At 38.5% G+C, this 576716-nt stretch overlaps 7 protein-coding genes and 1 pseudogene across 35 annotated transcripts; 3 read left to right on the forward strand and 5 right to left on the reverse strand.

Annotated features, from left to right (window-relative positions):
- Positions 1–1524: 1524 nt before the first annotated feature.
- LAP3 (leucine aminopeptidase 3) lies at positions 1525–30395 on the forward strand. Its single transcript, XM_037829457.1, has 13 exons — positions 1525–1678; positions 3500–3615; positions 4975–5029; positions 5511–5616; positions 8087–8246; positions 9600–9764; positions 12593–12751; positions 18293–18417; positions 19220–19308; positions 20180–20282; positions 26620–26699; positions 28648–28757; positions 29819–30395. Exons 1-13 carry the CDS (start codon positions 1574–1576, stop codon positions 30012–30014), a joined length of 1569 nt encoding a protein of 522 aa, XP_037685385.1. The 5' UTR covers positions 1525–1573; the 3' UTR covers positions 30015–30395.
- Positions 14903–15079, reverse strand: LOC119529253 (DNA-directed RNA polymerases I, II, and III subunit RPABC4-like). Its single transcript, XM_037829458.1, has one exon. The coding sequence runs from the start codon at positions 15077–15079 to the stop codon at positions 14903–14905; it is 177 nt and encodes a 58-aa protein (XP_037685386.1).
- A 5814-nt stretch (positions 30396–36209) lies between the features above and the next one.
- On the forward strand, positions 36210–45034 carry MED28 (mediator complex subunit 28). Its single transcript, XM_037829459.1, has 4 exons — positions 36210–36400; positions 39000–39066; positions 39774–39886; positions 41187–45034. The coding sequence occupies exons 1-4, from the start codon at positions 36242–36244 to the stop codon at positions 41382–41384; spliced, it is 537 nt and encodes a 178-aa protein (XP_037685387.1). The 5' UTR covers positions 36210–36241; the 3' UTR covers positions 41385–45034.
- A 1943-nt stretch (positions 45035–46977) lies between these two features.
- FAM184B (family with sequence similarity 184 member B) lies at positions 46978–163807 on the reverse strand. Its single transcript, XM_037831410.1, has 18 exons — positions 163736–163807; positions 129580–130347; positions 128083–128218; positions 126819–126940; positions 126044–126250; positions 101712–101822; positions 95020–95127; positions 77349–77455; positions 67259–67388; positions 66263–66475; positions 62065–62218; positions 58983–59146; positions 56723–56895; positions 55237–55383; positions 52678–52795; positions 50671–50775; positions 49637–49836; positions 46978–48165 (listed from the first exon to the last, which is right to left on the reverse strand). Exons 1-18 carry the CDS (start codon positions 163805–163807, stop codon positions 48072–48074), a joined length of 3129 nt encoding a protein of 1042 aa, XP_037687338.1. The 3' UTR covers positions 46978–48071.
- Positions 163808–202042: 38235 nt separating this feature from the next.
- Positions 202043–213524, reverse strand: DCAF16 (DDB1 and CUL4 associated factor 16). Of its 12 annotated transcripts, none has more exons than XM_037829466.1 (3): positions 213323–213524; positions 207049–207152; positions 202043–206705 (listed from the first exon to the last, which is right to left on the reverse strand). In XM_037829466.1, the coding sequence occupies exon 3, from the start codon at positions 206110–206112 to the stop codon at positions 205462–205464; it is 651 nt and encodes a 216-aa protein (XP_037685394.1). In that variant the 5' UTR covers positions 206113–206705; positions 207049–207152; positions 213323–213524; the 3' UTR covers positions 202043–205461. The 12 variants fall into 12 exon arrangements, with proteins under 12 accessions (XP_037685394.1, XP_037685391.1, XP_037685393.1 ...); XM_037829463.1 differs by having other exon boundaries at positions 202043–206720; XM_037829465.1 differs by having other exon boundaries at positions 202043–206720; positions 213367–213520.
- A 128-nt stretch (positions 213525–213652) lies between these two features.
- On the forward strand, positions 213653–271102 carry NCAPG (non-SMC condensin I complex subunit G). The gene is made up of 21 exons (XM_037829472.1): positions 213653–213881; positions 215044–215244; positions 215747–215975; positions 218988–219133; positions 219420–219504; positions 219931–220123; positions 220600–220749; positions 247537–247677; positions 248189–248312; positions 249558–249644; positions 249956–250135; positions 251576–251686; positions 254076–254195; positions 262534–262761; positions 264636–264817; positions 265089–265263; positions 267162–267323; positions 267592–267733; positions 268115–268201; positions 269850–269919; positions 270900–271102. The coding sequence occupies exons 1-21, from the start codon at positions 213771–213773 to the stop codon at positions 271021–271023; spliced, it is 3048 nt and encodes a 1015-aa protein (XP_037685400.1). The 5' UTR covers positions 213653–213770; the 3' UTR covers positions 271024–271102.
- A 2677-nt stretch (positions 271103–273779) lies between these two features.
- Positions 273780–483020, reverse strand: LCORL (ligand dependent nuclear receptor corepressor like). Of its 18 annotated transcripts, none has more exons than XM_037829474.1 (8): positions 482751–483019; positions 417343–417408; positions 386790–386869; positions 385703–385832; positions 332768–333019; positions 307273–307366; positions 294473–299310; positions 273905–274071 (listed from the first exon to the last, which is right to left on the reverse strand). In XM_037829474.1, exons 1-8 carry the CDS (start codon positions 482902–482904, stop codon positions 274058–274060), a joined length of 5628 nt encoding a protein of 1875 aa, XP_037685402.1. In that variant the 5' UTR covers positions 482905–483019; the 3' UTR covers positions 273905–274057. The 18 variants fall into 18 exon arrangements, with proteins under 18 accessions (XP_037685418.1, XP_037685402.1, XP_037685405.1 ...); XM_037829477.1 differs by lacking the exon at positions 273905–274071 and adding an exon at positions 476467–476698 and having other exon boundaries at positions 292767–299310; positions 482751–482888; XM_037829480.1 differs by lacking the exon at positions 273905–274071 and adding an exon at positions 476467–476698 and having other exon boundaries at positions 292767–299310; positions 482755–482820.
- LOC119529028 lies at positions 318292–321727 on the reverse strand (annotated as a pseudogene).
- Positions 483021–576716: the final 93696 nt, after the last annotated feature.

Here is a 576716-nt window from a genome sequence, read left to right on the forward strand (position 1 = left end):
CCCTCCAGGAAGCACGGCCAAATCTCTGCTCCTCTGGCGTTCAGCTCTTGGAGACTGAATTAGACGTTCTTTCCTTTCTGCGGTTGAGACCCAGGCGGAGGCTTTGCTCACTTCAACTGGTGCACCCTCTCCCCGACCCCCAGGAAAAATCAAAGATCCCGCTAAAATCACCATCAGGCACTAGCGTAAATTAAGGGGGATTTTCGTATCTCTCCTAGTGTGTTTCATCGTGTTCTCCGAGTTGCATTCAGTTTAAACAGCTAAAATCACCATCAGGCACTAGCGTAAATTAAGGGGGATTTTCGTATCTCTCCTAGTGTGTTTCATCGTGTTCTCCGAGTTGCATTCAGTTTAAACTTGATTATAAGGATTTTAAAAATTTTTATTTAAAAATATTAAAATATTGAGCACTATTCGCAAAGCTCCTATTTTCAAAAGGGAGGGCATGTATATTTGGTACTGGATCTATATTTTCTGTAACACACTAAATAATTTAACTTGTACGATCAGTTTGTTTGAACACCATAGGTACATGCACCTTTGTATGGGATGTGGGATTTGGTGAGTTTGTACAGGCTGGGGTGAAATTCCGGCACATCCCAGAGTGATATGAGCAGAGTGTAAAAGTGTATTTGCGGGGACCCCCTGAGCAACTGGGGAGAAATGCGGAAATGTTGGACTTCCCCACCCGGGTTATTGCTGATTTTCTCGCAAACACTGAGGACTGCCAATTTGGCAGGCCGAGCCCTCGATCTGGAAAACACTAACTGCCTTACTATACTATAATCATCTTACAGTGGTGAGTTCTTGGGCCAAATGGAAGTTCAAAAATAAGGGCAGGAATAAAAATAACTCAGTGGGAGTGTCATCACCATCCAGTTAGACCTCGGGTGCCAAGCTACGTCGAACCCAAACGCGGGCTCAAAAATTGCGAACCGCGCTCGCATCTCAGCGCCCCGCCTCATGGCTGCTTTGCAGAGATCGCCCCGCCTCCAGCCCCGCCCCCGGGACATCCTAATAGCAGCTCCGCCCCCTCCATCGCGGTTGTCCGGAGACAGCCGTGTGTCGCCTGGGACCCCCGGGTCTTCCTCACGACGGCGCCATGTCTTCTTCTCTCCAGTCGGCACGCTCACACCCGCACGCCCCTGAGCCCCGCCCCGGCGCCTCGACCATCTTTGCAAGACCTAGTCCGCAGGCGCGGGTCGCCCTTCCCCGGAGCCCCGCCCCCGAGGGAGCCCGCCAGCGCGCGCCCACTCCGCCCTCTTGCGCATGCATGCCAGTTCTGCGCCCGAACGCACCCGCCCGCCCTCGAAAGCCCCGCCCCCAGGCGCGCGCCCGAGCCCCACCTCCAGGCACGAGCCCGCCCGCCACGCCCCCTGGTACCCGTCACGCCCCCTAGACGCGCGTCCCCCGATCCCCGCGTCCCCACCCGACCGCACGTGCCGGCCCGCACTCCGGAAGCCCCGCCCCCTCGCGCGCGTCCGCCCCACGCCCCGCCCCCAAGGCGCGCGTCCTCCAGGCGCTTCACGCCACGTGCTCGTTGGAGGGCGGCGCCAGGGGCCGCGCCGGGAAGATGTTCTTCTTGCTGCCCCTTCCGGCTACCGGGCGAGTCGCCGTCTGGCGTCTGGGAGTGAAACGTTTCTTCAGCCAGAGTCGCGCCGCCGCAGACATGACCAAGGTGAGAGGCGGCGGCTCCCTCCGAGGCCGCCGCGGGAGCCGTGCGGACGGGCGGCGGGACTTCAGGGCGGGTCCGGCCGCGGTGCCCGGGGCGTACACGCTGTTTGCAAAAATCGGTTAAGACAAGTCCCTTTACCTGGCGGGCTCAACCTTGGCAGGGGCTGGCGACGCAGAGCTGCGGATGTCCCTGAGCATTCCCTCGCCGGCTGTTTTCCTGAGGGTGCACTTTCTTCCTTGCTTCAAGGAACGCTAGGATCTGTACTCTGGACGAGAGCTAACAGTAGTTATAGTTACCCTCTTCTGACCTCTCAGTCCTTGCCCTGCGCTTATTTCATTATTTCTTGTAGTCCTCGCAGTAACCCAAGAAAGGACGGTGCTGATACTCTTCGCATCTCAGCTAGGAGAAAGCCCAAGTTTAGCAAGATGGAAATTTCTTATTCTGTGGTCCCAAAGTTAGCCAGTCCCCAGTCTGCGTTCGGCACCAAGACACCTCCCTTCCCCGGGAGCAAATTGCTTGGAAGAGTTTCTAGAGAAAAATAATGTGTGTCTAGGGAAAGGGCTTTTGCAAAGAGACTCCTCTCTTCGTGAAATTAAAAGGAGAGTGGCTTCTAGAAGAAGTGCATTTTCCACCTAATTGAGCTCCCTTACCCCCAATTATGAAGGAGGTCCCTATACAGATGCGATCTTGTTGAGTGGTACAGCACGAGCTCGGGAGTCATGCTTGAGGACCAGAAATAAAGGACTGTCCTTGGTGAGAAGTATTCTAGGTAGATAGGGCTTGAGCTCAGGCCACCTGCCTGGTATCACTGAAGGTCAGAAGACCAGACATCTGTCCAGTGCTCTGTGTGGCATCCTATCCAGGTAACAGGCATCTCCCCAGATCCCCACTTGGTTCCATAGAATCCTGGGCAATGGACAGTCTTAGGAAAGGTAGAGCCTAGAAAAGTTATGGACGCAGAGGAAGCCGACTTTCTTTGTAGGAAAGACAAAGGACACCAGGTGGTCTAAGTACCAGTGCGGTTTTCTGGAAAGGAGAAGGGACTGGAAGACATCCAGATTCTCTCTCTTTCTGCCTCCCACTGGCTAATGTGTCAAACCAAGTTTCAGTTTCCTTATGTGTCAAATGGATGTAAGACTATGGGTTCTTTCTAGCTCACCAAGTTGTCATTAGGCAAGCACAGAACATTTTTGAAGTCATCAATTTCCATGCAATTGCAAATGTGGGTTTACTTCCTTATTTCAGGTGTCTGGGGTAGGGGGCTTGTGAAAGAGAGGAAGGGGTCAACCACTAAGGCTTGGCAGAAGGCTCGGCTTCTGCTCCTTCCTGTGAAATTCCTCCCCCTCCCCCCCTTTCAGCCTAGAGTTGGCAAGAATATCTAATAGTAATGTCAGGTGCAGCCAGCCAGGGGCTTTGCTTGAATGGGGTCAAAGGATATCTGAGGAGATTTGCATTTGAAGGTCTAACTTGGTTACAAATGGATTTGTTTTCTTAAACAAAATACCCCTCTGCTCTTTTAATTCGAAAGCAAAGCCCTTTATGTTGTGCAGGTCCTTTCTTGGTTTCTGGGACGACCCAGGACAGGTGTAATGACAGCTTTGCTTTGGCAGGATTTTGAAGCACTGAGGCAGGCTGCAAGTGTAGCAGATTAGCCAGCACCTGCTCCCCACCCCACTCCCACCACACCCCCCATTGGCTTTGCTCTTCAGTCCTCGAGGGGTGCACGGTTTGGAGAGAATTCTTTACTCTTTCTGGAATTTGGGGATCCTGAGTTCCTCTAAGGGATCTACTCTAATTATATTCATCCTTTTTGATTGTTCTCAGGGCCTTGTTTTAGGAGTCTATAACAAAGGAAAAGAAGAAGATGTGCCACAGTTTACAAGTGCAGGAGAGAAATTTGATAAATTGGTGTCTGGAAAGCTGAGAGAACTTTTGACCATGTAAGTGTTCAATCCATGGATTCCAGTTCTGAAAAAGCCCTCCAAATTGAAAGGGAACTTTTTTTTTTCCTTCTTTATTGTCAGTAGGTAAAATCAAGTAAATGCCCTGGGCAGTAACTTATCAGTGAAAGTGAAAGTATATGTGTCTGGAATGTCCTTTGGTACTGTGTTTCAGTATGAGTGAGTCTACAATTCTGATAAGTCAGACCGCATCCATCCAAACCACAAACTTTTTGTGAGGGATTGACTCAGAAAGATCTGGAAACTACCAGATTTCCTCAGCCCACTCTCCTGTCCCAAGTTGGTCTCTCTCTACCATCATCCAACCCGCCTGCCTTCCCACCAGCATTTCCACCCAGTTTAACTCTCCTTCACTAGTGGGGACGCAGTGTCCCTGGAATAAAGACAGCGCTTTCATTGCTTGCTTCAGTTTTAAAGTCTTCTTAAATTTTAAGGCCAGTCTCCCAGGAATGTATTTAGAATGCAACTTCTAATTCACTTAATCTAGACGGTGCCTGAGATTCTGACGACTCTTTGATTAGCCAGGGTTTAATGAAGGTGGTGAAACCTTTGAGTTTCCAAGTCCTTCTGTACTGCAGGCCACAGTTGACAGAAATAGAAGTTTCAACATAAGCCCTTGTGACTACATGTTATTTGAACTAAGGATAACCCATTAGAATCTAGTAGATAAAACCTCATCATCATTGGATAACAGTTTGCATCTCTTTTCTCTTGCTTACCAATCCTTCACGAGTAGACAAAGCCTTCCCAAGTGCCTTGATTAATGAATTAACCCAAAAGCTAACCTTAAAGAATTGAGAGTATGGAGAAGCCTGACCTGGGGCCAAGACCTTCCCAGATGATGGTTTTCAGCTATATTACCAGAGCATCTGTGGTCCAGTCCTGTCTACATCAGGTCTTGTCATCCATTCTGTTTGGAAATTGCCTGTGTCCCATCTGTAGAGATCAGTAAGACCCCACAACCTCCCTCCAAACCAGTCATGCTGCCATCAGCTCTGCCACAAGGTTATGAAATGTTTTTGTGTTTCTTTTACCAGAAAAGTTTTAAGAAGTATTCAGTTCAGCCGGTCGCCAGTGCTTAAAACTCCTGCAGCACAAGTGATGGGTAACACATTTCCCATCCTTGGCATCATTCTGTTGTTGTTTTCAAATAAGTTTGTATTAAATCTAACCTGAACATTAGCCAAATAGTTTTTGAGCTAGAATTAGAAATGTTGCATCTGAGAAATCTGTTCCAAGAGCATTGTGTATTTTGATAAGAAGATAAGCAAGAAAATTCCCAGAAGCGATTAGCAGAATGTGAGGATAATGCTAACAATAACAATAATATTGTTTTAGATCTGGACCACCCCTGAAGGCAGGCAAAACCCGAACTTTTCACGGTCTGCATCAGGTATGAAATAATGATAATGTGCATTTGGCAAACCTTCCTTGAGCACCTACTGTGAGTCAAGTACTCTGGCTGCAAAGTTGTGTTGAAAAATTTTGAATTGGATTCATATAGTTTTATTCCAGTATTAAGCATAGTTATTATTTAAGATTAAGAGGCAAATTGCTGTCAAAAAGTACTGAATTTCTCATAGTCCTCAACCTGAGAAATTTGTTCAGTTTCCATAGTTGTGGTGCTATTTTACATAGAATTATTTGCAGGATTATCCTCACTCTACCTTTGAAACACACGGAATAAAATCTTACCAAGACATAAGAGCTAAAAAGAAACTAATTTCCCTGTGAGTTTAGCCCTGCACTGAGGTTCAGGTAGTTGTGTGGGAACTTAGTAAGTCTCTCCATATATACTCTTCCCTGCTGAGTACTTTCGGAAAATAAAGGCTTTCACGAAAGAGAGTGGTTGATTTTGTGTGTTTGTGAAATAGGATTTCCCCAGTGTGGTGTTAGTTGGCCTCGGCAACAAGGGAGCTGGAATCGACGACCAGGAAAACTGGCATGAAGGCAAGGAGAACATCAGAGCTGCGGTTGCAGGTTATTTTACTTTTACTTGTTAAGTTTAATATTAAGATTCTTTTTTTCCCCCAGTCTGCTTCCCACCATCGATCTCTCCCTTTTTTAAATTTTTTCGTTTTTTTTTTTTTTTTTAATTTCTAAAGGTTCTGAATGTGACTGTTTCAACTTGGGGGCTGCTTAGGATGAAAGAGGTAAAACAGGGTTTTAATTTGTATATTGGAATTTTCTCTAGAGATTTAAAGAAGAGTCAAGGGCATGCTACAGTTCAGAGTTCAGTTGACGCATATACTCATGAATTAAAGATAACCAGACTCAGAAGAGTGCTGTGATTTATCAAACCTGTCTTTCTAAGTAAGATAGAGGAGTTGAACTAATAGACAGCCCAGGTCTCCTCTTCCTGAGTCTCAGAAGGAAATATTTCTGACGTAAGAGCCTTGGGAGTACTATAAAAACTGGTTCCCACTCTGAGGGATCAAAGTTAAGAGAGGAACTATGTAATTTAACCCCTGTAAATTCAGTGAGGCTACTGCACATTGTGTTAATTGCTCTCCAGCTTCCATTTAAGGCAATGCCCTGAGAGTCAGCACAGTCCTTCTCCACCTCCCCCCAGAATCGAGAGTGCTGGGAGTTGAACTATGGTTCAGGGGATCAAACAGCTTTAACTGCTTTTGCTGTGCACTAGACCCATCCTAGCAGACCCTGAGGCCAGGGGTAGGAAAGGAGAGAAAGGGGCAAGCATTGGTATCATTTCCATCTATTACTTTTTGTCAGTGCTGCCTGTAAATGAACTTCTGCTGTTACAGGGTGTTTAATTTATTGAATTATGCAAGGAAGGGTTGGCCTGGGATATAGAACAGTGTTAATAGTTTGAAGGTTTTTTTTTGTTTTTTATTTTTTTAATTTTATTTTGAAATAAATTCAAAGTTACAGGAACAGTTGCAAAAACAAGACAGACCCCATACACAGCATACCCTGACCCTCCTCCCCCGATACCCCGATCCATCAACTTTAACATGCTGTCACATTGACGGTTTTTATATGATTTCCTTTTTCACCTTCTGAGCCTTCATTCACTCTTGTGAGCCTTGGCACCCGTGAGCCCAGGACGAGATTTCAGGTTCTGAAATTCAACAAGAGTTTTGGCCTCTATAATGTGCCTTTGTGAGCCAGGCTGCTGTTGGATGAATTGTTGTCTAAAGTTTATATCCTTTGAAGCATATGAAAGACCTGCTTGGCATGCTAGATCCCAGAGTTTTACCTGAGGGAGATACAGATAGGTGGAAGAGGGAAAGGAAAAGGGGGGAGCTTCCCCTTCCCGGTTTTGAGGGATTTGCCGGATGGAGAAAGATAAAAGAGCCAAAAGAGTATGTGAAGGGATCAGATGCAGGTAAAGATTCTTAAGGATCTATTTTTTAAGAATATCTTTCTTCCTCTCTTTCTGCTCTCCTACCATTACCTCTACTGCATTCACGCAGGAATAACTCATCTTAACAAATACTGCATTTCCCTTACTGAGTACACTGGGCCTTATACTAGATACCAGAAGGTTAACGTCTAGAACTTTGATTTTACTATTTCTCTGTCTTATATCAAAGATTTTTACTACCATATATTAATTCTTGCAGTACTGATCTTAGAACTGTGTTTTTCAGAAAGTTATGATATTTGGATTTTTTTCCTTTTTGTAAAGAACTCTAGTGTTGCACAACTTTTAAAATTATGTAGCATCATCATATTTACAAATCAATGAAAATGGAAGCAAAGCATGGGGTACCTGTTTATAACATATTATAAAAGGTATGTGCCTGTCCCAGTTGGTTATGGGGGTGGTTTAGAAAGTCTTGTGGTAGATGCAGTTGAGTCACTTCAGAGCTGAGTGGCAGGAAGAGACCTTTGACGTGGAAGCTGTGGTTAAGAGACGCCACGAAAAGCATTTCTAAAGCGGTGAGAATTTGCTTGCTTGACCTTTGGCCTTGTGTGTATCATAAATGCTTGCTAAACTTACTTTCAGAGTTCGTGCCGAGTGATCATATCATAATTTTTATTTGGGAGCTTTTGCTAACCTCATCTTAGTGAAATGCTGTGTTAATAATGGGCTTTGCTCGGTTCCTCAGATGTAATTACACTGCCATCATCTCTCTGTCATTTTTAACCAGCAAGCTCTTGGTGATTGGGAATCTTCGTCAGAAAGTCATAGTGTTTCAGAAGTAGTACTCGTGATAATTGCCACTTAGGAAGGGCCTGCTGTATGATGGCACTGTGCCGGCCCCTTTATCCACCAGCCTGTCCTCAACAAACCTGTGAGGTGTGTGCTCTTACTCATTTAACCAATGAGAAAATAAATGGAGGCTCAGGGTGGTCAAGTGTCAGACCTGGGATTTGAACCCAGGTCCATTGCTTTCTCAGCACACCACACCTGCCTCTGCCTTCTGATGTGCCAGCTGTCTTTGACTGACTTTAACTTTCTGGTTCCTCTGTCCTTTTGAAGCGGGATGCAGGCAGGTCCAGGAGCTGGAGCTCTCTTCCGTGGAGGTGGATCCTTGTGGAGATGCCCAGGCTGCTGCAGAAGGAGCAGTTCTCGGTCTCTTTGAATATGATGACCTAAAGCACAAAAAGAAGACAGTCGTATTGGCGAAGCTGCATGGAAGGTGATAGAAAGAAATCAAGATCAGGGTTGCATTCCATGGCGTTCTGACTGTGAGGCCTTTTGGCAATACACCACCTGCTTTTTGGTGTTGGGCGCGCTGTGTGACCTGTCTCTGGCCTCCCCCATCGTCTCAGCCATCTTAAGAGTACGATAACTGACACCAGGTTCTGCTCCTGGCTTTCATCCTGTGCACACTTCCTGGGACTCCCTGGACCCTCCATGCTTGCTGGTTGCTAGGAAGCCATAACCAAGTTGGCTGTTACCTGAGAGGGAGGGAGCTGGACGATGGCCAAGCCCCAGCAGGTTTCAGTCCAGCTCATTTCCATTTAACCAGCAGCTCCTGGCCACCTGCTAAATGCTAGAGACACAGTTGAAGACAGATGGCCCTTGCCCTCATGGTCTAGTTGGGGAGCCTTGTCTTTTAGCATGTTTATTGAGCACCTCTTACATTCCAGCCCTGTTCTTGGGTCTGGGAGACCAGGCCCTTGCTCTCAGGAATAGGGTGAGACCTGGGCAGATGGTGCTGTGACAGCACAGTAGGGGCTCTGGGCACAGCCCAGCGATGGGCAGCTGTAGCGACAAGTGAGGGCTCTGCAGCTCGTTTGCCTGGTTTGAACCTGGCTCCACCGCTTACTCACTGGGTGCCCTTGGTTAAGTGGATGAAATAATTCTGTGCTTCATTTTACTCATTTAAATAGAATTACAGTAACCTATTTTGTAGGATTTGTATGATGATTAAAAGAGAAAACATGCCAAGTGTGTGGCACATGGTAAACCCTCTAAAATACTAGCTGTTACTTTATCCATCTCCCTGTTGCCCAAATAATTCCTGTTGTGTACAAGAAGAGCTGCTGTAGTGAAGCATGTACCCATGTCCTCTCGCCTAAAGCTGATCCTTGTTCTCTGGTGGGTTGGAGTTTAGAGCCCTGTGCCAGGCAGAAGGAAGGTGGAAGCACCTTTAGTTCCACATCAGGATTGTCGCAGGATGCTCGCCTCACAGTAGCACCTTGGGCCGCTTCATTCCTGATGTCGTGAAGGAGACCCAGATGAGTCTTTCTGTGGAAGCGTCTTCCCTCAATTTACTTGGTAGATTTTAGAGCTTCAAAGAATTGTCAGTCCAACCGGTTTCTCAAGCAGATGAGGATTCTAAAGTGAAATGCTAACCTGGCCCCGTGGGAGTCATGTTTGTGGCTCTTTGCATCACACTTTCTGTCTCACTGGGTCAGATCACAAAGAATGAATCCAGTTCTTGTTGTAGTTTACCTCTTCTTTTACACAGTCGGAACCCCTCGGAGTGATGAGGTGTTCCGTGACCTGCGAGGTCTGACAGTGATTCTATGCTTTCTCTCGTCAGTGGGGACCAGGAGGCCTGGCAGAAAGGCATCCTCTTTGCTTCTGGGCAGAACTTGGCACGCCACCTGATGGAGACTCCAGCCAATGAGATGACGCCAACCATATTTGCCCAAATTATTGAGGAGAATCTCAAAACGGCTAGTAGTAAAACACAGGTCCACATCAGGTAAGTCAGGGTTAGGGCACAGACTTGCAGGATGTTACCACCAGCACAAGCCTTACAAGTCCAAAAATCGAGCCCCCTCATTATACAGAGGAGTGACCTGAGGCCCGAGAAGCGAGCTGGCCTCCAGAGGCCACACCTGAGCTAGCACGAGGGCTCCTTTGCATCGTGAGTCTCCTTGCCTTTGGAAGAGGGCCATGGCTTCATGCTACATACTGTATTGTTTTGTTTTGTAATAGTTTTATTAAGATGTAGGCCACACACCATACAGTTTGCTCATGTAAAGTGGTTTTTAGGATATTCACAGAGTTGAACAGCTACCACCACCAGTTTTAGAGCATTTTTATCGCCAGAAAAAGAAACCCTGTACTCTGTAGCTCTTGCTTCCTAATCCCCCCAAGCCTCATCAATCAGTAACCCACTTTCTGTCTACAGGTTTGCCTATTCTGGACATGTCACATAAATGGAATCATACAGTATGCGGCCTTTTGTGTCTGGCTTCTTTTACCTAGCACAGTGTTTTCAGGGTTCATTCATGTTGCAGCATTCGTTTTCGTGGCTGAATAGTATTTCTTTGTATGGATGTGCCACGTTCCGTTCATCCGTTTGCCAGTTGCCTGACACTGGGGTTGTTTTCACCTTTTGGTTATTATGAGTAATGCTGCTATGAACAGCATATGTACAAGTTTTTCTGTGGGCATATGTTTTCATTGCTCTTGGGTATTTACCTGGGTGTTGGATGGTGGGGTCAAATGGTAAATCTGAATCTGTTTAGCTTTTTGAGGGCTTACATACTGTGTTTTGTTCTAGTGAATTCTTCCTATCTTCTTTCTTTGACACAACAGCATGCCTAACTTGGCATGGAATGAAAATCTCTGCCACGTAGATTACCCAAGTTAGACATCAGAATTGGTGTTCCTAAGCAGTGCTGAAGTGCCATCCTCAGTGGCGAGGCTGTTGGACCTAAAAGGCTGCCCTTCCAGGTTTCCTTAACCCTCTTGGAATCTCTCTGCAACCTTTTAACAAACCAAATCTGAGCATTTGGGGATTTAGGGGTAAAATAAATCAACAGATAAATTTTCTTTACCTGAAGAATTCATCTCTATCAAAGTTATTTCTCATGGGAACTTCCATTTAAAATAATTCTCCAATACTTAATTGTGACTAGTATTTACATTTTTCAGGAAAACCCCTATTGTCTAAGTAAAGGAAAAATGTTAATCTACAGGAAATGCAGTACTTAAGAGCTTTGTAACATTTCTGGAATGGTTAGTATATATTTAATTTGTAGCAATGTTTAGGTTTTATGAAGGCATCTTGGGAAACAATATTCCTTGTTTTATTTGAGGAGAAGCTGAGCTGCTTTGTGTCAGCAAATAGTGGATGTGCTGTCACACATCAGTGACGATACCTCCTGTGTGCCTGGGAATTTGGCACATAGAGATGAGTGAGGGGGTCCTTGTCCTCAGAGAATTCAGGAGCTTGGAGACAGCTAAAGGGGGTCTGCAGGGGGGACTGTGGGAGCACAGAGATGACGAGATTAAGAAAGAGTCAAAAAAGTGCTTGCCAAAAAAAGACAGTGCCTAAGCGCAGTGTGGAAGGTTGCCTGGAAGTTTAACAGACGGAGAGAGGAGGGTGGCTGTTTCAGGAGAGGGAGCATGGGTGTGCTGTCCCCTTGGGAAACTGCAAGGCCTGTGGCTGAGCAAAGGGAGAAATTGGCCAGAGGCAGGACAGGTGGGTGGGGTATAGGTCATTAAACCGAGATGTGGCTGTGCCAAACCTTGTGAGTGTAGGCAGCTGTAAATTAAAGATACGCACACAGTACTTCCAGAAGAACAGGACTTTAATAAAACATGAAAGTACTGAGTTTGTGATTAAATATGCCCACATTATACAGCCTTGATTCTTTTGCAGTGATTTTTAAAAATAGTCCTACCTTCCATTTTTATATTCTTTTTCCTTTGAAGTTCAGTGGGCATCTCTCCGTGATGCAATCCTGGTTTAATAGTTTTAACAAGCAGACAGGCAAGTGCAGGAGGAGGATCCCTTGTGTATGGTGTGCTGGTCTGTCTGGGGGAGTGTAGGCTTTTCCTCTTGGCCTGGTTACTCTGGCCAGAATCCGTACAAAGCCCTTTTGTACCCCAGCCTAGAAAGAACAGTGATACAGCGTCAGTTTTCTGGTTAGCACGAAAGACTTTTCTCACTGAATACCCCACTGATCCTGTGTTTGTCAAGTAATAACTAGTTACTTCCCCACTTTAATCAAAGGCATCTCAAACTGCCATTAAAACCAGGGGAAGTGGTGTGACCACACAGAAAAGATAACAAAGAAAAAGAATGTTTTAGCCCTGACAATGGAATGCAACTTTGTTTGTTGTCGTTCACTTGTTCGTGTTTTGGGAAATGCCAGAAATAAAACCAGTGGATCCCTTAGCTATCCTTAAGCCTTGCTGACCTCATCTTTAAGTAGTTAAAACTTTGGAAATCTGTGAGTAGATTAAGGGAAAAATAATCAAGTAATAATTATTTATTGACTATGTCCTATTGCCTGGCATTGTACTAGGTGCCATTCTTGAATTTCCTTAGTAAGTCTATTAGTGATCTTTGGTGGACATCCCCGACCCCATTTTATTGATGAGGAAACAGGCTCAGAATCAAGTTACTTGCCCAAGAATATAAAAAAGACAAGTAGAAGGTGACAATTGAAACCTTAAAACGTTTATATTTGAAGAAGTTCATGTATTTCATTTTACACATGGATGAGCTTTTCCTAAGTTATTTTGAAATAAAAATAGCAGTGCATTTACTTTTTTCCCCTTTTCATCCTATAGACCCAAGTGTTGGATTGAGGAACAGGAGATGGGGTCATTCCTGAGTGTGGCCAAAGGATCTGAGGAGCCTCCAGTCTTCCTGGAAATCCACTACAAAGGCAGCCCTGATGCAAGTGAACCGCCACTGGTGTTTGTTGGGAAGGGAATTACCTTTGACAGGTACTTTGTGTTTTTGTGCTTTGTATTTTGGCGAATGCTCTGTATGCATACGTATTAATAGGTGCAGAGTTTGCTTCAGATGCTTGATGTTTGGTCAGGTTGTATATGTTACTTTAAATGTATTAAGCTGCCACTTATAAAATGCTTCCTATGTGTCATACTCTATTAGACATCTCACATACGTTAGATCTGATACTGCCCCAGTGAGGTGTATACTGTAGGCTTTCCACAGGTAAGGGGACCATGACTCAGAGAAGTTTAGTAATATGTGGAAGTCAGACTCAGGTCTGTCTTGAAAATTACCTTTCCACCATGAACTTTGATTCTCCTGTGTGTTCAGTAAAGATTCTCTACATTGAGAACACTGATGGGCTGTTTGGAGTATACTGTCTTCCCTTTGCTTGTTTCAGATTATGTGTTTTAGTGTACCAGTCTAGCTTTGATTAATCTTATTAAACCACATTGGCATCTTTTTTGAACATCAGTGGACCCCATAACTGGGTCTATCTCTGGACTCTGTGCTTTCACCAGTACCAGTGACCAAGTATACTGTAGCTTTGAGTAAGCCTTGAATCAAGTAGTCTAAGCCCTCCAATTTTGCTCTTCCTTTTAAAAATTACTTTGGCTAATCCTTTGCATTTTCATATAAATTTTAGAATCTGCTTGTCATTTTCTACATAAAAAATAAAGCTTCCTGAGATTTTGATTGAGATCATTTTTTTCCCAATATTGTTTTTTTTTTTTTTCCACAGTTGTTTGTAAGCAGTTTATTAGGGAACAAGTTATGTATCAATTTCAAGCTCAAACGTACTGATGTTTATATTTACAGAGTACTACTCAAAAGAATCTTTTTAAAGCAGTTTTACATCTGTTTTCTCATTTTTTTTTCATAAAAATATCCAAGTAAGTAAGAGGTCAAATTAAAGGGGGCACAAAGAGGTAAAGTGACTGACTGAAAACATAGGTCTTGAGTTCTAGTTGTAATATTTTCCCATTAAACCATTCTGCCTAATTAAACAAATAATGATACTCAAATAAATGATGAATACACAGAAGACCTAGGATGAATGAGAACAGTTAAGTGTAACTACATTACACTTGGGGTTTATTTTTTAAGGGGCTGTCATAAGGAGACAGCATATATATATTAGGATTCCCTTGTGTGAAAAGGATAAGGTGCAAAAGGAACATACCAGAATCACAAAATTATAAAAATCATAGATAAAGGAAAGCCTAGATCAAGGAAGGACTCTTTAGAAAGAGTCAGACATGGCTGTTAAAAAGTTGGAATATATCTAATCTTTAAAATGAATGTTAAGGAGGCCAACATGACATTCCATCATGATGAAATCTTGGAATAGATGGAGTACGGGTGTGAGCATCAATTCCATGTTCTTAAATGGAGGCAAAATATTTAAACATTTATCCAATAATTTAGTGTAAACCAATCCCCATTCTTTTTTATATTCTGAAAGCAGAATTTTTGACTATAATGAATGATTATACCCAGGAAATGGCACCTAAGAGTCTGCTTTACCCACTTCACTTGGAATTGATTTTGCCTTACAGAGAAAAACCATTAAAATTTCTCTTCTCTCTCCCAAGATCTTAATCAAGCATTATGTAGAAATTCAGAAAATCCTATATCAGGTAATACATGAAAAACAGAAGTCAAAATGATATATGCACACTAACAGCAAGTACATTAGTATACCCACTACCAAATGGCACTGCAAAGTTTGCAAACTCTGTAAACTGGTGATGGAGGGCAGTAGTTTCCAAGGAACATACTTAATCAGACCCTCAAGTGCCCTAGAAACCTGTATTTTTAACAAAAGACCCAGTGATTCTAGATTTTGATTAAAAGTATGGTTTAGGAAAAGCAATTCTAACCTTACTATGTGTCAGATTAAATATACAATGAAACTAAATTATAAGTCATGTAATTGAACTAAAAAACACCCCACAAATTTCTCTACACAAAATATTAACAGATAGCTAAATACAATATGGTTTAAAAAATGAGATAAAATGAAATTGTGTATATGTAGTTGTATTCATAAAGATAAGTATGCTAACCAAAAGCTATACAACGAGAAACATTAATGGCAAATTCAACTACAGGCAAAGATGTTACTCTGAATTCACATTTCATTGAGCGTCAGAAACCACCAATCTTTTAGTCCTTTTTTTGTACATTATTCTGTATCTACATCCTCTGCATCTGCTTGGGTCCCTGGATTTTATTTTATTTTCTGTGTGACACTGTCCACAGATATAGATCATTGGCTGCTGCTTCGGGGGTTGCACATCCTTCTGGGTGACCATTGTTAGTACACAGCACGGAGAAACCCTTTCACTCCGAGATTACGACCCAATATTGTTTTATTTTTATTTTTTTATTTTTTATTAATTCAGTTTTATTGAAATATATTCACATACCATATAGTCATCCATGGCATACAGTCAGCTGTTGACACTACCATCATATAGTTGTGCATTCATCACCCCAATCTATTTTTGAACATTTTCCTTATACCAGAAAGAGTCAGAATAAGAATAAAAAATAAAAATAAAAAAGAACACCCAAATCATCCCCCCCATCCCACCCTATTTTTCATTTAGTTTTTGTCCCCATTTTTCTACTCATCCATCCATATACTGGATAAAGGGAGTATGATCCACAAGGTTTTCACAATCATACCGTCACCCCTTGTAATCTACATTGTTATACAATCGTTTTCAAAAGTCAAGGCTACTGGGTTGGAATTTGGTAGTTTCGGGTATTTACTTCTAGGTGTTCCAATACATTAAAACCTAAAAAGTGTTATCTATATAGTGCATAAGAATGTCTACCAGAGTGACCTCTCTACTCCATTTGAAATCTCTCAGCCACTGAAGCTTTATTTCATTTCATTTTGCATCCCCCTTTTGGTCAAGATGTTCAGTTGAGATCCTTTTTTGTTTTGTTTTTGTAAAAAATACTTTGGTAGCTATGTGTAAAGTGAAACAGAGTGGGTGGAAACCATACACAGAGACAGGTTAGGAGGCCACAGCAGACATTGAAGTGAAAGGTGGTGGAAACCTCAGCTAGGCTGAATGCAGTCAAGAAAAGACAGGTGGATTTGACAGAGATTTAAAAGATGAGCCAGGATAACCACTGGTCTTTGGCTGGTGGTTACTTTAGAACTATGTGCCTACAAATAAAGAGGAAATTTCATATGTACCAACTTGCTCCTTTTTGCCCCATGGGGTTATCCCTGGACCCTTTGAACCAAGGATGTGTTGTTTCTTTTCTCATTCTGAGCCAGTGGATAATCTGTAGTTCTAGGTGTAAACGACAACCATCTAATTATCAAGTGCTTCTAAGGTAAGTGAGAAATAGGACAGATTTCTAAAGAAAGCAGACTTCAGAGCAGGGAATAAAATCTCTAAAGAGTCACCAGGACACGTCAGCAGCAGATCTTGATTAGTCTCAAAGCCGAAGCTCCTGGTTCTTTGTCTGGCCTACAAAACAAGCTGCTTCTGGATACTTACAGACTGGAAGCAGAGAAGTCACTTATTAGTTACAGAATCCTGTTTTGGGGAAGTAGTTTGAAATCACTCTGCTCTTGTGTTTTAGTGCTGTCACCGAGGCTTTGGGTATGCACCTTCCTGTCTGTTGGTAATTTGGGTTGTATTTTCCCATCAGCAGGATGTTAACACAGCCTTTAGGGGTGTCAGAGGGAAATGTTCTCTCTCCGTTCTGGGCTTTCAGGGAAATGCTCCCAGTCTCCAGTGACCTTATCAGCTTTTGTTCTGGTTTGCTGAAGCTGCCGTTAACGCAAAATACCAGAAATGGAGCGGCTTTGGTAAAGGGAATTTATTAGGTTACAAATTTACAGTTCTAAGAACATAAAAGTGTCCAAACTAAGGCATCAACAAGAAGATACCTTCACTGAAGAATGGCTCATGGTGTCGGGAACACCTCTGTCAGCTGGGAAATCATGTGGCTGGTGTCTGCTGGTCCTTTGCTCCTGGGTTGTGTTTCAAAATGGCTTTCTCCAAAATGTGTCTGGGCATTTTCTCTCTTAGCTCCTCTCTCTCAGCTCCTGTGCATCCTTGCTTCTTTCTCTCAGGACATTTCTCTCTAAGCATCTGGGGGGTCCTCTCTTAGCTTCACTGGGGCAAACTCTGGGCTTCATCTCTTAGCTTAGCATCTCCAAATATCTTTCCCTTGGCATCTGCAAGCATCTGGGTCTGTGTCATCTCTTAGCTTCTCCCGGGGACAAACTCTGGATTACATCTCTTAGCTTCTCTCCAAAGTGTCTCTCTCAGCTTCTCTGTGCTCCTTGTTTCTGTGAGCTCTCTTAAATGACTCCAGTGATCTAGTTAAGACCCACCCAGAATGGGCAGGGTCATAGCTCCATGGAAATAATTTAATGAGATGTCTCACCCACAGTTGGGTTGGTCACATCTCCATGGAAACAATCAAAAGTTTCCACCTGACAAGACTGGATTGAAAGATCATGACTCATGGGTTTGAGAACATCTTGACCAAAAGGGGGATGTGAAATGAAACAAAATAAAGCTTCAGTGGCTGAGAGATTTCAAATGGAGTAGAGAGGTCACTCTGGTGGACATACTTACGCACTATTTAGATAACACTTTTTAGGTTTTGATGTATTGGAACAGCCAGAATTAAATACCTGAAACTACCAAACCCCAACCCAGTAGCCTTGACTCTTGAAGACAATTGTATAACAATGTAGATTACAAGGGGTGGTGGTGTAATTGTGAAAACCTTGTGGGTCATACTCCCTTTATCCAGTGTTTGGATGGATGAGTAGAAAAATGGGGACAGAGACTGAAGGAAAGATGGGGGGAATGATTTGGGTATTCTTTTTTACTTCTATTTTTTATTCTTGTTCTGATTCTTTCTGGTGTGGGGAAAGTGTTTGGGGGTGGATTGGGGTTTTGGATGCACAACTATGTGATGGTACTATGAGCAGCTGATTGTGCGCCATGGATGATTGTATGGTGTGTGAATATATCTCAATAAAACTGAATTAAAAAAAAAAAGATCATGACTCTTCTGGGGCCCATAACAGTTTCAAACCGGCACAGCTTTCCTAAACAGCTCATGACCTTCAGATTCAATAACTTGATTGATAAAATTTGCTGAAAAGACACATTTTTCCAGGATTTCAGATGTCAGGAGCTAATGAGGTAATTCAGGGATGGAATTTGAGCTGTGTTGATTTTATGATGTCATATTTTCTCCAGTGTCATTGCTTACATTCCATTCAGATAGAAATGAAAGAGCCAGGACACCTATCTATACCCTGAAATTATTTCATATCTTTTTAAAAGACTACAACATCAACTTTTAAAAGGTTGAAATAATTCAGATTCTAAATTTGGAAATTTGAGTTTTCTTTGCCAGGTAGATGTTTCTCTTGTGAGGAAGTTAACTCTTAATTGGTATGTTCTTTTTAAAGAAAGTCATTTTGGCCACCTTCTCAGCTACTCATGTTGCCCCTTGTCCTCTCCCCCCCACAGTGGTGGTATCTCCATTAAGGCTTCTGCAAATATGGATCTCATGCGGGCTGACATGGGGGGAGCTGCGACTATCTGCTCAGCCATCGTGTCTGCTGCAAAGCTCAATTTGCCTATTAATGTCATAGGTGAGTGGGGCAAGGGAGGCCTTCCTGGGGAGCTTCCAGAATCAAGTGGAATCCAGTGAAATGGTGGAACTCAGACAACAGACATGGTTTCTTTGAATCTGGAAAGATCAAGAAATGGTTTTCAAATAGCTTGTCATCGAGCAGAAGTTCTTTCTCTGGCTGTGTTTATTGGCCTGATCGGATTGAGTGAAATGTTTTGCAACTAGTGAACTGGAAGTAGACTTCATTTGTTTTACTTCTGGTTAGTAATCGGGTGCGGGACTTCAAGTGTGTGGTTTACTGCAGTGAAATTGCTTGTGGTAGCCAGGCTGGAAGGGGTTGCTGGCTCTTTCAGCGATTGCCTCCTAGGGTTGTGGCCGATTAAATGTCATAGTGCGCTGAAAGTGCCTGGGACGGAAGAAGGGCTCAGTATGCTGCAGGTCTTTGATTCCAGGATTCCAGGCAGTGAGCTGGGAGTTGGCAGCATCGTTAGCACCGATGGCTTTGAGGTGGCGGGGTCTGAGGTTGAGTGACTTGCCGGCATCACTTCCATTGCACTGGGAAGGAAGAATTGGAATCCAGCTCTGTCTAACATGCCTCCTTCCACCCCCTTTCTTTAATAGCGTAATTTTTTTTTTTTTCTGAAATATTTAAAAAGTCACAGACCTCATGATGTGTCATCCCTAAATTCTTCAGCACATTTCTCCTAAAAACAAGGATATTGTATGTAAAGACCCCTTATCATTTCCAAGGATCAATACAAAAACCTACTTCGCTTTTACCCAGCATGTCCCAAGTTCCTTCATTTGTTCTTTCCCAACAGGTTTGGCTCCTCTCTGTGAAAATATGCCCAGCGGTAAGGCCAATAAGCCAGGAGATGTGGTTAGAGCCAAGAACGGGAAGACCATACAGGTTTGTAAAGACGTAGAGCCCTCACCAGTCCAGTGCTCCGAGAGGAATCCATTGTAGCCACGTAAACACACCTCAAGGCGGGACAGAGCATCACCTCTAGGTCAGAGCAGGGTGGTGTCTTTGTTGGTCAGTAGCTTCTCATGCAATATCAAATCTGTTTCTTTTTTGGGAATTTTAAGAATGTAATCCCAGATGCCTTATTCTTCCCACTTCCTGCATGCTCATGCTCACACAAATTACTGTGAGTCTGCAGCCAGCCCTGCAGAGCATGGCAACGTAGTAAAATTGTGGGCTGTTTTCTGGGTATGCCTATGCCGTGATTAGCGTTTTGCACGTTAGGCGTTCAGATGGAAAACGCTGTCCTGTCTCATGGACTGGCACTTTCAGGGAAGTGGCAGCAGATCCTCCACGGTGGCACATGTGTGCACATTCCACCCGATATGACTTGGCCTCTGTTCAGAAGACGGACATACAGCCAGACAGGATTGCTGTGTTCACATGAGCTCTGCTGTCTGGAGAGGCACAGCTACCACTCAGCTTTAGCTGTCAGAAACTCTTCAGCTATTTGTGTTCAGAAAGTTTTAAATTTTTTCCCTTCATGTTAGAAACTTGTTGGCAAAGTGACCTAGACATTTTCTATTTATTTCCGACCCAAAAGTCATCAGCATTAGGGCGACTTGTATAGATGACGGCGCTGGTCCAGGGATTGTATACAGCCCTGATTATGCAGATTGAATGCAAATGCACTTTCAATGCTAGATGATAGACGTCACACCAGCTTTTTCCCACTTCTGAATGGAATGTTATTAGTGTTTAGTTTTCTGTCACTGCTTCTGCTGTTCATCTCCTGTGTTATCCTCCCATCTTGCAGGTTGATAACACTGACGCCGAGGGGCGGCTCATCCTGGCCGACGCGCTCTGCTACGCGCACACCTTCAATCCCGAGGTCATCATCAATGCCGCCACACTGACTGGTGAGGCGCTTGCTTTTCCGGCTTTCATTCAAAGAAAGTTTTATTTCTCACTTCGAGTACACAGATTGTACCCAGGGTGTTATTTCGCTTTAACTCAGCTCTTTCTGTTTGCATTCAAAGATATTTCACCAAAGGAAGTGTTTTGGGGTTATATGTTGTTTTGAATTCCGGGTTTACTGTTTAAAAACATTCCAGACTGGGCCTTTAAAAACAACACCAACAACACGTGGGTCAGATCGGTTCATGCAGGGCGGCATCTAACGATGACACTGAGATTTTTCTAGTTTGGTAACCATTTGATTCAGATTTGAAAAGATTGGTATTAAAATTCCACAAGTTAGCAATTTGTTTTTAGTGATCGTAATGTATTTGATGTCCAGTGACTTTTCTGAACTGTTTATATTTGACATTACAAAGGGGGAAAAAATAAGACTGGAGGGGTAGCAAGATCCTCCTTTAAGCGAGTCAGCCAGCTGTGGCCTCAGCTGTGCCACTTAGTGGCCGGGCATCCTTGGGCGAGCTACCCAGCTCCTTGAGCATCAATAATTGGGAATAATTGTGGGTTTTTTGTTGTTGTTTTATGTTGGAGGGAAGACGGGAAGCTTTCCCAAATCTGCCTCCCTGAACTGTTTCTTCAGTTGGGCTTTATACCCAGGTTCCAAGACAAGAGATAATCATTTAATTAGCATGCAACAAGAGTGATAGACAAAAAGGCTTATCCATATCTGGGAGGTTTGGGGCAGTCTTCCTGAAATGATTCTTTAATTGGCTAAACCCATTAGAGGCAAAGGGAGTTAATTATTTTAGTTAACATGTAACAGGTGTGGAGAACTTTGGTAACTTGTTGTTTCCTGTTTTCTTCAGGAACTAGGTGACACCTGGGAAGGGTGTCTCCAGGTGTTTAGGGAGATAGATGAAAAGGCTTTATTCGTATCTTGGTGCAGACTTTATATTTACATACTGCTTCAGACTTTACATTTAAAATTCGCTTCTTTGTGAGAGTAAGAGCTTCCATTAGAGCCTGTTTTCGGCTTTGAAGGTTACATTTTAAGGCTACTTTACAATTTCCAGCTTGCTTACAGTTTTAAGATTATATTTAAAAAGTCACTGTTACAATTTTCCCCTTAAACAATATTCATTAGGAATTGGGCCGTCCTTTGTTCTGGCTGCTTCCTGCTGTAAGTTAGGGCGAAGAAATTAAGGGGTCATCTGGTGAAATTTCTGACTCATAACTTGTAGATATTGTCGATTTTCTTTGGGGGACAATGGATTGGGAATAATTGTTTTTGCCTCCCAAAGTTGTGAAGCTCAGAGGGAAGTTTTGGAAAGCAACTTTAATCCCTCGCCTGGACATGAAGGCTGTGACACCACTGACTCTGCGGAGTCCTGGATAAATTCCTAAAGGGGTGACAGACCCCATTGCCGTGCTACAAGAACACATGGTTCATTACCTTTCACCCTGCTCTAGGAATTCATTCATCTCTGCCTCTTTTAAGATTAAAACTCAGGTCATTTTTTTATCCTTTGGTTTTAATTCCTTCCCTGGTTGCATGAGCCTTTATTTTAGCAGAAATTGTTTCATGTTTTCCTTTTATGTGGGTGCAACAGTCCACAGATCTAGTTGCTATCAGAGTCTTTTTTTAAGCTGGAATAGTGGTAGTGGTGTGAACTTCTGTCTCCCTGTTCAGTTTAGCAAATACTTGAAGCTGAATAGCGGGGTGCTGGGCCAGGGGCTGAGGGAATGGTTGGTGGGACACAAAAACGAGGCCCTGCAGGGGGGTGGCTGCCCACCTTGTCTGCAAATGAAGGATCACAGAAACATACACATCTAAGTATCACAAGTCAAAATAATTTTCATAATTACCACTTTGGAATACTTTTTCCTAGAGGCTTAATATCAGTCCCTTATATTAAATCGTCCTTATTTTTCCATTCCTAGGGCTTGAGAAGGTGGGAAATTTGGCCAGAGGTCACTAAGGGCGGCTCTTGGATGAGCCTGCAAATCACCCAGCTGTGGCCCTTGCTGTGGCTCTCGACAGCTCGGCTCTGTGAGTGCTCACCGAGCTCCTGCTGGGCCCCAGGAGCTGGGACTCAGAGGAAAAAAGAAAAAAACAGTTTCTATCCTCAAGAGCTGTTGGCAGGAGGAAACCCATGTTCGTTAGAGGTAGAAGACCTGACTTTAAAATTGGTCCTGCCTCTTAATAGCCTGTGACTTGGGGCAAGACTTCAGTCGTCTGTAAGAGGAGTGGAACAGCACCTCACAGACGGGAAGGGTTTCTGGGAAGGTTAAATGAGGTCATGTTGCTTGATGTCCCGGGCAGCAGCGGACTCTGCACAGCTGGCTGTCCCGTCCTTTCAAAGGCAGGTCTGCCTGGACTGCAGAGCAGGGACTTCTTCAGGGGTGGCCACTCACTCCAGTACCTCTCTTTTTCATAATACATGGTTGTATTTTAAGTTGAACAAGTGTGGTGGAATTACTTTCCTTGGAGTTTTTTATGTCACTGTGGAACTAAGGTCAATTCTGGTAACACTGACCTGTGAGCATCATAACGTAGGCCTCCGAATGTGCTTTGCAGATGAAAGTGGCAAGTTTGCCTCTGCCATTGGTAATTCTGAAATTAGTGGGGTGATTTTGTAGAAAATGTATAATCTCTAAGGAATATAGTAAAATTATCTTTAGATCCACAATCCTAGTGGGTCATATTAAATATTTATGTCTGTCATTTTCTTTATCAAAAGATACCACAGTTTTGTTTGAGGTTAATGTTCATCTTTTCTATGAGAAATTTAAAAACTGATACAGATTCTGATGGGTTTAATAGCTCTTTCCTGTTTCCCTCATAAGCATGTTTGTAAGACAAGTGAATGAGAACCTTGAAAAGTAAAGCTGATGAATCTCTCTGTCTGCCTAACTCACATGTCCCCCCGATCCTGCGGATGGGCGACAGGCATTGAGTAACCAGTACTTGCCATGGTATCGGGTCTGTGAATGATCGTGGACAAAGCCAGCCTGTGCTCAGCTCCTACTGTGCTCCGGGGTCTGTGCTAACGTGTCTAGGGTTACAGACATGGGTCGGGACAGATGTGGCGCCTGCAGTGATCAGGCAGTCACACTAACAGATTTTCAAGTTGCAGGTGGCAGGTACAATGCAGGAGAATCATGGGAGTTTGTGAGAGCCTGTGTTGTTTGGGAGTTTGACTGCGTCAAGGAGGTCAGGGTCCACTTGCTTGAGAAGTGCAGCTTAAGCTGTGATTTGAGGATTAACCAAGCAAAGAAGGGCAGGATGCGTGTCCTGGCAGAGTGCACGCCTTGTACCCAAGCCGCTGGTGGGGCGCGTGGGGCAGTGGGAGGAGGAGGGACAGAAAGCACTGAGATCATCCAGGAAACAGGCCAGAGGGTGATGGGAGCAGCCAGACTGCAGCTGGCCTTGACAAGCCATCTTAAGTTCTGTCTTGAGCCAAGAGTAGCAGGAAGCTACTGAAGGGTGTTAAACTTGGGGGTGACATGCTTGCTTCTGCACTGTGAAAAATTCCCTGGCCTGCATGGTGGAGAATGGATTGGAGAGGGCCCAGAATAAATGCTGGCAGGCCAGTTAGGCTAGTATACGGTGTGGTGGCTGTTTACGCTTTGTGGATGAGAGAGAGAGAGAGAGTGTGTGTGTGTGTGTGTGTGTGTGTGTGTGTGTGTGTGTGTTTTAAGGATGAATGTTTTAATATCTGGGATTGGCTTCAAAATAATCTATTGGGCCTGGTGCTATAGATGAAACAAGTTTGGCCGCGAGTGGATAATTGTTGATGTGTGTGATGGGTACATGGAAGGAAGTTCAATGTATTATTCACTTTGTTTTCATGCATGTTTGAAATTTTCCACAGTAAGTTTTCTAAAAGGCTATTACCATAGTACAGATGAGAGATGATAGTAGCAGTAATGATGGAGGGAGGTAGATAGTTTTCAGAAATAATTGGGAGGTAAAGAATGACAAAACTTGCAGGAATAAAGGATCTCACAGACCCAAATCACCCTAATGTCACTCATAATCCCAGGTTTTACAAGTTACCACTTCAACACATGTAGTGATTTGTTTTAAATTGTCAAATGGTTGCAATTTCTTACTATTAACTTATAATTAATGCAATTTACCTTTAATTTGGGGGTGGGGTGGGGAATGTACAGTCCTAGGACCCTTCCTGCCCAGAGCTATCTGATACTGAAGAAATGAGGCCCCCTTCCCTGGAAAAGAATCAGTTTCCTAAGTTATGACACTGCTGAATGTAACAGATGAGATTAACCAGAATTAACAGAATGAAATGATGAATTAAAGTATGAAATGATAGTTCTGTTTAATTTCTTAAGTCAGAGATGTGTGCATATATTTATCCAGAAACATGCAGCCATAGGGGATTGTTTTAGTTTTGTAGGCTGCTCAAAGCAGACACCATGAAATGGTTTGGGCTTAAACAGTGGGAATTTATTTACTTACGGTTAAGGTCTAGAAAAATGTCTAAATGAAGGCACCATCAAGGTGATGTTTTCTTCCTGAAGACTGGCTGCCTGAGATCCTGGACTCCTCTGGCACATGGCAAGGCACGTGGTGGCGTCTGCTGGTCTCTCCCTTCTCTGCTAGGTTCCCGTGATTTCAGCTTCTTGCTTCCGGGGCTTTCTCCCTCTCTCTGTATTCGTCCCCTTTATAAAGGACTCCAATAATGGGATCAAGACCCACCTTCGGCCACACCTTAACTGAAGTAACTTCCTCAAAATGTCCTGCTTACAATGGGCTTTACACTCACAGGAATGGATTAGCTTTAAGAACATGATTTTCCTGGGGAAAATGGAGTTTTAAACCACCACAGGGATTATTAAAATCGAGTGTCATGCAGCCACTAATTATCCCACCAGCAAAGAAATATGAGTTCGTGGGAAAGTTGTATATATTGTTAAAGAAAAAAAGAAGTTTACAAAGCCTTGCAAAAAATAGTACAAAGTTTCAGTTTTCCTTAGTTGAGTGGGTGGGGGCTGATGTTAAGTAGTTTCTTGCAAAGCCACAGTTGAGGGATTTAAGGAGCAACCTGGACAAACCTGTGTTAGAGGTTGCTTATGCCATCTTTTGAAAACGCTGGCATTTCCCCTAACTTGAATGGTGTCTCATTTGATGCTCTATCGGATTGTCCCAGCACCAACTGTCAGTGGGTTTTGCTTTTTTCCTTTCAGTAAATGCTTCCTGAGCTCCTATGTGCCAGGCAGCGTGCTAGGCCCAAGTATGTGCCTGGGAATCAGCCAGGGTTCCTGCCCCAGGGCTCATGGATGGGGAGCCAGGCAAATAAAAAACAAGATGACCGAGAGCTTATCGCAAATCTGAGGAAGGCGCACTGAGCTGCTGTTCCCAGTCGTTGCCATGCAGGAGTGTATGCTCAAGGCAACTTGAGAACCTGGACTTTCATCTGAAATGACCTGGTTTTTTAAAATATAGTAATTAATTTAAAAAAGGAGCCAGGCAATGGAATACAATTTTGGTTAGAGAGTGAAATTAAGATGAAACAAATAAATCTGATGCAATAATAACAGACTTTAAAAAAAGTCATTAAAGTCTTGTAGCATATTATTGAAATGTGGTTAAAAATATTGAAAAACTGGAGATGCCTAAATATCCAGTAGTGAGTAAATTATGAACCTCTCCCCAAAGGACTATCTTAAATTCATTAAAAATATTTTCAGAAGTTTGTTTATAGACTAAGTTCTATAGTTAACAGTAACATTGTAATATTCTTTCATTTAATTGTAATAAAGCTGTGGTAACAAAGCTAAATGTCGATAATGAGATACATGTGGTATGGGATTTTTTTTCTGGAAGAAATGGGAATGTTTTCGTATTGATTGTGGCAGTATGTGGTTATACCAGGATCCATTGATTGTACACTTAGGATGGATTATATGGTGTGTGAATAAAACAGTTTTTAAAAAAAGTTTGTTTATATAAGAGGAATGAATGTTTATTAAGGCCCAAAAGGAAGGATACATAGTTGGACACATGAGGTATGGTCTTAATTATGCTTTTGGAAAGTACCAGAGAGACCTGGAAGGAAATACCTAAAGTAAGGAATGGCTGTCCCTGGGATGAGGCTATTGACGATATTTGCTCCTGGGTCCCTTTTTGCATTTTCCTTAATAATTGAAGGTGAATTCTACCTTGAAAATGCAAAAAAGATACTACGGATTTCCCAGGCATATCTGTTTTTGAAAATGAGAGACATTCAAATAGGGATAAAGGCTACGTTTTTGGACGAGAAGCAGAGGAACCTATCTCGCCTGAACATTCACCTGTGGGGACGTGTCTTACAGGGGCCATGGATATCGCTTTGGGTTCAGGAGCCACTGGCGTCTTTACCAATTCATCCTGGCTGTGGACCCGGCTGTTTGAGGTAGGAATAATATACATAGATAAGCGTTATATAAATTATGAGGACGATTAAATCATTCTTGTCTTAGAATGTAATTTTCATGCTGTGGGTTTTCCTTTGAATTGAAAATGAACTATGGCAGTCACCTCATTTTGGTGTGCTTTGGGTTTTCTATAAATGTTCCTAAACTTTCCTCCCCTCCTTCAGTAGCGTTAGAAGGATGTGGAAATGACTTAGATAGTGACATAGCCGCAGGTTAGCATCTGTGCTGGAGGAGAAGTTAGGACAGCTTTGTGTGTTGTGAGTCGAGTGGACGAGCTGTGCTGAACACAGTGGCCCCGGAGATGGCTGTGCTCTGGGCCACCCTCCCACATCCTCTCACAGCAAGGCTCTTCCAAGAGTGAGCTCCCTGCCCCCTTCCCTCCCTGGTCCTTGCTGTCACTCACCGCCACCACACTGCTCTGTTAGTCTGAAGCAGCCTGCAGGAGGCAGCAGTGGAGACTGCTGCCCTCTGCCCTCTTGGGGACACTCCTTCCTGGCTTTTGCCTCCATCTTTTCCTCTGGCTCCTTCCTCTTCTCTGTTTCAGTCCCCTTTGTTGGCTTTCTCCCTTGCCCACCCCTTTGTTGTTGGTGTTCCATCCTAGGCCACATTTTCTTCTCACTTATCTCAGTCCTTGGCAGGAAGCTTATCCTTTGACATGGCTTCAGCCGGCCCCTCTCTGCCAATTACTTCTGGTCTCTCTCCTGAGCGCCAGCCTCCCTCTTCACATGACTACCACACAGCTCCCTCTGGCACCTCATTCTTTCATTCAGTCTTTCAGCTGATAATTACTGGGAGTCTACTGTGTGCCAGTGGTGAGCAAACAGAAAATATCCTTGCTTACATTCGTGAGGGAGGTTTAAAAGATTAAACCTAGTTTTCACCCTAAACTGTCGAAGCAAAGCCCTCCGTGCTCGCCTCCATCGCGGTCCCCTCGGTGGTCTCCCTCGGCTGGGCAAGCACCTCTCCTCCAGCCTCCCCTTCACCCAGTGCTCCTCTCAAACAGCACCCACAGCATTTTGGTTTGTGGTGGAGGTTTTGATGTTGCTTCAACATTTCAAGCTTTTCTAAAAACCAAAGCTATACTTATGTACACAGTACTTAAAACAACAACCAGAAGCCTCTAAGCACCTTGTTAGCTGTTTTCCTGAAGGCAGCAGCCACTTTCAAACCTCGGTTGATTCGTGTGCCATTTACTCCCATGTCTCAAAATAACAGCTTATATTGCTACTTCTTGATTTCTCAGTTTTGGGCCTGATCTTTGACTTCTTACCACAGCATTTTAAAAGATCCATTTATGTATCTGTTTCTCCAGCTAGGCTCTGGGCCCTTTGCTGGCTCAGATGTTCTTTACATCCCCCATACCTGGGAGGTTTTTGGTGGAATCTCTGTAAACGATCAGTGAATGAGCGAATGCGTGGGTAAACGGTTTTGGTCCAGTGGCGCCATTCCTGGTGTGTTTCATCAGCACACCCAGGTGATAGTTCACAAGGACATTTCACCCTAATCAAACCCAGAAAGCTTATATGTGATACAGAATACAGTCTATTAATTTAAACTGGGTCTCATACCTGCAAAGTAGATGACATGTGTAGCTTGCTTCCTGTAGGTGGATTGACATGGAAGTAACATGTTAGTCAGAAAAATGTATGCTGGGCTCAGGAGTATCAAGTAATAATAGTTGGGTGATTTTAGCATAGTGCCCTACAAATTTGTGGAATTGCTGCAGAACATCCTGGTTTCTTTTATAATTCTTAAATATATTGCTAATTAATTGAAAGAATACTCAAGACTGTTTCACAGTTTCATGTCTTAGAGTAACATGATCAAGTAGCTCTCTCCTTCATAAGTGGAGCATGTCAATGCTGTGAATTTACTCAGAACCCACTTCATCCAGTCTTAAAATGATTGTACCTATTTCTCCTTCAGGCCAGCGTTGAAACGGGGGATCGTGTCTGGAGGATGCCTCTCTTTGAACATTATACGAAACAGGTTGTAGATTGTCAACTTGCTGATGTTAATAACATTGGAAAATACAGGTATGTAAAATGAGCTAAATGTATATTTTTATAATCATCCTTGCTTGCAAAATGAATGTTCTGGTTTGCTAATACTGCCGTTAACACAAAATACCAGAAACAGATTGGCTTTTATAAAGGGGGTTTATTTGGTTACAAGTTTACAGTCCTAAGGCCATAAAAGTGTCCAAACCAAGGCATCAACAAGAGTAGACCATCACTGAAGAAAGGTTGATGGTGTCTGCAACACCTCTGCTAGCTGGGGAAGCATGTGGCTGGCGTTTGCCGATCCCAGGTTGTGTTTCATAATCACATTCTCCAGAATGTCTCTCTTAGCTCCCATGCATTTTTGGTTCTTTTTCCCAAGACGTTTCTCACTAAGTGCCTGGGGGACCTGTCTTAGCATATCCCAGGGCAAATTCTGGGCTTTATCTCTTAGCTTAACATCTCCAAATGTCCTTCTGTCTGCATCACCAAGCATCAGTGTCAGCAAGCATCTGGCCTAGAGTTCTCTAAAGCAGTCCAGTGAACTAATCAAGACCTATTGTGAATTGGCGGGGTCAAATCTCCATGAAAACATTCAAACAAGAAGTCACAACCTAATGAAAAAGATGATTCAATCTGCCACCACAAGATTGCATTAAAGAATATGGCTTTTTCTGGGGGACATAATATATCCAAACTGGCACAATGATTTTTAAATTTTATCCCATTTTACAAAAAGTTTAACTATCTAATTTCCCTTAAATACAGTGCTTGTAAGTGTTCTAATGTCTTTAAGTTTCAAAGTATTTCACAAAATTTTGTGTATTTTCAAATCTAAACATGTGGTGAAGGAAAGAGATGGAAAATATATTAACTTATTACCATGGGAAAAAGGAACCTACAATTTATCCTTTACTGCTTAAAGGCATATCTGAAAACAGATGTTTTTGAAAGTGACTTCTGGGTTAACTTCTAAATAGGTCTTAAGCTTAACTTCTGCTTGGTGGTCCCAGAACATACCTGGCAAGAAGGTGGGGTCTTAAGATTTTCGGTGCCTATTTCATGGTATTAAATAGTGAACTTTGCCTTTCTCTCAGGTCTGCAGGAGCTTGCACAGCGGCAGCTTTCCTGAAGGAGTTCGTGACTCATCCTAAGTGGGCTCACTTAGACATCGCAGGTGTCATGACCAACAAAGATGAGGTCCCGTATCTGCGGAAGGGCATGACCGGGAGGCCCACAAGGACGCTCATCGAGTTCCTGCTTAGGTTCAGCCAAGACAAGGCCAGGGCCTAGGTCAGACCTTCAGAATGTCTTCACTCTGTTTTGAATTGAACAGTTGAGCTTCAAAATATTTTTGAATGAATGAATGAAAATCTTTTTAAGGAAACAAAGGATGGTATTTAAAAATGCTGAACAAAAGGAAATTCATATGCCTTGATTCTTTTATTTCACTTTATGCAAAGATTTATAAAGATAACGCAAATACCTTGCTTGGAATGGGTTTTAAAGATTTTCCATAAATAGTCAATTTTCAAAAATACTACCTGATCACTTTTCAGGGTATATGGTTAAATTGAGAAGCAAAACTGTATTTTCAGATTTATGATACTAGGAACATGAACAAACTAAATGTTTCTATGCAATTGTCATAAACAATAAATCCAACTTACTGCACTCACTGATGTGGCTCTGGCATTTATTTATGTATTACTGTGAACCCAGTGACTTTGCTATAACATACTTGTCTTTTTGGGCAGTGTGGCATGAACTGAATAATTAAATTGGGCGCAGTAATAGAGGTATTTCCTCAATGCTAATCATTTTGGGGCCCATCAGTTTGTGTAACAGTGGCAGGGCACATAGTTTCTGGAAAGAACCAGTCAGAAATTAAGTTGAGTACTCACTATCTGTCAAGCACCATTCTCAGTGTTTTCATGTATTAGAGTATCAAAGCCTCACAATAACTGAATGAGGTAGGTACTATTATGATCCCTGTACTGGTTTGTATATATTTTGTCCCCCAGAGAAAGCCATATTCTTTAATGCAGTCTTGTGGGGGCAGACGTATTAGTGTGGATTAGGTTGGAATCTATTGGTTCAGTATTTCCATGGAAATGTGGCCACGCCCATTCAGCGTGGGCCTTGATTAGTTTACTAGAGCCTTATATAAGCGCAGACAGAAGGAGCTCATGGCTAGCTGTAGCTAAGACAGACATAATGAAGACATTTTGGAGAACGCCATTTTGAAATGCAATCTGGGAGCAAGTGGATGCCAGCCGCATGCCTTCCCAGCTAACAGGTTTTCCGCATGCCAATGGTGAAGGTGCCCTTTGTTGATGGACACTTTATGGCCTTAAGACTGTAACTGTGTAACCAAAGAAACCCCCTTTATAAAAGCCAGTCCATTTCTGGTGTTTTGCATTCCGGCAGCATTAGTAAACTGCAACAATCCCCATATTACAGATGAGGAAAACGAGGCACGAGAGAGGGTTAATAACATGCCCCAGGACACAGAGATTTAAACCAGGTTCTTTGCCTCTAGAGCCTATGTTCTTTTTTTTTTTTTTTTTTCCACCCCTCCCTATTATTCATTTTTTTTCCATTTTTATTGAGATTGTTCAGATACCATACAATTATCCAAAGATCCAAAGTGTACAACCACTTGCCCCTGGGTACCCTCATACAGCTGTGCATCCATCACACTTAATTTTTGTTCAATTTTTAGAAACTCTTCCTTATTCCAGACAAGAAATAAAGTGAAAGATGAAAAAAGAAAAAAAGAAAAGGAAACTCTAATCCTCCCCTATCCCTAACCAACCCCCCTCAATTGTTGACTCCTAGTATTGATATAGTACGTTTGTTACTGTTCATGAAAAAATGTTGAAATACTACTAACTGTAGTATATAGTTTGTAATAGGTATATAGTTCTTTCCTATATGCCCCTCTATTATTAACTTCTAATTGTATTGTCATACATTTGTTCTGGTTCATGAAGTGATTTCTAGTATTTGTACAGTTGATCATGGACATTGCCCACCATAGGATTCAGTTTTATACATTTCCATCTTTTGACCTCCAACTTTCCTTCTGGTGACATATATGACTCTGAGCTTCCCCTTGCCACCTCATTCACACACCATTCGGCGCTGTTAGTTATTCGCAAATCTTGCTACCAACACCCCTGTTCATTTCCAAACATTTCAGTTCATCCTAATTGAACATTCTGCTCATACTAAGCAACCACTCCCCATTCTTAAGCCTCGTCCTATATCCTGGTACCTTATATTTCATGTCTATGAGTTTACATATTGTAAGTAGTTCCTATCAGTGAGACCCTGCAATAATTGTCCTAATGTGTCTGGCTTATTTCACTCAGTATATTGCCCTCAAGGTTTTGTCATCAACCCATTTTTTTTTAATATGGTTTTCTTCACTCACCATACATTCCATCCCAAGTAAATAATCGATGGTTTTCTGCATGGTCATACATTTATGTGTTCACCACCTTCACCACTATCTATATAAGAGCTAGAGCCTATGTTCTTAACTGTTACACTTAGCACTTTGTTTTAGTTCAGTGATTTGAGAGGATCTGGAATTTTATTTGAAATTTTGAAGAAAAAACGATCATAAAAGCGACTGTTAACGAGTCAAGTATTTGCTTACCTCCTGGGACTATTAACCAATCAACAAAAATCCATTTGTGCAGATTGAGAACAAAGCTCTCCTCTAACTCATTTGTTTCACTTTTGAATCAGGTGGATCAAGTTACTCATGAATAGGTTCTATGCCTCTTTTTTTAAAGACTTGAAAATGTTTGACAGGAAAAGATATTGCAGTTATTTTTAACATTTAAAAAATCTGAAAGAGGATATTACGTATCTACTGTTTTATAAAAAGGAACTGTAAACAGGCTTGCATATTCATGGCATTAATAGAACTAAAGAAAACCAGGCAGCAGTAGTGAATAACCACGGGTCCACCTGGGTATTCCCGCTCGTCAGGAAAGATGGGACAAGAGAAATGGAACCACTGGCTTAGGAAAGGAGAAACATTGAGATTTCTTCGGAGTGATTCAGAAGGCCAAGGCAGGATTTGATAGAAGGCTTTCTATCAAGGCTTCTATATGGATAAAAGGCCATTAAAACTCTTTTAACTAGTGTGTGGAGTACACCAGGCATGTCACAGGCCCAGGATTCATTTGCTTTACCTAATCTGGTTGAGAGGAAACTTTATGGTTGTCACACAAGCATCTGGCTGCTAGATCCTTCACAAACCCTTTGCTGATTCCCAGAACCATCCTCTGAGGCAGGTGTTTTTATTATCCCCATCAGTAGCATCTAGGATCAGGTATGGCTGTGGAGAGCAGCAAATCCAAAATAGCATTTTATGCCTTTTAAAACGATTTTATACTTTTCAAAATGTGGCTGAAGGGAATCCAAGGCCCAAGGGTAGCCCCAGGGCCACAGGGATATTTGCATCACCAGGGCCTCAAGACTTCCTCAGTCCAAGGTATCTGTTGATGGCAACATGAAATTGCGGAAAGACAGCAGGGCAAAAGGGACGCATTTGCAGTTACCTTTTAAGAAGCTTTCCCTAAAGCCCCACATAACACTCCTGCATATATCATCAACCAGAACTAAGCCATGACTACTGCAAGGGATGCTGGGAAATGTAGATTTTCAGCTACATGCATTTTTACTCTCCTAGGAAGAAAGAGAGAGAGGACAGGTGGGCAACTAGCAGTCTCTGGCACTACTGGAGATGAGGAACCTGAAGTTCAAAGTGAAGAAGTAAATTGCTAATGCTTGTGAGCTAGAAATTAGAACAAGGATTAGAACCCAAATCAACAGATCTGTAAAACGCAGCATCTGTGTACTCCAACACACATCCTCAGGCACAAGAAGCCATTACTGATATCTCTTGTTTATTGCCTAGCAGAGGAAATCTAAATATGCCTTTGTAGCCTCCAAGGTTCTAGAAATAGGAAATGCTACTGTTTTGGAGTGGAGTTCATTGATTCAGCAAGCATTTTATTATTCCATGCAGTTCTTGTGCCAGACATTGCAGAAGATGCTTGGGATGGCAAATTAAACACAATACTGCCCCTGCCCTTAAAGAATCTGTAGTCTAGGGTTGGGCAAGGAGTTCTGAAACCATGCCTTATCACTTGCTGTGTAAAGCAGACAGCACTGGCTTGACCATTTCTTGGGAAGCTTTGTCTGCTGCCAGCCATATTCTACAGCTGTGTCTGGGCCACCCATGAGTTGTAGGCTCCTCCCTTGCATCAAGATCCTTGGGAAAGGCTAATCTAAACCCTACCGTCAGAAAAGCCATACTCAACAAATTTTGTTAAGCATTCCATTTGTTTTCTAAGCAAATCAGGGAGTGTATCTGACCACATCTCACCACCTCTGCCTCTAACCCTTCAAGTCACCATCCTCTCTCATTCACCCTCCTAGAACGCTGCCTCATGATTTTCCTGCCTCCACTTGTTCTTCTATTACCTGTGCAAGTGGAGAGAAATGTAAATCATATCATGTCACTCCCCTTTTCTCAACAAGCTACTCCATGCCAAACACTCTACTGAATGTCCTACACATATTATCTCACTCCCTCAGTAATCTTTCCAAGGCAATGTTTTCTGCCATTTCATAAATGAGCAAACAGGCTTTCAGCAAAATCTGAAAGATGTAAGTGCTTTATGTGTGCTTTTGACCCTGGGTAAATCTAAGAGAGTTACAAAGGCTGTGCTTTTAGACAACTTACATGCAGTTAGGGAAAGAAAACCTACAAGAAACCTATAAGAGTCCTCATATTAAATCAGACAGTAAAGGGATTTGCAAAAAAGTAAAACACTGCCCCTCTTCTTAACTAATTTATTTTTATTTTTGGAAAATTGAGTTAATGTGTTTAATGAAAATACATTAATATTTAATGGGTTTATTGTCATTTTTAAAATGAGCTATTTTTAAAGAAAATTCTCAGTTTTAATTTAATAGGTAGATATTGGCAGACATAGCTCACATAAACAAAAACTCTGAAGTCCTACTTACTTTGTAGGCATGTAAGAGTCCTGAGACCAAAACACTTAAAAACTGCTGGAGTCCCTCCTGCTGTTCTATTTGTGTTCATTCAATCAACAAACATTTACAACCTCTATTCCATGCCAGGCACAATTCTGGGTATGGGGGATTCAGGTGAACAAGACAGGCCTTTATTTCACCAAGCTTGCATTCTACTTGTGGTGGGGATGGTGGTGAGGGGAGGAGATTTCATTAATGAGGAAGAAAACAAACAAGATTCTTTCAAATAATGTTTAACTGCTGTGAAGAAAATAAAACAAGGTGAAGTGACAGGGTTGGAAGCATGAGTCTAATTTAGACTAAGGTGGGAAGGTGACCTTTGAGCTGAAAATATTGGCAAAGGGAAGTCCTGGTCTATTCTCAGACCTCCTCTGTCCTGGTTCACTTCTGGCTCTGCTGGCCTTCCTGTGGTTTCTTAAATATGCCAGACAGGTTTCCTCCTCTGCCTAGAAAGCTCTCCTCCCTAACTTTTCGTTCCAGTCATGTCAGTTCACGTTTCCTCAGAGGGGCCTTCTCTGACCCCCTAATTCAGAGAGCACCCCTCAAATACAACTATGCCCCACTGGGCTCTTTTCTTCCTAGCAGTTACCTCTACATGATATTCCTAGGTAGGTATTTCTCTAAGTGTTTGTTTCTCTCTCACCATAATAGCAGTATGCTCCGTGAGGCCAGACTTTGGATGATTGCTGCAACCCACAGATCTTTGAATAGTGCCTGGGCCATGCCAGGTTCGATAAATCTGGGATGATAACTGTAATATTAAATATAATGAAAAAATGTTACTCAAGTTTAGCTTCTGAAAAGATGATCAAGTGTTTAAAGAAGTCTTAAAAGATTAGCAGTGGCTTTCTCCTTGATGTAACCATGAATGTCTAAGGCGAACGCTGACACGCACATACGAAGTCTCAACGATGCTAGTCGATTTTACTACCTTTTCTCCCCAGGAGAATGCAGGGGAAACTTTGCTTGTCTTGTTTCTGCCTCATCCACAGTAATTGGATTAGTGATCGGATACACAGTGAGCGCTCAATAAACGTTTATGGAATGAGTGTGTGACCGCTTCATATTACCAATGGGTAAACTAAGGCCGAAAGAGAGGAAGTGACTTTATCTAGCATAGGGTATCCGGACTCCCGGGAAAAGATTCGCTCCACCAACCGTGATTATTAATTCTCCTTTCCACCCAACTCTGTCAAATCCAGTCAACGCCTTCAATTTTCAAGTTAAGAAAAATTAAACAAAAAGCCAGGAGGTCTCCGTGTGCGGAAGGAGGAGGGCGCAGAAGCACAGAGCATTCTGTTTCCTCGGAGACCAACAGACACTTCCTGGCGCCCCGCCCTCAGCCTTTCACATGACCCGCTGTGTCACGTGATCAGAACTACTGCGCCTGCTCCCACGCATGCTCACTTGGCCTCTTTCCGGCCATTCCAGACATGGCGGCCCCGCTGGGAGGTATGTTCTCCGGGCAGCCACCGGGGTCCTTAGGGCCACCGCCGGGACTCCCGGGCCAGGCTTCGCTTCTTCAGGCCGCGCCAGGGGTTCCAAGAATCTCTAACAATACCTTGGTAGACGAATTGGAATCATCTTTCGAGGTAAGCGGCCACACGGGAGTCTATCGCCTGCCTGCCCTTCCCCCGAAACGTGAGCTGCGCATGCGCAGGTTATCTTTTGGCGCGCTCTCAGCGCCGGATTTACAGATGGGGAAACTGAGGCTCAGAGAACGTGAGTCTGCTTGCTTTAGGTTCCACAGAAAGTGGTGGCCGGGATTCTGGAGACACGTCTTGATGTTTTCCAACCTCTCCAACTTTGGGACCATGCCATGTTCCCAGCCATCTCTGGTACTAGAGCCGAGGAATGAGGAAAGCTGGGCGTTAGGGAGAGAGGAAAGCAGAGATGACCAGAACTCTGAGTTTTGCTCAAGGAGGTTGCCCTGTAACAACGAAGGTGAGATGTGTGCAGGTGACCTTGACAGGAGATGTTGTGTGCCAGTAGACATCAAAATAAGTGCTTTGGTGGTTTCAGTGGTCTTTACAGTGGAAGATTTGCCACTTGTGGCAAATGAAATATTGTGACTTCGACTTGGGTTTTTTTCCCCCACATTTAAATATTATTTATGTGAATTTTATACTTCATGTAACAGTGCAGCAGTACATTAATATAGTTTGTAAATGAATTTATTACTGGGGTTGTATAGACAAAATGTTTTTACAGATGGCATGCACAATTAAGGTTTGGAGATAACTGGTTTAAAGAACAGAGAAAGTTGTTTTGTTTGGGAGGAGGATGAGATGCCTTTGGGATAGTGCTAAGCCATAAAGGAACAGGTAAGCTTTAGAGCAGCACCTAGCATTGTCCTTGAGGTGAGGAGGCTCTCAGTCATAAATAGGTGCTATTCTATCAGGGCTCTGATAGAATAGAAGAGGTAATCCCTGAGCCCTTCCTCTGCTGCTGGGTGATTTCCTGCCTTGTTTTCTTTCAAGACTCAGCTCATAGGCCACATTTCCTGTAGAACCTTTCCCCTTTCCTTCCTGTGGTTTGTATGGATCGCCATTCCACAGCCTCTAGCTCCTGGCACCTGCTGGCCTGCTTCTCAGTTCTGTTGAGCACAGCTCCTCAAGGTGTCCAGCTTTCTCATTCTTCCAAAACTGAGCAAGTTGCTTAGTAAATGCTCTTAGATGGAATGAGTGTTTTGCGATTGCACACTCTGATGGTGGGAGGGAACCTTGGAGGCTGTCTAGTCCATTTCTGCCTTTTACGGATGAAGAAACTGAGGGTTAGAGAAGGGAGCAAATCTTGAGTTTGTGGAAATCAGGACTAACACCTAGGTCTCTTGACTACCAGGCAAAGGTTCTGTATCCTGGGCATCCTTCTGAAAAGCGTGTTCTTTCAACACTTCCCATTTTCTTCTCCATACAACCATTCAACTGTCTATAAAAGCCTGTGTATTTAATATTTCTTTAAAGGGAAAGGGAAGAGAGTCCCCAAACACCTGAGATCATATTTCCTCCCACCCCTCTGGTGGCCCTGATGGCTCTGGTGTAGCAGCCTCAGCTTTGTTCACTAGCATTGGGTCTGGGCCTTCTGGGTGGGAAGTTTCCAGTAGCCACAGGGACCAGATTTCACAAAGCGGGCACCAAAGCTGACAGGAATCAGTTTGCTGAGTAACATGCAGAAAGGTGATCTGAGTTTTCCTTATATGTTGGGCTGTTACAGGGATTCCCCAGGGGGAATCTGCAATTTTCACTATAAATCAAATGGGGAAACTGCAGGGATGAGAATTTGTTGCTTCCCCAAGAGTTTTCACATCTAGCTGATGGCCTAAATTTGGGCCCATATCTACTGCCTCACACCAAGTGTGGTTTGCTCAGTGTTGGCAGGGCTCTGCTTTCCTGAGGTTTGAGGCTTCCTCTCTAACTCTTCCTTTTTTCTCCCTACCCCACAGCACCCATCCCTCTCTCTCTCACTGCTTTCTGTTAGAACTCTAATGGGATTTGGTTATCCATGTGATACCAAACTTGTCCCTCTCGTAAGCCCTGCAGTCAGTCATAAACATATATTTATTGAGCACCCTTTTGTGCCAGTCCACGTTCTAGCCACTAGTACAGTGGTGAACAATACCGGTAGAATCCCCACCTACTAATAGGGGACAGATAAGAAAGGACTGAAATAATGAATGTGATGTCAGTTAACTTTGGAAAAAAATAAGGCTGGGTTTGGGGATGGAGCATGAGCATGAGCAAGAGGGGCGCCATTTAGAAAGAATAGTCAGGATGGCCTCTCTGAGGAAGTGACAATTGACCTGAGTCCTGCGTGAGCTAGGGGACAAGTCATGTGAAAATCAAGGGAAGGGATGGGAGTGTTATAGGGGTCGCAACCCTGGTGAAGAACAAACTGGTGGGAGAAGGGGTGACGGGAAGGAACTGAGACAAGATGGTAGTGCCAGCAGATACCAGCTGCTGCATTTGTCCAGCTTTCCCACCATGGACCAAACCGGGACTCAACTTACTTACCAAGTGTTTTCATTGGCTTGGTGTCTTGTCATAGCATGTGTAAAACCCAGTTAGCTTCTATAAACTCATCAAATATAAACTCATTGAATGACTTCATGAGAAATGATTTCTTGCTCTGAAGTAAGAGTTTTGATTTGTGAATGATGGTTTATTCTTTTACGATATTATTTTATTCATACAGGCTTGTTTTGCTTCTCTGGTGAGTCAGGACTACGTCAATGGCACTGATCAGGAGGAAATTCGAACTGGTAAGAATTCCTTCCTTGTAATGATCAGAAAGATTCCTGATTGCTGATTTTATGCTTGATATGTTTCCCAGAAATTTTCCTGGGAATAAGCTTTATGTAAATAATCTCTATAAACTACTGATGTTTTATTTTTTGTTCTTTGTTCAGTTTGTTAATTGGCATCTCATGTCACTCCTAAAGAGCAGCTTATAATGAATTTTTCATGTTGGTTTTAGGACAAAGAAGACTAATAGTCATACTGCTTTAAAACAGCACCAACAGGGGTTTATTATTTTTTGAACAGGTGTTACAGAGAAAAGTCTCTTCTGCTTCCTCCTTACTCCACTTCCCAAGTTCTGTCCCCAGAGATAACCAGTGCTACCGTTTCTTTGTACCATATTTTAAATATTCCATTTTAACTGGAAATCACATTGCTAATTGCTGGATCTCTGGATTGCCTTTCTTAAGATGAACACCCAGCTTTTGTGTTGTGTTAAGCCTTTCATTCATCCAAGAAAAGCATGGTTGTCTCTGTTTAATGTGGGTTAACACGTGGGGAGTTGGGGTGGGAGGTGCACTGTTATTACTATGACTAGAATTAGTATGTATATGAAAATATAACTATGAGAAGTTGCTGTTTTGAGATCCTGACAGTTCATTTATGAGGGAGAGATAGGTGTCTATTGTTTTTTCTTAATTTAACATTTTGTTTTTTTTTCTTTTTTGAGGTGTTGATCAGTGTATCCAGAAATTTCTGGATATTGCAAGACAGACAGAATGTTTTTTCCTACAAAAAAGATTACAGTTATCTGTCCAGAAACCAGAGCAAGTCATCAAAGAGGTATGAACTCACTTTTTTCCTCAACTTTTAGGAAGAGTAAATGTTGTCAGAATTCTGTTTTTGTTTTAAATGAGATGTACCCTTTTCCTATTAGTTATGGTAGAGTTTAGAGATGGTGTATAAAATGTTGCTGGCTGTCATTATTCATGATAACTTGGATAAGTAGCAGAGCCAGGGAGTGGGGGGTGGAAAGCAGAGAGCTTCAAACAGAGTGGCTCTGCTTTTGTTTCATTCATTGGGCTTTTATCGAAGATTTCTCTTAAAGAAAAGTTTCGGCTACAAGGTTGAAAAACCATTAATGTAGATGGTAAGTGCCTTTTGGACAGGAGCTGTGCTCTGTCTGCAGTTCTTGTGCCTTCACTTATCCAGTGCCTTACAGGAAGGACTCTGTTAAATTTTGTTCAGTGAATAAAAAAAGGAAATCTTAGGAACCAAGCTGCTTGAAACTCAAGATTTCATTTACCTCAGTTATTCTAAACCAGGGGTATTTGGAAATGTTTTGGGGTTGTTCTGGAAATTGGGGAGCTTTAATGACTGAGTGAGTTGGGCCAGGAAAACCAAACCACCTGCAGTGTGGAGGAGTGAGGGATCATCCAGCCCAAAAGGCCGAAGTGTTCCCTATGAGAAATGCTAATTGAGATGAGTCATGTTATAGCAGCTTTTGAAGTAACTACTCCCACAAGCTGACAAGTTAATCAAAAAGCTCCCCCCCCCCCCCATAATACCAACTATTGAGAGAAGGAGAAAGGTAAGGTGATGTTACAATTCACCATGTCAGATCATTTTCTGATTTGAGTACTTGAATAACAATACAGGTGTATTCAGGACCAGGGCTTTATTAAATGACAATGCTGAAAAAGCTCTTGAAAATGGTATTTTAACATTTATAATCTTAATTGATAGGACAGTGGTTATGGATTTTTTTTTTTTTTTTAACCAGTTTTAATATGTGTTTTAGATTCTCAGCATTTGCCTCTGAGCAGGAGTACTGGGTGTCTGGGCACCAGGATGGAAAAGAATGATTTCTTGTTGGCTGCTTTTTGGTCTTTTTTGAATTTTTGTAGCTTGTTTATTGCTGATTAAAAACTTTTTTTAAAAAAAGCTCTCAACATTAAGATATCTTTTATTGGAAGAGTTGCTTTGTGTTATTCATATAGTAGAGCCAAGCAGAGTAATGGGCTTAGTGTGATTTAATTGATTCTTTTCATTTTGAATTCCCTTCTTAGTGCTCTTAACAAATTAGGGCCTGTATTCGTTTTTCATGAGTTTGCTTTGACTTGTTCCATTGCTTTTATCATAGGATGTCTCAGAACTAAGGAATGAGTTACAGCGAAAAGATGCCCTGGTCCAGAAACATTTGACGAAACTGAGGCATTGGCAGCAGGTGCTGGATGACATCAACGTGCAGCACAAAAAGCCTGCTGAAATCCCGCAAGGGTCCTTGGCCTACCTTGAGCAGGCATCTGCTAATATCCCTGCACCTATGAAGCAGACCTGATCAAAAGAGCAAAGTGGATCAGCCTAAAACTTATCTCACATTTCATTCAGCCTGAAAACAGTTTTGCAAAGCATGATTTCTTGTGGACCTGGCATTTTGGAAGAACTCTGACAGGCAATGAGTCGATTTTAGTTTTATGTTTCTACCTAAAATTTTTACTCTATTTTTATAAGCTGTTAATTTCTTTAGAACTTTCTAAAATGCTTATAGCTTTGGTAAACCAAGTAAAATTTTTTTGTCTTTAGCTAAGTTTAGATAGTGTGATGCCACTTGTAGATTTCCTTTTATGCTTTTATTGTTTTCTGGTTTTTGTGTTTTGTTTTTTTTTTTAATCTTACGTGTGTATTTCTGGTTTTTAGATAAGTTTGTATGATATTAGGGAGAAAATTAAACTAGCCTGGGAATCAGGAGATGAGATAATTATTCCTTAGTGGTAGTATAGAAAAATATGTAAATTTGTTGTTTTGGAGCTTTGAACTACCTCAAGAAGAGGAATCTAACAGTGTTTGCAATATTTCTGGAGCTCTCATAGTGAAGCTATTTTATAAATAGGAGTATTATAATATCCTAGGTTAGTGTAGTAGATTTACAGTAGGTTTCTTGTTGATCATTTTATTTGGGATGAGTTTATTCTGTGTGGTGTTTAATTTGGGGTGGAGGAGTAAAGTAGTAAAAGAGACGATATGCTAAATTTGTTATGGTAAATAAATCAGTTATAAGTTACGTGGTGCAACCCCTTGTCACATTGGATGGCAGTTGGGGCACAGGTGATTATGATGGATGAAAGTTGCTGTGCTAGTCCAGTTTAGTTTAGTTTTTGCCTTTTTGGAGTATAGGCTGTTCAGACCTGAGCTGAGAGAGTTGAGCTGCCAGGTATTGAAGTAGTTGATTAAGACGATGAGCCACAATGAAAGTTCACAGTCAAGCCAGTTTGCTCAGAGACTCTGTTTCTGGGCAGTAGTTTTAGCATGGTCCAGGGTCCAGCATTTGGGACAGCTTTGCCATGTTGTTTTGGCATCTTATAACGACGATGTGTATGTAGGCCCGGCCTAGGATGGTTCTGAATTTCCATGAGCCGTCTTGTGGATCCAGGAGGTGATTGGTTGCACATCTGTTTGCTTAGGGGAGGAGAACAAATCAGTCTCCACATCTGACAGGTGCAGTCAGTTCATTGGTTGTTTCACTTGGTCAGCTTAACTTCTAGCAAGCATCCACATGGGTAACCACAAGCTTATTAGGAGCAGAACTGACTTTTATCCAAATGTTCTGTCCCCACAGGCAGACTTGGTTTATGTGTCAGTCTGAAGCTTGCCAGTGGCCTGAGCAAAAGGGCGGTCTGTTAGCCATGGCCTATGAGTCACCGAAATTACAGCTGGGTAGATTTGTGGTCTTCCATGTGCCCTGCTAAGAGGGCCCTAACTGCAGCAGTCTGTCAGGTTTTGGTCCCAAAGGGCTTTGCTTTACAGTCTTTTTGGGGGTGGGGGCTTAAACCTCTCTTTCCCCCTCCCTGCTTCTGGTCCCATTGTTGGAGGGCCTTAAATAGTGTATAGAGAACTGCTTGTCCAGCTTTCTTTGGACCCCTTTGTTGGATCTCTAATCTGGCCCCTTGGGTGAGCTTGGCTGGGGAGTCAGGGGCTAAAGAGAAGGACCAGTAGTTGCCCTCAGAACCAAATAGCTTTGTGAACAATCTGCTAGAATTCTCGAAGAATGCCCTGCAGCTGCCACTAGCACATCCCAGGATCCATTGGCAAAGCGCCCCACAAGACACTCGGACTCTTGCAAAGGATCCACCAGCGCCATCTGAGAGGGCCCCAGGGACTCCACTAGCACCCCTTGTGAAGTGCCCCACAGACTTTCAGACCTTTTGTTCATCCACAATGGCATTGCATGTAGTCCACCACCCTGCTCACTATGCCAGTTTGTCAGGAGCTGAGCTGAGTGGGGAAGTCTTAGCTCCCAGTGTTGAGGTGGTCGATTAAGATAACAAGCCAAAATGAAAGTAACTGTCAAATCTTTCTTAACTTACTGTGATAGTATAAGCAAGAGGCTAGACAGGAGAAAGCGCAGACTGCCCCAGTGTTCCATTTTCCCCATGGGATGGCACTGGGCAAGGGTCAGGTGGATCAGCACGGATGTGCAGTTGTCTCACTGCTGAAGGAGCCCAAACAAGACTCCTGCCATTTTATGGAACCAGAAGGGAGGAAGAGGGACAAGTGCTAGCAGTGGAAAAGTACTGAGTACTGAGTCAGAGTGAAGAAGAATATCTTCAACTCCCTCCCCCCCCAACCATAAGAAGGTCTCAGTAGAGGCTCCTGGGAAGGCCTTGGCTGAGGGCTTCCTGACAGGGAGGCACCTGGGCTAGGAATGCAGATATGCCTAAAAGCATGGCCAGCCAGGGCCTGAGTCCTTGACTACACCTTCCTTCAGAGGCTGTGATGTACCAGCTATGCTCCAAGTTCACTGTAGGGAGAACAGCTTCCCCCCAGGAGGCCTGCCTGGTAAAGCCTTTGTAATTGCCTGTGGTTGGGCCAGAATGATCATATATAGGATTTTGGTTGGGAGCCAGACTCCTCAGATGCAATTTCTGTTAAAGAAGTTTCCTGCTAATGGATGGTATTGATTCCAATGGACTGGGGCCCTAGGCTGGGGGTTGGGTAGCAAGGTGGTTCTCAGCTTTCTGACCACCACAAAAAGCATGCCAAGTCTCAGCCTCTGGGAACTGTCCTACCCTTTTGTTATTTCATAGGCCCCCTCAGATTCCCTGTTGAATTGCTGTTCAGAAATACAGAACAGCATTGTTCCTGGTGCTGGTTGGATGAGGTTTTTGGTTCTCTGATTTATACAGTCTCATTAGATTACATCCCTCTACCCAAAACAGACCCTCCATTGTCTTCTGAATGGGCCGCACTTCTGTGATTTGGTGCCTTGGCTTGTTTGCTTTCTCCAGTCTTGAAGGCGCCTTCCCACACCCACTGATACCCTACTCCTTGTTCTTGGTCTGGCTCAGATGGAATCTAATCTGTGAAGCCTCCAAACTCCACCCTTCTGCCTTCCCAGGGCTCTGCACTTTTTATCTCTATTCCACCCTTGCTTGGCTCTCCCTTGTAGTTTGGTGATTTGTATCTCTGCCCCTTGCTTTGAAGCCCATGAGAAGCATGCATTATTCCCCTTTAAATATATAGGGACCATATGTTATTTACTTGTTATACTTAATCCTTAGTATTCAGTCGTGTGGGTGTGGCATATGCAGTGTCTGGCATATACGCCTGTGATTCCCAGCCTGATGGCAATGAACCCCTGGCAAAGGTAACAACACCTATTCACCTGTTTTGTATGCTAAAAATAAACTTTGAATGTATCTCAATTAGAATGTAATGGTTAAAGATTTTAAAAGTTTTTACTCATATTACATATCATTTCAAGGTTGTTAACCTGGTTGTCTCATACCAATTAAAAACTCTTAATTGGCAGCTTTAGATTTCTTCATTAAAACTTAAACTGATTAAAGAAGTTTTAGGTCTTTGAAAATAAGGGGTTCTTGGTAGAAAGATTGGGGACTGTTCTACTTGGGGCTTAGTGAAAATTTTAATTTATGTGCCAGTTATTGCTACTAAGTTTTCTTTCAAATAAATAGTAATTTGTCAATCTTGTCTGTTATGTAAACTTTTTTTTTTTTTGTCTTTTTTTAATTACATCTTGTTGGTTGATGAACACAGAATACTCTCTGAACTGATCTCTTTGCTCTGGAGCTCCCATCAGCCTGGTTTTCTCAGAGCTGTCCTGCAGTCTCAGTCCCTCCTACCCACATCTGCCTTGCCCCTCATTGCACAGGTGTCAGACCTGCATCATAGTCTGAGGCTCTTCCTTCCTTGTTACCTTGCTCTTTATCAGGTGCTTCCCCTGAGAAAGGAAACAACAAAACTAAATAAAAAATCCTAGCCCCTGACATCCAGAAGCTGGCCTAATACAGTGAGGCCCAGTTATTCTTACAGGATATCAACCTCAGTCAAAGTTGCTCTGAGACCAAGATAAAATAAGACAAAACAAAGCCACTTCATAATTTTGTTTAAGTGGATCAGAAACTTATCTATAATAGTAGGAGAAATATTGCTGAGTCCACTGCAAAAGCTATTGCTGTACAACAAAAATCTTTAGTTTCTTTAGCTAGAATTATTTTAGATTATAGAGTTGTACCCTTGACTTTTTGCTAGTTGAGCAAGGAGTTTTTTTCTATTATCAGTACCACCTGGATAAACGTTTCTAGGGTTGTCAAAATGCAATTACATGAAATAGTCAAACAAGTCACATGACTCAAGCAAGTAAATCCTTCCTCAGATAGTGTTCTTTGTTCTTTGATTTCAGTTGATTTGGGTCCTGAGGTTCTTGGCTCAGAAGCATACTCCAGACATCAGGCATTTTACTATTAATCCTAATATTCTACCTGTCGAGCTGTATCCTCTCTCTGAAGTGTTAAATGGTTGTTCCAAGCCATCTCTCCAAATGGCGTCTGTCCATCTAGAATGACAGAAACATGAAGAGAAAAAAAAAACAACCAACTCCTTGACATTTGTAACCTAGGGTTAATCACCTATGAAAGCCAGCAGATGCTAACAGACTGGCACTAATGCTCGGATCAAAAGGGGGAAATTTTTAAAATCTAGTCAGCCCAACCAGGAGGCACCCATGCTAAGCCCCACGTCAGCATAACCAAAAACCTAAGCTAGTTTCTATTTCCTGTAAATGCCTGGGTTAACCATAAAAACAAATTTAAATACAGCCAAACAGTTATTGCCAGCTAACTTTCTCATTCTTAGGCCAGCTGACTTCCTTGTCAAGCAACCAAATGTCGTCCACTAACCAAAAAAATTCTCTCCCAATGTATTTGTGCTTATTCTGCCTATAAAAATCCCATTGCTCTCTTTATTCATGGTGGTTGGAGGCTCCCCAATTCATGAATTGATTTAATTAAACTGACATCTGACCAAAATTTGTTCAAAGTTTTAATTTTAACAAGAGCAAGTAAAGATTTAGAACAAAAACTTAATCATTGCAGGTAAAACCTAGAAATGTAATAAAGCCTTTTGCTCACCTGCAACACAAAAGGAGTCAAAATAGATGTAGGGTGTCAACAAAATTCTGTGCTCTGTAGCAGCTATCTTGCTGAGTTAACAAGGAGCAGTAGTATTTCAGTCTACTTCGCTAGTCATTAGGAGTTGGGAAAATTTTTCAACACACAAATAGAGCTACCTGTAGATAATTTTGTGTAAAACCAAAAAATGCAATCCTAAGATGCTCACCCTAAATAGGAAATAAAAAGACAACTAGAAAAATATTTGGTACTGAAAAATGGTATGGCATGTTATATGTCTGGTAAAAGGCATTTGCATTTAGAGAATTATCTCACTGGAAGCTTTGTGTTTTGATTAGAGCGTAAAGTAACCTTTAATTTGTGTTTTATACTGTAAAGTCATTCTATCAAAATGATATAAGTATCATTAAGATGCTTTTTATTTAAAGGTGATGTATTCTTCCTATTCACAAGCTCTGTTTTCATCTACTTTCACCTTTCTATGCAAAAGCAATACAAGTCACAATGATTTTTATTGCCCAGTTGTTTGGTGTTTTATTTAAAGAGCAAAGATTTGACAGTGCATAGAATAAACATCTGTCTCATGGGCCACGTGCAGGGCCAGCACCAAAGGATTCAGAATTTATTTTGCTCAATGAAAGTTGTATTGAGTCTGGTCAATTCTCATCACTCCACCAGAGGGTAAGAGAATTCCTTGTGGACTGAGAGCAAGGTCAGCACCACAAGTGGCCATTCCCAGTTCCCTTGAACCTACCGAAATCCATGCAATGGAGAAGCAAATGAACCAGGAGGCAAATGGTCCAAATCCAAAGACCGAGGAGGGGTTCAGTAGACACCTGATGGTCTAGAAACATTCACAAATTCCCCAGTTGTCAGTACAGACATAGAAACTGAGATACGTGATGGGGAGAGGCTCAGTTACTCACAGAAAAGTCCTTGCAGTCCTTAATTCCAATCCTGGTAGGTAACTGTCACCCACGTTATTTTGCTTAATCCTCAAAGCCTGTATGAGGTAGGTGTTAGCCCCTCTGTCACCTGCCATGGACTTCAGAAGTCAAAACGTTCCATCCAAGCATGCCAAGGCTCTGCTACAGTCTATTCCTAGTCATTTTTAATTGGCTTTCCTGGTTATTTTGAGCTTTGTTTTAATATTCTTCCTATTGAAGTTAGACGTGCATCTTTGCAATTGTTCATTTTACTGAGAAACAACTTTTCAAGTGGAGATGACTAGCATCCTCAGGAAAAATGAAACCATTTTTAAAGTAGATGATGGAAATCACACAGTCGGATATTCTGCAAAGCGGAATAGGATCTATAGATACCAGTAACACAATGTGTAGGTCATTAGTAATGTAGTGACATATCCCCATGGGTGCTTTTTGATAACACTGGTTCACTGTATCTTACCATAAAGAACTTTAAAAATTAGCCATTGCCACAATGAAATGGTATGAAATGTAATACCAAAACTGGTTTTAGCCATCAAATCATAGTACAAGCAGGTTATTGGTTGGTTCTTTTAGTTCCTTCCCTCAATCAGATATTTAAGAAGAAGTGGTTTTCAAATGTCCTCTTTGTAATGGATCTGGAAAATCCGCTTAGAAAGAAAAGTACTTGGTAAACCACTCCTGGTGCGCAGAGCTCTGCTTCTGCTGGGCTTCTTTGGGTTGGGCTGTTTCACCATCTTGTGTCCTAAAACAAACACAATTTCTCTTCTTATTTCAAAAGAGTTTTAAACAATTATTCAATACACAACTTAATACCCCTTCATCGTTCAGGGAAAGATAACTACTTCTTTACTCTTAAAAGATTCTAGAACGGGACCAGCTAACCTGACTAGCTGGAAACAAAGTAAGGGATGACGGGGAGGGGTGTCTAACTCTTGCTTTGAAATCGGAAAGTTCTCCAGTGTTTCATTTAAGACTGAGTGGTTACTAAACTAACAAGATGTATTTTGCAATATTTATTATTTATTTCAGGCACAAATTAGACAGTAAACCCCAAGAATAAAGATAAAGAAATAGTAATAGCATTACAATTTATGGCTTTTTCAAAGTCACCAATAAATTGAAAACGAGAGAGTAGGCTAGAGGGTGTAGTGTAAATCTAGCAGAAGGGTCTCTATTGGCATTTGGGGAAACTTCATATTAAACGATAGGAGCATAGCTGTAAACAGAGGCGCATAATATTGAGGTGAGCCTGCAGCCAGGGTCAGGAGTCAGCTCTGGCAGTGTCCACAGACGGCTGTCACCTTGGGCTTTGGGCCTCAGTTTCCTCAGCTGTGAAACAAAGGGCTGGACTCCCTCATGACCTCATGACTCCCTCATGACTCTTTAAGGGATGTGGCTCCACTTTGGTCAATAGCACCAGGCAGGCAGGAACAGAAACACTTTAGAAGGGGCCCATTCTGAAAGGCCAAGTTCAAAGCCCAGAATTTAAAATTTGCCTCTGAATGAAAGACTGGACCAGAGGGAGAATGAACAAAGGGAAAATCACAAGTTTCTTGGAAGAGAAGCATGCTAAAAGGGGTTCTAGAAAAATATCTGAGCTTACCATGCATGATCAACCCACAGATTAAGAGGCCTTAAAATTCCAAGCTGATATAATAAATCTTGAGAAATTCACCTTCATGACAGTAGTGAAAATATTCTGAGGGCTTCTGTGCTAGGCCCTGTGCTAAGACATCCTATGGATTAATTCCTTTAGTCTCCCATCAGTCTGAAGAGGTAGGTGCTATATTATCCTCATTTTAGAGGTGAGGAGATGGAGACCAGAGAGGTCAAGTGACCTACCTGAGGCCACATAGCTAGGAAGAGGGAAAGCCAGAATTTGATCTCAAAGCTCAAGGCCCATGTGAAGAAAGCCCATCCTTGGTGTAACCCATGCTGAAATCATCAGCTGAGAGCTCTCCCTTGTCTAATAATCCATGGAAAAAGTCTGTCTGGAAATTGGTACCAAGAATAGTACCTTTTCTAAAGAAGGACAAATTTCCTTTCTCTTATAGAACCCCTTTTTGTGTTGGCTGGACTGTGATCTGTTCAAGGCAAGAATTGCTTTGATATTCTTTAGATCTGCCCAAATGTGGGGTATTTAGTGGTGTTGGGAATGAATTCTGATTTCCCTCCTATCTACAGGGAAATGAAATCGTGGCTCCGCCTCCCACCTGGTGGCAGTTTTAGCATCTAGAGACCGGGTGGGTTTGTAAGGCTGGCCGCAGCTGGGGCTTGGGTCCAGACGGGGAGACTTGGTTATCGGAGGGGTGTTGATCCTGGAGCTCAAATCCCCGCTCAGAAAGTTCTTTGCGTAGGAGGCTAGGTTGGGCACGCTGACCACCCGGCTGGGCACGTCCTCCATCTTCTTCTTCTGCTTGAATTAAAGGAAAGGTCTGTGAGTGCCACCCAAAAGAGGTGTTACTGTAAAAACAAATAAGGTTTGCCCAGCCCAAATTATGTTGGAGACAAGGGAATACTTTTATTTGTATATGTACATGTTATTTTTTAAAACATTTTGCTCCAGTCCACAAATCCCTTATCCAAAACCTTTGGGGACAGATAGGTTTTGGAATTCGAAAAAAAACTTTTTTTTTTTTTTAGGTTTTAGAAAGGTATAAATGCATATACCATAGAGTACCCCCAGCAGGGGTTGGCCCAACCTGACCACAAATGCATTTATATTTCCAGAGTGAAGCTTACATTTTTGTCACACTAAGAGGGAGACATAAGGACAATTAGTGAGCTCATCAGTTCGGTCAGGTCAGATGGGTGAGCTATAAAAAAAACTTTTTTTTTTTTTTTTAAGAACTTTTAGGATTACATGACTAAGCATGTAAGTGACTTGGAATGAATATGCTCATGGTAACAAATTCCCAAACCACATAACTAAATCAGGTTAAGGAGTGGGAGATTTCTACTCTCCCCACCCTCCTTGCATCACTCAGATGTACCCATTATTGATACTGGCACATTTATTTTAGAAAATTTGTAAAATATGAAAGCCCTTAAAAAATGAAAGCCACACATAATCCTGCCAGCCAGATGGAAACACTGTTTGCTAATACTTTGGACTATTTCCTGTGGGTCTTTTTTCAGTGATTCTTCTGAATGTACACCAGCCTGTCAATAAGCTGCAGTCGCCTTGGCGAAAACCAAAACCAGCAGAAATTGCACAGGAACATTAAAACCAGAATAACCAGTTTACCTTCATGGAAGGGGTCAAATACCCTGGATGAGGATTGAAAGAAAAGGACCGATTCCGATGGGACACGGGGCTCGGAAAGGCTGCGTAGTGGAACCGTCTCTCCTCCTGGAAAACCAACAGGCCTGAGTCCAACTGAGCCTAACACACAGCACTGGGCGGGACTTGCAGGAAGATGGTGGTGTGCAGGTAGAACACAGAGAGAAGCCAAGTCTAGGGAGGGAGGGGAAGCCAGCGGGGATCCAGCCGCCACCCATCGAAGCTTCCAGGAAGTACCTTTAGCTTCTGGGCCTTTTGTGCCTCCTACCCTCTCCCAAAACAGAAAGAGAAAAGGCAAGCTCATCTGGAGTGCCTACGAAGGTAGAGATTCAAGCACTCGTAGCACCTGAGAAGTCTACTGAAGAAAACTAACCTATAAGGCAAAGAAAGAAAACCATGTTCTTTCCTCCCTGCCTTACTTGTACTGTAGAAATTTCCTAACACACACAAGTAGAGTCATAAAATCATCTTTTATCTCACTTCCCAATCTTGTCTAACTGTGCCACCTTCCACTTTTTCCTTTCCTGTTGTATTATTTTTTTGTTGGAGCACTTGTAGGTTTACAGAAACATCATGTAAAAAGTACAGAGTTCCCATGTACCCACTCTCACACACAGTTTTCCCTATTACTAACACTTTGCATTAGTGTAGTACCTTTGTTATAATTCATGAAACAATTATTACAATTATGCTATTAACTTTAGCCAGCTGTTTCCATTAGGGTTCATTCTTTGTGTTGTACAGTTCTGAGTCTCTCTCTCTGTGTGTGTGTGTGTGTAACTTATATGCAACCTAAAATTTCCCTTTTTATCCCTGCAGTATTATTTTAAAACTAATTCCAGTTTTAAATATATCAAAATGTATCTCTAAAAGATAAAGACTCCTTTTCTTTAACATAATCACAATACCTTTATCACACTTAGCAAGTGGGCAATAATTCCTTCATTAATACCATCTGAATTTTAGTTGGTGTTTAAGTTTTCCTGCTGTCTCATTACTGCAGCTGGGGCAGTGGCGTGGAGGGATGGGAGCGGGAAACGAGGGAGGCGTGTGTGTCTGCTGTGGGCATGGACATGCGGGCAAGACTCTGGATTTTACTCTAAGGGATCCTGGAAGCCACAGGAGGTGCTGAGGGAATCACACCATGATCCGACGGATACTGTCCTGTCCTAAGATCACTCTGGCTGTGTGAGACCAGAGCGAGGAGGCCAGTTAATAGATTCTCCATTGTCCGTGTGGGTGTGGATGGGGCTTGCATGGCACGGGTGGTGGTAGAAAGGGCAGGCAGTGGTTGGCCTTCTGATGTGGTTAACTTAACTCGCTCTCGCCCCTGTGGGCTGCGCTGCCGGGAGTGAATTCATCACCCACTGCCACCAAGCTGAATGTAGCCCACTGTGAGCTGTCCTAGCTGATTTTAGCTGGAGCAATGTAAGAACTTCCAACCAAAGCATGGGATGAGGAGAGACTGGGGAAGAGCCTAGTGCTCTGGTCAAAGTTGAGGAGGCCCAGATGTGAGGGGCATGGGCTTTGGGAACGGGCAGGAGGGGCTCAAAGATGGGACCATTGGGCCTCAGTGGCTTCTGGATATAGAATCAGAGGGACTTGGAGATAACTTTTCTCTTTAAGGGAACCCAGGCGGGGGTGGCTTTGAAAACTAGAAAATAGGTGGAAGATCAATAAAGAAGAAATTATTTGATTGATTCTACTAAAATCCAACCATAAGTCAAGCCATTCTAGATTTTCCTAAATTCTGCAGGTTAAAAAATAGAATCAATGTGAATAGAAGGCAAATACTGATGGACTTGGTAGAATGATGTTTTTGCCTTCTATTTTCCTCTACTAACTTGTTTAGTGAGTAGTTAGTTCTTTTATAATAGAAAACAATAACTAAGGATCCTCTGTAAGGTGGTTTTAAGCCTGCACCCTGGGTAGGGCTGGAACTGCCACCGGCGGGGGCCCCGCCAGCCTCACCGTGAGCTGTTTGATGATCCCCTCTCGCTCCTTCAGCCGGGTCTGCAGGCGGCTGATGAGCTGCAGGTCCTCGGGCCTGGACACTCCCTTTCTGGGCTTCTCTCCACACTCTTTGAGCCTGTTTCAAGAGGGTAAGCAGTTAGTCCCCTGCAGGGGCTCTACAACAAAAAGTTGCAGAACAAGTGGGCAGAGAGGCTCCTGTGTGTTCAGCCTGGGCAGGCACTCTCCCTGTTCACAAATGAGGAAACTGAGGCCCAGACTCAGCTTTCTCAGTGCCTCTGAAGCTGTATTCCAAGGAACCTTGTTTGCCAGATGCCTGGGTGTGCACTTAGGAGGGCTCTGGGCGGGAAAATGGGGCCCACAAGGACGCAGTCAGCACGTTCTGCCAATGCCAACACGGCCCTTGTGCCATCTGCTGGCGGACTCGGAGTGTGGCATGTTTTTTCCCCATGAAGCAAGAGAGAACTAACTCTTGGAGGGAGTAGGGGGAATAGAAGTGGGACGGTGGGGGAGGAAGGACGAAGGCATCAATTGACCTATTGTGTGTAGCTGGTAAGAGCACAGGGTTTTGGAGATGGCACTGGGGTCAAATCCTGGCTCTGCTTTTCTCTAGCTAGGTGACCTTGGGCATGTCATTTCACCTGTGAGACTCAGCTCCCTTCTCTTTAAAACAGGCATGGAACTTGGGTGCTTGTGAGGAGTCAATGAGATAATGGGCATCAGGCCCCTGGTAAGTGCCCATTAGAAGACAGCTGGTAAAACCTGTCATGTGTGACTTTAAGATGATTTGCTTTGTATTGGAGACAGCAGAAAACAGTTTTTTAAGAGTGTAGGTTTAGGGTCAGACAAATTGCATTTAAATTCACTTTATGCTGTGTGGTCTTGGGCAAGTGGCTTCACCTGTCTGGGCCTGGGTTATGGCAATCACCTCCTAACTAGGGGGCAGGGGGTGGGGAGGTGGGGGTGGGTGGAGGTGTGTGTGTGTTTATGTGTCTCCTTGTTGCCACCTCCTCTCCCAGTCTCTACTTCTCTCAGCAGTCTGAGTGACCCTGTTAAAGGTAAATCAAACCATATCACTCCTGTTCAAGCCTTCCAGTGGCTTCTTAGTGCATTCTGAACATTCACGCTCATTCCTTTCCAGTGCAGGGTCACACACTGTGGTGCTTTGGAGCTATGTACCCCAGAAAAACATGCTCTTAAACTTAATCCATTCTTGTGGGTGTGAACCCATTTTAGTAGGACCTTTTGATAGGTTACTTCAGTTAAGCTGTGACCCACTTCAATCAGGATGGGTCTTAATCCTATTATTGGAGTTCTTTATAAGCAGAATGAAATTCAGAGAGAGAGAGAGACAGAGAGAGAGAGATTGAGAGAGTGCGAGTGCACCACGGGAAGTAAGAAGCTGAAACTCAGTAAAACCCGGAAGAGAGCTGAGAGTGAGAGGCCAGGAGAGGCCACCACGTGCCTTGTCATGCGACAGAAGAGCCCAGGACCAAGGATCACCCAGCCAGCCCCAGAACACCAGTCTTCGGGGAGAGAACATTGCCTTGATGGTGCCTTGATTTGGACTTTTTCCTGGCCTCAAAATCGTGAGCCATTGAATTCCCATTATACAAGCCATCCTTCTGCATGGTATGTGCTTAAGCAGCCTGGGAAACTGAAACACGCCAACCCCCACCCTGCCAAGCCTGCTACCCCACCAACCTCTCTCCTACGCTTGCCTACTCACCCCCTCCACTTCAGCCACAGGAGCCTTCTGAATGTTTTCAGTCATGCAGGGCGGGGCCCCGGGGCCTCTGCACTTGCTATTCCTTCAGCTCGGAATGCTTTTCTTCTAGATTGGCTCACTCATTCCCCACCTCCTTGTGCTTAAATGTCATCTCCTCAGAGAGGCCTTCCCTGGGCTCCTTTGCCACTGTCTATACCCTGATCCTGTTGTCTTTTTAAAAATAGAACTTTCACCACCTGATAGGAAGTTAAATAATTGTTTGCTTATTTCTAAGTTCCCCTCTAGAATGGGTAAGCTCCATGAGAACATGGTCTTTGTTTTGTCCTCTGCCATGACTCCAGAGCCTAAAGCACCATGGGGCACCCAATGGGCCCGGAATACATGTCTGTTGAATGAATAAGTGAGTGTGTGCGCACACGCACAAGGGAGCGCCGGGCCTGTTTTCTGTAAATGGGAATAACGGTTCCCACCTTGAAGGACGGTTGTGAAGATGAAATGAGCTGATGCACGGCAGAACAGGGCAAATGTTCAAGAAACAGTGGTCTTAATCATTCTGATTTCTTCCAAATGTGTGGCTTAAATGGACCCCATGAGACAGTGCTCATCCCACACAGGGTCTCATCCCAGTGCCTGACATGGAAAGGGGACATGATCTTATAAAATAAGAGTGACCGACCAGTTTGCATGGGACCAAGGGGCTTCCTGGCACACGGGGCTTTCAGTTTTAAAACCAGGAAAATCCCAGGGAAGCTGGAAAGAGTTGGTCACCCTGATCAAATGGTACCCACCCACAGGTCCCTGCCAACACAGGGCCCCAGGGCCTCACTCACTCGGTCTCCAGGGCAGCCAGCCGGGCCTGCAGCCGGGCCTGGGTGCTGGTGAAGTCGGCCACCATGGCCTGCATCTCCTTCCGGTGCTCCTGGCGGAGCACCTCCACCTCCCTGGCTCGCTGGGCTTGCTCCTCCTCCTCCAGCAACCTGTGGGGGTACAGAAGCACGCGCTGACCCCAGCTCCAGGCCCTGATCCCATCAGATACTGGGCTTATCCCCCCTCTACTGGGCGGCCTGGTTTGGAGGCCATGGGTGAGGGAAAGATCCTGAATCTGTGGTCAGGACAGCCGTGGGAAGGAGACCTGAGGCTCTTGAGCCATGGGGTCCCCTTCTCAGCACCCTGTCACCCCAGCATTCTATGAAGGAGCAATCTGAGCATGAAAGGCAGCCTTTGGGGGCAGGGGTGGAGAACAGCTCTGGAGGGGAGCCCCCAAAAAACACTGCCTTCCCTTGGGGCTGGCAGGGAGGCCTGAAGGCTGAGGCTCTGTATCAGATCATTGAAGGCTGGGACTCCGGGACCTGGGAGGGGTTAAGAGAGTGGTGGGTAGAGTGGGGCTGTCTGCATCCTCCGTGGCTGCCACCATCTCTGGCTGTGCAACCGTGGACGCTCCGCCCTACTCAGTCTCCTCATCTAGAAAATGGAGGTGACAATGGTCCTCACTACAGAGGGTTGTTGCGAGGGTGAATGGAGGTAATACATGTCCAGCACACTCCCTGGCACAGAGTATGTGTTCACTAATCACAATCATTCTTAATCTACACTCAAAGCACAGTGCCAGGTTGACACAGCAGAATTCAGTGTACATAACTGAAAACATCTAGGGGTAAAGGGTCCTACAGACATTAAAAGGACAAAAGGGGAAAACTGTGAACAACTTCTGCCTGGAACTAGGACATATCTATCAAAGAAACTTAATTTGTAGTTATAAACCTTCCAATAAGGGGGAAAAGGCCGTGACTTCAGATTGATGAGAAACTGTCCGACCTGGATTAGGTAATTACAGTCACAGCCGTATTTCCTGAGTGCTTCCTTCATGCCAGGGACCCTGCTAAGTACATTTCCCCGCACTCCACAAAAGCCCTGAAAGGTGGCTGCATTATCCCCATTTTACAGGTAAGGACAGTTTGGGAGAGGTTAGCCGACCCCCGACATCCACACAGCACTGGCTGAACCGTTCCAGTGCACCGTCTCCCTAAGGCTGGATTTGGGACACTCTGGGTGCCTTCTAGGTCCGAGTCCGTAGATTCCCTGATTTACAGGGAAATCGGGGTTCCCTCCTCAATTTCGGGACAAGTCTTCTGCAGTTTTGAGATTTAGAATTCCTAGAGCAGTAGCACGTTCACGGTCAAAGCGATAACGCGGTCAAACGCCAGCGGATGGGAAGCCTTTCTTTGAGAGGATGCGGATGGGGAGACCCCATCTGCGATCTCAGAGCTCGCCCGGCGGCCGCGGGGGCAGAGGGGGCGCCCCGGGTCCCCAGGCCACCTGCGCCGGTCGCGGAGCTGCAGCGCCTCCTGCCGGTGCTGTTCCGCCTCGGCGCGCAGCCGCCGCACCGCGTCCTGCAGCCGCGCGTTCTCCCCGCGAAGCCCGCAGCCCTCGCCCGGCGCCCGCTCGGCGGCGCCCGTCGGGGAGGCGCCCTGGCCGGGGCCGCCCCCCTCCTGCGGAGAAGGAAGCCGGGAAGAGACGTTTTGAGGCGCCGCCATGGCGGATGAAGCGCAAGGGGCAAGGTGCTGGGGCCCGTCCGCCATCTCCCAGCCTGGAGCCCAAGGCAGATCCCCAGCTCGGAAAAGGTCTAGTAAGGCTGGGAAGCCACGGTTGGGGCTGAAATCAAAATACGCAGAACCTCCCGCCTGTTTCATGCTTCCGGGCTTCCGCCCTTGCCCATCCGTCCACCTGGAGCGCCCTCCGCACCTCCCAAAACATGACTGCCCGGGGAAGCCGTCCCTGAGCGGCTTTCCCTGCTCTGATACCACCGCATCTTATCCGCGTCGGCGTGATCCTGCTGAAGCGCGTTGATTTTGTTTGAACGCTGGCGCCTCCACTGGGCTGGGCGCTTCATGGGAAGGAACCCCATCTTATTCACGTTTCCATTCCTGTAGCACCCAGCACAGTGGTATTCAGCAGGCAGCAAATGCATGCTTCTTGAATGAAATTAAGCTCGAATGTCAGTGGTTCCAACAGAAACACAGTGATTTTTGACCAACATTAAATGGGGTCGGATTTAATCCCTGACTGATGCAAGTTAGGGTTTTCAAGTCCATTCAAATCTGGCTGAAGGGCACACAAAGATGAGCAGTTTTGCACAGGGATAATCTGTGGCCTACGCCCCGTGTCTCCTGCTCTGGGGTCTGCGTGGCGTGGGATGCCCGTGGAAACTCACCTGGAGGACATACACACACGCAAACCTGGACAAGCAAGAGTGGGGAGGTTAACACCCTGTGGGGACTGTCCTCGACCATTTGACTCTGAAATGAGAATTATTTCATAGGGCTCCTCTGAAGAGCCCAGCAGGACGGAGCATCCCTTACTTCCAGCCAATGTGCCAATGCCTCCTTGAATTTCGGTTCCCTCTTCCCTGTCTCACACCTGCTCCTGGGGGCTGTTCCTCCCTGCTGTGAACCCCCAGCCCCGCCCTGTGTAGGTTATCACACAGCAACCTGAGGTTCCCCTTGATCCACTTCCTAGAACACATTCTGTCTCCCCTCTGATGTACCTCACAGACCAGGCTATGCTCCCTGGGAGTCATTGTTTCTTAATATTTTTCATTAGACATAGAAATTGTCTTCAGGTCCTCAGCATCAGCAAAATCTGGAGTGAATGATCCCCATGGCCCCACGACCTTCAACAGGGCTGTGCCAGCAACTAACCATGGCCAGTCACAAACACTGGTCAAGACCCTCCTGCAGGCAGAACTTGGTGCCGAGTGCTGGGAGTGGGGCTGGGATGAAGCAGGTGTGGCCTTGCCCTCACAATCCAGTTGAGGAAACAAGAACATCTAGGAAGAAATGGGCCCCTAAGAGGAGAAGACGGAAGATCCTAGCTGCCAGATGCGCTGGGTCAACGGGAAGTGCCCCAGGAGCTCGGAGGGCAGAGAGGGAAGGCCCCCGTAGGGAGGGATAAGCTGGGCCGGGAGCAGGGAGAAAGGCGTTCCAGGCAGGGGCAAAGGCCCCTAAGGAGGATGCAGAGGACGTGTTTATGAGCAGAGGGGGAATATGGCCCAAATACCAGTGGTAGCCAGGGGTGAAGGTTTTGCAATGCCAGGCCAAGGCATCTGAAGCTTATTCTGATGGCAATGGGGAGCCGCTGAAGGCTATACACAAGGTGCTTTCGATGAATACCTGCTGGCCATCCACGATGCACTGGAGGGAGAGAGGCTTGGGCAGTTAGGAGGAGACTGGTACCCAGCTAGAGTAGAAACTATGGCCGTGTCAGGAATGGCCAAGTCTGACCAGGAAGTTCAAGGAGAACAAGCCTTGAGCCTGGGTGACAATAAATCTTTCCCATTCATGGGAACAGGGAGGTCTAGACCAGGAGTCTGTTTGGGGAGACTGTCTCTAGGACCTGTCTGGCCCCAATACCCCCGAGATACCGCTGTATCCAGTTCATATAAACAGCATGCAGCATTTAAAACATGCTGTGTGCTCTTTGAAGATGTGAGTCTGCAGGCCCCTGGAGCCTCTCCTTTGCAGGGCTTCTTGTAGCACCCTAATGAGGGGTGTGGCAGGGGTGGGGTGGGGGCACTGACCTCTGCAGTGATGGCATGGTCCTCGCTGTCCCCTGGGGTCTGGGGGATGGACTGCTGTCTGCCCAAGCCCCCTGGAGCCCTCAGCTCAGCCTGCAGAGCCTCCAGGTCCTTCTGGTGCTTGGAGCAGGCAGCCCGCTGCTCTGACAGTTCCTGTTGGAGGGATTCTGGAGAAGGGAGAAGAGCAGAAGTTCACGTGCATGGCCAAGGCTGCAGGTTGTCCTGTAGGGACGTCAGTCTCCAGGGTGGGCTGAGGTGGGTATGTGGATCAAGTTCTCCAAACTCCTTCCAAGACAATAGTAATAATGGCCACTGTGTATTAAGCACGAATCATGTGCTAAACCCTTGGGTAACTGTTCTCAGTTAAGCCCCGATGAATTATCCTTCCCACCTTAGTACAAGGAAACCATGCCTCAGAGAGGGTGAGTAACTTGCCCAGAACCACACAGTCAGTAAGTGGTGGAGTCAGGATTCCAAACTTCAAGGGGTTCTCTGCCCGGAACCACCTGCTTGGCCATTGCTGGGTTGTTAGGACAGATGTCCAGGTTGGGGAGGCCTGCTCCGAGCCCAGGCCTGAACCCAGAACCAGAACTTGGCCAAGTCAGGAAACCAAGGGAAGAACAGGGTGCTGCCAAATGACCTGGGGGCCTCTTCTGGGGATGAGGGTCTCAAGTCAAAATTGTGGCAATTATGTCAACTTTTCAGGAGACAAAAAAATTCACAGGTTCTCCTTCCCAGGGGCACGGGGTCCGGGCTGGATCCAGGAGGCAGAAAGTAGGTCATCCTGCCAGGATCAGGATTCCAATTTATAAGCCCTTCTTAACTCAGGGAAGAGTAAGGCCAGAAACTTGAGATTCTTCCATAAGGATGGTAGGTGATTTTTATCTTCCCAGCATGATCGAAAGGCAAAGAAAACTATTTCAAAATGAAGACACTTCTCCAACTTTCTGATAGAACAGACACTGTTCAGTGAGCCATTAATTTTTGAAAGAGTATCATTTCCAAGTGTTAACAGATTTGATACTTAATTTTCTTATGAACTTTTAAGACTCTGTCTTTTAGTTACTGCAAATCACTCTTGAAACACTGTTCTGATAATTCCATAAGCTACTGCTAGATAAGGAGCCAGAACAGGCCTCCCTACAGAGCAACTATTGGACGTGTTTTTGTAAAATCAATAAATGATGTGCAGTGTAAAAATTAATGATATTGCAAAAGTGTAGCAGTTGCAAAAGATTTCCCATAAGCTTGCTAAGCGTCTCTCAAAGCCCAATATACCGAACACAGAGAGAAGCTGAATGTATTATGTTGATATTAAAAATTGCCTGGATCATCATTCCTCTTGAATAGAATTGTAATAAAGTGAATTCTGTAGCATATTTTCTTAAGAAAACCACAACTTAATTTTTTGAAAACTTTATCATAAAAATATGTGCAATTAAAACCACAAACAAGGCACGAATGATGGTGTCTTCATTTACTCGCTCACTCTCTGTCCCACTCACCTTCCCACCATCCGTGTATCCATCCACCCAGCACATGTGTACAGGAGCCCTGGTGGACTGTCCTTCCTCCTCCCAAATGCCATCCAGGAAGCCTGTGCTTTGTCATCCTCATTACAGAATCCTCCCTTCTCCCTGGGACTGGCTCAGAGCCTGCCAGCCTGTCCCTAGGGTCTCTCCAGGGAAACCAGGAAAGAACTGGCAGCTGTGGGAAGGGGTGGCAGTGACATCGGTGCCAACAGCTGCAGTTGGGTGTTGGAATCACCAGGGATGTCCAGCCTGGTCTGCACTTGGAGAGCCTTGTACCCTGAGATGTGACACAACCTGGGTTTTGTCTTATATAATGTGTCTTCAGATGTTGCCAGCTTTAACATTTCCCAAATGGGTCATCTCCATTCCAGCATAGCTGCTAACTGGGAAATCTGTGCAACTCACTTTTCTTCCTAGTCCTCATACCACTTCCTCCAGAAACATTCAGTCAGCTGGACACACTTTCTGATTGAAACTCAACCAAGCAGCATGGCATAGCTTGTTGTTCACTGATGGAGCTAAAGAAACTGTTCTTTCCCAGAATTCTCTTAAGGAGAGCCGTCCGTGTTTGGAAGAAATAGTTAATAAGACTAGTATGGTATTTAATGCTGTGCATGAAATAAGAAGAGGAATTTCTCTTGCTGTTAAGAGTGAGATGGGAGATGAGAGTAAGGGAGAGAATGAGAAAGATTGGTGAGCATCGACACTGGAGAGAGGGCCCCGTCAGCAATGCATGTCGGAATCTTCAGTGATAGCAGCTGGCAGTTACTTTGCACAGTGCCAGGTTCTGGCCACTTCCAATGTCTTTACTCACACAATCCTCAGGATAGCCCCAGGAGGAGAGTACTGTCCTTATCCTCATTTGGGAAACTGAGGCACAGAGCAGGTAAGCAGCTAGCCCAAAGTCACACAGTGACTGAGTGTCAGAGTAGGGCTTCAAACCCAGGTAGTTTGGCTCTGGAACTCTTTTTTTTTTTTTTTTTTAATCAAATCCTTTTATTTAGAATTTTGGAAAATACATGTGTGTTGGCTTTGGAACTTTTTACTGCCTCTACTAAATTCCAGAATGCCTCATTTGAGTGGCTTTTCATGTGAAAACTGAAGCGGGACTGAGTTTCACGCAATAATGTGGAATAGGCAAGGAAACTGGGGAACATGCATCTGGAGGCCCAAGAGTCCCCAAATGTGCAGAAACCCTCAGAACGGAAATGAGAAGTCAGGTGATGCCATCTGGCTCTTAAGAAGGCTTGAGATCTGGGTTATCTTCAATTTCAGTAATAATAATAATTTATCTCCTATTATATGCTAAGCACTTAATATTTAATACCTCTTTTAATCCTCACAATGACTGCAGGAGGTAAAGACAACTGTAACCGCATTTTATGGAAGAGGAAACTGAGGCTCAGGGAGCCCAGGCTCAAGTCTCACAACTGGCTGGTGGCAGAGCCAGGACTGCAAACCTGGCTGTGTGCCCCCAAGCCCTGGGCCCACTCTGCCCTGGTTTCCCGTCTGGGGTCCCTGGCGGGTGGCACACCGTGGCTTTGGTCATTTACCTAGCAGCAGAGCCTGCTGCGCCTGTATCCGCTCGCGCTCCCCCTGGAGCTCTTGCCTTGCCTTTTCCTCCAAGGCCTGGAGCTCCAGCCGGTGTGCCTGGTGCTGGATCTGGAGGCTGTGGCTGGATTCCTTTTTCAAACGCTCCTCGGTGGCCTGTGGGAAAAAGTGGAGGAAAGGAGGCAGGAAGGAGGATGCAGAAGTCAAAGACCTGTCCCCTCAGCCAAACACCTCCTCTGAGTCGGGGCCCTGCTGAGCACCCACCACGACCCTTCATGGAGGGCTTATCCTGCTACAGTTAAGGCTCCCTGACCCATCTGTGACTGCAGCGATGGCCTGGCCACAGCAGCCATTTTGTACCATGTGAACCCACCCTCCCATCCACAGCTGATTGGACCGGAGTGGACATCTGTTCCAAGCTGGGTCAATTCCTTGAGAATGTGGGGTGAAGAGGTGAGTTAAGAAAGAGAAAGAGACAAAACACCAGAGAGATTCTGTTTGGCGGCTTGAATTCTAACACACTCAGGAGTGGTGAGGTGAGCATCTTATACCTGCTCGAGTTCAAAGAAACAGAGGGGCTGTCTGCAAAGAAAGGCCAAGGCTGATATGCAGAGCAGAAATGATCTACGGAGGGGGTCTCTATAGCCTTTCAGACCCCGGTTTACTTTGGTTTCTGAGAATTGGCTGTATCCCTGCCCCTGGGTTCATTTATAGGTTTATTCTTTCACTCAACAAATATTTATTGAAGGTCAATTATTATGTGCCAGGCACCCACAGCAGGTTGTATCTTCACCACCTTAGCAGGCTCAGGTTGGTTTCCGTGGTAGGACACAATAATGACCTCCAACTCTCACCCCCACGTCCTAATCCCTGGGACCTGTGAATATGCTCCCTTACAGGGGAAAAGGGGTTTTGCAGATGTGATTAAGTTAAGGATCTTGAGATGGGGAGATTATTCTGGATTATCCAGACAGACCCAACACAATCACAAGGGTCTTTAATAAAAGAGAGGTAGGAGGGTTGGTGTCAGAGAAGACGTGACGATGGAAGCAGAGGTTAAAGTGAAGCACTTTAAAGATGGAGGGAGGGACCACCAGCCAAGGCACGTGGGCAGATTCTAGAAGCTGGAAAAGACAAGAAAACAGATTCTCCCTTACAGCTCCAGAAGGAATGCAGCCCTGCCAACGACATGATCTCAGCCCAGTGAAACGCATTTTGACTTCTGACATCCAGAACTACAACACAATAAATCTGTGCTGTTTTAAGCCACCAAGTGCATGGTAATTTGTTACAGTAGCCATAGGAAACTAGTAACTGGTTTTGTTTTATGCAACCAACAGTGTTTCAGTTATACTTTGCATGGATTATATGGTGTGTGAATAAATTTCAATAAAATTGCATTTTAAAAAAAGAGTGTCTCAGTTACTACATAGTTCCACAATTTAAACAAGGAAACTGAGGCTGGAAGATATAAATTAGCTTTCCAAAGGTTGCATGGAAAAGATGCAGGAGTTACTATTCCCTCTCCCCACTTTTTTGGAGGAAACTGGGGCTCAGGTGATGTGAAGGTGACCAAAAGGCAGGGATTGGTAGAGGCAGGATTGTAACCGATGGCTGGTGTTGTCCGGGGCCCAAGCCCTTTTTACTTCCTCATGCAGCCTCTGGGAACAATGAGAAATAGGATTTCACCAATGCACAAGGTTCCTGCTAGGCGAGAACATAGCTGTCTCTGAGCCCGAGTAAGCTAACTGAACCCAAGAGTGCATTTACTCCCCCAGCAAGCAATGGGAGATGGTCTTACCCCTCCCACGGGAAACTCAGGGATTCTGTGCCCAGTTTATTTAATGAGAAGTAAGAAAAGCCTCACACTTCTCCAACTCTCTGATGCTTTCCTCCTCTTGCACTTGCTGCAAGGCTCAGAGAACTCCAACTAGTGACATTTTACCCCCAGGAAACTGGGAATGGAGAGCTAAAGCAAAGGTTTCCAAAGATGCAGCCAAACACCACAGTGTGTAAAGGATTCAGGTCAGCACTAACCACTTTCTGGCTCAGAAGCCCTTGTCAGTGAGAACCTTGCAGTGCAGCTTCCAGGGTTTCCTCATTCCTGGGAAACTTTTCCAACCTCTAAGGGAGGTTTACCCTACTCCTGCGGCCTGTTTCTCTCTGTTTCTCCAAGCCCCACACTGGGTGGTCTTTGTGCTCCCAAAATGCCGTGCTCAGTTCTCTCATGGTTCTGACCCACTGAATTACAGCAGCCTGTTGGAGGGGCTGCCTTCCCCGCTAGAGGGGAGCTCCAAGAAGACAAAAGTATCATCATCAGGCTCAGCATCGTGGGAGCCACTGCTAGCTGCCCAGTGAATAGCAGAACATATGGGTAAGTAATAAGAATTGATCTTTTCTAAGATTGAGCTCTTACTCAGCCATGTACTGTTCCAAGTACTTTACATATATTATCTCTGCTCATCCTCTTAACGGTCTTGAAAGACACATACTATTATTTTACAAATGAGGAGACTGAGGCACAAAGAAACTAAGCGACCTGCCCGAGTTCCCACACTTCAAAAGTGGCAGACCCAGGATTTGAAACCACTCTTAACCACCATCCTGTACCAGAAATGATCATACGTCTGCTATTTCCAATCAGAATTGGGACTTTGCTTCTTTAGTGTCATTTTAGAACCATCCCTATGCAGACTGGAGCCAGCAAGGAAGACCCCTTGAGTCTGGTTCTAAGGTCTCTAAAAGGCTGACTATGCATGGGTAGGGTCTGTGGGATAGTGGGTAGTGTGATCAGATGGCCAGCCAGCAATTTTATTGGAAACCCACAGATGTGAGAATCCATAGGTCTTTTCTCTAGAGTGGTTCAGATTCCCTGGAGAAAGTTCTCCTGTCTCCTGTTTAAGAAACCTAAGCTCTAGCTGTTTGCCTTCTGGGGCTGAGCAGAAGACACTGTTGGGGGTGAAATTGGGGTAGCACTAAGTGGTCCATCTAATCATTTAGTATACAGATTTTCACTTAAACCTCCTGTTCTAAGACCCAAACTTCATTTGAGCCTTCAGCACCAGAGTTTCTCAAGCTCAGCGGATTATGCCACCAGTCCTTTGTCCTGAATTGAGGGAGAGATAATTGTGCTGCGTGAGCTGGGAACCCAGGCATCTAAGAGAGTCAGCTCCCCCACCTTTCTCTTGCCTTCCATAATTAGTACATCTAATCCCTGAGCCTTTCTGAGCTCTGCTGGGGGAGAAGCTTGATCCTTCGTCCTTTTCTCTCTTCTCTGCTCTTGTTTCCTGCCTTTGTACTTTGTGGCTCAAGTGTCCACGTGTCTCTTGTGTTCTCCTGGCTGGTTTTGGATGATTTTCAATCAGAAAGGATTCAAAAGTCTTTATTCTGCCATCTTGAAACCAGAAATGCCAAATTTTTTTCATTTAATTGTCTTGACAACCCAAAGAGGTAGTTATCAATCCATTTTATAGAAAAGGAAATTAAACTTGAGATTTGAATTCACTGCATGCATCATTCATGACATTGCTCAAGACATGAAGGAAATGTGTTCTCATGTTATGAAGGTCACACACAGACAGGGAAGCAGCACAAGAAGCCCAAGGGGACCCGAGTCTGAATCCTCACTTTCCCACTGACAAGCTGGGCGACCGTGACCAAGTTACTGAATCTCTGGGAGCCCTTTTCCTCATCTGGCTAATAACGACCTTGTAAGATGATTGTGGGGATTGGACATGCACACACACAAAAAAGCCCTCTCCCCAACCATAACCTATAACATTCTTTGAAATTTGCTCTATAGCTACTCATTGAATTGTGCTTTGAAAGTCTTCACCTTTCTGTATATAACCTATATTGCATAATAAGGAAAGAACTGAAACTGTGGAACTGTAACCCAAAACAATTTTTGAAATTACCTGTATAAAGTGCTTGTTGAGCTGTACATTGCAAGTTAACATCTTTCTGTACGCATGTTGTATTTTACAATAACGGAAATAGCTGAAGTTGTGGAACTGTGACCCATGACATTCTTTGAAATTTGTTCTCTAACTACTTGTTAAGTCGTATTTTGAAAGTTATCACTGTTATGGATATATTTTAAAGTTCGCATTAAAAAAAGACCCCCCCTCCTGTGCTCAGCAGGTGCACTCACGCAGCAGAGGCTCAGTAAGCACTCAACCTAATCACTACTGCTCTTACCTTGAGTTCCTGATTTTTGGCCTTCTCAAGCACCCGTAGGGCTCGCTGGTGGGCAGCCTCGAGCTGGGCTCTGGCGGCCTGGCTCTGCTGGGTGCTCTCCTGGAGCTGGCGCTGCAGCTTCTCCCGGTCGCAGTCGGAGAGCTGCTGGAGCGCCTGCAGGTCCTCCCGGTAGTCGCTGGTGCACTGCTCCAGGGCCTGCTGCAGCTGGGAGATCTGCCCGCCAGGCAGCCCGCCCTCAGTGGGGCCCCTGGCCCTTCCGGGGCTCTTTCTTTAAATAAATGCTTAATGAAGGTCCACTCAACCTATCTGAGCCTCCTCTATCTGTGCAAACTCCAAGAGAGTGCAAACAGCAAACCTGAAGAACCTGGGGAAGGGCCAGCGCTCCTGGGTGCTCCAAGAGGGGAAGATGGGCTGGGACTTAAACTCCCAAGTCCAGACGGGACTAGGGTAGTCTCCAGAGATCCGATGGGTGGCCTCCCTCATTTCCTTCAGTGCTTGCTCAAATCTCACTTTCTAACTGAAGCTTTCTCCAACCAGCCCCTTTCGTGCAGAAACCTACTTTCCCCATCACTTCTCTCAATCCTCTGTACCCTGCTCTGCTTTCCTTTTTCCTGAAGCCCTTTATCACCTTCTAATAGACCACATAATTGCTTACTTCTTATGTCTAGTGTTTATTGTCTGTCCCCACCTCCTCCGCTAAAACATAAGCACCTTAAATGCATGGATTTTGTCTGTTTTGTTCACTGAGGTCTACCAAGCACCTAGAAGGGTGCCTGGCTCACAGCAGGTGCTCTGTGAACCACAGCAGGAGGCTGAGTGAATGAATAAACAGGACCAGAGTGCCACTTACCCTGGACCCAGAAGGCCCTCCCCAGCTAGATGGGAATCAGGCCCTACTGCATTTCCCAGGCTATCTGTAACGATGAGGAGGAGGCAGGGTCTCACTCAGCATGGCGGCACATTACCCACCCCACCTGTCCTGGGCAGGCCTTCTACCTGGGCTTGCAACCCGGCCTTCTCGTTTTGCCACTCCTCCTGCAGACGCTGGATGTCAGGGGTCTTCTCCTTTGCCGAAGAGCCCAGTGGAGATTGCAGGTCACCTCCCTCCGTAAGGGGCACTTCATTCCTTTGAAGACAGGAAAGCCAAAAATCACAAATGATGCTAGGGCTGGGAATGACACCCCCTGATGACACCTCTGCTCTATGGAGCTGCTGCTCAGCCTGGAAGGAGGGAGCTCCCACAGGAGTGAGTGGGGCGAGGCGCATCTTACTTGGCTTTCAAAAAAGCAGCCTGATGCATAAATGCTTTTTTTAACTTTAATTTTTAATATATTTTTTACTTTAAGTGTTGTCTCACTTTGGGTACAATCAGGATTCCGTGGGAACCCCACAATGTCTGTTTTAGTGTGTGTTAATAAATGATGGCCAACTGTAGGAATGACTGAGAGCTTCGAGTTAGTTACATGAGGTGTTGGGTACTCCAGAAAGGAGGTCTCTGTGGTCTAATTTCACAACTCTTTCTGCATATGAAACAATATACATAATGAAACAATAATGCCTTATTTTTAATACCATGCTTTCTACTTTCAAAATATGATTATATCTTTTTCTGACTGACCCCAAGTATTAACAGGTCTTTACATATGTAGCAGGTACAAGAAAATGCTGGTTTAAAGCTGCAATAGTTACTGCTTTCTAAAAAAGATGCTGACAGATGTCTCTGGAGGACATACTCCCTTCCTCCCTTCTGAACTTTTGAACCCACTGAGCAAAGCTAAGGTAAATGACTTGGCTCGTGATGTTAAGTATTCATCCTGGTTTAATAATGTACAAGGGTGGTGCCTGGTGGGCATCTCTGCAGAGGCTGCCAGGAGGTGATGCTTTGCCTCCTCTGGCAAGGATGTTAGGCCAGAGGACCAGAGGTTAAGGGTTACAGCCTGCAACACGGAGAAAGGACGTGAGAAAGGGGGTCTCTGCTTGGCAGAGGTGAGCAGGTCTACCCACACGAGCACAGCTGGGGGTTAGCAGGGGACAGTCAGTGGGCACCCCTGAAAGTTAGGGCAGAATGCTGAGAGCAGCATGGAGACATGGTTTAGAACACAGGCCCTGGAACCAGACTGCTCAGGCTCAAATAAATTCCAGCTCTACTAAACGAGTTATGTGACCTTGGGCGAAATCTTTAAACTGTCTGGGCGTGAGATTCCTTACCTATTAAATTGGATAAATAAGGGCACCTTTCACGGGCACTATTATAAGGATGAACTGGGTCAGTATTTGTAAGGTGTTTAAAACAGTGTGTGGCACATAGCAAGAATTATATAAAGAACTAACTAAACACATAATGAGAGAAGGTTTCTTTCTCTGCATTGTGACTCTCTTAGGCTGTCCTCAAGCTTTTGGGAGATGCATTAAACAACCATTTTTAAGAAGCGATGGATGGTAGATACCTGGGTGTGAGCTCTGGGTCTGAAACAGAGTTAGGAGACAACCAACCAGAGGTGATCAACAGAGAAGCAGAAAACTCCAGCCAGGAGCAAGGGTGATCAGTGGCACCACCAAGTTGGATCTATGGAACCAGTAAGCTCTCTCTGCAGATCCCTGGGAAGGGCCCTGATTTCCTCCCAGGATGGGTGCTCAGTTATTATTCTCTTAAAAATGTTTTTATTGAGGTAAAATTTACATATAGTGAAAAGCATAGATCTTAAGGATACAATTCAATGAGTTCTCATAAAGATATACAATCATGAAACTAACACCTCCAAATTCCCTGTGCACCTCCTTCCCGTCAATCCACAAACCCACAGGCAGCCAGTGCTTTGATTTCCATCAACAAAGATTAGTTTCACCTGATCTTAAACATCATACAGAGAGAATCATGCGGTACGTACTCTTTTGTGTCTGGCTTCTTTCACTCAATACAATGTCTTCGTGATCCATCCATGTTGTAGCGTATGTCTGTAGTTCCAATGTTTTGTCGCTGAACAGTCTTCCATTACTTGAATATACCACAGTTTGTTCATCCTCTCACCTACTGATATTGTCTTTACACTAGTGGGCTATTATGTATAAAGCTGCTGGAAATATTCTTCTACAAATATTTATGTAGATATACTTTTTTTTTTTTTTTTTTTTGCTTAAATATCTAGGAGTGGAATTGCTGGAAGGACTATGTTTAGCTTTTTAAGGAACTAGTCAAGTAGTTTTCCAAAGTGGTTGTACCGTTTTACACTTCTACCAACAAGATATGAGAGGTCCATTTGCTCTGCATTGTTGCCAACATTTCGTGTTTTCAGTCTTTTTAATTTAAGTTTTCAGTCTTTTTAATTTTAGCTATTCTAGTGGTGTGAAGTGGTATGTTACCGTGGTTTGAAGTCGTGCTTCCCCAGTGACTAAATGATGTTGAACATGTTTTTATGTGCTTATGGACCATATATATATACTGTAGTAATAAAAAAAAATCTACACAACTCAAAATTTCCAATTTAACTACTCTGTCCAATTCAATAGCATTAATTACACTGACAATACTATGCTACCATTACCAGTACCTATTACCCCAACTTTTCATCACCTTAATGAGAAACTCTGCACCTGACAGGCAATAACCACCACCCCTCCCTCTGCCCCTGTTAACATATAATCTACTATCTATCTCAATGAAATTTGCTTTTTCTGGGTATTTTATATCAGTGAGATGATAAAATATTAGTCTTTTTTTTTTTTTTTTGTAGCTCAACTTGATGTCTTCAAGGTTCATCCATGTAGCATGCATCAGAATTTCATTCCTTTTTTATGGCTGAATAATATTCCATTGTGTGCATATATCCTACTTTGTTTATCCATTCACCTGTTCATGGACACTTGGGTTGCTTCCCCTTTTAGCTATTGTGAATAATGCTGCTATGAACACTGGTGTACAAGTTATCTGCTCAAGTCCCTGCTTTCAATTCTTTTCTGTATATCAAGAAGTGGGATTGCAGGTCACACGGTAACCCTATTTTCAACTTTCTGAGGAACTGTCAAATTGATCTGACAGTGTGCCCCATTTTGCAATGCCACCAGCAAAGTTTAAGGGGTCCTATTTCTTCGCATGTCATTAGACTCATTCTTTCATCCAAGAGACTCTCCTAAGGCTAAGGCCAGGTTGGGCAGGGCATCCTGGGCTTGTTGGTCATGGTGTCTGAGAGGACGGTACCCAGCCTTGTTCTGTTCAACCCAGACTGGACAATGATAAGAACATGGAGGACCTATATGCCCACACTATAGGTTGATGTTCAAGAGACAGGTGAGGTTTGGAGCCAGGAGAAGGATGGGCTCTGGGCAGCTCTTGGCTACTCAAGGACTGATTAAACAAAGTCAACCTGCCACTCACATTTAAACCATTCCTCATATCCTCCAGGGACATAAAAACCAGTCCATTTTACTCACTTTGACACAGTGCTGGCAAAACATGTATTAGAACAGAAAATGAAACCTCAAAAGAGTAGCTTTGAGGCTAGGAGACTTTTGTGGATTTCAAAAGTTACCTCTGAGCTCCCATTGGCATGAATAATTGATAATTGCCTCTACTTGATTTCAATTCCTTGTCTCCAAACACCACTCTTCCCTTTGCCGTATCCAATTTTGATTTATGTGCTTAATATTCATGTTACTTCCTGTTTCCTGATAAGGCATAGAAGCTGAAGGGGAGTTAGCTCCCCAGGAAGAGGGGTGCTGTGTGTTAATGTCCAGGATATTACGATTTATTCCACTCTGTTGTTGAGTGCTGATAGTTATTCTTCCTGCCTGCTTTAGGAGGTTTTTGGACTCCATCCCAGGCCCTCATTTGGAGCTGATCCCAGTGAGATTACTGCTTCTTTCACTGTTAATGTAAGTGTGCCAAAAAAGGGTTTCTGAGAACAAAATGGTGTAGCCCAGCCAGGCACATGGGTCAAGGCAGGAAACTGGTCTTGGAGGCTGCCTCATCTCAGGATGGGATGGGGCAAGCAGAATTGTGTGTGACCATTTGCAAAGGAAGTCCTCTCAAGGTTTGGGTGTTTTTAAGGAATGCTTAAAGCAATAAAATCTCCAAGTTAAGAGAGAAGAATCACTGAATGTGTCTATAGGGCAGGATAAGCTCATGACGTATGCCCCTCATGTGTTCCATCTGGGAGTATGGATGTATTATGGCCGCCAAAACACCATTATCTTTGATGCAATCTCGTGGAGGCAAACATATTAGTGTTGATTAGATTAGAATCCTTCGATTGAGTGTTTCCATGGAGATGTGACTCAATCAACTGGGATTGAAATGTTTGGATAATTTCCCTGGAGGTGTTACCCCGTCTATTCAAGATGGGTGTTAATTGGATCCCTGGAGTCAAGTATAAAGAAGTTCACAGACAGAGGACCTCAGAGCAACTGAAAGTGACATTTTAAAGAGGAGCTGCAGCTAAGACAGGACAAAACACCCCAAGAGCAACATTTTGGAGAATGTCATTTTGAAACACAACCTGAGAGCAAGCAGATGCCAGCCGCGTGCCTTGCCAGATAACAGTTTTTCCAGACGCCAATGGCCATCTTTTGTGAAGGTACCCGATTGTTGATGTGGTTATCTTGGACACTTTATGGCCTTAAGACTGTAACTGTGTAATCAAATAAACTCCCTTTATAAAAGCCAATCTATTTCTGGTGTTTTGCAAAAGGGCAGCATTAGCGAACCAGAACAGGGCATATCTATTTCAGTCTTCTGTGATGTCCCTTTCTCATGCCTAATGTTAGTAATTTGTGTTTTGTCTCTTTGTCTTTTTCTTCCCTAATTAATATTGCTATGGGTAGATCTGAAATCAGAGTACATTATAGAGTATATTCCAATCTTTGAAATTCATAGACTTACTCTGTGGCCCATCATAAAGTCTATATTGGTGAATGTTCTATGTACACTTGAAAACATATATTTATTCTTCAGTTGTTCAGTGTGGTGTCTTTAAGTGTCAATTGGGTCAATGTGGTTGTTAGTGTAGTTCAGATCTTCCATATCCTCACTGATTTTTTGACTAGTTATAAAATTAGTACTTGGAACGAGTTGTCAAACTCTCCACCTGTGATTGTGAATTTCTCCTTCTGGTTCTCCAAGTTTTGGCTTCATTATTTTTAAAGTTCTGTTATTAGATAATACACATTTAGGATTGCTATGTCTTTTTTGGTTCCTCTGTCATTAGGAAATAGCTCTCTTTATGCCTAGTAATATTACTTGTTTCAATGTCTACTTTTTTGATATTGATTTTTACTTCCTTATGTTTACTGTTTGCATGGTGTATCTTCTTCCACTTGTTGGTTTATTAACCAGCCACAAATGTCCTTGCAGCAATGATTAGGCCAGTGTTTGCCTGACCAGACAGTTGGGTACCATCACCTGGCCAAGTTGACACATGAACCTAACGATCACAGGAGGTATATTTTCTTTTCAGCAGATTTTCTATGTTTCTAATGTTCTCTTTGTGTTTGTCCTGCTGATAGTTCACTGAGTTTCTTGAATCTGTAGGTTGATGTTCCTTAACAAGCTTGGAAATTTTCAACCATTATTACTATTTTTTTCTTTATTAGAGAAGTCATGGGTTTACAGAACAATCATACATAAAATACAGGATTCCCATATACCACCCAACCACCAACACCTTGCATAGGTGTGGAACATTTGCTACAACTGATAATAGCACATTTTAATAATTATGCTATTAATTAAACTCCATGGTTTAACTTAGGATTCACTGTTTGTGTAGGGCAGCTCCACAGATTTTTAAAAAAATCTTTATTCTGTTACCGTATATACAATCTAACATTTCCCCTTTTAATTATATTCAGATAATATATTTCAGCTCAGCCATTATTTTTTCAAATATTTTTTTCTGTCTGCATCTTCTTTCCCTTCTCCCTCTTGGACTCCAAATACATTCATGGTAGACCATTTGATATTGTCCCACAGGTCACTTAGGATCTCTTCATTTTTTAAAGAAAGTCTTTTTTTCTGTTCTTTGGATTAGAAGTTTCTTTTGATCTTTCTTTAAGTTATTATTTCTTCCACGATCTTCAATCTGCTGTGAAGTTCATCCAGGGTATTTTTCATTTTGATATTATACTTCTGAGTTTTAGAATTTCCCTTTGTTCTCCTGTATGGTTTTCATTTCTCTGCAGATATTCCCTAGCTGTTCAATCATCATGACAATCTTTTCCTTTATGTCCTTGAACACAATTACTATAATTGCTTTAAAGTCCTTGTCTGCTAATTCCAATATCTACACCATCTTAGGGTCTGTTTCTTGATGATGGGTCACATTTTCCTGCTTCTTTGAATGTCTCATTACCTTATATGCTGGATATTGTGGATAGTACATTGTAGGGAATCTGGATTATGTCATCTTCCTTTCAAAAGAGTTGACTTTTGTCCTGGTGGGCAGTTCAATTACTGGAGGCTCTTTTGATCCTCTCAAGCTCAGACATGTCTTTTGTTAGAGTTGGACATTTCAATAAGGTCCTTTGTTCCTTTCACATTCTAGGGCGTGGATCTTACTCCTCCTAAGCCGTGGTGTTTCTAAGGTCTCAAGTGCAGTGCTCAGCATGTTTCTCCTACTCTAGCTGAGCTTGGACTGCAGTGTTTCCCAGCACTGCATGACCTCTGGTATTTCCATTTTTTTGGCCCCATGGCAGCAGAGTCTCATCATGTATATGCACAGTCAAGCCCTTGGCCAAAGACCTGTGGAACACCCTCATTAGATTTCTACCGCATCCCCCACCTCCCCATACAGTACCCTTACTTTACAAATTCCAGCCACTTTAGCAGCCATGCACTCTGACATCTGCCTCCGCAGCTAAGCCTCACTATATCACCTTGTGCTGTAGCTGGCAACTGCTCTCAGGCAGAAAAGCTGCAGCAATTGTGGGCTGTTGATGGGGTTTATCTTATGTGTTTTCGTCTCCATAACATAGTCCTTTTTTCCCATAACTCAAAAGATTTGTCTCATATGTGTTGTTTAGTTTTATAGCTGTTAACAAAAAGAGGGCAAGTCTGGTACCAGTTACTCTGTCATGGCTGGAAGTGGAGGGTGCAGTTGTCATTACTATTAAAGGACAGAGTAACCATGCAAGTGTGAGACCTGTAGACCTTCACGATACACATAAGAACAGCTGCCCTCTATTGAGATGTAACTACAAGTATGAGTTCAGGAGCCAGAGAGACTATCATCTGGACTCTATATCTACTGGCAGTGCAGCCTTGAGTGCATTACTTCACCTCTCTGTTCCTCAGTTTCCCTTATGTTTAAGGTGAGGTATTTTAATAATGGTATCTACATAATAAAGATTAAAGGGGTTAATCCTTTTAATGTATTTATCACAGTCTAACATTCAAAAACACTATTATTATTATTATTATTATTATTCCATGGTACATTGTTAATGGGAATTTCCTTCTCTGACCCCACTCTACTGCCCCAGTTCCTTCACATCCCAAGGAAAAGCCAGCCACAGGTGACTCTCCTGACCCTCCCTTCCCACCCAATAGGGCTGAACCTGACCTTCTCTCCACCTGTCAACAGCCAATGAAAAAGCCATCTATTTCCTTCTTAGAGTCATAATGCCAAGAAGCCCAGTTCCCAGACAAGCATTTCTCATGGGAGAATTACTGAATATGTAACACCGCGCCCAGTACTCCAAAGGAGGCACTGCATTTATGTCCTCAGTCCCTGGCCTTAGATCCCAGAAAATCTTCCTATTCCTTCTCCTGCACTGTTTAGCCCTTCCAGAGACCCCACCTCCTTATTTTCATCTGTAGTTGACTCCCCCCTCACCAATATAGTCGCTTTGGGAGAAAAAGAAAAGGCCTTTGTGGTCACCACGTGCTGTTGGTCTTCCCAGCACCCTCTCCTTGGGGAAACACTGACCCGTTTCCATGGTGATCCTGTTAGTCCAAAGGGTTTGAATGCAGCCTCCTCTACCCTCACTCCAGCTAGCCCCAGGGAAGGGCATACAGCACAGGCCTGGTCCGTCAGAGCCCTGTCTCCTGGGCCAGAATGAATAACTGGGATGGACAGGTGCTCGAGATGGGCCCATTAGAGCCTTCTCTGAAATTTCTCCAGTGTTTTTAGGAAAGAGATTCTCACTATCTGGGTCTGCAAGTTCTAACAGGAGCCTGGTTTGTGGCTGCCAGCGGTAAACAGCCCAGGATTTCTTCTGGAGTTTGTCATCCTCTATGCTCATCTGCATCATAGCTAGAGATACAAGCTGGTAGGAACCATGGATTATGTGTCATCTGCTGGGACCCCAAAGAGAGAAGTGGAGCCTAACCTGGGAAGCTTTATCAAAAGACAATGGTTGGTATTAACAGTTACATTTTATTTCAACTAGAACTTTAACCTAATGGGTTTCACCTTTGGTATCATCCATTTCTCTGAGACTTGTTTAATTCACTTGATTAGAATATTATGCTACAGACAACATAGGTTCAGGTCCCTTGTGGACTGTTAGTTTTGATAAAACACTGAACCTAAGAGCAGTTAGCCATCTTGCTAATATGTGCAGTTCTCTACAAGAAATTGAGGAAGTATGGAATAATAAATACCACTGTATTACCAGCTGTAGAAAAGTGTCTTTAGAGATGATGTCAAATCGACTGGGTTGGAATTTAGTTCGGTCGCTGTCTAGCTGTCTGATCTTGGGCAGCTGAACGAACCATAGTGTGCTTATATATAAAATGAACTGTAATAGCGAAGATTCTTAAAAATCTTACCAAGATAAATATAAAATCTTATAAAAATCTAAGAATCTCTTCCATCCTTAAATCTAAGCATCATAAAAATTCTCTAAAACAGTTGTATATAGTAAGTATGTTCTTTTTGAAGAATTCTTTCTGTGAATAACTCTTCTACCTTTTACCAAAAGGCATGGCTTTGGGAAGAAGACAAGAATCTGCTATCTGGTGTGAAAAAATATGGGGAGGGAAACTGGTCTAAAATATTATTACATTATAAATTCAACAACCGAACAAGCTAAAATATTATTGCATTATAAATTCAACAACCAAACAAGCGTCATGCTAAAAGATAGACGGAGGACTATGAATAAACTAAAACTGATTTGTTCAGACAGTGATGACTGAATCTATTTGCAAAAGTTTGACAAGAAACTATTTTGATCTCTACGTTTGTTTTAAACTTGCTAGTCATTGATGTATCTTAATATTTTTATTTGAAAGCATTATAGTTGTTTTCTATATATAAAAAAAAAAAGACAGTGATTTGGATGGACCCTAGACACACTGAATCAGAATCTTGTGAGGTGGCGTGACAGACTATATTACCGTTCAGCAAACACTCACCCTCCGCCTCCTGTGGGAAGCATATTCACCCCCTCAATGCCCTGCACTGATAATGGTCTAGGTCACGTGACTTGTATTGGCCAATGGAATGCAGGTGAAAAAGAGGGGGTGCAAGGCTCTAAGAAGCATGGCGTGCTTCACCAGGGGTTTTACGCTCCTTCTCCTCACTGTGACAACATGCCCTACATAGGGTTCCAGAATGAGAAGATACATGGAACCACAGTTGGTTGCAGAACAATACCACCTGGCCTTCAGCACACACAAGCCCAGCAGAGCCAAGAATAAGGGCAACTGACCTATGACTAAAAATCCCAGATACTTTGGGAATGTTCACTGCAGCAGCAAAAGCTGACTAATACAGATGGTATGGCTGGGGATTTTCCTTGAGTGACAAAGCTCCCCTCCATCTCCTAGATAAAGAACAGCTGGGAGTATAAGGAGCAGAGGTTTGGAGCCAATCCAGGTCTGAATCTTGAGTAGGTTTATTAACCTCTGAGTTTCAGTTTCTTAATCTATAAAATGGTCTCTCTGGGTTCTGACATTAAAAAAGATAATAGATATAAAGCCCATAGCTGTGCAGAAAACATACAAGACGTGTCTGTGTCTTCCCTGAGCATGAGGCAAGGGCAGGGATAAACACTTGAGGACAGAATGAAAGAATGATGAATGAATTAATTTTCCAAGTCTGAGTCCTCACTCAGTGGAGCGCTCAGGACTCTGCATATCCCTCTGTACCTGTCTTCTTCATCGCTGCTGGTTCCTTCTTTGCCTACTAGCTTGTCTTGATATTCTTCCCCTCTGGGCAGGGTCTGAGAAGGTTCATTCAGTTTCAAGCATGGATCCTAAGGCAAAAACAATTGCAAGATGGGATTAAGTAAAGTCTACCCTCCCTGTTTCAACTTGTGGACTCCTCTGTAGGAGAAAGAGTCCCCACCTAACTCCCTAATACACACAGCCTGCAGGCCTAGGATGCTGAGGCCTAGCACGGTGCCTGGCTTATGAGCAGTGTCAGCCATAACCTTGTACCTGGCTGCTCAGTCTACAAGGCACTTCATATGGTGGAGGAAACTAAAGCAAGAGGGTCTCACCATCAGTCAGTGATGGAAATGGGATATGCATTCAGGAGTCTTAACCACTTCCTGATACCATCTCCCCTGCATCATCCACCAAGAGTGGTCCTTACCGTGTCTGTCTCATGGGACTTCTGTGAGGATTAGAGAACAGTGCCAGAGCATAGCCAGGGGTGAGTGTTAGCAATTGAGTATTATACCCATTTTACAGATAGTAGACTGCTCCCTCTCCTTATGTAGGTTCAGACAAAAAATTGCAGAATAACCAGAAGAAATGAAAAATAGGGTGTTCTAGTTTGCTAATGCTGCGGAATGCAAAACACCAGAGACGGACTGGCTTTTATAAAAAGGTGGTTTATCTGGCTACACAGTTACAGTCTTAAGGCCATAAAGTGTCCAAGGTAACACATCAGTAATCAGGTACCTTCACTGGAGGATGGCCAATGGTGTCCGGAAAACCTCTGTTAGCTGGGAAGGCATGTGGCTGGCGTCTGCTCCAAGTTCTGGTTTCAAAATGGCTTTCTCCCAGGGAAAGCCATTGCTTCCTCTCTAGCAAGCTTGCTCCTCTTCAAAACGTCACTCACAGCTGCACTGCCTTGGCCCTGCTCATCAGCTCATTTATTTGGTTCCACTGATCAAGGCCCACACTAAATGGGTGGGCCCATGCCTCCATGGAAATTATCTCATCAGAGTTATCACCTACAGTTGGGTGGGGCACATCTCCAAAGAAACACTCAAAGAAATCTAATCAAAACTGATAATGTCTGCCCACACAAGAATACGTCAAAGATAATGGCATTTGGGGGACACAATACATTCAAACTGGCACATAGGGTATGGGAAGAGAAGATGGAAACCACGAGTTAACATTGAGGCTTCTGAATTTTCTATGAATTGAATTTGTTCATGCTATCATTCTCCACTTCCCACAGAGCTATGGAGATGAAACAAAATAAGTAGACTTTCTTATTTTGATATGTCTATTAGTCATGGTAACCACCATCTATGGAAAACTGTATGATGAGCAAGCCACAGATTTGTTGGCTATGCAATCCCATTAAGTAACAGTGAATTGCAGCCCCAGATTTTCCACTAACTAGTTGCATGGCCTCAACCCAGGCTCTTCCCTTTTCTGAGCTGGAGTTTCATCAACCGCAAAACAAAGGGTTAGCTTAGATCTGTGGTTTTCAAACTGTGTTCCAGGCACCCTGGGAGGTCCTCAGGGACCCTCAGGGGTGGGAAACGATGGAGCTGAGGCTGGTGGGTAAGCCCTTTGGCCTTGTCTTAGAACAATACTGTGATCCTCTAAGAGGCCACCCGTGTCAAGGCCAACGAAGACCTCTCTATTGCTAAATGCAAAGGTCAATTCTTGGACCTCAGCTAACGCAACCTCTTGGTAGAGATGTCTTATGACTCCTGCCTTCATAAACCATTCTCCTCTTTGGCTTCCATGCAGCCCTCTCCTGCATTTCCGCCTCTCTCACCAGCTGGCTCCTTCTTGTCTTCTCAGCTAAAGCCTCTTCCTCACCTGCCTCAAGCCTCAGTCTCACACTTCTCTTTCATCTCTCACTCCCTGGAGCCTTATCTAGTAGTCCCCCATTAAATGCTACATGGATACTGTGACAAATTTGTTTTTCTGTTCCCAACCTTTCCCCCAAAGTTTGGACTGGTAAGTCCAGGCATCACTCGGATCATGTGGATGTTTAATAAGTTTCCCAAAACTGAACTCTTGGTCTTACCTCCCCCAAACACCAGGCAGGCTCTCACCTCAGGGCCTTTGCACTGACCATTCCCTCTATGATATTTGCATGCTTTGCCTTCTCACTTCACTCCCTCAACCATGAGACCTTCCCTGGTTTAAAGCTTGGTCCCTAGTACTAGGGTGACTTGCATTTAAATATCTGTTCTTCCACTTATTAATGATGCAACCTTGGGAAAATTACTTAGGCTGTCATAAAGATTAAATGAATGAATAAATGCAAAGTTCTTAGAACAGTACTTGGTAATTAGCACCAAAATTAATATTCCCTATGATTATTATTTGCTGACTACTTTCTCTAAAATACCACCTCCTGCTCTCTTTTCTCCACCTGGCTTTATGTTTTCTTCAACGTTTGTATGATGCTCTGGCATTAATCTTATTTAATTATCTGTTTTCTTCACTGGAAAGTAAGCTCCCTGAGGGCAGGGACAGAGTATGGCACATGGGGAGCACTCAGTAAACACTAAATGAATAAATTCAAATAAAGCACAAGGGTCCACTAAGGGATAAAAGGAGGAGTTGCTTCCATGCCACCCCTCCCATGTCCCCTCCCCCACCCCCCGTCATGCCCACTTTCCCTCCCATGGACAGAAGGGCCTGGGACTAATTGCATTTTTCTAACTGCATTTCTCATGAGAAATCCACAGGGTAAGGAGGATGGAGTGTTGGAGTGTGTGTGTGTGTGTGTGTGTGTTGGAGAGGTGGTGGATATAGAGATGGCTGCGGACGAAAAGTCTGCATGTTTTCAAGCTCTGCTCAGGAGCTTTGTGTGCTTTCATGAGTCCTAAATTCCAAGTTCTGTTTGAATCAAGAGGCAGCACTTAGGAACCCATTGCCCACCTGTGTCCAGAAGGACCTGGCCAGGGGCACTCGGCAACAATGGCCCATTAGAGAGAATAAGAGTGTCACCTTGGCTAAGCTAGAAGTTCATTTCCCAGGATTTCCTTCTCTGCATAATTCTGAGGAAGAGAACTCTGCATAAGTTTGGAAGGTCATAGTGATGCAGCAGCCATATTCCTTTTGCACTCAGAATGCTGGGGCAGGGCACCAGGTGCCGCTGCAGCTCACACACAACGTTGCCAATCTGCTCATTCACCTTGTTGGCGTGGCCAGTGGCCGGGCTCTCAGCTCCTCCCACCTCTGCTGGATCTCCTCTGGCTTCTCTCTGTCCTGGGTCAGTGTGTGCAGATCCTCCTTTGGCTTCTCCATACTCTGGGCCAAAGTATGTTCATTTCCGTTAATGGAAGATGCCAGATTCTCTTGCAGGTCACCCACAGCAACCAAGTCGGAGGGCTGGAGGCAGTCAGAGACCCACGTGGCTGAAGCTTGTCCTCACAGGTCTTCCCTGCTTCACGTTTGTCCTTCTTTCTTTGCTTACTGCCAGCCCTGCTGACTTTAGGCCCAGCACCAGAGCGCAGAAGCAACGGTTGAACATAAACTGACTGGCTCCCCCAATTATGTCAGGTGAATTCCTACAATTCATCCGATATGCTTTATCATCCTTAGTCATTAGTTTCTCCGACCTAACCCTCTAATCTCCAGACCCTACTTGTCCTTCAAGGCCCCACTTAACTGTCACTTCCTCCATGAAGCCTTCACTGTTCTCTTTTGCTGCAGTTACACTCTCTCTTCTTGGAGTCTCCATAACAATTTTTTTCGTACTGTAATTTTTCCACATATATTTATTAATTGCATACTGTGCCAGTTTGGATGTACTGTGTCCCCCAAAACAGCATTATCTTTGATGCAATCTTGTGGGGGCAGGCGTATTAGTGTTGATTAGGTTGGAACCTATTGGTTCAGTGTTTCCATGGAGATGTGACTCAATCAGCTGTGGGCAAGACCTTTCATTGGATCATTTCTATGGAGGTGTTGCCCCACCCATTCAGGGTGGGTCTTTACTGGATCACTGGAGTACTTTAAAAAGAGCCACACAGGCCTAGACGCAGAGCAGCTGTGAGTGACATTTTGGAGACAGCCACTGAAAGCAGACTTATGCTAGCCCAGAGTTTGCTCTGGAGAAGCTAAGAGAGGACAAAACATCCCAAGAGTAACATTTTGAAGAATGCACAGGAGCTGAGACAGGAGCTGGAACATAATCCGGGATCAGCAGATGCCAGCCACATGCCTTCCCAGCTAATAGGCATTTTCTGGACGCCATTGGCCTTCCTTTGGTGAAGGTATATTTGTTGACACCATAGCTTAGACACTTTTATGGCCTTAAGACTGTAACTTTGTAACCAAATAAACCCCCTTTATAAAAGCCAATCCATTTCTCATATTTTGCATTCTGGCAGGATTAGCAAACTGGAACACCTACTATGTGCCAGGCCTTGTCCTAGGGGATACAGCAACAAACAAAACAGACAGAAGTATTCTGCTATGGGAGAATTTTCTTTCTTCCTTCCTAGAAAATAAGTGTAAGGTAAAAGTAATCCCATATACGGTTTAAAAATTGTTCTAAACCTTACAGCCAGTAACTGAGAACCTTCAGTATGGTCATTTTTCATAGCCTGACTCCTCTCTCTTTCCCGTACCTAACGGAAACCGAAGTCCAGCTGGTTGACATGCCAGTGGCTGCAGGGGCCCACCTTTGCCTGCTAGTTCCAGGTTTTGGGTATTTGGGTATTTTGGAGATCTCAGCTTCCTAGAATGCCCACCAGCAAGCATCAAAGTCCAAGCAGGACAGCTTTGCGAGTCACTTGTTATAAACACATGTTCTGTATAATCCTCGGGAAAATTTACAGTGAATGTGGAACAACAAAAAAATCAGAGTAGCATAATACTACAATATAAATACATAAATGACGATTACAGTGAATTAGGTCCAGGTTTAAAAAGGAAAACTGAAGGCTATGGAGGAATCTTGGTAAATGGAAAGCATAAGAAATGCCAGCAAAAACAATTCCACCTATACCAAAAACCACAATAAACATGAGCTGGCTAAGTTCAACATGGAGATCTATCCTGATAAAAGCAATTGTTCATTAAAATGGTCTAATCATGAACCTGCAGGCATCTAATAAGGGTCTTAAAACATAAGGCAAAAATGTCCAGAATTTTGGGGAAAAATAGATCAATTTACAACTATAATGGGAGATTTTAATGTGTACCTTTTAAAAACTGATACATCAAGTAGACAAAGTAAGCAAGGATATGGAAACTAAATCTCATAGCTAAATAATTACTAATAGCCACTGACATTTAAATGGTGCTAAGCATGTGTGAGGCCCTGATCCAGGTGCTTTATATTTTAAAATCATTTAGCCTTCATAATTCTGTGAGGTGGGAACATGCATCCCATTTTAAAGATGGTGAAACTGAGGCAAGAGAGGATAAGTAACTTGTACAAGATCATACTAGGACTAGGATTCATATATATATATATATACATATATATATATATATATACACATTATTAAACTGAGAATATATGCTTTTTTCTAGCATATAGGGAACATTTATAAAAACTGACCCCACGTTAGACTACAAAACAAATCTCAACACAGTTCAAAGTGTTGACATTCTACAGACTGTTACCAGATGGCAGTGCAATTAGCAAGCAATAAGAAAGTAGGGTAAAAAAAAAAAATATTATGAGACAAATTCGAGAACATCTGGGATACAGCTAAATGCATACACTTAGAGAGAAAATTATATTCACTAGAAAATGTTCAAGAAGTTAAGAAAAGAACAACAAAATAAACCCAAAGAAAGTAGTAGGAAAGAAATATGAAACACGAAATTAATGAAAAAGCAAAAAGGAGGTACGATCAACATATCTGAAAGCTGACTTTCTGAAAAAGCACATCAAACTTCTGGCAAGCCTGATGACGGAAAAAGGGAGAAGGAACTTAAAGCAAGAAGATAACAGGCAAGGATCTCAGCTGTTACGGAGATTAAAAAGAATTCCAAATGTACTCTGGGTTACCGCGAGGCTCATGAAAGAGAATCTACAGGATGTAATTTCTGGGCCACTTCATCGGCTACTGTTAAATTTATAGGAGTCCTTGGCGAGAGACCAGAATCAGGGGAGGATCGAAAATGCTCACAGGGCTGATGGCCCTGGATAACTCCACCAGCTGCCAGCTATACTGCATCCGTCTGTTTACATCCATTATCTCGTGGATGCTTACAACTCCATAGGTAGATGGGAAGGACCCTGCTGTCCTTGCTTCACAGATGGGGAACTAAAGAGCAGACTTGTCCAGTGATGTGTCTAGGATGGCACCAGGACTGGAACCCTGGGTTGTGTGACTCTGATCCGTGTCTTTTCATGTCACTGCACTGGTACTAAGCCACGCCATGAGGGGACAATCACCAGTCCCCAGCAGTGAGTTCAAACCATTTTGTGCAAATGTGCTGCTGAGAAGCATCTGCATAACAGCCTCCCCTGACATTTGCAGGCTGTTGAGCTTTCCCCAAATCAACAGGGAGGTGAACTCAGTAATCCTTTGTTTCTCTCCACCTGTTTCCAGCTCCCAGGACACCAGAGACAGGACCGCCCTTCTCAGAGAAGAAGTGATTTGTTAGAGGAGGACCCCAGTGTGTGTTTTTCTAAATCACCCTCCAGCCAAGGGCTAATATTTGATGGATTCCCTAAGCAAACCTTTCAATGACCAGGACTCAAAATGGCACCTCAGGTCTATCTGTTCAATCGTCAGGTCAGGTATCAGTTCATGTAAAAGCAGGCATTAAGCACACAGGTATGTGTGCTTGGAAGGATAAAGACTAATAAGACAGCTACTGATCTCAAAAAACTTATAGAGCCACATGATCTGACAACAGAAGAAGATGTAAAAGGCAGATAGTGCTGGCCAAAGGGTCCCAGAGGAGGTGTAATTCTCCAAGCTCAGAATTCCTTGAGGCTTCCTGAAAGCATCAAGTTGGGATAGGAGTGAGGAGGAGAATATTATCAGCACAGCAGGTGGGAGCAACCCCACAAGAAGTGAGTGTGTGTCTGAGGGTGTTTGCTGTGACTAGACATTTCCCACTTCCTAAGACTGGCCAAACATTCACGTTTAGGAAAGGCTGCTGTGGGTAGCAGGTGTCCTTTCCTTGCCTTTCCGGCTACATTTGCGCCCTTTTCCTTTTCCTGCTCAAAACCCTCCTGCACCCCTTGCACTGCCTTCCCCTAGACCCCATCCAACCCTGGCACTGGGGAGTCTCAGCTGTTTGTCCTGCAGGCTTCTGGAGATTTCCTACTGAACAAACACCGTGAGCTCATGTCGAGAGGAATTCTGGCAAGTACCACTGTTGTCATCTCATCCCACAGGCAAGAAAACAGCCTCGTGGCGGTTGGGTTTCAGCCAAAACTTTCTAGAAGCCATATGGGGAAGGGCCACAGGCAGGAAGACCAATCAGGAGGCCACTGCCACAGTCCAAGTAGGGGATTGTAAAGGTTGAAACAGAACACGATAGGAGAAGGGAGGTGGGAACTAATCAAAATAATTTTGGCTGGGCTGGTTGGTTGTGTGAGAAGGTAAAGGATGCACCAGGTTTCTGCTTGACTAACAGGGTACATTGGGCTCAGATGAGGAATACACAAGAAGGTATGCTTTGGGTTGGGGAGAAAATGAGTTCTGTTGGAGCTGTGATGACTTTGGGATGCCTGGGGAACACAGGAGTGGAGACGTCCTGCTGGCATTTGGGTATACGTATCTGAAGGTCAGGGCAGAGGTCAGACAATTTGGGAGAATCCACAAATGGATGAAGGCACTCTGAGTGAGCTTGCAGAACAAGAACGTGGGACCACAAAGTCCCTGAATTAACCAGTATATTTTGCAATCCCCAGGGCTGGTCTGTTCTCAGGCACCCTGGTAAAAACGAAGACACCTGATCAACTTTTCATGATTCAAAAAATTTTGGTCTGGGTCATTCCTCTTTGAAAGCTTCTTAGGAAGTTACTGCCTCCCATCACTCTGGAATCCCAACCTAAAGCTACTTGTGAAAGGCTTATTGGATGCCTGTACCAAAATGCCTTGTAATCCATCAAAAAAAAAAAAAAAAAAGTAGCCATCAATTGAATCCAGAGGATATGACTATAACATTTAAAGGGGAGGTTGATAGAGAGAGCTCATGAAAGAATCAGAAGAAAGGAGGAAAATGGGAGAGGAACAAAAAAGTTTTGCCTGGAAGCCAAGTCAGTAGATTCTGGAGGGAGTCAGGAAGAGTTCAGATCCAGCCAAGAGGCCCGGCTAGAGGCAGACTCAGAGCATCCTGCTCTCTGTCTGGGGATCTGGCAACTGCAAGGCCACTGGTACCTGGTGAGAAGAGTGTTGACAGAATGTTGGGAGACAAAGCCAGATTCAGTGGGATGAGGAGGAAGTTCTGAAAGTGATGCTCCAGCTGTGGTCCACCTAGCCAGGGGGGTGGATACAGTCTTCCAGCTCAAATGGAGTTCTCTGACAACCAAAACCCTCAGCCTCTTTCACAAGGTTTGGGGCCCAAACATTCCCTTCCTCTCTCTCCCCTGCCTTGTATCCCTGGCATTTTGGGTCAAAGTACCTCATTCAAAAAGAGCTAGGGTGCCATTTTAATATTTCACAAATGATATAGATCATGGAGATCAATAGTTGGCTGAACCAGCACTTCCAAGCCTAGTAATTAATATTCCTTTCAGCTGTCCACTGTGCTATGAATTCCAAGTGGAATAAACTCTGGCTGCTCCATTTTTGTTTTCTGCTTGGGATCCCAGTGTATCCTCTAGCAGGAATAACTCTGAGCCACACCTGGTGTATACCGAGTTTCCTACCCCAAGTTCACACACTCCTGGGTTCCCCATCGGACATTCTGCTTGGATTCAACCCAGTGCTCTCTCCAGTGCCAAAGTGGTTTGGGTATGAACAGTGTGCACAGAAAAGTAACTAGCTCTGCTTTGCCTTCAACCACCCACTGCAAAAACCTCCTCCCGACTCCTCTGAGGCAAATGGCTCGTTATTTTAAGCCCATGTTCACATTAGGTCTTCTTTCATCTTCCAGGTATTTCACCTCTTCAATATTGTTTCTATTTTAAAGAAACCCACATGCCAAGGAACCTCCTGGATGGAAATATTCAAAGTCATTCTCAAGTTCAGTTGACAATCTTTCAATGGGAGCATTAAGGTACATCTTAAAAATAGAACACCTAATGCAATGGGAGTTTTGCTAAATAATCACAGGGGATGGTAACAGACACCATTAAGTAACCTTAGATTTATAAAATCTTACAACAGTTTTGAGAAGTGCCTTCCTATGCTTTCTTCCGCTCAGTACCCCAAGTCTCTGAGGTCTGGAGGGCAGGAATTATTGCCACCATTTTACTAATGAGACACAGCATAGAGTCGTGGCTAAGAGTACAGGCCCTGGTGGCACTCTTTGGGCCTCAGTTTCCCTATCTGTGAAATAGAGATAATGATATAATACCTATCTAAGTGAGTTAATACACGTAAAGCACTTGTGCCTGGCACATAGTAACTGATCTCAGAGACATTACTGGACTTGTCTGTGGACCCTGAGCAAGTCTGAGGTGGAGCTGAGGGGAACCCGTGTCCTAATCCCAAAGCAGGGCTCTTCCCCTGGCCTAAACTGCCTTCCTCGGCTCCGGAGAACCTCAGCCGGATGTCAGGAATGTCTTCCCCATGGAGTGAAATCTCCAGGGCAGCCTGCCTCGTCCCATGTCCAATGGAACCAGACCCGTCAACTCACACCAAACTGACAAACTGACAACTCTAGCACCGTATGACCTGGGGGACAGGGGGTATGTCTCAGGATGTCGTGGTTATTTAAGAGCTTAGTGGCCACTTGTTTGTCGACCCCCAGGAGAGCTGATGTCCTCAGCTTTGGATGGTCCTCCAGGTACAGTGCAGGTGACAGCTGCTCGGCAAACCACACCAGGCCTCCCCCAATCAGGGACACCTCTCAGGCCTGGGAGAGCTCTGGGTGCCCCTCATCTGCCTTCCCACAGGCCTGAGGGACTTTGCTCTGGGAACTTCCACATGCTGCTGCTTCCCCTTGGCAGCCCTTTCCTGATGAAGTCACATTCACCTGTCAGTGTCCAGGGCGATGTCACTCCTCCTGGGCCTCCCGGGGAGAGCACCCCCTCTCCCATTGACCCTCTGGCTGCATGTGAATCTTCCTGACATGATCACAGCCCTTATCATGCCAGGGTATTGGTTTTTTATTTCCCCCATTTGAATTTGAGCTCTCAGGGGCCGGCAGCCAGCCCTGCGCTGTGTGCAGGGACAGCATTCATCAATATTTGTTGACGCGACATGATGTCAATATTGATGACCACAAATGACTCTCCATTTCCTTCTGTAGAGGGTACAGGCAGGAGCAGCTATGAAAACTACCTTTCTCTGCCCCCAGTTTAGTGTGAACTAGGTGCCAGAAACATCTTCCAGAAGAAAGCTTTCCCTCAGAATTACCAAACCTGAAATGGCTTTATGGAAACCAATGGCTAAAACTATGCTAAATCTGAAAGAACCATGGAGACAGGCCGCTAGAAACTAGGACAAAAGGTCCAGCGAGGTCCCAGCTAACTTGGGTGAGGACAGAGCCACACCCCGGTAGGACAACCCTCTCTCTGCATGTTCTGTGAGCTCTCAACGGCGTTATTATTTATATATCTTCTGAGTCACTCAAACACTTTGGCAGAATGGCCAAGGATCTAAACTGAAACCCCTGAGTCTTGAAAAAACTTAAATTGTATAGCACCTGTTCCAGTTTGCTAATGCTGCCATTATGCAAAATACCAGAAATGGATTGGCTTTTATAAAGGAGATTTAGTAAGCTATAAATTTACAGAACTAAGGCCATAAAAGTGTCCAAACTAAGGCATCAACAAGAGGATATGTTCACTGAAGAATGGCTGATGGCATCCAAAACATCTCTGTCAGCTGGGAAGGCACATGGCTGGCATCTGCTGGTCATTTGCTCCTGGGTTGTTTCAGCTCCTCTCTCTCAGCTTGTGTACATTCTTGCTTCTCTCTCCAGGGCGTTTCTCTCTAAGCATCTGGGGATCCTCTCTTAGCTTCTATGGGGCAAAATCTGGGCTTCACCTCTTAGCTTAGCATCTCCAAGTGCCCTTCTGTCTGCATCTCCAAGTATCTCCAAGCATCAGCAAGCCTCTCAGTCTGTGTTGGCTCTTAGCTTCTCTCTTAAATACTCCAGTGAACTAATCAAGACCCTACCTGAATAGGCGGTGCTATACCTCCATGGAAATAATTTAATCAGAGTTCTCACCCACAGTTAAGTGGGTCACATCTCCATGGAAACACTCAAACAAAACTTCAACCCAACAAGATTGGGTTAAAAGATCATGGCTCTTCTGGGGTCCATAACAGTTTCAAACTGGAAAAAAAAATATTCCATGCAACCTACAGCCAAAAGAAAGCAGGCGTAGCAATACTAATTTCAAATAAAATAGATTTTAAATCCAAGGATGTTATAAGAGACAAAGAAGGACACTATATACTAATAAAAGGGACAATTCATCAAGAGGAAATAAGAATCATAAACGTTTATGCACCTAATCAAGGTGCTCCAAAGTACATGACACAAACATTGGAAAAACTGAAGGAAGCAATAGATGTTTCCACAACAATTGTGGGAGACTTCGATATGACACTCTCTCATATAGACAGATCAACCAGGCAGAGGACCAATAAGGAAACTGACAACCTAAACAATGTGATAAACGAATTAGACTTAACAGACATATATAGAACATGACATCCCAAATTACCAGGATATACATTCTTCTCTAGTGCTCATGGAACTTTCTCCAGGATAGATCACATGCTGGGGTGTAAAACAAGCCTCAATAAATTTAATAAGATTGAAATTATTCAAAGCACATTCTTTGGCCACAGTGGAATGCAACTAGAAGTTAATACTTATCAAAGATCCAGAACACTCACAAATATCTGGAGGTTAAACAACACACTCCTAAACAATCAATGAGTCAAGAAGAAATTGCAAGAGAAACTGTTAAATATCTAGAGACACAATGAGAACACAACATATCAAAACTTATGGGATACAGCAAAGATGGTATTGAGGGGAAAATTTATAGCAATGAATGCAATGAATTCACACATTAAAAAGGAAGAAAGAACTTAAATCAAAGAACTAATGGAACAACTGAAGAAGTTAGAAAATGATAAGCAAATTAATCCTAAAGCAAGTAGAAGAAAAGAAATAACAGGATTAAAGCAGAAATAAAAGATATGGAAAACAAAAATAACAATAGAGAGAATAAATAAAACCAAAAGCTGGCTCTTTGAGAAGATCAACAAGACCAACAAACCCTTAGCAAGACTGACAAAGTCAAAAAGAGAGAAAACCCAAATAAATAAAATAATAAATGAGAAGGGGATATTACTACAGATCCCGAAGAAATAAAAAAAAATCGTAAGAGGATACTATGAACAATTCTATGCCAACAAACTAGAAATTTAGAGGAAATGGAAATAAGCCAGACACAAAAGGAGAGATATTGCTTGTTACAACTAATGTGAACTCTGTGAGAAATGTAAAATAAGTGTCTTACATTGTAGAATCTAGGGGAGCTAGAGATAGACAGCTAGGGAAGGGGGAATGATAAATCTAGTAAGAACAGACAAGATACTGAGGGTGATTTTAATGCCATGGAAACACTCAGGTGTGACTATGGTTCATTGGTTTTCTTTTGGTATTGTGGGAGTATACTGGAAGGAGTGAAGTTATTTCAGGATGTTTGTTTTTCCCATTGCTTTGCTTTGTTTTGTTTGGAATTTTTTTTTTTTTATAAATAAAGTAATTAAAAAAAAAAGGATCATGGCTCTTCTGAGGTTCATAACAGTTTCAAACTGGCACAGCATTCAAACCAGCAATAACACACCTGGGGGGTGGTCATTTAATAGCCTGTTCTGGGGTCCCTGATCCCACCAGCAAAGAAGCCAGCAGAGTCTTCAAGCCATTGTGCCTGAACACGAGTGTGGCCTTGTCTGGTGTTGCTCCAGCTATGCCCCTGCTCTGCATTCATTTGCTTTCACACCTGTCTGAACTAGCCTGGGAACTTCCCACGACTTAGGATCTCCAGAGCCTAGGCAAAGCCTCAACTCATTTGGCCGGCACATAGTCAGCTTGCAAAAAATACGTGAACTATGTTATCAATGTTCTCCGATCAGATTGGTGAAGTTAGAAAATTGTGTAACTCACTGTGCTGGCAAGGTTTTGGTTAATAGGCACTCACATGGGTTGCTGGTAGGTGTGCATCAGAACAACCTCAGTGGAAGGCAATTTGGCAGCTGTGACCATGAAAAAGTTTAAAACGCACATACCACTGGACCCAGCAAGTATTTAAACATGGGAAAATGACATATCTAGAATGCTAAGAATCCCAGGTGCCATTTCAGATGCTATACATACACACACATATTAATTCATTTAATCTTCACATAAACTCTTTGATGTAGGTGGTATCATCATTCCCATTTTACAGATGAGGGAGCTGAAGCAAAGAGAGGTTAATCATTTGTCCAAGGTTATCTAGCCAGTAAGAACCCAGGCATCTGGTTTAGGAGCTCGCTTGCTTAACTACTATATTGCATTATACTCCCTCTACAGTGATTTCCATAGAAGGATTATTGATGGTAGTGAAAAATCAGAGACAAACTAAATGTCCATCGAACGGAAAAGGTTAAGTATATTATGGCTTGTCTGGACAAGGGAGAACTAGGCAGTTGTTTTGTTTTTAAAAAAGAAGTTGATATGGAAGTGTACTGATGTGTTACGATCTTCAAATTATAGAAGTTTTCGCTAAAAAAAAGCAGTGGAGAGTATGTTATCATTTGTGGGAAAAAATAATATACCCATGATTATGCCTGCACATGCACAAATAACTCTGAAAGGATATACAAGAAGAAATATTAAACAAATTGTTGCCCCTGGAATAGAGAAGTGGGGGGAGGGGACACTTTTCACTGTCTACCTTTATATGCCTTTTGAGTTCTGTACTATGTGCATGGATTACCTATTTTAAAAGAAAACAATTTAAAAGAACAGCAATGCAAAAAGTGCATAATAGCTGGCTAATATAAAATATAGCACCAGATATTTAATTCTAAAACTAAAAGCCCACAGTTTTAAAGTTATTTGTTTATGCATCTTTCTCCCCTTTAGCATCTAGCTCAGAGGCTCGCACATTCTAGAGGTGGTCATTCAACGGCCTGTTCTGGGGTCCCTGATCCCACCAGCAACTATTCCACAAATGCCCGTGGAATGAATGAATAAGGTGCATACGAAGTTGAAGCAAATGGAATCAAGAATCATCAAGGTTCTTCCTACAACTCTATTCAGCAGGAGTGTGGTGGGCATTCTCTCTAGATCCCCAGCTCGTGAGGGGCATTGTTCTAGAATGAGGAAGGTCTGATGAGGCCTGTGTTTAATGGTGCCCAGCCCATGGTTCTCTACATGTACTTATGTTTCGAACTCCTCCAGGACTTGCCATTTTTTAAAGTTATTTTTTAATTAATTATTATTTTTTTTAATTAGAGAAGTTGTGGGTTTACAGAACAATCAAGCATAAAATACAGGATTCCCGTATACCACCCTATTATTAACACTTTGCATTGGTGTGGTTCATTTGGTATGAAAGCACATTTTTATGATTGTACTATTAACTGTAATCCATGGTTTAACTTAGGGTTCCCTGTTTGTGCTGGGCAGTTCTGTTTTAGTTTCCTAGGCTGCTTAAAGCAGATACCATGAAATGGGATGGCTTTAAACAATGTGAGTTCATTAGTTTATAGTTTGAGGCTGTGATAATGTCCAAATCAAGGTATCATCAAGGCACTGCTTTCTTCTTGAAGACCGGCTGCCTGCGATCCCTGGCTCCTCTGCCACACTGCAAGGCACGTGGTGGCATCTGCTGGTCCCTCCCTCCTTTTCTGGGTGCCACTGATTTCAGCTTCTTGCTCCTGTGGCTTTCTCCCACTCTTTCTGTATTCATCTCATTTATAAAGGACTCCAAAAAGAGGATTAAGACCCACCTTGGGCCATGACTTAACTGAAATAACCTTATCAAAAGGCCCTACTTAAAATAGATTTAAACCCACTGGAATGGATTAGCTTTAAGAGCTTGATTTTTCAAAGTACATTCAGCTCCAAATCACCACAAGCTCCATGGATTTTTTTTAAAAATTTTTTTATTCTATTTCCTTATATACAACCTAACATTTCCCCTTTTAACCACATTCAGATATATATTTCAGGGTTATATTCAGTTATTATATATTATAATATATAATTATATTCACAATGTTGTGCTACCATCACTGCCATCCATTAACAAAACATTTCCATTGCTCCAAACAGGAGACCTGTACATTTTAAACCTTAACTCCCTATTCCCTGTGCCCACCTCATCCCCTGGTAACCTATAGTCTAGATTCTAGCTTTATGAGCTTGCCTATTCTAATTATTTCATATCAGAGAGATCACACAGTATTTGTCCTCTTGTGTCTGACTTACTTCACTCAACATGATGTCTTCAAGGTTCATCCATGTTGTCGCATGTATCGGCATGTCATTCCTTTTTACAGCTGAATAATATTCCATGGTATACATGTATCACATATTGTTTTCATAGCTACAGCAGTGACTCTAACTGGGAGCGATTTTTCCCCCTGGAGTCATTTGGCAATGTCTGGAGACATTTCTGGTTGTCGTAATGGAGGGGGTAGTAGTGCCACTAGTATCTAGGATGCTGCTAAACGTCCTACAATGAACAGGACAGACCCTGCAACACAGAATTATCTAGCTCCCCCAAATCAACCGTGCAGAGGTTGCCCTGAGCTGCCACACTGGCCTGGCTCATGGGCGACAAGCAGTTCACTTTGTCAGATCCAGGCTTGACAGCTCTACAACTTCTTGGTGTTGTGTTCCCCCTATAAGTGCAGCCCGCCGAACAATCTTCCTGAACTGAATTCTCTATTTATTCTTCAGCGTGTCAAGCTTATTTTAAATTTAACCTCATCCTTGAGGATCTCAGTCAACTCTGATCCATCTCCCTGCCACAGTCACTTTGAGGAGCTCTAAAATACCCACGTTTGTGAAACAACTTTTCTGGAAAACCCTACAGGTGCAGCTGAAAAGTTCAGCTGTCCCTGCGGCCAGGAGCTCTTCTGGCAAAAGGCCAGCTCATGAGGCCGGTTCTTGAGACACTGAGGGAGAACGACACTATCTGCATGTTTTGGAGGTGGAAATCTTCAGAACGGACAGGGGATGGCCTCACATCTGACAGGAAGGGGCCTCTGCTCCTTTAGGCTTCTCCTCCAGGCCTTTTTGGGGTAATAGGGCCTGCTCAAAGAGTCTCCCCCAGTCTGAGTGTCAGAGGAGGAAACACAAGGAGTCCTGGCTGTTCTCCCTGACCCTAAAACACAGTTTTTGGCTTTTTTTCCTTGAAGTCCTTCTGGGTATGTGGTGCTTTTACAGAGACACTGGGGTCAGGCGGTGGTTCTGTTCTGAATCATAGCTTAGCTTTCTGTGACCATGGGCAAGTTACCTAGCCACTCTGACCTTCAGTTTCTTCCTCTGTGAAATGGGCACGTTGGGGATTGTTATGAAGCTTGACTGAAGTCATAAATGGGAAGAGTGCTCCATAACTGATCAGGCACCATACAAACCTTAACTATTGTTCAAGTCCATGGTCACTCAATTTTTAGCTCATTTTACCCTGTTAAATTTGCAGTTAAGCATGGGTTATCTTAGTGGAGAGCACTGTGGAGGCTGCTGGCAGGAGCAGAGCATGAGCCCTGGGAGAATGGGGGTCATGGGAGAGGAACTGCCATTCCTGGAGTCACTCAGGTGCATGGGAAATGGATTCAGAGGAGACTGAGGGTGAAGTGGTAAGATTCAGACTCAGATCCTTGGTGTTTTCCCTCCTGGGGTTGGAAGTAGACTGAAAATTCAGGGCAGCATAAAAATACTGGTGGGATTTTGGTGGCCCCAGCTGCAGAGATTAAGAAGGCAGATGCAACAGGAGGGAATCAAGCGGTTGTTCAAGCCAGGGTGTGCAAACACCGACTTCAAGAGAATTATTTATGCTTCTGACATCACCAATACCATGGACTGCAATAGAGTGCCTAATGGGTGCCAGACAGAGTCGGACAGGAACAGCTTCTGTCCTGGAGGAGAGACCCCAAAAGGGCAGCCTCTTGTGGAAGGGCTACTGTGACAGTAAATGAGGTCATGGGGGTGGAGGGCCTGCAGCCAGGGGGGATTTTATTCCTGTTGGGGTTCACGCTGGGCAGAACGAAAGGCTCCCGCTGTAGTTGAGTGCCCCCTTTCTCCGCCGGGCAGGCTGCCCTAGGAGAGGGAGAGAAGATTAATCTGACAAGCCTTGTTCTTTCTCAGACCACGTGGGTAATTACTCAGCACTCTATATCCGTCGCGGTTTTTGCCAGTGCATTTTATGGTGACTTTTTTCAGGCATGTTAGCAGGTGGAAAATAAAAGAGCCTATTAACATCAGCGTGTGTCACTGGGGACCATGAAGTGCTGAAAGGGAGAAGAGAAATATCCTTAAAGCAGAAAAAGCTAGAGGTTACCTGGGTCTCTAAAATGCTGCAGTGTTGGCTGTCTCGTTCCAGGGGCTTGTCCTCGGCTCTTTGGAGACGTACCTTATTTTGTTGGATAAATTCTTCCAGCCTTGAAACCTAAAACCGAAAAAAAGGAACATTGGACAATGAAAAGTCCTGACACCTGGATATGTTCATCAATCTAGGGACCAATTCCTCAGTTCTGGAGAAAATACCCCATTAGACAAATTCCAAAAATGCTTCTAGAAATGCCATTTTTAATTACTGGTTGCTTAATCTTTCCACAAAAAGATGAGCCTGACAAGTTTCCAGTACTCCATACCTCCCTTTAAATTATTTCTATATATATATCTATCTTAGGTCAGGAGGGCAGTTTTCGCTGGCTTTCATTCCATTCCTGGAAGGCCACCCTATTGCTTTTGAAAATGGCTAGTTGGTAAAGAAAAGGACCAATATTGAAGAATTGTACAGATAAAATGAGAGAAGAGTGGCTAGAAGGTGCTATTACATTGTAAAGCCTAAATTCTGATTACTATTATTAACCAACTAATTGTAACATATCAACTGAACAGACTGTCTTCCCTGCTCTAGGATGAGCCCAATAACCATAAAGGAAACTGAGGCACCACTAACACACTTTTACAGAAAACCTAGTATTTGTGACGCACCATGCTAGGTATGAGGTAGGCAGGGGAAGGACAGAGTGACAGAAAGATAGTAAGATAATAAAACAAGGCCCCTGCCTTTAAAGAGCTGTCACTTTACAGGAAAGAGAGATACATGTTTCTAACCAGAGCAACATTCAGTAGAGGAACATATGAAATAATAACTGCTACCATTTACGGTGCATTTACTCTATGCCGGGCATGGACCTAAGCATCTTATGGTACGAATTCCTTTAATCTTCACAAAACCCACTGGGAGGTAGATACTAATGCAGGGCATTCACAGCAATAAACTCTGTGCAGGAGAGTCCAGGACAGATTTAAGGACAATGAACGATGAATGGGGTCTGCCAGTGCCGAAGGTGGGAAACGGCATTCCAGTCAGCAGGAATTGCAGGTGCAATGGCAGCTGCAATGACAACATGTGTGTGAGGACAGAAGGGAGTTCCATGTGGGTGGAACCCAGCAGAAGGAGAGGACAGGAGGTAGCAGAGTTGTGGGGGATAATGCTGGCAAGTTAGGTTAGGCCCAAATTGTGAAAAGCTTGTGGATTAAAGATTTTAGAGAAGGAGTTGGGGGGCCTTGAACAGATTTAGGTTTAAGAACATCAGTTCTGGAATTAGCTGGCCTAGAGAGAAAAGGCAAGGAGACCCATGAGCAGGACTTTGCAAGATGCCATGCAATATCACATAAAGATAGCAAGGCCATCAGAACATCCTCTTGGCTTTACATAAGGAATATTTGGGGAAGAAATATTAAAAGACTATGAAACTCTCTTTATATTGCATCTTGCTAGGGTTTACAAAATATTCAAATGAGTCCCATGCAATCATTTATATAACATCTATAAGCAGGTAAAAAAAAAAAAAAAAAAAGAATCTAGGCAAGCAATTCTGAAGATCTTGTCCAAGGCATTAGTGTAGAGAGAAGAGAAGTGAGAGGGAGGCTGAAGTGGTAGGACCCGTGGGACTTGACAACTGCTTGGATGTGGAGGGACTTGGGACGAGGCTGGAAGAGGAGGGGGAGGAGGATGTGGTCCCTGGTGATTCTTCTATTCTAGTTTGGGTAAGTGAGCAGCTAGACAGTGAACACCATTAGGGAGAAGGAATCAAGGAAGAAGAGCAAGGCTGAGACCGTATGTCCCTGTGACAACCTCTTGGTCATACCTTGCAATCTGTAAAAAGCCAGATTCTGAATGAGCCTTGGCCACCAAAGAGGCAACCTGCCATATCAGAGGCAGTATTGGCGTAGTGGCTGAGAGTGAGATCTTTAGAGCCACAGTACCCAGGCTGTAATTCCAGATCTGCTACTTATCAGCTGTGTGACTCTGGGAAAGTAATTTACCTTCTCTGTGCCTCAGTTTTCTCATTTGTAAACCAGAGATATTAACAGCACTGTTGAGGTCTGAATCATGTACCTCACGAAAGACATGTTCAAGTCCCAATCTGTGTTCCTGTGGGCATGAACCCATTTGTAAAGAGAACCTTCGAAGATGGTATTAGTTTAGGTGTGGACTCATTTGTGAATAGGATCTTCAAAGATCTTTTTCAGATGAGGCCAAACTGAATCAGGGTGGATCTTAATCCATATCACTGGAGAGCTTATAAAGAGAGGAAATTTGGACACTGTGCCAGTTTGAATGTATTACGTACTCCAGAAAAAGCCATATTCTTTGATGCAATCTTGTGGGGCAGAAATATTAGTGGGGATTAGGTTGGAACATTTGGATTAGGTTGTTTCCATGGAAATGTGCCCCACCCAAATGTGGGTGATAACTCTGATTGGATAATTTCCATGAAGGTATGGCCCCGCCCATTCAGCATGGGCTTTGATTAGTTTACTGGGGCACTATGTAAGCTCAGACAGAAGGAGTGAGCTTGCTACAGTCAAGAGGGACACTTTGAAGAATGGACAGGAGCTGAGAGAGGAACTGCAGTTTACAGAGACATTTTTGGAGACAGTCTTTGAAAGCAGACTTCTGCTCTGGAGAAGCTAAGAGAGGACAAATGCCCCAAGAGTGACTGAGAGTGACATTTTGGAGAGAAGCTGGAGCCTAGAGAGGAATACCCTGGGAGAAAGCCATTTTGAAACCAGAATTCCAGAGCAGATGCCAGCCCCATGCCTTCCCAGCTAACAGAGGTTTTCTAGATGCCTTTGGCCATCCTCCAGTGAAGGTACCCGATTGTCGATGTGTTACCTTGGACACATTATGGCCTTAAGACTGTAACTGTGTAATCAAATAAACCCCCTTTTATAAAAGCCGATCCATTTCTGGTGTTTTGCATTCTGGCAGCATTAGCAAACTAGAACAGATGCTGTCAGTCAGTAGAAGTCAGAAGCCAGAAGTCAGTGGAAATCAGAGGAGAGGCCAGAGAGAGCTCACCATGGGATGGAGGATGGTGGGAAAGCCATCCCCAGAATGTGACAGCCTTTAGAGAAAGCATGGCCTTGCTAATGCCCTGATTTTGGACACCTAGGCTCCGAAACCATGAGTCAATAATTTCTGTTGCTTAAGTCAACCAGTATATGATATTTGTCATAGCAGCCCTGGCAAACTAACACAAGTACCCACGTTGTAAGGCGGTTGTCAGGATTAAAAGCTATTACACATAAACTTCTCAGAGAGTACCCTGACTAGAGTAAGTACTGAACAGAGGCCAGTTATTGTTCCTTTTAAAGAAGGGTTCCCAGGGGTATTCACACAAAGAGTCACCTGAAGGTGCAGGCAGCCCAGGCATCCCACCCTGCCAGAATGACTAGGCTGCTGTGCCAGCTTGGATGTATTATGTCCCCCAAAACACCATTATCTTTGATGCAATCTTGTGGGGCCAGATGTATTGGTGTTGATTAGGTTGGAACCTTGTGATTGAGTGTTTCTATGGAGATGTGACACACCCAACTGTGAGTGACACCTTTGATTAGGGTGTGACTTCTTGATTGAATGTTTCCATGGAGGTGTGGCTCCACCCATTCAGTGTGGATTATTGGATCACTGGAGCACTTTAAAAATAGCCACACAGGCCCAGACGCTACTGCAGCCTAGAGAGGAAGGAACATCCTGGGAGAATGCCATTTTGAAACCAGAACTCTGGAGCAGACACCAGCCACGTGCCTTCCCAGCTAACAGAGGTTTTCTGGACACCATTGGCCATCCTCCAGTGAAGGTACCCGATTGTATATGCCTTACCTTGGACACTTTATGGCCTAAAGATTGTAATTGTGTAACCAAATAAACCCCTTTATAAAAGCCAATCCATCTCTGGTGTTTTGCATTCTGGCAGCATTAGCAAACCGAAACAGCTGGTCTCACTCACATACAGGAAACCTCCCTGAGCTCGGCAGAGTGGAGTGACCCAGGCATAATGAAAAGACTGGAGGCAAGGTTCAACAGGAACGGAGTGAGGGAGAAAAGGAGGGAAGAAGGAAGGAAGGAAGGAGAAATCGCTTCTTTTCTGTGCAGGCCCTCCTTGGGCTAAAATGGAACAGAAGGCTCTTTAGCAGACTTTCTACCGCAACCCCATCTCTGATTTACCAAGTCTAAGGCATGGCATGCTCATGTATATAAACACATATATTTTTAACGGTATCCAAAAAGGGCTAGAGAAAATATAAATAAACCTGTGTACTCACCACTCAATTGAAGAAATAACCCGTCAAACTATATTTGCTTCTCCCTGTTCCATTGCCTCCCCTTTCATCTAGAAAGAACCACCAGTCCAAATTTGGCTGTATCATTCTCATGCACGTCTTTAGATGTAACTCTGTGTATATGTATCCCTAAACAGATTTTTTTTTGCATGTGACTGTGTACTTTTTTTTTCCCCAGCATGTTGACATTTACTCTCATTTAGAACATGAACCATTAAAAAGCCAATTTGTTACCACATTGGGAGACAACGTCAGCTCTGACAGAGATCCAAGGAGAGGGATTTCAGAGAGACTCCAGTTTGGTGACTAAGAAATATTAAATAAAGAACTTCCCAGAAATATGGAGCAGTGTGCATTCACCATACATATTCAATGTCCATTTTTCATTGAAGGTGCCGGAATCACTCTGCCAAGTAGAGGGTTTTGAAAAACGACTAATCCTGCTGCTGTTTCACTTTATTGAAGGACTTGAACAGTGGATAAGTTATTTTAAAAATTATTTCGAGTCAAACATTCATTTGATCACCCCAGTCTAGTTTAATTTGGAAAGCTACTTTCTGAAGATTTTTGGGGGGAGGCAGGGGATAGCCATGGCTTAAATCAGAAAGTGGATAGCATTATCAAAAACTTATGTTCCTGTCTCAGAGTCAACTGGAGATACTTTAAGATCCAAATAATTTCAGAATTCTAGAGTTTCAGAGAAAGTACTGTTATTAGTTGAGAACGAATGTGAATGTGTTTTGGTGTCTGTTTCACTTGCAAGCATTGTGTTGGCCCGGGGGCAGAGCTAAAAATGGCTCTATCTCCAAACCTTATGAGAAGGAATAAAACATTCTTTAGGGACCGTCTCGCAGGGCGCTCGGCCGCCTCCGCGCCACGGTGGAGGGCCGGTCGTGACGCGCCGAGGATCGGGCACATCATCGCGGTCGCCTGCCCGAGCACAGCCCGGCTTCGTCCAGGTCACCGGGGCTCAGGGAGCCCAAGCAGGGGCCAGCCGGGAGGACGGGCAGCTCGCGACTCGGGGGCCTGTCCCGAGACCCACGCGGAGAAGGGCTGGAAGCTTGGCTTCCGAGTGCTACTCGCGGTGGCGAGTTGTACATGGTGGCTGAACTCGTCTCCGCCCTGTAAGCGCCCCGGGGCTGCTCTGGTAGTTTCCAGACCCAAAGTGGCTACAGCAAACACATTTTTGGTTTGGGGAAAACACGATGAACCTCTTCTGCTGTCGTTTTTGCCTTTCGAAGTTTGGGTCTTGGTAAAAACAAAAACAACTGTGTACTTTTAAAAGCTCCCCAGCAGGTGGCTGGGGCCGAGCATCTACTGAGTATGGTAGTGTAAGCCACTTCTGGAAGGTTTGAGGGAGGGCAGACGTAGCAAGGAACCCTCTTTACATTTTTTTTTTTTTTTTTTTTATCTAATCAGGCTCTGAACTGGCTCTGTTTCCAGCCTTTTCCACTGGTTCTCCTCCCCAGTAACATGGTTAACAGCTCTTTTAAGCTTTTGACATTGGCCTGCGGGTGGTATGGGAAGATGGGGCATTTGAAGCAGCCACTATTGTCCAGCTAGTCTACGGCCATTCTGTCCCCCTTACCTTCCTTCCTCCACTACGGAAGCTGGGAAGCTAAATACTTGCTTTTCCAGGCTTCCTTGCAGCAAGAGGTGGCCACATGACACAAATAATGCCACTGAGAATAGAATTCCCCTGGAGGTGTCTGGGAAAGTGTGTCCTTTCCTGATGAAGTCGGAGGCCTGGCCATCACTGCCCCTCCCCGTTCTTCTTGCCTCATGTTTTGACATGATGACTGGAGCAGTGGCAGTCATTTCAAAGCGTGAGGGAGACTGGGCCAATTTCCCCATCAGGTGCAGTAGGGCCCTTGCCTGAAGCCCACAGTACTATCAGAGGCCCATGAAAATGTTTTAATTTCTTTTAAAATCAGAAGAAAAAAATCCAACCTAGATTAAATTCACCTTTATACCAATGTAGTCCTACAATATAATTTTAAATCTTATTTTTGATAGAGGAAGTGGCCCACAAAGACAAAAGTGCCTAAGCCCACAAAAGTGGTTCTATAGCTTGGGAGAAAGAAAGACCAAGAGAATCAAACATTCATCAGTCCTGACATCGTTTAGCCACGGAACCAGTACCAGCAGCCTTCTGCTTTCTGCTTTTAGATGAGACTTTAAATCCCTCTTTGTTTAAGTCCCTGAAAATCAGGATTTCTGTTATCTACAGCTAAATTCATTTGTCTGGAGACAGGCTTCTTGCCCGGACAGGATTTTCTTTTCTTTCTTCCAAGGAAGCTGCAAGTAAGGAGGTCAGGGCAGTCTCCTGAGATCCCTGCATCTCAGTTGACCAGAAACTCCCAAGCACTGCGTTTATTCAGGGCTTACCTCAAGCACAGAATTCTGGAGCTTCACATTTAGAGCCACTTTTTCTTCTTCCAGCTGCTTTATTTCATTTTCTGATTTCCTCCTCACTTCCTCCAACTGTGCTTCTACTTCCTAAATGATAATTAAAGAATTAACCACCTAAGTCAGGAAGACATAGACGGGATACTAATTTATTCACACTCCGCATCTTATTCTCAAAAGGGAGTCAAAAGTAGCTTACATGAGTCATAAAATACTGTAAGAAAACATAAATTAGAAATACAGAGGAAGAAAAAAGAAAAGTGTTAAAGTCACACCATGAAGTCTGATATATATGGGGGAGATGGGACAGGGTAGACCCTTGGCTTTAAAATTTCTGGTGTCAAATATGACAAGAGAATGCTCATCATTGACAAAGTTCTCAGGGTCCATAAGTAAAAAAGTCAACTGTATTCTCAGATGCAAGGAAATTTTAAAAGCAGCAACCACACATTAGTGAAATGACAGGGTGCACAGGGCTGTCCTCCATGTCCCTCACCACAGCCTGCTGACCACAGCTCAAAGCACATCCCGATAAAGGAACATTCTGGAGACCCTGTGATGGGCGTGGCTGCCTTTAGCCATGTGACCTCGCACACATTTCCTGACCTCTCTGTGACTCGTTGTGTTACATGCTTAGCACAGTTCCTGGCACATAGTAAGAGCTCCCTAAATAATAAGTACTACTATTATTCTTACAGGTGCATAGCCTTTCCAGTCTGACTTAATTGCTAGGGAAAATTTGCAAGTATATAAAGACTGGATGAAATATTCTGTTGCCCTTAGCTGACTTTTAGATGGATATTGGGTCATTCATTCACTCAAAAAATATTAGAGACCCACCATGTGTTAGGCCCTGTTCTCAGAGATGGAGAAACAAAAGAGACAAAATTCCCACTCACAGGAGCTCACATATGAGTAAAAGAGACAGGCAGCAAAGTCACTAAGTACAATTTGGTAAAACACCTTGTTGGATGGTGACAAGGGCCAAGGAGAAATGATAAAACAGGGAAAGGAGCTATGTGGTTTGGAGCTATGTGTTCCCCAGAAAACATGTTCTTAAAGTTAATCCATTCCTGTAGGTGTGAACCCACTGTCAATAGGACCTTTTTTATTTCAAAGAAGTTTTATTGCGATATATTCACACACCATACAATCCATCCAAAGTATACAATCCATGGCTTGCAGTATATTTACAGAGCTGTGTATTCATCACCACAATCAATTTTAGAACATTTGCATTGCTCCTTAAAGAAAACTCCCCAAACCCTTATACCTCCTTATTAGTGACACTTAGCATTGGTGTGGTACCTTTGTTACAGCTGATGAAAGAATATTAAAATATTACTGTTAACTATAGTCCATAGTTTGTCTTATGTATATTTTCCCCATACCACCCTATTGTTAACACCTTCTAATAGTGATATACACTTGTTCTAGTTTATGGAAGAAATTCTTATATTTGTACTATTAACCACAATCATCATCCACAACAAGACTCACTATGTTATACAGTCCCATGTTTCATCCTCTGGCTTTCCTTCTAGTGATAAAGAAACTCCCCTTTTCAACCACAATCACATACATAATTCAGCGCTGTTAATTACACTCATAAAAACATTCATCTCCAAACATTTACAATCAACCTAATTAAAAATTCTGCATAAATTAAGCATCAGCTCCCCATTCTCTACCCTCATTCTATCTCCTGGTAACCTATGTTCTAGATTTTAACTCTAAGAGTTTGATTATTATAATTAGTTCGTATCAGTGAGATCATATAATATTTGTCCTTTGGTGTCTGGCTTATTTCACTCAACATAATGTCTTGAAGATTCATCCATGTTGTCACGTGCATCAGGACTTCATTCCTTCTTATAGCTGAATAATACTCCATCGTACGTATACCGTGTTTTGTTTATCCATTCATTAGCTGACGGACACTTGGGTTGCTTCCATCTTTTGGCAATTGTGAATATTGCTGCTATGAATATTGGTGTGCAGAAGACTGCATCCCTGCTTTCAGTTCTTCTGAGTATATACCTTGCAGGAAGATTGCTGTATCTGGAGGATGAACTGAATCTTGGAAGCTCCTTACTCCACTATCTTACCTAGAAATTCCTGAGTAGGACCATATGATAAGTTTACTTCAGTTAAGAAAGTGTGGCCCCCCTCAATCAGGATGGTTCTCAATCCTACCACTGGAGTCCTTTATAAGCGGAATGAAATTCAGATAGAGAAAGAGAGAGAGCAACAGGAGAACTTAGAAGAAAATTGAGGAGCCAGGAGAGACCACTATGTACACTGTCATGAGACAGGAGCCAAGGACCAAGGATGACCAGCAGCCAGCTCCAGAACACCAGTCTTCAGGAAGAAAGCATTGCCTTGATGATGCATTGATTAGGACTTTCTCTTAGCCTCAAAACTATGAGCTAATAAATTCCTATTGTTTAAACCACCCCATTGCATGGTATTTGCTTGAGTAGCCAGGAAAACTAAAACAGGAGCTATGGAGTGTTGGTAACAGAGGGTAAGGGATGGGGTGAGAGGTGAGTGTTAAAATTTTAGATGGGTTGGCAAGAAAAGTCCTCTGGAGAAAGTGACTTTAAAAAATTTTTTTTTTTTTTGCTGTGGCGATAGATACAGATAACAAAATTTGCCATTTTATCCATGTTTTTTAGCGTACAATTCAGTGATGCTAATTACATTCACAATGTAATTACCATCACCACCATCATTTCCATCACCACCATCCATTACCAAAATTTTTCATCACTCCAAACAGAAACTCTATACCCATGAAGCAATAACTCCCCATTCCCCTTTGCCCCCATCCCTTGGTAACCACTATTCTACTTTCTGTCTCTATAAATTTGCTTATTCCAGATGTTTCATAGAAGTGAAATCATACAATATTTGTTCTTTTGCATCTGGCTTATTTCACTCAGAATAGTGTTCTCAAGGTTCATCTATGTTGTAGCATGTACCAGAACTTCATTCCTTTATATGGCTGAATAATATTCCATGATATGTATATACCTATTTTATTTATCCATTCATCTGTTGATGGACATGTGGTTGTTGCCACCTTTGGCTACTGAATAATGCATCTCTGAACACTGTTGTAGGAGTATATGTTGGAGTCCCTGCTCTCAGTTCTTTTGGGTATGCAGCTGGAAGTGGTATTATCTGGTCACATGGTAATTTTACATTTACCAAGCACCCTTTTACATTCTCACCAGCCATGAATGCACAAAGGTTCCAGTTCAGAGAAAGTGAATTTTGAATGAAGACCTGTATTAGGTGTGGGGCCTTGCCACATTATGAGCATCCTAGACCTGGAGAGAGGTGGACTGTTCTAAGGACAGAGAAGAGGCCACTGTGGCTGGAGAGGAGTAAGAGGGGAGGAGTGGCAGGGGATGAGGCTAGAGGGGCAAGGGGAGGATCGCATAAGGCCTTAAAAGTTATAGACTGACAAGTGAGACACGGGCCATTCAACAGTTGGACAACGCGTGCCTGATTCAACTTGTATTTTAACAAGATCACTCAGGTTTCGTTCTGAGAATACACTTGCAGTGGGGGGTGGAGGGGAATGGGGAGTGAGGGTGTGGGGAGGAGTGTGGAAATTCTGGATATATTTTGAATGGAGAGTTGAAAATAGAGGAATCAAAGATGACACCAAGGTTTCTGATGTGAGCATGTTGTTAACTGAGACAGAGAGGATGGAGGAAGGAGCAGGGACAGTATGAGGAGCTTGTTTCGGACATGTTCAGTTCAGTACATCTGTTGGACATCTAAGTAGGTAGTTGGATATATGGACCTGGAATTCAGGAGAGAATTCTGGGCTGAAGGCCTAAATTTTGGAGTTACCAGCACACCGAATGTTTTCTTAAGCCATGCATTTGAGTGAGAAAAGCTAGAGAGAGAGAGAATAAAGGCAAGGGGAGGTTCAAGAACCAAGACCTAGTACGCTCCAGCATTTCCTATGAATCTGAGAGTTCTTTGGAGTGCGGTTCTTCTGTTCTGCCAATAGAGTATGGACCTACATGCTTTGAGGGTAGACAGATATAATAAGAACAGCTAACATTTACTGAGTGTTTACCATTTGCTGGGCATTTTACACAAATCAGCTCTTTGATCCCACAACAACCTTATAAGCTATTACTAAATCTTATTCAGATGAAGAAATGAAGCTTAAAGACGTTGAATGACTTGTCCATGATCATGCAATCAAAAGTCCAGATTTGAACTCAGGTAGGGATGACTGCTCTGTTGTGAAAATGGGGCACCTAGTGCAGATAAATGCCTGGCTGGAAGGTCTTCGCACCTCTGCTAGAGGGAAGCAGAGGGATTCCCCTGTGGGTAGGTCCGAGATGTTCCCCAAAGCGGGGTGGAGAAGCCAGAGGTACATCTGCAGGAACCAGAGCCATGTTCTATTTCAGAGGAGTGGGATGCACTTGAGATGACATGCAGGAATGTGAGGGGCAAAGGCTTGTGTGATGGGGGCTGATCTGAGGTCAATAGGAAACCTGTCACTTATTCAATTGTTCATCTATTCATTCAACCAACCGATATTTACTAAACATCTAGAATATGCCCAGTACCATGAAAGGGCTGGGAATATAGTCAGTGGTGTGCTGGCCAATGTTTAATAGCCAGCTTTCAAAAAGAGTTAAAAAAAACAATAAACCAATTTGTAGCATTTGTTGATTTCCATGGCGTAAAATCTACCTCCTACCAGGCCTATTTCAAGCTACAAAGTAATGTCACTGGACACAGAGTTGGGAAGAGATGCAATGTTCATCTCCTGTAAGCCAGTAAGAGCTGGCTCCAGCACTCCACTGCAAGGGAGGCCAGTGGGGAGACACATGGTAAAGAGGCCATCACATCGCAGTGTGATAAGTTCTATGCCAAGGCAGGTGCAGTACAGGGGGTGCTGTGTGATCAGACAACAGCATCACTCGGCAAGACAGGGAAGAAATGTGGGAGAAAGTGGTGGTCAAACTGAGATCTATGGGGTCAGTAGGAACTAGACAGGTGGATTTGGGAGTGGGGAGAAAAGTGCTCCCAGTTAAGGGGATGTTATGCATAAAGGCCCAGAAAGCACAGAGCATGGAATGAGTGCAGAACTAAGAAAAAATATGGCTAAAGGGGAGAGGAGCAGGATAAGGCTGGAGAGGAATATAGGAATTCAACCCTATAAGGGCTAAAAAACCAGGTTAAGAGATTTCAACTATAATGTGAAGATGACGTGGAGCCAAGGGGGAGTTTGAAACCAAAGTTGGGTTTTTGGAAGATCAGCCTGGATTGGAGATCGGATTAGATGAAGTGGGGAGGAGGAAGGCCACTGTATGGCCCATTGAGAAATGGTGGCTGACTGGATTAGCATGGTAGCACTGAGGAGAGAGGGAACTGGAGGGATTTCGGGTCCAATGCAGAAGCAGAATTAATAGGCCAGATGGATGGTTCAAAGTGAGGGGTGAGAGAGGTTATGCTTGGATCCTGGGTTTCTGACTTGAGCATCTGAAAAGATGCTGCTGCTGATCACACAGATGACTCTTTACACTTTCTGTGGGGCCAATCCCAGGCCAGGCAAGTGGCCCTTGGCACTGTCCCCAGGGCCTATCATTTAAAAGAGAAGAAAAGCGTGACACAGATACTTAGCGCATGCATAGTCTCTCCAGTAAATCTGTGACCCTCCTTTTTGCAGGGCTGGTTGCTTTTCAAGAGTTCATTTTCTAAGGACAATAAATAAATGATCCTCCGGTTCCAAGCAACTTAAGATAACTTAAGCAACCCTTAGAAACAAGTTGATCTCTTCAGCAAAAATTCTGATTTCTTACTTCATTCACTTTGTCCATAGAAACTTTTATTGAACAGAAAGTTCTGGTTAACGTGCTTACTGACATAGACCAAAAAATCCCTAACTCTGCTGAGGCATGTTCTGAGTACCAGGACAGTGAAAATCCCCTGGGATAAAGATTGTTAGTACAAAGGAATGGCTATTTCTAATTTTGTCCTGCCTGACTTCCTACAGTATGTATAATCAATCAACTTCAGTTGTTGCCTTGGCAAATTGACCTAAAATGAAAAAAATCCCTCCAGAGATGGAAATAACTGATTTCAGCAGCACTTTTTGGCATTAGTAAGCTTCATCTCATGTGCAGAATAATGTGTTTTGCTGTCAGAAAACAAACAGTTCTGTGTCACTGGAGAATTCAGATGAAAAGGAAGGATGCCCATTTCCAGCTCAGCCCAAAGTGACCTTGAGGATTTCAGCAGCAAGCTTTAATATTCTCCTAACTCGGAAAGAGAGAAAAACAACTACAAAGACAAGAAGACGAGGAAACAGAAGGGGACCAAGGCTTCTAAATATATAAATTGCTGCATCCCAGACCTGGAAGAGGTTTCCATTAATTTACAGAACTGGTAGAGTAATTCCACAAATTCTGTTGTCACTTAGTCCTCATGAAATCCAAGAAAACAGGCTTTCTTGCACCCATTTTACATTAAGGAAGTCCCTTGGCTGATGAGAGGTAAAAGCAGGACTCACACCTGTTTTCTGCTTCCTTGTCCAAATTGTCCCACAATTACAGGTAATTCAAGAAAAAACACTGGCGACCAGCATATGAAGGATCCACTGTGAGAGGACAATTGGGCAGTCACAGAGAATTATCAAGCAGAGATTTCAGTTGGGGTTTTAAAGGAAAGCATATTGAATTTCTTCATGAAGAAAGCTATTTACAGTAAAGTTCATAGTATAGAAATATTCATCCAGTAAAAAGCCTAAAGGCCCATTCAGAATGAATCATTAGGAATCAAACTAACACGAATCAACCCTGGGGCATTCTGTAGACACAAAGAAGGGTCACACCTCGGCAGTAGGGCTAAAGTAACACTCGAGCAAAGATTACTCAAGATCCATCCTAATAAATCATAAAAACAATCCTAGAAAGGATTGAGCTGATTTGAAAGTAATTTAACTGCCTGCTAAAATAAAATTCAGCACTCAAAAGGAATAAAACAAAATCCTAATGTCTCTTTTAATGTCATTTTTGGATCTTTTTCTGTTGACTAATTTTTTTCTGCTTTTTTGGATTTTTACTAAATTTTGATTGGGTGCTGGACATTGAGATTGTTACATTATTGAAAAAGAGAAATTACAAAATATGCTCAAAATTTAAAGGAAAAGATGAACATAATGAAGGAAGAAATGGAAACTATAATAAAGAATCAAATGGAATTTCTAGAGCTGAAATATATGATAATGGAAATGAAAAGTTTACTAAATGGGATTAAAAAAAGATTAGATGATAAAGAAGAAAAGATGAGTACAGATACAGTAACAGAAACTGAATCCAAACTGAGACAAGAAGGGTGAATGTAAAGAACAGAGCCTAAATGATTCTTTGAGGCAGACAGGAAAAAGTGAAGAAATAATTTGAGATGAAAGCAATAAACTCATAGGTCCAAGGAATGCAATGAACCCCAAGCAGAATACACCCAAAGAAAATCACACTGCAACATATCAATCAAATTGTTGAAAACTGGTATTCAGGAGAAAATCTTAAAAGCAGCCAGAGAAAAACAGACACAGTCTTGGGGGTGGGGAGGGGGGATATCAGGTTGAATGGCCTGCTGATTTCTTATCAGAAGAAAATACAAATGAGAAGATGGTGAATGACAACTTTGAAGAGCTGAAACGGAAAAAAAAAAAAAACCCTGTCAACCTAGAATTCTATATTCAGCCAAATTGTCCTTCAAAAATGTAAGGAATACAAAGACATTTTCAGACAAATAAAAGCCAAGAGAATTTGCTTTGTGCCATCTTACCCTACAAGAAATGTTAAAGAAGTTCTTCAGGCCAGAGGAAAATGAGCCTCGATGGACACTTGAATCTACTAAAGTGCAGAAATGGTAAATACATAAGAAAAATATAAAAAAATTTTTATTTTAAAATTTTTCCCAAAAAATAATTACTGTTTAAGCAAATAGAAAACAATGTACTGTGGATTTTATAACTTATATAGAAGTAAAAGGTATGAGAACAATTGCACAAAGGACGGGGGTACGAAATGGAAATGTACTGTTGTAAGGTTTATGTATGTGAAGTTGTAAAATATTATTTGGAGACAGATTGTGATAAATTAAAGATGCATATTATAAATTCTAAAACAGCCAATACCAAAAAAGCATATCTAATAAGTCAATAATGGAGATACAATGGGATATTCTCAACACACTCAGTGAATCTATAATAAACAGCAAAAGATGAGAAAAGAAAAGAAACAGATGTGACAAGTAGAAAAAATAGCAAGACGGCAAACTTAGTGAGCCATATTTGTAATTGCATTATATGTAAATGATCTGGAAGTCACTAAAAAGTAATTAAAATTAATCAAAAGGCAATAAAATAAGTATAACCAATAACTATAAGTAACCATAATAAAAACAAGACCCAACTATCAGTTGTTTATCTTTACAAAAGCACTTTGAAGAGAAAGACATGGATAGGTTCAAAGTAAAAGGATTGATTAAAATAGACCACACAACTCTAACTGTAAGAAAACTTGAATGTCTATATTTATCAGACAAAGTAGAGTTCAGGACAAGGAATCTTTCAAAAACAATATAAAGGTCAATTCATCAAGAGAACATAAGAATCCTACATGCACCTAATAAAAAAAGTTTCAATTTACGTGAAGCATAAGCTGATAGAACTGAAAGAGAAATGGACAAATTCACAATTTTAATTTGAATTTCCATATTCCTCTCAGTAACGAACAGTACAAGTAGAGAGAGTCATAAGAACATAAAAGACTCAAGCAACACTATCAACCAACTTGTCCTAAGTAACAGCAGCAGAATTCACATTTTTCTCAAGTGCACATGGAACATTCATCGAGGTAGATCATATTTGGGCCATGAAGCAAACTTCAACATATTTAAAAGGAATGAAATGATAGTCTCTTCTCTGATCACAAAGAACTGAACCAGAAACCAGTAACATAAAGATATCTGTAAAATCCCAAATACTTGGAAATTAGACAAACTTTTTCTTAATATCCCAGAGTATTAGAGTTGATGGAAATAAAAATTTGAAAAATTTTGAGAAAATCTTCTCATCCATATTTATTATTTAAAAAACAGATTCAGAGTGGGTTGGGGCAACTAATTTAAGGTTTGACTTAATTAAGGTTTGAGATTGCTCCCCATGGGTACAATCTTTTTTTCCACACGGATTTGACCCTGTGTTTTTTTGTATACAAGTCTTTTCTCTACTACCAGACTACGAGCTCCTTGAGGACAGGGCTGATTCCTACATTCTGCATTGATCAAAACACTGAGTAGGTATCCAAAAAATGGTAATAAGCAGTAAATGGATAGTGGCAGAGTGAGGACCTGAAGGCTGGTTTCCCAAGGCCTAGGGCAAAGAGCGTTCTTTATATCACATGGACTAGTAGATGGCTTTGGAGTCAGACAGGCCTGATATACATTAAAATTAATGTGAATTAATTTTAATTTTAATTCACATTAAAATCACATTCAAATCAAGTTACTTAATTTCCCAGGTACTTCACTTGTGAAATGGGAAAACGACCCCTGCTTTAGGGCTGAGGTGAGGATTTCTAATCATCTAGTAGAGAGTTGTCATTCCTTTTGGCTGCCCAGCATCTGACCACCCACCCTGGACATTTGGGAAATTTTCCATCTGATGCATCAGAGCTGACTCCCTACCATGGACCCTGAAAATGCCAGACTCTTGCCTTCCCAGGCTTCCGTGCAACTAGAGCATGGGCACATGACCGAGGCTCCACCAATCAGACACACCCATCCTGGATTCTGAATCAGAAGTTCATGATATGTACAAGTAGGAGTCACAGAATCTGGTAAGAGGTGGCAATTGCAGTTTCCAGGGGGCAGTGAGGCCAGGCGTCTAGAACAACCCTGACCAACAGAACTTTCCATGCTGACGGAAATGTTCTGAAGTATAATAATGCAGCTAATGAATACTAATTCCTCTGAGCTGTGTGATCCAATATGGAAGCCACTAGCCATACATGGCTACTGAGCACTTGAAATGTGGCTAGCATCATGGAGGAACTGAATTTTTAGTTTTATTTAACTGTAATTAATTTAAATTTAAATAACCACATATGCCTAGTGGCTATCACATTAGACAGCACAGTTCTTGGGCACCACCCAGGGCCCCGTGTTGGTGTATCAGCTGTGTAAGGGGCAGGTCTGCACTAAAAGGTGGCAGCAGAAGTATCCTCAGCAGTTCTGCAGATGATTTGGGGCATTTCCTAGCTGGGATGCTGCTAACTCCAGGTCCCTGGTCTCCCATGGAACTACTCATGATGCTTTACTAAATTTCTTTTCTGCCTAACCTACCCAAAGTGGATTTGGGATGCTTGCCATCATAAGTGATACAAATAAGCCATGGATTCCATAGTGTCTAGAACCACTGTCCAGCTCAGCAGGTGCTCAGTAAATCTTCGTTTCCCATGTCTTCCCTAGGAATCAACATACTCAAGCGCTAATGAATAAGTAAAGATACTATACGGGAAGTATACTCTGTCTGTCCTTCAGGATTAAGTGAAAACATCATCCAGTCCTGTGTACAAGGAAGGAAGTCTGGCCTTCTGGGTCATTTCTACTGCAACCTCTGCCCACCTCCAATAGGGTCCTGTTTAGGGTATAGTAGCCTTCAGAAGGACACCCAATATGCCCATACTCAAGGGTGCAAAGCAATAGTGCACTGCTAACTCTAAAGGGGAAAATGATGCCTATTTTTAGTCCAAGAATGCTAGATTTGAGGCCTCTTCAGGCCTTTACTTTCCCCTTACCTGCATGGCCTAATTTATATCCTCAGCTTATAGAAATGAGCCAAAAGTAAAACAACAACAAAAAACAAAACCAGGAGGAAACACAATTTAGTTCTACAAGATCCACTCCCCATATGGACTTGTGTCCTGTGATGAAAGCTGAAATGGTATTTACACTCAGAGACAGCTTCTCCCAGCAGGTTACCAGGGCCAACTGTTGGCTCCGGGAGAGCTGCCATCTCTTCAATGACTGTGGCTCGGGAAGGAAAGAGCGTTCGGCCGTTTGAGGACTGAGTTTAGGCAAGGGTTGCAGCTCTGAGGAAAATGGTTTCAGTACAGCTTCCTACACAGCGAGTCAGGATGTCGGGTCTGAATTTTAGCTCCTTCCCTCACCATCTGCGTGCCTGGTTATAATAAATCACTGAGCCTCGGTTCCTGCATCTCTAAAATGGGCATAAGAATGCCCACTGTAACACTATTGGGAGGATTACATGTGTTTTCAGATATTAATGTGTCTGGAGGACAGTAGACTCTAAATAATATAGTTATGCCACATGATGTCATTCCATGCTCAGGATGATTAATAGTCACTACCACTTACTGAACTTTTATTACATGCTGTGCATTGAACTAAGTGTTTAGATATAATATACCCTATTTAATCGATACAACAAGCCCTTGCAGGAAGTATTTATCCCCATTTCAGAAACCAGGTTTCAGAGAGGGTAGGTGACTTGCCCATGGTCACACAGCAAAGTGGAAGAGTCAGGACTTGGACTAGACTGGGTCTCTCATTATTTCATTTATTTATTCAACATACACTGAAGGAGGAGCTACCTCTCTTAACCACCTCACAACACTCGAACCCTCAGTGATACAGGATGATCCTTCAGTGAAGACTTAAATATGATAATGCAGGTTCTTGGATTATAAAGAGGCTTTCTTATAATAACTAACTGATTTATCCTCATTCTTTTCCTAAGACTTTCACATATGTTATTAGCTTTCCCCAGTGAACACAAGAGATGAGGCTTTGTGTTCCTTCTCAGCAGAAAGCCCTGTCTGTCTGCAGGAGGGTGGCACCACACACACCACCCAAGAACCTTCTCTCACATTGACACGCCACTGATTAATTACCTGCATCTACCTCGTGCCTATGATGTCCCAGGTACCTTTTTTTCCACATGAATTACCTCAGTGAATGCTCCCAACCACTCAAGGAGGTGCTATTATTATCAGCCTGTCTTACAAACGAGGAACTTGAGGTACAAAGAATTTCCCTCAGGGTGGGGAGGGGGTGCTGTGGCTTCGAAGCTAGAGGGTGGCAGAGTTGGGATTTGAACCCAGGCAGTCTGCCAGTACTGAGTTTATATTTTATAAAAAGTAATTCTTTAATATCTTTTAATCCCCACTCTATATTTAGATTTCCCTGATGATCTCAAAATATCTCTTTGCGGTTGGTTTGTATGATTCCATATTAGGCCCATATGTGGCCGTTGTGTCTCTGAGTCTAGTTTTAAAATTTTTCAGTTAATTATTTAATAATTAATTTGCTTCCAATTGTGGTAAAGTATACATAAAAATCATTTTATCCATTTTAAGTGGACAATTCTTTGACATTAAGTACACTGATGATACTGTGTAACTTTAACCACTATTGGTTTCCAGACTATTTCCATTGTCTGAAACCAAAACTCATACTTACTTAGCACTAACTCCCCAGTCCCCATTCCTGCCACCCCTGGTAACCACTATTCTGCTTTCTGTCTCTATGAATTTGCTCATTCTAAGTATTCTGTATAAGAGAAATCATAAAATATTTGTCCTTTTATGTCTGGTTTATTTCATTAAACATGATGTCTTCAAGGTTCATCCACGTTGTAGCATGTACCAGCACTTCACTTTTTCTTTACAACTGAATAATAGCCCATTGTATGAATATACCACATTTTGTTTATTCATTCATCTGCTGATGGACACTTGGGTTGCTTCGTCTTTTTGGCTACTGTGAATTATGTTGTGATGAATATTAGTATAGAATTCTCTGTCTGAGTCAATTCTTTTGAGTATATATCTAGGAGTGCAATTGCCTGGTCATATGGTAATTCTTTGTTTAACTTTCTGAGGAACTACCAAACTTTTCTACAGTGGCTGCACCATATTTTATTCCCAACAACAATGTACACTGGTTCCTATTTCTCTGCATCCTTGCCAACACTTATTTTCTGTTTTTTTTTTTTTTTTTTCAAATAATAGCTATTCTAGTGGGAGTTAAGTGGTATATCCTTGTAGTTTTAATTCGCATCTCTTTAATGGCTAATGATGTTCAGAATCTTTTAATATACTTATTGCTCATTTGAATATCTTCTTTGATATTCAAATATTTGATCCATTTTGAAATTGGGTTGTTTGTCTTTTTGTTGTTCAGTCAAAGGAGTTCTTTATTCTGGATATTAAACCCTTATCAGATATATTGTTTTCAAATATTTTCTCCCATTCCGTAAGTTGTATTTTCACTTTTCTTGATAATGTCCTTTGATGCACAAAAGTTTTTAATTTTGATGAAGCACAATTTATCTATTTTTCTTTTGCTGTTTGTGCTTTCAATGTAAAATCTAAAAATCCATTGCAATTGCTCCATTACTGCCTTTTTTGTATTTAATTGCTTTTTTGTTTTGAGTCCCTTTTTTTTCCTCTTCTTTACATGTATATTTTCTTTGTGGTTACCTTTGTAACTACAAGTAACATCTTAAACTAGTAAGCACCTAGTTCGTCTAGTACCAACATAGTTTCTTTCAGTAGTATACTGACTCTCCACTCCTATATATCTCCTTCCCTCCCCCTTCATATTATTGTCTTTGATTACATCTTCATACGTTGAATGCCCATTAACATAGATTTAATATGTTATTTTACACATTTGCCTGTTAAGTCATACGACAAGGGGAGCAGTTACAAACTAAAAGTACAATAACACAGGACTTTATAACCCGTATAGTTACCTTTTCTGATGTTCTTTATTTCTTCTTATGGCTTTGAGTTACTGTCTAGTGTCCTTTTATTTCAGCCTGAAGGACTCCTGTTAGCATTTCTTGTAGGGCAGATCTTCTGGTAATGAACTCTTTCAGCTTTTGTTTATCTGTAAATGTGTTAATTTTTCCTTCCTTTTTGAAAGATAATTTTGCCAGATATAGAATTCTTCATTGACAGATTTTTCTTTAAGGATTTTAAACATGCCATCTGTGCTGGTTTTAATATCTTATGTCCCCCAGAAAAAGCCATATTCTTTAATGTTGTGGGGGCAGAGGTATTAGTTTTTATTAATTGGAACCTTTTGATTGAGTGTTTCCATGGAGATGTGACTAGTAACACCTTTGAGTAGGGTGTGACCTGTTGATGGGATTATTTCCATGGAGGTGTGGCACCGCCCATTGAGCTTGGGTCTTTAATTACTGGAGCCCTATAAAAGTTCAGAAACAGAAGGACTTCAGAAAGGCTGCAGCCAAGAGAGACACTTGGAATAAAGCACAGGAGCTGAGAGTGGAACACAACCTGGGATCAGAAGATGCCAGCCACGTACCTTCCCAGCTAACAGAGGTTTTCTGGATGCCATTGGCCTTCCTTCGGTGAAGATATACTTGTGTTGATGCCTTCATTTGGACATTTTCATGGCCTTCAGACTGTAACTTTGTAACCAAATAAATCCCTTTTATAAAAGCCAATCCATTTCTGGTATTTTGCATAACGGCAGCATTAGCAAACCGGCACACCATGACTGTCTTCTGGCCAGCATGGTTTCTGATGAGAAATCTGCCCTTTATCTTAATGGGGACAACTTGTATGTGAGAAGTAACTTCTTTCTTGCTTTGGACTTTGACAATATCACTAATGTGCTGTGGTGTAGATCTTCTAGAGTTTATCCTGCTTGGAGTTCACTGAGCATCCTGGATATATATATTCATGTCTTTCATCAGATTTGGGAAGTTTTCAGACATTATTTCTTCAAATACTCTATATGCCCCTTTCTCTCTCCCTTGTTCTTCAGGGACTCCAATGGCATATGTTGACCACTTGGTGTTATCCCACAGGTTCCTCAGGCTCTTTTCATTTTTCTTCATTATTTTTTCTTTCTGCTCCTCACACCGGGTAATTTCAATGGTCTTATCTTTAAGTTTGCTTATCCTTTCTTCTGCCAGTTCAAATCTGATGTTGAATCTGTCTAATGTGATTTTCCTTTCAATTATTGTACTTTGCAGCTCCAAAATTTCTGTTTGGTTCCTTTTTTATAATTTCCATCTCTTTATTTTGGCCAGACAACATTTTCCTAATTTCCTTTATTTTTTTGTATACAGATTCCTTTAGCTCATTGAACATATTCAAAACAGTTGATTTAAAAGTCTTTGCTATTTTTCTTGGTGCCTCGGAGGCGGTCGGCTGCCTCAGCATGAAGCTGAACGTCTCCTTCCCAGCCACTGGCTGCCAGAAGCTCATTGAAGTAGATAATGAACACAAACTTCATTCATTTTATGAGATGCACATGGCCACAGAAGTTGCTGCTGATGCTCTCGGCGAAGAGTGGAAGGGTTATGCTGTCCATCCAAATCACTGTTGGAAATAACAAACAAGGTTTCCCCATGAAACAGGGTGTCTTGACCCATGGCCTTGTCTGCCTCTTACTGAGTAAGGGGCATTCCTGTTATAGATCAAGGAGAACTTGGGAAAGAAAGTGCAGATCTGTTTGGGGTTGCATTGTGGATGCCAATCTGAGTGTTCTCAACCTGGTTATTGTAAAAAAAAGGAGAGAAGGATATTTCTGGACTGACTGATACTACTGTGTCTCATCTCCTGTGGCCCAAAAAAGATAGCAGAATCCGCAAACTTTGCAATCTCTCTAACGAAGATGTATGCCAGTATGTTGTGAGAAAGTCCCTGAACAAAGAAGGTAAGAAACCCAGGACCAAAGCATACAAGACACAGCATATTGTTACTCCACGTGTCCTGAAACATAAATGCTGGCATACTGAAGAAACAACGTACTAAGGAAAACAAGGAAGAGGCCACAGAATGTGCTAAACTTTTGGCCAAAAGAATGAAGGAGGCCAAAGAAAAACACCAAGAATGGACTGCTAAGAGATGGAGGCTGTCCTCACTGAGAGCTTCTATCTCTAAGTCTGAGTCCAGTCAAAAATAAGATTTTCTAAGAGTAACAAATAAATAGGATCAGACATTAAAAAAACAAAAAAGTCTTTGACTAATCATTTCAATGCATGAGTTTCCTCATGGATGATTTCTGGCAAATTCTTTTTCTCCTGTGAATGGGCCATACTTTCCTGCTTCTGTTTTTTAATTCAATTTTATTGAGATATATTCACAAACCATACAGGCATCCACAGTGTATAATCAATTGTTCAATGTTCCATTAAATAGTTGTGCATTCATCACCACAATCAATTTTTGAACATTTTCATTACCACAAAAAAAGTATAAAAATTAAAGTAAAAAAGAAAACAAAAAACATCCCATACCCTTCCACCCCTCCTTATAATTCATTTACTTTTGCCCTTATTTTTCTACTCATCTGTCCATACACTGGATAAAGAGAGTGGGAGCCACAAGATTTTCACAATCACACGGTCACACCATAAAAGCTATATACAATCATCTTCAAGAATTAAGTCTACTGGGTTGCAGTTCATCAGTTTAAGGTATAAGGTATTTAAGGTATTTCCTTCTAGCTAACCCAATACACTAAAAACTAAAAATGGATATCTGTGTAATGTATAAGAATAACATTCAGAACAAACTCTTGACTCCATTTGAAATCTCTCAGCTACTGAAACTTTATTTTCTTTCATTTTTGGTCGAGGAAGGCTTTCTCAATCCCACGATACCAGGGCCAAGCCCACCCCTGTGAGTCATGTCCCATGCTGCCAGGGAGATTTACACCCCTGGGAGTCATGTCCCACATGGGGGGAGGGCAGTGAGTTTATCTACCGAGTGAGCTTACAGAGAGAGAGGGGCCACATCTGAGCAACAAGAGAGGATCTCTGGGGGTGACTCTTAGGCAACATTTTAAGTAGGCTTAGCCTTTACTTTGCAGTGACAAGCTTCATAAGGGCAAACCCCAAGATCGAGGGCTCGGATCTCTAAATTGGTAGTCCCCAATGCTTGTGAGAATATCAGTAATTCTCCAGGTGAGGAACTTTAATATTTCCACATTTCCCCCTCATCCCTCAAGGGGGCTTTGCAAATACATTTTTATTCTCTGCCCAAATTACTCTGGGATGTATTGGGGCTTCACACTAACCTGTACAAACCAAGCAGATTTTACTCCCTATTCGAAGTTCCATGTAATTACGGTGTTTGAATAAACTGACCATACAAGTTAAATTATATAGTGTGTTACAAAAAATATAGATTTTATACCTAATAAACATCTCCTCCTTTGGTCTCACATAGCAGTTGAAGTTTTAAAACACTGTCACTATAATCCTTTACTCTTTAGTCTGATTTACCTTAGTCCAAACCAAGTCCATTTCATTCACATCACTACTTTAAGTCTGATCTCTTTTTCACACTCTTTAACATTTGCTGTATGGGGTAATGCTGACATTCACAGCTGCCAGACTCTGGCTCTGAGTGTCAGGTGTCACACAGATACCCAAGTTTCAGGGACTGACCAGGTTATACACAAAGAGCTCAGCATCTCAGAACTTACAAATAACCGTTATAACTCAGGAACACATGTGACTGCTGTAAGAGTTTACAATCTAGGAATCTTTACCATACGCCTTCTCCTGATAACCTATGCTCTCAGATTCAACTCTCAGAGTTTGCACATTATAGTTAGCCCATATTAATGAGGTGTCATAACGTTTGTCTTTTCAATTCTGGTTTATTTCACTCAACATACTGTCCTCAAGGTCCATTCACCAGTTGCATACCTCACAACTTCATTCCTTTTAGTAGCAGCTCAATATTCCATTGTATGTATACACCACAGTTCGGAATTCTGTTCATCAGATGATGTACCCTTAGGCCACCTCCATCAGCTGCGAATTGTGAATACAGCCACCATAAAGCCCACTGTGCAAATGTCCTTTCATATTCCTCTTTTCAGTTTTTCCAAGTTGTGCCAGTTTGGATGTATTATGTCAGCACTGGCCAACTGTAACAGATTTTGGTTACCAGAGAAGTGGGGTGCTGCTGAGTTTGCAAAACCAATCATGTTGGAACGGCTTTTTAAATGGATAAGGGGACGATTCCGGAAGAATTGTGAGCAGCTTCATAGAAGAGGCCTACACTGCTTTGAAGAGACTGTTTGTGGAAATATGCATTCAAAAGATACTCCTGATGAGGCCTTAAACAGAAAGGATGAATGCGTTATTGCCAACTGCAAGAAGGGTGATCCTTGTTTTAAAGTGGCAGAGAATTTGGCAAAATTGTGTCCTGGTGTTGGATGGAAGGCAGAATTTGAAAGCAATGACCTGGAATATTTAGCTGATGAGATCTCCAAGCTAAATATAGAAGAAGTAGTCTGCTTCTCCTTGCAGCTTATAGTCAAATGTGACAGGACAGAGATAAACTGAGAATTGATCTCTTGGGTACAAAGAAACCAGAAACTGATAGTTTGGAAAATTCTGGGCTTCCAAAAAGTGAGACCACAGAAGTTACAGCCCCATGTGAGGATTTAACCAAACATGGAACCCGATGACCATTTCATGGCCGGGATTGGAGATGGAGTTATCCAGAAAGGGTTTGTGGAAAGTCCTATTATCTGAAGGTTTTGACCCCTGTAAACTGCATGCCAAACCAACAAGATTTTTGCAACATCTGTATAGACGGAGCCACTGCCAGTCTGGACTGGAGGGAATGCAAAAGGAACAAATTGAAGGAATAATTTCTTCAAAGACAGAGCCATCAAGATTGAGGTCTGGAGTCAAGAGGTCTTGGGCTGGGAGAGTGGAGCAGCCCATACACGTGGAAAGGGTGAGTTTGCCCCGGGGGTCAAGAGCGGGCCTTCTACCTCAATGCTCAGGAAGAGTGCTGCCACCCCAGGCCCCAGAGAGGGTGAAGCACATTCGCTGGGGAAAGGGGAGAGCCTGGCCACCACCCCACTGCTCGGAAAGCGGAAAGCCTTTGCCCTGGAGAGGCAGAGTCGCGGTGGCACCCAGATGTCTGAGGAGGGTGCGGCTGAGAAAAAGGTGGTCTCCCCAATGTGTGGATATGTTGGAGAACTCACCCCAGCGTTTGAAGAGAAAAAGGCTGCTGCAAAGGCCCTTAGGAAGGGTTAGACTACCGCTCTCTCAAGTCTCAAGGATACAACATCATTCTATAAATGATTCCCAGGCTTTGAAATCTAATGGGAGTTTGCCCTGAGGGTTTTAGGAACTGTTTTGGTCCCTTAAACCCTGTTTTCCTTTCAGTTTCTCCTTATGGTAATGGGAATGTTTATCCTATGACTGTCCCTGCTTTGTATATTGGAAGCAGATAACTTGTTCTAAGTTTCACAGGTCCACAGCTAAAGGAAAATTATGCCTTAGGACAGACCACGCATGTAACTGATTTTGATGGGATCTTGAACTTAACTATTGTTACTGAAATGATTTAAGTTTCTGTGATATTGTGATGGGATGAATGTATTTTGTATATGAAAAGATCATGTCATTTTGGGGTCCAGGGGGTAGAATGTGCCAGTTTGGATGCAATCTTGTGGGGGCAGATGTATTTAGTGTTGATTAGATTGGAATCCTTTGATTGAGTGTTTCCATGGAGATGTGACTCAATCAACTGTGAGTGAAACATTTGATTGGATAATTTCCATGGAGGTGTTACATGCCTATTCAGGGTGGGTGTTAATTGGATCACTGGAGCCATATAAAGGAATTCACAGACAGAAGGACCTCAGAGCAACTGAGAGTGACATTTTGGAGGAGCTGCAGCTTACAGAGACATTTTGGAGAACATAAGCCAGTAGCAAGCAGATGCCTAGAGAAGAACGTCGTAGGTGAAAGCCATTTTGAAACCAGAACTCCAGAGCAGATGCCAGCCACATGCCTTCTGAGTTGACAGAGGTTTTCTGGACACCAATGGCCATCCTTCAGTGATGGTACCTGATTGTTGATGCCTTACCTTGGATGCTTTATGGGCTTCACACTGTAACTCTGTAACCAATTAAACCCCCTTTATAAAAGCCAATCCATTTCTGGTATGTTGCATAACGGCAGCATTAGCAAACCAGAAAACAAGTATATACCCAATAATGGGGTTGCAGGACCATATGGCAACCCCATGCTTAGCTTCCTGTGGAATCACCACACTGTCTTCCAGATGGGCTGCACCACTCTACTTCCCCACCAACAGTGATTAGGTTCATCCCTTTCTCCACATTTTCTCTAACACTTGTACCCCTGTTTATTTTTAAACAGTTTTATTCATACACCATACAGTCCCTCCTAAGTGAACAATCAAAGGTTCCTGGTACAATCACATAGTTATGCATTTACCACCACTATCTATATTTCCATTTCTTCAAAGAAAGGAGGAGTAAAAAGAAAAAAGAAAAAAGAAAGAAGAAAAAAGAGAAAGAAAATGACAACTAAAAAGCAACAAAAGAAAAAAAATACAATACAATAAAAATGTCAGACACCACCACCAACACCAAGAATCCTATACCCCTCTCTTATATCCCCCTCTTATAGCATTTAGTTTTGGTATATTACCTTTGTGACAATTAATGGAAGCATATTACAATGTTACTCTTAACTATAGACTCTAATGTGCATTGATTGTATTTTTTCCCCAATAGCACCCCATTTTCAACAACTCACAAAGTTGACATTCATTTGTTCTCCCTCATGTAATACCAGTCTTACATTTGTACATTTAATCACAATCATTGACCACTCTAGGTTTCACTAAGTTATACAGTCCCAGTCCTTATCTTCTATCTTTCCTTCTTTTGTCCTACATACTCCTAACCTTCCTCTTTCAACTCTACTCACAATCATCTTTGTTCAGTGTACTTACAATATTGTGCTACCATCACCCAGTATTGTGCCATCCATTTCTGGATCTATACAGTCAATCCTGTTGAACATTTGGTACACCTTCAGCATCAAATGCCTGATCTTTACCCTCTTTCTATCTCCTGGTGTCTTCATAACTAAACTCTTCTACAAACTCTCTATCCTGTTTTCTGTAGCACTCCCTTTACTATTTCATATAGAGGAGGTCTCCTGTTCATGAACTCTCTGTGTCTGTTTATCTGTAAATATTTTAAACTCTCTCTCATTTATGAAGGACAGTTTTGCTGGATATAGGATTCTCGGTTGGCAGTTTTTGTCTTTCATTGTCTTGACTTTCTCCTCCATGGTTTCTACTGAGAAATCCACACTTAAGTCTTATTGAGCTTCCCTTGTATGTGATGGATTACTTTTTTCTTGCTGCTTTCAGAATTCTCTTTGTCTTTGACATTTGAAAATCTGATTAGTAAGTGTCTTGGAGTAGGTCTATTTGGATCAATTCTGTTTGGGGTATGCTGTATTTCTTGGACCTGTAATTTAATTTTTTTCAGGGAGTTAGGAAATTTTCATTGATTATTTCCTCTATTATTCTTTCCACCCCTTTTCCCTTCTTTTCTCCTTCTGGGACACCTATAACACATATATTCATGCACTTCATGTTGTCCTTCAGTTTCCTGAGCCCCTGCTCATATTTTTCCATTGTTTTCCCTATCTGTTCCATTGTGTGCAGGATTTCTGATGTCATGTCCTCTAGTTCAGAATCCTCTCTTCTGCCTCTCCAAGTCTGCTGTTGTATTTCTCCATTGTGTTTTTCATCTCTTCTATTGTACCTTTCATTCCCATAAATTCTGCCATTTGTTGTTTCAAGCTTACAACTTCTTCCTTATGATCATCCAGTGTCTCTTTATATTCTTCATCTCTTTTGACACATTTTCTTTCAACTCATTGATTTTATTTAGAAGATTTGTTTGAATATTGTCAATTAGTTGTTTCACCTCTTGAATCTAAGTTGATGTGCTGGTTTGTTCCTTAGACTGGCCAAGTTTCCTGGTGTGGTTCATGATTTTTTGCTGTCTAGGGATCTGATTTTCTTGATTAGTTTATTCTGGAGGTTGTTTTCTCTCTTTTGCCTTGGGTTTTCCTGTTAGTTTTTTTTTTTTTTTAATATCTTTATTTCTTTGTTTCTCTCACTGGCCAGTTGTCAGATTGGCTCTGCCTCCCCATCTTACCCCCAAATCGGACACCCACCATGGCCTGTCACAGGGATGGGAGGTAGGCACTGGGCAACCTGCCAGTTCTCTGTGTTGTAATACACAATCTGCTGGCTTCCAGTGGTGCTCTGCTTCCCTTGCACTTTCTAGACTGTCCAGCAGGTGGCATTGTTCAGTAACTTAATTGTCTTCAGAGGCTGCTTTGCCTCTGAGCACAGGGTGCATACAGGTGAGTTGAAACTGTGGGATTCCTATGCCCTCACTTTGCCAGCTCAGTGTGGGGTTACATCTGTGGCAGAGGACTCCCTCAGGTGACCGAGCACTCCAGCCATCTCCAAGGCAAGGAAATGGCTGCCAGCTGCTGCTTCCCTCAGGGGTGGGGGACAGGTTTCCAGACCCAGAGCTGGAAACACAGTGTCTGTCCGTGTTTTCTCAGTGTCTTTGTCCCTCACTGATCTGGGTCTTGAAATGTCCTCCTCTGTCCCTCAGATCTTTAAACAGTGGGGGTATGTGTCACTGCTGTGAGAGTATTTAAAATCTGTGCCCCTGATAGAAGGGTTCCCACCCCCTGATTCTGTGCCTTTCCCAAATGGAGACCAAATCAGGGGAGTGGAGAGGGCTGGCTGGTCCAGGACAGAAGATTCCTACCTAATATTTCTTCTCTTTCTCAATTTGGCATCTGCAGGGCCCTTCTCCAGTCTATATCCTCCTCCAGAAATTCAAACCATTCAGAATTGTCCTTTTTTCATTGAATATCAGGAGAGGAGTTTTCACTATGTTACCATGTTGATGATGTCACTCCTCCTGCTTCTCTTTGTGTGTTTTGCAATTTTTTGTTGAGAGCTGGGGTCTAAGTATTATGTTGTTATAACTCTGGATATCTAGTTCTCCTATTCCTCTAAGATTCCTAGGTATTTTTATTGTTGCTGTTGATGTTGTTGAGGGCTAGAGCCATCAGTCTGTGACTTTTACAAACTATTTTTTGCTCCCACTCAGGGAATGGAGAGAAAGAAGGAAAAAAAAAAGGTACTGCTTCTTTAAGACTCCTTTGCACTTTTGTCCAAGGAGGGTTCAAACAATGGCTGTGCTCAGAGCTGTCCCACCCCCGCCCCAGTGATCTGAAGTAGCTAATCTAAAGCAGTGATCAGCAATCAGCTCACAGCCCACCCCTCCTTACCTTGGATTTTACAGGGCTAGGTCCTTTTAGCCCATTCTGGCACTGCAGTTCCCACTGCTGCCTGCCACGTGGTTGGGGAATGGGGAGTGTGGGGGTGCACAGAGGGTGAAATTCACCAATATTTACTGCACTTTACAAGCCTCTTCCTGTAGCTCTTCCCTGCATGCTGCATAGTGGTCCACCAGGCTCCAGAGTTTCAAAATCCTTCATTCAGAGAGGAATTGGCAATTATTGCCAGTTCAATAGTTGTTTTGGTGGAGGAACCGATTCCTGGAGCACCCTACTCCACCATCTTCCCACAATCTTCAGTAGTGAGTTTTTGGTTCATGTTATTTCTGTCAGGTTTTGGTGAGTGAGCCGAGTTGAATTTTCCTAAGTTCCATACTCACATGAAACAATCCTGACCTAGGTGAAAGACTCCAGGTGCTACTCTTTCATGATCTCAGGGGTGCCTCCCTGTCTACCCTAAAAGACTGTGTACTCCCTTTGAGCAAGGACTGTGTCTTTCATCCGTGTGTACTAGCACAGATATGGTATGCTGCAGGACCTCAGTAAATGTTTAAGAAAGGAAACAAGGAATAAAAGAGGAAAGGAAGGAAGTAGAGAAAAGGAAAAAGAAGTAGAGCAGTAGCTGTACTAAGTTGAATTGTGTACCCCACAAAATACATGTTTGAGTCCTAACCCCAGGTATCTGTAAATATGACATTATTTGGAAATAGGGTCTCTGCAGATGTAATCCAGTTGTGATGAGGTCACTGGATTAGGATGGGCCCTAATCTAATCTAAATGCTGATGCCCTTATAAGAAGAGGGAATTTTGGACTCATAAACACATAGGGGAGAATGCCATGTGAAAATGGAAGCAGAGGTTAGAAAGATGTGTCTGCAAGACAAGAAACACCAAGGCAGGTCAGCAATCATCAGCAGCTAGGAAAAAGCTGGGAAGCCAGGAAGGCTCCTTCAGAGGGAGTACAGTCCTGCCAACACCTTGCTTTCCAACTTCTACCTTCCAGAACTGTGAGAGTACATTTCTGTTGTTTTAAGCACCCTGTATCTATCAAAGGAAATCTTACCTTCTGCAGCTTCTTCCTTTCAGCCTCCACAGAAGAGCGAACTGACTTGATTTCCACTGTGTGCTTCTTTACCAAGTCTTCCAGTCGCTTCACTAGCTGGTCTCTGAGCTGTTTCTTGTCCTCTTCTGTCTGATGTTTGATTTTACGTAGGTCATCTTCATATTGTTGCTTCATATATTCTGTCTCAACACTTGGCTCTTTCTTGGTCTATAAAAAGAATAGGGCCTTAAAAACTGCCGAGGTGAGGAGGGATGGTGAGAAGCAGGGAATCCCCATTTCTCTTTTATATAACTTTTCCATGTTTATATACTGATTTTATAGATTTTATAGTATATATTATAAGATGCAGTAAAGTTTACAAGACTATATATTTGATATTTGTAAGAGACTTCGCTTTATCTACCATTGGAAAAGGAATGTTATATCTAGTGTCACGGAACTAGATTTAACAGTCCTTACTACCATCGTTTCTAAAGAATGCTTTGCTCATTTTGGCTGGGAACATATAACGGGATCCTAAGCAAGTACCCAGCTTCCTCATAGCTGATGATAAAAAGTTGTGAGAATTCTGCTACATTCTCAGTGTCTCAGTTCCAAATGACATGAGGTTGGCAGGAAGCTGGCTGGAAATCCACTCCCATACCTACATGCCCGCACACATGGGAATGGCTACTTGTAACTAGATCTATCCTGGCTGGGGTCAGCTTCTACCCGAGGCTCATTCCACCAAAGCCTCCTGTGACTTCTCCATCCCCAGGGCTGGGTCAGATACTACCTGTGGATCTGCGCCTCCTTTCGTGCATGGACATTCCTTGGGAAAGTTCTGATCCTTCTGAGGATGAAGACTGTGGACTTCCAAGACTTCATTCTCTGAAACTAGCTCAGTCTTCATGTCATCTGCAAGTGTAAGTTTCAGCATCATTCAGAAGGTCTGAGGCCTTAGCCTCGTGTCCAAGGCCTTCTATCATCCTGTCTGCATTCCCCGTTTAACTGTTTTGTCCACCATCTTCCTCCACAACCCCTGCTCCGTGGTCTACCAGCTTTCAAGCAGGGTCAAAGCAGTGTTCCCATCTTTGCCCAAAGCAGGATCCTGAGCTTAAATGCTTGCCCTGCTCTACCTTCCTAAACTAGTGGTATCCCTATTCATTTATTGTGCTTACCGTGGATAAAGCAAATTTGAGCATGCACCCCAGTATAAGTAAATTCAAAATAAGAATAAGGCAAAAAGTAAATATAACTGGAATTGCTACTTTATTCTTCCATATTCCCAGAGGTTCTCATGTCCTAGTTTTGAGAACCACTCTTCTAAACCCTCACTACCCGCTGGTTCCAACTCGAACCTCTCCTAGTCCAACCTGTTCCAGCCCACTGGGATTTCTTCTTTCCTAGACACTTTACCCCTTGACACCTGAGCATGATACCAAAGCATGTATGGCCTATGATGTAACTGTCCCACAAACTCTTTAAATGCAGAGCCCATGTTTCTGGCTTTCTGTCTCACAGTGTTAAGCTAGTCACACTGTAGGTATTCAACACATTTCTATTGAGGGAGCTCCAGCAGAAGGAACTCTGGATTCAGATATACTTGGGTGCAAACACCAGCTCTAATTAGCCTTTTGTCTGACTTTGAGCCAATCACTTAACCTTTCTCAATCACTTAACCAATTGGCCTCATTTCTCCAGCTGTAATATAGGATACTGATGACACCTATCTTAGAAAATTATTGGGAAGATCCAACAATGTAATTGAATGAACTCATGTTAAAAGTATAAAGCATTCTCTAAGGGTGGGAAGCCAGTGTTGGGAAGTTCAGGCACTGTGCTGGGTATGCTGGGGGTCCTTCTGAATCACGCCTTTAGATGACACACGTGTGCCAGCTCTGTGCCCTGCAGGGACTGGCCTCACTGGGCAGGCGGGTCCAAACCGCACAGCCGTGCCTTGCTCTCTGCTCCCTCAACAGTCTCAAGGCTGCAAGTAGCACCATGCCAACCTGGGGGTTAATCTTTGACTTTAAGGAAGTCGTTCCAGGGCATCTCACCGGTTTTCTGTGACACATGACGCTCCTGCAGCACCAGTCTGTCTTTGGCAACAGCCAGCTTCTCCCCCAGTTTTTTTGCAGTGCTTTTCAACTCTGAATTCTCCTGTCGAGCCTCCTGGAGCTGCACATCCAGGTCCTAAACAGACAGGAAGGGTCTCATTTCTCTTGTTTTAGTTTTGTATAGTGCACAAGACAGTCAACTAATCTGAAAGGCATAAGCTCTGGGTCTCTGGAATCAATCAGCTCAGGGATCATCAAATCTCTACTCACCCTCTGACTGGCTGTATGACCCCAGGCAAGTTGTTTAACCTTTCAGTCGTAAGGATTAAATGAGCTCAAGTGTCTACTACAGAGAAAATATTCAGGGAGTATCAGGAGCATTAGCTGCTCTTACTTTTGAGATGGGGCTCTGTGAAACCACGGGGCTGATGTGACCAGCTCATCCCATGGTCTGGCTCTCCACGGAACACAAAGTCCCAAGGATTGTCGGAGAGGCAAAGGTATGGTCATATCATGAGTGTTAGAATGCGCTCATTAGAATGCGGTTGTAAGGCCAGTCCTTATACCTCCCAATTTCAGCCTCGACTTCTCATCTGTTAACTATCCCTCTCTGAGCCCTCACAGGTACCAAGGCTCACTCACCATATCTCCTGCCTGTAGCCCCAGGCCTGGCACAGGTAGACATTCAATAAATATGCAATAAATACTCACCCTCAAGGGCTCAAAGAAATAGCCCACTCCTAACTCTAAAAGGAAAAACTGTCTATTTTTAGTCCATAAGCCCTGATATAAGGCTTCCTCAAACCTTTAGCTTCCTCCAATGTGCATGGCCTAATTTATTTTATTTTATTTTTTTGCAAATCACCAGTCTCCCGCTTTAATATAACATAGGATTTGTAAGCAGCAATATCCAGATTCGTTAATACAGATTCTTCTTGCTATTAAAAATACAAATTATGTTATTACATTTCACTGGGGTGACTGGCCTTGACCAATCCCTGACTGACAAACTCAAATGGCAGGCTCAAAACTTGAGAGAGACGGCCTTTTCCATAAAGGCCTGCTGTAGTAACAAAACAAAACAAAGCAAAAAAAACGTAATGCCAGCCAATCAAAATTAGACACCTTAAAACGGGGTTTTCCACAGAAAACAGGCATGGCCTAATTATTTATATTCTCAGTTTATAGCAATAAGCAAGAAGTTAAAAAAAAAAAAAAAAAAAGGAAACATAATTTAGTTCCACGTGATTCACTTGCCAAAAGGACTCCACCTCCTTTCACCCCCACCACTCCAGTGATGCTGAAGGAGGATTTATACCTTGAGTCGGGTTACCAGGGCAACCTGTTAGGTAGGTACAGGAGAGCTGGATCCAACACAGTGGACAATAGAATGTCTGCCTGGGTGGAAGGCAAGTGCTTGGCACAGAGGAGGTGTCTAAATTCGGGGCTGTGCTTATTACCGGATTGGAAAGGCAGGGAGGATGGATCCCGCTTTACCTGAATCCTTTCCTTCAGCTTCTGGGCGTACTTCTTCAGGTCACTGATCCTGCGGCCGCGGTGCTCCAGATCCCCCTCCAGCTTCCTCACCTGGGCCTGCAGGGCCGACTCCTGCACCTGGAAGTTCTTGCGCAGGTCGGTCTCCTTCTCCTGCCACTGCCACAGCGCCTGGCTCACCGACTGCTGCATGGCCTGCCGGATGGCCTCGTTCTCCCGCTCGTAACTGGCCCGCAGCTCCTCGGCCTTGCGGGCGTAGTCCCGGCTCAGCTGCTGGTTCTCCAGGCGCAGCCGCTCCACCTCCTGCAGGACCTCCCGCATCTCGGGGCCGCGCTCGGCCGGCGCGTCGGGGCTGTCCTGGGCAGGCCGGCCCCACGGGGGCGCCTCGGGGCCCGCCAGGTGTCGCAGCCTCTTCTCGTAGTCCGCCTTGAGCTCCAGCATCTCCCTGGACAGGCTGAGGACCCGCTCGGCGTGCTCCGCCTCGGCCCTCAGCTCCCTCTCCTTGGTCTCCAGCCTGCACGTGGCCGACTCGGCCCGCGCCTCCTGCGTCAGCCTCTTCTGCAGCTCCAGGGCGCTCTCCAGGGTCTGCACGCGCTGCCGCAGGGCCGCCTCCTCCTCCGCCGCCGCCGCCGCCGGGCCCTGGCCCTGGTCCTGCAGGAGCCGGGCCCTGGCCTCCGCCACCGCGCTCTGGAGCTCCTCCTGGTGGGCTTCCCGCAGCGCCTCCATGCTGGCCTCGGCCTCATCCTGGCGGGTGTTCAGGGCATAGATCACCTGCCGGAGGAGAGCAGAGCCCAGTTAGTGCGAGCGGTGTGCTGTGGGCCCCGACGGGACGGACACGCTTCTCCTCCGCAGGGGTGCCTGGGGTGGGTCCCCACCAGCAGCACCCGAGAATAGGATGTGTGTGCAAGTGATTTATCACGGATCGTTCCCAGGAGAAACCAGTAGGACGGGGACGGGCAGGAAGCAAAGCAAGGGGGTGATGTCACAGGAAGACCCTGAGAGGGGCTTTGGTTACATCCCACAGGGGACTAGTGGGCGTCCAGTGGGAATCAGTGAAGAGTTTTAAAGCAGAAAAGTGCTGAGACATAATTTGTTCAGAAAGGACACTTTGATGTGCAGATAACAGGCAGGAGAGCAATGGGAAAACCAGGTAAGAGACCGGTGGTTCTCAACGGGGTGGTTTTGTACCCCTCCACCGCAGGGGACATTTGGCAATGTCTGGAGACACTTTGGGTTGTCACAACTCGGGAGGGGGTGCTACCGGCATCTACTGAGTAGAGGTCAGGGATGCTGCTAAGCATCCTACAATGCACAGTATACCCCTCCTCCTGCCTCCCCTCAACCCCACCACCAACAAATTATCTGGCCCCAAAGGTCAGGTGACAGATGATGGTGGTTTGCATAGGAGGCAGCAGCAGAAATGGAGGAAATTCGAGAGCCTGAAGAGACAACCTCAACAGGATTTAACAATGGGTTGCATCTGAAAGAGCATGCCAGCCCTGGACTGATTCTGACTGGATTTCATTTGGGTTTTCTGTCACTCACAGACAAACCTAATTCTACTTGATGTATACTGTCTGACTCTATGAAATTCCCAAGTTGCTTCACTTCTCTGAGCCTCAGTTTTCTTATGTGTAACATGGTGATAACCCAGACCTCATAGGGGTTTTGTGAGGATCAAATAAGACTACATCTTTTAAGTGCCTGGCCCATAGTAGGTACTCATTAGATGTTCCTTCCTTCTCTCCTCTCACTCCACATTCTCAAAAGACTGTCCCTTGTTTTTGGAGACACAATTTACCCACCATTCTCAACTTTTGATCAGTCTATTTTTCTCCTGACCTTGACACCTCAAAGGTCACTTGACAACCCTTCTTCTGTCACCTGCTTGCTTCCTTGACTCAACACCTACGAAACTGAAACATGAAAGCACCTGGCCCAAGTTCCACTTATCAATCTTCCTCCTCAAGAGGAGACCAACTTCAGAATCCAACAAGAGATATGAATGATTCATCAGGAAGGCTTCCCTAGGGTTTTAGAAATCCACTGCTATTGGTTTGATTTCAGAGAAAATTTCAGCAGAGGGCCTTTTGCGTTCTTATAGATTGAGTGCTACAGGTTACGCAAAGGGCGTAATAAACATAAAACCCTAAGCAGCAGTCCAAGTGTACAATAAACACTCCAGAAAAGTTACCTGTTATTATTTTTACTATTACTGATATTATTGCCAAAAGTCATTGAGTTGAAAACCGATGGTGTTGAAATTCAAACCCAAATCCCTCCGGGTCCAAAGTTAAAAGAGACAGAAACATAAACTGGTTTAGAATCAAGCTAATACTCATTTATTCAACATTTTTTTTCAGCATTTACTACATGCCAGGCAGGGTGCGGAATATGAACCCTCCTTTTGGGTGGTTACAGGCTAGCAGTGTGTGGTGGATTGTACTATTTGTCCTCAGTTTTTCCTTCTCTCCCCTTCCTTGCCATGGCCCTCATGCTCTGTGGATGGTATTTACTTTTCTTCCCCTGATGTTGGGCTTAGATGGGTGACTTGCTTTGGCCAATGGAATGTATGTGGACTTATGGGGAGCTTGAAATGTGTTTATCTGTTTTGGCTTGCCCTCCTGTGCTTCTGCCATCTGCTATGGGAGCAGCATAGTCAGGGGAGCCACTGATCCCAGAATGAGAGACATGTGGAGCAGATTGGAATCCAAACCCAGATCTGGAGTTAGCCTAGCCTAGCCTAGCCAAGCCCACTGAGAGCAGCTGAGCAGCAGCCGACCAGAGCATGAACTAAATCACTGTTGTTGTAAGGCACTGAGATTTTAGAGTTGTTTGTTACCCAGCACTATTGCAGGGAAACCTGACTAATACACAAAGGGAGAAAGACAAGTAAACTAACGTACAGGAGTACTTGACGTGCTCTGCCAGAAATCTGAAGATGCCCAGAGAAAGGCACAAGGGAAAGAAGGAGCCAATTGATCCAATAACTCCCCCTTTCTCTCCTGTATTATCATCAGTGGCTCTCTCCCACCAACTTATAAATGTGTCGTGTAATTTTTATCATTGACAAAAAAATCTTTTGATCCCATGCATCCATTTCTCTGCACCCCTTCATAGCAAACTCCTCAAATATGTTGACTGTATCCATGGTAACCTATTTCTCATCTGCTATTCTTTCTTGAATCCTCTCCAATCAGGCTTTCACCCCAAGTAATCCACCAAAACAGCCCATCAAGTTTACTGTTACTAATGATGGCTTCCATGTTGCGATAACAAATGGCCAATTCTGTCTTCATCTGTTCAATTTCTCAGCATTATTTGACATAAGATATCACTTTCTCCTCTTTGAAACATTGTCTTCACTTGGCTTTCATGATACTACATCCTTCTACTGCACCAGCCACTCTTTTTCATCTCCTTAGCTAATTTCTCATCTTCCCATCCTTCAAATAGGAGTTCCCCAGAGGCGTCAGACTGTTTATCTACCAACATTCCCTTGGGGATCTTAACCAATCTCATGATTTTATATATGACCTATTTGTTAATGGCACCCTAATACATCCAGGCTGGACCTGCCAGCTGAACTTCATACTCATGTATCCTGCTGCCTCCCCAGTATCTCCACTTGGATATCTAACAGGCATCTCAAATTTAATTCCAGACTTTTCCTTCAAAACCTGCTCTTCCCACAATTTTGCCTATCTCACTTGATGGCCATTCCCTCCTTCCAACTGCTTAGACCAAAAATGTTGGAGTCATCTCTGGCTTTGATCTGTCTCTCACATCCTACATCCACTCCATCAGCCAATTCTGTCTGGCCACTTTTCACCATCCCATGCTCCCCTTAATCTGAGCCATGACTGCCTCTCACCTGGACAACTGCAATGGTTTCTTGGCCCTTGTGTCTACTTTGCCCCTGGAGTATATCCCTGCATTTATCAATCTTCCCCAGTGCACTGTATATAAGTCGGAGCCTTCAAATGGTCAGAGGGGCCCCCATTACCTCTGACCTCACCTCCTACTATTCTCTCTCTCTCACTTGCTCCACGCCAACCGTTCCAGGGTCCTTGCAGGATTGCAATCACTCCAGGCACACTCAGGCTCTCTGTATCTCTCCATATGTTGTTCTCTCTGCTGGGAAACTGTCCTTCTCCCCTTTGACCTCCATATGGTCCTCACCTTCTTCAGGTGTCGGCTCAATTGCCACCTTATCAGCAAAGCCTTCCTTTACCACCCAAAACTCCTTGCTCTCCCCATACCCTTTTCTGCCTTATTTTTCTCCATATCACTTACATCTGACGTATTATAGATTGAATTGTTTTTTTTTTTCTTCATTTGTTTGCTTGTTTGTTGCTCTCTCCGAATATGAGCTATATGAGTGAGGATTTTTGTCTGTCCAGTCCACTACTAGATTCCCAGAACAGTGTCTAGTACATGGAAAGATCTCTGTAAATATTTGTTGAAAGAATGAAATATCTCTTTATTCTAGCAGAAAAGACATTGGAGTGGACTTGAGTTGGCTTTGGAAAGATGAGCAGATGCCAGCCAGGTGGGAAGGGAAATAATACAGGTGGGGAGAGTACATGAGCAGGAAGTAGCACAAAGGCATGAAGTAGAGGGAACTGAGGGGACACGCAAGGGGAGTGCTCCTGGCCAGAGCCACGGATGGGAGTGGAAGGGGGAGGACAGCAGGACACAACGCCGGAGGGGTGGGATGGGCTTGGAACCTCCAGGGTCCAGCATCAATATTAAGGAGTTCGGACTTTGTCCTGTTTCAGGAGCTCCTGATGAGAATGCAGATGCCAAGGCCTTCTTGCCCCAGAGATCCTTTTGTGGTAGATCTGCAGTGGAGTCTAAGGATCAGCATTTTTAACAATTTGGTTGCTCAGGGTCTTACATCCTGAGAGCCACATGGGTTCATAGTTTGGGGAGCTGTGGTTTATGTTCCCTTCAGGCAGCTCTTCTCACCAGATTTGGCCTCTCTGGCATTCTAGGGTGTAACACCTCATTTCATGATCACCCAGGCTGCAGAGTGGAGAATCTGGATGAGATAGGGGCACAGGAAGGTGGCGGGAGCAAGGGAATTACTTAGGGGAGAGAATTAGAGCAGGATGTTGGAGAAGTGATACAGATCCAAGAGCAGTCAAGGAGGAAGGCTGTTGGGGCTGGTGTGGAGCTTGCTGGGTGTGGGGTGGGGGACAGGAAATAGTCCAGGGACTTCTCCTGTTGAGTGATGGAGGGGACAGCTGTGCCATCCCAACTCAGAAGCTCAGCATTCCAGGATGCCATGGCATCAAAAGGCCATGGGTGCTGCTCCTTGGCTCACATCCCTGCCCACAGAGAGGAGCTTCAACTTTGAGGAGCTTCAGCTTTCCTGGCACCAAGTCAGAAGGGAGGACTAAGTAAATCTTACCGCCTACCCCTGGGGAAAGAAGCCCTGACTTTGGGAGCTAAGAGGCCTGGGAAGGACAGAAATCACATGGCTACAGCTCTGAACAAGGCTGGGCTCTTTCAAACAAATGGGCTTGGAATGGATTTCTATATGGAGTCCAAGACACTAATTAAAATCTCATTATTACCCATCAGAGAGCCGTTGCTAGGTGCCTTGCTGCACATGGCACTGGCCGTGGGGCGTAAGGTTCGGATTGAGGCCCAACTGTCTCCCAAACCAATTTAGACTGAGACTTAGCTGAAAGGTAAGGGCCTTCTCTACGGAAGGCTCTTAATTGGAGCCCCTTCCTCTTACTGGTCCGGTTCTGCCACTCACACAGGGACACAGGCCTGCCTTTTTTTTTTTGAGGGAATTTTCATAGGATGCATAAGATGTGGGACCCGGAAAGGGATCATCTTGTCAATTTCAAATCTCCAATGACTTGCTTAGAGCTTTTTGGAGAGACGGTTCCTTGGTTGGCCAACCTGGTTGAAGGATGTGCATATGTGTTAGCGATAGTTCTTTTATGATTAAAAACAGTACAAAGAAATCGTAAGAATTCCTTTCATGGGAAATATTTTTACCAAAAAGTATTGCAGGCACGAGCATCAAAACCTACAGTCATGCATATATACAAATGAAAATTCATGAACTTGAAAGCAGAAGTAGTAGCTCTTCAAGTTTACCTGTTTAGATTAGGAATTATAAATTTAAATTTGGAAAGCAGGCTCTGTGTTCAAACTATAGACATGCCTATTTTTTTCATATGAATGCTGTAATGATGAGTCCTTTCATTATTTTAACATAGAACTTTCTAGTTCACAAAGCAGCTTTACAAGGTAAACCCTACAACATGAAAAGATAAATATGTTTAAATGAATTTTTTTATTTTCTCCATTGTTCTTGGCGGGGGTTGGGGGATGGGGTGGATATCTCCTTAAATGTTTTATAAGGCATTTATTCTATCTTCCAAAAAATCTTCAGATAAAACAGAATCAAACTAAATATTCTTATGAAAACAACACCTTAACGAAACCCAAAGATCCATTTAGGATACTAAGGTCACCTTTGCAAATTGTCTTTCCAGCCATTGTTGAATTTCTGTGCTCTGACTGCACATGGCCTCAAGGACAGCAGCAGGGAGTTCTACCAAATACTCTAATTCTCAATTTATGGGTGATACAGTAGATGGTGCTCACTTAACCTGATGAAGGATATCAGAAATGGTGAGGCCACGCTGGACCAAGTTCATGGGTGAGGCCATGACTCGTGCTCCTAGGAGCATCTGGGGGTGTATACAGTTCCTGACAGCATGCCATGACAGGGACCTCAAAAGTTCAGGAATAGACTTATTTTAAGTTAAAATAAAAAGGATATGAAATTGGAGATTCAGCATGGTTCCAATTTTGTTTTAAAAATTATACACATGCATGCTCACACACACATACACATTGGCAAAGACATGACAAAATATACGAAGACATGACCAGGGTTATCTCTGGGTGGTGAGATTAAAGATGATCAATTTTGCCCTTTCTTTTAGCTTTTGTGCATGCACCATTTTTTTTTATGATGAGTGTGTACTGCCTTTGTAATCGGAAAAAAACTATTTTTTTTTTAATGGGGATGTCTCAAAATATTCTCTATTGGTTAATCCATAAGTAGGTGAGCCTGAGACACAAGCTCTGGAAGGAGGAAACAGACCCAGACAAGAAAGAGCAGAATCCTGAGGCCTCCCTAGGAAGGATCTAGTTTTGGCTGTGTTTCCTCCACCTGGCAGGTAAGAAGCAGAAGCTGGTTTGTTTTTGCCTGAAGAGCCAAGTTATGGTACATCTATTGTCTTTTCCATTCAGGACCTTGGTTCTGTCAGGGAGAAAAGGTGTTGCCACTGCTCTGTGTAAGGAGGTAAATGAAAGGAGCTTCCTAAAGCCTCCAGCCAGGAAAGAGGGAGCCATGGAAAAATAAGGGATGCTGGGGGCACGTTGCAGAATTTTCTGCTCTTGACCCTCCCAGAAACCTCTGTGGGGATGAATGTAACAGCAACAAAAGCGCACCAGACATCTGTGAAGTTGAGGCCATGTTTCTTCTCTGTATTGCCTAAATATTCCTGGATTCCTCTCCTCGAAACCATCTTCCTATGACTCTTCTAGTTTAGGGTCTCTTCATCCCTTGCTTCACTATTGTGTAAACCTTAAACTAGAGTGTTCTTTCTAAACTGAAGTGATCACTACATGACAATCCTGCTTCATTGTCCTTGGAGGCTCCTTGCCACCCAGAGCAGTGATCCTCAACCTTTATTTCCCCAGCATACCTGTGGGGTGGGACACGCATGGTGGGGAGCTCACTTCTACAGAGATGACCGGCATCGAGAGAGCAGGAGCACAACACGCTCACCTTTAGGGCCAAGTACCCAACACTGGGCAACTGGCAGGAGCACAGTAGGTCCTCAGAGAGAGGTGGTTACAATGACTAGCAGGGACTGTTTGTTACTCACCACTGTATCCTCGTCACCTAGCGGAACCCTTGGTCCATTCAGAATACAACAGATATTGAATGAATGGATAGATGATGAAAATGAATGAAGAACTCTGTGTGACACACAGGCAGACACCATTCACATGTGCCATGTGTAAATGAAATTGTGCAGGACAGCTGCCATGAAGAAAAGGCATGAAATTATTATCCCCATCTAACTGATAAAACCCCCTGAAATGTGGCAGCCTTACTCATCTTATTCCAGTGTTACAGACTGAATTGTGTCCCCCCAAAAGAGATGTTCAAGTCCTGACCCCAGTGTGGTGAATGAGACCCCATTTGGAAATAGGATCTTTGAAGAAATTAAAAGCTATGAGGCCAAACTGGGCTAATTAAGGGCCCTTAAACAAATATGATGATGTTCTTATAAGCAGAGGAAATTTGGACATAGAGTAAGAAAGTCAGAGAGAGAGGGAGAGAGAGAGAGAGAGAGAGAGAGAGAGAGAGAGAGAGAGAGAGAGAGAGAGACAGAGAGAGAAGGAGATGGCCTGTGATGGAAGCAGAGATCCAATATATGTTGCCTCAAAGCAAGGAATGCCATGAGATGTCTGCCACCCCCCAGAAGCCAGGGGAAAGGCGTGGAACAGACTCTCCTCTTTAAGAGGAGACGTGGCCCTGCTGACACCTTGATTTCGGACTTCTAGCTTCCAGAACTGTGAGGTAATACGTTTCTGTTCTAAGCCATCCAGTTTGTGTTAGCAGCTACAGCTTTGTTATGGCAGCTCCCAACTAAGGGCACCAGGTAATAAGGTCAGAAAGCAGTGGAACCCATCTGTGGTGGTTTGGAACTGTATCTACCTCAGAAAATCATGTTCTTAAACCTCATCCATTCCTGTGGGTGTGAACCCATTGTAAGTAGGACCTTTTGAAGAGGCTAATTCCATTAAGGTGTGGCCCACCTCAAGCAAGAGGGGTCTTAATCCTATTACTGGAGTCCTTTAAAAGCAGGACAAAATTCAGACAGAGAAAGAGAAAGCCACAGTAATCAAGAAGTTGAAATTCAATGGAAACTGGAAGAGAACTGAGAAGTCAGGAGAGGCTGCCATGTGCTTGCCATGTGACAGAAGATCCAAGGACCAAGGATCGCTGGCAGCCAGCCCAGAATGCCAGTCTTCTGGAAGAAAGCATTGCCTTGATGACACTTTGATGTGGACTTTCTCTTAGCTTCAAAGCCATGAGCTAAAAAATTCCCATTGTTTATATCAACCCATTGCAAGGTATTTGCCTGAGGAGCCAAGGAAACTAAAACACCATTCTTGGGGGAATGAGTAAGCACCTGATAGGTATCAGGTCCTGAATCCAGAGCTCTTTTCACTTAGTTCAAATCCAATGACTGTCTGTGGAGTTATAAACTCCAACTGGCACATTCCAGAGGAGAGGATCTGGGAGTGCGGCAGGGTGGAGTCTGATAGTAAAGTTAAGTGTAAAATCACCACCATTTTCATGAATGGTAACAGTCTTCTTTGTCTTGACTGAGTTCCCTAAGTCAATCTTACATAGTCTGCCAGTGCTAGATGTTAGAAAGTGGTATTTAGTGCATATTCCTGAAAGTCCCTTCTTTCCTTTTAAAAAAGAAAGAAAGGTCCGGGGTTTATGGAATAATGCCCTGTAAGCATGTCTTCTTGACCAGATCCTTTTTGTTCATAAAAATATTTGAAATCCCTTTAAAAATCATTATGTCTTAGCAACCAAATGCTAGAGAGAGGAAAAAAAATAATAACTCCAATCCTACTGACTTAGGTGAAAATAAATGTATTGGCTCATGTCTTAGTTTCCTCGGTCTGATGTAACTACTAACACAAACAGGTAGGAACCTGGGTGTCCTCTGGCCCTGTCCCCTTCCTCCCAGTCCTGGTTCAACCAGTGATTGGAGATGGGACAACCTGCCCCATGAAAAAGCTCCCAATCCTTCTTCACACTGCGCCCCCTCCCACAGACTTCCCTCGGGCCTCATCTTCTGAGCCTGGTCTCTCCGCCACCAGGCCCCTATCCTTCCTTCAAGGCTCCCCCACACTGTACCCCGAGTCTCTGCACTGAATGAATGTGCTTAAATCACTGCCCCGTGGGGGTGCCCCTGCCCAGCGGATAAAATGATCTCCCTCAATCCACCATTGCATCCTGCCATCCTTCCCTCAGATCCCGTGCTACAATGACACTGGGTCAAGCACCGACTAATAAACCAGCCATATACCTTCAGACCCCTCTACTTTGGCTCACCTTTTCTCTCCATCTAGAATGCCTTTCCTGCCATTCTCTACCTGGTGAAATCATCCTCAACATAAAGTCCCGGTGGCAATGTCACCTGAATCTCAAAGCTCCACCAGTGCCTCCCTGAGGGAGTCATCCATTTCAGAAATGGTTACGGAGCCCCCAGGCACTTGGCTGGGCCCTGGCAGCTATTCTCTCCTAACCTGAGGGCAGGTCTCTTCTGATATGAAGACAGGGAAAGCCATGCAGCCAGGGATACATTTATTACTTCCTTCTCTGTGCTCCCATGAGACCTGTTCATGCCTTTTTGTAGTTCCCATCACACCGTATTAGAGACAACAGTGCATCTATCCAGCTAATATATTTATTTCCCAGACCCTTGCAGCTGGTTGTGGCCACATGACTAAGTTCTACTACATGAGATGTGAGCCAGAGTAGAAAGTAGCTTCCAAGAAGTTTCCATAAATGGGAGGGGATGCATCCCTCTTCCCTGCTCTCCTTCCAACAGTGTAGAAAGGAGCTGCGATGGGTGGGACACCCGCAGCCCTCTTGGGCTATGAGGTGACCTTGAGGGCAGAAGACTTGCAGCCAGCATGGAGGAAAAGAACCTAATCCTAAGTCATAAAAAAGTCCCTTTGTCTTGCTCACCTTTGTATCTCCTGTATCTTGCATGGTGCCTGGAACAAAATAGGTGCTCATCAAAATGTCTGCTGAACTATAAATGAGTGTGTATTAAATGGCCCACACAGAAAAGACAAAACATAAAATGAATATTACACATGCATATATAAAGCATATGTAAATATTTGCAGTTCAGAGACTATTTGGGGAATGAGTAGGGACTTTTCACTGTAGTTTTTAAGACCCAGTTGTTAGGCTGTTGTTCACAGTCTTCACTTCTTGAAATAACATACATCATTTTGCCTTTGGAAGAGTCCTTCTGTCAGGCAGGCCTCATTGTTTGAGGCACAACAGACAAGCAAAGAAGAGTGGCAGCCACCCCAAAGGAAGCTAGCTGGGACACTGAGTGAGTAGTTTCATGATTATACTTATTTAATATTTATAAAAGATAACTGTCATTAGGAGTCAGCTTCCAGGTCCCTAAGGGCTTTGAATTATTGAGCTCCAGCAGGTGTTTGTGTTTTATACCATGTATTTCTTTTTCCATTACAGGAGTCATCACTGTCGGCTCTGCATGCAAAGCAAGTTGCCAAACCATGTTGTCTCTTGTCCTGGCTTTTTGTAGCTAGTGGAAATAAACAGACAACTCATTATGTGTCTTAAAACATATACCCACAACCAATTTCTTTGTAAGGAAAAGAGATTACCCTTAGGAAATGAACTATATATACTCCTTATACATACATTCCCCTTTGTCTGATTGTTCAAAGAATATTTACTGTGTCTACTACATGTCAGGCTCTATCTTAGGTATTGGGGGTAGAGAATGCCTAAAACCTAAATCTTTGTATGCATGACGCTAACACTCTAGTGGGAGAGTCAGACAATAAACAGCTGTCTCAGTTTCCTAGGGCCGCCATAACAAAGTACCAAGAACTGGGCAGTTCAAAATCACAGAAATGTATTGTCCCATAGCTCTGAAGGCTGGAAATCTGAAATCAAGTTGTCTAGAGGCTCATGCTCCATTGGAAACCTGTAGGGGAGAATCTTTCCTTGCCTCTTCTGGCTTCTGGTGTTGGCCAGCAGTCCTTGGCTTTGTAGTCTTCATAGGGCAGTGAATGTGGACCTGTGTTCTCTTGCTCTGCATTGAATCACGTCCCCCACAAAGACATGTCCAAGTCCTGTGGATGTGAACTCATTTGTAAACAGGATCTTGGAAGACATTGCTAGTTAAGGTGAGGCCAAACTGAATCAGAGTGGGCCTTAATCCAGTATGATGGGAGTCCTTACCAGCAGATGAAAGAGCCGGCCAGGTGATAGAGGCAGAGTTATAGATTGCTACAGGCTTTGGAGCGAGCACAATCCTGCCAATACCTTGATTTTGAACTTCCAGCCTCCAAAACTGACACAATACATTCATGTTGTTTAAGCCAACCAGTTTGTGGCATCCGTTATAGCAGCCTGGCAGACTAAGACATTTCCCTGCTAGTGGTTTAATCAGAACTTCTTCAGTTATAAATAAAACAAATCCAAGTGTACCCAATTTTTATGGTTGTGAGACAAATGATCACAAACGTAGCCACTTAAAACATGTCCTGTAGGACAGAAGTCCAGGCAGGTGTGGCTGGGTTCTCTGCTCAGGGTCCCAGGGGCCTGCAAGGTGTTGGCATGACTGTGTTCTCATATGGTGGTTCTCAGGAAAGATCTGCTCCAGGCTCATCCGGTTTTTGGCAGAATCTGGTTCCTTGTGGCCACAGGACTATCACCCAGGGACTACGCTCAGCTCCCTCCATCTCTCTCACTGAATCCCTCTCACACTTCAAATCTCTCTGAAGTCTCTGTCTCTGTCCTCTAGACCCAGATTTAAACAGCTCCTGTGATGAGGGCAGGCCTGTCTGGATAATCTCCCTGTCAATTTATTTGGGATCTTAATTACATCTGTAAAATCCCTTCACAGCATAACCTACATTAACTGGTGAAGGTTTGGGCACACCTGGGGCTGGGAATCTGGGGGACAGGTGTGTGTGCTGGTTTGAAGCTGTTATGTACCCCAGAAAAGACCATGTTCTTTTAATCCATCCCTGTGGGGGCAGATCTACTGTGGGAGGGACCTTTGAATTAGGTTATTTCAATTGAGATGTGACCCAGCCCATTCAAGTGGGTCTTAATCCTTTACTGGAGTCCTTTATAAAGATAAAAGAGCTGAGAGACAAACACCAGAGGGAGAGAGAGAGGCCCAGAGAGAGAGCTCACAGAGTGAGAACAGCCCCAGAGATGCTAAGAGAGAACTCACAGATACTCATAGAGGAAGCCACTGGAATCAGAAGCTAAAAGCAGTGGAACCCGGGAGTGAAGGACCAGCAGACGCCGGCCATCCATGTGCCTTGCCACATTAGAGGTGTCCCAGATGCTGACGGCCTGTCTTCAGAGTCCAGGTATCATCCTGTTGATACCTTAATTTGGACATTTTTATGGCCTAAGAACTGTAAATTGCAAGTTAATAAATCTCCATTGTTAAAAGCCAACCCATTTCTGGTATATTGCACTCTGATGAGCTTTGGCAAACCGAAAAGGAGGCCATTGTAGAATTCTGCTTTGCACACCAAGGAGAAGGGAATATATTGACATGTGTCTGGGAAGAACCAGGGAAGCTCCCAGAGTGTGAGGAAGAGCTGGAGGAGCCAGGCAAGACCTCAGGGACTGGAACTAGGATTCGAGGTGCCCGTGACTCTCTGACTCTCACTCTCACTCGCTCTCTCTCTCTCTCTTTCTTTCTCCATTTATCTCTCATCTCTGCTGGCTGACACTTGTCTTCATTCTGCAGAGAACATATAACTAGAAAGGCAACCACCAATTGTCCTAACTTCTGCTATCCTTGTTTGCTACTCCAGCTGGAAAGGAATTTCTTTCTCCTAATGTTTGAATATCAATCCTGGGAAGGGTCCTGGCTGGCCTGGCCTGGATCATGTGCTCAAGGCTGGACAGGGAAGGAGAGCACCAAGGTTGATGACTCTGTGAGAACCATCTGGAAAGGAGGGGGCTCTTTAAAGGAGGGGAATGGAAAGCATGGAACAAATAGACCAGTAGTGATCCCAACTGGTTACACCTGCGTTACCTTTCCCCCAAAGACCTCCATCTCCTTCTGCACCCTCCCCTTTCTTTCCTCACCTGACTAGTTACGCTCTGCCTCCAAGGGGATTGCAACCTAGTTCTGGTATCCACAAGATAAACTTTAAACCAATACCAGCGAAGGTGGCTTGGGTGGAGGAATACCGTGTAAAATGATCTAGAAAGAATTCTGGACTAGATGTTTAGTCCTTGCTCTGCAGCTAGCTGTGATATTGAGCATGGTAGTGGCCACAGAGGTTACACCCTTCAAGAGAACCCACTGTGAGGACAGCCAGCTGACAGCCTCCATCTTTCGTGCCTTTGGATTTGCTGTAGCATTTACACCAAGGGCATGATTCACTCCAAGCTGCTTCTAGCCAACAACTACTAAGCACTTGGGGGCTACTATTTTCTGTCCACATGGAATTCCTTTGTTTAGGAACCCCTCACTGGCTTGGCTAAGTCTCCTTCACAGCTACCTGTACTGCAGTCTAAAGTTCTAGTCCTCCTTCCTTCCCTCCTCCTTTTTACAGGTGTCAGACCTGCAGTAGTCACTAGGTGTTCCCTGCCTACTCCTGGTTTTTCTTCCCCATCATGTGTCAGAACCTGAGAAGGCTGCTGGAAAGGCACCTCTGGGTGGCACTGGGGGGCGTCCAGTCCTGCTCCCCCCAGCTGTGTGCTGTATTCAGTCCCAGGATGAAGCATCCAACTAGTTGGCTTTTGGCAACCCCCCCCACCACCTGCCTCCCAAGGGTAACCTGGCCCAAGGGACCCAGGTGTCAGTTGGGACATCCTCAAATGGGCCATCCCTGTGAGAAGTGGAGATCAAAACCCTTTTGGTCACCAACAGTCCTCTGAGTTAGTCCAGAATTGTCCTTGGATTTGACATGTGACTTTGTCCCTCACACTGCAATCCTCCCTTGAGGTTTTAAAAAAATCATTTTATTTTTTCACTATAAAGGTAGTACATGATCAGGGCAGAAATAGATCAGAAGTAGAATAAAAATAACCTCTATTCCCACTACTACAAAGGAATAATCACTCTAGCATTCTAATGTGTTTGCTGCCAGGTTACTTTTGTATGTCCATGTTTTCAGGTGATCATGCTAGATTCAATTTCATTTCCTCATTTTTACCTTTAGCTTTGTGGTTTTTGTCCCTTCAGAAACATCATGCTTAATGCTAACATAGAATTCCATCATGTACCGCTAACATATTTTATTGCTATACTCCTCTATTGTTGGACGTTTATTTTCAATGTTGTCTTATAAAGATATGCTTTAAAGCTTTTTTCATATTTTGGATTTCCCCTTAGGACAGATTCCTAGAATAGGGGTTTGAGGATTTGAAAGGGTAAGAACCTTTTTCAGAGTCATCATACATGCTGTCAAACTGCTTTTGAGAACCGCTGGGCCATTCCATGCGGTCACCAGCCTGAGAGTGTCTGCCTCACAAGATACAACTCGTCCAGGGCATCCTCTTCTTTACTCTAAGTTTATTGGCAAAAAGTGTTTATTTAATTCCCAGGGCCCTGTTTTAATCCCATGAACACTGCTTCCCAGAGATGCTGGTAAGACATTGAACGACATGGACTAAAACATTTTACAAAGTTCATAGAAGCAGTTTTATTCTCATATTCTAATGCAGAACCATGCATTAGATCTCAGTCTCAGTGCTATGCACATTTTGGGCTGGATTGTTCTTTGCTGGGGGGTGCCATCCTGTGCACTGTAAGTCGTTCAGCAGCATCCCTGGCCTCTGCCCTCTAGATGCTCAGCTGTTGCCCCTCCCATGGGTTCCAGGGGTGAATTATGCCTGACTGTGCCAGGTCTAAGCCAGGCCTCATGTTCTCATTTCCCCATTGGTGACTGGTTTAGGCTTGGGTGCGGAATTCAGTCCCAGCCAACAGGACCTGGGAGGGAGATATCTGCTGAGGGACTTCTGGAAAACGGTTCCTTAATTAAGGATAAGAAGCACATGGGAGAAAATGTCTTGCTTCTTCAGTAGGTACTGCCATGTGTCTTTGTGTTGCTGGAACTTCTGCAGCTGGCGTGGGGCCTTGCGGTAGGACATTACTGACGTGCTGGGGAGGAAGAAGGTGGAAAGCCCTTGGCCTGGGATGACATCCCTGACACCCTGAATTACCCAGCCATGGAACGGCTCTATGTCTGGACTTGCTGTTACAGGCAACGACACACCTCTTGACTTTTAAACTGCTTTTGTGTTGTTGTTGTGCCTTCCCCTATTTGCATCCCAACCGGCTTTCTGGGAGCCCCAACCTCGGTGCCTCTGGAGGTGCTGAATCTGTGTCCTCTGGGGGAGTTTCAACATCCAAGTGGTCTGAGCCACAGGCAGGACCACAGCCCCAAGAGTCTGGCTTGGGCAGTGAGCATCTCACAGTCAGTCAGACTGCAGAGACGTGGCTCCAGGGAGGTCTGGCCAGGTGAAAAGGGATCCCTCAAGGAACCAGGCAGGTGGGTTCAGACAGGTGGTGGTGTGGTGCAGGGGAAGCTGCCCTTCAGATGCCAGGAGCTCAGGGAAGTAGATGAATTCCAGAGCCCACCACAGAAGGCGATGGGAGCCCTCTACACGCAGCGGCTGGCTCTGTTTTCACTGGCCCAGAGTCTGGGCAGGACTGAGGCTGGAGGTCTTCAGTTCCACTAGCTGAGCGGAGCTAGAACAGGCAAGGGTTGAGTGGGCTTGCTGGGAGGAGGGTAGTGTGGCACAGGACAAAGAACCAGAGCTGTGGAACCGAAGATTCAAGAGAGATTTGAACCCATGTCTGACATGGGTGGATGGGAGGACGAAGAGATGTGCATGAGGGCAGGTGGGTGGAGGGGTGGCTGGGCTGAGGGCTGGATGGGTGAAGAAGGTAATGAAAAGGTGGGTGGGTAGGTGAGTGGGTGGGAGAGATGATTAGAGGACCCATGGATAAATAGATGGATGAGCAAATGAATAACAACTCTTTTGTCCCTGTTTGGTTTCCAGAAAGCCATGAAAGAACCTAGGGAGATGTCAGCAGGCCACATTCCTTTTCAAAATGTGGCTCCATTTCCTGGGTTGTGAAGCACAGAAGTTCATCCCAAAATCAGACCACAGGAGGAAGCCCAGGGCATCGCAACAGTCTACTACATAAAACTTGCAAATGTTATTTAAAAAAAAGAAATAATGATACTTTCTAGAAGCAGGATATAGTAATGAGAATTTCAAATGAATTCTTAAAATGGTGTGACTGCATTCATAAATCTAACATCAGAACAGAGAAAAAGCTTTGACCTGTATTGCATCTGAGATAGCTGCACTAGTTAAAATTTAAAGAACACTGAAAGATTAAAGCAATGCACATCCTTTTCCCCTGGAACAGAATTTTACTGATGCTCCACTTTCTTTCTTTTTTTTTTCTTTTTCTTTTTATCTTCATTTTATTGAGATATATTCACACACCAGGCAGTCATACAAAACAAATCGTACATTCGATTGTTCACAAGTACCATTACATAGTTGTACATTCATCACCTAAATCAATCCCTGACACCTTCATTAGCACACACCCAAAAATAACAAGAATAATAATTAAAGTGAAAAAAAGAGCAATTGAAGTAAAAAAGAACACTGGGTACCTTTGTCTGTTTGTTTGTTTGTTTCCTTCCCCTATTTTTCTACTCCTCCATCCATAAACTAGACAAAGTGGAGTGTGGTCCTTATGGCTTTCCCAATCCCATTGTCACCCTTCATAAGCTACATTTTTATACAATTGTCTTCGAGATTCATGGGTTCTGGGTTGTAGTTTGATAGTTTCAGGTATCCACCACCAGCTACCCCAATTCTTTAGAACGTAAAAAGGGTTGTCTATATTGTGTGTAAGAGTGCCCACCAGAGTGACCTCTCGGCTCCTTTTGGAATCTCTCCGCTACTGAAGCTTATTTCATTTCCTTTCACATCCCCCTTTTGGTCAAGAAGATGTTCTCCGTCCCACGATGCCAGGTCGATGCTCCACTTTCTAACCTCAGCTGTTTGCCACTGAAAGTAGCAGCTATTTCTGATTTGCTTACAGTGTTTTAATTGCTGGTACAGCCTTCAGTTAGCAATACTGAAATGCCCTTTCAACTTGGGAAGCTGGGCTTTTGGTGCAATTTTCTCTCACATCTGCCCAATGCCTGTCGTAACATTTGCTCACCCCCCAGCCCGTCCCAGTGGGGCTCCCCGCTTTTTGTTCCATTGCACATGCACGTGCCTCCGTTACCTCACACCTGTCAAGACCTGGGTGGAATTGTTGGTTTATTAGCATGTTGCCCCCTATTTACCTGGAGTGCCTTCCGGGCAGGGAACACATCTTATTCCTGACCCACTACCCAGCCCACAAAAAGGTTTAGGAATAAATGAACTGACTTGGCATTCAAGACCAAGCTTTATCACAGAACAAGGCTTTAAAAAATGCATTGAACTTGTATGTGTGTATAAATTATATATATATATATATATAATGCCAATAAATATTTAAAACTGTATTAAAACAGAAGACGACAGACACAATTTTAAAGATGGCTATAAGGCAACTTTTCCCACACACTTAAATCAGCTCTCTTACTGTCGATAATACGCCACAATCAAGTATTTCAGAGAAAATGTCTATTAAATCCTGGGTGGGCTGCTGAGAGAGGCTATTGGCAGTCACTCTCTGGAGGCCCTTAAAAATTGGCTGGGAGGAAAATACATGATCTAAGAGCTTTCCAAATTATAAAAGATAGCCAGTTGATAAAAGTTAAGGAAGGAAATATCCTACTTAAAATAGCAGCAAATACACACATACATACAGAGAGAAACAAACAACAAAAATGTGTAGAATTAACATCTAGAAAACTCTAAAACTGTGGAACATAAAAGAGAAAATGAGTAAATGAGAAGACAAGACCTACTGCATGATTGAATAGGACAACTAAATATAATATGTAAATTCTCTCTAATGTATAAATGCATGGCATTCCTCAACAGGTTTGAATATTAGAAGCTGATTCTAAGATTGATAAAGAAAAACAAGTAGGTAAATAATCCAGGGACTATTTTGAAAAACAAGTATAGTAAGAGTGTACTATATATTTATATAATTAAACAGCTTAGTTTAGACAATAAATAGTTGATTAGAAAGGAACAGAGTCCTGAAAACAACTCAAATACATTGAATAGCTTAGTTTGTGGTAAAGCTGGCATTTCAATTCTATGGGGAATGGTTGAATTATTCAATAAATGATGTAGGACAACTGGCTAACCAGCTGTAAAGGAGTAAGGCTGGATATCAACTTCACTCCTTATATCAAAATTAATTCTAGATAGGACAACAATTTAGGTGTAAAAAATAAAGCCATAAAAGTATTAGAAAAAATGGACTAATTTATTTATATTTATTTTACATGGCATTTACATCATATTAGTATGTTTATAATTTTGGAGATGGTAAAGTCTTTTCCAAGCTTTTATTTGCCTACTTTATTAGTTTCCTATTGCCGCTGTAGCAAATTACCACAAACGTAGTGATTTAAAACAATGCAAATTTATTATCTTATACTTCTGGAGGTCAGAAGTCTGAAATCAAGGTGTCAGCACGGCTGCATTCCTTCTAGAGCCTCTAGAGGAGAATCTGTTTCCTTGCCTCTTCCAGCTTCTAGAGGCCACCTGCATTCCTCGGCTTGTGGCCCCTTCCTCACATCACCCCATCTCCTACTCTGCCTCTGCCTCCCTCATAAAAGGACCCCTGCGATTACAATGGACCCACCCAGATAATGCAGGTAAATCTCCCATCTCAAATGCCTTAACTGAATCACGCCTGCAGGGTTCCTTTTGCTCTGTAAGGTAACACATTCACAGATTACAGGCATTAGCACATGGACAGCTTTGGAGGGGCTTACTCTGTGTACTACATACACACAACAGCTATTCCTTCCTTCTTCCTTCTTAACAGGATCCCAGCTATACTCGAGCAGCCACACCCCAACATTCAGCTCCACTGACTCAGGGAGAGTGGACCCTATCCCCAGATCCACTCCAGGAGCGGATCCTGATTTGTCCAGGCCACTGGATGCATAGCATTCCTTTAGCGATGGTTATTGACCCAGAATGGTCATCTAAATTGGCCCAGTCAAAGAAGGAAGGAACGGATACTCCATGTTAGATTAGTTTTCACTCTCTCTTTCCTATTGGATACGAGCAGGGGAGAGGGCCTCTCCGGTTGCTGCTTGTAACCATCTTAAGACGAAAGGAGAGCCACCCTAGGATGGTCCCTGTACTGCAGGGGTCAGAGCAAAGGACCTCAGTCCTGACAATGTTGTCGGGCTGTTAAACCAACACACCCCAAAGTCTTCCCTACCTTTGGATTTTCTGTTATAAAAAATAACAAAAGTTCACAATTATTTAATCCACATTGGGATGGGCTTTCTGTTAATTGCCCCCGACACATCCTAATGGACACATAAGCAGAACACAAAACCCAGAAGCCATTAAGGAGATCATGGGTACATTTACATGCTGTAAATTTTAAACTTCTAAGTAGAAAACAAATAACAATGTAAAAAGACACATAATAAACGGGGGGAAATGTCAACAACAGATATGATAAAAAGTAATTTCCTTACTTAAATGCTTGTTTAAAACAGTAAGACAATAGAACCCAATAGAAACATGGATAAAGGACACACAGTTTATGGAAAAATAAATGCAACAGCCAATAATCAAGTCAGCAGGTGCTCAAACCCACTGAAGATTTAAAAAGTAACATTTAAATAATGGGACCACCTTTTTTTGTATATCATGTGAGCAAACACATAAAAGTTTCATGAGCACGCGTACAGGTAGAGGAAGGGCCTCTTCTACCCTGTGGACGAGAGTGTACATATTGGCAGAGTTTGCAAAGGGCGATCTGGCAATGTCTCCCACACTTTCAAATGAACACACTCTTTGACCATTGCTAGGTTTCCATTGCTAGGAATTTACATCATTGGTGCCAAGACATAGGTCAAGAATGATTACCACAGTATTGTTTGTAGTGTCAAAATATGGAAACAAACCAAAGTGTGCAAGAAGAACTGGATAACGAATAATGGGACATTCAAATGATGAAGTATTCTGCAGTCATTAAACAGACTGAGAACTACATATGGAGAATGGAAGGGTCTCTGAGATGTATTATAATTAGAATAATGTAATCATATTAGTATAGTTAGAAGAAAAAAGATGTTGTAGTTTGCTTGACTGCCAAAAGCAACGTATCAGAAATAGCTTGGCTTTTAACAATGGGAACTTATTAGCTTACAAGCTTAGAGTTTTAAGGCTGTGAAAATATCCAAATCAAGGTATCATTAAAGCAATGCTTTCTTCCCAAAGACAGGCTGCCAGTGATTCTGGACTCTTCTGTCACATGGCAAGGCACATGGTGGCGCTGCTGGTCTCTCCCTTCTCTTCCCTGTTTCGTTTTCTTCAGCTTCTTGCTCCTGTGGCTTTCTCTCTCTTTGTCTGAATTTCATCCTCTTGTAAAGGACTCCAGGAAGAGGATTAAGATCCACCCTGGGCCATGCCTTAACTGAAGTAACCTAATCAAAAGATCCTGCTTGCAATGGGTCCGCACCCACAGGAATGGATTAGCTTTAAGAACATGATTTTCTGGGGTACATATGGTTTCAGAACACCACAAAAGGTAATAGCAGCATACGTAATATGAGCCTTTATGTATAAATTTTTAATAATAGATAAGTGTAATATATATATAAGGCAACATAATATGGTGATATATGAATAAACTTTATTTTCATGATAGGAAACACAAACTCTTAATAGAATCATGAGAGGAACTTTTTTCATTTTATACTCTCTGTATTGTTTAAATTGTCTTACCTTGTGTTCTAGTTTGCTAATGCTGCCAGAATGCAAAGCACCAGAAATGGATTGGCTTTTATAAAGGGGGTTTATTTGGTTACACAGTTAAGTCTTAAGGCCATCAAGCATCCAAGGTAATGCATAAACAATCAGATACCTTCACGGGAGGATGGCCAATGGCGTCCAGAAAACCTCTGTTAGCTGGGAAGGCACGTGGCTGGCGTCTGCTCCGAGTTCTGGTTTCAAAATGGCTTTCTCCCAGAACGTTCCTCTCTAGGTGGCAGTTCCTCAAAAATGTCACTCTTAGTCACTCTTGGGGTGTTTTTCCTCTCTTAGCTTCTCGGGAGCAAGAGCCTGCTTTCAACAGCTGTCTTCAAACTGTCTGTCATCTGCAGCTACTCTCTCAGCTTCCATGCATTCTTCAAAGTGTCCCTCTCGGCTGTAGCAAGCTCGCTCCTTCTGCCTGAGCTTTTATAGGGCTCCAGTGAACTAAACAAGGCCTGCTGAATGGGCGGGGCCACACCTCCATGGAAATTATCCAATCAGAGTCTCACCCACAGTTGGGTGTGTCATATCTCCATGGAAACACTCAAAGAATTACAATCTAATCAACACTAATATGTCTGCCCATACAAGATTACATCAACGATAATGGCATTTTGGGGGACATAATACATTCAAACTGGCACACCTGGCATACTTTAAAAAAAACCTGTCAATGTTGGTTATTTGAATGGTGGAATTCTTTGCCATATTTATTTTTTATACATCTATGCATTAAAGAAAACAATAGGGGTTATTTTCACTATTAAAACAATTGGCTAGAGAATTATCTGGATGGTTGGCTTGAAAGCATCAAGTATTCAAGGGCCATCACAATCCTGCCACAACTTCTCCCTCAGTATAGTCATTTATTCATTAATTCAGCAAATATTTGCTGAAGGCCCGCTATGCTATTCTTCCAGCTCTGGATGAGTGTGTATGCAGACTCAAAAATCAGAAGAAATGGACACTGCCCTTGGGCTGTTCACAGACACTTGGCCAGTAAGTAGCCATGGTGGGATGCACAGGGGTGGGGCTGTCATAGAGAAGGTGGGTTTGAGAGAATTCCCAAGAAGGGAGTCACCTGCTCCCCTTGGGTGAGTCTCTAAAGGCTTTACAAACAGGCATTTGAACAGAATCTTGAGACATTTCATGGTGGAGAGAACATTCAAAGTTGAGGGACTAGCACATGCAAACTTTAGGAGCTATGAAAAAGAACGGTGTTTGCAAATCTTTAGGTCTTTGGCATGTTCTGTGCATAGTTTCATGGGTTGAACTGTGTACCCCCAAGAGATATGTTGTAGTGTGTTTTAGTTTCCCAGCTGCTAAAAAAAAAAAATACAATGGGTTGGCTTAATAACAGGAGTTTATTGACTCACAGTTTCAGAAGCTAGAAGGCTTGCTTCCTCCCTGGATCAGTATCTTCTGGATGGTCAGCAATCTTTGGGGTTCTGTGCTGTGGTGGTTTGAAAGTGTATGTACTCCAGAAATCATGTTCTTAAAGCTAATCCTTTCCTATGGGTATAAACCTATTGTAAGAAGGACCCTTTGACTAGGCAACTTCAGTTAAGGCATGGCCCAGGGTAGGTCTTAATCATGATATTGGGGTCTTTTATAAACAGGATGAATACAGAGAGTCAAATAGAAAAGCCATGGAAGCAAGAAGCTGAAAGGAATGAAACCCAGAAGAGAAGGGAGAGACCAGCAGACATGTCTTACCAAATAACAGAGGAGTCCAGGATCGCCAGCAGCCAGTCTTCAGAAAGAAAGCATCGCCCTGATGATGCCTCGATTTGCACATTTTCATGGCCTCAAAATTGTAAGCTTGTAAGCTAATACATTCCCATTGTTAAAAGCCAACCCATTTTATGGTATTTGCTTTGAACAGCTTCACAAACTAAAACAGATTTTGGTACTGGAAGAGTGGGTGCTGCTATTGCAAATACCAAAAATGTTAAAAAGCCTTTATAATTGGGTAATGAGTAGAGTCAGGAAGAATGTTGAGGTGCTTGATAGAATAGGCCTAGATTTCTTTGAAGAGACTGTTGGTAGAAATGTGGGCAGTAAAGTTACTTCTGATGAGGACTTAGACAGAAATGATGAATGTGTCATTGCAAACTGGAAGAAAAGTGACCCTTGTTTTAAAGTGGCAGAGAAATTGGTAAAACTGAGTCCTGATGTCAGATAGAAGATGGAATTTGACGAGCTTGGATATTTAGCTGAGGAGATTGCCAAACTAAATATGGAAAGTGCTGCCTGGCTTTTCATTGCAGCTTATAGTGAAATGCAAGAGGAAAGGGATAAGCCCAGAACTGAATTCATGAGCACAAAAAAATTAGAAACTGATAGTTTGGAAAATTCTGAGCTCCCAGAAAGTGAGTCCTCAGAGAACAGTGCTCCCTCCATGTGAGGGTTTAACTGAACATGGAACCAGTCAGCCATTTCAGTGGAAATGCAGTTATACAAAAGGATTTGTGGAAAGTCCTTCTGTCTAATGGTTTAGACCCTTGTGTATTGCATGTGAAACTGACAAGTTTTTTGTGAGACCTCTATGAATAGATCTATATGAACAGAACCACTGTCATATAGGATCTTTTGATAAGGTTACTTCAGTTAAGGCAGGGCCCAGGGTGGGTCTTAATCCCATTACTGGAGTCCTTTATAAACAGGATGAATACAAACAAAGAAAGAGAAAACCCATGGAAGCAAGAAGCTGAAAGCAGTGAAACTCAGAAGAGAAGGGAGAGACCAGCATATGCCGCCATGTGCTTTGCCATGTGACAGAGGAGTCCAGGATCGCCAGCAGCCAGTCTTTGGAAAGAAAGCATTGCCTTGATAGTTTCTTGATTTTAACCTTTTCACAGTCCCCAAACTATAAACTAGTAAGCTAATAAATTCCCATTGTTAAACGCCAACCCAGTGCTTTGAGCAGCTTAGCAAACTTAAACACTTGGCTTCACCACCACATGGCAATGCACATGATAATGTCTTCTCCTTTCTCTTCCAGGTTCCACTGACTTCTAGTTTCTGGCTGCTCCCTGCAACTTCTCTTCCTGTGTCCAATTTCCTTTCCTTATAAGGACATCAGGCATTTGGATTAAGGTCCACCCTCATTCAGTTTGGGCACACCTTAGTTAGTAACATCTTCTAAGGTCCTATTTACAAAGGGGTTCATACCAACAGGACCAGGGGTTGGAATCTGAACGTGTCTTTTGTGAGTGGTGTGGTTCAATCCCTAACAAAGTCCTAAACCCCAGTCCTGAGAATAAGACTTACTTGACAATAGGATCTTTGAAGATGAAATTAGTTAAGATGAGGCCAAACTGCACTAGAGTGGGTCCTAATCCAATATGATTGGTGTCTTTAACAGGAAATTTGGACACAGAGAGTCACTGGAGAGAAGGCCATGTGAAGATGGAGGAGGCAGAGATTAAAATGATGCATCTATATGACAACATGGATGAACCTTGAAGACATAATGCTGAGCGAAATAAGCCAGGCACAAAAAGAGAAATATTATATGCTACCACTAATGTGAACATTGAAAAATGTAAAACAAAGGGGTTATAATGTAGAATGTAGGGGAACTAGTGATAGAGAGCAATTAAGGAAGGGGGAATGATAACCCAATAAGAACAGATAAGCTATTGTGGGTAAATTTAACATTCTGGGAATGCCCAGGAATGACTATGGTCTGTTAATTTCTGATGGGTTTAGTAGGAACAAGTTCACAGAAATGTTGCTATATTAGGTTACTTTCTTGGGGTAGAGTAGGAATATGTTGGGAGTAAAGTAGTTATCTTAGGTTAGTTGTCTTTTACTTACTCCCTTGTTATGGTTTGTGGGAAATGTTTTTTTATTGTATGTTTAAAAAATTTTTTTATATAGTTGATTAAAAAAAAAGAGTTAATTAAAAAAAAAAACAATGAAAAAAATATGCAGTGCCCCCTTGAGGAGCTGGTGGAGAATGCAGGGGTATTGGGCTTCCCCACCTTGATGGTTGCTGATGTGCTTACAGACACAGGGGATTGGTGGTTTGATGGGCTGAGCCCTCTACCACAGGACTTCCCCTTGGGAAGACTGTTGCTGCAAAGGAGAGGCTAGGCCTCCCTATAATTGTGCCTAAGAACCTCCTCCCGAATGCCTCTTTGTTGTTCAGATGTGGCCCTCTCTCTCTAGCTAAGCCAACTTGGCAGGTGAAATCACTTCCCTCCCCACTACGTGGGATCAAACACCCAGGTGTGTGAATCTCCCTGGCAACATGGAATATGACTCCCGGGGAGGAATGTAGACCCAGCATCGTGGGATGGAGAACATCTTCTTGACCAAAAGGGGGATGTGAAAGGAAATGAAATAAGCTTCAGTGGCAGAGAGATTCCAAAATGAACCGAGAGGTCACTCTGGTGGGCACTCTTACGCACAATATAGACAACCCTTTTTAGGTTCTAGTGAATTGGAGTAGCTAGCAGTAGATACCTGAAACTATCAAACTACAACCCAGAACCCATGAATCTTGAAGATGATTGTATAAAAATGTAGCTTATAAGGGGTGACAATGGGATTGGGAATGCCATATGGACCACACTCCACTTTGTCTAGTTTATGGATGGATGAGTAGAAAAATGGGGGAAGGAAACAAACAAACAAACAAACAAAGGCATCCAGTGTTCTTTTTTACTTTAATTGCTCTTTTTCACTTTAGTTATTATTCTTGTTATTTTTGTGTGTGTGGTAATGAAGGTGTCGGGGATTGATTTAGGTGATGAATGCACAACTATGTAATGGTACTGTGAACAATCGAATGTACGATTTGTTTTGTATGACTGCATGGTATGTGAATATATCTCAAAAAAATGAATTAAAAGCTGAAAAAAAAACTGAAAAAAAAAAAAGGATGCATCTACACGCCAAGGAACATCAAGGATTGCTGGCCACCACGAGAAGCTGGAAGAGGCAAGGAAGGAGGCTCCCCGACAGGTTTCAGGTGGAGCACAGCCCTGCCGATACCTGGATTTTCACCTTCTACAACTTCTCCAATTTCTGTTGTTTTAAGCCATTCGGTTTGTGGTTCTTTGTTACAGTAGCCCTGGGAAACTGAGACAGAGAGTAATCAGAAGATGAGCCTGAAAAGGCAAAAGGACGTAGGTCGTGGATTACCTTGTTTATCCTAATGGCAACAGGGAGCTGCTGGAGGGTTTCAGGTACGTGGTCCAGTGCGTGTTCCAGAGAGATCACTCCAGCAGCAGTGAGGACAGATTCTAGTTCCAGAGTATTGGGAAATAGGTAGTAGAGCAGAGTTACTAATAGCATGGAATGCCTGGGTTAGAATTCTGGGTTTCACCTTTTGGAAGCTGTGTGACTTGGGGCAAATTGTTTAATATCTCTGGGCCACAGATATCGCATAAGAACCACTGTCCTATAATCCCCAAAAGGTCTAGGTATCTCCCTTCCCAGGACACGGCTATCCTGGTCAGTGGCCACAGTTCCCCTAGAGCAAGGCTAGGAAGAAGATTCGCAGTATCCCCTTGTGTCGCTTTCACAAGCCCCTCTCAAGGGGTTTTGACCTCCCCTGCCTTCCATGGGCTCTGGGCCTATGAACGAACTCAGGTCTGCAACTGGGTGAGGGTCCCTGGCTTTCTGATAGGTAGATGCTAGCCAGGCCTCTATTTGTAGGACCTAAATGTTGTTTTTGTTTTGTTTAATTTGTTTATAGAAATTTAGTAGGATCTGTTTCTATTTAAGGACCCCCACAGTCAATGAGACACTTTTGGAGATCCCTACGAATCAAACCACACTGATTACCACTCCACAGCCATAAAGACCATCAATAAAGTAAACAGACAAACTGGAAAAATATTTTCAGCTTTATTCTAAGGGATTGATATCTTAAATATAGAAAGAACATCTAAAATTAGAAAATACATAAATCATCTATCTCATGGAAAAATAGACTAGAGACATGAACGGTTTAATGTATGCAAAACAAATGTAAATTGTCTTTAACTATATGAAAAGAAGCTCAGTCTTATTCATAATAATGAAAACTACACTGAGAAACCATCTCACCTAAGAGACTGGCAAAAATAAAAGAAATTAACAATAATGAAATGAAGTTCTGATACATGCCAGAACCTGGATGAACCCTAAAGTCATCACGTTGAATGAAATAAGACAGACACAAAAAGACAAATGTTGTATGTTTTCACTTAGAATAAGCAAATACATAGAGACAGAGAGTGTATTACAGGCTACCAGGGGTGGGAGAAGGTGGAGATGGAAAGTTATTGCTTTGATGGGTGCAGAGCTGCTGTTTGGGATGATGAAAAAGTTTTGATAATGATGGTGGTGTAGGTAGCATGATATTGTGAATGTAATTAAAATTACTGAATTGTTCACATGAAAGTAGTTAAAATGGGAAGTCTTGTGTTGTATACATGCTACCACAATAAAAATTTTTTTTTCTTTTTAATTAACACCATACCCTGTTGGTGGGGCTATGGGGAAACAGCCACTCTCATTGTTGGGGGGAATACAAAAATAGAACAACTTCTAAGGAAGAAAAATTACTTATACATTTATCTTGTACTGAATTTGGTGGTTTGAAACTGTATGTAACCCAGAAAAGCATATTCTTAAAGTTAATCCATTCCTATGAGTGTGAACCCCTATTGTAGGGAGGACTTTTTGATAAGGCTACTTCAGTTAAGATGTGACCCACTTCTATCTAAATGGGTCTTAATCCTGTTACTGGAGTCCTTTATAAGAGAATGAAATTCAAATAAAAAGAGAGAAAGCCATGGAAGCAAGAAGCAGAAATCAATTTAACCTGGAGGAGAAGGGAGAGACCACCAGACACACCATGTGCCTTGCCATGTGGCAGAAGTGCCCAGAATCATCGGCAGCAGTCAGTCTTTGGGAGGACAGCATTGCCTTGACGATGCCTTGATCTGGACATTTTCTTGGCCTCAAAACTAAGCTAATAAATTTCCATTGTTTAAAGCAGAATTATTTCATTGTATTTGCTTGAAGGCAGACCAGGAAACTAAAACACCTAGCAATCCCATTTCTAAGAATCTATACACTGAAAAATATACAAAAAGTTAAATGCACAAGCTATTCACTGAAGTACTATTTATAAGGCAAAGAATCAAAAGATTCAACAAAGTTAAATAACAATGCTGTAGACCTCAATTTGAAAAGTATCAATATGAACTCAAAATACATATTTCCTAGATCTGTATTAAAAAGGCCTAGATATGATTAGCAACTTAGTAGAATTGAGTGCCCTCAATATACAGATTGTGGTCTCTAAATACCATTTCCTACTGAAAGAAAACAGGGTTTCTTGGGGCAATGGCTGATTCCAGATCTAAAGCAGGAGATGAGCCTAAAGCATTTTGTTACAATGAGAATGGAGAAAAGCAAGGAAGCTGTCAAAGATTACTGGGACCATATCAAAAGGACTCAGGAGTGAACATCTGAAGGAAATCCCATTAACCAAAGATGGGCCAATTTGAACATTAATAATGATAATAGTGATGGACTGAAACATTAAATACATTTAAATCCATTAATTCATAATGATATTCTCCTTCAATAAAAAACCTCATTGATCACTTTTGGAGGATAGTAGGGAACCAAACGATTATTTTTAAGGCAGATAAACAAAGAAATACAATCAAGCATTTATTTTACTTTTTCAAAATGAACTGTACCACTGGATAACCAAATAGCAGATGAGGGGAAGTTTCTCTTTATAGAAGTATTTTAGCCATGAAATGAGGATGGAATTATAGTATTAGGAAGTCATCACTTCATAACCTCTAATGAAATAGTGGCTCTAGCAATCATTTCCAACAACTGCTAACATCACAAAGAGAAAATCAGATAGTACGTGTCTCCTGACGGAAGTTTGAACACATCTTATGAAGACTTCATATCACAAAATTGAACCTGAATCTAATAAGTCTTTTCTAAATTACCAATTTACAGAAATACAAGTGACAGAAGAACATGTTAAACATCATCACAAAGATGCAATTAGCATCCCAAATTGTTGGAAATGTCACAGGAAAAACAAACCAGTTTCTTAAACAAGTAAAGGACGAAAATTAAGTGTGTGTGAATATGTCTGTGTGTGTGTGTATCTGAAACTATAGATTAAGAGAAACCTAATGACTCATCAACTAATTGTAATATATAGATCCTTATTTGAGTTATCTTAATTTGAGAAAAACTGTAAAAATGTTGGGACAATTTATGAATCGATACAAACATTAAAAGAAAACATGGGCTAAATGTGAACACCGGAATTTTGTGATTTTAAGTATTTACTGTTAATTTTTTTCAGTGCGACAATGGTATAACCAATATGCTATAAAAAGGAATGCTTATCTTTTAGAGATATATAAAGAAATATTTATGGGTGAAATTCATCTGAGATTGCTTAGAAATTATCCAGAATTAGGAAGTAGGTAAGGATATAGAGGAAGCAAGAACAGCATGCTTTGGTAATTTTTGAAGATGGGCAGTAGAGGTACATTGCATTGTTTTCTCTAACACTGCATGTATTTGAAATTTCATAGCAAAAAGTTATTAAAAAGCAACTATAAAAATCTTGTTTGAGAGCACATGATTGATAGAACCTGAATCACATCAAGAACTCTAGCTGCAAGCAGTTCTGAGAAATAACAGTTTTAAGCTTTCCAGCCTCTGCAGCATGCTAGAATTAGGTTGAAATGTATGTAGAATGAGAGGATCAACAGCACCCACTCCCAAATTCGTACTTCAAGTGCTGTTCTCTTCCTTGAATTTCAGGACCTCTTAAAATATCCAACTGCCTCTTTGACATTCCTCTTGGGGAGCTGGATCCCTGAGAGTCTGGATGTCTAAATATTGCTCCATCCTAGATTGCAAGAGATACACAAACTCAACATTCCAAATGTGAAACTAGTAATCTCCCCCATTAAACTTGCTCTGCTACTAAACAGCTCTCAGCTCCTATAGTCTCCACTTTGGGAACTGGGGGAATGGCTAAATTATCCCAGGTCATTTGCAGCTCAAGGAATGCAGAAGACTAAAACTTGCCCCCTTTCGTCAGAACTGATTCAATTGTATATTGCTTTTAAAAACATGCCTCCTAGGAAACAACCCAGATAAATGGATAAACAAAATGCAGTGTTTATGTACAAAGGAAGATTACTCAGCCCTAAAAAGGAATGACGATCCGAGACATGCTACAACCTAGATGCACCTTGAAAACGTTATGCTAAGGGAAATAAAAGACACAAAACGACAAATATTGTATGATTCCACTTGTATGAAATATCTAGAAAAAGCCAATTGTTAGATACAAAAAGTAGATCAGAGTTTACCAGGGGCTGGGGGAGAGGGAATGGGGAATTATTGCCTAATGGGTACAGAGTTTCTGTTTGGGGCAATGGAAAAGTTTTGGTAATGGATGGTGGTAATGGAAGTACAACATTGTAAATGTAATTATTGACACTGAATTGTATACTTAAAAACGGTTAAATCAGCAAATTTTATGCTATGTATGTATGTATGTGTATATATATGTATCTACCATAATAAAAAATTTTAAAAAAATGAAAGCCACCTAAAAAGGCACTCAGCCCAAACATTTTAGGTAGCAACTATTTCGTAACAAATCTTTATATAAGTCTAGCCATCGGAGATCATTTGTTCACTATTGGCAACTGCAATATAATTGGCCGGAAGTTCAAATAAGCCCATAATTGCTTACAGTACACGCTAGTGTATCCTAGAACCAACCAGCCAAATAACTGCCTGCCTCCTTACCGTAACAGCCAAGGAACTGCCTGCCCTTGTGAAGATAATTTAGAGAGCTAGGAATTTGGGGGCCTAGATTTTTCTATCTGTTTCAGTAATGTGACAGGTGCAATTTTTTTCTCCAAGGCTAGAGGAAGAGATGCTTTTGACCTCTAGTGCCTGTTAAAACATCTGCAGAAAGACGACTTGTCATTTTTATTGCATAAGTGACGGTGCTCCTAAGGCAGAGTGAAAGAAGTGATAAATAAGATTCCTGGAGGCCATTAAATGGCCCTCGGTGGGAGGGAGGCCTGGGTGACTGCCGCACACCATCACCCCATCCCACTTCTTTCCGCGGCACCTTACAGTTACGAAGCACTGGCACATCAACTCTGGAAGTTGCTTTCATTTTCAATCTCTGCTCAGACCTGACTTAAGACAGTAAAATCAAGCAAGATTAATGAAAATGGGAATAAAAGATGATTGGGAAAGAGTGGAAAAAAGGTGGATCAGACTCTTCTGGCCAGTTCAGAATTGAACCTAGGCTCCAGCCTAGAATGCACAAGGACCTCACTCTAAGTCAGTGGTTCTCTACAGGGGTTGGTTTGTCCCCATCCCAAGGGACAACTGTCAATGTCTGGAGTTATTTTTGGCTGTCACACCTGGAGGGGGGTCGCTATTGGCATCTAGTGGGTAGAGACCAGGGATGCTACTGAACATCCTACAATGTAACGGACAGTCTTGCACCCCTCACCCCAAAGAATTACCTGGAAAAAATGTCACCAGTGCTGCCACTGGGGATCCCTGCCCTAAGCCTAAGACAATGCCCAGGTTCCATCCGGGCTCTGCTCTGCTGACACCAAACAGGGGCTGTTGTGAGTGAGTGCGGGGTGGTGGCCCTCCAGCGTCTTCTAACCTTGACCCCCAGAAACCTCAGAAATGAGTATCTCATTCCTGCAGAGAAGGTACAGTAAGGGAAGTGAAATCGTGAGCTCGCCCTTGAGGGCCCTCTCCAAGGATGCGGAAAGCCTAAGGGCAGCGACATCTCCCTGCCCCAAGGGATGCTCAGCTGGATAAGTGGCAGGTGCAGCTAAGGGGTGGCTCTTCTCAAGTCTGACAGGAGGAGAAGGGAACCAGAAGCTGCTGCGAGGAGCCACTAAAGGCCACCGCGAAATCAGGACACAGCAGGGAAGGGGAGGACAGAATTTGCTGAAGGTGGTTCACTGGGATCCCTTTTGCAAACCTTGATGGTCAGTTGCCTTGATGTGCCCTGGAGAAACAAGGATTTTTATTTCACTTTCTCCTTGCAGCAACTGTGAGGCTGGTAGGTAAGGCAGGCATTATGCACACCTGTTAGACAGGTGAGGACAGGGAGGTTGAGGACATTCAGAGGGCCACACAGGCAGTGGTCAAGCTGGAACCAGAACCAATTCTTGGCCCATTGCCCTACTGACACCCAGGCCACCAATGACTAACTATAAATAATTTTTTTTTTCAGTCCTCAACCCACCTTACCTCTCTGCATCATCTGCTACCAATCCACACTCTCCCTCTTGAAAGGCTCTCCTCCCTTTGTTTCTGAACACCATCTTTACCTGTGTCTTCCTGTTACCTTTTTGAAGACTCTTTCTCAGTCTCTCTTTCATGGGTTAGCTATCCCCAGGTTTCTGTCTAGGATGACCTTCTCTTCTCACTCGGCAAACTCTTACTGGGAAAGCGGTCAAGAGATTTATCCCCATGAGGAGCTTGGACAGTCTCTTCCATACCAGTGAATGGAAATACCCAACATAGAATATGCTTGTGCTAAATATTTGTTGAGTATATGAGTAAATGAACGAATGAATGCCTATGTGTTGAAATTCCTAAAGCTGAATCTTTAGTCTAGATATCACTTCTAAGCTCTAGACTTAGTGTATTAGTCAGCTACTGCCCACAATAATGCTGCATAACAAACTACCCCGAAAACTCAATGCCTTAAAACAAGAAGGATTTATTCTCATGCAAGTTTACTGTGGTTCAGCTGATCCAGGCTGAGCTCAGTGAGTGACTGCTTTGGATTCAGGCTGAAGGTCAGCTAGGCTTGGCTCCAGGCTGCAAGCTGGATTTGGGTCTTCTTCCTTAGGCCAGGCTACAGGGGCAGCTGCTACCAGCACATGCTCCTCTCATGGAAACTGCCAAGCTGCACATGCACATTTAAGGCCTCTGCCTGTGTCCACATCCTCTGACATCCCAAAGACCAGAGCAAATCTCAAGATGAAGCCCAGTGTCAATGGGATGAGGAAGTAATCTTTGCTCCTAGGGTATGGGAGGGGGCTAGAAGTAAGTGACTATTTACTGTACAATAATCCAAACATCCAAATTAGCATAACTATATATCAAATTGCTTACAAGGCATCTCCCCCGTAGATGTCCATGTGCTCAAGTTCTCCATGCTGTTTGCTAAGAATGTAGCATTCTGCCAACTCTTTCCTCTGTAGAGTTAGGTCTTCTTGTTCATATCCACTAGCAGTTGATCCGGTTGAATTTGGACAGATCACTGACTGTCAAATGCTAACTCACCTGAATTCTGAATCGTTCTGCCTTCTGGAACCCATCGCTGCCCAGGCCCACACAGTTGACCAGCTCTCCCATTACAGACATGTGCCTGACTCACTCCTGAGTTTCCGAGGACTTTCAAACTCGGCGTCCCTGGGTTCTCTCAATGGGGCGTTACTTTCCCAGCTCCTATTATGCTCACTGCTAACTCTTCCCCCACCTGCCCACCCTGTGCTTCAGCTTGCCTGAGTCTCAATGAGGAGATCGGTCACTGGATGTCCTTTTGAGCACTGACGTCCTATACTGACACCAGCTCCAATATATATCAGCTCTTCTCTGGGGCAGCATCTGCAAGAAGCCCTCTCTCATGGAATTGTACCTAGGACCCACCAAAGGGGAGAAAGGAGAGAGGCCAATGAATGAATTACTAACTGGCTTTTGCTTTTCTGAGATCAGGTTTAGATTACAATCAATGTGTGTGCGTGCCCACATACACACAGACACACACACATGCACACGTATAACCCTACACTCAGCCCTGATTTCCTCCCTTGCATTTACTCAAGCTCTCACTAGACAATTTGACAGCCTTCCAAGGACAAATGGCCCTGCTCCAGGGGGCCTGAGGACAGGAATAGAAAGTCTGGACGAGCGCACTTTGGCAGCAGGATGAGGAAAAGCTTTGCAAGATGAATGTCGGCACTATTGCTGGCTCTTGCCTGCTGTATTAATTTCTCCCTTAAAAGAAAGCTGACCCATTTTTTTTTTCCAGCCCACAGCCCTAATGGACTCTTATTCAGAGGCCATCCTTCTCCCACATAAAGAGCTGCATTGTATTTGATGATAAGCCTCCTAATGGAACTTGCTATTTCTGGGAAAACGCCATTAATGAGCTTGCAAGCCCAAGGAAAATCTGAGAGAGGTTAGAGGGCCATGCTTTCTCGAGGCAGAAAGAAGAACAAAAAATAGAAACGTGTTCCTTTTCACTCTCTTGGAACTGGTTTGGCTTTACCAAAACTGCGACCTGGACAGTCAGTCTCAAAATGCGAGGCTTTACTCCTCATGCTACCTGCCCCCAACATCCTAACAGCTTGTCCTCTGCTGGCACCCACAACGTTTCTGTCATCATCATGAAAGCAAAATAATCAGCAGAGTGCAAAGCTATACCAAGCATGTGGGTGAGCGAGGCAGGCCAGTCTCCGCCCATCTCTTCCAACCTGTGTGTGGTCAATCTCCACTTGGGAGACTGAATACAGTGTAAAGAGAAGGATGGGGGAGCACTGTTGAGGGGAGAGATTGATAATTCTTTTATTATCTGGGACAATTCATCTCTGGCCCCAAACATGCATATTTATTCAGCAAAACAGAAGTCCTGTGGCTGACCGTATCCTCCTTCAGAAAGCAGTTTGCCAATCATCTTTGATTACTCCACAAGGCCCTTCCAAATCCTACCTCCAACCTGGGATGGCTTACTGAAGGGAGTGCGACTGTTTTTGCATCTCCTGGCATTTCCAGTGATGTTCTGGCCCCAGTGGTGCCTTAGCTCCAGCATAGATTGGAGGCTCACTGGCATGCCCACCCCTTGATCTGTCTCTTGCTGGCACCTTTTGTGTCTTGGCATTAAAACATGCTGAAGATATAAAAAAGGTATGAGACAAACAACCCAATTAGGAAATGGGCAAAGGACTTGAGTAGACATGTCTTCAAAGAAGATATACAAATGTCCGACAGTGGCATGAAAAGATGTTCAACATCATTAGTCATTAGGGAAATGCAAATCGAAACAACAATGAGATACCCCTTCACACCCACTAGGATGGCCATAATAACAATTTTAAAAAAAGGAAAATTACAGGTTTTGATGAGGATGCAGAGAAACTGAAACTCCCATACATTGCTGGTAAGAATGTAAAATGGTGCAGCCATTGTGGAGAACAGTTAGGGGTTCCTCAGTAAGTTAAACATAGAATTACCACATGATCCAGAAGTTCCATTCCTAGGTATATAACCCAAAGAACTGAAAACAGGTGTTTAAACAAAACTTTGCACATGAATATTCATAGTAGCTCTATTGGCCAATACCCTAACTGTGGAAACAATTCAAATGTCCATCAACAGATAACAGGATAAACAAATTATGGTATATATATGCAATGGAATATTATTCAGACAGAAAAAAGGAAATGAAGTACTGATACATGCTACAAGATGGGTAAATCTTGAAAACAGGCTAAGCAAAGAAGCCTGACACAAAAGGTCACGTACTATATGATCCCAATTATATGAAATAACCAGAAGAGGCAAATCCATAGAGATAGAAAGCAGATTGGTGATTGCCAGGGGCTGGGGGGGGGGGAACGGGGAGTGACTGCTTAGTGAGTAAGGGGTTTCCATTTGGAGGCATGAAAAAGTTCTGCAACTAGATAGTGGTGACAGTTTCACAGCATGGTGAATATACTTAATGCCACTGAATTGTATACTTTTAAAATGGTTAATGGTAAATTTTGTTATGTATATTTTTATCACCAAACAAAAAAGGTGTAAGACAAGATCCTTGTATTCAAGGATTTAATGGTTCAAAATAATTTGGCTCCAATTACTGAACATGACTAAGTGCAGAGCACTGTGCGAGGAGCTAGGAGTTCACAGATGAGGAAGGCAAAACAAAGTATGATCATCCCATGGTCTCACTAGTCAAAGTGTGGTCTGCAGATCTGCAGCATCAGCATCACCTTGGGGCTTGCTTAAAATGCAAATTCTCAGGCCTCACCCTAGACCTACTGAACCAGAAACTCCACAGAGGGGCCCAGCCATGTGAGTTTAACCATAAAGTTTGAGAAGCACTGGCCCAAAGACCAACCGGAGAAAAGTAAAAAAAATAAGAAAAACACACACAATCCCTCTGATACAAGAGAGAGGGTGAGACCAGGGTCAGGAGAGAGGTCAAAGAGGTGCTGCAGTGGTTTTGAGGTCAAGCCACACACATCACTGTCACCAGGTGGTGGGGATTAGAAATGTACAGTTGCCTGAGCCCCAACCAAAGATTTTTTTTTAATTAAATTAAGTTTTATTGAGATATATTTACATATCACACAATCATCTATGGTGTACAGTCAACTGCTCACAGTACCATCATATAGTTATGTCTTCATCACCCCAATCTATTTTTGAACATTTTCCATATACCAGAAAGAATCAGAATCAGAATAAGAAATAAAAGTAAAAAAGAACACCCAAATCATTTCCCCCATTCCACCCTATCTTTCATTCAATCTTTGTCCCCATTCTTCTACTCATCCATCCATACACTGGATAAAGGAAGTGTGATCCACAAGGTTTTCACAATCACACTGTCACCCCTTGTAAGCTACACTGTTATACAATCATCTTCAAGAGTCAAGGCTACTGGGTTGGAGTTTGATAATTTCAGGTATTTACTTCTAGCTATTCCAATACATTAAAACTAAAAAGTGTTATCTATATAGTGCATAAGAGTGTCTACCAGAGTGACCTCTTGACTCCATTTGAAATTTCTCAGCCACTGAAGCTTTATTTCGTCTCATTTTGCATCCCCCTTTTGGTCAAGAAGATACTCTCAGTTCCAAGATGCCGGGTCCACATTCATCCCCGGGAGTCATACTCTGCATTGCCAGGGAGATTTACATCCCTGGGAGTCGGGTCCCACGTAGGGGAGAGGGCAGCGAGTTCACCTGTCGAGATGGCTCAGTTAGAGAGAGAGAGGGCCACATCTGAGCAACAAAGAGGCACTCAGGGGGAGACTCTTAGGCACAGTTATAAGCATTTCCCTGTTTGGCTGTGCTCTAAGATTCAATTCTGAGTTTACACATTGCAGTTAGTCCATATTGGTGAGGCACTATAGCGTTTGCCTTGGTTTCTGGCATACTTCACTCAACATGCTGTCTACAGGATCCATTCACCTCTTGCATGTCTCACAGCTTCACTCCTTCTGGTAGTTGCTCAATATTCCATTGTATGCATACACCACAGTTCACCATTCTGTCCTCAGTCGATGTACCCTTAGGCCACCTCCACCCGTTGCAAATCATCAATACTGCCTCCATGAACACCAGTGTGCAAATGTCCATTCACGTCTCTGCTCTCAGTTCTTCCAAGTACGTACCCCACAATGAGGTTGCAGAACCCACCCAAAGATTTTAATTCACTGATTCTGACAATTTTCAGAGGAGAGGAGCCCCGTTTGGTTCAGGAAGAAGCCACGGGTAAGGATGAAAGAAGACACTGCAATCGAAAGCTAGTATCAAGAGAAGGCAGCATTTGCCAGGTGCTCAGTTAGCATGAAGGAGTAGAACACTGAATCATCGCTTGGGCTTGCATTTTAACAACACTGAGAGCCTGAAGTCCCAGTGGCCATCCCGAATTCAATAGGCAGGGTCGTATGATTTAAAAGGAGACCCTAGCTTACCACCCACCCAGCCTCAGGAGACGGGAGACTCTATTCCTGATGATGACATCAACGATTCGCAAGATGCTTCTGCTTCATTCCCTGCAGGTCCCACAGCTGAGAAAAAGGCTTCCTCAGGAGAGCAAGGACGAGGTGGGAGAACTGCTGGTTTACTCTTGGTTCCACTGGATGGCTGAGCTGACAGCGAGATAACCTTGAGCAGCCCGGCAGCATTTTCCAAGCACATCCTCTTTCCCCGGAGGCTTAGAATATAGAGAGCAACTTCAGACCGGTCCATTGAACAGTCAGAATGTGAACTGACAGCCCGGGCCTGTGATCAAGCCACTGTAGTTTGAAAGCAATTATGCCATCGTTTCTGTAAATATGTTGCTCTGGCGACTCTCTTCGGAAGGGTTAGGATTGTGGTAGCAGAGACTGTAATAAATGCTGTTCAAATTGGCAAGCTTTGGAGTTAACAAGTCAAGACCTCGGCATATCTTGTCTATTAGATGGTTTTTAAAAATGGTTAAAAACTCCTCTCTCCAGGCCATTCTCTTCCAGTCTTCCTGATATTCTTTCACTGGAGTCTACATGTAACAAAGGTGAGTTCTGCTCACAGGAATGATCCCAAGGAAATAATCTAGCAAGTGTGCAAGGAAGGAGTCACAAGAGTGTCTTATTACAAGAGAGAAAAACTGGAATCAACCAAAATGTCCCACGGGCAGGAACGATCTCAAGGAAACTTCCAGGGTCCCTCAGATTGTTAAATGCTTTCCTGGTTCTTCCTTGGTAGCATGTCAAAATTATAATTCAATTATTGTATAAAAACAGCAGAAGCTCTTTTAACCGGTTGCCCTTCAACCAATGTGTGGATAAAGTGATACTCGTCATCCTTTCTCTGGAAAGCTTCCAGACTTCTGCTGACACTAATTGTCACCCGTTTATGCCAGCTGCATTTGTTATTGTAATTATGTAATTTAACACCGCATTAAGTCAATTAAATATGAATGTGAAAAGAAAGTTGTTGTTCCTATGAAAACTAGGTTGAATGCTCTGGAAAGACTCCACATGGGTAAGTTGCTAAAGAAAAAAATCTGGTATCAAATTAGGTGTGACAGAGAAGTGAAAAAGACTGGCAAGCAAGGTTTAAAGGTTTAGAAGGATTCTGAACTCAGATTGTTTTACATGTGATTTAGTTTCCGTTATTCGCTTCAAAGACACCAAAATGGGGGAAAGGACAGGTGCATTACGGGTAGGGTTCCAGTTGGCCCAATGAGACAGTCCCTGCTCACACCTATCTTTTTGGGGCCCTGTCTGGTATAGTGCCCCATTTCATTTTCAGAAGTGTCCCAGTTTGGATGATACATTAAAAGGTCACCCTAAATATAGTTGTTGTTTATGCAAGGAAATAAGGTGAAGTGCCAATCAACTGGCCATTCCCAAGGAATTAAAGCTTAGCCTCACATTAAAAGATTGGCTACTGAGTGTTCACTTAGGTATTTGAGGATGGTAGGTTTTTTCTGTGAAGGGTCAGATTGTAATTATTTTAGGCTCCACGGGCAATACAGTCTCTATTGTAACTACGAAATCTGCTGCTTCAGCTAGCAAAAGCAGCCATACAGCACTCGTAAATGAATGGGCGTGGCTCTGTTACAATCAAACTTCATTTATAAACACTGAAACTTGAATTTCACATCATTTTCATGTGTCACAAAATATTATTTTCTTTTGATTTTTTTCTCCCAGCCATTTAAAAATGCAAAAAACATCCTTAGCTTGGGGGCTGTACAAAAACAGGTGGTAGGCCAGATTTTGCCTGGGGACCACCTCAAGGGGCCACGACAAGAATTTATTCTAAGCAAACATATTTTATTCCATGTGAAACCAGAAGCTATGGGCAGGTTTTATTTTTATTATTTTTAATACAGTTTTATTGAGATATATTCACATACCCTAGAATCATCCACAGTGTACAATCAACTGTTCACAGTACCATCACATAGTTGTACATTCATCACTAGAATCAACTTTTGAACATTTTCATTATTCCAAAAAATAAAAAATAAAAGTAATAAAGAACACCTAAAACATTCCATCCCCCCACCCCACCCTATTTTTCATCTAGTTTTTGTCCCCATTTTTCTACTCATCTATCCATACACTGGATAAAGGGAGTGTGAACCACAATGTTTTCACAATCACAGAGTCACACCATGTAAGCTACATAGTTATGCAATCATCTTCAAGAATCAAGGCTATTGGGTTGCAGTTCGACAATTTCAGGTATTTCCTTCTAGTTATTCCAAAACATTAAAAACTAAAAAGGGATATCTATATAGCGCATAAGAATGCCCTCCAGAATGACCTCTTGACTCCACTTGAAATCTTTCAGCCACTGAAACTTTATTTTGTTCATTTCATTCCTCCAGTTTGGTCAAGAAGATTTTCTCAATCCCACGATGCCAGGTCCAGGCATGTCCCCAGGAATTATGTCCTACGTTGCCAGGGATATTTATATCCTTGGGGTTCAGGCCCCACGTAGCGGGGAAGGGCAGTGAGTTCACCTGCCAAAGGAGCTTAGAGAGAGAGGTCACATCTGAGCAACCAAGAGGTTCTCTGGCGAAGACTCTTAGGCACAACTATAAGTACGCTTAGCCTCTTCTTTGCAGTAACAAGCTTCATAAGGGCAAGCCCCAAGATCGAGGGCCTAGCATGCCAAATTGTTAGTCCTCAATGTTTGTGAGAGTATCAGTAATAATCCAGGTGGGAAGTCCAACATTTCCACATTTTTCCCCAGTTCCTCGGGAACACGGGCATGTTTTAAACAGAAGAATTACATGCTGTGTTTTATATTTTATATATATTTACATTTATATTTTAAAAGAGAATTCTTGCCACTATATGAAGAGTTAGGACTAGTTAGGAGGCCACAGCATCCTAACTAGAGAGGATGGTGGGTTAAATGAAAGTGAAAATGGAAATGGAGAAGGTAGATTGGTTTGGGTTATATGTTTTGGGGGTAAAGTCAATAGAACTTGCTTTAGAACTGGAGTGAAACAGCAGAAAGACACGGTTCTTTTTTTTTTTCAACAGCTTGATTGAAATATATTTCACACACCATACAATTCACCTATTTTGAGTGTATAATTCAATGGCTTTTGGTTTATTCATAGTTGAGCAACCATCAACAGATTCAATTTTTAGAACATGCTCCTGACTCCAGAAGAAATCATGTACTCCCTTGTTCTAGTTTGCTAATGCTGCTGGAATGGAAAACACCAGAGATGGACTGGCCTTTATAAAAGGGGGTTTATTTGGTTACACAGTCACAGTCCTAAGGCCACAAAGTGTCCAAGGTAACACATCAGCAATCGGGTACCTTCACTGGAGGATGACCAATGGCGTCCGGAAAACCTCCACTAGCTAGGAAGGCACGTGGCTGGTGTCTGCTCCAAAGTTCTGGTTTCAAAATGGTTTTCTCCCAGGACATTCCTCTCTAGGCTGCAGTTCCTCAAAAATGTCACTCTTAGTTGCTCTTGGGGTGTTTGTCCTCTCCTAGCTTCTCTGGAGCAAAAGCCTACTTTCAACGGCCATCTTCAAACTATCTCTCATCTGCAGCGACTCTCTCAGCTTCTGTACATTCTTCAAAGTGTCCCTTTTTGCTGTAGCAAGCTTGCTCTTTCTGTCTGAGCTTTTATAGGGCTCCAGTGAACTAATCAAGGCCTATGTTGAATGGGTGGAGCCATACCTCCATGGACATTACCTAATCAGAGTTATCACCTACAGTTGGGTGGGTCACATCTCCATGGAAACACTCAAAGAATTACAATCTAATCAACACTAATAGGTCTGTCCACACAAGATTACATCACAGATAATGGCATTTAGGGGGACATAATACATTCAAATTGGCACACCCCTTAACTGTCTCCCTCAAACCCCACCCCCATCCCCCCAGTCCTAGGAAACCACTGATCTACTTTCTGTATGGATTTACCTAGTCTGGATATTTCATATAAATGGAATTACATTATATGTGACTGGCTTCTTTCATGTAGCAAGTTTTCAAGGTTCTCCATGTTGTAGCAAGTATACTTCATTCTTTTTTACAGATGAATAATATTCCATTGTATGGATACACCACTGATGGATATTTGGGTTATTTCCACTTTTTGCTATTATGCATAATGCAGCTATAAACATTCATGAACTAGTTTTTGTGTAGAGATATGTTTTCATTTCTCCTGGGTAGATACCTGGGAGTGGAATTGCTGGGCTCTTGGAATTCTATGTTTTAACTGTTAGAGGAATTGTCAGACCGTTTCTCAGGGTGGCTGCCCCCTTTTTGCTTCCCACCAGCAGAGGAGGAGGGTAAGATTCAGGTTTTTTTTGTTTTGTTTTGTTTTTAATTTTACTTAAATGATTCAGTTTTAAAATCACTCCAGCTGCTATAAGGAGAAAGGACAGGGAGAGGGCTGGCTGGGGGAGGGAACTGAGGAGCCCACGATGGCCATGCTAGGCACTTCAGCAGGCTTCAAGGATACCACACTTACAGGACGCTTCATACTGCTTTATGGCCAAAAGGTTCATTGTGAGAATAGCCATGTTTACACCATGAATCACATCATTAAATTAAAAGATTCCAACCGATAGGGCTTGTTAAAATAGACTGGTGGAGTTCACACCTAGAATCCTACAGTAAACTGGCACGAAACTGCTTAAGCACCTGTCCCCAGACAAGCTCCTGCAAGCAGGAGGATATTTTCAGAGAAGCTGAAATAAAGGTGCAATAAAACTGCCACACCTTCAAGCCAGGCCAGCACAGGGCTCAAGTGGCAGCCTGTTGCTGGGGACCCCTGAGTTTGGCAGACATCACTCTCGCTGCCTTAGGATACTCTCTTTGCCGCTCAGGCCCAGAAAAGGACTGGCTTTGTTCCAGGTTCCTGGTTGTAACTCCTGCTGGCTGTCTCCAAACCTCTGCCGTCCCTCAGTTCAGGAAGGGAAGGGAAACCAACATCTGCCAAGCTTACTATATGCCAGGCACTGGGTTAGATGCTTCACTTACATCCCAACCACAGAAAAAAATTATTTCCCCCTATTTACAAATCAGGCAAAGTAGCACCTTTGGACTGGGAGGTCAGAAAAGACCTCTTCAAAGAGATGACATTTTAGCTGGTACCAGGCACGCCAAGACAACAATACAAAGAAAAAGAAATTTGCCCATGTTTAAACCAAAAGTTGTCCATTAGCTAGGAGTTTTCATTTTTCACTCTCATTTCATTTTAACTTACATTCATTAGTATAAATAATGAAGCTATCTTCAGAGAAATGAATCAAGTTTAAATTCATTTAAAAAACAACTTTGAGTAAAAAAAATACAATTCCTTTTTCTTAATATTTCTTATTTTGTGCTCAGGGAGTGCTCAGGTTAAGATGCTTTCCCAAATAAAGGAATTTGTGTTTACTATAACCCTTTACTAAAATTCTCACACTGAACTAAATCCTAAGAATTGTCTGTTGGGTCTTTAGGAAGGGCCAATAAATACCATCCCTCTTCCCCACCGAACTAACTGAAATACGACAATGGACCGAAACACACCTTATTATCCACAAAGTTAATATTGGAGAGTGTAACTTGTATCCGCTGACACCGGGAACTCTGGTACTGATCCCCCTTCCTGGGCACAATGCCGGGCCAGTGCAGATCTTCCCTCTGGGACCGAGCCCACCCCCATAAAACAGACAGCACATGTGCTTCTGCGGGCAGCTCACTCCGTGGGAAAGAAGGGCAGAAAAGGCAAGAGTCCCACATGCCCAGTTCCTGCTCCCAACCTCACCAGTTAGGCATGAATGCCCTCTTGCTCAGGGAAGAGCGGTAAAGGGGACAAAGCGAGGCTAGGAGTGCTATGGTAGTGGTGTCCCCTTCACATGGAGGACGCGTGGGGATGGGGAAGAAGCAGTACCCCTCACACCCACCCCCGGGTTCTGGTTGACCTGGCTCCGTCAAAGTGCACATACTGGACCTTGGGCAAGCCTACTGCGCATCTCCCAAGTCTCAGCATCTTTCCCTCCCTGCTATGCGGAACGGCTGTGCACACAAAGGATGAGCAAGTTTGTCAAAGGCTTTCCAAAGCCAACAAACACTAAGGAAACCTAAGGTATCCTTAAGGCGCAGAAGTTGCAGATACTTTATTCATCCCTTGCTCTTGCAGGGTCTTCCGGGGAAACTAGGGTGACTTAGTTGGTCCCATGGCGTTATTCTACTCCTCATCCTGTTAACTTGGCAGCTTCCGGCACTAAGAGGGCTGCTCCTTTCCTCTAATTGCTCCAAGTGAGAGGTAGCCTCAGGGGAAGACAGTGATCAGAACGCAGTCCCGGCTCTGAGTCAGCTTTCAGTTAGAGAAGGCTGCTGGGGAGGAAACCGGGACTTTCTCACTCATTTTCTTTTTTGAAGTTTCTTTATTGAAATCTCTGTTTGGGGTGAGACATTCTAGCTCTCCTTGGAAACTGGAATTGGGGAATCGCTGGTTTTGAGGGATTCCAACTCTCCCAGGTCTTTGAGTGTAGAGACCTGCAAAAGGGAAAGACAATGCAAAAGTAGCAAGAGGCCACAAAGGTGCAGGGAGAGCGCAGGGCACACCTGCCCAGTGCTTTCAAGATCCAACGCTTCCCACTGACAGCTCCGCCCCAAAGCTGTCAAGGAGACTGGATTTGGAAACTTCTGTTCTCCCAAATCATTCCTCTGTGCAGTACTTGCCTGTCATGGTTCTAAACCGCTGGTTCTCAACTGTGTCTGCATATCGGAAGCTCCGGAGGAGCTTTGAAAAACTGCCAGTACTCCACTATTCCTCCAAGAGACTGCTGTGAGATGGGGCCTGGACACTGGCATGCTTTTTGTTTGTTTGTTTTAATTTTTTATTTACAAATCATTTCAAACTTGGGGCAAGGGGAATCTGCAAGAAAAAGAATAGTATAAAAAATATCCACCATACTCATCACCCAGATTCACCTATTCTTAACGTTTGTCCCATTTGTTTTATCATTTGCATATATATACACACATGGGAAAATACATATACACAGTTAAGGAGTAAGTCATCATAGTTACTTCCCTTAAAGTAGGGCACCACTGTAGGGTATATTTCATCAGACTATTTTCTTGCATAAGCACAGTACAATTATCAACTCCAGTAAGTTCAACATTGTCACAATACTTTTTATCTTCTCTACCATCAGTATTCCTGTTTTGTCAATTGATCCAAACATCTCCTTGTAGCACTTTTTTCCCTTCAGTGTAGAATCCAGTCTAGGATCAGGCATTGCATTTAGTCATCAGTCTTCCGTTGGTATGTTTTTAATAGCTCTTCAGGTAATTTTAATGAACACTCAGAACCCACCACCACTGTGTAAATGAATATTTATTTATGAAACTAACATGTATTTAGTGCCTGCCAGCTGCAAAATATTGTGAATAAAAGTAAGGAGTATATTATTTTAAGGGACATACGATATATACACAAATCAACTATAATAGCAGAGGGGTATGTATCATGAAAGAAATATCGATGAAATCTGTGGGAGGAAACTTTAATTAAATTTAAGCTTACTGAGCATCTGCTATGTACCAGGCATTGTAGTAACTGACAAATTAATACACAATAAGACAAAATTAATACACAATTAATAACTAATTAATACATGGTTAATTACCAAAGCAAAGCTTATTGAAGGCTTCTTAGAGGAAAAGGGGTGTAAAAGAGAAGATGATTCAACTTTCAGAGATTTCAGTATTTCAGGCAGAGGAAACATGAAGAGAAAAAGCAGCGAGGGAAGCCAGCACATGGATGGAGCTAGGAACGAGCTGTACTTTGCTGTCCTTTGAGCACTGGGTACATGGGGAGGTACTGGAAGATTTAGGTGGAAAAGGAGGCTGGAGAATGTAAGATGGTGCAGCACTTTGGAAAACAGTTTGGCAGCTTCTTAAAAAGTTAAGCATAAATTTACCATATAACCCAACCATTTCACTCCTAGGGATCTACCCAAGAGTAAGGAAAACTTGTGCCCACACACAGACTTCCATACAAATGTAATGTTCGTAGGAGCACTATTCATAATAGCCAAAAAGTGGAAACAGCCCAAATGTCCATCAACTAGTGAATGGATAAACAAAATGTGGGATATCTGGACAGTGGATCATTACTCAGCAATAAAAATGAATGCATTAATGATATGTGCTACAACATGGATGAACCTCAAAAATATTACAGTAAAATTTAGAAACTAAATGAAAAAAGCCAGATGCAAAGACCACATATTGTATGATTTCATTTATGTGAAATATCCAAAAGAGGCAAATTTATAGAGACAGACAGTAAATTAGTGGTTTGCCTGGGGCTGGGGATTGGAATGGGAATTGACTGTAAATGGGCACAAGGGAGGGATTTCTCTTGGATGACGGAAATCTACGAAAATTGGATTATGGTTATAGCTTAACAACTCTGTAAATATATCAAAAATATTGAATTTTACACTTAAAACAGGTGAATTTTATGATATTATCAATAAAGCTGTTTAAAATTAAGCAAGAAATTATGAATCAACATCAAGCATATAAGAAATCAGAATGATCTTAGAAATGAAAAATATAACCATTGAAATGCTAGAATCTAATAGATGGGGAAGAACTCTGGACTGGACAAATTATTTAGAAGACTGGCAAATTGGAAGACAGGATTGAGGAATTCACCAGGATGCAACATAGAGAGAAAAACAAATTAAAAAAAAAAACAACAAACATTTCAGGGCAGATGGAGAGGCTTCCTCACTCACCTAATGGGAGTCACAGAAAAAAGAATGGAGGCAATGGTGGAGAAACCATATTTCATGAGAAAATTATTGATGATTTTCCAGAATTAAATAAGGAACATGAGCCTTTAATAGAAAGGATGCTCTTAGTTTTGCAGAGACGATGATAAACTAACACCTAGAGGGTTCTAGTGAAATTGCTGAAAATGAAAAATAAAGAAAAAAAATCTTAAATGCTGTCATGAAGAAAAAGAAGATTGTCTGCAAAGTAATGAAAATTAGATTGACAGATTATTTAACAAGCAACAATTAATACCAAAAGACAATGAAGTGTCATCATCAAAATAACTATCCACTAGAATTTTATACCCAAATAGCATCATACCAGAGTGAAGGCAAAATGAATACTTTTTCTAATATACAAATAATTCCCTTCCCTACCATTTGAAAGAACTGTTAAAGGATGGACTTCAGCCAGAAGAAAAGCAAATCCAAAAGGAAGGCCTCAGATTTGAGAAAAATAATAATAAGCAGAGAAATTTGTGAAATGTCAGTACATTAAATTACCTTTTGACTATAAAAAATGTATTTTTATATTTAAAAATTAAAAATAAGACTCTAGACAACAATAACAACATGGGAAAAGGGAAGGCTATTAAAGGAATAAAGAATGAAAAGCTCTTTGATTAGGAAGAAAGAATTACATGGTAACTTTGTCAGAAAAAAATTATGTTGAAAAATAAAAGACAATTCTGTGAAGAACAGAAATATAGCTGAACACTTCCAAACCAGGAATGGAAAATGAAGGAATAGATATCACATTGTTAATCTAATGCAGGCAGGAAGGGAGAAAAAGGAAGCCATGAAAAACGACAGTAAATGAAAATCACAAGATACGACGGAATGAGCCCAGATATATTAGCTATCACAATAATTGCAACTGGATTAAATCCACCTATCAGAGACACAATGAAAACAAAACTCATAGATTAAATATAAAGAGGTGGAAAACAGGTGAATACAAATAGAGGCCAACAAGAAAGATGGCATATCAATATGAATATTTAAAAATATATAATTTGAGCAATTAGCTTGAAAAATAGTAAAGAGAGGGACGAACTAACAAGAATTAACCACGATTCTAATGCCAAATATACTCTGATGAAATACCACCTCGTATATGCCAGGGGAATGTCTGTCTTCTTTACTGCTTTATCTTCAGAGCTTGGCACATAGTAGGTGCTCCATAAATAGTAATGAAAAGAATGGTTGCCTGACTATATTGAAATGGTCTGTTCCTGTGTTTGCCACACCGCAAGGCAAGGGCCAGGTCTTACTCTGCTTTATGACACCATACTCAGAACAGGGCTTGGCATGTAAGAGGCACTCCAGAAACTCAGACTGAATTCAAGGTTCATCTTTTCCATGATATCTTTCCTGTTCTTGCCCCTAATGACTGATCTTTTGATCCACCCAGCTTAGCTTTTAGTTTTCTCTCAATATTTCAAACCTTGTTTCTCCAACAATATTTTAGATTCTGTGAAAAGAGAGAAGATGCCTCCTACCATGCCTAGCACATTGCCAGGTACTCGAATGAATAGGTGCTGGGATTGATGTCACTATTTGGAGATGAACGTAGATTAGAACAGTGGTACAGACGCACACGTCATGCCTCCAAGGACCATCCTCATTAATTTTTTTCAGTGTTTGACTAAAGAGATCACTCTTTTGAGCCAGGCTCAAGTGCAAAGAATGTGGAGACGTTAACAGGAGGGGCGGGGAAGGCAGAAGTCCTCAGTCTTTGTGCTCTCTTCCTTCTGGCAAAACTGTGAGAGGAGAGAATGCCTGTGATCCCACGAAAAAACTGTGTGGTGGGGAAGTGGGAGAGAGGTAATGAGAAAAGAGGAAGGGAGGACAGCATGTTTCTGACACTATCCCAGAGAAACCTGGCCCTGACGGGCTGGCATGGAATCTAGAGTTATTGCCACCAAAAGAAAAGCCCAATACCCACAGCGAAATTCATCCCCTCAGCACCCCATAGAGAAGACAGGGAGGGATGCTGTTCTCCATCTCTACTAGGGATGAACAGGCACAGGAGGGTAAACTATGACAGGAGCTCTTAACCGGGAAGCAGCAAAGGGTTAACAATGGTCCCCGGTGGCAACTCCTTGGCAGTGGTCTTCCTGAGGAAGATGCCATGGTCTGGGGAGTTTCTACCAGGGCCCTGGGCTGAGGCAGGGATATGGGCTGGCTGACCTCCCAAGGTCCTTTCTAATCCCATAATTATGTGGTGAATTGAGCTCTTCCCCATTTATACTCCCGCACACGTCTGCACCCAGTTCGATAGTATGTCTCCTGGGCTGCCTTCCAGGTTTAGTACGGTGCCATACAGGACTCAAATATTTGTTGAATGAAGGAATAAATGAGTCAAGTGTTTAAACAGCGCCCAAATGAGTTCCCCAGCTGTAGAGTACGGCGATGAATGAAATCACAACATGACAGACGCGATCTTCGCTTGAACAGGGCTGGGAAAGGAAAACACATACAAACACACCAGCACTCGATTCATATTCCCACCTTTCCCACCGTGGGAACAGCACACACCACCTGCTCAGCACGCAGGCTGCAGGAGTTTGCTTGGTGAGGACACTCTCTCTGCTGCTTTAGGATGGTGCCTCTAGAAGGTCAGATCACCCCGGTTTTGGACCGCTTCCCTTCCCTGCTGGCCTCCGAGACAAAGTTTCTGTCCTGATTGGGCCCGGGCCTCCTCCCGGGCACCCCGCGCCCGGGGAGCGCAGCTCGCCGGCCCGCTGCGCCGCACCTTACCTTGGTGAGCTGGGCGATCTTCTTGCACATTTTCACGTGGATTTCCGGATCGCCGTCCATTCTCCAGCTGGCACCACCGCGGGCATCGGTTTGGGAGCCCGGGCAAGTCCCGGGCGAGTGAATTTTGCCATTGAGAGCAGAAGCCATCGCTAAGATGCGTCCCGCACTCAAAGGCCAGAGCTCGGGTGCTCCCCGCCACCCGTGTGCACGTGAGTGCGCGCGCGGGCGTGTGAGCCTGGGAGCTTTCTCCGAGGAGGTGGCACTGCAGTCCCGCTGTCGGTACCACCGCGTGGCCCCAGCTTCTCCGCGGTGTCCGCCTCCCACGCCCACAGGCACGCCCACCCGGCTCCTACTGCGCTCGTTAGCTCGCGGGCTCTGCGGGCACCCGCACCTTACGGCTGGGCGCCGGCGACCCGCACGTGCCGTTAGCGCTAGGCTGGCCGCTCTCAGCCCGCGCGGGTTGCGCCTCCAATAGTGGAGCTTCCGCGACCAGAAACCGCCGGCCCTTGGGAGGGTGTGCGCGGTCGGGCCCCGTCCCTCTCGGACACGTGGGTGGCGCGGGGCTCCGGCCTCGGCCGCGACCGACCCCTCCCGAGGCGGGCATCAGAGGGAAGGAGAGGGAAGAGCCGGCCTCTGCCTCGGGCAGCCGGGGAGCGCGGCCCGGGAGGGGCTCCTGGCTGTGTGCACGGGAGTGCCTAGACTAGCGCAGTCAGCCCACCGCTCCCGAGCCTCCGAGCTCGGCGCTGGGGCGGGGAAAGGAGTAAAGCCAAGAGGGAAGCCGGGAAGTGAGAAGGAGCGCGGGACCAGACGAGGTGCGGGGCCTGGGGCGCGCAGAGTGGGTCGGCCCCGGGGCTGCAGGAGCGCACAGCTGGGCTGGGGGTGGGTGGGAGTCCCCATCCCCCATCCCCCATCCCCCATCTTGGGGAGGAGCCGGGACATTGCGGGAGGATTGCCAGAGATCACCGAACAAAGGGAACAAGCAAAAGGGGCGGCCGCGGGGCGGGTGAGCGGGATCTGAGAAGCGAAGGAGCGGAAAGCGTAGTGCGGGCCGCTGGTGGAGCGCAGAGAAGTCATGGGAGAGATATAAAGGGTGGTGTTAGGTGTGGGATAGGAGGGAGGGAGAGAAATGGAGTAGTCGATTAGCAGTTGGAGCTGAAATTCTGAGTAAACCGAAAGCAGTGAAAGTGAAGTGACTTGTCCAATTACACACTCCTAGCTACCGGCCGCCTGGAGCCACAATCCTTGTCAAGGCTTCGGGTTCTGGGCTGGTGCCTTTTTAGTATGTTTGGTGTGGGGAGGGGTTTGCGGGCTTCTTTGCGTCTCCCTTTCTCCAACAGTGGCTTCTGGGGAAATAGCACCCGGAGCAGATTTTCATAAAGCATGAATAATAGCGTCATCTGCAATGACAATTTGCATGGCCGATAATTTCATTTTAAAAACTGCCTTATCACAAGAGTTTAAATTATCTTGACAAATAAAGCAAGCAGTCTTCAAAGGATCTCACAAATCACAACGCCATCCGTCTACACCGCAGGTGACTATACCCATTTTTTAGACGAAAAAATGGACCTAGAAAATTTCTGCCAAGTCAGGCGATTACAAGTGGCAGAGTTGTGTTTGAAACTGAGGTGTTTCTGTTGTAAATTCCTTACCTTTTCCCCACTACATTGCACTGCCTAAGAGTGGCTAGTGTGGGTTTTTGGTTTCTAGTTTATCCAGGTTCCCTCTCCTGGAAAGCCACCCCCTTTCACCTTTCATTTAGAAAACACCATGCCTGAGTTACTTCCAAGATGTTGATTCGGATTTTGGGGCCCTTCCCTAGACCTCTGATTCAAAACCTCTGGAGGTGGGGGTCCAGGAGTCCACACTTTAAACAAGCTCCCTACTTAATTCCAAATGACATAATTTGATTTTTTTTTCCAGAATCTTAATACACACTGAATTTTCCAGGAATTCAACCATTGTGTAAACTAAAGGAAAATTAGCCTTTTTGGTGCAGAATTTTACCCAAACTTTTTCACCATTTTTGAAACTCACACCGTTAATTGGTACGTGGCTCATGGGATCTAGTTGTCAATCGACACACTTGTAGCTGCAACAAGCAGATGAGTCTACTTATGTATGCAAGCATCTGCATACTACATTAGGTCATAAAGTTAATCAGACCAGAGCATTTAAATATTGAAATATAGATTATTTAATTATAATTATTTTCCTTTCATTTCTCCTGTATGTTACTGTCAAGACATTATACTGATTTTAAAAAGACATGTAATAAGTATATTATCTATGAATTTCAGAATAGTAATGTGGACATTCTAAAAAAGGTGTGTTGGTATTAAAATATACTTTAAAGGAGTTATCATTAATTTTACTCTGGGGTAAATGTACAATTACATATCTATGTAATGTATACATGTGTATACATATATATCTGAATGTGAATATGTGTCTATAAATTATACACACACACCCTGTGACATTTAACAATGAAAAATATATGTATTCTGTCTATTTAGACATATAAACATTCATTCAGGTATAGTAACTCGATGAACCACAACATGACATTTTTCAGAATCAGACCTTTTAAATCTTCATTACATGCAGATTTTTCAAATGAACTAGAATGTAGCTGAAGAAAGTATTCTATCTTGAGGTTGTCCAGATACCACATTAGAAATCCAAACCTGCATCTGTAGGCTTTGTATGTGGGGTGAGGGGAAGGTGAGTCAGGGCTCTAAGATTGAGAAATGCTGCTCTAAGTGATCCTACATATATTAAAGTTTAGTAATACTGCAGTCTATCCCCAAGTTTTTGTTATTTAAATATTATTTTATTAGGTCCAGTGGCCAAAATATTTTCTAGTAGGATGTATAATACTTTCAACTTTATAAAGGAAGACAGAAAATCAGATTCCCTTATCAAGCTTTGTTGGACCATAGCTTCTATAATCAAGGTAACACTAGATGACCTGTCATGAAAAGAGTTCTCTGAGTTCCTGGGATTTTCTAGCACTGTGATTAGTAGGTCCCTTCACACCATAGGGAATGAATTAGAAGGCAGAAGAGAATTAAGCATTGGGTCAAATATTGGGGGTGGAAGAACATTTATTAGGCCACTAACGTGGTCTTGGCATGTTAAGCCCTCTGCACATGCTCTTACCTCCTCTAAGGTCATTATCTTCACTCTGTAGAGCACGAAATTGATGCTAAGGAGGCTGTTACTTACCCAATTTTATGCAGCTAGTAAATGGATCTGGGTTAATCTGACTTGAAAGCTTATACTATTTTCAGAGCACACTGCTGGGAATCTGAAATTTTTTAGTACAGTGTTTTTTTTTTTTTTTTTAGTACATAATGTTTTGAACCACATTCACTTGGATAAGTGGACATCCTTTTTTCATTTTTTATTAATAAAGAGCTACATTCCCATTTCTAACAGCCAGTATTTTATTACACACACTAATATATTTATCCTATCCTCTACTGAGGGACACTTTTTTTTTTGCTACTTTAAGCAGAAAATGTTTCATGTATGTTCGTAATGTATGCCTACTTATTATGAGAATATTCAATTCTGTTCTAGTGGACAAGAAAAACAAAAAAGATAGATGAAACTTGTGTTTAGAATAATTGGTATAAAAGTAGCTTGTGAGCTAGGCAGAATTCTTATGCTGTGTTAAGTACATAATATACTGCAAGATGATAAAGTGAGAATAAAAGGAATATATGATAAAAATGGTAGAACAATCAAGTGTTACTATCAGACAGAAAAAGATGGAAAGGCCAGGTCATACGTACAGATGATGCCACCTTTGGGCCAACAGCTCGGTCATTCAAAAATGTCCATACATTATGGATGGATGAGTAGAAAAATGGGGACAAAAACTAAATGAAAAATAGGGTGGGATGGGGGGGGATGATTTGGGTGTTCTTTTTTACTTTTATTTTTTATTCTTATTCTGATTCTGATGTAAGGAAAATGTTCAGAAATAGATTGTGGTGATGAATGTATAACTATATGATGATACTGTGAACAGTGGATTGTACACCATGGATGACTGCATGGTATGTGAATATATTTCAATAAAACTGAATTTAATTAAAAAAATGTCCATACATTGATGAGCTGGTTTGGATGTATTATATCCCTCAAAACGCCATGTTCTTTAATGCAGTCTTGTGGGGGCAGATGAATTAGTGTTGATTAGGTTGGAACCTATTGATTGAGTGTTTCCATGGAGACGTGACTCCAACAACTGTGGGCAAGATCTTTGACTGGATAATTTCCATGGAGGTGTTACCCCACCCATTCAGGGTGGGTCTGAATTAAATCACTGGAGACATATAAGACAGCTGACAAACAGAAGGAACTCAGAGCAGCTGAGAGTGACATTTTGGAGAGCAACTGAGAGAGACATTTTGAAGACAGCCATCGAAAGTAGACTTTTGCTACTTCAGAGTTTGCCTGGGAAAAACTAAGAGAACACCCCCAGATACTTAGAGAGAAACATCCTGGGAGAAAGCCGTTTAGAAACACAACCTGGGAGCAAAGGAAGAATACACCAGCCATGTGCCTTCCCAGACAGCAGAGGTGTCCTGACACCATTGGCCATTCTTCTGTGAAAGTACCCTATTGTTGATGCCTTAGCTTGGACACTTTTATGGCCTTAAGACTAACTTTGTAACCAAATATACACCCTTTATAAAAGCCAATCCATTTCTGGTGTTTTGCAAAATGGCAGCATTAGCAAAATGAAACAATTGGTGACATCCTTTCTGGTCCCAAGTATGTTTTGTCCTAGAAACACAGACAAAACAAACAAACAAACAAACAAAAAAACCCTGGCTCTCAGCAGGTCATTAGCCAGGCATACTTGCTCCTGCATGTATCTTACAGAGCAAACATGTATTGGCTCTCGGCACCCTCATCAGCTGAGCCTCCTTTTTCAGTCTCAACTGTGGTCCTCGTAACCACACGATCAAAGGTAAAGGTTGAAGGAGCAGAGACAGGACATATCCAGTCAGGTAACACAGGATTCAGGGAATGCGGTCCTCCCACCTCCCTTGCACCCTATCCTGTGTGTCAACCTTCCCTTTATTTTCCAACTTGCTATTTAAAATTGATTCAATAAACCAATTAATTTGAGCATCTTAATTTGGGCTGAGGTTTCCTACCCCATGATATCTGGGATACCTGCCTGATGGTGTATTTGAGGCTATCTTTGCATCAAGGTAATTTTTCTATATGACATCATTTGTATAAGGATCTTTGCACAGATGTGCAAATATTTCCATAGGAATAAATCCTAGAATAAGCCAGTTTCAAAGAGTATGCAAATTTTAAATGTTGATATATATTTTGTTATACTTTTGCTCACCAGAAATTATTCCAGTTTACCCTCTCATTAATAGTGTATGAAAATGCACATTTTCGCATACCCTTGCCAAAACTAGCCATTATTGATCTAATATCTTCCAGTTTAGTAGGTGAAGAGTGTCTTCTCCTAAACCATCTGTCTGGTTACTGCCTTTCCACAACTGATCAGGCCTTGGTATTTATGCATTGTTTTTCCCTAGTTTTATTACTGCTTAATAAAACTCTTCCTTTATTGGGCTCTTAGCACCTTGCCTATCATATACATTGCAACAGTTTTCCCCTAGTTAGTAATTTTTAACATTTTTATGCTCTGTAAACACCCTGAATTTTTACATAGGCAAATCTATTGATCTTTTTCCTATACATTTGCTGGCTTTTGCATCGTCTTTAGAAAGGCCTTCCCTTTCCAAGGGAAGACTATAAAAATACAACCCATAGTTTCTCCTAGCACCTTTATGGCTTCATTTTTTTAAGTTTACATAGTTGATCTAGCTGGAATTTATGATGATACACAGAGTGAGGTTGGATCCCAAATTTGTTTTTCTGGCTGGCTAGACAGTTGTCCCAACAGGTACTAAATAATTCATTTTTCCCACACTGATTATACAAGTGCTACCTTAGGTGTAGTTTCTCTAGGAGAAAATCCACTTAGGTTATCTTTTAGGCTTTGCTCAGTAATTCTCTTTCCTAATCAGATAAGTGGCCTGGGTAACCCTATTGTTGTTATTATTACTACTCATACACTTATATTACTCACCAAAAAACACAGGTCACACTCTGAAATAAGTCATTTAACCGCTTTATCTAGAAGGCTATTCCCCTACTCTGCCTGACAATCCCACTCATCTTTCAGACCTAAGCCTGAAAGTCACTTTTCAGGAAGGCCCTCCCTGCACCCCCAGAGCAGTTTGCATGTCTTAAAATATGCTGTCATGGCTTTGCATTTCTGTGTAGCACCCATGTCATGTTTTATTTTTAAAAGCTACATTTCTTTTTTTTTGTCAAATCCCCTCTCCCCTGCTTTTCTGAGTAAAGAATGCAAGAAATGGATACCTACCTTAAACTGGCACTACACTTTTATTGTGGGATCCCAACACACATTAACTAGCACCAGGTATTCATTGAAGTAGCCTAGTATCAGATTTTCCATCCCATCTTCAAGGAAGGAAAAAAAAAAAAACCCTTGTCACAAAATGACAACATTTGCACTGATATTACAGTATATCAACATAAAACCATGGAACTTGAAATTTTGGAATGAGTTGTTAGGTGGCAAAATTATAGTCAGATTTTATTAAATCAGACTATATAGTCTAATATGATTACTAACAGTTGCATAAAGTGGTTTGGAATCAGCTTGTGGGTAATATGATCCAAGAAACGTTGGAATTAGTAGTCATTTCGTTTCATCTTGCCACCTTAAAAACTGTCTTCAGGTTAACAGGTGTGATACACTGGGGTAAAAGAAGAGTTGAGCACATGGGCTAAAAGCAGCTCATGGCACAGTTTTTTCTGTACCTGGAACACAATCAATTTGCAGAGTACTTTTAACTTCAACTTAGGGTAAAAAGGCAGGAAGTGATTCTGGCAGCTCAATATTGTTCCTTTTTCTTCTTATTTTAGAGTTCCAAGGTAATAACAATAGAACTCTCCAAGATGCAAAAAACAAATGGAACTAAAGCCTTCTAATTCTATTCATTACACAGCAGTAAAGTGCTCTCTTCTCAATGATACTTAACTATTTTTAAGTGAATTAAGTATTTTTATTACTACCCATCCAAGTTAAGATCGGTGTGCTGATTTGAATCTATTATGCCCCCCACAAAAGCCATTTTCTTTAATGCAATCTTGTGGGGGCAGATTATTAGTCTCCCCCCCCCCATTTTATTTATTTATTTATTTATTTGTTTGTTTGTTTTTAATTTTTATTGAGATTGTTCACATACGATACAATTATCCAAAGATCCAAAGTGGACAATCAATTGCCCCCAGTACCCTCATACAGCTGTGCATCCATCACCACACTTAATTTTTGTTTAATTTTTAGAACCTTTTCATTACTCCAGACAAGAAATAGAGCAAAAGAAGAAAAATAAAAAATAAAAAAAATAAAAAAAGGAAACTCGAATCCTCCCATATCCCTAACCAACCCCCCTCCATTGTTGAGTTATAGTATAGGTATAGTACATTTGTTACTGTTTATGAATGAACGTTGAAATACGACTAACTGCAGTATATAGTTTGCAACAGGTATATATTTTTTTCCCTCTATGCCTCTCTATTATTAACTTCTAGTTATAGTGTCATACATTTGTTCTGGTTTATGAAAGAGATTTCTAATATTTGTACAGTTGATCACGGACATTGCCCACCACAGGATTCAGTTTTATACATTCCTGTCTTTTGACCTCCAACTTTCCCTTTGGTGACATACGTGATTCTGAGCTTACCCTTTCGACCACCTTCACACACCTTTCAGCCCTGTTAGTTATTCTCACATCTTGCTACCGGCACCTCTGTTCATTTCAAAACATTTAAGTTCATCCTAGTTGAACATTCTGCTCATACTAAGCAACCACTCCCCATTCTTTAGCCTCATTCTATATCTTGGTACCTTATATTTCATGTCTATGAGTTTACATATTATAATTAGTTCCTATCAGTGAAACCCTGCAATATTTGTCCTTGTGTCTGGCTTAATTCGCTCAGTATATTGTCCTCAAGTTTTCATCATCAACCCTTTTTTTTTTTTAAGATGGTTTTGTTCACATGCAATACACTCCAACCTAAGTAAACAATTGATGGTTCCCTGTATAGTCACACATATATGTGTTCACCACCCTCACCACTGTCTATATAAGGGCATCTGCATTTCTTCCACAAGGCAGGAGGGAGAGTCAAAGAAGGTAGAGGGGCAAAAGAAAAAGAAAAAAGAAAGGAAGAAAAAAAAATGACAGCTAGGAGGCAGCAAAAGGAAAGATAACCTTAGATGAAAGCAGAATGAAGAGTCAGACAACATCACTAATATCAAGTGTCTCACACCCCTCCCCTATCCCCCCTCTTATCTGTATTTACCTTGGTATATCACCTTTGCTACACTAAAGGGAGCATAATACAATGATTCTGTTACTTACAGTCTCTAGTTTACATTGATTGCATCCCTCTCCCAATGCCTCCCCATTTTTAACATCTTGCAAGGTTGACATTCACTTGTTCTCCCTCATGAAAGAACGTATTTGTACAGTTTATCACAATTGTTGAACACTCTAGATTTCACCAAGTTACACAGCCCCATTCTTCATCTTTCCTCCTTTCTTCGGGTATCCCACATGCTCCCAACCCTCCTCTCTCAACCATATTCATAGTTATCTTTGTTCAGTGTACCTACCTTGCTGTGCTACCATCTCCCCAAAAAATTGTGTTCCAAACCTCTCACTCCTGTCTTCTATCACTCTGTAGTGCTCCCTTTGGTATTTCCTGTAGGGTGGGTGTCTTGTTCATAAAGTCTCTCATTTTCTGTTTGTTGGAAAATATTTTGAGCTCTCCCTCATATTTGAAGGACAGTTTTGCTGGATATAGGATTCTTGGTTGGCAGTTTTTCTCTTTCAGTACCTTAAATATATCAGACCACTTCCTTCTTGCCTCCATGGTTTCTGCTGAGAGATCCGCACATAGTCTTAAGCTTCCTTTGTATGTGATGGATCGCTTTTCTCTTGCTGCTTTCAGGATTCTCTCTTTGTCTTTGATGTTTGATAATCTGATTATTAAGTGTCTTGGCATTGGTCTATTCAGATCTGTTCTGTTTGGAGTACGCTGTGCTTCTTGGATCCGTAATTTTCTGTCTTTCATAAGAGATGGGAAATTTTCATTGATTATTTCCTCTATTATTGCTTCTGCCCCTTTTCCCTTCTCTTCTCCTTCCGGGACACCAACGATACATACATTCTTGTATTTCATTTCATCCTTAATTTCCCGGAGACATTGCTCATATTTTTCATTCTTTTCTTCATCTGTTTCTTTGTATGTAGGCTTTCAGGTGTTTTGTTCTCCAGTTCCTGAGTGTTTTCTTCTGCCTCTTGAGATCTGCTATCATATGTTTCCACTGTGTCTTTTGTCTCTTGTATTATGCCTTTCATTTCCATAGATTCTGCTGGTTGTTTTTTTGAGCTTTTGATTTCTGCCTTATGTATGCCCAGTGTTTCTTTATAGCCTTTATCTCTTTTGCCATATCTTCTCTAAACTTTTTGAACTGATTTAGCATTAGTTGTTTAAATTCCTGTATCTAGTTAAGTGTAAGTTTGTTCCTTTGACTGGGCCATAACTTCGTTTTTCTTAGTGTAGTTTGTAGTTTTTTGTTGTCTAGGTATCTGACCTCCTAGGCCACCCCAATCAGGTTTTCCCAGAGAAGAACAGGCTCAGGTCACAGGAGGAGGAAATATTCAGTGTCCGGTTTCCTTGATGGTTTTTCTTAGAGGATTGACACACCCTGTGTTTTTCTGCCCAGCAGGTGTACCTGTCAGCCTGTCAGGGCTGGTGTAAGGGGGTGTGGCCCACGGCTCTCCTCCCCCAGGCTTTGGGGTCTGGTTCTGGTAAGGCAGTTAGTAGAGCTGGGCCCCTCCCTTTCCTCTTGGGAAGCTATGCCTCTCCAGAGGGGTCATTTGCATATAAATAGATTCTTTGTTTCTTTGACTCAGAGTGCTGAGATTTTAAAATGGCTGAGGCTTTCTCTACTGTGAAGAGCTGTGAGCTGAAAACGTCTGAGGCTTTCTCCTCTGAGCTGCCCAGGTTGAGAGAGAGAGAAGGGACAGAAAGCTCCCAGATTCACCTGTCGGCCAGGGATAGTACCCGATCCTCTGGGCTCCCCGCCCTGAGACAGATATGTCCCCTGACTCTCCCAAGTCAGTTGTCACCAAAAGCCTCTGTCTGCTTTTGGGGATTCGCAGTCTGTATTGAGCAGCTAACAGTAAAACCCCAGTTGGAGCTGGGCTGAGGTACACTAGCTTGTTTGGAGAGTGCTGCTCTCTAGCACCGTGAGGCTTCCATGGGGGGGGTGGAGCTCTCGGCTCTCAGCTTGGATCCGCAATTTTTACTTACAGATTTTATGCTGCGATCTCGGGCATTCCTCCCAATTCAGGTTGGTGTATGATGAGCGGACAGTCATGTTTGTCTCCCCGCAGTTATTCCAGGTTATTTGCTGGTTTTTTGGTAGTTTATGAATTGTTCCAGGGGGACTAACTGGCTTCCACTCCTCTCTATGCTGCCATCTTAGCTCCTCCTTCCCCAGATTATTAGTCTTTTGATTAGGGTGGAAACTTTTGATTGAATGTTTTCATGGAGATATGACCCACCCAACTGTAGGTGAGACATTTGATAAAATTATTTCCATGGAGATGTGGCCCCCACCCATTCAGACTGGGTTTTGATTAGTTCACTGGAGTACTTAAGAGAGTTCAAGAGCCAGCACAGATGCTGATGCTTAGAGATGCTTAGCGATGCACACAGAAAGATGTTTGGAAATGCTAAGAGATGAAGCCCCGAGTTTGCCCCGGAGAAGCTAAGAGAGACACTTAGAGAGAAATGCCCTGGGAGAACAAGCAAAGATGCACAGAGACTGAGAGAGACAAGCTAAGAGAGACAGGAGCCCAGAGACATTTTGGAGAAAGCCATTTTGAAACACGACCCAGGAGCAAAGAACCAGCAGATGCCAGCCTTGTGCCTTCCCAGCTGACAGAGGTGTTCTAGATGCCATTGGTCTTACTGGTATCCTCTTATTGATGCCTTAGTTTCGACACTTTTATGGCCTTAGAATTTAGGTTATTTGTAACCTAATAAATTCCTTTTATAAAAGCCAATCCATTGACGGTATTTTGCATAACAGCAGCATTAGCAAACTGGAACAGTCAGTAATATGGCTGACCTATAGTTGACTATCACAATGTAGTCACCGTTTCTCAATTTCACCTTCTGGAATTGCCCATTCCATTTTTTTTTTTTTTTTAAATCATCTATGATGTCCCTGCAATATAAATCTAAGTATCAGTATTGGCATGGGGGGAGTTGGAGCTTCTCAAATTTTGGAAAACATAAAAATTATCAGGAGCTTAATAACAATGAATATTTCTGGTTTCCCACCTGTATTAGTCAGGGTTCTCTAGGGAAACAGAACCAATGGGAGATATCAGTAAATATGAGATTTTATATTAAGTGTCTCATGCAACTGTCCAAATTCCACAGGGCAGGCAGCGAACTGGCAACTCTGATGAAGGTCTTCAATGAACTCACCAGGAGAGGCTGGCTGAACTTAGAACTAGACATCTCTTTTGTATTACAATATCAATTACAATTACAAGAATTGTAAATACCCCTGGCAACATGGAATATGACTTCCAGGGAGGAATCTGGACTTGGAATTGTGGGATGGAGAACATCTTCTTGAGCAAAAGGGGGATGTGAAATGAAATGAAATAAGTTTCAGTGGCTGAGAGATGCCAAAAGGAGCCTAGAGGTCACTCTGGTGGGCACTCTTATGCACAATATAGACAACCCTTTTTAGATTCTAATGAAGTGGAATAGCTAGCAGTAAATACCTGAAACAATCAAACTACAACCCAGAACCCCTGAATCTTGAAGATGATTGTATAAAAATGTAGCTTATGAGAGGTGACAATGTGATTGGGAAAGCCATATGGACCACACTCCCCTTTGTCCAGTGTATGGATGGATGAGTAGAAAAATGGGGGCAAAAAAAAAAAAAAAAAGCACCCAGTGATCTTTTTTACTTTAATTGTTATTTTTCACTTTAATTTTTATTCTTATTACTTTTGTGTGTGTGGTAATGAAAATGTTCAAAAATTAATTTTGGTGATAGATGCACAACTATATGGTGGTACAGTGAACAACTGATTGTATACTTTGTATGACTGTATGGTATGTGACTATATCTCAATAAAATTGAATTATTAAAAAAAAAGAAGAAGAAATGAAAATTCTCTCTCTTCTCCCTTAAAAGTCTTCAACTGATTGGATTAAATCCAGCTGACTGAATTCTCTCATTGCGGAAGACATGTCTTTTTTTGATGTAATCAGTGACAGATGCAATCAATTGACTGATGATTTAATAAACCAGCCTTCTGGTTTATTAACCAGCCACAAATGTCCTTGCAGGAATGGTTGGGCCAGTGCTTGCTTGACCATACACCTGGGCATCATCACTTGTTCAAGGTGACACATGAACCTATCCATCACACCACCTCAGCAATTTCGATTCAGTAGGTCTGAGGAAAGGAGCAGGTTTCTGCATTTTAGACAGCAGATGATGCTGTTGTGGATATTTCCAGATCCCAGATTGACAGCGGCTTTAATGGCCCAAGAAGCCTTGCCAGTTTCTTCTAAGCCTTCCTGCTTTGTAAAGTCCTTCTCTACTTCTCTCTCCTATTCAAATCTTACCAGCCTTTAAGTCTCACCTCTAGGTAGCCCTGGCCTGACTACCCCAGAGAGATGGTCTCTCTGAGCATCCATAGCACATAGTGTACAGCAGGGATCTCTAAACTTTAACAACCCCTCAGCAGAAACTTTTCAAGCATGCATTCCCAATTAGTGTACTTATGAATCAGTATTGTACTATACTAATATTTTATGCACATTATGAAATATACACAAAAAAGAAAGTTCAAAGATGAATTGAAGAAAAAAGACAATTGTATGTTCTTATTAATGTGACAAACTTTTCAGATTATTTATTATTAATATATTATGATAAAATAGTGTACCATTTTAAATTAAGCAATATAATTGAATATGCTTTATTATTTTTTTTTAAATCTTGATTTGTCCTTTTGAGATATTGTAATGCAAAAGAGAAGTCTAGTTCTAAGTTCAATTTATTTCAATAGCTGTTATAACTGAAACTGAAATTTCACTGGTGCACAGCAAGGACAACATTGAGTGACTTTAATATTAAACTATGGTATTATCTTTGCAATCTCATCCATCAATTTTGTTTAAATTTAGCTTGTAATGTTATATATCCCTTAATACCAAGAAATTCTTGCAAACTAATCATGAAATATTGCATTTAAAAAAAAGCCTTATGTTTAAATAGGTGATTTATACATATGCTACACTATTTGAAAGTGAAAAAATGAAGAGTCTCTCTCCCTCCTCTTCCTAGTCACCAGTTCCATTCCCCAGAGGCAACCAATGTTTTTTTCTATTCATATATGAGCATATTAAGTATGCATATAGTGTTTTCTTACCCATTTTATACTTACTGTCATACTAAATGAGGAAGGACCTGGGTTCTTCCACACACCATGCCCCTCCACATTCCTCAGTTTCGTTTTGTCAGAATTTCAATAGTTATTGCTTAATATTATGCTAACTATGCAAATATGGTTCACTGCTGGGCCAAAGAGTGTTCACAATTACTTCTACTTCCTTTAGTCAATAACTGCTAGAGGTGCATAGAAGTTTGTGCTGACTTCAAAATTCAGCAAAAGTTTGCTCTTTGGCTCTGACCTTGGCTTTTAGGAGGCCGAATAGCAGAATGCCTATTTCAGTATCATTTTTGGCATCCTTGAAATTGTGCCTGATCAATAATGGTTCTGTTATCAGATAAACATCATATCTGATCACACTCATAACACTTGCAATATGAACAAGTCAAGCATACGAGTTAAGGTAGTGCTAACTGCTAAAATAAACCCACACATTTTAGTGCTTGAACACCGTAGAGTTTTGTTTTTTTTGTGTGTGTGTGCTCACGTAAGAGTCTGAGTTCCTGGTCTGTGGGCCTCCATCCTCTCTAACAGGAACCAGAGATCTCCTTCTTCCATCTTGGGGCTCCACCATCCCCTGAGACCTTGTATTCGTCTGCATCCAGCCATCAAAAGGCAAAAAAGAACCTAGAGAAGGAATACCCAATTCTAAAATACCTTGGCCTGGAAGTGAAACACACAAATATGTTGGCATTTCATTGGCAGGAATTGACTAAAGTCCCTACCTAGATGCAAAGGAGACTGGGAAATACAATTACTGGCTGGCTAGCACCCTCTCATAATAACTCTACAGTATGAAAAGGGGAGCACACATTTTTTGGTGGACAGATAATTACTGCAAATAATTCAGACTTATTGTTAATATATTAATATTCACTTTTAAATAAAGGCAAGCATTCTGGATGTAAATTGAAATGAAAAATCTCACTAAAATCTCCAGGAAGGCAGAAATTTTTGTCTGTTTTGTTTACTGTAAGTTCCAGTGCATAGAATTGTATTTGGCATAGTATTGGTCCTCAATAAATATTTGTTGAATGATTAACTTAGCAAATGTGCTTTGTTTATTTAAATTCTATCAATCAAACATAAATGTATATGTATTGCAAAAGTAAAGTGCTACAAATAATTAATGATTGTGAAAACTGTTAATTTTATACACAGAACAATTACTGAGTATTTTCTGGTAGTTGAATAACAGGGAAATAGATGGATAGTAAGAATATTAGACTAGATATAAAATAATAATACATGGCAGAATAGAGATTCAATTATAAATCTAATAGTTACAGAATTAGTGTACTAACATTCAGAATACTAAACTATATTCAAATTTTAGTTATTTTATATCACTTAGGTCATTAATTTTCCAGAAAAACTCTAATTTTTTAATTCTTCAATCTTTTGGGGATAACTTAAAAATAGAATGTCAAATCTCTTACTCCAAATTTCATGAAAAGGAAAAACTCTAAAGATATCTAAACAACATCTCTGATAAATCACTTTGGACAAAATAAAGAATACAAAGAATATGAAGAAAGAAGAAAATGCTAGAAAAAATAAAATACCTAAAATATTCTGTTCTCAGCAATCACATTTCAAAATGTCAATCTTTTCTTCTTCAGATTTTCAAATTTATTAGCAAAGACGTATACAGTATGTTTATTAAAAAACAAATTTCTGGGAGATAAGTATAGCCTCTTTTTGGTTTCTAACTTTTTAAATTCAGTTTTATTGAGATATAGTCACATACTATACAATCATCCACAGCGTACAATCAATTGTTCACAATACTATCATATAGTTGTGCATTCATCACCACAATCAATTCTTGAACATTTTCATTACTCAAAAAAAAAAAGACAATAAAAATACAAGTAAAAATGAACACCTAAAACATTCCATCCTCCCATCCGCCCACCCTATTTTTCATTCAGTTTTTGTCCCCATTTTTCTACTCATCTGTCCATACACTGGATAAAGGGAATGTGAACCACAAGGTTTTCACAATCACAGAGTCACACCATGTAAGCTACATAGTTATGATACCGTCTTCAAGAATCAAGGGTACTGGGTTGCAGTTTGACAGTTTCAGGTATTTCCTTCTAGCTATTCCAATACACTACAAACCAAAAAGGGCTATCTATATAGCGCATAAGAACACTCTCCAGAATGACCTCTCGACTCCATTTGATATCTCTCAGCCTCTGAAACTTTATTTTGTTTCATTTCGCTTCCCCCTTTTGGTCAAGAAGACTTCTCAATCCCATGATGCCTGGTCCAGGCTCATTCCTGGGAGTCATGTTCCCCGTTGTCAGGGAAATTTATGACCCTGGGACTCCTGCCCCATGTAGTGGGGAGGGCAGTGAGTTCACCTGCCAAGTTGGCTTAGAAAGAGGCCATATCTGAGCAACAAAAGAGGTTATCTGGGGGAGATTCTTAGGCACAATTATAAGCAGGCTTAGCCTCTCCTTTGCAGTAACAAGCTTCATAAGGGCAAGCCCCAAGATTGAGGGTTTGGCCTGCTAAATTGTTAGTCCTCAATGCTTGTGAGAATATCAGTGATTCCCCAAATGGGGAAGTTTAATAGTCCTGCATTTCCTCCCAGTTTCTTGGGGGGGGGGGGGCAACTGCAAATACATTTTTATTCTCTGCCCAAATTACTTTGGGATGTCTTGGGATTTCACACTAAGCTGTACAAACCTACCAGATCTCACTTCCTATTCAAAGTTCCATGTAATTATGGTGTTTGAATAAACTGACCATACAAGTTATCAATATCATCCTTTACCCTTCAGCCTGATTTGCCTTAGTCCTAACCAGATCCACTTCATTCATATCTCTAATTGTAGCCTGGACTCTTTCTCAGCTTTTTTAAGTTGCTGTATAAAGTAATATGTTCAGAGCTGCCAAACTCTGGCCCTGAGTCTCAGGTATCACACAGATACCCAAAGTTCCAGAGACCAAACAGGTTATACACAAAGAGCTCAGCATCTCAATTTAGAGACAACCATTACAACTCAGGAATATATATGTAACTGCTGTAAGAGCTTACAGTCTAGGGACCTGTACAAAAAGCATTCCCAAAATGTCAAATGTTTATAAGAATACTTAAAAATTCCTCTTTCCCTCAAACCATAGAAAAAATTAATATGAGATGGACCACAGGCTTAAGTGGAAAGTTGAATCTATAAAGCTTTTCAGTAAAAATTCTTAAGCACTAACCATAACAGAAAAAAAACTGATAAACTGGACTTAATCAAAATTTAAAAACTTCTACTCATTAAAATATACCAATAAGCGAAAGGGCAAAACACAGACTGGCAGAAGACATTCATAATATATGTATCTAACAAACAACTTATATCCAGAGTATATAAAGAACTATAAATCAATTAGAAAAGGACAATCTAATTTTAAAATGGGCAAAAGCCAGATATCCTTGAAGACTGAGACGGTGATCAAATGAGAGGGAGGCATAGCAACAGACAAGATAGGATTTAACAAAGGATTATGACTACTGAATCATTATATAGATTTTTTTTTAGTCTCTAGTGTATTAGAATAGCTAGAAGGAAATAACTGAAATTGTGAATTTGTAACCCATAACATACCTTGAAATTTGCTCTGTTACTTGTTAAATCGTACTTTGAAAGTTATCATGTTTCTGTATATATGGTATATTTCACAATAAAAAATGTAAAAATAAAATGGGCAAAAGACTTGAACAAATACTTTCAAAAGAGGGTATCTCAATGGCCTAGAAGCATATGAAAAAGTATTTAACATCATGAAACATGGAAATGCAAATTAAAACAATGATGAGATACCATTACACAAACACCAGAAAGTATAAAATTAAAAAGATTGACTAGCAACTAGAACTTTCATACATTGCTGTGGGAGTGTTAAATGACACAGCTATTTCAGAAAGTGTTCAGCAGTTTTACTAAAACTAAACATACACTTTGCCTATGACAGCAATTCAACTCCTAGCCATATACCCAAGAGAAATGAGTGCACACATACACAAAAAACACGGGGTCAGAAATGTTCATTGTAGCTTTATTAATAATAGTCAAAAACTGGAAAAAACCCAAATGACATCAAAAGGCAAATAAATAAATTATGGTATATAGTCACATAATGGGATACTCTATAGCATTAAAAAAGAACAAACTATCGATACATGCAAAAACCTGGATGAATATAGAGATATTATGTTGATGAAAGAAGCTCCCTCTTTGCATAAGGCAGTACATACTGTATGAACCTATTCCCATGAAGTTTGAGAACAAATAAAACTTCGATTTTTACAGAAAAAGAATGGTTATCTTCAGTTGAGGTATAAGACTGGGAAGGGGTAGTAGGAAAATCTGAAATTTCCTTGATAGGAGTGGAGTTCATATTAGTATACACGTGATAAATCAGCATCATACACTTATGATTAATGTACTTTACATATTTTATTGTATGTATGTTATCCCTCACTTAAAAAAAAATATGGATAAATTGACCTGGAATGGTTTAGTCTAAAGATTTGATGACAGAGAGAAAACTCATGATCACACATAAGCATTTGCAATTAAGTAAAAATTTATTCTGAGATGATATAATATTAATATAAACAATGCATAGAAATACCCTTAATCATTACTCATAGGAAAAAAATGTAACATTATACAGGAATATATTACTAAAACTGCCATTGGATATAACTATATCTTGATAGCAAAAAAAGTAGGTATGGAAGATGAAGAATATGAAATCTCATAATATTATTTTTTAAAAAATTGGTAATTCCATATAGACTCTTTGAGTCTAAAGAGACCAAACATTTAAATGAACAGATTGTGAAATCATTGCTATAGATTATACATCATTGCAGTAAATAAGGATAAACAATTTTTGAGATTTGCCCTAGCAAGAGAGAAATTTCTTTTACAAAACAAGTAATTGAAAAGCACCCCCCCATCCCCAAAAAATGAGGAGGGCAGCACACATCTTATTTAAGGTGGGCATTTATTGTGGAGTATGATGTTTGAAGGAGCAAGTAGCTGACAGTACTACAATTTTACTATACTTTTCATGTCAAACTTCTAAAATCTGAGTTCAAAAACTAGAACAATGAAAATACACTTTAAGAAATAGATTTTCAGATTTATTCCTTTGACACAGTGACATTCATCCAAAATGTGTATTTGGTGTACTTCCAATTGCCTCATTTTATCTTTAATCCAGCTTTCCATGTTCTTTTCTACACCCCTCCCCCCCCAGTGCTCCAACATGTCTACATTTCCATGTACTGAAATACCTTGTTCCAATATTTCCTAGAGGCCTACTTCCTGGAACCCCCATCATACTTACTTGACACAGTAGTCTTCTTGAACTTTCCTTCATTGCTTTCTTTTGTAAGATCTTTTGTTTTCAGGAGCTCAAGATTTCTTAGATTAGTCCCTTGTTTTGCTGAAGCACATCCTCCAGTAGCCTCCTAAGAAATGGTACATGGTGAGAGAAAATTTTGATATCTTGCAAGTCTAAAAATATCTTTATTTTGACTCCACAGTTCACTGGATTTTCTGGGTACAGAATTCTAGGTTGGAAATAATTTTTTCCTCTTAAATTTGAAGACTTTCTTTTTATAGGCTCCTAGCATCCAGTGTTGCTAACAAGAAGTCTAAATGACATTCTGAAAACTGATCCTGTTTATGTAACATGTTTTTTTCTCCCCCTCTCTTTGAAAGCTTTTAGGGTCTTCTTTTAACACTGACATTCTGAAATTTCATGGTATCTTTCATGCACATTCAGTGGGCCCTTTAATCTTGGAGACTCATGTCCTACCATTTTTGGGAAATATTCTTGTAATTTTTTCTCTCACCTCCTTTTTCTGTTATCTTATTTTTGGAGCTTCTGTTAATAAGATGTTACATGTCATGCACACTTATTCACTGTTGGTGGGAATGTAGAATGGTGCAGCTACTCAGGAAGCTAATTATAGAATTGCCATATGATCCTGCAATTCCATTATTAGGTATATACTGAGAGGAACTGAAGCTAATACACAAACAGACATGTGTGAGATGATGTTTATAGCAGCATTATTCACGATTGCCAAGAGATGGAAACAGTCCGTGTCCATCAATGGACGAGTGGATAAACAAACTGTGGTATATACATACAATGGAATATTATGCAGTTGCAAGACAGAAGAAAGTCACAGAACATATAACAATGTGGATGAACCTTGAGGATGTTATGTTGAGCGAAGTTAGCCAGAAACAAAAGGACAAATACTGTATGGTCTCACTAATATGGACTAACATAAATGAGAAAACTTTGAGAGTTAAAGCTGAGAACACAGGTTATCAGGAGACAGAAAGAGGGTAGAGATCAGGCATTTGATGCTGAATGAGTATGGAATATTCAACAGGATTAACTGTATAGATCCAGAAATGGATAGCACAATACTGTGTGGTGGTAGCACAATATTTTAAGTCCATTGAACAAAGATGTCCGTGAGTAAAGTTGAAAGAGGAGGGCTAGGGGTATGTCTGATGTCAGAAGGAAAGATAGACAATAAAGACTGGGACTGTATAACTTAGTGAAACCTAGAGTGGTCAATAATCATGGTGACTTAATGTACAAATATAACAGTGTTTTTACATGTGGGAGAACAAAAGAATGTCAACTATGCAAGGTGTTGAAAAAGGGATGGTATTGAGGAAAAATATAATCAGTACAAACTGGGAAAATACAAAAAGAGTGGCTGCAGAAGTGTGCTATCAGGTATTTGAAAACAAATTTAAACACAGTTTTTCTCTCATTGACAAGGACAGTGAGAAAGTAACTTTCTCACAAACAAATTCACACTTCCTATTGAATCAACATTTTGAAAATTTGCATATGTTTTAATGGTTATGTGATTATTTTAGCCAAATACAATGTTTCTCTTTTAAAAACTCTTAATTGCAATTGGGCTTCCTCCTCCACACAGTTCTACTTGGAGCCAACTATGTGTTACCCTCTCCCTTCTCCCATCAGGTATTTAGAGGCAAGAAAACAACACATAATAGGAAGAACCAGCCTGTTTCCTGGCGAGCTACATGACTAGAGCCCAAACTTAATCAATGTTATTAACACATTTATGGGATTGCCAGATACCATACTGGATACCAGTTAAATTTTAATTTCAGATAAATAATTTGTGTATGTCCTATATTTTGTTGCTTACCTGAAATTAAAATTTATCTGGGCATCTTGCATTTTTATTTGCCAAATCTGGCAACCTAACACATTTAAAGAAATAATGTTTCATAAGTAGAAAGTGACTAACATCAGGGGCCACCACATTACAAGCCATTTTGTGCTAAGTTTCCATGGAATGCATTGGCTGTGGCCAAAATTAACTTCGGACCTTCTATTAATTAAGGAATTTAGTTTTTCCAGATAGAGGGTGGTCCCTCAATTGTATTACCAAAGCTCTGCCACTCTGTCAAGTCATTATGGTTACTCAGAACTGCAATCATAAAGCTAACTGTATTAGTTTCCTGATCGCTAAATCAAATACCATGCAAAGGATTGGCTTAAAGAACAGAAATTTATTGGCTCACAGTTTTGAGGCTAGAAGTTCAAAATCAAGGCATTATCAAGGAGATGCTTTCTTCCAGAACACTGGGGCATTCTGGGGCTGGCTGTTGGTGATCCTTGGTGCTTGGCTTTGCTGTCACTTGGCAATGTGCACGGTGGCCTCTCCTGGCTTCTATTTTTCTATTCTTGATTCCACTGACTTCCAGCTTCAGGATGCCTACCCTGGCTTCTCCTTCTCTGTGACCATCCTTATTAAGGCCTTCAGTAACAGTTCTAAGAACCATCCTATTCAGCTGGCCACACTTTAAATGAAGTAACCTCATCAAACGTCCTATTTACAAGAGTTCACACCTACAGGAATAGATTAAGTTTCAAGTTGCTCTTACTGGACCATTCCCTAAGATGTTGTAAAACATCAGTTGATATTTTGGGCATGGGGTCCCTTAGCTGATACCATCGAAGGACAGGTAGCATTAAGCACAGGCTTAGCAGTAAACTCAATAATTTTTGTCAACATAGGGAAGTTATCACCAGCTCCTTAATTTATTACCTGCAACCCTCATTTTAACCTTGTTTTACCTGGCTTCTGTTGAAATCTAACTTGCTACCTCACTAGCCCTGTTTTCATCTACACTGAAGTTCGGTTTTATTCATGTTAGGCTGATTAGGATCATGAGTCTTCTTCCAGATGATTTATAGTTAGGTCCTTCACTAGGAGTATAACTTCTCTGATCCCATGACTTTTCATATCATGTGTTGGGATCACCTGTTTCCCTAATTAAATTGCCCAAATTCTGTCAACCTAGTTCTATGATCCATCCCTAAACTGTTGCCAACATTTAAAAGTGACTCCACAACTGCATGCTATCATTATATGGGTACATTCTGATACTCCTGAACAGTTTCTGTCACTGAGCCTAATGTTCTCAAGGCATCTCTCTGCAACTATTTCAATTTTTTTCCTACAAGATTTCACTAGTCATAGCTTGCTGTTCAACCAGTTTAGAAGCAACAACCCTGGTACTGTTGCCATTATTTTAAATTACTTTTTTTTTTTTTTTTTTTTTTAATTCAGGTATTCATTTTCCATAACTCATTGAGAAGCGTTGGTCATAGCTCTCACAGCTCACAGGTCGGAGGGTAGCTGTCAAGTGTCAGGTCATTGTGGCATCCTTTGCCTTTCCAGTTTGTCTCACTTCCAAAACCTTTAGAGTATGTAAACCTACTACTGCCACCAAATGAAAGGAAAAGCATGCCAGATTGTACCCAATGATCAGACTGAAACATGTACCCATTAACTAAACTCCTTAAAATTGGCAAGATACTATCATAGAGATTTTCCTTCTGGTAACAGCAAGTTGGCACAGAATACCTGGTGACTGTTGTCAGTTAATGTAGCCCATCCCATTTTCCTGAGTTCAATGGAAACTGCTCACTGGTAGATTCATATGCCAGCAACTTGCATAACAGTCTCATGAAATCTGAGATGTTATACAGATTTGGGGGGCTTTTCTATACATTCCAGACATACGAGCAAAGCACATCTTATCCAGATCTTTGTGTGCCATTGCCTTTTGAACATAGAACATACAACCTAAATCTGTATACAAAATATCCATACATTTTACTTACTACCTTGGATGACTACCCCTGTGGAGTTTAGTTGTTGAAGCGTGTCCTCCATATTTATCTTCACTGTACCTGGAAGTTTGTCCTGTTCAGTTCTTTTATATGACCCTGCACTATATGCAGTTTTCAAATTTATAAAGGGCCAGTATAAGGATTAAGGTTTGGCTTTATTTAATATGATCTCAGAGAGTAGAAATTGCATCAATGGTCAAAAGTTTTGGGGTAATGTATATTGGCTCAATATATTTTAAAACTAAATTCCTATGTATAGTATCTTATTTAATCTTGCATTCCCAGTGCCTGGACTATAGTAGGCACACTATTATTGGATGAATGACCAAATTTCTAAGAGATACTTGAAACTAATAGGCTTCTCCGAAATACATTGATTTCTCTAACACTGGAGCCAAAAGTAATGTAAGAGAATTTATGTTATCAGTGTGTAAGGAACAATCCAAATGATTTCTAAAAGCTTTATCAGTCTACTCTAATATTAAAGCATTCTTTTCAGCCTAGAGAAACTTTTTTAGATGGAAATGTGTGATACGAGCTCCAACAGGGTAATTCCCTAGAGGGGACCTGACATTTACTCTCCTCCTGCCATGCTTCAATTTTCCCTTTTTGTAGGCTGTAGAAGCAATTAAAAGACTTGATTCTCTTCTGGGCTCAAGGTGTCTGGACTGCTTAAAGAAACAAAAAACGCTGCCTATCAGCATTAAGAGAAAATATACCTTTAAATAACTTGTTAATGTCCATTGTTTAGAAATGATGCTTCCTTACTCCTTTGTCAAATATTTTTATAGAGGAGAAATCTGTCCCTCTTTATCCTAATTACAGTGACTGCACATAACTAGAAGCCTCCATAAGAAGAGCGTGAAAGTGTAATATTCATCTCTATCCCAAGTCCGTGGCACATGAAAAGAAGTTAAAGTTTAAGGCTCATTCAAATACCTTTTATTTTGTGCAACCTGGGATACTTAACATATACAAACAAATTGGTTAAATTGGGGTCTTGACTGAATATCTGTCATTTTCTTCAAGTGTGTTTACTCTAGAGTTCTCTAGAGCTGCAAAGTCACCTCCTATGAGAGAGAATATATCTATAATAGAAACAGATACTTTATTAACTCTGTGAATTAATGAATGTTGACTATGCCTTAAGCAAAGCAGGATCTATTTCATTTGTTGAAGACAAATGACCAACTCTGTTCAGCATGTGCATAGCTGTTGCTTTATTCAGCTGCGAAGCTGGGGAGAGGATTCCTTTTGGAGTGAATAGCAAAATGAGTTCATAAGCAAGGCACGTTAATACACACACATAGAAAACCATATTATGGTTCCATAAACATCAATGTATTTTAATTCTCAAGACCTATTCCCTACATCCTCCATTCCCCCTTAAAAAAAAAAAACAAAAAACAGGTTCTTGTAACATTTATAAAACCAATTTCATAGAACACCTACAAAAGAACAGTTTCTGATTCATTCAGTTACACTAACAGTATGATATAGTTCAGAGGTAAGTAATTTTCCACTAACAAATAATTTTTCTAGCTACTGCAATTCCTTCCTTTTTCCTTAAGATAGGACAACTAAGGCTCAGGAGAAATAATCATTAGGTTATACACATTCTTTTCTATCTTTAAAGTTGATATACATTTATAGAATTTGTGATTCCATTGCAACTTCAATCTTTTTCATGTCACATTGCATTGAACACTTAATTATGGAGAGCAGGAAAAAGCAAAACTAAAATAAGAAGACACACGATATACTTTTAACAATCTGTTTTCTGATTCCTTTTAGATGCTCAGTCAAGCAGGACCACACACAGGTTTCATTCTTTATTGTACGGTATGTGAAAATATTTAATGGTCTCATGCTAATGATGATGACTTCTATGTTTTGATTTATCTACACAAAACCACACCATTTACAAGGGAACATACTCTTCTTTCTTCAGCTAGGAGGAAATCTAAAGTTAATCTACTTAGAAAAACAATGCTGCTAAAACTCAACTTCAGATTTTATTAGGCTATTTTTTTATGGTGAGATTCTTTAAAGTTACAAAGGTTCCTGAAAAGTTTGCAATGGATGTGTGAAAACTGCATAAACTCTGCTCCAGGAAAGTTTATACAGATGAAATATTTTAATCTATTAGAAGGTAACACTGGAAGCATAAATGCTCTTAATCCTATCCCAAGATCTTTTTGAAACTCTACCCTGCCCTCCCCCCCGGTCCCAAATAGGAGCCCCTAATGGGTGACATATGTAGGCATATCTATCAGTCGGGAGAGAAAACCATATTCCTGCCACTTTTCTCACCATTTTCCTTTGTCCATTTGTTCAATTTAATCCAGTCATCTCTCTAGCAATACATGTGGGAACAGAGTATGTTCTGAAAGGTTTTATTGTGGGTGGCCGACTTTCCACATGGCTGTTCTGAAGGTGGGTGACAAAAGAGGTGATGGCATACCTTTTCCTTCCCATTAATAATTGGGTATCTAGTTAAGAGTCCATTCAGATAGGTGGAATAAACTGGGGGGGAAGAACTGGGGTGGAGAACAGTCAACTTATCTTATGTAATATGTTCCTTTCCGAGTAATTCTCCACTGAAGCTCTCATTTTTCCGCTGTCAAAGGGGATGTCCAAAATGTACATTTTCTATAGATGAGTCATATATTCAGTACTTGGTAAATTTGACTTGTCAGGGGATGATAGCTTGATTGCAAAGGCATTAGTTTCTCAAGTGGAGCTTTGTAATGATTAACTTTGTACTCTTTTCTCAATTAGCTCTGAGAGGTATCAGAGCAAATGGTGGACATTTACAGTGATGCAGTTAAGAGTTTGTTGACTGCCTTTTGGAAGTCAGTGTAGGAGTAAGTAGTGTTAATGGGTTCAGTGCGAGTTGTTTCCTTAACTGTTTTAGTTAGCCAGCCACAGCAACAACCAGAAACACAAGAATTAGGGATCTGTTTTAGGTATTCAGGTAGGGGGGTGGCCCTACTTAAAGTTCGACCCAACTGTCTAGTAGCAAATTGCAGTGCTCCATTTAGAGTGGCATGATCTATAGAGAGCCGGCTAGGGCTTGTAAGTGGCTTTTCAAAAGGCGGGACTCCACAAGAGGCCAGGGGGGGCCATTCAGGAATTGGCTCCAGTTTGGGTACGCAATGGGAGCAATGGGAGAGTCTAAGACCTATTTCTCGAAGTATGTGGACTGGTGTGCTTGGATCCAAGAGTTTAGCATGATATAACCAGGAATTGGGATTTAAAGGTTTCCAAGTTGTAGAATATTTTAAAAGGCACTTAACCTGCCAGGCAAGACTCTCAAGAGGTGTTAAGTTGGGCACCACGGGATCCTCTTCTTCAGAGGAATCCCACTCTTCCCCAGAACTCTCATTTAGGTAGTTAGCATTTTCTTCTTCCTCACTTTCTGATTCTGATAGGGGATCAGGAGATGGATTTCTGGGACCCATTAGAATAGAATAGAATAAGGAACCAGAAAAAGGTAACAATCTAAGCCAGCAAAACACTGATCAATATTGGTAAATAGAAATAAAGGACTAAAAATCCTTTCAATGAGATTAATTTGTCAGTCCATTACACACACACAATATACCTCTGGTCTACAATACTGTGCAGTTCTTCAAGATTATGTTGTATATTCTTCATTTAATAAGAGGACATCTCAGTTCTCAGGATCAGTTCAGTGTGTAAAAGTGTTAGTCACTTACCAGTGGCACAGGTCCTTCAAATCCTGGCTACCCAAGAAGGGTCCCCATCTAGGCAAAGCTGATTTTCTTAGCGTATCAACTGGTAGTGATACTGTGAAGAGGCACTATGTGCACTCTGTTTTGTTGACGGTGATATTACATCTACTTGGTAACAAAAAAGAGGCTTAGTGGTCCGCTTCGTCATCCGCTGGTGCAGCAACTTTTGTATAGGAGGAGAGAAGGACGAGTTGTCAAGAGCATCTGGTGTGCAAAGATCTGATGTTTTCCACGAGTGGTTCAAATGCTTTGGAAGCTGGTGACTTAGTTGTTGGGCTATCTGGAAAGGTAGTCTTAACCTGTGAATGATAAGACTAGAGACATGACATTAAAGCCTGAAAACACTGGGTAACATTATTGTCCATCTAACTTTGGGGTATGTGCGAACATGGATGTTGCGCAAGAAGACTAATAGGATTTCCATCTCTATCTCATACACTTATGCCTACTTTTTTTGTTGTGAATGGCTCTCACAACCACAAAATTGTAAGGGAGAGCCTGGGACCATTTAATCCTTTGTTGGTATATATATGGGTCAGTCTGCAGAAGTAAATGTCTGGGAAAGAACTTCATAATTAGCACAAAGTCAGATCCCTTATGCCCAAATCTAAAAATAGAGATCTATGAAACATATCTTTTTACCTTTCAATGTGCTTGTCAGGATTAGTTTTAAGGGCCCTGCTCTGGTTGTAGAGCTCCTAGAACTCTTGGTGAGACCTCAAGAGTTGTGGTCATACGATCATACTCTATAGATATGAGAGAAGATGCAGGTATAAATCTTAATATAGCAGTAATTACAAAAAAATATATAAATAGGTTAAAGTCACATTTAAAAGGCAGACACTCAGGCTAGACTAAAAACAAAAAAAACAAAAAAACAAGATTCAACAATAGGCTATGCACAACAAGAGGTACTTTAAAGCAAAGACATAGAATGTCAAAAATAAGAGGATATAAAAAAGATACATCAGGTCAGTATGGACCAAAATAAAGCTGGAATAGCAATCTTAATAACCAACAAAAAAATAATTCAAGCCAAAAAATATCATAAGGGTCAAAAATGGATGTTAATACTGGTAGAGGGAATAGAATTAAGAATATATACCCATTATAAACATACGAACCTGAAAATACACCCTCAAAATTTATCAAATAACAACCTGATAGAACTGAGATTCTAAAATAAACCTCACAGAAATGGATAGCTCAAACAAAAAAATAAGCAGGAATTTAAGAAACCTGAAAAACATTTAGGTATTATATATCCAAGCCATACCAAACAGAATACATTCTTTTTGTGCAAGCACAAATAGGCCATATATTAGGTCATAAGATATAACTAGATTCCAAAGGGTCAATTTCATACAGACTATATATTCTGACCATAAGACAATAAAAGTAGATATTAAAGGTTGTTAATAATAATTCCATGTTTGTAGACTAACTCATTGGTTAAAATGGAAATCATAAAGGAAATTAAGAACTATCAAAACTGAATAATAATGTAAACCCTATAAGGCAAAATTTGTGGGGCATGGCCAAACCAATCCATGCAGAAATTCATAGGTTTGAATACTGATCAGGAAACAAAGAAGTTTAAACATCTACAAGTTAAGTACTCAATTCAAGATATTGGAAAATGAGCAACAGCAAAAGACAAACAGGAAGGAAATAATAAAGATAAATGCAGAAATGAATGAAACAGTATAAAAAATTATAAAGGATTAATTAAACTAAAAAATGGTTCTCTGAACAGGTCAATAAGAAAAAAGCAGTGAGCCTTATCAAGGAAAAAATTTAAAAATAATAAAAAAGATAAAAAATTAAAAAACATAACTATATGCTAAGAAATGTGAATATTAAGAAGAAACAGCTAAATTCCAGAAGAATATAAAATGTTGAAATTTGTGCAGGAAGAAATAGATAACTTGAATAGAACAGACAAGCTATATTAAAGAAACTGAAAAGTAATAGATGACTTCCCATTAGAAACACCAGGCCCAGATGGTTTTACAACTGAGTTCCAGTAAACTGCTAAGGAAATTAATTTCTATCCTACAAAAGTTATTCCAGAAAACAGAAAACATTAAAAACAGAACAGATCACTTTATGAGATAATAAAATATTAATTACAAATATAGAGAGGAACAAAATAAGAAAAGTATAGGCTCATTTCACTTGCAAAAATCTTAAATAAAATATTTAACAGAATCCAATAGTGTATTAAAAAAGGGAATGTTATAATCAAGTAGGGCTTATCCAAAGAAAGCAGGAATAGCTCAACTTCATAAAACTTATAAATAGAAGTTACCAGAGTAATAGACTAAAGAAGAACCAATACTTCTGATTTAAAAACAAAATAATACAAAATTCTTAATGAGTTAGGAATAGAAAGTAACTTCCTCAACTTGGTGAAGTTTATATACCAAAAACATTCAGCAAACATGAGAAAAATGAGAAATTGTACATGTTTTCTTTAAGAATGAAATTAAATAACAATGCCATGATGACTGATAACATCTGACTTATTGAAAAGTCTCATCAACGTTATAAGAAGGAATGAGAGAAGCAAGAACTGGAAGAGAGAAAACTATTACTTTACAGATGATATAGCAAACTAAAAAAATAAACAAACAAATATAATCAACATATAATCGATCAGAACTACTAAAAAGAGTTCAACAAGGTTCCTGGATCTGATACCAATCTATGACTATCCATTAATTTCATTACTTATATAGCACTTATTATTTTTCAGGTGCTATTTGAGGAACTTTACAAATATTAATGCATTTAAAATTCTCCTAACAACTCTACAAGGTAGGTACTTTTACTGTCCCCTTCTTACAGACGGGGATTAAGTTATTTGTCCAACGTTGCACATCTAGTAAGTGATGCAGCCAGGATTTGAATCCAGGCACTCTTCACTTCTTTAAAAGCAATACTAACAAGAAAATATATCATGTAAGTATACTCACAATGGGGGTTGGGGGTGGGACTCAAACACATAAAGGGTCTAGGAATTACTTAATAATTTACAAGATCTCCATGAAGAAAAACATTAATAAAGGATAGAAGATGACTTAAGATAGCAATATTCTGGGCTTTTTGATAGAAAAACTTAGTATTACAGATGTCAACTTTCTCCAAATTAATCTACAAATTCAAAACAATCCTAATCAAAATTTTAAGGAACTCTATAACCTAAATTTTATATGGAAGAAAAAAAATTTCAGAACTAGCTAAAGAAACTGGACAAGCATAAGAGTAAAGGGGGTTCTTGCCCTACAAGCTATTAAGACATATTACAAAGCCAGAGAAATTAAAACAAGGTGGAATTAGCATAAGAACAGACAAAAAAATCCAATGGAACAGAATAGAGCTCAGAAACAGTCATATATTATTTGGGAATGTAGTATATAATAAAATTGGCACATAAATCAAGGGGAAATGTATGCATTTAGGATATGATATTGGTAAATCTGGCTCATTATATGGAAAAAAAGAAAACTGGAGACCTACATCATGCCACATACAAAGATGGAATAAAGACCTAAACAGGAATGATAAAACTGTATAGTTAATAGAATATAATGCAGGAGAATATCTTTGTCATTACGGCAAGGGAAAGACTTCCAAAATAAAAGTATAAAACACAAAACCAGAAAAATGGTAAATTCAATCACATCAAATTAACCATTTCTGGATTGAATTAAGGACATCAAGAACAAAGTTAACTCAATAAGAAAAAGGAAGCAATCTCAATAACAAAAAATGGGCAAAGGATAATAATATCCAATTTATAGTAGTGAAAATCCAAGGCCATTAATCATATGCTGAGTAAGAGATAAAAATTTTATTAGGTAAAAATTAGAAAGCTGGATAATGCCAAGTGTTACTGAGAATACAGAAACTAGCACTGCAATCTAGAGCAATCTGGTAGTACTTAGTCAAATTTACTATTTGCACATCTCATGATGCAGCAATTCTACTTACAGGTATATATACTAAAGAAATCCTCCATAATACCAAAAAGTATGGGGATATACACTGAAGCTTCATTTGTTAGGGAGGAGTATGAAGCATTTTGGATCTCCATCAACAGAAGAGTGGACAGGCAAAATGTGATAGAAGCACATAAGTATATATGGCAATGTAGATAGACTTTAAAGGCATAGTACTAAAGGAAAAAAGCAAAAAATGAATATCACCATGTAATTTACTCCATCCTGTAGGAGTGATTTCCAAATTAAAAGTCAGTGATCATGTCCAGGTTCAGAAATATTAAGGTATGCTAATAAGGTCACATGAAATGACTGAGGACCAGTAATTTTCTCTAATGAATATTTCTCTGGCTTTCACACATTCTTCTTTTTATCTATTCCAGTTCCTAGCACAGTTTCTGTCACATAGTAGGGACTCAGTAAATGTATTTGAAAGAATTAATGAGAAAATGATGAAGACCTGCAGCAACTATACAAGCATATTCTGTTTTTTTTTTCCCAGTGAGAAAAAAATTCTCAAATTATATTTAAGTAATTCAGTAATAAGTTGGACAAAGGAAAGGGAAACAATTTTTAAAGCAGTAGATGATGCTACCACAGCAATACAAAAGGAACTACTTGTAACTTGATGTTTAAGAAGCTGTGGAAACCAAAGCCATATATAAACATGAATCTCAGTATTTTTCAATATTACCTAGTTCAATCTGAAGATAAACAAAATTCAAGCTATATTGCATATTGTAAGTATTTTATTAATTTAGACAGAACAGCTGTTGGCTTTTAACTGTTCTGTCCTCTTGGATTTTTATGGTTTTCATCTCAACTGGATTACATCCACAAGATTATTATCGGTTATACTTTGTGTTAAATTCTAGTGCGAACCCATTGCTAGTTTTCCTCCTTCACATCCCACATGCATAATTTTTCACCCCTATTCTATGTGCATCCATGTATAATTTATCTTTAAATAATGACAATCTTAAAATTTGAATATCCTTACTATTCATATTTTTTAGTTTCTGTTATCTCTTCAACTAATTAAGTTTACCGAGAAAAGACTTCTGCCAACTGTGTTTATTCATTTGCTACTATTTGTTCTTTTTTTCCATAGCATTCAAACCAATGTCAGGAAGTGTATATGCTTAAAGGCAGTGAGACTATAATGTTTAAGTTTAGTTTAGAATCTTTTTTATTTTATGGATTATACTGTTAAAAAATACTGAATAAAAACATGGGATAGATCATTAAAAAAAAAAAGCTAATCAAATATATAACTAGGCTGACCTCTAGTGGCCAGATGCCTCTTAACCCTCATTAACTGACCATGATAGGATGTCTTCTCTCATTTTTGGTTAGGTATCCAAACAAAATACAGTAAAAGAAATAATATTGTCAGAAACTTCATAGACAAACAAAGCAACAAAGATAGCAGGCACCAGAGCATAAAAAGAGCGGAGGAATTAAAGGCCACTAAGAAAAATAGACCCCAATTTCAATTTACTCTAATTTTTATATAACCAGTTGACTTTCTATTAAGAACAAAGTATGGAATAGTTCTATGCTGTCCATTATTGTAGCCATTAGGTAAATGTGACTTCTAAGCACCTGAAATGCAGCTAGTGGGAAACGATAGGGTCTGTAAGTGTAAAATAATATCCAACTTTGAAGACTTAGCATGAAAAAAGAATGCAAATTATCTCATTAGTAATTTATATTGATGACACGCTGAAATGATAATATTCTGGTACTTGATGAAAAAATTAATGCCCTTTCTAGGTTTCTCTTTCATCACAGCTTTCCGGCAGTCTACACTTTAACTATAGTGAGATTACAAATGTTATCAGTATATTCTATCCATTCTTGAACCTTTATGCTTTTGTTTCAGCGTCTTAACCTGGAATGTAGTTCTTGCCTTTTCAGAAACTAGACATCCTGATAATTTCAAAACATGAACTCAAACACCACCACATTCATTACTTAAACATTTGAGTATCTACACTATTTCAGGAATTAGGGATATGAAGCCATAGAAGGGACGAATAAATCAAACAGTTTGTGCCTCAGTTTCCTCATCTTAAAAGGAGGCAGAAGTTATAGGAGTTGCTGGTAATGATTAAATGAGGTAACTTGTTTAGAACCTCAATAATACTGAATGAAAACGGGCATATTCACCTAATGTTAAAACATGCAGAACGACACAAAATAATTATTCAGGGATTTACCCGTATGTCGTTAGTACATAAAAACTGCACTGCAAAGATTTAACACTAAATTCAGAAAAGCTGTTACTTCTGGGGAGGGAAGGTAATTCACTAAAACAAAAAGTTACAGGGAGGTTTGCAATGTTCTATTTCTTTAGCTGGCGGTAGGTACGGAGATGTTCGTTTTTCCATTAAAAAAAAAAGGTTTCAAGGCTTAGTTCCTGCTAAAAAGCATTTCAAATTCCTTTACCTTAACCACTATCATAAAGCCCTTTCATCTTCTGCGCTCTCGTTTGTTCACTGCATTGTTGTTACGCATATTTGTAATTCAAGCCTTTAAAGCGGCTGCATCTAGAATCAGCTGTGGTTAAATTAAAGCGTTAACTCTCCTCGCAGAGGTTCCCAGACGACCTCGCTCCCCTGCAGACCCTCTAGAACCCCCGCCAGCCCCCAGCGAGGACTTGGGGCCTTAAAAAGACTCCAGCCCGTTTCCATTAGGCGATCTAGGGACGTTCCCTTCAGCAGACCCGGGAGTGCTTCTCGGTCAACACTGGGCGTGGAGGCTCTATCTTTCCCTCCTCGTCGTAACCCGAAACATACCCCTTCTCCCGTGATCGACCCCCTCAGCAGGATCCGGGCTTGTGGTCCTCAGCAGTCACTTCCCCTCTCTCCGCCCCCACTTCCCAAGCCTGGAGACTCCTTCCTGCTCACCTAAAGCCAGGCCGCACAACCCGAGCAGGCTTATCGCTGCCCACCTTACATCCCGCCTGTCGCAAGATCACTGGATTCACCCTCTTTACTCCCTCCACTTCCGGGAGCGCCAACGTCCCCCAGGCCTTGGAAAAACCCGAACCACCACCAAACCGCCTCGGTAGATCCTGCGCGCATGCGCCACACGGTGTGCGGTAGCGGGGGAAGGGAGGGATGTGTGTGGGAACCCCTCTCTTCCCGCTCTCGGCTCTTGGCGCGCTCGCCGCAGACTCGCGATACTTCCTCCGCCCCGCGGGAGTTTTTTGAACTCTCTGGCGGTAACCACGCCCTGGACGCCTCGAAGCCCTCCGAGGACCGCTAGCCAAGGCTGAGAAGAAACTCCGCTTTGGGTCGGTGGGCCGGCGGTAGCAGAGCGCGGAAGGGCTGGTCTCGGTCAGGTCCCGGCGCCATGGGAGCCGAGAAAAAGCTGCTGCCGGTCAAGGAGGCCTTTCAGCTGGCCCAGCAGCCGCACCAGAACCAGGCGAAGCTGGTGGTGGCGCTGAGCCGCACCTACAACACAGTAAGGACGGCCGGCTCCTCGGTCCCCGGCTCTTCCCGGGCTCTCTGCCGTTGCCCCTCGCCTCCTCGGTCCCTCTGTCCCCGGTTCCCCTGCCCAGCCTCCCCCAGGGGCTTCTTTTGATTCTCCATGCTGGGGGCATTGCTGCCCCTCGGCGCGCGGCGGCTGCAAGGCCCTTATTAAATGCCTGCTCCGTGCCGGGAGCTTCAGGAGCTGGTTTAAACTTCCCGATCCGCTTCGGAGGGACTTGAGGTTCGGAGGGGTCAGGCACGAGCCCACGTCAGAGGGACCCCGAAGCCCGGAAGCGGTCCACACAGGGTCCTGCCTTTGCTTCTTTGTAACCCCCGATCCTCCCGTGGGGCGGCTGCTGTCCACGGCTTGGGCGCGGACCGTGAACGTGGAGAGAAGTGGGGTTAAAAGCACCGAGGAGACCAGGCGCCAAGTGTTGGGCAGCAAAGGGGATCCTGAACGCAATCACTGAGCAGTTAGTGTCCCTCGGGTCACCGCCCACAGCAGAAAAACCGCACTCCTCCAAATTAATTCCGTCCTTGCCCCCACGGTTAAATGAAGTCTAGTCACCAGATATCAAAATAATCATTGTAACTAGGCGCTTTTTATTCAAGTCAATACTGTTTTTGCTTTTGCTTTTGTTTTGTTTTGAGGGGAGCCGTGGGAAGACTGGGACAATGGTTTTTGCGAAAATAAATTATCTTAAGGTCCAAGACAAATTGTTAGTAATATAACCGGACTTGCGGATATAAGATGTGATGAAAAAGTTATGTCAAAAAGAAACTGCTGTTTGATAGGAAGCCCCAAATATAGTAAATATAAAAGTTAATGTTGATTTTGGCTTGTTCATGAAGAAGCCTGTTTTTACTAAACTGATACCAAAGGCATACTGAAAATTCAAGGATATTGAAAACAAAATCAAAGGAATCCTCTTACTGTCAACATTAATGTTTGCTCCCTGAGAAAGTAAATTATAACCTGGAGAGAAATTTGTGTAAACTTATTTCCACTTTGCTGGTGTGGTTGAGTGAGAATTTACTAAATAAAGATTTTAGTTAGACTGAATTATAGTTAGTGTTTTCAGCAGTCTTAGGGTGACGTTGGGAATAAGGCATTTTATCTGTGTAGTTTATGAAGGGTTTCTTTTGTCTTTCAGATGGATAATAAAACAGTTTTTCATGAGGAGTTCATTCATTACCTTAAATATGCTATGGTAGTCTATAAACGTGAACCAGCTGTGGAGAGGGTAATAGAGTTTGCAGCAAAGTTTGTTACTTCGTTTCACCAGTCGGAGACTGAAGATGATGAAGAGGAAGATGGTGGCATTTTAAATTATTTGTTTACTTTCCTCTTAAAGGTATTATGAAAACTCCACTTTAGGGAGGTATTTGGAAAAATTTGCCATATAAAGGGACATGGGAGTTTGTATATTTTAGAGAATGAAATATCTGGTGGTTCCCAAAATGCCTATGTATAAGTGTCTTTTTATAGGAAATATTTGAAATATTAATGTAAAAAAGGTGGACTTTTAAAATACCTGCAGCATTAGATGTTTAATGGCCTCTAAACCAGTTTTCATATGCATTTCTTTTAAATTAGTTCTCTATTTTGCAAAGAAAGTAAGAGTTCCTACAAAGAGAAATATGCTCTTGTAATTTAGGAAATACTTGTTTCAGACTGTTTTAAGACTATATAAAATGTATATTTAGTATGCATGTGGATCAAGGTAGCCTTATTGTTTCTTTGCAAGGAATGATTTACCATTGTAACTTCTTGAATTCTGAACATAGAGAAATTCAAGTGATTTGTGATTATTTAGAAATGGTATGTGACTAAATAAATCTTTATTTCTATTTCAGTCTCATGAAGCAAGCAGTAATGCAGTCAGATTTAGAGTGTGCCAGCTCATAAACAAGCTCTTGGGCAGTATGCCAGAAAATGCCCAGATTGATGATGATTTGTTTGATAAAATTAATGAAGCCATGCTTATTAGATTGAAAGATAAAATTCCAAATGTGAGGATTCAGGCAGTTCTGGCTCTTTCACGACTTCAGGATCCCAAAGATGATGACTGCCCAGTGGTTAATGGTATGTGCATCTTCCTGAACCTTTTTACAGTTTTGTTGATTTTATTAAATTCTCAGTATTTGAATTTTTCTATTACCTATATATATGATAGAGTATAGGTAACACATATATATGTACAATTCAAATAAAAAAATGAAACGAATACCCAAGTAACCACCACTCAACTTAAAAAATAAGATATCACTAGTACCTTTGAAGCCTTTCAGGTGTCCCATCCTTCTCTCTTTCATTCTCCCTTAGAGGTAACTATTATTCTGAATTTTGAGTTAATTATTTTCTTGCTTTTCTTTGTAATTTTACCTTCTGTGTATATTCCTAAATGATGTTAAGTTTTGCCTATCATACTATATCCTAGATACTGTATGAATCATTCATTCTATATGTATTTTTCTGTGACTTTTCTCTCAACATTATTCCTGATTCTGACATTCATCCATGTTGGTACATTTATTTTTTTACTTTATTGTAGTATTCTAGTTTATGAATTTAATAATTCTTTCAAATGTTGATGGACCTTCTAATATCCAGTTATTTTGCCCTTAAAAACAGTGCTGCTACTAGAACTGTCTTGTACATAGTTTCTGATACACAATGTTTATCCGTCTTTCTAAGAGTGAAAACAGGGTCCTAAACAGATACTTGTATGCCAGTGTTTATAGCAGCATTATTCACAATAGTCAAAAGCTGGAAACAACCCAAGTGTTCATGAACAAATGATTGGATAAACAAAATATGGTACATACACACAATGGAATATTACTCAGCTGCAAGAAAAAATGAAGTTATGAGACATGCTATAACTGCAAGAAACTTGAAAACATGCTCAGTGAAATAAAACATATAAGACAAAAATTGTATGATATCATTTATAAAAGATGACTAGAAATAGCAAACCCGCAGAGATAGAAGCAGATTGTAGGTTATGGTGGAAGGGGAGGTGTGTGTTTGTAAAAATGAAAAAAGAAACAAATAGTGGGAAAAAAAAAGATTTGCTGTCAGATCATATTTAGTCCATTCATTAACCTATATTAAATAAATATATTCTAAGGCATCAAATAACCAGGATAAATTAGAATTCTCAATTAAGTATATAGTTTGAAATACAGAACCATATCTAAAGGAAACCAGCGATGTAGGCTGTCCTGGAAAAGGTTGCTGTAGCTTAAGCATACATTCTATCAACTCCCTGTAGGCCAGATAGCTAAACTCATAATACATGCTCTAGACTCAGTTAATGTTTTATTTCATTCTAATAATTCCAAAAATACAATTTTAAGTGTAATTTTTAATTCAGAAATAAAAAAGAGCTTCTACAAATCAATAAAGAAGACAATCTCAGTTTTTTAATTGGCAAAGACTAAAACATACACAACAGAGGAAGTCAAAGTGGCCATTAAGTTTATGAAAAGGTGCTCAAAATTATTAGTGATCGGGGAAATACAAATTAAAATCACCATGAGATACCACCAGCCACCTATAAAAGTAAAAGGACTGATAATACCAAGCATTGTGATGAGGATATGTAGTGACCGGAGTCTCCTACATTGCTTGGAGGAATGTAAATTCATAAATTGGTTCAACTTTAAAGCAGTTTGGTAACATCTACTAAAGCGAAATATAAGTTTACCCTAAAGAAAATGAGTGCATATGTCTTTTAGAAGAAATGTTCAAGAATATACACAACAGCCCCAAACTGGAAATAATGTCCATCAACTGTAGAAGAGATAAATATATTGTGATACAGATTAGAGATTTAGATAGAGATAGAAATGGAAAACTACATAGAAATGTAGAAGAATTCCTGCTACACACAACAACATGGATCAGTATCACACGAAGAAAAAAAGTTGTTCTAGGTTGTATATCTAGGGGTGGACTTCTTCGGATATGTGTTGGTTCAGCTTTGATAGGTAATGTAAAATATTCTACAAAGTGATTGTACCAATTAATATTCTCATTAGCAGTATGTAAGTTTTCATTGATCAAATTATATCCAGTATTTGGTATGGTCAGACTCTTGCCAATCTAGTGTTGTGCATAGTATATGTCCTTGTTATGGATTTTTCATACATTTAGTAGCCAGTTATATTTCTTTTCTATAATGCCTCTTAAAGTGTTTTGCCCATTTTTCTATTGGGTTATCTTATTGATTTATTGGTGTTCTTTATATATTCTGAAAAGAAATTCTTTGGTTATATGAATTTTAGATATCTTCTTTAAATTGCTTCTTCCTTCACTCTCTTTAGAGTGTCTTGTTGAACACAAATTCTCTATGTCAAAATGATCAATCACTTCCTTTATGATTTGTACTTTAATCTTATTTAAGAAATCTTCTCTGGGAGCATAAAGATAGTCATATTTTACTCTGCAATATATTACTGGGTACATCAGGGTACCCTTCCATTTCCTTGTTTGATGTGTCTATCCCTTTTAACCAATCTTAATAACTGGTATAGTTAATTTTTTTTTGGTGATAAAGGATATGCATAATGATATTGTATAAGACGTACATGTTTAATAGTCAACATGTACTTGATCATAAAGCTGGGGAAAATGTGAGTAGTAAAAGTAGAATAAACATTTAAATATAAGAAGTAGGTTTTGTTTCAAGGAGTAAAACCAGGAAGTTATTTTTTCTTTTTTAGTACACATTAAAAATCAAAATGATGGGCCCTTAAGGCCATATCAGGTAGAATAAACTGCTTGCTCTGCTAAACTTTCTCCTAAATCTTTGAGTGTAGCAAAGACATAATCTTGATAATGGAATTTCCAAGAACTTTACGGCTTTCTCTTTTCAATTTTAGCCTTTGTGCCCAGTCTATTGACTAATTTCTCATACTGCTCTTAGAAGGGAAGTTGGGGGGGGAATATCTTCACCTAAAATTAAATGTGTGAGATTAAAAAATGGTATCCTTTTTTTGATAAAAGCTTTTTAAGTATCGAAATGTGGCTATTTTGGGATTAAAGTTAATATTACTTTAGTGTACTAAAAATGTGTTACTCTATTTTCAGCATATGCTACTTTGATAGAAAATGATTCAAATCCAGAAGTTAGGAGGGCAGTGTTATCATGTATTGCACCATCAGCAAAGACTTTGTCGAAAATTGTAGGGCGTACCAGGGATGTGAAAGAGGCTGTCAGAAAGCTGGCTTATCAGGTAAATAAGTTCAGCATCTTGGGATGGCTTGTTCTTTAGACCAGAAGCTACACTAAAGTACTTCTGAAAATATTTGGCACATGATAAGGATTTCCCCATTTCAGATTTTTATGGAGAGTATAGGTAATTTAGGTACTCTTACTGCATTAAAAGTGTTTACAGATACTTTTTTTTTTTAGAGATTTTCGATAATTTTCTTAGATGAAAGGAATATGATTGGTTATGAAATCTTTACATTGTGTTGGGTTTAATTGCCATCTTTTTAAATTATTGTTCCTTCTTTAAGGTTTTAGCTGAAAAGGTTCATATGAGAGCTATGTCCATTGCTCAGAGAGTAATGCTCCTTCAACAAGGTCTTAATGACAGAACAGGTAAGATATACATCTTTATATATAAAATGTTATTAGATTTTGAGATCATATTTACAAAGTTTAGGAAACAGATGTCCTACAAAATCGTGTAGTAGATAAAGTCAGGCAACAAGTAAAGTAATAGGTATTATACAGTATGGATTAATACTTGAATCCCAGTGAATTCCGGGGAGAGGGAATGCAAGGATTTTTTTGTAGGGTGTTTGATTCTGAACTTCACTATTTTTATTGGAAGTAAGTACATAGCAATTTTGCACTCTCATTGTCAATAAAGCCTTTTTTTCTTTATTATACTTTGTTCTGCCTTTTAATGTCCTCACATTTGTAATGTAAATATTGACTTTAAACATTGATCTCATAAAAAAGCAAAATGAAGTAGAAGCTAAAAGGAGACTCTGTTCACTTATGTTTCAAATGACTCAACAGATGCTGTGAAACAAGCAATGAAAAAGCATCTTCTCCAAGGCTGGTTACGTTTCACTGAAGGAAATATCTTAGAGTTGCTACATCGGTTGGATGTGGAAAATTCTTCTGAAGTGGCAGTCTCAGTTCTCAATGCTTTATTTTCAATGACACCTCTTAATGAACTTGTGGGAGTCTGTAAACACAATGATGGCAGGTACGTGGAATGGATTCATTATTTGAAATGTGATAGTGGTGAACTTATGCAATTAAAATTAGAGTTTTTCCCCTCCATAACTTCAGATTACGTCAATATCTTTTATTTTATTTACCCCTCTTGTTTTCTTTACTCTGGTGAAGGTTTTCTTTTCCTGTTTGTTTTTTACTCCTATAAGGACTTATTACTTTATCATAGATTTATCTACTCTACTATTTATCTTACACTTTCATTAGTTTATCATGGGAAAATCCAAAAACATGTCCCTTTTGTATGTTTATTCACTGAAAATTTTTTTTTTTTTGGTCCAAGTTTCCTCATTCCTTTTTGTGTAGAAAAGTTAATGACTTTGAAATTTAAAAAAAGATGATGGTTATAAATCAGGTCTACTTCTTATTTCCATTTTTGTACTCAGTTCATATTTGTAACTGGATGTTAAGATCATGCTTTCTCTCATTCTCTTTCTTAAAATGAAGGAAATTGATTCCAGTGGAAACATTAACTCCTGAAATTGCTTTGTATTGGCGTGCCCTTTGTGAATATTTGAAATTGAAAGGAGATGAAGGTGAAGAATTTTTAGAGCAGATTTTGCCAGAGCCAGTAATATATGCAGAATATTTACTGAGGTAAAAATTTCTTCCTTGGTTTGGACTATACTTGTATTGTCGCACGTGTCTCCCTTCCACAAAGTCATGATTGATTGGAAATACGTTAAAAACCAATTTTTTTTTTGTGGACATGCAGGGATAAATAGCTATGCACATTGAGACTTTCTGAAGATTATTCCATGCTGGTGAGTATACTGAAAACAAAGTCAGCATGTTTAGGGTCATTTATCCAAAACTGTTGAGATATGATTATGAATATTTCTCCATAGAGCTGATGATGATGTGTTACTTTTTTTTTTTTTTTTTTTTTTTGCTTAATACAATATTCTTTATTTACCTTTTAAAAAAACCATTTTGATTCCATGTTCCCCTTTCGCTGCTGCACCATTTCTTTTCCCTTTAGCAAAACTCATTGAAAGAGCTGTCTGAATCCACTGTCTTTGTGTCTTTTTTCTCTTCACTGTTCTCCATACTTCTGTCCTCAGTACTCTACCAAAATGAATCTTGTCAGGGTTGTCAATAACATCACGTCGCAGGCCTCTTGTTACTTGAATTCTCAGTAGCATTTGAAAAAGTAAAGTTGATTATTCTCCTTGAAATATTTTCCTGCTTCACTGACCTCTTCTCAAAATCTCCTTTGCTAGATTTCTTTGCCTATTTTTATCTTATATAGTTTGGAGAACTCCAGGAATATACTCCCTCCTTAAGCAAACTCATCCAATTTTGTGGATTTAAATACATATATCTTACAGTACAGAGTAAAAGAAAGGTTGATTCAAATTTTGGGAATCATTAACATACAAAGGTCAACTAGAGCATTTCTTTAACCTCATATCTAACAAAAATTGAATTATAACTACCCACTCCTAGAACAAAGAATAAATCAAGTGGTTAATTTGTTTTGGTGAAAATTTTATGACAAAATTATGAGCATAAATATGACAGGTTGTCACTTCACATTTGGCTTTCAAGGAACAGTCATAAACAAGGGTAATCTTTACTGCACCAAATTTCCCAAAGCCTGTCTTGAGCCTTTGAAGCACCTTGTCATGATACTTGCCAGTTATTTCTTCCCAAATTTTAACTGGTCTCCACAGGAAGCCAGGTCATTATTTTCCTATTGCTTGAAATTTGAAAAGTTCTCTAACAGCACTTTCATGAACTTATAATTAGATAAAATACTTCTCCAGTTATACTTAAATCAGAAAGATCTTAGGCTTGATCTAAAAGGGCAATTTGAAATTATCAGGCAGTGTTAAAGGTATATAGTATTCTGCCTCCTCTGGCCATAGTTGAGTGTTCAGGGAAGGGCCAGGCCCAAAATGGAATCAGAGGGAATGAGATGCAGTCTGTTGGATGATCAAGGTGGTGGTGAACTTGGGAGATGCCAGCAGCCATGTGGTGAAAGAAGATGATTTGAGAATGCAACATGCAGAAACATTTTATCAGTTTTCTTTGTTGGAAACATCTTGAATGTTCTGTCCTTCATATTTAGTGAGAAAGACTTTGCTGGGTGGCACTGCTTTCACTGCTACTGGAGTAGCTAGGTTTGAATTGTATTTTGACAAAATCTGGATATCTTCTGGAATTGTAGTTCCTTCTGGAGGTGTAGGTGTTCTGAGCAAATTCTCATAGGAAGAAATTTTAGGAGAAAAGTCTCCACAAAATCTTCAGAGCACTCCTCTGAATTTAAAACTAATGAAGTACAATCTTTCATTTCCAAATCATTTGAAGAACTATTAGTTTTTGATAATAGATAATTTGTGGATACCAAAGCTGTACTGTTCTTTGTAGAAGGAATTTTCAAACCAGGAGTGTAGAATGTAGGTGCCAAGGGTGAATTTGTATACTCGGCATCATTTTTCCTCAATTGCTGGATTATGGGGCCAGGAGTGGCAAAGAAATGATCATTGGTCATTGCTTTTCTTTCTATGGCTTCCTCGCTACAGGGTTGGAAGTCAGCTGCTCTGAATGGCAGTGGGTACAGAGCTCGGTGTGTAAGGTACTCCGCCGATGTGTTACTTTTTGAAATTTATCTGCAAACTTCTTCTAACTGTCAAATAGTAAACGTTTTAGGCTTTGTGGGGCATACAGTCTCTGTCACAACACTCAACTGCTGTTATGTACAAATTTAGCCCAACATAATTTGTAAATAAATGAGTAGCTGTTTCCAATAAACTTATCAACCTTTATAGACACTAAAATATTAATTTCATATAATTTTTACATGTCACAAAAATAATTTTTTTTTTTTTTTGCCATTTAAAAAATGTAACAAATATTCATAGCTTGGGAGCTGTATAAAAACAGGCAGTGGGGCAGATTTGGCACAGAAGCTGTAGTTTTCTGGCTCTTTTATATAATCACAGGGTGAACTTTTGTAGCAAGTTTTATTATTAAGTAAACACTATCTGGTTTTTGTTTAAAAAATTTTGTTTTAAAATATATCTTTCATAAATTATTTTGATTAATTTCTATCTAATTTCACTTTTAAAAATTACATAAAATGAACGGATTCTTGTCAGTATTCAAGTATAGAAATATAAAATAAAAATGTGGAATTCCTCCTTTTGTTTCATATACCCCCAGTTCCCCAATGTCCTTAGAGTTAACTAATACTTTCAGACTTTTTCCTCTGCATTTTTATGTTACACATATATTACATGCATAAATGGGTTTCTTTTTAAAATATAATAAACAATACATTTTTTTTCTTTTACCTATTGCTATCTGAGATCATGTTGATGCATATCTATTACTTTGTTAACAACTGCATAATGTTCTACATTTATTCCTCTACTGATGGATATTTAAGGTGTTTCAGTTATCATTGATTAAAAACAATGCTGTGTTAAATTTTCTTGTACTTTTTAAATTTTCTTTATTAACTTTTTATTTTTTTTTAGGAGAAGTTGTGGACTTACGGAAAAATTATGCATAAAAACAGGTTTCCCATATCCCACCCTATTATTAATACCTTGCTTTGGTGTAGTACATTTGTTATGATTGATGAAAGCACATTTTTATAATTGTGCTGTTAACTATAGTCCATGGTTCACATTACGGTTCACTGCGTTCAGCAGTTCCATGGATTTATTTTCATTATAGTAACATATATACAACCTAAAATTTCCCCTTTTAACCACATTTAAATGTATTATTTAGTGCTGTTAATTACATTCACAATGTTGTGATACCATTACCACCATCTGTTTACCAAAACTTTCCCATGGTCCCGTATAGAAACTTCTATACAATTAAAGCCTTAACTCCCAATTCCTTACTGCCACCCCATCCCCTGATTACCTATATTTTAGATTCTGACCCTGAATTTGCTTATTCTAATTATTTCATGTCATTGAGACCATACAGTATTTGTCCTTCTGTGTCTGGCTTATTTCACTGAACATGATATCTTCAAGGTTCATCCATGTTGTTATATGTATGAGAATTTCATTCCTGTTAGGGAATGATATTCCATTGTGTATATATACTACATTTTGTTTATCCTTTCATTGGTTGATGGACACGGGTTGCTTCTGTCTTTTGGCAGTTGTGAATAATGCTGCTATTAAAATCAGTGTGCAAATATCTGTTCGAGTCCCTGCTTTCACGTCTTTTGGGTATATAATTAGAAGTTGGGTTGCAGGTCATATGGTAGTTCTATACTTAATTTTCTAAGGAACAGCCAAACTGTCTTCCAGACCAACTGCACCATTTTATATCACCAGCAATGAATGCGAGTTTGTATTTCTCCATATCCTCTCTAACACTTTTCCATTTTTTGATAGTTGCCATTCTAGTGGGTATGAAATGGTATCTGATTGTGGTTTTAGTTTGCATTTCCCTAATGGCTAATGATGTTGAACATTGTTTTGTGTGCTTTTTGGCCATTCGTGTATCTTTGGAGAAATGTCGTTTGCTCATTTTTTTTACTCTGGTTGTTTCTCTGTTGTTGATTGAAGGATTTCTTTATATATTCTGGATGTTAAACCCTTATCAGATATGTGGTTTCAAAATTTTCTCCCATTGTATAGGACTTTTTTCATGATAAGTCTTTGCACAAAAGTTTTTAATTTTGGTAGTTCCCATTTGTCTGTTTTTTCTTTTGCTGCTTGTGCTTTAGGTGTAAAGTTTAAGAAACTGTTGCTTAACACAAGGTCCTGAAGATGCTTCCGTATGATTTCTTCTAGGAGTTTAATATTTTTGGTTAGTTTTGGTTTTTATATTTAGGTCTTTGATCCACTTTGAGTTGATTTTGTATATGGTATGAGATACGGTTCTGACTACCTTCTTTTGCATATGGAGATCCAGTTTTGCAAGCACCATTTGTAGAAAAGACTTTTTTCCCAATTAGGTGGTCTTTGATACTTTGTAAAAAATTGGTTCGCCATAAATGTGAGGGTTGATCTCTGAGTTCTTAATTTGATTCCATTGGTCTGTATGTCTGTACTTATGCCAGTATCATGCTGTTTTGATTACTGTGGTTTTGTAATAAGTTTATTTATTTATTTATTTATTTTTATTGTGATTTTTCACATACCATACAAATATCCAAAGATTCAAAATGTACAATCATAGAGCTGTGCATCCATCACCACAATTATTTTTTGTTCAATTTTTAGAACATTTTCATTACTCCAGAAAAGAAATAAAGACAAAGAAGAAAAAGAGAGAGAGAGAGAGAAAAGAAAAGGAAACTCAAATCCTCCTGTATCCCTAACCACTCCCCCTCCATTGTTAACTTGTAGTATTGGTATAGTATATTTGTTACTGTTTATGAAAGAACGTTGAAATACTACTAATTGTAGTATATAGTTTGCAATAGGTATATACTTTTTCCCTATATGCCCCTCTATTATTAACTTCTAGTTGTAGAATCATACATTTGTTCTGGTTCATGAAAGGGATTTCTAATATTTGTACAGTTAATCTTGGACATTGCCCACCACAAAGTTTACTGTTTTATGCATTCCCATCTTTTAACCTCTAACTTTCCTTCTGGTGACATACATAACTCTGCGCTTCCCCGTTCCACTACGTTCACACACCATTCAACACTGTTAGTTATTCTCACAACGTGCTACTGTCACCTCTGTTCATTTCCAAACATTTAAGTGCATCGTAGTTGAACATTCTGCTCATACTAAGCAACCACTCCCCATTCTTGAGCCTTGTTCTATATCTTGGTAACTTATATTTCATGTCTATGAGTTTACATATTATGATTAGTTCACATCAGTGAGACCCTGAAATATTTGTCCTTATGTGTCTGGCTTATTTCACTCAAGTATGTTGCCCTCAAGGTTTTGTCATCAACCCAGTTTTTTTTTTTTTTTTAAGATGGTTTTGTTCACGAGCCATACATTCCATCCTAAGTAAACAATTGATGGTTGCCTGTATAGTGACATATTTATGTGTTCACCACCCTCACCACTATCAATTTAAGGATATCTACATTTCTTCCACAAAGCAGGAGGAAGAGTCAAAGAAGGTAGAGAGGCAAAAGAAAAAGAAAAAAGAGAGAGGAAAAAAAAAATGACAGCTAGGAAGTAGCAAAAGGAAAGATAACCTTAGATGAAAGTAGAATAAAGAGTCAGGCAACACCACCAATGGCAAGAGTCTCACACTCTTCTCCTATGACACCCTCTTATCTGCATTTACCTTGGTATATTGCCTTTGTTGCGTTAAAGGAAGCATAATACAATGATTCTGTTAATTATAGTCTCTAGTTTACATTTATTGTATTTTTCCCCCAATACCTCCCAATTTTTAACACCTTTCAAGTTTGACATTCGTTTGTTTGCCCTCGTGAAAAAACATATTTGTACATTTTATCACAATTGTTGAACACTCTAGGTTTCACTGAGTTATACAGTCCCAGTCTTTAGCTTTCCTCTTTTCTTCTGGTGTTCCACATGCTCCTAACCTTCCTCTTTCAACCATATTCATAGTTATCTTTGTTCAGTGTACTTACATTGCTGTGCTACCATCTCCCAAAATTGTGTTCCAAACCTCTCACTTCTGTCTTTTTCTATCAGTCTATAGTGCTCCCTTTAGTATTTCCTGTAGGGCATGTATCTTGTTCTCAAACTCTCTCATTGTCTCTTTGTCAGAAAATACTTTGAACTCTCCCTCATATTTGAAGGACAGTTTTGCTGGATATAGGATTCTTGGTTGGCGGTTTTTCTCTTTCAGTATCTTAAATATATCACCCCACTTCCTTCTTGCCTCCATGGTTTCTGCTGAGAAATCCGCATATAGTCTTATTAAGCTTCCTTTGTATGTGATGGATTGCTTTTCTCTTGCTGCTTTCAGGATTCTCTCTTTGTCTTTGACGTTTGATAATCTGATTATTAAGTGTCTTGGCATGGGCCTATTCAGATCTACTCTGTTTCGAGTATCCTGCAATTCTTGGGTCCGTAATTTTCTGTCTTTCATAAGAGATGGGAAATTTTCATTGATTATTTCCTCTATTATTGCTTCTGCCCCCTTTCCCTTTTCTTCTCCTTCTGGGACACCCATGACACTTACATTCCTGCATTTCATTTTGTCCTTAGGTTCCCAGAGATGTTGCTCATATTTTTCCATTCTTTTCTCTATTCTTTTGTGTGTAGGTTTTCAGGTGCCTTGTTCTCCAGTTCCTGAGTGTTTTCTTCTGCCTCTTGAGATATGCTGTTGTATGTTTCCATTGTGTCTTTCGTCTCTTGTGTTGTGCCTTTCATTTCCATAGATTCTGCCAGTTGTTTTTTTCAAACTTTTGATTTCTGCCTTATGTATGCCCAGTGTTTTCTTTATAGCTTTTATCTCTTTTGCTATATCTTCTCTAAACTTTTTGAATTGATTTAACATTAGTTGTTTCAATTCCTGTATCTCAGTTGAAGTGTAAGTTTGTTCCTTTGACTGGGCCATAACTTCGTTTTTCTTAGTGTAGGTTTTAGTTTTCTGTTGTCTAGGCATCTGACATCCTTGGCCGCCCCAGTCAGGTTTTCCCAGATGAGAACAGGCTCAGGTCCCGGAAGGAGGAAATATTCAGTATCCGGTTTCCCTGATGGTGTGTCTTATAGGATTGACACACCTTATGCTTTTTTGCTAAGCAGGAGGCGCCTGTCAGCCTGTCTCTCCAGACTGGTGTAAGGACGTATGGCCCTTGGCTGTTTTTCCCCAGCCTCTGGGGTCTGGTTCTTAATGGAAGGCGGGTAGTAGAGCTGGGCCCACCTCTTTCCTCGTGGGAAGATATTCCCCCTAGAGAGAGGTCATTTGCATAGAAATAGATTCTTTGTTTCTCTGACTCTGCTATCTCCACCCTTGTCTGTGTCAGAGAGCTGCAAGTTTAAATTGGCTGAGGCTTTCTCTACTATAGAGCACTGCAAGCCAAAACAGTTGAGGCTTTCTCCACTGAGCCGCCCAGGTTGAGAGAGAGAGAAAGGGACAGAAAGCCCCCAGATTCACCTGTCGGCCAGAGATAGCACCCAATCCTTTGGGCTCCCCGTCCTGAGACACATATGTTCCCTGACTCTCCAAGGTCAGTCGTCACCAAAAGTCTCTGTCTGCTTTTAGGGCATTCGCAGTCTGTATTGAGCGATTAACATTAAAACCCCAGTTGGAGCTGGGCTGAGTTACAGGCGCTCTCTTTTTTCTTTGTCAGTCTAGCCAAAGGTTTCTTGGTGTTTATTGAGTGATGCTCTCAAGCACTGCGAGGCTTCTGTGAGGGAGGGGCTCTCAGCTTGGGTCTGGAGTTTTTACTTACAGATTTTATGCTGCGATCTCGGGCATTTCTCCCAATTCAGATTGGTGTGTGATGAGTGGACGGTCACGTTTGTCTCCCCGCAGTTATTCCAAGTTATTTACTGGTTGTTCCTGTTGTTTATTAGTAGTTCCAGGAGGACTAACTAGCTTCCACTCCCCTCTATGCTGTCATCTTATCTTCTCCCTGTAATTAGTTTTAAGATCAGGAATTGTGAATCCTCCAAATTTGTTCTTCTTTTTCAATAAGGCTTTTGCTGTTCAGGGCCCCTTACCCTTCCATACAAATTTGATGATTGGCTTTTCCACTCTGCAAAGAAGGTTGTTGGAATTTTAATTGGGATTGCATTGCAACAATATTTTTATAGTTATACTAGTAATTCTATAATCCTTAGTTTATGTAAGGGTTTATTGTATTGTACTGTCCTACGGTTTTTATAAAATTGTTAAGTAACAATGGTTACAATGGGAATCCTTGTCTTCATGATTTTAGAGGGAGAGCCTTCAGTCTTTCGTCATTGAGTATGATATTAGCTGTGGGTTTTTCATAGATGCCTTTTATCATTCTGAGGAAGTTTCCTTTTAGTCTTACTTTTCTAAGTTTTTTTATCAAGAAAGGGTGTTGGATTTTGTCAAATGACTTTTCTGCAACAATTGAGATGATTATGTGTTTTTTTCCTTTGTTCCATTAATGTAGTTTATTACATTTATTGATTTTCTTATGTTAAAACACTCTTGCATGCCTGGTTCAAATATCGCTTGATCATGGTGCATAATTCTTTTATTGTGCTTTGGATTTGGTTTGCTAGTATTTTTGATGAAGACTTTTGCAACTATATTCATAAGGGTATTGGTAAGCATTTTTTTTTCCTTGTGTTATCTTTATATGACTTTGTCATAAGGGTAATGTTGGCCTCATAGAATGAGTTAGGACGTGTTCCCTCCTCTTCGTTTTTTGGAAGAGTTTGAGCAGGATTGGTATTTTTCTTGGAATGTTTCTTAAAATGCCATCTGGTCCTGGGCTTATCTTTGTTGGGAGGTTCTTGATGACCGATTCAGTCTCTTAACTGGTTGTTGGTCTGTTCAGATCTTCTATTTCTTCTTGAGTCTGTGTAGGTAGTTTTTGTTTCCAGGGATTTGTCCATTTCATGTAGGTTATTTAATTTTTTTTGTGTACAGTTGTTCATGGTATCCTCTCATGATGCTTTTTATTTCTGTGGGGTTGGTGGTAACATAATCACTCCTTTCTGATTTTATTTGTTTGCATCATCTCTTTTTTCTTCGTCAGTCTAGCCAAAGTTTTCTTGGTTTTTATTGATATTTTCAAAAAACCAACTTTTTATTTCATTGATTCCCTATTGTTTTTTAATTCTCTATTTCATTTACCATCGTCAAATCTTTATTTCCTTCATTGTTCTTGCTTGGGTTTAGTTTGCTCTTCTTTTTCTAGATTCTCCAGTAGTGACATTATGTCTCTGATTTGGGGTTTCTTTTTTTTTTTAATGCAATTTTATTGAGATATATTCACATACCAGTCATCCAGAGTGTACAATCAGTTGTTTACAGTATCAGCATATAGTTACTCATTCATCACCAGAATCAATTTTTGAACATTTTCACTATTTCAAAAAAAATTAAAAGAATAAAAATTAAAGTAAAAAAGAACACCCAAAACATCCCACCCACCCTATTATTCATTTAATTTTTGTCCCCATTTTCCTATGCATCTGCCCATACACTAGATAAACGGAGTGAGAGCCCCAAGGTTTTCACAATCACATGGTCACACCTCGTAAGCTGTATAGTTATACAATTATCTTCAAGAATCAAGGCTACTGGGTTGCAGTTCAACTGTTTCAGGTATTTCCTTCTAGCCATTCTAGTACATTAAAAACCAAAAATGATATCTGTATAACTCATAAGAATAACCTCCAGAATGACCTCTTGACTCCATTTGAAATCTCTCAGCTATTGAAACTTTATTTTGTTTCATTTCTCTTCCCCTTTTTGGTCAAGAAGTTTTTCTCGATCCCACAGTGCCAGGTCCAAGCTCATCCCTGAGAGTCATGTTCCATGTTGCCAGGGAGATTTACACCCCTGGGAGTCATGTCCCACATAGAGAGGAGGGCAGAGTTGAGTTAGAGAGCGATGCCACATCTGAGCAACAAAAGAAGTTCTCTGGGGGTGACTCTTACGCACAATTATAAGTAGGCTTAGCCTCTTACTTTGCACTAACACGTTTCATAAGGACAAGCCCCAAGATCAAGGGCTCAACCTTCTAAATTGGTAGACTCCAGTGCTTGTGAGAATATCAGTAATTTCCCAGGTGGGGAATTTAAATATTTCTGTATTTTTCACTGCAAGGGGGCTTTGCGGATACATTTTTATTCTCTGCCCAAATTACTCTAGGATGTATCAGAACTTCACACTAACCTGTACAAACGAACGAGATCTTACTCTCTATTCAAAGTTCTATGTAATTATGGTGTTTGAATAAACTGACCATTCAAGTTGAATTATATACTGTGCTACAGAAAATACAGATTTTGCACCAAGTAAATGTCTATTCTTTTGGTCCCACACAGAATTTGAAGTTTTAAAACACTGTCAATATTGTCCTTTACCCTTTATTCTGATGTACCTTATTCTTTAACCAAGTCCATTTTGTTCATATCTGTAATTGAAGTCTGATCTCTTTTTCAACCTCTTTAACATTTCCACTGTTTATTTTTTAAACATTTTTATTCACACACCATACATTCCCTTCTATGTAAACAATCAGTGTTTCCCAGTATAATCACATAGTTAAGACTTCACTACCACAGTCTATATGAGGACATTTCCATTCTTTCTGCAAAGAAAGATGAAGAGGAGGAAAAAGAAAAATATGAAAGAATGATGAATAAAAAAAATAAAAGAAAAAATAAGAATAAATAAAATAAAATACAATAAAAAAGTTGGACAATAACAACACCGCTAAGTATCCCATACCCCTCCCTTATTTACCCCTCTTATAGATAATTAGCTTTGGTATATTGCCTTTCTTAAAATCAGTGGAAGCAGTTTACTATGTTACTATTAACTATAAACTGTAGTTTGCATTGATTGTATTTTTTCCCCAATACCATCCCCTTGTAAAGTTGACATTTATTTGTTCTCTCTCATATAAAAACATTCTTATATTTGTACTTCTAATCACCATCATTGACCACTCTAGGTTTCACTAAGTTATACAGTCCCAGTCTTTATCTTCTGTCTTTCCTTCCGGTATCACTCATGTCCCCAAACTTCCTCTTTCAACTGTACTCAGAGTCGTCTTTGTTCAGAGAACTTACAATATTGTACTACCATCACACAGTATTGTGATATCCATTTCTGGATCTATACAATCAATGCTGTTGAACATTGTGTACTCCTTTAGCATCAAATGCCCAATCTCTACCTTCTTTCTATCTCCTGATAACCTGTGTTCTCAGCTTTAACTTTCAAAGTTTGCTCATTATATTAGTGAGACTGTACAGTATTTGTCCTTCTGTTTCTGGCTAATTTCATTCAACATAATGTCCTTAAATTTCATCCATGTTGTTATATGCTTTGTACTTTATTCTGTGTTACAGCTACATAGTATTCCATCATATGTATACATCACAGTTTGTGTAACTGCTCATTCGTTGATGGACATTTGTGCTGTTTCCATCTCTTGGTGATCTTGAATAATGCTGGTATAAAAATTGGTTTACAAATGTCCCTTTGTGTCCTAGTATTCACTTCCTCTGAGTATAGACCTGGTAATGGGATTGCTGGATCGTTTGTCAATTGTATACTTAACTTCCTGAGGAACTGCTAAATTGCCTTTCAGAGTGGTTGTACCATTCTGCATTCCCACCAACAATGAATATAAGTGTGCCTGTTTCTCCACATCATCTTCAGCACTTGTAATATTCTGTTTTGATAATGGCCATTCTAATTTGTGTGAAAAGTGTCTCATTGTGATTTTGATTTGCATTTCCCTAATAGCCAGTGAAGTTGAGCATCTTTTAATATGTTTTTTGAGCCATTTGTATTTCCTCTCCAGAAAAGTGTCTGTCCATATCTTTTGCCTGTTTTAAAATTGGGTTGTTTGTCTTTTTGTTGTTGAGTTGTAGGATCTTATTATATATTCTGTATATTAAATCCTTATCTGATGTGTGGTTTCCAAATATTGTTTCCCATTGTGTAGGCTGCCTTTTTACTTTTCTGACAAAGTTGTTTGATACACAAAAGTGTTAAATTTTGAGGAGATCCCATTTATCTATTTCTTCTCTCATTGCTCATGCTTTTGAGTGTAAGGTCTAGGAAACCACCTCCTATCACAAGATCTTTAAGATATTTCCCTACATTTTCTTCTAAAAGTTTTATGGTCTTAGATCTAATGTTTGGTTTTTGATCCATTTTGAGTTAATTATATATGTGAGATAAGAATCCTCTTTCATTGTTTGGATATGGATATCCAGTTCTGTAGACACCATTTACTGAAGACGGTGCTCTGTCCCTGTTGCATTGGCTTGATTGCCTTATTAAAGATCAATAGTTCGTGGATGAGAGGGTCTGTTTCAAAATACTCAATTTGATTCTTTTGGTCAGTGTATCTATCTTTATGCCAGTGCCATGCTGTTGTGCCCACTGTAGCTTTGTAATATGCTTTAAAGTCAGGTAGTGTGAGACCTCCCACTTCATTCCTCTTTCTCAAGATATTTTCGGCTAATTGGGGCACCCTGCCCTTCCAAATCAATTTGGTTATTGGTTTTTCTATTTTTGCAAGGTAAGTTGTTGGGATTTTAATTGGTATTGCATTGAATCTATAAATCAATTTAGATAGAATTTGGCATCTTAATTATATTTAGTCTTCCAATCCATGAACATGGTATGTCCTTCCATTTATTTAGGTCCTTTGATTTCTTTTAGCAATTACTCGTAGTGTGTGTAGGTCTTTTGTGGCCTTGGTTAAGTTTATTCCTAAATATTTGACTCTCTTGGTTGCTATTGTAAATGGAATTTTTTTCTTGATTACCTCCTCATGTTGCTCATTCCTAATATATAGGGACACTACTGATTTTTGCATGTTGATTTTGTACCCTGCCCCTTTGTTGTGTTCATTTATTAGCTGTAGTAGCTTTGCTGTAGTTTTTTCAAGATTTTCTACATATAGGATCATGTCATCTGCAACACAGTGACAGTTTTACTTCTTCCTCTCCAATTTGGATGCCTTTTATTTCTTTTTCTTGTCTTACATGTCTAGCTAAAACTTCCAGCATAGTGTTGAATAACAATGGTTACAGTGGGCATCCTTGTCATGTTCCTGATCTTGGAGAGAGAAAGCTTTCAGCCTTTCCCCATTGAGTGTAATATCAACTGTGGGTTTTTTATATATTGCCTTTATCATATTGAGGAAGGTATCTTCTATTCCTATCCTTTTGCGTGTTTTCATCAAGAAAGGATGCTGAATTTTGTCCAATGCCTTTTCTGTCTCAATTGAGATGATCATATGGTTTTTCTGCTTTGATTTATTGATGTGCTGTATTACAATAATTGATTTTCTTGTGTTGAAGCAGCCTTGCATACCTGGAATAAAACCCACTTGCTCATGATTTATAATTCTTTTAATATGCTGCTGGATTCGATTGGCAAGTATTTTGTTGAGGATTTTTGCATCTATATTCATTAAAGAGATTGGTCTCTAATTTTTCTTTTCTTGTAGTATCTTTGTCTGACTTTGGCATTAGGGTGATGTTGGCTTCATAGAATGAGTTAGGTAGCTTTCCCTCCTCTTCAACTTTTTTGAAGTTTGAGCAGGATTGGTACTAATTCTTTCTTGAATGCTTGGTAGAATTCACATGTGAAGCCATCTGGTCTTGGACTTTTCTTTTTTGGGAGATTTTTGATGGCTGATTCAATCTCTTTACTTGTGTTTAGTTTGTTGAAGTCATCTGTTTCTTCTTGAGTCAATGTTGGTTGTTCATGTTTTTTCTAGGAAGTTGTCCATTTTGTCTAAGTTGTCTAGTTTATAGGCATATAGTTGCTCATAGTATCCTCTCATTATCTCCTTTTCTGCGGTGTCAGTAGTTATGTCTCCTTTCCCATTTCTGATTTTACTTATTTGCATATTATTCTCTCTCTCTCTCTCTCTCTCTCTCTCTCTCTCTCTCTATCTCTCTATCTCTATCTCTATCTCTATCTCTATCTCTATCTCTGTCTCTCTATTTTTTGTTGTTGTTTTGGTTAACCTAGCTATGGGTCCATCAATTTTATTGATTTTCTCAAAGAACCAACTTCTGGTTTTGTTGAGTTTCTCTATGGCTTTTGTGGTCTCAGTTTCGTTTATTTCTGCTATAATCTTTGTTATTTCTTTCTTTCTGTTTGCTTTGGGGTTAGTTTGCTGTTCTTTCTCTGGTTCTTCCTGGTGAACAGTTAATGCCTTGACTTTTGCTCTTCTTTTTTTAATATTGGTGTTTAGGGCATACATTTCCCTCTCAGCACCGCCTTTGCTGAATCCAGTAAGTTTGATATATTGTGTTTTCATTTTCCTTTGCCTCAAGATATTTATTAATTTCTTTTATAATTTCTTCCTTGACCCCCTGGTTGTTTATAAGTGTTTTGTTTAGACTCCATATATTTGTGAATTTTCCAGCCTTCGGTCTGTTATGGATTTCCATCTTCATTCCATTATTATTTGAGAAAGTGTTTTGTATAATATCAGTATTTTTACATTTATTAAGACTTGCTTTGTGACCCAAAATGTGGTCTCTCCTGGAAAATGATCCATGAGCACTTGAGAAAAATATGTACCCTGCTGTTGTGTGGTGTAGCTGTTAAGTTTAGTTCATTTATCATTTTATTCAATATCTCTGTTTTCTTATTGATCTTCTCTCTAGACTTTCTTTCCATTGATGAGAGTGGTGTATTGAAGTCTCCAACTACTATTGTTGAAGTGTCTACTTCTCCCTTCAGTTTTGTCAGTGTGTGCCTCATGTATTTTGGGGAACTTTGGCTCGGTGCATAGATATTTATGATTGTTACGTCTTCTTGATGGATTATCCCTCTTATTAATACACAGTGTCCTTCTTTGTCTGTTTTATATTTGAAGACTACTTGGTCAGATATTAGTATAGCTGCTCTCTCTTCTGCTTGTTTGCATGAAATATCTTTTTCTATCCTTTTACTTTCCACCTGCTTTTGTTCTTGGTCTTAAGTGAGTCTCTTGTAGACAGCATATAGATGGATCCTGTTTTTTTTTTTTATTCACTCTGCCAATCTATGTCTTTTGATTGGGGATTTCAATCCATTAACATTTCATGTGATTACTTTAAAGGCATTACTGTCTTCAACCATTTTTCCCTTTTGAATTTTATATGTCATATCTTTTTTTGTTTTTGCTTTTTTCCTTTCTTTTTACCTTTTTAGTTACCCTTTCTGCTAATCTTCATTTCTACACTCTTCCAAACGTCTCTCCTATTTTCCCATCTGTAGTATTCCCTTCATTATTTCTTGTAGAGGTGTTCTCATGTTCATGAACTCTCTCAGTGTCTATTTATCTGTAAACGGTTTAAACTCTCCCTCAATTTTGAAGGACAGTCTTGCTGAATATAGGATTCTCGGTTGGCAGTTTCTGTGTTTCAGTATCTTGACTATGTCATGCCACTGCTTTCTTGCCTCCGTGGTTTCCGCTGAGAGATCTACACTTAGTTTTATTGAGCGTCTCTTATATGTGATGGATTACTTTTCTCTTTCTGCTTTCAGAATTCTCTCTTTGTCTTTGATATTTGAAAATCTGATTAGTAGGTGTCTTGAAGTAGTACTATTTGGGTCTATTCTGTTTGGCGTACACCGTGCTTCTTGGACTTGTAATTTTATGCCTTTTATAAGAGTTGGGAAATTTTCATTGATTATATTCCTCTATTCTTTCTGCCCCTTTTTCCTCTTCTTCTTCTGAGACACCTTTAACACATGTATTCGTGCACTTCATGTTGTCATTCATTTCCCTAAGACCCTGCTCATATTTTTACATTCTCTTCCATGTTTTTTTTGTTTGTAGGATTTCTGATGTTCTGTCCTCTAGTTCAGTAATCCTCTCTTCTACCTCTTCAAGTCTGCTGTTGTATATCTCCAATGCGTTTTTCATCTCTTTTGTGCCTTTCATTCCCGTAAGTTCTGTCATTTGTTTTTTCAAGCTTACAAGTTCTTCTGTATGGACACCCTGTGTTTTCTTTCTATCTTTCATCTCTTTTGTCACATTTTCTTTCAACTCATTGATTTGATTTCGAAGATTTGTTTGAGCATCTTTAGTTAGTTGTTTCAACTCCTGAATCTCAGTTGAAGTGTTAGTTTGTTCCTTTGACTGGGCCATATCTTTGTGTTTCCTGGTGTTACTTGTGATTTTTGGTGTCTTAGCACTTGATTTTCTTGAGTAGTTTATTCTGGAGGTCATTTTCTCTCTCTTTTGCTTAAGGTTTTCTTATTGGTTGTCTTTGATCTCTGTCTGTTCTTTGTTTCTCTTGCTGGCTATTTGTCAGATTGACTTTGCCCCCCAGTCTTACCCCCAAAATCATGTGCCCACGGTGGCCTGCCACAGGGTTAGGAGGTAGGCACTGGAAACCCATCAAGTTCACTGTGTGTGGTAAAACAGATCTGCTGGCTTCCAGTGGTGCTCTGTTTTATGCTGGCTAGCAAGACCTGGGTTTGTTTTAGAGCCATACTTAATAACAGTTGTATCTTCTGTATTTCTTAGCCAAAGCAGGGCTGGGTTTCCATGCAGGTTGTGTAGATCAGCTCCTGTGGTCCTAAGAGGATCTGAAGTATCTTTTTAAAAGTGTTTCAACTCTGGTACCTTCCTGACTGTCCAGCAGATGGTGCTGTTTAGTAACTTAATCATCCTCAGAAGCTGCTTTGCCTCTGAGCACAGGCTGTGTCTAACAGTTGAGCTGAAAATTTGGGATTCCTATACCCTCATTTTGCCATCCAAAATCTGGCATAGTACTCCCTCTGCTGACCCAGTACTCCATCCTTACCCCCAAGCAAGAAAATGGCTTCTGGCTGCTGTTTCCCTCAAAGTTGGGTAAGGGCTTTCAACCCCAGGGCTGGAAATATAGTCTCTATCCACATTTTCTCAGTTTCTTTGTCCCTCATTGACCTGGGCCTTCAAATGTCCTCCCCTGTTCCTGGGGTCTTCAAACAGTGGGGTATGTCTCAGTGCTGTGAGAGATTGTATAGTCTATGTCCTTGGTGGGAGGGGTCCCGTCTGCTGATTCTGTGCCTTTCCCACACAGATACTGAGTGAGTGGGAGGAGAGAGGACTGGCTGGTCCGGGACGGAAGATTCCTACCTGATATTTCTTCTCTCTCTTTCTTCAATTCGGCATCTGCAGAGTCCTTCTCCAGTCTATATCCTCCTCCAGAGTTTCAAACAATTTAGAATTTTCCTTTTTTTCTTTCTTGAGAAGTTTTCAGTAGCTGTTCACGTCACCATACTGATGTCATTACCTCTATTTCTTTTTTGTTTTTTAATATTTTAGTAAACTTTAGTAAATTCTTTTGTTATAAATTACCCAAAATTTATAAACAAATCCCCCCAACTTGCATTTTGTTTAAAGTAATAAGTTTATATCCTACAAATAAATTTCAAGTATGAAAAGTGGATTATTGCAATAATACCTCTTTGCAAGTCCAAAATTCTTGGTTTATAATAAAACTGTAAAGTGAAAAATAAAAAAAAAAAAAACCAAAAGGAGTAAAACCATCAGTACCATCTATTGCAGAATTCCAACATGTTAAAATTTTGCTCAAGAAGTTGCAGAGAAACATGTCTGGAAGCAACATATAATTGAAAAGCAACTGCCTTTTTTTCTTTTTTTTCTTTTTTACCATTATTATTGTCTGTAGTATTTTCTCCTTCCCAAACAGAAATTCACATCTTCTGTAATGTTGCTCTTGAGTCAGCCATTCTGTGCAGCCAACACTTGCATGTTTCTAAAATCATCATCTTCATGTGTTCTCTTCAAACTACCTGTGGTATCAGAATGGACAGATAATGACCTTTATATAGTGGTGATATCATCTGTATTGTTAATTTTGCTAGGTAGATGGCTTCACATTCCTGAAGTTAATGGACGAACCCAGCATTAGGATTAATACTCAGTCTTCTTTCTTGAATATAAGCAAATGCACATCTGTACTTCATTCCAAATGTTTCCATAATGTATGCAATAAAAAGGCAGCACCCTTGGAGATCCCTGAATGTTCCTGGATAAGAACTTTTCCTCCAGTTTATAAGCTCCCATCAATAAATTCTTTAGTCTTGGGAAAACAACGTATTTTCAATTGGATTATCTGCAATATCGTAGACTAAATATCTAAATAATTGCTGAAAGTTTGGTTTAATAAAGTTTGTTTCAATATTTTGTCTTACATATATTATATGGGTTATTCCATGTTTCTGTAGTATAGGTAGCTTGTTTGTCATAGCAGAAGAGTTTTGGCTTAAAAACAAACCAGGTAAATTTTTCTGCATCTCTCATCTCATAGGATAAGTCGATTCCTTGACATTTTCTTGACACAGTGGGTGGGTGGGGAACTCCAACTTCATGTCTTCCATGGTCCTGGCCTGCGGGTGGGTGGGTTGGGGGGGATGAGTTACCCAGCCCACTCACCCTCAGAGCTGTCTGTGATGGTGCAAGGGAGAACCAGTGGACTGGAGGACTGGAGGGTGAGCAACAGGCTTAGAACTAACACACACAATCTAAATGATCCTGGTGGCAGTGACAGCAAGAAAGACAAGGGTTGGACGGCTGAACCCAGCTGCCATGCTGCCACTGTCCCTGATCCACATTGTCTCCATACTCTCAGGCCATCCAGGCTCTGGCACAGATACCAGCCCTACCTATATCTTCTTTTTTAATATAAGCATTTAAAGCTCTAAATTTTCTTCTGAGAGTGCTTTTGTTCCATCCCATAAGTGTTGGTGTGTTATGTTTTCATAGTCATTCACCTCAAGATATTTCCTAAATTCCCTTGTGATTTCTTCTTTGACTCATTGGTTATTTAAGAGTGTGATGTATAATTTCCACGTATTTATGAATTTTCCATTTCTCCCTCTATTATTGATTTCTACCTTCATTCCATTATGGTCAGAGAAGACACATTATATGATTTCAGTATTTAAAAATTGGAGACTTGTTTTGTGACCTGACAGATGGCTTCTTCGGAGAATGACCCATGTATGTTCTGCTACTCATGGGTGAAGTAGTCTATATATGTCTGTTAGGTCTCATTAAAGTCTTCTATTTCCTTATTCATGTTATGTCTAGATATTCAGTATTGAGATTGGTGTATTGGAGCCTCCTACTATTAATGTAGAACTGGGTATCTTTCTCCCTTCCAATCTGTTAATATTTGCTTTTATACTTTGGGGCTCTGCTGTTAGGTCCTTATATATTTAAAATGTTATGTCTTATTGAATTCATGCCTTTATCAGCATTTAGTGACCTTTGTTCCTTATAACAGTTTTTGACATAAAGTCTTCTTTGGTATTAGTATGGGTATCCCAGCTCTCTTTTAGTTATTATTAGCATGTTTCTTTTTCCCCCATCCTTTCACTTTTCAGCTTACTTGTGTCTTTGTATTTAAAGCAAGTCTCTTCTATACAGCATATAGTTGGGTCATGCTTTTTTATCCATTCTATGACTTTTGACTGGAGAGGCTATCCGTTTACATTTAGAGTAGCTACTGATAATGCAGAACTTCTACCATTTTCCCATTTGGTCTTTGTTAAGACTTCTCCCTTTTTGTCCTTCACTTCTTTGGTTAATGCCTACTTTTATATTTACTTTTTTTATGTGTTGTACCATTTTGAGCCCATTTTCATTTCCTTCTCTATATTTTTTAAGATACTTTCTTTGTGGTTACCATGTGACTCAAATTTAATGTCCTAATGTAACATATCATGTTTGATTTCATACCAACTTAACCTCCATAGCATACACTAGTAAAATCTTCCCTATGTACCATCACCTTTTTGTCTCACTTGTTATAAATTATATCTTTAAGCATTATATGTCCTAAACATGGATATTTCATTATTCTTTATGCATTTGCGTTTTCAGACTTGTGAGAAGTAAAGCGTGGAGTTAAATTCCAAAACATGCTATACAATTTTACTGGGATTTATCTTTAACCATATGGTTATCTTTACTGGAGGTCTTTATTTTTTTGCTGCTTCAGTCCACTGTCTAATGTTCTTTCCTTTTAGTCTGAAGAACTCCTTTTAGCATTTCTGGGAGGGCAGATTTGGTGGTGATGTACTCCCTCAGCTTTTGTTTATCTGGGAATGTTTTAATCTCGCCCTCATTTTTGAAAGTATTGCTAAATAAAAAATTTTGTGTTGGCAATTGTTCTCTTTCAGCACTTTAAATATATCATCTCAATGCCTACTTGCCTTCATGGTTTCTGATGAGAAATTGACACTTGATGTTATTGGGGGCTCCCTTGTACATAACACCTTGCTTTTCTTTTGCAGTATACAGAATTCCTTGTTTCTTGTCATTGGATGGTTTGACTAATATGTATCTGGATGTGGTTCTCTTCAAGGTTATCCTGTTTGGGATTTGTTGGGCTTCTTATATGTCTTTCGTTATATTTGGGAAGTTTTCTGCCATTATTTCTTTGAATATTCCTTCTGCCAGTTTCTCAATTTCTTTTTCTTCTGGGATTCCCACAACACATATATTGGTGTTTGGTGGTGTCCCAGCAGTCTCTTAGACTCTGTTTACTATGTTCCTTCTTTTTTCTTTCTGCTGGTCAGCCTGAGTCATTTGAATGTTCTTGTCTTTGGATTCTTTCTTCTGCCAGTTCCAAACTGCTTTTGAAATTCTCTAGGGAATTTTTTTAATTTCAGTTATTAAAATGGTCTTCAACTCCATTATTTCTGTTTAGTTCCTTTTTAAGATTTCTATATATTGAGAGTTTCATATTGTTCATCTCTGTTTATCATCTTCATGTTTTCCGTTATCTCCTTGAGACTATTGCAGATCGTTTTTTAAAAAGTCTTTGTCTGGCGTGTATAAAGTCTTATCTTGTTCATTCATGGTTTCTGAATTTTTAACTTGTCCCTTTGGGTAGCCCATCATTTCCTGTCTTTGTATTTTAATCTTTTATTGCACACTGTACATTTTAATATTTCAATGTTAACTCTGGGATTTAGTCCCTGAGCTTTCTGTTTCTTAAATTTGTATCCAGCTAGTGATATAACACTAGCTTTAGTGCCAGGAGCTAACACAAACAAATAAAGCAAGGCAAAAAAACCTTTCACAGTCTTTGCAAATTGGCTCTGCCTTGGCTGGTGCTCCTTGGAGTTCAGCCCTTCTGTCAAGAAGATCAGCCTGAGACAAAAGTGAAATGCATCTACTCCCTAAGAAGCAAAATCCCTTATTCAGGTGCTCTATTGTATGTCTAAAAGCCAGTAATCTTTCTCCAGGCTGTTTTGATTTAATTGTTTTTCACACTGCTTTAGTTATATGCGATTTGCTTATACTGCATGTAATGTTTTGATGCATTTTTAAAAAGCTTGTTCCATGTAAACTGAATTATGGGCTTGAATTCTTTTTTCTTGGAATATAGTACTGTGCTTTGGCATATAATGGTCCCACATATAAGTTAGGAAGCAAAATATGAACGTGTGAGTTTCCTGTGCAAAATCCTGAATCCACAAAAAATATCTCTAACATGAGAGATATGGGAACTTATAGCTTGAATGTCTAGTAGCATCATGAAAAATACATATGATTCTATAGGTGTTTTTTTTTTTTTTTTTCCATTTTTATTGAGATTGTTCAGATACCATACAATTATCCAAAGATCCAAAGTGTGCAATCACTTGCCTCTGGGTACCCTCATACAGCTGTGCATCCATCACACTTAATTTTTGTTCAATTTTTAGAAACTTTTCATTACTCCAGACAAGAAATAAAGTGAAAGATTAAAAAAAAAAAAAAAAAAAGAAAAGGAAACTCTAATCCTCCCCTATCCCTAACCAACCCCCTCAGTTGTTGACTCGCAGTATTGATATAGTACATTTGTTACTGTTGATGAAAAAATGTTGAAATACTACTAACTGTAGTATATAGTTTGTAATAGGTATATAGTTCTTCCATATATGTCTCTCTATTATTAACTTCTAATTGTATTGTCATACATTTGTTCTGGTTCATGGAAGCGATTTCTAGTATTTGTACAGTTGATCATGGACATTGCCCACCATAGGATTCAGTTTTATACATTCCCATCTTTTGACCTCCAACTTTCCTTCTGGTGACATATATGACTCTGAGCTTCCCCTTTCCACCTTATTCACACACCATTCGGCGCTGTTAGTTATTCTCACATCTTGCTACCAACACCCCTGTTCATTTCCAAACATTTAAGTTCATCCTAATTGAACATTCTGCTCATACTAAGCAACCACTCCCCATTCTTAAGCCTCGTCCTATATCTTGGTACCTTATATTTCATGTCTATGAGTTTACATATTATAATTAGTTCCTATCAGTGAGACCCTGCCATAATTGTCCTTATGTGTCTGGCTTATTTCACTCAGTATATTGCCCTCGAGGTTTTGTCATCACCCCATTTTTTTTTTAATATGGTTTTGTTCACTCACCATACATTCCATCCCAAGTAAATAATCGATGGTTTTCTGCATGGTCATACATTTATGTGTTCACCACCTTCACCATTATCTATATAAGAGCATCTACATTTCTTCCACAAGGCCGGAGGGAGAGTCAAAGAAGGTAGAGAGGCAAAAGAAAGAGGAAAAAAAAAATGACAGCTAGGAAGCAGCAAAAGGAAAAATAACCTTAAATCAAAGTAGAATAAAGAATCAGACAATACCACCAATGTCAAGTGTCTAACATGCCTCCCCTATCCCCCCCTCTTATGTGCATTCACCTTGGTATATCACCTTTGTTACATTAAAGGAAGCATAATACAATGATTCTATTAGTTATAGTCTCTAGTTTATGCTGATTGCATCCCTCCCCCAGTGCCTCCCCATTTTTAACACCTTGCAAGGTTGACATTTGCTTGTTCCCCCTTGTAAAAGAACATATTTGTACATTTTATCACAATTGTTGAACACTCTAGATTTCACCAAGTTACACAGTCCCAGTCTTTATCTTTCCTCCTTTCTTGTGGTGTCTCACATGCTCCCCACCTTCCTCTCTCAACTATATTCATAGTTACCTTTTTTCAGTGTACTTACATTGCTGTACTACCATCTCCCCAAATTGTGTTCCAAACCACTCACTCCTGTCTTCTATCACGCTGTAGTTCTCCCTTTAGTATTTCCTGTAGGACAGGTGTCTTGTTCACAAAGTCTCTCATTGTCTGTCAGAAAATATTTTGAGCTGTCCCTCATATTTGAAGGACAGCTTTGCTGGATACAGGATTCTTGGTTGGCAGTTTTTCTCTTTCAGTATCTTAAATATATCATACCACTTCCTTCTTGCCTCCATGGTTTCTGCTGAGAGATCCGCACATAGTCTTATTAAGCTTCCTTTGTATGTAATGGATCGCTTTTCTCTTTCTGTTTTCAGGATTCTCTCTTTGTCTTTGACATTTGATAATCTGATTATTAAGTGTCTTGGCGTAGGCCTATTCATATCTCTTCTGTTTGGAGTACGCTGCGCTTCTTGGATCTGTAATTTTATGTCTTTCATAAGAGATGGGAAATTTTCATTAATTATTTCCTCTATTATTGCTTCTGCCCCCTTTCCCTTCTCTTCTCCTTCTGGGACACCAATGATACGTACATTATTGTACTTTGTTTCATCCTTGAGTTCCCGGAGACGTTGCTCATATTTTTTCATTCTTTTCTCCATCTGCTCCTTTGCGTGTAGGCTTTCAGGTGTTTTGTTCTCCAGTTCCTGAGTGTTTTCTTCTGCCTCTTGAGATCTGCTGTTGTATGTTTCTATTGTGTCTTTCATCTCTTGTGTTGTGCCTTTCATTTCCATAGATTCTACTAGTTGTTTTTTTGAACTTTTGATTTCTGCCGTATACATGCCCAGTGCTTCCTTTACAGCCTCTATCTCTTTTGCAATATCTTCTCTAAACTTTTTGAATTGATTTAGCATTAGTTGTTTAAATTCCTGTATCTCAGTTGAAGTGTACATTTGTTCCTTTGACTGGGCCATAACTTTGTTTTTCTTAGTGTAGTTTGTAATTTTCTGTTGCCTAGGCATGGTTTCCTTGGTTATCCAAATCAGGTTTTCCCAGACCAGAACAGGCTCAAGTCCCAGAGGGAAGAAATATTCAGTATCTGGTTTCCCTGTGGGTGTGTCTTAGAAAATTGCTCCACCCTTTGATGCCTCGGGTCACTGTGCTTTTCTGCCCAGCAGGTGATGCCTGTTAGCCTATAATTCTTGACTGGTGTGAGGAGGTATGGCCGTGTTCCCCCAGGCTCTGGGGTCTGGTTCTGAATAGAAAGGGCCCCACCCCTTTCCTCCTAGAGAAGACAGAGCCCCCAGGTGGAGGTCATTAGCATTTCAATGGTCTCGCTCTCTACTTGTGCTGTCTCCACCCTTCTCTGCTTCACAGCCCTGGAAACTGAAAATGACTGGGGCTTTCTCCACTGAGCTGAAAAAGAAACAGATAGTCCCCTTCAGACCCAGTCCAAGGTGACCCTCCAGCTCTCCCAGGTCAGTCGTCACCCAAAGCCTCTGTCTGTTTTTTGGGGATGCGTACCTGTAGTGAGCAGTTCACACTTGCTACTTAAAACCCCAGTTGGAGCTCAGCAGAGCTATATTTGCTTGCTGGGAGAGAGCTTCTCTCTGGCACCACGAGGCTTTGCAGCTCGGGCTATGGGGGAGGGGGTCTCCCGACTTGGATCCGCAGGTTTTACTTACAGATTTTATGCTGTGTTCTCGGGCATTCCTCCCAATTCAGGTTGGTGTATGATGAGTGGATGGTCTCGTTTGTCCCCCCGCAGTTATTCTGGATTATTTACTAGTTGTTTCTGTTTTTTTTGTAGTTGTTCCAGGGGGACTACTTAGCTTCCACTCCTCTCTATGCCACCATCTTGCCCCTCCTCTATAGGTGTTTTAATGGCAGCCATTTCAGGCTTTAAAATTTATTTGGTGTCTTTATTATAAAGCTGTTTGGGTCCTATTGAAATGTTTTCAGAAGGAGTGGATTTGATGCAATACTTACTAATATGTACGAGTATAATAGTAATAAATGGTAATAGGAGAGAGGGAAAATATAACAATATATGAGGAAATGCTAAGTATAAATGGCATAAAGGAGGAGGCTCTTCTCACAGACTGCTGCAGAGATTGATTTGTTCTTAGTTCCTGAAAATTGATATGTAGAGAGCTTTGTCCCTCTGGCTCTGAGAGGTCAGGGATTCTTAACTATCCTTTTACTTAAATGTCAAGTTTTTCCTTCACTTATGAAGAAGAAAATTTTAAAAGTCTTGTTTTGATGGCTGTTGGAGGAATACCTAAAAAGTAGAATGATTTTCCGTTTTGGAGTAACATCACTAGATAGAATTAGTGTACTTAGGTACAGAAACAAATTAAATTGGAAAATATTTCTCAGGAATGTATTTTCAGACTGAGATAGTGACTAAGAGCTCTAATGTAAAACAATTTCCTGGTAGTTGAGGTGTTCACAAAAAGAGAGAAATCAGGGATATTAAATGAGGCTCATCAAATTAGAGTAAGTAAAAGGGCCACCAATAAAATGTGTAAAAAGCTATCTTAAATATAATTTCTTGGGAGAAAGCCTAATAGAAGTGTTTCTTGAGTGGTCTCATCATTATAATGAATAACTTTAAGAATGGTTACAAAGGGATGATTTCATAGTGATTAAAATTCGCGTCCAGTTTTAAGTTATATTTATGTAGTTTAGGATTTTTAATCTATTAATTAGACTATTGCATTCTGAATTTTCTTAAAAAATAATATCCTCAGTCTTGATGCTATGCGTTGTGTTAATGCTAGGACGGAGAAGTGGGAGGGATTCAAAGATGAGCTTAAGTGAAAGCTTTTTTAGCCATATAGAAAATAACTACTGATCTATTGATTTTTTGACAATACTTTTCAGTCGTTGAGGTTTTTCTTAGTTCCTTGCTAGGGCCCAAAATGTTGCTTATGTCCTGAAGTTCCTGATGCCATGGCTACAGGTATAGGAGCTTTTATTTACATTGGCTATCATTTCATTATAGACAAGAGTCAATTAATTCATGGTACAGTATTCTGCAGTTTTTATAACTCGATTTTTTGACATTTTTTAAGTGACATATTTTACCATGATTATCGCTTTCCATTTTACTTCCAACAAGAGGCCCCTAACTGAATAAATTTAAAATCTTAATTTTGCTTTTCAGTAGCTTTTTTGTTCTATACAAAAAAGGGAGACCTGTGTGGTTGCCTATTGAATATAATCTAGGTGAAAGTTGTTAAAGGCTTTAATTTAGCTATTGATAGGAAGAATAAAAGGGTAGTTAATAGTGCTTGCTTAGTAACACACTAATATAAGAATGCAGAGATTAGTAGAGCCCCTAAGCAAGGTTGTTACAAATTCCTGAAGCTGTACACATTTTCTTGTTTTTTTAAAAAGGTCATGGTATTCATGGATTACTTATGTAATTTCTAGTATTATTACTGTTATTTTAAACAAAACTATAGTTAATCAGGCATGATGAAGAAAGGCTTGCTCTTCATGTCTAATTAGATTTTTGGACAAGGAATTCTGAAAGTTATGTTTCTTTTGAAAATTTCCCTTAGGTAATTTTAATCTTGAATGAAAATGCCTTTTCTAAATTCATTTGACTCAGTTCAATAAGTTTGTTTGCAAAAGTTCATGACAATAGCACAAAATTTACTCTGTAGACCAAATTATGTACCATGTGATAAACATCCATATTTGGACTAATATGAACTGAAAAATAACCTTTTGTGACCAAATAGTGAGAAGCAACTTCTGTTTGATGTTTTTAAGCATATTCATTTGTTAATTCTGCTTGCTTTAGTTACATTCAGAGCATTCCGGCTGTTAATGATGAACAGAGAGGTGATTTTTCCTATATTGGAAATTTGATGACAAAAGAGTTCATAGGTCAACAATTGATTCTAATCATCAAATCTTTGGACACTAATGAAGAAGGAGGAAGGTATGTCAAAATATAAATGTTAACACTTGTTCTGATTTGTGCTTCTGACCTTATGTATTAAAATATTTTCTGGGAAAATATGATGAAATATATTTAATCTAGCTATCTGAAGTGCTATATAAAGTTTTCTTTTCCCGTTCTTTTTCATTATATATACATGAACTTGTTATTCAGTTTCTTCAAAATAAATCCATAAAAGTGTGGTTTTTTGGATAAAAATCTGTATTTATTCTAGAAATGGCTAGTAAGATTATCTAAATGATTTTACTCACCTCTGATATTTTGCTATTTTGTTGAATTTATTTATGAAATACCACACGTTTATAAAAATTATTTTTTTGCAGAGCATGAAATTTTGACCTAAAGTCTGTAAATAAGGATCTGTGTACGTTTATTGATAAAAATAAATGAAAAGATTGAGATAAATGTAATTAAGTCTACAAAGTCAGTGAAATATTAAAGATAAAATGTCATAATGATATTAGGTTAAAATAGTTCTCTTTGAATGCAGAAAACGACTGCTGGCTATCTTACAAGAGACTCTTACTCTACCAACAACACCAATTTCCCTCATTTCTTTTCTTGTTGAGCGGCTACTCCATATTGTTATAGATGATAATAAGAGAACACAAATTGTAAGTAATTTTCTTCATTGTTGATAAGGAGAAGAGGTTTTGGTTAATGATATTGTGGATTATTTTATATTCTGTTTGGAACTTTTTGCTTTATCTGTCTTCAATTACTTCTTGTTTTGGTTTGGTCTCTCTAACAGGTTTATACACTTCTTCAAACCAAGTCTTAAAACATATATGTGTTTCATATATCTTCTTTCTCTTAACATAACTGTTATTGTGTTGAATCAATTTGAAATGGAGCTGTTTTGTTAAGAGCTAACATGTGGTATGAGGTATAACATGTGGTATGAGGTATGAGTGAGAGCTGGCTCAAGTTGTACATAGCTAGGTTAAAATCTCCTCTGACACATTTTGGCTTTGTGTCTTTCAGCAGTTATTTAGCCTTTTTACTTGTCTGCAAGGTAAGAAAACAGTGAAACCTGCTTTTCATTGGGCAGTGAGATAATGCTCTTTAAGTGCTTAGTTAATACAGAAATTAATGTTATCTATTATAATATTATTTCCAGAAGTGTTGTTTTCCTTGGGGCAGCCAAAAAAGACAGACCTGATTCAGTGCTTTTCATAAAATCATGTAATCTCAGAGTTGCAGGTTAATTCAGAGGTCTTTTCCAATTCCTCCTAATACATACGAACTTATATATAAATCCCTTTTTATAAGCATTCCCATTAAGTGGTTATCCAGCCTCTGCTTAAGAACATCCAGTTAGGATGAAGCCTTTTCCTGAATTAGCCAATTCTGATGTTCTAGTGGCTCTGATAGGGAAGTTCTTCCTTACACTGTCATTATGTATTGATTGCCCAAAGGAAGAAGAAAAGAGTATTCTGTTTTTCTATATTTAACTGCCATGTAGCTGAACAAGGGAGGGATTGAGGATTTTAGGCAGAGAATTTTAGTTTATAGTATTTAATTTTAGGTACCATAATTCATTTTATCTGTTTTCTAACTAAATATGAGGGATAGTTAATTTTAAATGTCTTTGTGCCTATTTCCTTCCTTTCAAATAATTTTTGAGTTTTCAGTTAGGTTTATTGTTTACTTGTATTTTTTTTCCTAGAGCAGCAATCGGAGGTGTTTTACAAACAGAATGTATGCTATTTTCTCCTGGATATTTGCTCTTTTTACCAATAAATTGTATTTTATTACTTGGGCTTTTATGTAGCTGTTTGATATAATTTGCTGATACAGAAAATGTAAAATGTATTAAAGCTTGTACTCTGAATTATAACTTTCATTACTGACATCAGGTTACAGAAATTATCTCAGAGATTCGAGCACCAATTGTTACTGTTGGTGTTAATGATCCTGCTGAAGCAAGAAAGAAAGAACTCAAGGTAAGTCACTTCTAAATTAAATAAATATCTGAGTATAGAATTGTTTTTATCAGTCTATTATTTCCTTTTGCTATACCTTTTGGAAATTGTTCTCACGAAGTGAATTTGTTGATTAAATATTAAACTATAAGAGTACTTTAATGTTACTAGATTGTATCAGCCTAACTATTTCAGGAAGATTACAACTTTATATGCTGCCTCTGTTTAAATTCTGGATTATTGAAATGTTAAATGATACTTTTTAGATTGCTACAGATTTTCATACTAATTTTTGTTTGCTGTTTAAGCAGTTAATTTATATCTTTTTTTAGATGGCTGAAATAAAAGTTAAACTTATTGAAGCAAAAGAAGCTTTGGAAAATTGCATTACCTTACAGGATTTTAATCGGGCATCAGAGTTGAAAGAAGAAATAAAAGCATTAGAAGATGCCAAAATAAGCCTAATGAATGAGACAGAACAACTTGAAATTAAAGAAGTTCACATAGAGAAGGTATAAGTAACTTTTAAATACTAAATCCCAGCTTTTATTTATCATCTCAGCTAAATCTTTTCTTTCTTAAATCAGAAAGCTGCCAGAATATATTTGCAGGGTTTTATAATAGCACCATGAATTATAATGAATGGAAGTATTCTTCCTCACATTCTTCTCTACTTTTGTCTTTGAAAGGCCTTAATTAACTTTAATTATTCTAGTTAGGACTTTACTTGCTACCTTCTCATGCTAATCCCTAAAATCTGAAGTCTTTCTTCCTTGTCAGGGAAACTTGCCTTCCAGTGGTTTCCTTCTGATTTTATTTATTTATTTTTTTAAATAGTTCAGAAAAGGAAAATGTATCTGTCTTTCCCTTATTGTTGGAAGACCCTTGTCCTTTCAACTGCCAGGAAGAGATACTATAGTAACCATACCATATTTACTTATTTTGTATCTAGTAATGTTGAAAGTGTACTTAGAGCAGTCTTTTTATTAATTTAGTTGTGTTTGATAAATTAGTTTCTTAAATAGATTATTTCTTCATAGGTTTTTAGACATGAGATAGCATAGTATTACCGTAATATTTGATATTAACTTTTAATACAGGAGATCTTTTTAGATGTTGCCTTTTGTAATGAGCACCATTATTGTATTTTTGGTTTGGGAAATGCTAATCAGTATTTTCATAAAGGGAATGCTTTATGGAAGAGTTTGCTATATAGGAGACTTTCATAAGTTATGTTATATTATTGAGCTCTAGCCACACATTTCCTTACCCTAGTAACCCATCTTCCCAGTGAGTATGCCTGAACTTTATTTTCATGGCTAGTAGTTTATTTCTTTTGTTTGAGAAAGTATGTGGATCATTATAAGCTATTAAATTGGGAAATTATTTTCCCCCAAGCAAAAAAATGAAAATGTATTTTAATCTTAAAAATGACAAACTACAGAAGTGAATTGGGAAAATATTAGCAAGGTGGTCTGTCATGATTAATATTATTCTTTAGCTTGACTTGCTCTGACCATTTATGTGTCCATTTGTCCTGTTAAAGGCCTATACATCTATTATAGTGTAATTACAGCATAGCATAATAAATGCTATAGGCAGTGATGTATAGAGATTTTATGGGGAGGCATGTAACCCAAGTAGGATGTTGTTGGTTTCCATAGAAGAAGAGATGTTTTAACCTGAGATGTGAATAAAAATAATAATATAAGCTAACAGTTACTGGGTGTTTTCTATATGCTAGTCACTGCCTCAAGCACTTTGCAAATGTTAATTCATTTGATTTAAAAAATAACCATATGCAGTTGGTTCTATTATCCTCATTTTGTAGAGGGGACAAGTAAGTTGTAAACAGTGTTTTCAGTTGTGTAGATAGGTGGAAGTTCCCATTTTCTTTCAGAAAATAATGGGAACATCTTTACTAATGCTGAATATTTTGTCTTTCATTTTAGAATGATTCTGAAACACTACAGAAGTGTCTTATTTTGTGCTATGAACTTTTGAAGCAGATGTCTGTTTCAACAGGTATAGGTGCAACCATGAATGGGATCATCGAATCTTTGGTATGTTAATAACCTTTAAGGCTTTTCTTTTTAATGTATGCCTCCCTGATTTTATAAGTAATATGTTCCTTGGGGCTTAGAAAGATGGAACAGTTGCTATTTTAAACATCTGGTAAATGCAAATGATAAAAAATGGCCACTTAGTATTGTGAGGATTAAATGAGATAATACATATAAAGGACCTGGTACATAGTGAATACTGAATAAATACTAAGTTCTAATTATTCTTTTAAAAGGTTTTAAAAAATATATCCAAAGTATAAATCCACAGTTTTATCATTTCACCCTGTATTAAATGGTAAAAAAAACCTTTGAGATATTTTACATTCTATTTTTCATACTATCTTTAGCATGTTTCAGTTCAGACCAGTCACATTTCAAGTGTTCAGTAGCCACATGTGGCTAGTGACTACGCTTAGTGCAGCTCTACAGTGTCTCCCCCCACCTCCATCCAAAAGGGGCTTTATTGTCCGCTATGCACAGGTGGGCTGAAGCCAAAGATGGCGACAGCCCTGAACCATGGGAACAGTAGGGATTATAAAGGATGGTTGGCGGGAAGTTTTTTTGTCCAGGGATGAGGAGTTTGGCAGGTTTAGGATAGCAGTTTCTCAGTGGCTACTTTGGGGGTGGGGGGTGGGGTAGCTGGCAGGTTTCCATTGGCTGATTTGAAAGCGGAAGCTTGGGGAGCAGGGACTTGGGAGCAGGAAAGTTTAAAATTTTAAAATGTTATCTCAAGCTTGCAGAATTCCTGAGGGCAGGGGTGGGGTGGCTTATTGCAGACCTGCAGGGTTCCTAGGGTACAGTATTTTTTTAAATGGTACTACTCATCTAAAGCAAATTCTGGAATGTGCCCAAGCTCCTACAGGCTTCTCCCAAAATTGTTTTTTTTTTTTTTTGGGATTAATGAAAAAACACCCAATGAATGTCATCTGAAATCTGGTTCCTTGAGTTTTTATGAGCTTTTAAATGCAGAAAGAAGACTGGTTGTTGTTTATAACAATCTAGTGCTTCTGATTAAAAACTAGTTTCTACTCAACCATTTGAATTTAGTTTTATTTTTAGTGAAGATGATGTCTTCTGTGAAAAGTGATGCTTCTACTTGGGTGTTTTATATCTGGTCTTATTACAAGAAAATGGGTTAAGTAAATTATGGTATACTTATTAAACAAAGTAGCAAACATGAAGGCTTTATATGTGGGGACACTATATATCTATTGAGTGAAGAAAGAACGCAAAATGGGATGGGCATAATGATTTTAAGTGTATGTAAAAACAATCTATTGCTAAAGATTGAATGAAACATGGAGGAATGTAAATAGGCCAGGTGTTTGGAGTTAATATTTTTATTAAGTTACTTTATAATAAATAAAAAGCCATAAATTATTCATTGAGTCCATATTTATTGAGTGCACTTATTACATATACTAAATAGTGAGGATAGATTATTTGGTATGCAAAACAGATACAGACTCTGCCCTTGTGGATGTTCTGGTCAAATGAGGGGACATGGATCAGGTAAATAAATGGAAGCTCATGCCATTAATAAGTGTTCCAAAGAAGAAATTTATGGTCAAATGTGAACTAATAGGGGATTTTGACCTATTCATGGAAGACATTGTATTTGATCTGATACTTGAGTAGTCATTAGCTAGGTATAAAAGGGAGAGAAGAATGTTCTAGACCTGCTCTCTTGTGGCTATTGAACACTTCTAATATGTATAGTCTGAATTGATACGTATTGTCTGTGTAAAAATAAACTGGGTTTCAAAGACTTAGTACCAAAAAAAAAGAATGTAAAATGCCTCAGATAATCTTTTTATATTGATTACATGTTGCAATGATATTTTAGTTATATTTGGTTAAATATATTAAAGTTAATTTTACCTGTTCCTTTTTATTTTTAATGTGCCTACTAGGAAATTTAAAAATTAGGTATGTGGTTCTCATTTGTGGCTTGCATTATATTTCTGTTGGACAGCCCCGAATAGTAGGCATTGAAATCATGCTAGTTGGGCAAGCAGAGAAACAAGAGGAGCATGGTACAATGTGAGCCTAGGAAAGACGACACAATGTGGATCTTATTTGTCATGTTAAGGAGCTTTATCTCTGACCTGTGAGCCTTGAGAAGCCAGTAAATCAGTTTTAGCACAGAGGGGTCTCATGATCAGACTATATTTGAGGAAGATCAGTCTAACTATATTCTTCTGTTTTAGCAATTTAATGTTTATCTTTTTTATTTTACTGAAAAATGACTTCTAAGTTAATAAACAATATTGAAATAAAAACTATTTACAAAATCACACAAATTATCATTTTGACCATGTGTTTATTATATTGTTGATCAGTTCTTGTCCTGGCCACAAGTATTTTAATTTCTAATTCATTTCAGATTCTCCCTGGAATAATAAGTGTTCATCCTATAGTAAGAAATTTGGCTGTTTTATGCTTAGGATGTTGTGGACTACAAAATCAGGATTTTGCAAGTAAACACTTCATTTTACTGTTGCAGGTAGGATTGATTTTTTGTGACAAAATCCTAATTCCTGAAATAAATACTCTATCTGTGGTGACACTGTTGATACTCTAAATTTTTCTGTTCTAGGATTTATTGAATTCTGTTCATGGATGATTTTTAGGGTTTCATAGATTTCCATTTTTGATTTCTTATTAAACTTCCTTTGAAGAAAAAATGTCAATTATTTAAGATAGTCTTTTAATTAATCATATAGCAAATATTTATTATGTGCACAGTGCTGTTTTAGTCTCAGAATATGTGGTAGTGAAAAAGAAAACAAGGTAAAAGTTCTTGTCCTAATGAAGCTTACGTTCTAGAAGGGAAAAACAATGAAAAATAAACATGTAGAATGTCAGATGGAGAAAAATAAAATAGTAGAATAAGGATTAGGAATAGGGAGAGGAAGCTGTTTGGTTGAGAAAGGCCTCACAAATAAGTTGACATTTGGGTCAATACTGGAAGGAAGAGAGAGTGAACCATGTGGATGTTGGGACTAGGGCAGATTGAACAAAGGGGAGAATAGAAGGAGATAGATTTGTAGGCAGCAGGATGGCCATTTCTTCTAGTGACTTACAGGCTGTGAAGGTGTCAGCCTTTACTGTGCAAGAGATGGGAAGGAATCAGAGGGTTTCGAGCATAGAATTGTTATGGTCTGACTACTGATTGGGTATGGTGTTGGTGTAGACTAAGTGTTGGCAAACGTTTTCTGTAAAGGTCCAGAGAATAAATACTGTAGGCTTTGTAGTCCTTATTGTCTGCCTCAACTACCCTATTCTGCTGTTGTAGCCTAGATAATAAATGAATGAATATATATAATAATGAATAATAATGAACATTGTATGAATATAATGAATATAATAAATGAATGAGTATAGCTGTAGTCCAATAAAACTTTATTTATAGACACTGAAATTTCAACTTCATATAATTTTCATGTCACAAAATGTTTTTTTTAACTATTTAAAAATGTAAAACCGTTCTTAACTTGCAGGCCATACAAAAACTGGTGGTGGGCTGGATTTAGCCTGCTGACCATAGTTTGCAGATCTCTAGTATTAACTTTAGGGGTCTGAGGAGGTTGGAGGCAGGGACACAATAAGGAAAGTATTGTAATAATCCAGGAAAAAAGATCATGACAGCTTGGACCAGGGCGGTGGTTATTGGGGTAGCGAGAAGTGTTGGTAATCTAAGTTTGAAGATAAAATTTACAATTTGCTAATGAATCTGATGTGGCATGTGAAGGTAACTAAGGATTTGGGCCATAAGAACTGGAAGGGTGGAATTGCCCTTTCCTGTAGTGGAGAAGGCAAAGGAACAGATAGGGTTCCTGTATATGTCTCCAGGTTCTTGTATCTCCACAGGAGGAGGAGGAAGGGGAGGAGATAAGGAGTTCTTTTGGGGAATGTAAAGTTTGAAATTTGAGCTATAAGTGGATATATTGAATAGGCATTTGTATGTGAGTTTAGAGTATAGGGGACAGGTCGAGCTGGTAGATGAATCCGGAAGTCTTTATTCCATAGAAGGTATCACTGCCTGGAGACTGGATGACACCTGGGAATGCGTGTAGGCAGCAAAGAGATCCAAACTTTCTAGTACCCTATTTTTCAGCCACCATTTAAAGGTAGAGGAGATAAAGAGGAACCATTAATGAAAACTAAAATGAAGTAGTAGACACTATGGGGAGAGTATGAGATCCTGGAAGGTAGATGCAGAAAGATAGCATTTTAAAGAGGACAGAATGACCCAGCTGTCCAATGCTGTTGACAGTTTGGTAAGGATTGATAATTGCCCATTGAGTTTGGCAACTAAGGAAATGTTTGGTGACTTGCAAGAGGGTAGTTTTTGTGCGGGCAAAGCCTGATTGAATTGGGCTACAGGTGAATTACAAGAAAGGAATTGGTGACAGCCTGTGTAGACTACTCTTTCAAGATTTTTTTTTTCCTGTTAGGGATAACAAAAATGGGAAGTAGCAAGAAGGGATATGGGATGAAAAAGTTTTTTGTTTGTAGATGGAGAACATTACAGCATGTTTACATACTAAGGAGAATGACTCCACTGAAAGGGAAATTTACTAACGGAGGAGAGAAAGGGCAGTTGATTGGATGATACTGAGCAGACAAGAGGGGATGGAATCCAGTGTATCAGTGAGAGGATTTTACTTTTTATTTCCTTAATTTTGGACATCTGTCTTTGGCTTTTGGGCCTGGCTTAAATTGAAAAAGATAATCGTCTTCCACCTCTCCTGTGTAAAAAGACATGTGATTCATGTAGCCTCTGGTGTTACTAAATATAGTGGGATTAAAAAGTTGCAAGAATTTTGGTGAAATGAAAGTTTCTTGCCAACAGGTAAATTAAGGTAGCAAAGGAAAGCTTTGTGTGCTTATCTTGAAAATAACATGGGACAACATTGATCATCATTTCTCAAGAAACAAATTTCACCCAATATAAAACCCTTATCTTGAAGCTTTATTTAATGTTGCTTATAATTTTGCCAAGAAAAAGAAAGCATAGCTTCAGAGAGATCCTAGGAAATCATATGTCCTGAAAACTGGCTTGTGGCTTGTATTGAAGGAGGAAAATTAAAAATATACCTTTGTCAAATACAGTCCTTAGGAATTTCAGGATCATGGAGAAGTTTGCATCTAATCAGTTGATTTTAATATGCAATGGTTGAATGCCTCCTTGTTTATATTTATCAAGCACATGCTGATATTATCAAAGAAAAAAATCCTATTTTGTGGGCCCCTTTTGGAAACTTGGAATATCAGCAACATATTTAAAATGGTGAAAAGTTTTCCTCAAATGAACTGGAAGAAAAATCTTGGCACTTTGTCCAGACGAAGAATTTGTAGTGCTTGGCCAAACATCTGGTTTTGCTCCGTTGATGAAGAATGAACCTCATTGTATTATGGGGACTCATTACTTTCTAGGCATCAACAAGCATTGGCACCAGTGATTCTGCCCCAGCAATTCTGAAGGAAATCTTGTTTATGATTCTGAAATTTATTGACTTTATAGATGTCCATGAAATAAAACATTACATTTTAAAGGAGATTTTTCAAAGAAATTGAAAGAATAAGTTTACTACACAGATTCCTGGCTTTCTAGAAGATAGGTTTTGAAGTGCTAGGTTGACCCTTGGTCATTACTTTTTTTTTTTTTTACGTTGGAGAAAAATTGTATTAGAACATTTCATAGAGAAGGATTTATTTATGTCTGACTTACTAAGTGGTCATTTAAGGCAGCAGAAATGATACAATATGTTTTTTTTTTTTTTTTACATTTTATTTTGAAATAAATTCAAAGTTATAGGAACAGTTGCAAAAATAATACAAACCCATACACAGAACTCCAGCATTCCCTGACCGCCCCTGATACCCCAATCCACTAACTTTAACAAGTTGTCACACTGCTATTTCTTTCCCTCCGTCCCTCCCTCCCTCCCTGTCTATCATCCATCATCTACTGCTCTGTCTTCTGAACATTTGAGAGCTAGCTGCACACATCCTTGAACAAACACTATAATTCACATATACAATTCCCATGAACAAGAACATTCTTTTATGCAATCCCATTAAGTGCAGCTAAGAAGTACAAGAGATTCAACAATGATACAAAGCTTTCATGCTGTATTTCCTTTTCCTTATGTCTCAACTGTGTCCCTTTGAGCCTCCTGTCCTCCATCCTCAGATCCCATCCAGGTCATCCTTGGCATTCAATTGTCATCTATTTAGACTGTCTTTTTTTTTTTCTCAATTGTGGAAACATATATACAGCCTAAATCTTCCCATTCCACCCCCACCCTAGCATTCCATTAGTGGGATTAATCACATTTAGAATGTTGTAATGCTATCACCTTCCCACCATCCATTAATAGAAATTTCCCTTCACCTCAAACAGCAACCCTACACTCATTTCTTAACTCCCCATTGCCCCTTCCCCCATTTCTCTTAACCCATACTCTACTTTTCATCTCTATGGTCATATTCTCTGATAATTTCTTTGTGTTTACTGTGGGGCTTAAAATTAAATTCTTAAATCCATAACAATCTTGTTTTTCTTTGATACCAACTTAATTTCAATAGACACATAAACTGTGTACCTATACTCCTCCATTCCCCCACCTTTATATAGTTCTTGTCAAAAATTACTTATTTTACATTGAGTTCAAAACCACTGATTTGTCACTAGAGTTTGTGTATTTTATATCATGTAGGAAGTAAATAGTGGAGTTACAATTCAAAAATTATTGACTTCTATTTGTATTTTTTTTTTTTTTTAATTTATTGAGGCTTGTTTTATGTCCCAGCTTATGGTCCATTCTGGAGAAAGATCTGTGATCACTAAAGACAAATGAGTGTCCTGGTGATCTGGGATGTAAGTTTCTATATATGTCTGTTAAAATTCTCTATATCTCTTTCTCCTTTCTTTGTTTCTCTGTCGGTAGAGCTCCTTTTAGTATCTGAAGTAGGGCAGGTCTTTTATTGGCAAACTCTCTCAGCATTTGTTTGTCTGTGAAAAATTTAAGCTCTCCCTCAAATTTGAAGGAGAGTTTTGCTGGATAAAGTATTCTTGATTGGAAATTTTTCTCTCTCAGAGTTTTAAATATGTCATGCCACTGCCTTCTCACCTCCATGGTGGCCGCTGAGTAGTCACAACTTAGTCTTATGTTGTTTCCTTTGTATGTGGTGAATTGCTTTTCTCTTGCTGCTTTCAGAACTTGCTCCTTCTCTTCAGTATTTGAGAGTCTGATCAGAATATATCTCGGAGTGGGTTTATTTGTATTTATTCTATTTGGAGTTCGCTGGGCATTTATGCTTTGTGTATTTATATTGTGTAGAAGGTTGGGGAAGTTTTCCCCAACAATTTCTTTGAGTACTCTTTCTAGAGCTTTACCCTTGTCTTCCCCTTCTGGGATACCAATGAGTCTTAAATTTGGACATTTTATTTTATCTATTGTATCCCTGAGATCCTTTTCGATTTTTTCGATTTTTTTCTCCATTCTTTCTTTTGTTCTTTCATTTTCTGTTCTGTGGACCTATAGGACTCTGAGTCGTTATTCAACTTCTTCTAATCTTGTATTATGAGTATCCAGAGTCTTTTTAATTTGGCCAACAATTTCTTTTATTTCCATAAGATCTTCTATTTTTTTATTTAATCTTGCAATTTCTTCTTTATGCTCTTCTAGGGTCTTCTTTATGTCCCTTTTATCCTGCTCCATGGTCGTCTTCATGTCTTTTATATCCTGTACCATGTTTTCGTTCCTCGACTGTAATTGTTTGATTAATTGTGCCAAGTACTGTGTCTCTTGTGATATTTTGATTTGGGTATTTGGGATTGGGTTCTCCATATTGTCTGGTTTGATCATATGCATTAAGATTTTCTGTTGTTTTTTGCCTCTTGGCATTTGCTTTGCTTGATAGGGTTCTTGCATGTTGAAAAAAAAAAATACCAATCTAATTTTTCAGAAATACAAGTTGGTGGTGTACACTTTCTCCAGCTAACCAGCAGATGGCTTCTGCGAGTCACCTATACCCCTCAAGTCAGTTCTCCCCGACTCTGTCTCTGTGGTGTGTTAGGAAATGATTTTTGTGGGGTTCATTTGGTCAACTCAGTTTGGGTTTGTTGCTGGAGCTGTCCGCCCTGAATGTGGGGCATGTGTCTGGGTGGTTAGGGAGGCAGGGCCACTTTAATATTCAAACCTCCCAGGTGTTCCTGGAGATTCAAGGCTGTTGCAAGAGTCTAAGCCTTCATGTCAGTTTTGCCCCAGATTTTCTCTGTCACTGACCCACAAACCACCGGCATTGACGTAGCGTCCATGGAATTTCCGAGCGGGCCCCCCTTCTCAGCTGTGATCTTCCAGGACCTCTGCTGAGGGAAGGCTGTGCTACGTCACTAGTGCACGTCATCCCTCAGGGGAAGCCCCGGGCCGCCGGGCCATGCAGGGGCGCTCTCTGCCTAATGCAAAGATTAGCCTATAATTCTTGACTGGTGTAAGTTCTGAATGAAAGGCAGGTAATAGAGCTGGGCCCCACCCCTTTCCTCGTAGAGAAGATAGATGCCTTAGGGGGAGGTTATTAGCATTTCAGTGGTCTCTCTCTGCCTGTACCACACCCCTGTCTGGGTCACAGAATTGGGAACTGAAAATGGCTGAGGCTTTCTCCACTGAGTCGAAAAAGGAACAGAGCTAGTCTGAGGCGACCCTCCAGCTCTCCAAGGTCAGTCGTCACCCAAAGCCTCTGGCTACTTGTTGGGGATTTGTACCTGTAGTGAGCAATTCACACTCACTAATTAAAACCCCAGTTGGAGCTCAGCTGAGCAATATTCATTTGCTGGGAGAGAGCTTTTCTCTGGCACCACGAGGCTTTGCAGCTTGGGCTGTGGGGGAGGGATCTCCTGATTTGGATCCGCAGTTCTCACTTACAGGTTTTATGCTGCGATCTTGGGCAATCCTCCCAATTCAGGTTCGTGTATGATGAGTGGATGGTCACGTTTGTCCCCCTGCAGTTATTACGGATTATTTACTGGTTGTTTCTGGTTTTTTTTTTAGTTGTTCCAGGGGGACTACTTAGCTGCCACTCCTCTCTATGCTGCCATCTTGAATCCTCCGATACAATATGAATTTAACACTTAAGATTGTCCAACAGCATTTTGGGAGTTACTTAATACAGGCTCATCTCCCACTTGACAAAGAGAACTCTAAGAGCCTTGACATTTGCTCCTATGTAATTTCCTGTAGTGAAAAGGAATTGTCAAAATCAAATTGATGTGAAAATAAATGAATGTTGCCTTATCAAGAATTTTCCACAATTTCACTTTTTTTTCCAAGCCAAAACAGTTAATAGCAGCCTTGTCATGGAATTAAAGTTTTAAAGAATTAAAGTTTACCTTTTTGTTTAAACATTTTTTTGTCTAAATCTTTTTGAGGAACTGTTGATCTTTGCCTGATAAAACCATAATTTTTTTTGTAAATTAAAAAAATTTTTTGAGAAGAATGGTAGACTCAAATGCGGTAAAATAAATTGTGTATGAAATTTGGCATTTATATTTTGTATATTATTCTAGAGTGGGAATTTTAGATTTTATCGGTTCCTCAAAGTGGGGGTTCATTATCAAAAGAAGATGACCACTTAATAGATTCAGTTACTCATCTTTATTCAGATATTTTCAGAGCTATCATTGGGGGGGAAAACTGGCTATCTGTTTTGGGGTAAAAAACCAGTCCTGCTTTGTTTGGTTTTAGTAACAAAAATTGATTTAAGAATTTTATAAACACTTCTTGGAAAGGTGAGTGGGAGGGGAAATATTTCATTTTAAAATCTATTTTCTTAATGAGTATCCAACACTGAGAGATTTTGTTAGCCAGTAAGGTACTGGGAAGGACAAGGAAGCCCAAGTTACTGAGAGAATGATGTGTTTAGAAATTGTAGAGAAGAGTCATAACAGTAAATGCTTAGAAGCACTTGGCTTTGGCAGATTTGTAGTTCTTGTCGTCAGAAAATATGCAATAGCTGTGTCCTTGAAATTTCTTTTATTTTTTTGTAAATTGAGCCATTTTTTTCAATTTGCTAATTTGACCAAATTGCAGGTGATTTTTATTCATTCTAAAGGTCAAGTTTTACATAGCCAAGTAAATTATTATTAATGACCAAAATTTAGGTGCATTTAAAGAATATAGTAATTCTCTTCATGATAGAAATATTCAGCTCCATATTTTTCTTCATTGTTTTCAAATTTGGTATTTATTTTTTCTTAACTCAGGATGGAATCATACACACACTTCGTTTTATAAAGCAGTCCAATTCATTGAAAATTGAATTCACTATTAATGATATCTGAATTTATTGAGCTAATAGAGAAAATTTCTCTTCAATGAAACTTCATGACCTGGGAGACTACTGATGCTCTAATGAATGCTTTTCATTGGTTAGGAATGTAATGTTTTTCTCTTATAAGCTAAAATGATTTCAATACAATTGAAAAGTTTTTCTAGATATAAAAAATAATAAAATAAAATCATAGTTGAAGGTATTGTCCATTTTCTTTTAAATAAAAGAAACAAGTAATACAATTCAGCCTGTCTCCAGTTCCAGGAATTATTTTAGCTGTGAAAATGAACTTTTTCCTAAAGGAAATATAGCTATTTACAATAGACATAAATTTAAAAATAAAACTTTTTAAAATTGAATTTTTAATTGTATTTATGGAAGTTGACATCATTGTTGGAATTAGACTAAGAAAAACTAAGACACATGTTAATTTTATTCAGGATAAACAGAATTATAACAGTTTACTGAGTTTACTTTTTTTGGTGGGGATTGTCTCAATTTAGGTTTTGCAAATTGATGATGTCACAATAAAAATCAGTGCTTTAAAGGCAATCTTTGACCAGTTGATGACATTTGGGATTGAACCATTTAAAACTAAAAAAATTAAGGCCTCTCAAAATGAAGGTGCAGAAATAAACAGTGATGCTGAGCAAGAGTCAAAAGAAGCTGAAGAAGAGACTGCTACAGCTAAGAATGTTCTGAAGCTCCTTTCTGATTTCTTGGATAGCGAGGTAAGAAATAATCATAGACCTATGAATGAAATATTTTCAGCTTGTATTTGTTTATGCTCTTTATATTTACATTTTATTTTTTAGTCCTGAAGTTTAAACTTGACTCAACTTTTTAATATGCTTTTTTGAATATCTTACTTAAATGTCAACTTTCACTGGTGCTGTATACCTGGTTTTCCCACTATTAGGTTGCATGTGCATAGGATTGAAGTGCAAGCTAAAATGAAATGGCTATTAATGAGAGTTATTTACTATTTTTTTCATCTTTTTCTCTGTGACTTAGGGATTTCAAAGTTTTTTCCAAAAGTCCTAAGAAATAATTTAGAATAGTTTTACCTTGGGTGGGTGGAAGATTTAGGTTAGGGTTTGGGGTTGGATCTCCTTTCTTAAGGTACTTTTGAACTGCATTTTTATGGTATATATACACATTTAACTAATTTTTTAGCTTTCATATATTAACTTCCTGTTTAGAAGGGTCCAGTACCCTAGGCTTGACATTGCAATTCAAATTCTTGCCATTCAGCTTGAAACGGGTCACTATTCCTATTGGGTAAGTTTGTCATAATTAAAAATATAAGTAAATACCAAAAGGCACATAGGCTTTGGAATTGAATAGGATTTTGTTCCAGTTGCACCTGTGCAAATCTTGGATAAGATGTTTATTGTCTGCATCCTGTTTCCTCCTCTGTAAGATGGGCTAACAATGTCTCTTTTATGCGACTGTTCTTTAATTCGTTCAACAAGTATTTGAGCAGTAATTATGTAACAGTCAATAAATACTTTTGAGAGCACTGTGCAAAATCGAACAGTTTCTGCCTTCATGGTTGTGAGCACTAAATGAGTGCCCACCATTTATTAATTTTTTGAAATACCTCTTGTATTTGCTCATTCCACTGTTTTCACTTCTGTGTTCCTAGTTTAGACTTGTTCTTTCATTCCTAGATGATAACGTGTCAAGATAATTTTCCTTAAATCTCACTTCAATTGTGTCTCCGCACCTTTTCAAAAACCATCAACAGCTCCATATCCTACATCACTAAGCTTGAATTTCTCTATCTAATTTTCAAGGTCTCTATAATCTGATTGCCAAGTAAACTTACTTTTAAATAATAATAATAATAAATTGTTAACATTTATTGATTTATTTTGTGGTAGACACTATCCTAAGAGCCATACAAGCAGTATTTTTTCATTCTTGTAATTGTCTTATGTGATAGCTACTTAAATTATTACCTTTTTGTTTATGAAAGAGTGAGTCACAGAGAAGTTAAATAACATTCAGAGATCACCCAGCTTGGGATGTGTCAAGGGCTTGAATGGGGTATTGAGACCCAGTAGCCAGCATTCTTAACCACCACTCTCTTCCTGTACCTCCACTCAGATGCCAATATAATCTTTTTTCCCTTTTCTACCTTAGACTTTTTCTTTCTTGGTGTGCCTTTTTCCATTTACAGACCTTTTGTTTGCATCCTACCCATTATTTGGGCATAATGCCACTGTCACTGATGCTAGCTTCTCTGATGGCAGGGACTCAGAATTGTTAAGGATTTTCTGTCTTAGAGCTGTGCTAAGCAGTCAAGTACATATTTGGTTTAGTTTAGCAAAGTTTCATCTTCTTTTTAAAAAGTCTTTTGGTTCTTTTGTTTTAAAGAATTTTTAAGGGAACTGAAGTGTTCATGGCTAGGCTACAGAATTGTCATTTAGCCTTAACCTCAAAGGAACAAAAATCTTATGTTGCCTTTAATAAATTCATAACAGCATGAGTGGTTTTTGGATATAGTTCATATAAAAAATATTGTAGGACAGGCTACATTGTAAAGCTTAAAAATGAAATACATTAACACTTTTTTCTTCTAATGAAAATAATTTTTTAGGTGTCTGAACTCAGGATAGGAGCTGCAGAAGGACTAGCCAAGCTGATGTTCTCTGGAATACTGGTCAGCAGCAGGATTCTTTCTCGTCTTATTTTGTTATGGTACAATCCTGTGACTGAAGAGGATATTCAACTTCGACATTGCCTCGGGGTGTTTTTCCCCATGTTTGCTTATGCAAGCAGGTATGAATGATAGTGAAAAATCAAAGTCTGACTTGAGGTGATACCTATGATGTCATTTTCTGGTTGATGTTCTTTTTCTTACTTCAGTGAATGCATGATGAAATGAGAAGAACTTACCTAGATTTTTTCTCCTCCCTGGATTATTTCTGGCTCTTCCCTAGGTGGAAATACCTTGATGGGATGTATCTTATTTATAATCTTTAAGAATCATATGCTTTTTCTCTCCTAATATAGTATTCTGTCAACATACTATCAACTTGTTTTTCAATAGGACTAATCAGGAATGCTTTGAGGAAGCTTTTCTTCCAACTCTGCAAACACTGGCCAGTGCCCCTGCATCTTCTCCTTTAGCTGAAATTGATATCACTAATGTTGCTGAGTTGCTTGTAGATTTGACACGACCAAGTGGATTAAATCCTCAGGCCAAGAATTCCCAAGATTATCAGGTGGGTGATCATGAGAGCTGTGGATGGTCAGGATGATGGCATGCAGATCACTGACATTTTGACACAGTGATCCCCCTTGTAGAGTGTGTGAAAGAATGAGAGACTGGATTTTGATCTTTAGACTTGTAGTCTGTATGGTGGTACAGGACACAAAGCAAGAGAAAAACTTCTTTTAGGAAATATGGAACTAATCACATGAATATGGAATTAATCAGTGCTAACATCTCCGTTACTGAAAAGAGGTTACCAAAAGTTCATCACTCTCTTCCCCCACCCCCTCCAGTATTGGTTCTTAATCATTCCAAAGTAATGTTATCTAGGACTCAATTGAATCTTCAGAATGTTGACTTACTTAATATGTGTCTGATACAAGGAAGGAGAATTCAAAAAATGAAATGGCCCTTAAATTTAATTTGGTTTTTAATTTAAAGTAGACAAATCAACTGCAAACTGACGTACAAATTAAGCTTTAGCTGGGTTTTGAAATCTTTTAATGTCATCTGATCAAACTTGTCACCACCTTGAAAATTAATCTGATGTTGATTAAGTTGAAAGTATTGCCCTTCTATCACTTTAATTAATATTTAGTGATTTCATACTCTACTCAAGTCACTATGTTACATGCTTTTGGAAAGATAACATTATAAAGAATATTAAGGCAAATTATGGCAAAAATCAGTGACATCGCTCATAAGTGCTTTAGGAGTTTCAGTCAAGACTGATGTGGTAGGGTTGATGAGTACAGCATTGGTAGTTTTAAAAAAACTCTGGGTAGTATTCAGTTAGGCTTTGTTGGGATTTGGGGAATGGTTTGGGTAGAAAGGAAAGGCAAATTTTTAGTGAAGGTGGTTCATGTAGGTGGGGTCGTGCAAGGCACATTAGATAACTATGGAAAAATTCTGGCTATGGTTCCTGAATGGGCCTGTTTGGGCATGAAAGCACAGAAAGTTGAAGTAGATTATAGAGTACTTTGAAGGCCAAGCAAGGCAATTTGGAGTTTGCTCTATTTGCAATGAGTAACTGTGCAAGGCTTTTGATGACAGGGTTACAGTGAAAGGGTTAATGGGATAAACACTACTTATTAGGAAGATTAATTTGGTGGTCACAGTGATGGTTACATGAGGTGGATTGATGAGGGATGGGAGAGAGAATCTTAATAAAGAGACCAGTTAAAAATCTGTATAAAGGAGAGAGAAAATTTTGAACTAGAGTAGTAGAAATTGAAACAAATAAATATATAGGAATAAAAACCTAAAAGGAAGGGTTTTGAGAGGAAGGGGAGATGGAGGAGTCTACGATCCCGTGTATGGGTGACAGAAGACCCCAAAGGAACCATTGACAGAACAGTTTATTGGGGAGGACTCTCTCAGGAGCAACATCAGTGGGAGGAGTGAGGGAAGTAGATTGGGACAGAAGGAGAAGTTGAACTGCCATGCAGTCAGAGGCCCCAGCTGATCAAACAGGGAGTTCCAAAACCAGGATGGCCCTTTCAGTTGTCCAGAATTGCAGCAAGGAGGCTGGGCCATGGCACCAGTGCGTCACCTCGTTACTGGATGTGGACTGACCCTGCGGGAGCTGCTGTAACCTTGGGCAGAGCCCACTCCTGTCAGCCTGGATCAGTTCTGCAGCTGGGAACGTTTCACCTCCAACACTAGTAGCAGGGAACTTTTCACCTCCGACACTTGCTTTAGTCCTAAAGAGGACAGATCTGGGCCCTGTACCAGAACATCCATACAGAAAATCGGGAAGCAGGTGTTATTTTGTGGGGATGATATTAAATTCGGTTTTTGAAATTTTGCCTTTGGGGTTATGGCAAGATAATTAGTTGGAAATGTTAGATGTGTAGGACTGTATTTTAATCATACCTATTTACAAAGAATCTTCTCTTGCTTTTCTAGGCCTTAACAGTACATGACAACTTGGCTATAAAAATTTGCAATGAGATCTTAACAAGTCCCTGTTCACCAGAAATTCGAGTCTATACAAAAGCTTTGAGTTCTTTAGAACTCAGTAGCTATCTTGCAAAAGATCTTCTGGTTCTACTGAATGAGATTCTAGAGGTAAAAGTAGTTGCAAATTATTCTTAGTGTGTATATATATTTATCAAGGTAGAATTTACATGATTGTATTAAATTATATATGTTACCTCTTAACCAATAAACATTGTGACTAGTTTATTGCTTGTTTGAAGTAAACATTGCTCTTGTAAATTTCATAAAATTTTTAAAATGTTTTCAAACAACTTGATATTGGTCTGTTAGTAACTTTTTTGAAGGAAAATTAGAATGTGTCACATTTAAAATATGTTAATAATGTTTTCTATTATAGCAGGTAAAAGATAGGACATGTCTGAGAGCTTTGGAGAAAATCAAGATTCAGTTAGAAAAAGGAAATAAAGAATACAGTGACCAAACAGAAGCAGCAGCACAGGATGCCAAAATGACTATGACAATTATTCAAAATGAAGATGGTAATGATACACTGACCCGAATAGTTATAAGATTCTGTTACTTTCATCTTTACTGAGACATTTTTTTCTCTTCTAACATGTGTATGACTGAATTGCAGAAATGAAGGAAAATTTCTTCCAATTAATCCCCTGGGGAAAGAGAGTTACTGATAAGTGCTTATTCTACTTTTCCAGCTTTTTTAATGTACATTTCTCACCTTATGACCATTAGTACTATCTTTTTAGGAGTGTTTTGCTTATTTTTCAGTATTCATGTTCTTTTAAATGTTGATTTAACTTTTTAATAGCTGCTAATGGGACTGGTTGTCATTTTTTGTTTATGAAAGGTATGTTAAAATATTCCATGAGGCTATTTACATTGTATTTTTTTCCCTTTAATAGAAAAGAATAATGAAGTATATATGACTCCTCTCAGAAATATAAAAGCAACCCAAGCATCAAAATCCACTCAGCAAAAGACGAACAGAGGTAATAAATGGACTGATTCATGTATGGCTTTAAGTTTTATAATAAAACTTTTCAAGTTTGTCTTCCTATGAAGTATATCCTTTGCAAGTTTCCTTATCTTTGTTTCCTAGGGATAAAGATTTTTGAATGTCTTAGATATCCTTAACTTTCCTTTTAATTCTTTCAGTTGATAGTTTTTGCGTTGTTTCTAAAAGATTATAAAATCAGTATTGCTCCCAGGTGCTTTTGATTGAAAGACAAATGATGGAAAAGATCAAATTGCAAAGGATTGTTTGGGTTAAATTAATATTTAATCAATGATGATTTTATTTTATCAATTTTTGTTTGTTTTCTATTCTTTATATATCTAAGAGTTTTTGTCCCTCACCGCCATACTCCCAATATCTTTCTGGGCTTCTCTTTTCCTCTCTCATTTCATATTTTCCCAATTTATTTATATCCCAAGGGATATCTAACAATAGGGGAATTGTTGGAATAAAGTGAATGTAGAATATTAGGGGATCAGTTGGAAAAAAATCTGAAATTCAAGATCTTTTTATTGTTTTATTTTCTTTTTACAAAAGCAGTGCATGCTTATTACAGAAGAATCAGAAAATACATCCAAGCAAACTACTTAAAGAATGCTAATAATAATCCCATCCATGAGCCAACCGCTGTTTTAATCCTTGAAAAATATTTTTTTGAGACCCTTTTCTATGCAGATTTATTCTTTTTCCTAAAATGGAATCTGGCCATAATACTATCTTGTAACCAATCAATTATTTAAACACTAGTTTCTAGATACTGTTCCCAATTAGTTCCATATTGTTGGATGTTTTCTCGGTGATAAATAAATTAGAAATTTAAAAACCAAAAAGGAAAGTGTGGGAAGAAAACACAAAAAGTATAATGAGTTAATGGTGTTATAATTTTCAACTAAATTATTATACTGAACAACTTAGTTTTGATCAGATTGCTTTTAGATAATATACTGTAATTACATCCTTTAAAAAAAAAATGGCCCAAACTCCATTTAAACATGCTGCTTTATTTCTTATCATAAAAGAGGAATATCACAGGCCAAATCTTATTGTCCTACTCCTTAACTTTGTAAGTTTCTAGCAAATAGAATTTTTGAGACTCCCACTATATAAACGTTCTAGTTTTTGCATTGAAATGTTTTATAACTCATATTGCAATTGGTCATCTGTATGTTTGAATTTTTCATGAGAAGCCATTGCCTCCGATTAAAGTTCTACTTCTTTAGGACCTATTTATGGGCTTATCATACCTTTTTCCAGCCTTAATTTTCATTAATTTTTTCACCTTATGCTATAGCCGTAGAGAACTACTTTGTTTTATAGAACATGTTTTTCACATGCTTCTGTACACCAAACTACATTGAACTAAAATTTAAGTCATTGTACTTTGCTCATCATTTCCGTATTTTACCTTAACCTAGACTTAACAGAGCTTGGAAGAGAAATAAATATAAATTTTAATCTTGACTGAGCTTTTTACTGTGGAGTTGATAATTGGTAACCAGATAGTTGGGAACAAGGAAGAAATGAGTTGAAGAGGGAAAGTAAAGGTGTTGGATAGCCCAGAAACTAGATTAAAAACGATAAGCAGTTGATAAAGTTTCGTAATGAATGATACTGTCTTCTAGGACAGAGAAAAGTGACAGCTTCAGCTGTGGTGAAGAGGAGACAACAAACTGCTGAGGCTGATACTGAAAGGTATTCCATGCATGTCTGTAATAGAGAGGCTGTCTTCATTTATTTTGTCTAGAAATAGAGAAAATATTGTAGTTTATCAGTTTTATGAATGGAACTCAATATATTCTGTATTAACGATGTAGTCGGTGAAAACTATGAATGGCTAGCTTTTCTTGGGTATATATTCTAAACTTCCATTGCTGAAAACATATTTGACTTTCTATGGCTTGTGAGTTTTTGCTTAGCTGACATGGCCTTTTGGTACTAGGTAGTCATCTTTAGTAAATTCTCTCATTCAGTTTATATTTCCATATATTCTAATTAGATGGCTCTGTACGTATGTTTCCTTTCTATTTGATCTAGAATTAGCAAATTCTTGAGAGTTAGATAACATTTGGGTTCTCTACATTTTCTGCCTATAATTTAGGTACATTAGTGTTTGTGTGGTAGAATGTTTTTGGTTTCTGACAAGCCACTGTCAGAAGCTGAAAATTTGTAGCTGTTTTCTATTTATCTATTCATTGGTAAAAATGGAATATGTATATCTTCAGTACATATCGAATTTAGGTTAAGTCTTGACTAAATTCAGTGTCATTTTTGGGAAATGTGCTGATCACAGTACTTTAGGAATTTATTGCCTTAATCACGAAAATTAAATTTTTTTTTTCACCCAAGTTTCAGGAAAAAACTTTTGGATGGCTATCATGGTCCCTGTTTGTTTCACTGAAGCAAATGCTTGGGGCTTTTGTTCTGTATAACACCAGGTTCCATAATAGATATGAAAGTTTGTGCTAGGTTTTTCATGACTCACTTTGCTATAAGTATAGCTTGAGGGCTTTTTGGTTACTGTTTGAGATTTTAGTTTTAAGCTGAGTTAATGGAACCAGGCAAGCAGATTACACGCTGTTGGAATCAGTCAGAAACAAAAAAAAAAATGTTTTATTTATAAACGGGTTTTAAAGCTTATATTTAAATTGGTGTTATTTTCAACATCTGTTTAGTGACCATGAAGTTCCAGAACCAGAATCAGAAATGAAGATGAGATTACCAAGACGAGCCAAAACAGCAGCACTAGAAAAAAGTAAACTTAATCTTGCACAATTTCTCAAAGAAGATACAAGTTAGGAGGAGAGATGAGATTTTAAAGATGTCCTTTAATGTTACGGTCAGTTCTTCGCTTCAATAAAGTTACCTTTGTGTCAAACCCGGAACAAAAAGCCTGACTTCTTGTAAGACTTTCTGCTGTGTGATTCCATATTGCTTTGGCCTGTATTGAAGCACTGGGATATTCTCAGTGTGGTCCAGAGATCATCTGCATAAGTCAGACTGTTTAATCACAATCTGAAGTGGACCCAGGAATCTGCTTTATAAACATTAAAGCTCCTGAGGTGATTGTTATGAATGCTCAAGTTTAAAATCATGGCACTGTGGAAAACTTCAACCAAATATAACTAACTCTAGTAGCCTGCATTTCAGAAGCTTATGACTTAGGGCAGATCCAATAGATGAAAACAGCACTGAACATATTTAAAAAGTGACATCTCAAGGGCAAGTGAAGTACCACAAGCTGACTGGCAGGAGGCCTAGTTCCAGGGAGGAAGAGGAGTTGAACAAAATAAATCCAGTGAGGTGGAATAAAGCGCTCAATGGAATGGGGAAGTAGGAGGCTTCTCTATGAAATTCTATAAGTGTTTTAACTGCTGGCTGCTTGGCCTTAACGTTTCTGAGCCTCCCTCCATAAGACAATGGCTGCTAGCCTATGACACTGGAAAATTAAAAGACCTGGGTTCTGACTCTGGTACTGTGGCCATCTGTGTGGTTTTGGGCCCCAGCTTATTAAGGAGGTAAAATTGAAAGAACATTGGGCTAAGAAATGAGAAACCAAAATTCTAGTTTCAGTTCTCCTTTGTGCCACATGACCTTCTAATATATCCTTTTGCGCTGATCCTTACTTTTACCAGCTCTCAAATGAGTTTACATCAGATGATTCTAAGGTGCCCTTCTAAGTTTTTTTTAAAGATTTTATTATGGAAAATATCAAACATTCAAGAAAAGTAGAGAGAACTAGTATATTGAACCAAAGTTCCCATCGCCCAGTTTCAGGTTATCATTTTCACAACCTTGTTTCATGGTTCCTACACTGAAAATATCTTTGATAATGCTACCTGCATGGGAGATCTCTCTTCGTAAAACATTTGCATATGGGAGCCCTACTTTGCTTATGTTTGTGGTGATACTTCCAGGTTGCAGAAATATCAACCTGTACATACTTAGTTATGAAGTTGGGTTTTTGGTTTTGGCATAATAAAAGAATAAATATGTTATTGTTAATAAAAAAAAAAATACTTGAGGGAAAAGAATATGACCGCAAGTCTTCATTTACTAATTTATGAGCACTGTTTCATCACTGTCAATTTCATTTGTCATCTTCTGAAATTGGCACTTGTCTGATTTATGAAACTTAAACTGCATGAAACCAGTCCTCTTTCCTTCTGTAACACCCAATTTAAGAGCCCAACAAAACACCTTTTCTTGTTATTATTCACAATAGGTAATGTCCTAACAGTGGATCTGTTTTAATAATTGTGCTTTTTTTAGGTTTATTTACCAGAGGCCATCGTTTAAAGTGATAGTCTCAGAAGGAGCTAAATAAAGTAAGACTGCGGGCTTTTTAGAAACCAGATTTCTACATTACACACATATATGTGCTCTATAGAACTCAGAAATAGAACCCTCAAAGTTACAAAGCAAGAATGCTTATTAAGCAAAAGGAAAAGGCAGATATAATGATGATATAAAACAATGAAAAGTTGATGATTGTTCTTCATTCTATTGGCTCTGTGTCTTCCTGTGCTTCAGTTTCCTTATGCACATCTTTTTTTGATTCATCCCTGTCATTTAAAGGATTTTGGGAAGAGGAGGTAGGGAGAAACAAGGATTCAAAACATACAAAATGTGCTATGAGGAAAAGTCTTTAGACTAAACGTAAGTTAGTAAACTTCATCCCATTCACTCCATGTCCGGGCTATCTAAAAGGAAAGGAGCCATGTTTTGATACACTTACATGGATCACCATACCAAAGTTTACTTTCTCTGGTGTGGAAAATAAATCTAAGTACCAAACCTTTAACATTCCTACTCCTGAAGTCTTGGACACAGTCATGTAGCCATTGCTGAAGCTTTGCTTTTCACTATTAGGGTTAAACTTAAGGAATATTCTGCTGTTAAAAGACATTCCTTTAAACTTTAAAATAAATGGATAAGATGCAATAAAATAAAATGAATAGATGTAAGTCTGTTTACCATTTTTCATTCAAAACTAGTAGTTTACAGAAACCAAACTGTTCTTGTCTGCAAGATGTGGAGGCACAGATTTGCTAAAGAGTATAAATGTGCAATTGTGCCAAAGCTTTTACAGCCCACAGACTATAAGTTTAAATGAAGGGAGAAAAATAGCTAACTGCTCAACTTCTCTTGCAAATGAAAACATGCTTTTGGATGATAAACTATGATCGATTTTTCTATACATATATAACTTTGAAAGAGAAACTTCCAAGAGGGACACCTTTTCCTTTTCTTTTACCAATTTGCTTCGAGGTAGTTGGTATCCACCTACTATACAGCTGGTCATCATCACAAATCTTTACAATACTAGCTTTCTAAATCACATAATGTGTTATATATTCAATCTTTTTTGCACAGAAATAAAATGGGACAATTATGTATTTAAACTTAGGGTATACAAAACTCACAAAATACCATTAAAAAGAGAAACATCAAAATCCATTTGTACTGCAAAATTCCACAATGGTCCGGTGCAAAACAGTATGTAAAAAAAAAACATACAAAGAATATAATCAAACTGATTAATGCTAATTATTTAATATAAAGACAAATCACAGGACTAGAAATATTTTAAGATCAATTGATAAATGCTTATTCTGCAGAAAGAATATTGACATACAAAATGATAGTGCAACAAGAACTGCAATCTATTTCTCTTCACTTTTGAGATTTTGGTTATGAACTGTACAGCTCGCTAGAGATGCTGCTGTCAAATTCAGATTCCATTCAATAGGACGATTAAGGCACATCTTAATGGGGCTCAAAGGACAACTTGATGTATTCCCATCAGACAAATTCAATTTTTCATCAGTTTTCATTTGTAGCATGCTGGAAAAAAAAGTTTAAGGCATTTTAGTTTTACTTTAACTTCAAAGAAATTATCAGCTTTGTAAAAGAAAATTCAGTATTGTTTGGACCTCTAAACATTAGAGTACACAGAGCATTCATCCTGAAAGTTCCAGAGTTGTGTTTAGCTCCTGCTGTTCTTAGAGAACTGAAAGGAATACAATGAATGGTGCCAAGTGTAAGCCAAGTACTTCAGAGGTCACTCAGTACTACTGGGAGAAAGGAAAACTTCACTGCATATATGAATGCCATTAGTATCCATCAATTAATCTTCTGAACCTGGTAGGATTCAGTCCTGTGACTCATCCTTTAACTTACCAGTTCCTGAGCCAGTGTGAAACAGGAAGAAGGAATTAACCTTTGTTGAATGCCTACTGTTCCTAGGCACTTTCACACCATCTTCTCATTTAAATCTCACAACCAAGCAAGATTGGTATACATATCCTTGTATGAGACATGATAAAAGGGAGTCTCAAAGAGTTAAGTAAAGTCACACCTGAGGGTGGTACAAGCACCAGGCTGGATTTGGAACACAGGTCTGATTTGACACCATAGCCCTGCTCTTTCCCTTATGCTCGGTTACTAGTTCTGAGGAGGCTGACGACAGGCATCAGCAGCAGAAAAATTAGTCCTCTTTTGATGGTGGAAAAAGTCAAGTTCTCTGGACTGCCTGATGGTCAGCTCATCAGAACAAATGTGGCATCCACAAGATATTCTTCTGGATGTCTAATTTAAAGAATTTCTATATTGATGGAAAAGGTCTGTGGCTTGTTTGGATTTACATGAGGTTGGACAGATCTCCATTCAACTTGATTCCCTCATGGACACTCTGAAGTGCTATACCAGCTCACGGCACAATCCCATCTGTTCATGAATGTTGCTCCCCCCTAGAAAACTTTCCTCTCCACTTTGCTTAACTGACCCATGCTTCAAGGCCTGACACAAATCCCACAACATCTCTAGACATATTTCTGAATCTTTTCCCTTTAGTACTTAAAATATACTGCATTTAATTCTGAACTACTCTGGCTTGTCCACTGTTTCATGTGTGATAATCTGGTAACCCCTACTAGACCTGAAGACAAAGATGTCAACATTTTTATCTCTATGGAGACAAGCACAGTGCTGAATACACAGTAGTAGTGCAATAAAAATTTAATAAACATAAAAATCATACAATCAAATATCTGGGTCAGTGCTGCTCTTTGGAATCACAGAAACTTGGGTCCAAAGGGGAGCTAATCTATCCCAGCTGGGATGCACATGTAATCCCTTGCCTTGAATATTTTTTATGATAGTAAATTCACATCTTCAGATATCCTTACCTTTATAAACTATTTTATAGTCGGTTATACCTTAGCTAATTTGACACTTAACTCTGATTAGTCTGGTTGGACTATATCCCTCCTAAGCTTTCTCCAGCAGTAAGTCTATAAGTCTTCCTATTGAGGAAACTGAGGTATCTAATATTTAAGTGACTATTGTTAGAGCTGCTAATTGCAGCAGCATCCAGATTCCAGTAGTGTGTTTTTCAGATCCCTCCTTGCATTTTCAACAAGCTGACTCATTTGTCATCAGTAAGTCACAGAGACGCAACCTGTCCTTCCAAACTTTTAACACCACTATCATGGGCTCTCGGGTCACCCCAGGCACACAGTCCCAGTCCCATTGAGTGGCATGGTGTCAACTTGTGTCAGTATTACAGGTGTGTCAGACAAAGTTACACAGAATACAAGGTAACTGAAAAGATTTATCAAAAATTGCAGTCATTAAAAAAAAAGCCTAAACAGAGGTATGATTAATAAGTTAAATAGCAATATATTTAAAGTAAATCATGGTTTAATATGTGACAGATGAAAAAGACCCAAAATACAATATTCTCATTCATATCAGAAATGTTAACTGATTCTTGATTGCTATTATTATTAGGCTGATGGGCTCAGGGACTTCAAGTTATTGTTCTTCAAGCTGGCAAAGCTCAGGAAAAAGCAGTAATATTTTTCCATTATTATTTGTATTTTTAAGCAAAAAGATGTTTGATGTACATTTTTTGAGAAATTTTAAGGAAAGTTATAAAAATAAAATTATATTAATCAAGAGAGCTTGGTAGATAAGTGTATCAAAGTATTAAACTCCAGAAAAGGAAATGAAGGCATGGATGGAGGTACAAATAACGTAACAACAAAAATAATTTTTAGGTCTGCTATATGACCAAGGTATATCCATTAAAGAATATTTTCACAACTGTATTTTTCTTTTCAACACTTAAAGGCAATTTTCTAGAGCAGTGCCCTCCAAAGTCAGGGACACAAATCCCAGGAGTGCATAAGGCTATACACAGGTATGGGAAGAAAATATTTTGTTTTAGTAAAGAGCTCAACTTTACTTGTAAGTAATACACAGGTATGTTTAATTCATAAATATATACACTTAAACAAGTAGTGGATGTGCAATTAAAGTTTCAGCATCACTGATCTACAGAACACTAAGAACACAGCCATCTTATGGAGTGCTGGAAGCAGAGGCACCAGAACATTAGAGCTAGAAGGGAACTTTCTGGATCTCTCGCTTTTTTTTTTTTTTTTTTTTTTTAAGACAGTGAAACTTAAGGTACAGAAAAATAAATAAATTGCCTTACTTTCAGGGTGTCCTAAACCAGATGTATCCGGACCAATTTAAGAACCTGGATCTCTGATTAATCTAGGACTTACCAGAGCATTTTTCAATTCTATTTTCAATGTCTCAGTCATTCAATTTAATTATTTAACAAACATTTATGAAAACCTGTTAGGAAGTCCTTTGGGGAACAACAATGACGAAGACTTAGTCCATGCTCTCAAAAAATTTGCAATCTAGGGGAGTTATTTATAAGGATTCTTTTATATTTGGAAATTTAAAAATTGCCTAGATAGGTTTAATATCAGGAATTTGTCATAGAGTCTTACACATTCGTCCCAAATGAAAAATTAATCAATGTTCCTCAATTTTTCTTGATGTTTTTTAAACAATGATTTTTTTCTTTTGCAAATGTTTTAGAAATAGGTAATACATTTGCAAAATTAAAAAATCAATCAGCACAAAATGTTATACAATGAAATAAGTTTCTCTCACTGCTCCTGTCCCCTTTCTAGGGGCAACTATTACCAATCTCTTGTGTATTTTTCCAGATTGTCTCTTCACATTGAAATATGTACATATTTGTGTATGTATATATTTTTCCCTCCATATAATTCTATACACTCGATCTTGCTTTTTAAAAACTAAACGTACTTTAGAGACTTCCTATCTGTAAAATACACATTTGTTTTTTCTAACAGCCTCATAAAATTTCATTTTAAGTACAGATGTACTAGAATTTATTTTACCAGTACTGTCAACTGAGATACTTTGGCTATTCCAATCCTTTGCTTAAAATATCAGTGATGCATTGAACATTCTTGTACGTGTGTCTTTAATTACATGTGCAACTGTATAAGGTTGATTTTTAGGAATGTAACAGCTGAATCAAAGGGTATGTGCTTTACAGATTGACATATATCAAAATGCCCTTCATAGTTTACCAATTTACACTCTGGCCAAAAATGTATCAAAATGTCTTTCTTCCCTCAGTCTTACCAACAGTGTAAAATAAAACAGGAATCTTTGAAAATTTGATAGGTTAAAAGTTGAATATCATTGTTTTCATCTGCCATTTCTCCTGGCAGGAAGGTTATGCATTGTTCATATTTTTATGTTTTCTTTTATGTGTCCTTTGCCAATTGGGAAGATGATCTTTTTCTTATTAGTTCTTAAGAAAATTAATCCTTTGTTATATGTGATTTACAATGCTGCCCTGTCCCCTCCCTCTCCCTAGTTTATTAGTTTTGACTCTACTTATGGTGATTTTTGTCATTAATATATTTAAAATTTTATGTAGTCAAATTGATCAAGTCTTTTTAAAGCTTATAAAGCTGAGGAAGCAACACAAATCATCTGTTAATGTGGCTTTATATAGCTACATCAAGGGTTCTAATGAGAGTTAGCAATAGTGTATACACAGGGTTGGGGAAGAGAACGTAAAGACCTGGTTGAAGACCTGACAATAGTCACAGTCATCCTTACAGTCTTGGAAAAGTAACCTTAACCTCATCTGTGAGAAAAAGAATCAATGGCTTCTTTCCTGCTTACCTTATAGAGTGTTTTTATGATCTACTGAGAGCCAATGAATATGTTTTAAAAATCATAGGAGCCCATGCAAGTGCAAAGGTTTAGTATTAACATTGCCTGTTTTGGTGAAAGGGGAAGGAGGAAGAGAAGCCCCCAGCCGAGGCGAGGCCTCTTCTATCTCTATCAAACTAGGATCCTACATGGCAGGTGAGGGTGCGCCAGGAGCAAGGGAGTCCCTGAAATGGTTATCTTGGCATCTGAGCCTATTTTTAACACTTCGGTGATCTCACCGATCCTAAGGCAGAGGCCCCTCCCAAAACCTGAATGGAAGAAGTTTGTAGAGCATGTGCATATGGAAAGTGTGAAAGACGGAAATATTTTGAGGTTCATGGAAATCCAAACAATTACCATTTGTGATTTAAAATAATGATCATGGATAATTCTAATTTTAACAAAAAATCTGTCAATATATCTAGCTCTAAGAATTTAAGGCTGTTTTACTTATGACTGGAAATAGTTGATGGTTCACTCCTGTTATATAGGGAAAAAGCTTTTGTATTAGGTAGCCAAATTGCAGGAAATAAATTTCAGTGTGATCAAGACAGGTCTGGAAATACCATTTATAGAGCAGTTGCTTCATGCCAGGCCCAATCCTGAAAGCTTTTTTATACACTATCTCATCCAATCCTAACAACCAGACATTGAAGATCAGAGAAGTAAATGGCTTACTCAAGGCCATACGGCTAGTAAGTGGAAGTCTCTGGGGGCCTATGATTTACTACCCTACACTGCTTGCTAAATTTTGGGTGTTTGTAATTCTGTCATGATTCCCTCTTCATGTTAATACCCATCTATTAACTTCTTCATAATACTTTACAGGTGAAATTAGCAGACAAGTATTTGGTTTACAAATTTCAGAAAGATATTACTAAGGGCTACAGCCATGACCCCATCTAACAGAGCTTTACATTTAGATCATCAAGTTTCCTCATAGCATTTACCTAAGTAAGGGGCTGCTGCTTGTTTCCTTCAATTCTAAAGGGTGGGTGGTGGGTGGGTGGGCAGAGCCCATGTCAGGGCATAAACTGGCATGTTTTTCGAGAGTTACCATAAGAAGATTCTTTAGGTCAACGGTTTCAGAAATCAGCTGCTTGTATGGATAAACTGGATTCTTGTATAGGATTTGGAATTTCAAGAGTTAACTGTAATGTACCTCATACCATCAAATTTGGACTTATCATTTAACTCCAAGTTCTGGATGACTTGTTGCTTCCTGCAAACAATACCTCTGGAAATGATGTCTTCCAATGTTAATTCAGTAAAAGTTACTGAATACTTGTAATGGCTCAGCAGTATCTTTTTAGCCTGATATCTCTACAAATCTATCCACATATTATGACAGGGTTGTTAAATAAATGCACAAACCCAGATCAGAAAACTCCATGAGAGGCACAAGTGTTGTCCCATGTATTTGAAGCAGAAAGCAGTTATAAAATGAAGTCATTGGTCTATTGGACTCTTATTGTGATGGACCCCTCGGTTCCAGGAGGCTTTATATACAGTCCTCTTGCCACAAAGTAGTGTTTCAGTTTGAAGAGGATCCAGTATGTGCTTGTCAACCAGGTCCAGTGGTGACTGCCGTCAGAATTCTCCCCTCAAATACTTAACCAGTACCTACTTAATTTATTAGGATTACCAAAAAAAGGGTGTAGTGGCGTCTCTCTTCAAGAATTTTGCAGTTTGGTAAGAGGGCAGGGGGAGAATGTATACATAAATTACTGGAAGAAAAAGCAGTGTGTAATAAACATACAAGAAGTAACCAAGAACGAAGGGATTACAGAGAAGGGAAATATTAATCCCAGGAGAGGGGAGGGATCAGGGGAACAAATAGGTCTTCAGGGATGAGAATTTACTAAGTTGGGGCAGAAGGCGATTTTGTAGAGCCTGAGTGCCAATCCTGAATCCAATCAACAATCAGCTGAGCACACATTAACCTCTCTAAGCTTCAAGGTCTTTAACTGGAAAATGAAGATAGTGAAAGGACCGCCTCATAGGATGGGTACTGTGATTATTAAATGGGTCTCTGTAAAGCATTTGGCACTGAGAATGACATTAAAATGCTTGGCCAACTGACTGATACATAATAAGGACTCAATAAATTTGAGTTATATTAGTACTATTAATAAACAAAATGAGAAAATCCAAAGGCACATGTGATTTTATAGGGCTTAAAATATGGCACATATCTGTATTTGTTTCTGCAATGTCCATGATATTAAGCTGTTCCTCTAATTTGTGCAGAAAGATTATGGTACAACAGTTTAATTTTATAACACTGGATTTAAAAGGAGTCAAACGTAAAAGCCAGGTCAAACATGGTCTGCCAGGATGACACCATGAGGTCTAAGATTTGAGTAAAACCTTTCTCTTGGTCAGCAAACTGTTAGACTATACAGTTTTTTTGTTTGTTTGTTTTTGTTTTTTTTAAGAATTTATCTCAGGAGTAAATTTTCCCTCTGGTAGGATACTAATGAGTTTAAAGGCTCTGGCAGATTGTTAAGTAGCAGATATTAAGTCAAACTTTTCTTCTGATTAGCTTTTGATGTTCTGATATTATCTGGAGGAGAAGCAGAAGACAAGACCATGGTGGTGAAGAACAAGTCCTTGAAGTCAGATAAGTTGGATTAGAATCCTAGATTTGCAATTTACTAAGAAAAATTTTAGGAAAATTAGTAGGTTTTATTTTTTTAATATAAAGATGATCCAAAGATTAGCATACTGGTGCAGAGTGTGTTCCTAATAATTAGTAAGTGCTATGATGACTATTAGAACAAACCAGGTACTCACAAGAAAACATGGAGAATGGAAAGAATGGTTTTTCTCCTGGGAAATGGGATATCTAATCTGAACTTTTAGGTGAATGGTAAATGAAGGTAATTATCAAAGGTACAAAACCAATGCTTTTTCAGAAATCAATGGACACAAGAATAATGAAAATAAAAAAAAACCAACAGTATCAATGCACAGTTTTCACTGCAATGCAATTTGGAAGTGATCCTTGACTACATAAAGGTCAAAAGATTTCTGCTGTGTTTCTTAATGAACTTGTATATTAAATTAGTACATCTGTGCCTAGAGCAATGTCTTAAATATACTAGGTACTCAAATGTCCAATAAACAGTGATTTAGCCACCTTTAAAAAAATGATTAAAATAGGAAATTTCTGAATTAAATTTATATGAAATTAAAAGCAATTGGCAAGTTGCTGATATAGAGATTTTAGAAACTGACATGACTTAGGATGTTTTGGATCCTATTCCCATCTGCTTTCTCAGGAACTTAACCAATGATCATAACCAACGATCCGTCCCTTTCCTTTTTTTGGATAGACCATCTGTGGCAGACTGATTGCATTAATAGCCTCAATCTTCATCCATCCCTATATTCAGTCCCTTTGCCCCCAAATTTTGCAGGTTTCTCCCATTCTGCCCCACTTGTGATTTCTTGTAGCCAATGGGATGTTAGCAAATATGGTGCAAGCTGAAGTCTGAGACACTGCTTAGGCATCTCCACTTACGCTTACTCCTCTGCCTTTGTCATGAGCACATGCTGGACGAGCCTGCTGGGTGGACGGGACACGTGGAACAGAGCTAAGCTGTGCCACTGGATGGGCAGCTCACACCACGACACGTGAGGGAGCCCCGCCAGGATCAGAAGCAGCTCTCACCCTAATTTGTCGCCCAAGATTTATGAGTGAAATGAATGCATGTTTTAAGCTAATGAGTTTTGGGGTAGCAACAGATAAATAATATACCATATCTTCTTCTCTACTAGATCCTTTCCATGGTTTTTAAGTAAGTGCAAGGTTATTTAAAAAAAAAAGAAAAAAACAATACTTCACTCAGTCTCTCATTTTCCTCAAGTTAGCACTTCTAGAGCCAGACTACTTTAAAGAAATATCCAATATCAAAGGTATCCACTATCTCCATTTCCTTACCTCCTTATTCTTCAATCTACTCCAATCTGGCGTCTATGCTTTTATTCCATGAAAACATTTACTAGATAAGTCACCAGTGACCCCCACCATGATAAATCTAATGAATGATCTTCAGTTCTCAGCTTTCTTGCCATCTTAGCAACATTCTACAGTTATCCTTTCCTACTTTCATGAAACTTCTCATGACATTTGAGACAACACACACTACTGGCTTGCCCCTTGCTTCTCTTTTCTGTCCTTTACTGCAAATGATTCTATTCTACCTTGCTAACGAATGTTGGGATTTCTCAAGGCTCAGTCCCAGGTGGGTTTTTTTTTGTTGTTGTTCTTTATCTATACTCTCTCTTTTCACTGTCTCATCCATACTCACAGTTTCAGTCATCAGTGATATCCTAGGTATCTTATGTGTACTTCCTCAGAGAGGATTTTCCTGACTACTCAACCTAAAGTAGCTTCCCCTAGAAATTTCTGATTTATATTATCCAATTTTATTAACACAGAATGTATCACTGCTTCATGTTTTCTATTTTATAGTTTTTCTCTCCCACTAAAACACAAGCTTGATGAGCGTACAGCTTCTTCATGATCTTGGTCCACACTTCATCTCCAGCATCTAGAATTAGGCCTAGTACAGAGTAGAAACTGCTTAAATAGTTGCTGAAAAAAGAAATCTGGGACTTCTGCTTCTGGTCAGGCTGGAGTAACAGGAACAGAATTAACCCTCTCACCTTAAGTGACTGAAAAATAACAGACAAAATATATGAAACAATGGTTTTAAGACACTGACGACATGAAGTACAGGATGGTGGTGATCTCTGGAAGAAAGGAAACAAACGAGGTGAGCACTACCACCTGCTCTGGCTTCCTGCCTAGAGTCTCCAGAATGCAATGTAGGGAGATGGAAGCCAAACAGAGTGGGGCAGAGTCCAGGAGAGGAGAGAGGGAGAGAGATGGAGAGAGATGGAAAGAGAGAGAGATCACTCCAGATATCTGCAGAGGGTTCCCCTCAAGTCTGTAGATGAATACTGACCAGTCCATGAATGTTTTCCAGGCTGCGAAAAGGAACACAGAAAAGGACCAGGTGGAAAATTCCTGGAGGTCACGCAGGGTTGGGTATACTTTGTGTTCCCACCAGCCAGAATAGAAAGGCCTCCTAATACTGCAGTAGAGTCCTCTGAAGTCTATTGTTATTGCCTCACTAGTGGGGCCAAATTAGCCCCAATCCTTCACCCGTCCCTCCAGGGTTTCTCAACCTTAGCACTGTTAACATTCTGGGCTGGATGGTCTTTGCTGCAGGGGCTGTCCTGTGTACGAGAATGTTCAACAGCATCCCTGGACTTTACCCTCTAGATGCCAACAGTGCCCCTGAATTGTAACAATCAAATATATCTCCAGACATTGCCAAATCTTCTGGGGACAAAATCACACCTGGATGAGAATGACTGTCCTAGACTAACAGTTGTTCTGGATCTGCTTAATAATGCTCAAAAGCAAGCCTTGAAAGAATCAAACTCTTTCTGAGTATCGTAACTCTGTCCCAGAACAAAGCCCCCATATATTTAAAGCACTGAAAAAAAATATCCAGCATCCAACAACATAAAATCTACCATGTCTGGCAATCAGTCCAAAATTACCAGGTTTGCAAAAAATTAGAAAATATGGATCCATAATGAGAAAAATCAATCAATAGAAAGACGAAGAAATAACAAGATATAATTATCAGATAAGAATGTTAAAACAGTATTTAAAATACAGCCCTCACTCGAAGTGAGGAAGGCATGAGCATGATGAAGAGAAACGTAGTTACAGGCACACCCCGAAGATACTGTGGGTTTGGGTCCAGAACACTGCAATAAAGCGAACGTCCCAATAAGGTGAGTCACATGAATTTTTTGGTTTCCCAGTGCATAAAAAAGTTATGCTTACTCTATACTGTAGCCTATTAAGTGTGTAATAGCATTATGTCTGAAAACACAAGGTACATACCTTAATTAAAATGAGACATAGAGATACGAAGTGAGCACCTGCTGTTGGAACAATGGTGCCAAAAGACTTGCTTGATGCAGGATTGCCACAAACCTTCAATTTGTAAAAAAACTCAATATCTGTGAAGCACAATAAAGCGAAGCATAGTAAAACGAGGTATGCCTGTATAAAGAAGACCCAATTTGAACTTCTGGAGGTGAAAAATTCAATTTATGAGAAGAAAAATGTCCAGATTGGGATTCATGGCGGATGAAACACTGCCAGAGAAAAGAATAGTGAACTTTAAAGGTACAGAAATGTTAACTATCCAAAATGAGACAAAGACAGAGAAAAAAAATCGGAAAATAATGAGCGGAGTACCAGTGACCTGTGGGATAAAATACATGTGGCTGGAACTCAGCAGGTGATCTCACTGCCTCCCCCCTACATGGAATATGACTCCCAGGAGTGTAAATCTCCCTGGCAACATGGGACATGACTCCCAGAGATGTGCCTGGACCCGTCATCATGGGATTGAGAAAGCCTTCCTGACCAAAAGGGAGAAGAGAAATAAAACAAAATAAAGTTTCAGTGGCTGAGAGATTTTAAATAGAGTCGAGGTCATTCTTGAGGTTATTCTTATGCATAGTATAGATATCCCTTATTTTTTAGTTGATTGGAATACTAGAAGTAAATACCTGAAACTATCAAACTGCAACCCAGTATCCTTGATTCTTGAAGATGATTGTATAACTATGTAGCTTATACAGTGTGACTGTGCGATTGTGAAACCTTGTGGCTCACACTCCCTTTATCCAGTGTATGGACAGATGAGTAGAAAATTGGGGACAAAAATTAAATGATTAACAGGGGGGTTGGAGGGAATGGGCTATTTGGGGTATTCTTTTTTACTTTAATGTTTATTCTTACGTTCAAAAATTGTTTGTGGGGATGAATGCACAACAATATGAGCTTACTGTGAACGGTATGTGACTATATCTCAATAAAATTGAATTGATGCTCTTGGGGGGAAAAAAAATACATGTGGCTGGGATCCCAGAAGGAGAGGAGACAGGAGAAGAACAAACATATTTGAAGAAATAATCACTCAAAAATTTCCAAATGTGATGAAAACTATAAACTCACATATCCAAGAATTTCAAAAACCCCAAGCAGGATAAATATGAAGGAAGCCAGGACAAATTAAATTGCTGAAAACCAATGAGAAACAGAACTCTTAAAAGCAATGTGCGGAGAGGAACAGAGATAGGGATGATAGCAGACGTGTTGTCAGAAACAAGACAAGCTAGAATACAGTGGAGAAACATCTTTAAAGTACTAAAAGAAAAAAAAATGGACAAAACCGAATTCTATACCCAGGAAAAATATCTTTCAAAAACAAAAGTGAGATACAGAAATACAAACGCAATGCCAAGTTAATTAATAAGGAGGAGAACTGCACTACAAGAAATGCTGAAGGAAGTTATTTGGGCAGAAGGAAAATGATATCAGATGGAAATTTGGAGTTGTGCCAATAAGGAAGAGTGCCAGAAATGATACATTCAAAAGAAAAGTGCCTATTTTATTATTTCTAAAGTATCTTTGAAAGACAATCGACTGTTGAAAGCAAAAATAGTAACAATGTATTATGGGGCTTATATATATAGAAACAAAATGCATGACAAAAATAGCACAGAGGTCTGGAGGGAAGAAATGCATATACGTGAAGCGGTATTATGTCGGAAGGTAGAGTGCGGTAAGTTAAAGATGTATAGTGTAAACCCCACAGTAACCACTTAAAAAACCAATTAAGAGGTTAAATAGATTAATATACTCAATATATCCAAAAGAAAGCAGGAAAAGAAAAAAAAAATGGAACAGAGATGGGACAAATAGAAAACAAACAGCAAGATGGCTAATTTTATCAATAATCACATTAAATGTAAGTGATATATTAAAAGGCAGAGATTTTCAAATTGTATTAAAAAGAAATCCTCAACTATACGCTGCCTGCAAGAAACATACCTTAAATACAAGACACAGACAGATTAAAATTAAAAGAATAGGAAAAGAAATACTATGCTAATGCTAGTGAAAAGTAAGCTGGAATGATGATAATAGTATCAGATAAAGCAGATTTCAGAGCAAGGAATGTTTCTAGGGATAAAGAGGTTCATTTCATAGTGAGAAAGGCATCAATTCATCAAGAGTACATGATTTTAAATGTGTACACACCTAATAATAACTTCAAAATACATGAAATAAAACCTAATGAACAGAAAAATCCATAATCATAACTGAAGATTTAAACACCTCTCTCAATAACAAGTAGAGAAAAGCTCAGTAAGGATGTAAGAGATTTGAACAGCACTATCAACCTACTTGCCAAATTGACAGTTCTAGAATACTCCACCCAACAGCAAGAGAATACACATTCTTTTCAAGTACACATAGAACATTTACTAAGAGATCTGGATAGATTCTTGACCATAAAACAAATGTCAATAAATTTAAAAGGAAAGAAATCATACAAAGTACATTTTCTGCCCACAATGGAATTAAATCAGAAATCAGTTAACAGAAAGGTCTCTAGAAAATCCACAAATATTTGGAAACTAAATAATATACCTCTAAATAATTCACGGGTCAACAAGAAATCACAAGGGGAATCTGAAAATATTTTGAAGTTAATGAAAATAAAAGTACAAAAAAGCAAACTTGGTGGGTGAGATGCAGCTAGAGAGTAGTGTTTAGAGGAAAATTCTAACATTATGCACACACTAGTAAAGAATTAATTTTCTTTCCATCACTAAAGCATTTTATACTCTAATATAAATCAGTGGTTCTTAAAGCAGCATCAGCATCACCTGGGAAACTGTTAGAAATACAAATTCTTAGGCCCCACTCTATCCCTACTGAAACAGATACTTTGGGGCTGGAGCCCATAAGGCACATTTTAATAAGCCCTCCTGGTGATTCTGATGTACACTGAAGTCTGTGAACCACTGTTTAAAGTAGTAAGGGTTCTCATTCCAGCTACCATAATGGTCTCTGCTTCACCCTGGCTTATACCATTCATTCTCCACAATGGAGTCAGGGAGGTCTTTTAGGAAGGGATATTTGATGATGTCATATATCTTCCCCATCTAACAACGTTAGGAAGTCACCGACTGTACTGATGCTTAACATGACTTACAAGAATCTTCAGGTCTACTTCTCTCCATACTTCTCAGTCCCCACCACCCCAGGTATCCTGCTCCTCCTGCTATCCACTCCAGCAGGCCATCTCTCATCCCTCCCACCTGCCATGAATCCCATGCCTCAGGGTTTTTCTACATGTAATTCCTTCTTCCTGGAAAGTCATTCCTCCCCTCCAGGTTCTCTGCCACATGGCCTAGTTAATTCCTACCCACACTTCAGAGCTCACTCCAATGGCTATTTCCTCAGGAAGTCTTCCCTTATCTCTGGATTGATAAAAATCTCTCTACAATAAGTTCTCATAGCACCACGTACTAATTGAGGACTTACCAGATCTGTGTATTTATTAAACCAATGTCTGCCTCTCCAAATAAACTTGAACCACGAGGGTAGGAACCATTTCTCTTTTTGTCCCCTCATTATATCCCATGTATCGAGCACACTGCCTGGCACATAGGAGACAAATATTTTTGAATGAATAAATTAATGGAGTCTATAGATAACGGCTCTTAAAATCTGGCTTTCTATGCTTGTACAACACAGAAACAAAGTTGCAAACAAATGAATTTTCCAGGTTGCCTGGAACTGGGGAGAGGAAAAAGAAACCAAGGTACCAACTAAAATAAAACAAAACTCTAGCAGGATGACTTGTTCAGATACCTACTCTACACTTTTCCTTTTTTAAAGCCACAGGTGAATTCAGTAGGTTTAACATTATGATAGTCACAGAATTTTTAGCTCCACTACAAAGAGAACAGTTTACTGCAAGAGAAAATTGAAAAAGAAAAAAAAAAAAAAAAGGTAGTCAGGGGACATCAATCTGAAATTAATCTCTTTCTAATAGGCAATAGCGGCTGGATAAGGAAGAGAAGGGGGACCCCTGAACTTACCTCAGACAGAGAAAGCAGGTCTGCAAGCTGCAGGGAGATAATAAAGATTTACAAAACAAAACGGAACTGGCATGCCTCCCCCAGCTTCACTCTGCTAGATAAAGGCAGGTCTTGTTTCATAGCGAAAAAATAAGACAAGACAAAAGAGCTAAAATTTCAGAAATATATTGGGTGTATGGAGGAAATGGATGGGGACAGGGATTGGAGATGAATGGGAGAGAACAATATTAATCTATTAAAAAAATTCCAAAGGCATTTTTTTTCCTAGCCACACATCAAAATTCTAATGATATAAAGCAGGCAGGGGTGGCAAACTTCCACTAAGGACCAGATAGTAAATATGTCAGGCTTTGAGGGCCCTATGGCCTTGGTCTCAACTGCTCAATTCGGTTTCTGTGGCGCATAAACAGCCATAAACAATATGTAAATGAATGAACATAGCTGTGTTTCGATAAAACTTTATTTACAAAAACAGGCCATGGAAGGACTCTTGGATTTAGAGAATCAATCCTAAATTGGAAAATAAGTTTTGTACTCCATATCTACTAGTACGGAGACTCAACCAAATTGTTCTTCAGGTTATACTATCTATGTTGCCCAAGTGAAAACAACTTGAAAAATCTTTTAGATACATCCCTTGGGTTCCTTTGAGGCTCTAATATCTAACACAATGCTTGGTAAATCAAAAGGGAAAGTACAAAATGCTTGTTGATTGGATATCTATATTAGTAGTAGCAGAATATCCTGAAAATTCAGTAATGGCTGAGGCACTAGGGGGATATAAAATATTCAAGAAAATTCTAAGGGAGAACACTGACACAATGGATTATCAAAGTAGCTGGTTTATATTTTAATAAAGCATGATGGCAAACATCAGATACTCTTCAACACCTAAAACTCTTTTGTTTACTCAATTCAAAAGAAAATTACAATGGGGGAAAAAAACCAGTTGTAAGCAGAACGGATTTTAATTAAAAATTCCCAATTTTATGCGAATACTTCTAATAATGGAGTCCATGTGTTAACAGTTTTACTTATGGACCAGCAATTAGCAAAGTGGCAATATTAAGCTTGTATAAAAAGAATATGTTGATGAATTAATTTTGACATTAAAATATCTATCTTCATTTCATCCAGTTCTTAACAAATTCAGTTTATGGATACATACTTGGGGAGACTCTGATCTCACTGTTCCTAAGTTCACAGTAAGATATCTTCTCATTATGGTTTACAGATAGTAAAGCCTCCTGAATTGACTGCTATCACAGCTGTTCCTTTCTAAACTCAACATGAAAGAAAATCTAATATAAAAAAATGAAACTTATAGAACAGACCAAGCAGAATGCCATCATCTTTGGCTTAAAGGTATTTACCACAGCATTTTTTAAATTGGTGAATGTTAACAAGGCACTTCCAATTTAATTTCAATTGCCCTAACCTAATTTATATACAACAGGACCAAATCTAGCATATAAATTAATTTGTATTTTTACAGTTATTATATTCTCTCTGGGAATATCATGGTGAAATGTAAAGAAACCTTAGCAGAAAACTATGCAGAGCAGTTTTTCCTAACTGTGTTCCCAAACTGTTGGTTCTGTGGGATATCAGTAGTTGTAAATTGTATATAAAGCTTGGGGAATACAATCTAACGTGGTAATGAGGCAGGGTGACTTAATAAGAGCAGGGGAGGGAATTGCTCATTTCCCAATCTTATTTGGCCATAGAATCCTTTGAACACAGAGCTTTTTAGGGGAACAGTGTTCCTTGGAATACATCTTTGGAAATGCTTGTCTAGCAAACTAGATTAAGGTGAATGTGAATCATTTGGAAATGTTTTTCTATCAAAATGGAATTTGGAAAGTCATCTACTCTATGCTTCATTGTTTTTCCATTAAATGATAATTATGAAGTTGAATGCTTAAGGATATACTGTGCCAAAGATTGCTTCAATTACAAATTTAAAAGAAATCTTGAGTTAGAACTCAGAAAAGTGGTAAAATGTTCATAAGAAAGATCAGAGGAGGATGCACTGTTAGTCTTGGTTTCAAGTAGGTGAAAGAGTATAGTTAGTTAAAAAATCTGTGTGAAAACCAGAATTCTGAATGGAAAAAATGCCAAAACAGGAGAAGCTGCCAAACTGAACTTTTCCTTCCTTCAAAAGTCATCTCAGAATCCAATTAAAGATGTCAACTTAAATTTCTGAAAATTTATGGGAAAATTAAGCATGTTTTAGGAGGAATGCTATCAGTATAGTAGCTTTAAGTCCCCATTAGGTTATTTTCTTCTTGAAAATTTCCTCAGAGGTGTCCAAAGTCAGCTAGTTTACATCCAGATATTTAACAGTTAGGAAAAGGCACATTATTTCGTTTTGGTACTCAAAACACACTGATATTTAAAAGGTCTGTTATTATTTTCAATAGTTGCACTCCACTTTGGGCCATTATAACCTCAAAAATCTCCTGCAGCTGTCTCTTCACTCTTCACCCCTACATCTATATTGTGTGCTTATTGTTAGAAAAGACTCTAGAATTCCACACCTTGATCATATAGTTCCTCACGTTTCACAGAATGGAAGATGCCACTTTCACAGAATGAAAAATTACCTCGGCTTGATCTCTTTGTCCTTCTGTTAACACCTACTTGGTGAACCAAACTACTATTAAATCTAAGGATCCACCTTTCTCCAAACTTACATTCTGTCAGCTCAGACAAAACCACACAGATGTGCAATTCTTCATTTCTCCAGGCAATTCTCTGACCACTCTCCCAAACTATTTCAAACCTTTTTCACATATCCTCATCTATTTAATAAGATTACATCACTTCTTCCTTCATAGAAAAATAGACTACATATATCTGCAACATTCATCCCAAGAACTTATAAACTGATTAGCAACCCTACATACTTTTCTTCTCACATGTTGGAAGAGAAAAGTGACTTTTTTGGCCACAACTAACCTCTCTAACGGTACCTTAGACCTTACACTCAGTAGTCAACTCAGAGGCTTCATTTGCACTGTTTCCCATCAAATTTTTGTATCTTCAACCTTTCATTCTCTGCTATCTTCCTCCCACTGGCATTTGTTGGTGTCGAATTGTACCCGCACAAAAGGCATGTTCAGGTCCTGGTCCCTGGTCCCATGGGTGTGAACCCATTTGTAAATAGGACCTTTGAAGAAGTCATTAGTTAAGGTGCCCCAACTGAATGAGGTTGGGCCTTATTCCAGTATGGCTGTAGTCCTTATAAGTAAAGGATATTGGAAACAGAAAGAGAAGTCACAGGATGCAGCCAGAAACCAGAGGTCAATGCAACCCGGAAAAGAAAGGAGAAGATGGAGCCACGTTTATGGCCATGTGATGGAAAAGCCAATGAACTCCAAAGATTGCAGGCCAGCCAGAAGACACTGACCCTGAGAGGGTTGCAAGCCTTCTAGCCTCTGAAATCATAAACTAATACATTTGTTGTTAAGCCAACCCTCTTTTTATGGTATTTATTTAAAAATCTTTTTTTAAACCTGCCATCAACCCAAGTCCTCCTCTAGCATGTAAGAATGCTCCCTTGAATCTCAGTGAATGCTACTACTATCTATGCCATAGCTCAAGCCAAAAATTTGGTGGTTATCCTTTATCCTCTACTCTTTCAGACACACTGATTCTTCTTCATCAATCTCTCTCAAATCTAACAATATTCCATTTTTACTTGAGAAGGGCCCAAAACATTTATTTCATTAACTGATGTTGACCTCAAAATTTGGGCTATGCTTCCTTCAGCTTTCTCTTTTTGCCATTCTATCCACATCCCCATCTCTGATTCCTATTTTATGTCTCAGATGTAGTGAACTATATTACTCAGTGTTCCAAACAAGCCATGCTCTCTTTTGTTCCCCAGATTTTCCAAATAGAGCTTGATCGTCATCCTCTTTTCCATGTCTATACTTGATATAAAGCAGTACAAAAAAATGTGGTATTTTAAAAATTTCTATGTATTAAACTATCTGAACAGTTAATCTCAAAATGTACAAAAACGACATTCATGGTAAAAGCAAAAACTTTTCATCAATAGAAATGCACCATAATTCATTATACACATTGCCTGCCCTAGGAGTTTTTCTGGAAAAGTCCTATTAAAAGTTTTTCTCAAGTTTAAAGTCACTAATTATTTTATGAAAAAGAAAAACACACATAAAACTAATAATGAGTTTTAGCGTTATTTCCAAAAAGGCAAAAAGAAGTATGGAATACCAAGAATAATGAGAAAAAAATAACACTTTAAGAAAACATTTGAAAATCAGATAAATATAACAAACGTTATAATACAACTTTGTAAAAATGTATTTGTTGACTGATTAAAAAAGAATGTTAAAAAATAAAGAAGGAAAGTTATCAGTGAAAGATAAATAAAATTTAAGCAGAACAGGAAATAGTGCTAGTCATTTTAAAAATGAGAAGGGTAAATGAAAAGCAACTGTTAATGTGATACTAAAATCTGAAAAATTTTGAAAAAGCAATAATAAGGCATCTTCCATCTTTTCATATTTAGTGGGGTGAAGAATCATATTATAAATTTTACACTTATTCTGTAGGAAGATAAAATTGGTTAAGAAGCTGGAAAGATAAAATACGGTTCTGTTGTAAAATGAATAATGTAAAGTACCTTTGGTAAACTGAAACAGCATGAAATGAGGATGGTATAGAGATTTAAAAATGAAACTTTACACTTTATTCTCCATTCATGACAGTCTTTTAAAAATATGTGTGCATATTCTTAGGTGAATAATAAGTTGCTTTTTTGTTGCTGTTGTTTTTAAAATCACTATTCGATTCCCCCCCCTTTTACTCCTGACAAAGTATTTATTATAATGTTATTTAAAATGTTATTATAATGTTATAAGGGCAAGAGATGAAGAACATTCTCTTTAGTTTTGATTTATTGTTCAATAATGGAGACTCTACTTTGATCACCTTTAAAATTTTAATCATTGTATGCTAGATATTACTGAAATGGTATTTTTAAATTATTCAGTTAAATAATCAACTTTTGGAGCTTATGATAATCTAAACTATCAAAACTCTAGAGTTTACTGCTTTTAATATAAGAACAATACTACTGATTTTAGCCTTTAAAAAACAGAAGAAAAAGTTAGAAATAAAACCACTTATATATCCTTAACCCCCAAAAAACTCCCCTAAAATGTACCATGTAGCAATATATAAACTGTTCTTAAATTTCCAAATGTAACTTGGTACTCTACCATGTTAGGGAAGCAATCAGTAAGCACTACCAGCCTCCTAAATATTCTGGGTTGTCCAGCACATTTCACTGAGTTGGCAACCATGGTGTTCATACCCTATTTCTGCTAGGTTCTAAAGGTGACAGTACCCTACAGCACGAACGTCAGCTCAATAAAGCAAATAGTTACCTCCTAAGGTAACTTCGGTTTCCATTCTAAATTTAGCATTACCATAGATGAGGTTTTCTCCCTTGCTAGGCCATAGACTGATGGAAAGGACTTCTCATCTGGGGAAACTAGTTAAGTGTTTGACATGAACAAAAACTACTCAAGTTTGCTGATTTATTGAGAAAAATACATTGTTCCTACAACACTTCAAATAACTTGTCTTAAAGTGGTCCCAGAAGCAATACCAAGGGCCATAACAATTTAATGGTGAACATAACGCTGATATCCTAGGATATTATATGAGATAGCCATTATCAATTTGATAATGAGATAATCTTATCTTCTTTCAACATGATCTCATTGCTATTTATTAAATTATCAAGAGAATAAATGTATCTTAGCCTGCAGTCTATTATTTAATTTTTAGTTAGTTACCTGGGCATATTTTATCTGTCAAAGTCAAACAGTTGTTTATATTTTACATTAGATCTATCAAAGGTAAATTAATGTAACTTTTACATTAATGATATATGTTTAGAAACTTTGTCTCTACTAAACATATTTTAATTTGCTTGAAATCCTGGACATATTAAGATGTAGGGAAGTACACTGGTATATTTGGCAGCACCTATTTTCTTCAGTTTCATACTAGGTGCCCAGAATTAGCTTGTCCAAATATCTTGGAAATAAATCAAAATGGAAGCAGCTTCTCCTTTTCTACCTATCTTATACTTTACTCAAGGCACCTACAATGAAACTTTAAAATTAAGGAGAGAAAAACTTACCTAGTTGAGATTTTGAATAATAGTTTGCCATTAGTCCATTGTTGCAAGACTGCTGTTTATATCTTTTCGTTGATACTTCTGTGGTCTTCCATGGCGGTCTTTTTCTTTTGTTCAATTTGCTAAGAACTTCAGAACTATCAGGAGGATTCTTGTCGTAGTTAACACATTTATTTAATTTACTACTGTCCAGTTGGCCAGCAAATTTGTTGGTTGAAGGACTACTTGTTTTAGCATTTTCTATTTCTTTAGAATGTTTTTTAAGAGAATTTTGTGGAGCAGAATGGGATCTTAAGGTATAGCAGTTTGATTCTTCTATTTGAGTCTGATGATTACTTCTCTTATCAATAGGTTCAGGAGAGTAAATGATTGTATTTAACTTAAAAGTATTTCTGTGTTCAAGACAGTTAATCTTCCTCAAAAATATTCTACAATCTTTTAAGGTTTTGGACCTCCAATTATTTGGATATACATTTCCTAATTTTGATCCCTTTTCATCTTTTTGGCTGCAATTTGTTTCATTCTCCTTCGCCTCTGACTTAAATTTATTGTCTAAACTAATGTGTCCTTTCAAGTCAGGCACTGCCACCCTCTGTTGCAGAAAGTCATCCCTGATCTCAGATGGCAAAATAAACTGACTACCTAACGAGCATTTACCCTGGAGTGGGACTTCAGCATTCGTTCCCCTCTCAGTTTTGTTTAAAAATTGATTCTGGCAGAAAAATCTTAAGTTTCTCCTTTTAGAGTTCCAAGCAACTGTTCCATGGTTATGCAGCTTTCTCTCTCTCCTCCATCTTTCATGTTGCAACCTCTTAAACTCAGCCCTTTTCAGTCTGGCTAGTGTTAAATTACTTTTCACATTTAAGACTGGAATTTTATGCAGTACATGCAATTTCCCTGCTGATTTTGAAGGAGAGGATAGTGCAAATTTTTTAAAGTGCTTTTTGAAGGGGCTCATATTAAAATCAGAATATTTGGCCCCTAATTTAATTCCTCTGGTATTTATTACTTCCAAAGGGTTTCGAGCATTTGCTTTTCTAACTAACGAAAGAGACTGCGTTTCTGTCGTTTGCATAAACCAGGTACAGAGTTCATTCAAATCATACTTTTTCCGAAAAAGCATTTTTACAGGTGAAACTTCAAGTTCTAAAAGACAGGTTTCCAAAGGGTTTGCTATTTTGAAATTATCAGTGTGTTCTCTTTTTTTCTGAGCACAATTTTCAGCTTCATCTCCACTCACTTGCACCCAAGCATTTGTTATTTGCTCAAATCTATTGTTTAAGTCCTCTAATAAGGAATCATTTGAAGTAGAAGATGCCCACCACCTGAGCAAAGGGTTTGATGAAATTATAGGGTCCAAAGATACTTCAGTAATAGATACCAATTTATCTTCCAAACATTTTTTTGCATGCCTCAAATTTCTAGCTCCTGAGGCACCGTTGGAAGCTATTTTTATCCTTTTGGAGGCTATTTTTATCCTTGACTGCCTATGTTTTTCCTTCTGATCTTTATCTTTCTGCACATGAATATTATATGACTTACGGAACAGACCATTTCTAAAAATAAGTGAGTTGGAAGAAGCTAAGGAATGAAAGAAATGCAGAGATGGTTTTCTATCCCTAATAGAATGTCTCAAAGGTATAGTAGCAACCATACTTTTTGATCCATTCTTAAATATATTGGCTTCAATGTGCCTTGTTTTATCTATTTTATTGCATTGGTGATCATACTTTTCTTCAGACAGATTTTTTTCTAACACATTCTCCTGTTCTAAAGGAGGTAAACAGCTGCTAATACTTACTTCTCTTTCCTGAGGTGAGATTCTATTAATAGTTACAGATATGCCAGAGATTTTCACTTTTGCAGGTCTACCAGGCTTCCTAATTATTGCCAAAGGCTTCTGATTTGGTCGAATAATGTTCCTGGGTGGGTGAGGTATCACAGATTTGTTCTTAGTAGGTCTAACATATTCATAGCCAGACTCCAAGACCTCACTTTCAGTAGTCAAACTTGGTACAGTACTTATTCTCTCCCTGGAGTCAATTCTGTGTTCTCTAATATGCCTCAGACTATTATATTCACTTGAAAAGTCAGCAACATTGTTTGAAGCTGTAACATCGTTTATATTTATACTTCCTTCAGAAACATATCTTTTAGTTCTTCTTGACCTTCCATAAATAACAGTTACTGTAATACTCTTTTTATAAATACCTTCTTTTACTCCTGATATGAGAGATTCTGGGCTTTTCTCTTCAGTGCTAAAGGATTCATTTTGGGAAATAGTGATGTCTGTTTGATCAGCTTTAGGTTTTGGTGGTCTTCCAATTGGCCTCTTAATCTGTTTCACAACTTGGGGACCTATTTTCTTAGGTCTACCTGGTTTTCTTTTGAAAGATGAATCCGTAACACTGCTTGAATTTTCCTTAGGTTCTTTTTGTGGCTTATCACTATTCATATCAGCTATACACACTGCAGAGGATTCCGTAGTTTCTTTTACACAATTGAATTTGTTTAGTTCTCTTTGATGAGTGCTGATGTCATTATGACTAGAACCATGATTTTCACAGTTAGCACACAGGATATCCTCATTTATTTCAGTTCTTTTTCCTATTACATGACGGGTTAGACATTTTTCAGAAGGAAGATCAATATTTGTTTCAGAAGTACTTACTGATGTTAAAGTATATTTGATTCCTTCACTGCTTTTAACCTCAGATAGAAACATGAGTTTTATAGGACTAGAATAATTGGAAAAAGAAGAGCTTTCAATGCCTTCATATTTTGTTGGTATATTTTCAATACTGGAAATCAAGCTACCCGTATCTAAAGTAGATGACTTTTTCAGATTACCAAGTCTTTTATTATTCAACTCCATTGAAGGACTGCGAATGCTTTTGATAATATTGCTGGATGCTACAACAGACTTTGATAAACTCTGTTCATCGCATGTAATTCTACTCATGCTAAGAGTTGTAGTTCTACCAGCATCCTGGACTTTACCATGGGCATCCTCTATCAATTTCTTGGATGTTTTATATCCTTCTGATAATGGCTGATTATTCCAAGACTTTTTGGCCATATTTATTGTATCTTCCAAACGCTCAACAACAACTTGTAAATTAGATTTCATTGCAATTTTGTTTAGGTCAACAGTGTGTGAGCTTTCAAATTGAGTATTTTTCACTGGATCTTTTTTGTACGTGGCTTCTGATACTTCTTTGGCCTTAGGGGATTTTTTAAATACATAATTATTTGTTACATATATAGAATACCACCCTGGAGGCACAATGTTTCTTTTAGTTCTGTTCAGAAGTCCAGGAACATCACTTTCCAAAGAAGTTTGAGTGTTCTTTAATTTTGGATTCTCCCTACGATTTTGCAAAAATTTTTTCCCAGCTGCAGATTTCTCCTGTGATTTTCTTAAGCTTACTTTCTCAGGTGAGGTTGTTTTAAAGCTCTCTGAAAATGTGTCAAAAGTCATGTTAGTTTCTAAATTATGAAGAGGTAGTTGCAATGACTGTAATGGATAATCTGGTGAAAATGATGTTTCTACATGATTTTTATCTTGAAGACTTTCAGAATTTTGTAAAGAAGTCCCTTGACAATGACAGATTTCTTCTTGATGTGTTGAAAATATCTCACCATCACGCACCAATTTCCTTGAATTTTTATCAGTATATTTCTTTCTTATAAAATTCTCATCAAGACTAGCAAGCTCTCTTTTTATCTGTAAAGACTGCCTTCTAAACATGGGTGAATCGGGAGAATTGTGCATTGCAAATAAGGTTTCTTGACGCTTTCGAAATCGTGTCTGAATAATTTTATTTTCTACTCTTTTATCATGTTGCCTCAGTAATTCCATAAAACTGTAATCACTGGCCTTTGCATTGTGCAAGAGAGAGGTAATTAAATCTCCCAATTTTATGTCATTATCTGCATTACAATCACTGCTACATAATTTTACAAAGTTTGTCATATCTGTAGTTTCTATTGATTTTAATTTTTCATTAATACGATTCATTAAATCTTGAAAAATTACAGTATTTTCACCTTTTTCATGATTTGTAGTACAATTATTGCTGTCTTCTGAAAGCAAAGACTCAGAGTTACTGGATCTTTCAATTTTATGTATTTTACCTTGATGATTAACCTTGTCACTGCTGACTTCTGCTGGTATGAGAGATGGAGGCTGGTTACTGATTGTTTCAAGTTTGTTATTTTCTAAGGCTGAAAATTCTGAGATGACATCTTTCAACTTTTCAAATCCTTCAGTCTGTACAGGTGACAATAGTGGGGGTGAGGGGCTTCGAGATCTACAAGTATCTTTAAGATTGACTGAAAGATCACATACTTCCTTTGACAAAAGAGGAATATGAAAGGCTGATTTTGAAGCATGCATGTTTGGTAATGGTCCGGAACTAAACCTGTGAGAATTATAACTGCTTGCAATTCCTCTATTCATTACTGTCTTAATGTGTTCAATAGTTACAGTTTGGCAAGATAAACAACCTAAATCTTTAATACAGACTGGCAAAGGTGCTCTACCAGGCCTTTGTCTTTCATTTTGTAAACACCCTCTTTCTGCCAGCCTATATTCACCACAACTACAGAAAAGACCATGTAAGTCATCTTCAATTAGGGCATTTTGAGATTCTGAAGACACAGCATATGATGTGTTACAACAGCAAAGACAAGCAACAGTTTGGTCTTGGACTAGAAATTTCAACATAGCCAAAATTTGTTGCTGGTGATGTATGCACAAAGATTCCAAAACTTTGCTTAATGCTGATTTTCCTTTTTCCATTTTAGTAGCTTCCTCTGATTTTGCATCAACAGTTGAACTAAAAATAAAAATCAAACAAAAAAAATGAATTACAGCAAAAATACCAATAGTATAAGGAGTTATAATTTTAACATTGTTTAAACAAAAGATATTTTGGTACTCCTGGACTCCTAACTCCTGAGCTGTTACAATGACATCTTGATTACTGTTTGGCAAAAATATAATGAGGCACTGATGATAATTTCTTATAATAAAGAATAAGAGTCAAAGCAAATCCCTATTTTTGCAATATGAAAGCTGATATGTTTACATATTGATAATTTTAAGTGTTTTGGATATATTAAGAACATTTAATGGAAAGTGCTTCAGAAAGAGTTAATTTTTTTGTAGACCTTTTATGCTATTTTGATAATTATCAGTCCATATTAGTAAAAATTAAGGAAATTAAGATGTAGGATAAAACCTTCCCTATTTTTATTTAAAGCTGATTTTTTTAAGGCAGTGAAGATATAATTATTAATAAGAGAGTTGTGCTTAGCCACAAGAAAACGTAAGGGACTTGGATTTCATATAAATAACAGAATATCTTTTCTAAGGTTAAATTGTAGGCATTTTAACCTTATAAGAAAGTTAAAATTTTAAGCTATTTAAAAATGAAATCTATTTTAAATTGATTTTAAATACTGAAGTAATTACATAAAACTAAAGGTATTACTTACCTAATTATTTAATTTCAAATGCTGGAAAATGCCCCACTTAAGAAACTAATATACTAAGACCCAGGATTGCTTAGCAACCAGTGTAGAAGTCTACAATTTTTTTTTCAATCTATTACCAGCAGCAAGAAAAACAAAATATATTAAAGAATTCTGTTTCAGAAAAGCATCTATTTTAATTAAACATATCACCAAACTCTGTACATGAAACTAGCCTTCCACTTGTGGTTTCTTAGATTTCTTCTTAATAGTCACTGGTTTGTAGAAATTTTATTTAGGGTTGGAACTGGGATATTCTCATTGTGAATTGCTACTGAAGAATGTATTTTATTTAAATAACGGTTTATACTCCTGTATAACAAAATTAACAGATATTTCTTTTATAATGGAAAGTGGAATTAATCTTTTATTTTGCTTCCTAAAACTGGCTGAACCTGTTTCAAAGATAAGAATGCAATATTTTGTTTATGTTTAAAAAAAAAAAAACAAAAAAAAACACAAAAAACAAAACTAGGTTATTTGACTAGCAAAAACAAAGCAAATTCTTAACATTTGATCAATTTTTTTTCCTTGATAAAAGTTAACTTTACTAGAGTCAACCAAATTCTCACTAAAAGTAGCATGTGATTTGACATCAAATTGCTGTAGGAAGAGTTAGGAAATTAAATCCACTGCTGCCTCAAGACACATGAAGACAGGACATGATATCAGTTATCTTTTCCTGTTTGAAAATCATTTTTTGTAAATTTTATCATGGTTGGGAGAGTAAAATGATGGCACTAACTCCCAACATTCGCTACTAGACAATTCAAAAAATATATGCAGAGAACAAAGGCACAAGGAAATCACAGCTATTACATATTAAGTTATAAGTGATATTATACTCCTTTCCAGCAAATTAAAAATTGTAATTTTTACATAAACATAAGGAACTGAGAAAGTTCTGATAGGCATGCTTCAACGGTTTCTTTAAAATTACATCGTGGCCTAGTAAACACATGTGTTAATTAAGAATTAAAGAGAGAATTTACATGTTTCTCAGAAAAATATGTTTTACTGTATTTTAAAGATTATATCCTTACAAAATAGTTCCTGAAATGCTCAAAGGCTTTTTTTTTGTTAGTACAGTCAGGTGTAAAATAAGAATAATTTTTTAAAAAAACATGAATAATGAGTGTTTTATACTCTGAAAAATGTTGTAATTTCAATTTGATAAAAATAAAATTGTTATGAAAACCACTGCAAGATCCTTTTTTATATATCAAAGAAATCTATACTTTAAAAGGAAAAATTTCTTAGTTTATTATTCTTGATGATGAAATTTCAAAATTACCACAGTGGTTGGTAATTTCCATCCTAAAGCTACATGAAGAATTGCTTAATAAAGTTACCAATTAGATGTTCAGATACTAGATTCATATTTAAATTCTCAATATAGACCTCCATAATATCCTTACTTGGTTTCAAATTTTTTTCTTTTCCACATTGCTTGTGTTTATAGTCTCAAACAAAAACTTATATGAGAAAATAATAGTTTAAAATACACGTAAAAATCTTCAATCTAGAATTTAATCTCCAGTGATTGTATAAAGTTTCTAAAATTGTCATTTTTATAGATTCCTTGTTTGTTTTAATGTTAAAAACATTTCTAACCTTTCCCTATTTGATTTATAAACCAAAACATTCTGCTTATTTTCTGCGTTATTATTTATTTTGCCCATTACAAGTCTTGTCAAAATATTTCTTCGTAGAAAGTGAATTTCTAATATTAGTGTTAATAAAACAGCTTCCTAGAGTGAATCAAAGAAGTCAGTGTAGTCAGGTTATTTTTATAGTTTTCTTTTCTTTTCTTTTTTACTGAATGAGTAAATCAAGCACACACCAACAGTGTTGTAAATTTATGTGCAAAAGCATTGAAGTGCTTTACTACAAATTACAACCTAGAAACACGTTAACTGAACAATTAAAATTCATACAATCAGATTTAGATATATAACAACACAAAGTAGGAACAGAATTACAGTACATTTACAACACAAGACAGATACATGAATCCATTAGAAAATATTGTAATAAATAATTCATGAATTATAGTGCAATTGATTTATGCATAAATATAACTAATTGCCTAACAATCAGTTTATATTAACAGAATCTGTCAAAATCAAGGCAGCCACAGAGTTTTACTAAATTACTGCGACAATGGAAATACTGCAATTAAAAAACAAATACAAGTATTTGTACTGTAAACAACTAAAAAATCAGTCTCACTAAAGTTAGTATACAATTTAATATAAAATTGTCATTAGCTACCAGAAATGGTTTAAACAACTTTACTGAGCAGTAGTCTAAAAACAGAGGCACTGTTTTTTCTTTTCTTTCTTTTTTTTAAAATATAAAATACTTGAGGAACATTCAAATAAGTAGAAAGCACATAAGAGATGCTTTCATCTTCATTAAAAGTCTGCTGAAACTGGGTTTCTCAGAAAATTGTCACTTAATAAGGAGTAACTGGTAACTAAATTTATGAAGTACTTTGAAAGTTTAACATAAAGAACATCTTAATAGAATGACTGGGGATAAGGGGAACCCATAAATTTCCCTGCCTTTCCTAGTTTGTATAATCATAAGTTAACTCAATATTTAGAAACATTTTGTTTCCCTTAAAAGTTATGGGTTGATCATTATCTATAAACTATCAAAAAATATTTTAATTTACTATTTCTGACCAAAAATAAATAATACAAGTACTAAAATGCTGCAAATTAACTATAATATTACCTATAAAACTACTGATCACTGTGAAGTCAATAGCAAAATGATCCCTGATTTTATGAATCCTGTAAAGTTTTTGGTCAGGTCATCTTTTAAATGATATAAAAGTGTTCTGTAAGTTTCCCTTTACTATAAACTTCTCAATCAATTTATTAATGTAAATATAGTGTGAGGAATAAAAAAGCTCAATACAATATAAATATTATGTAATGCATTCAAGCCCCCAAAGTTTTGCAAGTAAAATTCTGTATAAAGAGATCAATATAACTGTTCGGAAATGTTTACCTTTAGCTTTGTTTTTCAGTGGGCAGGAGGGGGAAATACATTAAATAATCCAAGTTCTGGCCCTCACAAAATATGGCTTAATTCTTTAAAAAGAAAGATGACCCTGACACCTGCTGTTTTGTAACATATTACACATATTTTCTTCGAGGGGAAAAAAAGAGCAAGAGGATTCATATCCTAGTATGCAGGTAAGATTAATAGCTGAAGAGAGTTCAGTATAGATCTAAGAGACCAAATAACTATGTGGTTGTGTAGTTTTTCACTCTTCAGTTTCTTCAAAAAGATGTAAGCAGTTTTTAAATTTAATAGCTGAAAATCTCTTTAGGATTACATGTATATGTGGTCGTTAAATACAAACACAAGTGTAAAAACACACAAGTGTTTGACAAGGTGCACTTATTTCTTAAATTTAGCTAAAAGTATTCTTTTTGGATTTAGGAAAACTGGCTTAGAAAAATGACCAGAACCTGAATTTTAACAGAGAAAAGGGGCACTCAAGGAGTCTGAAATTTATAAAGCAAATCCCCATTTTTTAATATGGAGGCACATGCTTTATAACATTTTATCACTAAAACTGCATACTCCATAAATCCAATATGAATACTCTGAACCATATTTTAAAACTGCTATATAAAAATTACTGGTCTCTTTTGAGTCTAGTAAAAGTTAAAATGCACTGCCCAGCTTCTAACTACCCAATTAGTAGAAAGTTTACATTACTGAAAGTTCAAAACAGCTTCAGTGTTATACACTTGTAAATCTATTCAAGACCCTGAACAAACTGCAAATTTGGTTATTAGCAAAATGATAATGTATCGCCCACCAAAATGAAAACTGTAATTCATTTTGATAAACTGAAAATGTTTTGAAATGTCACAGCAGCAAATATATTAAAGTTACACTGAGGTTTTTCAATAGTAGGAGTGTGTCACAATCCTTAAAATTTAAAGTAGTCATAACATCAACTAACCAGCACATTTAAACCAAAATTATCATTCTCAAGCTTTTTCTGTGCACATTATAAACATGCTCTAAAAGTTGCATTCCAACTTTCTTTTCTAACCTTACACATTAGCTTATTTTTCAAATGAAAAATGAAATTAAATTATTTTAATTAAATTTAATTATTTTTGTTCTTAGTATTCCACCTTATATTAAAGGATTCTATAGTTGCTGGGGTTAACTATATGTCAGTTTCTTTTAAACGTATATACCTTAAAAACCCCAACTTCCTGCTAAATCAACTATTAAATGATAAATATTAAATTTCATTATACATATCATTTAAGGTTTTCTTTTCTATTCCTGGTGGATGCACTTGAGTGCATTTTGTATTTCATAGAATGCACTGTAGTGTACTAATACTGTATATATTAATTTTTCTTAGTATGGAGATAGCTGTCTATTAAAACTTTTGATTGGTCGTTTGACCTACTTACAATAACTGTAAGTATGTTCTGTAAAAATGTTTATTAACTATTTTGTATCATATTTCCATTAGATGGTTCAACTGAATGGCTGGAGTGGTCTTTCACCAATAAAAATGTTTCACTTGACAATTACTTGTTTCCCCACAACGTTTTATGCTATTGACTACTAAAGAAAACCTGAATCTTTTTCACCTATTTATACAAGGATTAAATACAAACTATCAGAATTAAGTAAGCAACTATATAATTCTGTCCACAGTGAAAACCCTGAATAAAACTTTTTTTCAAAAGGCATGTAAGTGGTTTTTGAACTGTAAAATTCCATGTCTCCTGTCAGAGTGAGCATCTGTATTTCCCACATGTGTGTATATAGACACACAAATACACACCTGTGCACACACACACACACGCACACATACACACATACAAACATTTTCCTAACAAGTAATCTACACAGGCTTGCTGCTATTTTTGCAGCTGCCAGTCCCTGAATCTGTCATATTATATAACCCAGTGTCTGGTAATCGGAGTTTCTTCTTCGGAGGAGTCTTCAGTGTTCCAGATCTTTCTTTTACCTTGTATTCTAAAGTGCTGTGAGGTACCCCATAAATTCCTTGTGCTTTGGAAACACTCATTTTTCCACTCATTACCATTGCAATAGCCTCTTCCATTATTTCATGATCATATTGCCGATAGCGGCCACGCTTTTTCCTGGGCTGCTTATTATCTTTTCGATCTAATCCATCTTCAGTATTTTCAGAGGTTCCATCAACTGTTCCATTTTTAGAATTAAGACACAAAGGAGAGAGGTCCCCATGTAGAAAATAAGAGTCAACACTTGAGTGAGTTACAGACCCAGAACATTCTATTTTGTTCTGTTTAGGGAGTATATTTTTCAGTTTTTGGAGAGCTGATCCTTCTAGGACTGAAGAGGTTTTGGAAACTTGATACATAACATCCAGCAAACCAGAACCATCAGGTTGTGGTTTTGAAACAGAACTTACTCGTAGCTGAGGAATTTTTAACTGTACGGTAGGATTTGAAGTTTCAAATTGTAGGCTTTCATTTTTTTCTTTAAATTGAGTAACCATTTTCTGTAGAGTTAACTGATGGAGGTAACTGGAAGCTGTTGGGAATTTTAATGCTGAGGTTTCAAGTAGATTGAGTTTACTTTTTTCTGTGCGCTCTGCTTGAGCTCTTGCCCACAAGGCTACCTTTTGCAGCACTGCACAAGTTTCTTTACTGTCTTTATATGAGTAACTATCATTGAAATCTCGAGTTTTGTTTTTAAAAGATGCAGGCTTCCCTGCTGGTAAGGCTTCTAAGTGGAGAAGTAAAGTTTTTTGAGGTATGCCATAAAGTATGCCTGCTTTATTTATGTCCAGTGCTCCAGACTGAATGTCTTTCAAAGCTTTTGAGAGCAAACCATCTGCAAACTCAGCACTTCTTTCCACATAGTCCTCTCTGTTTCTGTGTAGTCTCCTGGATGGATGGAATGAAACGATGGTAAACTGATGCATGAGAGACTCTCACACAGCTATGGAAGGGAAGGGTCCACTCCTTTATTATACTCCTTGCTTAGGTAACATCACTGCTTATGACACTTTAAAGTCTGTGAGATGTAGTAGTTACTCCTTATCAAAGCAAACGCTACAGTCCAGGTAGGACAATGTGTCAATCATACGGTGGCCTCAACGGGCAAACCTTCCAAGAACATAAAATCCTAACTCAGTATTTGTAAAAATATTTTCATGATGTTGCTATTCCTCTGACAGATGCTTGCAGAGCAGCACTTATAATTTTTATTTGTACAATTGGTGTTCCATTATAAAAAATACCCAAATCCTAAAGGAGTTTTTGTTAGTAGAAACGTGACGTTACCGCAAAACAAGTAATAAAAGAGTCAACCCCTTTAAAGGAAATTTGTAGCAGCAAGAATAATACCAAACGCAAATATCCCATATTTCCACAAGACTAATTTTTCTCTAGACAAAAACTTAAAATTTGAAACAAGTAGGTAAATCATATTTGAATAAAATAATTTAATTTTAGATATTATAAATGCTATTTCTATTTCAAGTGTATTGTACTTTCAAAGTTTCCCAAACAGAAAGCTCACTATACCTTATGACTTAAATGCTACTTCAGCCTTAGTTGAAACAAATTACATTCTACAGCTAAGATTTAAATGTGAGTTAAAAAAAAAAAAGCTCCCTAAGCAGTTCATTAATGGGAAGATGTGAAAGTTACAAAGAAAAAATAAAAAAATCCAACAGAACAGCATTTCATTATTAATTATTTGATTAAATTAATTTATTGACAGCTTTCAAAACATGAAAGGACTTTTTGTGGTGATTATTAGCTATATTAAATAGCTTGCCACCACACCCACAGCACATTAAAAAATGTGAACACTTCATAAACTAGCTCTAAGAATTATTAAGTATAGTACTTTTAGAATTTATTCATTGCTTTTAAAAAATTAAATACTGAAATTAAATATTTTCCTTAAAATTGCCTTCTGATATTTTAATTTCTCTTTCTCATTCTGCTTCTTAGTTTGCATTCTATGACTATGTTCGTAGTTCATTTTAGCAACATGAACTAAAGTTTGGTGATTGTTCTGATAACTTTTCTTTAACAGAAAGAATAAAAAAGAAAGAAGACAAATGAAAGTTATGAGAAAGACATACTTATGAGTGACAAATTCTGGAGGAAAACTATGTATGTAAATCTACTCAGAATAGTATTAAGAGTTCTCTGCAGGAATAATTTTATATTAACATTAAATTATATTTCCTAAATTTTGCTTACCCAGCCACTGAATTTTCAGAAGAAGGATCACATATGGATGACTCTTCAGATTTTATGCTGGTTTTCTTTGTAGAGAGATCTAACACTCCATCCCCTATGAAAGAAAAAACTTTATAATTGTGACAAACAGGAAGTCCTTACACTTTAATATTTCATATTTTACCAATCTACTAATTTATAACTACAAATTAATACTTGTATTTGACATGTGGCCATCATATCTACTTATCTTATGGTTTTAGCACTATCACATGACTGGGATGGCACTACATAGGAAAGAGAGGACAGAGACGAAGCTGGGGTTACCAGGTGATATAAAGAAACAGACTGAATGACTTAAAATCAACTCTGACCATCACTACTGGTCATATTTTCCACCATTTTGTGATGAATTTGGTTAGTCATCCATGACCGTTTTCTATTCAAGTCTGCTCAGATGATGCTTTGGGAACATGGGAGTGACAGAAGTTGTATATAATGGATAGCATGGCAAATATGATGACTAAGAGAACTGAATAATTAGCATTTACTAGGACCAGCAGTATGTAGCACATGTACCTTAGGTAATCTGCAATTCTATGTATAACCAACTTATTTTTAGGATGCAAAGTACATCATTTTACAATTTACACTACTGAAATGTACAATATTGAATTATTGCCTATGTAATATCTTGTAGCTACATCTATGATTGGGTGAAGAATAATCAAAGACATAACTTATAAAAATATAATTTTTAAATAAAAACAACCTGTTATAAGATGACTATCAAAATGTAGTTATTATTATATTTATAATATTTAACTTCCATAAATAAAACTTCAAAGATTCACAATACTGTTAATAGGACAAAGCTCCAAGATCAAAACAAACAATAATAAACTATGAATCTTAAAGATGGCAATAAATAAATAATACTGTGACTATGTCCCTACTGATAGCAAAAAAACACAAAAAAACAAAAAAAAATTCAAGCTCTAAGAAAGGGATCATTATTTTATAGGAAAATACACATTAAATAATATACTCAAAAAATTCATCTGAGTTTTATTGTTACCATATAAATTCACCCAAAACTTAAGTAACCTGGAAGATACAAAGATGAAAAAATAAAACATCCCATCCATAACCTCCTATGTATAATTCAACAATTATCTATTGAGTGCTTACTAGATCTAAGAACTGCTTTAGGCATTAGGAGAACAATAGTGAAAAAAGTTAGATGAATTATCTAGTCTCATGGTATTTAGGATCTAGGGAGATGACCCATACAATGAGAACAATAGCAGCAGCAATGCAACACCAAATATTTCAGGTTGATGGTACGTGCTACTTAGGAAAATAAAGCCAAGTGAGATGCTAAAAAAGGAAGTAAGGCTGTGGGCACTGCTGTTTTATAAAGTGTAGGCCTCCTCGACTTGAACAGAGTCCTCCAGTAGATAAGGGTACCAATCAAGCACATAACTGGGGGAGCACTTCTAGAATGAACAGTTTGTACAAAGGCTGTGATGTGGAATCACACCTGGAAGGTCTGAGGAAGAGCAAATGGGGCAGGCTGGCTGGGGAGGAATAAACTAGGCTAAGAGTGACATGAACAGAAATGTGAGAGAGATCACACAGGGCCTTGTAGGCCAGGGTAAGAACTTTGAATTCTACTTTGAGATAGGAAAATAGGATTTAATTTATGTCTTCAGAGGATCAATCTGTAGTACGGAGAATGGACTACAAGAGGATAAGGGTAAAAGAGGGAAACTGGGAAAATGCTACGCTATTTCTGAGCTTTTACACATTCTGCTAGACTCCTCTGCCTAACTGTCTCCTCCTTCTATCTCCCACACTAATCCTAATTCTCACCAAATTTTACACATCATTCAATAATTCAGGCCACAACTTTGGATTTGGTTGGTTGTCATTCTTGTAATTCCCTATACTAGTAACACTTACCTATATTATTTAGTATTTAACAGGCTGTATTCTAGTTGCTTATACACTTAACGATGTTAACCACCAGTCATTAACTATGTGAAGGCAGAAACCATGTCTATTTTACTCATTGATACATCCCCGCTGCCTACAATAGTCCCTGGCACACAACAAGTATTCAATAAATATTTGCTGACTAGACTTTTGAAGAATTGGAAGAACTTCATTACAGTTAGAGGTTCGACTGTCTACTTTAAAAGGGTAAAGGGAGACTGGTGAAGTAAACAAAACACCAGGCATATTAAAATATTAAAAATATTTAAAAATATTTAAAAATATTAAAATATTTTTAAAATTTAAAAAAACATTAAAATATTTTTATAATTTTAAAAAACATTAAAATATTTTTAAACTTTAAAAAATTTTTAAAATTAAGTATTTTGCCTTGTTTTATCCACACAGCCCAATTGTATATTTAGTCCCCAACTAATCGCAAACCACACATTCCTTTTGTATCAAACCACTTAATCATATCTCAAACAGGTAAGCAATGTCATATCTCTGGAACTGCAATACACTGTTCCCTAGGCCTAGTGTGCTCTTTCTACTCATTTTACTTGTCAAACTCCTACTTATCCTTAAAGATCCAGACACCCCCAAAGCAGAAGCTGATGATTTCCTCCTTTGTTTTAACAGCATCCTGTAATACTTATCATGCCATCATGAAATTGTTGGTTTACAACTCTTTTTCTCCCATAAAATTGAATTCTTCAGGGTCAGGGATCTTGACTTACACATTTGCATTTCATTAAATAATAGTAGAGTGCTAGAACCTCCTAAAGGAAGAAAGTAATGTTTTCTCCTTGTTTTACTATTATTATTTCTCTTCTCAGCAAAAAAAATTTACTCTGATTTCAAGACCTTATCTTAAGACCACTTCTTTGTCAATAAGTCATTACTGCCTTATGCATTTTCAGGTTCATCATTTCATTCACTAATTTTGATTCTGCTCATGTTCTTGTGGCATAATAAAATGTACTTCTTCCTAAGTCTGTTATTTCCTAGCAAAAGTTACAGAGTACATTAATGAAATTTCCCTAATTCTAAACTCTTCTAAACTTTTGGTACATTCATTTTACAATTAAGTATTCCACAAAATAGAAATAATAAAAGGAGGTAAAGGGAACTCCTCCTCTCTCTGCTTTATATAAACAGTGTACCTTGCTAGCCAGGGTAATAAAGCTATTTTTGTCCTTTTGGTCCATCCTTTGACTGCTGGTTTGATAGCCACCTACAGCCCTGGTTACAGCTCATTTTAATCTTGAGGATGGCTAGACCTAAGCCCAGTTCCTCCATCTTTAAGAGACCTACCCCAAACCAGACTAGTATCCTAAAGCCAGACAATGAACCCAGGTGAGAAATGCTTTTATCTTTTCTTTCCCGCATCCCCTTCTTTATAATTAGGCTCCCTATGTTAAATGTTTTATTCTAAAAGAATTTGCTAACTAAAGTAACACATTATAGTCTCTGTCCATTATATTTCTGTCACATATTAAAATTCTTTAATCAATGAATATTTATGTAGTGAAAACAAGATATATAAATATACAAGTAAATAGTTCTAATATGCATTAAGGATTTTCAGGTAAATTTTTCAGATTTATATATAGCAAATTTCACTTTTTGTTAGTATTACCCCCTATACCATATTCCCTTTTTGTCCCTAAAGCCTGTAGCTTAAGAGCTAGAAAAATCAAAATTGGCTAAACCTAGAATTGTCTGAACTAGGAAAGCAAAAAAGCAGTAAGAAGAGAGGGGGAAAGACATATTGGGAAGACAGAGAAAAAGAAAGCTTGGAACTGGGGTAAACGGTATTTTCTTGCTTCTACTGATTTATATCTAGCTGAATAGTGATAGCATTTATCAGTATAATGTATTAAAGTGGATGTATCACACTATAATTCATTTTTGGGGAGTATTTATTTTCAAAGTACTAATTAATTCAATGGATAAAAACTAAGCACTTACTACACTACATGCTCTAGAGTAATATAAAATAAGTAAACGAGTGTTTTGACAGTGTACATTTTATAGTCTAGCTAGAAAGATGAGATGGATTTATATGAAGTAAAATTCTTGAAGATAAGTGTAGATTACATGGAACATGAAATAAACGTAACAGTTCAAATGGAAATACAAAAACTTACCACTTGATAGTTCAATAACTAGGAGTGGCAGAAGAAAGACACGTCCATGTGTCCATGCAAAGAATGGAAGGAATACTTAGTAACCCCAATTGACCCTAATAAAACTACTAGGCAAACTTGTCAACAACAAAAAAATTAGGAAATGTGCTATTTCTAAAGACTGTACTAAAATTCAAGATTTGTTTACAGAATTAACTAAGGACTCAATTTCCAGTTTAGTTTATAAGCCGAGCAATAAAAATATTCATGCTCTTACAAAAGTTTTTCATACTGTTAATAATTTAGTAAAATGTAACAGGACTTTATTGATGGTGAGGGTGGTCAATAGAATTAAAAGAGAAAGACATGTAGATTTAGGCAATTATTTACATAAAATGATGCAGTGCAATAATAGCAGAACATAATGCAAAAGAAATTAATATGAAGATATTAATAATACTGTAGAAGAGAATGCCAAAATCTATGCCATAATTGATAAGGTATCTGCACTTTTGAAGAAAAGCACATAGTGATTAATCTCCAGTACACAGTTCAGTTAGCTTCTATACCGGTAATGATATTTGTTGCTTTAAAAGAACTGCCAGCCAGAACAGGGTATATTTCCAATACACTGTCTAGTCTAAATGATTGTGGCTTTAATAATAAATGTTTGACAGCAAATTGTTTTAGTGGTACTGGTATGATACTGGGAAGGAAGTCTGGAGTAATTATGAAGTTGTCAGAAAATTTTCCTAAAATCATTTGGCACTGTTTAACTATCAATGGCAGTTCAGTATCTGATATAAAACAAGACATTCATTTAAAATATTTGGGAGTCAGGAAGTGAGAGTCTTCCAACTTCATTTTTCTTTTTTGAGATGTTTTTGGCTACTCAGATCGGAAAATGTAATAATTGGCTTTTACAATTCTGAAAAGTAGGCTGTTGGAATTTTGATGGGGGTTGTGTTGAATCCATAAATCAATTTGGGTAGAACTGACATCTTAACAATATTTAGTCTTCCAATCAATAAATACAACATGTCCTTCCATTTATTTAGATCTTCTTAGATATCTTTTAGTAATGTTTTGTAGTTTTCTGTGTACAAGTCCTTTACAACCTTGGTTAGATTTACTCTTAGATATTTTATTCTTTTAGTTGCTATTGTAAATGAATTTTCCTGATTTCCTCCTCATATTGCTCATTATTAATGTATAGAAAACACTACTGATTTTTGCACGTTAATCTTGTATCTCACCACTTTGTTGAACTAGTTTATTAGCTCTGGTAGCTTTGCTGTAGATTTTTCAGGACTTTCTAGGTATAGGATCATATCATCTGTAAATAATGGAAGTTTTATTCTTTTCTGATTTGGATGCCTTTTATTTATTATTTTTTTTTCTTGCCTATCTGCTCTATCTAGAACTTCTAGAACAATGTTGAATAACAGTGGTGACAGTGGGCATCCCTGTCTTGTTCCAGATATCAGATGGAAAGCTTTCAGTCTCTCACCATGGAGTATGATGTTAGCTGTGGGTTTTTCATATATGCCCTTTATCACGTTGACAAAGTTTCCTACTATTCCTATCTTTCAAAGCGTTTTCATCAAGAAGAGGTGCTGGATTTTGTCAACTGCTTTTTCTGCATCAATTGAGATGATCATGTGGTTTTTCCCTTTTGATTTGTTAATGTGCTGTATTACATTAATGGATTTTCTTGTGTTGAACTACTCTTGCATGTCTGGGATAAATCCTACTTGGTCATGGTGTATAATTCTTTTAATGTACTTTTGGATTCAATTCCCAAGCATTTTGTTGCGGATTCCTGCATCTATATTCATTAGAGAGATTGGTCTGTAATTTTCCTTCCTTGTAGATCTTTATCTGGCTTTGGTATTAGGGTGATGTCGGCTTCATAGAATGAGTTAGACAGCATGCCCTCCTCTTCAGTTTTTTGGAAGAGTTTGAGCAGGATATTAATTCTTCTTGGAATGACTGGTAGAATTCTTACATGAAGCCATCTGGTCCTGTGCTTTTCTTTGTTGGGAGGTTTTTGGTGACTGTTTCAATCTCTTTACTTGTGACTGGTTTGTTGAGGTCTTCTATTTCTTCTGGAATCACTGTAGGATGTTCGTGTTTCTAGAAAATTGGCCATTTCATCTAAGTTATCTAGTTGGTTGGCGTACAGTTATTCATTAGTATCCTCTTATGAACATTTTCATTTCTGTGTAGTGATGTCAGCAATAATGTTCTGCCTCTCATTTCTGAATTTATTTACACTTTCATTCTTTTTCTTTGTCCAATTAAAGATGTGTTAATCCTATCGATCTTTTCAAAGAACCAAGTTTTGTGTTTGTTGATTCTATGGTGTTTTTTTTTTTTTGTTTTCTATTTCATCTGTCTCAGCTCTAAACTTTGTTATTTCCTTCCTTCTGCTTGCTTTGGGTTAAGTTTGCTCCTTTTCCTAGTTCTTCCTGTAGGTGCACTTTCCTCGCCGGCCAGTAGATGGTGTTCCTTAGCAATCTATTCCCCTCAGCACTCAGGAGGTAGTAGCTCTCTGCTGACTACAAATAAGGTAGCCACCCCAGGCCAGGTGGTTTTAAACCTCAGGCTCCAGCAGTCCAAATCTGAAGGCCAAAAGCTGGAACAGTGCTAGACTGTGTACCACCCTGTTCATAGGAAAGTTGATCTCCACGGCCCTCTTAGGGCACCCTGAAGCTTTCTGCTCTGCGAGTGGGAGACAGGTGCCAGGTACTGTGGCTGAGAGGAGTTACTCAATCTCTCACCACAGCTTCTCTGTCTCTTTGGTCCCCTTTCCTGGGTGTGCATGGAACACCTCCATCTCCAGAGCCCTGGAATCATTATTCCAGACAGTCTGCCTAGTTGTTCTGGGAAAGAAGTGAGCCCAGCCTCTCCCTAAATAGCCACCTTGGCTCTTCCTTGGGATTTGAATCCATGAACAAAACATAAACACCTTCCCATTGGTTTGCAAGACCTTTGATTAACTGTTGATGTTAAACATATTTAAAAATTTCTAGGGTAACTGCTAACAGATAGAAATAGCATCTATAATTTCAAAGCTGGCAAAGGGAAAAATGAGAAATGAAGGGGAACAAACTAATTCAAAAGAAAATAAGAACAGAGGGGTAGAAAAAAGCATAATGGGAAAACAGCACAGAATGAGATGGTAACAGCAAATCATTACATGAGAGGTGAGTACTACAAAAGAATACATGGTGCTATGGGAAAATATAAGAAGAGGCCCAAACTAAATTTTGATAGAAAATTTTCAGAATGTTGATGTGTTCAAATTTGGGAGGTGTAAGGAGGTTTTCTGAAGGAAATGATGTATAAAATGAAACTTGAAAAAACTAGTAAGATTTATTTAGGAAAAAAGTAGTGGGAGTAGGTAGATCTGTAGTAGCTTCTACAGAGGTCACAGCATGTGTAAATGTCCTTAGGCCAGACTGTATCCCATATCCATAAGACTGACAGAAAACCTTTATGAAGACTAAAGAGAGGCACAAGATGAGGCTGAATAAGTAAGCAGGGGCTGTATTGTGGAGTTTAGGGTTTTAAGCAGGTGACTGTTTCTCCCATTCCTAGAGTCAGAGACAGTTAGTTTGGTGGTAACATGATAAGCTAGTCATATTATGTTTTGTTCTTCAGGTTTAGTAAATTATGGCATCTTTTCAAGCACAGCACATTAAGTTTTCTTCCTTGTGCCTTTAGCTGCATAAAACAAAAGCTCAGCATAGAAAATCTAGATGATACTTTTATTGGCTTCATTGGTAGATAAAAATATCTTCTGAACTGAACTTTAAAAATGTTTCAGCATTTTCTTAAGAGAATCACAACACTTAATTTATAAAAAGCATAGTTAAGCATTTTATAACATTATATATGGCTCTCTTAATTATGGTAACATCTCAGCTGACAACTTTACCTACTTGAATCACAGTCAAGAAACCAAAAAAACAATAGTGGTGGCAGGAGCAATAAAGAAGGATACTTAATGGACTAAATATATCTCTGAAATTCATATATTTTATTTCATGTTGTCTCTCAAATATTCACTCGAAGACTAATTAGTACTAGCCCCATGCACAATTTTTTTTTAAAGAAATCTTACTCAAATTAGGAGACGATGTTTTCAAAATTTTGCCTATGGAGCAGAGGCAGTATGAAGTAATATACATATATTTTTAATTTACTTATCTGAATTCAATCAGTTTAAGGGAAAATAATCCTGTTCCACATGCTGTTTAAGGAAGTAAAAAGGTATTTTAGAATATTTTCTATCCAAATTGTTTAAAAAAAAAAAAGTTCCACAGCTCAAAGTCATAAATCCGATAGTGAAGTCTCAATTGTATTTTAGTTATCAGCAGCATTTAAGAATAGTGAAGATTTTTTAATCAAATAAATCCAGTAAGTCATATATCATGCCTAGCACTGAGGATACAAAAACAATGTCTCTGTTTCCAAAGGTGCAATATAATGGGGAGATAAACATGCAAACAATTTACAATGCAGTGAGAACATTTCTATAATAAAAATTCTAACAGAATATTCATTGGGCCTCATGAAAATTGCACCAACAGGGCCAATGAAGTGCCACTGCTTTCACCTCTGCCCACAATTGATCCTGTCTTGTAAAGGGCTGGTAAATTCTTCATGGTAATGATAAAGATCTATATGCTGCAAATTTCTTTCTGTACTTTGGAATTTAAGAGAAGTTTTTACTTTGGCCCCAAATTAAAACTGGAATCTTTTAAAAAATAAACTTTAATAGACTAGTGTCATTTACAGTTGTTTCTTAATTTAGTGTGTCCAGACCAAAAAAAAAAAAAAGAGTCATTTGGTATGGACAATGCATTATTTACTTTTCTACCAGTTTATGAAGCTCAGAATATTTATACAAATATGCAGAATTTAAAGAGCTAAAGGAAATATCTTCTAATATTTGAAACACCTGGTTAGAAAGCACAATGGAGAGGTGAATGGGAATGCTTTCCTCAAGGTAACCATATTTTCAGTCAGTCTAGAGTTTGTGGAAGAAAAGGCAAGGATAATGAGAACTATATAGAACTAAGGAAGCCAAAAAGAATAGTATGGAAAACAGACATTTGAAGAGACATAATAATTTCAACAAATATTAAGTAAATAGACTACACTTTCTCATATTGTTTCAAATGGACAAAAATTCCTAAAGATTAGCATGGAAAAGAGAAGTCTTTGAGATTGTAATAACTTCTACAAACATTCACAGTACTATTAAATAAAAGTTGTAGACTCATATTATTGCAGATGGAAAAAATATAAAAAGATGGGTGGATGTTTTAGAAGGAAATTTGAGCTTAATTATCAGAACTGTCAAAGAATGATTTTTTTTGCAAGCACTTAATGTCAATCAGTCACTGAATTACCGTCTCTTATATTACAGAAGAAAAGAACCGTATATTGAGAAGAAGACTGGGATATTCTCTTGAACATCCTTTTCTTTGCTTACTTGGACATTCTGGTTTCCTCTTCTGAGAACTATCTTGGCCTATTTTTCTATTGAGTGGTTGTCTATTTCTCATGGTTGTAGTTTGTCATTCTAATAGTTGGCAGTTATATGAGTTATAAATATTATCTCCAAATCTGAGGCCTGACATTTTTACTCCATCCACAGTGACTTGTAATACTTAAGTTTTAAATTTCAGTATAGTCAAATTGTTGTATGGATTGTGATTGTTGCATCTTAAGAATTTCTTCCCTATTTTTTTTCATGGTCACTTACTCATTTCTGATATAAATGTACATGACACGTATCTTGACAGTCAGCCCACCCACAACCACACAGACAGGACCTGGCCCCCTAGGGAAGAGGCACGATGGGGAGGAGAGCAGTATATGCTGCCCACCAACCTCACCAGCCTTCCTAGGTTGCAGCCCAGACTGCCAGGCCTCCAGAGGTGATAGAGAACAGAGTTCTTAGCGCTATAACTACCTGCTAAGTCAAGAACCCCAGGGACCCAGCCAAGCTCATTTTTCTGTCCCAGTCAGCACACATTCTCCTTTCCATAAGGGAGGGGGAAGAAAGATGGAAAAAAGTGGTTTCCATTTTAAGTTACTTAAGGAGAAGTCTGAGGGGGGAGAGATGAAGGGGAGGCAGCTGGGAGAAACACAGCTGTGTACCCAGCAGTCAGTCCCTGGCCCCAAGGTGGGGAAGAGGGAGGCTGACCTCCATGCTGGTCCCACTGCTCTGGTCTCCTCACAAAAATCCAGATGGAGCAGGCCTCCAGAACAGCACTGCCACCCTACACATTCACATGCAGGCAAGTAGGGACACTCAGTTACCACAAGGAGGAGAGATAAGATTTGCCACTGTTTGATGTTGGGGACCCCAGCACACAGGTTGGCACCTGTGTCCTATGGGGTCATTTGGCATTAAAGAAAGACAGCAGCAGGGGGGCTTGGTGACTACAGGGCAGACATCCATAGAGATTATGTACAAAAAAGGGAAATGGCCCTGCTTAGCCCCCAGTAGGGCTGAGCTGGCTTGTGGAGAGGGGAGGGAGTGTATGAAGTACCCCCACTCCAGTCCTTTGCTGATAGTACCCTGGAGGGCAAGGGGCTGGTAGTGATGCCTCCCTAGGCTCCTACATGCTAGGAGAGGGGATGCCATACACAGGGAGAGATCCACAGAATGTGGGGGAAAAAAGCTCCTAGCACCCCACCTCTCCATTCTTGGGACTTGAATGGGGCAGGTAATGGTACTGGGCTGCCAGGGGAGAATGGCAGCACTAAGGACACTTGTGCCAGTAGCTCTGCTGGGGTGGGGATTAGTGTTTGGAGTGACCCAACTTCCAGGGCCAATGAGGTTCCAGGGTATGGGTGAGTATGTAGGGAGACTGGTCACTGCTTCTTCTCAGATGGTGACAGTGACCAGCTGCTTGACTGCCTTGGTTATGTCACAGGTGCACTTGATCAGCAGCTGGAAGTTCACAGGAATGCCAGGCTCTGCAGGCACTAAATACCACTCACTCTGCAGCCAGTAGGCACTCGTATTGAGCACTGCAGTGAGCTCTGCACCAGCCCCAGGGCTGGCCTCTTTGGGAAGAGAAGGCATCTTTGTCACATCCAAATAGATCTTCCGAGAGGGGCACAAGCTGTCATGTTTGAATTCCTGGGCAGCCTGCAACAACTGCTCAATATTCTCGGTGAGCTGCTCCATCTTCAGCATGACATCCTCAGTACTGGCAAGTCCAGGATCTAGGTTTCCAACTAAGCTTTCCAACTCTGGGTGGAGGTGCTCCTCCTTGCCCAGCTCTAGACATCTATTCTTTCCAGTCTAAGCAGTGGGTCCCCACTCTGTAAGCATTCCCAATAGCTGCTATCAGCATCACTGCCATAGTAGGAAAATTTGCTTGTGTGGGACTTCCTTCCTGGGGGCAGGACAGCAGTGGGGAGGATTGAGTGAAGGGCATAGCTGAGGCAGACACTCCCTTCTGATCTCACAGAGGCTGGCAGGGATGTACAACAAATAAACAATGTCATCCTGTGTTGTGGAAAGACTAGAGACGCATGATGAACTTGTCCTTGGGTGAGTCCCCAAAGGGCTTAATGGCAGAGCCCAGTTCATACATGGAGAAGGCCTGGTGGTCCCTGCAGTGTGCACTTTCATCAGGCCTATGGACGTGCTCTGCCTGTTCACTGGGCAGTGAGGGCAAGCGCACAGGCCTTGGCGCCCTGTTGCAGGTTATGTTGTAGTTCACAGACTTGTAGCTTGTAGCTCTCCCTCTGTAGCTTCCAGAGCTCACTACTCAAGATACTATTGAACTCCATGAGCTGCTGTGCCTTTGCCTCAGATGTAGCCAGGCACTTCTGCTCTAGGTACTCCTGCAGTTTTCACAGCCCCACTGGACAGGTCTGAGGAGTCCTTTCCCTGTGCATGGGTGTTGCACATGGTGCTGGCACAGCGCAGGGGCTACTGGTCAACATTCTTATTGGAGGCCATGCTGTTGTACTCACATTGGTTGTCAAGGTCACTCTGGCCCTGTGCAGAGAGACTGAAGTGGTCTATGCAGCAGCTCAGGCTCTTGCCCTGCTGTCTGTCTGGCCTTGCTGAGAATGTCAATCAAGGTGGCAAACTTTTGAGCATTAAGCGGTCACCCCTGATTCTGAGTGGCAGAGTATCTGGGGTTAACAGGTTAGAAGGGCACAGCCTGCATTCTTTCACTAGGGTGCTGTGGTTTTGGGTAGCCAGCCATACTGCATCATTCTCTCTTCAATCCAACTCACTGGTCTATGGCCTGGCAAGTTCCTTAAAAAGCCAGCTGCCGAGCACCTGCAGCTTGCTGGCAGCTTTGGCCAGCTCAGACAAGTCTAGGCTGTCAGCCATCTGTGGGATAACATAATGTCCATTCTTGTGATCTGGTTTGTGTCCACAGAATTAGAAGGCCAACTGGTCAGTGAGCTCCTACTGGCACTCCACTAGCCTTTCCACCTGCTCATGTGGCCATACCTGCCTCACATGGTTGATTGGTGGGCGGCCAGTACCACGAGCGAGCCAGGATTAACCCTATACACTACAAATAGCTCAGTCTTCAAGTCTGCCCTGCCTCGGTGACCGCTTGCAGAGATGTGGTGCCCTTCTTTGGATGGAAGAAGTTGAAGTTGGCCTGTATGCACAGGGATAATAGTCACAGACATGTCTCCAAGTTGCCTGTCTGCATGCTCAAGTGCAGTTGTTTGCTGAGGTCTTTGGTGATCTTTCCCCAACAAGGAAGCTTGTGCACAAGCGTAAGCATGTTGTACTTGGTCCTGATGAACTCAGAACTGACAGGGTGGACTCTGTCTTGGGGAGTTAGCTTTGCACCACTGCTCTGCACTTGTGTAGGGTCCAGCAGGGAGAGCTCTCACAGAAGTGCTCCCACGTGGAGGTGGCCCTTCGGCTGGCAAGTGTGTACCCCATCTGTAGCAGTCTGGGAGGCCAGGGGCTATATCTAAGGTGCTTGATGATGGAGATGTGGCATCTCAGACTCCAGTACACACTGCAGCACTTGTACAATAGCACACCTGCTGATGAAGGCCCAGGTATGGCGAAGGGCGCTGCAATCCACACACACCTCCACTCACGGCCCCTTCTGGGACATTCTGAGCTGCAAAGCGGCTAAAGCTCTCTGGGCTAGCATGAAAGGCATGAGTAGTGGGCCCAAGAGGTGGTGGCTCCTGCTGCCCAGTTTGGCTCTGGAAAGGCCCCAGCTAGCATCCCTGTGTGTGGTCAACCATTCAGCTGGGGGTTGGGCTGGAACCCGTGAACTCCTCATGCCTGCTCATCCTCAGGTGCCCAGGCTGCTCCACTGCTACCCCTCCCTTCTACCCTACAGTGAATTCATTAAGATATTATCCTAAATTTTCATCTTGAAGTTTTGGTTTTGCTTTTCACAGCCCTTTAAGCCAACCAGAATTATTATTCATATAAACTACAAAATACATTAAGTAAGGATCATTTACTTCTTTTCTCCATATACTTGGGTAACCAATTGTCCCAGAACCATATATTGAACATATGATTTATGATGACATCTCTGTCTTCAGCCAAGATACCACCAATGTTTGGGGACTTTGTAGGTGTTCTAATCTGTTCTACCGCTGTCTATGCTAGCCAATAACACCCTGTTTGAACCCCTGCCCTCACTAATAAGTCTTGATGGTTTAGGGCAAGTCCCTCCCCACCTTGACTTGGTATTTTTGGCCCTTTTCTAAGCCTTGCTCATGACTTTGGGATAAGCTAGCCATGTTTCACAGTAAACTCTATCAGAATTTTGACTGAAATGGCACTGAATGTGTAAGTACATTAAGGGTGAGCTACCATCTTTCAGGGTCTTCCAATTCATTAAAATTATAATAGTTTGTGTTAGTTCACAAAGCTGCCCAAAGCAGACACTATGGAATATGTTGGCTTCAATTATGGGAATTTACTAGGTTACAAGCTTACAGTTCTGAGGCCATGAAAATATCCAAATCTAGGCATCATCAAGACAATACCTTCTTCCTAAAGACCAGCTGCTGGTGATCCAGGACTCCTCTGTTACATGGCAAGGCACATGGCAGCATCTGCTGGTCTCTCCCTTCTCTTCTGGGTTTTGTTGCTTTCAGCTTCTCGCTCCATGGTTATCTCTCTTTTTGTCTGAATTTCATTTCCTTATAAAGGATTCCAGTAAGAGGATTAAGACCCACCCCGAATGAGGTGGGTCACATCTTAACATAAGATCCTCGTTACCAAGAGATCCTACTTACAGAACTGGATTAACTTTAAGAACATACTTTTCTGGGGTACATAGAGTTTCAAGCCAACACATTGCTCATTTTGGGGTCTTTTTATATGTCCTTCAACTAAGTTTTATAATGTTCTCCTTAAAGCCTAATACAGTTTATTAGCCTCATTCTTCAGTATTTTAAGATTTTTCCTGATGTTTTCTGCTACTGCACATAAGAATTTTTTTTTTTTAACGAGATTTTCTAATTGGGTGGCTGCTGCTATGTAGTTTATATATACTGATTTTGTAAGTAGTTCCTTTTCTGAACTTTTTAATCAGTTCTAAAAGTTTACCTAGATATTCATATTTTCTATATATACAATTATATTGTTTGTAAATAACTACAACTCTACTTATTCTTTCCTTATTTTTTTATTCCTTATTCTCATACTTCAATTTCTTCTTTCTTTTTCTTGTCATGTTGCATGAGTAAGGACCTCTTATCGAACGTTGAATATTGGTGTTAAGTGCATTTTTGTCTTGCCTTTTACTTCAAAACCATTAAGCTATGCTTTATTTTGTTAAATAGTAGATAACATTTATCATGTTAAAGAAGTGCCTATCCTTGTTTTGACAATTATTTCTTATAAATCTATGAGTTATTGTAGAATGATTTTTCTGTATGTATTAGGATGATATGGTTTTCCTTTTTTAATGTGTTAATGTGAAAAATCAGAAAAATTTTTCAAATGATGAACCATCAGTATGTTGTCCGAGTTATGATTTACTATGTTTTTGTACTTCACTGGATACAAATTTACTAACATTTTATTTAGGATTTTTGCACATAGGTTTGCAAATGAGATTAGATTATACCTTTCCCTTTTTTCCTGTTACCTTTGTATGTTTTGGTATCAAAAACTTTACACCTTTCTTTTTTTAAAGCAGTTTCATTGAGATATATTCACATACCATATAATCCACCCAAAGTGTACAATCAATGGCTTTTAGTATAATCACAGAGATGTGCACTCATCACCACAATCAATTTTAGAACATTTTCATTACTCCCAAAAGAAAAATCCCATACCCCTCAGCATTCACCACCCAATCCCTCTATCCTTCCCCATCTTTCTTTTCTATTCTTCGGAACAGTCTGTATATGACAGGAATTATCTGTTGCTTTCAGATAATAATACTGTTACCTGTAAAACTATTTGGGAATGAGAATTTTATAAATTTATGAATGAGACAAAAATCTAATTATTCTATAAATTCCCCATGTTATTTATGGTTAGATTACATACAAGATTTACGGATTAGATTATCTAATTTGAAAAAGTAACTCACACAGTGATTAAGTGGCTTAAAGGAAAAATGTAAAGAAAGTTACAGAGGATTGTGGGAAGACGGCAGAGTAGGAAGTGCCAGGAATCACTCCCTCTACCAGAACACTATTGCAAAGGCAGGAGCTGTCAGAATCAACTATTTTGAAATTCTGGAGTTTAGCAGAATGCTGTACACCATCCATGGAAGAGCAGAAGGAAGAGGCTGGTAAATTACGGTAAATACCAGTAAATTTCACTATCCATGCAGAGGCTATCGTTGCCATCCCCCAGCCTGGCAGCAGACAGCAATGAGGTCCTTAGCCCCAGTTCATGGTGCAGCTTGCCAGTGCCAGGGTGGAATATAAAGACCTACTTCTCCAATATCGGGGGAAGTGTGGCCTGATCACTGATCACTGGTTTTGATCAACTACTTAAAATTGCTGACGGCCCAGGTCTCAGGAGAGCCATTATTCCAACCCATCACAGACAAAATCAGTAGAGGAGTCTCAAAGACCGTACCCTTTCTCAAAACTATGGAAAACAGTGACAGGCTGCATCTTCTGGGGAAGTGCTGAATCAAGCAAACATTGCTTCAGAGAGTCAAAGGAGATGCTCCTGACACCCCTGCTGTCACTCCCTCAAGCCCTCCATAGAGCAATGTGGAGATGGCCAGTGCTCCCTTTGTGGCTCCCTGGCTTCCTTTTGGCTAGGTAAGGCTGACCTAGGAAACTCCTTTCCAGCTTGCTCTCCCGCCCTCCAATAATTTCCCACCCAAGCAAAGCAGCTGAAGACAGCAGTGCAAGAAAATAAGAAACATTTGTATCAGGCAGCCTGAGGGTAAGACTTACATGCTTTAAGTCCGGCAGGGGAGCACGTGGGAGAGGGAGAAAATCTGTTTCCTGGAGAGTAGAGAGGACATTCAAATTCCTGTCAATAGGGGAACTCCTAAAGCTACTAGGAAACACAAAGCCAGAACAAGACACAGGCTAAGAAAAGACAGGGAGGACTCTGCACTTTGCATTTGCCTCGAACTTGCCTTCTTGACAGGAGGGTTGAACTCTGAAGGGCACTGGCCAATGAAAGTCAATTTGCAAAGACTGAGAAAGGTGTTTTTGAAATTAGTTTGTTTACTTTGGTTAGCTCCTGGTATTCAAGAAAATCTCTCTCATATCACTAGCTGGATACAGACTCAAGAAACAGACCATTCAGGGAGGGACATCTAGAGTTAACATTTTAAAATATTAAATGTACAGTGTGCAACAAAAGATTACAAAAAAAAAAAAAAAAAGAAAAAGGAAATGATGGCCCATCCAAAGGCATTAGTTAAAAATCCAGAAAACACCAATGAAAAAGTCAGACTGTAAACATACCAGGAAAAGATTTAAAAAAAGTGATCTTCAACATGCTGAAGGAGATAAAGGAAAACACAGAGAAGGAACTGAAGGATATCAGAAAAACAATGAATGAACAATATGAGGATCTCAATAAAATGACAGAAATTTTAGAAAAGAACCAAAGAGAACTACTAAAGTTGTAGACCACAATAAATGCAAAGAAAAATTCCCAGAAGGGTTTCAACAGTTTGGAGCTGACAGAAGAAAGAATCAATGAACTCAAAGACAAGAATATTGAAATTAGCCAGGTTGAGGAGCAAAAAGAAAAAAGAATTAGAAAAAGTGAACACAGCCTAAGAGACCCCTGGGACACCACCAAGTGTACCATTATATTCATTATGGGAGTTCCAGAGTAGAAAAAAGTGAGAAAGCCGCAGAACGAATATTCAAAATGCAATGATAGAAAACGTCCCTAAATCAGCAAAAGATATGAATATGCACAGTCAAGAAGCCCAAACTCTTCCAGTTTGCTAATGCTGCCAATATGCAAAATACCAGAAATGGATTGGCTTTTCTAAAGGGATTTTATTTGGTTATAAATTTACAGTCCTAAGGCCATAAAAGTGTCCAAACCAAGGTATCAACAAGATGACACCTTCACTGAAGAACAGTCGATGGCATCTGGAACAACTCTGTCAGCAGGGAAGGCACGTGGCCGGTGGCCATGCTTCTCCAGGGCAATCTCTGGGTTTCATCTCTTAGCTTAGCACTCCAAACATCCTTCTCTCCGCAACTCCAAGTATCTTTAAGTGTTTCTAAGTGTCAGCTGTTTTTGGGGCATTTTGTCCTCTCTTAGCTTCTCCGGAGCAAACTCTGGGCTAGCATCTCAAAAGCGTCAGCAAGCATCTGGGTCTGCTCTTTTTAAAGGACTCCAGGAAACTCATCAAGATCCACGATGAATGGATGGGGCCACTTCTCCAAGGAAAAAACCCAATCAAAGGTGTTACCCACAGTTGGGTGAGTCACATCTCCATTGAAATACTCAATCAAAAGGTTCCAACCTAATCAACACTAATATGTCTGCTCCCACAAGATTGCACTAAAGAACATGGCTTTTTTGGGGGGACATAATATATCCAAACTGGCACACAAACAAACACAAAAAAAGATAAACTTGAAGAGAGATATGCACAGACACATAGTAGTCAAACTGGTAAATGTAAAGGACAAGCAGAAAGTTGCAAAAGAAAACCAGCATGTCATGTACAAGGGAGTCCCAAATAGATTATGTGCTAATTTCTCAACAGATATCATGGAGGGAGGAAGGTAATGGATTGAAATATTCAAAGTGCTGAGAGAAAAAAATTGCTAACAAAGAGTTGTATGTCCAGAGAGAGACTTTCTTGCAAAAACAAGGGAGAGATTAAGACATTTTCAGATAACCAAAAGCCAAGGGACTTCATTACCACTAGACCTGCTCTACAAGCAATGCTAAAGAAAAGGAAACTGGAAAGTAGATCAAACATGATAAAGACCTCTGGAGAAGGTAAACATTTGGGTATTTACAGATGCCAGTATTGCTGTATTGTATTTTTTGGTATGTAACTCCACTTTTTACTTCTTACAGGTGCCAAAATGTAAATGCACAAAAAGTAATGCTAAATCTATGCATTTGGACATACAATGTACAAAGATATAATTTGAGACAAGTATTAAAAAAGGTGGAGGTATGGAGTGGTATGGGAATAGTACATGCACATTCTCTCGAAGCAAAGTTGGTATCAAGTGAGAAATGACTGTTATATATTTAAGATGTTAAATTTTAGCTCCATCGTATTCACAAAGAAAATATATGAAAAATATACAGGAATACCTCATTTTATTGTGCTTTGTTTTGTTGTGTTTTGTACATATTGCTTTTTTTTTTAACCAATTGAAGGTTTGTGTCAACAATCCATTGAGAAAGTCTGTCAGTGCCATTTTCCCAAAATGTGTACACTTTGTGTCTCTGCGTCACATTTCAATTAAAGTTTGTAAATTGTTTTTTAGACATAACGCAACTGCATACCTAAAGGACTACAGCTTACTGTAAATAAGGTTTATATGCAGTAGGAAACCCCAAAATTTGTGTGATTCACATAAATGTGATATTCACTTTACTGTGGTGGTCTGGAACTGAATCCACAATATCTCCAAGGTATGCCCACCTCCAGGAAAGAAGTGAGAAGGTACTTCACATGGTGCAAAGCAAAAAATTTTTAAAAATATATGAAAGTAGGCAATAAGGGAAGAATTCAAGGTAAAAAATGGTATATGACTTGCAAAGACTAAACAGCAAAATGGCAGAAGAAAGTCCTATATTATCAGTAGTTGCTTCAAAATATAAATGAATTAAACTTGCTAGTCAAAGGGCAGAGACCAGCAGAATGGATAAAAAGCAGGGCCCAAATACATGCTGTGTATAAGACACCACCCTAAATTCAAAGACATAAGCAAGTTGAAACTGAAAGGACCGAATAAAATAAATCATGCAAGTAGTAACCAAAAGAAAGGTGGACTAGCTATACAAATATCAGATAAAACAGACATTAAATAAAAAAATTGTTGCAAGGGACAAAGAATATCAGTATATACTGATAAAGGGGTCAACTCATCAAGAAGAAATAACAATTATAAATACATATATATATATATATATGTACCTAACAGCAGAGCCTCAAAATATATGAAGCAATATTGACAGATCTGAAGGGAGAAAAAGATAGTCCTACATTAATAACAAGAAACTTTAATATACCACTTTCAATAACAGATAGAACATCTAGACAAAAAAATCAACCAGGAAACAGAAGACTTGAATGATACTCTAAACTAATTAGAACTAACAGACATATATACAACACCCAACAGAAGACACATTCTTCTCTAATGCACATGGATAATTCTCCAGGATAAACCATATCTTAGGCCAGAAAACAAGTCTCAATAAATGAAAAAATATTGAAATCAAACAATGTATCATCTCCAAACACAAGAGAATAAAAACAGAAACCAATAACATAGGGAGAAATGAAAAAAATCATAAAAATATGGAAATTAATCAACATACTCTTAAACAACAAATGAGCCAAAGAAGTCATCAGAAGGGAAATGAGGAAACATATTGAGGTGAATGAAAATGAAAACACAACACACCAAAACTTTACACATCTAATAGGTATAAAAACATTTATATCTCTAAATGCTTACATTAAAAAAGAAGTAAGATCTCCATTCAGAGACCTATCCTCAAAAGGAGGAGACAGAAAAAAAAAAAAAAAGAACAAAATAAAACCAAAGATAGCAGAAGGAAGGAAATTAAAAAAAAAAAAAAATCAGAGTAGAAATAAATGTAATAGTTAAAAACAATAGAGAAAAATCAACAAACCAAAAGTTGGTTCTTTGGAAAAACCAATAAAATAGACAAACCTTTAGCTAGACTGACAAAGAAAATAAAAGACAGAGGACACAAATGATTAAAATTAGAAATGAAAAGGAAGCCATTACTACCAACGCCACTGAAATAAAAAGGACTATAAGAGGATACTATGAACAACTGTCCACCAACAAATTGGGTAAGCTAGACGAAATTACTACCAGCCCCACTGAAATAAAAAGGACTATAAGAGGATACTATGAACAACTGTACACCAATAAATTAGGTAAGCTAGATTCCAAGAATCACACAAACTACCTACACTTCTATTTCAAGAGGAAATAAAAGGTCTTAAGAAACTATAACTAGCAAAGACATTGAATCAATAATTAAAAACCTCCCAACAAAGAAAAATCCAGGACCAGGTCACTTCACAAGGGAAACTGACCAAACATTCCAAGAAGAATTAACACCAATCCTGTTCAAACTCTCCCCATAAAAAAACTGAAGAGGAGAGAACACTCTAACTCATTCTATGAAACCAACATCACCTCATACCAAAGCCAGAAAAGATACCACAAGGAAAGAAAATTACAGACCAATATCTCTTATGAATATAGATGCAAAAACCCTCAACAAAAATATTAGCAAATTGAACCTAACAGCATAAAAAAACAATTACGCACCATGATTAAGTGGGATTTATCTCAGGTGCGCAAGTGTGGTTCAACATAAGAAAGTCAATCTAATACACCACATTAGCAGAACAAAGGGAAAAAAACAAACACATGATCATTCCAATTGATGCAAGATGTCATTTGACAAAACCCAGCACTTCTTCTTAATAAAAACTCTTTAGAAAACTAGGAATAGAAGAATACTTTCTCAATACGATAAAGGGCATATATGAAAAACCCATAGCTAATATCATACTTAATGGTAAAAGACTGAAAGCTTTCCCTTTAAGATCAGGAACAAGAAAAGGTTGCACACACCACCACTGCTATTCAATGTATTACTGAAGTTCTAGTCAGAGCAATTAGACAAGACAAGAAATAAAGGGCACCTGAATTTGAACATGGTACTGTCTACAGAAAATCCTGAGAAATCCATAACAAAGCTCCTAGAGCTAATAAATGAATTTGGCAAAGTGGTGGAATACAAGATCAACACCCCAAAATCAGTAATGTTTGTAAACACTACTAATGAACAATGAAAGAAATCAAGAAAAAATTCCATTTACAATAGCAACTAAAAGAATCAAATTTCTAGGAATAAATGTAACCAAGGATGTAAAGGACTTATACACAGAAAACTACAAAATATTGCTAAAAGAAATAAAAGAAAACTGAAATAAATGGAAGGACATTCCATGAACATGAACTGGAAAACTAAATATTGTTAAGATGTCAATTCTACCCAAAGCAATTTACAGATTCAATGCAATCCAAATCAAAATTCCAATAGCCTTCCTTGCAGAAATGGAAAAGCCCATCATCAAATTTATACGGAAGGGTAAGGGGCTCTGAATGATCAGAGACATTGAAAAAGAAGAACGAAGACTCACACCTTCCAATCTTAAAAGTTATTACAATGCCACTGTAATCAAAACAATATGATACTGGCACAAGTACAGACATACAGACCAATGGAACAGAAATGAGAGCTCAGAAATCCACCCTTACATTTACAGGCACTGATTTTTGACAAGGGGGCAAAGCCCACGTTGGGAAAGAATAGTTTCTTCAAGAAATGGTCCTGGGTAAACTGGATCTTATATGCAAAAGAATGAAGAAGGAACCCTACCTCACACCACATACAAAAATCAACTCAAAATGGATCAAAGACCTAAATTTAAGAAACAGAACTATAAATGACCTAGAAGAAACCACAGGGAAGCATCTTCAGGACCTTGTGTTAGGCAATGGTTTCTTAAACTTTATACCCAAAGTACAAGCAGCAAAAGAAAAAATAGATAAATGGGACCTCATCAAAATTAAAAACTTTTGTGCATCCAAGGACTTTGCCATGAAAGTAAAATGACAATGGGAGAAAAAACTTGGAAACCACATAACTGATAAGGGTTTAATATTCAGAATATGTAAAGAAATCTTACAACTCACCAACCAAAAGACAAACAACCCAAGGAAAAAACGGGCAAAAGACAAATAGATATTTCTCCAAAGATGTACAGGTGGCCAAAACACATGTGAAAACATGCTTAACATTATTAGGAAAATGCAAATCAAAACTACAATGAGATACCATTTCAACCCTACTAGAATAGCCACTGTTAAAACAACTGGAAAATCACTAACATTGCAAAGGATGTGAAGAAAGAGGAATACTCATTGATTGTTAAGCAAAAGTAAAGTGGTGCAGCCACTGTGGAAGACAATTTGGCATTTCCTCAGAAAGTTACATATATTATCTAATCATCCAGCAATTCTACTTGTAGGTACACACTCAAAAGAATTGAAAGCAGGGACCCAAATAGGTATTTGCACACTCATGTTTATAGTGGCATAATTCACAACTGTCAGAAGATGGAAGCAATCCAAGTGTCCATCAATCAATGACTGCAAAAACAAAATGCAGTACATACACACAATGGAATATTATTAGCAGTGAAAAGGAATAAAGTTCTGATAAACGTGACAACATGGATAAGCCTTGAAGATGTCAAGTTGAGTGAAATAAGCCAAAAACAAAAAGACATATATCTCACTGATATCAAATAATAAGAATGCAAATTCATTAAGCCAGAAACTAGAATATAGATGACCAATGGTGGGGGATGGAAATGGGGAGTTAATGCTTAAACTGTACAGAATTTCTATTTGGGATGATGTATAAGTTTTGGTAATGATAGTGGTGATGGTAGTGTCAACACTGTGACCATAATTACAGCACTGAAACATGTATTTGAATGTCATTAAAAGGGGGAAACTTGGGGTTGTATATATTACTAGAATAAAAATCTTTAGAAAAAATCCACAGGACTGCAGAACACAAACAGTGAGCCTTAGAGTAAACCACAGACTATAGTTCCAATTTTAAAAATGTTCTTTCATCAATTACAACAAATGTATCACACTAATGGAAGATGTTAATGATAGAGTGGTATATGAGAACTCTGTGCTCTATGCATGATTTTTCTGTAAACCTACTCTCATAAAAACAGGTATAGAATGAGAACAATATGAATAATGTAAATACAAGCCAATAATAGAAAACAATGGCAGAACTGACACTGCTCTTCCTAGTATGAGCTCTATATCACCTAGACTATGGTTAGAACTCTGAAATTAGTCCAAATATTTCTAAAATTCTTAAGAAAATGATTTAAAATATGGACGTACACCTTCTATCATTACTAATGAAATGTTCTCTGTGTCTATTGTGACATCAAGACACTTAAATTAGTTTACATTACTTGTTTCTACATACTTGGATCTGCCTTATCAATTAAGCTCATGGAATCAAAGAATTGAAGAAATGGAAATTTACTTTTAAAATGTCATCTACTCAAAACACTCTTACAATGCATCTAAATACTTCCAGTGAAGCAACCAGGGAATCATTATGGACCTGAAATCTGTTTCACTCCAACTTCTAGCTAGTGAACCTAATTCTACTAATTGGGCCATGCAGAGAGCATTCAGTCTTACTTTGGTGTAACACAGCTATAAATATTTATAGACCACTATCACATTACTTCTAAGTCTTCACTTCTGTGGGTAGTAAGGAACAGGAGGTGGGAGAGTATGGAGAGATTTTTTGTGTATGTTTTAGGAGTTGATTGCTTTATATTCAATTCTCACATTGTTCCAATGAGTTTATTACTATGGCCATATTACAAATGAGGAAATTAAAGCTCTGATACTCAAAGTTACTTGTTAAGTAATTTATGTAAGTAAATAGCAGAGGTAGAATTTTAGCCCCAAGCCTGTTAGATGTAATGCCTATGTTCTATTCTCTTTAGTACACCAAACTGCCTCCCCAAAAGGTGGGGATATAAAGGGTATAAGGCATGGAAAAGAAAAACAAAACAAAACAAAGATTCTAAAAACCCTCTCTGCTTTCCTATTTCCAAAATTCTATGCACTGATGTATATTTTTCCTTATGTCTTATATTGTAGTCATTGTGGCCATTTCTTTCTCTATCTTACAACCTATTTAATATCTTAATAGTTCTCAGCTCTTTCTACATAAATAAAATCATGCAACCTAAAGTTAGGGAAGCCAAAAAGAGAAAATTATTTCCATATTTCAGTTCTTCTCAAATCTAATCTCTTACACAAAGAAAAGACTACCTTCTTCAAACACTCACTTTACTGTTTTTTAGAGGCCTGAAACTAACACCATGTTTTCTGAGATCTAACCTAATACTTATTGTTTATTTTATAGCTTCAAGGACTGACAACACCCATCTCTAACTGGTGTTAACAAAAGCTACTTGTTCTGTCTTTTCCAGGTAAACACTTCTTTGGCATCCTTCACACCCACTTAAAAGGCTCTTCCTTCCCTTTCTCTGTGAAGTCATGATTCTTCCTTCAATTAAACTCTATTAGATAACTTCACATTCAGGCTGCTTAGGAAAAAGGTGTCTGGATAGTTATGATTATACCATATCACAGGTAATAACTTTCCTCTTTTTCCAGTTCATCATAAACAAATGGAAGACAAATCATCTATTTCTTTATTTCTCATTGCAAAAAAACAGAACAGCCAATATTTAATTAATGTGTTCAGCTGTCTACTGTAAAAGGAATTCTTTATCATAAACATCTTTTTACTTAGATCCTTTATTTCTAAGTTGTTTCTTAGTATTCTCTGACCATACACTTCATTATGAAAAGAGATGACAATAACTCCATTTCTTCTTCTAGAATTAAAGTTAAAAAGCAAAGAAGTGAAAAACTAGCACTTCTCTGTAGCCTGCATTACAAATAATATTACTTCAGAAATAAAGTTCTCTAGGAATACAAAAAGTTATATATATATTTAAGGATATTAAAACATAACATTATATATCATATACAATTATATTATATACACTTACCTTGCTGAGTACTTTGTTCTTGCATTCGATTCACAGTGAGGTCTAAGGGGCCTTCCTGTTCTTCTTGAAGGGAGTTTTCTGCTTGATTCATTTGGATACTTTTACAAATTAGACTTGTTCCAATTGAACCATTTCTATTCTCTTGAATTTTACCACTTTTTGAAATGTACTCAATTGCAAACTGACGTATCATCTTTTTCATTAATTCCTGAGCAACTAGGGGAATGTTAGGATCACAGTTCTGAGGAAGATCTAGGGAAGAAATAAATATAATAAGCATTAAAAAAGAGAAATGAAACATACTAATTTTAAATTTAACTTATTTGTATAACAGGTCAATGATTTCAGAAGACTTTTAGCATCAGTCCATAATTGCCAGCGGTTTCCAGGGGTCAGCAACAGAAACCTCATAGATTTAATGACTTTTATGATAAAATATCAAACCAAAACTTGTTAAATTTAATCATTTCTTACAAGTAAACATTTTCGGTCCCAAACTAAAATAGAGATAAAAATTAGATATAGCGGTAGAACAACTTATTTTCAGCATTTCAATATTCATTTATATGTAGTCTAATAGATATTAGAACACACAGTGTTTGAATATATATTGCATGTGCAGCTAACCAAAAAAATAGTAAATACATAAATTATTTAAGAAAAAGTCACAAAATGCCAAATTAGTAAGAATATATATTAACGAGGTTGATAACAAGGAAAATAAAAAGACCATAATTTCTAAATCCATGTGATACTTTTTTGGTCCAGAATAGATAATATTAATACATAACTTAAAGTGAATTACCAAAACAAAAAACTTCTGTGTTGCACATAAGATGCACAATATATATTTCTTAATTAATACCTCCAGGAATCTTTGAAGATTTCTGTTAACATTCTTCTCCACCTTTTTTTCCAAACCTAATCTTCAGATTATGTGTTAAATGGTGATATAAGCTTTACTTCTAAGTACTTTGGTTAACTGTTCTGCAATTTATTGACTAACATCACCTTAGTAATTCAAAACAAAAAAGTAACTAAAAAGGAACAGAGATATGGACATAATCACACTCATATCATGAGCTGACCCTAAAATGCAAGGGCCCCAGAATAGCCAAAACAATCTTGGAAAAGAACAAAGTTTGAGGATACACACTTTCTCATTTCAAAACCTACTACCTACAAAGCACAGTAACCAAAACAGTATGGTACTGGCATAATGACAGAAATATAGATCAGTGGAAGAGAATTGAGTCCAGAAATAAAGCCATAACACTTATGATCAAATGATTTTTGAAAAGGTACTAAAACAATGTAATGGGGAAAGGAAAAGCATAGTCTTTTCAACAAATGGTGCTGAGACAACTGGATATCTACATACAAAAGAATGAAGGTGGACCCTTACCTCACACCATACACAAAAACAAAATGGATCAAACACATAAAGGTAAGAGTCAAAACTACAAAACTCTTGGAAAAAAAACATGTAAATCTTCATGATCTTGGATTAAACAATGGTTTCTTAGATATGACACCTAATGCATGAACAACAAAGAAAAAAATGGATAACCGGGACTTCATCAAAATTTAAAACTTTTGTGCTTGAAACGACACCATCAAGAAAGTAAAAAAAACAACCTGAGGATAGGAGAAAGTATATGCAAATAAAATATGTGACAAGAAATTTTTATCTAGAATTATAAAGAACACTTACAACTCAGTAAAAAAAGGCAAATAACTCAATTTAAAAATGGGAAAAGGATCTGAAAAGACATTTCTCCAAAGAAGATATACAAATGGCCACTAAGCACATGAAGGAATGCTGAGCATCAGTGTCATTAGGGAAATTCAAATCAAAATCAAAACAAGATACCATTTCACACCCACTAGGATGGCTATAATAAAACCTACAGACAGTAACAAATGTTGGCAATATGTGGAGAAATTGGAACCCTCATAAATTGCTGGTGGGAAGGTAAGTACAGCTGCTTTGTGCAACAGTTTGGCAGTTCCTCAGTAAGTTAAACACAGAATTACTATGCTACACATCAAGTTGAATTACAAGGTACACAGCCAAGAGTACTGAAAACTTATGTCCACACAAAACATTACACACTTATGTTCACAGCAGGATTATTCGTAACAGACAAGATGAGGAAACAATCCAAAATGTCCGTCAAATGAGGATGGATAAATAAAATGTGGTATATCCCTAAAATGGAGTATTAGTCGTCCTAAAAGGAACGAAGAACTGATACATGCCACAACGTGTATAAACTTGAAAATATGCTATGTGAAAGAAGCCAGACATAAAAGGTCACGTATTTTATGATTCCCTTGATATGAAATGTACAGGACAAGGAAATCTACAGAGACAAAAGGATATTGGAGGCTGTCAAGGGACAGGAGGCTCAGGGGAGGGATGGGAGTGGTTGCTAATCTAATAGGTATGCAGTTCTTTCTGGGATGATGAAAACATGTTGTAATTGGACAGTTGTGATGGTTGCAAAACCACTGAATTGTATACTTTAAAAAGATGTATTTATGGTATGGAATTATATCTCAATTAAAAAAAAAATAAAGGAAGGATGGTTTAGAGGGTGGAATTGAGAGCCCAGAAGGCAGAGTGAAGAGCCATAGAGAATTATTCCCAGCCCTTAAGACCTAGTCAAAGAACTTCCAACATTTGCCCAGCTGGATTTCAGAATTGTTATGAAACAGTAGTATCAGTGTGCATCTCATTTCCCTGTTTTTGAACAGAAGTGTTTACAATAGTTATCTTATGCCATTCCCATCATTGTATGTATGTTGGATATGCAGTGGCAGAAAAAGTGTCATCTTAGTTTCATGTATCTGTAGATCAAGAGGAATTGTATAGCTATATAGTTAAAAAAAAAAAATTGGGTGCCCGTGTTTGTATGGATCTACTTCTGGATGTTTTATTCTGTTCCACTTATCTATATATCTGCCACTGACAATATTACACTGTCTTAGTTAACCTACCTTCAACCTAAGTCTTAAAATTGGGTAGAGTGCAATACCAGAGGTCAATAAAGTGGGGGGAGGATAAGGGATATGGGATATTTGGGGTTTTCTTTTTATTTCTTTTTCTGGAGTAATGCAAATGTTCCAAAATTGATCATGGTGATGAATGCACAACTATGTAATAATACTATGAACCACTGATTGTATACTTTGGATGGATTGTATGGTGTGTGAATATATCTCAATAAAATCATATTTGGCAAAAAAGGAATTGTACTTGAGGTGCTGCACCGGGAATCAATCGATCCCCACCTCTCCGTATTCACAATCTTGTTTAATACCCTCCCGTGCTGACAGGTAGCATTTAATGCAATCATAGAGGTCAAATGGATTGCACTGGGAATCAATGTAAGAATATCTGTTTGGTAGTCTCAATGAGATTACTGATGTGGTAACTTTAAGTCATCAATCCAAAAAATTTTTTCAAAAACCAGGATGATGGTTTTTTGGTTTCCTTCTCTTTACTCATCTCCATTTCCTCTCCCTCCAAATTTGATGGCTTGAAAAGCAGTTAACAGCTACAGAATTTTATAGAAATTTTACAGAATTTTATAGAAATTTTAGAATTTTATAGCCCACAAAGAGTTCTGACACTGATATCATCTTAGTGCAGACAATGAGATAAAGTAGAAGGGGAAAGCAGGATTGTAAAAAACACTTACGTTACACATTTCTTACCCTTGCCTTTTATTTTTCCCCAAACATTTTATTTCCCAAAATTTCAATCTACAGACAAGTTGAAAGGGTACAATTTTTGCCTTCACACAATCTTTTTTTAAAAACTTTTTTATTTTGAAATACATTCAAACTCAAAGGATGCTTACAAAAATAATGAAAACCCCATACACAGAACTCCAACTTCTTCTACTTGCCCCTTCTGTAGTTAGCCAGATTCACCAATTTTAATTTTTGCCACATTTGCCATATCATTCTATCTAATCATCTATATTCATCTATCTATCTATCCATCTATCTGTCTATTTATCTATTTTCTGAAAACTTTAATGTAGGCTATATACATCACGGTCCTTGAACACTTAATATCGCCACGTACATTTCCTAAGAATAAGGATATTCACTTTTATAACCACCTTAAGTGCAGTTATCAAGTTCAAGCAGTTGAACACTGATACAAAGCTTAAGTCTATAATCCAATTTTTTCATATATGCCAATCATGTCCCTTTAAGCCTTTACTCCTCTCTCCCTTCCTAGATCCCATCGAGGATCATGTATTGCATATGTCATTGTCTCTTTAGTTGTTATTTTTTTTCAAATTGTGAGAACATATACACGATATAAACTTTCCTATCTCAACCACATCCAAGCATATCATTCAATGGAATTCATCATCCACAGTACTGTGGTACCCTCAACATTTCTACTACAAAAACTTTCCCATCTCCCAAAAAAGAAACCCTACACCTGTTAGGCTCTAACTCCCCATTCCCCTGCAAACTTGTCCTCTAATTTCCGTCCCTATGAGCTTTCATATTCTCCAATATTATTTTTGTAGTTACTATGGAACTTAAATATATAACAACCTCATTTGCTTTGATACCAACTTAACTTCAATAGTAAACACAACTATATTCCTATATCCCTCCATCCGTCTACCTTTATGTAGTTCTTGTCACAAATTACATGTGTATATATTAGGAGTCCAAAACCATTGATTTATTATTACATTTTGTGCATTGGCCTTTTAGATCCTGTTTGAAGTAAAAGGTAGAGTCACAAACACAAAAACAATAGTACTGGCATTTACATTTATCCATGTCATTACCTTCACTGGAGATCTTCATTTTTTCATGGGGCTTCGATCTGCTGTCTACTTCCTTTCCTTTTTAACTAGCAGAACGCTATTTAGCATCTCTTGTAGGGACAATCAAGTGGTGGCGAATTCCCTCAGCTTTTGTTTACCTGGGAATGTCTTAATCTCTCCCTTATTTTTTGAAAGACAGCTCTGCTGGATATAAAATTCTTGGTTGGCTTTTTTTTTTTTTTTTTTTTGCCTTCAGCACTTTAAATATATCATGTCACTGCCTGAATGCCTCCTCAATTTTTTTATGAGAAATCACCATTTAATCCTATTGAGGTTCCCTTGCACATGACACACTGCTTCTCTCATGCAGTTTTCAGATTTCTCTTTGTATTTGGCATTCTGAGAATCTGATTATATAACATGCTGCAGCATGGGTCTATTTGTATTTATCCTGTTTGGAGTCCTCTGAGAATCTTGGATGTGTATTTTCATGTCTTTCCTTAACTCTGGAAAGTTTTCAGTCATTATTTCTTTCAATATTCTCTCTTTCTTCTTCTGGGACTCCCCTATTGCATAGATTGGTATGTTTGATGGTGTCTCACAGGTTCCTCAGTCTCTGTTTACTTTTCTTCATTCTTTCTGCTCCTCATGCTGAATGATTTCAATTGTCTTATCTTGAAGTTCACTGATTCTTCTACTAGCTCCAATCTGCTGCTGAACCCTTTTAAGGAATTTTTAATTTCTGTTACTGTGGTCTTCAAGCTCTGTTTGGTTCCTTTTCATTGTTCCCATATGTCTATTGATATTCTGTTTGTGTTTACCTGTTTTCTTGACTTCCTTTAGTTCTTTGTCCATGTTTTCATTCAGCTCTTTGAGCATATTTAGGACCATTTTCTTAAAAGTCCATCTCTCATGTGTCCCAGGTCTAGTTCTCCTCACTGATGGTTTCTAACGCTTTCGTTTTCTGCTTTGCCTTGGCATTGCTTCCTGTTTCTTTCTATGTTTTATAATCTTTTGTCAAAACCTGGACATTTTGATATTTTAAGGTATTATCGCTGAAATACAGACTCTGTGGCATCTGTTACTTAAGCTTGTATACAGCTAGTGTTATGACTGAGTGTTCTCTGAATTTCAAAAACTAACAAAAAAAGAAGGAACAAAACCATGTTCTAAAACCAAAAACCAAAAAACAAACAAACCAAAAAAGTATATTCTAGGATGATGAGTCTCTGGCCACCACCAAACAGAATGGGCCAGACATATACTTAGTATGTGCATGAGGGTCACTCCACTCCCTTGGAACAGGGGCCAGGAATTTGCACTGGGAGCACGGATTGGGCAGGGGTGGGGTGGGGGGAGGTGGGGAGACTGGCCAGGGTAACATGAGGTCCTACTGCTTTTGGCCTTTTTCTTAATTCAGCACTTGCCCTGTTATTGTAATCCTTTAACTGTTTTCTGGAGCTTCGGAAAAGATGTCTAAAAGTTCTTGCTGGTTGGTTGTTCAAAACTTCTGTTGGGGGCGGGGGGGGGAGTGGCAGGGAAGTGCCCTGTAGTTATCTCACTCTGCTCTCTTGATTGGGGCAGGCACCTCCAAATAATCTTACCTAGTTTCAATAACTGATAACATTTTGCAACACGTGATATACATAAATGCTCACAATACACATATAAACAGCTTATTTTGTGGGGGAAGCATTTTAAAGTAAGTTACAAACATTATGATACTTTAACCCTTTATAAATATGTGAATTACAAATAACAAGAACATTATCATATTGTTCTATCTCCTTAGTCACCTCCTGTGCCTTTTTTGATTTTCATGCCATTTGTTTTGTAAAGTGGCCCATTTTGGATCAGTTTCCTTATGATTTAGATTCAGATTAACATTTTACAATAGTGCATACCAGTTTGTCCCATTATGTTATCTAATCACTTATTCTAAGGTGGTATCCCCCCAAAATCTCCACTGTAAAGGTATTCTTCCCCCTTTGTAATTTAGTAATTCATGGAGTGATAGTCATTGTGATTATCCTGGTCCCCAAAAATCTTTTATGTACTCATCCCATTGATTATTCTTACAAAATCAGAATCAATTTTTACACTAATGGTTACAAAACAGTAATATTATAATTCCATTATCTATTCTGTATTTTTTAATATAAATTCTTAAATAAGTGTCTTCTCCTTATGACCCTATCCTTTTTTTTTCTGTTTTTTTTTTTAATTTTTTATCATTATATACTCATGGATTCTTTCATTTTATTCAATGTGCTATTGCTGCCCTTATTAATCTTCTTAATCCACAAATTTTCCCCAAATTTGGCTAGTAGAAACTCCTTCAAGTTGGTTCCTGCATCCTTTTGATGTAGTCTGTTTTTGAAAAATTTCCTATTTTTTGAAACATAAAAAGAAATTCAATGTTCATTTTATACTTTTCCTGTGCCAGACTGGGAATCAAGCAATCTGCTAAGTATCCTTTTTACCCTTCATGTGGCAGGGAGTCCTGTTTAGGCATTGAAGTCTGGATGCTAAGTGTGCTAACTGCTACTGCAGTGTCATTGCTTAACAGAACCTTACAGCAAGCAAAGCTAATAAATATGATATTTTAAAAATATCATAAGTTCATATTGACACCTCCAAATCCAATATAATATCACAGGGTTATTCCTTTCTTTCCCTGTATTTCATACATTTATTCCCTTCTTCCACAGTAAGAACTGGTTCCAACAACTTGAAATTTACTCATTGTATGATCCAACAATTCAAACAAAATGAAATTTACTCATTTCTATGATCCACCAATTCATACAAAATAGTATCAGAATTACTACATTAATCTCACTACTGACAACAAACCTACTGTGTTCAAAATGTTTATCTTTTTTATCCTTAGAATAAATCTGTTTGAGAGTACAACCAGAATAATGTATTAGTTATTTAAGTAACTTTTTCTCTGTGTGTACTATCAAAATGATACTCAGGTTCATTTTTTAAATAAATTTGCATTCAAATGCAGGATTCCCATTACCATATCTTGTCTGATTTTATTTTATTTTCTTAAAATGTGCAAAAATGACATGGTTCAAAAGTTAAAACAAGAAAACAGAAGTGTCACTTTATCCAGGTTTTCAGGTACTCCCATAACCATAAACATAAACCACTGCACTAACTTATAGTTTATCCTCTTGTATTACTTTTATAAAAACAAACAAGTAGATTCATATATTCTTATTCCCCTTCTTTCTTAAAAGTTAACATACTATATATACGCTTCTGTCTTTTGCTTTTTCCACTTAATATATACTAGGGAATTACGCTTATCAGTTCATACAGATCTTCTTTATTGTTTTAGTTCCACAGTAATCCACTGTATGTTTTGTATCAAGTAGTCAACTTGTGTTCTATGGATAAGCAAGTAGGTGATTTCTAATACTGTGTTACTGCAAATAATGCTGCAATGAATAATTCTGTGCATATGTGTTCTCATATTGTTAAATAAGTACTGTCAAGCAAATTCTAAGAAGTGAGATTGCTGGGCCAAAGGACCAATGTACATGTGTACCACTTTACACTTCCAATAGCAATATATGAAATTGTATCCTCAATAGCTTCCTTAACAAGTACTATTAGGTTTTTGAATATGTTATCAAATAGATGAGAAACGGTAAATCAAATCAGCTTTAATTTGCAGTCAATTGTAAGTTTAAGGGCCATTTGAATATCTTCTTTTCTGCATATAACTGACTGTTCATGCCTTTTGTCCATTTTTCTATTGACTATTTGGTCTTTTTTTAAAAAAATCTCAGTCAAGATTTATTTCAATGCCTGTAAACATTCAGACTAATCAAAATGGTACTACTGTAATGTTTAAAAATACATAAATACTTCATATAAAACTTTTGAAAATGTTGATAGTATCAGATTTTCAAAAGCAATGGCTATTTAAAAAACACAAGGCAACAATAAAATATCAGAGAATGTTCATATACTTACGAGTACATAATTAGCAGCAAACTAGTCAAACAAAACAAACACAGATCTGTTGTTACACTTTGCATGTTTAACCCTGCTTCAGAAAAGCACAGATAATTGAGGCATCTTTTGTTCAAGTATTTTATTTCTAACGTTAAATTACATTGTCTAAATATTTTTAGAAAGAAACAAAAAATGCCACAAACTGCCTTTTGCTACAAAGTCGTACACCATAAAGTAATATACAACCAACTGAATTTATCCATGTTCCCCCTAAATGAATGTAACTTTTAGATGTTTTTCTATATACTTTATTCTAATTCATTTATACAGATTAGGGAAAACTTATTTATAATGAGTTGTTTTCCTCCTTTAAATTACATTCTATATACTGCCCCTCCTTTCCAGCAAATCCAAGTGCTCAAGTGAACAAAGATGCAATGTACTACTTCAGGGGACCAAAGCAATATATAACCTTAATTTCCTAAATTTCAATTTCAAATTTCTGCCTACATAAACAAAAACTCAAATAGCCAAAGACCACATGGATAGCAGGAAAGAAAATGTATGAAATGAAGATTATTTAACTAGAATTTTATTATTTGTGCTTTCCCCCCAAGCTACAGGCACTCTTTGGACTGGCATTGAACATACACAACTATAGAGTTTAGATTTGTTCAGGCATTTAATTACATGAAAAGTAAATAACTTTCAAGCTCTTTCCAAGTTGAATTGGCTCTTAAATATTTTCAGGGAAGGGGAATCCCAAGGATTTTCTGTTCTTTAAGAAACTGGCATATATAAATGAACTGCTATTTGTTCAATTAAATCTTGAAACCTAAAGAAGTTTTTTTTTTTTCCCCTAAAAGTGAAATCCAGACATGCATGACCATCACTGTTCGTATAGTGAAAGGATGGAATGGTAAAGACAGATTCAATCTCTTGTAAGTGTACAGCTGTAAGCTCATCTAAATGGAAAAAAAACAAAACAAAAACTCAACACTGACAATTGTTTAAAGGAAAAAAGAACCAATCAAGAAAAATGTTGAAGAACAGGAATATCTCTTCTTAAAAAGGGGAAAAGTATTATCCAACACAAAAATGAGAACTACAGATTTGAAAAACACTCATTTGTCTTTGTCTTAAAATACAAACAAAAAAAACAGTGGAAGGAGGAAGTCAAGACCATTTAGAAGTGAGGCAGGTCTACGTAAAAATGGGAACAGAGTACAATGATTCCACCTCATGAAAGAAATGATTGAAATGAAATTTCACAAGTCTTCATGTCTATAATAAAATATATTAATGTGAAAAAAAGTCAATGCACAATTATCAAAAATACATGTCTGGATTTTCCCTCTTAGGTTTATAATATATTACCAAAGCTGTTCAATGCATTTACTTCTACAAGCCTGTTCTGTTTAGCAGCACATGCTACATACAAGTACATACATACACACTGGTATTTTACCAAGAGAATCATATGTCTCATCTCAAACTAGTGATATGCCTTTCATCCACACATAATAAGAAACTTAAGACCTTTCTAAGTGGTACATTTTAGAAAGCTTTGAAAGAGTTTTAATCAATATATAACATAAAAAAGAATCTTGATTTTTAAAAGAAATCTTTTTAGTACTGTGCCATAATGGGTTTAACAGTTGAACCATAAACATAATAATTCATTGTACTGTTTAATTCAAAGCTATAGGAAAATTATCTTTAAAACATAGCCAACATGAGACTGTGAAATTATGAGCTGTTAAATACCAGAAAACAGTGAAAGAATAAATAAGATTTTTCAGCAGTGGCCATTCATTACTTTGTTTTCAGGAAAGTGAAAGCAATTGTCTTAAGTTTCATATGTTCTGATAATTCTAGTCCTTTCATAGCTTTCTCAATATCACCTTGAGTTGCTGAAATAAGTGACTCTAAAGAATCAAAGTTCTTTTCTGGTCTGAGGTAGCCAAGGATGGCCATGTTGAGCATTTCCCCACAGAAGCCCTCTTTGAAGGTATGCATAATGTCAATTTCCATGGACTGTTTTGTGTCTCGTAGCATGGGTTCCCTCCTATGCTCACCACTATCTTGTGGATATCTCCACTTCCAACAGTGGCCCGACCTAATAAATGCGAGCGAATGTATCGGCTGGAAAATTATCTACTACTTATTCAGGAAAGTCAGCTGTTGGGGTGTCCAGCGGCTTGGAACCAAGACTGAAGCTCCACACCACCGGGCAGCAGCAGAAGTAGGGCAGGTGCCTCATGACACCAGCTGCTTACAAAGCGGGGTCCAGCCCAGTCTGCGCCCTAGGTGGTGCCTGGATCCAGCCGGACCAATCGGAGGACACCTGAGGGAGCTTGGCCCAGCTGCCGGGCGCACAACCAGCTGGGTGGCTTCGAAGATGCTCCACTGAGGGTCTTTCACACCACTGACCCAACAGAAGTTGGCCTTTCTCTCTCCCCTCATTTTTGATGCATACCATATATATATATAATGACGTTAACTCTTTATTTGTAATATAAATTGCAAGTATTTTCAACTCTTTATTTGTAATATAAATTGCAAGTATTTTCTCCTAGTTTGTCATTTGTCTTTGAAGTTTGGTCATTTTTCCCAGACAAAATTTTTATGTAACCAAATCTTTAAAATGTAGTCAGTATTTCATTTTATTGCAACTGGATTTAAAGTCATATATGCTCTACATCCAGGTTATAAAAGAATATTAATATTTTTGTCTAGTATTTTTATTTTAAAATATTTATGATTAATTGGAATTTATTCTGGTGTACATGTAAGGTATGAATCTAATTTTATTGAGTTGGCTTTCCAGTAATCCCAAAACCAATTAATAAAAATTCAAGTTTTTCTCCAGTGATTTGAAATATCACTTGCATCATATATAAATTTCTCTGGGATATGAGTGTATTTCTCAATGAATATATTGCCTATTCAGATGCCAGTATCATAATTTTAATTATGGAAGTGTTATGGTATATTTTAATATCTGGAAGGGTCACTACTCCCTCACTGCTCTTTTTTGTCCAGGGTTTTCCTAGCTAGATTCTTGCTTATGTTTTTCCATATGCTTGCTCCAGAAAAAAACTTACAGTATTTTTAAAGAGACTATATTAAATGTATAATTAACTTATGGAGAATTGAAACTTCTTGCTTATTTATTCTATTTTATCCTTCTATTTCTACTGTCAATGGCATTATATTATCTGATTGTGTGTACAGGAAACTTATTGGTTGTTCATTTTATATCCTGACACCATATTAAATTATTTTGTTGTTTGAGTTAGTTTTATAATCACTTCTCCTGTGTTTCTATTATCATCTGCAAATGGAACTAGTTTTATTTCTTCTTTTCCAATTCTTATATATCTAAAACAGTTTCTTCTTGTCTAATTGCACTGACCAAAACCTCCAATACAATGTTAAACAGCAGCTGAGAAAAGGGCACTCTTGTCTTGTTTTCATTTTGGCAGGATGCTGACAGGGTTTCCACAAGTATCATGTTGGATTTAAAACTAGGTTAATTCAGGTTTTACCACGTTAAGAAGTATACATCAATTTCTATTTTATTATTTTTACCATTTTGTCAAAGATCTTTTCAACATCAATGGAGAGGAACAGAATTTTTTTATTGATACACAGAGCAACAGGTGATTTACATCAATTGGTTCCTTAAAACAGAATATTCTTGCATTACTGGAATAAATTGTACTTGCTAGTGAAGTATTAACTTAATTGATGTGTAATTCTTTTTAATATTTTAATATTTGGGTATTGATGCAAGTAAGATTTTTCTATAGTTCTTTTTTTTGTGTGTGTATGTGTACTATCTTTATAGGATTTTTATCTAGATAAGTATCATACTGATGTTTTTCTATGCTCTAGGAAATTTATGGAGCATAGGGAAATACCTGCTTGAAGATTAAATATCCCTTTGAAACCTTCTGGGCTTGATGCTTTTGTTGCACTTTCTTGAAATCTTTATTCCTTCTAGAGAAATGCTCTGTTTAATCTTTCTATCTCTTCTAGAACAATTTTGGTAAATAAGATTTTCCTAGGAATTTATACATTGCATTTAATTTGTGCCAAACATAATCTTATGATTTTAAAAATTCTGTTTCAATGGTAATTTTCCTGTCATGTTTTCTGTATTTGTGCTTTCTTTCATTTACCCACTTGATTAGGTTAGCTCCTATTTTGTTGACTTTTCCTCCAATCCAGCATGTTTTTCTATTTTATTTTTTAGTCCTATTTTTTTTCCACCTTCTATCTCAATTTTTATTTTAAACTTTAGTATTTCCTTCCTTGGGTTTAATTTTCATTGTTTTGTTGTGTTTTTTTCCCTAGCATTTTTGAGGTAAGAATTTAATTCATTTATTCTCATTCTTTAATTTTTATTAATGTAAAGATACAAGGCTGTTAATCTTCCTCTGATCACTGCTTTAATTATATCCTCTAGATTATTTTCTCTTCTTTTGGTAACATACATAAATATGTAAAACATAATTTCCCATTTTAACCACTGTTAAGTGTACACTTCACAATGTTCACAATGTTATGCAATCATTACTACCATCATCAAAACTTTTTCATCACCGGAAACAGAAACTGTGTATAAATACTTCCCATTTCCCCTCATCCCTGGCCCCCTGGTATCCTCTATCATCCTTCTTGTAGCTATGAATTTGCTTATGCAAGATAAATAAGTGGAAAAATACAATATTTGTCATTTTATGACTGGTTTATTATTATGCACAATACAATAATTTCAAGGTTCATCCATGTTGTAGCATGTATCAGAACCTCATTTCGTTTTTTTCTTTTTTAATTACATTTTATTGATATACATTCACACACCACAAAATCCATCCAAAGTATGTAATTGATGGCTCACAGAATCATCACATAGTTGTACCTTCATCACCATAATCAATTTTAGAACATTTTCATCACTCCAAAAGAGAGAGAAAGAGAGAGAGAGGGAGCCCAAAATATCCCATACCCCTTGTCCCGTCCTATCAATGACCCCTAGCATTGGTGAAGTACATTTGTTACTGATGATGAAAGAATATTGAGATATTACTGCTAACTATAGTCTGTAGTTTGCAATAGGTGCATTTTTTCTTCATATGCCACTGTATTATTAACTCCTTCTAATAGTTTTGTACATTTATTCTAATTCACGGAAGAAATTTTTAATATTTTTACTGTTAACCATTGTCATTGTCCACCACAAGATTTACTGATTTACACAGTCCCATGTTTTAACCTCTGACTTTCCTTCTGGCAACATATGTGACTCTACACTTCCCCTATCACATTCACACACAAGTCAGTGCTGTTAACTGTACTCACAATAATGTGCTACCATCACTTCTATTAATTTCCATTCATGTAAATTCAACCCAGTTAAAAATTCTGTACATATTGAGCAACTGCTCCCCATTTATGATTTTTATGATTGAATAATATTCCATTGTAGGTAGGTATTATAATTTGTTTCTCCTTTCATCTGTCGATTGGGCACTTGGGTTGTTTCCATCTTTTGGCCACTGTGAATAATGCTATGAACACTGGTATACAAATTATCTGTTGAAGTTCCTGTTTTCAATTTTTTTAGATACATAAGGAGTGGAATTCCCAGGTCATTTGGTAACTCTATGTTTAACTTTTTGAGGAACCGCTAAACTATTTTCCCATGGTGTCCGCACTATTTTACATTGCCAACAATGTACAAGGGTTCGAATCTCTCTGCATCTTCAACAACACTTGTATTTTCCCCATTTTTGAATAGTCATCCTAGTGGGTGTGAAGTGGTATCTCATTATGGGTTTTTTTTCCCCATATTTCCCTAATGATTAACAATGTTGAGCAACTTTTCATGTGCTGATTGACTACTTATATATCTCTGGAAAAATATTTATTCAAGTCTTTGCCTGTTTTTAAATTGGACTGTCTTTCTGTTGTAGAGTTGTATCAGTTCTTCATATATTCTAGATATTAAACTCTTATCTTTCGCACTATTTTCTCCCATTCTGTAGGTTGTCTTTTCATTTATAATATCCTTTAATGCACAAAAATGTTAATTTTGATGAAGCCCAGTTTACCTGTTTTCTTTTGTTGTTTGTGCTTTAAGTGAAATATCTAAGAAACCAGTGCCAAATCCAAGGTTATGAAAGTTTTCCTCTACGCTTTCTTTTAAGGGTTTTATGGTTTTTGCTCTTATGTTCAGGTCCTTGATCCATTTTGAATTAATTTTTGTATAGGATACAAGATAGGGTTTCATTTTCATTTTTTTGTACATGGACATCCAGTTTTCTCAGCATCCTTTGGTGAAGAAACTATCCTGTTCCCATTTAATGTATTTGGCACACTTGTGAAAATTAGCTGGCCATAGAAGTGTGGGTTCATTTCTGGACTGCCAATTCTATTCCATTGGTCTATTATGTCTATCCTTATGCCAGTACCCCACTATTCTGAATACTGTGGCTTTGTACGCAAAAATTTTTGAAATCAGAGAAGCTTGAGATCTCCAATTTTTTTCTTTTTCAAGATTGTTTTGGCTATTAGGGGCCCCTTGTGATTACATATGAAATAGAGGAGTGGCTTTTCCATTTATACAAAAAAAGGGTGCTGGAACTTTGATTGGGACTGTGCTGAAACTGTAGATCTCTTTGATTAGTACTGTAGTCTTAGATTTTAGTCTTCCAACTCATTTATTTAAGGTCTTCTTTAATTTCTTTCAGCAGTTTTTGGAGTTTTCAGTGTACGACAAGCCTTTCACCTGCTTGTTATATATCTATCCCTAGGTATTTTATTTGTTAGATACTATTGTAAATGAAATTTTTTTTTAAAAAAATTTCTATCTGGATATTTCATGCATCACTGAAAGTGGTGAATTATTTTGATTCCCTTCGCATTTCCTTCTCTTTATACTTTTTAGATATTTTCTTTGTGGCTATCATGGGATTTACATTTAACATTTCAAATAATCTAATTTGAATTGATACCAACTTAACTTTAATAGTGTATGAAATCAGCTCATTTACCTGTCTGTTTCACTTCCTTTATTTTGTTCTTGTCAGATTACATCTTTATACTTTGTGTGCCCAATAACAGATTTATGATCTTTTTTACACATTTGTATTTTTTATCATGTAGGGAAAAAGTTACAAACCAAGAATATAATAATAGTGGCATGTATATTCATCCTTGTAGTTACCTTTATCATGGATCTTTATTTCTCCATATGGCCTCAATTTACTGTCTAGTGTCCTTTCCTTTCATTCTGAAGTATTAACATGCATTGTACGGTAGGTCTAGTGGTAACCAAATCCCATAGCTTTTCTTTATCTGGGAATGTCTTGATTTCTCCCTCTTTTTTGAAGGTCAGTTTTACTAGATATGGAATTCTTGGTTGATACTTTTTTGTTTTTTTTTCTTTCAGCACTTCAGCTCTTTCTCTTCTCCTTCTGGTTCTCTCATAATGCACATGTTGGTACACTTCATGGTGTCCCGCAAAGAGTCATTCTGCGTCTCAGACTGAATAATTTCAATTGCTCTATTTTCAAGTTCACTGATTCCTTCTTCTGCCTCTTCATATTTGCTTTTGAACAAGTATGCTCTTGATTCCTTTTTAAAATTTCTATCTCTATTGAATTCCTCCTTATGTTTATGTATGGTTTTCCTTATTTCCTATAGTTCTTTGTCCATATTTTCCTTCAGCTTCTTGACTGTATTTAGGAGAGGTGACAATTACAATTCCAAATCAAAGTCTGTGTATCCTCGGGGACAGTTTCTGTCACTTTATCTTGTTCCTCTGAATAGGTCATTTCCTCCTGTTTCTTATTATGCCTTGCAATTTTTTGTTGAAATCTGGAAACTTGAAATTTTGATGTGCTAACTCTGGAAATCAGATTCTTCCTATTCCCTAGGATTTTTTTTTTTTTTTTAATTTTATTTTTAGTTGTTGAAGGCTGTACTGTAAGGCGCCTGTTGAGCCTTTCTTCAACTCTTAGCCCACAGATTTGCCTGAAGTGTATATTTAGGGTCTTCTTAGGTCTTTCTGAGCATGCATCTTGCCTGGGCATGCACAGTAAATTTCAATTCTCCAATATGCACAAATATTCCTAGGGGTACTAACTGACATCCCCCTCCACAAAAGACTCTCTCCCCAGCTTCTCCTCCGGGGCTCCAGAGGCTCTATTGTGTGTCTCAGCTGAAATCATTTGCCCCAGGCAGCTGAGGTTTGCTCAGCTCTGTGCTCACTTCATACCACTCGTCTACCCTAAGTGAGTTCGGAGTTAGGCAAAACAAAGGAGCATTCTGAGTCAGTCTTTCAGAGAGCCACCAGATGGGTTGGAATAGACATAAAAACACACCAAATGGGCATATCAGGTGTGCTCTGTTCCCTCCATAACCAGATACCAGAGTTTCTCACTAGGAATGAAGATTGCAGTCCCACAGATGTGAGCCAACTGGGAGAGGGTGTGGCTTTTCTACCATTTTTAGGCTGCCTTTTCTTGATTCAGCTTTCACTTGGTTGTTGTTTACCTCTATTACAGAGTTCTGGAAAAGCAGACTCTGACAGTTTCTTTCTTTCTTTTTTTTTTTTAACCCATGCATATCTTTATTGTATTATTCATCTACCCATACACTGAATAAAGGGGATGTCAGTCACAAGGTTTTTACAATCACACAGTCACAAAATAAAGGCTATATACAATCATTATCAACGATCAAGGCTACTGGATTAAACAATTTCAGGTATTCCCTTCTGACTACTCTAAGACACTAGAAACTGAAAAGAAATCTATATGAGTCAGTAGTCATCGTCATTTGTTAAATCCTAACTTCTCCATTGTAATACTGTCCCCTCATTTTCTCTCAATCTTCAGGGATATCTAGGCAAGGATCATTCTGACTTCTTTGTGCTGAAAAAGGGTATTGACATTACAGGGCAGAAGAATGAAACTGGTTGATGTACTTGGAGAGACTAGGACCTCTGGGTTTCAGGATTTATCTGACATAGGAACAACCTGGAGGCTTTAAGTTTCTGTAAAAACAAACTTAAAAAGTAGAGCTTTTATACAGTCTTAGAACCCAGGTTATTCTTCAGAGTTTTCAGGAATACTGTTTGTTGGGGCTAGGCATACTGTGGCAAATCACAGTATTTGGCTGAAACTTGATAATAGTAACTTCCAGACCTACCTCTCAGCACTATTTGAAATCTCTTAGCCACTGAAACTTTATTTTGTTTCATTTCTTTTCCCCTTTTTGGTCAAGATGGCATTATCAATCCCACGATGCCAGGGCCAGTCTCATCCCCAAGAGTCACACTGCCAGGGATCTGCTTGCTTTTTGATGTTCCGTGGTTTCATTTCGGGCAGGGTGAGCGGAGTATGCATTTGGAGCTTCTTACTTCATCATCCTGCTGGTTTCCTTCTCTCTCCCCTCGATTCTCACATGCTGATTTTTCATTATCAGTATTATTTAAAAATTCTGCAATTCTGTTTCTCTCTTTCACCCCAAACTTGTTTAATAGAGTTATTTTACATTTCAGTTGGATACGCCTTACATTTTTTTAAAAAATCATTTACAACTTTATTCCAGCACTATGATCAGAAATTTTTTTGTATTGTTTCTACATTATAGAATTTATTCAGGATTTCTTTGTGATTTAATATATATAACATATAAAACTTGCGAATGTCACACATTCACTGAAGAAAGTATATTCTATATTATTTGGGGATAGCGTTTTCAATTTATGTCCATAAAATATTCCTTATTTTTTTGCTTAGATATTCTACATCCTTGCTTATTCTGTATCCAATTCACCTGTCTTAAACTGAGAGTGATAAATTAATTTACTGGGGAGTTTGTCCTTCTCCCAGGATTTTCCATAGTTTTTTCTTTATAAAGGTGATTACTGTGTTTGTTACATAACTGCTCTTGTTATACCTACACACTGTGAGTTATGGACTTTCACATTTCAAAGTGTCTTTCTTTGTTGCTTTTAAATACTTTTTGGCCTAAATTTAACTCTGACTGACACAAGGATTACAATCCCTGCTTCTTTTTGTTTCTATTTACCTACTGTATCTTTGTTGCTTTACTCTTTGCATTATGAATTATTTTCTTTTAGGTATGCCTCATGTATATTCAGCATTGAAGTTGTGCCTTGCTTTTTGAACCACTGTGGAAAACTTTTTATTAGGTAAGTTAAGTCTATTTAAAATTTTTATGACTGATATTTTAGTTTCAACTTACAGTTATCTTCTATTTATTGTTTCTTTCTCCATGTGGTCTATTTTCTTTGCTTTTTACATTTATTATTATTTGAAATAGTTTGTATTTCTATTGACTACTTTTTTCTTAAAACACCATCTTTGAAGGCTTCTGCCCCCCTTTTCCTTACTTAGGCTATTATTTGGTAGTACAAGCTTTAAAAGATAGCTCTGATGCCCACAGAATACTTATGTGACAGTCAAAGAACTTCTTATTCTACTTTTCTCTCTATTTTCCCAGATTTTGCTTTGGCCTTAAATGTAGCCAATGCTCACAACCTACTCCTTCTTTAAATTAAAATATATATATATATATATATTTACAAACACTTCATAACCACCAATCACTCCTGCCATTTATTGCAGAAGCTTGTCCTCTAGTACAATGGTTGGCAAACTACACTCTGCAAATCAAATTTGGCCCACTATGAGTTTTATTAGAACACAGCCTCATGCATTCATTTATGTTATTTTCTGTGGATGCTTTTTTGTACTACAATAGCAGAGCTAAGTAAGCAGTTGCAACAGAGACTGTGTAGGCCACAAAAACTACAATACTTAGTATCTAGCCCCTTAAAGAAAAAGTTTGCCCATCACTGCTCTAGTATACAACTCAGGTAGGGCTTGTGAGTATAGTATTTCTTGAGTTCTTGCACATTTAATACTGTTTTCTACAACCCTGATATCCAAAACACAACTTGGCTGCATACAAAAACCTTGGCTCACATTGTCCATCCTTGAGTTTTTTTAAAAAACATTGCTCCAGTGTTGTCTTGCTTTAAATTTCATTGTGAGGAGTATGAATAAATATAATTTTCATTCTTTGTGATTCAGTCTTTCTGTCTAGAGACCCAGAAGGTATTTCTATTTTTAAATTATCAGAACTTTACCAGGATATCCCTCAAAGTTCACTATTCTGGGTCAGTTATCCCAGGTAAACAGTAGCCTACATCATTTCAAATATTTTATTTCTGGAAAATATTTTTGAATTATAATTATAAATATAAATTTTGTTCCACTATTTTGGTTTCCTCTTTGGGCTCCAATTATACATCTGTTGGATTTTTCCTCTATTATTTACAGCTATCAATTTCTTTTTATTTTCTCATTTCATCTTCATTCTCTTGGTCTTTTTCATGCCTTTCCTCAAAGTCCCTTATTACATTTTCAGTTTTCCTCTGGGTACCCTGTAATTGAGCCTCCATTTCTAAGATGATTTTGTACCCACACACCTCCCACCACCACCACCAATTTTTTTTTCCTGAGTTTGCCTCAATTTCTTTGTCCATTTCTTTTCTGAATTTCTTTTTAGAATTTGATATAAGGTATTTTATGTCTACAAAATAGTTCTTTTAAGGCTAAATAAGTCACTTTGGAATGTTATGATATGGTTTTTTTTGTCAAGTTTTTTCTTGAGAGAGAATTTTCATAAGTTGAGAATGCTTTGCCTCTCATTTTCTATTTTTTATGTCCCATGCTCTGTTCATTTTGGAATTTTTTATTTCCCTAGGTGACAATTACTGTTAATACATAGTAGACAACTATTGTATTAAAAAACGATTTGGTTCATTAGAACCTTCTTATACTGGTGTACCAATGTGTGGTTTCTTAAACCAGCAGTACTATTTTCATGGTAGAGAGGAGGTAAAGGTTGGTGTGCTGATTTTGTGATTCTGTTTTATTTCTGCAGGACCCTTAAATTCTTCCTTCCATTCATTATAAAGCTTCCAATCAACAATGCTTATAAATCACTCCTTTTTCCCTGAGAAGTGGTGACTTGCCAAGATTGCCAACTGTGGTCCTGAACTCTTTCATCCCCTTCTTTTATATTACGTAGACTCTAGTGCTCTGATTTCGGTATTTTCCCATTTAATGTATAACTATGTATTTCCCCCTGGGGGCTATTAAAATGTGTTATACAATCCCTAAATATTAAATCCCCTCTCCTCTTTTCTGCACCATCTCTCCAAATGACTCTTCTGGAGCTGCTGAATGTTTTTATTTCCCTATTATCCTGCAATTTGAAATTTTCATTATTCTCTGTTTTATTAAAAGTACACAATTTTAAAAATATTTATATAGTCACTTAAAATAGCAATAACACATTTTTTATGAAAAATAACTATATTGTCCAAAAAGAGAATTTAGCAAGTTAAGTGACACTGTTTAATAACCTTACAGATTTATTTAAATTTTGGCTTAATGAAGACAGCTAGATTCTCGCATCCACTTCTGCATTCAATCTGTTTGATACCTTGTTTTAGCTGAAGTATATGATGAAAATCCTGCATCTCAAAAGACTGTGGTTCGAAATGGAGGCATGTTTTAATAGTCTTTTCTAGTACACAAAGCTATTCTTTGATACTACATCGAAACTAAACAAGTAGCGGTTTCTTAAATATTAGTTCCAGTGTGGAATCTGAAACCTTATCAGTGAACTTTTCATATTCTGCTACATTAAAATCTTCTGTCTGTCCTAGAAGTTCAATGGATCTTCTATACATGTATTATTTTCTAACATTATGTACTGGTCATTTGGAAAATACTGGTTCACTGAAACATACAAATTTTCCTAAAGTTAACACATACATTTGATTTCACAACAACAAAAATAATATCCATTAACATCACCACAATTTTATTGTAAAGTTCTTATGTACTGGAAAGCTGTCAAGCTCATGGTGGCAGATATGTCTTCCAAAATTCTAAATTTTTCTTGAAAACTTGAATTTTATCACTGACGTCAGTTGTTTTCCTTGAAGACACAAGATCACCTCATTCATTTTTGAAAAATGACTGCAAATACCCAAGTCTGAATAGCTTATCTGTCATACATTCCAGTAAAAATGTCATTTATGAAAAAAATGTATACTTCCGCTCACAATTCAAAAAATCACATAGTACTTTTTCTTTTTGTGCAGAAGTATTTTATGAGTATTTCCCATTTCATTGTACAGAACATTTTTAAAAGTTCATCTCCAAAGAAAAACGAAGTGGGAAGACTTACACTCCCTGACTTTGAAGCTTATTATAAAGCCACAGTTGTCAAAACAGCATAGTACTGGCACAAAGACAGACGTATTGATCAATGGAATCGAATTGAGAATTCGCAGACAGACCCCCAGATCTATGGCCGACTGATCTTTGATAAGTCCCCCAAAGTCACTGAACTGGGTCATAACAGTCTTTTCAACAAATGGGGCTGGGAGAGTTGGATATCCATATCCAAAAGAATGAAAGAGGACCCCTACCTCACACCCTACACAAAAATTAACTCAAAATGGATCACAGATCTCAATATAAAAGAAAGTACCATAAAACTCCTAGAAGATAATGTAGGGAAACATCTTCAAGACCTTGTATTAGGAGGCCACTTCCTAGACTTTACACCCAAAGCACAAGCAATAAAAGAAAAAAAAACAGATAAATGGGAAATCCTCAAGCTTAGAAGTTTCTGTACCTCAAAGGAATTTGTCAAAAAGGTGAAGAGGCAGCCAACTCAATGGGAAAAATTTTTGGAAACCATGTATGTGACAAAAGACTGATATCTTGCATATATAAAGAAATCCTACAACTCAATGACAAGATTACAGACAGCCCAATTATAAAATGGGCAAAAGATATGAAAAGACAGTTCTCTGAAGAGGAAATACAAATGGCCAAGAAACACATGAAAAAATGTTCAGCTTCACTAGCTGTTAGAGAGATGCAAATTAAGACCACAATGAGATACCATCTCACAACATTCAGAATGGCTGCTATTAAACAAACAGGAAACTACAAATGCCGGAGAGCATGTGGAAAAATTGAAACTCTTATTCATTGTTGGCTGGACTGTATAATGGTTCAGCCACTCTGGAAGTTCCTTAGAAAACTAGATATAGAGTTACCCTTTGATCCAGCAATTGCACTTCTCGGTATATACCCGGAAGATCAGAAAGCAGTGACACGAACAGTTATCTGCACGCCAATGTTCACAGCAGCATTATTCACAATTGCCAAGAGATGGAAACAACCCAAATATCCTTCAACAGGTGAATGGATAAATAAAATATGGTATATACACATGATGGAATACTACACAGCTGTAAGAAGGAATGATGTCATGAAACATATGGCAACATGGATGAACCTTGAAGACATAATGCTGAGCGAAATAAGCCAGGCACAAAAAGAGAAATATTATATGCTACCACTAATATGAACATTGAAAAATGTAAAATGAATGGCTTATAATATAGAATGTAGGGGAACTAGTGTTAGAGAGCAATTAAGGAAGAGGGACTGATAATCCAATAAGAACAGACAAGCTATCGTGAGTAAATTTAATGTTCTGGGAATACCCAGGAATGACTCTAGTCTGTTAACTTCTGATGGGTATAGTAGGAACAAGTTCACATAAATGTTGCTATATTAGGTTATTTTCTTGGGGTAGAGTAGGAACATGTTGGAAGTAAAGTAGTTATCTTAGGTTAGTTGTCTTTTTCTTACTCCCTTGTTCTGGTCTGTTTGAAATGTTCTTTTATTGTACGTTTTTTTTTTTTTAAAAATTTTATACAGTTAATTTTAAAAAAAAGAGTTAATTAAAAAAATAAAAAACAAGGAAAAAGAATATGCAGAGCCCCCCTGAGGAGAAAAAAAAAAGAGTTCATCTCCAGGTTCAAATTTAATAAAATTAAATACATTTACTCCTTCAACAAGGGAATTCTTTTCTTTTCTTTTATTTTGAAATAAACTCAAAGTTATAGGAACAGTTGCAAAAACAATACTAACCCCATACAAAGAATTCCATCCTACCCTGACCCCCCTCCCCCGATAGCTCAATCCACCAACCTTAACATGCTGTCACATCGCTATTTCTTTCCCTCCCTCCCTCCCTCCCTATCATCAATCATCTGTTGCTCTGTCTTCTGAACATATGAGAGCTAGCTGCACACATCCTTGAACATACACTATAATTCACGTATACACTAAACAAGGGAATTCTTAAGTGTTAATGGCCCTTTTACAAGGTATGTAGAGGTGAAGAACACTATGATCAGTCATACAGTTTATTGCCACTGCCTTATTTCATGCAAGTGTGTCAATAATTTTAACCAACATAGCTTTGGTAACATCAGTGCAAATATCAACATAGTTAAAGTGGCTATTAACATCTTAGTATTAGAATGGAAATAGTTTTGACCTTGTAGACTCCTCGAAAGAGTTTCGGGGACTCCAGGGTTCTGTGGGCCTCACCTGGAGAACTTCTACTGTACTGAATCTAATCCGCCCCCCCCCCCCCCCCCCCCCAAAATACTATACGAGAAAAAAAAGAGTCATTGGAAGTACATCTTTGGAGTCAGACATACCTAGTTTCAAATGCCATCTCTGTCGATCCCAAGCTGTTTAACTTTGGACAAGTTACTCTGTAAGCCACAATTTCTTTATCTGTAAAGTGGTTATAATAAAACTGTCTAAAAGAGTTGCTTCAAGGATTAAATGAATTCAGGTATATAGGGTGCATACCCACTGCCTGTCACAGAGTCCTCAAAAAGTGAAGACTATTTAATTTTTATACAATATAGCTATTTTCTAAAAATCTCTACCAGAGAAAGAATCAAAGACAATAATTTTGGTCTCTCTATACAAAAAGCTTAAAAAAAATGAACAAAATCTTTGAAGCATTTTACAGACGGTTATTTAATTAGGAAATGGCTATCAGACTTAAAGACGAAGCAGCATGAAGCTAAAAGGAAAAAAGTAGAAGGAAAAGAAAAAAACAGGTACTGGAAAAATTCCTAGGATTTTAGAATGTAAAATTTTAGAATCCAGCATATCGTGACATTTTGATTTTACTAGTTGTCTTCTAAAAATCTAGCTCTGACCTTGTCAATTTTCTCTATTTTATCTTTGCCTTCTATTTCACTACACTTTGTTCCTATCTTTTGTTTGCCTTCCTTCTACTTACTTGGTATTAAATTTTTTTTTTTTCAAGCTCCTTAGATTAGATGCTTGGCTCATTAAATTTTCTATATTTTCTTTCCAATATAAACATTTAAGGCTATAAATTTCCTTCTATCACATCAGCTTATTCAATAAATTTTAAAATGTTGTATTTTTATTTTCACTCAGTCCTAAATTTATTTTAATTATCTTTATGAGTTCTTTATCTTATGAATTACTTCAAACCGTCATAAAAAATTTCCATATACATATATTTATATATTTAAAGTTATCTTTTTGTTACTGATTTCTATCTTAATTGAACTGCAGTTTAATATCAAACCAGTTTTTACTTGTTGATAACTTCTTCACGGCCGAGAATGCAGTTAATTTTAGTAATTTTTTTCCAGTGTACTTGAAAAGAATATGAATTCTAAAATAGTTGGGTTCAGCATTCCATGTATGCCCATTAGATCATGCTTGTTAAGTATGCCATTCAAATCTTAGTTATCTATAGTAGATTGAATTAAGTACCCCAGGAAAAAAACATGATTTTAACCTTAATCCATTCCTGTGGGTATGCATCCATTGTAAATAGGACCTTTTGAAGATGTTATTTTAAATTAAGGTGTGGTCCAACTGAATGAGGTTGGGCCTTAATCCTATTACTAGAGGCTCTATGGAGAGAAAGCCACAGGGAGGAACCAGAAACTGGAAGTCAAGGGAACCCAGAAAAGAAAGGAGAAGGTGTAGCAATATGATGGGAAGGCCAAGGAAACCAAGGAATGCCAGTCAGCACAAAGGCTACCACCCCCTGGACGAAGCAAACCTTCTAGCCTCTGAAACCATGAGCCAAAACATTCTTGCTGTTAAGCCAACCCATCGTGTGGTACATTTGTCATAGCAGCAAGGAAGTCACAATATTACCCTTATTAATTGTAGGTCTGCTTGATTTATCAACAAAAAAGGTAATCTCTTCTTGTACATTTGACACATTATGTTACTCAGACACATTACGTTACTCAGACACATTCAGAATTGTTGTGTCATGGATTTCTAGTGAACAGTACCTTTTCACATGATATAAAAATCCTTTTAATCTCTAAGATTCTTTTTGTTTCTACCAAGTATATTATGCCTGATGTTAATATGTTGTTGTTCCCACATTTTTTTTGTCAGTCTTTAACTAGAGTATATTTTTTCCCCAGCCTTTAACCTTTTCAAGGAATCTTTTATAAAGACCAAACAAGTAGATTTTGACAATTTTTTTCTGTCTGATAATCTGTGTCTTAATTGGAGAGTTCAGGTCATATCTATTTAGGTAACCAAAATTTCCATTTATTCCTATTTACCTTATTTTATTATTTCTTTTTTTTTTTTTTTTTTGCTTTGTATATGTCCCATGTTTTTATCTGCAAAAAAATTTTCTGTACTTTTACTTTTTTAGTACTAATATTCTAGATCTACTATTTTATTACTTAGCCCTGACACCTCCACATGCCTGTCTTTCCTTATCAAAGGTGAAATTAATATTTTTGCCCTATTGAAAGTTCTGTACAGTGCTTTAACTCCAGTCACACCCTTCCAGGCTTACATGCTTTTGTTGTTGGATATTACAGCCTTTTTCTTAACCTAAGAAAATTAATACTAGTTTTATTATTTAGATTATCAGTATTTCTTTAAATTTACCCCCAAATTTTCAACTTTCCCTTATGACTGATCTTTCTTATATGACAGATTTTCTGGGACTGTTTTCTTTCTTCCTCAACTATAAACCCCGAGGCTTATTTTGTTTTTTAAAGGGAAAATCTGCTTTAGGTTAAGTCTCTGTTGTTTCTTGCTTTTTATTCTACAAATAGATTTATTTCTTGAAAGACCTTCTATTACAGCATAAAATTCTAGGTGTCAGTCCCTTTCAGCATACTGGGTTCCATTTTTGCTGTTGAGAAGTCAGTTCCTAGTCTAATTGTTCCACTGTAGGCAATCAGTCTTTTATTTCTGGCTCTTCCCAAAATCTCCTCTTTCTCTTTTCTCTTTGGTCTTTTGCAAAAAAGTCTAGGTAGGGATTTATTTTATCCATCCTGCTGGGTAATATTAGGATCCCTAAATACAATAATTCACATATTTCATAAACTCTGGAAAATTTTCAGTTACTATATCTGAAATAAAAGACTAATTACCTACAGTGGAACAATTAGACTAGGAACTGACTTCTCAACAGCAAAAATGGAACCCAGTATGCTGAAAGGGACTGACAACCTAGAATTTTATGCTGTAATAGAAGGTCTTTCAAGAAATAAATTTATTTCTGAACACTTTCAAATTCTATTTATAATCTCTTAAACTCTAATTAGACACACATCACTTCATTTCACTCTATCCTCCTTATCTCAGAATCTTTCACATTTTTCATCTCTTTACAGCACTTTCTATGGCTTCTTCAGATCTTCAAGATCAAGTCCCCCCACTATGTTATCGCATTACGTGCCCCCTCAAAAGACATGTTCTTCATCATAATTCACATTCCTCTCGGTGTGTACCCATTTATCAATAGGACCTTTTGAAGACGTTACTATTAGGCAAAGTGTGGCCTAATGAATCAGGGTTGATTTTAATCCATATCAATCCCTGAAAAGAAACCAGATGCAGAAAGTCAGAGAAGGCCACGCAGGAAGAAGTCGGAAATCAGAAGAAATTGGAAGAGCAGACACAAGGAGAATGAGAGACTGCCATGTCACTGGAGGCAGAGATACAAGCCAAGGAACCTCAAAGATTGCATCAAGCCAGCATCAGAATGCTACAAACTTTGGGGAGAAAGCATGGCTTTGCTGACACCTAAAGTTTGGACATCCACTCTTCCAAACTGTGAACCAATAATTTCTTGTAGTTAAGCCAACCCAGAGTGTGGTATTTGTCATAGCATCTTGTCACATTAAGACAACATGTAACTGACTATTTAATAATTTTATTAAATTCTAAATTTCCATTATAATAACATTTATTTTTAGAAGTTCTATTTGGTTATTTTTCTTACATTTTGGTAGTTTTGACAGTCTCTAGCTCCTTACTCATGTTTTAAATTTTTATTTCTTTAAACATATTAAAACATATTCATTTTATACTGTATACACCGGAATGACAAAATCCAAAGTCTTTGAAGGTTTGGTCCTATTCTTTATGATTTCTGCCAACTCTTGTACATTGTGCCTTGTCTGCTTGTGTTTTGTGATTTATTTATTTACCAGGAGGAAGGGGTGCTGAGAACTTCTTTTTAGAACTTTATATGTGGGATTTCTTTGAGGCTTAAGTCTTAGATATGCTGTGCCAGGCACCTGAAGGAGTAGTCAGCCCAAGTTGATTTTAAATTTAAATTCTCAACTTATGAATTACTGTAAATTCAGATTTCTAAATGCTGTAAGAGGTGGCCAGGAGCTAAATATTACCAGGAGAGATTTTCACCTTTTTGATGCAGATATATTTTGTTATTCTGTTAATTTTTAAAGTTTTCTTTTGCTTTTTAACCTCACACTTCTTGTTGTTTCTTTAATGAGAGGGTTTCAAATGGCTCATCTGTCATATTTCCAGAAACCAAAGTCTTCCCTTAGAATTATAAAGTTTCCTGTCGTATCAAAGAGCACTTGTAATTAATTAATCATATAAATTTTTAAAACAGACCACTTTCTTTAACTAGCAATTCATTTAACAAGGAAAGTATCCATACACCTTAATTTTTAAAGCTATAATTTATGTAAAGATTCAGAATTGTCTCTTTAGTCAATTTAAAGATACTATAGTGACTTATTAAATTTACCTTCAATAACCTTTTAAAGCCTAACGATACAGTGAGGCACTTAAACTCTACAAGACTCTTCTGAGCAGCTTTAATCCCAAGGAAAAATTTTAAGAGTCTAAATGTAGAATCACAAGCAAAAGAACTAGTCATTTTTCAGCGCTGTTATAATCTCAAGACAATTACCAAAGACTTAGTGTTTAATCCTCACAGGACAAGGGGAGACACAGCTAAATTCCCATAATCAAGCTCTCCTTGGGCCAGGGTTCCCAATACTGATAAAAAGCACCTCTTTATTTTCTCTTTGGAACATTTAAGACTCAAACATTTTTAGACTTATTATAAGGGACACATTAAAGAGAATATTTTGAAAAGGAAAAAGGTGCTGTAATACAACATATATTTAGGTGAGTTGGTAAACATAATAGAATAGCAGGCCATACAACTTGCTGATCCTTTACTACTTAATTCCTAGGTGAAGACAAAGATATGTTAAATAAGGTGTGAAAAGCCTGTGGCAACAATTAAAGTAAAAAAATTGGACTGATTATGTAAAAAATCTACAATATGATTTCAAAATTTTTTCTTCCTTAAAACACCATTCAGTAGGTGGCACCAGAGATCTTTCAGAATGAGGAATCACAGGATGCATTATACTATTTGTAATGCTTAGTTTTGATGTTAAGACATGCTTTGAGATTCTATTTATTCATTAGTGAATAATGTGATGGTTCTGAGAAAAAGTGCATTAGAGACAACTAATATTAGCTACAAAATATATCATTCCAAAAGGAGGTGTGGTGGCTTGGAGTTATGTACCTCAGTAAAACACATTCTTAATTTTAATCTATTCCTGTGGGTGTGAATCCATTGTAAACAGGACCTTTTTATGAGGTTACTTCAGTTAAGGTGTAGCACAATTTAATCAGGATGAGCCTTAATCCAATATAGCTAAAGTCCTGATAAGCAAAGGAAATTGGACACAGAAAAGAGAAGCCACAGGGTACAGCCAGAAGCTGGAAGCCAAAGGAAGCTGAAAAAGAAAGAAGATGCTGTCATGTACACTGCCATGTGATAGAGAAACCAAGGAGCCACGAAGACTGCTGGCCAGCTAGAAGGTATTAACCCTGGGAGGAAGCAAGCTTTCTAGTCTCTCAAACTGGGAGCCAATAAATTCCTGTTGTTTGGCCAACCCACTGTATGGTATTTGTTTTAGCAGCTGGGAAACTTAAAAACAGGAGGTAAATAATTATGGAAATCTAGAAATGCAGATCCTGAAGAGTTATGGGTCAACAGTATATCCACATTATGAACAAGTGAAAAAACAGTGCTATATTAAGCTATTTAAAAACCAAATTCCAATTCATTTTTTGACAACTATCTAGCAAAACCAGTTGACATTTCTTGACTACTACAGTGAGCATGTACCTTGGTAAATTATCTTTCTATGCAGACTTTTAAAAGCATTCAGTAAACATGGCATCGTGGCATTTAAAAATGTATTTTCTCCTCAAGCTGGTGTAGAAAAAAATATGTTTTAGCAAAAAGTAGAGGGTGAAAATACATTAATTACCTATCAAGCAACCAATCCACCCAAAGGTGATCAACTGACATACTCAGTACGCACTTTTATAAAGAACAAATGAAGGAGCCCTGATTTATAAAACAATCTCTTCCTCCATTCTCTTATCTTAGATCACTTAAAAGTGATGTTACACAGGTGCCCAGGTACTACACACATTTACCCAATACTCTACTGCCACTTTGGTGGGGATAAGAGAGAAGGGGTAGATGGCAAGTAGGAATCAAAGTAGTATCTAGGAAGCATAATAAAATCTATTCTTCTTCTCTCAGATTTAGAATTCAATTCTCAGAAAACAATTCAATCAATGACAGCAGCATATGGCTGAAATAAAATAAATCAAATATATTAATCATTAATTATCAGTATAGATTTAAGCACATTATACTAGAATTGCTATTTAATATTTATTTCCATGAAAAAATATTATTCAGAGTTCCAAATAAATCAAGCAATAGAATTTCAGAACATAATTTAACTGTAGTCGAAGAACAACAGCAATACAGAATGAAATTAAATTTGGGTCTACATCTATTGAAAACCAATCTTGAAAGTGAATCCCCTGACAATCTACTACATATTACTGTGTAACACAAAGATCTGGTCATTGATGAAGCCCTAATTTGCCTAGAAATAACAGTATTAATCTTAACTTGTAAGAATAAACTATGGTCACCTACTCCTTGAGGAATATACCTTGGACAATATATAGCATAGTGATTCCCAAAGAATGTAATAATAGTTCCCTATTTTTAATTCAAAGATATGTCTTGCAAATTTTATAAAAGACAAAAAACAAACAAAAGTAACATAAATCCTAGCCAAATATGAAGAAACTATGTTTTTCGTTCAGTTTACACTCTTAGTGCAGGCAAATATGTGACTGGTTTAGGTTTGCTGAAGTGTTAGGAATAGTTTCTGGACTCTCTTTACCACCTCTCAGGGACACTAGAATTCCTCGTCCACCAGGCAGAGAGACAAAATCTAATCCAATCCTGTCACTGTATAGAGAAGGAAACAAAAAGCCCAGAGGAGGTAGTAAGAAAGAAAACAAAAAATCGGTGATGATTCTTACACTTTAATTTTGGGTGAGTGGAAAGTTGTCAATGGTACTATTTAATGGGGAACATAGGAGGAAAAAGAACAGGTTACAAAGGAAAATAAGTTTAGCTTTGGATTTACTGAACTTAAAATTTTTCCCATGATACATATGCGGATCTATCTAGAAAGTGGCATGGAATTTGGAGACAGGCTGTGGTTCATCTAAATAAGGGTTAAACGTGGAAGCCAGGGGAGTGATAAATCTGAAAAAAATGAATATACATTTATAAAATGTCAAGGACACAGTCCTTAAAAATATGACATTCTGGGGATAGCATGAAGAAACAAACAGTAAAAGAGGTAGACAGGATTCTTACGACTTTTGTGCAAGAATTTCTTTGGCAGTGTGGCAAAGACAATGAGCTCCTTCTCAGAATCATGTTTTTAAATTCATAAAGTAATCTACAGGATTACAAGGAAACCAACTATATTGAATATAGTTGTCAAAATATTTTTTAAATTGTGGTATAATATTTGTACTTCTTTCTTCATGCATTTAAAATATAAAATCTAGTAGTAAGTCAGTCTACCACAATTAAGAAGTAATGAGACTGTAAAGGATAATTTAAGATGTAAGATACAGGAACATCCATGATTTCTATCGCTGACAACAGGTATTACTTAAATACTACTGTTGTTCACTGTTTACACTTCTATTTGAAAGAAACGTTAAATTTTTCTGCTAGAGGCTAGTGAAAATAAAGATGTAATTTTTTTTTCCCCATTCTAGGTCATGGGACCATGAAATCTTACCCATGAACTTTATTGGAAGTCTGTAGATCCTGGGCTAAGAACCCCTGAGCTAGGAAGTAAAATTAAAGAGACATAAAAATTTGATCCAACTATCATGGAAATTATAGCAGCAAAACAGCCTATGCTAATCTTAAATCAAATGATAAAATACGATACCCACCGCTTCATTTTCTTCCATCTGTGTGGGGAAAAAAGGGAGAAAGATCAGAGGACAGTATGTTAAGCAAAGTAAGGTGGAAAGATCCAGAAGTTTTTGAATATTTTCAGAAAAAGAAAAAAAAAATCACAATTGAAGTAATATTTCAAAATGTATCCTCATTAGGAATCACATGATAACTATAACCACAGACTGTCAATTCAATAATTACGCTGTATCAGTTTACAGACATTCCACTCCTATCCTATTTCAACAGTCTACCACTTCTTATACAATCCACTGATCCATTCTACCATGCAAGTTAAGTTCTGAACAGATGAATAATAATAGCACAAGTCTTTCACCTGGCCTAACTGCTACCTAGACATACAAAGCTAATTATGGTACTGAACAGAAGGGGTAAACCATTTTCCTCTAATAAGGATGCAGTCAAGCACTTTATTCCAGATACACTCAATGGTCATGTATCTCTACAGAATAGTCTGCTTTGTAGTAGAAATCTGACTAGAAATTACTTGGAATACTAAGCCATTTCCCATGCTTGGCTGTCTTCTTGCCTCCTCAGCAGCAACGGCACTTGCTATTATAGAGCATCAATCTCTAATCCAACATAACAGGTTTTTAGATACTGTCTTATTTCCACCACAGCCACCTTCAACAGAGTTTAGAAGTCATTGTCCAGAGGCTATTCTGGTGGAAGAGTAGCACAAATGTTTGGCTTGTAGAATGTAATCACTCTAGCCAATGTGGCAGTTAGAGGCATGCCAACATCTCAAGACAAACTTTTAAAGCTACTGGAGCTGGGGAATTCATGGGAACAAATGGAAAACAAAATTAAAGTACTGAAAAGCAGACTCCCTACCAAAGAAAATCTAATATTTTAACAACAGAGTGAAGCCCAAATAAGGTTATCAAATGTGTACCCAAAATCCATTAAGTTTAATAAAGACTACTATGGACTACTAAGGATGTAAATGTATTTGTTCTCTGGTCATGACTTCAGTAACTGGTAAACAGATGAACTGAGGAGTGAGGCTTAATACGCGACGAGCAAGACTAATAATACTGCTCATGCCTATCGCGTATAAGCCATAAAAAAGCCTTCCAAAAATTGCTTTCTTACTTTATCACTTTTAATTTTAAATGGCACAAGACCCTAAACAAAATGCAAATAAATTACTATTCTTGAGCGTTTAAAAAAAAGAAAGTTGTTTACATAGAAACTCATGCTAATGGATGGTGGTAATGGTGGCACAACACTGTGAACGTAATTAACAGCACTGAATATATATGTGAATGTGGTTCAAAGGGGCAATTTTAGGTTGTATATATATTACTAGAATAAAAAATTTAAAAAAACATATGACCGTACAACACAAATAGTGAACTCTAATGTAAATGATGGACTATAGTTAATAGTTCAATTTTTTAAATGTTCTTTCATGAATTGTAACAAATGTACCACCCTAATGCAAGTTGTTACTAAGAGGATGGCATTTAGGAACACTGTATTTTATGTATGATTTTTCTATAAACCTATAACTCCTCTAATTAAAAAAAATAAAAAGAACAGGACAACTACAGATCACCTTTCATTTTTACAAGTAAAGTCATTTTTCAAGATTCTAATATAACCATGACACTTGCTCAGGGTAAAGAGAGACACCTGGGAAGAATACATATTTTCTGTTCTCCATGCGCTAACAATCCAGTATCGAGGGAAGCAATCTCAAGATTATATATTTCTTAGAGGCTTTTTTATGGCTTATATGGTCTTCAATTTCAAGACCGAGAGATTAAAGATGACAAAAGAATTCAGAGCACATGAACTATTCTCTCTATTGTATCTCCACCGTATCCTACTATATCATGCCAGTCTCAAGTACTGTGTCTTATTTACTTATTCAGTGACTACTGTGGTACTCCAACAGGGTTAACTCCAATAAATATTCCAAAAATGAATGAGTCTCAACTCTTCAAAGGGAATAAGGACTGTATTAACAATAAAGAACAATGAGTTAATATTTTAAAATTTACAGTCCCTAGAAAAACAAGGATGAGAAAATTATTCCCTTACTCCCTCACATTACACAGTGATTGAGAATAATTATTAGAAAAAAGGGACTTGTTTTTTGTTTTTTGTTTTCTGTGAAGCTTATGAGCTAGCAGGTTTAAAAGGCTGACAAAAATTGAAGATTTAGATACTGCTTATGCTGCTTTCATTTGGGTTGACTATCTCATGACTGTACAAGCAATGCTTTGTGAATATAAAGTCAGAGATAAAGTGAATGGGCATGGGCTTCCTGAAGCTTCCTTTTATTCCTTACAGAGGGGCAGAAGAAATGTGTCAGTCTCACCAGGACATGTAGATTTGGTGATCTCAACACTCCATGCAGAATGAGGGATCTGTCAGGTCAGAGGAACACAGAGAACACGGAACCACAGAACAATTATCAAAACCAAGAGATTAATATTGGTACAATACTCTTACCTAACCTACAGATTTTATTTAAATTTCATCAATTTTTCCACTAATATCCTTTTTCTGTTCCAGGACCCAATTCTGGATCTCAAATTGCATTTAGTTGTCCTGTTTCCTTAGTGTCCTCTAATAAATAGGTGAATACTCATCAGCCTTTCACTGTCTTTTGTGACCTTGGCATTTCTGATGAGTATTGGTTAGTTATTTGGCAGAAAGTCCCTCTATTTATTTTATGCTTTCTCATGATTAGATAGAGGTTATGCATTCTGGGCAAGAATACCTCAGAAGTGACATGTCTTTCCCAGTGTATCATATCGGGGGGCCATGAAATGTCTTATTAATGGTGACGTTAACCTTAATCACTTGGTTACACTGGTGTCTGCTGGGTTTCTCCAATGTAAAGTTACTATTTTTCTGTTTGTAATTAATATCTTGGGGGAAGATACTTTTAGAATCTGCAAATACCCTGCTTCTCTTCAAACTTTTACCCACTAATTTCAGCATTTATCAACGGATGCAACAATTATTACTGTGGTGTTATAAAGGTGACTTTAATTTTCCTTATTCCTCCTACAGTTTTTAATTGGAATTCAACTGTAAGAAAGAACTGTTCCTTCTCTATTTACACAGTCATTCACTCATTCACTTATATCAGAATTAAAACATTGATATTTATTTTATCCTCTGGGTTACAATCCAATTCCATCATTATTTATTTTGTTGTTCAAATTGTTCCAGCTTGGGCCATCAGCAGTTCTTTCAGACTGAGTCCTCCAGTGCCCTATCGACGTGTTTCCATTCTTTTTTGAGCACTTCCTTAATTTCGCTACCACAAGAGGTGCCAGGCTACAACCACTTCTCCAAGGAGCCCTGGTTCCTTTTATTGAAGATCTTCATTTTATTAAGGATATCTATCATCTTGTACTTCGGTGGATCATCTCATATAACACTTAAACTACATGGGCACACTATTTTGGAGAGCACTGTTCTATTGTAATGACCCATGACTATAAGTATCTTTCGCTCTGACAAAATACTCAACAGCAGAGAAGGAACAGCCTCTAATAATACTCCAAAACATTTCCAGGGTTAACAGAGTTGAGTAAGGTTAAAAAAATAGATGGATGTGATAAGAAGATTCAGGGACTTGTCAATATTATGCATAGTTTTCTCACAATACTTCTTAGAGATGTGTGAGGCCTGCAACTCTGGAACTAACTCCAGTAACTCCAATGAACTATGAAACCAGAGATACATACACATACCCTAGTCTAGGCAGAACTATTAGAAATCCACAAAAGGAGGAGTTATTTTATAAGCAAACTCAACAACTTCAATTATGATTGTCAGCAAGTATGCTTTTTTAAGAAAAAACAAGAGGTGGATAAAGGCTCCCATAAAAAAACTCACAGATCGTTTTATAGAACTCTAGAACATTTTTGATTGAAATGATGAGATATGTGCTAAGTAACTCAAAAGCCACTATGGCAAACAATACCCAAAAGAATCTGGGATCCAAATAACACTAGTTAGAGTCTGAGAATAGATTTACTGCCATATTAAGCTAGCATCATGGTCCCAATTGCTTATCAAAAACATTAGCAACCTGACTTAGTGTGTTAAAGACAGAAGCAAACCTGAAGCAGGCCATGTTTGAATATCTTGTTGGCTTAAATAAAAAAGAAATTCTCTTAAGCACAAAAAAGCATTTTAACATTTCTGGTTACTGTATTCTCAACTACCCACACCTAAAGAAGTAAAAGTAATCTAAAACAATAATAATCCTCAACCTATATTTTGTTTTAGAAAACATGATCTTCCATTAAACATATATATTTATACAAGATTTTCATTCTATTATCTAAATTAATATTTTAAAATTAGTTTGGTTCTCCGAGCACTCAGAACCTGGAAGGAATCAGAATTAATGACTAACATTTGCAAACCATCTCTGCTGAAGTTGTACTTCAAAGTGACACACATGATTATTAAAGACTGGTTAGTGTACGTGTCTTTAAAATAACTTTTTCAAATATTTCTTTATACTTTGTTTCTTGCCTTAAATGCTACATGGGCTAACAATACATAACAATATACTTCAGCAAAACTACAGGGTTAACAATTTTCCATTTTATCAACTAAGAAATTGAAGCACACAAGTAACATGTTCTTTTGTATAAAACAAAACAACCACAAAGAACATAACTAGTATTCTATTCAGCTGAAACGTCTACTCCCCAAAAGCATCAAAAGAGTACTATATTTGCTGCTGAGCGTATACTTAATGACTAAAGTGTTAAAGTCTAAATCAATATCTCCTGTTTTAATAAAACTATCTTTTTTTGTGGGTGAAGGTAGACAATAGTCTAATCATCTACAATTATCACACCTCTTTTGCAAATGAGAAAACTAAAGTCAAAAAAAGGCTTAATATTCTGTCAGAATCATACAGCTAATATGTAGTGGGGCTAGATCTGAATCTATGTCTATTCAGTAGTAAAGCTCATGTTTTGTTCCTTCTACTAAGGAAAGAAATTTTAGAAGATTTTATTCAAAATACTTTATGAAGGGAAAGGCACATACATAAAAATATACATACGCATGGAGAAAGGCAGAGGATGATTCCTACTTACTGCTAACAAATTAGTAAGAACCTCTCGATAAACTTTACAAAACAGTCTAAGCAGGCTATGGATATGATGGATAACTAGCCAACAGCTGACAGCAAACTTTAGCAGACTGTTCATAATTGCATCTAAGCTAAAAATGGTGAGACGGCAATTTACAAACTAACTGCATATCACAAGAACGGTTTTTGATCAAATCCTCTGCTAGAACCCTAGAATTCTTTTATTTTAGTATATAAAAGAAAATCAGAAAACATCCTTCAGCCACCAGGCTTTCAATATGCCTTTTAGAAAAAGGTAATTCTTGAAAACAGAATTATATCTATATCATATAAAATGAGACAGAAGAAAAAGATGTCTTACAGCATGTTTCAATTCTCAGTAAGCTGAGGATAAAGTGCTATTTCTACAAAAACTGCATTTTAAAAATGAATTTTATATGAGATTAAAAAACAAAATATCAGTCTCAAAAGTATGACAAGATAGAACTTTAACCTTTTATTAAATAGCTGAGATGTCAGATTAATTCAGTGACTGGTTTATAACTCAGGTGTTTTTTTATACAAGAGTATATCACCCATAAACGATATAATACTACTCCAAAACTACAGTATATGGAGAAAATAATCTGGGAAAAAAAATAAATAAACCAGCAATATACCTCTCCTTTTTCATTTCAATTTAGGACACATGAAATATTTTGATTCTTGGCTAATTTCCTTGACCCATCAAAAGCTTTTTTGTTTTTCTTAAAAGCCCTCAATTTGAGATCCTAATACCACTTACACTGGTATGCTTGGCTGTTTTATTCTTAAATTTGCAGTGAGACTACAATCAAGAAAAAGATGTATAGCTAAGATAACAAGACGAAACATATTTTTAAGAGTTCTGCATTAGAATTTTGGATGCATTATTTACAAGGGCAATGAAAATTTTCTGTATTTATGCTTTAATAAATTGAGTCCTGAAAACATCTAGACAAAAGAATTTTCATGGTAATTTTTACCCTAAAAGTTATCTAACAACCCACTATTTTTAGGTACATTACGAAAGAGCAACCACTGTTTTTTAAAGTATACATACCAAGTAGTCAATGTTGTGGTTTAATTTAAAAAATTTAAGCTACCATGAAGGACTTATAAACTTAGAGGACAATTTATTGAAAAAAGAGAAAGTAGACCTCTAAGAGATGGAGGTTTTCTAAGAAGTTTAAAAAAAAAAAAAATACTAATTTCACGGCACCCCCTAACTCATGCTAACAAAACACAACAGAACAAAACAGAACAAAAAAACCACACACCAAATTCTGGCAGAAGAATTGAATGAACATGTAAACACAAGTTTTCTTAAAACAAAACCCACCTTGGAAACACAATGGTTCAAAGAGCAAAATTTTAATACATAGCAACTGAGAAGGTGAAAGCTGACCAGAAACTGCTTTTGCATCATTCTGAGCAGGCTTCTCTTTATGTGGCTAGCCACTGGGCAATACTCCTGCACTTCACTGCTGCAAAGTACCCTAAAATTTGTCAGCATAAACCGCATTATACCAAAAACAGTGTGCATGCAGGCAGTGTGCATGAACATGTATTTTTTAAAAGATCCCATTTTCCATCACTAAAATGCACAAATTAGTTGTACATAAATTAAGAAGCAAATATACATCAAGTTTGAGAGTGTCTTTCATGTTTTTGTTTTATGTCTTGCCTAAACACATGTATTCAAAACACAAATATGAAGTGCTTATTCTGTAAAGAACAGAAAATATAAAAATTAAGACGTTCCCTGCCTCAAAGGAGTTCAAAAGCTACTTCAGATCAATGCTCTCAAAGGGATATGGTAGAACAGTATCTAAAATTGACAAAGAAATTATTATTATTATTGTAATTATTATTGAAAATCCCTTACATAGCCATAAGGAGGGTATATATTGTTTAAGACCTACAACCTGATACATTATTGTTTTAAACACACTTAATTTGCAGAGATGCTTACAATATGAGAGGCATGTAGGAACTAAGAGCTACTAAAAGAACACTAAATTTACAGATCTCCCATCTTATAGACGCCATGGGGTGTATTCTGTTGAAGTGGAATAGTAGACAGATGCGCTCCTGAGATAGAATTTTATTTTTCATTACATTCTCTTTTTTTAGCAGAGCATGTTCTACTGTGCATATACAACGTGTTATAGGAAATCTGAGAAGAAAACTTTCATTTTGCATGGAGGTAGTGGGAAATCAGGGAAGGGATCAGAGAAAATGAAGTATTTCTTCCTTGACAGATGATTTAGAGTTCATCAAGCAAAGAAGAAACAGGAAAGAGCAAAAACATTAAAGTACATGTAAGTACAGTGAGATTTAAGTGTGCCTGTATTGTTGATACTATGCAACAACAGAAAGTCAAAGGTTTTTTTAAGTAAGGGAATAATGGTTTAATTCTAAAAAGAAAACCAGCGACAAGATGAATAGGTAGACGGCTATGGTAAATGCACAGACAAGAAAATATGAACATTTGCATTGTCAATTAAAAAAACACTAATATTTCTGAAGTACAATCATTGAGACTGAGTGGACCTGGTGATATTAGCATACGGTTTCTAGTCAAGGTAACTAATAATATGGAGTTACTGATATAAGTAACCAAGACACAGAATAGAGTTTTCTGTGTTTTTTTATTTTCTGGGGAATGGGAAAGGCAAAATTCACTCAACATTTCTTGAGCAAAAATTTATGTGCCAAGTACTAGAAAAATGAGGAAATAAAAGGACAACGTCTGTCCTCAAAGAATTCATAGTTTTACAGAAAGGTAATTTTAAGACAATGTCTGTCCTCAAAGAATTCATAGTTTTAACAGAGAAGACAGGTAATTTCACATAAAATGCATCAGAATGAAAAATATCATGGTACTACAGAAGCACAGAGAAGAAGAATCTAGCCGTTTGAGAAAGGAAATGTGAGATTCAGAAAGAATAACTAAAATAATTTCCAATGTCTGACATACTGTCTCATTTGAGATTTTTGGCGGATATATCTGGAGGAAGATAAGTAACCCAGAAGCTGCTGGGATTATGACTGCAAAAAATCAGGACTAGCAACACAGATTTTCTATCAATAAAATGTGTGAGGGCTTAAAGCTTGTAAGACTGCCTACGGTGAATTCATAAAAGTAAAAGGAGGCTGAGGATTGAGCATAAAGAAACAACAATTAATGGATGAAACAAAGAATTAGAAAAATCACTCTGCTCTCTACTTCCACCTCCCCTCTTCATACCAGAAAACAAAGCAAAACAAAGAACAGATGAGACAAAGAGGGAAACAATGTTCAGAGAGGAGTAAAAGAGAACTGGAAGAAAAGAGTGTATGCAGTCAAAGCCAAGAGTTTCTAAGAAAGGTAAGAGTGATCAACAAAACCAAACACTGCAGGGTTTAAGCAGCCTAAAGGATGAGAAGAGGTCCTTGGTTTGGATAAATTAGGAGGTAGTCAACATGTGGCATTTTTTATACTGTCCCTAATATCCTTTTTCACGGACTGCACTATCATGTAGAGTAGGTAGAGAGTACCCACTAGAAAAAACATATATACTTTACCTGGTAACTCTAGAATCATAGGCTTTTTATACACCTGGTCAGTTTAGGCATCTTCATTTTCTGAAGAGCTCTTCCCATCTTTGGCTACCTCCAATATAGATGTGGAAGAGGCTAGATCCATCCTTTCTCCCTACCCCAGGGCAGCTAGAGTTGGGAAGGTAAAGGTCTTAGGTTAGGAATGATTCCTCTCAGAACTTGGAAAACAAACACACTATGGAAGCATAAACCTCAGGACATTCAGAACTGTTGGCTGTTATGTATCCTTGGCTGTGGTTCCTCTGTATCCCTGAGCTCCTTCTAATTTTCCAAGCTTGGTTCTCTAGTGTCTAGCCAATTTTGAGAACCCTCGGTACTCAACAGCTTCCCAATAACTCCCTTTTTTCTTTAAGATGGCCAAAGTTAGTGGTTTAGAATAAAGAACCTTGATACAGAAGCCATCCATTACTCTTTGCTTTTGTCTACCAAGAAAATTCTGGTTAACTACTAACTTTTGTAAAGTTTGTACTGGCAACAACGTATCTTCTGCTTAGTCCCCTCACTTTGAGTTGAATTATTTGTGCCTTTTTCTGTAATTTCATAAAAATTTCTTATTCTCCCTCATAACAGGCACTCATCACACTGTCTTATAGTATTGTATGAGAAGAAAGCAATGATTCAGTGAAAGAGTTAAGTTTCAAAGGAAGTCCAGAAAGGTTTGAGAAATTCACAAACCATACAAATGACATAATTTGAAGATCACAGGCAAAGCAGTTTCTGCTGATAATGAGGTTGTGTAAGTCTTTCCTGATGAATTTCAGAAAGTTACAGGCATATTTTAGAGACATTACAGGTTCAGTTCCAGACCACTGCAATAAAGCGAGTATTACAATGAAGCAAATCACATGAATTTTTGGATTTTCCAATACATATGAAAGTTATGTTTACACTATACTGCAGTCTGTTAAGTGTGCAATAGCATTATATCTAAAAAAAAATAATGTACATACTTTAATTTAAAAATAATTTATTGCTAAAAAATGCTAACCATCATCTGAGCCTTCAGCAAGTCATAATCTTTTGGCTGGTAGAGGGTGTTCCCTCAACATTGATGTCTGCTGACTGATGTATGTGGTGGCTGCTGAAGATTGGGTGGCTGTGGCAATTCCTTAAAATAAGACAACAGCGAAGTTTTTTGACACTTCCTTTCACAAAAGACTTCTCTGTAGCATGTGATACTATTTGATAGCATTTTACCCACAGTAGAACTTCTTCCATAACTGGAGTCAATCCTCTCAAACTCTGCCACTGCTTCAGGTTCATGTAATATTCTAAATCCTTTGTTGTCATTTCAACAATTTTCACAGCATCTTCACCAGAAGTAAATTCCATCTCAAGAAACCACTTTCTTTGCTCATCCATAACAGGCAACTCATCCTTTGTTTGAGTTTTATTATGAGATGGCAGCAATTCAGTCACATCTTCCAGCTCTTCTTCTAATTCTAGTTCTCCTGCGATTTACACCACATCTGCAGTTACTTCCTCTATTGAAGTCTGGAGCCACTCAGTCACCCACGAGGGTTGGAATCAACTTCTTCCAAATTCCTGTTAATGTTGATATCTTGACCTCCCATCATGAATCACAAATCTTCTTAATAGCATCTAGAATAGTGAATCCTTTCCAGAAGGTTTTCAATTGACTTAGTCCAGATCTTCAAAGGAATTACTATCTATGGCAGTTATACCCTTATGAAATGTATTTCTTAAATAGTAAGACGTGAAAGTCAAAATGACTCCTTGACCCATGGGCTGCAGAATGGATGTTGTGTTAGAATGCATAAAAACAACAATCTCGGTAAACTCATTGAACATCTCCATCAGAGCTCTTGGGTGACCAGGTATGTTGTAAATGAGCAGCAAGAATTTCAAAGGAATCTTTTTTTCTGAGCAGTAGTTCCCAACAGTGGGCTTAAAATATTCAGTAAACCATGCTGTAAACAGATGTGCTGTCATCCAGGCTTTGTTGTTCCATTTACAGAGCACAGGCCAAGCAGATTTAGCGTAATTCTTAAGGGCCCTACAATTTCCATAATGACAAATGGGCACTGGCTTCAACTTCAAATCACCAAGTGCGTTAGCCCCTAACACGAGAGTCAGCCTGTCCTTTGAAGCTTTGAAGTCAGGAATTGAATTTTCCTCTCTAGCCATGAAAGTCTAGTTGGCATCTTCTTCCAATAGAAGGCTGTTTCATCTACATTGAAAATCTCTTGTTCAGTGTAGCCACCTTTATCAATTATTTTAGTTAGATCTTCTGACTTACTGCAGCAGCTTCTACATCAGGGCTTGCTGCTTCACCTTGCACTTTTATGTTATGGAGATGGCTTCCTTCCTTTAACCTTTTACTACCTCTTCTAGCTTCTAACTTCCTCACCTCTCAGTCTTCATAAAATTGAAAAGTTAGGGCTTTGCTCTGGATCATGCTTTGGCTTAAGGGAATGTTGTGGCTGGTTTGATCTTCTATCCAGATCATGAAAACTTTCATCATTTCAGCAATAAGGCTGTTTTGCTTTCTTATCATTCATGTGTTCACTGGAGTAGCACTTTTCATTTCCTTCAAGAACTTTTCCTTTGCATTTACAACTTGTTTCAACTGGTGCAAGAGGCCTAGCTTTTCACCTGTCTTGGCTTTTGGCACACCTTCCTCTCTGAACTTAATCATTTCTAGCTTTTGATTTAAAGTGAGAGAGGGCAACTGTTTCTTTTATTTGAATACTTTGATACCATTGTAGGGTGAGTAATTGGCCTAATTTCAATATTGTTATGTCTCAGGGAGTAAGGAGACCCAAGGAGAAGAGAGATGGAGGAACGGCAGGTTGGTGGAGCAGTCAGGACACACACATTTATTAAGTTCACTGTCTTATTTGGGTATACTTTGAGGCACCCCAAAACAATTACAATAATAACATCAAAGATTACTGATCACAGATCACCACAGCAGATATAACAATAATGAAAAAGTCTGAAATATTGTGAGAATTACCAAAATGTCTCACAGTATGAGGTGAGCACATACTGTTGGGAAAAGAGCCAAAAGACTTGCTTGACGTTGCCACAAACCTTCAATTTGTAAAAAGCACAGTATCTGTGAAATGCAATAAAATGAAGAGCAATAAAAACAAGATATGTTTGTATTCACAACTGTGTTTATGCCACTAACACATTTCCAATCTTAATGAAAGATTTTTTGGGGGGAAAAATACCATCTCAAGTGTTTTTTAGACATGAAAGAACAGTACTAGAACATTGAGATGTCCAAAGATAGGACAACACTGCTTTTAGCTGGGTATTTTAAAGATGATACAAAGTTAAAACCTCTGTTGTTACAGTATTCCCAAAACAGCAGGGCCCTTAACTAATGTTAAAGAATACACTGCCTTTTTTATGATGTTCAAGTCATAAAGCCTGGGTGTAAAGGAGTTATTCTATATTTCATGAGGAACTCAACTTCACCATTCATCAAACATATAAAGAAAGAAAGTCTTGCAAACAAGACCTTTCTGATAACAGATGATGCTCACATACATATCTTCCTGGTTCTGATGCTTTCGGAGATAATGTTCAAGTGGTCTTTTTGTTTTCCAATTAAATGTTATTATTGCAGCCTACGGACAAAGGAGTCATCACACCCTTCAATCCATGTTGGTAATCAAAAATCTGTTGTGGAGTGCTGATGCACTTGACACTTCTTTGATGTAGATTTATGAAAGAGTTTTGATTAGAAGATATTCTAATTCAATCAGGCTTGGAAAAATGTATCACAACAAAAAGTGAATGCAACATGAAATAAATTAGTTCCTCCTCCCCAATTTCCAGGCATTAAAGGAAATGTTGCCTGTATAGCAAAAACATCTTAGATCTTGCTAAGGATGCTGGATTTCATGAAGTGAAAGTGTTAAGACCTGCTAACATCATGTAGTGAAGAACTTGCAATTGAGAACTCTTAAAACTTGATATTTTTCATTAGATTGAAGAGTCACAAATACTTGATACCAAATCCTTATAAGAAATTTCTGATGATACAGATAAAATGCTTGCTCTTACAAGTGAGTCTGATCATGACATGAGCAGAGTCATCACATTTGAAAATGCTGCAAGCAAATTTTGGGCTACCAAGAGCTGAAAACTGCAAGTCAAGGGACCTGAAAACGTTCATGCATTTTGAGTTTTTTTTGTTTTTTGTTTTTTATCCTATTGCTTTGTCTACAGCTTCAGCTGATGATTCAGAGTTAGTTCTAGGGATTCAGACATGGCTGAACGTCAGGTATTTATTTTCATTCATACCTTCCCCAGCTTACTATGGCTTACCTTTAGTCTCCACCAAATAGCAAGAAGAACTAAAGCCTCATAACTCTTTTATTACCAGCAAATTTCATTCAGGCAACTCTATAATCCACTAATTAATCATTTTTTAAACTTTAGTCTTGTTTGATTATTTTGCTAAGTGCTACCGGCAATATTAATTACCTTACATTATTTATTTATTTACATTACAGTACATGTTTCTTGATCAAGTTATTTAACTGCCATTTCTTTGTATGTAAAAGAGTAGAGACAATCTCTAAATTCTCAACATTATAATGTTAGATTATAGGAAACCAAATATTCTGCAAAAATGAGGTATGGGAAAAGTAATCAACTACCACATACCCTATATGTAATTTTTCAAAACCAATATATCTAACTCTTGAAATGTTCTTCTCCTAGTATCTGTTTAGTTTGCCGTCTCAATCTTTTTAAGTCTTTGCCCAAATGTCACCTATTCACTAAAGTCTTTCGTGACTACCCTTTAAAAAACTGAGATCACCACCTCATCCCATCATTCCCTATGCTTCTCTCCCCCACTCTGCCTCAACAGCACTTACTTATGATACATTCATATATATCCATCATGTGTGTGAATGTGTGAGTGCATAAGCATTTGTGTGTACATACCTTCAACCACAAATATAATTTACTTGTTTACTGTATCTCTCTCAACACTGGAACATAAAAAGCCACAAGGGTAGTGATACTTTTTTTCTTTTCTTCACTGGGACAGTGCCTGACATATAGTTGGAACTTAAAAGATCTGTGTTGAATGATGAATTTCTCTAATCATGAACCAGAAGTATGTTTTATGAAGCCCAGCATGATAGTCTTGCTTGAGGAAAGAATTAAATTAGTAGCATTCTATAAAATAGAACACATAGGTGATGACACAGTTGGTGAGTTCATGAGTTACAGAACAAAATCAGGAAAATATAAGAAAAATTTGTTAAAGTACAATAAATTTAATAATAAACATATATACAGCACATACTGGTTCTGTTATTTCCAGTTGAAAGTGCTTCTTCCTATTTAGACTCTGGTTATAGAGTATTTGGGGTGGCATATATAGATTATTGGCTAGCTTTACTGTCTACCATATCACAGACAGAATATAGGGAAGAAATATTACTCAAGGACAAATTATAATTTAAAAAAAATAGGGCCCAAAATGGAATTCTGTTTCTTCTAAGAATCAGGTCAGTGCTCTTATCTCTTACCTACTAGATTATACTTCTTAACTGAAATAGAATATGCAAAGAAATGATTTAAATAAATTCTTAAAGAATTATATATAGAAATATAAACAAAACAACCATTTCTTCCCTCAAATTTTAAACATTTCCTTAAAGGGATATTAGGACAAACACAGACCCACTGAAAGAACAATTCAATGACACCAAACATTTCTAAAAGAAACTGAGAATTACTTCTGTTTTTGAGTTTGGGTTTCTTTCTTTCTTTCTTTCTTTGGTTGATCCCTGGACACCTTAGAATTTTGGCACTTGCCTCTCCCCAGCAAGGACACACCAAAGATTTTTTTCAAAGGTCTAGCACACCATAAAGCTCTGAGTCCCATCTTTAAAAAAAATGTGGACAGGCAGCCATGATTTTAAAACATCCTTTTTCAAAATATATAAATTCACTCAATTATCTTATTGAATAATGACTCTCCACTAGATACTATCATAAATGGAAGTCAGGGGCAGTGATTCCAAAAAGGGCATGTTCGATGATATGAAAGAGTGAGCAATGCTCACTAGTGGAAACAGGATTCCAGGTGAAGGTGGTAATAGGAAGCATAAAGGCCCTGAGATGGGAATAAGTTTGGCATATTTGAGAAACAGCAAAAACCCAGCGAGCCTTGCAAGAAAACGAGCTATAAGAGATGTCATCAAAGAGGATGCAGAACTGTATCATGTAGAGTCCTGAATATATTTTATTCAAAGTGCCATGCAAAGCCATTGGAAATCTTGGGGCAGAGGAATGATAGACTTAAGCTTTAGAAACATGATTTTTGCCTTCTATGCAGACAAATGGACTGGTGGGTAGGGGAAAGTAGAAGTAGAAAGACCAGTTAGGAAACTCTTTCATAGTATATGACAGATAACGGTGCCTTGGATTAGGACAGTAGTAATGGAAATGAAACATGGTGAGATTTAGAATTTGAAGGTAGAACCAATAGGACTTGATGAGGGGCTGGATGTAGGATATGAATGACACCAAAGAATCAAGAAAGGTTCCTAGTTTTTGCACCTGACCAACTGAAGTCAACAGTGATACCTTTTAGGGGGGAAAGTCTGCAGAAGGGGGAAACCTTAGAGGCTTAAAATCTAAAGTTCTGTTTCAGGCATCTGTTTGAGATGTCTACTAATCTTTCTAGTGAGTTAGTCCTCGGTTGTCTTCTCTGCCTACTTTTACTGACTTAATGGCCCCATTCAGTCTTATAGCTTTAAGTATCTGTATGTGCTGATGATACCTAAATACTGTATCTAATCCTGACCTTTCCTCTATCTTGACATAAGATTTGGGAGGTGGTAAAGTGCTAAAGATAATCATGGTGGCTGGAATACAGTGGAAAAAAGGTAACTGGAAATGAAGTGGTCAAATAACTAAGAGGCCAGAGTGTTGGATGGGTCACCTAGATAATTTCGAAGTCACTAAGAACAATGATGAAATAGCATTTGGAAGGAAGAAAGTGAAAATGCTGCTTAAGCTTTGTAATATGGTAATGTAGATGAAATAATTTGATGACATGTGCTTCAGAAGAGCTTTGGGTTTGGGGGTTTTAAGGTAAATTAATAATCAGGAAAAAGCTATGAAGATCATGCAGGTTGTCTGCCAATTTTTTTGTTCCTGTGGTACGTAAAGCAAAGAACTAAATAGAGCCACCGAGTGAGAAGGATACAAGACAAGCATCCTTCACAGACAGATAGGTTTCAATTACAGCAATAAAGTAAAGGAAACAGTCAGAGAAGAGACTGTGGACATAAGAGAGTTTGCTAATGAAAGACTACAAGTTCCCGAAGGCACTGTAAAAAGATTTAGGTGTTTAGAGAGGGGTAGGGAACTGGGTCAAATTAAGGGATGAAAGAGGCACTGGAAGATTAGAATCTGGGTGAAGATGAATGACCTGGAAGGCATCCTTTAATTTCTAATACAGATGGTGTTTCAGGTATAAGGTTGTTCTTACCAGAAATGGACAGGTTTTGTGCATTCCAGCTATGTAAATAGTTAAATCTTAAATCCAGTTCTAATTTTAATTGTACTTTTAACATTTACTTAAAATCTTCCAGGTATATGGTAAAACGAGAATGAAATGCAACTCACAGTGGTTAGTGAATTATTTTATGACACAGCTCCTTGAGAATTCCAAAAGGGAAACACACATATGAGAAATACAATGTATGACCACAAGGAATTACAAAGGCATATCTGTATTAAGAGACACTGAGGGCCTGAATGAATGATACCCAATTTACATAGTCACTCAAGGATGTGGGCATTGAGAGGAAGTAATCTAAGAGTAATAACACTCCGTGATCCTAAGAAATTAAATGCTTTATCATCAGTTATACCCAATTAGTTGGTCAATGATAAGTTTTAGTATTTATTTCATGCCATAATATGAAGCTTAAAAATTAAGATTTTGAAAGGAAAACTGTTTATCCTTTCCTGTGTTCAGAAAAAGCAAGGAAAACTTTATATATAAAGTATGTAGGTATTTGTATCATAACTTTTATATAAAACCTGGCTATCAATTAATTTAAGGGGAAAGGGTTGGTTAGTAGGAGCTTTTAACTAACTGCATCAAATAAATTATGAAAGTCTTTGAAAAGAGAGGGCTAAGATGGTAGTTACATGAATTTTAAATATGTGTGGGGATAAAAGACAAAGGAAAATCATACTATATTTTAATGAAGATAGGATTACTTTTATTATGTATTTAGCAGCATGATTCATTTAGTTACTATGTGCATACTATCTGTCCAATTTAGTCAAGTCAAGTAGCATTCCTTAATTTAAAAATAAAAGATGAGACATCTTCCTGAATCATAAATCAGTGACTTACACTGCTTCAGGAGATCAAAGAATGTGAAGCTAAAAGCGCAAATTATTTAGTTTATATCTCACGTGGACAGCTTTGGAAAACACATCTTATATCTGTATGCCTATGTTTAGTCACATTAAAGACAAACTGATTACTATTCAAACTACACACAGTAATGACACAAGTACAAAGTAGGGAAAAGGAAACTATACGTTCATGCTAAATAGCTTACTTCTTCAAATATAGCAAAAGAGGTACTAATACTACTGAATAGTTAAAGAAACTGGAAGACACCTAAAATATAGTTTATCTTAGTGCTCATTTATTCGAGAAATATTTATTGAGGATCTAAGATATGCCAGATACTCTTCTTGATACAATAACCAAAATGAAGTCCCTGCTATCATGGAGCTTTCATTATACTGTAGCACTCTATTCAATTTCAGTTCTAGGATTAACCTCTAGAAGGAAATCAATTTTGAAAAAATTTTCAAGTAAAGAATACACAAAAGTAGTCAGTCCCCCCCACACACATTCTCCTTATTCAACCCCGATAAGAATATTTTTTTCTATTTTTTTATTAGAGAAGTTATGGATTGTTTATAGAACAAACATGCATAAAGTACAGGATTCTCATATACCACTCTACCACCATCACCTTGCATTGGTAAGGAACATATGTTACAATGATAAGAGTATTTTTGACTAGCTTCTAAGTATGGGGGTTCACCCTAATTGCATTTTGTTTAAGTAATAAGTTTATTTCATTCCCTGGAAAGTCCAATGTCAATGGCATTCCTATAATCTATTATTAGACAGTAAAAAAATTATGAACTAAAATTGTTCACAGTTCATAAAAAGAAAACAGAGCCATTTCTAACAGGTCCTCTCTAATCTGCCTAATTCAATTAAAATAATGCTAATCCTAGGCTTCCAAACAGTAGAGAATGGGAAGCTTTTTCTCCTTAGTACTTAAAAGAATTTAGGTATTCCTCACATGGAACAATTTTCACATTTTTTAAATTTCCTTTTGAGAACTCAAAAGTTCATTAAATATAACTAAAAAACATGTTACTTCACTTCTCTGAGCTTCACTGTCCTTACCTGTTAAAATGATAAAAACAGTACCTACCTCATAACATTGTTTTGGAATTATATGAATTAAGGCATAAAAGGGGCTTAGTGATCAATCATAATTTGATAACATTAGTCATCCTCATCATCCTGTATATTAAGTTCTCAATAATATTTTATATTTATCATTTCTATCATCCCCCAAACTGGAATCTGGAAAAGGCAAACAACAAACTACCACAAGGACATTAAAAGATTTCTTTATGTTTTGGCAAGATGACCAACATACACATGTTCCTCAAACTAAGCAACAGACTTACAGTAACAATAATACCAACGTTATCAATACCCAGAATTCCTTAAAATGGCCGAGTTTGGAGGAATTTTCGAGACTCAAATAAAAACTTCACTAACAAGAAGCTTGATAATCAACATTTTATTTTCTATTCAAAAACTCAGAAATATTTCCCATCTTCAAAACACGATATACTTCTTAAATTTCATTTCAAGGTAGAGTTAATAGCAGAATTCAATTTTTCAAAAAGTAAACAAAGGAGCTAAGACCATTTAAAAGATAATACTATCTTCCAGCCTCATCCTAATCAGACTATATCTGAAATCTTTAAAATGATTCTATTCAAAGAAAAGTTAAAACAAACAAAAAAACCCAAATGAACAAGCAGAAAATCCCTTATGCTTAATTAAATCTAGTAAGTGATGATAGACTACAAATAAAAAAATTAATAAAGACCTAAAGTAAAGCAAAAATACTGAAACAAATCTTTAATATAAACCTCTTTGACCTTTCAAAGGATCTTGAAGTAAACCAAGAACTCCCCAAATGGAGAGGTCACTAAATATCCATGAACACTCACCCAACCATTGGTAGCAGACCTCTTGGAGACCCAGATGCTTGAATCAGCTGAAATAGTACCAAGTTTTTACTGATTACTCTTAATAGGGCAATGGAGCACAGGTTAACTCCATACTATCAAAAATTAAAAGTAATTTTAATTCTAGTTACTACCACTACAAATGACTCAAAGTCAAAAGGAAACTGAGTAATGAGATCCGAAGTGAATAAAATTTACTACGTGCATGTGTGCAAATGTATATATTTCCTCCTGTTCTCACAATGAAATTCTTCCTATAAGTATAAATATACTGGCAGAATAAACATTTCTAAATTAATGTAAGTATTATAAAATTCTCAAGAAAAACATAAAATATTATATCTTGATCCAGATTCATAATTTTGGAAGAAGATTTTTTTCTTTAAAAATAAAGCAAATATTTCAACACTAGGTACTACAATTCCTTCAGTAATACACAGGAAAATATTTTCAGTTCTCTGCACTTAAAAAAACAAACAAACACAATTCTTTACTTTAGGCCCTTTATCTAACCAATGCTTCTTCTAACCAGAGGATTTTCACATTTCTATATTTAAAAGAATTTGTAACACTTAAGATTAAACAAAAGATTCCTTTCTTAAAGGTGAGGACTACTTTCAATATTATTAATGATTAAGCCATGAAAATTAACATCGATTTAATATAAAATATCAGATGGTACCCAGTTCTAAAGAGGAATAAAGCAAGTTCAACACCTAGATGAGAATATGGTAATATGTTTTTCTCAATCTCTAGAAGCTGGGAGGTAGGATGATCCCACCACCCCACCCCCCAACCCAAATACCTTCAACTTACTCTGAAGGTCTGTGTGATAAATATTGACACTTTATTACTATAGGAATGCCTAAGAACAAAAAATAGAAGATTCTATATTTCTGTAAGTAACTAAGATATAAAAACTACTTCTGCCTGATACATGTGGCAAACAAGGAAACAAGTGAAACAAGCCCCATTTGGTTTGAATATCTTTGACAGACAGAAAGTAAAAAGAACACTGACTTTCTAACGTTAAGTAAGCATATTTGAGCTATCAAATAAACATTAAAATAGCAAGCCAGCAAATATGCTCCAATGTGACTGATAAATGACTCAACTGCTGCATTTCCAAACATTGCTTTGCAATATAATATATCCATCACTTACTGAAAATTAAAGAACCTTTGAAGTCCTGAGAACAGGAACAGAACAATGATCAGAAGCATATATAATTTTTAAAAAGTGACAACATAAAGTTAGGGAGAGATTCGGAAACAGAACGAAGAAAAGGAAGGACCACTAAAAGACTAGGACTACAGTGACTGAGATTACTATTGTTCCTAAAAATATGATGAGAAATTAAGGGTAAAAATGGAAATCACCTGGAACAAAATACAGAGTGCCATAAATACCTCTGTATGAGAAAACGTCAAACATTTTAGATCTCTATATCAAAGTTTACATGACAAAGCATGCCAATATTACCTTTCTTTCGAAAGAGTGCATTTAGGTAATTTTCTGCTTGGCATTCAATCTTATCAGTGTTGGACTGGCCCTGAGATGATAGTTCCTCCGTTGGTGTTGACTGTGAAGAATCAAGAGATGGTATACAATCCTAAAATTACACACACATACACACACACATATAAAGATGTAACAAATCACTTTGTATTCAATCACAGAATTCCATTTAAAAAGGGAAAAAAGAAATTACTTCTCTAAATGTTAATTTGCCCTACCTTTTAAACATATCAAATTATACAAAGAGAACATAGAATAAGGCACAGGGTCAGGAAAAAAGAAATTTTGCTCTGATAGAGGGCCAAATTAGCTTTATTCCTTAGCAAAACTAAGTCAATTAAAGGGAAGAACAGACCAAATATATTGAATAAATTCACTATATGGCATGTCAGTAATGTATTCTTTCCAGAGAATTTTAACAAAAGCAGATGTGCTTACCCACTAATCTGACCAAATTGGATGCAGGTTCTCAAGTTCTCATTTCCTCTAAGCCCTTCTCACAACAGTATATAAAGAAGCAGGATTTCCTACCATATAAAACTACTCTGCTTATATCATTTATATCTGATATACAGTAGACTTAATATTTAATCGTTTACACAGAAGATAATTATGCTATCCAAAAGACTTCAAGAGTAAGTGAAAGGCTAAAAAACAGTAGTACATTATCCCCTATTAAATTTTTCCTAAGAAATCAAACTCAAGGGCCAGGGGTGGGGGGTGGGGGTGGTCTCAGACCAAAGTAGGCCTCTAAGCTCACAGCAGGACTATACCCAAATGCAGAACACACCTGAAGTGAATTTCATGAATCAGGAAACTTTAAGAAAGAAATGTGAAAAAAGCAAATGAGATAAATTTTCTGATCTTCACCTGAAAGTTAAGGCAAATTACTTCACAGTGACACTTTAAAAGATTATTCTCATTATCAAAATCAAGTACTTAAATTCCACGGTAAGACACTATATAAGGGAACAAGTTAAATGAAAATAAAGAAAGATTGTGCTACAATTGTGAAATTGGGTTTAGACAATCTTATGACATTAAAACTTACACTGACTGCTTCTCTCTGTAGATTACAAAATGAACATTTTTCATCCATAGACCAGTCAGTCAGCTCTTCTGGTTCACAGTCTTAAATTTAAAAGAGGGAAAAAGAGTCATTAAATTCACTACACTTATTGAAATAAATAAACGAAAATATCACTCTCCAAAACAATGGTTTACATAAAAATAAAACTACAAATAGGGGGAGAAAGCCTAACTTTAAAATTAAACTGCCAACATCTAGAAGAGAAATAAACAGAGAAAACCATGAAGAAAATAATTTGGCAATATTAATGGGACAACGTAGCAAGGAGAACAATGAACTGGTTATAAGTTAACAATTTTCCAACAAAAGGGTTTAAAGTATCATCTAGCTTTCTTAAAGATATAATTTATCCTTGGCCATTAATTTCATTATTTTATTTTAGCTCTAAAAGAAATAAGACTAAGGAGATACAGGGAGGGAAGGAATAAATTTTGTTTAATAAAAAAGGCAAAATAAAACCAGAGAACTGGAGGAAAGCAACAGAAAACCCACCGATTTGAGACAATGGAGTGCTAACAAGAAAACTAAAGTAGAAATCCATTGCTAATAAATCAGATCAGATTTTTATTACCTTTGTTCAAAGCTTTGTTACACGAGTTAGATTAAAAAACAGGTAAACAAGTTATATTATTCAACACAAAATGGATTCTTTCCACAAGAACGTCTGTTCTTTATAATTCAACCGCTTAAATATATTAGTTTCTGGGGAAAAAAACTTCTACTGAAGCAATTTTATGAAAAGTATAATGACACTGTCAGCCTAACTATACTGGGTGTAGACAGATTTTCAAACTTACTCCTTGCAGCAGAAATGCTCCCATTTTCTTTTCTCAAACAAATTCATACGCAAAACCTCACACACATAAAATTATCATCTGCGGCAGCTACACAGACACTAATTTGAAAAGCACTGGTTACCACAGTAATTTTCTATTACACTTTTGAAATACATAATGAACCTGAATACATGTTTCTGCCAAACTGCACAGAACATACGCTTACCATTTTTGGAATAATAATGAACGAGTAATAGGTTAGGATCAGTCCTCTTGTATCAATCCAGTTATATAGGTCAGAAAAGAAGATAATATGATTTACTGAGGTATAAAAAGTAGTGATATCTCCCCCCCCTTTTTTTTAATACTTCAACTTATACAGGTAAGTTTAATGACTGGAACAAAATGGGATCAATTAAGAAAAAGAATATATAGGAGACGCTTTATACAGAATATGTCTTTTTCATGTTGACTTTTTTAACTGGGTTTAAAACAAGTGGTTATTCTTGTTTCTGAATTAAAATTGTTTATATGGACATAAAGTCTGCAAATACAGACCAAATACATAACAGTCTACTGATAATATATGCTATGTTCAATGTGTTATTCCTCACTAACAATTCAAACTTCATTAAGTTGTACAAAATTGCAATGAACAATGTGCACTAAAGCAGCATTTCCATCAATCCTTTATATAAATCTGCAATACACTGTCTTAGATGATTTGTGTCTAATTTTCACTGAATAAATTTATACCTGTAGCATACCTCAGAAGAAGTAATCAAGGGAGTTCCATCTATTAAAAAAATATATATTGTGTATGTTTCCAGACTGTGGCCACCTATACTTTATTTTTTTGTAAGATTCACCTATTGTAAATCTTACAAACATTTTTTACCATTTGTATATACCAAGAAAAAATGGATACCAATTAAGAGATAATGGAGCAAACAGTAACAAAAATTTATCTTCTTGGTTTTCAAATAATTCTATATCAAAACATTTTGCTTAAAATGAAGTGTTTTTTTTACCTATAAATAAAATATTCACTGAATGATATTGAGGAAATTTTAAAAATTTAGTTTTAAAATAGATTTAAATTTAAAACAGGTCTAATTTCAATAAATCACGCACTCCATAACACAATGTGGAGGTACAACAATTATGTGATGACGCCTTAATTCTCTAAGGGGATAAATATCTTTTTCAAATATAGAAAGAAATTAAGTCTTTCTACAATGCTAACCCTAAGAACTATTCTCCTTTATCAACTACAATATTATTGACAGTCAAATATGCTTTTACTTTGTAAGTAACTACCACAGGAAGAAATTCCCAAAGGTTTTCCCAGATACATACAGCCACATTTTCTGTAGTGCTCACATCATCAGTAAAGTATGGCACATCGAAATTCAGATTCTTGTGATCAGGGGGCTTCATAACAGCCTCCTCCATTTACTCTTTGAGATCAGTCAAGTTCATAACCATCCCTGTAACAGGATCAATCTTTCTACTGTCATAACTTTGTAATTGTGCCTATGGCCCTTTGGATTGTTCGGTTTCCGAAACAGTTTCAAGTTTTCCTCATTACTCAGAGATTTGCTGTGGGCATAAGGAGACGAGGCGGGACACCCGCACGAGGCGACAATGGCCGCCACGCTCATGTTCTCCCAGCCTGCGCGCCTGGGCTCGCCCCTCCAGCCTGGGCCTGCGGGGGGCGTGTAGGAGGCGCTTCCCTCCACGGTTGCACAGTGGCTCTTCGATTTTAATGTGCTCCAGAAATGGTCCTAATATTTACCTAAACTTGGAAAAGGTAAGGGAATGGGAACATATGACCTAGTATAGGGTATGGAAAAATAATTGACGTCTCTGAAAATCTGGGATGGATTCCTACTTACCGTCAAGCTATAATGAAAAAATATGAAAATGCTTTATGAACCACAAAACATCATGAAAAGGCTAATTATTGTATCAAGGCAGAATCACCTTATAAATTCATTTTTAATCCCAAACAATCACACATGCATTTTATATGGTTAGCTTGCAGATGACAGATAATTTTGACTAAATATCTGGTTAAGAAAACACATTTTTATGAAACAACCAGAAGCCAAAAAAGCTTAAGCAATCTGTATAATTAAAAACAATTCAGCAAAATAGTGGAGAAGGAAGTTTTACAGACTATTTTTTCCAACAGAAAAATGAACGAGTTGGAAAAAAAGACTGGAATTAACTAAGAGGTAATAGTGGAACTAGAATGGACATCTAGACCAACAACAGGAGTGCCAGGGTAAGTCAGAGGCTGCTAAGAGTTGAGCTTTGAAAGCAGAATCCAATGATGAGCCCCCATTCCTCATTCCAGCCACAGTGGCTGTGGAAAAGTAGCCCAGATTCTGGGAGGAGCCAGTTGGGGCAAGGGCAGAAAGATGAAACCTCATCCTCCAAAATCTGGGGATGAGATTGAGGTCAGTCTGGATGATCCCCGAGGGAGTGGCAGGTGCTGGCCTCAGTTTCAGGCCTCTGAGAAGCAGTGGCTTCTGGCCTCCCAGCAGCAACCACGTGGACATAAAGAGTCAGTACACCTTCTTTGCGTTCATCCCTTTTACTTCTCTCTGGGAGGATTTCTTGGTATAGCAGATCACTGAAGGCCCAGCCTATTTGGCCGACACTGGCCTATTTGGCCCTCTGGGCAGCACCGGCTTCCGGTCTTCCAACAGCATTCACTGGGAGATACAGAGCTAACACACCCTTATTTTGTTGGTTTTCTTTTTCTTTCTTTCTTTTTTTTGTGGGTGGATATTTCTTGGTCTAGTGGATCCATGAGGGATCTACGAGCCTAGATTTCAGTACTCTTGGCAGAATTAGCTTCTGGCTTCATGCCACTGCCTCCTGGGACATAAACAGTGAGGACACCTTCTTTTGTTTTTTATTGGTTTCTTCTCTCTCTTTCTTGAACTGTTTAGTCTGATGTATCCCTGAGGGTCCTGGGAAGAAGGACGCTGGCTTGGTTTCATTCAAACCACTCAGCAGCAGTGGCTTCCGGCCTTACATACTGGGATGTAAAGAGCAAGAGCACTTCTTTCTTTTCAACTTTTAAAAAAATTTTAGTTGATTTGTGTTTCAGTTTATTAAAGCTGCCAGAATGCAATATATCAGAAATGGGTTGGCTTTTTCAATGGAGTTTTATTAGGTTACAAATTTACAGTTCTAAGGCCATGAAAATGTCCAAATCAAGGCATCAAGAGGAAGATATCTTCTCTGAGGAGAGGCTGCTGGCATCCAGGGTTCCTCTGTCAAATGGGAAGGCATATGGTGATGATTGCCGGCCCTTCTCTCTTGGGTTCCGGTTTCAGTGGCTATCTCCAGATGTCTCTGGGCATTTCTCTCTAAGCTCTCTGGGCTTTTACTTTCTTTGATCCTCTCACAAAGGGCTCCAGTAAAGGATTAAGAACCACCTTGAATTGGGTGGTTCACATCTCATGGAAACAGCCTAAGCAAAAGGTACCATCCACAATAGGTCTGCACCCAAAGGGATGGAACATAGGCTTTTCTGGGGTACATAACAGATTCAAACCAGCACAACTGGTTTCTTTCTTTCTCTTTTTTGTGCTTTTTAGTAAGGTAGATACCAAACAGTGAGTTCGGACACTAATCTAGGTTTTATCTTCAAAGCAGCAGTTTCTGGCTTCCCATCGGCACACAAAGAGAGACAGTCCAGCTTCTTTTTCCCTTCTTTGTTTGCTTTAAATTTTGTTAGAGAAGTTGTAGGTTTACAAAAAAATCATGTAAAAATCAGTGCCCCCATATACCCTACCCCATTATTAGCAAAATGCATTAGTGTGGTACTTTTCTTACACCTGATAAAATGTAACTGTACCATATGCTATAGTCCATCATTTACAATGTTCACTGTGTTGTACATTTCCATGTTTTATTTTAAATTTTTTTCTCTTAAGACATATACAATCTAAAGTTTCTAATTTCAACCACATTCACATTTATAATTCAGTGTTGTTAATTACACTCACAATGTTGTGCTACCATTATCACCACCAATTTTCAAAACATTACAATGAACCTAAATGGAAACTCTATACTAATTAAGCATGAACTTCCCATTTCCTACCCCAACCCAGCCCTTGATAACCTATATTCTAGATTTTAACTCTATGAGAGTGCTTATTTAATTATTTCTTATCAGTGATATCAAACAATCTTTGTCCAAACTAAGGCATCAACAAGAGGACACCTTCACCAAAGAAAGGCTGATGGCATCTGGAACACCTCTGTCAGCTGGGAAGGCATGTGGCTGGCGTCTGCTGGTCCTGTGCTCCCAGGTTCTGGTTTCAAAATGGCATTCTCCAAAATGTCTCTGGGCTTCTGTCTCTCTCAGCTTCCCTCTCTCAGCTCCTTTGCATCCTTGCTTATTCTCACAGGGTGTTTCTCTCTAAGCATCTGGGGATCCACTCCTAGGTTCTCCAGGGCAAACTCTGGGCTTCATCTCTTAGCTTAGAATCTCCAAGCATCTGGGTCTGTGTCAGCCCCTGAGCTCTCTTAAGGACTACAGTAAACTACAGGTGGGCCAGGTCACACCTCTATGGATAATAATCTAATTAAAAGATCTCACCCACAGTTTGGTGGGTCACATCTGCATGGAAACAACCTAATCAAAAGACCCCACCCACAATATGTCTGCCCCCACAAGACTGCATTAAAGAACACAGCCTTTCCTGGGGTAACAGTTTCACACCAGCAGAATGCCTTTATTTGGACATTCTTCTGACATGAGACAAGTTAACAAATTCCCATTGTTTAAAGCCAGCATACTTCATGGTGTCTACTTTAGGCAGCCCAGGAAACTAACACACTAATTCACTCTCTTAAAATCTGTTTAGATCTTCTATTTCTTCCAGAGTCAATGTAGGTAGTTCACTTGGTTCTAAGAATTTGTCCATTTCATCTCGGTTGACTAATTTGTTGACATACAGTTGTTCACAGTATCCTCTTATGATCATTTTTATTTCTGTGGTGTCAGTAGTCATTTCTGGTTTTATTTATTTCCATCTTCTCTTTTTTTCTTTGTCAGTCAAGCTAAGAGTTTCTCAATTTAATTGATCCTCTCAAAGAACCAACTCTTGGTTTTGTCAATTCTCTCTAGGGTTTTTTAATTCTCAAATTCATTTATTTCTGCTCTTATCTTTGTTGTTTCTTTCCTTCTGCTTGCTTGGAATTAGTTGCTGTTCTCTTTCCAGTTCCACAAGGTGTGCAGTTAGGTCTTTGATTTTAGCTCTTTCTTCCTTTTTAATGTAGGCGTTTAGGGCTTTTAAGTTTCTGTCTTAGCACTGCTTTTGCTGCATACCATAAGTTTTGATATGCTGTGTTCTCCTTTTCATTCATCTTGAGATATTTACTGAGTTCTCTTACAATTTCTTCTTTAACCCACTGATTGTTTAAGAGTGTGTTGCTCAACCTCCACGTTTGTGAATTTTCCAGTTCTCTTCCTATTATTGACTTCTAGCCTCATTTCATTAAGATCAGAGAATGTGTTTTGTATAATTTCAATCTTTTAAAATTTACTGACACTTGTTTTGTGACTCAACACATGGTCTATTCTGGAGAATGATCCATGAGCAGTTGAGAAGAATACATATCCTCCTGTTTTGGGGTGCCAATTCTGTAAGCATCCGTTAAATCTAGTTCATTTATCATGTTATTCAAATTCTTTTCCTTTTTTATTTTCTGTCTAGATGTTCTTTCCTTGATGAGAATTATATATTGAAGTCTCCAACTATTATTGCAGAGATGTCTATTACTTCCTTCAGTTTTGCCAGTGTTTGCCTTGTAGATTTTTGGGCACCCTGGCTTGGTGCACAAATATTTATGATTGTTATTTCTTCTTGGTGGACTGACCCTTTTATTAATATACAGTGTCTTTAAGTCTTTTAACAGTTTTTGACTTAACATCAAATTTGTCAGATATTAGTATAGCTACCCCAGCTCTTATTTGGTTACTATAGGCCTGGGATATCTTTTTCCATCCTTTCACTTTCAACCTGCTTGTGTCTCTGGGTCTAAGGCTTGTGAGTCTCTTGTAAAGAACACATAATTGGATCATGCTTTTTAATCCATTCTGCCACACTTTGTTTTTTGACTGGGGATTTTAATCCATCAATCTTATTATCACTGTTTTTACTATAAAGGTTGTACTTAATTCAGCCATTTTGTCCTTTGGTTTTTATATGTCATAACTTTTTTTTTTTTCCTAGATAGTTGGTTGCTCTTTTTGATGTATCTGACTGATATCTTTCCCATTTCTGTTCTATATATTTTTTAAAATACTCTCTTTGTGGTAACCCTGGTGTTTGCATTACACAACCTGCATCTAAAACCTACTAATTTGAAAAGACACCTATTTAGCTTCTATAGCATACACGTTCTCTGTTCAAATATCCCTCAGTTTCCCCTCTTAATGTTGTTTTTGTCCTACATTGCCGCTTTACATTTTTGGTGCCCATTATCAGGAACTATACTGTTTCTTGTTCAACTGTATTCTTAATCCTATATGAATTAAAGAGTGGAGTTGTATACTGAGGATATGGTACTATTGGGTTTTGCATTTTACCCTTTTTGTTACCTTTACTGAAGATCTTCATTTCTTCACACTACCCCAAGCCATCTTTTCATTTCAACCTGCAGAACTCCCTTTAGTAATTCTTGTAGTACAGGTCTTTTGTTGACCGAACTCTCTTAGTTTCTTTCTGTTTATCTGTGACTATTTTAAACTCTCCCTCATTTCTGAAAGATAGTTTTGTCAGATAAACAATTTTTGGCCAGCAGTTTTTCTCTTTCAGTACCTTAAGTATATCATAACACTGCTGTCTTGTTTCCATGATTTCTGATGAGAAATTGGCACTTAGTGAGGATCCCTTGTATATGACGATTCACTTTTCTCTTGCCAGTTTCAGAATTCTCTTTGTCTTTGGCATTTGACCTTCTGTTTAGTATGTGTCTCAGAATAAGACTATTAGGATTTATTCTGTTTGGAGTACAACTGTGCTTCTCGGCCATGTATATATTTGTGTCTTTCCTAACAGTTGGGAAATTTTCAGCCATTATTTTCTCAAGGATTCTTTCTGCACCTTTCCCTTCTCTTCTCCTTCTGGGAAACCCATGACACATTTGAGTGTTTCATACCGTTAACTCAAATCCATGAAACGCTGCTCAATGTTGTCACTTACTTTCTCTGTTCTTCTGACTGAATGATTCTTATTGTCCTGTCTTTTGGATCACTGATTCTTTCTTCTGCCTGTTCAAATATGCTGTTGTATGCCTCTAGTTTATGTTTAATCTCCATATTGTCTCTTCCAACCCCATAATTTCTATTGTTTCTTTTTGAACTTTCAAATTCTTCTTTATGCTCACATTGTCTTAACAATCTCTACCTCTATATATCCATTCTTTCCTTCACCAACTTGAATTGATTTAGGAGATTATTTTGAACTTCTTTGATTAGTTCTTCTGAATTCTTTGCCTCCCCTGAAATTTTCATTTGTTCCCCTGACTGAGCCAAATCTTCCTTTTTCTCATTATGGCTTGTAATTTTCTGCTGGTGTCTGGGCATCTGATTAGCTGATGAGTTAACTCTTAAGGTCAGTTTCTCCCTCTTTTATAGTTTTACTGTTGATTGCCTTTTGTATTGAGACTCTTTTTTGATTCTTGGTTCAATTTACTCTGAACTTCTAGAAAAGCCTGTTATTTTCTTAGCTCTTCTTCATCTGATTCTTGCCCTGGAGATCCAGTACAATTTTTAAGCTTGCACTATTTATGCAATCAAAGATTCTTTGAGAATCCTGATCTTTTCTACTTGTTTTTGGGCAGAACTTTCTCCCGAGCTCCTATGATTTATTTAAGTTCTCGCCCTCACTTAGTGCCTCCTTATTCTTACAGTTTGCAGTTCTGGGACCCATCCTGTCTTACTGAAGTCTGTCCCCCTTCACCCTTTTTTTTGGCATGTGTGAGGCTTTTCTGCCTCTAGTTTCTTCCCTGTTAGGGTACCCTGCCCTGGTGACTCACATGGGATCAGTCCAGAAAGGTCTATCTTGTATTTAGGTGGTTCAGCAAACAAACTGGATTGAGTGTGTGCACTTCTTGCCAGCAGTTCTGCCCTGATTCCTCTCTTTTTTTTTTTCTCCCCTGGGGATCCTTTTATATGTGGCATGCCTCAACTGCTTGTATTCTGCCCTGGATTTCTGTAGACTTGGATCCCTGTGCCTGGATATGCAGGGGGTTCTAATCTGCTGCTATGAGTGGCTCTATACTTTGCATCTGTGGCAGGAGGGACCCAGGCCATGCTGCCTCTGTGAAATTCTTAAACTGCTCAGGACCAAGTGAATGGGAGGAGCCTAGACTGGCAGGTCCAGTAAGAAAATCTACCTGATCGTGAAGAGCATTTTTCTTTTTCTTTGATTCAGTGTTTGTAGAGTCCTTCTGCAGTCCCTATTTTCCTCCAGAGTTCCAAACAAGTGGGATTTGCCATTTTATTAGTTGATTCAGAGGGGACCTTTCCAGGGAATATCTTATATTAACATGATGATGATAACAACTGTTTTTTTTTTTTTCTCTAATCTCTCTCTCTCTTTTGTGTGTGTGTTTGTGTGTGTGTGTGTGTGTGTGTAGGGGTGTTGCCTGTTTGATAGTCTTTTTAAAGTTTTTTTTTACATTTTTTTTCCTGTCTATAATTCTTCCCTTATTTTCATTTTTTCTCTTGTTCTTGGTTGGGCAGACTAAGGAGAGGGAGAATGAAATTTCCAGCATGATCACAATACAATACTCAGAATGTCCACTGCTCAACAAAAAATTACAAAATATGAGGAGATATCAAAATATGGCCCAGGTGCAGGAATCAAAGAATTTGATGTAAACTATTCCAAAAGAAGCTCATTCTCTGAAATTGCTAATGAAAGATCTTAAATCAACTCCCTTAAGTAGAATTAATGAACTAAAGGAAAACATGGACAAGGAACAAAAAGAAATCAAGAAAACAATATACAAAGAGTTTCAAAAATGAGAGTACTCACAAAGAAGTGCCAAATGGAAATTCTGGAGCTGAATAGTACAATCATTGAAATGAAAGATTCAAAAGCAGGATTCAACAGCAGATTAGAAGAGGGAGAAGAATGAATCAGTGAACTTAAATATACGGCTATTGAAATTGTCCAGTCTGACAAGAAGAAAAAAACAGGAAAACAATGGGGGGAGGGGGGAAACATTAACAAAAAACAGAGCCCGAGGAACCTATGGAATAACGTTAAGTGTAGCAATATACACATAATAGATGTTCAAAAAGGAGAACAGAGATAAAGGGCCAGAAAAATACTTGAAAAAGTAATGGCTGGAAAGTTCCAGAATGTGATGAAAGGTATGTTTATAAATCCAAGATGCTCAAGCAAATGCCAGTGAGGATCTATCCAAAGACACAATATAACCAAACTGTCAAATGCCAAGGATAAAGACAGAATCTTAAAAATGGCAAGAGAAAGGTGATGACTCACAGATAAGGGGGATCATTAATAAGATGAACATCTTATTTTTAAATAGAAACCACAGAGGCCAGAAGGCAGTAAGAGTTCATATATAAAGAGTTGAAAGAAAACCAAAATTGTCACCCAAGAAAGATATGTCCAGCAAAGCTGTCCTTCAACAATAAAGGAAAAGTTAAGACATTTTTACACAAAGTTGAGGGATTTCTTTACCACTAGACTGGCTTACAGGAAATACTAAACCATCTAACAATACTAAATGTTGAAAGGAAAGGCCTCTAGATAGTAAGTCATTAGAAATAAAAATCTCTGGTGTAATTACAAAGACAGCTACACAGGTAACTATAAGGGCAAATACATATGCAGTATTCCTTCATTTTTCATCTATTGTGCTTTTACTTCTATTATTGCTTAAAATTCAAATGCACAAAAAAACAAACATAAATCTTTGTCACTGGGCACACAAAGCTTAATGATGTAATTTGGGACAAAAACTAGATAAAAGGGATGGACTGAGAGATGTAGAAGTAGAGTATGTGTATGTAATTCAAGTTGCTGCTCTCAATACAAACTAAAGTATAATAGGTTTGTTTTAAATGTAATTCCCCTGGTAACCATAAAGAAAATATCTAAAAAATCTACACAAAAGAAATAAAAATTGACTCAAAAAGGCCCATTTAAAAAAATCATCTAAACAGATGACATGATCTCATATATATAAAATCCAAAGGAATCTACAAGAAAACTATCAGAGCTAATAAACTAGTTCAGGAAAGTGTCAGAAATACAAGATCAACAAGCAAAAATCAACTGTGTCCCTATACACTAGTAATGAACAATCCAAAAAGGAGGTAGGAAGACAATTCCATCTACAAGAGCATAAAATATCTAGGAATAAAGGTTCTGAAAGACCTGTACACTGAAAACTACAAAACACTCCTGAAAGAAATTAAAGAAGACCTACGTGAATGGCAAGAGACCCCATGTTCATGGATTGGAAGAATTAAAATTGTTACTATGTCAATATTACCCAAAGTGATCTACAGGTTCGATGCAATCTGTAGCAAAATTCTAGCAGCCTTTATGCAGAAATGGAAAAGCTGTCCGCAAATTCATATGGAACTACAAAGGCCGCAAAGAGCCAAACCAATTTTGAAAGATAAGAAAGTTAGAGGTCTCAAACTTCCCAATTTGAAAATTTACTACAAAGATACAGTAATCAAAACATTGCAGTACCACCACAAAGATAAGCAGTTAGACCAATGGAACAGAACTTAAAGTCTTGAAATAACCCACAAACTGATTTTTAATAAGGGAAATCAAAGTACATGCAGTGGGGAAAGAACAGTTTCTTCAACAAACTGTGCTGGGAAATTGACATGCAACAGAGTGAACTTAGATCCCTAGTTCACACCATATACAAGAATCAACTCAGAAGGATCAAGGACCTAAATAAAAGAGTTAAAACTGTAACACTATTAGAAGATAACATAGGGGAAAATCTTCATGACCTGGAATTTGGCAATGGATTCTTAGATATGACACCAAAAGCATGGGCAACAAAAGAAAGAACAGATAAATCTGACTTTACCAAATTTAAAAACTTTTGTGCATCAAAAGCCATTATAAAGAAAGTGAAAAGATAACCTTTAGAACAGGGGAAATAGTTGCAGACAGTATATAGGATAAAGGCTTAAATCTCCAGAATATACAAAGAACTTTAACAATGCAAGAACAAGAAGACAGACAACCCAATTTTTAAAACTGGGCTACTGACTTGAATAGACATTTCTCCAAGAAGATATTTCAAATGGCCAGTAAGCATAAGAAAAGATTCTCAGCATCATTTGCTACTAAGGAAATGCAAATCAAAACAATGAGATACCACTTCACAACCACAAGGATGATCAATTATTTTGAAACCTGCAAATAACAAAGGTCGAAGAGAATGCAGGGAATTTGGAACTCTAGGGCCCTGTTGGTGGGAATGTAAAATGGTCCAACCACTCTGGAAAGCCATATGGCAATACCTCAAACTATTAAATATAGAATTACCATATGACCAGCAATTCTCCTATGTATATACCCAAATAGAGTGAAAACAGGGTCTCAAATAGATTCTTCTATACTAATGTTTATAAGTGCATTATTCACAATAGCCAAAAGGTAGAAATGACCCAAGTGCCCAACAACAAATACATGTATAAACAAAATGTGGTAACTACACAAAATGGAATATTATAATAAAGAATAAGCTAATGAGACATGGGAAAACATTATACTCAGTGAAATAAGCAATGCACATAAGGAAAAATATTGTACAGTAAGGCTTAAAAGAAATTATTAGTCATAGCAGATTCGCAGAGACAGCAAGTAGATTACAGGTTACCAAGACATAGATGGAAGGGTGAAGGGAGAGTGTGTGCTGTGTTCAGGAAAGAAAATTTTTTGCTGGGTTCAAAAATCTATGACTCTATATACAAATATTTAATAATTATTCTCTCTACAGTAGCTTTTGAGTTAAAATAAATGATGTGACACATTTTTAATATATTTCATTTAATAAATTTTATTAAAAAGTAGTTTTGCCTCTATCATCATATTGTCAAGAGCTGAAAAAAGGGTAATTAAATAAAAAATATAACATTCCAACCATTGGTATAAGTCAAAAGCCAGCCAATTTTTTCTGCAAAGGGCCAAATAGTATTTCAGGCTTTGCTGGCCATATGGTCTCTGCCATAAACGGTAAACTCCACTGCTTGAAGTGCAAAAGCAGCCATGAACAACATGTCAACCAATGAAGAGTGGCCATGTTGCAATAAAACTTTATTTACTGGAAATTAAATTTGAATTTCATGGTATTTTCAGGTACCATGAAACATTAATCTTCTGAGTTTTTTTCAAACATTAAAAAATAATAAAAAAAAAATTCTTAGCTCACAGGCCAGTCAAAAACACGCAGCAAGCTGGATTTGGCCCGCAAGTTATAACCGGTATAAATAATCTCCCTGTGATATGTGAGCCCACCTAGAGAAAAAACAATAATCATCAATCACCCAGGTTTTACAGGCCTACTGCAGTGAGATTCATGTCACATATAATCTTTTCAAAATTTTGTAAATATCCATAGTCAAGGCAAATAAATCAGATGATCCCTAAGATGAAAGAAACTGCAATACCATTAAGACATGATTAAGTAGAAAACAAGACTTCTGAATTCAATGTAAGAATTAAAATACAAACCTCTCAAGACATTGATATATATAACCCAAAAGTCTTCAATTTAACAATCCACTATGTGTCAAAATTGATTTTTATGGTAATGGTATGCAATTTAAAATTTAACTTTCTAAAGAAACAGTAGTCAGGCTTGCAAACAGAAGCAAAAGTCCACTTAACTTCAATATGGCCAAAACACAATTCATTTAAATTTATGAAAAGAAAATAATCTGAAGATGGCAGAGTAGGCGAGACGGAAAGGGCTTCTTCTCCTTTCCGAAACTAACTAGAAAGGGGCCAGAGGACACCAGGGACCACAGTTCCAGGGTGTGACCAGACAAAGAATGTCCCCCACAGTATGTGGAAGGGACACCCTACAAAAACGGAGGAGAAAAGGTGGCTGGAGGGACGTGGTGAGTGTGTTCCCTAACCTGACCACCCCCTCACCAGGCCAGCAGCAGCAAAACCACCACCGGGCAAGGGAGTGAGCAGTGGCTCCCACTCCTACCTGCCTTGACAGTTTGCTGGGGGGTGATCCTCCACAGCCAGACAGCAGGGAGATCCCATGAGGGATCCCAGCAGGGGGTGGTTGCTCCCCGCCCCGGGGGTGCAAGAGGGAGAAGCAGGGAAGGGACAGATGCCAAACCAGCGATCAGGAGCCTCTCCCACACTCCAGACACTCCTGGGTGCAAGGAAGACAGAGAACCAGCAGGCAGAGTGCACATCCCACCTGTGGGGTGCCCCTGATCAAGCTCCCTGCCTACCAGATCTGGGTCCACATTGCAGCCCCAGGGCCATGATTCCCCAGAGTACATGGAGATCTGGTGCACTGATTGGTTCCCCACCCGGTTTGGACTCCACCCACAGCACAGCAGCTCAGGACAGACCTATTTGAGAGCACCACCTGCTGGAAGGTTAGGAAAATTGCACTCCAGCAAGCTGTACTTCAAGAGCACCAGCTGCGGGTAGGCTGGGGAAACTGCACACCAGCAAACCAAATTACATATAAAGGCTCAATTAATTCTGGACTTCCCAAAACAACCCTATCAAGATAAACAAATGCCCCCAAAACAGCAGAAAATTGCAAAGCATGTGAAGGATTTAGAAGATATGGACAAGCCAAATGAACAAATTAAAAAGCCAGAAGAGACACAAACCTTGGAGCAATTGATCAAAGAAGTACACACAAATATCAATATTATGCTCAGGATATAAAGGACATAAAGAAGAGCTTAGAAGAACATAAAGATGAATTTGGAAGAGTAAATAAAAAATAATGGACCTTATGGAAATAAAAGATACTGTTGATAAAATTAAAAATATTCTTGAGACACATGACACCAGATTTGAAGAAGTGGAGGAATGAATTAGTGACCTCAAAGATAGGGTGATGGAAAGTGAAAGCACAAAAGAACGAATGGTGAAAAAAAACTGAAAATTTGAAATGGATCTCAGGGAAATGATGGACAACATGCAGTGCACAAATATAAGAATCATCGGTGTTCCAGAAGGGGAAGAGAAGAGTAAAGAGCCATGAAGAGTATTTGAAGAAACTGTTGGGGAAAACTTCCCTACCCTTATGAATGACATAAATATTCACATTAAAGGTGCCCAACAAACTCCAAAAAGAATAAATCTAAATAAACCTACTGCGAGACATACACTGATTAGATTGTCAAATGCTGAAGAGGAGGAGAGACTTCTGAGAGCAGCAAGAGAGAAGTGATTCACCACACAGAAGGGAAACAACATAAGACTAAGTACTGACTATTCAGGGGGCACAACGGAGGAAAGAAGGCAGTAGTATCACATATTTCAGATCCTGAAAGAGAAAAATTGTCAGCCAAGAATTCTTTATCCAACAAAGCTCTCCTTCAAACTCGAGGAAGAGTTGAAAATTTTCACAGACAAACGCTGAGAAAATTTCTAAACAAGAGACCTGCCCTGCAAGAAATATTAAAGGGAGCTCTACTAGCTGAGAAAAAAAGAATGGAGAGAGCGGTTTGGAGAAGAGCACAGAACTGAAGAGTTATTAGTAAGGGTAGTTTGACGGAAAAAAAGAGAGGGGAAAAAAATAGATCTAACAACTAAAAGCCAAAGGATAAGATGGCTAGCTCAAGAACTCCCTTCACAGTAATAACTTTTTGAATGTATTAAACTCTCCAACTAAAAGATACAGATTGGTAGAATGGATTAAAAAATATGACCCAGTGATATGCTGTTTACAAGAGACTCATTTTAGACACTGTGAGACAAAGAGACTGAAAATGAAAGGATGGAAAAAATATTCCATGTAAACTGCAATGAAAAGAAAGCTGGATAGCTCTACTACTATCAGACAAAATAAACTTTAAATGCAAATATGTCCTAAGAGATAAAGAAGGACACTATATATTAATAAAATGGATAATTCACCAAGAAGAAATAACAATTATGAATATTTATGCACCAAATCAAGGAGCCCAAAATACATGATACAAACACTGGCTAAACTGAAGGGAGCAATAGATATGTCTACAATAACAGTGGGAGACTTCAATACACCACTCTCTTCTATAGATAGAACACCTAGACAGAGGACGAATAAGGAAACTGAAAACCTAAACAATATGATAAATGAATTAGACTTAATAGACATATATAGATTGTTATTTCTCAGCATACCAGGATATACATTCCTCTCTAGTGCCCATGGAACGTTTTTCAGGATAGATCATTTGCTGTGGCAAAAAACAAGTCCTAATAAATTTTAAAAGACTGAAATTATTCAAACACTCTCTGACCACAATAGAATGCCACTAGAAATCAACAACCACCAAAGAACCAGATCTTTCACAAATATATGGAGGTTAAACAGCATACTTCTAAACAACCAGTGGGTCAAAGAAGAAATTGCAAGAGAAATTTGTAAATATCTAGAGACGAATGAAAACAAGAAAACCACATATCAAAACCTGTGGGATGCAGCAAAGACAGTGCTGAGAGGGAAATTTATAGCTCTAAATGCATATATCAAAAAGCAAGAAAGAGCTAAAACTAAAGACCTAACTGAACAACTGAAGAGGCTAGAAAATGATCAGCAAACTAACCCTAAAGCAAGTAGACAAAAAGAAATAACAAAGATTAAAGCAGAAATAAATGAACTGGAGAACAAAAAACAACAGAGAGAATAAATAAAACCAAAAGTTGGTTCACTGAGATCAACAAGATTGACAGACCCGTAGCCAGAATGATAAAGTAAAAAAAGAGAGAAGACCCAAAATAAACAGAATCAGAAATGAGAAGGTGGTAATTACTACAGATCCCGAAGAAATAAAAATTTAAAAAAATCAAAAAGAAAAAGAGGATACTATGAACAACTGTATGCCAACAAGAATTTAGAGGAAATGGACAATTTCCTGGAAACATATGAACAACCTAGACTGACCCAAGAAGAATCAGAAGACCTCAACAAACCAATCACAAGCAAAGAAATTCAACCATTCATCAAAAATCTACCTACAAATAAAAGCCAAGGTCCAGATGGCTTCACCAAGTTTTACAAAACTTTCCAAAAAGAAATGACACCATTCCTGCTCAAATTCTTTCAAAACAATGAAGAAAAAGGAACACTACCTAACTCATTTTATGAAGCTGATATCACTCTGATACCAAAACCAGATAAAGACACTACAAAAAAGGAAAACTACAGGCCAATCTCCATAATGAATATAGAAGAAAAATCCTAAACAAAATACTTGCAAATTAACATTAACAGAACTACACACATCAAAACCAAGTGGAGTCCATTCCTGGCATGCAGGAGTGGTTCAACATAAGAAAATCAACTAATGTAATTCAACACATTAACAAATCAAAAGGGAAAAATCAAATGATGGTCTTGGTAGATGCTGAAAAACCATATGACAAAATTCAACATCCCTTTTTGAAGAAAACACTTCAAAAGGTAGGAATTGAAGGAAACTTCTTCAATATAATAAAGGGCATATATGAAAAACCCACAGGCAGCATAGTACTCAATGGTGAGAGGCTGAAAGCCTTACCCCTAAGAACGCGAACGAGACAAGAATGCCCACTGTCAGCTCTGCTGTTCAACATTGTGCTAGAAGTTCTAGCCAGAGCAATCTGCAAAGATAAAGATACAAAAGTATCCAAATTGGAAAGGAAGAAGTAAAAGTATCATTATTTGTAGATGATATGATCTTGTATTTGGAAAATCCTGAGAATTCAACCAAAAAGCCCCTTGACAAATTCAGCAGAGTGGCAGGATATAAGATTAATGCACATAAGTTGGTAATGTTCCAGTACACTAGTAATGACCTAACTGAAGAGTAAACCAAAAAAAAAAAAATAAAAAAAATCCATTCACAACAGCAACTAAAAAAATCAAGTACCTAGGTATAAAGTTAACCAAGGACATAAAAGACCTCTACATAGAAAATTACAAAGTTTTACTAAAAGAAAGGAAAAAGGACCTAAATAAATAGAAAAATATTCCATATTCATGGATAGGAAGACTAAATATTGTTAAGATTCAATTGTACCCAAACTCATCTACAGATTCAATGCAATCCCAATCCAAATTCCAACAACCAACTTTGCAGACGTGAAAAGCTAGTTATCAAATTTATTTGGAAGGGAAAGTTGCCTCGAGTTGCCAAAAACATCCTAAAAATGAACAAAGTGGGAAGACTAACACTTCCAGACTTTGAAGCCTATTATAAAGCTACAGCGGCCAAAACAAAATGGTATTGGCATAAAGATAATATATTGATCAATGAAATCAAACTGAGAATTCAGAAATAGACCCCCAGATATACAGTAGACTGATCTTTGATAAGGCCCCCAAATCCACTGAACTGGGACATAACAGTCTCTCAACAAATGGGATTGGGAGAACTGGAAAGCCATAACAGAAAGAATGAAACACAACCCCTACCTCACACCCTATACAAAAATTAACTCAAAGTGCATCAAAGACCTCAATATAAGAGGCAGTACCATAAAACTCCTAGAAGATAATGTAGGGAAACATCTTCAAGACCTAGTATTATTAGGAAGTTGCTTCTTAGACCTTACACCCAAAGCACAAGCAACAAAAGAAAAAAATAGATAAATGGGAACCCCTCAAAATCAAAAGCTTCTGTACCTCAAAGGAATTTTTCAAAAAGGTGAAGAGGCAGCCAACACAATGGTAGAAAATATTTAGAAACCATGTAACTGATAAGAGACTAATATCTTGCACATATAAAGAAATCCTACAACTCAACAATAGTACAAACAGCCTAATTATAAAATGGGAAAAAGATATGAAAATACATTTCTCCAAAGAGGAAATACAAATGGCTAAAAAATACATGAAAAAATGTTCATCTTCACTAGCTATTATGGAGATGCAAATCAAGACCACAATGAGATATCATCTCACACCAATGAGAATGGCTGCCATTAAACAAACAGGAAACCACAAATGCTGGAGATGATATGGAGAAATACAACTCTTATTCATTGCTGGTGCAACTGTATAATGGTATAGCCACTCTGGAAGATAGTTTGGCAGTTTCTCAGAAAACTAGATACTGAATTATCCTATGATTCAGTGATTCCACTTCTCAGTATATACCCAGAAATTTTGAAAGCAGTGTCACAGACAGACATTCGTACACTGATGTTCACAGCAGCATTGTTCACATTTGCCAAGAGATGGAAACAATCCGAGTGTTCTTCAACATACGAGTGGATAAACAAAATGTGGTATATACATATAATGGACTACTATGCAGGAGTAAGAAGCAACAAGGTCTTGAAAGATATGGCATCATGGATGAACCTTGAAGATGTAATTCTGAGGGAAAAACTCAGATGCAAAAGGAGAGATATTGTATGTTACCAATTCTATGAACTATGAACAATGTAAAATCAATGTCTTACAATGTAAGAATATTGGGGACCTAGTGATAGACGTTAGCGAGTGAAGGGGAATGATAATCTAATATGTTCAGATATATTAATGATGGTGAATTCAAATGTGTGGTAATGGATAGGGGTGAAGACTTTTAATGGGATTATAAGTATCAGAGCTGTATTGAAGGTAAATAGGAATGAAAGGGGTTGTTTAAAGGCATGTTTCCCACACGTCAGCACCACAAAGATAGATAGGTGCTTGCATGATATACTTCTAAGGCACAACACTGGCACAGAGAGTTGACAACAGAAGCGTACATGAGAAAAATCTACACACTGCATACTAGGGACTACAATTAATAGGAATATCATACTAGTATTACACAAATACTAGGGACAAATAATTGGGGGCTGACAAGAACTGCGAGGTATTTTAGGTCATGAAAATTGTTTAAAATAGAAAGTGATGAGGAATGTACAGCTAAGTGATGATAATGTGAGATATAGACGGATTATCATGGATATAACACATGCTATATGAACTTAGGAACCCCTTACTTTGTAAGTCAAGCCGTCGCTACTGAAGCTTGCTCAGGTGTAACTTGTGTCTATAAAGAGGAGGCTTAGCTCATCTGTAATTATGCCTAGGAGTTACCTCCAGAGAACCTCTTTTGTTGCTGAAATGTGGCCTTTCTCTCTCTAAGTCTGCAAATAAATTCATTACCCTGCCCCCGATGCTGGAGAGGACTCCCAAGATGAATGAGCCTTCCAGGCAACGTGGGACATAGATTCCAGGAATGAGCCTGACCCTGGCATCAAGGGACTGAGAATGCCTTTTTGACCAAAAGGGGGAAAATAAAGACAACAAAATAAAATTTTAGTGGCTAAAAAGAATGAAATAGAGTCAGGAGGTTATTAACACTCCTATGTAAGCTTCACCTAGACATGCCAAATGACTACAATATGATAAGCCCAAGTCAAAAGTAGTCCTGAAAACCTTAAAGAATACCCAGATCCTTATCTGAGACTCTATAAAAGTTTCACTCATTTAACTTTATTAATCAGAAAATTAAATACTTCAGAGTGCTCCTATGCCAGCTAAGTCCCAAAACACAGAGGTGGTAACCTCTTCAAGAACATCAACTATATGTGTCCCCTTTGCTCATAAAGTTGACACCCTTTTCTACATGAACAAGTTAGGGTGGTCACTGCCTAGAACATCCCTGAAGATCGGGAAAGTGATTAAACTAGAGGAAGGCATAGCACAAGACAAAATGGAAGTTAACAAAAGATTATGAATACTAAATCTTTACATAATTTTCTTTTTCTTAGTTGCAAGGAGAGTAGAATAGTTAGAGGAAAGAATTGAAATGGTGGAACTAAGCCACACCATCTTTTGAAATGTGTTCTAGAGCTACTTGTTAAATTGTAATTTGAAAGCTATAACTTTTTGTACCTTTTTATATTTCACAATAAGGAAATAACTGAAACTATGGTACTATAACTCATAACTTTGGAAATTTCCTATGTCTAGTTGTTAAATCATACTTTGAAAGATATCATCACCTTCTGTATATATGTTATATTTCATAATAAGGAAATATCTGAAACTGTGGAAATGTAACCTATAATGTTCTTTGAAATTTGCTATTTGTTAAATTGCACTTGGAAAGCTATCACTTTTATGTATATATATTATACTCTACAACAAAAAGATGATAAAATAAAAAGAAAATAATCTACAGCATATACAAGAATCTTATACTATCCAATTTATCTGGTTTCCAAGTTTTGAATAGCAACAAGTGTTCAGACTTCAAAGGATTTCTTTAAAAACATAAACAAATCTTTTCGAGTCCTGCATACAGATTTGTATAACGAGGAATACCTATACACGCACTCCTAGTATTTAAATATTAAAGCACTTTTAATAATGGTACCAACAACGAAAGCACATTTGTTTAGAAGATGATTTAGAAAGAAGCTGGAAATTTCTATAATGAATGTCATTTGGATTTGACTTTTTCAAGAGGATCTACACTTCGAAAGCACTGGTTTAATTTTCCTTTAAAACACAAGGCTGTTCATGTTTGACATGGATACACATTTATTACAAAAAGTGTCATTACTTTTAAGCCATTGAGCTTGACTAGCTTTTTTAATTCAAGAAAGCGAGAGAAGGGAGGAACACTTCACCTGAAGTTACCTATGTGTGAGAAAAACAGTTTGAGGGTCAAAGCTTTAGCTAATTTTATAACCCCTCTCCCCCACCCCATAAATGTTCAGAAAAGGACGTAAAGTATAAAATCTTCTTGAATTAAAAGAATGGAGTGAAATATCCAGCAACTAGGTATTAGCTAAATTCATTACAAAAAATACACAAGGAAAACTGTGTAGCCTTTAAGAATGATGATACAGAACTTTATATACCCAAATGAACCTGGATCTGTTCTGTTTTTGTGTAGAACTTTCTCCCCAGCTCCTATGATTTATTTAAATTCTCTCCCTCCCTCAGCGCCTCCTTATTCTTTACACTTTGCAGTTCTGAGACCCATCCTGTCTTACAGCAGTCTGCCCCCCTTCACCCTTTGTGTATATGAGGCTTTTCTGCCTCTAGTTTCTTTCCTGTTAGGTTATCCTGCCCTGGTGACCCAGATGGGGTCAATCCAGAAAGGTCTATTTTGTGTTAAGGTGTTCAGCAAACACAAACTGCATTCAGCTGGATAAAGCATTTATTCCTGATATACTGATGAAGAAACATAGTAGTACAAAAAGGGTATTATACTATATATATATAGTATATCTTATTTCAATAAAAGAACAAACATATACAAATACATATTTTGCAGATACAGAAAAATATTACAAGTGGTTATATCTCTGGGTAGTGGAATTAAGGGTAATTTTTTTCTTTCTGGCTTAATTATATTTTCTAATTTTCTAAAATGAACGTGTATAATTTATATAATAAAAAATAATAGTTTTTTAACTGTAGGATTTGTTTCCTTAGAATATTCTGAACCTGTGTAATAAACTAATCTCCAAAGGAACATACGTACATACATAACTACATAAACAAACAAGTAATAGTGAGTTAGCAAGTGGCTAAGAGTCACAAGTTGCAATTTGGGTTATCAGATTTTTACCAAGGCAATTATTTATAATGCTGACTTGGGATATGAATGAAGGAAAGAAGGTAAGAAAGGATGGCTGAAAGAACATCAAGCACAGGTTATTATCTTGATTCTGTACACTTTTCCTTTGTTCATTCATAAACACGCAGAAAAATAGTGATGCTATAGTCAATTAACAATAAGTGGATTCTGGGAAGATGGCAGCATAGAAAGAAGTCGAAGACTTAGTCTCCCCCAGAACAATTCATAAATGAACAAAAAACCAGTAAATAACCTGGAATGGTAGCGGGGAGACAAACGTGACAGTACACTCAATTTCCACCAACATGAATTGGGAGGAATGCCCGAGATCATAGCATAAAATCTGTAAGTAAAATTGCAGACCCACACTGAGAGCCGAGAACCTAGAGCCGGGAGCCCCTCCCTCACGGAAGCCGCGCCGTGCACTTTCTCAGCCCAGCTCCAAATGAGGTTTTAATAATAACTGCTCAATACAGACAGCGAATCCTCAACAAGCAGACAGAGGCTTTTGGTGACAACTGACCTTGGGAGAATCGGAGGAAATATTCTGTCTCTCGCTCTCTCTCTGTGGAGAAAATCTCAGCTGCTCTCAGCCCACAAGGCATTGCAGTAAAGACAACCTCACACATTCTGTATTCTGAAACGAGCTGAGAGACCCGCGGCACAGCCAAGCGGCCCAGGGCTTCCCTAGAGGGACGGCGCACACTGATGACGCAGCGTGGCATTTTCTCTCAGCTGAGGGAGGATCGCGGCTGGGAGGGGGGATCTGCTCAGAGAACCCAGAGGCGCTACGCCAAGTCTGGTGGTTTATGGGACACTGAGAGAGAGCTGCCCCTCCTCCCTGGCCACCTGGGCGCGTGCCCCACATTCAAGGCGGGTGACTCCAGCGGCGCGCCCAGGCTGAGCTCTCCAACTGAACACATAAGAATCATTTCCCCTCACTACGCGAGAACTGACTGGAGGGATATGGGTGGCTCACAGACGCCATCTGCTGGTTACTTAGAGAAAGTGTATGTCACCAAACTGTGTCTCTGAAAAATTAGATCGATATCCCTTTTTTTTTGATACAACTTGAAAGAACCCTATCAAGCAAAACAAATGCCAAGAGGCCAAAACAACAGAAAATCTTAATGCATATGATAAAACCAGATGATATGGAGAATCCAGCTCCAAACACACAAATCAAGATTTCAGAAGAAACGTTATTCCTCGCAAATTTAATTAAAGAACTACAATCAAAGAATGAAAACATGGCAAAGGATTTAAAGGACATCAAGAGGACCACGGCCCAGGATATAAGCGCCATAAAAAAGACACTAGACGCGCATAAAGAAGACATTGCAAGAGTAAATAAAAAAATAAAGATCTTATGGAAATAAAAGAAACTGTTGGCCAAATTAACAAGACTCTGGATATTCACAATACAAGACTAGAGAAAGCTGAACAACATCTCAGTGTCCTAGAAATCCACAGAACAGAAAATGAAAGAACAAAAGAAAGAATGGAGAAAAAAAACTGAAAAAATCGCAATGGATCTCAGGGACATAATAGATAAAATAAAACATCCAAATTTAAGACTCATTGGTGTCCCAGAAGGGGAAGAGAAGGGTAAAGGTCTAGAAAGAGTATTCAAAGAAATTGTTGGGGAAAACTTCCCAAACCTTCTATACAATATAAACACACAAAGCATAAATGCCCAACGAACTCCAAATAGAATAAATCCAAATAAACCCACTCTGAGACACATTCTGATCAGACTCTCAAATACTGAAGAGAAGGAGCAAGTTCTGAAAGCAGCAAGAGAAAAGCAATTCACGACATACAAAGGAAACAATATAAGACTAAGTAGTGACTACTCAGCGGCCACCATGGAGGCGAGAAGGCAGTGGCATGACATATTTAAAATTCTGAGAGAGAAAAATTTCCAGCCAAGAATACTTTATCCAGCAAAACTCTCCTTCAAATTTGAGGGAGAGCTTAAATTTTTCACAAACAAATGCTGAGAGACTTTGCCAATAAAAGACCTGCCCTACTTCAGATTCCAAAGGAAGCCCTACCAACAGAGAGACAAAGAAAGGAGAAAGAGATATAGAGAATTTTAACAGACATATATAGTACCTTACATCCCAAATCACCAGGACACTCATTTTTCTCTAGTGATTACAGATCTTTCTCCAGAAGGGACCATAAGCTGGGACATGAAACAAGCCTCAAGAAATTAAAAAAAAAAAAAAAAAATTGAATATACTCAAAGAACATTCTCCAAACACAATGGAATACAAATAGAAGTCAATAATTTTTGACCTATAACTCCACTTCCTACATGATAAAAAAAAAAACTCAAACTCTAAGGACAAATCAGTGGTTTTGAACTCAACGTAAAATATGTAATTTTAGACAACTATATAAAGGTGGGGGAATGGAGGAGTATAGGAACATTGTTTATGTGCCCTATTGAAGTGAAGGAGGTATCAAAGAAAAACAAGATTGATAGGGATTTAAGAGGTTAATTTTAAGCCCCACAGTAAACACAAGGACATTATCAGAGAATATAACCATAGAGATGAAATTAGAGTTTGGGTTAAGAGAAATGGAGGAAAGGGCAATGGGAAGTTAAGAAAGGAGTGTAGGGTTGCTGTTTGAGGTGAAGGGAAATTTCCAGCAATGGATGGCAGGAAAGAGCATTACAACCTTCTAAATGTGATTAATTCCACTAATGGAAGGCTAGGAAGGAGGTGGAGTGGAAGATTTAGGCTATATATATGTTTCCACAATTGGGAAAAAAAAAAAAAAAAAAAAAAAAAAAGACAGTCTAAATAGATGACAATTGAATGCCAAGGATGAACCTGGATAGGATTGGAGGATGGAGGACAGGAGGCTCAAAGAGACACAGCTGAGACATAAGGAAAAGGAAATATAGAATGTAAGCTTTGTATCATTGTTGAATCTCTTGTACTTCTTAACTGTGCTTAATGGAATTGCATAAAAGAATGTTCTTATTCATGGGAAGTGTATCTGTGAATTATAGTGTTTGTTCAAGGATGTGTGCAGCTAGCTCTCATATGTTCAGAAGACAGAGCAATAGATGATGGATGATAGATAGGGAGGGAGCAAGGCAGGGAGGGGAAGAAATAGTGATGTGACAGCATGTTAAAGTTGGTGGATTGGGCTATCAGGGGAGGGGGGGTCAGGGTATGATGGAATTCTGTGTATGGGGTTAGTACTGTTTTTGCAACTGTTCCTATAACTTTGAATTTATTTCAAAATAAAAAAAAACAATAAGTATCAGATAATAAATAATTTAAGTGCAAAAATATGCTAAAAAGGGATATGGTGATTCAAATTAAGAGATTTAAGAAATAAGATCATATTGGCCATAAAAATGATAAAACACTGGAATGAGCACATTTTGGAGTCTCCATCCTTACAACAGCATTGTGCATGGATGTCATTATTCTGAACTGAAGATGGGTGGCTGGGACAGATGATCTTTCAGATACCTTTATTCTACCATGTATTACTCAATAATCCTGCTCAATATTAATGAAGGAATTACCTTTCCAAGAATTAGCAGACTAGTGCCACAATACTATTAAGCCCTCAACTCAAGATTTATTTATATAAAAAAGGACCCTTAGATAGAACTTTGGTCTCAGTAGAATTGAAGTTACCAGAGTTAGCATATTACAATGATCAGATACAAGACCCAGAAATGATTCAATCAGAAATCAAAGTAGAAAATCTATGCTGGTTACCTGTTTTGTAAATGCTCTGTTCCATAAAACTTAGGACAAGTCCACAGAAATGTTCTCTCCTAGTGCTCTAAACCATGGTTAAGTCTCCAAGCAAACAATGAAATACCTAAACTACAGAATCCCAGCAACTATATCACAGATGAAAATCACCCTTTGATTTATGTTCTCCAAAGAGAAAATACTCTCAGATCAAATTTAGGATTATGGTTTGGAGAGAATCTCTCCCTCACCACTTTTAGCATCTGAAGTGGAAGTCCTTTGATTACTGGAACAGTGGGGAGAAGTAATTATCTGGGTCTTTTTTGTCATCCCCCCCAAAGTAAAGGAAAGTGGAAGATAGGCAAGGCCCCAGAGGTAGAAACGGTAAAGACACTGTCCTCAAAACAGTAATGTCAAGGGAAAAATGGGGAGTGATCCAGGAGGGAGATGAGTTTCAGATTAAAGCAGTCAGGATAAAATTAGGCATATCTGGGAAACCTGGGGTTTCAGAAAGAAAGCCTAAGCTGGGTACCCACTGCTATTTCAGATGTGTTGAGGTATTTCTGGAGGTTCTGTGAATAAGCTGTTAAGTACTAATTTGTAGGTGGAACCAGAGAACTTTACTGTGTGAAAGTAACACTAAAAAGCAGGACACCTGAGATACCAAGCTATTTATGGATAAACCTTTAAAAAGAGAAATAATTCTGAATACCTGAGATTTACATTATTCTCTGTCATGTCCCCCACCAGGATTTATGCTAGAGCCCTGGAAAGAGAAGGCTCTAATAAATAACTAATGGTGTAACTCTGAACATACAAGGCAATATTTCTCGGAGTGGCAATTTGAGGTCCTGGCAGTCAGGACCATGAGAAACAGGAGATAGAGCTGCAAACACGTAAGTTACACCGATAACAGTAGCCAGGACCCGAAGGGTTCCATGAGTCACTTAACCATTTTTGAGCACTAACAAGTTCCTGAGAATACAAAGTTGAAGACCATTTCGCTGACCTCAAACACCTTAAGATTGTTGGTAACACATTTAAGGTAACCCATAGGTGCTTTCAAAACTAAGTAAGAAAAACTGAAAAACTGCTAATATCCTTAATATACCTGCAAGCTCCCATCCCCACCCCAGGCATAGTTTTAGAAAACACAACTTTTACATGAAAAGAATGTGTTTATGAAGTTGAGACTTCTAATAAAATTAAATTTCCTTAATGACTCTATAACATTATAAAATAAGATAAAGTTCATCTGATATTCCAGACTGTTCCAGTATTACACACATGATATGATCAATATCACTAAAAAACTAAATAGTTGAGACAAATATCTAATACTTAGTCAGCAATAGCCCTTAATTTGCAACAAAGTGTTTCAGTAAGGCAAATAAAAAATCATGCATTTTTTTAAGTTTTGTATTTTGAAAATTAGGCAATGCATGTTTTATAAAGAAAAAACCATGTATATAAAAAGAAATCAAAATCATCTATAATCCATACTCCAAATAAAACCACCCGGAACATTTTGGTGTCTTTTCCTTCCAATCCATTTTCTATAAAAACATACATTCTTTTCATTTTTTTTACAAAAATAGGATGACTCAATATATAGTACACTGTAATAATAATAATATAAAAAGCTAAGAACTCATGCTTGGTCAGTGATGCCTCACCTATCCGGGGTCTGTTTCACATACACCCATGAGCTGCTAATATCCTTTCCTGACAGTGAATTCCCAAGCTGTCCCTGTCAGATAACACACTCCAAGATTCCTATTCTCCATTAGCCTGGAGCCTCATCCATGTTGCAGGGGTGACAAATTCAAATAAAACAATCCCAAACCACACACTTCACTGAACAACTGCTAAAACCCCATCCTTATAATGCTATAAAAGGCACTGTACACAGGTCCATATGTTGTTCTTTGGCTCCCCACCTGCTTGGTTGAGTCTCACATTCTTCATGTTTTCTCCCTGTGGAGCTGTGCACATACCATTCCTCTCTGTTCAAGGACCTGTGAGCATTAATAAACTTTTCTTTCATACATCTCTGGTGTCTAAGCCACACCCAGCTATCCCATATAAATGTCCTTATAACAAATACAAGCATCGCAACTTCCTTTTTTCCAACCTAACCATGACAGTCTTTCCAATTCACTAACTCCACTTCTGTAACATAGCTCTTAATGGCTGCGTATGTTTCAATTATAGATATAAAATAATAGCTATATATATTCTAATTATAGACATAAGGTAATTTACTAAATGGCTCCTAATATTTTTAACATATAATAGGAAAAAGAATGGAAGCCAAAAGCATTTGTTATGGGTTGAATTGTGTCCCCTCAAAAAGATATGCTGAATTCCCAATCCCTGGTACCTATATGTACCTTATTTGCAAATATGATCTTTGCAGATATATTCAAATTAAGATGAGGTCATACTAAATTAGGGTGGGCTCTAATCCAATGATTGCTGTCCTTATAAGAAAAAGAGAAGACAGCCATGTGAAGACAGAGGCAGAGAATGGCGAATACTGTCACAAGCCAAGGAACAACAAAGACTGTTGGCCACTACCAGAAGCTATGAGAGAGGTATGAAATAGCTTCTTGCCTTGAGACTTCCGAGGGAGCGTGGCCCTGCCAACACCTTAATCTTGGACTTCTAGCCTCCAGAACTGTAAGAGAACAAATTTCTGTTGTTTTGTGTCCCCCAATTTGTAGCAGTTTTTTACAGGAGTCCTACAAAACTAAGACAGCATTATAACGAGCAGCCTTATATACACAATACATCTTTTGCACACTTATCTGATTATTTTCTGGAAATACAGAGAAGCAGAAAGACTTTGTAGGTAGGTATATTTTTTAGGCTTCTGAAACTTATTGATAAACCGTCTCTGAATTACAGTGAGTTTTTTTAAGTTATACAAAAAGTATTAGGAAAACCGTATAAAATTATACAGAAAGCAGAAGTAACACAAAGATACATTACTGTTTAGGCAAATCCTTTCTACATAACAGCTGAAAAGAAAATCAAGGTAGGTCATACTTAATAAGAAATGTATTCCTGTTAAATTAAGAAAAAAAAAAAAAAAACTATAATGGGTCAATATCAGCATCATAATTGCCAATAATGCAAAGCAGCCTTTCCCTTTAACAACAGCAGTGAAAGGTACACTTACTTTTATAAAAAATTCTAGTGAAAAGACAAGGTTATAGATTAGAAATGTGTGGCCTTTTCAGGCTTAAGTGACTTACATGACTTTCCTAAACTCAGTAAGAACAAGAATCAGTTTCCTGACTTCTAACCAATATTCTATAAAGTCTTCAATTAAAAATTTTTTTCAACTCTTCTCTTTAGATATTAGAAAGAAATGTCCTGACAAAAACAGAAAAAAGGAGTCAAACATGTATTAGTTCAGCCACAAACTCTCCCTTTCCAATATTCAGAAGTGTTTCACTAAAAAAAAATGCATAAAATAATAAATTCTATCATTGAGCCAAAATAAGTTTTGTTTTCTATTTTGATCTACTATACAAATTTTTTTGAAAGACTATGATATTATGTAATAAAAAAAATAATCTTTAGATCATTTTTCTTATTCCTTTAAAAACACATTTTCTAAGTATGGTGACTTGAAGCTGTATGTACCCCAGAAAAACACATTCTTAATCTAATCCATTATTGTGGGTGTGAACCCATTCTAAGTAGGACCTTTGACGAGGTTACTTCAGTTAAGGTGTGGCCCACCACAACCAGGATGGATCTTAATCCTATTAGTGGAATCCTCTACAAGCGGAATGAAATTCAGAGAGAAAAAAGGGAACCCAAAAAAGAAGGCAGATACCAGATGTCCTTATACGCTTTCTTGATATGTGACAAGCCAAGGACCAAGAATCCCCAGCAGCCAGCCTCAGAACACCAGTCTTCGGGAAGAAAGCATCACTTTTTTGACACCTTGATTTGGACTGTCTCCCAGCCGCAACTGTGAGCAAATGAACTCCCATCATTTAACCTAACCCATTTCATGACATTTGCTTGTGTAGCCTAGTAAACTAAACACTAAGTAAAAGAGATCACAACACAAATTATTATTTAACATAAAGCTAATGTAGGAAAAGCAGTTAACATTTGTTAAATGAGGATGCAAGGTTAAAATTTAAAAATAAAATAAAAGACATTACCTTCGAATAAACTGAGGTCTCTTCGTAGCCGTGGTCCATAAAGCCCTTCTAAAATACTCTCAAAACCTGTGTTTTTAAAGAAAGAAAAGTATATTAACTATTAGAAAAGCTTAATTTTATAATAATCAAGAGCCATAAACTGTACAGCAATCAGCAAATTTAAATTTCACATATGATGTTATTCTTTTTTCTCTAGTGGAATTAAGCCTCAGTAGGCAACACACAAAATAGTAAACAGTCACACATAACTATTAGAAATTACATGATTGCAAAGAAATTAAAATATTCAAATGCAAATATTCACTACTAAAACAAGTAAACACCATTGTCACTTAGAGATATTCCTGGGGTTAAAATATTTTGGGCAAATTTCTTATATTTTATAGAAAGGGAAGAATAATTAGAAAAGAGATATGTTACAATCTTGTTAATATTTCTTACAAAAAAATAAAGTAGATCTTAACCTTAATTATCAAAATGAATAAATCATTGTCAATGGGGAGAAATACCCATTGTGAAAAGTATGAGGTATAAATCTAAACCTATTTGCAAAAATTAAACACCACATTTTGTTCATGGTTATAGACTGCATTAATTTAAAAAAAAAAAATCATTGAATATCTTGCCAAGTTAACACCCCAGTTCACAAATTTACCAGAATTCTATCTGCCAAATTTACAAGTTTATTTATGTTTATTTCATACTCAGTTTTAAGCACAGCTTATTGATTAACTAAAAGGCATCCAAAAGAAAATGACCAGGAGAGCAAAATAATTTGGAAACCAAGAAAAGGAAGTAATTTATACTTCCTCAGACTAAGGAGGGAAAAACTACAGGAGGCATGATAGACTTGACAAATGAAAGAAAATTTGCTCAACAGTATTTCTAAATTATAAAACATGAGACATGCTCTTACAGAAATATTTCGTAAATTATAGGATGGTTTAAAAAAAACAAACATCTCTGAAATCCATACGTAACTTTAAATCAATGGCATGTCATCAGTCTAACCAGCAACATGTGTTCACTTAGTAGCTCATGAACTAATGATACATCTTACAATTGATGTCTTATATTTATCAAAGTAAGGCAGTTACCATGGTACTTGGTAAATATGTATTCAATAAAACTTTATGAAATGACTTTTTCTAAAATTCAATTTTACTGAGACATATTCACATACCAAACAATCATCCAAAGTGTACAATTATTTCAGTACTATTACATAGTTGTGCATTCATCACAATTAATTTTTGAACATTTTCATTACTGCAAACAAAAAAAAATCAGAAAAGTAAAAATTAAAGTAAAAAAGAAGACCCAAAACATCCCATCCACCTATCCCTCTCTATTATTCATTTACTTTTTGTTCCCATTTTTCTACTCATCTGTCCATACACTGGATAACGGGAGTGTGAGCCCCAAAGTTTTCATAATCACATAGTCACACAGTATAAGTTATATAGTTATACAATCGTCTTCAAGAATCAAGGCTACTGGGCTGCAGCTTAACAGTTTCAGGTATTTCCTTCCAAATATTCCAATAAACTAAAAACTAAATAAAGGATATCTATGTAACACTTAGGGATAACCCGAGAATGTCCTCTCAACACCATTTGAAATCTCTCAGCCACTGAACCTTTATTTTGTTTCATTTTTCATCTGCCTTTCGATCAAGAAGGCTTTCTCAATCCCTCGATGCCAGGTCCAGGTTCGTCCCCAGGAGTCATGTCCCACGTTGCCAGGGAGATTTACAACCCTGGGAGTTATGTCCCATGTAGAGGGGAAGGCAGTGAGTTTACCTGCAGAACTGGCTTGGAGAGAAAGGCCACATCTGAGCAACAAAACAGGTTCTCTGGGGGCATCTCTTAGGCACAATTATAATAGGCTTAGCCTCTCCTTTGCAGTATCACGGTTCATAAGGGCAAGCCCCAAGATTGAGGGCTTGGCCTTCTAAATTGGTAGTCCCCAGTACTTGTGAGAATACTGGTAATTCCTCTGATGGGGAAGTTTAGTATTTCCACAGTTTTCCGCATTCCCTCAAGGGGGGGCCTTTACAAATACATTTGTATTCTCTGCCCATATTACTCTGGGATGTATCTGGGCTTCACACTAACCTATACAAGCCAACCAGATCTCGTTTCCTATTCAAAGTTCCACGTAATTATGGTGTTTGAATAAACTGACTGTACCAGTTAAATTATTTAGTGTGTTACAGAAAATATAGATCCTGCACAAAATAAACATCTCTTCTTTTGGTCTCACACAGAAGTTGAATTTTTAAAACACTGTTCCCGGTATAATCACATAGTTATGCATTCACTACAATCTATATGAAGACATTTCCATTTATTCAGCAAAGAAAGAGGAAGAGGAAAAAAGAAAAAAAAATGACAACTAAAAAAAAATAAAAAATAAAATTAAAATAAAATAAAAAGTTCAGACACCACCACAAATGTCAGGGGTCCCATACCTGTCCCTTATATCCCCCTTTTATAGACAGTTAGCTTTGGTATATTGCCTTTGTTACAATTAATGGAAGCATGTTACAATGTTACTGTTAACTAAAGGCTCTGGTTTGTATACTGTATTTTTCCCCAATACCATCACATTTTCAAAACCTTGCAAAGCTGACATTCATTTGTTCTTCCTCATGTAAAAACATTCTTATATTTGTATATTTAATCACAATCACTGACCACTCTAGGTTTCACTAAGTTATACAGTTCCAGTCTTTATCTTCTATCTTTCATTCTGGTGTCCTGCCTACCCCTAACCTTCCTCTTTTAACCATACTCACAGTCATCTTTGTTCAGTTTACTTACAATATTGTGCTACCATTACACAGAATTGTGCTATCATTTCTGGATCTATACAATCAGTCCTCTTGAACATTCTATACTCCTTCAGCATGAAATGACTTAGTTTTTATGAGCAGAAATTTTGGATAGAAAAGTGAATGAACTACCACTAGAGAGCCTTCAAGGATGCTATACTAAAGACTTTCACAAAACTAAATAAGCCCAAACTCTCCTGCTAATATTAAGATATTCTACTTTCATTGTGCTGTGATCAGGGTGCCCTAGAAATACTGCAGTTTACTACTTTAGGATTTTTTCTGTGGTATACTGGATATGTACAGACTCGCTCTAAAGAGGCCCACTGAATTTAAACAGTGCATAGTTCCCAGATTTCATCCTGAAGAAAAGAAAGCAAACAAGGATTTGTACTTTAGTTGTACTGAATTTCTCAACTCTTCACTATATAGCAAAATTTCCCTGAGATCATAAACTAACATAAATTATGATATATCTGTACATCAAAGCCTAGTCATCTGCCATAAATTTAGTAGCATGTAAGTTATCATGTTATGCAGACAAACTAGGGGTGGTGTGACACTTTGAATGTGTTATGTCCCCTAGAAAAAGCCATGTTCTTTGATGCAATCTTGTGGGGCAGACATTTTAGTGCTGATTAGATTGGAATCCTTTGAGTGTTTCCACAGAGATGTGCCCCACCCAACTGTGGGTGATGACTCTAATTCGATAATTTCCATGGAGATGTGGCCCTGCCCATTCAGCACTATATAAGCTCAGACAGAGGAGTGAGCTTGCTACAGCCAAGAGGGACACTGTGAAGAAAGCACAGGAGCTGCAGATGGGAGACAGTTTGAAGACGGCCGTTGAAGGCAGACTCTTGCTCCAGAGAAGCTAAGAGAGGACAAATACCCCAAGTGCAACTAAGAGGGACATTTTTGAGGAACTGCAGCCTAGAGAGGAACGTCCTGGGAGAAAGCCATTTTGAAACCAGAATTTTGGAGTAGACGCCCGCCACGTGCCTTCCCAGCTAACACAGGTTTTCCAAACACCATTGGCCACCCTCCAGTGAAGGTACCTGATAGCTGATGTGTTACCTTGGACACTTTATGGCCTTATGACTGTAACTGTGTAACCAAATAAACCCCCTTTTATAAAAGCCGATCCATCTCTGGTGTTTTGCATTCTGGCAGCATTAGCAAACTAGAACAGGAGGGAAGAGAAAGCAGAAATCAACAGTGACTAGAATTTACTGCAAATATTAAGGTTTCTTTCTTTAAAACACTTAAACACTCGTAAGACTAGAGGTGCTCTAAAACTATAGAATCATCGTCTCTCCCTCTCTTTTCCCCCATTCCCTTTTTCCTCTTTCCTCTTTCTTTGTACTTACACTGCAGTCTTTGATATTCTAAAGAAGCTCCTGTGTTTGGGCCTTTTGTATTTGCTGTCCACTCTACATGAAATGCTCTTTTGCCAAGTATCCAAATACTTACCTCACTTCTCTAGGTCTTTGTTCAAATGCCATTTCAGTCGCGCATCCGTGAACCCACCCTTTCTAAACGGCAACAACTCCTTTTCCTGGGGCCTAATGCCTTTCTTCTCTTTGCCTTGTCTTTTCAAAGCACTATATATTGGTATAATAACTCTCTCCTCCACTTCAAATGTCAAGTCTGCCTTTTATATTTACCATTGTGTCTCCAACATCTAGAAATATATCAAGTACATAACAGAAAAATATTTGTCAAATGAATAAATTTTATTATGTTATGAACTATAATACAGAAGAAATTCAGTGACTTAGCAACATAACAAGATGATAAAAACTATTAAACTCTAAAAATACTCATACTTGGCAATGAAATATTTTTATCCTAGAATATTTAGTGTGCATTCTTATAAAACAGTAGATAAACCACTATAATTTACTTGATTTCTATAGGGTAAGAAAGATGTATAGAACTCAGAATATTTCAAATTACCTCTTTAATACCTTCAAGTCCATTCTAAAAAAACACAGCATTAACTTTCAAAAATAATCCGTACTTAAAAGTCCCTGGGTTGAGAAAGTTTAAAATTCTTAAATTCCTGAATTTTATGCAGACAGTAGATAATAAAGAACATCAACAATACCCTTTATTTCTGCTAATTTTTTTCTTCTCTCCCTACGTTTTTGAAACTATAGATCTCTACAACAAATTAAGACTATCTCTAAATTCCCTTTCCTTAGATTTCGATCACTTATGATATCTTTAACACACTTTCTCTCTGTAGTGGTTGGGTTCCAGCTAACTTGAATCATATTACATCCAAATGTTCTGAACATCAGCTCTATACTGAGAATTCGGATCTGATGATAAAAAATCTTGGTATTACCATTGAGCTCCAGGCATTTTGGATGCTAGAACTGTCTTGCTGAGTACCTCTCTGAAACCATTTTATGCACCCCAGTCTTATTACCAATCCTGATTCTGCTACTGTTTTAGATCTCATTCTCTCCCCCAAAACCCATGATGAAAAAGAAAAGCATGATTAATACCTATTTGATTCCTTCCAGTTTAAGCATCTAGATTTTTAGGCTCTGAGGTCTACATTTAATCAACAACCCCAGGTGGAATATAAAACACCCACATTTCACAAAATACTGCCTTAATGATTCCCAAATTTACAATTTATATGCTTCTTGAAAATTTTGAGTCATATCCTTATCTCCCAGAGAACAATATCAGAAATTGAACTACTGAAACCCATTTTAAAAAATGTTGCATAAAAATAAGTATAAAGAAAAACAAGGGAAAAATATTCTTTGCAAATACTAATTATGTGTGTAAAACTATCTAAATGGTTTTCCAAAGCTGTTTTACAAACCTACAGCAGTGCTGAGAGACTCTTTGCTGGTCCACATTTACACAAACACAGTTACTGTCAGGCTTTATAACATGCCATTTCAATGGATGTACAGCAGTATCTCCTGGTCTGAATTTTTTTTTCCTGATTAATGAGATTGAGCATGTTTTCATTTATTTCCGCTAAAATACTTTTGCTCTGTTTTAAGAAATCCCTCCCTATACCCAAATCACAAAAAGTCTCATTTAATCTTCTTTAATGATTTATATTTACAGAATTCAAAATACACGAAACTGATTTTTGTGTATTGTTTGAAACAGAGGACAAATTTCACTATTCCACATGAGTATCCAACTATTTCAGCATGATCCAGAAGTAGTAATGTCATTTCCTTTCTTAAATCTCTTAATGTGGTGAAATACACTTACTGATTTCTAATGTTAAGTCAATATTCCATGCCTGGGAAAATGTAACATGAGCTAGTTTTACATGTTTGCTACAAAATACATCCTGATACATCTTTTAATATGTGCACATCAATGTTCACAGTAATGACTGGCCTGTAAGTTTCTTTTATACTTGTCAAGTTTTGGTATCAATATTATTCCTACAATCATAAAATGATTGGAAATGTTTGAATATTTAGTAGAATATGCCAGGGAAGCCAACTGGGACTTAAATCTTTCTGAAGAGTTATTACTGTATCAAGTACCTATATTTCTTTTTCTGTCGTTTCTCAAACCTCTGAATTGACTAGAATTTTTTTTAAAGCAGTTTTATTCAAACACCATACAATCCATACAACATGTACAATCAACAGCTCTCCATATAATCACAGAGTTGTGCTTTTGTCACCACAATCAATTTTAGAACATTTTCACTGCTTCAAAAAGAAAAAAACTCATATCCCTTAAACCACCCTCTGTCACTTAGCACTGATGTGGTACCTTTGTTACAACTGATATAATATTATGATATTACTAACTATAGTCCACAGTTTGCATTATGTGTATTTTTTCCCAAATACCAGCCTATTAACACCTGGTAATAATGAAATACATTTTTTCTAGTTCATGGAGGAACATTCTTATATTTGTACTATTAAACACCTTCATCATCCACAACAGGGCTCACTATGTATGATGGTTAGATTCATGTGTCAATTTGGCTAGGTGATGGTGCACAGGTGTCTGGTCAACCAAGGACTGGCCTAACCATTACTGCAAGGACATTTGTGGCTGGTTAATAAATCAAAAGACTGGTTTATTAAATCATAGTCAATTGATTGCATCTGTGGTTGATTACATCAACGAAGGGCATGCTTTCCGCAATGAGATAATTCAATCAGTTGGACTTAATCCAATTAGTTGAAGACATTTAAGGGAGAAAGAGAACTTTCACTTCTTCAGCTAGCCAGCCTCTCCTGGGGAGTTCGTCAAAGACCTTCATTGGAGTTGCCAGCTTGCTGCCTGCCCTATGGAATTTGGACTCGTGTATCCCCACAGCTTTTTAAAATCTCATATTTACATGTATCTCCTGTTGGTTCTGTTTCCCCAGAGAACCCTAACCAATACACTAATAAAGTAATACACTAATACACCCTAATACACTAATACCACCTTTTTCCAGTGTCATGTATGTCATACATGTAACTTCCCCTTTCAACCACACACACAATTCAGAGCTGTTAATTACACTCTCAATAAAGTACTACTGTCTCCTCTACTGATTTCCAGACACAATCAACCTTATTAAAAATTCTGCACAAATTCAGCATCAGCTCCCCATTCTCTACCCTCATTCTACCACCTGGTAACCTACATTCTCGATATTAACCCCAAGAATTTGTTCATTATATTTAGTTCATATTAATGAGGTCATACTAAATATTTGTCTATTTGATCTGGCTTATTTCACTCAACATACTGTCCTCAAAGTTCACCTATGCTGTCGCATGCATCAGGATTTCATTTCCTCATACAGATTAACAATATTCCATCATATATATACACATTTTATTAACCCCTTCACCAGTTGATGGACACTCGGGTTGCTTCCATCTTTTGACAACTGTGAATAATGCTACTATGAGCAACAGCGTGCAAATGTCTTTTCTGTTTGTTTAATAGTCATTCTAGTAAGCGCGAAACAGTATCTCATAGCAGTTTTAATTTGCATTCCCCTAATAGCAAGTGATGTTGGACAACTTTCCATATGCTTTTTGGCATTTGTATTCCCTCTTTGGAAAAATGTCTATTCAAATCTTTTGTCCATTCTTTAATTGGATATTTTGTCTTTTTATTGTTGAGTAGAAGGATTTATTTATATATTCTGGATATTAAACCCTCATCAGATGTGTGGTAACCAAATATTTTCTCCCACTGAGAAGACTGCCTTTTCAGCTTTCGGACAAAAGTCCTTGGATGCACAAAAAACTTCAATTTTGAGGCAGTCCCATTTCTTTCATTGCTTGTGCTTTGGGTATAAAGTCTAAGAAACCACTGCCTACCATAAAATTTTTCTTACTTTTTTTTTGTTGTTTTTATTTTTTCTTATTTTCTTTTTTTTAACTTTTACCATTAAGATTTTGAAAATGCTTTCCTACATTTTCTTCTAGTTTTATGGTCCTAGCTCTTATATTTAGGTTTTTGATCCATGTTGAGTTAATTTTTGCATAAGGTGTGAGATAGAGGGTCCTCTTTCATTCTTTTGGAAAATGAAATCCAGTTCTACCAGCACTGTGTGTTGAAAAGACTGATCTCTCCCAATTGAGTGGACTTGGCAGCCTTGGGAAAAATCAACTGACTATATATGTACAAATGATTTCTGAACTCTAAACTGGGTTCCACTGATCAATACATCTATCTACATGCCAGTACCATGCTGTTTAGACCCCTGTAACTGTGTAAAATGGTTTAAGACAGGCAGTGTGAGTCTTCCAACTTTGTTCTACTTTTTCAAGACGTTTTTGACTATCTAGGTCCCCTTACGCCTCCAAATAAATTCGATAATGTGGCTTTTCAGCAAGGTTTTGTAGTTTTCTGAATACAGGCCCTTTACATTCTTCATTAAATTTAATCCTAGAAATTTGAATATTTTAGTTGCTATTGTAAACAGAAATTTTTTTCCTTTGATTTCCTGCTCAGGTTGGTCTTTACTGGTGTATAGAAACACCACTTACTTTTGCTTGTTGATCTTGTATCCCACCCCTCTGCTGAACCCATTTACTAGCTCTAGTAGGTATGCTGCAGATTTTTCAGAACTTTCTAAATAGAGGATTATGTATCTGCAAACAGTGAAAGTTTTACAGCTTCCTTTCTGATTTGAATGCCTTTTATTTCTTTTTTTCTTGCCTAATTGCTCTAGGTAGAACTTCTAGCACAATGTTGAATAACAGTGGTGACAGTGGGCATCCTTATCTTGTTCCCACTCTTAGAGGGAAAGCTTTCAGTCTTTCAAAGTTGAGTACAATGTTTGCTGCAGGTTTTTATATATGGCATTTATCATGTTGAGAAAGTTTCCTTCTATTACTGTCTCTCAAAGTGGGGTCATTACTACTGACCTTACTGAACTAAAAAGATTATAATGGGATACTATGAACAATTGGACACCGACCAACTAGATAATATGAAAAAAAAAAAAAAGGAAAAATTCCTTGTTCTCCAGACAGCTTCATGTGCTACTGACCCTTTATGAGTTTTTTAAATACAGTTATTGTACTGAAATGAAAAGAGTTAAAAAAACAAACAAACAAAAAAAACTATAGAGGAAAAACAAAGAAAAATAACAGAAAGGTTAAGATTCCTGAGAAGGAACAGAGAAAAGAAAACTGTCTCCTGAGGGTGAAATAATTGCACAAATAGTGCAATTTTTAAATTGTACCTCATGACCAGAGCAACAATCAGAGGAAGAGCTAAAAAATCTGTTCAGTTAGAAACAAGCAATTCTAAAGATCTAGGGTAAGCTGAACCAAGTGTCAACGAAGAACCTTAACGCAAACCAATCTACAATAAAAACCTAGGGAAGAGAGAACAACTGATCTTCAGAATAAACTCATTAAGATAATTACCTGCCTAGAAATCAGCAAAAAATTGCAAGCCATATTAAGAAACAGGAAGATATGGCCAGCCAAAGGAACAAATTAAAACTTCAGAGGAGACACAGAATATGAAACAACTAATCAAAGATGTTCAAACAAATCTCCTAAATCAATTCAGGGAGATGAAGGATAATATGACTAAAGAAATAAAGGATATTATAAAGATATAAAGAATGATTTCATATTTGGGAATTCATTGTGTTACAGAATCAAGTCAGCCTGCTAAATTATCCTACTGCTACATCCTTAAGACTAATCTTGCAAGAAGAAAAACTTAATCAGTGTATTTACCTTATAAGGTGGAAAGACTTGCTGACAACTATGTTAAGTCTGAGTCATATAAAGAAGGTGTTGCAAAGAATGTGTATTTTATAAATCTTAAAGGAGATATGATTAAAGGTCTTTGTCTTTTCTTGACTTCCTGCTGAGCACTTATGTCTTAGCAAGTGATCAACATGATTAAAAAGCCTAATTGTTGATAAATGATTGAGACACAGATAAAAATATTAATATCCACTGTTTACCACCATGTTCTTTAAGGTAGAAGTGACCACATATACTATCTGGCTTGAAGAAGTTTAACAGAAGTAATGTCTGCCATCTGTAAATTTTCTTGTTCCAAAGAAAGCAGTTATGTTCCACAAATTATGTAAAAAAAAAAAAAAAAAGGTATTTTATACCAAAAAAAAGACAATGATTGAGCAAAAAGAATTTAAAAGTATGAAATGATACAAAACAGGACTTAAAGTACTTACGGGAATGAAAGGCACAACAGAAGAGATTAAAAACATGCCAGAGGGACCCAACAGTAGATCTGAAGAAAATAAGAAAAGAATCAACAAACTAGAGCATAGGACAATTGAAATCATACAGACAGAAACAGAGAGAAAAAGAATGGAAAAAATTGAGCAGAGTCTCAGGGAACTGAATGACAGCACAAAGCACAAAAACATAAGTGTCCCAGAAGGAGAAAAGAGGGGGGAAATGACAGAAAAAATACTGAAGGCAATAATGGCAGAAAATATCTTTTATGAAAGAAATAAATGTACATGCCAAGAACAACAATGTATTCCAAAGAGAATAAATCCTAATAGAACTACTCCGAGACATGTACTTGCTAGAATGTCAAACGCCAAAAAAGGCATCCAAGTTGGAAGAATGAAGCAAAATTTTCATATTTGCATATACAAGATCCTGTATTTAGACAGTCCTAAAAATCTATAACAATGCTACCAGAGCTAATAAACAGATTTAGCAAAGGAGTGGGATACACTATCAACAAACAAAAATAAGTAGTGTTTCTATACACTAGTAATGAGCAATCTGAGGAAGAAATCAAGAAAAAAATTCCACTTACAATAAAAAAAAATCAAATATCTAGGAATAAATTTAACCAAGGAGGTAAAGAACCTGTATTCAGAAAACGTCAAAACATTGCTAAAAGACATCTAAGAGGACCTAAATAAATGGAAGGACATATTATGTTCATGGACTGGAAGACTGCCTATCATCAATTCTACCCAAACTGATGTACAAATTCAACACAATCCCAGTCAAAATTCCAAATGTCTACTTGGCAGAAATGGAAAAGCCAATTATCAAATTTATTTGGAAGGGTAGGGGACTCCGAACAGCCAAAAACATCTTGAAAAAGAATGACGTTAGAGGACTCACACTTCCTGGTTTTAAAGCATATACAAAGCTACAGTGGTCTAAACAGAATGGTACTGGCAGAAAGACAGACATACTGAACAGTGGAATAGAATTGAGAGTTCAGAAAAAGACCCACAATTGATATTTGACAAGGCTGCCAAGTCTACTCAACTGTGACAGAACAGACTTTTTGAGAAATGGTGCTGGGACTACCAACATATATGAAACAAAAATGACAGATAAAAGAGAAAATAGCAGTTGTATTTGTAGACTTTAAAACCCCAAATGGATAAAGAACTGGACAAAAGATAAACCAAGAAGAAGAAGATTTGAATAATACGTAAAGCAGCTAGACCTAATAAACACTTCATCCAACAATAGCAGAATACCCATGTTTCTCAAGTGCACATGGAACATTATGAGTAGACAAGTTAGGCCACACAATGTGTCAATAAATTTTAAGAATGAATTCATACAAAGTATTGTCTCTGACTACAATGGAATGAAACTAGAAATCAACGGAAGGAAAATTGAAAAATACATGGAAGTTAAAAATATATACTCTTAACCAATGCCTCAAAGAATTTAGTAAATGCTTGCATGTTAAAGGAAATGAAAACAAAACATATCAAAACTAACAGAATGACGCAAAAGGAATGCTCAGGGAAATTTGTAGCTAAGTCTACATTAAAGAACTATCTCAAATCAATAGCCTGACCTTTCACTTTGATGAATTAGTTTGCTAATGCTGCTGGAATGCAAAACACAAGAAATGGATTGGCTTTTATAAAAGGGGGTTTATTTGGTTACACAGTTACAGTCTTAAGGCAATAAAGTGTCCAAGGTAATGCATCAACAATTGGGTACCTTCACTGGAAGATGGCCAATGGCGTCCGGAAAACCTCTGTTAGCTGGGAAGGAACGTGGCTGCCGCCTCCTCCAAGTTCTGGTTTCAAATGGCTTTCTTCAAGGATGTTCCTCTCTAGGCTTCAGCTCCTCAAAAATGTCACTCTTAGTTGCTCTTGGGGCATCTGTCCTCTCTTAGCTTCTCCAGAGCTAAAGTCTACTTTCAAAGGCCATCTCCAAAATGTCTCTGTAAGCTGAAGCTCCTCTCTCAGTTCCAGTGCATTCTTCAAAGCGTCCCTTTTGACTGTAGCTCCTCTTCAAAATGTCACTCACAGCTGCACTGAGTTCCTCCCGTTTGTCAGCTCATTTATATGGCTCCAGTGATTTAATTTAGACCCACCCTGAATGGGTGGGGTAATATCTCCATGGAAATTATCCAATCAGAGTCATCACCCACAGTTGGGTGGGGCACATCTCCATGGAAACACTCAAAGAATTACAATCTAATTAACATTGATAGGTCTGCCCACACAAGATTACATCAAAGATAATGGTGTTTGGGGGGATATAATAATTCAAACTGGCACAAAACCCAAAGCCACAGAAGGAAGGAAATAAAAGTTTAGAACGGGGACAGAAAACAGAATTGATGAAACGAAAAAACTGGTTCTTTGAAAAAATCAGCAAAGTCGGCAAAGTTTAAGAATGGCCAAGAACAAAAGAAATCTCAAATTACTAAAATCAGCAATAAAGTGAGAACTTAACTACCAACTTTTCAGGAACAAAAAAGGATTATAAAAGAATACTATGAACATCTGCATGCCATCAAATTAGATAACTTTGATGAAATTGATAAATTCCTAGAAACAAACGGTCAAAACTTACTTAAGAAGAATTAGAAAATCTGAATAGGTCTAAAACACAGGTAATCAAAAATTTTCCAACAAAAAGGTCCAGGACCAGATGGCTTTGCTAGTGGATCTATCATAAAAAACATCACTCTTTCTCAAACTCTGCCAAAATAATACAGAAGGGAATGTTTCCTAACATGTTCTGTAAGGGCCATATTACCCTAACACTAAAGACAGCACCAGAGGAACACTACAGACCAGTATCCCTACAAAGTACACATAAAAAAAATCCTCAACAAAATGTTAGGACACACAATCCAGAAGCACATTAAAAGGATTATTATACACCATGACTAAGTAATTCCAATCTGAAATACACACCCAGGAGAAGTGAAAACAAAGTCATACACAAATGTTTATGACACCTTTTTTCACAATAGCTAAAAGTGGAAACAATCAAGATGTCCATTAACTAATGAATGGATAAACAAATTATGACATATCCACACAAAGGGATATTATTCAGCCAGAAACAGGAACAATTTACTGAAAAAATACATGCTACAACATGGAAACATTGTTATGTGAAAGAAACTAGCTACAAAAGGCCACATGTTGTAGGATTCCATTCATATGGACTGGCCAGAACAGGCAAATCCATAGCAACTAAAAGCAGATTAGTAGTTGCCAGGGGCTGGGGAAACGGGTAATGGGGCACAACTGCTTGACACTTATGGGGTTCCTTTTGGGGGTGATGAAAATGTTCTGTTATTGAGAATGTGCTGGAAGTCACTGAATTATACACTTTAAAATAGTTAAAATGGTGAATTTTATGTTACGTGAATTTTACCTCAATAAAAAGAAATTATTTGTTTTCACTTGAAAAAAAAAGTGCTGGGAGAACTGTATATCCATATGCAAAAGAATGAAAAAGGACCCCTATCTCACACCTTATATAAAAATTAACTCAACATGGATCAAAGACCTAAAGAGCCAGGACCATAAAACTCCAGGAAAAAAATGCAAGGAAGCATCTTCAAGATCTTGTGGAAAGCAATACTTTTTTAGAATTTACACCCAAAACACAAATAACAAAAAAGATAAATGGAACCTTCTCAAAAATAAAAGCTTTTGTGCTTCAGAAGCACTTTTGTGCTTTTTGTCAAGAAAGTGAAAATGCAGCCTATTCAATGGAATACAATATTTGGAAACCAAACTTCTGATAAGGGTTTAACATCCCAAATATATAAATAAATCCTACAATTCAAACATAAAAAGACAAAAAAACAAAAACAAACAAACAAAAAAACCCACAACATTTAAAAAATGGGTAAAAGACTTGAACAGACCATTTCTAAGGGGATATACAAATGGCCAAAAAGTACATGGAAACATGCTCCACTATACTAGCTATTAGAGAAACCACAATTAGACAGCATTTCACTTCTACTAGAACAGCAGCTATTAAAAAAGCATAAAACCAGAAGTGTTGGAAAGGATGAAGAGAAACAGGAACACTCATTCACTGCTGATGAGAATGAAAAACGGTGCAGCCACTGTGAAAGACATTTAGTGGTTCCTCAGGAAGCCAAGTATAGAATTGCCATATGATTTGGCAAACCCACTGCTAGGTACACCCAGAAGAACTGAAAGCAGGGACTTTGTTCCAACAGATACTTGCACACCCACGTTCAAAGCAGCATTATTCACAATTGTCACAAGATAGAAGTAACCCAAGTGCCCATCAACCGATGAATGGTTAAACAAAATGTAAACACACACGATGGAATATTATTCAGCTGTAAGAAGAAACAAAGTCCTGATGCATGCGACAACATGGATGAACCTTAAGGACATTATGTTGAGTGAAAAAAGCTAGACACAAAACAACAAATATTGTATGATCCCAGAGATATGAAATAATTAGAATAAGCAAACTCAATGAGTTACGATCTAAAACATAGGTTACAAGGAGATAGAATGGTGGTAGAGAGTAGGGAGCTGATGCTGAATTTGTGCAGAATTTCTATTTAGGCTGATTGTAAATGTTTAGAAAGGGACAGTAGTGATGGCAGCACATTATTATGAATGTAATTAACAGTGCAAAATTATGTGTGTGAATGTGGTTGAAAGCGGAAGTTTTGGGTTGTGCATATTACTAGAAGGAAATTTAGGGACAAAAAATGGGACTGTATAATACAGTGAACCCTGTTTTGGATAACAACTGTGTTTAATAATACAGATATAAGAATGTTCTTTCAGGAATTGTGACAAATGTACATCACTATACCAAGGTGTTAATAATCAAGTAGTATATGGGAAAAACATACCTAATGCAAACTATGGAGTGTAGGTAACAGTAGCATTTTAATATTCTTTCATCAATTGTAACAAAGTTTCCAAACTAATGCAATATGTCAACAGGGAGATATATGGAAATACTAGGTTTTCTACATGACTTTTATGTAAACCTACAACTTTTAAAAAGATAATGATTTTGGAGTCGGAAGAAGATGGCGGTGTAGAGAGCAGTGGAAGCAAGTTAGTCCCCCTGGAACAAATAATAAACAACCAGAAACAACTAGTAAATAATCTGTAATAACTGCTGAGGGACAAACATGACTGTCCACACTTCATACACCAACCTGGATTGGGAGGAATGCCTGAGATCACAGCATAAAATCTGTAACTAAAAACTGCAGACCCAAGCTGAGAGCCCTTCACCCATGGCAGCCTGAACTGCAAAGGCTCGCTGTGCTAGAGAGCAGCATTCTATGAACAAGCGAATATACCTCAGCCCAGCTCCAACTGAGGTTTTAATTAACAAATGTTGACTGCTCAATACAAGCTACGAATCCCCAACAAGCAGACAGAGGCTTTTGGTGACAACTAACCTTGGAGAGCCAGAGGACCTCTTTGGGAGGGAGGGGGAGCCCAAAGGACCAGGTGCTATCTCTGGCCAACAGGTGAAACTGAGGGTGGCTGCAGACTGGCCCTGAAGGAGGGGCTTTCTGTCCCTTTTTCGGTCAGTGGAGAAAGCCTCAGGCATTTTCAGTTCCCAGTGCTCTGACCCAGACAAGGGCAGGGACAGCAGAGGCAGAGAGTCTATTTGAATGCAAACGATATCTCCCCAGGAGTGTATCTTCCCTAAGAGGAAAAAGGTGGTGCCAAGTTCTACTATCTGCCTTCCATTCAGAACCAGACCCCAGAGCCTGGGGGAAAACAGCCACGGGCCACACTTCCTTACATCAGTCTGGAGTGACAGGCTGACAGGCAGCACCTGCTGGGCAGAAAAGCACAGTGGCTTGAGGCCTCAAAGAACGTATCAATCTTCTAAGATATACCCTCAAGAAGACAGGATACTATTGCCTCCTTTTGAGATCTGAGCCTGTTCTGGTCTGGGAAATCCTGATTGGGGTAACCAAGGAAACCAGATGCCTAGACAACAGAAAACTACAACCTACACTAAGAAAAATGAAGTTATGGTCCAGTCAAAGGAACAAACTTATACTTCAACTGAGATACAGGAATTGAAACTAATGCTAAATCAATTCAAAAACCTTAGGGAAGATATGGCAAAAGAAGCATATAATGAAAACGCTGGGCGTACGTACATAAGGTAGAAATCTAAAGTTTGAAAAAACTGGCAGAAATTATGGAAATGAAAGGTGCAACACAAGAGATAAAAGACACAATGGAAACATACAACGGCACATCTTAAGAGGCAGAAGATAACACTCAGGAACTGGAAAGCAAGATACCTGAAAGCCTACACACAAAAGAACAGATAGAGAAGAAAATGGAAAAATATGAGCAATGTCTCTGGAACTGAATGACAACACAAAACACAGGAATGTACGTGTCATGGGTATCCCAGAAGAAGAACAGAAGGGAAAAGGTGCAGAAGCAATAACAGAGGAAATAATCAATGAAAATTTCAAATCTCTTATGAAATACATAAAACCACAGATCTAAGAAGCATAGTGTACCCCAAACAGAATAGCTCTGAATAGGCCTACACCAAGACACTTACTAATCAGATTATCAAAAGTCAAAGATAAAGAGAGAATCCTGAAAGCAGCAAGAGAAAAGCAAGCTATCATATACAAAGGAAGCTTGATAACATTATGTGCAGATTTCTCAATAGAAACCATGGAGGCCAGAAGTGGTATGATATATTTAAGACACTGAAAGAGAAAAACCACCAACCAAGAATCCTATATCTGGCAAAACTGCCCTTCAAATATGAGGGAGAGCTTAAAATATTCTCTGACAAACAGACAATGACAGTTTGTGAACAAAATACCTGCTCTACAGTAAACACTAAAGGGAGCACTATAGACAGAAAGGAAAAGACAGGAGTGAGAAGTTTGGAACACAGTTTTGGGAGATAGTAGTACGGCAATGTAAGTACACTGAACAAAGATGACAGTGAGTATGGTTGAAAGAGGAAGGTTAGGAGCATGTGGGATACCAGAAGGAAAGAAGAAAGATAAAGACTGGGACTGTATAACTCAGTGAAACCTAGGGTGTTCAACAATTGTGATAAAAGGTACAAATATGTTTTTACATGAGGGAGAACAAATGAATGTCAACATTGCAAGGTGTTAAAAATAGGGTGAAATTGGGGGGAAAATACAATGAATGCACACTAGAGACTATAATTAACAGAAACATTGTATTATGCTTCCTTTATGTAACAAGGGCAACATACCAAAGCTAATTGCATTTGGTGGGGGCACAGGGGAGGGGTACGGGACTCTTGGCATTGGGGATATTGTCTGACTCTTTATTCTACTTTGGTTTAAGGCTGTTTTTCCTTTTATCGCTTCCTAGCTGTCATTTTCCCCCCTTTCTTTTTTTTTTTCTTTTGACTCTTTACTTTCTTTGACTCTTCCTCCTTCTTTGTGGAAGTAATGGAAATGTCCTTATATAGATAGTGGTGATGATGGTGAATACATAAATATGTGACTATATAGGGAAGCACTGATTATTTACTCAGGACAGAATGTATGGTGTGTGAACAAAACTGTCTTAAAAAAATGGGTTGATGAAGAAACCTTGAAGGCACTATATTGAGTGAAATAAGACAGACACATAAGGACATATATTGCAGGGTCTTGATGATATGAAGTTATAATATGTAAACTCACAGACATGAAATGTAAGTTACGAGGATATAGAACAGGGCTAAACAATGGGGAGCTGTTGCTTATTATGAGCAGAATGTTCACTAGGATGAACTTAAACGTTTGGAAGTGGACAGAGGCGATGGCAGCCCATTGTGAGAATGACTAACAGTGCTGAATGGTCTGTGAATGTGGTGGAAAGGGTAAGCTCAGAGTCACATATATAACCAGAAGTAATGTTGGAGGTTAAAAGATGGGAATGTATAGAACAGTGAATCTTGTGGTGGACAATGTCTGTGATTAACTGTACAAATATTAGAAATCTCTCTCATGAATAGAGCAAATGTATGACACTATAACTAGAAGTTAATAACAGACGGGCATATAGGAAAAAAATACCTACTGCAAACTATATACTACAGTTAGTATTTTAACATTCTTTCATCAACAGTAATAAATGTACTATACGAATACTATAAATCAATAATGGAGGGGGGTGATTAGGGGTATGGGAGGATTTGGGTTTTCCTCTTTTGTCTTTATTTCTTTGCTAGAGTAACAAAAATGTTCTAAAAATTGAAAAAAAAATTAATTGTGGTGCTGGATATACGCTGTATGATGGTACCATGGGCAACTCTGATTGTACACTTTGGATCTTTGGACAATTGTATGGTTTGTGAACAATGTCAATAAAAAAATTAATTAAAAAAAAGTCTTCATAATCTACAATATTATAACTTTTCTTAAAAATGTTACATAGCTGAAGTTGCAGTGCAATCTGTTAGCCTGTAACTTTTCTTAAAAATGTTACAGAGCTGAAGTTGCAGTGCAATCTATCAGCCTGATATCTATGGAAATCGCAAGTGCCTTGAAAGAGATGGAACATGAAAACTGGGACATGAGAATTGACTCACGTGTGGCAGAGCATGGGAAGAAAATGGAGATACCATACAAGTGGTAAGAAGAGTTCAACTAAAAATTTTAACACATTGTTCAAGGGTGAGTATGAGCTATTTTGAGTGTATAAAATTTCTGGGAAGTTTACATGCACTCATAGTCTCTTTTTCACAGATCTCACCTACTGCTAAATGAGAAAAAATGGAAGAATGGTAGGAGACGCAAGAAAATCTCCCCTGATGGTGCAGGCCTGGAAGAAGGGAGTGAAAGCTACTGTGGGAAAATCACACAACCCAGTCCCTTTTCCCTTAAGGAAAAAAGCTTTAGGTTGCTGCCAGGAGGAGCAGCAAACTCAGTCACTACTAGGACACAGGTGAAGACCCATTTTACTGGGGAAGGTGAATAAACAATCTCTCTATCCTGAAGAAGGGGCAAGAAACTGTCCTGGATCCCCAAACCATCAGATGTCACCTACGGCATGGAGGACAACAAGACTATGAAAACTCCACACCCAAGACCCAGTGATATAAAGTCTAAGAACAAGGCTGAACCAGGACAGCAAAGAAACTTCTAACCACAACTCCCATCACTAGGCTAGCAGGCACAGAAGAAGAAGCCAGTTACCATTATGAGGTACAGGTGCAGAGGGAAGACCTAAAGATTAAGGTGGAGCAGGAACACTGAGAAAAAACCTCAGCAAACCAACCCCTACTCTAAGTAAAAGGTAACACTAGAGGAATTTGAAATTGGTAGTGCACTGAAGGTACCACAGCAATAACAAAACCCAAACCAAGCTCAACTCCTGACTGGACAGACTCAACTCCTGACACTAACAGCCCAGCAGAAGCAGAAGTATGTCAATTTCCAGGCATATATACTATTAACCTCAGTCTCTACCATTCTACAGCCTAGACCTGACAATCAAAAAATTACAAACAAAATCAAAAGAAAGCCATCCAGCACCAAGTAACAAAGCAAGCAATGGAACTATACTCAGAAATGACACAGATAATGTAAGTATCAAAAAGGGAATTTAAAATGGCTATGATTATTATGTTAAAGACACTAACAGAAAAAGCGAGCAACATGCATAAATAGATGGGGAATTTCAATATAGAGATGGAAACTACAAGAAAGTATCAAGTGGAAATTCTAGAAATAAAAGCATGGTAACTGAGATGAAGAATTCCTTCAAGGTGGTTCTTCAGTAGAGTCAACAGAGACAAAGAAAGAATCAGTGAATTTGAAGATAGGATGAGAAAACATATCTAAACTAAAACAAAAAGAGAAAAAAAAAGAATACGCAAAACAGAGTACGCAGGAACTGTGGGACAATATTAATTGTCTAACATAAATGTAATTGGAATTCCAGAAGGAAAAGGGAAAGCGATTGGAACAGAAGAAACATCTGAAAAGACAGTGTTCTGGTTTGCTACTACTGCCGTTATGCAAAATAACAGAAATGGACTGCCTTTTATAAAGGGGGTTTATTTGGTTACAAATTTACAGTTCTAAAGAAATGAATGTGTCCAAAACAAAGGCATCAACAAGAGGATACCTTCACTGAAGAATGGCTGATGGCATCCAAACACCTCTGGCAGCCAGGAAGGCACATGGATGGTGTCTGCTGTTCTTTGATCCCAGGATGCATTTCAAAATTACATTCTCCAAAATGTCTCTGGGCTTGTCTCTCTTAGCTTCTCCAGCGCAAACTCTGGGCTAGCATCTCTTAGCTAAGCATCTCCAAATGTCCTTCTGTCTGCATCTCCAAGCATCTCTAAGGCTCAGCAAGCATCTGGGCCTCTGTCAGCTCTTTTTAAAGAACTCCAGTAAAATGAATCAAGACCCACACTGAATGGGCAGGGCCACACCTCCATGGAAACCACCTAATCCAAATATCCCTTAAGAGTGGATTAAAACATGGCTTTTGGGGGGACATAATATATCTAAACTGGCACAGACAGTAACTGAGAATTTTACAACACAATGAAAGACCTCAAACTATAGATTGAAGAATCTCAAAGAACACCAAGCAGAATAAATTCTAAACAAACAGCAAAAATCACATATGCCAAAACACCAATAAAAAAAAAACTACCTAAATATATCATTTTCTTAAAATCAAAGATAAAAAGAAAATATTGAAGGCAGAAAAAAAAAAATTACTTGTAATGGAACAAATATAGGAACTCGGCACATTTCACATCCCAAACTACGCAAGCCAGAAGACAATGCAGAAGGAAAGAAAATGTCAACCCAGAGTTCTATACCTAGCAACAATATCTTTCAAAACAGGAGGTGAAAGTCATCTCAGAAAAACAAAAGCTAAAATAAATCATTATCAGTAGATGTGCACTACAAGAAATGTTAAAGAAATTCTTCAGGCAGGAGAAATACGTTACTACACAGAAATCTGGACCCACACACAAAAAAATGAAGACTCCTCAAAAGTGGTTAAGTTGAAGGTAAATATAAAAACATTTTTCCTATTTGTAATCACTCTAAAATATATTCAACTATCTAAAGCAAAAATAGTGGCAATATGGATTTATAGAATATGTAAAATTTTTTCATGGCATATAGCTGATGAAGGATTTGTGTCCAGAATATATAAAGAACTCTTAAAACTAGCAATAAGAAAACAGCTCAATTAAAAAAAAAAAAACCATGGGCAAAAGATTTGAACAGACATTTCACCAAAGAAATGGATGACAAATAAGCACATGAAAAGATGCTTAACATCATTTTTTTATCAATGGCAAAGTAAACCCCAATATGATACATCACTACACACCTTTAAGAATAGCTCTTTTTTAAAAAAAATACTGACAATACCATGTGCTTGTAAGGATGAAGAACAACTCGAGTTCCCATAAATTGCTAGAGGAAATGCAAAATGGAACAACAGCATATCACAGGATCCAGCAATCCTATTCCAAAACCTCCAATAGGTATTGGAGAAATGAGAATTTATATTTATACAAAACCTGTACACAACTGATCATAAAGTTTCATTCAGAATCACCCAAAACTAAAAACACCCCAAATGTCCTTCAACTGTTGAATGTATACCAAACTACACAACAGAATAGAAAAGAACTGATACATGCAACATGGATGAATCTCAAATGCATAATGCTAAGTGAAGGACATCATATTCAAAAGGCTGTATGTTGTATGATTCCATATATATGACACTTTGGAAAAAGAAGGCAGATCAATGAACATCTATACTTCAGTGTTGTGAAAGAGCTAACTACAAAAGGGAAAGACAGAATTGTGGGGGTGATAGAACTGTTCTATATCTTGATTGTTGCGGCACTGATTACCCACCTGTTTATACTTATCAGAACTCAAAGAACTAAAAAACTCATGGCCCTCAAAAATAGTCCTTTGCACATGAGCAGAACAATGATTTGAAAGCAAAAGCATGACACAGAGTGCATATAGAAAAACTACCTTCAAAAAAGAAAAGAAAGCTTTTCGAGACTAAAAGTATGAAAGGTGTATAGACATAAGGACAGTGTGATCTGTTGATATTAATATGAGGTTTTCATAGAAGAATTCATATGAGATGATCCTAATCCTTTCCCTGATAGGTGAAATATAAATATTGAGAAGAAAAATGGAATACTATTCTAAAAAAATGAAAGATTTATAAAAGGATTTATTTAAGTTAGCCTGAACTTTACCTAGCCAAACCTCTCACTAATCTCCCTCCACTCTAGTTAGATTTTCTCAGCCTGTCTCAACCATATTCCCAAAATACTCTGCTCATTCATCTATAGGTCTCAACTCCTTGTTCCTCCCCACCACTTCTGTTGCCTGATTCAAATTTTACCTTTTTTTTTTCAAAAAGTACCCTAATTAAAACATTTTTCATTATTGTTTGTTCATGTTTAATGCCTGCTGTACTTATTTGTGCCAAAAAATTTAAGACTTTTCAACCCCAAATGTAACAAAATTCAACTGAGTTTAGAACTGGGGTTCTGGTAGTCATACTTTCCACATTTTAATATCTGAAATTAGAATATCTGTTAATCCCATATGTCATAAAGTGGCAAACTAATATTTGAAATTTAAACCTATCTCACACGACAGCTGAATATTGCTGGACGTGCAACAAACTGCAAACCAAAAACAAAAACTCCTTTTAGAAGATGCATCCAGATCTTTGGTTTGGAAAATGCAGTCATCAAATCTGCAAAACAGGCCAAGAGGAAAAGCAGATTTTTTGGCTCCTTCCTAGGGTACAAGACCAGCCCTGGGAAAAAAGTGAAGTTCCAAAAATAATGACAAATCTTTTTTGAGTGTGTCCTCCTCTTTAGCTCACTAATACCATTTCTGAAGCCCTAAGAGTATGCTGAATCCAACCTCTTCTCATCCTGGTCAAACAGAGTTATATATGGATTTATGATTGCAGAAGTGATAGCATATCAAGTGATGGTGCCATATAGGGTATGTCCATGGGAGTGGCAGACAACTAAAGTAAAGCTGAGGTGAAGCATGCTGAAGATAACCATATTACCAACTTGAATGCAGTGCAGTGTATTTATTCAGGGTTCTGCAGAGAAATGGAACCAACAGGAAATTTATATATATATAAGTTGTTTGATAAATATACATACTTATGTAAATATTTAGATTTATTATAGGAATTGGCTCACAAGACCATGGGGATTAGCAAGTCTAAATTCCATAAGGTAAGTCACAAATTGGAAACTCAATGAAGGTGAAGTTGTATTCCCCAGGAGATGTGGGCTGGCTGAAGAAGAGAGAGAAATTCTTCCTTCTCACTGCCAAAACCTCCAGTTCTCATTTTAAGACCTCCAACTGATTGGATGAGGAGATTCCTCTCATTGCTGAAGGCGGTCTCCTTTGCTGACTGTAGATATAATTTAGTCATAGACGCGCTCTACTAACAATTTAAATCCATCTATGAAATACCCTCACAGTAACAATCAGCTAGCGCTTGCTTGAACAAACAACTGGATACCATAACCCAGCCAAGTTGACACATGAAATTAACCATCACAGGCAGGTATCATATTTGATGTTTTCTGTATCCCCCCCATTCTGCTAATCATAATGCCAATCAATAAAGTTGACCAGATGGCTACAACTTAAATACTATATATTCATAACAAAAATACATTTGATATAATTTTTTCTACCTATAAATTCACCTTAAGGCAGATTCCTGAGTTACTAAGTGCAATTCTCTGTTTTAAAATCTGATTATATACATGCAATTATCATCATTCAAGGTCCTGAAGTTGCTATAACAATCTGATAACTCTGACCAACATATCACACAACCTGTTTTTTACCAGAGTAACAATTATTTAATGTACTGCTTCTTCAGTCAGTACTGAGATGATAAATCCATTTAAGTGTATCTTCACTTCTATGTTGATATATCTATATACCATACTCAATATATTTAAAGCTATAATATATACAAAATTTCAATACTTTGCATACTATTAAACACTTCTGGATTTACATGCAACAGACATAAAGCCAAAAGGAAACAACTTAGACTTTGGGGTTAGGGAAAGCATGGCAGGGAGGGTTTTCCAGAAATAGCACCCAAGCTGAGCCTTAATGGATGAGCAAGGGTTACCAAGCAAAACAAAGAAGAATGCGGTACACATTTAGAAAGGAGAGCAAGTAGCATGTATAAAGACACAGAGGCAAAGGAACTTGATATGCTTAAGAAAAGTCTACCCAACAGAACTTTCTGTGATGATAGAAATTTCTGTATCTGTAATGTCCAATATAGAAGCAACTAACCACAGGTAGTTACTGAGCACTTGAAATGTAGACAGTGTGACTGCGGAACTGATTTTTAAATTTTATTTAATTTTGATTCATTTAAATTTAAGTAGTCAGGTCTAGAAATTGAAAAAGTAGGCCAGTAGTAAAGAAAGTGAAGAGAGATGTGCAGGACACAGATCCTGAAGGGCCTTGCACATTTTGCCAAGTAGTTAATTTTAATCCTGAAAGTCAAAAAGAGCCATGGAAGGCCTTTAAGTGGGAGAGCAATAGGATTAGCTTTGCATTCAGAAAAGAACACTCAAGCAGGAAGTGGCAAATAGACTGAAATGGGAAAAGAATGAAGACAGAATGATTAGAACGGTTGCAGAAATACAAAAAAAAAGACAAGAATATAAATTCAAAAGAAATTTACCTGAAAGGGGATGACTTTGAGCAATATTAATACAATCAAATGAAAATAACTTCGTGGCATAATTTCATTATTTTGAGGTGGGAGCAATAGGAATAAAAATTTCTGGCTTGAGAAACTGAGTGGATAAACATTCACTGAGACAGGAAATCCATGAGGGCGGGTTTGTTTGTTTTATTTGACTGGTAGATACAAAAGGAATTCAATTTTGGGCATGGTGAGTTGGATATCTGGGTATAAATTAAAAACATTTGGAGACAGAAATGTAGACTTATAGTTCAGTACATGGATAGAAGTTGGAGCCTCATTTTCTAATTAATTAAAAGAGGCTTTCTTCAAGTACCAGAATTAAAATATTTTTTAATTACCATTTAAAGTGTTTTTCTATTTTTATTGCTAATGTTGTAATGATATTTTTTAATTACAACGTGGCAAGGAGCTACTGTATTACACAGCACAAATACAGAACATTTCTACCATTATAGAAAGTTCTATTGGGTAGTGTTGTTCTTCAGTATTTCAGTTCATAATACAAGAAAAATTAATATACTATCTCATACCATACTACTCCTTACTTCACCCCTGCCAAAAGCCAAACTCTAAAGAAAATCACATTGTATCCCACCTCAGCCATTTACAGAAGCTGTTCCTGTTCCCTCAGTCTATAATACACACCCCCTCCCATTTCCACCCTGTAAGTCCAAGAGTCTGGATAACTCTTACTCATTCTTCAAATCTTGGCTTAAGAATCATAGCCTCAATTTAAAGCTGTATCTGATCCTTCTGGCTAGACTAGACCCCACCTGTTAGATTCTTTACATCATATAACACCTTGTATTATGCCCTTTGGAGCACTTACCACAATTCAAATTAATCATGAATAATTTTTTAAATGTCTCCCCCCAACCATTCAATTATTCATTTAGCAAATATTTGCATGTCTACTAGGTGTTCTAGACACCAGGGACACATCAGTGAATAAAGAGACAAGACCTCTGCTCTCAACTCAAACCGTGTGAGGGGGCTGTGATAGGAAAAAAACACACACAAATAAATTTGGCAATTTTTTGTGTGATAAATGCCACAAAATTTTATAACTTACAAAAAGGCAGGGATCATCATCTTGTTTACTATAATAATAGCCCAGTGCTCAGCCCATGTTAGGCACTCAAATATTTACTGAATAAATGTTTGAGGTAAACATTTTTCTGAGACCCCAAACAACTTTTCTGAGATCTCCAAACAACTTGTAGAACACAGCAGACTGAAAGTTAAAAACTGCCTGTTGCTACATAATTATCTTCTTCACACTAAGTATCTTCCTGAAATTCACAAACATTTATTTACAGCTTACCTTGTTCTAAGAAGAATCCATTTTTGCATCTTGCTTAGTTTAGTGCTTTTCCAATTTCTTTGAATCTTGGAGACTAACCATCTAAGACACATTAGCTTCAGTGTAACCACTACCTCTTTCTTAAGCATATTCTTACTATCCTCTTCAGTCTGCTCTTTTTGCAGGCTGATGTCAGGTATATTTTCTACTATGACTTAAACATTGCAGGTGCCTCCATTAGTAAATGTGTTTCTATTACAAGATCCTGATATCTCCCTAAATCCCCAAATAGGGAAGTACAGATGTAACTACTTTTATGATAATGCCCGAAAGAGCACTGATATTTCACTTAACTGAATAACGTGAGTTGAACATTACACTCTGTATCTTTATTCCATGCCATTTATTTATTCCATGCCATTTGTATCTTATACCACATTTACTTTAGTAGTCTGGTACAAAGTATTCTGGCATTCTTAAAAAACTAAGCAAAAGAAAATGCTACAGTAATATTGAAAGCAATTAAGAGAATACCCAAATTCCTAATAATGTGAACCTAACACTGTATTTAAAAAATTTCAGATAAAATTAGAATTAAGGAATTGATCTGTATAGGATTGCAAATTTAATAAGCATTGAAAATGCAGTAAGTAAACTTCATAACACAGAATGAAAATTAATACTCTTTTTGCTGACTACCTCCAAAAATATTAAATCAGATCCTTTGCCCATTCACAGCTCAGTTAAGACAGTCATTCTCAATCTGTGCTGATTTTGCACCCCCAGGAGACATTTGGCAATGTCCAGAGACAGTTCTCATTGTCACAACTTGAGTGCAGAGGCACTACTGGAATCTAGTGAGTAGAGGCCAAGGATGTTGCTAAACATCTTACAAATTACTAGATGGCTCCCCCAAACAAAGAATTACCCAGCCCAAAATGTCAACAGTGCTAAGATCAACAAGCATGAATTGAGAGTAAAAGAGGAAAAAATCCAAATACCTTAATTCTCCACACCTCTTTCCCTAAATTAAACTTAAGTAACCAATAGAAACCTAACTAGTCATACATAATTACTGAGAAATACACTCAAGTACCTATTCAAACCTTAAACACAGTTGATTTAATACTAGAATAATTTCTTAGTCACTGTTGAGGGAAACTGGTTTGACCCTCTTATCAAGAGTTCTTGGCATTCCCTGAATTTTGCATCTGAGTATGTTTTGCCCTCTCATAAAATAAGGGATAACAGCTATGGAGTTAAGATCCAGGTTGGTGATATTCTCGCATGCACTGAGGACTACCAATTTAATAGGCCAAGCCTTCGATCTTGGGGCTTGCCCTTATGAAACTTACTCCAGCAAAGAAGTTAAGTCTACTTATAATTATGCCTAAGATTCACCCCCAGAGAACCTCTTTTATTGCCCAGATGTGGCCTCTATCTCTAAGCCAACTCTGCAGGTAAACTCCCTGCCCTTCCCCCTACATGGGACATGACTCCCAAAGATATACATCTCCTTGGCAATGTGGGACGTGACTCTCAGGGATGAGCCTGGCCCTGACAATCGTGGGACTGAGAAAGCTTTCTTGGACCAAAACTGGGGAGAGAAATGAAACAAAATAGTTTCAGTGGCCAAGAGATTTCAAATAGTGCCGAGAGGTCAATCTGGAGGTTACTCTTATGCATTATATAGACATCTCTTTTTAGTTTTCAGTGTATTAGAAGACCTAGAAGGAAATAACTGAAACTGTTGAATGGTAATCCAGTAGCCTTGATTCTTGAAGATGATTGTGTAACTATACAGCTTTTATCGTATGACCATGTAACCGTGAAAACCTTGCAACTGACACTCCCTTCATCCAGTGTATGAACAGAAGAGCAAAAAAATAAAGACAAAAAATAAATAAATACTGGGGGAGGGGGATATGGGTATGGGATGTTTTGGATGTTCTTTTTTATTTTTATTCTTATTTTTATTTGTTTATTTATTTTGGAGTAATGAAAATGTTCAAAAATTGATTGTGGTGCTGAATGCACAACTATTTGATGCTGCCACGAACCACCAACTGTACACTTTGGATAATTATCTGGTATGTGAATATATTTAAAAGATCCAGCTTGGGGTCCTAGCTTTGCCATGTATTAGCTGTGTGATCTCGGAAAAATGGTATACAACCTCTCTGTATCACTAATTCCTCTTCTACAAGACTAGGGCTCATATCAACACCTCATGTTGAGGACTTAATTCTTTTATTCAAAAAATTTAATAAAATACATACATTCCAGGTACAGTTAATTTGCATGGAAGTTCTTGGTCAAATGTGAAACAAATGTGATCAGAAACTAGAATATATACAATTCAGATATCTGAACAAGATTTTACTGCTACCTGGGTACATAAGCAGAGATCAGAGGATACAATTCTGACCAGGCTGTGTCCACACTGTTTCCCTTTGTCTTTTACTAGGTTTGTAAATTACTATTATAAAATTTTAATACTAGAATATTCATGTTTTACAACAATGATATGCCTCTTAAGCAAATCTGATATGTAAAAATTCTAGATTTATATACAAATGAAAGACAAAATCTGAGGTTATAATATACTTTAAGAAGAAATTTATAGTAATTTACATAGAATGTTTATTGGGTATTTAAAATAATTAGATGCAGAAAAAGTCAATGTACAATTTTTAGGAAAAACTCCTAGTACCTAAAGTAAATCTCACTTTTTACATTGAAAAAAACTTACTGGAACTAGACTAGCAATGCCTAGTAGAAGATTAATAGCAAAAGAAAAAATATGTACCTCCAAGGATAGAGAAAAGGGAATGGGACAGGCAAATTAAAGTAGAAATTTCAATTTCACCTGTCATGTTTTAACCCTTAAGATGGAAGATGCTTCAATATACATTATAGTAGTCTTTTTTTTTCTGCAGGCCTGATATTGTTCACAAATTGAAAGAAAAAAAAATTCCAAACAATAAGTCTATTACTTTAAAGATTCACCTCTTTTGAACATTTCTCAGAAGTGCAGAAAATTAGAGGTTTTTTTGGAATATCTTCCTGATTACCAAGGCTCTTAGAGTGGATACTGAAATCAATGTTTAGAAGAGGAGACTATACCATTTCTGCTTAAAACTCTTAAATCTTGCCTATAGGATGAATTATAAATGTTCAAATATGGCAAACTCAGCCTTCCCTGATCTAACCCCTGCCCATCTCCAATCTCATCATCATTATTGCTTCACCAAAAGTAAATTACATGCCACTTATAAGAAACCACTAACCCATCACATTGTTTACGTATCTGAGCTTTTGCATATGTTGTTCTTATCTAAATGCTTTTTCCCCATCTGTGTTCATATAGCAAGTGTCTCCTCTGTCTTCCAAACTAACCTAAAACAATTTCTTCCAGCCTTATCACTAACCGAGTAATTACTTAACCATCCTAAGCAATGGTCTGTTCACCAATAAAATATACAGACCTGGCATACAATAAATACTCTGTAAATGTAGTCCAAAGCCTTCTAGCTTGTCATACAACTTGAGGCTTTTTTTGTTTTTTTGGTTGGGGAGGAAGAGCTAGAATGTTCAGCTCCTTGACAACATGAACAATGTTTTTGCCTTGGTATTATCCCCAGGATGTGTCACAGTGATTCACCTAATATAAGTAGTTGAATCTCATGGCTGATAGAGTATTTGGCTCCAGAAGAAGGAGGAGCAATCTATACTTAACACAATGCTTTTCATGAAAGAGGTAGAATGTTTTTAAAATAATGAGAATGATGATTAAGATGTAAAAATGAGCATTTGTGGCACATGGCACTGCTGTAGAGAAGACTCTAAAAGAACTGACAAAGTCTTCATTCATATATTTAACAGCATTTTTATTTAGCTCCTAATAAACACCTGCCTCGAGCTTATAGTTTAGTGAGGAAGAAAGACAAGAAGCAAACAGTATCAACAAACATTATACAGAACACTGGTGATGGACAAGGGTTTGGAAAGCTAAAGCCTAAGAGAAAGTGGGAGAATTAAGAAAATGGAAGGTATACCAAGACTCAAATTTAAGACGAACAAGGCTAAAAATGAAAAGAAAAAAAAAAATTCTTACAACATTAAAGAAATATACTCTAGTATAAATTAAGTACAACATAAGTAAATTGCTAGAGTAACTCAAGTTCTAAGGCAAAAGAAAGTCAAAACCACAATATACTACAAACTCTGCCTGATCTCAGTGACCAAATTCAGTAAATAGAAATAAGTTTTAAAGCCAGTGGCTGGAGTGGGGCATCTACATTCCTTGAAATCTCAACTCACTTCTGATCATTCACCTAATTCCCCAGTCTTGGTTCCAAATGTCTTTTGGCTATTTCCACAACTCCCAAAGGACAAATACTATATTTGCCACAATAAGGTCATTAAAAACAATATGCCACAAGTTATAAAGAAAATTTTTCAAAAATATTTTGCACAATACTTGTGTGGTTAAAATGAGTATACAAAAGCACCAACACAGAAGTCCAGTCAGACCATTCATAATAACCTTGTTTAAGGTAATGCTACACATTTAACCAAACAGAATAAAATAAAGGCAGCAAGTATTAAGTTTACTACCCAATTTCCTTTAGATTTACATTTATTTTCATTATTTTTAGCACTGAAAGGGTAAATGTATTCAAAATTCATTTATTCATTAAATATCTGTTAAGTACTCTGTGGACACCAGGAAGACAAGGAAGAAGAAAACATCATTTTTCTTTACACATGCACACACACTTCAAAACTCATGGGAAATAAATAAGCAGGCAATTATTGCACAGCGTAAATATTTATGATACAGGAGAGAGTGCTATCAGTGCACACGGAAGAGTACCAAACCCAAACTTGGAGAGGTTAAGAAAGAATCTCTAGAAAAAGTGACACCTAGATTAACACCTGAAGTTAGTCAGCTAAAATGAGGTTGAAAAATAGTCCAGAATTTGAACCAAAATTAAGGATGTTTAATGTATATGAATGCTCACTGTTACAATAATGCTATTATTTATAATAATCAAAAACTGGAAACAACCCAAATACCCTTCAAATGCACAACAGATGAATAAGTTATGATTTACTCACATATTAAATGAAAGAAGTTAGTAAACAAGAAAGAATGCTTATTATAGAATTCCATTTGACAGTTTCCCAAAACAGGCAAAAGCAATCTATGGTGTTAGAAGTCAGAATATTATTAACCTTTGGTGAGGAGGGAGGGATTAGTGATTGGGAGGTGACACAAGGAGGCTTCTGGGATTCCATTTCTTGACTTGGTGGTGACTAAAACAGTTCACTGAGGTAAAAGTTTATGATCGGTATACTTCTCTCTAGGTATGATATATTACAATTACTTCAATAAAAAATGTTTACAAGAAGTAGCAATGGAAAAGCAGCATGAAGAAAAAAAGTATTCCAGAAGAAGAAAACAAATGTGCAAAAGCCCAGAGGCACAGTGCCTGAGGATGTGAAAGGGTTCAGTATGGCTCCACTGTAAAATGCTAATTACAAATGAGGAAATTGAAAACCTAAACAATCTGATAAATGTATTGGATTTAACAGACATATACAGAACATTACATCCCAAATCACACATTCTTCTCTAGTGCTCATGAAACTTTCTCCAGAATACACCATATGCTGGTGTATTCTCAATAAATTTTAAAAAAATTGAAATTATTCAAAGCACATTCTCTGACCACAATGGAATACAACTAGAAGTCAATAACCATCAGAGACTTAGAAAATTCAAATACCTGGAGGCTAAACACACTCCTAAACAATCAGTGGATTAAAGCAGAAATAGCAAGAGAAATTGCTAAATATATAGAGACGAATGAAAATGAGAACACAACATATCAAAACCCATGGGATGCAGCAAAAGCAGTACTGAGGGGGAAATTTATAGCACTAAATGCATATATTAAAAAGGAAGAAAAGAGATAAAATCAAAGAACTAATGAAGCACCTGAAGAACCTAGAAAATGAACAGCAAACCAATCCTAAACCAAGTAGGAGAAAAGAAACAACAAGGATTAAAGCAGAAATAAATGTCACAGAGAACAAAAAAACAACAGAGTGGGTAAATAACACCAAAAGTTGGTTCTTTGAGAAGATCAACAAGATTGACAAGCCCCTAGCTAGACTGACAAAATCAAAAAGAGAGAAGACCCATATAAACAAAATAATGAATGAGAAAGATGACATTACTGCGGATCCCGAAGAAATTAAAAAAATTATAAGAGGGTACTATGAACAAATGTATGCCAACAAACTGGATAATGTAGAGGAAATGCACAATTTCCTGGAAACATATGAACAACCTAGACTGACCAGAGAAGAAACAGAAGACCTCAACCAAACAATCACAAGAAAAGAGATCCAATCAATCATCAAAAAGCTTCCCACAAATAAATGCCCAGGGCCAGATGGCTTCACAGAGGAATTCTACCAAACTTTCCAAAAAGAACTGACACCAATCTTACTTAAACTCTTTCAAAACATCAAAGAAAATGGAACACTACCTAACACATTTTATGAAGCTAACATCAATCTAAAACCAAAACCAGGCAAAGATGCTACAAAAAAAGAAAACTACAGGCCTATCTCCCTAATGAATAAAGACGCAAAAATTCTCAACAAAATACTTGCAAATCGAATCCAAAGACACATTTAAAAAATCATACACTATGACCAAGTGGGGTTCATTCTAGGCATGCAAGGATGGTTCAACATAAGAAAATCAATACAGCAAGTTAACAAATCAAAAGAGAAAAATCAAATGATCATCTCAAAAGATGCTGAAAAAGCATTCAACAAAATCCAACATCACTTTTTGATAAAAACACTTCAAAAGGTAGGAATTGAAGGAAACTTCCTCAATATGATAAAGAGCATATATGAAAAACCCACAGCCAGCATAGTACTCGATGGTGAGAGACTGAAAGCCTTCCCTCTAAGATCACGAACAAGACAAGGATGCCCGCTGTCACTACTGTCACTACATAAGTTAGTAATGCTTCTATATGGTAGAAATGAACAAAGTGGAGAGACACTGAAGAAAAAGATACCATTTTCATTAGCAACTAAAAAAATCAAGTACCTAGGAATAAACTTAACCAAAGATGTAAAAGACCTACAAAGAAAACTACAAAACTCTACTAAAAGAAATTGAAGGAGAACCTAAAAGATGGAAAAATATTCCATGTTCATGGACAGGAAGGCTAAATATTATTAAGAAGTCAATTCTACCCAAACTCATCTACAGATTCAATGCAATCCCAATCAAAATTCCAACAACCCTACTTTGCAGACTTGCAAAAGCTGTCAAATTTATTTGGAAAGGGAAGATGCCTCGAATTGCTAAAACACTCTAAAAAAAGAAAAACGAAGTGGGAGGGCTCATACTCCCTGACTTTGAAGCTTATTATAAAGACACAGTAGTCAAAACAGCATGGTACTGGCACAAAGACAGACATATTGACCAACGGAATCGAACTGAGAATTCGGAGACAGACCCCCAGATCTACAGTCAACTGATCTTTGATAAGGCCTCCAAAGCCACTGAACTATGACATAACAGTCTTTTCAACAAACGGGGCTGGAGAGTTGGATATCCATATCCGAAAGAATGCAAGAGTACCCCTACCTCACATACTATACAAAAATTAACTCAAAGTGGATCAAAGATCTCAATATAAAAGACAGAACAATAAAACTCCTGGAAGATAATGTAGGGAAACATCTTCAAGACCTTGTATTAGGAGGCCACTTCCTAGACCTTACACACAAAGCACAAGCAACAAAAGAAAAAATAGATAAATGGGAACTCCTCAAGCTTAGAAGTTTCCATACTTCAAAGGAATTTGTCAAAAAGGTAAAGAGACAGCCAACTCAATGGGAAAAAATTTTTGGGAACCATGTATCTGACAAAAGACTGATTATCTTGCATATGTAAAGAAATCCTATAGTTCAATGACAATAGTACAGACAGCCCAATTATAAAATGGGCACAAGATATGAAAAGGCAGTTCTCTGAAGAGGAAATACAAATGGCCAAGAAACATGTGAAAAATGTTCGGTTTCACTAGCTATTAGAGAGATACAAATTAAGACCACAATGAGATACCATTTCACACCAGTTAGAATGGCTGCCATTAAACAAAAAGGAAACTACAAACGCTGGAGAAGATGTGGAAAAATTGGAACTCTAATCCATTGTTGGTGGGACTGTATAATGGTTCACCCACTCTGGAAGTCAGTCCGGCAGTTCCTTAGAAAACTAGATATATAGTTACCCTTCGATCTAGCGACTGCACTTCTCAGTATATACCCGGAAGATATGAAAGCAGTGACACAAACAGATATCTGCATGCCAGTGTTCATAGCAGCATTCTTCACAATTGCCAAGAGATGGAACAACCCAAATGTCCTTCAACAGATGAGTGGATAAATAAAATGTGGTATATACACACGACGGAATACTACACGGCAGTAAGAAGGAACAATGTCGTGAAACGTGGCATGGATGAACCTTGAAGACATAATGCTGAGCGAAATAAGCCAGGCACAAAAACAGAAAAATTATATGCTACCACTAATGTGAACACTGAAAAATGTAAAATAAATGGTTTATAATATAGAATGTAGGGGAAATAGTGATAGAGAGCAATTAACGAAGGGGGAACGATAATCCAATAAAGAACAGATAAGCTATCGTGGGCAAATTTAACATTCTGGGAAAGCCCAGGAATAATTATGGTTTGTTAATTTCTGATGGTTATGGCAGAAACAAGTTCACAGAAATGTTGATATATTAGGTTATTTTCGTGAGGCAGAGTAGAAACATGTTGGAAGTAAAGTAGTTATTTTAGGTTAGTTGCCTTATTCTTACTCCATAGTTATGTTATAGTTTGTTTTAAATATTTTTATTGTATTTTTAAAAAATTTTTTTGATATAGTTAATTAAAAAAAAAATGGGAAAAATACGCAGAGCCCCCTTCAGGAGCTGGTGGTGTCGGGCTTCCCCATCTCGATGGTTGCTGATGTGCTCACAGACATAGGGGACTGGTGTTTTGATGGGAACTACCATGGGACTCGCCCTTGGCAAGACTGTTGCTGCAATGGAGAGGCTAGGCTTGCTTATAATTGTGCCTAACAGCCTCCTCCCAAATGCTTCTTTGTTGCTCAGATGTGGCCCTCTCTCTCTAACTAAGCCAACTTGGCAGGTGAAATCACTGCCCTTCCCCCTACATGGGATCTGACACCCAGGGTAGTGAATCTCCCTGGCAATGTGGAATATGACTCCTGGGGAGGAATCTAGACCCGGCACAGTGGGATAGAGAACATCTTCTTGACCAAAAGGGGGATGTGAAAGGAAATCAAATAAGCTTCAGTGGCAGAGAGATTCCAAAAGGAGCCGAGAGGTCACTCTGGTGGGCACTCTTACACACTATATAGACAACCCTTTTTAGGTTCTAATGAATTGGAACAGGTAGCAGTAAATACCTGAAACTATCAAACTACAACCCAGAACCCATGAATCTTGAAGACAATTGTATAAAAATGTAGCTTATGAGGGGTGACAGTGTGATTGGGAAAGCCATATGGACCACAATTCCCTTTGTTCAGTGTATGGATGGATGAGTAGAAAAATGGGGGGGGGGGACAAAACAAAAAAAACCCAGTGTTATTTTTTACTTTAATTGTTCTTTTTCATTTTAATTTTTATTCTTATTATTTTTGTGTGTGTGGTAATAAAAATGTTCAAAAATTAATTTTGGTGATGAACGCACAAGTATATAATGGTACTGTGAACAATTTAATGTATGCCTTGTATGACTGCATGGTATGTGAATACATCTCAATAAAAATGAATTAAAAAAATAAGTTAATAAAATTTCTTCACCTAAAAAAAGTGCTAATTACAACTCTTATACTCAAGATCATTGGGAGGATTTAAAGATGTAATACTTATAAAGCACCTTCAATAAATGTTAGCTGCTATTATTACTATACTACTACTATCAGGCAACTGAAGTAACTGCTGGATGGCAGTACTCAAGGCAGCATGAAAAACAAGAAGTTATCTAAGGCAGCACAGAGGGACCAGATCATGCTGGGCTTTCTCAGCCATATTAAGAATTTAGACTTGATCCTAAGATCAATAGAAAACCAATGAAGATTTTGAAACAGGGAGTAATATGGTCACATTTGAGTTTAGGAAAATTATCCAGGGAAAGAGGATGTAAAGCTTAAAAAAAAAAAAAAAATGTCAAAAGAAAGAGACTATCAATCTTGCAGAGAGAGCTCCGTAATTGAGTATGCCTAATTTGTAAATCAGTGTGTAGTAACTTTTGAGAGAATAGCTTGCAACTTTCTCAAGGTAACAGGTAATAAGTGACACCTACAATATATAAACTCCAAAATTACAATTACTACAAAATCGCAATTTAATACTTTTTATACAATTTTATAATTTTAACAGTAAGAGATTTTCTTCAACTATTCCTCAAAATGAAACTAAAAATACTTTGTTTTTTTAAGTCTCCTGGAAATATTATTCATTACTAACAAATTCTTACTAACTACAAACGACATATATGTACATGTATGTTTATTCTAAAATCCAAACTTTCCAAGGCATACATTTTAATTTGGTGTGGATTTTTAATAAAACTCTAAGACATACACACCAAATTATCATCAGTATTGATAGCACTGTAACACTGTTGTGAAAATATTCTTAGTAAGTAGTAATATTGTTACTTCAACAAGAACTAAAGATGAATGCTCTGAGAAATTTCAATACATTATCTACATAGCTTTTAATTCTGTAGCTTTACTAGACTGAAAAACAATGAGTAGCTATTTAGCATATGCAATGAGTCTATTAATAAGCAAGACCTTCTTTCTTTGGTTTGCTTGATGAATAACCCAAAACATAAGCCATGGTTTCTAACTGGTTTTAGAACTATTCAAAACGGAGAGCATAAAGAAGCTACTCTTTACAAAAAGAAAAAGTAAAAAAAAAAAAAAAAAGCTTCTGGTGTCTAGAAACCAACTTTTATGGCTTATAACCAAATCATATACAACCAAATGTAGTTAATATGAAGCCTAAAAGCAAGCAATAAGATGTCATGACCCCAACAATTCTGGCATAAATTCAGGACTACAGCCACAAAATGTATAATCTGGGTTTATTCACATTAGAACATGGAATGTATTATAGCACATCTGACAACCAACATGTTTTTTTCAGACTGTCAATTTTAATATTAAAAGTTAGACCAGAATTTGTTAAATGGTTGAAGTTGGGTCACAGAAATATGGAAATTCACTATGCTTTCTCTTATCTTTATATATATTTATATATATTGATATATATTTATACATATTTGAAATTTTCCAAAATGATTTTTAACCACATTTCCAAATATTCTCCTAGGAAAGCTACTTTTGATTTTCCGAAAGAAAGAGTACTTAGGGTTTGGGTAGAGTTGGTATAAACAGAGAACCACAACAATACATTCACTAAATGGAATGTAGAAAGGGGTAATCCTATCAGGCATTTTCCTCATCACTGTGAATTCCCCCCACTTATAAAAACAAACGAACAAAAATGTCAATTGAATCACAATTAAATATCAGAATAAGAGGCAAACTCCTTAGCACAATACAAAAAGCCATTCACAATCTGGCCTCCAGGCAAGTTTTGTATACCTATTGTTTCCGCCACACTGCAACTTTTGGGGCACCATAATAATTCTCTAAACCCAGAACATCTGAAAGCAGAACACAGATGATAAGATTTTTGTTTGTAGTATGGAAGACTGAACTAGAGAAGGATCAGAGTGGAAGGGGGAAACCGTACAAGAATTTTTGCAGTAGTTCATGCAAGTAGTAAGGTTGACTTTGACTGCAGATGAAAATGGAGGGAGGAGGCAGGGCAAGATGGCGGACTGGTGAGCTGTATGTTTTAGTTACTCCTCCAGGAAAGTAGGTAGAAAGCCAGGAACTGCGTGGACTGGACACCACAAAGCAATCTGACTTTGGGCATACTTCATACAACACTCATGAAAACGTGGAACTGCTGAGATCAGCGAAATCTGTAAGTTTTTGCAGCCAGGGGACCCACGCCCCTCCCTGCCAGGCTCAGTCCCCTGGGAGGAGGGGCTGTCAGCTACGGGAAGGAGAAGGGAGAACTGCAGTGGCAGCCCTTATCGGAAACTCATTCTACTGATCCAAACTCCAACCATAGATAGACTGAGACCAGACACCAGAGAATCTGAGAGCAGCCAGCCCAGCAGAGAGGATACAGGCATAGAAAAAAAACAACACGAAAAACTCCAAAATAAAAGGGGAGGATTTTTGGAGTTCTGGTGAACATAGAAAGGGGAAGGGCAGAGCTCAGGCCCTGAGGCGCATATGCAAATCCCGAAGAAAAGCTGATCTCTCTGCCCTGTGGACCTTTCCTTAATGGCCCTGGTGGCTTTGTCTCTTAGCATTTCAATAACCCATTAGATCTCTGAGGAGGGCCCTTTTTTTTTTTTTAATCCTTTTTTCTTTTTCTAAAACAATTACTCTAAGAAGCCCAATACAGAAAGCTTCAAAGACTTGCAATTTGGTCAGGTCAAGTCAAGAGCAGAACTAAGAGAGCTCTGAGACAAAAGGCAATAATCCAGTGGCTGAGAAAATTCACTAAACACCACAACTTCCCAAGAAAAGGGGAGGTGTCAGCTCACAGCCATCATCCTGGTGGACAGGAAACACTCCTGCCCATCGCCAGCCCCATAGCCCAGAGCTGCCCCAGACAACCCAGTGTGACCGAAGTGCTTCAAATAACAGGCACACACCACAAAACTGGGCGTGGACATTAGCCTTCCCTGCAACCTCAGCTGATTGTCCCAGAGTTGGGAAGGTGGAGCAGTGTGAATTAACAAAGCCCCATTCAGCCATCATTTCAGCAGACTGGGAGCCTCCCTACACAGCCCACCAGCCCAGAACTGCCCTGGGTGGACGGCACTCACCTGTGACATAGCACAGTCATCCCTCAACAGAGGACCCGGGGTGCACAGCCTGGAAGAGGGGCCCACTTGCAACTCTCAGGAGCCATATGCCAATACCAAGGACTTGTGGGTCAGTGGCAGAGACAAACTATGGCAGGACTGAACTGAAGGATTAGACTATTGCAGCAGCTTTAAAACTCTAGGATCACCAGGGAGATTTGATTGTTAGAGCCACCCCCCCTCCCTGACTGCCCAGAAACATGCCCCATATACACGGCAGGCAACACCAACTACACACGCAAGCTTGGTACACCAATTGGACCCCACAAGACTCACTCCCCCACTCACCAAAAAGGCTAAGCAGGGGAGAACTGGCTTGTGGAGAACAGGTGGTTCGTGGACGCCACCTGCTGGTTAGAGAAAGTGTACTCCACGAAGCTGTAGATCTGATAAATTAGAGATAAGGACTTCAATTGGTCTACAAATCCTAAAAGAACCCTATCAAGTTCAGCAAATGCCACGAGGCCAAAAACAACAGAAAATTATAAAGCATATGAAAAAACCAGACGATATGGATAACCCAAGCCCAAGCACCCAAATCAAAAGACCAGAAGAGACACAGCACCTAGAGCAGCTACTCAAAGAATTAAAGATGAACAATGAGACCACAGTACGGGAGACAAAGGAAATCAAGAAGACCCTAGAAGAGCATAAAGAAGACATTGCAAGACTAAATAAAAAAATGGATGATCTTATGGAAATTAAAGAAACTGTTGACCAAATTAAAAAGATTCTGGACACTCATAGTACAAGACTAGAGGAAGTTGAACAACGAATCAGTGACCTGGAAGATGACAGAATGGAAAATGAAAGCATAAAAGAAAGAATGGGGAAAAAAATTGAAAAAATCGAAATGGACCTCAGGGATATGATAGATAATATGAAACGTCCGAATATAAGACTCATTGGTGTTCCAGAAGGGGAAGAAAAGGGTAAAGGTCTAGGAAGAGTATTCAAAGAAATTGTTGGGGAAAACTTCCCAAATCTTCTAAACAACATAAATACACAAATCATAAATGCTCAGCGAACTCCAAATAGAATAAATCCAAATAAACCCACTCCGAGACATATACTGATCACACTGTCAAACACAGAAGAGAAGGAGCAAGTTCTGAAAGCAGCAAGAGAAAAGCAACTCACCACATACAAAGGAAACAGCATAAGACTAAGTAGTGACTACACAGCAGCCACCATGGAGGCGAGAAGGCAGTGGCATGACATATTTAAAATTCTGAGTGAGAAAAATTTCCAGCCAAGAATACTTTATCCAGCGAAGCTCTCCTTCAAATTTGAGGGAGAGCTTAAATTTTTCACAGACAAACAAATGCTGAGAGAATTTGCTAACAAGAGACCTGCCCTACTGGAGATACTCAAGGGAGCCCTACAGACAGAGAAACAAAGAAAGGACAGAGAGACTTGGAGAAAGGTTCAGTACTAAAGAGATTCGGTATGGATACAATAAAGGATATTAATACACAGAGGGGAAAAATATGACAAACATAAACCAAAGGATAAGATGGCCGATTCACGAAATGCCTTCACGGTTATAACGTTGAATGTAAATGGATTAAACTCCCCAATTAAAAGATACAGATTCGCAGAATGGATCAAAAAAAATGAACCATCAATATGTTGCATACAAGAGACTCATCTTAGACACAGGGACACAAAGAAACTGAAAGTGAAAGGATGGAAAAAAATATTTCATGCAAGCCACAGCCAAAACAAAGCAGGTGTAGCAATATTAATCTCAGATAAAATAGACTTCAAATGCAGGGATGTTTTGAGAGACCAAGAAGGCCACTACATACTAATAAAAGGGGCAATTCAGCAAGAAGAAATAACAAGCGTAAATGTCTATGCACCCAATCAAGGTGCCACAAAATACATGAGAGAAACACTGGCAAAACTAAAGGAAGGAATTGATGTTTCCACATTAATTGTGGGAGACTTCAACACATCGCTCTCTCCTATAGATAGATCAACCAGACAGAAGACCAATAAGGAAATTGAAAACCTAAACAATCTGATAAATGAATTAGATTTAACAGACATATACAGGACATTACATCCCAAATCACCAGGATACACATACTTTTCTAGTGCTCACGGAACTTTCTCCAGAATAGATCATATGCTGGGACATAAAACAAGCCTCAATAAATTTAAAAAGATTGAAATTATTCAAAGCACATTCTCTGACCACAATGAAATACAATTAGAAGTCAATAACCATCAGAGACTTAGAAAATTCACAAATACCTGGAGGTTAAACAACACACTCCTAAACAATCAGTGGGTTAAAGAAGAAATAGCAAGAGAAATTGCTAAATATATAGAGACGAATGAAAATGAGAACACAACATACCAAAACCTATGGGATGCAGCAAAAGCAGTGCTGAGGGGGAAATTTATAGCACTAAACGTATATATTAAAAAGGAAGAAAGAGCCAAAATCAAAGAACTAATGGATCAACTGAAGAAGCTAGAAAATGAACAGCAAACCAATCCTAAACCAAGTAGAAGAAAAGAAATAATAAGGATTAAAGCAGAAATAAATGACACAGAGAACAAAAAAACAATAGAGAGGATAAATATCACTAAAAGTTGGTTCTTTGAGAAGATCAACAAGATTGACAAGCCCCTAGCTAGACTGACAAAATCAAAAAGAGAGAAGACCCATATAAACAAAATAATGAATGAAAAAGGTGACATAACTGCAGATCCTGAAGAAATTTAAAAAATTATAAGAGGATATTATGAACAACTGTATGGCAACAAATTGGATAATGTAGAGGAAATGGACAATATCCTGGAAACATATGAACAACCTAGACTGACCAGAGAAGAAATAGAAGACCTCAACCAACCCATCACAAGCAAAGAGATCCAATCGGTCATCAAAAGTCTTCCCACAAATAAATGCCCAGGGCCAGATGGCTTCACAGGGGAATTCTACCAAAGAAAGAACTGACACCAATCTTACTCAAACTCTTTCAAAACATTGAAGAAAATGGAACACTACCTAACTCATTTTATGAAGCTAACATCAATCTAATACCAAAACCAGGCAAAGATGCTACAAAAAAGGAAAACTACCGGCCAATCTCCCTAATGAATATAGATGCAAAAATCCTCAACAAAATACTTGCAAATCGAATCCAAAGACACATTAAAAAAATCATACACCATGACCAAGTGGGGTTCATTCCAGGCATGCAAGGATGGTTCAACATAAGAAAATCAATCAATGTATTACAACACATTAACAAGTCAAAAGGGAAAAATCAATTGATCATCTCAATAGATGCTGAAAAAGCATTTGACAAAATCCAACATCCGTTTTTTATAAAAACACTTCAAAAGGTAGGAATTGAAGGAAACTTCCTCAACATGATAAAGAGCATATATGAAAAACCCACAGGCAGCATAGTACTCAGTGGTGAGAGACTGAAAGCCTTCCCTCTAAGATCAGGAACAAGACAAGGATGCCCGCTGTCACCACTGTTATTCAACATTGTGCTGGAAGTGCTAGCCAGGGCAATCTGGCAAGACAAAGAAATAAAAGGCATCCAAATTGGAAAAGAAGAAATAAAACTGTGATTGTTTGCAGATGATATGATCTTGTATCTAGAAAACCCTGAGAAATCGACGATACAGGTACTAGAGCTAATAAACATATTTAGCAAAGTAGTGGGATACAAGATTAATGCACATAAGTCAGTAATGTTTCTATATGCTAGAAATGAACAAACTGAAGAGACACTCAAGAAAAAGATACCATTTTCAATAGCAACTAAAAAAATCAAGTACCTAGGAATAAACTTAACCAAAGATGTAAAAGACCTATACAAAGAAAACTACGTAACTCTACTAAAAGAAATAGAAGGGGACCTTAAAAGATGGAAAAATATTCCATGTTCATGGATAGGAAGACTAAATGTCATTAAGATGTCAATTCTACCCAAACTCATCTACAGATTCAATGCAATCCCAATGAAAATTCCAACAACCTACTTTGCAGACTTGGAAAAGCTAGTTATCAAATTTATTTGGAAAGGGAAGATGCCTCGAATTGCTAAAGACACTCTAAAAAAGAAAAACGAAGTGGGAGGACTTATACTCCCTGACTTTGAAGCTTATTATAAAGCCACAGTTGCCAAAACAGCATGGTACTGGCACAAAGATAGACATATAGATCAATGGAATCTAATTGAGAATTCAGAGATAGACCCTCAGGTCTATGGCCAACTGATCTTTGATAAGGCCCCCAAAGTCACTGAACTGAGTCATAATGGTCTTTTCAACAAATGGGGCTGGGAGAGTTGGATATCCATATCCAAAAGAATGAAAGAGGACCCCTACCTCACCCCCTACACAAAAATTAACTCAAAATGGACCAAAGATTTCAATATAAAAGAAAGTACCATAAAACTCCTAGAAGATGATGTAGGAAAACATCTTCAAGACCTTGTATTAGGCGGTCACTTTCTAGACTTTACACCCAAAGCACAAGCAACAAAAGAGAAAATAGATAAATGGGAACTCCTCAAGCTTAGAAGTTTCTGCACCTCAAAGGAATTTCTCAAAAAGGTAAAGAGGCAGCCAACTCAATGGGAAAAAATTTTTGGAAACCATGTATCTGACAAAAGACTGATATCTTGCATATATAAAGAAATCCTACAACTCAATGACAATAGTACAGACAGCCCAATTATAAAATGGGCAAAAGATATGAAAAGACAGTTCTCTGAAGAGGAAATACAAATGGCCAAGAAACACATGAAAAAATGTTCAGCTTCACTAGCTATTAGAGAGATGCAAATTAAGACCACAATGAGATACCATCTAACACCGGTTAGAATGGCTGCCATTAAACAAACAGGAAACTACAAATGCTAGAGGGGATGTGGAGAAATTGGAACTCTTATTCATTGTTGGTGGGACTGTATAATGGTTCAGCCACTCTGGAAGTCAGTCTGGCAGTTCCTTAGAAAACTAGATACAGAGTTACCATTCGATCCAGCAATTGCACTTCTCGGTATATACCCGGAAGATCGGAAAGCAGTGAAACGAACAGATATCTGCACGCCAATGTTCATAGCAGCATTATTCACAATTGCCAAGAGATGGAAACAACCCAAATGTCCTTCAACAGATGAGTGGATAAATAAAATGTGGTATATACACACGATGGAATACTACGCGGCAGTAAGAAGGAACGATCTCGTGAAACATATGACAACATGGATGAATCTTGAAGACATAATGCTGAGCGAAATAAGCCAGGCACAAAAAGAGAAATATTATATGCTACCACTAATGTGAACTTTGAAAAATGTAAAACAAATGGTTTATAATGTAGAATGTAGGGGAACTAGCAATAGAGAGCAATTAAGGAAGGGGGAACAATAATCCAAGAAGAACAGATAAGCTATTTAACGTTCTGGGGATGCCCAGGAATGACTATGGTCTGTTAATTTCTGATGGATATAGTAGGAACAAGTTCACAGAAATGTTGCTATATTAGGTAACTATCTTGGGGTAAAGTAGGAACATGTTGGAAGTTAAGCAGTGATCTTAGGTTAGTTGTCTTTTTCTTACTCCCTCGTTATGGTCTCTTTGAAATGTTCTTTTATTGTATGTTTGTTTTCTTTTTAACTTTTTTTTTCATACAGTTGATTTAAAAAAGAAGGGAAAGTTAAAAAAAAAAAAAGAAAAACAAGGAAAAAAAGATGTAGTGCCCCCTTGAGGAGCCTGTGGAGAATGCAGGGGTATTCGCCTACCCCACCTCCATGGTTGCTAACATGACCACAGACATAGGGGACTGGTGGTTTGATGGGTTGAGCCCTCTACCATAGGTTTTACCCTTGGGAAGACGGTTGCTGCAAAGGAGAGGCTAGGCCTCCCTATGGTTGTGCCTAAGAGCCTCCTCCCGAAAGCCTCTTTGTTGCTCAGATGTGGCCCTCTCTCTCTAGCTAAGCCAACTTGAAAGGTGAAATCACTGCCCTCCCCCCTACGTGGGATCAGACACCCAGGGGTGTAAATCTCCCTGGCAACGTGGAATATGACTCCCGGGGAGGAATGTAGACCTGGCATCGTGGGACGGAGAACATCTTCTTGACCAAAAGGGGGATGTGAAAGGAAATGAAATAAGCTTCAGTGGCAGAGAGATTCCAAAAGGAGCCAAGAGGTCACTCTGGTGGGCACTCTTATGCACACTTTAGACAACCCTTTTTAGGTTCTAAAGAATTGGGGTAGCTGGTGGTGGATACCTGAAACTATCAAACTACAACCCAGAACCCATGAATCTCGAAGACAGTTGTATAAAAATGTAGCTTATGAGGGGTGACAATGGGATTGGGAAAGCCATAAGGACCACACTTCACTTTGTCTAGTTTATGGATGGATGAGTAGAAAAATAGGGGAAGGAAACAAACAGACAAAGGTACCCAGTGTTCTTTTTTACTTCAATTGCTCTTTTTCACTCTAATTATTATTCTTGTTATTTTTGTGTGTGTGCTAATGAAGGTGTCAGGGATTGATTTAGGTGATGAATGTACAACTATGTAATGGTACTGTAAACAATCGAAAGTACGATTTGTTTTGTATGACTGCGTGGTATGTGAATATATCTCAATAAAATGAATATTAAAAAAAAAAAAAAAGAATCTACCTATGATAGACCTTTCTGGAGGCGTCAGTGCCACCCCTCTTGTACTTCTGAGAAGCCCCTAGGATTTATCCACCTGGCCCCATCCCATCGACTGAAAGCAGATGGGATCCAAACGGTCATCTGACCCAAGACAGGGCAATGGGATTCTCTTTTCTGGGATGCGAGGATGGGGATTCAGAGACCAATCAGTGTCTACATGTGGCTAGAACTTTATCAAGTTAATTTTGTGGAATATGGCTATTCCACCCTTATAAAATTGTTTTAAAATCTATTTAAGCATGTACATCACCTGGTAGCAAACAGTTAAAATATGAATTTGTATGTATATATTATTATCAAAGATTGTTTTAAATTTACTTTACATTTTAAACTATACATTTGTATAAAATAAAATATTATCACTTAAAAAAAAAAGAAAATGGAGGGAAACGGATAGAATGAAGACATATTTGGAAACAAAATCAATAACTGATGGAATGGCTCTAGGAGATGGGAAAGAGGGAAAAGTGAAAGATGACTTCCAGGTCTCTAATTTGTGAAACGAGGTATATTGAGATGAAGAACACCAGAGGAACAGATTTGGTATTTGGCAGAGGGAGATCAAGAGGTACATTTCATTCACATTGTGCTTAAGATATCTGAGAGACATACAAATAAGCGGAGAGAGGTCAAATAAATCAAATACTCAGAAAGGCTTGCAACTGCAAGGAGAAAGAGAAAAGGCAGCTCAAGGAAATGTTTTGGGTTGTGTTTAAAGACAGAATTACTATGTCAAACCCATGAAGTCTTAAGACCTCCAGTGAACCATGTTTTTACATTCACTCTCCCAGCATTAACATAGTAAGTGGAAATTGACCTGAGGTAGCCTTTCCAAATTATTCATATTTGTTTTAAAATTATTCAACATATTAAAAATTATGTAACATAAAATTATTCTGTCCACCTAAGTTAAATTTTCCTGACAGATAAGCAATCAAATTTAAAAAAAAAAAAAAGACACACCACACACTCATGACAATTCTCAAGGTCAAAGCCACCCTGGACCTTCAAATGTTAAGAATGCAGAGGCACTATATGCATTCCTGCAACAGACGCAAGTGCCTGTGAACCATGAAAACTAAAAATTTATAAACTGATTAGAGGGGACTCCATTCTATGATTATTTACCTTAGAGATTTTGCTGTACATGACCACGCTTTACATTTAGCTTTAAGGCAAACTACCAGACCCCAATGTGTTGATCCTAGATATTAATTAGCCTACATATCAACTCTGCTACCTCAAATATGAGAATATGCACCTAGCTATTCTATCCTGGTTAATAGACCCAACAATCCAATTAGATGTTTTAGGATATTATCCTCTATTCTTCCTCTTTTTTTCTGTATGTCTCTTAGCTAAGCGATAACTAAAATTTGTCCGCTCTAACTCCTCCTACCTTATTCATTCTTCCCTTCTTCTCCATTCCCACTGCTACTCTTATTTCAGAGCCTCATAATCTCTTGGCTGGGCTGACTTGATCTCTCTACCTAACTGATTTGTCTTTCTTATTTTCTACACTGGCAGAGTAATCCCACAAAACCACAAATTAAATTATGTAACTCCCATTCTTAAAACCCTTCAGAACTTTTCTACTACCTATGATATGAGTTACATACTTAACTTCCTTATCTATAATATGAAGATGATAAAAATAGTTCCCACATCATATGGTGTGGTGAAAATCAAATTAACTCTAAGGTACAGCACTTAGTTCCTAACCCACAGTAAAATAAAATAATTTAAAATAACAATAATTACTATCACAGTCTGCTTACATATTTCTCCATGATTTAGCCCCTATCCCTCTTCTCTTATTCCCCACAATCATCCTTTGACCCTTGCTAGACCCACAAAAGAAGGCCTAATCATGCTCCTCATTTATATCATGACTTTAATCTTGTATATGCTTTTAATGTAGCATTTATCATACTCTACAGTAAGAGTGCCTTGTCTTCGCAACGAGATTGTGCTTCATAACGACAATCTAATGTATCTGAGTCCTCTAGCACAATGCCTAGCCCATAAATATTTACAGAAAAATGTAATAAGTATTTCCTGGAAAAAAAAAAAAGTATGGGAAAAGATTGTAGCAGATGGTCATGTTTCCTTCAACACTGAAGAACAATTTTACTATTATTCTTGACGTAAAATAAAGGGACTATTTTAGAAAGGGTCTGAAGAATAAGCGGATCAGCAAAAACCTCTGTGTAACATAGATTCAACTAGCAAGAAAAGTAAAGTTTAGGTAAGCAAGCTAATGTATAGATTTGTCTATCCCACTTACAGGTTATACCTCTGCCAGAATAGGAATATTAAAAAGTTAAGTGATGACGAGAAAAACCAGGTAATGATTCGTCTAATGCCATAACACTGGCATATTAAAAAACACATACAAATTTTACTGGCAACCACTTTCCCATACACTACATGGGTCAAAATGGAATAAACTGTCATAGGCTATATTCTATTTCATCATTTGTTATTCTTGTGAAAAGTTAAAAAGAGATGGAAAACTGATGCCATCATTCTTGGAAATGGGGTAGAAGGCAACCTGATATCCAGAGTTAACAGTGGTAGTCTGTGCTATGGAAACCCATTGCCTCACTACTCCATTCTCTCATCAACTCACTCCCTATTCCTGACTGAGAACAAGAAAGACATTTGGGGATATTATTCAACAGAACCCTTAACTGTGATACATGGGTACAAATACAGAAGCCCCTATTCTTACTCCAGTCCAGTTATAAAAGGCCAAGGAGGCCTAAATCCAGAATACTTTATCCCATGCCTGAAAACCAAAGTTCTGAAATGAAATGGAGAATGGCACTACCACAGTTTTAAACCCTGCTATTTTACCAAGAAGGATCAGACTTCTTAACTTTTTAACCAGGCTTGACCTGTTGTACTGGTTAAGAGAATAATGTAGACTTGGAAGTGAATTAGAGCTTCATCATTTACTAGATGGGAAGTCTCAGGCTCTGTAAGCCTTAGTTTTCTCATCTGTAAAATACAGATAAAAACTGTACTATTTCATATGTGAAAATAAAATGTGCTAATACATACAAATGATAACCATAGCACTTGACATGTTATAAGCACTCTAAATATTAGCTACAATTTTTTTTCAAAAGGCAATACTTAGCGTTGAAAAATCTGTAAGATACTATTAGCAGCTATGTGACTTTAAAAGCTAAAAATTATTAATTCAAGAGAACATAATATGTAGATCAATGACATTTCTTTTAAATATTTTTTATTTTGTAACCATCTTAAACTTACAAAAAAGAAAGACCTTTTATTTTCCCAAACTATTTGACAGTAAGTGGCCTACACCAGTATTTCCTACAAAGACATTCTCCTACAAATGCAACTTTCAAAATAAGGCAATTAACATTAATACATTATGCTCATTGCTACTAGATAATGCTGCTCCCAGGACCCCTTCTCAATAAACTGTGTAGGAAACGTTGTTTGTGTGGTATATGTGTGTATATATACACATACACATTTACTTCTGTATCTCCAGTACTATATGAAAACCATGAATTTACACCATACTTCTTTTTCCAATCCAACACTACAGAGAACACTCTTGGTTTCTCCACTTCCATACTGCTAACTCCCTTCTCCAACAGTGAATCGGAGTGAATGGCCCTCATTATCCTTAATATTTACTTATTTGATCAGTCTCCCCGCATGTAACCAATCTCCCATTGTTGCTTCCTCCCCTTTTCCCCACATGCATGCTCTCCTCACACCTCTCTGCCCCGATACACCCACCACCACCACTCTCCTCACCCTTCCAGTCCCTACACCTCAGGCCTGGCACCCTTCCACACTCTGTTTAAGCTGTAAAATCCCATACTGAGCTGACCATCTCCTGGGATGCCTTCCTCACCCCATCCTCAGGCTCTGCTACCTTACACTGGGACAACCCTACATGTGGACTCACTTCCTCACCCGTTTTGGGCCCCAATACACCCACACACAAGGCTGTCCTCTTACACAGATGCCCTTCTACCCGCCTGCTGGAGCCCTGACATCTCATGCAAGACCAGACACTAACCCAAGTGGATGCCTTCCTCACCCTGTCACTACTAGATCTACTGACCCTCCCCTAAACCAGACCAAGCTCATTCATGGATGTCATACTCACTCTGCTTGGGCTCTAACACCCAACATCAGAGTACCTCCTTCTATGCAGAGGCACTGCTCATCCCTCACACAACTCCATCACCCCACATGGAAACTCTCTGCTCACTCCAGTCAATGAGAACATTCTGCTTCTGAGATGACATAGCTCCCCACACACAACACACCCAGTGTGGACCACCTACCTATTTGGCCCCATATGAAGGCTTTAATACTGAATTGTTCAGAAATGGAAGAAAGAGGAAAAGGATAAAGAAGTTACTGATGACATTTCAAAGAAAGCAATGCCAGTGAATAAACTGCATAAGCATCCACAATCAGAGCTAACTAAAATGATAATCTGTCTAAATACCTATTTTTTCCCACTTAGAGAAGAAATGCTCCATTCCTTTATATTAATTCCTTTTAAATTAAAATATTGATAAAAGGTAACCTATCTTTCTTACCTAGCCAAACATGCATTCTATTTAAATATCTTACATAAGCCTGTAGATGATCTAAATAATTAAAAAAAAAAAGATAAACTACAAATCTTAACAGTTTAGAAAATACGGTTGTTTCAAAAACTAGAATTAAAATATTAAGAAAAATATCCACAAAATGTAAACTTTTTGTTTTCAAGATAATAGCAGCTGTATTGTCCCTGGTATACTTATCTCCATATACAATCCTGCAAAAATTAGCCTTGATTGTTAGAGCAGTAATACCCTTTCCTTGTTCCTGGTTTCTACAGGAAAGATTTTTCATAAGCATAATATGTACTTCTCTATACCCCTAGGGAAGTGTAGTGTCTTAATCTGATTGGTAATTTTGGAAAGAATAACAGAACAGACAGAGCTCAATTGTGCTATTCCCCTTAGGAATGAGCTATCTAGGGAGAACATACCTCCAGAGAGTTCATATTGTTCTGCTTCCCTAATAATGCCTAGGACTGGCAAAACTAGAAGGATAAACCTGCTTCACCACACCACCTGAATCTCAGACTTATCTCTTTCCTCTACCTGGCCTCTATCTATAATAAAAGTGATATTTTGGTTCCCATCTTTCTACTTACTTGTATTTCTCCAGATATTCAGAACCCAGGCAGAAAAGAAAGGTGCTATTTGAGATACTTTAGCAATCCAACATTTTAATTAATATGCTGAAATAGAGATTGCATGTTTTCCCAGTTTTAACTTAAAAGGCCTGCTTCAATTTGAAAACTACTATACTCACACACAAAACTCTCAAACCTGAACCAACAGCAGATGTTCAAAAAGAAAATAGCTGACTTAATCTGATCATGCTTACCATCTGTTAAAAAAAAAAAAAAAAAAAAAAATTCAAAGGCTCCTAGTTTCTTCCTTCTAGAGGCCATAACCTATATTTCCAGCCCTATTTCCCACTCCCACCTATACTCCAATAACTAGAATCTTTGATATTTTCAGAATATAAAATTATTTAGGCTTCCATACCTGTGGTTACATGATCCATCTGCCTGTTCCCTCCACCCTACTCTTCTACTGAATTCTTTAGCACAGGGGTCAGCGAACTATGGCCTATAGGCCAAATCTGCCTAATCTTGTAAATAAAGTTTTATTGGAACACAGACACGCTCACTCATTTATGTACTGTTCATGGTTGTCTTTGTTGTTGTTGTTATTCGTAAATATAAGATTTTATTAAAGTGTCTCACACAACTGTGGGGATGCATGAGTCCAAATTCTATAAGGCAAAGGCATGATTCAAACAATATCCCTACACAATAACTCATAACCACAACCTCCCAAATTTCTGAATAAATGATTTCCCCTGAGTTCATATTAAATACATTCTACACCATGAAATTTCTGGATCTCTCCAAAGGGTACCATCCTCCTAATAAAGACTTTTCTCTCTTACTTCATGTTTTCATGATTTTCCCATCTTATTTCATTGTCTTCATGGTTATTCCTAAATTGAGTAATTTTTAGCACATTAAGGCTTGTTTATCACTGAATGATAGTGCACAGTAATTACAGACCTCGTGTTTTATTCCTATGGAGACCCCTTCTTTACTTAAAGAATAAATTACAAATTAAGGCACTCCTACATTGAGTACATAGAATTCCTCACATGTAATTTCTCTGGCTTGTTTATCAGTTAGAGTGGCAGATGAGGACGCTCCATGTTTTTGCTCTATACAACAGCACACTTGAGTAGCTGCAACAGAGACCACGTGGCCCACGGAACTTAAAATATTTACTGTCTGGCCCTTTACAAAAAAAGTTTGCCAAACATTGCTTACACTCTAACCCTTGAAGCCCAGACATTCAGACCCTTTAAGTAAAAATTAAATGCTCCCTCCTCTGCCTATCCATTATATTATACCAACCCTAATACTTAACATCCTTGATAACTTCAAATTCCTTACAAGCAAGGTCTAAATCCTACTCCTTGTGAAGACAGTAAGCTTTTTTGTCTGACCCAGAGTTCCCATCTCTCCTGTAAAATAGGAATTCCCAGATACTTTTCATATTCCTGGGAAAAGTATTTTGGAGGAAGCTTCTGCCCTTTTCTGCTCCTTACTGAGTCCTCCCAAAGGAAGGAGGAATGACTAATATTGGCAACATCATAATAGGTGTCCCTAGTAAGCTGAATTAATGTTTTAAAGATCATTTTTCATGCATAGCCAATCTCCCACTCCTCTGCCTGAATGGTCATGACTATCAATAAGCAAATCACATGGTAAACTCACAGGGGTAGAACTTCCCTCAATGACAGAAGAGGTCTGAAGTTTCAGCTACTCTGTCTTGGACTAGATTGTAAGTTCAAGTGATTGGGCTAGATAGTAAGGAAGTATAATGTCTAATTTTGGTCTCAGTTCCAAGTCATATTCTCTAATGCAACCTTACCATTTAAAAAGCTAATACTTTGACCTCTGATACCTAAGTCTATTTCTTGGTTCAGAACCTGGTAAGGAAGAAAAATAGAATTACACCCCAGTCAACTGGTACAGGATAACTCAACACATTTGATGACTCACTGACAAATTGCTCCAAAAAAAAAAATTATTATTTGAAAATGTTTAACACACCAATGCCACACATACCGTATCTCAGTGATGCACTTTATTAGGAAAATACTTTTTGAAGTTAAAAAAAAAAAGATAAATTTACAGTTCACATTCAGTAATGCAAACCAAACTCATTCTATTTCCTTAATTTATTTACCTCAATATTATGTTGCTATTAGCTCTAAGGTAAAGTTTAACATATAAAAGAATCGTGGATATCAGGGATTAAAAAAATGAACCCCCAACATACATAGTCTCTTAAATGTTATCTCCCATTTAACAAATATCCCTAGGCCCAATTCCTACAGTTACACATTTATCTATTCTTCTTCAAAATCTAACTTCTCAAATGAGTAGTCTACTACAAATGCTATCTCCACTTGGACACATCTTATTTACTTTCTAATCTACTACACATGGCTTCCACCCCTACCACTCTGCTAAAATTTATCAATTCAGGGTTACTCAGTGCGCTAGTTTGGAGCTATTATGGACCCCAGAAAGCCATGTTCTTTTATTCCAATCTTGTGGGGTGGGACCTTTGATTTGATTATTTCCAGGGAGATGTGACCCTACCCATTCAGGGTGAGTCTTAATTAGGTCACTGGAGTCCTTAAGAGAGCTGAGAGCCCACACAGACCCAGATGCTTGGAGATGCAGACAGAAAGACGTCTGCAGATGCTAAGCTAACAGATGAAGCTCAGAGTGTGCCCCAGAGAAGCTAAGAGAGGACCCCCAGATGCTTAGAGGGAAACGCCTTGGGAGAACAAGCAAGGATGCATAGGAGCTGAGAGAGAGAAGCTAAGAGAGACAGAAGCCCAGAGAAAGCCATCTTGAAACGAGAACCTGGGAGCAAAGAATCAGCAGATGCCAACCATGTGCCTTCCCAGCAGACAGAGGTGTTCCAGAGGCCATCAGCCTTTCTTCAGTGAAGGTATCCTCTTGTTGATGCCTTAGTTTGGACACTTTCATGGCCTTAGAACTGTAAATCTGTAACCTAATAAATCCCCTTTATAAAATCCAATCCATCTCCAGTATTTTGCATAAGAGCAGCTTTAGCAAACTGGAACAGATTCTGGTACCAGAGAAGTGGGGTGCTCCTGAATTTGCAAATTCTAAACATGTTGGAACAGCTTTTTAAATGGATAAGGGGAAGATTCTTGAGGAACTATCAAGCTCCTCTAAGGAGCTTGATAGAAAACTAGATTGCTTTGAAGAGACTATTGGTAGAAATATGGACTCTAAAAGATACTTCCAATGAGACCTTAGATAGAAATGATGACTGTGTCATTGCAAACTGGAAGAAAGGTGATTCTTTAAAGCAGCAGAGAATTTGGCAAAATTGAGTCCTGTGTTGGATGGAAGGCAGAATTTGAAAGCAACAAGCTGGATACTTAGTTGAAGAGGTCTCCAAACTAAATGTGGAAAATGCAGCCTGGCTTCTCCTTGCAGCTTACAGTAAAATACGAGAGGAGAGAGAGAAGCTGAGAAATGAACTCTTGCATACAAAGAAACTAGAAATTGATGGTCTGGAAAATTCCAGGCTTCCAGAAACTGAGAACCCAGAGGACAGCGCACCATGTGATTATTTAATGAAACATGGAACCACTCAGCCATTTCAGTACAAGCCAGGATTGGAAATGGAGTTATCCAGAAAAGATCTGTAGAAAGTCCTATTGTCTGATGGTTTTGACCCATGTATGCTGTATGCCAAGCCAATAAATTTTATGCAAGTTCTGTATAAACGTAACCACTGCCAGTCTGGACTGGAGAGGACAGAGAACGGAAAAATTCAGGGAAGGATGACTTCACGGGCAGAATTATGGAAGTTAAGGTCTGGAGTCAAGAAACTTGGGGCCAGGAGAGTGGATCCACCCAAGCATATGGTAGGGTAAGTTTAAGAGAGCCCCAGAGTTTAAGAGTGCTGCTATCTAACAGTTCTCAGATGCCTGGGGAATTGAAGGGAGCTTGACCCCTCCAATGTTCAGAAAGTGTGTTGGTGCCCCAGGACTCAGAGAGGGTGGAGCACATTCCCTGCGGATCAGGGAGACCCTGGGCCCCAGTGATGGCATAGAGTCGGGTGGTGCCCTTAGGCTTGAGGAAGGTGGGGCTGAGAATAAGGTGGTCTCCCTGATGTGTGGATATGCTGGAGTAATCACCCCAGTGTCTGGAGAGAACAGAGCCGCTGGAAAGGGCCTCAGAAAAGGTGAGCCCCACTCTCTCAAGCCCCAAAGATAAAGTGTCATTCTATAAATGACTCTCAGACTGAAATCTAATGGAGTTTTCCCTGAGGGTTTTAGAAACTGTTCTGCCCAGTGACTCCTGTTCTCCTTTTAATTTCTTCCTATGGCAATGGGAATGTTTATCCTATGACTGTCTCTCCTTTATACATTGGAAGTAGATAACTTGTTCCAAGTCTCACAGGTTCACAGCCAGAGGGGATTTTTTCCTCAGAACAGACCAGGCCTGTAACTGATTTGGTAAGACTTTGTACTTATCTATTGTTACTGAAATGACTAAGGCTTTTGTGAAACTGTGATGGAATGAATGTATTTTACATTCGGAAGGAACATGTCCTTTTGGGATCCAGAGGTGGAATGTCCTGGTTTGGAGCTGTTATGGACCCCAGAAAGCCATGTTCTTTTATTCTAGTCTTGTGGGGTGGGACCTTTGATTAGATCATTTCCATGGAGATGTGACCCCCCCACTTAGGGTGGGTCTTAATTAGATCACTGGAGTCCTTAAGAGAGCTGAGAGCCCACACAGACCCAGATGCTTGGAGATGCTTGGACATGCAGACAGAAAGATGTCTGGAGATGCTAAGCTAACAGATAAAGCTCCAAGTTTGCCCCAGAGAAGCTAAGAGAGGACCTCCCCCCGATGCTGAGAGAGAAACGCCCTAGGAGAACAAGCAAGGATGCACAGGAGCTGAGAGAGAGAAGTTAAGAGAGACAGAAGCCCAGAGACATTTTGAGAAAGCCATTTTGAAACCAGAACCCAGGATCAAAGGACAAGCAGACGTCAGCCATGTGTCTTCCTAGGACAGAGGTGTTCTGGAGGCCATCAAATTGCATCCTCTTGTTGAAGCGTTAGTTTGGACACATTTATGGCCTTAGAACTGTAAATTTGTAAGCCAACACATCCCCTTTATAAAAGCCCATCCATTTCTGCTATTTTGCATAATGGCAGCTTTAGCAAACCGGAACGCCCAGTAACTCCAGATTGCCAAGAGCAATGTGTACTTCCCTGTTTCATGGTATTTTACATCTCATCAACAAGTAACAATCGCTACTACAGCACTATTCTCTCTCGGATTTGGTGGTATCATTCTCTCCTGGTTTCCTACTTAGCTAATAGACTTACTTTTCAGTGTAAAAGTTCACTGGCCTTACTTTGAGATTCCCCTTCCTCCATCAAATCTCTGAATGTAAGGATTCCTTAAGGCCGTTCTAGGACTCTACACTCTCTAGCTATACTATTATCCCCTACCCCTTCATAATCTCATCCATTTCTATGGTTTAAATATCATCTTTATGCTAATAATTCCCTAATGTATATATTTAGTCCAGAAACCACTAGTAGATATTATAGCACCTTTCATAAAGTTATTATCCCAGTTTCACAAATGTCCATCTGTGAAAAGAGAAATGACTTGTGCCTAAAGTTACAATGATATAGGCTAAAAAAGGATCTAGGATTTTTTTATTTCTTAGTCCTTTCTACCATTGTCAAGAGTTAGTCTCTTGTCACTAAAGAGTTTATTACTTAAATATGAAGACAAATGGACAACGTTACTTCCCACATACACACCAGCACATAAGCAAAAGAAAACAGTTGGCCAATTTGAATTAATGGAGGAAGGTCTCAAACTTTTTTTTCAATAAATACCTTAGTAAAGACTCTGATTTGCAGTTGAATTTTAGACGTGAATGAGGATGCAGGGTAGAAGATACAAGTAATAAGAAACTCAAGAATTTGCAATAATATATACAAAAGAGAAGTAAAAGCAGATGGAAAAAGATGAGCTGTCTAAAGAAGAAACTAGACAAGCAAATAGGGAAGGAGCAGTCTGGTAGTCTATGACCAACTAACTGAATATCGTCAGAAGCATTTAGTTGATGGAAAAAAAAAAGACAAATGGGAGATACTACTACTTTGTAAACTATAAAATCAAAATAGTTATTTGCAAACTATAAAATCAAGATAGTTATTTCAAGCAATAACTTAACATATTGGTTATAAGCTAAACTGGGAAAACAGAAAAATCAGCAATGCAGATAGTGATATAAACCAGAATGTTATCTGAATCTCCCTAGGTGCCTACCCCATTAGAGAAACTGAGATACTGTAAAGACAGTAGTAAGAACTGGGCAACAGATCAAAGGTAAAGAGAAAAGCAAATCAAGAAGCAACTGTAAGATTAAAGAGTTCAAACCTTTTTGACGATTGTCAATTATGGGAAAACTTTATGAAAGGAAAGAATTGAAATACAGAAAAGTGATTCTGCATTGTAAATTTTGTTATCTAGCAAACAGAAAAATTTTCAAAATAAAACTGTTATTTAGCTTTAATTAGAAACAAAACGCTGTTCCTCATACAAAGATGGCATTATTTTGTTACCGTAATTGGTTTCCTAGTAGTATTAGTGGCTTGGACTGGGCCCATTCAAATTCTCATATCTAGATTCTGTTATGAATACACTTTTGAAAGAATTACTTAATTGTGGATGCGGGTCTTAAGTATAAACTCTAATAAAGTTAAATGGATCCCCAAAATTTGAACCCATGACCTTGGTGTGCTGTTATCTATCACTCATGAATGCTAGCCATATATACCAAAAAAGAAGAAGGATCATCAAAAAAGAAAAAGGAACTCTATACACACAAAAAAGGGATATTAGAATTGAAAGATTTAATTTCCCAATGAAGAAGAAAAAGTTATATTAGTTAGGGTTCTCTAGGGAAACAGAATCAACAAGAGATACCTATAAATATAAGATTTTATAAAAGTGTCTCATGCAACTGTAGGTATGCATGAGTCCAAATTCCACAGGGCAGGCAGCAAACTGGCAACTCCAATGAAGATGTTCGATGAGCTCCTCAAGCAGCGAACTGGCAACTTCGATGAGCTCCTCAGGAAATGCTTTGCTGGTTAGCCAAAGAAGTGAAGGTCCTCTATCTGCCTCGCTTAAAAGTCTTCAACTGATGGGATTAAATCCAGCTGATTGCATTCTCTCATTGTGGAAGATGTGTGCTTCGTTGATGTAATCAGTCACAGCTGCAGCCAATTGACTGATGATCTAATAAACCAGCCTCCTGGTTTATTAACCAGTCACAAATGTCCCTGCAGTAATGGTTAGGCCAGTGCTTGCTTGACCAGACACCTGCGTACCATCACCAGGCCAAGGTGACACATGAACTTAACCATCACAGTTACATATCCAATAATCTACATACCTTTATCGCTCCTCCCAGGACTGCTCTGTAGAAGAATTGGAGACCAGGATTGGAAGTCAACAAGTCAGAGAAATGTGGGGGCACCTAACAGCAACTTATCATATGCACCGCCAGTCAGGGAGGATGCACACATGTAGTCAGCCAAGGGAAGTAGCATGGACACGAAGAGACAGTACCACGCAGAAACGAGGCTACAACACGTTCAGACCATTCTGTAGCCAATATCTAACATCTGCAAAAATACAAAATTCAGACATTGCTTGGTCCCAAGGATAGCAGAATTTTACATTTCCAAGTATAAAATGGTCCAGGAGTAAATAGCATTTCAAATTTTGCATGCAAAATTCATCAATTATTTTACAGAGAAACTTGGAAATATGTCTTAACAACCACCCAATGATTCCTCATCATCATAGATTCCATTTGCCAATGATGTTATTTGATAGTATCAAAATTTACACATCTTTTTAAATGGGTAAATTATTTGCTAGGGTTTGAAAAATAATTGTATAGCCATGGTTTTTAGGTAATTAATCCATGCATATCATTACATTTCTAAGTAAACCTATTGTTCTGAGATTTATATGGCAAGATGAGGTAGAAGTTAGTGGTAAGATAAAAGAGCATGAAGCATGAAGCAGCAGAAAAGAAGTGTCAGATTGATTATCTAGAATTTTATTTACCTGTACTATACCATTTTTAAGTGTTACAGTTCTGTGAAGTGTTTCCATGATTCCTTCAGAGGTTGAAAACAGAGTAAGAGACTATTCTCTGCCACTGATGCTGCTTATTGTAATGGGGCACATAGTATGGAAGAAAGGCCACTCTGCAGAGACAAGGAAGGCCACTAGTAGAATGAGCAACTCTGAGACAGTGATCTGGCTAACAGGAAAAGTAAAAGAGATTGTAGAGACCAACAAAGAGTAGCTTCAACATCATCTAGAATGATAGAGATTTTTAAAATGTACTAAAACTTATTTTTTGTATTCATTTACAACATAGTCAAAAGATTCCTTAGAATACAAGAAGGAAGCAAATGTCTTTTGGGCTCTTCATATTTAAAAAGGCAGATTAGGCTAAATGCTACCCTGTGATTCTAAAACTCTGTGAGTCTACGGCTCTAGAATACAGATTGTTCAAGTCCTTACTATCTTTTCCTCTAATGTGCCCTATGATCTTTTTATCGCTTACCAGTATTCTCACTGGAAAAGGGTATATTGACAAAAGCATAAAGTTCAAACCTACTAACAACCTGTCTAAATAATAATAATTGCTAACATTTACTGAACAACTTTTACATGGCAGGCACTGTTCTAAGTGTTTTAAGTATATTAACACAATTAATTCTCAAATAACCTGTCTCCATTTTACAGATGAAGAAACAGAAGTACAGAGAAGTTAGGTAATTTATCCAAACTGAAAAGTCATGATACTAGGATGCAAACACAGGGAATACAACTCCAGAGCCTATATTTCTTAATCATTGTACTACACTATACTATCCAAATACAAGATTTGGAGAAAGATAAATTAAGCTATAGGTTTGGTTATTATCAACAGATTTTTTAAAAATAGTCTGGAACCACTACAATACAGAGCTGTGCTGTCCAATATGTGGCTATTAGCTACCTGAAATGTGGCTAGCCCAAATTGAGATGTGCTCTAAGTATAAAATATATACTTGAAGACAATATTAAAAAAGAACCTCATTAATAAATTTATATAGATTAATGTTTAAATGGTAATATTTTGGATAAAGTGGGTTAAGTACTGTGGCCAACAGAAAATTTAAAATTACATATTTGGCTTCCATATTTCTACCGTAAGACACTAGTATTGTAGGGAAGACACTGGAGTTTATAAAAATCATCTAATCCAATCTCCACTATTTTGTTTCACTGCACAACCTTAAACAAACCACAATTACACTGATTAACAGTTTCTACATCAGAACAATAGGGTTTAAATACAGTCCTCGTTGTGACGTAATTAACAGCACTGAATTATATATTTGAATGTGGTTAAAGGGGGAAATTTTAGGTTGTATGTATGTTACTAGAATAAAAAAAGAAAAACCACACAACAACAAAAAACCGTCCTGGAACCAAGTACTCAGATTTTGGTTTCTAAATCTATTTCCCACTAACAAGAACAGAGGGCTCTTTGGAGAAATGGTTGAAGCCAGGACTGGGGCAGGTGAAATACAAGATGAACCCAGAGTATCTTGTTTTGGCAGAAAATAAGAAAATGCTCAAAAAATCATATGAAGGTTGATATGTTAAAAAACAGAACAAAACAAAACACAGGAGCCAGCTTAAAGGGGCTCCTAATGGCCAAACCTGGGACAATTTAAGAATCAAAATAATAATAATGGATTTAACCACTGAATAAAGTAAAAATCCCTGAGTTCATACTGACATAAATAATTGAATGAGATAAATAATGGAGGAGATGAGAACATTTTCTTTACAACAGAATGTCAATAATTCTAGTAGGATGGATGATTTTAAAAAACAATCATCAATGGATATTAAAACTGGTGAGTGAAAGTTTGATGAGACTATATAAATATCCTGTTCCTCAAAGTATTTCCCACAAATTACATAGTAACCTCAAAGGACAAATACTTTTCAGTGAAGGACACCACCTCAACCAATGTCTCAAAGCCATCACCACCAACATTGGGATAAACTGACATCATGAACCTCATGATATGAGGTACTGAGGAGAGAATATTTCTTCAGTGGTATTCCTCCCAAAAGTGTATATCCAATCTAATCATGAGAAAGCAATGGACAAATTCAAATTGAGGGACATTCTACAAAATAACTGGCCTGTACTTTCCAAAAATGTCAAGGTCAAAAAATACAAAGAAAGGCTGAAGAAGTGTTCCAGATTAAAATAGACAAAGAGACACTATGGCCAAATGTAATGCATAATACTGGAGTGGATCCCGGACTAGAGGGGGAAAAAATATTACAAAGCACATTATTGGGACAACACATAAAATTTGAATATAAACTATGGATTGGTTAATGGAAGTATATTGGTTAAATTTCCTGGTTAATAACTGCAGTGTGATTACGTCCTTGTACTTAAGAAATACACACACTGAAGAATTTAGAGGTAAAGACACGGGAAGTCTCCAAATTATTTTCAACTGGTTCAGAAAAAATAAAAATATATAAATATATAGATGGATATAGAGCAAGACTGATAAGACAATTGAGGCAAAAGATAAAACAAATGGTGAATGTGGATACAGGTATATGGGAGTTCCGTGAACTATTCTTCCAACTTGTAAATTCAAAATTATGTCAAAATAAAAAGGTTAAAAAAAATACTTGGCCTATTATCTAGATCAAATATCCTAATAGACTTATGCAAGCCTAGATGTTTAAAAACATACTAATGCAAAGACGTTTAAAAATATACTAACGGAAAGCACTACTAATGAATTAAAATAAAAGTACTTCAGATTAAAAGGCATTTCTATTATTCTACAGTCTACTCTGTTTTTAATTTTATGACTTATCAGACCCTAAACTTATTCTATATTCCTTAATATCTGGGACTTTACCCATTATCATTCCATATCATACTGAGTGGTAGGATACTACTTGCTACTATCCAATAAACACTCAAGCATTTGTTAGATGAGCATACTCAAAATTATAGCACAGTATAGAATGATTATAGAAAAATAATCAAATTATAAAAAGTACCACATTGCAAAGAGAGCTATCGTTCGGGTCACAGAGCTTATAGAATCACTCTTCGATTAAATTGTAAAAGAGAAAAGCCAGGAATGAATCAAGAGTAGCCACAAATCTAACAGTAAAAAGATGAATTACACAAATAAAGGAAAGAAAACGTAACTTTCCATATCAAGAGTTAAAGATCTTAGCTTTTCAGTCAACTACAAGCAGCCATGAAAACTAATATAAACCCTTCTTTCTCCATGAAACTAGAAATATTATATACAGGTTATAAAAAATGAATCAGAGTACTTTAAAGAGTTGGGCTAAGAACTGAGATTCAAAACTTCAGTACTGGTTCATTATTAATGTGCTGTACAACCCTGAGATGCTGGCTGAAATTTCCATATCTTACTTAAAAATAAAATTTTTGGATCCTTTTCTTCCCCAAAGGCAAGAAGGATAATACGGTATACAAATGATTCAAAGCAATAAAGCACTAAATTCTCAATACAGAAATAAAAACACACAAACGCAAAGGAAAAAAAACCCCACAGTTTTATAAATATGCTTACAAAATAAATGTAAGCACATTAATAACAAAAGGTAACTGAAAATAATTATACAGACTACCTTTTACCTCAATTCACACTGTAAGTACTACACCTAAAAGAGTAGTGAAAAAGTCCAATCAACAAGCATATACTCTTGTAGAGGGTTTTGTTGTTTGTTTTAAATGACAAAAACAAAGTATGACATGAGTACTACTAGGTCTCATGACTAAGACCAAGATTGTAGAAAGCAACTCTTAAACAGAATTAGAGTCCCGGAAAAAGTTTCCTTTCACATACAGTATCTTCTACAATATAACTATATATTACATTAGGAATGTAATATCAAGACTGCGTAGTAGATATATAGCATTAACTCTTAACTTTTCAGTATCTTCCTATCTTATTTGGGTATCCAAGTAGGTAAGGCAGAAAAATATTCTAATTCTCTTTTTTCATCAGATCCAATTATTTTTGCGTTTCATTTTATTAAAATTAGAACTGAAATCGCTGGTTAATACTTGACTGAAGCTATTTCCCATCAACATTTCCTTAGAATAAGACCAAAATATATTTTGTAAGGTCAACAAAAACGTCACTTAAATGCCCTAATCGGAGCAGTTTCCTCTCTTGTACGTTTTCCTATACCCATCATATTCTGCAGCACACATTTCTGAATTAAAGTAGTACCAGTTTAACCTACTACGATCGATCTCCTTTTCACTAGTGGAAACAAGAAAGATCTGAAGGCTCTAACCAAACAAATTTGAGAGGGGTGGGGGGAAGGGGCGCGAGGTGGCGCAAGAACAGATGGAAACAAGGTGAGAGTTGTTTTCTTAAGGCATTGAGGTTAGTCCCTAAAATCCAAATACCAAGCATTCTGCTGCTACTACCCACTCCTTAGACAAAACAACCTTCCTCCCTACCTCTTCCCCTACTCTCCTACCCATAACCCCCTTTCAAAACAAACACATGCCAACAACACACACACCCCATCCCATAACCCGTGTTACCCCCTCTATGCCCAGCGAACTAACCTGCTGGATAACAGCGCAACCATACATTTCACTCGGGGCAAAAAATCGACAAGGTGGGGAGTCCTAAGCAACCCATAAAAAGAGAGCCCCAAGCTCAGAAGTTTGAAGGGAAACGATTCAGACCACACCAAAAAGGAAGACGGATTTGCAGGGGAACGGGGATGGGAGGTGGGAGGGAGATGTGTCCGTGTGCATGGAAGAGTCCATCACATGACAGTAAAACAGGACCAGAGTCGTCCGCAAGGGGGGGGGGGGAGGGGGTTGCCGTTACCATGGCAACACCCCCCCATCCTTCCAGACTTCCAAAGAGGGAGGAAGAACTTCAAATCCCAACCGTCAGCGCTCGAGCGGCTCCTTCTTAAAGGGGCACACACAGCGCCGCCGCCGAGCGCGAGAGGGCAGAGTCGAGCCCCCCACCCCTCGGGCGACGCCCCCGACCCCTCCGGTCCAGCCGTGGCCCTCACCCCGCGAGCACCCCGGGGGGCCTCGGGGACCCGGACCACAGGAGCTCAGCCGCATCTGCCGGCCCGGACCTCGGCGGCGAAAAGGGGGTGTGTGTGCGCTCCGCCGGGGCGCGGACCAGCCCGCCTTCCCCTAGCCGCCCAGCCCGCCGGCTCCCCTCCGCCCGAGCGCCGACCCAGCCGGCAGCTTCCTCTCCACTGACAGGGGACCGCGGACGGCCAGGGGCGCCGAGGAGTTTCGGGGAGAGCGCGAGCGCGGGCGACCGGTTTCCTCTGGGGCTCGGCGAGCGGGTCTGAACTAACAGTTCTTGGGGAGCCGAGGAGCTGACGAGGAGAAGGAGCGCGGATGACGCCGGGCGAGGAGCCCCAAGACAAAAGGCGAACGCCGGAGCCGCCCGCGCCGCCGCCGCTCCCAGCTCTGTCCCCCATTGAACTGACCCGAACCGGAGATTCAACTAAACCCCTCAGCCACAAACTCCTCGGGCTGCGGCAGCCGTCGCCGCACGGAGCCGGGGCCCCGGCCCGTGTCTGTCTTACCTACACAGTGCATGAGGCGGTGGCGCCAAGAGTCGAGTTCCCGCCGGAATCCTCTCCTCTCCGCCGCGCACCGAGGGCTCCGGCACTGAGCGGCCGCGGCGGCGGCGGCAGCAGCGGCGGCGGCAGCGGCCATTCTCTCTCTTCCCTTGTCCATCTGCGTCCCGCGTCACGCGCCCTCATTTACATACGAGCGGCGCAGGCACGAGGCAGGGGCGCGAGCCCTCGGCGCGAGCCCCGGAGCGCGCGCCCCCCGGAGGGGGGTTGATTGACACGTGTCACTACCTTCCCTCTGCCCTTCCCTCCCCCACCCATCGCTCCCTCTGGGAGAGGCGGGGAGGGAACGAGAGGAGAAGGAACCAACCTGCCGCTTCCGCTGACCCCGCCTCCCCATCCACTCCCCTCTCCCCCCTCCCCCTGGAGTTTACTCGAGCGAGCCAAACTGCTCCCACCGCCCGCGAAAACCCTGAGCGGGAGTGAGAGCCCGGAACCCAGCCAGGAACCCGCGTGCTAACCCAGCAGACTAGCAACGCCTCTCTCCTGCCTTCGCTACAGGTCTCGGGCCATTCGGAGACTTCAGTTCCCAGACTCCATTGCGCCAGAGTCTCGCCGTGGAGCCTGCCGCCTCGGCGCGGTGCATGCTGGGCCTGGTAGTCCGGGCAGGGATGGGTGCTCACCGGTCCAACTCGCACGCATACTTGGGGTGGCTCTCAGCTTTTTTCGCGCTGCTCGGCTTGTGCGCTCGGCCTCCACTCCCCGTGCCCAAGACTGCGCGCTGCCGGTCTTGACGTGTCCGCACTAGCCACCTTAGCTTCCTTAGGCTCTGCGATGAAACGGCGATGGAAACCACAAGAGTTGTCGGCCCCTTGCGGTTCAGCCTGCGCGTAGTGTTTTAAGTGCTGGGAACTTTTCAGGGTCATTGTCATCCCGTCACTCTTCTGGGAAAGAGCAAGCGGGTCATTTGGCAGCATCCGAAATAGCCACCAAACGTCCACAGAGAGAAAGAGACAGAGACAGACATCACAAAGTTATTTCGGTTTCCAGAGGAAGAGATCTCGGAGAATGGGAATTTTTGAGAGGATTGTGAGGAAAGAAGAAAAAATGGGGAGCTTTTCACTGAAAATTATTTACGGGGGCTTGGATGAAAATTCCAAAAGGAAAACATTTTATAATCTGCATAATGTAAACTCTTGGAGGGCGGCGATCCAGTAAGATTTCCCATACCTTGACAGTTTACACTCGCCTGACCATAGCACAATGCCTGGCATAGGATTTAGCACTTGACAAATATTGTGGAATGAATTCTACTCTCTGATACAGAAAATACTTCCTCAGAGAGAGAGAGGAGCTTTTGACTAAATTATAAACTCCGATTATATTTCTGAGCCGAGAGATTGAATCTACAAAGGGATAATGGCCAGATTATACACACACACACATATGAAATAGAACTCTGACCCACAACCTGCAACAATCAGCTCAGCAAGCCAAACCACAACCTCTGTAGCAATGTGCGCCAAATGGCCAGGACTTGGTCAATAACTGGCCACTTCCCTAATTTTTGCCCTGACTTCCAACTCAGGACCAACTGGGCAGTTCTGCTGATGTGGGGAGGCTCTGCTGATCTAGGCTGGGGCCGCTAATGCATGAGGCTGGATGACCTGGGAGGGCCTCACTTACATGCTTGGAGTTTGGCTCCTTGTTCGTTGAGATAATGGGAATGACCCAGCCATGTATCTCTTATCATCCAGAAGCTAGGCAGGGACTTATTTACATGAAGACAACATACCATGCTCAACAAGAGGGCAAGTACTAGTACAACTGCTTTGCTTGCATCATGTTTGCTACTGCCTCATTGGCCAAAGCAAATTACATGGACAAGCTCAAACAAAGTCCTAATGGGAGATCACTAACAAATGACATGGGTACAAAAAGATATAAACAAATTAGGATTATTATTGCAACCAAACCACCATAAATATCCATCCAAATTCACTATTATCCACCTTAAACAGGTAAGTCCATCTGTAGAGTTCAGTATATAGTACCAGGTATAGATATAAATTAATTGGCAAGTTAACAGTTTATTTATTTCAATGTTTGTATTTGGTTCCCAATCTGGATGGGATATATTTAAGGAGACTATGATATAAAGATACAAATAAATTGGAGTAACTTGAAACACTCATGTCTCCACAGTAGAGAATTATAAAATTACAGAGGGGTATGACCGGAGTAATGTTTTTGAGATACTAACCCAAAATAAAAGCTATCCTTTTATTTTATAACAGAGATGAGCAATTTAGTATACTAGTAGGATGGTTAAATACCTATTCAATTATGAATTACCAAATGTAACACAAAAATATGTTTTCTAATTTAATAAAATCTAAACATACTTTTATGCATTAGATATTTGTATTTGCAAGGCATAACTACTAGAAGACTTAATTATAAAAGGCTTCATAAGGTCGAGAAAACATTTTTTGGGTAAATTTTATTAACTTCTTAAAAAAATTGATCTGTACTATATTTCCTTTAGTCCTTAACTGTAATGCATTCTGATCAGAGAGATTAAAAATCAGAGACACATATGATTAACCAGTTATTTAAGACAGGGAATAAATCCCCTTCCAGAAAATTTCTAATCAGCCACATAATCAAATTATGCTAAACTTTATGCATAAAGGTTCATAAAGATTCATCCAGGTTTATGAGTCAAGGATTTCTCAGTATTCTTTTTTCCTATGCGACTACAGACTCCAAGAGCACCATCATATCAGATATTTACATGCTGATGCAATACTGAAATTAAGAAGAGATATCTAAAATAGATGAATAGTTTTGTCTTCTTGATGCATTTCCAAATTTCATCAAAACCTTTTGTAAATTCTGTAAAGAGCGAAGATAAACTTGCAGAAGAGGGAATGAAAACAGAAGCAGCAGAGATATAATAACGATACACTTCATACTTCCTAATCCAAGACTTTCCTTAGTGTGCATAGAAGTGGGTATGATAACTAATCAAATTCTGTCACTTGTCTCAGGGTAACATCTTAGATTTTTGTTCCTTATGCTCTTTATTTAGTCCAACTATTGGATATTTTTAAAACATTACAGTTATACCCTGTGTTCCAGTTTGCTAATGCTACCATGATGCAAAACACCATAAATGGATTGGCTTTTATAAAAGGGGGTTTATTTGATTACAGAGTTATAGTCTTAAGGCCATAAAGTGTCCAAGGTAATGCATCAACAATTGGGTACCTTCACTGGAGGATGCCCAGTGGTGTCCGGAAAAGCTGTTAGCTGTGAAGGCACATGGCTGGCATCTGCTCCGGAGTTCTGGTTTCAAAATGGCCTTCTCCCAGGACGTTCCTCTATAGGCTGCAGCTTCTCTTCAAAATGTCACTCTCAGTTGCTCTTGGGGCATTTGTCCTCTCTTAGCTTCTCCGGAGCAAAAATCTGCTTTCAAAGGCCATCTCCAAAATGTCTCTGTAAGTTGCTGCTCCTCTCTCATCTCCTGTGCATTCTTCAAAGTGTCCCTCTTGGCTGTAGCAAGCTCACTCCTTCTGTCTGAGCTTATATAGTGCTCCAGTAAACTAATCCACACTGAATGGGTGGGGCCACACCTCCATGGAAATTATCCAATCAGAGTTATCACCCACAGTTGGTTGGGGTGCATCTCCATGGAAACAACCTAATCCAAACATTCCAACTTAACACTAATATGTCTGCCCCCACAAGATTGCATTAAAGAACATGGCTTTTCTGGGGAACATAATATATACAAACAAGTACACCCAGTTACTACCTATATATTAAATGTCATATAGTTTGTCAAAATTTTAACTTTATTAGAAAGACTCAGGCCATAAACTGTCAGGATAACCAACACCAAAATTAGGGTGGGTGTTTTTCTCATTTTTAAAAAGTATATACCTTTGAACTTGGCAATTTACCATCTATTTTCTCTTGCATCCAGGCAGATGATAATAAGGCATGATCAATCACTACTCTTTTTGTATCCACTTGAAATCAGTCTCCTGTCCTAATGCATTACTCTTTTTTTCATCTTTGCCTTTTAATAAAATTTCAATTTATCAATTGTGTGCTCAATGAAGGCAATTTGATCCAGTGTAATCCAATTGCATAATTCAGTAGCAAAGTCAAATAAAAAATGTGGTCTATAGCACTTAAGAATATTACAGTTTAGATGGAATACAGATCATCTAGGTCAATCCCCTAATTTTGCAGATGGGGGAATTGAGGCCCAGAGAAGATAAGCAATTTGTGAATTTATGTTAGTTTATAAGCAGCAGTTTCCAAACTGAAGGTCAGATTTCCTGATTCCTAATCTTGACCTCTCTTGCTATGATAATAATTATCATCTATTGAGCACGTATGCATTTTTAACTCATGTAACCTTTTCCATAACCCTATGCAATAATAAATATTGTCCCCACATCACAGAAAAGGAAATATATCTTGACTCAGAGAAGTTAAAAAACTTGTCCAACATCACCCAGCTGATAAGTAGTGGAACTGGAATTTGAATCTGTCTTTCCAAATTTTAACCATTACTTTATACTGGGGAGCAGAAAAGAAGATGATAAACCTGCCTAGTAAGAATTCGGAAATTGAGAAAGCTGGCATTTATCTGATGTACAGATGATGCCCCTAGGTACTTAATCTATGGTTCAGCCAAGCTGGGTTTTTTTGCTGCCCACATCTGCTGTCCTACACTCATGCCACTACCTTTATGAATCCTGTTCAATACTTCCCAACTGAATGACGATTACTCCTTTCCATGCTCTTAAAACACCTCATTTATATACTTCTTCTCACAGATCTTATCATATTCTTCCATATATTATAATTATTTGTGAGTATATTGTATTGGCCCTCCATCTTGTAGATGGTAAATTTTATGAAGTCAAGGCTTGGGTGTTCACCATTTCTGTATACCTGTATCTTATAGCTCAGTACTCTGTACTTAATGCTAAGGAGACTTTTGTGGAGTTAAAATGGAAGGATAACAAATTGGGGATTTTTTTTTAGGAAAACAGGAAAGATAAGGGACTTCTTTCACCCCTCCCCACCCCCACTGCTGTTCTGAAGCCCTACTCTTACATCTAAACTTATTTTTCAGCCCTGATGTCAAGACAGGAGAAAAGTAGATGGCATGTTGCATTTTTCAGGAGTTATCTTTAAAAACATGGGATTCAGATCATTTGGCCTTTCTAAATGTTGAACCTGCTGATGCAAAATAACGTCTTACATGATTAAGGCAGTTTGTTTTACTTACCTAAAATGTCTTAGGGAACAGATAAGTGAACAAACAGTTTAAAAATTTGACAATTATCTTTCAAGCTCTTGACAATAGTCAAGGTTTAGTCATCAGTTTCAACATATAGAAACTTTATGTTGAAAATAGTACAAAACACCAATGTTTAGTGGCAAAGAGACCCAGCAATAAAGCTCTGTAGTGAAATCCAGTGGATTGGAGAAGGTTATTTTAAAATATTGCCATAAGGAAGGTTTACTTAAACTGTGAAATCTGATAATAGCCTGTATTAATTTCAACCTAGAGAGTATATGCTAAATAAAAACAGAAAAAAAGAAGTAATCAAATTATACCATATACTTGTAAAAAAGAGATGAAAATAAAAATGTGACATTGGCATAGCATCAGTACCTTTTAACTTGTTGATCAATATGTCAACATTAATATTTGAAGATTTAAATAATAAATAAAATTTAAATTATAATTAATAATCACTTATACAACAAATTCAATAAGCAATACAACTGGCCTTACTCTTAAACACTAAAGTCTTTAAGCTCTAAACCTGAAACTTAAAAGAAAAGTAAATCTAAATATAAAACTCAGCAAGTATTTTGAATATCATTTGTTTCCCCCAATCTCTGTTTCTCCATTATACCCAAGAAATAGAGGAATATCAAGGCAAAAGGTAGGGGTGAAAGGCAGGGATGAAAACCTATGCATTGGCTGAAAGATTGGATAAGAAGTTATAAGAACCACCTTCTCCTTCAGATTCTGTCTCCACTATATGTAGTCAGGCATTTCTTCTAATCCCTGTGTGTTAGATTGAATCACGTCTTTGACGAAGACATGTTCAAGTCCTAAACCCAGGTCCTGTGAGTGTGAACTCATTTGTAAATAGGACCTTTGAAGAGCCTATTTGGATTTTGCCAAATTGAACCAGTGTGGCCCTCAATCCAATATGGCTGAAGTCCTTATGAGTAGATGAAATTTGGATGCAGTTAGGAAAAGCCAGAGGAGACAGAGAGAGCACCATGTGATGGAGACAAAGATGCATCCACAAGCCAAGGAATGCCAAGAATTGCTGGCAAGCCATCACTGGAACTTGACAAACTCTGGGAGAAAGCGTGGTCTGGTGATACCTTGATGTTTTGAACTTCTAACCTCCAAAACTGTGAAACAATAAATTTCTATTGTTTAAGCTAACCCATTCTGTGCAAAGATGGGAAATGTATTCTGCAGAGATATTCAGCTGGAGAGATTATAGATTTTATTATACTATACATAGTAGAGGATGGGGCAAAGATTGCAGTCTGAGCACAGATTTTAAGTAAAAGTATACATGCTGAATTAACCCTACCCTGCCTCAAGGACAACTATAACCAGATTTATGCCTTTAAGCAGTAAACTGTAGATCCTACTCAAGAGAAACTCAAAAAGTGTCAGAGAAAAGACTTACAGATAACAGTATTTGAGTGTCTCCCCAATGAAAAAAAAACTAGCCTTCTGTCTGATCACACTTCAGTCAAGCCCATCAGTTATTGAGAACCACCCTTGTACACAGAGCTTTATAATAATCTTTATAATACACAATTGACTGCCAAAAGGCCTTAGACTTTTGAGGGAATCTTTCAACCTGAAAGAAAGAGACCAAACAAACAGGTAAAAGAAACTCAGAGAAAACAGAGACAATACAAAGAGCAAGAAAAAATTTCAAATTATTTATAATTAATTTCCTCAAAGAGATAACATATGACATTGCAACACTGAAGCAACATGTACTTTAGAAAAAGTATATAGAAACATGTACCTTGAAAGATGTTATAGAAACAGAGAACAATGAGAAAACAAGAAAGAGCTCTTGGAAATAACATGTCAAATTAAACTAAAACAAAATTCAATACAAGTGATAAAAGATGAAAATGAGGATGTCTCTTCTAAGTAGCATTTTTTAAAAAATGACATGGGAATGGGCAATGGGATAAAAATTGAAAGAACAATCCAGGAAGTCCAACATCAGACTGGCATGAGTTTCTGAAAGAAAGAACTGGGCAATCAGAGAAGAGCATTATCAAAGAAATGAAAGAAAATTTCCCAGGACTTCCTTCTCTTCTCCTTTGGGTACACTCATGACACATATGTTTGTGCACTTCATGCTGCCATTTAATTCCCTGAGACCCTGCTCAATTTTTTTTTTCCTTTCTTTTTTCTATCTGTTCTTCTCTCTATAAGATTTCGATTGTCCTATTTTCTAGTTCCCTATCTTCCAGGGAAGATGCAGAATAGAGAACACCAGGACTAGCTGTTCCTCCAAAGTAGTTAGTGGGCAGGCAGGAACTGTCTGAAACAACTGTTCTGGGGCTCCAAAGGCCAGGGGATCATTGTACAACATCTGAGGAGGAGCAGGATGAAGAGGCTAAGAAACTGTGGTAAAGAATTATGAATAGCTTACATCACAGCAGCTGCTGGTGCCCATCCTGTATTGTTGAGGTGGGTTGCTTCAAGGTCCAGCCCCTGGCTGGCTGCTGTGGACAAGAGGGTCGTGGAAGTTCTCTTTCCCAGGGACAGGGGGGCAGGGGGAGGAGGTGGTTGAGGAGAGCACAGCTCGGTACTGATCACAGCTTTTGATTGGTAAATTCAGATTGCTGGGCCCTGGCTCTCAGCTGCTGTTTTAGGGCACCCTAGACAGGAACTGCTGTGGCCATTGTTTCAACCCTGCCCCTGACAGGGACAAAGCTGGTGGAGGTTTGAAGACACAGTACTTCCTTGGAGTTGTGGGTGAAAGAACATTTGTTGAAGGGTGCCATCTGCTGGGAAGATCTGGAAAGCGCAGCTTCAGGGAGCCATCAAAAGACTTTGGGATATATTTCCTGACACCACAGGGCTCTTTGGAGCTGGTCTGTGTACCATTTGTTGGTCCTGTCCTGTTTTGGCTGGGGAATACTTGGGAAAGTCCTCTTGGGGTGGCCCTCCTCCCAGAATTTGCCCTAATTGTAAAAGCAGCTAGAGGCAGTGAATGGAGAGAGAGAGGGAGAGAGATAAGGACATAGAGATAGAGAGAGAGAGAAACTATACAGGCAAAACAAAAACAAACAGAACAGAACAAGATTCCTGGAGTGGGCACAAAGGAAAGGAAGCTTTCTCCTGAGGGTGAAATAATTGCACAAATAGTGCAATTTTTAAAATTGGACCACATATCCAGGACAAGAATCAGATGAAGAAGAGCTGAAAAATACAATAAGTTAAACAAGGGCAATTCTGAAGTCTAAAATAAGTTCAACAAAGTGTCAATCACAATAAAACCCAGACAAGAGAGAGAAACTGACCTCCAGAGTAAAATCAAGATAACTACATGCCTAGACATCAGCAAAAAATTATAAACCATGCTAAGAAACAGGAATATATGGCCCAGTCAGAGAACCAACTCAAAACTTCAGAGTAAATTAATCAAGATAATCAGATATCTAGACACCAGCAAAAAATGATAAGCAATACTAAGAAACAGGAAGACATGGCCCAGTAAAAGGAACAAATTAAAACTTCAGAGAAGACACAAAATTTGGAACAACTAATCAAAGATGTTCAAACAAATCTGCTAAATCAATTCAAGGAGATAAAGGAAAATATGCCTAAAGAGATCAATGATATTAAGAAGACACTGGGTGGGCATAAAAAAGAATTTGAAAATATGAAAGAAACATAGCAGAACTTATCACAATGAGAGGCACAATAGAAGAGATTAAATTTATATGAGAGGCATACAACAGCAGATTTGAACAGGCAGAAGAAAAAATCAGCAAATGAGAAGATAGGACAATTGAAATCTTACGGAGAGAAGAAAAGATAGAGAAAAGAATGGGAAAAAATTGAGCAGAGTCTCAGGAAATTGAATGGCAGCATGAAGAGCACAAACATATGTGTCCAGAAGGAGAAGAGAAGGAAAAATGGACAGAAAGAATATTTGAGGAAAATGTCCAAACTCTTATGAAATGAATAAATACAAATGTCCAAAAGTGCAGTATACTCAAAACAGAATAAATCCTAATAGACCTATTCTGAGACACATGGTAAGCAGAACGTCAAATGCCAAAGATAAAGAGAGAATTCTGAAAGCAGCAAGAGAAAATGTATTTGTCACATACAAGAGATCCTCAATATGAACAAGTACCAATTTCTTATCAGAGACCGTGGAGGGGAGAAGGCAATGGTGTGATATATATATAAGACACTGAAAGAGAAAAGCTGCTAGCCAATAATTCTTCATCCAGCAAAACTGCCTTCAAAAATGAGGAGGAGTTTGAAATATTTACAGATATACAGAAACTGAGAGAGTTCATAAACAAGAGACCTAACTTACAAGAAATACTAGAGTTCTGCAGGCTGAAAAGAAAGACAAGAGAAAAAAGCTTGGAGGAGAGTGTGGAAATGAAGATTATCAGTAAGGGTAACTAAAAAGTTACTCTTACAAGGGTAAAAAGAAAGACAAAAAATAAAATATGACATATAAAAACCAAAGTGTAAATTGTTGAGTTAAGTATTGTGTTTACAGTAATAACATTGGAAGTTTATGGATTAAACTCCCCAATCAAAATACAAAGATTGGCAGAATGGATAAAAAATTATGATCCATCTATGTGCTGTATACAAGAGACTCACTTTAGACCCAAGGACACAAATAGGTTTAAAGTGAAAGGTTTGAAAAAGATATTCCACAAAAACAGTAATCAGGAAAAAAAAAGCTGGAGTAGCTATAGTAATATTGGACAAAATAGACTTTAAATGCAAAACTGTTAGAAAAAGAAGGACACTATATATTAATAAAGGGGGCAATTTCCCAAGAAGAAATAACAATCGTAAATATTTATGCATGTAACTAGGGTGCCCCAATATACATGAAGCAAACACTGGAAACACTGAAGAGAGAAATGCAACTAAAATTATAGTGGGAGACATCAATAAAATAATCTCTTCAATAGATAGGACATCTAGACTAAGGGTCAGTAGGAAACAGAGAACTTGAATAATATAATAAATGTACTAGACTTAATGGATATATACAGAACTTTACACACCAAAACAGGATGTAAATTCTTCTCCTGTGCTCATGGATCATTCTCCAAGATAGACCACATGTTAGGATGCAAAACAAGTGTCAATAAATTTAAAAAGATTGAAATTATGCAAAGCACTTTCTCTGACACAATGGAATGAATCTGGAAATCAATAATAGGCAGAAAACTGGAAAATTCACAAATACGTGTAAGTTAAACAGCACACTCCTAAATAATTAGTGGGTTAAAGAAGAAATTGCAAGGAAAAACAGTAAATATCTCAAGAAAAAATGAAAATGAGAATACAGCATATCAAAACTCCAGGATCAAAACTCCAGGATGCAGTATTTAGAGTAGCCCTAAATGCCTACATTGAAAAGAAGAAAGCGCTAAAATCAAAGATCTAATGCAGACCTGGAGGAACTAGAAAAAGAACAGCAAACAAATCTCAAAGCAAGCAGAAGGAAAGAAACAAATACTAGTGAAGAAATAAATGAAATTGAGAATAAAAAACAATAGAGAGAATTAACAAGATCAAGAGTTGGTTCTTTGAGAGGATCAATAAAATTGCAAACACTTAGCTAGACTAACAATGAAAAAAAGAGAGAAGATGCAAATAAAAAATTCAGGAATGAGAGTGAGGACGTTACTACTGACTCCAATGAATTAAAAGGGATCACAAGACAATACTATGAACAACTGTATGCCAACAAATTAGACAACTTAGATGAGATGGACAATTTTCTAGAAGCACATGAACAGCCTACACTGACTCTAGAAGAAATGGAAGACCTCAGCAGATCAAACACAAGTAAAGAGATTGAATCAGTCATCAAAAATCTCCCAACAAAGAAAAGCCTAGGACCAGATAAGTTCACAGTTGAATTCTACCATTAATTCCCAGATGAATTAATACCAATCCTTCTCAGACTCTTCCAAAAAATAAAATAGGAGGGAACACTACCTATCTCATTCTATGAAGCCAATATCACCCTAATATACTGAAGCCAGATAGAGATACTACAGGAAAAGAAAATTACAGACCAATTTTTCTAATGAATCTAGATGCAAAAGTCCTCAACAAAATACTTGCAAATCAAATCCAACAGTACATTAGAAGTATTATAATTGATGATCAAGTGAGTTTTATCCCAGGTAAGCAAAAGTGAAAATCAATTAATGTAATACACTATGTTAAAAAAAAATTTGAAGGGGAAAACCACATGATCATCTCATTCGATGCAGAAAAGGCATTTGACAAAACTCAGCATCCTTTCTTGATAAAAACATTTTGAAAGATAGGAATAGAAGGAAACTTCCTCAACATTATAAAAGGGCATATATGAAGAACTCACAGATAACTTTGTAGTCAATTGTGAAAGACTGAAAGCTTTCCTTTTAAGATTGGGAACAAGACAAGGATGCCCACTGTCACCACTGTTATTCAACATTGTAATAAAAGTTCTAGCTAGAGAAGTTATGCAAGAAAAGGAAATAAAAGGCATCCAAATAAGAAAGGAAGAAGTAAAACTTTCACTATTTGCTGATGACATGATTATGTATATATATATGTTCCCAAAAAATCTACAACAGAGCTACTAGAGCTAATAAACAAGTTCAGCAAGGTGGCAGGATACAAAATCAACACACAAAAATCAGTAGTGTTTCTAGACATGAGTAATGAGCAATCTCAGGAGAAAACCAAGGGGAAAAATTACATTTACAATAACAACCAAAATAATCAAATATCTAAGGACAAATTTAACCAAGGATGTAAAGGGCTTGTACACAGAAAACTACAAAACATGGCTAAAAGAAGTCAAAGAAGACCTAAATAAATGGAACGATATATTGTGTTTATGGATTGAAAGATTAAATATCATTAAGATGTCAATTCTACTCAAACTGACTTACAGATTCAATGCAATCCCAATCAAAATTGCAACAGCCTACTTTGCAGAAATAGAAAAGTCAATTATCAAATGTATTTGACAAGGTAAGTGGTCCCAAATAGCCAAAAACATCTTGAAAAAGAAGAACAAATTTGGAGGACTCTCACTTCCTGACTTTAAAGCATATTACAAAGCTACAGTCATCAAAACATCATGGTACTGGCATAAAGACAGCTATATTGACCAGTGGAATTGAATCGAGAATTCAGAAATAGACTCTCACATCTATGTCAAATTGATGTTTACAAGGCTGTCAAGTCCACTCAATTGGACAGAATAGTTGCTTCAACAAATGGTGCTGGGAGAACTGGATATCCATATGCAAAAGTATGAAAGAGGACCCCTATCTCTCACCTTATACCAAAATTAACTCAACATGGATCAAAGACCTAAATAAACCAGGACTGTAAATCTCCTAGAAGAAAATGTAGGGAAGCATCTTCAAGATCCTGTGGTAGGCAATGATTTCTTAGACTTTATATCCAAAGCACAAGTGAAGAAAGTAAAAATACATAAATGGGACTTCCTCAAAACTAAAAACTTTTTTGCTTCAAAGGACTTTGTCAAAAAGCTGAAAGTCAACTACTCAATGGGAGAAAAAATATGGAAAGCACATATCCAATAAGGGCTTAATATCCAGAATATATAAAGAAATCCTGCAACACAACAATTAAAAGACAAACAACCCAATTCAAAATGGGCAAAAGACTTGAATAGACACTTTTCCAAAGAGGAAATACAGATGGTTAAAAAGTACATGAAAAGATGTTCAACTACACTAGCTATTAGGGAAATGCAAATCAAAACCACAAAGAGATAGCATTTCATACCTACTAGAATGGCCACTATTTAAAAAAGGGAAAAGTTCAAATGTTGGAGAGTATGTGGAGAAATAGGAATACTCATCCATTGCTGGTGGAATGTAATAATGGTGCAACTGCCATGGAAGACAGTTTGGCAGTTCTCAGGAAGCTAGTTATGGGGCAGCCATATGATTTGGCAAACCTGCTGCTAGGTATGTAGCCAGAACTGAAAGCAGGGACTTAAAGAGACATTTGCACCCTGATATTCACAATGGCATTATTCCCAATTGCAAAAAGATGGAAGCAATCCAAGTGTCCATCAGCTGATGAATGAATAAGCAAAATATGGTACATACATAAAATGTTATTCAGATGTAAGGAGAAATGAAGTCCTGATACATGTGACAGTGTGGTTGAACCTTGAAGACATTATGTTGAGCAAAATAAGGCAGACACTAAAGGGCAAATTTGTTTTACCTCAATGATATAAACTAATTATAATAAGCAAATTCACAGTTTTAGAATCTAGAATATAGGTTACAAGAGGATTGAATGAGGGTAGAGAATAGATTCATCTGATCCTGAATTTGTGCAGAATTTCTATTTAGGTTGATTGGAAGTGTTTGGAAATGGATAGTAGCGATGGTAGTGCATTTATTGTGAGTGTAATTAACACTGCTAAATAATGTGTGTGAGCGGTTGGAAGGGGATGTTTTGGGTCATGATTGTGACTAGAAGGAAAGTTAGAGGATAAAATATGGGACCGTATAACACAGTGAACCTTGTTGTGGACAATGACCGTGGTTAATAGTACGAACATAAGAATGCTCTTTCATGAATTATAACAAATGTACGTTACTATTACAAAGTCTTATTAACAGGGTGGTGTATGGGAAAAATGCACCTAATGTAAATTATGGACTATAGTTAAAAGTAATATTTTACTATTCTTTCATCAATTGTGACAAAATTACCACACCAGTGCAATATGTCAACAATAGGGAGATACATGGGAATGTTATATTTTTTACATGATACATAAACCTACAACTTCTCTAATTAAAAAAATAACAAAAATTCTAAAAAGCATGATTTTGAGTGAAAGAAACCAGACATAATGTACTACATGTTGTATGCTTCCAATTGTATGAAATTTAAATATAACTAAATTTATAGAGAGAGGATTCAATTGGTGTTTATGTAGGGCTCGGGAAGGATAGAGGGATTGAGAGTTGACTATAGGGGAAATTGGGATTTTTCTTTTTACAATAATGAAAATCTAAAATTGTGGTGAAGAAAGCACAGCTCTGTGATTATACTGGGAGCCATTGATTGCATGCTTTGGATGGATTGTATGGTATGTGACTATATCTCAATAAAAGTGCTTTAAAAAAAAAAGAAATAAATTTCCTGGAACTGTGGGAAATGAACCTCCAGGTTAAGTGGTTCCACTCAAAGAGAATAATCATGAAATTTCAGGACCCCAGAAATAAGGAGAAGATTTTAAAAGCTTCCAGAGAGAGAAAAAAATAGGCCATGTGCAAAGAATAAGAAATCAGAATAACATTAGACTCTTAAACTATAGCCTCAAAACATAGCTGAAAATGATCTACACCTGGAATTCTAAAATCTGCCAAAGTATCAGTCAAGTGTATGAATAAAATGGAGATTTTCAGGCTTGCAAGATCTGAATACATTTACTTTCCATACACCCCTTTTCAGATGCTACTGGAGGATGTGCTTCCTTAAGAGACAATGGACCCTTGCCTAAAACTCATAAACTCAATTTCGTCAGGAAGAACCTCTGAGAAAAAACACAGCTTGGCTAATATCTTTTTTAAAGGATGGTTCAGCAGTTTTCTATCTTATCCAGCTGAAGGAAGCAATTGACATATATTCAGATGAAAGAGAATAAATATACCAGAAAAAGAAATGCAAAAAAAAAAAAAAAAAAAAAAAAAGACAATGGACATGTGAGCTAGGAAACAAGGAACCTAACATAGAGAGGTCAAGGGAATTTCTAAGGCAAGGAAGAGCATAGATGATAGTGGGCAACAGACCCAGAAAGAAATCAGCCCAAGTAAGAGTAGAATAATGGAGGGACTCAGGATAGAATTACATGGGATAAAATGGAATAGAAATTATATAACAGCTTTGAGTTGTGGAAAATCAAAAATTGGAAGGATATTGGGGATAGCAAGAAGAATTAGCAGTAGATATTTAGATAACTTAGAAAATGGAAAGATCCTCGATGCCTGACTTCGAAATTTTACTTTGTTTTTCCAGTGCCTGAAACAGTGCCTGGCACAGAAGAGGATCTCTGTGAGTATTTTCTGAATGGATAGATGAATGAATGAATGAATGAATGAATGAATGAATAATGATAATAAACTTTGAACCTTCCTCCACCACCACCAAAGTTCATTGAACATGTCAATCCTCTATGAATATTTATTGGATTGTATGAATGTAGGGTGTTTACTTAATTGTTTTGTTAATCCCTCTATATTAGAATTCTTAATTTTGAAGGGTGGTCATTAAACTCGTTTGCTCAAAGAACAGAATTTATTAAAATTTAGAAAAATTCAAGGTGGTAGCTTTAGGCACAGAATGGACCCAGGCACTCAAAAATACCATTTCTTTCTATCTCTTAGCTCTGCTTCCCTCTTGGTGGTTTGCATTTTTAGGTCAGATATCCCCATGGGTAGGCAAAGATGGCCAAGAGTAACTACAGACCCAATTCCTCAGATTAGAAAATCCTCTTTTTCAATAATTCCTCCAAAATCCCAGAGCTGGTTCATATTTGACCAACTTTTGTCAGTTACTTACTCCTAGGCCAATCATTATGGCCAGGGGAATGGAATATTTGATTGCTTAGGCCTGGGTCACATGCTCAACTCTGGACTCTTGGGTCAGCCCCATGCAAACACAGGGCTTCAAAATCAGTGAGAGATGGTTCCTAAAAGGAACCAGGGCACTATTACCAGAAAAAGGGAGTATAGAAACTCAGAGAAAAACAATTGATCCTCCCCCAATACATAGCTACTTTACTGAAAACAATTCACCCACTTTTGTCCTGACATTTTTCTACATGCACAACTATTTCTTCAAATAAGCTTTTAAAATAGAAAATAGTATTAAGAATGCTTGTTCAATACGACTTTATATCTCCTTCTGTCTCATTTCTGACAACTCAAATTTTGACATGTAGATAATTGTGCAACAATGCTGTCCAAAAAAATATAATGTAAGTCACAAATGCAAACCACTAGTGAAAATTTTCTAGTAGCCACATTAGAAAGTAAATGTGAAATTAATTTTTATTTGATTTTTTATTGAGATCGTTCACATATCATACAATTATCCAAAGATCCAAAGTGTACAATCAGTTGCCCATGGTACCATCACCATCATACAGCTGTGCATCCATCACCACAATTAATTTTTTTTCAATTTTTAGAACATTTTCATTACTCCAGAGAAGAAATACAGACAAAAAAGGAAATTCAAATCTTCACATACCCCTAACCACCCCTCCTCCATTATTGATTCATAGTTTTGGTATAGTACATTTGTTACTATTGATGAAAGAATGTTAAAATACTACTAACTGTAGTATATAGTTTGCAATAGGTATATATTTTTTCCTATATGCCTCTCTATTATTAACTTCTAGTCATAGTGTCATACATTTGTTCTGGTTCATGAGAGAGATTTCTAATATTTGTACAGTTAATCACGAACATTGCCCACCACAAGATTTTCTGTTTTATACATTCCCATCTTTTAACTTCTAACTTCCCTTCTGGTGACATACTTGACTGTGAGCTTACCCTTTCCACCACCTTCACACACCTTTCAGAACTGTTAGTTATTCTCACAACATGCTACCATCACCCCTGTCCATTTCTGAATGTTCACCCTAGTTGAACATTCTGCTCATAGTATGCAATCACTCCCCATTCTTTAGCCTCATTCTATATCCTGGTAACTTATATTTCATGTCTATGAGTTTACATATCATAATTAGTTCATATCAGTGAGACCCTGCAATATTTGCCTTTATGTTTCCATCTTACTTCACTCAGTATAGTGCCCTCAAGCTTTCTTCATCAACCCATTTCTTACAAGACAGTTTTGTTCACACACCACACATTCCGTCCTAAGTAAAAAATCATTGGTTCCCTGTATAGTCATGTATTTATGAATTCAGCACCATTGCCACTGTCTATATAGGGACATCTCCACTTCTTCTACAAAGAAGGAGGAAGAGTCAAGGAAGGCAGAGAGACAAAAGAAAAAGAAAAGAAAAAGAGAGAGTGAGAGGAAAAAAAAATGACAGCTAGAAAGCAAAAAAAGGAAAGATAGCATTAACCTAAAGTGGAATAAAGAGTCAGATAACATCACCAATGGCAGGAGTCCCATACGGTTCCCCTATTCCTCCCCACCCCCCATATTCATTTAGCTTTGGTATATTTCCTTTGTTATATTAAAGGAAGCATAGTACAGGTTTCTATTAATTATAGTCTCTAGTTTGCATTGATTGTATTTCCCCCCCAATCCCACCCTATTTTTAACACCTTGCAATGTTGACATTCATTTGTTCTACCTCATGTAAAAACATATTTGTACCCTTTATTACAATCGTTGAGCAACTTAGGTTTCCTTGAGTTACACAGTCCCAGTCTTTATCCTTCATCTTTTATTCTGGTGTCCCACATGGTCCCAGCCTTCTTCTGTCAACCATACTCGCAATGTACTTACATTGCTGTGCTACTATCTCCCAAAATTGTGTTCCAAACCTCTCACTCCTGTCTTTTCCTTTCTGTCTGCAGTGCTTCATTTAGTGTTTCTTGTAGAGCAGGTATCTTGTTCACAAACTCTGTCATTGTTTGTCTGAGAATATTTTAAGCTCTCCCTCATATTTGAAGGACAGTTTTGCCAGATATAGGATTCTTGGTTGGTGGTTTTTCTCTTCCAGTGTCTTAAATATATCACCCCACTTCCTTCTTGCCTCCATGGTTTCTACTGAGAAATCCACACAGTCTTATCAAGCTTTCTTTGTCTGTGATGGATTGCTTTTCTCTTGATGCTTTCAGGATTCTCTTTTTATCTTTGATGTTTAATAATCTGATTATTAAGTGTCTTGGCATAGGCCTATTCAGATCTATTCTGTTTGGGGTATGCTGTACTTCTTGGATCCATAATTTTATGTCTTTCATAAGAGATGGGAAATTTTCATTGATTATTTCCTCTATTATTGCTTCTGCACCTTTTCCCTTCTCTTCTCCTTCTGCAACACCAGTGACACATACATACCTGCATTTCATTTTGTCCTTAAGTTCTCAGAGACATTGCTCATATTTTTCCATTCTTTTCTCTATCTGTTCTTTTGTGTGTAGGCTTTCAGGTGCCTTGTTCTCCAGTTCCTGAGTGTTTTCTTCTGCCTGTTGAGATCTGCTGTTGTGTGTTTCCATTGTGTCTTTCATCTCTTGTGTTGTGCCTTTCATTTCCATAGATTCTGCCAGTTGGTTTCTCAAACTTTCTTTTTCTACCTTATGTATGCCCAGTGTTTTCATTATACAGTTCAACCCTTTTGCCATATCTTCCCTAAACTTTTGGAATTGACTTAGTATTAGTTGTTTCAATTCCTGTATCTCATTTGAAGTGTAAGTTTGTTCCTCTGACTGGGGCATAACTTCATTTTCCTTAGTGTAGGTTGTAGTTTTCTGTTGTCTAGGCATGGTTTCCTTGGTTACCCCAATCAAGTTTTCCCAGACTAAAATGAACTCCGGTCCCATAAGGAAGAGCTGTTCAGTATCTGGTTTCCCTGAGGGTGTGTCTTAGAAAATTGGTACAGCCTGTGAGGCCTCAGGTGACTGTGCTTTTCTGCTGAGCAGGTGGTGCTTGTCAGCCTGTCACTCCAGACTGGTGTAAGGAGTTGTGGCCTGTGGTGGTTTTCCCCCAGACTCTGGGATCTGGTTCTGAATGGAAGGCAGGTAGTAGAGCTGGGCACCACCTCTTTCCTTTTAGGGAAGATAGACCCCCCCTCCAGGGAGAGGTCATTAGCACTTGAATACTCTCTCTCTCTCTGCCTCTGCTATCTCCACCCTTGTCTAGATGAGAGCGCTGGGAACTGAAAATATCTGAGGCTTTCTCCACTGAGCCAAAATAGGGACAGAAAGCCCCCTTCAGGGCCAGTCTGCAGCCACCCTCCAGCTCTCCAAGGTCAGTCAGTCTTCACTCATAGCCTCTGTTTGCTTGTTTGGGATTTGAAGCTTGTATTGTGCAGTCCATGCTTGTTAATTAAAACCCCAGTTGGAGCTCATCTGAGCTGTATTCACTTGCTCAAAGAGAGCTGCTCTCTAGCACCACAAGGCTTTGCAGCTTGGCCCATGGGTGGAGGGGGCTCTCGGCTTGGATCTGCAGTTTTTACTTACAGATTTTATGCTGCAATCTTGGACATTCCTCCCAATTCAGGTTGGTGTGTGATGAGTGGATGGTCACATTTGTCCCCTGCAGTTATTCTGGATTATTTACTAGTTGTTCCTGGTTGTTTATTAGTTGTTCCTGGGGGACTAACTAGTTTCTACTTCTTTCTATGCCACTGTCTTAGATGTTGGGCTTCCATCAACCCATTTTTTAAGATGATTTTGTTCACACACCATATATTCCCTCCGAAGTAAAATATCAATGGTTCCCTGTATAGTCACGTATTTATGTATTCACCACCATCACCACTATCTATATAAGGACATCTCCATTTCTTCCACAAAGAAGGAGGAAGAGTCAAAGAATGCAGAGAGACAAAAGAAAAAGAAAAAAGAAAGAGAGAGAGAGAGAGAAAAATGACAGCTAGAAAGCAACGAAAGGAAAGACAGCATTAACCTAAAGTAGGATAAGAGTAAGACAACATCACCAATACCAGGAGTCCCATACCCTTCCCCTATCCCCCCGCAATCCCCCCTCCATATGCATTTAGCTTTGGTATATTGCCTTTGTTACATTAAAGGAAGCATAATACAATGTTCCTGTTAGTTATAGTCTCTAGTTTTCATTGACTGTATTCCTCTTTCAACCATACTCACAGTCATCTTTGTTCAGTGTATTTACATTGCTGTGCTACTATCACCCAAAATTGTGTTCCAAACCTCTCACTCCTGTCTTTTCCAATCTGTCTATAGTGCTCCATTTAGTATTTCCTGTAGAGCAGGTATCTTGTTCACAAACTCTGTCATTGTGTCTTTGTCAGAGAATATTTTAAGCTCTCCCTCATATTTGAAGGACAGTTTTGCCAGATATAGGATTCTTGGTTGGCAATTTTTCTCTTTCAGTATCTTAAATATATCACACCACTTCCTTCTTACCTCCATGGTTCTACAGAGAAATCTGCACATAGTCTTATCAAGCTTCCTTTGTATGTGATGGATCGCTTTTCTCTTGTTGCTTTCAGGATTCTCCCTTTATTTGATGTTTGATAATCTGATTATTAATTGTCTTGGCATAGGTCTATTCAGGTCTATTCTGTTTGGGGTTTACTGCACTTCTTGGATCTATAATTTTTTGTCTTTCATAAGAGATGGGAAATTTTCATTGATTATTTCCCCTATTATTGCTTCTGCACCTTTTCCCTTCTCTTCTCCTTTTGGGACACCCATGAAACGTACATTCCTGCATTTCATGTTGTCATTCAATTCCCGGAGACATTGCTCATATTTTTCCATTCTTTTCTCTATCTGCTCTTTTGTGTGCAGGCTTTCAGGTATCTTGGTCTCCAGTTCCTGACTGTTTTCTTCTGCCTCTTGAAATCTGCTGTTGTATGTCTCCATTGTGTTTTTCATCTCGTGTCTTTCATTTCCATAGATTCTGCCAGTTGTTTTTTTGAACTTTCAATTATGTACATCCAGTGTTTTCATTATATGCTTCATCTCTTTTGCCATATCTTTCCTAAACTTTTTGAATTGATTTAGCATTAGTTGTTTCAATTCCTGTATCTCAGTTGATTGGGCCATAGCTTCATTTTTCTTAGTGTTGGTTGTAGTTTTCTGTTGTCTGGGTATCTGGTTTCCTTGGTTACCCCAATCAGGTTTTCTCAAAGCAGAATGGGCTCAGATCTCAGAAGGAGGCAATAGTATCATGTCTCTCTGAGGGTGTGTCTTAGAAGATTGATACACCCTGTGAGGCCTCAAGCCACTGTGCTTTTCTGCCAAGCAGGTGGCACCTGTCAGCCTGTAGCTCCAGACTGGTGTAGGAGGTGTGGCCTGTGGCTCTTTTCCCCTAGGCACTGGGGTCTAGTTCAGAATGAAAGGTGGGTAGTAGAGCTTGGCACTACCTTCTTCCTTCTAGGGAAGATACACCACCTAGGGAGAAGTCATTTGCATTTGTATAGTCTCTCTATCTCCACCGTTGTCTGGGTCAGAGTGCTGGGAATTGAAAATGGCTGAGGCTTTCTCCAGTAAGCTGAAAAAGGGATAGAAAGCCCCCTCAGTTTCACCCATCAGCCAGAGACAGCACCTGGTCCTCTGGGCTCCCCCTCCCTCCCAGAGAGGTCCTCTGGCTCTCCAAGTTCTGTCATCACCAAAAGTCTCTGTCTGCTCATTGGGGATTCATAGCTTGTATTGAGCAGTCCATGTTTGTTAATTAAAACCTGAGTTGGAGTTGGGCTAAGGTATATTCACTTGTTCAGAGAGTGCTGCTCTCTAACACAGTGAGGCTTTGCAGTTTGGGCTCTGGGGGAAGGGGCTCCCAGCTCAGATCCGCAGTTTTTACTTACAGATTTTATGCTGCGGTCTCGGGCATTTCTCCCAATCCAGGCTGGTGTATAATGTGTGGACAGTTAAGATTGTACCGCAGCAGTTATTCCAGATTATTTACTAGCTGTTCCTGGTTGTTTATTAGTTGTTCCAGGGAGACTAATTAACTTCCACACCTCTCTATGCCGCCATCTTCTTCCTTCTCCAGTAAAATTAATTTTAACAAAATATTTTATTTAACACAATATGTCCAAAACATTATCAATATTTAATCAATATAAGTTGCTGAGATATTTTACATTCTTTTTTTCTGTGCTAAGTCTTTGAAATTCTGAGTGTATTTTGCACTTACAACACACTTCAGATTAGTCACATTTCAAGTGTCCAATATTCACACGTTAGAGGCCACCATATCAGACAGAGCAGGTATGGACTGTGGAAGCTTTTATATATTCTAAATAGATTCTTCATTCTCTATTTCCCCCAACAATTTCCTCTCTGAAAAACCTTCCCTTTCCTTTATAATCAGCTTTCTTCCTCCAATCAAATGGGACAATATTAACTTATTCACAGTCTTATAATTGGGGAAAAAGAATAAAAAGAAGAGTCCACACATTTTCTTCTTTTTAAGAATAAAAGCTGAAATGAAATCATAAATCACATTGGTGCTTTCATTCGGCACAAGCTAAAGCAATACGAAACAGATGATCATCTCTCAATAATTATGGTACTACTTGGCAGGAAGAAGTGAAGAAAGAATTTGGCCTGGCAGCATTTAATAGCTACCCAGATAGGTTCTACAAGGAATAAATAGGAAGAGTGAAAAGAATCAAGTTACATGCTTACAGCTAATGAAATAGTTGCATCATGCTGTTGGGGGAATCTCAGTTTGCTAAGATAGAAGGCCAATTAGCATACCTTCATTCTTCATAGAAGTCTGGTTGCAGGTTATCACTTTTGAGAATAAATCTTGGGATGTGCTTTTTTGTAAGTTTAAAATGCAGGCCCTTTTCCTATCTTGAATCCTTTCATCCAAGAGTTTATTTTGGCACCCTGAGGATGATGTAAAAGTTATTGCCAAAGCAGCATTTTTACTCAAAGCATTTTTCTTAAAGGTTTCCAAGCACTCTTTAAGTCAAGAAAGATAAAATTAAAATTAAATAATAAAATAAAAGCCCTCCAAAATGTCAACTGCTTTGGGTTGGATTTTTCATGCTTTTCTCAGCTCAAACAAAACTGCAGTGTGTATAAAAATGTGACAGAATTTCATTTTGCAAATTTAGTATGATTAGAATTTATGTACAGCTATAAAATCCTGTTCATTTTTCACAGAAATATTTTAAACAACTTACAGTTGAATGAGCTGGGTGATTTAATTTAAAAATGTCAATATTTAAGGTATATAAATTACAAAGCACATCTTCTAAAATATGTTTTTTAGTCAGAAAGCAGTGTCTCACATGTAAAAATGAGCAGTATACTCCAACAGTCCAATTCAACAAGCATTTTGGACATCTAATATTTGTCAAGCACTGCACTAATTGCCTGAACTTCAGAAATAAGGCATACAATATGTTCTTGATGACCAAGGTGAGTGTCTGTGGGTTTTATTGCACAAGATTTGTCTACCTTCCTTTTGGAAACTTCAACTTTATTTTTTCCCTGAAGACTGACCCCTCACCTATTTCCAGTGTACCTGCTTCCTGTGGAGTAGACTCCATCCCCTGACTTCAGAGGTGAGCAAGTGATGAGGTAAATGAGAACACTGCATTCACCTGGCCACAGTGATTGTTTCAAGGATGTGCACATTACACTATCAGGACCCAGGAGGAAAGAATCAGACTTTAGGAAGAGCCCTTAGCTCGTTTCCAATAAATGTGCTACGACCGTCTTACATGAGGCTTGAGAGTGAAGTCAAAACCATGGAACAGAGCTTACAAAAGGAAAGAGGGAAACTGGAGTCTTGGAATAAGCCCTGTGAAAGCCAGAAACAGACTAAAGGGTGAGAAGAAGGGAGTGAGCTGGATGAAAGGAGTGAGGTTAGTGGTGGGGTTGATGGAGGTTAAAAGAGGAACTCCATGTCAAGGAACATCACAAAGAGGATGGCTGGATCATTGAAATATTTTGAGCAGAGGAGTGGTATGGTTATATGTGTCTTCAAAGTAGATCACTCTAGAAGTGTGTGCAGAATGGGTCTGGGAGGGGGGGGCGGGGACGGGGGATAGAGGCAAGGAAAACATTTATAAGACATTATCAAAATCCACTCAAGAGATATTGAGTTTGCAAATGGAGCAGTGGTGGGGAGAAGATGATGGACAAAGGAAATATTTATTTATTATTTAAAATTGGAGTTTAAAGTATTGTTAAGTGAAAGTAACATATAATGTGATTTAAAAGTAATGTAGTACTATGTGGCTTATAATGAAAAAACAAGAGTCTGCTGTCTTGCCCTTCCTCAATCCTGATCCTGTTCCCAAAGTAAACCACTTATAATTTTTTAAACTGTTCATGTTTATAGCTATTTCTGTGGTCAGTACAGCCATGTTCAGTTGCATCCTGCATAACCTGGGCAACTGTATGTGGCAGGTCTGTATTAGCTCCGTATCTCTAAATAATGTTTATCATTATTTTCTTGTCATGGATTTTAGAAATTTTCAAAATATCCCTTTTCCATTCAACCTCCCTCTCAGTATAGTCACCTCACTATTTGAATACATCTTTTTATCACATTTGTGGTTTTATGTAATATACTTTTGTTTTGTTTCCTCAACCGTAGAAAATATATTTGTCTCCCTTTCTCAAGATGAAGATTTTTAACACCGTCACCCTTCCATTAGCTCTTTTTTCCCTTTCACAGTTTCTGCTTCTTGTCATCTGTACTTTTATAGTAAGTTTGGTAACTTTAACAATCTGTTCTGTAACCATATTTAAATGTTCTATGCTTTATCTACAGGTTGATCCTAGATGTTGATCATCAGTAAAAGTTGTATACACATTCGACTATGTTCACTGAATAGCCAAGTAGTTTTTTTTGTTTTTGTTTTTTATTATTTGAAAGGTTTGTAACTGCCTTTGTGACCTCTGGCACTGTGAACCCTAAAAGAATCTTTAGGTTTTTTCAAAGATACTTGCAAATCTCCTACTTGCCCTTTTCCCTAGATGCCTCGTTAGACGGTCCTCTTTTCTCTTACTCCAACATGGGCTGACTGCATGCCAGGGAGATTTCCCAGGTAGTCATTCGAGTACTTCCTATCATTACTGTGCTTGACAGGAGCCATGCTTCATTGATCCATGTGTTCTCTTTCTTGATTTACTCCTTTGTGTGGCTGGATTAGATACTCCAGCCACTTCCTGAAAATGGGTGTCTGAGAAGTAAATTTTCTTAGTTTTTATGTTTTGAAGATGTTTTTATATACCTTCAAGCTGATTTTGATATTTTTTACCAAGAATGTTGAAAAGTATTTGTGATGGTTAAGTTCACATGTCAACTTGGCCAGATTATGGTGTCCAGTTGTTTGGCCAAGCAAGCACTGGCCTGATTGTTACTGTGAGAATATTTCATGGATTTAAGTCATCAGTCAATTGATTTGTATCTATGACTGACTAAATCTACAATCAACAAAGGAGTTTGCCTTCAGCAATGAGAGAAGTCTCATCCAATCAGTTGAAGGCCTTAAAGAAAGAACTGATGATTTCAGCAGCCAGAAAAAATTTCTATCTCTACTTCAGCCACCCAGCTTCTCCTAGGGAATTCATCAAAACCTTTACCAGAATTCCCAGCTTGTGGCCTGCACTATAGAATTTGGACTTGCCCTATTTATGTTATATAGATATATATCTATATATCTCTGTCCTATTGGTTCTGTTTCCCTGGAGAACCCTGACTAATACAGCATTGCTCCAATGTTCATTGCTACATTCTGGCGTGCTGCTGTTATTTTGACTTTCATTCCTTTGTACTACCATTTCTAGGAAATTTTCTTTTATCATTTCTTTGAAAATTTCTTGCCTTCTGTTTTTTCTTTTCTCCCATTCTTGGACTCCTATCAGTCAGGTTTTATACTTTTTAGATACATTCTCTGTTTCTTATTTTCATCTTAAATTTTTCACAGCTGTCCTTTTTCCTACATTGTAAAAGATTACTTTATATTCCAACTTATTCTACTGGTTTTGTTGTTGTTGTTTTACCTTGTCAAACATGTTTTTAATATCCATGTATACTTTCTAATATGAAGGCTGACCATTTTTCATAGCATCTTGTTCTTATTTTGTTACATTTTCTTTTCAAATCTCTCTGAGGCTAGTAATTAATTTTTTTTTTTAAGTTGATTTCTGTTTCCTGAATGGTTTCCTCTGGGATCATAATCTCTTCTTGTTGTTCATTTTATGCTCCCCTTTCATTTTTGCAGCTTCCTTAAATGACTGGTGACCTTTAGTTATACAGTCATGTTTAATAATGAGATAATGTAAATGCTTGTTGGAAATACTGCTGAATATACTCAGCTTTTCAACTAGCATTCTATGCTTTAAGGTGAGCTGGTAGGCTAGAACATGGAGGGCTTTGCTTTGGAGAAATATTGGTCAGCTATTGCTGCAATTCTGCTGTATAATACATAACTCCCACATCTCGGTGGCTTATAGCAACAGTGAACATGTTTGTTTTCCCCCTCTCACAGGCCTGTGGGTTGGCTGAGTTCAGGTAGTTTGGCTCCAAGTTGCAGGTTGGTTTTATGTCTGCTCAGTGCATCTTATCTTATCCCAGGATCTCTGGCTACCTGGGACATGCTCTTGTCATGGAGATGGCAGATGTGCATGAGGGCAAGCAAGCCAACATAAAACATTTAAAGTCTCTGCCTATATTACATTGACTAACATTCTGTTAGTCAAATCAAGTCACATGGCCAAGCCCAAAGTCAATAGCATAGATGCATATTCTGACCACAGTGAACCTTGGCAAGGGTTGTGAGGAGGGAATAAATGAAAGCCAATCAAACAATCTACCACAGGCCCTGATGGCCGTGGTTAACTGCCACAGATTTCCTTAAATTATTTGTTTAATTTCTTTAGAGAGGAACACTTCTTTTTTGTTTTTTTTCCAGACAAATATTGTTTCTGTTAAAGATTATACACATTTAAGAAGAAACTCCTGGTACATAGAATAATAAAGCAACAGCGTGGTGCCTTATATAAAGCAAACACTCAATAAAAATTTGAATGAATAAGTAGATGAATGCTTGAGTGAAAAGTAACATTATTTTTTTAGAAAAGGACACTTAGAAGGATCTGGCAGTGTTTTACTATTCATCTTGTTTTCTCCCAGATAAAACAAGAGAGCTTCATAGCTGTACATAGAAGAATACCTTATCTGTCCTGTATTCATTCTCTTATTAACTGAAGTTGTTCAGTGAATATATTCAATTTTCATCTTTTATAATACATGAAGGACTAGTTTAAAATTGTTAATTTTACTTAAAAAGTACTACTATGCAGTATAACTTGCTTGACAAATTTAGGATTTAATAGTACAGCTGTTTTAGCGCTTAAATGGAAAATATGCAATATTGTCAAGGCTCCAAAAAATACATTTTTATCAACCATCTCACTTTAAAAGACAGAGGACTGGCTTGAAATATATGGAAAAATTTAACCACAAAGGTGAGTTTTTTCCAACCCTTGGAAATCCACTGGCTTCAATGTAAACCTGGATTTGCAAATGTCCTAGAATTATAAAGTATTTGTACAATAATTTTCCTTTCTAAAAAGTTATAAAACAATTATTAACTAGTAAATTTTTTATAATAACAAATTATTTGATTAAGCTCTTGGCAAAGATGAAAAATATAACAGTTATTTGGGCCAGCACCCTGGATTCCATTCATGAAATGAGGTCAACTGAATGGTTGCCTTAATAATCTTGGTTTGATTTCTGAAATCTTTCTTATTATAAAATGATGAATTTGGTAGATTAGTAATTGCATTAATGTATATGCAATGTAAGTTTATACTGCAATGGTGGCACATCAATTCTAAAGTACATGGTTTGGCTTTACCATCTTGTTTACTTTACTTAAATACTTTGCTCTGTCGTTCAGCAGGAGACTATTGTTGAAAGACCAATGAGGTCTGTATTCACATCTTGGCCTGAATATACCTCATCATCTCTTTGGCCATTAATATCTTTGTATTTCAACCAGTCATTTTTTTTTCTCCCGGAGTGTCTCTGATAGAGTTGTGGAAAGGTCTCACAAACTGGTGAAGAAGGTTCCTACAGCCATGGAATGTTTCATGTTTAAGAAGCTTGGATTCTTGAGAGGTTTGATCTCGGGAATAAGCTTGCTATTCCTTGTTGGCCAAAGCACATTTGTGATGATTTTAATTATCTAATTTATTGGTATCTGAATTTGTATTGAAAGGGTGGTTCTGTGTGGGAGACAGCAACGGAACTTTGTATAAAGTCATATTTATAAGCTTAAAAAAATGAGTCCATAATATGCTTTTTGGGCAAACTCAAGTGCCAAAACAGCTAGCACTGGCTGTGTATAGAGTACCCTCTTAAATGCACTGCAGCTTCTGCCTTGGGGTAGCAGAATTCTATGCAAGTAGGGGGAAAAAGGTAGAGGCATATTGGGAGGGGGAAAGGTGTCTGCTAAATTAGCTGTGGGAAGGGTGTTCTTTTTTTTTTTTCTGCTTTATCAGCTTCACCTGACAAAAAGAGAAGACAGGAATGTAAAGTAGGGAGTGGAATCAAGCACAGAAATAAGTCCCATCAAGAAAAGACCCCTACTAGCCAAGCTGTAGTCTGCGTGAATTAGAAGAGATGTTTCCTCTGAATGGACACAGTTGCCATGCCAGTGCCCATAGCTGGAGGGCTGAGTTGGCACTGGATTTCAACTCCCCTGACCCCCTCAGCAGACCTTCTCTAGGCAGTGCACAAATAGCGCAATCCAATGGGCCTTGGGACTGGAAGTAGATGATGATGGCGAAGTGTGGGTGGTGAGAATGTTGGCAAGGATGAGTTTATGAAAATCGAGTATTTAAGGAGGGTAGTGGAACAGAATAGGGAGAGAGGATGGAGTCCATTCACCTATTTGTCTGATATTCATTGGGTATCTTCTATGCACTGTGCACTCTGATGCTGCTTGATGTGCATTACAGAACAGACTAGAATAGGCCTGGTCTCTGCCCGCAGGAGCTTACTGTCTAGTTCAGACAGATTATGAACAAGCAGGCAACAAACATATTATTGCAAATCATGGACAGTTTTCTAAATGAAATAAAAATAATACGAGAGGAGGAAACAGGAGGATGGAGTGGATTATCTTTTCTTGGATAAAGTGACCAGGGAACAACACCTCAAAGTGAAATTTAAATGGAGACCTGAAACAAAGCTGAGCCTGGTGGGATGGGACACAAAAGAAACTTAAACCTAAGAAATCTTGGGCTCACTGATTTTATATTTTTTTGTATCTTTTTCATGTTAGCTTTTTAATACTACTTCTATTTCCTGTAATTAAAAGAATTCATTATTTTGCTGAGAGTTTTTGGTAGACTCATTGGAAACAAATTCACAAATACAGCTCAATTTAGCTGTATCTAGTTAGAAATTTGCAGCAGTTATGAAATATAGATATTATTATACAATGATTTCATTTCCTCAGAGAGCTGGAGACTTCCAGGTGTCTTTTGAGGCCCAGTGATTCTCCCAGAACTTGAATCAGCTGCCAAAATGTCTGGGAAGCAATACTGAGGGTAGATTTGTGCTTGATATGTTCACACAAACCTCTCCATGCCTTGGACATGCAAGACTGGCCTCAGCCATTCCAAGTAGTATATTGGGTACCAAAACAAAATAGTTAAAGTGAAATTCATGTGAACTAATCATCTCTCCCCCTCACTCTCATCCTAGTTTTATATCATTATATTTGTGATCTAAGATGCAACAAGGAGGATGGTCTTGTTTTAAAAGTCTGTGTGAATTGCCTACAATCTTTTTTACATTCAGATGTAATTTCAGTGCCTAAATGATACTTGCAAAAAAATTGGATTGGAAGCTTTAACAATTAAAAAAATAGGGATTAAACATAAAAGTTTTTGGCCAGAAGGGATTTTAGCTTTAAAGGTGATATAGTATTCTAGGCTGCTGCTTCTCACCATTTAGAGCATACTCAGTGTTGCCTCCTGTGATAGTTAAGTTCATATGTCAACTTGGCCAGGTTATGGTGTCCAGTTGTCTGGTCAAGCAAGCACTAGCCTGATTGTTACTGTGAGGATATTTCATGGATTTGAAGCACCAGTCAGTTGATTGCATCCATAACTGATTACATCTATAATCAACTGAGGAGACTGCCCTCAACAATGAGAGAAGTCTCATCCAATCAGTTGAAGGCTTTAAAGGGAGAACTGATGGATTCAGCAGTTAGAATGACAAATTTGCTTCTGTATTTCAGCCAGTCAGCTTCTCCTGGGGAATTCACTGAAATCCTTCATCAGAGTTCCCAACTTGCAGCCTGCCCTACAGAATTCAGACTTGCCAATTTCCAGAGTCATGTGAACCAATTCCTATAATAAATCTCAAAATATTTACACACATGTTCATTTCCCTGGAAAACCCTGACTAATACAGACTTTAATACTATGAGTGGGTACTTGCATGGCAAATACCAACAAATGTGGGAAAGTCTTTGGAATTGGATATAGGTAGAGGCTGGAAGAATTGTGAGTTGCTTGATAGAAAAATCCAGATTGCTTTGAAGAGACCATTGGTAGAAACATATATGCTAAAGATACTTTCAATGAGGCTTTAGAAGAAAATGATGAATGTGTTATTGGAAACTGTAGGAAAGGTAATCCTTGTTTTAAAGTGGCAGACAACTTGGCAAAATTGAGTTCTGATGTCAGGTGGAAGGCAGAACTTGAAAGTAATGAACTCGGATACTTAACTGAAGAGACTTCTAAGCTAAGTATGGAAGGTGCAGCCAGGTTTCTCTTTGCAGGGTATAGTGAAATGAGAGACGAAAGAGATAACTGAGAACTGAATGCCTAAGCACAAAGGAACCAGAAATTGATGGTTTGGAAAATTCTGAGCCTATCCAGATAGTGTGCTCTGAGACCAGGGGGCAGACATGGCTCTATAGGGGACCTCCTTGTGCTTCTGGAAAGCAAGTCCCAGAGAATTGGGCTACTTGTGAGAGTTTAACTGAACATGGAACCAGTCATCCATTTCAGTAGAAGTCAGGATTGGAAATGCAGTTATGCAGGAAGAATCTGTGGAAGTTTCCGTTGTCTGATAGTTTGGACTCCTGTGAACTACACAAAGCTGACACTTTTTTTTGTGAAATTTGGATGAACAGAACTACTGCCAGCCTGAACTGAAAGAGACAGAGAAGGGATGAATTGAAGGAAGAATGACTTCAAGGGCAGAACCATGGAAGCCTAGGTCTGGACCGAAGAGATATCCTCAGGCCAAGAGAGTGGGCCCACTCGTGTGTGTGGAAGGGGCAGGTTCACCCCTGCCCTTGGAGGGGGCATGCCATCTGTCCTGGCACTTAGAGGGGATGGGGCCTGTGTCATGGTGTTTGTGGAGAGATTGGCCACCACCCCAATGCTTGGAGATTGTGGGGCCTTCACCCCAGTGTTCAGGGAGAGATTGGCCACTGGGCAAGTGCTTGGAATGGGTGGGGCTGCTGCTTCCTCAGGCCCAAGAGAACAAAACCCCAATCCGTAGATGACTCTAGGACTTTGAAATTTAGTGGTGTTTGTCCTGCTGGGTTTCAGAATTGTCTGGGACCCAAGACTCCTGTTTTCCTTCCAATTTCTCTCTTCCGGAATGAGAATGCTTATCCTATGCCTGTCCCTTCATTGTATATGGGAAGCAGATAACTTGCTCTCTAGGTTTAACAGGTCCACAGACAGAGGGAAATTGTGCCCCAGAACAGACCACACCCATAACTGATTTTGATGAGCCTTTGTACTTAGCATCATTATTGAGAGGACTTAAGACTTTTAAGATATTGTGATGGGATGAATGTATTTTGCAGGTGGAAAGAACATGTCTTTTTAGGGGTCCAGATGGCTGACTCTGGTGGCTTGGAGCTATATACTCCAGAAAAACATGTTCTTAGACTTAATCCAATCCTGTGGATGTGAACGTATTGTAAATAGGCTATTTTGATGAGGTTACTTCAGTTAGGGTGTGGCCCAGCTAAAACAGGATGGGTCTTAATCCTGTTACTGAAGACTTTATAGAGAAAACCACAGGCAGCAGCCAGAAGTTGGAAGTCAGCAGAACCAAGAAGCCAGGAGAGGCTGCAACACGCATTGCCAAGTGACAGCAAAGCCCAAGACTAAGGATTACCAGCAGCCAACTCCGGAATTCCACAGTCTTCTGGGAGAAAGCACCACCATGATGGTGCCTTGTTTTTGGACTTCTCCTAGCCTCAATACCGTGAGCCAACACATTCCCGTTGTTGAAGCCAACCCATTGCATGGTATTTGTTTTGTCAGCTAGGAAACTAAAACAACTCCCCAGAGATCTGAGACTCCCTGAGTATTCTGTGTTCCCACTTGTTCTTTCTCCTTTGGTTCTGTTTTCTTTATAGCAGTTATCATTATCTGAAATTATCTTATTATTATTGTTATTATTTTTTGCTTATTTATTGCCTGATTCCACACAGTAAAATTCAAGGTATATGCAGGCAAGACATTGTGTACCTTTTTCATAGCAGTGTCCACAGCTCCTAGAACTTAGCAAATAGTTAATGCTCAATAAACATTTTTGAATGAATGTAATAATGAATGGAATTCAGAAATAGAGAAACACTCCTATAAATAAAAGCTTATTGACTCAAAGGTGGCCAAATGTTTTCTGAATTAAATGATTTTTCTATTAGATTTTATAAGTTACATGTATTTAACTAAGTCAGTTAATTGTGTAGACAAATTCACACAAGTAAACCTATAAGGAAAGCATAACTATTACTGTTGAGTTCAAATTATTAGTTACACACTGTATATTCATTATGGCAGAAATTCCCTCTAAAGTTCACCATTCTCTTGTAGTATTTATCACTGAGCATTACACATTGCATATAGTAAAAATAATAGTGCTTTTAGTAGTATTAGTAACAATAATAATCCTAACATTTAGGGAGTACTTACTATGTGATAGATGCTCTTTCAAGTGTTTTATCTAGATTATGTCATGTATATCTCATAACAACCCTATGACTTGCCCATAGATTCTCAGTTAATAAGTGACCAAGCCAGAATGTGAGTCCAATGAAATTTAAAGCTTGAACCTGTGTTTTAAATTGTAATCATATACTATCTCTGGTAGTATAATAACAAGTTGTTATTCTACAATATGGTTTGGGTGAAATGGTATGAGTTTGGGAGAATTACTCACAGACGGAGGACAGGAATTGGGCAAATGTATCAGAGTGACAACTGCAGGAGAGATGGTCACTCATTTAAAGTATAAGTTTTGGAGTGTTGACTTTAAAAAATCACTTTATGTTCTCTATAGTCACCTCCTGTCTTTCCAAGTTCTAGAATTTTGACAGAGCATTAAGGTGCAAAACATTCATAGAAGACCGTAACAGAGTGGAATAAATTAGGTAGATAAGGAAGATGTCTTACAAAATCATTGTGGTAGGGTGCATATTAGTTATTTGGTGACATTGGAAGCAGAAGAAATTTATAATGGCATTCCAAATAAAAGAGTTCAATACAGTAACCAAGAAAAAGAATACAAATCAATCAACTTCCCATATTACCAGAAATAATTATCGTAAAAAGGAAAGTTAAAAATGCAATCATGATAGCAATAAAAATTGATCTAAGAGTAATATTAACAAAAAAGTATAAAATCTAGAAAACTACAAAACTCTGTTGAGGGATAATAAAAAGGTTTAAATCAATATAGAGACATACCATATTCATGTGATGGACAATTGCAACTGATAGAAATTTGTGAGGTATGCAAGGTGAATGCTTAATCAGTCCTGGGCAGTCACACACTTTATCCCCTTGCTAGAGAAGTTGGTCCAAGAGGTGAGTGCTCAAAACTGAGGATTTTTAAAAATCAAAGCTGGGAGAGAGATTCCATTCCTGCTCAGATCTTACAGATGAAAGAATGTGAATCTGGGATTCCTGGCAGTCATGTTTCTTACCATTTGGGGAAAACCCATCTGAAGGCAGGAAAGTGCTAGCAGTTTAAAGTCCCTGGTTCTAGTTTCCATACTCTCCAGTGCTACTTTATTTCTTTGACTTTTTTTTATGCTATGAACTACTTCAGAGTCTTTCCAATAAATTCTCATTTGTTTTTATCTTTTGAAACATTTATTGACTATTTAATACATATAGGAAAAGTCTCTTCTTGCTCACAGAGTTTACACTCTAGGGGGTGGTAGGAGAGTATAAACAAATAGATAAACAAGAAAATGTTTGGTAGAGACAAGGGCTTTGATGAAAATTAAAAGGGGCAATGGAACGGGAAGTGGGGGATATCAGGAAAGGCCTTGCTGGTAAGAAAATATTTAAGCTGAAACTGTATTATTGGGGGGACTCCAGGGAAACAGAACCAACAAGATATGTGTGCGTGTATTTATTTTATTGTAGGAATCGGCCCAGGTGAACGTAGGGATTGGCAAGTCTGAATTCCATAGGACAGGCTGCAAGTTGGAAACTCTGTTGAAGTTGAATTCCCTAGGAGATGGCTGATTGAAGTAGAGGCAGAAATTAATCTTTCTGGCCTCTGAAATCCTCAGTTCTGGCTTTAAGGAAGTCCTCTGACTGATTGAGGAGACACCTGTCATCACTAAGGTTGTAGATGCAATAAGCAGTAGATGCAATTAATGGACTATAGAGGCAAATTTATCTACAAAATACCTTCACAGCAACAATAAGGCAGTATTTGCTTGGTCAATCAACTGGATACTACAATCGAGCTAAGTTGATACTTGAAATTAACCATCATAGAGACGTAGATAATAGTTTATTTAATAGACACTTTGACCATATGCCAGGTACTGTTTAATAGGATTTACAAATATTAACAGTTAGTTTGCACTAGATTTCTTTCACTAGCAATGAAAAGAGTTCATATTATTACAAATGTCAGTTGTAAATTCAGTTTCAAGCAAATTTCCTGTTTTGTAAAATTTAATTTCTAAAATCTTTTAAGATTTGTAATTACAATAAACATTTCAAAGGAATCATTTATTCTTCTTTTTTTCATTTTGGGGAGAACATGAAATACAAAACAGCCAAATATATGGAAAAGAACAAGTAATGGGGGAAACTTGCCATATCAGATATTAAAATAAATTATAAATATAATCATTTGAAAGGCATGGAAGTGCTGTAAAAATAAGCTGATAAATATAAAAGGATAAATAGTCTATAAACAGGATTGTTATAAAACATACAACACAATGAAGGTGGCATAAAAATAAGTGGTGATGGGAGGACTTATTAAATAAAATAAGCTTAATGATTATGTAACTGGTAGGTGGAATTATAAGATGGCTCCCAAGGTCACTGGTCCCTGGTGTAGAAACACCTTCTCCCAGTTAGTCAGTCAAACACAAATCTAGGCTCTGCTCTGAAGGAATTTTGCAGGTATAATCAAGGTCCCTAATTAGCTGACCTGAAGATAGGGAGATTATCCAGGTGGGCCTGACCTAATCAGATGAGTCCTTAACCATGACTAGGCTCTTTCTGGAAGGAGATTCAAGTGTGAAAAGGATTCAGTGTGAAGATGATTTTCTTTTGCTGGCTCTGAAGAGGGAGGTGGCCACGTGACAAGGAATATGGGTTGCCTCCAGGAGATAAGAGTGACCCCCAGCTGATAGCTAAACAGTTAATGGGGACCTCAGTTCTGTATCCACAAGGACCTGAGTTCTGTCAACAACCTGATGAGCTTAGAAGTGGATTCTTCCTCAGGGCCACCAAGAAGAAATGCACCCCAGCCAGGACCTTGATTTCAGCCCTGAGAGACCCTGAGCAAATAACCCAGCCACACACAGTGACTGGACTTCTGAGATGCTGTTAAAGCTGCTATGATTGTGGTAATTTGCTATGCAGCAACAGAAAATTCATATATTAACTATTTTACAAAAAGTAAACATAGACAATAACCTCTTTCTAATACATGAAAATAAACCCCTAAGTGTTAATGCTTTAAAATGCCAGGAATGAAACCATAAAACTAACCTATCTGAGCTCAGACTTTGGAGAGATTTTCCTTTATTTTTAATTATGTAATATTAAATACAAAAAAGGATAAATGCAATATATATGTAAGCTTTGGTGCATAATCATAGCCCAATTCCCTTGAGCCTACCACTAAACTTAAGAAATAGTATATTCCCAATACTGTTGACGCTGTGTTCCTCTATGATCCCTTCCTTCTTTTTCCAGTCCTCTCCACCTCCACTGCAACCAGAGAAACCCTATCCTGAATTTTATGTTTATCCTTCCTTTGTTTGTGTTTATATTAGCGATAAATACTATATATGTATATATGTATGTACATATGTACCATTGTTCCAGTTTGCTAATGCTGCCAGAATGCAAAATACCAGAAGTGGATTGGCTTTTATAAAGGGGTTTATTTGCTTACAAAGTTACAGTCTTAAGGCCATAAAAGTGTCCAAGCTATGGTGTCAACAATAGGGTGCCTTCACTGAAGGATGGCTGATGGCATCTGGAAAAACCTGTTAGCTCAGAAGGCTTGTGGCTGGTGTCTGCTTCCTCCTAGGCTGGGTTTCCAAATGGCATTCTCCAAAATGTCTCTGCATCAGCTTCTTGGGGCAAACTCTGGGCTAGTATCTCCAAAGCATCAGGAAAAGTCTGCTTTCAACAGCCATCTCCAAAATGTCTCTCTTAGCTGCAGCTGCTCTGAGTTCCTTCTGTCTGAGCTCTTACAGGGCTCAGGTAAACTAATCAAGACCCATGCTGAATGGGTGGGGCCACACCTCCATGGATGTAATCTAATCAAAAGGTATTTCCCACAGTTGGGTGAGTCACATCTCCATGGAAACAACCTAATCCAAAGATTCCAACCTAATCAACACTAATATGTCTGCATTTTAAAGAACATGACATTTTTGGGGGGCATAATACATCCAAACTGGCACAACCGTCAAACAACATATATGTTCAATTTTGCTTGTTTTTGAGATTTATGAAATATCATACTCTATTTGGCTTTCTGTGGCCTGCCTTTTCCCACTCAAGATTACGTTTTTAACGTTTTATTCCTATTGTTGCATATTGCTTTGGTTTGTTCAATTTTATGGCGACATAATAGATGTCAACATATAATTTATCCAACCTATTATTAGACATTATGGTCATTTCCATTATTTTTGCTGTTGGCAACAACACTTCTATGAATATTCATATACCTGCATCCCAATTTCTCTAAAATGTATACCTTAAGGAGTTAAATTGCTGGATTGTAGGTATATGCATGCTAAACTATACAAGATAATGCCAAATTCTTTTCCAAAGTGATTGCACCAGCTCATAATCCTACCAGCAACATTCTTGTCTTTATTTGTTATTGTTTTATTTCTGCTAATCTAGTGGGTATGTCATGTACTTAATAGTGGTTTTACTTTACATTTCTCTGTTATTAATGGAGTTGAGGGCATGTTTGTATTTTATTGACCCTTTAGCTTTCCTTTGTGGTGCAATGATTGTCCATGTTTTTTTCTACTGAGTTACTTGACTTTTCTTATTGACTCACAGAAGTCCTTGATGTATTCTGGATACCAGTTCCTTGTCACTTATTCATGTTGCAGTTGTCTTTCACAATTTGCGTTTTGTCTTTTCTCTTTCTTTATGGTGTCTTTAGATGAACAAAAAAGCTTTTAATTTGATTATTGTAGAATGATCAGTCTTTTACTTAATTGTATCTCATTTAAGATATTCTTCCTTCTCCCATGGTCATAAGATATTCTCCTATATTTTCTTCTAAAAATTTTTAACATTTTATCATCATGTATATGGTTTTAATCCATTTGAATTTGATTTTTGTATATAGTATCATGTAGGTGTTCAATTTTTTTTTTCCTGTGAATGACCAGTGGTCTGGCATCTTTTATTAAAATGTCTGTTTTTCCATTTATCTGTAGTGTCATCGCTGCCAGACATCAAAATTCCATATATGTGTGGTCCTATTTTTCAGTATTCTGTTCTATTTCATTGATCAATTTGTTTATCTTCATGCTTGTAAGACACTGTCTTAATTAAAATAACTATAACAAACTTACTTAATAGGATAATTTCCCACTTTATTATTCTTTTTTGGTGTGTTTTATTATTTGGGAACCTTTCCTTTGCCACATAAATTTGAAAATTAACTTGTAAAGTTCCTTGAGAAAATCTGTTTGGAATGAGAAAAAAACTTATTACAAAAAATTTCAAGTATACATAAAAATAAAGGCAATAGTATAATGAATATATTAATCAGTATATCAATCAACGTATCTATCAACTGAATAACAGTTAACATTTTCCATATTGTTTCTCTATTTTCATCTTTGCTAAATTATTTTAAAGTAAATCTCAAACATCATGGCATTTTCCCCTAAATATTTTAGGAAGCATCTTTGAAAAATAAGGATGTTTTCTTATATACCCACAGTGACATATCAGGCCTAACAAAATTTACAGTAATTCTTTAATAAAATCTAATATATACTCAGAAATGCCTTTTTACAGTTACTTTGGTAACATCTAAGATTCAAGTAAGGTCTACACATTGCATTTGGTTATGCATCTCAAGTTTTTATCTAGATAGAGTAACTGCACTACCACCCCCCCACACACACTTTGTTTATGCCACTGATTTCTTGAAGACACCAGGTCAATTGTCCTGTAGAATTTCTTAAATTCTTGATATATCTAATTGTTTCTTTGGAGTGTCCTTTAACTTATTCTTCTATTCTCTGAATTTTAGATCTAAAGACTAGTTTTGATTCAAGTTCAAGAGGCATATAATAACAATGTCTGGTTGCACCACTTTTATTGATGCTGACAAAATCACACAAAGTGAGAGAGAGGAAGTTTCCAACAGGAAAGGATACAGGGCAGATGGCAAAAAAATGTAGAAGGAAGTTTTTGTGTGGACCAATGCCCATAGTAAGAACTGCATGTGCCAAGCACAGAGTTAACAGTGAGGTGATAATATAAGGAGCTAAGGAAGCTCAATGGGGCTAAAACCCAGTTTCTGTATTTAGAAATAGCTCTAGAAGAGGAGGAGAGTGAGGACAAATGAAGTTGAAAGTGTAAGCATGGGACTCATAATGAAGGACTTTGCCATGCTAAGGCACACATACACAGTCACTGTAGGCAAAGGAGAGGCACGTGGAAATGTTCAGAGTGGGGACAATGATTACGCCTACATTTCATAGAAACATTTTGGTGGCTGTGTGGGGAAGGCAGGATTAAAGGAGAACAATCTGGAGGTAAGGAGACTTGCTAGGAGGCTGTTTCTGTGCCTTATTGAATGAGGAATAATTAAGCAGCTGAGCTAAGATGCAGGCAGGGAAGCCTCCAGAGAAAAAGATGCATTTGATAGATATTGAGGACGTGGAAACAATATGTTGACTTTTCCAAATCAAAGACGACTCCCAGGTTTCTGGCTTAAGCTGTCCATTCTCTGCCAGTTTCCATTTAATATATGCCTTCCATTCATTATGGTAGGAACTGAATAGAAACCACATGAACCTATCACTGGTTAATTCAGAATTACTGCAGAGAAGTGAGTTTTCCTGTCAAGTGCTTCCACTCACGATAGGCACTAGATTATCAGACCTGAGTGTCAGGAATATATAATTTTGGAAGTCATATGAGCATTAGTTAATGCTTTAGGAATAGATGAACTCATCAGGGAAAGGGTGTAGAGTAAATTTAGAAGGCAGCCTAAGACAGACCCCAGGTGAACAACACTTGGGTGGTGAGTAAAGGAAGGAGAGCTGTGTTGTAGCCAGAGGAGTAGAAGTAAATCAAAAGAGAATGGCTTTGTGGAAGTTAAAGAATAAGAATCTTTTAAGAAGGAAGGAGTAGCCAATTTTGTCACATAGAATGAAGACAATCAGTAAAATGAGGATCCAAAAGTTGTTCATTTGATTTATCAATGTTTGGTTTGCTAATGCTGCCATTTTGCAAAATACCAGAAATGGACTGGCTTTTATAAAGGGGGTTTCTTTGGCTACAAAGCTACAGTTTTAAGGCCATAAAGTGTCCAAGGTAAGGCATCAACTATTGGCATCCAGAAAGGCCATTGGCATCCAGAAAACCTCTGTCAGCTGGGAAGACACGTGGCTGGCGTCTGCTCTGGAGTTCTGGTTTCAAAATGGCTTTTTCCCAGGATGTTCCTCTATAGGCATCTGCTTGCTACTAGGTTGTGTTCTCCAAAATGTCTCTGTAAGCTGCAGCTGCGACTGGGCCTGTGTGACTCTTTTTAAAATACTCCAGTGATCCAATAAAGACCCACCCTGAATAGGTAGGGCAACACCTCCATGGAAATAATCCAATGAAAGGTCTGGCCCACAGTTAATTGAGTCATATCTCCATGGAAACATCCATCAAAAGTTTCCAACCTAATCAACACCAATACATTTTCTGTCCACACAAGGTTGCATTCAAGATAATGGCATTTTGGGGAACATAATACATCCAAATAGGCACAATCAGCACAGATGATATTTGGGACATTATAGAAGGTAGTTTCAGTGGAATGATGGTGCAAAAGACATCTTGCTGTAGGTTGAGAAGTATGAATAGAATTTGTGGAAGTAGACATAAAAGTGTCAGTTATTTCAGATAGCTTGGCTGAGATAAGAAGGAGATACAGGACAAAGATATAGAATACTGGACAACAACTGGGTCTTGAAGATCAGCTAAAATTTAGACTGAGGAAAATAATAGGGCAAGCATTCCAAGCTGGAAGGAGGTATCATAATAACAGGCACAAAAGTGGGAATGTGAATGGCTTCATAAGATCTAGTAAAATATTCTACTGGGAGAAAATTACCTTTGTAAGGGAGTGGTGGGGGATAAACCTGAAAAGATATTTTGAAACCATGACATGAAGGGCCTTGGAGATCATTTGAAAGAGTTTCACATTGATTCACTTTCCTGTGTTAAAATATTTTGACCAGAGGATTAAAGTGTTTGAGAGATAATTCAGAAGAATTAATAGGAAATCAGTGTTCTATCAGTCATAGAGTCATGGCTGAAATCTAACTTAAGCACAAAATGAATTTTGTTTTCAACAGAATATGGGGGTAACTCATAGATGGGAAGCCTAGAGTATCAGACTTGGAAAAATATGGGATCAAGTCAACTCTAGCAGTCTAGGAAGAAAGAGTTTCTCTACAGAACTGTCAGTATGCTTCACCTGAAATAATTGAGACAACCACTTTCCGTCTTTGTATGTCTGCTCATATTTGTCATCCAAAAAGAATCTGATGGTCCAACTTGGGTCATGGAACTGCCTTTTAGGGGTTTGAGGGGAAGACACCTTGATTAACAATCCCAGATGCAATGGAGAAGGGGTCATTATCTAAAAGAAAATTGGAACAGTCTCACTAAAAGAGCAAATGCCTGCAACAAATGTGTAAGGAAAGAAACTAGAGGCAGGAGGTGATTTCAAAGCACAGTATAATTTGATGAGAGTTTGGATTAACATGAAAGAGATACTAAGAAGAGAGTCTTAATAGAATGTCAAAACTGATTGAGGGAGGTATGCACTGGGGGATTTGAGGTGATGACAAAAGCAAGGAGGTCAGGAGGACGAGCTGGTTTTATAAGAAGGTATGGGAACATTTGTTATTTTTGGGCTGCCTGGAACCAAAAACTATTCCTATTTTAGAAGGATCTCAAAACTGCAGGAAGGCAGGGCTCTATCTCCCGCCATGGGAGCTAAAAGTGTGTGTGTGTGTGTGTGTGTCACATGATCTCACTCAAAGCTTCTTCATAGCTAAAGTGAGGGAGATGGAGAGATGGAGAGGATAGTCAGAGATTATTTACTGTGACAGAGTTGAGAGTCCTGCAGCATAAGAGTAAGTGTCCGGTGGTGACAATATAAGGGCAGCATCTTCCGCAGCCTGGGTCTGTGTAGTGGGGTTGTTCTGTGTCTTGGCCCCCTTGGTTTCTGCCCAATCTCTCAGGCTGGTTCTCCAGCCCTCCCATTGATCCAGTGACCTAGCCCACATAGCCTTCCAATCAGTTCTTTTTCTGCTGAAGTTGAGAGTTTGTTTCTTTTGTTTGAAAAGATGGATGATGCTGTATAAGGGCTACAATGGGGTTGACAGTGGTTGGCATTTGAGCCATGACAAGTGAAAGTGAATAGCATGACAGTCACATAGAAATGTCCAGAGTCAGCTGGATAAGTGCAAGGAGCACATGAAAGGAGACAGCAGTGGAGACAGATATGGTTATTATCCATCTAGATGTGATTAAGGCAGGTATGACAGTGGATGAGTTTTCTGGGGAAAGAGTCGGAAGAGTGAAAGGAATACTGTGCTGGTTTGGATGTATTATGTCCCCCAAAACTCCATGTTCTTTGATGCAATCTTGTGTGGGCAGAAGAATTAGTGTTGATTAGACTGGAATTCTTTGATTGTTTCCATAGAGATGTGACTCAGTCAACTGTGGGCAAGACCTATCATTGGATTATTTCCATAGAAGTGTTGCCTCATCCATTCAGGGGGGTTCTTTATTGGATCACTGGAGTACTTTAAAGAGAGCCACACAGGCCCAGACACAGAGCAACTGAGTGACATTTTGAAGAGCAGCTGCAGCTAAGAGAGGACAAAACACCCCAAGAGCAACATTTTGAAGAATGCCATTTTGAAATGCAAGGGAGCAAGTGAAAACCAGCCACATACCTCCCCAGCTAACAGAGGTTTTCCAGATGCCATTGGCAATCCTTAAGTGAAGGTACCCTTTGTTGATGCCTTACCTTGGACACTTTATGGCCTTAAAACTGTGACTTTGTCACCAAATAAACCCCCTTTATAAAAGCCAATCCATTTCTGGTGTTTTGCATTCCAGCAGCATTAGCAAACCGGAACAAATGCCAAGTGCTGATCCTTGTGCTACCTTATAGCAAGAGAATAGAAGAAGAAATAAATGAACAATAGTAGCCACAGAGATAGATGGAAAGACACTGTAGTTCAATGATACAGATGTTAAAGAAGGAGAAGCTCAAGGGCCACATTGGTCATAAAGTGATCAAAGAGAATGAGAACCAAGTATAATTTATTCAATGTGACATTGGTAGCATTAAATCCATTATTAATATCAGAGCAAAGTATAACCTGTAGTGTCAATAGCTAAACATTCATTTGAGTGCATTATGCATCTAGGTGCATTATTGTATGTGAAGTACATAATGTCATTATTATACACCTTATGAATACAAAGAAACAGTTGTAGTTAAATGAAGTAATATGCCTATGTTTATAAGGTCAATATACTGCAGATCTGGGATAGAAATAGGTTGATAGGATTCTAGAGCCCATGCTCTTAACCATCCTTCTGTAGTTAATAAGCATGGCATGATGGCAATTGTGCTGGTTTGAATGTATTATGTCCTCCAAAACACCATTATCTTTGATGCAGTCTTGTGCGGGCAGGAAATATATTGGTGTTGATTGGGTTGGAGACTTTTGATTGGATGTTTCCATGGAGATGTGATCACTCAACTGTGGGCCAGACCTTTCACTGGATAATTTCCATGGAGGTGCGGTTCCACCCATTCAGCATGGGCCTTGATTAGTTTCCTGGAGCACTATATAAGCTCAGACAGAAGAAGTGAGCTTGTTACAGCCCAGAGACACTCTGAAGAACGCCCAGGAGCTGAGAGACAGTTTGAAGATGGCCATTGAAAGCAGACTCTGGCTCCGGAGAAGTTAAGAGAGGACAAACGCCCCAAGAGCAACTGAGAGTGACATTTTGAAGAGGATCTGGGGCCTAGAGAGGAACATTCTGGGAGAAAGCCATTTTGAAACCAGAACTTGGAGCAGACGCCGGCCACGTGCCTTCCCAGCTAACACAGCTTTTCCGGATGCCATTGGCCATCCTTCATTGGAGGTACCCAATTGTTGATGCCTTACCTTGGAAATGTTATGGCCTTAAGACTGTAACTGTGTAACCAAATAAACCCTCTTTATAAAAGCCAATTCATTTCTGCTGTTTTGCATCCTGGCAGCATTAGCAAACTACAACAGCAATGTTTTAATGTACGTCTTAAAACTGAGTTTATCAGTTCTGTTAAGCCACTTGATATAGTGCAACAGCCTCTCATTCTTTCTGCTGATGATTCATTTGTACCTTGCACCACTTTATAGTTTCATGCTGTTGGATCCTTGCCACTTATAAATGCAGTCAGATAAGGCTGAGTTACAAAAAAAGTCTGTGATCATGTTTAGAGTCTTTGGATTTGAGCAGTCTTTAGTATCGGAAAGTTTACTTAACTTTTGCAAAACATGGGAAGCTTCTCCTCCTACGATTTGTTGTTTTTACTTTTAAAAAGACAAAACTTGTACACAATTCTCCATGGTTTTCTTAAAATTTAGCAGAAAATTGATGAAAATCAGGTATGCAATTATTTACGTGGTTATACATGTGTTTATATATTATAGATATTATATACCTATAATACAACATTTTAATTTTAAGCTGATAAAGAGGAGAAACATTCAGAAATCACCATTTTCCTTCCTGTTTTTTGCTCTCCCTCTCTTCCATTCTAACATAATAACTAGTTCTAGTCCTAATGTTAGAATGCCTCGGTTTAACTCTTGGTTGCTCCACTTATTAAGTATGTGGCCTTAGGTAAGATATTCAAACACTCCGTGCTTCCATTTCCCCACCTGGAAGTGAAGATTATAAAAATATCTACTTCATTGCCTTCTTTTGGGAACTAAAATAGATATGTTGGCTAGCACTCAGAACAGTGCTTGTCATATAACAAGTCATCATTAAATGTTGATTATCATTATTCCAGTTTGCCTCAAACTCTATGTGGTGGACAAGAAAACTTGTATGCTAGTCTTGACGTGTACTTTGCTTGGAGCCTTCAAATTTTTGCTACCATCTTTTCTTCCAATCAGCTGCTTTCTCTTCATCTCTCCAGGTTTTCCAATTTTCATCAAAATATGATCAAAAAGTATTTTTGTGTGACCATCCTGACTAACCTTACGTATGTGACCATTTCACTTCCTCAAGTGTTTTCTCAACTCTTGATCTAATTGTCCATCACAGTTGTGTCATTTTACAGTTCCTTTGTACATTAAGTTCTATGTGTTTTCAAGTTCTTTCCCTTATTCTTATTTTTTATTGTTATGATGTGGTAGAAAGAAAAATTGACTGGGTTTGGGAGACTAAGTTACAATACCTGCCCTGACACTAGCAAGCTATACTACTTTGGACAAATCTTTTATGCTCTTTGGGTCTCATTTTCCTCTTCTGTAAAATGGGAAATTGGGCTAACAATGAAAGCTAACATTGAGCAATTTCTGTATGCTGGACATAATGTCAAGCACTCTTGCACCAATTTTGCAATAGACTATGAAGTAGGTTTTATAATTATGCTCATTTTATAATGTGGCAACTGAGGCTCACACTGGCTAAGTAATTTGCCTCAGCAGGTTTTTCTAACATTCAAATTTGTACTTTGTAGCTATAATGACCCTATGAGCTAATGAACTTCTTGGACTCTACTGTGATACTCTTAATTTTTTAAAAAATAATTCCTCTACAAAGCAGGACTAATATTATTGATTACCCATTCACTTGAAAATTCAAATTATTTAGGCCTGTTTTGAGAAACTGGAGCTCACCAAACTTTGGGTTTTAAAAAAAGATATATGTGCCAGATTATTATCAACATTTTTGAAAGAATGCAACTTTTTTTTTTTTTTAATTTGGTTTCCAAAAGCTTTTACAAATATAAACCTCTGACTTTTGAATTAAAAATTCTTTAAGGATTCCTAATCCCTTCTGTGCTTGTGGAACCAGGTCACTTAGCAATGGTTCAAGATATCTTCATCTTCTTCTTAACCTTTAAGAAATTATGTTGACATTGGGATAAAGAGTTTATATTAATATCCCCCAAACTGATAAACATGGTAAACTGATTATTCTAGTTTGCTAATGCAAAATACCAGAGATGGACTGGCTTTTATAAAGGGGGTTTATTTGATTACACAGTTACAGTCTTAAGGCCATAAAGTGTCCATCAACAAAGGGTACCTTCACTGAAGGATGGCCAATGGTGACTGGAAAACCTCTGTTAGCTGGGAAGGCACGTGGCTGGTATCTGCTTGCTTCCAGGTTGCATTTCAAAATGGCGTTCTCCACAATGTCTGCATCAGCTTCCAATGGCCATCTTCAAAATGTCTGTCTCAGCTCCAGCTCCCTGTGAGCTCCTTCTGTCTGAGCTTATATAGTGCTCCAGTAAGCTAAACAAGGCCCATGCTGAATGGGTGGGGCCACACCTCCATGGAAATTATCCAATCCAAGTTATCACCTATAGTTGGGTGGGTCACATCTCCATGGACACTGAACTGATAGGTTCCAACCCAGTCTACACTAATATGTCTGCCCCTACAAAAATGCATTAAAGAATATGGCTTTTTCTGGGAGACATAATATATACAAACCAGTACATATGAGGAAAATAGAACATTAAAGAACTCTGAGTTCAACTGTCTCCTAAAATTGAACTAGATAATTTCCCCAAATTACCCAGGAAAATGAAAAAAATTAAAAGTTTTAAGATCTCTACATACCTCTCTAACACCTCTCTTTAAACAGAATTCTTCAGACCCTAGAAAAGGGTCTGAGTGCCCTCTGGGCTAGTAAAGATTCAAGAGAATCCAGGCAAAATATTCTCTAACCTCAAGAACAAAGTACATTTCCTTTTGCTTCATTTACTGTGCCCATCAGCATTTCCCAGAATGTGATCCACAAACTATTTCTTTGGACTATTTACAGATGTTCCTTGACAAAAGTACTCTGGACTCAAATAGATTTGGGCAACTCTGGTTGAAGCAAAACTGAAAACAAAACTTAAATTGTCATTCTTCTCAGAGTGTTTAGGATTGTGTGTACATTTCATTTTTTGCTCAACATATTTTTGTTAAGCACCTTCTATGGGCCAGACACTGGGCTAGCCTTTGGGGCACAGCGGGGACAGTGCCCCTACCCTCAGGTTTTGGAAAAATCTCTTGTCAATTCTCAAGCAAATGGTAGGTATGCAGAGTTCCCAACAGTCTTTTGACCAAAAGAACTTTTTTTTTTCTTTTTTCTTTTTGAGGACCATGTTTTGGGTGAATGCAGTTCTACACTAATCAATTGATTTCCTGGATGTTGCCTTTCTCAGTGTTGTCCCCAAGAAATCCAGATGTTAGAGAACAAGGTCAGGATGGGGAAACAGTTAGATAGACTCAACTGATGACTTTAAATTCGATGTTCTCCAAGAGCACCCAGCCATGTGAGGTCAACACTTTGAATGCAGGGCCAAGATGGAAAATACAGTACTTGGAAGTAGTGACATTATTAAGTGGTTTTGTATCAACACAGATGATAATAGACAACATTTATATTCAGAAAATTTCAAAATATCAATTATCCAATTTGAATTCGAATTAGAGGGATGCTATGGGTTTCGCATCTTCTTAACTGTCTCACCTGGGCAGGGGGAGGAAGGAGGTGGAGCTGCCACCAGGAGACAACTTCCTACTCACAGGATTAAAGGGCTCAGAGTGCCTTTTTCATAGTGGAGAAGAACCAAGCAAGGCAAAGTTTTGAGATGGTGTAAGCAATGGTAGTGGGATGGGAGAACATGATTCAAGAACACAAGGTTGAGAACTGAAATTGTTTCCAGCTAAAAGGCAAGTGTATAGGCTAACTTAAATCTGACATAACTGTAAGACCCACTGCCCACAGACCCCTCAACACTGTTTTACCCACGGGTGACTACTTCCTAGTGGGGGATGATATCAGGAAAGGCTAAGGCTTTAATGGTAGGTAGACTTGGAGTTGAGTCCAAGTGGTTTTGCTTTTTGTTGGGTGCCTTTCACCTATAATTATAATGCCCTTACTTCATGCAAAGGCTCTGTGAAAGTTGCAAAGATGAAACAAATAGGAACTTTGTGCTCAAAGAGCTTGTGATGTAACTGGGAGATAAGACATGTACTTTTAACCATGATATATGGTAGAAAATGAGTAAGTACCATGCGAGTCTTATAAAGTGCTATGTAACCTTATATTTTCAATTCATTATTTCATTCATTTCAAATAATGAGAGCCTTTCATTAGTGTTTTTGAAGACTATATCATGTTTTAGTTAGGTAGAAGTTGCTGAATTGCAATATGCCAGAACTGGGTTACAATGGGGATTTGTTAGCGTACAAGCTTCTACTTCTGGGTCCAAATCAAAGCACCAACAGGCAATGCTTTCTCCCCAAAGACACTACGTGCAATCTTGGACTCCTCTGTCACGTGAAAAGACACATGGCGATGTCTGCTGGTCTCTCCCTTCTGTTCTGGGTTGTTTTTTTTTGCTTCCAGCTTCTGGCTTCAGTGGTTTCCTCTCTGTTTCTGTGGTTTCTCTCTATTTTCTTTGTGTCCTTCTCATTCAGCTTTCCTGGCTTTTCTCTCACAGCTTCTCTGTGTACTTCTCTGAATTTCGTCTCTTATAAAGGACTCCAGTAAGAGGATTAACACCCACCTGGGACACTCCACAACTGAATAAGCTAATTAAAAGGTCGTACCCACCATAGCTTTACACCCACAGGAATGGATTAGCTTTAAAAACATGATCTTTTCTGGGTCCACAAAACCTCGAAATCATCACTTATCATAATGAATCTAATTTCTTAAGAAAAAAATAAGTTGTCACCAAACATAAAAACTGTACGTCTCCACTTTACCTCTATTACTACCAAATTTTGGTTTCATTTGTTAAAATAGGTGTCGGTTAAATAGTTAATTCCACCTCTAACAATAAAACATGAATCATTTGTATTTAGTGCTTTTTTTAAGTTTCAACCTCTCACATCTGTGTTCTCATTTGTTCCTAGTTACAGTTAGACATTGTAAGGAAGGTACATTTGATGAATGAGGAACTGAGGTTCAAGGACATTGAGTGATTTACCCATGTTTAGCAAATGAAGCAGAATAGGAAATAAAGCTGAGACCAGTCCCAGCATTATTTCCTACAGAGTATTTCTCACCCTTTGGGCTTCAGGTGCTTAGAAAGGCTATAGATTTATTGCAAGAGATCAGTGAATTCAAATATATACCAAAAATTAACTTTAGGCTAAAGAGATACCATATAACATATATAAATTATTATTTACCAATGCATGTAGAGGCTATTGTGACAAATACAATGCAATCTCTTAATTCATAGATTTTTTTGCCATTAGGCATTTTCTTCAACCAATGGTTACTATCATATGTGTGTCTATTATGATCATTATTATTATCATTATCAACATGGAAAAGGAATCCTTACTGCCTACTCCTTTGGTGGTAGTGGGGGGGAGGTAAATTATTGACTGTTTTAATTTAAATGCAAGTCAATCAATTGAAGACTATACTTCAGAGGCGGCTTTTTTCCCTTAAAAAACAAAACAAAACAAAAAACTTCCTGCCAGTCATTACTTTGGAAGCCTGTGGTTTCTTTGTAGTCTAAAGTGCCTATTTTTAGTGTGCAACCAAAGGCCCGGAATTCTCATATTGACACACATGACCAAATTTGCCTTTTGACCGGAGCTGTTGGTGAAGCAGCATACAGTAGTTTGTGTTTGCCTTTATTTTGGCAATTGCTTATAAAATTTAGTGAGATATTAGAATATAGATGATACAGGAAACAAGAATTTGTCTGGTTCTGATACACTATCAGAATGAACTAAAAATTGTGTTCGTTGCTATTACAGGAAACAAAAAAAATTTTTCCATTTAGCTCCTCAATAAAAAGAAGCAGCTTTTGAATTGGGGTTTTAAAAAAATCTGCATTATCTTGAGCCAGAAGAAAAAAAATGGCAGACAATAGGGAAAATGATTATACAAGAGAACGGTGAAATAAGAAAGAAAATCCTAAGAGTCCCTCCCATCCCCTTCTGTCCACAAGTCCCTCGTCACTAGGGTGCCTTTGAGGATGAAAAGGGGTGCTATTAACAATTGTGTTGGTACACACTGGACTGTCTGCCATGAGCAAACTAGGAAGCACGGCCATTCTACTTATCACAACAGAGACACAATTAGAAATCAGATTCAGTCAGGCGTCTTTTAAATCGGTGGATGAGTTTAAGCATTCCTTTTCAACTCTCCCACACTTGAACTTTGACTTCCTGTTTTAGCAAACTGGTATGCAAGCTTAGTTGCTTTATTGTTCAAAGACAGCAAGAATAAGAAATGCCCTTCAAAACGAATTAGAGTGATACTTTCATTAACCCTTATGTTTTAGCTCTTTTATATTGTCTCACTACTACAGATAAGTGGTTGACAGAAGCAAGTCTTGCCAAGTATGCAAATAAGGAAGATTAATTACAATAAAATTGTTTCTGCTTAAAAATGAATGTGTTCTATTTCTTAAGGAGAGTGAAAAATTCAATTTAAAAATATTGAGGGCAGACAATATATTTTGTTCATATTTATGTCATTATGACTACAATGTTCCTGGGCAAAGTAAGAGCTCAATATATATATGTTAAATAAATGAAAATGATGCCCCTTAACTTTTAAAGGAATTTCATTGCATTGTAATATTCTGTTTTATGCTGTTAAGAATTTTGTGGTATTTTATTAATATTCAGTTACTTGGTTTGTAAATGGTAACATTTTAGAATAATATGAATGCTGGTTTGGAATTCCCTTTGGAAATTGAAAAATATTGTTCTACATCTTCTTGACCAAAAGGAGGAAGTGAAATGAAACAGAATAAAGTTTCAGTGACTGAGAGATTTCAAATGGAGTTGGAAGGTCACTCTGGCGGGCATTCTTATGCACTATATAGATAACACCTCTTAGGTTTTAATGTATTGGAATAGCTAGAAGTAAATACCTGAAACTATGAGACTGCAACCCAGTAGCCTTGACTTTTGAAGGTGATTGTATAACAATGTAGCTTACAAGGGGTGACAGTGTGATTGTGAAAAACTTGTGGATCACACTTTTTATCTAGTATATGGATGGATGAGTAGAAAAAATGGGGACAAAAACTAAATGAAAAATAGGGTGGGATGGGGTGGATGATTTGGGTGTTCTTTTTTACTTTTATTTTTTATTCCTATTTTTATTCTTTCTGATGTGAGGAAAATGTTCAAAAATAGATTGGGGTGATGAATGCACAGCTATATGTTGGTACTGTTAACAGTTGATTGCACACCATGGATGATTGTATGGTATGTGAATATATCTCAATAAAACTGAATTAAAAAATATCTTCTAAAAATTGTTCTATTACTTTCTGGCATCTAAAATTGTTGATGAAAATCCTGATGTCAATAGAAGCCTCAGTCCTTTGTATCTTACCTGTTATATTTCCCCTTTGGAAACTTTTAGGATTTCCCTTTGGAAATCCTAAAAAAAATCCTAAAAATCCTAAAAAACTTTCACAATGAAAATTCACCACATAAATTTAGACACTTTGAATTGGAACATTCATATCTTTCTTTTGTTCTGGAAAATTTTCTCCTTTGATTTTGCTGGTAGTCTTTGTTTCCTTGCTTCTGTGAAAAATACCACACAGTGGGTTGGCTTAACAATAAGAATTTATTGACACATGGTTTTGGAGGCTTGCTACCTCAGATGGTAGCATTCTGACTGGCAGTCCTTGGGTTCCTTGGTTTTTCCATCACATAATGATGTCCTCTTCTTTGTCTTCCAGGTTCCCACTGATCTCCTGCTTCCAGCTCCTCCTGTGGTTTTCTCTCTACAAGGCCTCCATTAATAGGATTTAGACCCATTTTCATTTGGTTGGCCACACTTTAACGAAAATTAACATTTTCAAAAAGTCCTATTTAAAATGGGTTCACACCCACAGGACTGGGGTTAAAATTTAGAACATGCTTTTTTTCTGGGATATATAACTCAATCTCTCACAGTTACTTCCTCTCCTCCATTCTGTTTGTTATTATTTACATTCTCCCTGTTATTATTAAAGAGTGGAGGAGTTTTTATGTTATTACATCAGCAGTTTTACTTGTTATTAAAGCACATATGACCTTTTCTTTATTTAAAAATCATTATAAATTATTTTCTTGACTTCTTTTGGAATCTTCTATAGGAGCCTCAGTAAAACATCATCTATTTTATTAGGAAAATCCTATTAAATATATTATAGAACTTCTGGATCTAGTTGACATATTTTTTGAAGTTTCTTTTATAGATTCTTTATTTGTCCTTTTTTTGGGTACTCTGTTCTGGGAGCATCATTGGCTTAAATTTCTAACTCACATATTAACCTTCAGCCATATGCTTTATTCTATTTGGTCCACGTGTTGATTTTCTGTATAATTTTCTTTTTCTTAGTTTTTAGGGTATTAGAATAGCTAGAATAAAAGAACTCAAATGGTGGAAGTGTGAAAGTTAACACCTGTTTGCATATATGTTATATTTCACAATAAGGAAATAACTGAAACTGTGGAACTATAAGCCATAACATTCTTTGAAATTTGCTAACTACTTGTTAAATTGCATTTGGAAAGTTATCACTTCTATGTATATATGCTATATTCCACAATAAAAAAATATGATATAAAATATTTAGTATGTATGTTTATGTGTATACAGATAGATAATGATAATGTAAATAGATGTATTCATTTTGAGTTGATTTTTGTATATGGAGTGATGTAGTGGTCCACTTTCATTGGCATGTAAATATACAGTTGTGCTGTTACTATTTACTGAAAAAGCTTCTTTCCACAATGAATTGTCTTAGCCCTCTTGCTGAAATTCAATTGACCATAAATGTAAGGGTTTATTTCTGGACTCTCAATTCTATACTGTGGTAGATTGAATGATATACTCCAACGAAAAATATGTTCTTTACCTTAGTCTGTGTTCCTGTGAGTGTGAACACATTTGTAAATAAGAACCTTTGAAGATACATTATCAGTTAAGGTGTAGACTCATTTTTGAATAGGATCATCTAAGATCCTACTGAGGTGTAGCCAAATTGAATCAGAGTGGGCCTTAATCCACATTACTGGAGGCTTTATAAGTAGAAGCCAAAAGTCAAAGAAAGCCATAGGAGACCAAGGACATTACCATGTGACAGAGGTAGAGATCAGTTTGGGGAGTATTGCCACTTAATAGTACTGGCCTTCCAAATCCTTGGATATGGGATGTCTTTCCACTTATTTATATCTTCTTGAATTTCTTTGAACAATGTTTTGCAGCTTTCGGTGTACAAGTGTTGCACTAATTTTATTAAATTTGTTTTGATGCTATTGCAAATGGAACTGTTTTCTTCATTTCATTTTCAAATTGCTCATTGCTGGTGTATAGAAATGCAAGTGATTTTTAAAATATTCATCTTCTATCTTGCAACTTTGCTGAACTCATTTATTAGTTCTAATTGTGCGTGCCTGTATGTGTGTGTGTATGTGTGTATTCCTTATGACTTCCTATATACAGGAGCATGACATCTGTGAATAGAGATAGTTTTACTTCTTTCTTTCCAATCTGGATGCCCACTTTACCTGGCTAGAATCTCCAAAACAATGTTGAATAAAAGTGATGAAAGTGGACCTCCTCATCTTCTTCCTGATCTTGGGGGAGAAACATTTTGTCTATCACCATTAAGTAGGTTGTTAGCTTTGGGTTTTTTGTAAATTCCTTTTATTGGGTTGTAGAAGTTCCCTTATATTCCTAGTTTGTTGAGTGTTTTTATTGTGACTGGGTATTGGATTTGTTAAATGCTTTTTCTATGTCTTTTGAGGTGATCATGTTTTTTCTTTTTTTCTTCTAATATAGTGTTACACATTGATTGATTTTTAATGTTGAGCCAACCTTGCATTCCTCAGATACTTGGTTGTGATGTATAATCCTTTTTACATGTTGCTGAATTTAGTTTGCTAGTATTTTGTTGAAGATGTTTGCATCTATATTCAAAAGGGATATTGGTCTGTAGCATTCTTTTCTTGTAATATCTTTGTCTAGTTTAGTAGCAGTGCAATATTGGCTATAGAGGTGAGTTGAAAAGTGTTCTTTTTCTTCTATATTTTTGAAGATTTTGTGAAGAATTACTGTTAATTCTTCTTTAAGTGTTTAGTACAATTCACCAGTGAGGCCACCTGGGCTTGTTTTTGTTGATGTTGTTGTTAGAAGGCTTTGACTACTAATTCAATCTCTTTATTTGCTACAGGTCTATTCAGATCTTTCTGTTTCTTCTTGAATCAGTTTTAATAGTTTGTATCTTTCTAGGAATTAGCCATTTCATATAGATTATCTAATTTGTTGGCATTCAATTGTTCATAGTATTTCTTTATAATCTATTTTTATTTCTGTAAGGTTGGTATTGATGTCCCTTCCTTAATTCCTGATTTTAGAAATCTAAGTCTTCTCTAAATTATTCTTAGTAAGTATAGCTAAAGGTTTGTTAACATGTTGTTTTTCAAGTTATCTTTTCAAAGAACTTTTAGTTTCACTGATTTTTCTAGTCTCCATTTCTTTTATTTCCACTCTTATCTTTATTATTTCTTTCCTCTGCTTGCTTTATGTTCAATTCGATCTTCTTTTTCCAGTTTCTTAAGGTGGAAGCTTAGATTTCAACTTGGGATATTTCTTCTTTAAGTATTTAAATACTTCTATAAGTATTTACAATTATAAATTTTCCTCTACACACCATGTTAACTGCAGCCCATAAATTGCTGTGTTTTGTTCTCATTCATCTCAAAGTATTTTTTAATATCATTGTGATTTCTTCTTTGACCCATTACAATTTAAAACATGTTATGTAGTTTTCACATATTGCTGAATTTCTCAACTTTCCGTCTGTAGTTGACTTGTAGCTTCATTCCATTGTGGTCAGAGAACACAGTTTGCATTATTTCTCTCCTTTTAAATTTATTATGGTTTGTTTTATGGCCTAAAATATAGTCTATCTTGGGAATAATCCATGTGTCCTTGAGAAAAAAGTATATGCTTCTGTTATTGAATGGAGCATTCTATGGATATTTGTTTGGTCTATTTGGTTTACAGTGTTGTTCAAGTGTTCTATTTACTTATTGATGGGTTGCCTAATTTTCTAGCCATTTTTGATGGATGAGGACTGAAGTATACAAATATTACTCTTGAATTGTTATTTCTCCCTTCAATTATGCCAGTTTTGCTTCATGTATTTTGGGGCTATGTTGTTAGATACATATGCATTTATAATTTTTATGTATTCCTGATTGATTGCCCCTTGTGTCAATATATAATGTCATTCTTTGTCCTTTGTAACAGTTTTTGGCTTAAAGTCTATTTTATCAGACTTTAGTACAACGACTCCAGCTCTCTTTTGGTTATAGTTCACATGGTACATAATTTTACATTCTCATACTTTCAACCTATTTGTTGAATCTAAAGTGTATCTTGCAGAAATCATATAGTTGGATTATGATTTCAAATCCATTCTTCCAATCACAGCCTTTTGCTTGGAGAATTTAAGCTGTTTGTATGTAATATAGTTACTCAGAAGGTAGGATTATGCCTGTCATTTTATTGTTTGTTCTCTGTATGTCTTATATTTTTTTTGTTCCCCTATCTCTGCATTACTGCTTTATTTTGTGATAAATAGATCCTTTCTAGTGCTCTATTTTAATTCTTTTGTTATTTCTTTTATTATTCTAAAAGTTATTTTCATAGTGGTTTCCATAGGGATTTTAGTTAACATTTTTACTTAACTTACTTTTGCTTAATGCCAATCTAATGTCAACAATACGGAAAATTTTGCTCCTATATAACTCTGTTTCCTCTCCCTTTGTTTTATTGTTGTCATGCAAGTCACATATTTATACACTATAAGCCCACCAACAAAGTTTTATGGTTATTGCTTTTTGCAGTTTCTTTTAAATCAGAAAGGAGAAGAATTATAAACAAAAATACGTCTATACTATCATATATTTACCTACATAGGTACCATTACCTGTGCTTTTAATTTCTTCATGGGGATTTAAATTACTCCCTAGTGTCTTTTCATTTCAGACTAAAGGATTCCCTCTAGTATTTTGGGGGGGTCATTTCTGCTAGTAATGAATTCTCTCAGTTTTTGTTTATCTGGGAATGTCTGAATTTTGCCTTTGTTTCCGAAAGATAGTTTTACTGGATGTAGAATTTGTGGTTGACAGTTTTTCTTCAGTACACTGAGTATGATATTCAAGTGCCTTCTGTCTCCATGATTTCTGATGAGAAATCTGTTGTTCATCATCTTGATGATCACTTGTATGTGATGAGTTGCTGTTCTGGTTTGCTATTGCTGCCCTTTTGCAAAACACCAGAAATGGGTTGGCTTTTATAGAGGGGGTTTATTTGGTTAAAATATTATACAGTCTTAAGGCCACAAAGTGTCCAAGGTAAAGCATCAACAAAGGGTACCTTCACTACAGAAAGGCCACTGGCATTCAGAAAACCTCTGTTAGCTGGAAAGGCACGTGGCTGGCATTTGCTTGCTCCCAGGTTGTGCTTCAAAATGACTGCTGTAGTTTGCTAATGCTGCCTTTTTGCAAAACACCAGAAATGGATTGGCTTTTATAAAAGGGGGTTTATTTGGTTACACAGTTACAGTCTTAAGGCCATAAAGTATCCAAGGTAAGTCATCAACTATCAGGTACCTTCACTGGAGGATGGCCAGTGGTGTCCGGAAAACCTCTTTTAGCTGGGAAGGTACATGGATGGCATCTGCTCTGGAGTTCTGGTTTAAAAATGGATTTCTCCCAGGACACTCCTCTCTAGGCTGCAGTTCCTCAAAAACATCACTGTTAGTTGCTCTTGGGGTGCTTGTCCTCTCTTAACTTCTCTGGAGCAAGAGTCTGCTTTCAACCGCCATCTTCAAAATGTGTCTCTCAGCTGCAGTTACTCTCAGCTTCTGTGCATTCTTCAAAGTGTCCCTCTTGGCTGTAGCAAGCTCACTCCTGTCTGAGTTTATATAGTGCTCTAGTAAACTAATAAAGGCCAATGCTGTATGGGTAGGGCCACACATCCATGGAAATCATCCAATCAGTGTTGTCACCCACAGTTGGGTGGGGTGCATCTCCGTGGAAACACTCAATCAAAGAAATACAATTTGATAAACACTAAAACATCTGCCCACACAAGACTGCATCAAAGATAATGGTGTGTTGGGGGGCATAATACATTCAAACTGGCACAATGGTGTTCTCCAAAATGTCTGCATCAGCTTCCAATGGCTGTCTTCAAAGTGTCTGCCTCAGCTGCAGCTCCTCTTCAAAATGTCAGTCTCAATTACTCTTGGGGTATTTGTCCTCTCTTAGCTTCTCCGGAGCAAAAGTCTGTTTTCAAAGGCCATCTCCAAAATGTCTCTGTTAACTGCAGCTCCTTTCTCAGCTCCTGTGCATTCTTCAAAGTGTCCCTCTTGGCTGTAGCAAGCTCACTCCTTCTGTCTGAGCTTATGTAGTGCTCTAGTAAACTAAGCAAGGCCCATGCTGAATGGGTGGGGCCACACCTCCATGGAAATTATCTAATCAGAGTTATCACCTACAATTGGGTGGGTCGCATCTCCATGGAAACACTCAAAGAATTACAGTCTAATCAACACTAATATGTCTGCCCACACAAGATTGCATTAAAGATAATGGCATTTTGGGGGACATAATACATTCAAACTTGCACAGTTGCTTTCCTCTTGCTGCTTTTAAGATCTTCCCATTATCGTTTTTGTTTTTCCTGAGAGTTTAACTGTGATGTTTCCATATGTGTATCCCTTTGAGTTTATTCTATGTTGAGTTTGTTGAGTTTCTTGAAAGTGTAGATTGTTTTTCATCAATTTTGGGATGTTTTAGGGCATTATTTCTTCAAATATTCTTTCTGCACCTTTCTCTTTCTCCTTCTGGGATTTCTTTTATGAATATGTTAATATGCTTTAGGGTGTTCTACAGGTCTTTGGGGGCTCTGTTCATTTCTTTTAATTATTTTTCTTTCTGTTCTTTAGAGTGAATAATCTCAATGGACCCATCTTCATGTTTTCTGATTCTTTCTTCTTCAAGCTCAAATCTGAACTTTTTGTTTCAGTTATTATACTTTATAACTCCAGACTTTCTATTTGGTTTCTTTTTATAATTTTAGTCTCTTTATTGATATTCTTTACATGTTGAGACATTGTTCTCATAGTATCCTTTAGTTTTTTATGCATAGTTTCCTTTAGTTCTTTGGTACATTTATAATAGCTGACTTAAAGTCACTGTCCAGTAAGTCCAACATTGGACTTTTTCAGGAACAATTTCTATTGAAACTTTTTTCCCTGTGTATGGGCCATACTTTCCTGTTTCTTTGCATAGCTCATAATTTTTTGTCGAAAACTGCCCATTTTAAATAATGTATTTTGATGACTCTAGAAATCAGATTCCTTCCCTTCCGCATTATTCATTGTTGTTTTTGTGTTGTTTTGGTTGCTGTATGTGTGCTTAGTGACTTTCTTGAACTAATCCTGTAAAGTCAGTATTTTTGATGATATGTAGCCACTGAAGTCTCTGATAGATTAGCTTAGTGGTCAACTAATAATTGGACAGAGATTTCCTTATATGCTTTGGACCAATAAATCTTCTAGTCTTTGCAGAGGGACTCTGAGTGTGTGTTGAGACACACCTTCAGTGCATTATAATTGCATTATAACTCTGTCTTAGCCTTCATTTCTTCTTGTGTAGAGCTTCAAGTTTAGCCAGAGATGAAAGATAAGGGCCTTCTCAGGTATTTTCTGGGCATGTGCCAATCCCTGTGCATATGTGTGGCCTCCTAGATTCCAAGGAATATGTTTCAAAGCCCTCTATGGACATTCCATCCTTCAGGTTTTCTTTTTAAGTTTTTAGTCAGCCTCTTGTTTGCCTATCTCAGACAGCTGCAATGTTAAATAATTGGCACTGAGTTTTTTTTTTTTGACAAATGCCCTGGAGAAAATGGTGTTAGCACTGATTGAGCTCATCAAATTAAGACAAGTCCTATGTGTGAGTTTTCCCAGGGAGTTTTCAAATTATGGCAAATCTCTCAGAATGGAGATTTTTGGTGGTGGTAGTGGGCTCCAAACCTGTTCTTCCCCTTCTAGTGACTTCAGGCTGCTGGTTTCCACAGCTATTGTAGTTGTGAGGCTGTTGGTTTTCAGTGCTGCTGTGGAGCTGGAGAGAAGTTAATGAGAAGAAGTCAAGTTAAACACCAGAAAGCCCACTGTCTTTACTGAAAATCACCTGTTTTTCTTGAATAAGCACTCTTTGGATTGTTGCCAGCCTTTGGTTAATTTCTTGAATTATGAAAAAGTTGATTTTGAAAATTTTTGCCAGTTTTCATTGCTTTTATGAAGGATTGGGTTTTTGGATTCAGCTATTCTACAACTGCTTCCCCTACTCTTCTGGTTTTTGGACTTCTTAGGGGTGTTTATAGAGACTCTGCTGTCTCTTTAACTTTGTGTTTCTGAATTCCTCTTTGCTTCAATGACAATTTTGTATACAAAAATTTGACTTTAGTCATTGTGAGACCAGGGCAAGATGTGTACACAGATACGGTGTACTGGTAGACTGATTTATCATATGGGGGATTTGGTGGAACTTGTTGCCTGAGCACTGGCCTGATTCTCCATCACAGGCATTCCCATAGGCCAAAGCAGTGAATTGATTGCTCATTGTTCAGCATTAAGAAGTGTGGAGGACAGGTTGACTTGGTTGGCTGCTCTGATTGTAGTTCCCCAATTATCCACCCTGATGGAGTAAAATCCTTCCCCTTTTCCTCACACTTGTTGTCTCTGATCTTGGAACCCACTAAGATTTCCTTCAGAATATATTTTGCTTCTTCTGTTAATCTGATACCTTTGTTTATAATCTTTCAGTGATTACTCCAAATTTCTGGTCCACTGATGATATGCTTCTTTCCAGTCCACTAATAACAAGATTATTTCTTCATCCTTTTCTTCTTCTCCCTTTTCATCATTTTTTATTTTTTATCACTCCACCTTCTTCTCTTCAATTTTCACTCATCTTTATATTTTTCCATTTTTTTTCCTGGAGATTTGGGGTGGATAGGAGGAGAAGGAAGCCAGGTCCATCACCTTAATCTATGTCTTATCACTCAGTATATCAGCGAAATATAAAAAAAGGACTAAGTTGAGCCACGATTAATTGAATTGTGGTACTCTAAAAGAGTGATACATTCTACAACCATATTGTGAGTATAATAAACAGCACTGAAATATGTATGTGAACGTTGTTAAAAGTGTAAGTTTTGGGTTGTGTATATTATTAGAGTGAAAGTTAGAAGATAAACCACTGAACTGTATAACACAGTGAACCCTGTTGTGGATGATGGACTGGGGTTGATAGTACAAGTATAAGAATGTTCTTTCATGAATTACAACAAGAGTACCACACTAATACAAGGTCTTAATAATAATGTATATGGGAAAAATACACCCAAGGTAAACTATGGACTATAGTTAAGTGCAAGTTTAATATACTTCCATCAATTGTAGCAAAGGTACAACACTAATTCAGTGTCAACAAAAGGGGGGTATATAGGAACACTGTATTTTTTACATGACTTTTCTATAAACCTACAACTTCTCTAATTAAAAAAAATAATTTTTTAAGAAGGACATTATTGGGATACAAGAAAAAATTGGAATATAGCATGCAATGTTTACATCAACATTAAATTTCTTGAACGTGATAACTGCACTTTTAAGGTGATTACATAAGTGAATATCCTTGTTTGAAAGTATCATGTGTTCAAGGAGCATTATGTGTGCAACTGGCTCTCAACTGTTCAGAAGAACAATAAAAGATAGATAGGTAGATAGATAGATAGATAGAATGATAGGGAAGTCATGGCAAAATGGTAAAATAGTGGATCTGGTATCTGGAGGTTGGTAGTATGTTGGATTTCTTTGCATGGGGTTTATATTATTTTTGCAACTGTCCTGTAAGTTTGAAATTATTTCAGAATAAAAGTTTAAAATGAAAATATATATATATATAAGTTCTAAGAAAGTTTAGGACCATGTGAATTATGTGCAATATGATACATATAATATGTAAGACTTCAGACTCTATTTATAGTATCATTTCAAGAATGAAAAAAGAAAGCATGGCTAAATTCCTGAAAAAAAAACCCTGAATAATTATGTCAAAATATTAATCAAACATTAATAGTGTAATTTTAAAATACGGGTCCTATCACTTCAAGGTTAAGCCAGTGCTTGTAAGGCCTTACAAGCTCTGGTCCCTACTTAGCTCTCACCTCATTTTGGATTATCTCCCCACCCCCTTGCTTCTCAGCTACAGCCACACTAGCTTCCTTTTTTGGTTTTTGAATACATCAAAACTTGCTTCTACCTTCTGGGCCTTTGTACTTACTGTTTCCTCTGCATGGTATGCTATTTCCCCAGACATCTTCATGGCTCGGTCCCTTATTTAATTTAGACCTCTGAACTAATGTCATCTTGTCAGACTATCCTATCAAAAATAGTATTCCTGTTTCACCATCACTCTCTGTCCCTTTACATTATTTCATTTTTCTTTATAACATGTCACCATCTGATAACATATTCATTTATTATTTTTTGTCTTAGCTAGAATATGAGTGCCATGGAAACAGAGACTTGTCTTCTTCACTGCTCTATCTTCAGAGCCTAGAACATTGTCTGGCACATAATAGGCACTTACAAAATGTTTGTTAGATAAACAATTTCATGAATGAATATCTGGCATAAAATAGGCAAAATGTTATTTAGTCTGTAATTTTAATTAACAAAATATACCCAGGCCCTAACTTCTTATTGTATTTTTGGAGTTACTATGGAGTATGGAAAAATGATGTTTTAAAATACAAGATTTTTAAACCCAGTTTTTACAGAACATATTATTTATTTATTTATTTATTTTAATAATTCAATTTTATTGAGATATATCCACATACCATATACAGATCATATTTTGTCTAAGAACTGCTAGGAATGGATGAAGCGCTCATTCTATTACTGGGTTGGTCTACTGATTTGCCAGAAAAATTAAATAAGTTACATGAGTAAATAATCATTTGCTGATTGCCTATTATTTCGTGCTTTTATACAGAGTTATAATGAAACTTTTCTACATAACATGCTAAACAGAAATTATTATCCTCGGTTTTTCAGATGAGGAAGCTGAGGCCCAAAGAGGACAGATTATTTGCTCAGATCTGCAAAGAAAATAAATTACAGAGTCTGGATTCAAATCTAGGTCTTCAAACTCTAAGTCTAATGCTTTTTCCCTAGATTGATTCATTAATTAAAAAAAATTGCTGAGTACCCACTGTGTGCCAGGTTCTGTTTTGTGCACTAGGGATGGGGCAGTGAACAAAACAGAAAAAAATTCCTTGTACCTTATTATATTCTAGTGGTGGTGGTGATGATGCAGGGAAGACTGAAAAAGTCCAACAAATTAACAAGTAAAATATGTAACATATTGACGGTGATTAGTACTACGGAGAAAATGAAACAGGGAAGGAGATAGGGAATTAAGGGAGGGGTGGTGTTGGTAGAGTTAATATTTTGAATAGGGTGGTTAGGGAAGACTTCTCTGAGAAAGTGATATTGGACCTGAGATCATCTGAGGAAAGAGCATCCTGAGCAGAGACCAGCCAGTGCGGGGCCCTGAGGCTCAAGTGAGCTTGGTGTAGTTGAAGAACAGCAATGACCAAGGCTGAGAGTGACAGGAGATTGGTTTCAGTCGGGTAACAGGGCAGGAATTAGACATTTAAGACTTTGTAGGAGATTTTAAGGACTTGGGCTTTTCCTTGTGAATAAAATCAGAAGCTATTTGACAGTTTTGAGTAGAGGAATGAAGTGATGTGATTTCTGTTTTAAGAGGATTTGTGTGATATATGTTTACTGAACAGGTTGGAAAGGAAGACAGATTTGGTTTTATTCAGATTAAGTTTGAGTTGTCTGGCATCTTGAGTAGAAAAATTGAGGAGGCAATTGAAGATAGAGTGTGGAATTCAAGGGAGAGGTCTGCACTGGAGATATAAATTTGGGAATTGTCAGCACATTGATGGTATTTAAAGTAATAAGTTTGGATGAAATCACCTAAGGGATGAGGGAAGATGGGGAAGCATTCCAAAGATTGAAACCTGGGGCTCCAGCACTAGGAGGAACCAGCAAAGGAGACTGAAAAGGAGCACACCGCAAGGTGGGAATACAACCAGGAGGATCAGGTATCCTAGAAGCCAAGAGAAACACATGCTTCAAGGAGAGGGGAACAGTCAGCTCTGTCCCATGGTACAGAACTGGTATGTACACAGAGAAAAGGAGACAGAGATTGGGGGTTATGTCTCCTAGTTTCAGCTAAGAAAGTTTTCTTTCTTTCCAAATCCTCTGTAATTTCAGCCATGTGGTGATGTAAGGTAATGGGCTGGGTTGGGCGCCATGGTTGACTTGTTTTTGCTATGTGTAATCCCTCTGTTACTCTGCCCCCCGATTACTGATGATCCTGGCGAGGAACATCTCCAGGGGGACATGTGCATTTGCTATGTCTGGCTGGCCGACAAGTAAATACAAATGCTGCTTTATCAATTTACAGTACAGTTGCTCCATGGCCAAGAGCAGAGTTGGAAGCCTGCCCCCCACTGTCTTCAGGATAAAGGCTGAACTCTCTAGCATACCATATCAGCCTTCATAAGATGACTTCAAATCTGCTGTCCTCCGACTTCTCCACCTCCCCCGGCAAATCACCCTGAAACACACCCCTATGTTCCATTCACATGGGACTGTGGGTTCTTCTCTAGGCTCCTGTGCTCCTCCCGTGCCTCTGTCTCTTTACTTGGGCTATTCCTTATGCTTACGATGCCCTTCCCTGCTTTTGTGCTTAGGAGAGTACTGCCGGCACCTTGGAGTCTAGCTCATGTGGGATTTCCACTGTGGAGCCTTCTTGATCCCCAGGATGGCTACTTGCTCCTTCCTCTGCTTGCCCTCTCTTACTATGTTTTTATTTTCTTGCACTTATTTGTTTACATGCCTGACATTTCTTGTTGGATTTATGGCTCTCAAAGTTAGGGGTTATAACTTATCTCTACATACCCTCCTCTGCTGGGCACATAGCAGGTACTTAATGACAATAATAGATTACTTAAAAAATATTTTATAATATGCTTGTCTTTTTACTGAGTGCTTTTGCATATGTTTTCTCATTTAATCCTCATAACAACCCTCTGAGGTAACATTTATTATCGCCTCATCCTGCAGATGAAGAAACTGAGGTTCACAGTGGTTATAAAATTGTCCAAGTTTACACAACCTGGATTTCAAATCTAATTGATTATGGGGCCCGAATTCTTCATTTCTGTACTCTACACTGAAATAGAAAAAGGAAAGAAGGGTTAGGTATAGGAGTCCTTTATTGGTTTTCTTGGGCCCAGAGCTCCTATAATTTCAACTTTCTTTAATTTCTAAACTAACATGCCTTGCATTTACCCAGTTTCTAAATGATTATGTGGCATCCTCACCCCTTTCACATGTATCATAAGAGTCCTGTTCATCGATCCAGGAAATGTGCAATAGGGATCTGCATGCCGGGCATGACCAGACACACAGCTCTAGCCAGGTGTGAGTACCAGCAAAGGCTCTGTGTTGTCAGCAGTGTTGGGGCAAGAAAGTAGGGGAAACAGAGAAGCAGCAGGACTACCATGTCGTAGAACCCTTGGAAGAACCTTCTCCTTGTGATCTCATGTGAATGGTGTACTCAGGGCAGATGGAGAAAAGGGACGTGGTGGTCAGTTTTATGCATCAACTTGGCTGGGCGATGGTCCCTATTTCTGTCATCAAACACTCACGTGGGTGTTGCTATTTTGTAGATGTGATTAACATCTACAATCAGTGGACTTTATGTAAAGGAGATTATCCTTGATCATTTGGGTGGGCTGGATCCAATCATTGAAAGACTGAGGTTTCCTGGCAGAAAAAAGAAATTTCACCTGTGAACTGCGGCTTCAGCTTGTACTTCAGTTTCCAGCCTGCCTTTCCTGATGATCTGCCCTACAGATTTAGGAATTGCCCAGCCACACCCCATAATTGCATAAGACAATTCCTTTCAATAAATCCCTGTCTATCTATCTGTCCATCTTTCTTTCTGTCTATCTATCTATCTGTCTATCTATCTATCTATCTACCTATCTATCCATCTATCTATCTATCTGTCCTACTGGTTCTTTTTGGTGGAACTCTGACTTATACAGTGAGCAAGTAAAACGACTCTAAGAGAAGCCAAAGAGGAAAATATAGCTGAGTAAAGGAAAGAGAAGGATATGATAATATAATAATAGATAGTATGAAGAAGGGCCAAGCAGTAATGTCTAAGAAATTAGATGATTGAAGATGAAGATATCATCCTTTAAGACTCTGCTGAGAGACGTTTCCTCATCCAGGCGGTCTTCCTTTGCTTCTCAGTCTGAGCAGTTGCTATTACTCTGTCTTGCTTGTTGTCACTTATCTTGGCACAGCTATTGTAATTGCATGTTGATATGTCTGTGTTCCCTACTTCTCCTTCCGCTCCCTCTGCATTATCCCCAGCGTCTAGCACAGTATTTGACTAAAAATAGGCACTGAATAGACATTTGTTGAGTAAATGAATGAAGATGCCAGAACCTTTAGACTTCAGCTATGGACTGGACATTACATGATCTGGGTTCTGGAGGGTCTAGAGTTGGATTGCATGCAGAGCATCCCCATGGAATATAGGATCTGCACAGCATAGACTCGTCTGATGAAATATGACCTGTACTTCAGAATAGAGCTTGCAGCCTTAGCTGTTCAGAGGGGCCCAGCCCAGGCCAGCCCAAGGACTGGGAAGGGCTTTCTGGAGGAAGTAGCCTTTGAGCACCACTGGAAGGGCAACTCCAGCTGGCTCTTCTATCTCTCTTTCTCTCCGTCCATTCACTGGTACTGAAATTTGACTACCTTCAGGAGCAGATACTTTGCTGGGTCCCTTTTCTGCAAGGTAGTTCCACCTGCATACTTCCAGGGTCCCTAGGAAACAGTAGTCAGTATCTCCATCTTGAGACTGCTTCATGGAAGGACCCTACTGGCCACTTTATAAATGATGTCAAGTCTCACAAGGGCATCTGAATCGAAGGCCTGGTGGATATTTCCATCTTCATCAAAGACTTTCCTTTCGCTCTTTTTATCCTTCTCTTTGTATTTGAAACATTTTTGGAGCACACAGATGTGCTGGATGGTAGCTCTTTCTTTGTGAGGTAAGATGCCAGAACCCTTCCTTGCAGGAAGGAGAGGACAGAGGTAATGTCCACTTTAGGGATCCTTGGAGTGGGTCCAGGTAGTGACTTCCTCTTCCACATGGCTTTATCCTCTGACATCCTGGAAATGTGCCTCACCTGCTGGTGACCAGCACAGAAAGGAAGACCAAAATCCCTTAGTCCTTCTTGTGTTTAGGGCTCTGCATCTTCTGAGCTTATTTCTAGTGTGTTTTGGGGCTGCCTCTCCTCTACAATTTGTTGGAAGCAAAAGGAAACAGAACCACATATATATTGAATAAAGAACTGTTGAAAGAACTAAATTTGTAGTAAAAATGAAAATACAGATGAAGCATAATACTATCAGTACCTGAAATGTACAAAACTCTTAATCAAAAACTGAGAATTCCTAGTACCCAGTGCTTGGTTTCTAGTACTGTTCTCCAGTGAGATGAACCAGGGCTTCTTGGACAAATGGCTGATTCTAGGATTGGGGCAGGAAATATGCAAGATGAGCCTGGAGCCTCTTGTAGAGGCAGGAAGTAAGGAAGTCCTAATTAAAAAAAAAAAAAATCCCAAATCCCACATTGAGATATATATGTCAAAGGGACACAGGGGCCAACTGAAAGAGCTACAAATGGCCAAAGCTAGAATAATTGGAGCAACAAACTAAATAAAGTAGTAGTGGATTATAACCCATAGTACAGAATAAATATTCATGAGTCCATACCAATATAAATGAATGATGGAATAAATACATAAGTGGAAGGAAAGACACATGCTCCATGCAGAAGAATTCCAAATATACAAGATACTTTACCCTAAAGGAGGGGGAACATAATTTCCAGCTCCTTAAATGTGGGTTGTGCATAGTGACATCTCTCCAAAAAGTACAGTATAGGAAGAGGGGAAAAAGATTATATTTACATTAGAGAAACCTGCCAAACACTAATTCTGCCAGGTGATCAAGCTAACACCAACCACGATAAGTCATGTTGATATTATGTACCTTTGATATGATGGGATGAAAATGGCACTTTACTTCCATGATCTTCCTCCCCAAATCCCATAACCCCAGCTTAATCTTGAGGAACACAGCAGTCCAAATCCAATAGAGGGGTATACCCGGCCAGTATTCCTCAAAACTATCAAGGTTATCAAAAAAAGGAGAATCTGAGGAACTCTTACAGCCAAGAGGAGTCTATTGAGACAGTTAAATGTAATGTAGGATCCTGGATGGGATCTTGGAACAGAAAAGGGGCACTGGGCAAAAACTAAGGAAATCAGAATAAACTATGGACTTTAGTTAATAATAATGTATCAGTATTGGTTCATTAATTGCAACAAATGAACCTCACTAGTGCAAGATGTTAATAATAAGGGGAACCGTATGCAGAGGTGGGAGGAGGGGAACATAAGATCTCTATGTACTATCTTTTTCAATTTCATTGTAAAAGCCTAAAACTGTTCTAAAAGAGTTCTATTAAAAACTGAGGAGAAAAATGTAGAAAAAGCATAGGAGGCCGGCCATGGTCTTGTGGCATAGGTGTGTAGAATGAAGCGCCTGTGTGCATGCACACGCATACACACACAGATCAACAAACACCTTATGACAGTCTCCTAAAATGAAGGATAAGGGTCTTGCCCAAAATATTACTTGGTAATTATGGTGTGTCACCTGCCTTTCCTCTCACACTCTTCTTGGGCAGTCTTTGGCCACTGGAGCTTGGTTACTGTTTCTCATGGACTTTATCTCTTGGAAGAGAAAGCAGGTGTTTGGTAAAAAAAAAAAAAAAAAAAAAAAAAAAAAAGTGCTTACCTAGAGTGCTTTCCCATCTTGTTGAAACCTAGCCATTGTTTAAGGTTCTACTTATTATGGTTAAGGTAGTATAAAGAAAGAATGAGAAAGAGACCAAGCAACTCATAGGCAGAACACTCAGGATCTCCTACCCTTCACTGTCCAAATTCACAGCTACCTTGGATGAAAAGGAAAGTAGACAATCTGTTGAAGGAGAAGATGATTCTGTATATGAAGTTTGAAATGCCCTTTTGACACATCCTACTCATTATGGTCTAGAAAAAAACTGTTAAACTGAATTACTGAAAAGGAAAAATTTTGAGAAAATGGTCAAAAGAAAAAAAAAAAGAAAGAAAAATGGATGGTACGCCCTGAGTATGTCAAGTTCAGAGTCAGTGATGCTTGAACTGAGAAATAGCAGGAACTCAAGAGTGGTTGAGTTCCAGAAAACAAGTAAGCAGTTTACATTGACACATATTTAACAAACCGAAGTCAGGAAACATGACCTGGAAAATACGAGGAAATTTATAGGGACAAAGGAGGAACACTTTTTAACTGAGGCTGTCTTGGATAATCTGGTTACAGAGTCAACAAAGTTGAAGGGGATGGGAAAAGGCAAAGGTAGACTAGAAGGTGAGTGGGAAATAAGCTGTTGAAACTACGCAGTCAATGGTTATCTTTTGTGGTCGATGAAATTGTCAAACCAATATCCATTCTTCCTTTTCTTTTTCTTCAAACTAACCAAACCCTATTTTTCCCAAGGTGGCAATATGCCCAACTGAAAAAGACATTTCCCAGCCTCCCTTTCAGCTGAGAGTAGCCCCGTGACACAGCTCTGGACAGGGAGATGTGAGCAGAGGTTCCTGGGAGTGCCTTCTGTGGGAAAGCATTAAAATCGACTAAGTTAGCTGCCCTTTGCCCTTCCCTGTGTTTTCAACAAGAACTTGGACTCAGTATTTGATGGGAAGAAGAAAACTGAGGCAGCATGAGAACAGAAGACACCTGCAAAGGAAGAACTATGGAGTGGAAAATTGGAAAGAATCTAGATCTCCAAGAGCTTCAAGTGTTACCAGTCCACCCATTCTTAGATTGCTGAACTCTGGATTTCTTTTATGTTAGAAAAATGAAACCCCTGCATTGTTTAGGTCTTAGTTTTTTGAATTTTTCTTACTTCCAGCAGACCCCAACTTTAACAGACAGACCTCTGAATAAGAACATTTTTTTTTGCTAACAGCCATGACTTTTATAAGCAAAGGCTGAAAACAAGAATTGTTACGATTAATAGGATCTTTGCTATATCCCTTTAAAGGAATAAATATGAACTCTTTCTCAGTAGACTTCAAGTGACATTAAGGCTAACATTTTTGGTTTCTTTCCTAATTAAAAATGAGAGCCCTATAGCCAAGCAGGCAGCATGGTGAAATGAAGTTGGAAGACTTGGGTTTGAGAACCATTGAGTCACCATTCTTCCTGTGTAATCTTTGGCAATTCTCTTAAGCTTTTTTGGCACTTCTGTTTCTTCAAATATAAAATGAGGTTAATAATACCTATATCATAAGATCATTGTGAAAATTGAGTGAGATACATCATGGACAACATTCATCATGTAAATACTTAATACATGGTGGTTATGCTCTCAAAAGAATTTTTAAAAGCTGTGAAAATTATAAAGTTATATGAGTATAAAGGAGTGTTCTTCTGATTATAACTGTGCTAGTTATTAAGTGATTGTTTTTCAGCCCTAAATCTTCCTTTCTAGATTTGGCTCTGCAATGTTGGAGCTGGGACTCTGCACACCACCTTCCCACTTTGCCAGTGACTCCCTGTTGCTCTTCCTGTAGGGGGCTCTAAAGGGGTATTGTGAGGCGGGATCTGGTCCTTCCTGTCTGTTTCCTGTTGGCTTCTTATCTGCTTCCTGTTCCTGTGAGCTGTATCCTAGAAATGCTTTTCCATCCCTGCAATGGCAGTTCCTTCCCATAGGAGGAGCTGAACCCAGTTTGCAGTTGCTCCAATATTTGCAAATATTGTGCCCATTTCAGAGTCAAGGGCATCAACTACATGTCCCCCTTAGAGGTCTGCGTGCCAGGTTTGCCCAAGGGCTCTCCTCTCCACTCATCTCACCATCACCTGCTGAGCTGTGCCCCCTCCTCAGAACTCCAAGTTTCAGCTCTGCAGGGCCTCTCCTCCAAGCTTCTAAGTTTTTTTTTTTCCCCTTAATGTAGCATGACCTATTTTTTTTTTTATTAAAGAAGTTGTGGGTTTACAGAAAATTCATACATAAAATACAAAGTTTCCATATACCACATGTTCCAGTTTGCTAAAGCTGCCATTATGCAAAATACCAGAAATGGATTGGCTTTTATAATGAGGGGATTTATTTGGTTACAAATTTACAGTTCAAAGGCCATAAAAGTGTCCAAACTAAGGCATCAACAAGAGGATACCTTCAAGGAAGAAAGGCTGATGGTGTCCAGAACACCTCTCAACTTGGCTGGTTTCAAAATGGCTTTCTCAAAAATGTCTTTGGGCTGTCTCTCTCAGCTCCTGTGGAGTCTTGCTTGTTCTCCCAGGGCACTCTTCTCTAAGCATCTGGGGGTTTCCTCTCTTAGCTTCTCCAGGGCAAACTCTGGGCTTAATCTCTTAACTTAGCATCTTCAAACATCTTTCTGTCTGCATTTCCAAGTGTCAGGTCTTTGTCAACTCTTAGCTTCTCCATGGCAAACTCTGGAGTACATATCTTAGCTTCTCTCCAAAATGTCTCTCTCAGCTTCTCTGAGTTCCTGCTCTCTCTGTGCAAGCTCTCTTAAAGGACTCCAGTAAACAAATCAAGACCTACCATGAATGGGTGGGGTCACATCTCCATGGAAATAATCTAATCAAATGTCTCACCCACAATTGGTCTGCTCCTACAAGATTGCATTAAAGAACATGGCTTTTCTGGGGTACATAACAGATTCAAACCAGCACACCACCCTATTATTAACACCTTGCATTAGTGTGGTACATTTGTTACAATTCATGAAAGAACATTTTTGTAATTGTGCTGTTAACTGTAGTCCATTGTTTACAATAGGGTTCACTGTGTTGTATAGTCATATATATATATATGTATATGTATGTATATGTATACATAAAATTTTATTTTAAATTTTTTCTTGAAGTACATATATACAACCTAAAATTTCTCCTTTTAATCACATTAACATATATAATACAGTGCTGTTAATTACATTCACAATGTTGTGCTACAGTCATCACCACCCATTACCAAAACTTTACAATCAACCCCAACAGAAATTGTGTACAATTTAAGCATTAACTCCCCATTCTCTACCCCCAACCCAGCCCCTGGTAACCTATATTCTAGATTCTAACTCCATGAGTTTGCTTATTCATTTCACATCAGTGAAATCATACAATATTTGTCCTTTTGTGTCTGGCTAATTTCACATTTCACTCGACATGATGTCTTCAAGGTTTATCAATGTTATCGTCTGAACCAGAACTTGATTCCCTTTTAATGCTGAATAATATTTCATTGTATTATTGTATATAATAAACGTATATATCACATTTTGTTTATCCATTCATTGGTTGATGGACACTTGGGTTGCTTCCATCTTTTGGTAATTGTGAATAATGCCACTATGAACACTGGTGTGCAAATATCTGTTTGAGTCCCTGCTTTCAATTATTTTGGGCATTTACCTAGTAGTGGGATTGCCGGGTAATATGGTCACTCTGTACTTAACTTTCTGAGGAACTGCCAAACTGTTTTCCACAGCGGCTGTACCATTTTACATTGCCACCAGTAACGAATGAGCATTCCCATTTCTCCACGTCCTCTGAAACACTTTTAATTTTCTGGTTTTTTAAATAGTAGCCATTCTAGTGCATGTGAAATGGTATATCATTGTAGTTTTGATTTGCATTTCCCTTATGGCTAATGATGTTGAGCATCTTTTCATGTACTTTCTGGCCATTTGTATGTATGTATGTATCTGGAGAAATGTCTATTTAAGTCTTTTGCCCATTTTTATTTGAGTTGTATTTTTATTGTTGAGTTGTAGGTTTTCTTTATATATTCTGGATATCGAATCCTTATGAGATATGTGGTTTTCAAATATTTTCTCCCATTGAGTAGGTTGTCTTTTTACTATTAATAATATTTTGAGAAGTTGTAAGTTCATAGAGATATCATGCAGAGAATATAGAAAATGCAGAGTTCCCATATATCACCCTATTATTAACTCCTTGCATTAGTGAGGTTCATTTGTTGTAATTCATGAAAGAACATTTTTATAATTATACTATTAACTGTAGTCCTTCCATTGTTCATCATGTTGTATAGTCCTATGTTTTTCTCTTGATTTTTATTCTAGTAACACATGTACAACTTAAAATGTCTCCCTTTTAACCACATTCACATACATAATTTAGTGCTATTAATTAATGTTCACAATGTTTTCCTACCATCACAACTATCTATTACCAAAACTTTACAATCGACCCAAATAGAAACTCGCTTCTAAGTTTTAATGATTCCAACCTCTTCCTTTTGTTCCTTAGCCTTAGGTATAGGTAGCAGCTTCCTGTGATTGCTATCTCTAAGCTGGAGTCAGCTTGTACTGGATTTAGCAAATTGCTAAATGATCAGAAATTTTGCAAATCGGTCATTAAACCATCAATAGCTGGAAATTAGTCATGGTGGGAGTCTTTATACCATGGGACATGCCAAAGGCTAAAGAGTAGTTTGCTCACCCCCAAGTCAGTTGGTAAACACTTACCAGAACACCAATGGTTAAAATAGTCTTTATCCCTTCAGTTACCTAGTTAACAACTTTATATCTTGTTAACAATAATTTCTATTCTTTTCTTTCTATTCAAATAACTGGGGTGTTTTCTGCGTCCTGAATGGAACTAAATGATAAAATAACCTTGATAAGTTGGGCATCTATTAACCCCAGTTGTACTAGAAAAACTGGAGTATGTGTATGTGCGTGGGTGTGATTTTAAACAAATATCTTTTCTAAAAAGTGCGTGACACCTAGAAAGTTATAAATATTCAAGAAAAATTAATTGTATTATTAACGTCAGTTAATGTTGATATCATAAGTTGATGCTGGTTCTGAGTCTCCAGGAGCTATGTTGAATGCTATCTTGCCTGTTTTAGGATGTAGTTTGTAACTCTGTTCTCTGTATAGGAGAGAATAAGATACAGCAATTAACCACATTTTTTGCTGTGCAAGGAAGATGGCATTTTTTGGGCAAAAAACTAAATACACGTAAGGTAGTTTGGGTCAAAAGGAATCCTATTATAAATTTTTTTTTTTGTAAGAGGAACAATATTCCCTATTTTGGCACTGCATTAGATTTGATTTCACTTGTCAGTTTTCTCAGAAAACAAGATACACTTGATATCTCCGATTCCTTAAGATATACACTCAGGCTCTCAATAAATTTATATTTTCTGTTAAGCCTTTTGATCTCAATTTTAACTGCATAGTTTTGCTTATTAGACTTGGAGATACCTTCCCTTGGCTCTCCAAGTCTTTGATCTCTTTTAATATGTCTAAATGAGGCCCCACAAGTTTATATTCTGACATGAGATGCTGCCTACATTATAATATAATCATCAAAATAACTTATAAGGAAAAGCAAACTTTTCACACAAATCCTATATTTAAAGATGCCTTCCTTCCAATAACATTCATTAAGCGACCATCTGGTTGCCTTTGATTATCATCTGGACCACTAATAAGCGAGTTTAATCTGAGTAATGTTATTTGCATGCTACTTCTAAATTTAGTGCTTTTCAAAGAAGCCAGCAAGGCTGGCCTCCAGAAAATATTGGCTTTGATGTAACATCTGGTTTTCAGGGAATTTCTGGGTAGTGCCCAACTAAGGGGTGGACCAAAGAGCAAAGGAAAACCAAGTGTCTTGCCCAGAGTCATGTAATTAGTTAAAGGCTTAACCTGGATTACCTGTAATTTCTATTGTGGCTAGAAGTCTATTCTGCATGTTGTATAGATATTGTGTATGTAGACATAGAACCCCATACAGTCACAAGTAAATAAACAAATGTGTGGATCTGTGAAACAGATTATAGTTCTCTTTATTTGCATCTTTCACTTTGGTGCTTCCTCCCTGTAATTTGAGAAGAAACAAATTTCCCTGCATAATCATCCTCTTCATTAAAAAAAATGGTTTATAAATAAAATAACAATATACTTCTATTGCCTGCAAATACTTTTCTGTAAGTGAACTGATTGGTCCTTTTCCTTGCCAGGGAAATAGAGGGTTAAATTGAATGGGCAATCCACTTAATTTGAAGGAGACTGGAAGGCATCATCAATCCTTTTTCCTTTCTCAACTATTTCTCACATTCTTCCCTACTTTCTATTTTCCTGGCTGGGAATCACAGAGCTGACAACACCTACAATGCATTATTTTAAAGAAAGTTCCAGGTTACGATGCTTTTATCATAAAGGCAATTCTTTTTTGTTGCTTTTCTGGGGCAATACATTTTATAATCCAAGTGTGCCTTTAATATCTTTGTACTAATCATAACATAATGTATTCCACCTGATTAGTGTTTTTAACTTTAACGGTATTTTTACATGCATGGTTTAATTTAATCTTCTTAGTTTTTATCATAAAATAATTTGTGTATTATTCATATTATATATACTTGGAATTGTTTTCTCTTTACCAAAAGCACCTCTCCAACTTTTCCACAGTCAAGCAAAATCTTTCTTAATATCTTCTAAACTACAAAAACTAAAATTCTAATGTGACAGATTAGGGTTTAAATCTTGGCCCTACTCACCGTGAGACCTTGGGCAAATCACTAGATCTTTCTAAGCTTCAGTGTCCTCATCTGTAAAATAACTATCATATAGTATTGTGGAATGAAATGAGATTATATGTAAAGCTTTTAGCATACTGCTCTGATAACACATTAAAAGTTCAGGAAATGGTTCTCAGCTTTCATTCTTTTTATTTTTTTTTCCCAGAAAGTACATTGGTATACTGTGTTGATTCTTGTCTGGCTCTTAGAGATTTTATGAAAATCAAAGAAACATAGTGGAGTGAGAAGAGATCTTGGAAATCTGAGAAACCTCAATTAGAAAATTAAGTGAAATGATGTGGTAGAGACTTTTGGTATTTGGCTCTTCGTTCTGTCCCACCATCAGGATTCCTTTAAGGGAATTCCTTTTGCGTTTTTCTGTTGCCATCTTGGTGGGACTGTCAGAGAAGAGACATGCTCTCCCTTTTCCAAGGGCTGGGTGGGGTTCCCCAGCCATGCCAATTGTGCTGCCTCTCCTGGGATTTGAATCTTGGGTAGAATAACACAAAGGCGGTGAAGGAGCTGGAGTCACTTGGGGCCCATCAGAGAAGCATCTAGTACAGTAAGTGGCTATAAGCAGAGACTGGGGATTCAGACAGCCTGGGTGCAAACCCCTTACTAGCTGAGTGACCGTTGCTAGGGCAAGTTACTGAACCTCTCTGTGCCTGGGTTTCCTTATCTAAGAAATAAAGACCTTAGTAATAACCAACTCATCACATTGTTGTGAGAATTAAATAAAATAGAATATCTAAAGACCTTAGAACGTGCTTGATACATGTTCAGCTCAGTATACATATACTGCAGCAACTACTACTGGTACTACTGTTACTCTGCTTTGTCTCAAGACTCCCAAAACTACCCTAGTTCCTGTCCTTTCCTGACCCTAATATTTTATTATGAGAGCTACCCAAAATCCCTTTTATAAATTTCTTTGCTGTCTAAGATAACCCAAGTTAATTTCTGATGCAACTAGAAGACCTTAAAAAATAACAGTGGGCCCGAGAGACCATGACATCCCATCCCTCTTTTTTTTTTTTAATAGATTTTTATAGATTAGAAAAACTGGTTGAAATGGCTTGACTATGATTGCTTAGTGTGCAGGTGGCAGTGTTTGGATTATTGCCTGGCTTTCCTGACCACTCATGGATTTTCTTCACTGGACCAAGATTATGCATAATTTGTCCTTATTCTTTTTCCTTTCTTTAAAACAAGCCCCCCACCCTCTAACATACACACTTACTCTTCCTTTGTTGCTGAACTGTGCCTAATTTCTCTTACACATTATTTTGACCTTCGGTTATCACCTCTGTCATTTAATTTGATTTTCCCCCATTTGACAGTTTAGGAGACTGAGATATTAATAACTTTGGTCTTACTGCTATTTAGGGACCGACTAAGACAGATGCTTGGTCCTTGCCCCATACCCTTTCCATTAGTCATACTCTTATGTTTTTATTTTGAAAAATCGTATTCCAGTTTCTTCATTCATTCATACATTCATTCAATCAAACATTAACAGAGCATCTATCATGTGCTAGAAACTGTTGTAGAAGATGAGAATACAGCAACGAACAAGGTAAAATCCTTGACTAAAAGGAGGTTCCATTCTAGTGAGTAGGATGGGTCAGTAGACAGAAAAATAAAATTATAATAGAATGGTACACAGTGCTGAAAAACTGTCCAGAAAAAATAAGGCAGGGAAGAGGGATGGAGAGTGAGGGGCCCTGTTTCATATGGGGCAGTGAGGAGGCAAGGCTTGAGCAGAGACTTGAATGAAGGGAGGACAGGAGCCGTGTGAAGGTCTGTGGGAGGAGCATTCCCTGCAGGGGGAATATGCTTGGAATGTGTGAGGAATACGAAGAGGCCCAAGTGGCCAGGTGAGGTCGGAGGGATCACAGGAACCAGACTAGGCAGTGCTCTTAGTTCCTAGTAAGGACTCGTTTTTGCTATGTGTGATGGTAACTGTGATGTCCTAGAGCCCACTAACACCACTTGGGGGTCTCTTTGTTAGCATCTCCTTCCAATCCTTGTTCAGGGACTTCTCATTGGTTGTTAAACACGAACCAACATGCCCTGACTGAGAAGCTCCTGAAGGGTTAAGGACAGGAGAAGGGCACAGTCTCATTTACCTTCTAGAAGAATCACTCTGGCTGCTCTATGAAAGACACTTTACAGGAGGTGGGGTGGATTGAATCATGCACCCCAGTTTGGACATGTTCTAGGTCTTGGTCTTCGTTGCCTTGCTAACACCTCAATTTTGGATTTTCCCCTAACCTCAACACCATGAGCAAATAAATTCTTGTTGTTAAGACAACCTATTGTATGGTATTTGTTTCTGCAGCCAGAAAACTAAAACAGGGGGCCTGGAGTGGAAGCAGGGAGACCACTTAAGAGTCTATTTCTAAGTCCTGGGAGTGTTGATGGCGGCTAAGAGTTTGGTGGTAGTGGTGGAATGTGGGATATATTTTGGAGACAGAGTGACAATATGTGCTGATGAATTAAATGAAGGGTTCAGGAGAAAGAGAGGAGTCAAGAGCAACTCCATATTTGGGATTGGGACAACTGGGTTAATGGGGATGCTGATAATCGGAGTAGGGGCTTGTAATCAAGAGTAGTTTGGATATTTGTTTCTAGAGCAGAAAAAAACTGAGGAATAGTAACCATTGCTAAAAGGCTATATACAAAGAAGAGGATGGAATTCAGGATTGTCAGTTGTCAGGAACCCAGACACTGGTGAGGAGCCAGATTATTGTTGGGAGGAAAGAATTGGAATCGAAACTTTTGAGGACAGGCATTATCAGCCTATTAAAGAGCTGGCCACTTCTTTTTTAAAGTATAAATAGACTTCTGTCTAATATTAAAAATGCATCTGTTCATAAAGACCTCAAACAAACATAATATACATAAAATAAAAACATTTCATTGATTATCACCTTTCTAAATCTAAGCCTGAGTCTCTTCCATGCTTAAAGAAATTGCTGATTATAAGGTTTCTACTTAACAGTTCACCCTGACACTTTTAGACCTCACTACTGTAGTGGTGAAAGTATAGAATAATGGTTAAGAGAACAGGTGCTGGAGCTCAAACACCTGTGTTCAAATCCCACCGTGACCTTGGGCAGGTTGATGGAACAGTTTCTGTCTGCAACTTGCAGGACTCAGGCAGAGGGAAAAGAGACATGGCCAGTTCTTAAAGCTTCTTTTCGAAAGTGACAAGTGCAACTTATGTTCACATTTTATTGGCCAACGGCAATCATTTGCAAAGCCTATAGCAACAAGGCAAAGATATTTAATCTTCCCCCACAGTGTATGTGTGAGGGGAGAGGGATGGGGCAATGAAAGTCATAAGACCAAGCCTAGTTTCATTCTCCCTCAGGGAGGTACAGCAAATACTGTGAACAATAATACAGACTACTTGAGGGTGATACAGGCACAGGATATCACAAGGACCTCATCCTTGACATCTAACGACATATGATATCAAAACTCTAGGTTCCAGTATTTGGCACTAACAGTGTGAAGATGCTCTAAAAATGGACATTTCTCATTAACACCTACAAGGGAACATACTAGAGGATAAAAATCCTGGCAGCTAATTAGAAGAAGATGGCTTTCCAACTTAGAATTTTAGATTGTGCTATAATAGTGACTTTGGGGACCTTGAGCGTCTGTGGGTTTAGGGTCTGGAATTTAGAATTGCTGGCTACTGCTCAGATTTCTTCCCTGGCTGGCCCACAGGCATGGCAAGGCAACTCTGCCATGCATCCAAGTCCCCTGGTCTCATTGTTTTTCTGTGAAACAAGGTAGAACCTGTCATCCACTTGACTGATGGTCATGTTGTAAGGATTTACAAATTAAGATTGTAAAATGTCTGCAGCTCCTGAGAGGCGATAAACAGAAAGCATAATTATTGGTATTTCCCCATCTTTATTGAGACTTGAAAGGCCATTCTACTTACCTTCGAGATCTTGACATAAACCGGCTACAGTGGTGAATTTAATTTGTTTTACTTCCCTTCTGCTTGACGTTTCTCTACCCTCACCCCATCACAGGGACTTTAAAGAAAGAATGTCATCCTTAACCTTTCTTGTCTCTGTCTGTTGAGATTTTTGCTCGTCTTACTGTTATTTTGGTCTATTTTATTCCACCATTTACAAGAATATGCTCTGAGAGCTATCCTATTAGCTAAGTAACACAGAGGCACGGAGGGCAGTCACATGTTTATTCTATATAGTGCCTGATTAGTTCATAGGGTGGCTCAATGATTAACCAACATGATTCACAAACACAGGTTTCCAGTGAGTTCTTGATTTGAAAGTCTCATCACTAATTTAAAATGAGTTCAAAAGAAATGTTCATTATTAATCAATTCCATGTATTAACATATAGACACTTTCCATCCCTGGCGATGTTGGAAGAGGAATATTCTTTGTAGAAGTTGTCATTTCAGGGATGTCATCTAAATCAGTGCTAGTATGTCTTCTGTGATTTTGATTTGTGGGTACAGAGCAGACTATAATGCTGTTTCGGCCAGGCAAATTTGATCTTCTCAAGAACAAACAAAGAAATGGCTTCCATTTTCACATCTTTAATCATTGTCTCTGTCAGAACAGATCTTTCGGCAGCTTCCCATTTCTCCTCTAAACTTGCCCTTGCAAAATTGACTCACATTAGACACATCTGACTCCAATCATGAGTTGTTGGGGTTTCCTTTAGCACAAATGGAGGCAGGATGTTGTGGTAGATGGTTCAATTAAAGAGGTAGTTCATGTAAAGCTCCTTACGCTGTGAGGTTCAAGAAGTTACATGTGACGTTTGAATCAGAAAGTGAGAGGTTCAAGTTTTGGCTCATTCATATATCCACTCAATAAACATTTATAAAGTGCCTGTTGGGAGACAGACACTATACTTGCTGCTAGGTGTATCTTCACCACTTGCCCAGGTTTCTCCTTTGGGTAAGTCACTTGACCTTTCAGGCCTTAATTTTTTGTCTGTGAAATGGGAATAATAACTTCATGTTGTCAAGGGTATCTACTATTAACGTGCCTTTACTTCACCCACTTACTATGTCAACACTAGTAAGAATGGGGTCTCAATATTAAATCCTTGGAAGCTTTGGCATCTTACCCATTTTGATCCTTGACTTTGCTGCTTCCTGCATTTACTGTGTTCCTGATCTTTTTGTCTCATCTCCTGTTGGTTGTAAGTAAAATTGTGGGTCCAGGGGCAAAATTTGGCCTCCTTTGATTGACATGTGGCTTTTTCTTTCCACTGCTTCTGCCAGCCCTGCTTTACTCCTCAGTCTGATCAAGCCTTGTCTGATCCTGAAACCAGTCTTACAGTAGGACTTCTAGACTGGTGACTTGATTGGGCCCACTCTGATCTACTTTAAAGGAAAATTTCACAGATCTGTCTCAGCCTCTTTGAGAGGGGAATGTGAGTTTTAATGTGGTCATTAAGGACCTGGTTGCTGGGCTTCAGTGCAGGGCCCCACATCTAATGAGGGAATTGGTGTCGAATTCAGGACCTGTGGCTTAAACAGTCAGAGAGCCACCACCAAAGGCATTAACAGAGTGTTTGGCTCATAGGGCTCCAGGGCTTGTTCTACCACACCAGGTACCAAGCTCAGAGAGCTGAGACACCATCTCTTTGTGGGCTGTTGGGCCTTAGAGGGATGGATCAGAAACTGAGTGGTGACGAGATGACAGATTGGAGTGTTAGTGTTAGTGTTCACTGATGGGGGGTCAGTGAGAACTACACAAATGTGGGCATCATCATTCTCAATGCCAAGTAGCACGTAAAAGGTACTCAGTAGGTATCTGCTGAGTAATATCCATTGTTTTTATTGGTTAGTGGCTTGTATATTTCTAAGAAAGGGTTCCTGTGTCTATTGTACATTTTTTTGTTTTTTATTACAAAGGGTTTGTTTTTCTCCAGGGGGATTTGACAACTTTAAGGTGTGTAGTACTGGATACTGTGCATAGTATCAGTGTTCACCAAGAGCCTGGCAGACACTCTGAGGCTCGAAGAAGGTGGGGCCTACACCCCAGTGTTCTGGGAGAACACGGCCACTGCTCAAGCATTTGGAAGGGGCAAGGCTGCTGCTCTGTCAGGCCTGGAGGACAAAGAATCAAATCACAGATGGCTCATAGACCTTGAGACTAATGGTGTTTGCCCTGCTTGGTTTCAGACTTATTTGGGACCCCTGTTTTCCTTCCAGTTTCTCCCTTCTGGAATGGGAATGTCTGTCCTATGCCTGTCTACCATTGTACATTGGAGGCAGAAAACTTCTTTTCTAGGTTTCATGGGACCATCAGGCTAACGAATTTTGTCCACACCCATAACTGATTTTGATGAAACCTTATACTTAGCATTGCTCTAAAATGGCTTGAGGCTTTTGGGGTGTTGTGATGGAATGAAAGTATTTTGCATGTGGGAAGAACATCTTTTTTTTGGTACAGAGGGCAGCCTGTTGGGGATTGAATCATGTCTATTGAAAACGATATGTTCAGATCTTGTTGTAAATAAGATCTCTTGAAGCTGTTACTTCGGTTAAGGCGTGGCCCTACTGAATCAGGTTGCGCTTTAATCCAGATGACTGGAGCCCTTTATAAACAGCATGAAATTCAGACACAGAGAGAAGCCACAGGAAGAATAAGAAACCCAGAGGCAGGAAAGCCAAGGACCCAGGATTGTGAACAGCAAACATCACTTAGTCTTGAGTTTGGAATTTTCCTAGCCTCAAAACTGTGAGCCAATAAATTTCCTTTAACTCCAAGGGAACATCCAGTGGAGAGGTCCTGAGAGAGAAGTGTACGTGCCAGGAAGAGACCCCAAGCAAGGGGGAAGACTGTCTGGGATTGGGTCAGTGAGATGTTAGCTGTGGGGTTTTCATATATGCCCTTTATCGTGTTAAGAAAGTTAACTTCTATTCCTAGTTTTCTAAGTGGTTTGTTCAAGTAGTGGTGCTGGATATTTCCAAATGTCTTTTCTGCATCAATTGAGATGATCATGAAGATTTTTTTCCTTCATTCTGTTAATGTGGTTGTACTATATTAATTGGTTTTCTGATGTTGAACCACCTTTGCATATATGGGATAAATACCATTTGATCATAGTGTGTAATTCTTTTAATGTGCTGTTGGTGGTTGGCTAGTATTTTGTTGAGGATTTTTGCATCTCTATTCATGAGAGATATTGGTCTGTAATTTTCTCTTCTTGTAGTATTTCTATCTGGCTTTGGTTTTAGGGTGATTTTGGCCTCATGGAAAGAGATAGTGATTCCTTCTCTTCAATGTTTTGGAAGAGTTTGAGCAGGATTGGTGCTTAATTCTTCTTGGAATGTTTGGTAAAATTCCCCTGTGAAGTCATCTGGTGCTGGACTTTTCTTTCTTGGGGTTTTTGATTACTGATTCAGTTTGTTTCCAGTTATTGGCTTGTTGAGATCTCCTATTTCTTCTTGGGTCAGTATATGTAGATTGTGTATTTCCAGGAATTTTTACATTTCATCTAGGTTATCTAATTTGTTGGCATACAGTTGTTCATAGGATCCTTTTCTAGTACTTTTTATTTCTGTAGGGTTGATAGTAATTTCCACTTTTTCATTTCTAATCTTAGTCATCTGTGTTCTCTCTCTTTTTTCTTCATCAGTCTAGCTAAAGATTTGTCAATTTTATTGATCTTTTCAAAGAACCAACTTTTGGTTTTGTTGTCTATTGTTTTTTTTTTTTTCTCTCTGTTTTATTTATCTCCATGTTAATTTTGTTGTTTCCTTCCTTCTGCTCACTTTTGGTTTAGGTTGCTCTTCCTTCTCTAGTTCTTCCAATTTTGAGATTAGGTCTCTGATTTAAAATCTTTCTTCTTTTTTAATGTAAGCATTTAGAGCTATAAATTTCCCTCTCAGCAACTGCCTTTGCTGCACTCCATAGGTTTTGGTATGTTGAATTTTTATTTTCATTTGCCTCAAGATATTTTCTAATTCCCCTTGTGATTTACTCTTTAACCCACTAGTTGTTTCAGAGTCTGTTGTTTAATTTCGAATTTTCCATTTCTCCTTCTGTTCGTGTTTTGCAGCTTCATTCCATTGTAGTTGGAGAAGATAAATTGTCTGATTTCAATATTTTTGAATTTATCTTCTCTGCCAGCTCCAATCTGCTGTTGAAGCCCTCTTGGGAATTTTTGATTTTCAACTCCAGTAGTTCTGTTTTGTTCCTTTTATAAATTTCTATCTCTTTATTGAGATTCTCATATTATTCATTCATAGTTTTCCTGATGTCTTTCATTTCTTTCTATGTATTTTCCTTAACCTCCTTGAGTTTACTGAAGAACTTTTTTTTTTTTTCTGGTATGTCACAGTCTGATCTTCTTTGTTGACCTTTTCTGGATTTTTATCCTTTCCTTTGGATGCGCTATCATTTCCTGTTTCTTTGTCTTGTCCTCTTTTGTCACACTGTCCATTCTAATATTTTAAAATGTTAACTCTGGTTTATTCCCTGAGATGTCTGTTTTTCAAATTTGTAAGCAGCTGGTAATACGACAGAGATTTTCTTGAGAGTCAGCCTCTCTACCAGGAAGGTCAGCTCAAGGTGAATGCAAAGTGCAGGGTCTTCCTTATCTTTTCTGGGCTCTAGTCCTGCGTTTGTGTTTGCTAGGGGCCATAGGAGTTCTCCTGTTTGCAGGAGTTTGAATGCCCTCCCCTACTTCCAAGGAGACAGACCTTTTCTCTCTCTTGGGTTTTCCACTGTTGGACTTAAAACAGGTAGTCCTTTGCTCCAACCCCTCTGCTTGGATTGTTTCTCACACTACTTTTGTTGTTTCAAGCTTCTTTTGCCTGGAGGGCTAATTCTGGTGCGGGGAACCTGCCAGAGAGGAGTTTCTCAAGCCAGTCTTTCTCAGCTGGAACAAGGCCAGGGACTCACAAAGGGAGCACTGGGTGGCTCCAAACTACCCTGGAGAGGGGATGAGAGAGAGGCTAGGGAGGGCACCAGGAGCCTCTCTTTGTTTCCTAAAGTTGTGCTTTCTGGACATGCCTGGCAAATGCAACCCTTCAATTGTCCTCTGCAGCTCTGAGGAAGTGTACTGTTTTTAAGTCTCCTTCACTGCCTTTGTTTAGGGCAGATTGGAACAATGGCTGCCCTAAGAGTCAGGCCACCAGCAATCCAAGGTAGCCAATCAAAAGCCATGATCAGCAATCAGCCCATGCTCACCCCAGATCTTGGGGAAGTAGATATTTAAGTCCCTTTCTGGCACCAGCAAGTTATGGCAGGTGAAGGACCTCACTGCTTCCTGCCATGAGAATGGGAGATAGGTGCCAATAACTGTTGCCTGGAGAGAATGATTTACTAGTATTTATCGTGATTTACCAGCCTCTTCCTCCTGCTCTTCCCTGGATGCTGTATAATGTTCTATTGGGCTCCTGAATTTTGTAATAGTTAATTCAGACAGTTCCTGCCTGTTTAATAGTTGTTCTGGTGGAGGGACTGATTCCTACAGCTTCTCATTCCACCATCTTCCCATAATCTTGCCTCCATTGGGGATCTTGCTGCAAGAAACATGTTATCGTGTCTGTTATTTACAATGCATCAATTATCCAAATTACCTGTCAGATTTTGCTTGAGCAGAGCATATGAAACAAACAAACAAATAAATAAAATAAAGCAAGTCAGCTTTCCAGGACATAGAGAAAGAGATGTGGTATTCTGGTGATTATCCCTGACTAGACTTTGTGGCCGTGTAATCCATGGCTAATTGCACTTTTGAAATCAGTACATGTTGCTCATTATCTTTCATCATGAGGTGATCCTAATTCAGTTGGTGCTTTACATCAAGTTTAATGGAAGAATCTCAGAATCACCTTGATCTCCCTTACCTGACAAATTAGAGTAATATAGACCTTGCATCTAACCTGAGCTCAAAGTTTGTTAAATACTTTAATTTTCATCTGTGTTTTGTGTTGGAAAATAATTTTAATATTAAAGGACAGCTGTAGACTGCTAATGACTTGAATACAGTTTGACTGTTTTCATGAAGTGCTCTGTGGGATGTCAGAATATTTAATTCAGGATGTTAAAAACATCCCAAAATGTCACAATAATTATATCACAGCAGGCAATTAAAACACTGGAAAATGCCAACTGACTAAGAGTGTTCCTTGTTATTTAGGAAACTATCAAGAACCTGACATATAAAGTAAAAAACGCTGGTTACTTTCTTTTTCAATAGACTATTTCATCATCATCATATATGAAATTGACACTTGATACACTAAAGGTTGTGCTTGAATGTGCAGCCCAAGGAGGAACTAAAGAAGAGGTTTCTACTTAATCTTTAACTTTATGATATCTATATTCACACATTGTAAAAACATTGTTTGGTTTTGTGTATCATGCCATATGTGCTGCAATACCCTATACACAATGGTTGTGTTAGTTGTATCATATGCAGCAGCCTTAATTGATCTGATTTTGTCATTTAAATTATGGGCAATGGAGTTAACTCTTCCTTTTACAAATTTTACTTCTATAAATTTTAATGGATTGACAATGTAATGCTGAAGACCAGTGGCTGTATTTGCTTAATCCCTGAGGATTAGAGTGTCATAATCAGTGGGGATGTTACGATCTGACTATAATGAGCTGGAAGGCAGTATATTCAAGAATAGTGGACCAAAGCCCCAAGCGTTCAAGGGCAATTACAGGTGTGCAGTTATCTTGGGTAGAAGTGAATAGTTTGTCTGTGCAACCCTAACATTTGAAGGATTGCATTTAGGGTCAAGAAAGCCACAGTTAACCTGAAGCCACATTTCATGGAATCATGTCCAAGTTTAAATGGGTCACCTGAAAGGTTAAACTTTATCTCTAATGCTTTCAAGAAGGACTTGTTAAGAAATAGCGTTAGCACCACAGCATTTATAGAGAGCAAGAATTATTACAATCAGCATTTCTTTTTGATTTATGGGAAATATAGAGGAAACAATAGCCTTGCTTACCAGAAATGTATATAATTAAATAGTGGTCATAAAGCACCCCACATGACGTCTAGCAGAGAGTAATTGTTTAAAACATTTAGTTCTTTCTTTCCTTTGTGGAAACAGGTATCAATACTGAGGACTATGAAGTAGGAGGTGACATTTGAGCTGAGAACTAAAGGACTAGTTGACTGAGTAGAAAAGGAAGATCATGTCTTAGAATAGTGTCCAAACCAGCAGGGTGGATTCCAGTGTTTATTCAATTTGGGGGATCCTCTTTAGTAAAAAGAGCAAAAAATTATCAATGCAAAAATTAGGAACAAAAGTGAATGTTTAAGCAAGAATGAGAAAAGAAGTCACAACAAATTACACATTTTTAAAAGCTGATAAATATTACAAATATCACAAACTTGAGAAAAGTAACATTTTATCGGTATTAATTACCTAACTGACACAACTCTGTAATATCTTCTTTACTTTTTAGATGCATAATTTTTGATCATGTGGCAATCACACATTTATGTGATCATAGGATAATAACTTTGTAATATTTTCTATGGAGATATGGATGATGATTCAATCCTTCCTCAGCATGGTAATCAAAATTTGATTTTTTAACCATGTGATTTTTAAAGAAAATTTCTTTCGACTTCCTAGTTAATTATATGTAATGCCATGTAAATATTTGACTGCTGTCCAATTTGGGCAAAACTCTAGACATTTCTTTCAAATATAAGTTGCAAGATTTCAGGGTATTTAAAATTTTCTTGTGCAGTAACTGATCTTCAGTTTTGGTGGAGCTGATCATGCTCACTAAGCAGTTTGTTATAGATATCCTCATGGCAGTGGAATATTAAGAATTAACTGTCATCCTTGTTGAGATAAGGATTTCATGTAAAATCAGCAATAATTTTAATCTTTTCCCAATATACTCATATAATTCTCTTTTCTTGATTAATTGGATTATCAAAGTATCTGAGAGCCTATTCATTACTTCTCTGCAAAATTTACTTCTTCATCTTAATTAGTCATTTCATTTCGTATGATCTGAAGGCTTTTTGTTGCAATTTGCTTCTCAATGTCAGGGTAATTTCTCCTGATTTCTCTGCTTTTCTTAATTGCATTTGTTTCATATTTCATTTTTTTATCTGAAGTTTCATCAATTCTTGAAAAAATAATTTAAAAGTGATAAAAGATAAAAGGTACCTTTCATATGCACCCAAATTAGGAGTCTGTAAATCCTCATTTGTTTTATGGAAATATTCTAAAATGTCTTTCCAAATGGCAATAAAAATTGTGCATTTGAACTTTATCAAACATGCCATTCTCATCAAAAAAGGAAAAAAAAGCCTCTCCTCCACTGCAATAGCTTGCAATAATTTCACCTTAGTATTGGAAATGATTGTGAACACTAAATCCAAACTAGATGTATAACCAACTTGATTTCCTTCACCTAGATCCCCAAATGTTTCTGCTGCTCCAACACCCAGTGACACCAAGGAAGTTTGACGGAGAGGAAATCAGGGTGGAATAGACAGCTGTCTTAACCAATTGCAGTGAGGAAATCTTTCTGCAGCAAAATCGTCATGAACGTATGCCCATGTGAACACCTTGCCAGGACCCTTCCCAGGCATTGCAAAGGTTCTGCAGAGTGGAGGCCCTGAACCTTAAGCTTCACTAGCTTTAAGGCAGTTCTGTCTTTGTCCAAACTTGTTAATATAGCTATTTATGATCTGGCTTCTGCTAACTTCTCCAGCCTAATCTCTCATCACTTTCCCCACTTGCTTTCTCTGCTTCAACCTTACTCAGTTTCTTTCATTTCTTCAACTTTGCCACATTCTCTCTTACCCTGGGGCAATCACCACTGCTGTTCATTGTCTGGCCATGTATGTGTCTTGCAAGGGTCAATTTAGAAGTCATTTAGCATTCCCTGACTACCCAAGTCGGAGATAAATGTTTCCTCTACTGCCTCTCATGGTACAATAGTCTAATAATAACAAGCTATGTTTAATCACAAACCCCATGGTGCAATGTAATAACAATAATAATTTGAAATCTGTAAAATATCAAATTATTTAGTATGTACCTGTTTTCTCATCCATATCCACAACTAGAGGTAACAGTTCCTGGGACATTCAACAAATATTTCTCGAGATGTTGAACTGAGGGAGGTAGGGTATTACAGGCTGAGGGCATAGTATCAACAGAAGTGGAAGCTTAAAAGTCATCACAGGCTCTGAAGGAGGATTTCTGATGTTTAAATCCCAGGCCCATCTTCTGTACGACTGTGGGCAAGTCACTTAAACTTTCTGTGCCTCAGTTTCCTCACCTGTGAAATGGGGATAACAATAGTAACCTACCTCATATGGACTCTGAAAATTAATGAGGTCAGGCATGTGCAAGACTAGAACAGTGCCTGATACATAACAAGCACCCAATAAATGCTCATTGCTATGGGATGCATAGCTCAATCCCAGTCAAAAAGATAACTAATTCAAACTAATGACCCTTCAGCTTTCATGTTAACCTGATATTTATAAGATGTAAGGTTGGGTTTGAGCTAGAAGAACTTAGAGATCATCATCTCAATTTAATCATTTCACAAAGGAGTAAATTGAGTGCATAAGATATGAGATAGCTTTTCCCCAGATTTCTCAGCCAACTGGCCTGTGCCAGGACTGGATCACGGATCAAGCTGATAACAGTGGTGAGTCAGAACCAGAGGCCTGGTGTTGCATGGCTTGGAGTGATTGCCAGTTGAAGGGTGTTGAGCTGCTCCTGGAAAGATGGTGGTTGCATTTTGCTGCTGCAGGAACTGCCACCCACCTCAGTGGCTCCACACTACCCATTGCTTCCACCAACCTCATGCCAAGGCTCCCAAAGAGTAAGGGAATGATCACAGATTTCTAACCTGTGATCCCTCCCATGCTGGCTTGAGTCTGATGTCAGAGAGGCCATGTGATGGGTGGAAAGCTAGCAAGATGATTCTGGACTCTGGCTCTGCATTAAAGTTCACTCCTTAAGTATCCTCTGTTTACTTCTACATGCTGAGACCCTCCAAACAGGAGGAGTTCATCAATCTGCTGTTATTATGACAACGATTTTATTTTATTGTTCCCCTTTCTTTATTTTATCATTGGGGGAAGTTTTTGAGTTTGTGGAATTAAGCCCAGAGACAAATGGAGTTCTGGGAAACTGTTTTAGTTTGCTAAAGCTCATGTAATGCACTATACCAGAAATGGACTGGCTTTTAACAATGGGGATTTATTAGCTTACAAGTTTACAGTTCTAACCATGAAAAAATTCATAGTAAGGCATCAACAGGATGATAACTTCTTCCTGAAAGGCTGCTGGTGATCCAGGGCTCCTTTGTCACATGGGAAGGCACATGGTGATGTCTGCTGGCCTCTCCCTTCTTTCCCAGTATTCCGGGTTGGTTATGCTGCTGTTATGCAAAACACCAGAAATGGATTGGCTTTTATAAAGGGGATTTATTAGGTTACAAATTCACATTCTAAGGCCATAAAAGTGTCCAAACTAAGGCATCAACAAGAGCATACCTTCACCAAGGAAAGGCCAATGGTGTCCCGAATACCTCTTTTGGCTCGGGAGGAACGTGGCTGGCGTCTGCTGGTCCTTTGCTCTGGGGTTGTGTTGCTTTCAGCTTCTGATTCTAGTGGCTTTCTCTTTAAACATCTGTGGGTTCTCACTTAGTTTCTCGGGGGCAAATTCTGTGCTTCATCTCTTAGTTTACCAACTTCAAACATCTGGTTTAAATGGTTCTCTTCAAAATGTGTTCGGACACCAGTGAACTAATTAAGACCCACCTTGAATGGGCGGGGTCACATCTCCATGGAAACAACCCAATCAAAAGATCACGCCCACAATAAGTCTGCACCAACCAGAGTGGATCAAAAGAACACAGTCTTTCCTGGGGTAAACAACAGTTTCAAACTGACACACCCGGGTTTTGTTGCTTCCAGCTTCTGACTCCAGTGGCTTCCTCTCTGAGCTTCTGTGTGGGTTTCTCTCGTCTAGCTTCTGTCTCTCTTAGCTTCTCTGTGTCCTTCTCTCTCAGAGAGTTTCTCTGGCTCTCTTTCTTTTATCCACTTATAAAGGACTCCAGTAAGAGGATTAAGACTCACTTTGAATGAGTTGGTCACATCTCAATTGAAATAACTTAATTAAAAGTTCTCACCTACAATAGGTCTACCCCACAGGAAGGGATTAAAAAAACATGCTCTTTTCTGGGATACATACAGTTTCAAACCATCACACTGAGTAAGTCAGATTTTTGGAATGCCTGGTTTTAGGGAAACCCCTACCCAGAGTTGGAGAGAAGCAATTATTCTAAAGTGTTTGGCTTAGGTGGCTGGCTTTAAAATTCATTCTAATATACTCTGATTATTCTGCATGTCCTGTAAGGTGCCACTTACTCAAATGGCAGGAGTTTCTATTCCTACATAATTCTGGTAGGAATGCTACTTACCACTTCTGCTCAAACTAAGTAATTGGATCTTAAAAACATCAATTTGGTCCATGATTCTGGTATCTCTCTTTAACGATAACTTTAATGGGCTCCATTTAACTCAGGACTTTGAAAGACAAAGGATTGGTCAAGAAACATAGAATGGACAGTAAGGAATTAACTACGTTCATTGTACTATGCTTGTGTTTCTATATCTGGAACTCTGCAAATAGTACAATTATAGATAGATAGAGATAGATAGATAGACAGACAGACAGACAGACAGCTGGCTAGCTAGGATCAGGATGGGTCTGCTTTTAACCTACCTTCAGAGTGCTTATTAGCAGGCAACACAGAAGAGGTAACATAGCGTCTGTTATTTCATTTCAGCTCTGCTCAGGCAAGTCTAACTTATTTTTTAAAAATAATTATTAAACACCTACTATGGGTTGTGCTGGTTATAGTAAATATAAGGATATCTTAAGGATACACGAAATCTTGCCTTTAAGCATCTTACTTTGGAGGAGGTTTAGTGGTGGCCCTGGGACCTAAGTCAGATAGAGATAATTTCTTTGAGCTTTTTCCCTTTTCTTTTTGGTGTTGCTCTTCTGTTTCCATGTTGATTCACATCCTTCACTGGAATAATTACTTCTTGGTGTCAGAATGTTTTTCCTCAATGCAGAGCAACTTCGGTTTGTGACAGTTCAATCTTACACCATCCATTAAAATTCAAGAATTCAACCATATATATTTATTGCTTCAGCTATTTCCATCCCCACTTGCTACTACACAAATCTAAGCAATGTAGGAAATAAAGTGGGAAGATGCCCAGAATAATGCTGTGGTGGCAAGAGATTTATAGTGCGTTCTGGCTAGGAGCAGGAAAAAAAACACAGTCAAGGCTGGGTGTTATCTAAAAATGACTCCCTGATACTCTGAATTCCTTTCCTTTAGTTGTGCTTCCTGTCTCTTACAAGCAGATAAATATCCTTTGAAATAGGTAACATTTAGAATTAAGAGCTGTTCCTTGTGAAAAAGCACAGTGCTCTTAAGCTTTTCCCATTTAAAGTCTCATATATTCTCTAGGTAGGTTACACTTAAATAAAGGTAATATTTTCATTTTGGTGTGTGAAGGCTGACTCATGACTATGAAGACAAAGTGACTAAGTTGGCTTGTTTACCATCTCGGGTATTTTGGCAAAATTCCTACATGTAAACCATAGGTCTGTTTTTGTGTGTCTCTCTGTGTGTATATGTCTGTATACACATTTCTATCTTACGGTTTTCTTTTATGTAGATATTTTCACCTTATACAGAGAACTTTGCCATCATTCTCTTCTTACCTTTGAATCTGCACAGTGCTGTAGATGGGGCTTGTGAGATGACCACCCAAATTACACATTAGGAAACTGAAACCTTGCCGAGTAGCAGGAAGTAAGTAGCAGAAATCGGACTAACTAGGTGTTTTTCTCCTTAGCATCTACTCACTTTTCTTTCAGTAATAACCCCAAAGTTTCATTTGGGAAGTCATGCCTTCTCCATCTTCATTCAGCCTGTGTGGACTGATGGGACTCCACTCCAAAGCTTCAGGTATGTGTGTTGTCAAACAGATCTAAGACAGTTGCATCTCCATTGTCTGGCCCCAGTGATGAGTTCAGAGTAGGCACATGGCCAACATGAGCCCATCTGAAGCAACCCTAGGAGGGAGAGGGATGGGAACAAAATCTTTTTTTCCTCTGGATGAGATAGGCCTGGAGCTCTTTATCACCACATGGAGTCTTAGACGAAAGCCAAGAGAGCTAAAGGCAGTGCTACTGGGAGAAAGAAAGAAACCATGTTCTGGTGACACCATTTGAGCACTTGCATCAAACCACACTCCATACTTAGCCTTACCTTTGGACTTTTTACTTTCTGTTCAAGCTTGTTTAGGCCGGGTTTTAATTCTCAACCGATATAACTACATAGGTGAATGAACCACAGTTCCTTGTTTCAGGGAACCACAACTTCCCAATCTAGAAAATGAAGCTGTTTTATAGCCTTTTATAGCTCTAAGGTCATGATTCCATCTCCAGGTTATGATGCTCTAAGGATCATCTCAACATCACATCGAAAGGCAATGAGCGTTCTTTGTTGCCTGATAATTTGAGTTTACTCTTGGGTGTGGTTTTTCTTTCCTTTCAGCAAATAGCTGATATGTCCAAGGTTAATAGAGTCTAGGACAAGTTTACTGTACCCCAAGATTTTTTTTTTATTCAGAAATGCTTGGGTTGTCATCTTTTAAAATGTTAATAAAAACACTGAAGAGAAACAGTCAAAAGTAGACATTGGGGAAAGTAGACTCTATCTCTTCCAGTAGAACAAGAATCTATGGATCAACTCTGTGCATTATTTTTGCTCCAAATAATTTGTATTTTAGTATGTAAATACAGTCAATTTCCTCCATGCATGATAAATGAGGCCCCCAAAATTTAGTCATGAAAACTATGCTGTTTTGTTGCTGCAACATTAAGCAAAAACAATATTTCTTTTTAGTTATCCTTCCAGTTACTATGCAGAAAAAGATAGAAAACCGTTTTTCACTATTAGATGTGCAGGAAATAGACTGATTATTACAATCAAAATGTGCGTTATACACTTGACCAAGAAAGGCCTGAATGGTGGAGGGTGGGGTTACTTTTTAACACCATTCCTCCCCTCTCGGAAGAGGACTTTAACCCTTCAAAATTGCCAGGTATAGATGCTGAGTGGAGGATGGGAGTTCATTGCCAATTGCCTTATGACAACATATGTTGTCCTGTGAGGTTTTACTATATTTGATAAAATGGCAAGACATCCTATCTAAATATGCATGACAAATTAAATGTTTGGGGATCTCTAAAAAGTGTTTATTCATGCCCCCCTGAATAACACCAGTGTGTTTCATATTTCCTTCCCTTTGCCAATGCAGTTATCCCTGTCTGAAATTTCCTTTCCTTTCTTTCTTCGCTGAATGAGCTCTGCTTACCTTTCCAGGGGTAGTTAAAGCCCTTTCTTACCTTAGCTCCTTCTTAAGGCATTGGATTGCTCTGTCCATGGTCCCACCACGGACTATGCCTATGATTTTTACTGTAGAATCTATCAAAGTATATTACTCTATTTCTCGGTCCCTGTCTCTGCTACTGGTCTTTGAGGATCCTGCATTCAAGGATTTGCCTTACTCTGCAAGTGCCCAATAAATGTTTGCTGCATGAATAAATATCCCTGGTGGTCCTTACTTGAGCAAACTTTCTAACCATAATTATAATGGCTACCCCTTTTGAATGCACAGTAATGGCCAGGTGTTTTATATACATTATGATTTGTCCTAATTTAACCTTTAATTCTGCAAGCCCTCCACCCCCCTCATTTGTAGATGAGAAAACTGAGGTTCAGAGAGGTTTTGAGGGTTGCCCAAGATGTCACTCATAAGTGATAGATCAGGGATGGAAAGCTTGTGCTCTTTCCTGTACATATAAACTCCCACTTTGCTAGAAATAATTATTTAAACAAAATTACAAAATGCTTCCCTTTAAACATTCCCTGGCTATGCCCTTGAG

Source organism: Choloepus didactylus, chromosome 3 (genome assembly GCF_015220235.1).
Source record: "Choloepus didactylus isolate mChoDid1 chromosome 3, mChoDid1.pri, whole genome shotgun sequence".
Lineage (NCBI taxonomy): Eukaryota > Metazoa > Chordata > Mammalia > Pilosa > Megalonychidae > Choloepus > Choloepus didactylus.

Bases quoted from the DNA above. Each gene is read 5' to 3' on its own strand.
- LAP3 (XM_037829457.1), top strand. From the start codon at position 1,574: ATGTTCTTCTTGCTGCCCCTTCCGGCTACCGGGCGAGTCGCCGTCTGG. The intron at 8,247-9,599 runs GTGATAGAAAGA...TTCTCTCGTCAG, and splicing joins TTGGCGAAGCTGCATGGAAG to TGGGGACCAGGAGGCCTGGC. The intron at 26,700-28,647 runs GTAGGAATAATA...TTTCTCCTTCAG, and splicing joins TGTGGACCCGGCTGTTTGAG to GCCAGCGTTGAAACGGGGGA.
- LOC119529253 (XM_037829458.1), bottom strand. From the start codon at position 15,079: ATGGTCACCCAGAAGGATGTGCAACCCCCGAAGCAGCAGCCAATGATC.
- MED28 (XM_037829459.1), top strand. From the start codon at position 36,242: ATGGCGGCCCCGCTGGGAGGTATGTTCTCCGGGCAGCCACCGGGGTCC. The intron at 39,067-39,773 runs GTAAGAATTCCT...TTCTTTTTTGAG, and splicing joins TCAGGAGGAAATTCGAACTG to GTGTTGATCAGTGTATCCAG. The intron at 39,887-41,186 runs GTATGAACTCAC...CTTTTATCATAG, and splicing joins CAGAGCAAGTCATCAAAGAG to GATGTCTCAGAACTAAGGAA.
- FAM184B (XM_037831410.1), bottom strand. From the start codon at position 163,807: ATGGGAGAGCTGGTCAACTGTGTGGGCCTGGGCAGCGATGGGTTCCAG. The intron at 95,128-101,711 runs GTAAGCCCTGAA...TTTCGGTTTTAG, and splicing joins TCCAGAATTCTGTGCTTGAG to GTTTCAAGGCTGGAAGAATT. The intron at 55,384-56,722 runs GTGGCCTGGGGA...GTACCCCCACAG, and splicing joins CAGCTCCGCGACCGGCGCAG to GTTGCTGGAGGAGGAGGAGC.
- DCAF16 (XM_037829467.1), bottom strand. From the start codon at position 206,112: ATGGGTCCCAGAAATCCATCTCCTGATCCCCTATCAGAATCAGAAAGT.
- NCAPG (XM_037829472.1), top strand. From the start codon at position 213,771: ATGGGAGCCGAGAAAAAGCTGCTGCCGGTCAAGGAGGCCTTTCAGCTG. The intron at 213,882-215,043 runs GTAAGGACGGCC...TTTGTCTTTCAG, and splicing joins TGAGCCGCACCTACAACACA to ATGGATAATAAAACAGTTTT. The intron at 251,687-254,075 runs GTATGTTAATAA...AATTCATTTCAG, and splicing joins ATGGGATCATCGAATCTTTG to ATTCTCCCTGGAATAATAAG.
- LCORL (XM_037829473.1), bottom strand. From the start codon at position 482,904: ATGGACAAGGGAAGAGAGAGAATGGCCGCTGCCGCCGCCGCTGCTGCC. The intron at 333,020-385,702 runs GTAATATTGGCA...TTTCTTCCCTAG, and splicing joins TGCACTCTTTCGAAAGAAAG to ATCTTCCTCAGAACTGTGAT. The intron at 307,367-332,767 runs GTAAGTGTATAT...TTTCTTTCATAG, and splicing joins AGAACAAAGTACTCAGCAAG to GGGATGGAGTGTTAGATCTC.